This window comes from Aquarana catesbeiana, linkage group LG01, assembly GCF_042186555.1.
Source record: "Aquarana catesbeiana isolate 2022-GZ linkage group LG01, ASM4218655v1, whole genome shotgun sequence".
NCBI lineage: Eukaryota > Metazoa > Chordata > Amphibia > Anura > Ranidae > Aquarana > Aquarana catesbeiana.
Window position 1 is genome coordinate 323,551,083 of NC_133324.1, and position 560,938 is coordinate 324,112,020.

General features: G+C 43.2%; 5 protein-coding genes across 11 annotated transcripts; 3 read left to right on the plus strand and 2 right to left on the minus strand.

The window, feature by feature from the left end:
- The first annotated feature begins 13,929 nt into the window (after positions 1-13,929).
- Positions 13,930-200,453, plus strand: EMID1 (EMI domain containing 1). 4 transcript variants are annotated; one of them, XM_073630563.1, is made up of 17 exons: positions 13,932-14,794; positions 60,009-60,122; positions 60,274-60,377; positions 84,919-85,008; positions 134,930-134,991; positions 135,077-135,191; positions 147,363-147,407; positions 148,142-148,228; positions 166,904-167,014; positions 172,741-172,818; positions 173,083-173,135; positions 174,886-174,939; positions 175,014-175,058; positions 180,561-180,605; positions 189,306-189,390; positions 194,077-194,167; positions 198,729-198,859. In XM_073630563.1, exons 1-16 carry the CDS (start codon positions 14,634-14,636, stop codon positions 194,130-194,132), a joined length of 1,305 nt encoding a protein of 434 aa, XP_073486664.1. In that variant the 5' UTR covers positions 13,932-14,633; the 3' UTR covers positions 194,133-194,167; positions 198,729-198,859. The 4 variants fall into 4 exon arrangements, with proteins under 4 accessions (XP_073486642.1, XP_073486650.1, XP_073486664.1 ...); XM_073630541.1 differs by lacking the exon at positions 189,306-189,390 and having other exon boundaries at positions 13,930-14,794; positions 198,729-200,453; XM_073630558.1 differs by lacking the exon at positions 194,077-194,167 and having other exon boundaries at positions 198,729-200,453.
- RHBDD3 (rhomboid domain containing 3) lies at positions 199,607-261,824 on the minus strand. Its single transcript, XM_073630575.1, has 6 exons — positions 261,108-261,824; positions 214,778-214,963; positions 208,749-209,132; positions 202,900-203,059; positions 202,534-202,779; positions 199,607-200,791 (listed from the first exon to the last, which is right to left on the minus strand). Exons 2-6 carry the CDS (start codon positions 214,911-214,913, stop codon positions 200,605-200,607), a joined length of 1,113 nt encoding a protein of 370 aa, XP_073486676.1. The 5' UTR covers positions 214,914-214,963; positions 261,108-261,824; the 3' UTR covers positions 199,607-200,604.
- On the plus strand, positions 261,240-287,350 carry EWSR1 (EWS RNA binding protein 1). 4 transcript variants are annotated; one of them, XM_073630510.1, is made up of 17 exons: positions 261,240-261,345; positions 270,549-270,585; positions 270,706-270,757; positions 271,682-271,808; positions 273,586-273,769; positions 273,865-274,032; positions 274,512-274,804; positions 275,710-275,884; positions 278,573-278,607; positions 279,281-279,313; positions 280,756-280,874; positions 282,006-282,135; positions 283,311-283,433; positions 283,544-283,682; positions 283,790-283,887; positions 286,437-286,680; positions 286,761-287,350. In XM_073630510.1, the coding sequence occupies exons 1-17, from the start codon at positions 261,333-261,335 to the stop codon at positions 286,798-286,800; spliced, it is 2,010 nt and encodes a 669-aa protein (XP_073486611.1). In that variant the 5' UTR covers positions 261,240-261,332; the 3' UTR covers positions 286,801-287,350. The 4 variants fall into 4 exon arrangements, with proteins under 4 accessions (XP_073486611.1, XP_073486629.1, XP_073486601.1 ...); XM_073630500.1 differs by having other exon boundaries at positions 261,245-261,345; positions 278,570-278,607; XM_073630528.1 differs by lacking the exon at positions 273,865-274,032.
- Positions 287,351-434,304: 146,954 nt separating this feature from the next.
- GAS2L1 (growth arrest specific 2 like 1) lies at positions 434,305-512,205 on the plus strand. Its single transcript, XM_073630590.1, has 6 exons — positions 434,305-434,906; positions 441,768-442,417; positions 457,775-457,882; positions 475,942-476,038; positions 486,215-486,461; positions 505,631-512,205. Exons 2-6 carry the CDS (start codon positions 441,794-441,796, stop codon positions 506,682-506,684), a joined length of 2,130 nt encoding a protein of 709 aa, XP_073486691.1. The 5' UTR covers positions 434,305-434,906; positions 441,768-441,793; the 3' UTR covers positions 506,685-512,205.
- A 10,918-nt stretch (positions 512,206-523,123) lies between these two features.
- On the minus strand, positions 523,124-541,247 carry RASL10A (RAS like family 10 member A). Its single transcript, XM_073630602.1, has 4 exons — positions 541,069-541,247; positions 540,018-540,337; positions 530,595-530,716; positions 523,124-524,315 (listed from the first exon to the last, which is right to left on the minus strand). The coding sequence occupies exons 2-4, from the start codon at positions 540,282-540,284 to the stop codon at positions 524,054-524,056; spliced, it is 651 nt and encodes a 216-aa protein (XP_073486703.1). The 5' UTR covers positions 540,285-540,337; positions 541,069-541,247; the 3' UTR covers positions 523,124-524,053.
- Between the last annotated feature and the right edge of the window lie 19,691 nt (positions 541,248-560,938).

Below are 560,938 nucleotides of genomic sequence, written 5' to 3' on the forward strand. Positions count from 1 at the left end.
GATCATTCCACCATAGATCATTCCACCATAGATCATTCCACCACAGATCATGCCACCAAAGATCATTCCACCACAGATCATTCTACCTCAGATCATTCCACCATAGATCATTCCACTACAGATCATTCCACCATAGATCATTCCACTACAGATCATTCCACTACAGATCATTCCACCATAGATCATTCTACCACAGATCATTCCACCATAGATCATTCCACTACAGATCATTCCACCACAGATCATTCCACCATAGATCATTCCACCACAGATCATTCCACCACAGATCATTCCACCACAGATCATTCCACCATAGATCATTCCACCACAGATCATTCCTCCATGGATCATTCCACCACGGATCATTCCACCACGGATCATTCCACCACAGATCATTCCACCACAGATCATTCCACTACAGATCATTCCACCACAGATCATTCCACCACAGATCATTCCACCACAGATCATTCCACCATAGATCATTCCACCATAGATCATTCCACCACAGATCATTCCACCATAGATCATTCCGCCAAAGATCATTCCACCACAGATCATTCCACCAGAGATCATTCCACCATCTTTCAGTGTCAGAAAAATAGGGAGCGTTCTAGTACCGGACACGCTACTGCAACTCTGCATGTCGCCATTGGCCAAACCATGGCCCTCTCCAAGTGGCAGCACCCAGGGTGGACTACCCTTAGAAATGCCACTGGTTTCTAGGTAGTATTACCCTATGGGTGGTTTTTAGGTTTCAGAACATGCCATCTTTCAAGTATAAGCTGCTAGAAAATGACAGATGAGCAAAGCGGCATGGCATGTGAAGTTGCAGTAATTTTATTTTAGAGGGTATTCCAGAAAATGTGGTTGAAATTGAATATGTGAGAATTATTTATAATTAATAGTGGCGTTTATCCTTGTATTCTTCACTTTCTTGGAGAATGGGGTTAGTAGGTGTACTGATTTGTCTGTGCAGGAAGACTATGGCTTTTTATAGCCAAAATTTTTTGTTGTATTGTTTAGCTGGTGGATATGACAGGTGCATTGAACAGCCAGTGGGTGGCAGCACATACACATATATTGGTACTGACCTATGCTGCTAGCTGCATATTGTAATACAAATATTAGTTTTATTGTAGTTTTACCTTCAAGGTTTCTGCTTGTGTTAGGCCTTACTAGGCCTGGATGCAGAAGTGTATCTAGTAACTAAATTATTTGGTTGAAGTTGTATTTTGATGTCCTGTAGTATATAGTAAACACTTTGCTTAGCTGTTTGTATATCTATTTACAGCCAGGCTCTAGGGGACTCATTATTAGAAAGCGGCATGCTTCAGATGCCAGCTGTGGAAGGCTGTATGCATTAGATTAACCATACTGAGTCTATGCAATCCCTTTTTAGATCTACCATCAACTAAATAGTACAACTACCTGATGATTTGATACAAATCAAAGGGATTGCTTAGTTTGACCTCATATTACATAGTTTTTGTAAAGCTAAAAGAGATTGTACAAAGATTTTACGAATTAGATTTTATAGTTTATAGCCAGCGTAAAGCCAGCCATAGATGGATCATATCTCAGCAGGAACCGGACAAGATTCGATCTATTTATGGGCAGGCTGGTTGCACCCAATCGATCCATCGAATTATTAACCACTTGCCGACCAGCCACCGTCATTATACTGCGGCAGGTCAGCACGATCCCGCGGGCCGTCGTAGCTATACGTCGGCTCCTTTAAGCGGGATAGCAGGCACGCGCGCGTCGCTGGAGGCACGCGCCCGCTGCACCGCGGGGGTGTCAATGCTTGTGACTGGTGGTCATGATGATCGCGGGCACAAGAGGCAGAACAGGGACGCGTGTGTGTGTACACACACAAATCCCTGTTCTGTTCTGAGAGGAGATGCAGATCGTGACTTCCTAATAGCTAGGAATCACGATCTGTCATCTCCTATAGTCAGTCTCTTCCTCCTACAGTTAGAACACACAGTCAGGGAACACAGTTAACCCTTTGATCGCACCCTAGTGTTAACCCCTTCCCTGCCAGTGACATTTATACAGTAATCAGTGTATTTTTATAGCACTGATCGCTATATAATTGTCAATCGTCCTAAAAATGTGTCAAAAGTGTCCGATGTGTCATAATGTCGCAGTCACAATAAAAATCGCAGATCACCGCCATTACTAGTAGAAAAAAATAATAATAAAAATGCCATAAATCTATCCCCTATTTTGTAGACGCGATAACTTTTGCGCAAACCAATCAATATATGCTTATTGATTTTTATTACCAAAAATATGTAGAATACATATCAGCCTAAACTGAGAAGAAAATTGGATTTAAAAAAAAAAATGGAGATATTTATTATAGCAAAAAGTACAAATATTTGTGTTTTTTTTTTTCAAAATTGGCGCTTTTTTAAATAAAATAAAAACCGCAGAGATGATCAAATACTCCCAAAAGAAAGCTCTATTTGTGGGGAAAAAGGTACGTCAATTTTGTTTGGGTATTGCATCGCACGACCGCACAATTCCCAGTTAAAGCGACGCAGTGCCATATCGCAAAAAGTGGTCTGGTCATTGAGCAGCCAAATCTTCTGGGGCTGAAGTGGCTGGGGTACAACCAACCTGTTTTGTGATTTATTATGTGCAATTACTGCCAGCGTCTATAGCTGCTAGCAGTGATCATTGTGTTCTGCCGGACAGGAAGACTCCCCACTGGCAGAAAACTATAGCACTGCGGGTGGGATTCCCCCATCAATTCTGACTGTGTGAAAGAAAAGAAAATCGAATTGTCTGTGGCTTGCCTTAGGCCTTAGCATTTTATGACAACCCCAAGAAAAAAAAGAAGAAAGGCTCATGAAAATATGGTTGGCACAATCACCATGGAAAGAGTCTGCCTAAAGACAGGTAAGTTTGTTGATTGAAATAAAGGCATTTCAGGATGTATGATTTTTTTTTTTCAAACATTGGGTCTATTTGCTTTTAATCATTTGCACAAACTCCTTAACTCCTCACCGTAATTTTCCAAATCGTTTTTTTTTACCCCAGGATCGTCACTGCTATCTGTACTTTTCCTTACTGAAGTATTTCAGGCATAAATACTGCATTACTGCCACTAGATGGCTCTGATGATCCTAGGAAATAAATCCATTAGGAAAATTACAGTGGAAATTCTTGGAACCTGTGAGAATGATTGACCTATTCAAACGTCACATTTTTGTTATACATAGACCTATAGGCTCTCTTACTTTTAATAGAACATGTGTGCACAATGAATTGACATTTTCACTACCTGCCTTTAAGTCCTACAGTGCCTTGAAAAAGTATTCATACCCCTTGAAATTTCCCACATTTTGTCATGTTACAACCAAAAACTTAAATATATTTTATTGGGATTTTATGTGATAGACCAACACAAAGTGGCACATAATTGTGAAGTGGAAGGAAAATGATAGATGTTTTGCAAAATTGTTTACAAATAAATATGTGAAAAGTGTGGCATGCATTTGTATTCAGCCCCCCTGAGTCAATACTTTGTAGAACCACCTTTCACTGCAATTACAGCTGCAAGTCTTTTGGGGGATGTCTCTACCAGCTTTGCACATCTAGAGAGAGATATTTTTGCCTATTTTTTGCAAAATAGCTCAAGCTCTGTCAGATTGGATGGAGAGCATCTGTGAACAGCAATTTTCAAGTCTTGCCATTCCATTGTAGCTCTGACTGTATGTTTAGAGTCGTTGTCCTGCTGGAAGGTGAACCTCCGCCCTAGTCTCAAGTCTTTTGCAGACTCTAACAGGTTTTCTTCTAATATTGCCCTGTATGTGGCTCCATCCATCTTCCCATCAACTCTGACCAGCTTCCCTGTGCTTGCTGAAGAAAAGCATCCCCACAACATGGTGCTGCCACCACCATGTTTCACAGTGGGGGTGGTGTGTTCAGGGTGATGTGCAGTGTTAGTTTTCCGCCACACATAGCGTCTTGCTTTTAGGCCAAAAAGTTCAATTTTGGTTTCATCTGACCAGAGCACCTTCTTCCACATGTTTGCTGTGTCCTTCACATGGCTTCTCGCAAACGGGACTTCTTATGGCTTTCTTTCAACAATGGCTTTCTTCTTGCCACTCTTCAACAAAGGCCAGATTTGTGGAGTGCACAACTAATAGTTGTCCTGTGGACAGATTCTCCCACCTGAGCTGTGGATCTCTGCAGCTCCTCCAGAGTTATCATGGATCTCTTGGCTGCTTCTCTGATTAATGCTCTCCTTGCCCGGCCTGTCAGTTTAGGTGGACGGCCATGTCTGGGTAGGTTTGCAGTTGTGCCATACTCTTTCTATTTTTGGATGATGGATTGAACAGTGCTCCGTGAGATGTTCAAAGCTTGGGATACTTTTTTATGATCTAACCCTGCTTTAAACTTCTCCAGAATTTTATCCCTGACCTGTCTGGTGTGTTCCTTGGCCTCCATGATGCTGTTTGTTCACTAAGGTTCTCTAGCAAACCTCTGGGGGTTTCACAGAACAGCTGTATTTATACTGAGATGAAATTACACACAGGTGGACTCTATTTACTAATTAGGTGACTTCTGAAGTCAAGTGGTTCCACTAGATTTTATTTAGGGGTATCAGAGTAAAGGGGGCTGAATACACATGCACGCCACACTTTTCACATATTTATTTGTAAAAAAATGTGAAAACCATTTATTATTTTCCTTCCACTTCACAATTATGTGCCACTTTGACTTTGTGTTGGTCCAGCACATAAAATCCCAATAAAATACATTTACGTTTTTGGTTGTAACATGACAAAATGTGGAAATTTTCAAGGGGTATGAATACTTTTTCAAGGCACTGTATAAGACAGAGTGAAGGCTCACTATAATCAGCTCAATACCTCCCCAATTCAATAGTTTGATGCAATCAGTGGCCATTTAGGGATAACCTAGCACTAACAAGAAGTTCTTCCCAGTCCGAAATGCTCATTAGGACTCTTCATTTAGGTTGTTTCTTTTTCTAGGGAAAGTTGTATGGTTAATCCTGGTGGGTCCCTTACAACTCACAAGCAGATGTCTCCAGAATCATTGTTTTTATGTCTATTGTAAGCCTTGGTAAAACATTAAACTTCACCGACTGCTACAATACCTAAACCTGTACAGCTAAAGAAAGAGGCGAATGATGATTGCCTTTCATGCCCGGGCAACTTGTTTTATAACTGAACACATTTTGTGAAACAGAATAGACAAGTGGATGCAGCATATGATCAAAAGAGAGTGTAAAGAACAATTAGACCATTGCATTTTCTTGGAGCTCCAGAGTCCTGGAAGCCCCCATTATTCCCACATAAAAGGAAATTACACTCACAGGTCACTTTATTAGGTTCACCTGTTCAATTGCTTGGTAACACAAACTGCTAATCAGCCAATCACATGGCAGCAACTCAATGCATTTAGGCATTTAGATGTGGTAAAGACACAAGCTGAAGTTCAAACCGAGCATTAGAATGGGGGGAAAAAAGGGGGATTTAATTAACTTTGAATGTGGCATGGTTGTTGGTGCCAGACAGGCTGGTCTGAGTATTTCAAAAACTGCTGACCTACTGGGATTTTCACACACAACCATCTCTAGGGTTTACAGAGAATGGTGGGAAAAAGAGAAAATATCCAGTGAGCGGCAGTTGTGTGGACGAAAATGCATTATTGATGTCAGAGATCAGAGGAGAATGGGCAGACTGGTTTGAGATGATAGAAAGGCAACAGTAACTCAAATAACCACTCGTAGCAACCAAGGTAGGAAGAATACCATTCCTGAATGCACAACACATCGAACCTTGAAGCACATGGGCTACAGCAGCAATAGACCGCACTGGGTGCCACTCCTGTCAGCTATGAACACAAAACTGAGGCTACAGTTCGCACAGGCTCATCAAAATTGGACAATAGAAGATTGGAAAAACGTTGCCTGGTCTGATGAGTCTTGATTTCAGCTGAGACATTCAGATGGTAAGGTCAGAATTTGGCATAAAAAACATGAAAGCATGGATCCATCCTGCCTTGTATCAACGGTTCAGAGTGGTGGTGGTGGTGTAATGTTGTGAGGGTTTGTGAGGTGATTTTCTTGGCACACTTTGGGCCCCTTAGTACACAATTTAAACGCCGTGGCCTACCTAAGTATTGTTGCTGACCATGTCCATCCCTTTATGACTACAATGTACCCATCTTCTGATGGCTCCTTCCAGCAGGATAATGCACCATGTCACAAAGCTCAAATCATCTTAAACTGGTTTATTGAACATGACAAAGAGTTCACTGTATTCCAATTGCCCCTAAAGTCATCAGATCTCAGACCAATCCTTTGGGATGTGGTGGAACAGGAGATTTACATCATGGATATGCAGCCGACAAGTCTGCAGCAACTGAGTGATGTTATCATGTCAATATGGACCGAAATCTCTGAAGAATGTTTCCAACACCTTGCTGAATCTATGCCATGAAAAATTAAAGTGATTGTAAATGATCACCCTGTAAAACAACTCATTAAGTTTAAAGTAGAAATGAAAGGCAAAACATTTTTCGTATAGATAGAAAAATAAATGATAAATACTTTTTTCCCTTTTTTATAAGTGAGTACCTTTCCTCAGTACTCAGCTGCATAAGAAATGGTAGGAGGAGAAGCAGCAGCACACTGAGCTTTCCAGTGAAGGGTTTTCCAGCAGGGGCATGTCAGGACAAGTCTGATCATTGGAGGAGAGCACAGTGAATTTCCAGCATAGCTAGAGAACTGACCACGGTGTGTCAACCTGCTTAGTGTGGTCAGTTTTTATTAGGAAAGCAGAGGAATTAACGGGAATGCCAGGAATTTTACATAAAGGAAGCAATACAAAGAACAGGATACTTTCTCATACAAGCACATGGTACAGCAGGCAGATATCAGGAATATGAAATGTTGGGGTAACAAACGATTTAGGGCAGTTCTGAAGGCAAAAGGTGGTCACAACCTGAGACTAGCAAGGTGTACCTAATTAAATGGCCGGTGAGTGTATATTGGTTTTTGATCATTTGCCATGACAAGGCAATTAATTAGGTATGTTGTCATTCTTGGTGAGAGGTCTTCCCTTGAAAGTTGACCTTAAATTAGACCTGTGGCCAGACTATGGACATTCAAGTAAATAGGTATTAAAAATAGGTCTTTTTTTTTTGTTTGTTTGTTTTGAAAGCCCTCACTAACCTCTGTAGCTGCGGAAACTGTGGAGCATTTCATTTTTTTTTAAGTTCACAGCAGAAGCACTGAAGTTATCCACTATTCTCTCAGCAGCTCAGCTCACCATGCTTCCCCTTACAGGGGTAAGGATGAGCTTCAGGTTTGGATCGATGAAAGAACAACCGTTGAACTGGTCATATTTGACTTTTTCGCATACAAATTCCCTACTAGAGTGAAAACAAAGCAGCCGATGATCACAAGTGACATAGCTGATTGAATGTGGTCATGACCATATTTAGTCAGTGATGTCACTCAGGATTCCTGCTATTGTTTACATTATAGCAGTGCCAGGGATTCTGGTGGTGTTGTGGTGGGGCAACATTGTTGGGTGGCGGGGAAATGGGTAGCTGGTTGTCAAGTTTGATAATGGATTTACATCACTGGACGTTGTGATTTACAGTGGCTTTACATTGGGGGACATTGTTTACATTTTTTATCTATAATACAGGACTTTGTCATGGTGTGGATGTCTTTATTTCCTTTTTACATTTTGTTGGGAAACAGTAACAAGGGGTATTAATGTATCCTGCATTTATTCCCAGAGGAGGAGATATCTGGGAGCCCCTTTTTGTATAAAGGTGCTTCCAGAATTAAAAAAAAAAACCCTCCAAACACCCTAATCCCCTTTAAGGGACAGGATGTGGATAAGAGGCCCTTGTCGCAGGAGGAGGAGGCTTTGTAGCCCTCCTTTGCTAAGGAATGCTCCCAATGTTGACAGCCATATGGCCTGGTATGGTACAGGAAGGTACACACTCACTGTTCTCATTGTAGGTCAGCCAGGATGAATGTCTGGATTAGTGTCTGGTATGCATTATAAGGGGACCCCCACAACCGTTTATTTCCTGATTTCTTTTGGGGGACAATACACAATTAAGGAAAAAAAATCCAAGCAGATTCTTATCCAGGCAGCCTGGGTAGGCAGGAAGGAGAGCGGTGAGTGTGTGTGTGCTTCCAACCCCTTTATGGTAATCTTGAAGCCCCTTTTATTACGAGGGAATCCCAGACATCCAGCCCACCCCAAAGGAAATAAGTATGGGGTACATTAACCCTTTTTATTAATTCCCACATAAAATGTAAAAAATAAATACATTTACATTTTTGGGGGATCATTATTAAAGGACTTTTGCAGAAAGTGGGTGTTTTCTTTTACTTTTTTGGGGGGGGGAATGAATGACAAGGGGTACTAAAGTACCCCATACTCATTCTCCTGGAGGGGGGTTGGTTATCAGACATTTTTTGTATTGGTATATGTCACTCATAGCAGTGCCCAGCTACCCATGCCCTTTTTTAACATTAGCTTGCAAATTAGCCTTGAAAAATAGTAATAATTTTTATTTATTTTTTATTTTTTAGATTTACCCATAGACTTAAGTAGGTTTCAGTGCTATGTTCAGTATTTCTAGAACTTCCCTCTCCGTTAATCGAACCTCAAGTGACCTAAACTTTGCCCCGTTTGCTTATCCCTATTCCAGAGCACTTGCTCTATGTTTACATTAAAGATCAGAAAAGTTGAAAGATGCAGAGTCTATCCTTGGAGGTGGAGCAGGGTGAGCTTAGCTGCTGTAAGAAGACAATGAACACCTTCAGTGCTTATGCTGTAAACTTTAATTCTTTTGCTAAAAGGCCCATTTTTGCACACATGTAAAATGCATATTATAGGCCTGGAGATTTCTGAAAACTCCAAAGCATTATGTATTTTCTAAAAGCAGAGATTCTGTAGAACAAAATGGTGGTTGTTGAAATGTTTTATATCACACAATATTAGAGCAACTGTATATCAAACCCATATTTTCAGTAAAAAATACACTCAAATTAACTTGTAGGCAGGTAGAGTTTAATGCTGCCCCAGCCAGGGGGCTAGTGTTAATTATGTTCCCAGGTTTTTCTTGGCAGGAGTTCTTGGGTCCGACCCTCCGGTCCTGGGTGCTATAAAAAGGGTCAAGGACCTGGACCCAAGGGGGAGAAGAGTGAAGAGAGAAATGTGTGAGAAGTGCTCATTGCCGTTGCCACAGCCTGGATCGCCAGTGCCAGTCCCCCATGAAGATACTAACCATAGACTTTGCCAGGAATGGACTCTTTCCTATGCAGGTATGCTGGGGCAGCCACAAGCCTGAAGTTAGAGAAGGGGTGTTAGGAAAACACTGCACTTTATGTTGAACTTTTGTGTTAACTTAAACCTTCAGTAAAGCTTTTGAAACTTTGCCTTTGCCTAGTCTTAAGTTACTCAAGGGGTGTTATGCAAGTAACCTGCACACATAGTCTACAGCTCAGGTCAGTTACAGCACATTGGGGTATGAAGACATCAGTGGAAGTGTTAATACAGTGTGAAGACAAGTGGTTACCAAGGGTAACAAAGGTTTCTCTAGCAGACTGTCGAAAGCATGTAAATGTGGCAGGTGGGATGGCTTCTAGCAGGAGGAGTTGTTGTCAGCACTACCTTCGTGAGCAGGTCTGTCTCTCATAGCAAGGGGAGCAGATCAGCACCACACACGTACCCAACCTGTACAGAAGAAGAAGAGTTCAAGTGTTACTAAACCCAGGACCCTGTATTCACTAAATCTGCTTTTGTTCACTGTGGCTATTCAATAAAATGAAGAAATTTTAAGAGCAACAACCGGAGTGCAGATCATTTTTTCTACAGTATAACAAGCATGCTTTACTGCATATACAGACTGAGTTTACTGTTGTGGGTTTAGTAACATTAAGTGAAGTGCATGCATGGAGTCAGTGCTAGGTGCACAGCAGGACCCCATACCATTACTGGGAGTAAGGTAGCGGGGATATGCTGGACAGGTGGAGAGGGCTCTGTGTGTCCCTCCTTAATGCATCGGTGACTGTGGTGATGTACAGTACGTCAAGAGAGTTTATTAGAAACCAGTCGTCTGTTCTAGTAAAGGTACTCCATGTGTAATGCAGTGATCCTAACCAAAGTGACTAGCATAGCCTAGAAGAACCCACCTCTGGGTAGGACCTTGCTTGGTGCCCAACGAGGAGGGGAACATGGAGGAGGTACCACCCACGTACCCCTTACAAATGTTAGTGCACACAAACAGAATGTGCACACTATTTTTTTCTAAAATATAAAAGATGAAGTTGCATTGTGTACATTGATAACAAATATGTCAAGCCTCATAATTGCTTGCAACCGTGAAATGGCAAAAAACTACAGTACTCACATTACTGCACGAGTAATGCACAAGGGGCATTTCCTAACCCCACTGGCCACAGTCTGGCCCCGGCTAAAGTCTGAAGGAGAGTAAACTGGCCCTTTGTTTAGAAAGTTTGGAGATCCCTGGTCTAGATTATGCTGGATGTACTACAGCCAATACATGAGGCAGGCTCTGTCTGATTTGCTACAGCTTCTAATTGACACTGTGAGAAGCTATACAAAAATAATCAGCAAAGGCATACCTGTAAAATTAAATCTTACCCGTAAAGTTCACTGGGAATGGGGCACTTCCAAGAGTGTCAATTTCTGTATTACCCTGCACACCTGTAATTGCACCAACAAACTCCTCTCTAAAAGTACACAGAATGAGATTATTGGATGATTGATCCTCCCTTTTTTTTGCATGCTAGTCTCCATATCCAAAACCAATAGGTTACTAAAGTACGAACATTCTCGTATGACAATAAAAATTCGGAAGTGATGTCATGTATTTGTATTGTATTCTTGGACGAAAACTTTATTGATTAAATGAAAATCATAGGATTTGGTATCGTACAAGAAAAATTTTGTGTTTGTCCCTTCGGAAAAATTTGGACGAAAGCTGTGTACTAACAATTAGATTATCGTACTATCACTTCGAAAGCTGAATTTTTTTGTATGATTTTCTGATCGTGTGTACAGGCCTTTATGCTGTGAAATCACCCCCTCTGACCCAATGTCCTCAGGTTCTTCTGCTGTACGTGGGGTCAGAGGGAGGAGCAGTGAGAGCCAGGGGACAATTTCACAAGATCGGACATTAAGTTTATGTAAAGAGTCAATATTTGCAGTGTTGATCCTTCTTTTTTGAGACCTCTGCATTTTGCCCTGGCAGGCTGTCAATCAACTTCTGGGCCACATCCTGACTGATGGCAGCCCATTCTCGCATAATCAATGCTTGGAATTTGGCAGAATTTGTGAGGTTTTTTTTGTTCACCTGCCTCTTGAGGATTGACCACAAGTTCTCAATGAGATTAGGGTCTGGGGAGTTTCCTGGCCATGGACTCAATGTTTTGTTCCCCAAGCCACTTAGTTATCACTTTTGCCTTATGGCAAGGTGCTCCATCATGCTGGAAAAGGCATTGTTCATCAACAAACTGTTCTTGGATGGTTGGGAGAAGTTGATCTCGGAGGATGTTTTTGGACCATTCTTTATTCATCGCTGTGTTCTTAGGCAAAATTGTGAGTGAGCCCAATCCCTTGGCTGAGAAGCAACCTCACACATGAATGGTCTCAGGATGCTTTACTGTTAGCATGACACAGGACTGATGGTAGCACTCACCTTTTCTTTTCCAGACAAGGTTTTTTCTGGATGCCCCAAACAATTGGAAAAGGGATTCATCCGAGAAAACTACTTTACTCAAGTCCTCAGCAGTCCAATCCCTGTACCTTTTGCAGAATATCAGTCTGTCCCTGATGTTTTTCCTGGAGAGAAGTGGCTTCTTTGCTGCCCTTCTTGACACCAGACCATCCTCCGAAAGTCTTCGCCTCACTGGGCGTGCAGATGCACTCATACCTGCCTGCTGCGTTTCCTGAGCACGCTCTGCACTGGTGGTGCCCCGATCCCGCAGTTGAATCAACTGTAGGAGATTGTCCTGGCACTTGCTGGACTTTCTTGGGCGCCCTGAAGCCTTCTTTACAAATGCAGTGTAAATGTTTTTTATGGGATTAAGTTCATTTTCATAGTAAGGAGGGCCTTTGCACTTAATTGTAAATCATCTGATCACTCTTCATAGCATTCTGGAGTATATGCAAACTGACATCAAAAAAAAAAACTGAGGCAGCAGACTTTGAAAATTAATATTTGTGTCAATCTCAAAACTTTGGCCACGGCCATACTGTGGCATGGCTGCTTTAAAGCTATGGTACCAGATCCTTACCAACTCTAATCCTTCTGTTTATCACCTTCAGAACTACATACACAGTTCATAGTCTATATTTGCAAAGAAACATATTACGTTGAACTGAAGGCAAAACTTTTTTCTTTCATTTTAGATTGTAATTGTGGCCACACATGCTTCAAACTGTTTAAACCAAGTGATGTGAGGTTCATTCGGATAAAAAATATTAATAAAACAATCAAGTCTGAAAACAACCTTATAGACATAATTCCTCTACTGATTGATCTAGACTCAATCAGATTTGATCAAACTGGGTTGATTAGCCAGGGCGGAACATTATTGATTAGCATCAATCTGCAGAACTTTCAGTACTCATCAAATCATTCACAAAACGCAGTGTAGCTCACGCATACGCACTGGGCAGCCAACATCAAAAAATCTTTAAAAAATTACCCACTGCCACTACACAAGCTGCACTGCACTTTGTAAATGGTCCCGCAGCCTTTTGGGACCTGTTAAGTGTCACAAAAAAAATACAATCCAAATGTAGCAGAGGGGGAGGAGCAGAACTTCCCCTTTTGGGTGAAGTTTGGCTTTAGTCTCTGGTGTCCCCATTAAAAGACTTCCCCTCTATTCCTGTTCTGGTGATCACTCAAAATTTGGGACTTCCTTTCTTTCAGTGATAATGATAAACAGGACAAATAGAGAGGGTAAACCTCACTAATGGGGGCACAGACTGCGGTAAAAGACCTGACAGATATCCTATTCCCTCTTAACTCAATCCAAAACTTAAAAAGTTTTGCCTTCAGTTATACCTTAAAATAAAGTCTAAAATAAAAAAAAAAAGCATAAAAAAAGTTTTGCTTCAGTTATACTTTAAAAAAAAAGTATAAAGTAAAAAGAAAGTAAAAAAGCATAGTTTTGCCTTCAGTTATACTTTATTTTTACTTTTTACTTTATTTTAAAGTATAACTGAAGGCAAAATTATGCTTTTTTACTTTCTTTTTACTTTATACTTTTTTTTTTAAAGTATAACTGAAGCAAAACTTTTTTTATGCTTTTTTTATTTTAGACTTTATTTTAAGGTATAACTGAAGGCAAAACTTTTTTTTATGCTTTTTTACTTTACTTTATTTTTACTTTATTTTAAAGTATAAAAGCATAAAAAAAGTTTTGCCTTCAGTCATACTTAATGCTTTATTTTAAAGTATGACTGAAGGCAAAACTGTTTTTATGCTTGTTTTACTTTATTTTTACTTAATGCTTTTATTTTAAAGTAAAAATAAAGTAAAAAAGCATAAAAACAGCCTTTAGTTATACTTTAAAATAATAATAAAGTAAAAAAAGCATAACATTTTACATTCCACAAATCTTCACAGTGTGTTATTAGATGCTATTTAGAAACCAAAATAAACTTTTTCCGACAACTGACGCGTTCTTTTGAGAGACAAATCCCTGAAGACCCATAATATATGCATAAAAAAAGAACCAAATAGAGTATGTAATAAACTGCAATTGTCCCATTGTGTGTTCTTTTTTTGGCATTTTAAGGTTTTTTTTTTAGGACCCAATTGTTGATTAAAACCAGTTAGCTTCGCAGCAGACTTTACAGTTTGCGAAACAAGTTAATTACAGGGATTGGATTTAACTATACTTAGAGTGAAGCCAAGAAAAAATGGAGAGCTGGAGGGGGGAGTTAGGGAACAGCGGAGAGGGGGAATAGAGAGGGACAATAGGACGGAGACACAGGATCATCTGAAAGCATACATATAGGGTATCGTTCGTTGTAAAGCAGCTGGGAGAGGAAATTGGATTTTGGGAGACAGAAAGAATAAAAAAGGAAGACGGCAGCTAGGAAGTGAGTGAAGAGAGGAGGAGAAAAGAAGAGAGAGGGTAGGTAAGAGAAGGAGGAGAGAGCATAGAGGAGAGGGGAGAGGGGGGGGGGGGGATGCTATCCTAGTGATTTAAAAACCCAATTGTTTGGGATTTCTAAACCGATTGAAGACAAGTAGGCAGAGTCTGAGTAGACTTCTTTTCTCTCTTCTCCCTGCTGCGTGGGGGGCACATTCTGAGAAAGGCAGGAGGTAAGGGGGAGTGAGACTTCTCACTTAGGGGCTGTCTGGAGGCTGGATTTGTCCTTAGTGACTTTGAGGTGGGTTTTATCGAGGATCACCAGACACTTTTCCCACTAAGCAATTGGACGCATGCTGTCTGCTACCTGCGATTATGTAGAGGTCACCCAGCAGTTAACTTCTAAATATTCCAGACACATCCGCGCCCCTGACATTTCAGGACCTGAAGCTGGTGGATCCTCAGAGTGTGCACTTCCCTCATCATGCCCGTATCGGTGCCCTGCTGGTCCTGTTGGCACGTTCTCCTGTGCCTGCTGTGTGCCCTGCTGGACGAAGGTTGCTGCACGTGGACCCCCGGCACCCAGTACAGATACTCACCGGTGCTGCAAGTCAAAACTAGAGAGTCACTCACTTCATCTAGAAGGTAACCCAGCAAATCTGCTGTGCTTGCACTTTTCATGCATACATTGCTGTTTGACTTTGAATCAGTGTTCATGCAGACTGCAGCTTTCTGAGCCGATGGCTGCCCAGGAATACAGGCGCAAGGGGTCACAAATATGCTGTAAAACTATCGCATAGACTTTGTTAAGTAGGAGGCAGCCTGCTTTGCGTCTGTGTTGCTAATTTGCTTGATAAATCTCCCCCACAGTTTTATTTATTTATATATATATATATATATATATATATATATATATATATATATATATATATATATAGAGGAAAGGGAAAAATGTTTTTGAGCGCAGCCAATCAGGATTCAGCTGTCACTTTTCTACAAAAGGATTAAAGTGCAAGCAAAACTCTGATTTGTTGGGTTGGTCTCGGTTTTCCTTTTCTTCAACTTTCATAGAATACAACAATTAAAACTGCCTTCACACTGCTCCGTTGAAAAAAAAACACAGTAAAAACGCATATGCGTTTTTGCTGCATGTTTTATATGTTTTCAGTGTATTTTCTAGGTGCCTATTACCCAGCATGTACCTGTGACACTTGGACATGTGACTAAAAAAAAACAACGCACCACACATGCCAAGCAGGTGCGCTTTTTTTATGCGTTTTTTCCACGTTTTCTGTTCGCTTCAATGGAGAGCTGCGTTTTTTTAAGCGGTTTTGAAAACGACAACAAAGATGCAGCATGCAGGACTTTTCAAATATGCATTGCACCTACAGCACAGTGGTGTGAAGAGTCCCATATGATTTAAAGGGATTGTGTTTCTGCTGCATTTTTGGCACAGTAAAAATGCAGGAAAAATGCATCAGTGAGAAAGTAGAGTTAAGAATAGAAATATAGACTTGTACTGCAGAGACACAGCTGTTCCTGATTTATTATACATTCTGATGGCGTGATCTTGTGAAGGATGTCAGAAGTGTGATAGGAACTTTGCATAGGTGTAAATGTCTGGAGCATTTCTTTTCCTTATCCCTGTGATTTGTGGTTGGGAAAGTGCATTAGGGGGGATTTACTGAAACTGGTGCACAGAGAATCTGGTGCAGCTCTGCATAGGAACCAATCGGCTTCCAGGTTTTATTGTCAGAGTTTAATTGTACAAGCTGAAGTTAGCAGCTGATTGGTTTCTATGCACAGCTACACCAGATTCTTAATGCACCAGTTTTATTAAATCCCCCTCAGCCCAGGTTCACACCAGTGCGATCACAGACATCGCATGTGATTCGCACCCGCACCTGCGTTGCTGATCACATGCGATGTCTGTGAGATGCAAATTCAGCCATACAGTTGTATGGCTGAACTCGCATTAGATTTGCAGGAAAATAAAATGCAGGGACTTTTTTTTCCCGCACTGTAATCGGATTGCAAGGGTGTTCTCACCTATGCAATCTGATTCCTGTGCAAGTTCACAGTTCGCATTGCGATCTGTGAACTGATCAGGGGGTGTCATTAACATTGTAATGATACCCACAGCGGTTCACGGAAGGCAGTGTGAACTGCCAGCAGGAGAGATGTGATGCAGGAACTAGCGCTGTAATTGCACTGATTCCCACATTGTATCAGTGTGAACCTAGGCTCAATGTGCCATTTAGGCCACTTTCACCCTGCTGCAACTTGAAAGTCATGCGATTTTTGCAGCTGCAATTTTGACTTGATTTTTGCCGCGATATAAGGGAATGCCTATGTAAACTTGAGGTCTATGGACATCAACTCGCATCAAAGTCGGACCAAAGTAGTACAGGGACTACTTTAAAGTCAGTGCAACTTGAAGTCGCACAGATATGAATAGTTATCATTGGAAATCATGGGGTACAACTTGTCATGCGACTTTGCAGTCCCAAGTCACAGGACAAGTCGCACAAATGTGAAAGGGGCCTTAAAGAGAACTTGTCAGTGCAGAAAGATGGGATCTGCTATTGCAGGCTCGGCTGCTATTGTCACCATCTTTGCTTGACTTTACCACGATTTCAGGGATGCCTGTGTAACTTGCATCAAGGTCAGACCAAAGTAGTACAGGGACTACTTTGAAGTCGGTGCGACTTGAAGTTGCACAGATATGAATGGTACTCATTGGAAATCATGGGGTATGGCTTGTCATGCGACTTTGCAGTCCCAAGTCGCAGGACAAGTTGCACAAGTGTGAAAGGGGCCCACACTTGTCGCGCAAATTTGAAGTCATGGTAGTGTGAAAGGGGCCTAAAGGCCCTTTCATACTGATCAGTTTTTTATGCGCTTTTGGTGTTTAAAAAGCAGAACAAAAAAGCATCCCTCTAAATCCCATGGAACTCTTCACACCAATGCGCTGTGGGTGTGGTGCATTTTTAAAAGTCGTACAAGCTGCATTTTTAGTGAATGTGTAAAAAAAAACGCACCAAAAACTCACCTCCCTATTGAAATGAAGAGGAAACGCATCATAAACGCACCCACAGTGCTTTTTGCTTTTTTCAAGTTTCAAGTCCAAGTTTTACACGTGCATGCTGAGAGTCAGAAATCCAGAAGATGCATGAAAACTGCATTGAAAAGGCGTCAAAAACGCATATAAAAAAAATGTGTTTTTGCTGCATTTTTTCAGAGGAACAGTGTGAAGGAGCTCTTACAGACTATTATAACTTTTTCCTTATATTGGTTCTGTTTTCTGTCCACCTCTGGAGATCTGTGGCTTCATTTACCATGAGAACTGTAGGGGGAAGAGGTTGCAGGGGATTGAGAGGAGTCAGAAGGCTCTTTATATCTCAGGTTAATAGCTGACAGTTACATGTATGATTCCCACAAGCAGAGGCATGATGGGCCTTGTAGTTTTGCAACAGCTGGAGCGCCGCCAGTTTGGGACCCCTGGTATAGATGTTAAGTAGACCCCATGCTGTGTTCAATAGAACCTTTAAGCAGTACTTTAAAATAATCAGATACCAGATTTTACAGCCCTGTCTAGAACTGATCAGGAACAAGTGTGCAGGATGAGTTTGACTGTTAATCTGTATGTAAACTCTGACTATACATTTCTCTTATTTGCTCCCGTTTGGTAATTTTATTATATCTTTTTTGCAAAAGTCAAAAAAAAAAAAAAAAGTTCCAGACAGAAATCTTGTAAGCTAATATCTTCTTGTCCTCTCTGCCTCTGTACTGTTATCAGTTAGCATTGTTCCCTGCTATTTATGTGGACTACAAAACACTTCTCACTGTTATGGATAAAAGAGTATTATGTAATTCTAACACACATTGGGGATTATTTACGAAAGGAAAATCCACTTTGCACTACAAGTGCACTTGGAAGTGCAGTTGCTGTAAATCTGAGAGGCAGATCTGAAATTAGGGGATTTTATCATCCAATCATGTGCAAGCTAAAATGCTGTTTTTTATTTTCCTTGCATGTCCCCCTCGGATTTACAGCGACTGAACTTCCAAGTGCATTTGTAGTGCAAAGTGGAGTTGCCTTTCGTAAATAACCCCCATTGTCTTAGGGTGACAATGCTGTTCTGTACGATTGTCACCCTAGGATAAGAGATGAATAAATGGCAAGATTACCAGGTTAAAATAAAGGGTGAAAAAAGAAAACTAATGCAGCCATCATAAGACTGCTATAAAACTATGGATTTTGTTCTTGGGTTTAGATACACTTTTAGGCTTGAAGTACAACTAAAGGCTCCTTCATGACACTCTAAACAATTCCTAAATCCAGTTGCTGCAGCTGCAGATGATATGATTTAGAAATGTAATACAGTAAATTAAAGCCTTGCTTTACCTCCCCTGACTGAGCCAAATCCTCCTTTCCTTTGTGTCTCACATACTCCCCCTCCCAGACACTGCAGCACGCAGTGGGAGGGATTCAGTAACAGTGGCAGTGTCTATTTATTTTCTCCATTTATTATTCTCTATTATTTCCCTGTGCATTCTGGGATGCAGGAACCTCCACTGCCTCTCCCCCTGCGCCCAGCTAACACTTTATACATGCCTCACTAACACGCCGTAAATGCTATAGGTTACAGGACCTTAAGCATTGATGAGCAGCAATGCCTCATGAAAACGACATACTGATTCATTTTTAACACAACACAGTGCTATCACTCCTGTGTGTACGGCACTGTGTGGTGCCCATTGTAATATTCCTGGCAGCCATTGAAGGGCAGCTATGAGGTTTTAAAAAATGCTGCTTAAATGCCGCATGCAGTTGTGGTCTGGCCCCATTCACTTACAGAAGTCACATTCAGCAGAAGTACTGCCTGCCAAGTATGACGAGGGCAATCCATTTTTGCTGTGTTACAAAACATTGCAACCGTGGCATGTGTATAACCTGGCTTAAGAAGGGGGGGTGCAGTTGGTGGGCTGTAAAAACATGGCTCAACCACTTATTTATACTAGCCCCCAACCACAAGCATAATCTAGGCCATAAAGAGAATCTGTCACTTTGCCCATTAAGGGAAGAAGGTCATTAACACTGTGTAAGCTCTGACACCGACCAGCATAGAGCTTACATAGGGTTTTGACTCCTAGCGACAACAGAAAAAGCAATTTTGAGAGCGTGAGGAAGATGAGTATTCGGTTCTAGCAAGAAAAAAAAAACTGTCACTTTGTCCTAAGTAGGCAAGGTGACAGATTTTCTCTTAAAGCAAATCAATAATGACAGCTCCAATATTCCAGTCCCTATCTAGTTTTAAAAAAATCAAAAACACGCCTTTAAAAAAAAAATTGAATTAAAAACACAACACATGAAATAGAAGACGTTCTATACACGTGTCCTGTTGATTGTTCCCCATGGGACCAAGCATTGAGAGAGTGTCGGAGATACAGGCAGTGGGACTGAGGGCCGATTCACACCACAATTCCTGCGTTCCAAATGCGTTTCTGCATGCACGTTTTTGATGCGTTCCAGTTCCCCCCCCCCCTTTTTTTTTCATCTCAATTGAGGACATGTGCAATCTGGTGCATTTTGCCTTGTTCCATACAGAAAAATGCAACATGTTCTACTTTAGTTGACTTCATTGGTTTGATTGAGGGCCATTGGAGTCCGTGTTAAACAGGGTCCATGCTTACTGGCTTACAAAACACTGCTTCTAGACAGTGGTGGCCGCTCCATATGGGGCGCAGGGGCGCCGCCCCCCTAATCCATGCACCCGGCCCCTAATCTACATGCAGAGTGCCCGATGCATGGATTCCAATGGGGTTGTTTTTTTTTAAGCACATGATTAGATCCCAAGGTTCTAATTGGCTTAAAAAAGGGTGGGCTCAGGGTGCAGAGCACTGTGTCCTGAGCTCACCCACTTGTGTGATAATAGCGAATTAATATTTGCTATTGTCTTCCTGCTTCTCCTCCCAGCCAATCAGGAAGCGGTTCTTAAGACCTGATAGGCCAAGAGGAGAAGCAATCGTATTGGCCGACCAGGAGCAGCAGCAGAAGCTGCCGAGGAGGAGACACAGGGGGGAGTCGCCGAAGTTTCCCGCGACCTGGATGGGGTAAGTGCGGGGCTGGTGGGCGGACAGGCGAGCAACAGGGGGTGGGGGGGTTTGATAGTTTGACCGACCGAACGGGGAGGGTGGGGTGCTTTGTTTGCCGCACCCCACTGCTTCTAGAGAAGTTTAGCATTTTGCCTGTAGAAGCAGCTCAATGTTATCCTATGTGTCCATGCACATTAGGACCATTAGAGGCATATTTTAAGCTCTGCTTCTAGAGGAAGAAAAAAACCCTTCTGGTTTGAGTTTTTGAGAGCAGTTTTCTGGCAGAGAAAAAACATTACACGCTCCTAAGCGTTACACGCGCCTGTACAAAAGCATTTTTTTTTTCTGCCAAAGGAACTGGCGCTTTTTTTATGCCCAGTGTGCACGGACCCTAAAAATGCACTGGACTGCATCTGATATGAACCAGTCCTTACTTTTGCACTTTTTGGTGTGTTTTTATCATTTTTTTTCAAGAAGCAACCCAATTCCTGTTGGATTTTAATGCATAAAGGCAAAACATTTTTTTGGTGTTGTAGCCTCCCTGACGGTATTCCTGAGTGTGGCTCGGGGTTAAATTTCAGCACCATTAGTGGTAATCCCGAGCCACACTCGGGATTGCATCTCAGGATCCTGGTGCAGGTTACTTACCTTGTCCCCAGGATCCTGCGATGTCCCCCCGCGCTGTCTGCGGGCTCCGTCCTCTGCCCAAAGCCTCTCTGTGCCAGGCTCCGTTCCCTGCGAGCGTCGCAACGCACGGGGACGCAGCCTGGCGGCAAATTCAAACAAAAATGTAAAAATCATAACACATAAAGTACTGTAATCTTACAAATTACAGTACTTTATGAAATCATTTCACATCCCTTTTGTCCCCAGTGCTTTGTCCAATGCCCTGCATGCAGTTTTATGTTATATATACTGTTCTTTCTGCCTGGAAACTTGAGATTGTGCATAGCAACCAAAAAGTGTCCCTTTATGTCAAAAGTGGCTTTAGACAACAGCGATAGTAAATTAGAACACTTGCAGAATTGAGCAATAGTGAATCGTGGGGAAATTTATTTTATTATTATTATATTATTATTTTTTTTAATTATTTATATTTATTGTATTATAATTTATGATTTTGTGTTTCAAACTTCATCATACCCGGGATATCTACTAGACTCTTGGTGGACAGATCTAAGTGTATTATTGCTAAGAATTACAGGCCTACAATATAAAACGCCAAATCTCTATGCAAAATAATTGTACCGCTTTGAGACGCAAAAATGTGAAATAATCATACCGCCAGGGAGGTTAATATAGTGGAAAAGGATTAGAACACTTGTGAGGTTTTTTTTGTTCTCGGTGCCCCCATTAGGGAGAATTCACCCTCTCTATTTGACCTGTTTATCATTATCACGGAGAGTGAAATAAAATCCCAAATTTTAGGTTGTCACCAAAACAGGAGTGGTGATTTCCCTCATTTTGGGGGGACTTCCTCTCACTTCCTGGTGGGGGGAGGCATGGGACAGGAAGTGAAGCGAAATGTCCCAATGGGACACAGTTGGCAAAAAACTTGTAGGGGTTATAACTTTACCTTACTCTATCAAAACTGAAAATAAAATAAAAAAGTTTTTCCTTTTAGTTCTACTATACGTTCAGGTTGAGACTACAACGTACAGACTGGAATGGGAATCGTTGTCATTGATGAATTTACTCTTCAGATTGTATTTAATTGTTTTGCCATGAAAAAATGTGTTTCTGCTTGCCCACCCCTCTGGCTGCATTAGAGTTTAACAGATGTAGTTATATTTAAAGGTTATTTTAGGATTAAGGAATGGTAATACGTTCAGGCAAGATAGGGCCCCTAGTAGCTGATGCTTTAATATGTTGTAACCCTTGCATTACCAGAGACCATCTGTATTGTGGCACAGACAGATCTTGGCTGCTGACATGGGAAGAAGCCCCTCTGCTTGTAGAGCTAGATTTTAGGGGGTCATCCAGGGTTGACATTCTAATAAGCTTATAGAAGCGGCCATTATGCCATCTACAATTCGCATTGTGAAATGAGCCGCTACTTTTTATTCCAGAAATCCCCCCCCCCTCCCATTTAACAGCGAAGTGTGAATTTAACTGCCTTTGGGAATGCAATGCATTGTCCATTGTGGAGTGAATCAGAATTGCCGGCTGGATATTTGTGACTCGAGGATGTTGAAGCAGGAACACTAACAATTTATATGAGAAAAATCAACAGAGGAAAAGCACAGATAAACAAAATGTCAACAGAGCAGGCCTTTCAGAACGCAGCGTAGGGCGCCTCCCAGCTTTTTCCCTTATACATCACTTTTTTATTGCATTTGCTGAACTTCTCTTTTTTTTAGATGTCGTACTGAACAAATTTACCTCCTGGTACTTTGCACCACAAAGCATATAATGAAAGGAAATCTGTGACAAAGTGTGAGAAGCACTGGATGGAAGCTCCTGTTCAGTAACTCCCGCTCAGCAATGCACGGCAGTGAAGTTGAATCTATACAGATTTATGGCAAGTGCCATCATATACTGGTATGGCGCCCATATACTGGAACTGCATTGTAGTGTATGAGTGCTACACACCAGTATATACCTTTTTTGCATTTTTTTATGTCCCACAGGATATAAAATGGTGTGATAGCAGCCACAATAGTGTGATTCCCAATTGTGTGGGAGTGTTACTAAACCCAGGAGCCTGCATTAACTATATCTGGTCTCCCACAGTACACAGAACATGGAAATGCAATTATTTTAGTAAATATAAACTGCTAAATACCTTTTCTCATCAGCAGTATATAGAAGCCTTGTGACTGCTATCAGTGCATGGTTAAAGCTTGTAGGAGGAGTTTTCATACTGCACTGAGCTGTCCTATCAGGATGCAGGACCCCTGATCCTCTGTCTGGACAGTGCTAATTGGCCCTGTGCTGATCACATGCACTCTCCCAAGAAAAAAAAAACCTCTCTAGCAATACACACCAAACTGAGCATGTGCAACCTGACTCAAAAGGCTCTGTCTTATTTGGACATGTTCTGGAGTCAGTGTAAGAAGAGAAGGATCAGTGCATACAGGATCAAGCAGTCTTTTTCCACAATGCGGAGGATTAACCCCTTAGGTTCCACAGTGAGTATAACAAGCATGCTTTACTGTTTATACAGACTGATTTTACTATTGTGGGTTTTAGTGCCATCAGTGTCACAGAACTAGTTTTTAGCCCAGTATCTTATAAGAGCCCTCTAGCTGACGGTCGTAGCCATGCAATGCAGACGGGACCTTGCAAAAAAACAAGACATCCATTCCAATGTTTGCTGCAGCCTACATATGCTGCTGTTTCTTTATACAATGGTGGGCTCTAGACCAGTGTTTCTCAACCTTTCTTTCAGCCAAGGCACCCTTTAAAATTATGCCTAATCTCAAGGCACCTCACTCTAAAATGTAAAAAAAACCTGACCTAATAGTTTTACATATCGCTGCAACATCCACACACATAGGACACCCAACATTAGAGGTGATTTATTCTTTCAAAGCAAATACACTGTTGCACGCTGGTACTGACTAATATTCCAATGTTTCTCTTCTCCTTCAGCTAGCCAGTGCGGCTCTTCTACTTGATTCCGAGCATGCGTGGAATTTTGTGAGTCGGAATTGTGTACACACGATCGGAATTTATGACAACGAATTTTGTTGTCGGAAAATTGGAGATCCAGATCGCAGACTTTGTGTGTCGGAAATTTCGACAGAAAATGTCCAATGGAGCCTACACACGGTCGGAATTTCCGACAACAAGCTCCCATCGAACATTTTCCGTCGGAAAATCTGACCATGTGTATGGGGCATTACTCTGTCCTCACAGACAATGCAAATGTTGCTACAGCAGCAACAAGAGGACTTGGGAAAGCTAGAAAAGCTATGCTAGGCAGGAGGCTGAATATGCTCATTGACTGGGCTATCCTACATTTCTCCTTTAAACATGGATCCAGGTTAGGGCTCATGACCAAACTGAACACCTGAAGTCCATGGTACATAGGGGCCCAGGCCACCTGGTGTGTGACATATTGAGGGGGAGCTATACTCGCAACACCAAGAGGGCAACCACTTCCCCCAACTACCACCAAATCAGGCTTCCACTTCAGCAATAAAGTACTTCTCTTACTGTCCACGCTCTTACCCTTACCATAGAGGAGCTGGGTTTCATTTACTCTGCACGTCTTGTACTCACACTTCTTATATATTCTATATTCGAGGAAGAGGCATTGTAGGTTTTTTTTTTTGTTTTTTTTAAGTGGTACTACACTGCATCTGAACACCACAAACCAACAATGCTATTTAAATCATTTTTAATATTAAAAGCAAACTCGCCCATTTGCCGATGTCTCCATGCTTTATTTTTGCTAAGAAATCACTTTGAAATCCCCCCAGCATTTCTAGTCATGGCCATCTTGAGTAAGGACAGATGACTCATGTAACCTTTACCTCCTGGAATCCACCTGCCTTTAGCTCAGACATGCAAACAGGAGGGTGTGCTTAGCTGAGGAAGCCTCTCCTCCCCTCCTGAAGGCTCCTGGGATGTATGACATCATTTGCCTTTTTTTGGAGAGTAGACACCCCAAAGTGACTGCATTTATTTGCCATAGTTTTTTGGAAAGGAAGAAACATGCCAGTACTGAGGGGGTTAAATACAGGGCCCCGCCCCCCCCTTCTGATGCACCCTTAGTCTCTGCCCCCTACCCACCTCTGAGCACCATCCCTTGGTTCAACCCACCTCCCAGTACCGCCCCTTTTAGAGAATACGGAACCAAATATCATTTTGTGCTACTATGTAATTTGTATTAAATTTGATAGACCCCCACCCCAGCAACAATAGATCCCCCACACAACAAAAGCCCTCCCCCGGCAACAAAATACCATCCCAGCAACAATAGACCCCCAGCAGCAACAACAGATCTCCCAGAAGCCAGCATCAATAGACCCTCCAGCAGCCAGCAACAATAAACCTCTCCCTCAACAGTAGATCCCTCCAAGCAAAAATTAACCCCCCAACAAGAGACCCCCCCAACCGACAACAATAGACCTACCAGCAACAATAGACCCCCCCACACAAAAATAGATCCTCACCAGCGGCATTAGATCCCCCAGCAGCCAGCATCAATAGACCCTCCAGCACTCCTTACCATACTTTCAGTGCTGGAGGTGCCGGAACTGCGTTCCCCCACGTTCCCGCTGATAAAAAGCCCTGATTGTAAAAGACCTGGGACACCTTTGGGAATTCCAAAGAGAATAGTAACGCGGCGCACATAGTGGCCCCTCAACCTTCTGTCAAGTTCTGTCCTGAGCCACATTCCTTTTTGAATATTGTGGTGGGCTGAAACCCGGAACACATGATTCAAAACCCGGACTGTCTGGCTGAATCCTGGACAGGTGGCAACCCTAGTACAGAGCGATTGCCTGGCAGATCAGTAGCGCGATGGCTATTTATCCAGTGCCGTTCATAAACAAAACTGGTAAATAAAGGGCCAGTGCTCCGCCTATGAAAATCGTTCCGTGGTACATATGTGGTTAATGACAACCCTCTGTTATTATTTGGATTCAGCAAACTGTATTAAAGAGAAAGTATATTGTATTGGTACAGTGTGTATTATATATTCAGTTATTGCAGCTGTTTACTTTAAGACCCCTTTCACAGCGAGGGCGTTTTGCAGGCGCTATAGCGTTAAAAATAGCGCCTGCAATCCGCCCTCAAACAGCTGCTCCATTGTTTCCAGTGTGAAAGCCTGAGGGCTTTCACACCGGAGCAGTGTGCTGGCAGGACGTCAGGAAAAGTCCTGCCAGCAGCTTCTTTGGAGCGGTGTAGGAGCGGTGTGTTTACCGCTCCTCCACCGCTGCTCCCCATTGAAATCAATGGGGCAGCGCTGGGATACCGCCGGCAAAACGTCGCTATTGCGGCGCATTGCGGGCGGTTTTAACCCTTTCTCGGCTGCTAGCGGGGGGTAAAAGCGCCCCGCTAGCGGCCGAAATGCGCCGCAAATCCGACGGTAAAACGTCACTAAAAATAGCGGCATTTTACTGCTGATGCTATAGGCGGCTCGGTGTGAAAGGGGTCTAAGGGCCCATTTGCCTTTTTGTGTTGAAGGAAAACTACACTTTACCACAACGCACAATCTGTGTTGTGGTGCAATTCATTTTGAATGGCACCTCAATGCATTCCCACCTTGTGTGTTGCACAGCTCTGTTTTATGGTGGTGAATAAGACCTCTTTCACACGGAGGCAGTTTTCGCGCTAGAAATAAAGCCTGTGAAGTGGCTGAAAACTGCCTCCCATTCTCTGCAATGATTGCTTTCACACTGGTGCGGTGCGCTTGCGGGACATTCGGAAAAGTCCTGCAAGCAGCCTCTTTGGCTTGCCTCTGCCTATTTCAATGAATGGGCAGCGCTTCGGAAGTGATCGAAAAGCGATTTCGGAAGCGCCTGAAAAGCAATTCGGAAGCTCCACAACACAGGCATTTTTAACTCCTTCTTTGGGGTTAAAAGCGCCGCCTAAACGGCGGTAAAGCGCACTAAAACGACCAGCGCTATACTGCGAACGTGGCCACGGCCCCAGTGTGAAAGGGATCTAAATGATTTGCTCATAACTCCTGTACCGGTGACATCTTTGCATATGGAAGTTATAATATGACAATCTTATTTGTCATTTTACTGCAGCACCCAGGAGCTCATGGCCTTTGGCTGTCAGAAATGCCCTGGACTATAGAAGTATTCACACTACTCTAAAACACATACATATGACTTGTCTGTGTATTGTGCTGCAAAAAAAGGTGCTGGTCCATTTTATCTTATGTCAGGTTGTGCTGCCAGCCCATTCAAATGAAAGGGCTGCCTTAAAGCGGAGTTCCACCCAAAAGTGGAACTTTCGCTTATCTGTCTCCTCCTTCCCCGCCAGTAAGAGAGCGCAGCGCGCTTTGTGCATGCTCACTAGGGACCTGGTTGTGAAGTCACAAGGCTTCATGGCCGGGTTCCCTTACCGGCAATGGAGGGAGCAGCACCCGACGGAAGCATCGGCTGGATTCCAGGACAGGTAATTGTCCTAATATTAAAAGTCAGCAGCTACAGTATGTGTAGCTGCTGACTTTTAATTTTTGGAGGGGGAGGCCAGAACACCGCTTTAAAGCAGTATTAAACCCAGAAGCAAATATGTATTATATTGCAGCCTACCAATTCTTAGATGTGTTGCCTATATTCATTTTCTTTTTTAAGCTTTCTTTATTTTATTTTTCACCAGGTTTTTCCCTAAACTTAAAGTGTTACTAAACCCACAACAGTAAAATCAGTCTGTATATGCAGTAAAGCATGCTTGTTATACTCACTATGGAACCTAAGGGGTTAATCCTCTGCATTGTATAAAAAGGCTGTTTGATCCTGTCTTCTCTGATCCTCCCCTTCTTTTACTGTCCCCAATCCATCTGCTGATAGTACAGAGCCTTGGGGGCGCTCTGCACATGCTCAGTTTGGTGTATATTGCTAAAGAGTGTTTTTGAGTTTTTGGGGGGGAGGGTGCATGTGATCAGCACAGGGCCAATCAGCACTGTCCAGACAGAGGGTCGGGGGTCATGCAGCCTCATAGGACAGTCAAAGGAGAATGAAAACTCCCCCTACAAGCTTTAACCAGTGCTCCGCCAGACACTGATAGAAGTCACAAGCTATATACTGCTGATGAGAAAAGGTATTTAGCAGTTTATATTTACTATAATAATTGTATTTCCATGTTCTGTGTACTGTGGGAGACCAGATATAGTGAGTGCAGGGTCCTGGGTTTAGTAACACTTTGGGGTTGATTTACTAAAGTCAATTCCACTTTGCACTACAAGTGCACTTGGAAGTACAGTCGTTTTAGATCTAAGGGGAAGATCTGAAATGAGGGGAAGCTCTGCTGATTTTATCATCCAATCGTGTACAAGCAAAAATGATGTATTTTATTTTCCTTGCATGTCCCCCTCAGATCTACAGCGACTGCACTTCCAAGTGCACTTGCAGTGCAAAGTGGATTTGCCTTTAGTAAATGAACCCCTTTAAGATACCTTATGATTTCGCACTGTCGCCAGTAGATGTCACTGGTATATCACTAGTCATAGTATGAGATTTCACAAACAAAACGAACTATGAATATTTATATTTTCTTTAGCCAACCCAGTAGGAGGTTTATGCCACATGTGCATGCTGGGGGAGGATATAAATATTTGGGACAGGCCATTTGCTCACTCTCTTCCCCTGGGCTGAGACCTGAGGAGGTACTGCTGGAGAGAGCTCTAATGTTAGGTTCAATAGCCTGTTTTTGGGCCTAATGTGTGCTGAAGTGGTCCTGAAACTGCCTGGTCTGGAGGAAGCTGTGCCAAAGAGGAGGCCCCTTGCTGGAGAGAGCCAGGAAGAAGTCTGGTCTCTCTTTGGAAACGTGTTGCCGGGTCAGCCTAAAAAGATTCTGATACTGTGAAGCAGGACATTGATCTAGATCTGGAGAGTGTTACGTGATTTGCTACAGTATCTGGGACTCCTAACCCTCACCTCCTTAACCATTCTGCAATACAATTTTAAAAAGACAAAAGTGACTGGCACCCAATATCCTTTCTCTGCCCCCCCCCCATTTTAGCCATAGACTCAGCCTTGGAGCAAAAGGCTAGCCTGCCCCTGCTTCTGGAGGTGAATTCCTGCCTTTGAGGTGCCAGAGGGGTGCTACATATTCATGTAAAACCTTTATCCTAAAAGGAAAAAAAGCTGTTTGCTGTAACTGCTATTAAAGTGTGAGCTGGAGTTTGGGTTCAATTTGTTAGTGTATTTAAATCTGATAGTACATATAACACTCCCCTCACCTCACATGCTGCTGTCCAAAGGTGCTTGTGTGCTCCTTCATCCAAACTGGAGGTGCTCTAATACAGGAGGTATGTTACCGGCCTGATCACCAGGTGAAAACAGAGGGGAATAAATCCTAAAGAGAAAATGAATGCAGCCGCCACATCTACTGATTAGTGAGCTGCAATATAAAACATTTTTGGCGTTGGGTTGAATACCGCTTTAATGCATGAAAACATACTGTGAATCTGGCACAACATAGGCATTGAGGTAAGATATCGGGCACATAAGGAATACATTACTTTTGTATAAAAATATTTATAGATTTTATTGTGAGAATGTAATTTGTCTTTTTCTTACTTCAAAGCAGGAAACGGAATCAAATCTGCATGTGTAATGAGCAATTATGGCTGCCCCATATACACATGTAATTACGATTTCAGAAACAGAAACTTTTTAAAAATATTGGCACATGTTGATATTATTTACAGTATATCAAGCTGATGCGACTTAAATGCTTATCTAAGAAAAAATGATAAAACAATGTACATTCCCTTTAAATAGAAACTTCCTCTCTAGTACACATTGTTGTAGGTGACTATACAGTGCCTGTGTGCTTATTGTTTTATTGTTGCACTTTGACTATAGTGTTTTAGTGTTATTACATGTGTATTCACCCTTCGCTGCTCCTTTAGCTAGAACGCACTTGGAATTGTGACCACACAACTAAACCTACCGGAAATCAGCTAGACCTGATAAAAGGCCTCATTGTCCCCTGTGATGATTGTGGAGGTCCTTCAGATGGCCAAGTGTAGAATAAACTGAATGGAGAGGTACTGCCCAACTATAAACTGACCTATGCTAATCGTAGTTGCTCTGCATTCAAAAAACATTTAGGAAACTTGGTAATCCTCTGTTTTTTTCAATATGACACTCTAACCTTAGGATATATTTGTCTTTTTGCCCTACAGCCGTTTTGAGGTTGGAGGTGGCCCATTATTGTTTGTCTACTTGTACGTTGGGGTAGTCTGACTTTTTTTGCTCTGTATATGCCTTTATTTTTAGTGTTCTCTTTTTCCAGTATAATCCTGCATAGCATAGCAGAAACAGAGCTTGCAGTACTTTTATGCATCACGCTCTTTGCTTTTATTCAAAAGGCAGCATGTGCAGTCATTATAGAGGTCAATGATCACTTTCAGGTTCATCTACTCTGAGTTCTCTTAGATAGCCAGAGAATGTAGAGCAGCTTAGCTGGAAGTGCGGTGCAGAGCACAACCCCATATACATAAGTCAGTGCTACTCAGCTGTGTGTCCATCAGGACTATGTTGGCAATGAGCGTCTTTAAAAATCTTTTTCATGTTGTTTTTTTTTACACAGTCTTCAAGGAGGGTGGAGAGGAGAACGAAATTAGAACCTGCCGCTGTACTATATCGCACACATTTGTGCTTTCTTTTTTTTTTTTTTGATTGGCACATTTGCAAGGACTGGTGACATCTTCATGTGTACAGGCATGTAGTGCTAGTTAAGATCCCCAATATTGTATGCAGTATACTGTATTCTGCAACCCTTTAGAGAAGTCACTTGGGCCCCTTTCTCAGCAGGGGATTCTGGACTGATCCCCTGCTGCGTTTGATCAGAATGAAAACAGATGTCACTCATGTGACCTCCATGTACATTACGATTTTTCCTCCCTCTTGTGATAGAGGAAAAAGAGACGCATGTATACCTATAGGTGGATGGATGTCTGCAGACATTTGTCTGCCTATGTCCACCACATCCGTCTGACTATGTCCACCACATCCGTCTGCCTATGTCCACCACATCCGTCTGCCTATGTCCACCACATCCGTCTGACTATGTCCACCACATCCGTCTGCCTATATCCACCACATCCGTCTGACTATGTCCACCACATCCGTCTGACTATGTCCACCACATCCGTATGCCTATGTCCACCACATCCGTCTGCCTATGTCCAACACATCCGTCTGCCTATGTCCACCACATCAGTCTGCCTATGTCCACCACATCCGTCTGACTATGTCCACCACATCCGTCTGACTATGTCCAACACATCCGTCTGCCTATGTCCACCACATCCGTCTGACTATGTCCACCACATCCGTCTGACTATGTCCAACACATCCGTCTGCCTATGTCCACCACATCCGTCTGACTATGTCCACCACATCCATCTGACCATGTCCACCACATCCGTCTGCCTATATCCACCACATCCGTCTGCCTATGTCCACCACATCCGTCTGCCTATGTCCACCACATCCGTCTGCCTATATCCACTACATCAGTCTGCCTATATCCACCACATCAGTCTGCATATGTCCATCACATCAGTCTGCCTATATCCACCACATCCATCTGCCTATGTCCACCACATCAGTCTGCCTATATCCACCACATCAGTCTGCCTATATCCACCACATCAGTCTGCCTATATCCACCACATCAGTCTGCCTATATCCACCACATCAGTCTGCCTTTGTCCACCACATCAGTCTGCCTATGTCCACCACATCCGTCTGCCTATGTCCACCACATCCGTCTGACTATGTCCAACACATCCGTCTGCCTATGTCCACCACATCCGTCTGCCTATGTCCACCACATCCATCTGACTATGTCCAACACATCCGTCTGCCTATGTCCACCACATCCGTCTGACTATGTCCACCACATCCGTCTGACTATGTCCACCACATCCGTCTGCCTATGTCCACCACATCCGTCTGACTATGTCTACCACATCCGTGTGCCTATATCCACCACATCCGTCTGACTATGTCCACCACATCCGTCTGACTATGTCCACCACATCCGTCTGCCTATATCCACCACATCCGTCTGACTATGTCCACCACATCCGTCTGCCTATATCCACTACATCAGTCTGCCTATATCCACCACATCAGTCTGCATATGTCCATCACGTCAGTCTGCCTATATCCACTACATCAGTCTGCCTATATCCACCACATCAGTCTGCATATGTCCATCACATCAGTCTGCCTATGTCCACCACATCCGTCTGCCTATATCCACTACATCAGTCTGCATATGTCCATCACATCTGTCTGCCTATATCCACCACATCCATCTGCCTATGTCCACCACATCCGTCTGCCTATATCCACCACATCAGTCTGCCTATATCCACCACATCAGTATGCCTATGTCCACCACATCCGTCTACCTATGTCCACCACATCCGTCTGACTATGTCCAACACATCTGTCTGCCTATGTCCACCACATCCGTCTGCCTATGTCCACCACATCCGTCTGACTATGTCCAACACATCCGTCTGCCTATGTCCACCACATCCGTCTGACTATGTCCACCACATCCGTCTGACCATGTCCACCACATCCGTCTGCCTATATCCACCACATCCGTCTGCCTATGTCCACCACATCCGTCTGCCTATGTCCACCACATCCGTCTGCCTATATCCACTACATCAGTCTGCCTATATCCACCACATCAGTCTGCATATGTCCATCACATCAGTCTGCCTATATCCACCACATCCATCTGCCTATGTCCACCACATCCGTCTGCCTATGTCCACCACATCAGTCTGCCTATATCCACCACATCAGTCTGCCTATATCCACCACATCAGTCTGCCTATATCCACCACATCAGTCTGCATATGTCCATCACATCAGTCTGCCTATATCCACACATCCATCTGCCTATGTCCACCACATCCGTCTGCCTATGTCCACCACATCAGTCTGCCTATATCCACCACATCAGTCTGCCTATATCCACCACATCAGTCTGCCCTTGTCCACCACATCAGTCTGCCTATGTCCACCACATCCGTCTGTCTATGTCCACCACATCCGTCTGACTATGTCCAACACATCCGTCTGCCTATGTCCACCACATCCGTCTGCCTATGTCCACCACATCCATCTGACTATGTCCAACACATCCGTCTGCCTATGTCCACCACATCCGTCTGACTATGTCCACCACATCCGTCTGACTATGTCCACCACATCCGTCTGCCTATGTCCACCACATCCGTCTGACTATGTCCACCACATCCGTCTGCCTATATCCACCACATCCGTCTGACTATGTCCACCACATCCGTCTGACTATGTCCACCACATCCGTCTGCCTATATCCACCACATCCGTCTGACTATGTCCACCACATCCGTCTGCCTATATCCACTACATCAGTCTGCCTATATCCACCACATCAGTCTGCATATGTCCATCACATCAGCCTGCCTATGTCCACCACATCCGTCTGCCTATGTCCACCACATCCATCTGCCTATATCCACTACATCAGTCTGCCTATATCCACCACATCAGTCTGCATATGTCCATCACATCAGTCTGCATATGTCCATCACATCAGTCTGCATATGTCCATCACATCAGTCTGCCTATGTCCACCACATCCGTCTGCCTATATCCACTACATCAGTCTGCATATGTCCATCACATCTGTCTGCCTATATCCACCACATCCATCTGCCTATGTCCACCACATCCGTCTGCCTATATCCACCACATCAGTCTGCCTATATCCACCACATCAGTATGCCTATGTCCACCACATCCGTCTACCTATGTCCACCACATCCGTCTGCCTATGTCCACCACATCAGTCTGCCTATGTCCACCACATCAGTCTGCCTATATCCACCACATCAGTCTGCCTATATCCACCACATCAGTATGCCTATGTCCACCACATCCGTCTACCCATGTCCACCACATCCGTCTACCTATGTCCACCACATCCCTCTGCCTATATCCACCACATCAGTCTGTCTATGTCCACCACATCCGTCTACCTATGTCCACCACATCCGTCTGCCTATGTCCACCACATCAGTCTGCCTATGTCCACCACATCCGTCTGACTATGTCCACCACATCAGTCTGCCTATGTCCACCACATCCGTCTACCTATGTCCACCACATCAGTCTGCCTATGTCCACCACATCCGTCTGCCTATGTCCACCACATCCGTCTACCTATGTCCACCACATCCGTCTGCCTATGTCCACCACATCCGTCTGCCTATGTCCACCACATCAGTCTGCCTATGTCCACCACATCCGTCTGACTATGTCCACCACATCAGTCTGCCTATGTCCACCACATCCGTCTACCTATGTCCACCACATCAGTCTGCCTATGTCCACCACATCCGTCTGCCTATATCCACCACATTCGGATCAAAATAGACAACACATGTCCGCTTACATCTAGCCATCCTTAGGGTTCATGCACACAGGACTCTCCCTAAACGCCTTTCTCCTGGCAGAAGAAAAACGATGGACGCTGGCAAATGCCTCTACCGCATTTAGCTGCGTTTACACGCGTTTAGCAGCATCAATCGCTTGTGTGTTAAATTACTATTCTGCCCAGTGAAATGAATTATTTTGGCCATTGAAATTAATTAACCCCTTAAGCGCTAAATGCGCCTAGCGTTAATGTACATTTAGACACATTTACACGTGTTTACACATGTTTTTTGCAGCATCAATTTTTTTCTGACAAAACTCTCCTCTCCTGAACGCAACTCTTCTGCGTTCAGGGGAGGAGCATTTACTTCCTCCAAATGCTGCTGCTGTACACTGGTAAAAGCTTATGTGTGCATGGATGCAAGGGGGTTTATTTACTAAAGGCAAATCCACTGTCACTACAAGTGCACTTGGAAGTGCAGTCGCTGTAGATCTGAGGGGAAGATCTGAGATGAGGGGAGGCTCTGCTGATTTCTATCATCCAATCATGTACAAAAATGCTGTTTTTTCTTTTCCTTGCATGTCCTCCTGGGGTCTACAGTGCACTTGTAGAGCAAAGTGGATCTGCCTTTAGTAAATAAACCCCATAGAGGTTGATTTTTCTAAAGGAAAATTGACTGTGCACTCTACAAGAGCAGTTGCTCCAGAGCTTAGTAAATGAACAGAAGCTCTGCTGACTTCCATCATCCAATCATATGCAAACAAAAATGCTGTTTTTTTAAGATTTTCCTTGCACGTGATTGGGTATTCGTTGCAAAGTAAAGCTTTACTACATTTACTAAGCTCTGGAGCAACTGTATTTTGCAAAGTGCACAGTTTAGTTTCCTTTAGTAAATAAACCCCATAAGCTTTTATTGAGTTGTGTTCATGGGTATTGGCAAACATGCCAAAAGTTCCAAACACGTGAGTTTAGGAGCACCAGTGTGCATGAGGCCTAAAGGATACTTTAGGCCTCATAGTGCACAATGGATTTGCTTTTTAAAAATCAACCCCAAAGAGTGCAGAGGTTAGGAATAAGTAACACACAGAGCGCAGAGGTCAGGAATAAGTAACGCACAGAGTGCAGAGGTCAGGAATAAGAAACACACAGAGTGCAGAGGTCAGGAATAAGTAACGCGCAGAGGTCAGGAATAAGAAACACACAGAGCGCAGAGGTCAGGAATAAGTAACGCACAGAGTGCAGAGGTCAGGAATAAGAAACACACAGAGTGCAGAGGTCAGGCATAAGTAACGCACAGAGTGCAGAGGTCAGGAATAAGAAACACACAGAGTGCAGAGGTCAGGAATAAGTAACGCGCAGAGGTCAGGAATAAGAAACACACAGAGCGCAGAGGTCAGGAATAAGTAACGCACAGAGTGCAGAGGTCAGGAATAAGAAACACACAGAGCGCAGAGGTCAGGAATAAGTAACGCACAGAGTGCAGAGGTCAGGAATAAGAAACACACAGAGCGCAGAGGTCAGGAATAAGTAACGCGCAGAGGTCAGGAATAAGAAACGCACAGAGTGCTAAGGTCAGGAATAAGTAACGCGCAGAGTGCAGAGGTCAGGAATAAGAAACACACAGAGTGCAAAGGTCAGGGATAAGTAACGCACAGAGCGCAGAGGTCAGGAATAAGAAACACACAGAGTGCAAAGGTCAGGGATAAGTAACGCACAGAGCGCAGAGGTCAGGAATAAGAAACACAGAGAGCGCAGAGGTCAGGAATAAGAAACACACAGAGTGCAAAGGTCAGGGATAAGTAACGCACAGAGCGCAGAGGTCAGGAATAAGAAACACACAGAGTGCAAAGGTCAGGGATAAGTAACACACAGAGCGCAGAGGTCAGGAATAAGAAACACACAGAGTGCAAAGGTCAGGGATAAGTAACACACAGAGCGCAGAGGTCAGGAATAAGAAACACACAGAGTGCAAAGGTCAGGGATAAGTAACGCACAGAGCGCAGAGGTCAAGATTAAGAAACACACAGAGCGCAGAGGTCAGGAATAAGTAACACACAGAGCGCAGAGGTCAGGAATAAGAACCACACAGAGTGCAAAGGTCAGGGATAAGTAACACACAGAGCACAGAGTCAGGAATAAGAAACACACAGAGCGCAGAGGTCAGGAATAAGAAACACACAGGCGCAGAGGTCAGGAATAAGAAACACACAGAGCGCAGAGGTCAGGAATAAGAAACACACAGGCGCAGAGGTCAGGAATAAGAAACACACAGAGTGCAGAGGCCAGGGATAAGTAATGCACAGAGCGCAGAGGTCAGAAATAAGAAACACACAGAGCGCAGAGGTCAGGAGTAAGAAACACACAGAGCGCAGAGCAGAGGTCAGAAATAAGAAACACACAGAGCGCAGAGGTCAGGAATAAGTAACGCACAGAGTGCAGAGGTCAGGAATAAGAAACACACAGAGCGCAGAGGTCAGGAATAAGTAAAGCGCAGAGGTCAGGAATAAGAAACGCACAGAGTGCTAAGGTCAGAAATAAGTAACGCGCAGAGTGCAGAGGTCAGGAATAAGAAACACACAGAGTGCAAAGGTCAGGGATAAGTAACGCACAGAGCGCAGAGGTCAGGAATAAGTAACACACAGAGCGCAGAGGTCAGGAATAAGAAACGCACAGAGTGCAAAGGTCAGGGATAAGTAACACACAGAGCGCAGAGTCAGGAATAAGAAACACACAGAGCGCAGAGGTCAGGAATAAGAAACACACAGGCGCAGAGGTCAGGAATAACAAACACACAGAGCGCAGAGGTCAGGGATAAGTAATGCACAGAGCGCAGAGGTCAGGAATAAGAAACACACAGAGCGCAGAGGTCAGGAATAAGAAATGCACAGAGCGCAGAGGTCAGGAATAAGAAACACACAGGCGCAGAGGTCAGGAATAACAAACACACAGAGCGCAGAGGTCAGGGATAAGTAATGCACAGAGCGCAGAGGTCAGGAATAAGAAACACACAGAGCGCAGAGGTCAGGAATAAGAAATGCACAGAGCGCAGAGGTCAGGAATAAGAAACGCACAGAGCGCAGAGGTCAGGAATAAGAAACGCACAGAGCGCAGAGGTCAGGAATAAGAAACACACAGAGCGCAGAGGTCAGGAATAAGAAACACACAGAGCGCAGAGGTCAGGAATAAGAAACGTACAGAGCACAGAGGTCAGGAATAAGAAACGCACAGAGCGCAGAGGTCAGGAATAAGAAACGCACAGAGCGCAGAGGTCAGGAATAAGAAACACACCGAGCGCAGAGGTCAGGAATAAGAAACACGCAGAGGTCAGGAATAAGAAACATACAGAGCGCAGAGGTCAGGAAAAAGAAACACACAGAGCGCAGAGGTCAGGAATAAGAAACACAGAGAGCGCAGAGGTCAGGAATAAGAAACACACAAAGCGCAGAGGTCAGGAATAAGAAACGCACAGAGTGCAGAGGTCAGGAATAAGTAACACACAGAACGTAGAGGTCAGGAATAAGTAACACACAGAGCGCAGAGGTCAGGAATAAGTAACACACAGAACGCAGAGGTCAGGAATAAGAAACACACAGAGCGCAGAGGTCAGGAAAAAGAAACACACAGAGCGCAGACATCAGGAATAAGAAACAGACAGAGCGCAGAGGTCAGGAATAAGAAACACACAAAGCGCAGAGGTCAGGAATAAGAAACGCACAGAGCGCAGAGGTCAGGAATAAGTAACACACAGAACGCAGAGGTCAGGGATAAGAAACACACAGAGCGCAGAGGTCAGGAGTATATAATGCAAAGTTCAAGAGTAAGTAATGCAGAGTGCATATTTGGGGGGTAAGTAGGTGGGTGCATTAATTAAATAAACTCCAGTATTAGTAGTGATAAGAATAAAGTGTAGGTATTGGGATCTTTGTGCACATAAGGGGAAAGCATTCAGCCCACATTTAAAACTCTGAGGAAACAGCACTGATGTTTTAAAAGCTGCCCTTTTAAAAAAAGCTCCTCTATCTCTCTTCTTCCCCAAGTTGACATGTTGCCTCCCTTGCTGTCAGGGAATCCAGGCAGGACAGGACTTAAGTCATGTGACACCCCTACGTCACTGTTTCCTGTATTGAGTCAATATGAAGTGTAGCATTTAAAGTGTTACTAAACCCACAACAGTAAAATCAGTAAGTATATGCAGTAAAGCATGCTTGTTATACTCACTGTGGAACCTAAGGGGTTAATCCTCCACATTGTGTAAAACGATTGATATATTCCATCTTCTCTGATCCTCTTCTTCTTCCACAGTCTCCAATCCATCTTCTGATAGAAGAGAGCCTTGGGGACATTCTCCACATGTTCAGTTTGGTGTGTATTGCTAGAGAGTTTTTTTTTTGGGGGGGGGGGGAGAGTGCATGTGACCAGCACAGGACCAATCAGCACTCCCCAGACAAAGGGTCAGGAGTCCTGCAGCCTCATAGGACTGTCAGAGGAGAATGAAAACTCCTCCTACAAGCTTTAACCAGTGCTCGGCCAGACACTGATAGAAGCCACAAGACTGCCCTAAATGCTGATTAGAAAAGGTATTTAGCAGTTTATATTTACTATAATAACTGCATTTCCATGTTCTGTGTACTGTGGGAGACAAGATATAGTGAATGCAGGGTCCTGGGTTTAGTAACACTTTAACTTCAGACCTGGGATGATCCCATATTATATGGGTTGGCAAAACATCTGTCTCTACTCTATCCAAAACTAAAAACAAAATGGTTGTACATAGACTTTAAATACAGGGCTATTTGCACTATTTCAACTATTCACTATTCACTACTTCACTATTGCAAATATATTAAGTTCACTTATACTGCAATATGAATGTGCAGACAAACTCTAGCTTGAATATAAACCGACAATGTCCCTAATAGTATGCCATTTGACTCTCAGACAGGAAATTATTCTGGCATTTTTAGAGATTACAATAATTTGAAAGTTAGCAAGTTATATTTGGAGATCTAAATTTCTCTGCTATTAGAAACAATTATTATTTTTGTATTCTGCGAGCAAATTAGTAGCATAAATGGAATGCATCCCCAGTGCACCTTGATCATGGATGTGTGTTACATGCAGGGCTTTTTTTCAGCAGGAACTAGGGGGAACTCAGTTCCACCACCTCTGGCTCAGGTCTTCTGCTCCCTGCTCACCACTATCACTTAGTAACACTGAAGTCCAGCTTCTGCGTTTACAAGTGATAGCTTATCTGTCAGTAGCTCCCACAGGTCAGATCCCCTGCGCAGATTCCACTGAGTGCCGGACAGGGACAAGGGAGATACAGAACAGGTGCCCAGGGTTCAGTGCAGTCATGGGCAGGAGAGGGTGTGTGGTAGGCTGCACCCTCTGTGGTCTCCATTTTTTCCCTGGTGACCAGTAGTTGATGCTCCTACTGCATGATCTCCCTTGCAAGTGACTGTAGTATAGTATAGTATGCTGGGAGGTACTACAGCCGGGTAGGTGCTTCAGCCTAATATTGCAACACAGGTAAGATATATGACAGATGGTGGAGCTTTTAAGGAGGGGGGAGAAGATGAGGGCAGTGGAGGGAGGGGGTTGTATGCAGAGGGAAGAGCTACTATTTGATGCCATTGGGCAGGTATGTGTGTGTGGCGGGCATGGTTGAGTTCCTGCACCTATTCTCTGAGAAAAAAAGCCCTGGTTACATGCCACCACAACCCATCGTACCTTTATATTGTGCATTGTACTACGCTACAAAAAATGCCTCATGCACCTTTTTTTGATGCGTTTCGGTGTGTAAGGCAGTCCATTAAAGTGAACGGCTGCCTTAAGATAAGACACGTTAACGCACAGCATAATATGCTCTAACAACAGTGGTATCAGGCTAAATTTCATTGTGGGCCACATCAGCATTATGATTGCTCTCAAAGGGCCGGTTGTATCTGTAAGACTATATAAATGTATCTACTCTTTATTATATTAAATAATTGCCTTTGCATTTGATTATTACTGGTTTTGGTAATAACTTAAGGCTTAATGAGGAGCTTCAGCCTCTTAAGTGAACATTAAAAGTCACCTGTCCCATGATCCAGCGGTGTGCTCACTCCAATCGTAATCTCCCTGTGTCCTCCCTCGCCGGCATCTTCACTATGGGCACCCGGCTGTGACAGCTTTTGGCTTCACAGCCGGGTACCCACTGCGAAAGAGCGAGCGGCACTGCGCACTGTGAATTGTCCCACAGTCTTCTGGGACCTGTCATGTGTCCCAGAAAACTTCAGGAGGGAGGGCGGAAGGAGAACTTCTGCTTTCGATTGCCTAGGCGGTCAGAGCGGAAGTGGGAGCGGGTACCTGTCAAAATCAGGTACCCGCTCACCCCCCCTTCTCCCCAAAAGCTCCATTTCACAAACAGGAACAGGAGAGGAGGCCTTAAAGCTGAACTTCCCCTTTTGGGTGGAGCTCTGTTTTAAGCTGTGAAGCACAGAGCCCACTTACACTCCTTTTAGTGATCATACAAGTCTGAAAAGGAGGGTCGGGATCATCCACAAGAAATTTTATCGGAGACTGCTCAGATAGAATATGGTTCTACCATGGTGTTCTGTCTTAGCAGTCTCCAATAAAGTTTCTTGTAAATGATACCAGTCATGTACGACCCTCCTTTTCAACTGGCATAGAATTGTATTACTGTCATATTAATTATAAGTAGATGTCCAGAGCACCCCAACCTCCCTTACATCAGATGTCAAGAGCCCCCCACCATCAGAAGCCAAGAGTCCGCCACCATCCCTTACATCACAGTGCCCCCCCTTACCTTGTGCTGCTACTGGGAAGGAGCTGGGGGTGGAGCTGGGAAGCAGAAAGTATAGGGCAGGGGTAGGCAACCTCGGCCCTCCAGCTGTTTTGAAACTACGAGTCCCATAAGACACTGCAAGACCCTGGCAATCACAGGCATGACTTCTAGAGGCAGAGGCTTGATGGGATTTGTAGTTTCACCACAGCCTACCCCTGGTGTAGGGTCTGGAGGAGGATCAGAGGAGGGCTGGAGTCAGCTGCCGGAGTCTGCTGCATACTAAGACCAGGGGATGCTGAGAAACAAGGGGGTGTTGCGGTTGAACAGAGAGGAGCAGGATCTGTAGGAGGAGTTCTATCCTCTCTGCTGACACCTGCTGAAAAGGGGGTATCGGCAGAGACAAGCCTCAGTGGTTGTGCAGAGAAGCACCGGATGTGGAGGAGGAGTTCTGTCCTCTTCTCTGCTGCAGATTGCTGAGACAATATGGGGACGGAGACAAGGGGGGTGCAGCAGCTGCAGTCGAGGTGCGAGGGCCACATGAAATGGCCTGGAGGGCTGGATTCAGCCCACGGGCCTTGTGTTTAAGACATGTGCTTTAACACGTGTGCTAACACAATGCAATGGTGTGAACCGGGCTTAAAAGTTATTGATTACATGGCACCGTTCAGAAATATAGGAGCTGGTAAATATTTATGTGTAGTCAAAACTTTTTTTTTTAGTTTTGGATAAAGTATGGAAGGTTTAAAAACTCTGCCATTTCCATTGAGGAAATTCTCCTAATTTCCGGTCCCAAAGATGCAGAAATATCCCAAAGTGAGGGGAATTTCCTTCTTAGACAGTTGTCCTCTGAACAAGTGTCTTTTTTGTTGGAAGAGTGTTACAAGGTTACAGGTATGAAAAGACCATCAGTGTGTCATTTTATTATATCTTTTTTTGTATAAACAGATAATAGTGCATTTGATTATTTCCCCTAAACCTGCCAAGCATTTTCGATCACATTCAAATATCATTTTTACTATGATTAAGTCTTCCAGCAATGAAAGCGATTTAACACGCACAGATCTGCTTTTTCTGGTATTTATTTGAAGATTCTTGGGAAAACAGCTTCAATGGAATCAAAAATTCAAGTAGCAATGTGCAGAATTAGAACATGCTGTACTGAGGCCAGAACAATGCTAAATTAATTTTGATTGGCTGCATTAAAATATGGGATGAGCCATTTCCAATTTGATTTTAAAAGTGCAGGCTCCAGACCCATTTACTGTGTTACAGACCAAAAGCAAGCTTGTACCTGTTGCTATGATCTGATAACTGATATGCACATGCTTGTCAGGATAGGAAGGAAGGATAAGGATGACATGCATGATCATGCACCTTCAAAGAAGTCAGCAGTGTTAGCTCCCATATTTCTATCCTGAGAAGTTTCTTGAAGGTTTGCCATAAACTTTAGAGTGCAAGCTTAAGTTGGCCTCCCTTAGGCTAAAGACTCTAAAGAGCATGCTTGGCTTGACCTTGCCAAGTTTTTTTGTGGCTAGAGATGGGTAGGAGGAATAAGGACACTTGGAAGAAAAAAGTGGATGGCCGCACACTCCAGTGGGAAGCTTCCAAAATCTTTATTGTAATGAAAAGCCAATAAAAGACATGACAGCATGAGGATACACAGGAGATCTATTGACATGTTTCATGCTACAGAGCAATTACTCATAACCATGAGAAGCGTGAAATGCGTCAACAGATGTCCTGTGTAATCCTCATGCTGTTGTGTCTTTTTTTGGCTTTCCGTTACAATAAAGATTTTGGAAGCGTCCCACTGGAGAGTGCAGGCATCCACTTTTTCCTTCCAAGTTTCTGTAGTTGCGAGCCAGGTGGTCACCTTTATATGAGATCCTGTGAAGGGGTCAGCAGCCATCTTGTATGTGGGAACTGTGATATCGTTGCGATATAGATTTTATTGAAGTCTGGATTTCTCTGGCCTTTGGAGTGCAGTCAATTTCTGTTCTCTGGATGTTTGAACTAAGATGATCACAGATGGGACTGGCACCTAACTATACAGTGGAGGGGCTGATATATGGTGAGTCCACACTGAGCAGTGCTTGTTTCTCTGTTGACCTGTGAAGGGGCATCATGGACCTACCTGGCTTGGAGTGGTGCCTTACCTGTGTTGGACATTTAGGAATAAGGACACTATTGGCATTGGCTTGTCTAAAGGGAACAATAACAATCAAAACACTATGCTATATACACAGCATACAGGTTCCACAGACCTTCTACTGTAAAATGTGCCTTATTTACTGTGCCACAAGCTAGCTGCTAGAGTCTCACAGACACACATAAACCTCAAGACAAAGTATCATTTTAGAAAAATAAATGTTTTCATTACATAAACTTTTCTGCACACAAACAATAAACATAGTACTACCGTTTGTCTAATGCCCCATACACACGGTCGGACATTGATCGGACATTCCGACAACAAAATCCTAGGATTTTTTCCGACGGATGTTGGCTCAAACTTGTCTTGCATACACACGGTCACACAAAGTTGTCGGAAAATCCAATCGTTCTGAACGCGGTGACGTAAAACACGTACGTCGGGACTATAAACGGGGCAGTAGCCAATAGCTTTCATCTCTTTATTTATTCTGAGCATGCGTGGCACTTTGTCCGTCGGATTTGTGTACACACGATCGGAATTTCCGACAACGGATTTTGTTGTCGGAAAATTTTATATCCTGCTCTCAAACTTTGTGTGTCGGAAAATCCGATGGAAAATGTGTGATGGAGCCTACACACGGTCGGAATTTCCGACAACAAGGTCCTATCACACATTTTCCGTTGGAAAATCCGACCGTGTGTACGGGGCATTAGGCTACCTTAAAGGACAACTTTTTAAAAATATTTAGTGACTATTTAGCAACTGGCAAAGGTTGAGACAATGAAAACTTGGTCAGGAGTATGTAACATACAGCTCAGGTTACAGAGTATGGCAGTCAAGAGTATGACTGGTTATGTATGAACTGTGCAAAGTGGTAAATATAGTACCCCCTTACATTGATGGTAATTGTAAGGCCCCCTTACATTGGGGGTGAGCATAGCGTCCTCTTACGTTGGTGGTTAGTGGTGAAGTTCCCCCTCATATTGGTGGTCACTGGTGAAGTGGCCCTATATGCTGGTGTTCAGTAGTGAAGGAAACTAAATATATCTTTGGCATCAGTGGTTACCGACCTGACAGGGAAGATGTTCCCACAATGGCAGCTCTGGCTCTGCTAAGTTATGTTGGCAATAGAACTATAGAGACGCTGTCAGGTGGGAAGTCACTCTACCCAATAGTACCTGAATGTAGACAGGGTGTCACAAGACAGCAGCAGACCCAAGGCACATGCCAAAAGTGCCAGAGTCTAGTGGTAAGCATGTTCAGAAACACTTCTAGTGCTCCTGTGTGAATGAAGCCTGCAGTCAATGTTTGAAGGTTTTATTCAGAAATATATTGCAACAATATTGTTCCATTGTATTTTAGTACTTATTTGCCGACCAAAGTCCTTTGATCTTTACATACCGGTAAAAACATAATTGTGGAGTTGCTGTACGATGGATACGTCTCAGAATAACATTTGCACTTTTGTAAGAGGAGTTTCAGTAGGTATAAGTTACCTTTCCAACCTAAGTATGATTTTATCTCTTCCTATTCATTGCAATTACTTCCTCTTTTAGGATTACTTTGATTAGCAGTTAATCTTAAATATCACTATGTAACTTCGCCTCCTCCTGCACACACGCTCACATTGTTTCTTCAGGGGTCTCTGGCATACAGTTCGAATTTTTAGGAGAATCTTTGTTTACCCCTGGAGCAGTTTTGTCTGTGACACTCCCTCTCCCCTTCAACAAAAATATGCTTGAGCAATTTCAGTGATATTTTAAAGTGTATCAAAAGGTGTGTATTCAGATGTGTTTGAATTTAATCTTACAGTGATACTAGTAGTACAGTCAGTAGCATTAAAAACAAATTTCATATCTTTCATTTCATAAAAAACACAAGGAGAAGTAGATAGAAGAGGTTAAAGAGAAGCGGGCATCGTGGAAATATGGGATCTGCCACTACAGACCAAAGTATAGGATTATCAGGGCTTCACCTTGCTTCATTACTATGTCAATCCCTGACCAAAAACAAGTCTCCCAGGTCTCCCATCATTACTGTAGCCATCAGTGTTGGCTGGTGCTTAAAATTTTTTTTTTGGGGGGGGGGGCTCAAACAAAAAAATACTAAAAAGACCCATCAAATGCAGCCACTGTGCCCTCAATTGCAGCTACTGTGCCCATCAAATCCTGCCACTGTGCCCATCAATTGCAGCCAATGTGCCCATCAAATGCTGCCACTGTGTCAATCAAATGCAGCCACTGTGCCCCATCAAATACAGCCACTGTGACCCCCCCCCAACCCTCCATTTGCTGACTGCCCGGTACTTACCCCATCTTGGTGGGGGATCAGGCAGCAGGTGACGGTGGCGAGCTGTGGGATAGTGGAATGAGCAGTGGGTCAGGCGGCAGCTCCTTTGTCCCCCATTTGTCTCTTCCTTCCTGCTAGGCATTCAATTGGAGCGCCTGTGCCTTCAGCCAATCAGGTGGCGGGTATTAGACCTGTGCCACCTGATTGGCTGAGAGGAAGTTCAGTGTTAAAAAAGCGAATGAATATTTGCTTTTCTAACACACCTGGGTGGACTCCGAGCACAATGCTCTACGCTCCGAGTCCACCTTTTTTTAAGGCTATTGGAGCCTATGGCTCTAATTGGATGCTTCAAAAAAACACCCTGCCGCTGGAATTCAGGCGCCTGGCATCCGAAAAGGGCCAGGATGCCTGAATAGGGGGTGGCTACAGTGGCCATGGATAGATTCGTGAAAGACGGGGCAGCGCCCGGGCGCCCCTAATGGACAGGCCGCCACTGGTAGCCATATATTTTTTCAAATTCCATGACTTACATAGAATGTTTTGTACATATTATTTTCTTTATTTATTATGCTCGGGACTAATATATATATATATATATATATATATATATATATATATACACACACTATATTGCCAAAAGTATTGGGACCCCTGCCTTTACACGCACATGAACTTTAACCTCCATGACGGTATTCTCGAGTGTGGCTCAGGGTGGATTTTCACCCCGAGCCAGACTCGGAATCACATCGCAGGATCCAGGAAGAAGTTACTTACCTTGTCCCCAGGATCCTGTGATGTCTCCCAGCTCTGTGTGCAAGCCGTGTCCTCCTCCAGATCTATCACAGTGCTGAGCTCCATTCCCTGCGAGCACTGTGATGCACGGGGACAGAAAACGGCGCAAAATTCAAAAAGTAAAAGACACAATGCATATACAGTACACTGTAATCTTACAGATTACAGTACTGTATCAATTTATTTCACATCCCTTTTGTCCCTAGTGCTTTGTCCTATGCCCTGCATGCAGTTTTATATTATAAATACTGTTCTTTCTGCCTGGAAACTGGAGATTGTCCATAGCAACCAAAAAGTGTCCCTTACGTCAAAAGTGGTTTTACACCAGCTAGAAAACAGCGATAATAAATTAGAATCACTTGCAGAATTGAGCGATAGTGATTTGTGGGGAAATTCGTCATCAAACACTGAAAGTAATGACAGCGACAATTCTGCAACTGAGCAAATTTCTGTGTTTTTGATTTGATTACATTATTGAAGAATTTGTATTATTATTATAATTATTATAATTTTATTAAATTATTTTATAGATTATTATTTGTTATAATTATTTACAGTTATTTAGTATATTAAAATTATATTATATTTTATATTAAAATGTATGATTTTGTGTTTCAAACTTTATCATACCTGGGATGTCTACTAGACTCTTGGTGGACAGATTTAAGTGTGTTATTCCTAAGAATTACAGACCTACAATATAAAACGCCAAATTTCCATGCAAAATAATTGTACCGCTTTCAGCATCAAAAATCTGAAATAATCATACCGCCAGGGAGGTTAATGGCATCCCAGTCTAAAGCTGGATACACACTATACAATTATCTGTAGATTTTTTCCTTCAGATTTACCAAAACCATATAATATGTGATCAAACCTTAAGAGTTTCAATTTGTATGCAATCAGGCAGGCCCTTGCAATACATGCTTTTGGTAAATCTAAAGGAAATCAGACAACAAAAGTTGTACAGTGTGTATGGGGTCTTAGTCCATAGGGTTCAATATTGAGTTGGCCCACTATAACAGTTTCAACTCTTCTAGGACGGCTGTCCACATGGTTTAGGAGTGTGTCTATGGGAATGTTGGACCATTCTCTTAGAAGTGCATTTGTAAGGTCAGGCACTGATGTGGACGAAAAGGTCTGGCTGGCAGTCTCCACTCTAATTCATCCCAAAGGTGTTTTATCGGGTTGAGGTCAGGACTCTGTGCAGGCCAGTCAAGTTCCTCCCCCCCCAAACTCGCTCATCCATGTCTTTATGAACCCTGCTTTGTGCACTGGTGCGCAGTCATGTTGGAACAGGAAGGGGCCATCCCCAAACTGTTCCCACAAAGTTGGGAACATGCAATTGTCTAAAATGTCTTGGTATGCTGATGTCTTAAGAGTTTCCTTCACTGGAACTAAGGGGCCAAGCCCAACCCCTGAAAAACAACCCCACACCATAACCCCTCCTGACCTCAACGCAATAGAACACCTTTGGGGTGAATTTGAGTGGAGACTGCGAGCCAGGCCTTCTCGTCCAACATCAGTGCCTAACCTCACAAATATGCTTCAGGAAGAATGATCAAACATTCCCATAGACACACTCCTAAACCTTGTGGACAGCCTTCCAAGAAGAGTTGATGCTGTTATAGCTGCAAAGGGTGGGCCAACTCAATATTGAACCCTACGGACTAAGACTGGAATGCCATTAAAGTTCATGTGCGTGTAAAGGCAGGTGTCCCAATACTTTTGGTAACAAGGTATATGTATACCGTGTATGTGTATATATACACATATATATAATTTTTTTGTGTGAGTGTGCATGCCTACATGTTTCAGTAACCATGCACAGCCTCTGAATGTATTGTTTTTTTCTTTTTCTTTTTTAGATACTCATGTAAAAGATATTAGCGAGAGCCACTCCAGGATCTGGAAGGATCCTGACATTATTGTTAGGATTCACCCAGATGTCTGAGTGACAGCTGGTTCTACCTGTTAGCTACGGGCTGAGAGCTGGAACCAGCCAATCCCACCCCCTCGCCTGCCCGGAGATACAGTGAGCAATAGAGGGACAGAGTGGAGAGCAGTGACTGACAGTCACTGCTCTCCACTCTGAGCAAACCAAGAGCTGAGCAATCAGTGGACAGATGATCTTTCGGTTGTTCGTCTTAGAGCCGACGAGAGACAGCTGCAGCATCACACCGATGCTGCAGCATGGAGGTGAGTATAAGGTTTGTTTTTTGAAAACCCCAAACTTCTCTGTGTTTGCTATTGTTTTAAGAACTTTTTTCTATGTATAGTTGGCAATTATACAGTATACTGTACATACATCAGGTAACCTATATTTGCTTGTTACATACTCAGATCTTATTTCCTGCTTTCTTTCAGTACACAATAGTTCTGCTTTACTACTCCCTCTCACAATAGAAGTCTATGGGAGAAGTGCAGTCCTAGCTGGCTCATTTCTTTTTTTTTTTTAAATTCTTTGTATTAAGTTTGCATAAAAAATAAAACAAAAAAAAGTTACATAATACAGCCTCTGGGCATACCCCGGCTGAGGTAACAACCATTAAAACAATCCTATACATTTATACTTATCTATAGAACTTCTATAACTTAAACTACTTGAGTCATTAAGATTGAGAAGACAGGAGGAGGATAGTGTATCCTGTATTTCAGGTGACCACATTGGGAAAAGCTGCTGAGGTTGAGGATAACGCCTTTAGGAGAACCTTCAGATAATGGCAAAATCAGGTCTTCACTGCTACAAGACTTTTAGCTGAAGTAGACAATCAACAATGCCTATTGTGTTGCGTTCATGATGTCTGATTCTAACCATACACTCCATATTTTGTCAAACTTGGCTGGGCAGCATTTGGCGAGATAGGCCTCTTTGTATAGTGGCACCGCAAAGTTGATCAGCGATTTCCATGTATTCAAAGTAGGTACCTCCGTTTGTTTCCGTTTAATGAGTAGAGCCTTCCTAGCGTAAAATAATAGAAGTCCTATTAGTGTTCTGGTTGCCCGGCGGTGGGCCAAGGAGCCCACCAGACCAACCAGACCAAGCGAACAGATCGATACAATCAGGGGAACATAAATCATGGTCAAGGTTTCAATGAAGGTCGTGATCTCCGCCCAACAGGGCTGTATTCTGGGACAGGACCACAACATATGGTTGAAGTCGGCATTTGCCATATCACGCTTCCAACAGTTGGATGAGCAATTCGGGTCTAGCTGGCTCATTTCAACATTTCAACAGTAACTCCAGTTTTTTGCTATGGAAAAAAAAAAAACAAAAAAACATTCTCCTCTGAGTGATCTATGTACAATGCAAAGATTTTGAAAAACTTTCTAGCAGATTCTTACCTTGTGTTGTTCCGAAGAAATAGCTATCGTTTTCACCCTGCCCTTTGCATGATTCTGAATGGGAAGGAATGGTTCATGTGTTCTAATGAGAAAAGCTGCAGGGTCTACATCCCCCTGGAAGTATTTAACCCTTGTGGAATATTGTATAGTATACAGAACACCTCAAGGTTGCCATACTGAATTAAGTTTTACAGAAAATCACAGCAGCTGCAGATTAAAAAGGTCATTTTTAATAACAAAACAATTCCAATATGACAATTTTATATGCTATATTTTTTGCAGTGACGTCACACTCTCCACCTCCTCCAGTCAAAGAATGCTTTGCATTCATTCTTAATATGCAAAGCATTCTCTGAATAGAACTTTTGCCAAGCAGCTGACTTCCTGTGTTCAGAATGCATCAGGCGAGCTGCTCAGCATGGGACCCAGAAGCAAATGGAGATCACTGTAATAGCGGTGTCTACTTCAGTGATTTCCAGCTTCCAGGGGCATCAGCCAACTATGAGATATGCAAAGTTTCATTGGTCCAAGCCTGACCAATGTAACTATGTATAAAATATCCATTCCTGGAATTTCTATTTTTTGTGTTTGCCGCAGCCATAGCGCCAGAATGTAAAAGTCTCACACTTTATAGGAACTACCTGAATTTGTCATGCCTGTTGGAAATAGCAAGAAAAATGTCTCGTGGCTTTATGAATTTATCTCAGGATTTTCTAATATGGCAATAATGGTAGAAAAGTGTTGCAAATGCTTTATTGTATTGCCCCCGGTATCTGTCTTCTTCATTAAAAAAAGATATCGCTCACAAATTTGATCTTTTTTTAACTCATGCACAGTACCTAACTCCTGCACGATTTTTATTTATTTTTGGATAGAATCGTTTTTTACCAGCTCTCATCACTTTCTGTCTTGACAGTCATGGCAACTATATGTTGTGTTGCTATGGCCATTTTAGTTATCTTTCTAAGAGAATATGGAATACAATTTTTAGCTACTTTTTGGAAATTAAAGGGTCAATTGTGCCTCAGTCAGTACCTGGTAGAGTGCCCAGTGTTGCCATGTAATTATCTCATGCAAAGGCATTCCAGACAGATATCCAAAGGACAGAATAAACCTACAACTCTTGCCATGCTGACCTGAAAATAATGGCCTGCTGCTGGTCAGTCTTCACAGCATGGCACTCTCTAGCAAGGTGCCTCAGTTTATGGCAACATCTGATGTGATTGAACTTACCATTCCTAGCCATGTGCTTCCACCTTTTAAGCAAAGCTGTCATTGTATACCAACTATTTCCTCTCTAGGTATCCCTACATAACCTCTTCGCTTCAGCGGTACGCATATATGCGTCCTCTCTGAGGTATTGTATTCTGACAGTGGGAGGTTTCCCCATTGTCAGAATACAATGATTACTGCTGCTGGTAATCATCCAAAAAAAAAACGACAGTCTGAATCAATAGATCGGCTTCAGTACAGCCAGCCTTCCCACAGATGGATCGAAGTTCAGTCCGTCTATTGCCAGGTTAATGTGGTTGTAAACCCACTTTAAAAAAATTAAAAAAACCTGCAAGACAAAGGCATAGCATACTAGCACATTATGAAATATTCACTTTAGATCGAAGCCCCCGCAGAGGTCCCAGTACACAGCTCCGGCCGGCGACATCGCTCCCGGAGCTACTTCCGGGTATCACGGGCTTTGACGCTGTGATTGGCCGGAGCTGCGATGACCTCACTCCCACACATTTGCACGGGAGCCACCGGTAACGGCACACTAACTGAAGCAACGGCACGAACGGTACATGCTGATACAGGGGATATCTCCTAAACTGTGCAGGTTTAGGAGATATCCGGGATAGCTACAGGTAAGCCTTATTATAGGCTTACCTGTAGTAAAAAGTGGATTGTAAGGGTTTACAACCACTTTAAGAAAAACAATGTATGACTTAAATCCAATCAGAATATATTACAAGGACCCAAGATCAACCTCTTACAGATCACAAACTCACTTTTGTGCCCATTCACTAAAGCAATTGCTTAATTTTCACCTCTTGTATGAAATTATTCTAGAGGGAGGATGAATGATTTGAGAAATGCTCCTAATACATGTGCTATTAGGCTTTATTAATAAGGATTTTTTTAGCTGTTGAGTGTGTGTATCTAGAAATGTGTACTTTTGTAAAGATAAATCTGAATGCAAGTGTCCCTATATGAGTAGGTAATATTTGCATCATTTGTGAAGACCAGGAAAAAGTGCTGTGCTGTTAATCATCTTGATGCTTGCACCTTCACTCCCTTCATCACACAAATTGAAGCAAAAGGTTTACCTTGGCTGAAGAAATTTCTGATCTGGAAACTCTCACTGGGTAGTTAGGTGACCAAGTGCTAAAAACTTTATTACTGTAAATAGAATCTCTTCTACATAAATAACATGTATCTGTGTAGTCTTCCCCTTTGGCACACTGCCAAATGCTTATACATGGGTTCCCAGAGCAACTGTTTCACCACTCAAGCTGTAGGTATTAATAAGTTTACAAGTGCAGATGCTAAAATATATCTAAATACAAAACTTTTTTGCTTTGGATAAAGTAGGTAAAGGTTAGAACCTCTGTGAGGATTGTTTTTTCTATTGGGGCAATTCCCCTTTACTTCTTGTCTCATGGACACATCCAAAGTAAGGGAAATACTCTCAATTTTCACAGCAACAGATATCCTCTTTGGAAAAATATCCCTTATTTTCCTGTTCTAGCAATAATTCAAAATTTTGAATTTTTTATTATTTTAGTCCCAGTAAAAAAGGGGGAAAAAAAGCAAAAAAAAAAAGCTTTATCTACATTTTAAGTTATACAACCAGCTATTTTTGTTTGTTGGAGTCGTGGTGTCTCAAACCTAGGTGTCACACACCTTGCAGCTGAGCCTGATGTGTAGAGGGAGGCCTCTTGTACGGCCCAGGCTTGGAGACCACTGATGTTGCGACAATGGACGTGGGAGCGTGGTGAGGTATGAGTGCCTGTGTGGTCTTCCGGTGGAAGTAGTGAAGAGTAGCAGGTGCATCACCAGAGCTGGCCAGATAGCTGGAACAGCAGATGACAGCAGGAACAGCAGACCCTGGACTAATAGACAGCAGGCAGCAGTAGGCAGTGGCTGATAGCAGGTACAGGAAGACAGGTGGTCCACTGTAGAGGAAGTTCCAGTGGGTGCTTTGCAGATTCAAGCAGGGCAGGAGAACAACTGGATGCGAGGTCAGATAAGCCAGGTCAGTAGCAGATGGCCAGATACAGGCATAGGTGGCAGCAAGGAGTAGTCAGGATACAGGCAGAGGTTGGCAATGCAAGATCAGGCAGATGGGCAAAAGACCAAGCAAAGTCCAGAGACAAGCCAAGGTCAAGGCAGGTAGCGTTCAAGCGAAGTCCGGAGCAAGCTGGGTCAAACACAGAAGTCAGCAGAATCAGATACAGGAACACGGGTACAGCTAGAGATCAGATAGCAATGGACTAGTGCAGCTAGGCCATTTGGCGCCAGTGTCACTGGCTAATGCACGTGCGCATGCGCATAGCTGTGCGCATGCGCATCTGCATGCGCCTGTGCCCAGCAAGACAAGCACCTGTACCTGAGTCTTAGCATTCACCTTCAAACTCTAGTTGTGCTATGGCCAGCACATCCCTGACACCAGGTAAGTATTTCAGGGAAAATTAAAAATGCACACTTCAGTTCAATCCTGTATTTAAAATGTCATCAAGCTAAGAGTGCACACTCATCCTGTCTGGGCTCCTTTTACTCATTCAGAGCTCTATGATTAGGCTTTAAATAGTACATCTCTGAAGGAGTGAAATGCGTTAATCAAATTTTATTACAGAAGCACCAGAGTACAGTCTACGTTTTTCAATTGCATGATCTAATGTTTGGAACAAGGTGAGGAGAGAGCACCTAGGCCTGGAGAACCTAAGTCTACTGTTGGTGTGGAGCAGTCTTTTATATAAGTATTTCAGGGGTTCTGCCTTAATTTAAATATTAAACGTAGTGAGCAGAGGAGTAGGGGATCCTAGTTTTGGCAATAGATCTATTTTGACTACCTGGAACTCTTTTAAATGGTTTCACCATCCAAAAAAACAAGAATTTCTGTACCTGGTCCCGTATTGAAACATGCCTGAGTGGTGGAATGCATAGCTTTTTAGCTATTTTGCTATTTTATTTTTCCTGTTATTTTATTTTTTTTAATAATTCCCACTGTACATGGTCTCAATTATCTGAATAACTGTGTTGCCCACCCAATAAAGGTTCTTGTTATGGTAGTTTTAGACTGAAGATCTTCTCTGTATGCAGATGTTCTGATACACAGGAACAAAACAATGTGCTAAACATTCTCCTTTAGAACTGATTGTTATTGTATGTAAAAGCAAAAAATATATATATCATGTCTTTTTCCTTGTTGTATAAGCTTGTTTTCTGTTTAAATTATGATACATTTCAGTTTATATAATTATTTTCAGTAAGTAAACATAATTTATGTCTCATAGGCTTTTAGAAGTAGAAGAAAAATGACATCAAGATACCTATAACAACTATTTAGATGTAATCTTTCAGCTCTTTACCATAGTGCGATTAATGCCAGATGGTTTGTGATTGGTTAATAGAAGTTACTATGCTTTCTCTATCGCATTTGTAAGTGTAACCACCAGCCAATTTTATTTTAGTTTTGGATAGAGTGGTGAAAAGAGTTTGAAGAGTGGGGAAAAGTTAGAACCTGTATTTCTAGGTAGAAAGAGGATGTGGGTCATATGTTATAAAGGTCCCCAGTCAATGATCTCACAACATAAAGGGAATTATTACCCTTAAATAGATCTCCCAGGAATAGTAGCGGAGGGTCAGGTAAAGACTAGCTATGCATGGAAAGTACCAGAAGCAGATCGTGTAAATTCCTGATTTTATTTAATGTGATTGCAAAGTTGTTGTTTTTTATTAAAATTACAATAAAAAATGTCATACTTTTCATACAAAGGTCATACTTAACTGCTCTCTGCAATGGTTTTGCACAGAGCATCCCTCCTCTTCTCGGGTCCCCCGTCGGCACTCTCGGCTCCTCCTCTTCTCTGTGTGCCCCCATAGGAAGCTGCTTCCTATGGTAGCACACGTGTGGGCTTAATCGTGAGCCAGGCTGTGTGGTATACTAACACACACAGAGCAGCTCTGTCTCGTCTTCTGCTTCCTCCTCACTGGATTTGATTGAGAGCAGCAGGAATCAAAGGCTTCCGCTGATGCCTCCATGTCCATTGAGGAAAGTGGGAGAGAGCAGCACCGCGCTGGATCAAGATCAGGCTCAGATAAGCATTTAGGGGTGCGGGGCAGAGGGGGGAGCTGAAAGCAGAGAATGCTCTGCTGGGAGAAGAGAATGCATTAAGATTAAAAAAAACTTTAGCTTTTACAACCACTTTATAGTCACATACCATTAAAAAAAATACAGTATGTTTCCTGGGGCCCTCCTTCTTCAGGGCTAGAAATAATAATACTGTATTTATTGGTGTATAACACTCACTTTTTCACCATGAAAATCGGGTGCAAATAGCATGTGCGTGTTATACGCCAATACTTCAATTTTAGCTGCCTCTGAAGGGACAGGGAGGGGGGCGGGATGAGCGCCGTCAGATTAAATACAGTGAGAATCTCCTGTTTACTTGGCAGCCTCTGTAATAGAAAGTCCCGTCTCCTGGGCCGCCATTGGACCACTGTTCTGTCTATCATAGGAGATTCTCACTGTATGTAATCTGTTGGCGCTTGTCCCGCCACCCTCCCTGTCCCTTCAGAGGCAGCTAAAATTGAAGTATTGGCGTATAACACGCACACGCTATTTGCACCCGATTTTCATGGTGAAAAAGTGAGTGTTATACGCCAATAAATACAGTATTATTATTTCTAGCCCTGAAGAAGGAGGGCCCCAGAAAACATACGCCCCCTCCCTGTTCCCTCTAGGCTGCAGATGGGCATCGATCAGACTGCAGTGATGGCAGTGGTGAGGCTGCTGCATTGATGGCAGTGGTGAGGCTGCTGCAATGATGGGAATGGCAAGGCTGCTACATTGATGGCAATGGTGAGGCTGCATTGATGTAGACTAATGAGGCTGCATTGATGGCACTTGTGAGGCTGCAGATGGGCATTGATCAGGCTGCATTGATGGCAATGGTGAGGCTGCAGATGGGCACTGACCCTTATTTTGCTTCAAAGTTCCTTATTAAAAATGTTAGTTTTTTTCCTGAAACTTCCCTCTTAAAATGAATGTGCGTGTTATACGCCTGTGCGTGTTATACGCCGATAAATACGGTAATTAAAAAATGCTATCAGTATTCAATAATAAAGGTAAAGACATAAAAGTCACCAAATACAAAAACATAGCCAGTACAACATAAAAATGCTACTAATACATACAGATGTGTGTAGCGCCGGTAGATTTTTCAATCTACTGCTTATAGGTAAATTTAGTGGGTCATCTGTTCTGTACGTAGTTCAGATTTCGTTTATTGTCAGATTTAGCCTCTTTTCCAGTTTGGCTGTGCTGCGTGTAGTTTCACATTGTGCCTGTGGGTGTCGTTGTCACCATGGGTCGGTGTTGGAAAGGCAACAAGCTGAAGTGTATGAGTGCTCTTCTGTCCCGGAGATAACTCGGCGGAGGTGGTCCTCCGAGTTCCATCTGGGAGAAGGTATTTATGGGACAGACGCCATGTTTTGGGGAGTCTTTGCCTCATGGCCCTCCTGGCCTAGAGGTATGTGTCAGTGAGTTCTACCTCGTAGCCCTCCGGCTTGGAGGGTTGCGTTGTTGCAGCCAGGTGGGTAGACCCAGAAGCCTGTCTGGGGCCTGCTATCGCTGGGATGGTCCTGTGCTGTCTGTCTTGCGGAAAGAAGCCGGACAATCAGGAAGATCCAGGGGAGGACCCATCTTGGAAGGGACCATGCAAGGCTGGTCTTAAGAAGGGCCTGTTGACTCGATTGGAGGACGTATCCTAAACTACTCTACCGCACAAATACTGCCGGGTCGGCTTAAAGGTTCTGGTACTGTGTTTGCTGTTCATCAAAAACTACTACATCCTGTGGCAGAGGATCGTACAGTTTTGTTTCACTCAAGTCTGTGGCAGAGACCGGCTGCTAGGTTAGTGAGAGAGACCTATCCGGGCGGGCAAAGATTTAATCCTAAAAGGAAAATATAATCATCCCTGAGATTGCAATTCCTTAGTGCTACACCAAGAAAAGGTATTTGAACTTCCCTGCAACTCTTCTTCTACCTCTTTCCTGCTACTTCTTCCAGTTATCTCCCATTAAAGCATTAGAAAAGTACTCAAGTGACTGTTGCCTACATTGTCTGATAGTAAGCTCAACGGGGACCCTAGACCCGGTATTGGTGAAATTACAGGTAAAAAGGTGAAGGTAACAGCCCGCTTTAAATCAGCAGCTCCACCGTGAGTTAGTGCTACATGTGTATTATGTGTAGCACTCTTCTATGTAGGCTGCTAATAGTTAGAGGCAAATGTAGTTTTTGGCTCTCCTGTAGCCAGTGGAATGAAGTTTGATTGCTTTTGGCTGTTCTGGGTTCTGCTGGTTGAAGGCTCTGTTACATTTCTCCTGAATTCTGGTAGGTTCCAGAGTTTAATGGGTGGAGGAGGCAGAACCTCACTTGCATATTCATACAGCCTCAGCCAATCCCTGGCAGGAATAATGGCCAGTAGGGGGTGAGATGTGTATAAATAGGCTGGGGCCTGGAATAGCAGGGTCTTTGTCCTGTGGGAAGAGACCCAGCCTGAGGCCTGCGGTCCTCTGGGCAAATAGCTGAAGTTTAGAGGAGGTCATCTGGGTCCCAGCTCCTGCTAGAGCTAGGAGACCCATGCCCAGAGTTCCTGAATGCAGCTGAATGAAGTCCACAGAAGATCTAACCTGAAGGCACTCAGTACAGGAGCTGACTGGTACTGCAGTTAAGCATTCAAGTGCTCAGGCCACAGTGAGTACAAGCCTGAAAAGATCGTACAGACTGTCCTTGCCAACCTATGGGAAAGTTCCTTCAAGTTGCCGGCTCAGGCCTTACTTTCGCAATCGAGTCACCTGAGCTGTTGTTCACTAGTCACTAACTTCAAGAGGGCAAGAGGGTGGCTGCAACCTGAAAAGATAGTGAAGTTAGAGAGTGTCCTCCATTACATTTTGTACTAGTTCCGGAGTATTCCAGGGCTCACCCTACACCCTACACAAGTTTAATATGCAATAAATCTGAAAAATACATTTTCTGCCTGGTTCATGAGACTGGGAAGCTACCATGTGCCTGTTACTATAAAGTTACTATAAATATACTAAAAAAAAAACACTATAAGCACAGAGTGCCTAGATACATGTTGCACTCAAGGTAACTCGGTTGACAGGTTTGGTTGTACATGTTTTGTTTTCTTCTCTGTATGTCCTTGTTAGACTCCTTCTGAGACTCACAGATTTCATGTAGAAACTATCCTATCTACAGTGATATATATATATATATATATATATATATATATATATATATATATATATATATATATATATATACACATATATACACACACATACACACACACACACACACAGTATCTCCATCTCACAAAAGTGAGTACACCCCTCACATTTTTGTAAATATTTTATTAAATCTTTTCATGTGACAACACTGAAGTAATTACACTTTGCTACAATGTAAAGTAGTGAGTGTACAGCTTGTATAACAGTGTAAATTTGCTGTTCCCTCAAAATAACTCAACACACAGCCATTAATGTCTAAACTGCTGGCAACAAAAGTGAGTACACCTCTATGTGAAAATGTCCAAATTGGGCCCAATTAGCCATTTTCACTCCCAGGTGTCACGTGACTCGTTAGTGTTACAAGGTCTCAGGTGCGAATGGGGAGCAGGTGTGCTAAATTTGGTGTTATCGCTCTCAATCTCTCATACCGGTCACTGGAAGTTCAACATGGCACCTCATGGCAAAGAACTCTGAGGATCTGAAAAAAAGAATTGTTGCTCTACGTAGAGATGGCGTAGGCTATAAGAAGATTAAGACCCTGAAACTGAGCTGCAGTATGGTGGCCAAGACCATAAATCGGTTTAACTTGACAGGTTCCACTCAGAACAGGCCTCGCGATGGTCGACCAAACAAGTTGATTGCACGTGCTCAGCGTCATATACAGAGGTTGTCTTTGGGAAATAGACGAATGAGTGCTGCCAGTATTGCTGCAGAGGTTGAAGGGGTGGGGGTCAGCCTGTCAGTGCTCAGACCATACACTGCACACTGCATCAAATTGATTTAGACATTAATGGCTGTGTGTTGAGTTATTTTGAGGGGACAGCAAATTGACACTAACTTATACAAGCTGTACACTCACACTCACTACTACATTGTAGCAAAATGTAATTTCTTTAGTGTTGTCACATGAAAAGATATAATAAAATATTTACAAAAATGTGAGGGGTGTATTCACTTTTGTGAAATACTGTATATAAAAGTGTACTCACTTTTTTGGGATACTGTATATAGCCTGGGAGCCAGGGTCCTAAATAGATTCTGCCTGACCAAGATGGCCACCAGAGTCACATGGGGCAGCAGTATCCAACCGGATAGCTTCCCCAGTGACCCAGGAAACCATAGAGGAACCATGTTCCTCTTGACTCCCCCCCCCCCCCCTCTGCAATGCTGCTGCAGTTCAGCACTATTTGCAGTGGAGAAAGTAGACTGCACCTGCCTACACACTCATAGCATTTTTTAAATATATTATTTGGAACCCTGTTAAAGGGAATAAGCCCCTGAAACATGTTGGCATTTCATGATACAAGAATTTCAATGAAATTACATCTGGACTGTACACAATCTACTTCTCGCATTTTCCTTTTTGGATATTTAGTGTTTTGAGGGGTTTTTTTTGCCTCTTACCCATTTGTAATTGACCTAACTTCATGTACTGTCAACAATGTTGTCACCAGGATAGAAAGTCAAGGAAAATCTAAAAAAAAAAAAGCAGTAAGAAGTTGAATTAAATTTTTATCACGCTACTAAAAAAGTGCTTTATTGCTAATGTGCCCTTGTTGGGGTTCCTCTTACTTCCTGTTCCACAGATAGAGTTGTCACAAGGATAGAAAGTGAGGTTAAGTATCCCCAGTAGAGATCATGGGCAAAAGCTCAAAAATGTCCAAATTGTGCCCAAAACTAAAAATGCAAATAATGCTTTAGAAAAATGTCTGTTGATTGATTATTGTAACTTATTTCCTTTCTTTGGACCTGTTTGTACATAATAAAATAACATCTGTGTATTTTAGGAACTGGTGCTCTGTCCCTATCAGTCGAACAGTGTCTTGCCAAGTCCAGAACGGCACCTTTTTGCAGAGAGTGTACCAGAACTGTCACTGGGCAGCAGGCTGCTCAGGGGGAAGGTGAGAATGGGTGACCTATTTTTCTCTGTTTCTTGCTGCCTCTGTTTTATTTTTTATTGCATTGCTTTAATGTCATTTATATTACCACAGCTCTGACTTTCTTTGTACGCAGTATTCAGCAGTGCGTGTTATAGTTCTGTTTCATTTTTAGTTATAGGACTGTTGTCAGGCCAACCTATAGATTCACCTACAAGACAGTGACCGTACTAGAGTGGAGATGCTGCCCAGGATACAGAGGGGCTAACTGTGATGATGGTGAGTATTAAGAATACACGGGGGTGAGGGAGACAAAGGATAAAAACAGGAATAATAAAGGAAAGTAGAGGTTTTCACTAGATAGTAATGCAGGAATATGTTCTCCTATCCATGTAAGGGAAAACACACATTACATTACAATTTATGAGCTTGTGAGAGACCTGCACCAAGTCAGTATCACAGTGAGCAATGTGTATTTTTATTATATGGTGTTATTTAGGGAGCATTCTAAAGACAGTCTAAGCATATGACTTTTTTTTTTTTAATTTAGTTTTATAAAAGGTTGATACAAACTCCAAGTGTCTCAGCCCAATAGGGAAGTCTCAAATCTCCTTTCAGCCATGTCCTCTACTGGACCCAATAGGCAGGTTTTTAGTGTAAAGTTCAAGGGTGCCATGTAACTGATTTTATACAGTCCATCGCATCTTGCCAGAATAAGGATATTTTAGGATGGGTCCAAAATATATGGAAAACATTTCCTGTAAGCTGTGTCCATATTATCAACAAGCCAAAGAAAGAGGAGGGTTCAATCTCTGGAGTCTATAGGGTGTGTAGTATGCTCTGTGAAGAATTTTGAATTGTACCAGCCTGTCTCTGACAGATACCAGCTTTTTAAAATGTACTGTATATTCCATACCTTGCCCCCAAACACCATTATCTGTATCTGGGACTGAAATTTTTGTTTGATATTATCAAGATCCAAGACAGTGGTGAGTTGCCATGCTGATCAGTGGCGGCTGGTGCTCAAAATTTTTTTTGGGGGGGGGCGCAAACAAACTGAAAAAAAAAAACATAAATTGCAGCCACTGTGCCATCAAGCGCAGCTACTGTGCCCATCAATTGCCGCCACTGTGCCATCAAATGCAGCCACTGTGCCCATCAAACGCAGCCATTGTGCCATCAAACGCAGCCACTGTGCCCATCAAACGCAGCCACTGTGCCCATCAAACGCAGCCACTGTGCCATCAAAGGCAGCCACTGTGCCCATCAAACGCAGCCACTGTGCCCATCAAACGCAGCCACTGTGCCCATCAAACACAGCCATTGTGCCATCAAACGCAGCCACTGTGGCCATCAAACGCAGCCACTGTGCCCATCAAACGCAACCACTGTGCCCATCAAACGCAGCCACTGTGCCATCAAACGCAGCCACTGTGCCATCAAACACAGCCACTGTGCCCATCAAATGCTGCCACTGTGCCCATCAAGTGCAGCCACTGTGCCATCAAACGCAGCTACTGTACCCATCAATTGCTGCCAGTGTGGCCATCAATTGCTGCCTGTATGCCCATCAATTGCCGCTACTGTGCCCCATCAAATGCTGCCAGTGTGCCCATCAATTGCCACTACTGGGCCACATCAAATGCTGCCAGTGTGCCCATCAATTGCTGCTACTGTGCCCCATCAAATGCTGCCAGTGTGCATCGCCCGGCACTTACCTGTCTCACAGCAGGTTCGTGGCGGTGTCCTGCACGCTCCTCGGCTCTAATCAGGTGCTTCCAAAAAACACCCCCGCTGCTGTAATTCAGGTGCTCGTTGCCCGAAAAGGGGCAGACACCTGAATAGGGGGTGTCAGCGGCGACCATAGATAGATTTATACAATGCCTGAATCTATCTATGGTGATAGAGAGGTATCAGGAGAGAGGGGGTGGCGCTCCTGTGCCCTTTATGGATGCACCGCCACTGATGCTGATAAATTATAGACGAGGCTGGTTTTGGGGGAGAGTCAGTATGCAGCAGACACTTCAGAGAAGAACAATTTGTACTTGCTGTTGAGAGAATTGACAACGGATGGCCTGGGAAAGCCGCCTATACAGTATCCATACTGGTAATTAGAAGGGAACAGTCTGTCTAAGGCAGAGAGTTTCAAATTTTAGTAATTTCTGATCCTCCGCAAGATCAGTTATAGTTTATATTTTGTATTTTATCAAGCATCGGGGGTCTGGGATTGTAAAACAAATATTGTAGAGATGGATTTCTCCACAGTGGGGCATTTGGATTGGGGGCTTGCGATTTCCAGTCAAGTCCCACTTTCCAGCCCTAATTGTGGTCCTAATGAAGGGAGTGGGGCAATACAGTGTTTTGGATTCATTAAACAGAAGAGACTGGCGTGCCTCTAGGAAGTTAAGAATGGCAGCCTCCAACATAGAAGGGGGTTGCTACCATGCGGATCAAGCATGCGAGTGACCAGGAAACACTAATAGAAGTCTGGCATGACCTGAATGCCCTGTAAGGTTGGTCTGGTAACCGTGTTGAATTTTTATCATGCCTGAGTACCCCACAAAAAAGAGGCTAGCAATTTTGATAAGTTGTTTAAAGAAGTATTTTGGGATCCAAACTAGAGAATTGTGGAAGAAGTAGGTGAACTTGGGTAGGAGTTTCATTTTAATTCAATTCAACCAAGAAAATTAACAGGTGGGTTTCTCTGTGCCTTTAGCTTTGTCTTAACCTCCTGCAGAACAGGTAATAAATTCAATGCCAAGTAGTCTTTAGTATTATCTGTTACTATAACACCAAGGTACGTGAAGGTGTCATCCCACTGTAACTGCATGCCATCTGTCACGAGGTCTTTGGTGGTTCAGTCTTCTGGAAATAACAGTGATTTTATGCCAGTTCAAATGCAGTTCATAGATCTGCCCGAATTCAGTTAGGACTTGAAGTGCCCCTTGTAGGGAAGGCCCTAAAGCATTTGACATTTTGATCTACTAACCGTGATGTAAACTCTGGGTCCTGATGCATACTGGAGCCCTACAACACTTCTTTGTTAGCAAACCATAATCACAATTTTCTCATACAATATAGGCATAGGCTTGTGAGAATGAAAACCTGTTCTAGACAAAACAGCACTTTTCCATTGGTTTAGTAAGAAAATTATATGCAACCATTTTTTTTAGCTCAGGGCAGGGCACCCAGGGTCTAGGGGCCCGCTAGCAGCTTCTACTGCTTCTCCCTGTGTGCATATACCACTGACACTTGCTCTTTACAGGCAGCTTCAATCAAAGAGGTTGATTTACTAAGGACAAATATACTGTGCAATTTACAGGTGCAGTTGTAGTCTGCAAGTGCAGTTGCGCCGGAGCTTAGTAAATAAGGTAAAGCTTCATGTTACAATAAATACCCAATCACATGCAAGGAAAAAGAAAACAGCATTTTTGCTTGCACACGATTGGATGATGGAAGTCAGCAGAGCTTCCCTTCATTTACTAAGCTCTGGAGCAAATTCCCTTGCAGAGTGCAACTGCACTTGCAAAGTGAACTGTATATTTGCCTTTAGCAAATCAACCCCATATTTTAGCTTTGCAAATGTGTTTATTTTAGCAATGCTTTGAACTACAGCTAGAGCTTCCACACAAAATGCAAGGGTCCCTTTCTGCTGTGTGTACTTTGATGCTGACATTTCTACTGGTGCTGGAGATTACCTAATAAAACCAATAAAGTGGTTGTAAACTCTTACATTTATCCAGTGAAGTGACTATGCTCAGGTGATACACAGAGATGAAGCAAATCCTCCTACATAAGTAGTACCGGCTGATCTGCAGTCTTCTATAGTTGTCAAAGTGCAGAGATGATAAGCTTGTCTGAGCTTTCAGAAAGCAGGGGGCGGGAGCTTAAGTTACACTCTGCAGATGTCAGTGAAAGCTGATTGGAGGGAAGGGGCACACCCGCATTACACAGCATACAGGAACAGAGCTGAGGCTGTCAATCACAGGCTGTGTGCCAGAGCTCCCTCCCTTGTCACTTCTTTACCTCTTGGTGTCAGGAAAATTTGTCAGAAGTGACTCATGCCGATAGCAGAGGAATGAGGTAGCAGACAGAAATGGGAATAAGACCCCTTTTACACGGTGCAGTTCAGCTGCAGTGCATTCCTCCCAGGGCAGAAGACCTGCGTTTTAGAACTGTGTTTTTGAACAGACAGGGCCCTTAAAGCCAGTACTATCCCTGCCATAGCTGAACACCCCTGTGTGTAAGGGGCCTTATGTTTGAGATATCAATAGAGTTTTAGGAGATACAGTAGAAGAAGCCAGCATACGATTCAGTTTGTCTGTTGTCAGTATGCAGAACTGAGATATTAACCACTTGACCTCCAGAACATTTACCCCCCTTCATGACAAGGCCATTTTTTGCGATACAGCACTGCGTTATTTTATCTGCCAATTGCGCAGTCATGCAATGCTGTACCCAAATCAAATGTCCTTTTTTTTCCCCACAAATAGAGCTTTCTTTTGGTGCTATTTGATCACGTCTTAATTTTTTGCTCTATAAACAAAAAAAGACCCACAATTTTGAAAAAAAAAAACAATATTTTTTTACTTTCTGCTATAAAACATATCCAAGAAAAAAAAAATTGAAAAAAATCACATTTCTTCAAAAATTTAGGCCAGCAACTTATAGTAAGACTGCGATATTATGGCGGACATTCTGACACTAACTGACACTTTTGACACTTTTTGGGGACCAGCAGTGACAGTAATAGTGATCAGTACTAAAAATATGCACTGTCACTGTACTAATGACACTGGCTAGGAAGGGGTTAACATCAGTGGCAATCAAAGTGTTAACAGTGTGCATAGAATAGGCGTGCACACAGGGTGTGCTAGATGTGCCTGGGCACACCGTAATCACCCTGTGTGGCGCAGATTGCCTCTGTTTAAACTCCAGATATTTCACCAAAGCACCCTAACGGGGCTCCTAAAAATTAAAAAAAAAAAAATTGTAAAAAGCAATATCCACGGCCCTACTGACACCATCCACTGATCTGCTGACACTGTAAACACACATGTGTTTGAGATTTGAGGTGCACACCCTAATGCAATAGGCTGTGCACACCTATGGTGCCTAGCCAGTGTTTTAGTACAAGGTGTGTACTGCTTTTACTAGGGGAAGACATATAATTTATTCTCTGCTTCGCAGGGACACAAATTTCATCCCTTCCCTCCTGCCAGAACGGCGATCATTCTTGTTTACATAGGCAGATCGCAGTTCTGACTCTCTGCCTAATGATCAGTGGGTGCTGGAGGACATTGGGTACTGTAAACCCGCCAATCAGCCTCCACTGTGTGTAATCACAGCGGAAGCAAGCCGCCAGCGGTGCGCATGCCTGCGCCTACCCACAAGTGTCTGATCTCATATATATATATATATATATATATATATATATATATATATATACACATTATCCTGCGAACTGCCGCCGCCCTGTTGCAGTAAAACTGCTGAAGTGGTTAAAGCAGAATTCAGAGAAGGATCCAGTTTGGACTTGGATGTAAGCAGTGGCGACCGGTGGATTTTTCTTTGGGGGGGGGGGGGGGGGGGGCGGCAAACAGTATGCCACAACTCCAAGTCGGTAGCACTTACTCCATCACCGGCGGCTTCCTTTGCTCGGTGGCAGCTTCCTATTCTCCTGCTCTCTGGGGGTCATCACGGCAGCGGCTTCCGTTTCCTCCCTTCACCTCGGCAGCCAATCAGGAGTCTTCTCTTTTTGGGCAATCGGAAAATGGGTCTCACGCCCGCTTCTGATAGGCTGGATTGAGGATCAGTGTTATTATGTTCATTCACTGCCGTAATACACCTGGGTGGGCTCCGTTCACACTCACAGCGACCCGAGCCCATCCTATTTTGAAGCCTATTAGAGCTTCTGGCTCTAATCGGGTGCTTAAAAAAAACCCTAGCTGCTGTAATTCATGCGCCTGGTGCCCTGAAAGGGGCCGGACACATTAATAGCAGGTGGCCGTGTCGGCCATGGATAGATTCATGTGTAGCAGGTATTTGTAACTTGGGGCATCACGTATCAGATTATTACTTTAATCTCTTCACCCCAAAGCAACTGCTAATTATTTTCTTTTGGGCTTACAGTTACCTTCTTTCCAGTGTCCATCCTAGGGGTGCTCATCACTCGTTCAATTGAAACACTGGCTCCAAAACGTAGTCCTTTTTGTTCTTCTATCCAAGTTTTATTCGGTAACATCATACGCAATAGAAAGACAGAGGGTGAAAAGGGATTCAGGTACCTTAGACGTTGCAGTTGGAGATAATTTCTACATCCAGCGAAATAACACTTCCACAGCTGGACTCAACCGGATAGGTCCCTCTCACTGACCTAGCAGTCGATGCAATGCTCGAACACGGCCTCTGCCACAGACCTTACGACTCTGGGTGAACAAATTGTGAATAATCTAAACAGTCTCTGCCATAGACCGTACAGTCTTGAAAGAACTGACTGTGGTACTAATCCAAGATGCATCTCCGACTGAGTTCCCAGGCTCTTCTTAAGATACCAGCCTTATGCTCGGTCCTCTCCCGAAGAGTCCTCCCCTGGTCACTGCAGTCCCTTGCTTCTACCAGCAGGCCTGACAGCAAAGAGACCATCATTCTGACCCATAGGCCACCAAGACTCCGATCCTTCCTTAGTAGCTTGGCCTTAGGTCTGCCAAGCTTAAGGCAGACCTTTAAGGATTCGTAGTCTCCCAGGCCAGGAGAGCCACGAGGTGGGGACCGCCAACCCACCCCCCGAGCCCGGGTGGTCAGGAAGCGCGGACCTTCCGATAGCCACCCGAAAAACCACCAAAGATGGAGTCTGTGCCTTAAATACCCCTACCCAGAAATATCCGGTGTGTGAACCACTCCCAACGAAAAGCCTCTGAGCAGCGAGTAGTCAATGTGCTTGACCAGACTGTATTTTCCAATCCACCAATGATGACAGCACCACCCATGGTTAGATGGAAATCTGCACAGTCCAACCAATCTGACACAGAAACCATTAAATTTAGGCAATAATAAGTTGAGCCTAAGCTGTAGCTTCAACTGATTTAAATTTCAAACAAAAGAAAATAGGATCTGCTCATTAGGAGCAGGGTGCTACTCATGCTATGCATGAATCTATTCATTGCATATAGGGGGTGGCCTGGAGAGAAGGGGTGGCACCTGGGTGCCTCTAATGGACGGGCTGCCACTGGATGTAGGTACAGGTAGTCCCCGGGTTACAAACAAGGTTCTGTAGGTTTGTTCTTGAGTTGAATTTGTTGGAACAGGTACATTTTTTAAGTGTAACTCCAGCCCAAAAAAATAATTTTTACATTTTTTGGATAGCACAGGGAAGAGTTATCACCCCTGTAATGCTTGTTTTGCTGTCTGTGCCCCTGTTCAGAAGATTTCACCTCACTTTCTGTCCCTGTGACAATTGGATTTTGAAAATTTTGGGTTGTTGTGGAAACAAGGATTGGTGATAAAGCTTCAATGGAGACACTTTGTCCCATGATAACTAATGGGAGTGAATTTCCCTTCCCGGGGTAGATTTCCTCTCACTTCCTGTTGTTTCCTTCCATTTGTAAGTAGGAGTCATATGTAAAGTTGGATTATCATGTTTGTAACTCAGCGACTGCCTGTGTGTAAATCTCATACCTGACAAGCTGACAATCGCTGCGTTAGTCGCAGCAAGATCAGCTTTCATTTTTGTGTGGAGTCAGCCTAAAAAAAAAAAAAATGCTGTAGTGTTTTATTAAAAGAGGATAACAGTGCTTCCAATGTATTTTGCTTTTGTGGGTGTAGTCCGGTTGTGAGCTGCATCTGTGTCTTTTCCTGTCTGTGACAGAAGGAAGATGTAAATCTACAGCACTTCTAAGATTATTTCGGTCTTTGTGACCTGTGCCTCTCAAGCTGGATCCCACACAGGGCTTCATAACAAACACAGTGAGCAGCTCTAGCATCTTGTGGAGGGGAGTAGTCAGTAAAAGGTGCAGGAAGGATAATAAGAAAAATGACAAACAGGAACTTCCAATATAAATGTGTTTAAACAAACAGTTGTGGAAGTGAGTTATAAATAAACTGTGAGAAGAGCCAAGGCAAGCTGGAGAGTGGACACAAAGTCGCAGTGAGCACACGTTGTGGAATATAAATCTTACTAGATTTCCTGCTTTTGTCACTGAATGAGAACTCAACTTTGGGTGGGCTACGTTCTGTCATCCACCCCCTTTAATTACTTACTGTATTTATAGAGTGCCAACATATTGCACAGCCAGGGGCGTAACTAGAAATCACAGGGCCCCATATCAAAATGTTGTATGGGGCCCCCCTGCAAACAGCCCCCCCCCCCACAGCCCCCCTAGTATCCATACAGCGTGACCTGTGCCCCACACAGCGTGACCTGTGCCCAATGCAGCGTAACCTGTGACCAATGCAGCGTGACCTGTGCCCCATACAGCATGACCTGTGCACAATGCAGCGTGACCTGTGTCCCATACAGCGTGACCTGTGCCCAATGCAGCGTAACCTGTGACCAATGCAGCGTGACCTGTGCCCCATACAGCATGACCTGTGCACAATGCAGCGTGACCTGTGTCCCATACAGCGTGACCTGTGACCAATGCAGCGTGACCTGTGACCCATACAGCATGACCTGTGCACAATGCAGCGTGACCTGTGTCCCATACAGCGTGACCTGTGACCAATGCAGCGTGACCTGTGCCCCATACAGCATGACCTGTGCACAATGCAGCGTGACCTGTGCCCCATACAGCATGACCTGTGCACAATGCAGCGTGACCTGTGTCCCATACAGCATGACCTGTGCCCAATGCAGCGTGACCTGTGTCCCATACAGCGTGACCTGTGACCAATGCAGCATGGCCTGTGCCCCATACAGCGTGACCTGTGCCCAATGCAGCGTGGCCTGTGCCCCATACAGCGTGACCTGTGCCCAATGCAGCGTGACCTGTGCCCCATACAGCATGACCTGTGCACAATGCAGCGTGACCTGTGCCCCATACAGCATGACCTGTGCACAATGCAGCGTGACCTGTGTCCCATACAGCGTGACCTGTGCCCAATGCATCGTGACCTGTGTCCCATACAGCGTGACCTGTGACCAATGCAGCATGGCCTGTGCCCCATACAGCGTGACCTGTGCCCAATGCAGCGTGGCCTGTGCCCCATACAGCGTGACCTGTGCCCCATACAGCGTGACCTGTGCCCAATGCAGCGTGGCCTGTGCCCCATACAGCGTGACCTGTGCCCAATGCAGCGTGGCCTGTGCCCCATACAGCGTGACCTGTGCCCAATGCAGCGTGACCTGTGCCCAATGCAGCGTGACCTGTGCCCAATGCAGCCTCACCTGTGCCCAATGCAGCCTCACCTGTGCCCCATGCAGCCTCACCTGTGCAGAGGAAGAGGCAAGCCGCCCGGATCAGCAGAGAGCAGGATTGCGCGCTGAAATAGCCTTCATTTGAATTTCCCATCTTCTCGGGGCTCATCGTCACATAGCCCCACCTCTTGGCCTGACGCCTTAGATGACGTCACATATCCTGCATTGGACCGGCGTTCTGTCTATCAAAGGCGTCAGGTCAAGAGGTGGAGCTATGTGACATGACCCCCGGGAACACTGGAAATTCTAATGAAAGCTATTACAGCGAGCAATCACGCTCTCTGCTGATACGGACAGCTCGCCTCTTCCTCTCCTTTCTCTTCCCCTGGCTGCGGCGTGCACAGGTCACGCTTTATGGGGCACAGCGGTGCTGTCATCCTCACAGGGCCCTATAGCGGCTGCGGGCCCCATAGCGTTTGCATGGGTTGCTATGGTGGTAGTTACGCCACTGTGCACAGCAGTTCGCATAGAACCATTCGTAACAGTCCACTTCCCTCGAAGGAGCTCACACTTTATCATCTCTATTTTAATCAGTGGCGGTGCGTCCATAAGGGTGCACGGGCGCCGCCCCCTCTCTCCAGCCACCCCTCTAGCACCAATAGATTAATTGCATGAATCTATCTATGGCCGCCGCTGCCACCCACTATTCAGGCACCCGGCCCCTTTTCAGGCGTCGGGCACCTGAATTACAGCGGCAGGGTTTTTTTTAATTGAAGCACCTGATTAGAGCCATAGGCTCTAATAGGCGTCAAAAAAGGTGACCTGCAAGCGCCATGCTGGGCGCTCGCAGGTCACTCAGCTGTGTTAGAAAAGTGAATGAATATTCGCTTTCCTAACACTAAACCGCCTCTCCGCCAATCTGTTACCCGTCACCTGCTTGGCTGAAACGACAGGCGCTGTGATTGGATGTGATTGGCGTCCAGTCATAGCAGAGGATGGGAAGAGAGGATGGGAGACGACATCGAGGAGCTGTCCCATCACCACCGAGACAGAGTAAGTACAGACTGTGGGCGGGGGGAACACTGGCAGCATTTGATATGGCACATGGGCTGCGTTTGATGGGGCACAGTGGGAGCATTTGATGGGGCACAGTGAGGCTGCATTTGATGGGCACAGTGAGGCTGCATTTGATGGGGCACAGTGGCTGCATAAGATGGGTACAGTGGCTGCATAAGACTGGCACAGTAGCTGCATTTGATGACACAGTGGCAGCATTTGATGGCACAGTGGGAGCATTTGATATTGCACAGTGGCTGCGTTTGATGGGCACAGTGGCTGCGTTTGATGGGCACAGTGGCTGCGTTTGATGGGCACAGTGGCTGCGTTTGATGGACACAGTGGCTGCGTTTGATGGCACAGTGGCAGCAATTGATGGGCACAGTGGCTGCGTTTGATGGTACAGCGGTGGCAGTTGATGGCACAGTGGCTGCGATTGATGGTACAGTGAGGCTGCAATTGATGTTTTTTTTTTCCGAATTTCTCAGTTTGTTTGCGCCCCCCAAAAATTTTGAGCACCAGCCGCTACTGATCTCTAATAATAACACAAGTGGACATTTTGGGAGAAAGTTACTGATACGTCTGACGTAGAAGGAAACCTGTGCAGACTGTTTTCTGACTGGACTTTTTCTAAACCCAAGTCCTAGCGCTGCAACTCAAGAGTGCCAACTTGTTAGCTTCTGTCATGAATTTCAAGGACCTGAAGAAAAGATCTGTGCCAAGGTCATAGGTTGAGGAGAGTTAGACCCCCATAATGCCATGGCTGGTAGGCAGACATGACATCTCAGGTACAGAATTCTTGCTACCGGAGACCCTGATAGGTTCATGGAGCTGGTGGCTTTTGTAATTTTAAGGGCTCACGCACACAAGACGTTTTTACAGCTGCTGTTAGGGTGCTTCCAGGAGCAGTAAAAACGAGCTGTAAAAACAAAAAATGCCCCTAAACGTTGTAACAAGCTGATAGCCATGTTTGGCGTTTTTAGGCGTTTTTACATTATAGGGAGTGTTTCGAATGAAAAAACATGCCCAAAAACGCTAACGCCAAGAAACACAGGAAAACGCGAAGTAACGCTAATGTAAAAACACGGCTAAACGCTGTAGCGCTGGCGTTTTTTAGAACGTCCTGTGTGCATGAGTCCAAAGGGTCAGTCTAAGCAATATTTAAATTTTGGATAGGTCAGCCTTTTAGTGTGAGAATTACCACTTGAATACTAACTTGTATATAGCCCTTCATTACAAGGCATTTTTTTCAGTTTTTAGTGCTATGATAGTTTCGCTGACTATTACTCGAACATGCAACACTGTACCCAAATACATTTTAAATCATTTTTTGAGACAGATAAAGATCTCTTTTGGTGGTATTTAATCACCTGTGGGTTTTCTTCACTATATAAAGGGGAAAAAAAGACCAGATTTGGGATTGCTTACATTTACCTTTCATTTGTTTACCTTTTCACCCCTTTAAAAAAAAACTCAATCATTGGTGGTCAGTGTTATTCCCCCCAAAATAGGAAAAACAAATAATCAATGTTAAGCTGGCCATACACCTATAGATTATCTGCAGATTTTCTATGGTTAGATAGAAAATGTGCAACAGATCTCTCCATGTTCGCTAAACTGTGTGGATGGAGGAATCTCCCACTTTTTCCATCTAACCATAGAAAATCTGCAGATAATCTATAGGTGTATGGCCAGCCTTAGTCAGGGGCACTTTATCAGCCACACCCATCCCTTTAAAAAAAATATCCCACAATTAATGGTAGTCAGTGTCAATTTAAACCTCCCCCTTCCCCTGATGGATATCAATCAAAAGTATAATTGTCTGGTTTACTATTTTACATTTTTGGTTTGTTTCGTATGATCTTGAGATTGTCTGTTCAGACTGGTGATTCCAGCCTGATGGACCAACAGTATACAGTAATGGCATGTTTCTGAAGGAACATTTGGGACATTTTTAATATTATAAGCCTCATATATAGCCTTATATAGCCTCGTAGTTGTTGTATTCATTCACAAAGCTTTAAAGTGATTGTAAAGGATCGTTTTTTTTTTTTTTTTTTAAATAACAAACATGTCATACTTACCTCCACTGTGCAGCTGGTTTTGCACAGAGTGGCCCCGAACCTCCTCTTCTGGGGTCCCTCCAGCAGCTCTCGCGGCTCCTCCCCACATCAGATAACTCCCTAGGACAAGTGCTGTCCAGAGGGGGTTACCTTGCAGGCGTGCTCCCGAGTCCAGCATTTGCATCCACAGACACGAATGCCGGACTCACCCCCCCGGCGCCCGCATCATTGGATTTGATTGACAGCAGTGGATGCCAATGGCTGCGCTGCTATCAATCTATCCAATCAAGAGCCGGGACCCCGTGGAGAGAGGGACAGCGTGTGCCCGCCGAAGAGATAAAGGGGCTCAGGTAAGTAAAACGGGAGGCTGGGGGGCCGGTGACTGCCAGAAGTTATTTCACCTTACTGCATAAGATGAAAAAACAGGAGGGTTTACAACCCCTTTAAAGGCTATATTCCCCTTTTCCAGAAAATAGCCCATGCAGTCAAGGGGCCCCAGTGGATGCTTATTCCCAGCATTGCATGAGTGAAAACCAGTGGTTTTCACATTCTAGCAACAAGCCAGAATGTGGGGTTATTAATTAGGAGCTTTCAGGCCAGGCCTCTGAGGGGACCCAAATGGCCTATGGGAATGACAATAATATTACTGAACATTTTACAAAGCTACACAGTTTTTCAAACTCTAATGTTCTGGAAAAGGTGAGCTTTTAACACCAGCCTTATGCCTCGTACACATAATGAAATGAGATTATCGGACAAATGATTGTCTTTTTTTTTTGCATGCTAATCTCATATCGAAAATGAAGAGGTTACTAAAGTTAGGAAAATTTTCATACGACAGAATAAAAAATCGGAAGTGATGTAATGTATTTGTATCTTTGGATGACAACTCTACTGATTAAACAAAAAATCGTACAATCTGGCATCGTACAAGGGGAAATTTTTCATGCGTGCACCATCAGATAATATCAGATGAACTGTCATGATCGGCTATCGAAAGCTGTGTACTAATGATCAGATTATCATATGATCGCTTCAAAAGCGGTATTTTTCTTATGATTTTCAGGTTGTGTGTACGGGCCATAAGGCATTCTATTTGCAGCCAATTTGCAGTAATTTTCATATTTCATATTTCATTGAACTCACTGAAAATAAGGATACTTACACCTGTGTCAACTTTTTTTTTTTTTTTTTGCTTTCAACTGGCTTTGCATTTTTATACTAGTCTATGGGAATGCAAAACCTGCTTGACAGTCAAACAAAGGAGGTCAACTGCAAGTCAAATGAACCTGTCAATACATTTTGAATGGTCTCACAGATAACTCAAACTGATGTCAGACTGGCACAAGCCCAAATTCGACACAGACCTTTATTCTGGTGTGTTAACTTTGTAAATTGAGCCTATTGAGTGTTATGTTTGCAGCTGCGGAAATTGTCATCTAAAAGAGTGGTTAGTGAGCACTCATCCAGGTACAACTCATTTCTCTTTAACCACTGAAGGACCGGGCCTATTTTTTACACTTAGTGTTTACAAGTTAAAATCATTTTTTTTTTTTTGCTAGAAAATTACTTAAAACCCCCAAACATTATATTTTTTTTTCAGACACACTAGAGAATAAATGTGAATAAATGATTTCGCGCAAACTGCTATGTGCAGATAGGGTACACAGATAATATATATACTGCAGTGAATAAATGTGTCTAAAGTATCCACATAAAATAACTGTTTTCAATATGTAATAAAGCATATATTCAAAAATTAATAATAATATATCGTACAAAAATATTTTCGTGCAAAAATATTAAGAAGGTGTCCTAATATGAAGGAAATGTGGAAAAATGCCACTAAAAAATATATCGTGTAGCACCTTTCATTGAACAATAGGATAAAACTATGAATAAAGGTGTATGGGAAATCAAAAACTCAAAATTACACAATAAGTGTTCATGTATTGGTAAAGGTTCAAGTCCTCTTTAAACGGACAAATAGGTGTATAAAGTTCTGTGATGGTTAAATTTGGTGAAATAAAGTGTCCATAGATGGTCTTGCTGTGATTTCTCCAGTGCTATAGTCTCCCAAAACTCTCACCTCAGTGTTATGAAAACAAGCAGTCACCATCCGAGACCTCCACCGCCCTCCACAGGCAGGCAGACCCCTCTGCGCTCCTCCCACGGGTGCAAACACTTCACTCCAAAATCGCTATGGTGAAGAGGTGCCTCAGTACAAGACGGGGGACAAAAATAGAGAAACCTCCAATAGTGCAGTATGTCGGGGATAAAATGTGTTTATTAAAATAGGGCAAAATAGACTCTTACATAGAAGTATTAAAAATAATACAGGGAACAAATTTGGCATTGGTAATCGCCTTCTCACGTCACTTCCGGTCACGGCTATCCCGGCCAATCCAGCGGTCGTTGCAATACTTTATATCGCACCGTGTTTGCGCAGCGGTCTTACAAACCCATTTTTTTTTTTTTTATATTGTGAAAGATAATGTTATGCCAAAATTAATACCCAACATGTCATGCTTCAAAATTGCGCCCGCTCGTGGAATGGTGACTTTGACGCTTAAAAATCTCCATAGGCAAAGTTTAAAAATGTCTACAGGTTACAAGTTTTGAGTTACAGGGGAGGTCTTTTGCTAGAATTATTGCTCTCGCTCTAATGATCGTGGAGATACCTCACATGTGTGGTTTGACCACCGTTTACTTACTTACGCGACTTACGGATGCGTTCGCTTCTGCGTGTAAACGCGGCAGAACGGAGCGCTTAAACATTTTTTTTCTTATTTATTTTACTTTTTTATTTTTTTATTTTTACACTATCCCTTTAAAAAAAAAAAATTGGATCACTTTTATTTCTATTACAAGGAATGTAAACATCCCTTGTAATAGAAAAAAAAGCATGACAGGACCTCTTTAATGAAAGATCTGGGGTCAAAAAGACATTTACACTTAAATGCAATAAAAGAAAAAAAAAAATCTCTTTTTTTTTCAATACATTTTTTTTCCCCTTTAAGACCATTGGGCAGAAGTGACGTTGCTTCCGTCATCCAATGGTCCAATGGTATGGAGTATAGTGTTGGCCATCATTCCCTCACTCAACTTCCAGCCTCATCTCCGCCGCTACTGATGGATCCGGTAAGTGGTGGAGATGACCGGGTAGCCGCCAATAAAAGTGATCTTGCGCTAAATCTGCCGCAGAGACTACCTTTATCTGAAAGTGGACCATCTGCAGTTTTTAAAAATGTTATGGCAGCTATCTACTGTCATAACAATGATATTCAACATCAAAGTACCGACGTATAAAGACGGCGGGAGGTCCGGAAGTAGTTAAAGGATAAATTCAGCTATGTAACATGTTCCACTCATATTTAGGGTGGAACATGGAACTTGTTCTAGCCCCTGCCCCCTCTCTGCCTGATGCCCTTCTGCCTGTGACAGCGGAAGGGGGTTCTTCTCCCCGCACCCGCTGTCACTTTTTAAATACAGCATATTTCTGTGAATGAATTTCATCTACATGAGTCCTGACCTCACAAATGCACTTCTGGAAGAATGGTCAAACTTACCCATAGACTGGGATGTCATTAAAGTTCATGTGTGTGTAAGGCCCCATTCACACTAGCGCGTTTTTTGATGCATTTTGCATTTTGCAGAAATGCACGGGAATTTTTTAACATGGGTTCCTATGGAACATGTTCACATCAATGCTTTTTTGTATCTCCGCGTTTTTGGAAAGGGTCGGGGACTTTTTCTCATGCAAAATGCAGCGTTTTGCATGTAATGGTTTTCAATGGACAAGCATCAAAAACGCAAGTGCACCTTTTTTGCACCTTTTTTGCAGCGTTTTTGATGCGTTTTTGGTGCGTTTTTGGTGCGTTTTTGCCGTTTTTTTTTTTTTTTTTTATTTATTTTTTTTTTTGTAATTTTTTTGTAAGACTGTAAAAAAAAATGAAAAAAAAAAAAAAAAAAAAAAAACGCAAAACGCAAATCGCGGCAAAAACGCCGCTAAAACGCGGCAAAAACGCGGCAAGCATGAAAAAAAAACCTCCAAAAACGCTCAAAAGCAACATGCATAGGTGTGAATCGAGCCTTAAGGCAGGTGTCCCAATACTTTTGGTAATATGATGTATATTAAAGAACAAATGCATTGTCATGCAGTGGGCTGGAAACAACTGAGGCAGGTACATTTGTTGACCTGTTGATGTGTGCATGAGAACGCATGCATAAGTGTGAATGGGCCCTTAAATAAAGCAGTGCTGCGATTTACAATGTCTTAGGCCCCTTTCACACTGAGGCGCTTCTAAACTGCCAGTAAAACACTGAGCGCTTTTGAAGAGCTTTTCAGGCGCTTTCAAAGAGCTTTCCATTAATTTCAATGGAGAGGGGCGTTTTTTCACCACCCTGCCAGCACACTGCCCCAGTGTGAAAGCATTCATTGATTTTAATGGAAATAGGTTTTCGTGAGCTTTTCAGGCACTTTTTTTTTGTGTGAATGCTCCTCAGTGTGAAAGGGGCCTGAGGTAAAGACTTATTTTCTTTATTTGATTTGCCTTTTGTAAGACTCTCCTTAACATTATCTCTCTACTCACTGTCACTGGGCGGGCGTCGGCTGTAAAGCGGCGCTATTTTTAGCGCCGTTTTACCGTCATTTTAGCGGTGCTTTTCTACCGTGCTTTTAACCCCCGCTAGCCGCCGAAAAAGGGTTAAAGCCCCCGCAAAGCACCACTGCAGTCTGCCCAATTGTTTTCAATACACCGTTCCTACAGTGCTGCAAAGATGCGGCTTGCAGGACTTTTTTTACTGTCCTGCAAGTGCACCGCTCCAGGGTGAAAGCCCTCGGGCTTTAAAACTGGAGAGACAGGAGAGGCTCTTTACAGGCAATATGCAGGCACTATTTTTAGCGCTGTAGCGCCTATAAAGTGCCTCAATGTGAAAGTAGCCTAAGACTCCTTTCAACACTGGGGCGCTTTTCAGGGATTTTAACGCTAAAAATAGCAACTGTAGAACGCCTGAAAAGCGCCTCTCATGCCTCCTCAGTGTGAAAGTCTGAGTGCTTTCCCACTGGAGCGGTGCGCTTGCAGGATGTGTAAAAAAGTCCTGCAAGCAGCATCTTTGAGGCAGTGTGGGAGCGCTGTATATACTGCTCCTCCATGGCTCCAACCATTGGAATGAATAGGCAGTGCTGCCGAAGCGCCTGCAAAGCGCTTTGGCAACACCGCAACATGGGTGCTTTTAACCCTTTCTTCAGCCACTAGCGGGGGTTAAAAGCTCCTTGCTAGAGGCCGAATAGCGCCGCTATAACAGCGGTAAAGCGCCGCTAAAATTAGCAACACTTTACCACTAACACCGACACCGCCGCAGTGTGAAAGTACCCTAACTGCACAAAACATTTTTCATTTTAGCACAAGCATTTAGCTGTTAGTTAAAGCTTTGTTATTTTTATGTACTGGTGAAAAATGTGATACAATGTATTCTGCTCTATGTACAGGTGTAAAATGTGATACAATGTATTTAGTTTAGGTACCTCTTCTAGTGAATCATGATTATTAGCATGCTTTATTCTTTCTATCGTGAATTAAAGTAAACCCCTCACACAAAACATGTGACTAACATGCACAGAGGGCTGTCTTTTCATATGGGTGATTAAAGAAGAGGAGTGGGGCCCATATGTGCATATAAATCTCTGTGGAGGATTATGCCATATAGTACAAGATTATAGAGGATTTTGTGTGTTTCTGTTGGATTAGGTAAAGATTTGTACCTGTCTCCCAGTAACACAAGGGCAGCTTACAACACAGGCAGGATTGGAATTGGTATGCACTAAGAAGGATGCTTCCCATTCTCAGAGTTGATTTCTTAGTACACGTCACTTGTCTTTGGGGTTTGATCTATTTATGATCTATTATTTCTAGGAATACCCAGACCTGAACAAATTGAGCCAGATGACCTATATTATCAAAAATATTATTCAAATAATAACTGGTATCTTATAAGCAAGGTGTAGTATGTTTTCATTAAAGTGGTATTATAGGTTTGGCTCTTTTTTTTAAATAGCAAACATGTCACACTTATCTCCTTTGTGCAGTGGTTTTGCACAGAGCAGCCTCAATCCTCCTCTCCCCCGCCAGCGCTCCTGGCTCCTTCCTTTTGACCAGTGCCCCCAATAGCAAGCTGCTTGCTATGGGGTACTAGTGCATGCTCACTCCAGAGCGCCCTGCTCTATAGGTCCATAAGACACATAGAGCTGCCGCTCAGCCCCGCCTCATCCTGTCCCCACCCTGTCCCGCCCCCATTCTCTCCTCATTGGCTACCTGGCTGTGATTGACAGCAGTGAGAGCCAATGGCTCCCGCTGCTTTCTTAGCCAATGAGGAGAGAGAGTCCTAGGACAACCATGGCTCTCGTGCACATCGATGGATCGAGATGGGGCTCAGGTGAGTTGGGGGGGCTGTTGGGGGAGCTGCACCCATAGGATGCATAAAGGTAAAAACCCTTCAGCCTGCACTGTAAGCACCAAATTTGGGTCGTTATTGAAGGGTTTAATGACTTTCAAATTTTTTATAAGCTTACATTACCGTATTTTTGCTATTGTACTAAATATAGAGATTTATAGATTATCCAGTAGAAAGAGCTGTCAGTGGTTTCGCGCCATAAAGCTGGCCATATGTGGGTTCAATTTTTCCTTCAACCAGCAGGTTTAATGAAAGAAACTGACCAGATTTGGCAGATTGACTTCTGTTCAGCCACAGTGGCCATATATAGATCGAAATTCGACCGATCCCTGCTGAACTGCCCAAATTTCAATCCATGGCCAGCTTTACTCTTAGCAGCTGTTGAGGTACAACACATAGGTAGATCGTTGTTTAAAGAGTCAGTTGGTTCACAGAATACATACAGTATACATACTGTATATAATTACATATCTTACACAGAAACAAGTTTTTTTTAAAGCAATAATACATATTGCTAGGATGATTTACAAAATGATTTAAAAAAAAATAATGAAGCACAAACACGTCATTGGATACCTATAGTTCTTTGTTAAATACACAGGCAATTTTAAGTGTACCTGTATCCGGGAAAAAAAAAACATCATGTGTCCTTGTAACCTCTGTGGACTCAACTAAAACCCTAAACAATTTTGTCAGCTTTCTTGTTTTTCATGTTTTGTGAACTACAGAACACCAGCCCTCATGTACTGAAATCAGGAGAGGGAGAGGTGTTTGCAGTCCAAATCAGGTGAGCAAATATAAAGGAGAAAAACTGTGAACAAGGACACCGCCATCTACATATTTCCAAAAATAATTTTTAGATAAACTTCAGCTTTAATTCTATATCAATATGTTCTGTAAACCTATAATATATTCTATTCTGTATACCTTCCTAATATATATATATATATATATATATATAACAGTTGCGTGCAATTTCAAAGTAGTCCAATTTTTTTTTATTTCATTTTTTTCATTGCATTCTTTATTCATGATTTTCATCGTAATGCAAAACTGGGGATTCAGGGTTTAAAAAACAACATAAAGTATATTTTTCATTTTAGTCTTTATTAATGGCATTAAATATTCCATTTATGTGGAGACCAATCATTATACGGTGAAAGTTGTAGAAGCAAGAGAACCTGGGTACAGGGTAAAAGTCCAATAATCAAGGAGGGGTGGGTCCCAAGGACTTCTTATAGAAAGGTTCCAAATGGGTCAATACACTTCATTTTAGGTGGCCCAAGGTGTGAGGGTTGGTATGTCTAAATCTGGTACCCGATGACAACTTGAGTGGGTAGATGGAAGAAACAGGAGAGATAGGGTCTTGTGGGGTCAGGGAGCAGTGAGGACTTTCCTGCAGTCTACTGGGCATATGATGGAAAATTCCATTATCACATAAAACCTTATGTCAGAATGATTCAAAGGTTTAGAAATGTAGGCTGCTGCATATCATAAGCATTAGGATCCTTTTCCAGTTTCTCCTAAGCAGTAATAAAAACAGAGCTCAGTGGCTAAAGCTGAAATTTTTGTACACAAGTTGAAGAGTGAGATCAGTGAGTCATTTGCCTAACCCCTTTCCCTCCCACAATTGTTCTGTACTGTCTCTTTAGCTAACCCTTAGTGCTGTGGGAACCCTTTGTCCTGTATCAATCCGTATGCCAGGGAAAATAAAATAAACATGTGCAGTACATCTCTGTAATACGTGCACATTTCCCCATATTTTATCCCTTTAAAGCCCCTGCAAGTACAGAGAAAGAAATGCCAGAAATGAATTCAGTTTCAAAGTCCTGTTGTAGGCTGACAACACACAGCATTTTTCTGGACAGAGTGGTGTCAGCCCTGTCCAGTTGTCTTTTGCTAAACTGTGCCACTCCCACTATCTCCACAACATAGAGACTAGTCATGTTGTAGTCCCAAGATAATAACTAGGAGGGCTAATTAGATTTTTGAGAAAACACAGGAAGTGTAAACAAGAAATAGGGCAGCCAGCCCTGAATTTTGAACAGATATAACATCAAACATACAATGAACCACAATGAACCAATTTCAAATCGCACATAAAACAGAGCAAATAAGAGGAGTTTGTTGTAGGCGTTTACACACATTTTAAATATTTATTTGTAAAACAAGGATTGTATATGTACTGCACATTAAAAAAGCTAAAAAGCATTGTTTAAAAACTTATAAACTTAAAATTGACACAGATCTATTATAGAGTCCCTTTAAAGACCCAGAAAGAACCAGAAGCATTTAAAACCTAATTGCTAAAGTTTCACCCCATGTAACCTACTTGTGCCAAAAGACTGCAAACAATAGCTTGTATGTTTGCCCAAAGAGTATAAATTACCAAGCCACATGTGACATCCGGAGCTCCATTCTTCTGCCTATGAGAAGTGTATGGGCAATGATGTACCCATTATATCACAGGAAACTCTGGGTACCACCTCAAAGCTTCAGAGACCTGAATAGCAACCCAGAAACACAGTACGTTCTCTGAGCAAGTTAAAAGTATTTTTTATAGTAAATGTGATATTCATAGCTACCAACTGCCTCTCTTTTGGAGGGACTGTCCCTCTTTTGAGACCAAATCCTGCTGTCTCTCATGCTGCCTTAGTTGTCCCTCTTTTTGGTCTGATGTGTACATCTCTATACAAAATTTACTGTTTTACTACCAAAAATGTTTTGCTGGACTAATATTTTTATCTTTTTATTTATATCACTGCATTTTCTATTTTGAAAAGCAATAATAAAGCTCAAAAAGCACATGTGGTTTAGTCAATCATTTTCTGCATATTAGGTCTATGCGGTCCATGTAAGTGGGGCCATAGCAAGGACGTGCCCTTTGCCTACATACAGTACCTTGAAAAAGTATTCACACCCCTTGAAATTTTTTCACATTTTGTCATGTTACTCCTGCAGTCACAAAAAAAAAAGCTGGAGGAGCTGCAGAGATCCACAGCTCAGGTGGGAGAATCTATTAGTCGTGCATTCCACAAATCTGGCCTTTATGGAATAATGAAAGAAAGCCATAAGAAGTCCCATTTGCAGTTTGTGAGAAGCCATGTGGGGGACACAGCAAATATGTGGAAGAAGGTGCTTTGGTCAGATGAGACCAAAATTGAACAGTTTAACCTAAAAGCAAAATGCTTTGTGTGGCAGAAAACTAACACTACACATCACCCTGAACACACCATCCCCACCTGAAAACATGGTGGAGACAGCATCATGTTGTGGGGATCCTCTTCTTCAGCAGGGACAGGGAAGCTGGTCAGAGTTGATGGGAAGATGGATGGAGACAAATACAGGGCAATCTTAGAAGAAAACCTGTTAGAGTCTGCAAAAGACTTTAGACTGGGGCGGAGGTTCACCTTCCAGCAGGACAACGACCCTAAACATACAGCCATAGCTACAATGGAATGGTTTAGATCAAAGTATATTCATGTGTTAGAATGGCCCAATCAAAGTCCAGACCTAAATCCAATTGAAAATCTGCAGCAAGACTTGAAAAATTGCTGTTCACAGATGCTCTCCATCCAATCTGACAGAGCTTGAGCTATTTTGCAAAGAAGAATGGGCAAAAATGTCACTCTCTAGATGTGCAAAGCTGGTAGAGACATCCCCAAAAAGACTTGCAGCTGTAATCGCAGTGAAAGGGGGTTCTACAAAGTATTGACTCAGGGGGGCTGAATACAAATGCACGCCACACTTTTCACATATTTATTTGTAAAGAATTTTGAAAAACATTTATCATTTTCTTTCCACTTCACAATTTTGTGCCACTTTGTGTTGGTCTATCACATAAAATCCCAATAAAAAAAAAATTACGTTTTTGTTTGTAACATGTAAATGTGGAAAATGTCAAGGGGTGTGAATACTTTTCCAAGGCACTGTACTGTGTGCTACAAGGTGTCCCTCCTTTATCATTTTAGAAAGGTGGGAGGTATGGATATTCACCTGCTATTAAATATCTGTCATGGCTGCCAGCTACGTATTCACTCCATTAGAAATAGACCAAATTTAACTGTGGGGCATTTGACGTGTATTTTAAATCATTCCTTGGCATGCAAATACACATCTAGGTGCTGGAGTATTCTATGGGTAAATTGTTGCAGACAGTAATACGGTTTTCATGTTTAACATTTAGATACAATTTATTTATAGTCAGTGATTTGTATAACAACCAGATGATGTAGCTTGTGAAAAAAGCTCGTACAGAAGGAGACCGTGTGAAAAACTGATGGGCTATATATAGTATGGTGGGACAAATTAGCATTTTAAGTCTGCCTTTATCCTCCAGATTCTCGTCTTTTTATTTAAAGTAATGCTGGTCATACATGGCAACTATCTTTTGTTGACAATGCTAAAAGTGCGAATAGACCCTAAGAAGAATGTCAGACAGGTGCTCAAATGTGGAGCATTTATCTGGTAGAGAGTTGCTTTGTGTCTCCCCCGCCAGAGCCGCATCAGCTTAGCACAGATCTGAATGGGATCGGTCTTCCCCTTGTCATGCAAGCTTGGCAGAGAGCAATCCCCATTCATTTCTACTGCTGAGCTGTTGTAGCTCAGTAGGGGGGTGACACACAGCCTTTTTCTGACAGAAATGATCAGATCACCCATCTAAAACTACGCCAGCACTTGCTAGTGCTTATTCATTACTTTCCTTTCTGTGTGCAAAGTGCATATTCCCAGCTTAAAATGTCTACATTTGTAGAAGTATATGTATCCGCAGTCAGATTTTTTTTTTTCTTGTGTGTCATGAATGTGAGATCATATTCCTTCACTAGCTGTAGTGTAATAATAGAACGCTTTTTGCGTCACCAAACTTTGAGGTGTTCAACCATCTTCAAAGTGTCATATATAGTAACACAAGCTTGGATACCTTCTGGTGGTATGAAAGCTGACCAACCATATTAAACTGGCATGTTTGAATGAGCAGCATTAAGGATGAACTCCAGACACACTAAAACTTTCATTAAAATATATTCCTCAATAGCCCAACATCCTTAGCAAACCTAGATATTACCATGTAAATGTAGTAGTGACACCATCACTGTGCCGTACATAGCACAAAGCTATGGGAGGAACCATAAAGACCCACCCACTACAAACTGCCTGCAGAAAATGACAGAAGGGAGCGGAGACAAGACCAGTCACCGGAGAAATAGCAGCAGTGACCGGTCTTTTTTACAGGAAATTCCTGCACAGAGGTAAAGATTTACACCAGATAACTGTGCAGATCTGGAAGAAATACACAAAGCACACCAATGTAATGCCCCGTACACACGGTCGGACATTGATTGGACATTCCGACAACAAAATCCATGGATTTTTTTCTGACGGATGTTGGCTCAAACTTGTCTTGCATACACACGGTCACACAAAGTTGTCAGAAAATCTGATCGTTCTGAACACGGTGACGTAAAACACGTACGTCGGGACTATAAACAGGGCAGTACCCAATAGCTTTCATCTCTTTATTTATTCTGAGTATGCGTGGCACTTTGTGCGTCGGATTTGTGTACACACGATCGGAAATTCCGACAACGGATTTTGTTGTCGGAAAATTTTATAGCAAGCTCTCAAACTTTGTGTGTCAGAAAATCCGATGGAAAATGTGTGATGGAGCCTACACACGGTCGGAATTTCCGACAACAAGGTCCTATCGCACATTTTCCGTTGGAAAATCCGACCGTGTGTCCGGGGCATTAGAATACACATGCCTTTTGCATTTAGACATTTTTTTATTATCCTGGAGCTCAGCTTAAATAACTTTTTAAAATACATTTATACAAATACAAGTTTAATCATAAAATGGTGGTTGGCCTGTCTTGAAAAAATGTATGTGTTACAGGCCCTGGATCCCTATCAGAGGTGCAAGACAGTCCACGGATCACTACCACAGTTCGTAAAATGCCCCCTAGGGATGGAGCCACCTTCTCAGGTAACTGGCGACTTACTGATTTCTGGTACGGAAATCCATTTTTGTGATGTAGTAATTTGTAATTTTACCTGATATAATATAACTTTTGCAAACAATTACTTGCCTCTGTGGGCCTGATTTGTGAAAGATGGAGCCAATGAAACTGGATCTGCTGCTCATTGTAACCTATTAGATGCCTTGTTTAATTGTTTTACCAGGAAAGCCTTTTAATATGGAAACCGAGGCCCAATGGTTTGGCATTCCAGCATTGGTTTTGCTTAAGTTTTATAAGTTATACGTTTTGTAAACTATAGTTTGCTATATGTATAGTTATGTCAGCATTGCTAAGGCTTGCACCAAATTGTTTTATAACCTTTCTACAATTAGTTTATATCCATTACCAGGCAGAGTACAGTATATAGACTTTTCCTATCTAAAGGCCTATGTCGATGGGCTTTTGTTCGCTTCAAATGGGTTTGGATTACATAGCTACATAGTTAGTCAGGTTGGACTATATAAGACTATGGAAATACAAAACTCAGAAATACAGGCCAGCTGTCAAATGCACTTGCCAATGAATTCTAAATGAACCCAGAAGCGTCTCAAACTGATGTCATATTGTTGCAATCTACACAAGCCAAAAGCCCCTTGATTGTAATATTCACTATACACTATATAAGTATTGTAATTCTTCCATATTGAGAGCAGCAGTGGAACCAGATAGCACAATGCAGCCTATGCCATCTGAGAAGTAGCCTACATATGTGATGGCATCATTCTTTACAGGGCCTCTTGGTCTTTGCAGGCTTTTACCATGGGAGTTGTGCATGTCAGCTTTCTGGTTCAATAATTGTTATTCATTTAAAAACCGAGTAACAGGAAAAAGCACCCAATCCGCCCATGCAGGGGCTAGAACTGGCAACATGAATATAGGCAGGCTTACACAGTGCTAACAAAAAGGAGGCACAACCATCACAATCAATTGTAATAGACATGAATACAAAACAGGAAAAGTCCATGGAAAATACCCTTAGCTGGCGGAGCAAACCTGGCCATAAGAAATTGCAGACAACGTTGCAGTATGTTCTGGACACATATACTCGGAATGGTCCGGGGTGGAAAGTGGGGTTCTGTCCTGAGACCAATCCTATTTAATGTATTCATAAACAACCTGGAGGATGGGATAAACAGCTCAATCTCTGTATTTACGGATGATACTAAGCTAAGCAGGGTGATAACTTCTCCGCAGGATGTGGAAACTTTGCATGAAGATCTGAACAAATTAATGGGGTGGGCAACTACATGGCAAATGAGGTTTAATGTAGAAAAATGTAAAATAATGCATTTGGGTGGCAAAAATATAAATGCAATCCACTCACTAGGGGGAGATCCTCTGGGGAAATCTAGGATGGAAAAGGACCTGGGGGTCCTAGTAGATGACAGGCTCAGCAATGGCATGCAATGCCAAGCTGCTGCAAGCAAAGCAAACAGAATATTGGCATGCATTAAAAAGGGGATTAACTCCAGAGATAAAACAATAATTCTCCCACTCTACAAGACTCTGGTCCAGCTGTACCTGCAGTATGCGGTCCAGTTCTGGGCACCAGTCCTCAGGAAGGATGTGCTGGAACTGGAGAGAGTCCAGAGAAGGGCAACAAAACTAATAAAGGGACTGGAGGACCTTAGTTATGAGGAAGGGTTATGAGCACTGAACTGGAGAAGAGACGCTTGAGAGGGGATATGATTTCAATGTACAAATACCATACTGGTGACCCCACAATCGGGATAAAGCTTTTCCGCGAAGGGGGATTTAATAAGACACGCGGCCATTCACTAAAATTAGAAGAAAAACGGTTTAACCTTAAACTGCGTAGAGGGTTCTTTACTGTAAGAGTGGTGGTTTCAGTGAGGGGCATTGATAATTTCAAAAAACTATTAGATAAGCACCTGAACAACCACAACATCCAGGGATATACAATGTAATACTGACATAAAATCACACACATAGTTTGGACTTGATGGATTCGTGTCTTTTTTCAACCTCACCTACTATGTAATTATATAACTATAAAAACCACACTGAAAGAGGGCACAAAGTCCCGTCAAGAAAGGAAGATTAAAGGAAAGGGAGACAGGAACGAGAAGAGAAGGCAAGGCCAAGAAGAGGACAGGGGCTCAAGATCATCGACCCTCGACCCAGTCAACACAGGCCCACACTAGTCAGGGGGAGAGTAGGGAAGGCATACGCCAACCATGGTTCTCAAATCTTTAGGAACTTGGCATAGGAATCTTTAGGGATACCAGTGAATGTGGGTTTCTTCCAGGTCTGGGCAATTATCCTCTTAGCTGATATTAACAGCTAGGATATCAATTTTTATTGGCGGGCAAACAAGCCTGGGATGGAGCAATGTAATAAAGCAAATTTGGCATCCTTTCAGATGTTCAGGTGGAACAGGGTATGCAGTAGGCCAAACACTCAAGATCAAAAGCCTGCCAGTCATGGACATGTCCACCAGGTGTGCTTAACATCTCCATGAAGACCACAACCCCAAAAACAGTGGTCACTGGAAGTTGGATTGGCATGGGCAATTTTGTCAGGAACCAAATACCACCATAAGAGCACTTTATAAGCTGCCTCTAAGGTGACAGTTTTAAACGAGTATTTAGTGACAGAAGACCTGGTTTTGCTCCAGTCTGACAAGTCTATCTCAGATGCCAAGTCTCGTTCCCACTGGATCACATAAGAAAGAGAAGTGGAAGATGATCGACTATTTAGGGAAGCAAAGAGAGTGAAAATGAGGCCCGGAGATCCCAGAGAGTGCTGGCAGAAGTGTTCAAACGTCGTTTTCTGAAATGCTGATATTCAATGCTGAAGCTAGAGATAGCGAAAAAACGTAGATTGCGGAGCAACATGGGCCTTTTGAGGGTGGCCCACTTCGGGAAAGACCAAGTGGTCAGAAAGTGTTGCCCATGTGTAAGGCCATGAGAGGTTTACCAAGAGAATGCCTGATGCTGATCTAGGCCAGGAGTAATCAAGGAGTTATTAATGATAGGTAACAGAGGTAGGAAGGGAGATATAAGAGAGCTCAAGTATCATATCGAATCCCATAATTTCTTACTATGTTGCATAAGTGGGCTCAAAGTCACAGATCATAGTTTATGTGGAAGCCATAGAAGCATGTGCATGGAAAGAGGGGCACAATTGAGAAACTCCAGAAGCACCCACAGAGGAACGTCTGAGGAGACATGAAGCAGAAATAACTGGGAAATCTGGGGGGCTAGGTAATATTTGGAGATGTTGGAGACCCGCAACCCCCCTTGCAATCCATGCTCTAAGAATTCTGGGGCACTTGTTGGCCCAGATAAAGTGCAAAATCCTACTCTGGATTAAACAGAGATAGTGTGGAGGGACCTGGACGGGTAGAGTGCGGCAATAATACAAAAGTTTGGGCAAGACTGTAATTTTCACTGATGATACGACATATGCAAGACAGATTGCATGAGGGCAGAACAAAACAGTGGAAAATCATTGGTAGCAAACAAGGAAGAGTAAGTAGGGGTCAATCAGATACCAAGATATTCAATGGAAGAGGATGCCCAGCAGAAGGGAAAGTGGGACTGCAATCGAGCAACCAGCCCAGGGATCAGAGGGACATTTAAAGTTTTATCCACGTTGATACAGAGGCCCGATATAGATGAAAAGCATGTCAAGGCATGTTGCAGGTCAGGGAGAATGGTGAGGGGATTAGTCAAAGTCAGTAGGACATCGTCTGCAAAGAGATTTAGCTTGAAGTCAAGGCCCCCATAAGAGACTCCAGTCACGTTCTGGTCAGCACAAAACGCAATTGCTAGGGATTCTAGGGCTAAGATAAATAGGGCAGGGAGCAACCCTGTCTCTTGCCCCTGTATATTAGGAAAGGCGCTGAAAAACCCCCAGCATATTTGAGCGAGGCTGTCGGTGTTGAATATAGAACCTTAATCTGGGCCAAGAGGGCTTCTCCAAAACCCCAGGGAGAGAGCACAAATTGCAGGTACTCCCAAGAAAGGGAGTCGAGCGATGCACACGTGAGCTGTGACATGTTGGGGTTTTGTCACTAAGCAGTAGTGCCAAATAGTGAGTTCACTCCACGCCAGTAATAGTTTTCAGGGCTTTCCTGACCAATTTTATTTAAAAGAACGTCAAAAGTTCATACCGGTATGTCTGCTCACGCAGGGGGTTCTCGCCATCAATACGAACCAAACATAACATTCAGCCTCCTGGCTCTCTCGGCAGTTTTACTGCTCTGAGTAGTACCCTTGGGTCCTCCTGACCATCAAACCCATCCCATTGTTCGTGCACAGATGCTGTACCTTAGCTCTGCATCTTTCCTTGCAGCTTCCCAGCTGCCCTTTCCCTCATTGACTCTCTCTCTGGCTCGGACCTTGATCTGTCCTGACCTGGACACCACGTTGCAGGGGTCCCCCCCAAAATCCATACCAGACCCTTATCCGAGCGTGCAGCCTGGCAGGAAAAGGGGGGGGGGCGAGCGCCACTCCCTCCTGATGTCATCGACCCAGCAAGCATGCACCTGTCGATGACCTCACAAGGGAGCCTGCCCCTTAGCTATTTAAGAACTGTCAGATGGTGGAGTGGGCAGATGGCGGGAGCCAGTGACGGGTGCGGAGCCTTTGTTTTTTCCACGTCGGCGGCGGTGGTGGCATTCATCGTGATTGACGCTGGATATACACCAGGGGACATTGTTTTTGTTTTTTTCACTTTAAAAAAATACCCAATCACATGCAAGGAAAATAACAACAGCAGCATTCTTGCTTGCACATGATTGGATGATGGAACTCAGTGAGGCTTTCCCTCATTTACTAAGTTGTGGGGCAAATTACCTTGCAGAGTGCATCTGCACTTACAAAGTGCACAGTCTATTTGCCTTCAGTAAATCAGCCTCATTACATTTCATTCTAATCCGCATGCTTGTTCTTGGTCAGTGGCTAGGAAAGGTATAGGCATTTAATTTAGAAGGGGGTCAGCAATGACAATCCCCAGAGCCAGTTTTCTAAAAACCCATACACCCCATGGGTTGGTTTTGACAGTCTATGGACTGAACAAGTGTTTTATATAGTGGACAACAAAAAAACAGAGCCCAGGTTAATTTGCCGCTACCATATGGGTTGTGACCAAAGCTTCCTGCGGAGAATGGAGGGGTTGGGTTTATAAATCTGCTTGCAATAATCATTCAAGGCAGATGACAAGAACCTCCAGCATAAATATTGTGCAACTTGGAAGCATGAACTAGGCAGAAAGCAAAGTGTTACACAGACAAGCAATTTATTTACCCCCAACCCATTGAACAGTTCTATAATTGTGCTACTGTTCTTGGTGATACAAGAGAAAGTCACAGCTTCATAGAGAGGACATTGAGTTAGAGAAAAAAAACAGTACAGCACGGAGAAGATTAAATTTCCCTTAGACAGAAAGAAGCTGTGGAAAGAAAAGACGTTCAGTGGAATAATTACCTGCTAGCTACAGTTTCTAGTTCATTCAGTGGTCTTATGTCTTCTCTTTTTTTTAACAGAAGAGGGTCTTATGTCTTCTTAGAGAAAAAGCATTTGTATAGACTGAACTTTTACCAAAGAAAAGTTCTGCAACTGTAAAATTGTATATTGGCCATACATAGGCAGGTGTTCCAATGAAAATGATAGTGATGATGAACCAGCTAAGGTCGTCTTAAAGAATAGTCTACTCAAAATGTGAAATTTCAGTTGTAGTCCTAATGGACCTACCCATTAAATTCCCCTGCATGTAATTGGCGCAGCTTTATTGTTCAAGGTGAACATTTTCTACACCTGAAGAATTCTAGGTATGGATATTTTATACATAGTTACATTGGTCCAGCTTGGACCAACATAATTATGTTTATATACCAAAGCTGGCTGAAGCCCCGGGAAGCTGGAAATCTCTGAAGTAGACTCTGTTACCCCTGTGATCCCCACCTGATTCCAAGTCCCCTGTCAAGTAGTTGCCCTGCTGAACTCTAAACACTGGAGGTTGGCTGCTCACCACAGGCGCCATTCAGAGAATGGTGGAGAATGTGACGTCGCCAGCCAGCCTGTCCACCTCGCCCAGTCAGAGAATGCTTTGCATTCATTCAGAAAATGAGTTATGTATAAAATATCTAAGGCTGAAAAAGCTAAACAAAATAATCAATTAAAAAAAATAGTTGATCAGCTGATTAGTTGGCCTGCATACAGATTGCAATATTTGTTTACATATTAGAAAATACAGTGCAGCACTCAAACAGTTCAGATCACCATCCATACATGTCAGTAAGTGCCTAAGAGCTTGTGAATGTGTGAGGAGCAAAGCCTCATGGGACATGTAGTCCTGGGCAGGAGAAGGAAGCGAGTGATTTTAAGACCCCTTAACGCAACGCAAGAGTTTATAACCCCTTTTTGGGGTTAAAAACGCCCCGCTAGCATCCAAAAAGCGCCGCTTAACCACTTGCCGACCAGCTCACGCTGATATACGTGGGTGGAATGGCTCTCCTACACAAACTGACGTACCTGTACGTCAGTCCGCAAAAGCAGGATATCGGGCGCGCGTGCGCCCTCCGCGGGAGCGTGCTCACAGGGCCTGCAGACTCGATCTTCACCGGCGGCCCGCGATCGTGGGCGAAGATAGGCAGAAGGGGAACTGCCTATTTAAACAAGGCATTTTCCTGTTCTGCCTAGTGACATGATAGATCTTCTGCTCCCTGTCATCGGGAACAGTGATCTCTGTCATGTTTCAGTAAGCCCATCCCCCCTTTTTTCAAAATTGATGGTCTTTATTTGTTTATAGCGCAAAAATGTGGAATGGCAGAGGTGATCAAATACCACCAAAAGAAAGCTCTATTTGTGGGAAAAAAGGACATCAAATTTGTTTGGGTACAGTGTCGCACAACAGCGCGACACTGTAGGAAGTTAGCACAGAACAAGGATGGTGGGAGCCCCTCATAATGAGCACAGCAGGGGTACAACCCCAGGAAGTCAGCACAGGGATGGTGGGAGCCCCTCATAATGAGCACAGCAGGGGTACAGCTCCAGGAAGTCAGCACCGCACAGGGATGTTGGGAGCCCCTCATAATGAGCACAGCAGGGGTACAAACCCAGGAAGTCAGCACAGCACAGGGATGGTGGGAGCCCCTCATAATGAGCACAGCAGGGGTACAGCCCCAGGAAGTCAACACAGCACAGGGATGGTGGGAGCCCCTCATAATGAGCACAGCAGGGGTACAGCCCCAGGAAGTCAGCACAGCACAGGGATGGTGGGAGCCCCTCATAATGAGCACAGCAGGGGTACAGCCCCAGGAAGTCAGCACAGCACAGGGATGGTGGGACCCCCTCATAATGAGCACAGCAGGGGTATAAACCCAGGAAGTCAGCACAGGGATGGCGAGAGCCCCTCATAATGAGCACAGCAGGGGTACAGCCCCAGGAGGAAGTTCCTCCTGGGGCTGTACCCCTGCTGTGCTCATTATGAGGGGCTCCCACCATCCCTGTGCTGTGCCCATTATGAGGGGCCACCATCCCTGTGCTGTGCTGACTTCCTCCTGGGGCTGTACCCCTGCTGTGCTCATTGTGAGGGGCTCCCACCATCCCTGTGCTGTGCTGACTTCCTGGGTTTTTAACTTCATCATAACGAATAATCGTAATTATTATGACAATAATAAAACAATATTAACGAACATTCTTATTTTGTCTGTTTTTGTACTATAAAGGGATAATTCGTTTTTTTAACACCATCATGACAGGTGATAAAAAAGCTTGCTGCCGCTACTAAATGTCTTATGCTGGCCATATACGTATCAATCTTTGGACGAGAATATTCGTATGATGAATGGAAAATTTCACTTGCTTTTCATGCAATTTTAAAAAAGAATGTCATTACTGAATGAAAACCACATACCGTACACTGTCAGAAAATTTGTTCGTGTATGGCCAGCATAAGTGACAGAAGGCACAGGTTTTATCAGTCTACCTGCCTTATGACAAGGGAGTCTGTCATGCATAATATTATATTACAGTCCTGTCTGAAAATCTGCAAAACAGTGTTTGCCGGTCTTTTAAAAAAAAAAAATTCTAAAATTTGAATGAGTCTGATGATATGTACCAGATTCATCCTCTAATAGTATATATACTGCATATATCTCTTCTCTAATAGTATATATACTGTTTATATCTCTTCTTTTATTCCCAGAGTGGATTGCATATTTTGTTCCCTAATTATATAGATGGTTATTCATATTTACCCCTACATATAGATCTTCAAGAATAGATTGTGTTTTTTAAACTTTTTTTTTGCGTTTTTTTATCCGATTAATCAAAACAATAATTGGAAAACGAATCAATTATGAAAATAATCGTTAGTTGGTTGCAGCCCTAAAAATATCCATACCTGGAATTCTTCTTTAAACGCTTGCTGTCCGCCCTATAGTAGTTTTACTGCTACAGGGCAGCAACTGTGCGGGCGGATCACAAATATAGTATCTCCATGAGCATGCCTACCCCTACCCAGAACTGCAGAATCACACACACACATATATATTATATATATATATATATATATATATATATATATATATATATATATATTGGATATATATATCCAAATGCAGCACTGAAGGTAGGAGATAAATGAGTAGATGGTGGGTACAGATGGACGTAGGGATGAAAACACCTCACACCAACTTCAAAGCATAATGAAACAGACACCACCGTGCTGACAAATATATCTTCTTACCAAAAGTCAGGTAAAATCAAGCATTGGGGTATTTGCCACATCGAATAACTCCTGCCGACAGCATCACCATCAGCTTTCACATAGGGAGCAGAGTGGAAACTCTGGGAGATATAAAGATCATCTGCAGATGCCCAATAGCCAGCAGTGAGACAGCATCAGACTCCAGTACCAGTCAATGGAAAAAATATGTGCCATATAAGAAAACAAGGAGGCACATCCACAGTCTTTTTTTTATTTATATGCCTGTATTCATTTTTCATTTGTGAGTACCCCCTTATTTTGTAATATATCCATTAAACTATATATATATATATATAAAATGAGTATCAGAAGTACTAAGTAATCAGGAACCCAGCGCTCAATCTAAATGTGTAACCTGCATTTTCAGCCGCTATTATAAAATTCAAAAACCAATGTAAAAATATATATGCCTAGTTATACGCCTATGTTTTTATAAAACAAAGCATTAACAGTGCTTCATATAAATAACAGAACCGCGGTGGGCGGTTTGTTTGGAACTTCGATCGGCAGTGAGCTTGATGCTAATACTGTGATATGCTGGATTACTTATACCTTTCTAGTAAGCATAATTTGTGTTAGGGGGGATTGGCTATTTCAATAAACAGTTTGACACTATGGGAAGCATCCCCTTGTATTCTTACATGACACATCCACCTCATTGAACCGTTCCTAGCAAGGAGAGCTGAGTTTCCAGTATGAGCGCTGCAGACTTACGTTAGGAAGGAATCTACAGGCCCTGTTAATACTTACCTCTGGTAAGCAGATATACAAAGGGGTGTGCACGAGGTGGAATGGTGAAGGTGCAGTAGCTAATGATTCACGTAATAAGATCTTCCTTGGATCAGAAGCACACTACAACGCCTTGATTGTATGAATTTCACTTCACTGAACTGTCAATAGGAGCAGCGGGTTCTTTGGACTACTCTTTATATGCTAATTCTTAGTGGATTAATGGACATTTAAGTGAATGTTTCCTCTCATTAGGGATGAGCCGAACACCCCCGGGTTTGGGTCGCACCAGAACCTGCGAACGGACCGAAAATTTGCATGAACGTTAGAAGCCCATTGACGTCTATGGGACTTGAACGTTCAAAATCAAAAGTGCTCATTTTAAAGGCTAATTTGCATGGTATTCTCCTAAAAAGGGTTTGGGGACCCGGGTCCTACCCCAGGGGACATGTATCAATGCAAAAAAAACTTTTAAAAACGGACGTTTGTTCGGGAGCAGTGATTTTAATGATGCTTAAAGTAAAAAAAAAAAAAGTGAAATATTCCTTTAAATATCGTACCTGGGGGGTGTCTATAGTATGCCTGTAAAGTGGCGCGTGTTTCCCACGCTTAGAACAGTCCCTGCACAAAATGTCATTTTTAAAGGAAAAAAAGTCATTTAAAACTGCTTGCGGCTTTAATGTAATGTCTGGTCCTGGCAATATGAATGAAAATCAGTGAGACAAATGGCATGGCTACCCCCCAGTCCATTACCAGGCCCTTTGGGTCTTGTATGGATATTAAGGGGAACCCCGCACCCAAATTAAAAAAGGAAATAGCAGTATACAGGCTCTGTACTCTGAACAGCAGTATACAGGCGGTGCAAACAAGACAGGGACTGTAGGTTTGTTGTTAAGTAGAATCTGTTTGTAATTTTGAACTGGTACATTTTTAACGTGTTTAGCTCCAGCCAAAAAATCTATTTTAAGCTTTTTGGAAAACATAGGGAAGGGTTATCACCCCTGTGACATTTGTTTTGCTGTCTGTGCTCCTCTTCAGAAGATTTCACCTCACTTTTTGTCCCAATGACAAATGTTTTTTGAAAATTTGGGGGTTTTTTTGTGAAACAAGGATTGGTGATAAAGCATCAGTGGAAAGGAGAAATGTTTTTCCCATATTAACGCTTACAGGAGAGAATTTCCCTTCCTAGGGGTAGATTTCATCTCACTTCCTGTTGTCTCCTTCCGTTTGCAAGTAGGAGTCGCTTGTAAGTTGGTTGTTTGAAAGTAGGGGCCTGCCCTATATACTCAGCAGAAATTTGGGCCTTAGGTGTTGTTGTGGCCACAACACTGTAAGCCCTCACAGGGCCCTGCTGTGAAATATTAGATCAAGAATTGTAATTACATGCCCTTGTTGAACAGGGGCAGAAAAATTGGGCCTTTGGTGGTGCTGGTGCCACAACACTGTAAGTCCTTACTCGCTCTGGTGGGCGCAGAAACGGGCCCTGCTGTGAAATATTAGATCAAGAATTGTAATTACATGCCCCTGTTGAACAGGGGCTGAAAAATTGGGCCTTAGGCACTGGTGCTGGTGCCACAACACTGCAACCCTTCACAGATACTCTAGTTGGGACGCAGGAACGAGCCCTGCCGCAAAGTATTGCATCAAAAATTGTAATTCCACACCCCTGTTAAACAAGGGCTGAAAAATTGGGCCTTAGGCACTGGTGCTGGTGCCACAACACTGCAACCCCTCACAGATACTCTAGTTGGAACGCAGGAACGAGCACTGCTGCAAAGTATTGCATCAAAAATTGTAATTACACGCCCCTGTTAGACAGGGGCTGAAAAATTGGGCCTTAGGCACTGGTGCTGGTGCCACAACACTGCAACTCCTCACAGATACTCTAGTTGGGATGCAGGAACGAGCCCTGCTGCAAAGCATTGCATCAAAAATTGTAATTACACGCCCCTGTTAAACACGGGCTGAAAAATTGGGCCTTAGGCACTGGTGGCGGCGCCCAGAACCAAAAATGTTCTTACAAGCTATCAGCGTGATCATTAAGGAGGAAGACGATAATTACTCAGGATAGTCACTCAGCATTAGCATAGGCAGTCTTTGAAGAGATCTGAGATTTCAAAAAAAATTATTCGGTTACATCAGCATCAGGTGCTTGGTAGCTGGTGGTGATCCAAGACTGATTCATTTTTATGAAGGTCAGTCGATAGACCGAGTCGGTGGACAGACGCACCCTGTGATTGGTTACAAAGCCTCCAGCAGCACTGAATGTGCGTTCCAAAAGAACGCTGGATGCAGGACAGGCCAGTAGCTCAATTGCATACTGTGCAAGCTCTGGCCAGTGATCCATCCTCAAGACCCAGTAACCCAGAGGATTTTCGGTGGGAAAGGTGTCCAAGTCAGATCTTGCCCCTAGGTATTCCTGCATCATGTAAAACAGACGCTGGCGATGGTTGCTGGAACCGATCATACCTTGGGGCTGCAGACTAAAAAATTGTCTGAACACATCGGTCAGACGGCCACCTTCTCCACCGCTCCTTCTTTGGCTGACCGAAGGCTCAGCAACACGTTGTCCAGAAACAGGAGTTTGTAACCTCCCAGTCTCTGGGAACGCGTTGCACAGACCTTTCTGCAAGGCCTCCCGAAGATGTTTCATCCTCTGCTCCCTCTGCGACGGCAAGATAAGGTCCGCAACCTTACCCTTGTAACGTGGAACAAGGAGGGTTGCCAGCCAGTATTGGTCCTTCTCCTTGATACCATGAATACGAGGATCCTTACGCAGGCTTTGCAGGATCAGGGAGGCCATGCAGCGTAGGTTTGCTGAGGCATTCGTTCCCGGAGTCCTCTGGGTCACTAAGGACGACATGGTCCACAGCCACCTCCTCCCAGCCACGTACAAGTCCATGTGTTTCTTGGGACTGATCCCTTAAAGACTGCTGCTGATCCTGAGTGCCAGGCTCCACCTCCATACTGACACAATCCTCCTCCTCCTCGTCCTCTTCCTGTGTGATCGGCGGGCATGCAGGAACACTGTCTGGATAAAGGGGGCCTTGAGAGCTAAGGAAGTCCTCCTCTTCCTGCCTCTGTTCTGCCTCAAGTGCCCTGTCCATTATTCCACGCAGCGTGTGCTCCAGCAGGTGGACAAGGGGGACAGTGTCACTGATACATGCACTGTCACTGCTCACCATCCTCATGGCCTCCTCAAATGGTGACAGGACAGTGCATGCATCCCTGATCATGGCCCACTGGCGTGGGGAAAAAAAAACAAGCTCCCCTGACCCTGTCCTGGTGCCATAGTCGCACAGGTACTCACTGATGGCCCTCTGCTGCGTGTGCAGCCGCTGCAGCATGGCCAACGTTGAGTTCTACCTGGTGGGCATGTCACAGATTAGGCAGTTCTTGGGCAGGTTAAACTCCTTTTGGAGGTCTGCCAGCCGAGCACTGGCATTATATGACCGGCGGAAATGCACACAGACTTTCCTGGCCTGCCTCAGGACATCCTGTAAGCCCGGGTACCTGCCCAAGAACCGCTGCACCACCAAGTTAAGGACATGAGCCAAACAGGGCACATGGGTCATTTGTCCCTGTCGGAGGGCAGAGAGGAGGTTGGTGCCATTGCCGCAAACCACCATTCCTGCCTTAAGTTGGCATGGCATCAACCACCTCTGAACCTGCCCCTGCAGAGCTGACAGAACCTCTGCCCCAGTGTGGCTCCTGCCCCCCAAGCACACCAGCTCAAGCACCGCATGGCATCTTTTGGCCTGAATACTTGCGTAGCCCCTTGAACGGCTACGGAGCACCGCTGGTTCCAAGGACAAAGCACAGGAAGAGGCCATGGAGGAAGAAAAAGAGGAGGGGGTGGAGGAGAGAGGTGTGTCACAATCATTAGTAGTGGCATTTTGGAGGCGTGGTGGCGGAACAACCTCCAACACTACTGCACCTTGTCCTGCATCCTTCCCAGCTGCCAGCAGAGTCACCCAATGTGTGGTGAAACTTAGGTAACGTCCCTGTCCATGCCTGCTGGACCATGAGTCAGCGGTAAATTTGCACCTTACCGCTGACCGCCCTGTCCAGCGAGGCATGGACATTGCCTTCCACATGCCGGTAGAGAGTCGGAATTGCCTTCCGTGAGAAAAAGTGGCATTTGGGTACCTGCCACTGAGGAACCGCACATTCCACTACCAACTGAAAAGGCAGCAGTTGAAGTGCTAGCAATTTTGCCAAGCTAGCATTCAACCGCTGGGCATGTGGATGGCTGGGAGCGAACTTCTTTTGGCGGTGCAGCAGCTGGGGCAGGGAAATTTGCCTGGTACAATCTGGTGTACCGAAAGCAGATTGCCCACAAGTACTTGGCTGTGACACACCTAATTCTACACCTTCATTTCTCTCAGTGCAGGTCTCAGAGAGGACTGAAGGTATAGTGGGGTTGAAGATCTCAGCTGATGAGGAGCAAGGAGAGGTCCTCTTTGTTCTTTGGTGTGGGTCTTTTAGATACGCTTGCCAACGAACTGCATGGCAGGTCAACATATGTATGGTCAAGCATGTGGTGCCCAAGCAGGAGATGTTTTGGCCACGCGAGATACGCTTGAGACATATGTTGCAAATAGCAGCGGTGCGATCTGATGCACTCGTCTCAAAAAAGGCCCACACCAAAGAACTTTTGGAATAACGCGCAGAGACAGCAGCGCCCTGCACATGCGGAGCTTTGGGGTGTGATGCAGTCAGTGTGCTGCCCTTAGGCTGGCTCCTGGAGGGCATCCTGCCTCGTTGGTGATGTGTCTCCTCCTCCTCCTCCTCCTCTCTCCTATCAGGCACCCACGTTGAGTCAGTGACCTCATCATCCCCTCCCTGCTCATCACTGGAGCAAACCTGGCAGTATGCTGCAGCAGGGGGAGCATGACTGCCAGATTGCTGTCCTTCTTGGGCACCCCCTCTGTCCCTGCTCAAGTTACTGCCTTCATCTAGCTCAGTATCATCATCAGATCCTTCTAAACGCTGGGCATCCTCCTGGAGCATGTACCCAACACTGTTGTCAAACAGTTCGAGGGACTCCTCAGGCGGACATGGTGGGGCTAGGGAAGGAGTCACTGATGCCATTGAGCCGAGAGAAGAGGCCGCGTTGGCAGCTGCTTTGCCAAAGTACCCTGAGCATGGGTGAGAGAGGATGAGGAGGATGAGGACGGCTTGGTCATCCACTCGACCAAGTCTTCTGCATGTTGCGGCTCAACATGGCCAGCTGCCGAAAAAAAGGCCAAGCATGTCCCACGGCCACGTGCTGATGAGGATGCACCGTCTCCACGACCAGCACTGTTGCCTCTTGACACAGAGCCTGCTTGCCCTCTTTTATTGGCTTGTGACTGTCTGCTTCTCCTTGTTGGCCTTCCAGACATACTAATGGCCTGTAGCTGCACTAAGCTGGGATATATATATATATATATATATATATATATATATATATACTGATACTGCAGCTAGCAACATCAACTGCCTGCCTGTAGTATGAGAACACCACCAACCTTCTACAGGTAGCTTTAGCTGAACACTGTGCAGAGCTCGCAAAAAACTAACTTGTAGCTTATTTAGCTGCCTGCGGTAGTGATAGGATCAGGAAAACACCACCAACCTTCTACAGGTAGCTTTAGGTGAACACTGTGCAGAGCTCGCAAAAAAATAACTTGTAGCTTATTTAGCTGCCTGCGGTAGTGATAGGATCAGGAAAACACCACCAACCTTCTACAGGTAGCTTTAGGTGAACACTGTGCAGAGCTCGCAAAAAAATAACTTGTAGCTTATTTAGCTGCCTGCGGTGGTGGTAGGATCAGGAAAACACCACCAACCTTCTACAGGTAGCTTTAGCTAAACACTGTGCAGAGCTCGCAAAAAACTAACTTGTAGTTTTAGCTGAACACTGTGAGGAGGACGCACTATACTAACTTGTAGCTTTAGCTGAACACTGTTCAGAGGACGCACTACACCAACTTGTAGTTTTAGCTGAACACTGTGAGGAGGATGCACTACACTAACTTTTAGCTTTAGCTGAACACTGTGCAGAGGTCGCACTACACTAACTTGTAGTTTTAGCTGAACACTGTGAGGAGAACGCACTACACTAACTTGTAGCTTTAGCTGAACACTGTGAGGAGGTTGCACTACCCTAACTTGTAGTTTTAGCTGAACATTGTGCAGAAGTCACACTAAACTAACTTGTAGCTTTAGCTGAACGCTGTGAGGAGGACGCACTACACTAACTTGTAGGTTTAGCTGAACACTGTGCAGAGGTCGCACTACACTAACTTGTAGTTTTAGCTGAACACTGTTCAGAGGACGCACTATACTAACTTGTAGCTTTAGCTGAACACTGTGCAGAGGTCGCACTACACTAACTTGTAGTTTTAGCTGAACACTGTTCAGAGGATGCACTACACTAACTTGTAGCTTTAGCTGAACACTGTGCAGAGGTCGCACTACATTAACTTGTAGTTTTAGCTGAACACTGTTCAGAGGACGCACTACACTAACTTGTAGCTTTAACTGAACACTGTGCAGAGGTTGCACTACACTAACTTGTAGTTTTAGCTGTACAGGATGCACTACACCAACTTGTAGCTTTAGCTGAACACTGTGCAGAGGTCACACTACACTAACTTGTAGCTTTAGCTGAACACTGTGAGGAGGACGCACTACCCTAACTTGTAGCTTTAGCTGAACACTGTGCAGAGGTCACACTAAACTAACTTGTAGCTTTAGCTGAACACTGTGCAGAGGTCACACTAAACTAACTTGTAGCTTTAACTGAACACTGTGAGGAGGACACACTACACTAACTGTAAATAGTCTAGCTGCCTGACTGTGGTACTAATAGGATCAAAAGAACACCAGCAATTTTCTTCAGGTAGCTTTAAATACTGTAACAAGACATGCCTGCCTGTCAGTAGGAAGATAACAGGAATGGATCTAGCTAAACTGAATACAGTGTGTGTGTATATATATATATATATATATATATGCATATATATATACACAATACACTGTAAGTGCAGCTAACTCACTGACTGTCCTGCCTAATCTAGCTAACCCAAATGAAATGACACTGTCTCTCTCTAAGCACGCCGGAACACACTACACAGGGCCGCCATACAGGCGGCCCTATATAGTGTGGGGCGTGTTCTAAACCCCCTGAGCCATAATTGGCCAAAGCCACCCTGGCTTTTGGCCAATTACAGCTCTCTCTACTGACGGCGCTGTGATTGGCCAAGCATGCGGGTCATAGTGCATGCTTGGCCAATCATCAGCCAGCAATGCACTGCGATGCCGCAGTGAATTATGGGCCGTGACGCGCCACACGAAGTGAGTACATCCCTCACATTTTTAAATATTGTATTATATCTTTTCATGTGACAACACTAAAGAAATGACACTTTGATACAATGTAAAGTAATGAGTGTACAGCTTGTATAACAGTGTAAATTTGTTGACCCCTCAAAATAACTCAACACACAGCCATTAAAGGGGTTGTAAAGGTAAAAGTTTTTTCACCTTAATGCATTCTATGCATTAAGGTGAAAAAACATCTGACAATACCACCCCCCATTTTACTTACCTGACCCCTCGAAAGTCCCACGCTCGTCCCCGACATCCTCTTCCCCACTCAGCCTGGCCGTTGATTGGCTAGAGTGGATGGATTGAAAGCAGCGCAGCCACTGGCTCGCGCTGCTGTCAATCACATCCAATGATGCGGCGCGCCGGGGGGCGGGGCCGAGTGATACAGTGAGCGGCTATGGCCGACATCTATATCACGGGAGCACGCCCGCAAGCACTCAACACCATGCGAGGGAGCTTAAAGGTGTTGAGTCCTTGCGGAGGGGAGCCGAGACAGCTGCCGAGGGACCCCAGAAGACCAGGTTCGTGGCCACTTTGAGCAAAACGAGCTGCACAGTGGAGGTAAGTATAACATGTTTGTTATTTTAAAAACAATATACAAAAACAAACAACATATATATATATATATATATATATATATATATCTTTAGTGATCCTTTAATGTCCTTTAATTAATCCTTTAAACCGCTGGCAACAAAAGTGAGTACAGACCTAAGTGAAAATGTCCAAATTGGGCCCAAAGTGTCAATATTTTGTGTGGCCACCATTATTTTCCAGCACTGCCTTAACCCTGTTGGACATGGAGTTCACCAAAGCTTCACAGGTTGCCACTGGAGTACTATTCCACTTCTCCATGACGACATCACGGAGCTGGTGGATGTTCGAGACCTTGAGCTCCTCCACCTTCCGTTTTGAGGATACCCCACAGATGCTTAATAGGGTTTAGGTCTGGAGACATGCTTGGCCAGTCCATCGCCTTTACCCTCAGCTGCTTTAGCAAGGCAGTGGTCGTTTTGCAGGTGTGTTTGGGATCGTTATCATGTTGGAACACTGCCCTGCTGCCCAGTCTCCGAAGGGAGGGGATCATGCTCTGCTTCAGTATGTCACAGTACATGTTGGCATTCATGGTTCCCTCAATGAACTATAGCTCCCCAGTGCTGGCAGCACTGATGCAGCCCCAGACCATGACACTCCCATCACCATGCTTGACTGTAGGCAAGACACACTTGTCTTTGTACTCCTCACCTGGATTCCGCCACACACGCTTGACACCATCTGAACCAAAAGTTTATTTTGGTCTCATCAGACCACAGGACATGGTTCCAGTAATTAATGCCCTAATGCAGTGTACACACGACCGGACTTTTCGGCATCAAAGGTCCGACGGAAGGAATCCGTTGGACAATTCGATCGTGTGTGGGCTTCATCGGACCTTTTCTGTCGAAAAATCTGACAGACTTTAGAAATAAAACATGTTTCAAATCTTTCCGATGGTCTGAGCACTGACAGGCTGACCCCCCCACCTCTTCTTCCTCTGCAGCAATTCTGGCAGCACTCATATGTCTATTTCCCAAAGACAACCTCTGGATCTGAGCATGTGCACTCAACTTCTTTGGTCGACCATGGAGAGGCCTGTTCTGAGTGGAACCTGTCCGTTAAACCTCTGGATGGTCTTGGCCACCGTGCTCCAGCTCAGTTTCAGGGTCTTGGCAATCTTCCTATAGCCTAGGCTTTATGTAGAGTAACAATTCTTTTTTTTAGATCCTCAGAGAGTTCTTTGCCATAGGGTGCCATGTTGAACTTACAGTGACCAGTATGAGAGAGTGAGAGTGATAACACCAAATTTAACACACCTGATCCCCATTCACACCTGAGACCTTGTAACACTAACGAGTCGCATGACACCGGGGAGGGAAAATGGCTTATTGGGCCCAATTTGGACATTTTCAATTAGAGGTGTACTCACTTTTTTTGCCAGCAGTTTAGACATTAATGGCTGTGTGTTGAGTTATTTTGAGTGGACAGCAAACTTACACTGTTGTACAAGCTGTACAGTCACTACTTTACATTGTAGCAAAGTATCATTTCTTCAGTGTTGTCACATGAAAAGATATAATAAAATATTTACAAAAATGTAGGGGGTGTACTCACTTTTGTGAGATGCTGTATATTGCATTTGAAGCAAAAAGCATTACATAGTTACATAGTTACATAGTAGGCAAGGTTGAAAAAAGATACAAGTCCATCAAGTCCAACCTATGTGTTATTATGTGTCAGTATTACATTGTATATTCCTGTATGTTGCGTTCATTTAGGTGCTTATCTAATAGTTTCTTGAAACTATCGATGCTCCCCGCTGAGACCATCGCCTGTGGAAGAGAATTCCACATCCTTGCCGCTCTTACAGTAAAGAACCCTCTACGTAGTTTAAGGTTAAACCTCTTTTCTTCTAATTTTAATGAGCGGCCACGAGTCTTGTTAAACTCTCTTCTGCGAAAAAGTTTTATTTCTATTGTAGGGTCACCAGTATGGTATTTGTATATTGAAATCATATCCCCTCTCAAGCGTCTCTTCTCCAGAGAGAACAAGTTCAGTGCTCGCAACCTTTCCTCATAACTAAGATCCTCCAGACCCTTTATTAGCTTAGTTGCCCTTCTTTGTACTCGCTCCATTTCCAGTACATCCTTCCTGAGGACTGGTGCCCAGAACTGGACAGCATACTCTAGGTGCGGCCGGACCAGAGTCTTGTAGAGTGGGAGAATTATCGTTTTATCTCTGGAGTTGATCCCCTTTTTAATGCATGCCAATATTCTGTTTGCTTTGTTAGCAGCAGATTGGCATTGCATGCCATTGCTGAGCCTATCATCTACTAGGACCCCCAGGTCCCTTTCCATCCTAGATTCCCCCAGAGGTTCTCCCCCCAGTGTATAGATTGCATTCATATTTTTGCCACCCAAATGCATTATTTTACATTTTTCTACATTGAACCTCTTCTGCCATGTAGTTGCCCACTCCATTAATTTGTTCTGATCTTTTTGCAAGGTGTCCATTACAATGGGGAAAATAATTATTTGATCCCCTGCAGATTTTGTAAGTTTGCCCTCTTACAAAGGAATTAAGGGGCAATCATTTTTATCATAAGTGTATTTTAAATTATAGTGACAGAACATCAACCAAAAAGCCACAAAAAAAAACACATGATACAAATGTTATAAGTTAAGTTACAGTTCAGTGAGTAAAATAAGTATTTGATCCCCAAGCAAAACATGACTTAGTACTTGGTGGATAAACCCTTGTTGGCAAACACAGAGGTAAGATGTTTCTTGTAGTTGGTTACCAGGTTTGCACACATCTCGGGAGGGATTTTGGTCCACTCTTCTTTACAGATCTTCTCTAAAGCCTTAAGGTTACTTGGCAACGCGAAGTTTCAGCTCCCTCCATAAATATTCTATAGGATTAAGGTCTGGAGACTGGCTAGGCCACTCCATGACCCTAATGTGATTCTTCATAAACAACTCCTTTGTTGCCTTGGTGGTATGTTTTGGGTCATTGTCATGCTGGAAGACCCATCCACGACCCATCTTCAGTGTTCTGGCTGAGGGAAGAATGTTCTCATCTAAAATTTTACAATACATGGCCCCATCCATTGGCCCCTCAATACGGCAAAGTCGACATGTACCTTTAGCTGAGAAACAACCCTGAATCATAATGTTTCCACCTCCATGCTTGACGGTAGCAATGGTGTTCTTAGGGTCATAGTCAGCTTTTGTCTTCCTCCAAACACGGTGAGTCGAGTTAATGCCAAAAATCTAAATTTTAGTCTCATCTGACCACAGCACTTTCGCCCAATCCTTCTCTGAATCATTTAGATATTAATTGGCAAACTTCAGACGGGCCTGTACTTGGGCCTTCTTGAGGAGGGGGACCTTGCAGGCGCTGCAGAAATTTCAATCCATGGTGGCGTATTGTGTTACCAATGGTTTGTTGGTGACTGTGGTCCCAACTGCCTTGAGATCATTCACAAGCTCCTCCCGTGTAGTTCTGGGATTTTCCCTCACTTTTCTCATGATCATCCTTATCCCATGAGGCAAAATCTTGCAAGGAGCTCCAAACCGAAGATTGAAGCTTATTTTGTATTTCTTCCATTTGCGAATAATCACTCCAACAGTTGTCTCCTTCTCACCAAGCTTTTTGCTGATGGTCTTGTAGCCCATTCCAGCCTTGTGCTGGTCTACAATCTTGTCCCTGACATCCTTTGACAGCTCTTTGGTCTTGCCCATGATTGTGAGGTTTGAATGGAAGAAAGATTATGTGGATAGGGATTCTTTTATACACATAATGAGTTGTTGTTAGGAGCACCCTCTTAAATTGACAGGACTAATCTGTGTGCTACATGAGCACATACTGTAGCCAGTCCGTGGGAGCCAGAATTATTGTTGGTTGGTAGGGGATCAAATACTTATTTTACTCACTGAACTGCAACTCAATTTATAACATTTGTATCATGTGTTTTTTTTCTGGATTTTTGGTTGATATTCTGTCTCTGTCATTTAAAATACACCTATGATAAAAATTATACACTTCATTTCTTTGTAAGTGGACAAATTTACAAAATCTGCAGGGGATTCAATAATTATTTTCCCCACTGTATATGGCTTTCTCTCTGAATTTAACCTTGACAGGCACACTATTCATCTAGTGTAGATGTTACTTGATTTGTATTTATAAAAGAAAAAAAAATGTACAGTGTAAAATGATCAAGAAAAAGAAATTGAACGCATACACATCAAAATATTTCAAGGGGGCTGCTGTGTTGGTGGGTGGCTGCCCTGATGACCAATGTATGTTAGTGACGTTGCCTACCAGCATGCCTGCCACCTAATCTTTCATATGGTTTTGTTGCAGGGCACAAAAGGGCTGTGCTGTCTTTACCCTTCCTGTTTTCCAGACTTTTCCTGAGGTCAGATGGGGTTAAATGCAGAGTTCATAAACTCTGCCAAGCCAGCTGGGACAGAGTGGGCAGCTGTGTGGGAATCAGCTGCTTCAGACAAACTAATTTAACCCATTCGCAGCTATAAACAAGATGGCAATCTTTAGGTTACAAAGACCCTTTCTTTTTCCAGCTGCCTGTATGCTGCCTGTTACTGCTTGCTGCTGGCTAATATGAAAAGGACAATCCTTCGTGAGAGGTAGAAGGTTTATGTTATTCTTTTAGCCCCTCATTTACATAGTCTCAGATACCTGACCAATAGGGCCCAAGATTAGGAGGGGGCTTGGTGACATCAGAGTGTAAAATAGGTCTCCAGTCTTGGCTGTTACCCATAACCCTCTAGGGGTTGGCGTGAGGAGACAACCTCCCCAGTGCTGCACAATGTAAGCCACTTGTTACCAAGGAAACCACTGTAATGTAGCCAGGAAAAGAGATAATTACAAAAAAAAGCCAAAGAGAGAATGAAAAATATGGAACAGGAGAAAATTGGTACATTATGAATGGGGTGAAGGTGACAGAACACGGAATGATTTAGTGAGCATGTTAAAAAAAAGGTTTTCTGTGTGGAATCTGAAGGCTATGCAAAATGCTAGAGAAGAAAGACAAGAATGGTGGTGAAAGAGAGATAAATGGACTGAGGAAAACAAGATTAGTGAAAATGAACAGACTAGAAACGAGTCAACGAAGAGAAGGGGGTCAGGAATAGAAAAACAACATGTCGGAGACAGAGAGCAAAGAAAGTCAGTTTGGGAAGAATGATTTCATGGGAGAGTAGGGAGGGGAATGAGAGAAGCCGAGTGTGCAAGGGCTAGCGATGTGGAATTAAAACCATCTGTTAGAATATGATGGAGCGACTGACATACACACCGCTCTGTAATTATGTGTACATTGAACAGAAAGGAGATTTCTATTTAAGTATGTATGCCTACACTGCCAGGAGCTATGGCTTGTAATTTTCATAACCAACTGTACATAGTGTGCTGACTAATGTCTGCATAGACAGTTATTGATGGAACTATGCTTAAAGGGGAAGTACCAGCTGTATGTGATTTGTCTAACAGCTTGAACAGTTCATAATAAAAGTAAAAATGGGTTCATTCAATAAAACAAGAGCAATGGTGATGTGTAATGTTCAGTAAGCAATATCAACCATTAGTTACTGAGAATTACTGTACTTTGCCTTGCCTAACAACCTATTTCACAAAGGGCTTCATGTCAGCCATACACAGACATATCTTTGAAGCCTTTATAGCTTTGGGGTGTCCCCCTAAAAAGCTCCTGCACCCAGCATATATACTTTTTTCCCCATCTGTCTATTGGCATTCACCTGATGTCCCAAAGTCCTTCCTCTCCAGTGGCATTGGGTGATTCTCAGTGCTGCAGAGAACGGCACTGATGATTTTACTGTATATTTCTAAGCAGGTGCAATCTGCATTCTCCAGGTGGTGCTCGCAATGCCAATGGTTACTGGGGAGCAGCTATTCTATTAGATGCCGGCACCCCATGTGGCTTTGGCAGCCATCTCGAGTCTGTTTAGATCAGAGCATCACCTAAAGGGGAAGCTTTGCCTTTTTTGCACCCTCCACTTCCACATTTGGCACATTTTGGGGGCGGGGGGAGCTGGTACCTGGTTTTGACAGGTACCTGCTCCCACTTCCGGGTACGATCGCTGCAGCTATCTCAATTTCTGGGCCCTCCTCCATCCCCATCCTCCTCCATCCCCCAGCTGCTTTCTGGGACACACACAGCGTGACTCAATGTTTATAAGAGTCTAGGCTCAAAGAAGTTGATTGAATGATGATGGGTTTATTTTGTATTGAAAAAGGACCGGCACTGAAGATTAAGCATTGCTTTAGCCTGAAGAGAGTTAGGTAGTGCTTTTATTATAACAGGATGGTGCAGGAACAGGATTAAAACATGGAGATGGACTTTAAATAATAAAAAAATATTGTATAATTGCCCTCCCTTTAAAAGGCTGTTGAGCATTGGTATCAACCACTTTTTAAATGTTACATGCAAACTAAATATCTGTCTTTTCTATTAGTAGGGGTCTATAGGTCCATAAATGGTAGACATTTTCAAAATCCTGGGCAAACTCTGAAACCAGTACAAATCTTTTTCGACAAAAATTTGAGTCAGGCAGAGTTTAAGTCATGGATCAACAGCCAGCAGAACCAACATGTCCCAAATGGAGAAATAAGCTTCATTACAGCTATCATAGATTGGATATTACATGTCACCTAAAAATAACAGCCTATCATCAGCGTAAAGTGGTAACTTTTCTTTGCCATTAGCCCTATGAAACCCCACTATAATAACTCTAATGGTCTCCATTAATGGCTGTAATGCCAGAACCCACAGCAAAGGCGACAGGGCATACCCTGACTTGTGAAGAGTGAAAGACTCTGACAGCATGTTATTAACCTGAATAAAGGCAGTGGGTGCTGAACTTAGATCCATTCGAATAAACTGCTTGCCAAATAGCATGTTTATTTACTACCTGTCTTGAGCAATTTCACTCTATGCTGGTAAATATCATGGTGGCTTGCAACAATAAAATTGCTGACTGATCTGCGTGTATGGGTTTTTGAATAATTTTGGACAGGCAATTGACTAAAACTCTGGCAATAGCTTTTATTGTAAATGAAGTCATTGATGAAGCCACATGACAGTAACGTGACATGTAGGGCGGGAAAGGAGGCAGACGCAGATCGGAAGTGATGCACGAGGCAGCGAGTCCCCGGTACTTGGTGTTGTTTTACAAAGTTGTGTCGTAAGTGAAATTTTACATGCATAAAAATTATTGCGGCGCTGAAAAGTTCAAAATGAAATTGAAGAGTGGGAGGAATCCAATCACCAAATAAATTGTGCAGATGTAAAAAGAGTCACTTGTCACCACGTGGTAATATAGTCTGCTTACCAGAAGGTGTTAAGGGTTAGGCATAGATGATAAATTCTCAATAGCATCCAGCAAATCCAGCCCACTGGAACCCCTCATCAGACCACAACATCCGTGGGATTTCCTTCACATATAAACATCTCCTAATGGTCACTTCAGAATTAGGCATTCAGGCATGTAGTCATCATATATCTGAGAAAAGAAAATGAAGGACCCATAGTGAAGCCCGTAATGATAGATTAAAAAACTTTTATTGTAGTAACTTACAGTTGAAGCTTAAAACAGCATGCATCAATGATAGGAACAAACGGCTGCAGCAATCAGCATACGGATGACAGCCTGCCTGACATATTTCATCATAACAGATGTCTTCAGAAGCATGGCTACAGCTACAACTGCACGCTATATATATGGTATGGTTAGTGGATAGATCAGAGGGGATATAATCAAACTCATCACTAACAGCTGGGTAAGATGTGTGTCTTGTGCAGCGCGCCCTGGTGCTGACAGGATAAACCTGGTTAGCAACTGATGACGCGACAGCGCACGGCCAATCAGAAAAAAAAGAGAGGATAGGAACAAAAAGAGGGTGGCAACAGATGACTCAGTGTCACCTCATTGGTTAACCTATCTCTCAGTGAAGAGAAAAATTGAAAAATGCCAGATAAGCATGAACAGGCGATGAGGAAGAACGCCGGCTGTGCGGTCCGGCTCAAGGACATGAAAAAGGCTAAAAATGTATTTTTAATTGATCAGACAAAAACCTGATATCATATAACTCAATATACAAAATAAAAAATGGAAAAGAATTAACACCCGCACAGATAAGCTATGAAATTAACGCCTGTCATGCAGTATAGATCAAAGGCATAGAAAAAAAAACGCTAGACTTTGTATAACAAATCAGTGCCTGCATGGGAAAAAACACTAACCTATGTATAACAAACCAGCGCCTCACATGCAACTAAACAATAGACATTGTGAATGCGATTAATCGCACACAATTAAATAAAAATACATGCATGCAATATACATCAATACATATGTTAAATTCAATACAGATGATTGTAAACATCATTTAAAAGATATTGTTTTTAAAAAAACTGACCTAGACCCAAGATTTGCAAATAAATAAAGGAGAAAAAACAAAAAATAAATAAAACGAATAAAGGAGTGTATCGATGCTAACTGTTATTAATGAAGCTATTAACATCCCACTCTACGTTTAACCCATATGGCGTATAGCATTTGAAGGTGTGTATCCATCGCGTTTCCAACCTCGAGATTTCTCTGTTGGTGTAACTACCTCTCCAATGGGGTGTGAAACGATCGATGGCGGTAATCAGAGTCCCTACTGGATTTCTGTTATGACATTCTAAATAGTGACGTGAGACCATGTGCTTAGGAAAACCTTTCTTTATGTTTTTTATATGTTCTTTTATTCGCACATTCATGGCTCTCATAGTGTGGCCTACATACTGTAGACCGCATGGACAAGTCAATAAGTACACAACATTTTTTGAGGTGCAGGTGATGAAAGTATCTATATCATAGACCTTTGTGGTGGAGTTAGATTTAAATTTTTCTATTTGTATCGCCATTTATGCAGCACACTTTACATTTGCGACATGGGAAAAAACCTTTTGAGTTCTGAAAAAAGGGGACCCTATTGGGGGCATCAAGAATATTAGGGGCAACCGGCAGCCTTAGGGGGGGTACTCCCCTATAGATAACTTGTGGGCGTTCAGGTAAGGATGGGCCCAACACTTTATCGTTTTTTAACACGGCCCAATGTTTTCTAAGAATTTTCTTTATATCGTAATGTTGTCGAGAGTAGGTGGTCACTAAAGAAAACTCATGAATGTTATTATTTTTAGTGATTCTATCTGTGCCCTTTATCATATTGGCCCTATCCAAGCAGGCAACCTCATTTATGGTTTTGTCCAAATCTGCACCAGAGTACCCCTTCTCCACAAATTTGGTTTTTAAGTCAGAGGCCTGCATCAAAAAGTCGAGTTTAAATGTACAATTACGCCTTAGGTGAATAAACTGGCTTTTAGGAACCGCTTTTAACCAGGAGGGATGGTGACAACTCCCCTGACTAATATAGCCATTACGATCTGTCTCCTTGAAAAAAGTGGTGGTTGTAAATTTATTTACTAAGTATTTAATCGGAGATGTCTGTAAACTACCCAAATCCTCCCACAGACATCTAGGAAAAAATAAGAGGCACTTTCAAACAAAAAATCAAGTGTATTAAACACAGTGATGGTGTGACCCTCTACACATGTGTATGTGAACACTAATGCAAAGGTGAAATATATAAACAAATCTACACAAAATGTATATAGGTGTAAATGTACCAGCCAGATCAGTGGTCAAATAAAAAATAAAAGGCGCTTTCAAACAGAAATCAAGTGTATTAAACACAGTGATGGTGTGACCCTCTACACATGTGTATGTGAACACTAATGCAAAGGTGAAATCTATAAACAAATCTACACAAAATGTATATAGGTGTAAATGTACCAGCCAGATCAGTGGTCAAATAAAAAATAAAAAATAAGAGGCGCTTTCAAACAAAAATCAAGTGTGTTAATCACAGTGATGGTGTGACCCTCTGCACATGTGTATGTGAACACTAATGCAAAGGTGAAATCTATAAACAAATCTACACAAAATGTATATAGGTGTAAATGTACCAGCCAGATCAGTGGTCAAATAAAAAATAAGAGGCGCTTTCAAACAAAAATCAAGTGTGTTAATCACAGTGATGGTGTGACCCTCTGCACATGTGTATGTGAACACTAATGCAAAGGTGAAATCTATAAACAAATCTACACAAAATGTATATAGGTGTAAATGTACCAGCCAGATCAGTGGTCAAATATAGAGCAACACAGTGATGGTGTGACCCTCTTAATGTGTATAAACCTTACATGCAGTGTAATCTTAGGAAATACATATCTCAATACATTTCCAGTGATAAAACCTATCCTGCCACTTCATATCATGCTGTACATGCAAAAAATATATCCAAAAATAAAAAATACAAAATACAAATTAACTTCAAAAATATAAATCAGTCCACAATAAAACGTGACCACACACGTGAGAAAAATGTGTCCGAATAAAGTGGTAATAAATCTTGATAAAGCACAGGTGATGTTGTGTCTCCTCCACCTCTCCTCTTGTGTGCAGTGATTCCACTCCCTCAAGACCTACACTCACCGACTTAATTTGCCAGCACTCTCATGCAAGGCAATAATCGCTTATCTACCATACACCAAGGTAGTAGGATCAATCGTTGTTCCACAGTGAATGTTTCCAACCCGGTCCACATGAAAAAAATAATATGTGCTCCAATAGTGTAAACCAGTATCACACATTTATTAAAATCACTGCAATCTTCAATCAGTACACTCACATGTAAAATGATAAAATACAGCTCAAATAAAGTGCAAATCACATCAAACGTAATTCCAGTGGATCCAAATAAAACAAGTGGTCACGGCGGACCCGAGGTGTACTGGTGCAGGGTTATCAATCTCACCCCTCCCTTGGATGTCCTCTGTCCCTCCATGTAAACAATGCTCCTCTCCTTCAGTGTGGCTCACAGTGCTGCACGTCACGTCTCACAGCCACGCCCCCAACGTTTCGTCATAGGTTGACTTATTCATGGGATAGTAAATTTATTGTCACAGATCCGTATATTCAAATCCAAAAAATGGATAGCAACCTTGCTCATTTCGAATTGCAGAGAGATACCAAGGGTGTTCTGATTCAGCTCCTGCATGTAATTAGTCAATGATGTTTCATCTCCATCCCATAGGAGGAGGATGTCGTCTATATACCTGCCCCAGTACACCAATTCTGGCCGTCTGTCAGCATAGACGACATCCTCATCCCACTTGGCCATGAACAAATTAGCCATACTGGGCGCGAATTTTGCGCCCATGGCTACACCTCTGGTTTGGAGGTAGCAGGAACCCCCAAACCAGAAGTAGTTATGCATCATGGCAAACCTTAGCAGGAGTAAGATGAACTCCCTCTGTGGGGGACCAGTTGGTCATCTCTACCAAGGAAGGTCTCAACTGCGTGCATACCATCTGAGTGGGATATGATGGTATACAAAGAGGACACATCGGCGGCAGCCATGATGTAACCCTCCTTCCACACCAAGGTATCCAGTATCTGTAAGACCTGGGAAGAGTCCCTCAAAAAAGAAGGGGTCTGGGATACCAGGGGTTGTAAAAATCCATCTATATATTTCCCAATACGGGAAGTGACAGAATCTAGCCCGCTGATAATGGGCCTCCAAGGTGGGTTAACTAAACTTTTGTGAATTTTTGGTAAAAAGTAAATTACCAGAATCCTGGGAGCCATAGGGACCAAAAAGGCTTTTTCTTTTTTGTTAATCAGTTGTTCGTTAAACCCTTTTCAATAAGTTTCTGCAATTCCCTTTTATATCTGACAGTAGGATCATGAGGAAGGGGAAGGTATGTGTCAGTATCCGAAAGAATTCTCCTCATCTCTGAGATGTAGGCAACCTTGTCCAAGACAACAATCCCTCCCCCCTTATCAGCAGGGTGAACGATTATGTCGTCCCTATCTTTAAAGGTTTTCATCCCGTCCTGAAATTTCTGATTGTTTGGATCCCTCCGAATTTTCAATCTATCCAGATCATTCAAGACTAGATCTTTAAAAACTGAAATAGATGGTGGCACAAAACCCGGCGGGTTGAATAACGAGGCATTCGCAAGGGCAGAATATCTAGTATGTTCGGATCTAGCAATGGATTGAGACAGGAAGTGTCTTTTTATGCTCATCTTCCTGATATATTTCTGTACATCAATAAAAGCATTGAATTTACTCAATGGTTTATCAGGTGCATATTTAAGTCCATGATTTAGTACAAATTTTTCATTTTCACTTAAAGTGGCCTTGCTGAGATTAAAAATCCCGATATCGTTTACAGTCTTCTTTTTCGTTCTGTGCCTCCTCCCCCCTCTGGACCCTCTTTTGGTTCGCCGTCCCTCTTGTTCTTTTGGGAACCCTTCAGAAAAAAAGGGGTGGAAGGTGGACCCAGGGGGGGGTGGAGGACCTCTAGGTGGATATTGAGAATTTCTAGGCGGATAATAACCAGGAGAATCCCAATTAGAGCGTTCCCTGGTGTAATAACCAGTCCTGGGAGTGTGCTGTGACGGATGATCCACAATAATTCGATTGTCATATCCATCATAGTGGTCAGTGTATTCCCTATTAAGGGGTTCATAATATTTATTAGTAGGAAAATGAGCAGAATTATTCCTAGGTGGATGGTTATACTGAACGTGACCCTCCCTTCCATCGTGGGTCCTAGTCCGCGGCTGCCTTGGTTTAGGTCCTTTTCTAGGACCCACCTTTTTTTTCTGATTGGCTGTGCGCTGTCGCGTCATCAGTTGCTAACCAGGTTTATCCTGTCAGCACCAGGGCGCGCTGCACAAGACACACATCTTACCCAGCTGTTAGTGATGAGTTTGATTATATCTCCTCTGATCTATCCACTAACCATACCATATATATTGCGTGCGGTTGTAGCTGTAGCCATGCCTCTGAAGACATCTGTTATGATGAAACATGTCAGGCAGGCTGACATCCGTACACTGATTGCTGCTGCCGTTTGTTCCTATCATTGATGCATGCTGTTTTAAGCTTCAAATGTAAGTTACTACAATAAAAGTTTTTTTTATCTATCATTACGGGCTTCACTATGGGTCCTTCATTTTCTTTTCTCGGATATATGATGACTACATGCCTGAATGCCTAATTCTGAAGTGACCATTAGGAGATGTTTATATGTGAAGGAAATCCCACGGATGTTGTGGTCTGATGAGGGGTTCCAGTGGGCTGGATTTGCTGGATGCTATTGAGAATTTATCATCTATGCCTAATCCTTAACACCTTCTGGTAAGCAGACTATATTACCACGTGGTGACGAGTGACTCTTTCCACATCTGCACAATTTATTTGGTGATTGGATTCCTCCCACTCTTCAATCTCATTCTGAACTTTTCAGCGCTTCAATAATTTTTATGCATGTGACTTTTTGTTTGTTATCTATGAACTTTGCTGGCCGCTTGCTTTTTACAGTTCAGCGCAAATTTTTACTTGTTTTTTTTCCGTAAGTGCAATTTTAACCTTAATAAATTGGCATACATTAATGTACTATACTATGGAAAGCCTGTATATATTTTTTTCCAACATGAGTATGGTCACATGAGTGGTCCAGAGTCTTAAAGGGACCATACTTTGAATATTACTGGAGGCACTGGGAAATACAGCAGGAAGGCTTTGAAGTGTCCAGGAATTGGAGATATCTTGGTGGATGATCACATACAAGTGAGATTTTAATTGTTTGGAAGTGAGAATTCTGTGAGCACTGAGGTGGTAAGCATGTTTTAACCATAGGAGCACGTTATATCTATATTGGTGTGGGACATTTAAGAGCACAGAAGAAGCAATGTATTCACAATATTGGATGTTCAAGAAGAGACTGATCAATATACAGTATATTGTCTAACACTCAACATTTTGTGTTTTGAATTGTATGACACTGATTAACGCTATTTATTTTCCTGTGGGGGATATGTTGTCTGGATGATTAACACACAAGTAGTTTGTTGTTAATATGGACATATTGGGATAACTTAAGTCAATTTAATAATTGGTTTAGCAGCGCAGAATCCTTTTCTTCACTGATCACTTTAAGTCGTGGGAAACATTCAAGTGCTAGCAGCAGCTTATTTTAATTTGTCCCAGAATTACAGTTAGTTTACTGGTGGTGCAGGAGTCGCATCACTTTAAAATGACAGTGTGCTCATAGGCCACTTTACTACTATAAAGTATATCTCCCAACTGTCCCTGATTTCGAGGGACTGTCCCCGATTTGGAGCAATGTCCCTCTGTCCCTATTTCCTCCTCATTTGTCCCTCATTTTGGTCTGATCTATATAGATGTATATAAAATGCATTTTGTATCTATCAAAAAGTGTTTTCCAGCGCTAAACCTTTCATCTGATTTCTAAATTGCTGCATTTGTAAATTCCAAAAACTAATATAAAGGAATAGTAGTGGCAAAAAAGCACTTGTGGGTTTAACCAATCTTGTTTTTTTGTACAATTCTCCTTTAAGGGGGAGAGGCAAGGGGTGTGTCCTATGCCTGCATACTTTTGGTGATAGGTGTCCCCCATTCCCATCTCAAAAAGTTGGGAGGTAAGTATAAAAGTCAGCATAGAAGTCTTGATAGGATACTAAAATATCAGCATAAGTGGTTGCTGCTGTCTCCACAAGCAGATATGACACTGACATGAGTAACAGGTCGCTGAGATTTGGTTTTGGTGGCTAATAAATGACCTGCTCTTCAAAATGTGTTTCTTGAGTCATGAAATTACTTTTCTTCGCTTGAAATTTAGAAAGATTTATGTAAATGTTGACATTCTATCCATGTGAATTGCATGTCAGGCTTTGGGTTAGTAAAAAAAGCTATCTCAGCGTGTTAAATGTCTTTTATCTTTTTAGCTTCCCAGGCCCCTGACTTCCTTTTAATCCCAGCTATTTAGCCAATTAACACGCCTGTTAGGAAAGCCTTGAGAGCATCCCATACCACAAAAGAGTGCACTGTGGGCTTGTTAAGGTCAAGGAATTCTTGCATCTGAGCCATTACCCTCTTCTGGTCAGGGATAAGTTCCAGCCAGTATGAATTCATCTTCTGTAAATTGCTAGTACAGGGGTTTTGATTTAGTTGAACTATCAGGAAGTGATCCAATAGCACGCATATGGCAGCTAAATCTTAGTGTCCAGAGCAAGACCAATACTGAACAATGCCAGGTATGTAGGTGAGAAGAAGTAATGCTGCTCTGTTAGGTGACACAGCCTCCACACATCAGACAGACCAATCTCACCTGTATAGCGAGCAGATGAGATCTCTGTTTATGGCCCCTTGTGGTTGCCATATTTATCAATTGAAGGATTAAGGTATGAATTAAAACCCCCCACAACTATAATGCCCCGTACACACGGTCGGACTTTGTTCAGACATTCCGACAACAAAATCCTAGGATTTTTTCCGACGGATGTTGGCTCAAACTTGTCTTGCTTACACACGGTCACACAAAGTTGTCGGAAAATCCGATCATTCTGAACGCGGTGACGTAAAACACGTACGTCGGGACTATAAACGGGGCAGTGGCCAATAGCTTTCATCTCTTTATTTATTCTGAGCATGCGTGGCACTTTGTCCGTCGAATTTGTGTACACACGATCGGAATTTCCGACAACGGATTTTGTTGTCGGAAAATTTTATATCCTGCTCTCAAACTTTGTGTGTCGGAAAATCCGATGGAAAATGTGTGATGGAGCCCACACACGGTCGGAATTTCCGACAACAAGGTTCTATCACACATTTTCCACAGAAAATCCGACCATGTGTGTGGGGCATTAGTGCTACATCTGTCAGTCTGCTAAAAACTGTATCAACTCTTCAAAGAAAGTTGGGGAAGGGAGGAAATATTTTTCAAGATACATGGCATATCCTCCAAAATCTACCCACCAAAGGAGTCCATCTGAGCCTGCCTGCTGAAAATCCCAGGTTGCTAAAGATTAGTACACTAACCCTGCAGGAGTAGGAAGTATTTGTTAAAAGGTTTTTTTATGCCATATTGACATCTTTTAAGATAAAAGATGGTATCTGTATTGTCATGTGTTTTCCTGCATGCAGACTGTTGAGAATTGGTAAGCATGGCCGGACATTGCTTCAGGTCTCCCAGACCAGCAATGTTTCATGAAGTTAGGGTTCTGCAGTCATGGTTGATTTCCAAAAAGGGACTGTACAATGTGATCCTACAATACAAAGCTATAAATATTAATGAAAGCAGTGAGGGGTGGAGAGAATATCAGTGATGGTGACAAAAGGTCATTTGGAGGTAAACCTGCAAACCATATTGGTTGGTCCTTCAGGCACCCCATCCCTTATGTTATACAAGTCAAAGTATTTGCATACCTGGGGATTTTTAGAAGCTAAAAAGACATTTAACAAATTAAAATCATGCTTTTTATTTAATAAAAATTAATAAAAATGTATTTTGTATACATATACAGTGCCTTGAAAAAGTATTCATACCCCTTGAAATTTTCTGCTTTTTGTCATGTAAACCAAAAACTTAAATGTATTTTATTGGGATTTTATGTGATTGACCAACACAAAGTGGCACATAATTGTGAAGTGGAAGGAAGATGATAAATGGTTTACAAAATATTTTACAAATAAATATCTAAAAAGTGTGGGGTGCATTTGTATTCAGCCCCCTTTACTCTGATACCCCTAACTAAAATCTAGTGGAACCAATTGCCTTCAGAAGTCCTAATTAGTAAATAGTGTCCACCTGTGTGTAATTTTATCTCAGTATAAATATAGCTGTTCTGTGAAGCCCTCAGAGGTTTCTTAGAGAACCTTAGTGAACAAACAGCATCATAAAGGCCAATGAACACACCTGACAGGTCAGGGATAAAGTTGTGGAGAAGTTTAAAGCAGGGTTAGGTTATAAAAAAATATCCCAAGCTTTGAACATCTCACAGAGCACTGTTCAATCCATCAGCCAAAAATGTAAAGCATATGGCACAACTGCAAACCTACCAAGACATGGCTGTCCACCTAAACTGACAGAACGGGCAAGGAGAGCATTAATCAGAGAAGCAGCCAAGAAGCCCATGGTAACTCTGGAGGAACTGCAGAGATTCACAGCTCAGGTGGAAGAATTAGTCCACAGGAAGAGTGGCAAGAAGAAAGCCATTGTTGAAAGAAAGCCATAAGAATTCCCATTTGCAGTTTGCGAGAAGCCATGTGGAGGACACAGCAAACATGTGGAAGAAGGTGCCCTGGTCAGATAAGATCAAAATTGAACTTTTTGGCCTAAAAGCAAAATGCTATATGCAGGGCTTTTTTTCAGGGGGAACTTGGTGGAACTCAGTTCCACCACCTCTGGCTCAGACCCTTTGGTGCCTGCTCACCACAATCACTTGTAAACACAGAAGCCTGGTTTCTGTGTTTAAAAATGACAGCTCTGCACTCTGTGTGTACCCCCCATGAACTCTGCACTCTGTATGTAATGCAATCCTGATATTTAATGCCCCTTTAAGACCCTTCTACTGTTTGTGAAATATGACCACACCCACTATTTGATGTGATTTGGAGGGTGTGTGTGGGGGGAGGGGTTTTGGGAGGTCGTGGTTGAGTTCCAGCACCTATTGTTTGAGAAAAAAAGCCCTGGCTATATGTGACAGAAAATGAACATTGCACATCACCCTGAACACACCATCCCCACCGTGAAACATGGTGGTGCAAGCATCATGTTGTTGTGGGGATCCTTTTCTTCAGCAGGGACAGGGAAGCTGGTCAGAGTTGATGGGAAGATGGATGGAGCCAAATACAGGGCAATCTTAGAAGAAAACCTGTTAGTCCGCAAAAGACTTGAGAGCAGGGCGGAGGTTCACCTTCCAGCAGGACGACCCTAAATATACAGCCAGAGCTACAATGGAATAGTTTAGATCAAAGCATAATCATGTGTTAGAATGGCCCAGTCAAAGTCCAGACCTAAATCCAATTGAGAATCTGTGGCAAGAGTTGAAAATTGTTTTTCACAGACGCTCTCCATCCAATCTGACAGAGCTTGAGCTATTTTGCAAAGAAGAACTGGCAAAAATGTCACTCTCTAGATGTGCAAAGCTGGTAGAGACATACCCAAAAAGACTTGCAGCTGTAATTTCAGCGAAAGATGGTTCTACAAAGTGTTGACTCAGGGGGGTGAATACAAATGCACGCCACACCTTTCACATATTTATTTGTGAAAAATTTTGAAAACCATTTATCGTTTTCCTTCCACTTCACAATTACAGTCAGGTCCATAAATATTGGGACAGCAACACAATTCTAATCTTTTTGGCTCTATACACCACCACAATGGATTTGAAATGCTGGGTTTCATCCCTGGTGATGCTCTGCCAGGCCTCTACTGCAACTGTCTTCAGTTTCTGCTTGTTCTTGGGGCATTTTCCCTTCAGTTTTGTCTTCAGCAAGTGAAATGCATGCTCAATCAGATTCAGGTCAGGTGATTAACTTGGCCATTGCATAACATTCCACTTCTTTCCCTTAAAAAACTCTTTGGTTGCTTTCGCAGTATGCTTCGGGTCATTGTCCATCTGCACTGTGAAGCGCTGTCCAATGAGTTCTGAAGCATTTTGCTGAATATGAGCAGATAATATTGCCGGAAACACTTCAGAATTCATCCTGCTGCTTTTGTCAGCAGTCACATCATCAATAAATACAGAGGACCAGTTCCATTGGCAGTCATACATGCCCACGCCATGACACTACCACCATCATACTTCACTGATGAGGTGGTATGCTTTGGATCATGAGCAGTTCCTTATATTCTCCATACTCTTCTCTTCCCATCACTCTGGTACAAGTTGATCTTGGTCTCATCTGTCCATAGGATGTTCCAGAACTGTGAAGGCTTTTTTAGATGTTGTTTGGCAAACTGTCCTTCCTGTTTTTGAGGCTCACCAATGGTTTACATCTTGTGGTGAACCCTCTGTATTCACTCTGGTGAAGTCTTCTCTTGATTGTTGACTTTGACACACATACACCTACCTCCTGGAAAGTGTTCTTGATTTGGCCAACTGTTGTGAAGGGTGTTTTCTTCACAAGGGAAAGAATTCTTCGGTCATCCACCACAGTTGTTTTCCGTGGTCTTCCGGGTCTTTTGGTGTTGCTGAGCTCACCTGTGCATTCTTTCTTTTTAAGGATGTTCCAAGCAGTTGATTTGGCCACACGTAATGTTTTTGCTATCTCTCTGATGGGTTTGTTTTGTTTTTTCAGCCTAATGATGGCTTGCTTCACTGATAGTGACAGCTCTTTGGATCTCATATTGAGAGTTGACAGCAACGGATTCCAAATGCAAATAGCACACTTGAAATGATCTCTGGACCTTTTATCTGCTCCTAGTAAATGGGATAATGAGGGAATAACACACACCTCGTCATGGAACAGCTGAGCAGCCAATTGTCCCATTACTTTTGGTCCCTTAAAAAGTGGGAGGCACATATACAAACCATTGTAATTCCTACACCGTTCACCTGATTTGGATGTGAATACCCTCAAATTAAAGCTGAAAGTCTGCAGTTAAAGCACATCTTGTTCGTTTCATTTTAAATCCATTGTGGTGGTGTATAGAGCCTAAAAGATTAGAATTGTGTCCTGACTGACTGTATGTGCCACTTTATGTTGGTCTATTACATAAAATCCCAATAAGATACATTTATGTTTTTGGTTGTAACATGACAAAATGTGGAAAATTTCAAGGGGTGTGAATACTTTTTCAAGGCACTGTATTAACTAGTGACAAATATACTATGTTGTACAGGCTGTGATATTGGGGTTATTTAGCTCAGTATTAGATCTGTTTTTAGGGTAAGTTTACAAAAGAACGCGGTGTGGGAAACCTGCGTTCTGTACACTTTTCCCACATTGTTAAAAACACACTGCAGTGGGTGTCAGGTTGCAAACATTTCTGCATTTCTCTACAGTTGTACCATGCAATCCGGTTGCTGCGTGGTTTTTAAAGTAGTGCATGCAGTACTTTTGGTGCCGTACGGTGCCATTTCAGCCTATTCAAATGGATAGGCTGAAATTTCTGTGCACCCGGATTGCATGTGAATCCCACAGGAATGCATAGTTCATGGTGTGAACCAGCCCTCTCCAGTCCGAGCTGTGGTTTCAAGACTTGCCAGCCCACTTTTATTAAAACAGAAGTCAAGGCAAGCCCTTTACATCAGGTTTTTCCATACAGGGGTTTCAGTTTCACACAGCAAAATGGATAACAAAAAATGCCAAGCCACCTGGCCCCCTCTTTAGCAGCACCACTGCTCTTGCACTGGTCTCTCAGACCACCCCAAAGCTCTCCTGGCTCTCTGAACTCTCTCTTGGCTCACTCAGCTTTTTGTCACAGCTACCTGCTGTATGCGTCCACTCCTGGACTCTCAATAGGGGTTCTCCTGACTAGGGATGGGCCGAACAGACCCCTGTTCAGTTTGCACCAGAAAGTTCGAACACTGCGAAAGTTCGGACCCGAATAACGAACCCCATTAAGGTCAATGGGACCCGATTGTCAAAAATCAAAAGTGCCCATTTTGAAGGCTTATATGCAGGTAATTGGGCATACAATGGTTATAGGGGTCTGGGTCTTGCCCTGGGGGACATGTATCAATAAAAAAAAAGTTTGTGAAAAACCTCCTTTTTAAATGAGCAGTGATTTTTTTGATTTTTAAAGTGAAAGCATAAAAATGAAAAATTCCTTCCAACATGGGGGGTCCCCTTAGTCTACCTGTAAAGTGGCAGATCTGTACCATGTCTAGAACCTGCTGCAGCAATAATTGCATTTATAAAGCCAAAAAAAAATACATTTTCCCTGCAGGCTGCCTTTATTTTGTTCAGCAACAGCTGGGGAGCTAGTGTGTATGATGAGGCCACAAAATAATGCACTAGGAACAAGATTAGAGAATTTTTGGATACTTTCTGGTGTCACTTTGACTTTGGATAGAAGTAACGGGTGCGTAAAAATTGGCCTTCCCACCGTAACCCTATAGAGGTAATCTTGATGAAAGCAAGAATTGGCCTTGCTGTAAAAATTGCAATGATATGCACCTGTCAAACAGGTGCTGAAAAGTTGGTCTTTGATTGTTAATTGTGCCCATGAAACCTATAACAAAAAAAACATTCTTCCAGATGAAATGATTGAACACTCTCAAAGATAGGCAGCCTTGAAGTCCTGCAGAGATTCCACATCCCAAAAAGACTTAATCAGTGACATCGGCATCAGGGTCTTCATAGCTTGTAATCCAGGACTGATTCATTTTTATAAAAGTCAAACGGTCCACGGAATCTGTGGACAGACACATTCTCTGATCAGTAACGAAACCTCCTGCAGCACTGAATGCCCGTTCTGAAAGCACACTGGATGCAGGGCAGCCCAACAACTCAATAGCATACTGGGCAAATTCTGGCCAGTGGTCTATTCTCATGACCCAGTAAGTCAGTGGGTCATCAGCTGGAAAGCTCTCTATCTCTGTTTTGGCCCTGAGGTAATTGTCCACCATGTGATGCAGACGCTGCCGATGGGATGTGGAAACTGACAGCCCTGGGCAGCGAGGACTAAAAAAAATCCGGAATGCCTCACTTAGGCGGACGCCTTCTCCAACGCTCCTCTCTTGACCAACATAATACTGAAAACTATGTTTTCCACGAAATCTACTGGAGTCAGGAAAAAGGTTCAATAAAATCCTCTTTAACGTGTCCTCAGGAGATTTTATCTTCTGCACTCTCTGTGGGGACGGGATGAGTTCTGAGACCTTCCCCTTATAACGGTGGTCAAGGAGGATTGCTAACCAGTAATCATCCTTCTCCTTTATGCCATGTATTCTTGGGTCCTTTTGCAGGCTTTGAAGCATGAGGTTGCAAACTCCTCGGGGTCACTCAGGATGACAGCATCTGAAACTTCCTCCTCCCAGCCACGTACAACTCCCAAGGGTCCTGGGGTTGGAAAGCCATTGTTTACAGATTGAAGCATGAAAGCCTATGAAAGTGCCAGAATCCTCCTCATCCTCCTCCCCTCTCTCCTCCTGTGTGTTCTGTGACATAGGAATGATGGTGTCTGGATAAAGTGGAACTTGAGAGGAAAGGATGTCCTCCTCTTCCTCCTGCTGCTCTGCCTCCAGTGCCCTGTCCATAATGCCATGCAGAGTCTGCCCCAGCAGGAACACAACAGGGATTGTGTCACTGATGCACTGTCACTGCTCACCATCCTTGTGGCCTCCTCAAATGGTGACAACACAGTGCATGCATCCTTAATGATCAGCCATTGGCGTGGGGAAAATAAGCCGAGGCGACCTAAACCTGTCATCATGCCGTACTAGCACAGGTACTCGTTGACGGCCCTCTGCTGCATGTATAGCCGCTGCAGCATTCCCAATGTTGAGTTCCACATGGTGGGCATGTCACAAATCAGGCGGTTTACAGGGCAGGTGGAATTCCCACTGAATTTCAGCCAACTGAGCACTGGCAGTGTATGACCACCTGAAATCGCTACAGACTCTTCTGGCCTGCTGTAGTACATCTTGCAACTCTGGGTACATACTTGGGAAATGCTGCACCACCAAATTGAGGACATGTGCCAGGCATGGCACATGTGTCAACTTTCCCTATCTAAGGGCAGACAGAAGGTTTGAGCCATTATCGGACACCACCATTCCTGGCTCCAGCTGGCGTGGTGTGAACCACCTCTGGGCCTGTCCCTGCAGAGCTGCAAGAATCTCTGCTCTGGTGTGGTTCCTGTCCCCTAAACACACCAGCTGAAGCACTGCATGGCACCTTTTAGCCTGACTCTGGGAATAGCCCTTTGAACTCTTAGGGGGTACCTGATGTTCATAGGACAATTCTGCAGAGGAGGGCATGGAGGTGGCGGAGGAGGGGGTAGAGCTCACAGGTCTGGCATCACCACCACCAGCTGTATGGAGACGTGGGTGCACAACAAGCTGCAGCACCGAGCCCTGTCCTGCATCCTTTCGAGTTGCAAGCAGCCTTACCCAGTGTGCTGTGAGCGAAATATATCGTCCCTGCCCATGCTTGCTAGACCACGTGTCAGCAGTAAGGTGGATTTTACGGATGACTGCCTTGCCCAACGATGCCAGAACATTCCCTTCCATGTGATGGTAGAGAGATGGAACGGCCTTGCGTGAAAAGTAGTAGCGACTGGGAACCTGTCATTGTGGTACAGCACATTGTGCAAATTCACAGAAGGGGGCAGAATCCACCAGGCTGAAAGGCAGAAGTTGGACAGCCAACAGTTTTGACAAGCTTGCATTCAGACGCTGTGGGTGGCAGGGACTGTATTTTTTTTTTTGCTGCAGCAGATGGGGCAGAGAAATTTGCTGGCTACAGTCTACAGCTGGTGGTGTGCTGCTGGCAGATGTGCTGCTAGGACCTGGGACACCCTGTGCTATACCATCATCCCTGTCAGTGGAGGCTGCTGAAAGGTAATGACTCTGTATCACAGGGGCAGACCGAAGTGGGTAAGGAGGAGGGACAGTTTTGTGCCCCTTTTGTGTGGCTTTTAGGTGCTCTTGCCAACGGGCTGAGTGGTTGGACGTCAAATGCCTTGTTAAGCACATGGTACCCAAATAGTTGGTGTTTCTGCCACGTTTGATGTGCCTGAGACACAGTTTGCAGATAGCAACAGTGCGATCTGCTGCAGATGTGCTGAAAAAGGCCCAGACAGCTGAGCTTTGGGGAGTGGGCCAGGAGATAGCTGTGATGGAATAGGGTGGCTGCTCTCTACTCTTTCTTGATGTCGGCCTCCTTGGTGTTGTGCCGCCTCACCTTCAGTTTCCTCCTCTGCTCTATCTGGCACCCAAGTCGCATCAGTGACCTCATCATCATCATCATCATCATCATCTCCATCTCCTCCATCTTTATCATTACCACTGGAGACAACTTGGCAATACGCTGCGGCTTGGGGAACATGAATGCCAGTTTGTCTACCAGTGTTCCTCCCTCTCTCTAGGCTTATGTTCCTGTCATCCTCAACCTCAGAACCAACATCTGAATCCAGTAATGACAGGGCATCATCAAGGAGCAAGTGGATGACTCTGTGGTCAAATAACTCAGCTGACTGCTCAATGGCTGATGTTGGGGCTATGGCAGGAATAGATGTGGAAAAGGAGGCAGGTTTATCCACTCTGGCAACTGCAGGGGACTGCACACTTGTCTCTGCTTGTGTGAGAGAGGATGAAGAGGATGAGGAAGGTTTAGTAAGCCAGTCCACTACCTCCTCTGCGTGCTGTTGCTGGATAGCACGGGCAAACCCACTAAACTGACCACCACATCCACCTTTGCCTGTGTACACATTTGTTGTTGGCCCCCTTACAGTGCTAAGGGAACGTCTGTCTCTCCTTGTTGTCCTCCCAGACGTTATTGGGAGGGAGAGGGCGGTGCTTTTAAGCAAATGTAAAGAAGAAGTTGAAATCTGTACGTAGATGCACTTTAATCAATGAAAAGAGGTGTTTGGTGCACTTTAATTTGAGTACTCACACTACACAGACACACTCCACGGATACACTATAATTTACTGCGATATAATGCGCCAAACGTACAGTGACACACTGAACTATATGGCATTAAACTGGCAGTAACGCACGCAAAGCTATATGGAGTTAAACTGGCAGTAACACACACAAAACGATATGGCATTAAACTGGCAGTAACGCACGCAAAACGATATGGCGTTAAACTGGCAGTAATGCACGCAAATCTATATGGCGTTAAACTGGCAGTAACGCACACAGAACTATATGGCGTTAAACTGGCAGTAACGCACACAGAACTATATGGCGTTAAACTGGCAGTAATGCGGCTGCCCAATACTTGGATGTAAGTTGGAAATAGGATAGAATGGGTTATATGTAAAATGCGCAATATTGTTGTTCCATTCTCTCTATATGTTACAAGATGTACAGGAAGCTAGTAAATATGCATTTGTGAGATCCTGCACTGTTTCCTTAAAGGGATGCTTTACCATAATGATGTAATGACTGAATACTAATTGTCGTACACTGATGATTTTGTAATGCTGATTTGTTAAATAAAAACCTTTACTGTTAAAAAAAAAACTGGCAGTAACGCACACAGAACTATATGGCGTTAAACTGGCAGTAACACACACAGAACTATATGGCGTTAAACTGGCAGGAATGCACAAAACTATATTGCGTTAAACTGGCAGTAACGCACACAGAACTATATGGCGTTAAACTGGCCGTAACGCACACAAAAAGATATGGCATTAAACTGGCAGTAACGCACACAAAACTATATGGCCTTAAACTGGCAGTAATGCACACAAATGATATGGCCTTAAACTGGCAGTAATGCACACAAAACAATATGGCGTTAAACTGGCAGTAACGCACGCAAAACTATATGGCGTTAAACTGCCAGTAACACACACAGAACTATATGGCGTTAAACTGGCAGTAACGCATGCAAAACTATATGATGTTAAACTGGCAGTAACGCACACAGAAGTAAATGGCTTTAAACTGGCAGTAACGCACAAAAACGATATGGCGTTAAACTGGCATTAACGCACACAGAACTATATGGCGTTAAACTGGCAGTAACACACACAGAACTATATGGCGTTAAACTGGCAGGAATGCACAAAACTATATTGCGTTAAACTGGCAGTAATGCACACAGAACTATATGGCATTAAACTGTCAGTAACGCACACAAAAGTAAATGCCGTTAATCTGGCAGTAACAAATCAAATAGACGCTGTTCAATCGTCACTACACTGATGCTATCTGAACTGTCCCTACTCTAGCTATACACTGTTAAGATTACTGACACGGTCTCACTACACTACACTGAAACTATATGAGCTGTCCCTACTCTACACTAATGTATGTATGAATAACTAATGTATGTATGAATAACTAACTAACGAATAGCACTGAACAGAGCCCTGTTCTATCTCTCTACACGCAATCACACTGAAAATGACTGTCATTGAAAGAATACTTTTATACTGTGGGGCGGGAATGAGCCATGATTGGATTAAGTCATGATGACAGTGTCCAACCATGACTCTGACAGTGCTCTGTGCTCTGACTGGCTGAAGCTTTCACTGCTTCAGCCAATCAGGGCTTGCAATGCACTGTTCAGCGCCGCAATGCATTGTGGTAGGTTCGGGGGGCCAAACAAATGGTCAAACGACTCGTTTGTTCAGCTGTTCTCCGAACGCCCGAACAACAAAAAGTTTGGCCCAAACTTATGCTCGGGACGAACTGTTCGCCCATTCATACTCCTGACATCCCAAGCTCTCTCATTCCTCTGAGACTTATGCCCCGTACACACGGTCGGATTTTCCGACGGAAAATGTGTGATAGGACCTTGTTGTCGGAAATTCCGACCATGTATAGGCTCCTTCACACATTTTCCATCGGATTTTCCGACACACAAAGTATGAGAGCAGGATATAAAATTTTCTGACAACGGATTGTTGTCGGAAATTCCGATCGTGTGTACACAAATCCGACGGACAAAGTGCCACGCATGCTCAGAATAAATAAAGAGATGAAAGCTATTGGCCACTGCCCCGTTTATAGTCCCGACGTACATGTTTTACATCACCGCGTTTAGGATGATCGGATTTTCCGACAACTTTGTGTGACCGTGTGAATGCAAGACAAGTTTGAGCCAACATCCGTCGGAAAAAATCCTAGGATTTTGTTGTCGGAATGTCCGAACAAAGTCCGACCGTATGTACGGGGCATTACAGATTCCTTTGGTCCCCTGGACTCTTTCCTAGTTGTTGCAGCCTTCCCAGTCTACCAGACTCTTTTAGCAGTCCCAGCTGTCTCAGTCCAATGGATATTGAATCTGTCCAACATGTGAGAAAGAAAGTGGGGATAGGGGGCGCTAGAATGGTTGGCTAGTAGGTGACAAGACCAATCAGTGTAGTGAATAAGTTTTAAACTAAAATACAATCGTAAAAAACACAGATAGGTGCAAATATCAAAATAGTCCAGCTGGACATAAATATCCAAAATGATAAAGTCCATCCATATGAGAAATTAGGTGAATCAGTGAAAAAACATTATGAGAAATCCACAGAACAGCAGAAAAAACTAATCTTCCAAATATAGTGATGTCTTCCGACAGATAGTCCTCCGTCATATATCTAGCAATTCCCTGACTGAGACTGAGGCTGCGCAATACTTCTCCATAGCAACCATTTATACTATTTAAACCGTGGCCTTTAGTGACCAGGTACACTTCCTGAGGACGTAAATCACGAAACGTACGTCGAGGCGGTACCTGGTCAAGTATCCTCACTTTCTTTCACACAATTGTAAGTATATCACTTCTTTTAGGGGTGCAGCAGTTTTTTATTTTTATTTTTTGTATAGTTTGGCGCAGAGTTTCATTTATATTCACAATCTGTCCAACATGGCATGCTTCTCCTCCTCGGCATCACTGCGTCTCCTCCCTCCTCCTCCTAGGCCAATTGTTCATTCGCTATTGTCACATAACTGGGTGGGCTCAGGGCACAGTGCTCTGCACCTCGAGCCGACCCTTTTTTTAAGCCTATTAGAGCCTCTGGCTCTAATCATGTGCTGCAAAAAAAAAACCCTAATTGGAACCCATGCGTCAGGTGCCCCGCATGTAGATTAGGGGGCCGGACACATGGATAGGGGAGTCGGCACCTGTGCGCCCCGTATAGGTGGGCCGCCACTGCTTGACACACACCCATGTAAGCAGATGCTTACAGGACACCCTTGAATGTATTGCTGCCACTGTATAAATTGCACTATGCAGATTGTTCGGCTGCCTGGGTTGTGAAAGGGTTCATGTGTTTTTTTCCTTTCCTGGGTCTTTCTTGAGTCCAGCCCCCTGGTGTGATTCTTTTAATACTGGGGAAGGGCCCAGGACAGGAGTCCTGCACTTGGGCATACTGAAGGAGGACTGCTAGACAATGTAGTTCTACCAGGAGCATGCGGTTCCCCTACTGGGTCACCCACATGGGATCTCACCTGGAGACAGGAAACCACCAGCAATAGACTTGCTTTGAAGGACTTGTTAGTTTGGAGAAGGTATGAACTTGGGAACTTGGGCAGCCTGCATTGGGTAGTTAGGGTTGGACTGTGTTCATGTAAACTATACTTTTGGAATGTTCAGTAAATTTTATTAACTGCTCAGTGCCTGGTCTGAAGGGGTGCATTAAGGTACATGGCATATCAAAAGAACAGGACCGATAACATTGATGGAGATGAAGAGGAGAAGCTAGAGAGCAACCAAGGAAGAGCTAAGCATACAGAGGAGTTGGCAGGAAGTCATGTCTAACATGTGGTTGCTATGGGTAACCAGGACCGATGGGATTGCTATAGCAGCCAGCCAGCGGGAGAGTGGTACCGGGCATGGGTGGTGGGTCCTCTGGGTAGCGAGGGGATTGGTGATCTGACTCCCACGCTAGAGGTCGGTTCCCTACAGCATTCGGTACTGAACACACAGAACAGAGACCCCATGGACCTAGCTGCAGGCACGGGAGAGTTAACTTGTGCACGGTAGAGAGCACTGCTCAGTGCAAGGCAAGACCTCTTTTCTGCCACTGACAGGTTAGCTGAGCTGGTTGATCGAGACACGGGCTCCATGGTGTCCCCCTCAAAATGCTGTATTTGGGAAGATAAGGTGTACAGTGCCATTTGAGAAGAGGGTCTCACAGTGAAGAGCCTCAAGCTTTATGTGAATCTGTGCACGGATTGAGCGCTGCTTTATCCTGATTCTCGCATTAACGTGGCCCTGTTTGGTCCTGGGTATTAGTTAGCGCTTATACAGGTAAGTCCACATCCACAGGGTTAGTAGCCCCTGCCCCACACCCTGCTGGATTTCAGCAAAGCCCGGACACTGGGTTGAGGATTTCTTCACTTCCAAACCATAATCGATACTCCCAAGTCCCGCACTCTGCATATCCTGTGTCCTTTTTACAACCATTTACACAGTGCCAGGGCCTTGCACTGTCACAAGGCTTAGAATTACCTCTAGGATAGGTCCCTTACCAAGAAGGTTTTGGCAAAGAAAAAAATCCAACATAGGTCCTAACCCTTTCTCACTGTAACAAAAGAAAAATATTTGTCTGGAATTACACTTTAAAGTGCTGCAATCACTTCAAAACAAATGCTAACCTATGTATGGTATTGTCTCCTTGCGATCCACTGTTTGGGTGTAGGCATGTGCCTACTAAGAGGTTGTTATGTTATGTTTTCTTATTGTTATGCCTTGACTGTACTAAATGTTACTCTATTTAGTTATGTTACACTTTCAGCTGGTGCTTCCACGAAGTAAGGGGTTAACAATGCTGGGCAGGTTTCCCGGTGTTTTTGGCTGTTGCCACCCTCTGCTGGGGGCAAATCGGTAAAAGGAGGGAGCCACCTCTAGATCACATTGCTCCACGTGTAAGAAGTGGAACAGGAGGTTGCTTTAACATGTAACTGATGCTGTTAGTTCACCCCTTGGCGGGAACACAATCAGGGTGCCAGGACATGGCCTTGTACAAGGATCTTAAGGACTCTTTCCACAGTTGCAAGGTATGACTACCTCAATGGGCAGGGGGCAGAGGAACTGAGTTAGCACTTTCTGAGAGAAATGGGGTGTCTGGGAAGAAACTATCTGTAAAGCTTGGTTTTATTTAAACAACTTTTTAGTAAAGATAACTTTGTTGTTAACTTTTCCTGGCCTGGTCTGAAGTTATTTGGGGACATACTCAAAGGCGTGCATGCAAGGTGTAACACACCTATGGCTACACCAGGGGACAAAACAATACAAGAAGAAGGTGCAGTACCAGTGTCTGAATCAAGCTAACCAGCGAAGGCTATGTTGCCATTGCTAGAAACTTCATTACTAGTGTCTGTGCATATAGCAGCCAGCTGGTCAGGACGCTGAGGTGACTTGGTGTAAGTGGAGTAAAGAGTTAAACCTATGGATCGGTGTCACTGAGATGAGGTGACAGGTAACGTGGCACCGGCTCAGAACTGCTGCATGGAGGGAAGCATAATGAGGAACTGTTATCAATGGTGTACAGTGCATAAAGTCGAAAGAACTGTGCCACGGAATTCCAGAATTGCACTACTGTGTTGCTCATTAGGTAGCATGCGACCTTACACCATACCTGTGTTTTGGCATATGCCTGTGCCAAAAAAACACAAGTGACCAGGCACACAGATTAACTTCCAGATGGATGCTGAGTGAAATATCACCACAATAGAAGCGCTATTAAGCCACCCAGCCTTGATATGCCTCTAGCAGCCCACTCCTCCTCATCCCCATCCCTACCTGGGCAGCGTCCACACGGGTGATATACACATGGTCCGACTCCACCATCTTGGTCCTCTTCAGCTGGCTGCCTCTTCTGGGTGCAGGCAGCCAACTACTGATGATGCACCAGACCCACCCTCCGGCCCTCTCCCGGGCCACTCTTTGTTCCCCATCATGCAACCTCCTGGGAGATGTGATGTAAGCATCCCAGAATGACTGCTAGGGTGGTGTCAATTTAAAAGATTAATAAACACAGAGAAATAAAAATGCAATTTGCTGGGGGGGTGGGAGAATATTTAAACAAAACTAACTTAAGTTTTGAGAGTTAGGTTCAGCTTTAAGGTCTAGTATATGCAGGATATTGCATGTGCAGAGGTGAGCAATAACTTATAAAGATAGGCAATGTTGATGGAATCTATACTTTATATTGCTTAGTTAACAAGACTAAATATCCCTACTACATTATAGACATGTGCATTCGTTATCTTCCGAATGCATTTTCATCCGAATGTCAGGAAATTTTTGCTCGTTTTAACAAAATGATAACAAACGCATCCGAAATCTGAAAGATCCCAATTAAAAAAAATGCTTTATTTTCGTATCCATTATATTTTCATATCGTTGCGACAACAGTTCGATATAGAAGATTCGACATGACGGTGACAATAGCGATCTGTGTCTATCCAACCTGCGGTCAAATGTACCTAACCTAATTCTATTAGTCTAAGATTATTTGACATGGAGAGAAAAGATTCGACATTATAGAGACAATAGTAAAAGAGCTGTTAGTGGTCACTGCTTCGACATGAAGATTCTACCACGAGTGGACATTTACAGTCAAATGCTCCGCCCATAGGCTATAGAAGAATTCTAATGTTGTTTGACTAGTAATAATAATTAATAATTATAATTATTACTAGTTAGCATTCGACCGGAAAAAAACCTTAATGAATTCGGATTTTTATACAAATGCATTTTTTAATGAAACAAATTAAAACCGAATTTCGGGAGTAACTAAATAAATGTATTTTTTGGACGAAACCGAAATTCCGAAACGAAATATTTCAGTGTGCACATGTCTACTGCATTATTCTGCCCTTATCCAGCATTGTTATGTGTTATTGTCAGTACATGTGTGATGTTACATACTGTTATCAAAGTCGATTTAAACCCAATCACCAAAATCTCACACAAGCTGTGACATGTTTAATGTTTTTGTCATTCCTGAAGTTAATTGAAATAATTTTAAATCTGCAGCTTTCATTAAAATAATACCTGGTCACCAAGTCAAGTGGGACCTTGTTCAGGAACTTCTGTTATAGTGTGATCATTTTCACCCTGTTTTCCTGTGTTGTCACCCTGTCACATGTGCCCCTGTTGGAGACTACAAGTGGCCATTACAACATAATTTGCGCAGACATGGTGCACTGTTGTCACTATAAGAAAGCCCATCTAGAATAATGCTGTGCAGCTGACACTGGAGCAAGTAAAATTAGAAAGGGAGAGACTGGGACTGTATTCCAGAGTTTACCTTTATAAGAAATACAACTCTAAATGTGTTGCTACTTGGTACATCCATTGATTTCCCACAGACAGAGAAAATTGGCTGATCATTCATAAACATTCTGATAGCTGCAAGCAGGCAACAATGCTATATAAGTTTTTCTGAAATTGTAAAACCTCTTCATGACCAAAGAGAAATGGGGGGAACCTCTCAACTCAAAATGCTTAGCATCATTTTATTGTCCAAAGATGAGTGTTAGGCTGGCCATACGCAAATTTCTTTCCTGCAAAAAATTTGCACGATTCCCCCATCAACACAGACAGTGCTGACAGGGGAATCCCTCCTGCCCAGCAATTGTCTGCTCTGGGCAGGGGAAGCAGTCCCTCCAGGAGAAGACAGTGATTATTACTAACGGCTATAGCAGCCGCTAGGGATAATCGAAAGAGAATCCAGCATCCTGGTTGTACCCAAGTTGATTGTTCAATCAACTTGGTACATTCACCCTGCCCATTAATGGTTCGAATCTCGGCCGGTTCCTGCTGAATCGGCAGAGCTTTGAACCATGTATGGCCGGCCTTATGGTGCTGGGGATCATTCAGAAAAAACAGACAAATTGATGGGGACTGCATTTTATTGTTTAACTACTAAAATATATTTTGAATCCATCTTTTTTATTGCACATAGGATGTCTCAACTGCAGTCAGATTCCAGAGCTAAGTGAACGCCTGAGCACTTTGGAAGCCAAGGTATTCTGAGTAATTATGGTATAATGTATATGTTTGTTGTCCACGCTGTGTATCTGTGAAGTTAACCATCTACTTCTGTCATTAGGTTGCCATGATAGCAGCATCCGATGTTGCACAAGGGACTCGATCTCTACCTCAGTCAGCGGGGCTTTGGGGAAGCCCACAAGCACGTGGTGGTCCTGGGGAGGTGGGCATAAAGGGTAGGATTTATGTAGTGTTTACAGCACATTGATTTTACTTTAAATCATTTCATTGTTTTTTCCTAATGTTTTTAGTATAAAGAAGAACCGCAGATCTGTATTTACCTGATTTAGATAAGCTAAATTCATGACATAAGTTATTATGAAAACCTAAAAATATCTATATATAATATAATATAATATAATATAATGTAATATAATATAATACAATTCCCTGTCAGCAGTTTTTGAAGATTTGTGGACACATTTAGCATGACACTTTCAGGCTGCATCACCTTCATCTTCCATCTTCATGTTCGGCATTCCCCAAGATGACATTTTGATGCATTCTCTGCCACCTTGCTCTATTAACTGCTCTTGTAACCTTCTACTATCAGAATCCATTAGCACCCTTTAACACACTCCCCCCTACCATCACCACTATTAACTTCCTACCCATTATCAGCTACCCTCTTCCCCCATACACACACACACAACTCCTATAGCTTCTTCCTCCAAAATGTATTCTATTTATCCTTTTAGCATAAACTTACATATGCAGCGCTACCCCCGAAGGATAAGCTGAGTGTAACAAGTTCTTCCCCAAAGGGTTCATAGGCAGTCAGGCACCCAGCAACAATAGTTCAATCACTCTGGCTCATTAATCAGTCTAGAGGTTGTCTTTTTGGAAGTTCATTTACTGTCAGAAATTTGGGAGGGGATTTGGGGTGATGAAGAACACTTCAAAACAGAATGTACTTCTGTCACGGAACGCCCCACACTCCGCTTGAGTGCTTCCGTCATATACCACTTCCTAAGTTCTGGAACACGAGTCCAATGGATCTGGCTATAGGAACCCCAAGAACTAGACAACACCAGTCTTGGAGTACATCAGAACTGCCTTTATTTTGAGATCTCACAGACCTTTTTATATCAGGGATGACTCAAAGCTAACCTAATTAACATGACCTAATTTACTACAAAATGTACCCAGACCAGATGACAGTCTTGTGGGCACCGGGCTTCACACATTTATACAATTAACAATACAAACAACAATCTCCCCCCTCCTCAGCCTAGACCATTCGTCTATTAGCCAGGGCTGGTGGCTAATGTGATCAGCTCTCTCAATTAACATAAACACATGTTGATAACACCAGCATCTCCTCACAGGATGTGTCCCAGCAGAATGAATCAGTCTTATCAGCAGGGGGCTGCTGGAGGAATCCCCCCTCCCTCTTCAGGGACACAAATATACAGTAAGGAGTCCCCATACAATATATACATGACTGAGTCCGATTAATACAGTTCAGACTGGATTTCTCATTCACCTCAAATGCTAGGGCCCATAATCGGTGGGCAACAGGCTTGCACACAGTCCTCTCCAACAGCCTCCGCTCTGGCCATGCCCGTGACATTTCTCCCCTTTCGGCAGGAGACTAACACAGGAGGAGACCCCAGACGGGTTGACTCCGAAGTTAGTAAACAGCTCCAGTCCTCTACTGCCTGTACCCACACAGTACCCCAAACAAATTATCCCAAACAGTGCATTACTCACCCAGCCATCCTCTGCCTCTCTCAGAGAACATATCTGCCGCTGGAGAGAAGACAGGGTGTCTGGGCTCACTCTGTCATGCTGTTGGGGATTGGGGCCCACTGCCCAGCATCCCTGGGGTATACAGGTGGAGACTGAAGTTCCATCCACCTTCACAGGAAATCCATCCTCTGTTAGTTGAGGGCAGAGTCCAGCAGTCCTCGGCCCTGTTGCCAGCCCTTCTGCTGGAAACCCCACACCATCTGTTCCGGCTAACTGTTGGAGAGGGAGGCCGACTGCCCCGCCTCCCTGGAACTCTGTAGTTGTTGCCGGTGCTGGGCAGAGGTTGGTAGCACTCTGCCCTGTTGCCAGCACTTCTGCTGGGGACTCCGCATCCTCTGCTCCGGCTAACTGTTGGGGCAGGCAGCTGGCTTCCTCCACTCCCAAACTGTGTAGCTGCCATTGGGGAGGTGAGCCGGCTGCTTCCTTTTCCATTCCCTCATCTGGCTGCTGGGACGACATGTCGATGGTACTGTCTCCCAGGTACACGGATCTTTGCTGGGGAGGAAAGCCCACTTCCTCCACCCTGGCCAACTGTTGGGGAGGGACAACACACACCTCCTCTCCCTTCTCCCCCTGTATCTGCTGCTGGGAAGTGATTGCCATCTTCTCACCCTGAGCCTCCACAATTGCTGCAGGTGTGGGGCAGAGGTCTTGGACCTTCTGTCCGGTTGCCAGCACTTCTGCTGGGGGTTTGCTAGGTGGTTCCTCCTCTACAGAAACGTCTATTAAATCCCCAGTCTCTGGAATTGGTAAAAGTGTGGGACAGAGGTCTTGGACCCTCTGTTCAGTTACCAGATCTTCAGCTGGAGAAGTTTGTTTTAACTCCATAGATGCTGCTGGCAGAAAATCACATGTCCCTGTCAGTGTTGTGGGAGAAAGGCCGACTACCTCTTCTCTCAGGAAGGCCGAAGCCACTGTTGGTGCTGGGCAGAACACAGTGAACTTTGGCCCTGATAGCAGCTCTTCTGCTGGAGGCTCATCAGGTTGTTCTTCCTCAGCAGAAAAGTCTATCAAATCCCATGTCTCTGCAACTGATGTCGGGGAATAGGGGTTCACCATCTCCTGTCCATGGAACCCAGAAGATGTTATCATTTCTGGACAGAGGTTAGCAGAGCTCTGCCCTGTTGTCAGCACTTCAGGTTTGGGGACGGCAATCTCCGGATTTTCCACTGCCGATTCTCTGGCATGCTGCTGAACTTGTTCTAGCAGTTTCCTGTATGCCCTTTCCAGATGCTGCTCCTTCCTTAGCAAATGGTCCAGATCAGGTTTGAGCTCTGAGACCCCTGCAAGACCGAGCATAGACTCTCTATAGTCTCTCATGTCCTCAAGGTCAGGTTCCCCTTCATCGCCAAACATAAAAAGATCTGTAAGGTTCTCCCACAGCAATCCAGGGCCGCCAAAGTCATATCCCTCCGGAGAGCATTCTGTTGTCTCCCCTAAATATCCCTCCTCTGCGTGCCATTGCAGAGCCCGATATCGATTGTCCAGCTCTATCTCCTGCTGGACCAACCTGTCCAACTCAGTCACCCATTGCTCCTGGGGCTGCTCTCCCAGGAATGCCATCCGCAATGCCCGTTGGTCACTGGCCCGTTGCTCTTGGGTTGGAAAGCACTTGCCCTGTTTTATACCAGCGAGACGGAGGGCTGCAATCCAGAGCTCCACCCGAATCAGCTGCCTGAGCTCCAGGTATTCATCCTCAGACACAGTCCTGGTGTACGTTGAAAGGATGATCCGCAGCAGCCCCGGGAATTCTGATGCCAGGTCCATATCTCCGCTGGGGTGACTGAAGTCTGCTATGCTGATCTTGGATCCAGTTGGAGGTTTGGATGTCCCAGACTTCAGACTTCAGGAAGCTTTCCCGCTGCTTGCCACCAATGTCACGGAACGCCCCACACTCCGCTTGAGTGCTTCCGTCATATACCACTTCCTAAGTTCTGGAACACGAGTCCAATGGATCTGGCTATAGGAACCCCAAGAACTAGACAACACCAGTCTTGGAGTACATCAGAACTGCCTTTATTTTGAGATCTCACAGACCTTTTTATATCAGGGATGACTCAAAGCTAACCTAATTAACATGACCTAATTTACTACAAAATGTACCCAGACCAGATGACAGTCTTGTGGGCACCGGGCTTCACACATTTATACAATTAACAATACAAACAACAATCTCCCCCCTCCTCAGCCTAGACCATTCGTCTATTAGCCAGGGCTGGTGGCTAATGTGATCAGCTCTCTCAATTAACATAAACACATGTTGATAACACCAGCATCTCCTCACAGGATGTGTCCCAGCAGAATGAATCAGTCTTATCAGCAGGGGGCTGCTGGAGGAATCCCCCCTCCCTCTTCAGGGACACAAATATACAGTAAGGAGTCCCCATACAATATATACATGACTGAGTCCGATTAATACAGTTCAGACTGGATTTCTCATTCACCTCAAATGCTAGGGCCCATAATCGGTGGGCAACAGGCTTGCACACAGTCCTCTCCAACAGCCTCCGCTCTGACCATGCCCGTGACAATTTCTAGCAGAGGACTCTTCTTGCTTAGCAGCTGTTGCACTAATATAGGTAAACTGGAATGCCCTGTACACACGGTCGGATTTTCCGACGGAAAATGTTCGATGGGAGTTTGTTGTCGGAAATTCCGACAATGTGTAGGCTCCATTGGACATTTTCCATCGGAATTTCCGTCACACAAAATTTGAGATCTGGAACTAAAATTTTCAGACAACAAAATCTGTTGTCGTAAATTCTGATCGTGTGTACACAATTCCGACGCACAAAGCACCACGCATGCATCAAGCAGAAGAGCCGCACTGGCTATTGAACTTCATTTTTCTCGGCTCATCGTACATGTTGTACGTCACCGCGTTCTTGATGTTCGGAAATTCTGACAAGATTTGTGTGACCGCGTGTATGCAAGACAAGTTTGAGCCAACATCGGTCGGAAAAAAATCCATGGATTTTGTTATCGGAATGTCCAATCGTGTGTACGCTGCAGAACAGTTCAGAAACCATGAATCAGACTGAGACAGAAGTACAGTTAAATTACACTTGTTTAATAATAATAATAAAAAGGTAAACTAAATAACTAAATGTATTCAAAACATAGCCAGAGTTCAGGAACCGGAACGGATAGTAAGACAAGCCAAAACGTCAGGGAGAGTGTCTCTAGAGATGTGACCAAGGCGAAGGCAGAGATCATCTGGGCTGGACGGCTTAAGTAGGCAGGACTGACGAGCAGGATATCATCAACAGGTGAGTCACTGTGGAGAGAAATGAGCTGGCAATTAGTCAATAGCTGAGTGGCCAGCCTTGAGAAGGAAGGGCTGAGCCCAGCCCTGACAAACAGTCCATGGCTCATGGCTGGGGACCATGAAGTTGTATGAGCACAGGTAAAGTTAGACTGGAACAGTCCACGGTTCATGGGTGGGGACCATGAAATAGTATGAGCACAGGTAGGGGCTTTACTTACTGGATCATGGTACACAGACAGTCCATAGGTACAGCCTCTTATAAAGTAGTCCAGCTTCCATTTGAAAGGGCTCCAGGGGCATGAAGCCCCTTTCCTCCCAGCTCACTGACACATCTCCACGGGGGGGGGGGGGGAACTTCTCAGGGCTCCTGACTATTTAACAGCAACCCATCTCCATCTGGGTACACCTCCTAAGGGATGGGCAAGGCCCTGCTTAATATTCAGACTGATTATTTGAATTCTCCCTACAGAAAAAATAAAGGAAAAGCTGCTCTAATAAAAGTAAAGTGACCAAATAATACATCAATTATCCAACCAGCGATTCGCCTGTGAGATATAAACACAGTCCCATAATAATCAAAAACATTTACAGAGTCGCACTGAATGAATGATTATCCATAAAAAATTTAAAAAGTCCAAGGTAGTGAAATAACTTTCAAAGTGAGAGTATTCTTGTTAGTGTATCAGCGTCGCCACCATCCGCCACCAGGAATCTGTAATTGTCTGAAGCACCACCACCAAAACAGACAAAATGCCCACTTACCATCTCACATAGACCTCCTATTACGGAAGGTCAGTGACACTTGTGGCTACACACCCAGCCAGGGCCTTTTGGTGCTGTCTGAGGATCCTCTCAAAACATGGAGGTAAACCGTCCATATGGTGTTTTCATAAGTCATCCCCAAAATATAAAAAAACTCCACATAGTGCAAAAACTTTAAAACTTTATTTGGAAAGCTCAAAATTGCACTTACTTCAAGAATGATTAAAATTTGCCTTAATATCAATCTCGCAGGCCGGGGATACAGCAGTAACCTGTCCTTTTGGGACTCGTGGAACGTGATGATGTCAGCACATCGCTCTACCCTACGTGTTTCATCATATGGTGATGTCATTCGGGGCACGGGCAGCGTGCTGCGTCATCACTTAAATACACTAAAAACTAAACAAGCCTCAATCTGAGTTTCAGGCAGCCAATCAAATCACCAAATCGTGACCGGACCTTAAACAATGTTTGAAATCCAATCCTACACAGAAGATGGAGCCAAACAGCAAAAACTACCAAAAATAAACCTAAACCACTCCTTTCCCAAAGGTGCCCTGAGGACAGCACAACCACAGCACTCACGCACCACCCAAGTATACATCAAAGCTTAACTCGGCAACAGGAAGTGTCAAAAATAATCAGATGGAGTCACACCACCATATTAGATTAGAGTGACATCTATTTCTCTTTGAACCCTAGATGTTCTATCAATTTTTTTGCAGCTGGTTCATGGCTTATATGTCAAATTTTCTTCTTCTCCTGTTTTGTTTCCCCCCCGGTCCCAGTCTTGGAAAGAGTGGTTCAGGCAACTGCTACTAAAGGCCTAATATCCGCTATGTATAAGTCTCTATTACAATGTACTTCTAAGAAGTTTCACTGTCCATCTAGAGAGATATGGGAGCGTGATATCTGTCCTATCTCCAAGCAGGTCTGGGATAGGATCCTTCGGGCTCTTCCCCTTGTACATCTTTCACCCTCATTTAGATGAACACAGTTTTATATATTGCATAGGGTGTATAGGACCCCAAAATTTAATTTAATATTGGCTTAACAACTGACTCAGCTTGTATGAGATGTGGCAATTTGGGGTCATTGATACATTTACTATGGCGATGCACGAAACTCCAGAGGTGGGCGGCACAGTGGTGTAGTGGGTAGCACTCTCGCCTAGCAGTAAGAAGGATCACTGGTTCGAATCCCAACCACGACACTACCTGCCTGGAGTTTGCATGTTCTCCCTGTGCCTGCGTGGTAGGTTAATTGGATCCTGTCTAAATTGTCCCTAGTATGTATGAATGTGAGTTAGGGACCTTAGATTGTAAGCTCCTTGAGGGTAGGGACTGATGTGAATGTACAATGTACATGTAAAGCGCTGCGTAAATTGACGGCGCTATATAAGTACCTGAAATAAATAAATAATAAATAAATAAATATTAGGCGGAGGTTGTGAGTACACCTAATGAAATCATAGATTTGAATATATCAGTGGATTCTTTAATATGTCTGCTGGGCTATCTTGATAGCTCAGTACTTAAACCACCAAGGTGGTTTACTGTTGCATAGGCGCTCTTTGTGGCTCGGAGACAAATTGTCATTAGGTGGACCTCCCCTCACCCTCCGACTATATCTTATAGGAAATACATCTATTCAGATCGAATATACAATGAGAGGCATATTTTCTTTATGAGGAACTCATTTAATGCCCTGTACACGCGGACGTTTTTTCCGTCGGAATAAACTCTGAAGGTTTTTCCGACGGAGTTCGGACAGAATTCCGCTCAAGCTGTCTTGCATACACACCGTCACACCAAATTCCGACCGTCCAGAACGCTGTGACGTACAACACGTACGATGGGACTAGAAAACGGAAGTTCAATAGCCAGTAGCAAATAGCTTCCGTCTCGTACTTGCTTCAGAGCATGCATCGTTTTTGGTGCGTCGGAACAGCATACAGACGAGCGTTGGAAAAATATAGAACATGTTCTCTATCTAAGCCCGTCTGAATTTTCGACAGAAAAAGTCAGATGGGGCATAGACATGGTCGGAATATATGATGAAAAGCTCCCATTGGACTCTATCTGTCGGAAATTCCGCTCGTGTGTACATGGCATAAGAGGTTTGATATTATTTGGAAGCCGTGGCTTGACTATATAGATACGGGATTGAGGAGGTACGTTTGTCGGATATAAATATAGACGTATGGGAAAAAATAGTTCTTACCTATAGGATAAAAGGATTGTGTATTGACTTGACAATGGAAGGAGTGGAGAAAAGGGTGGATAAAAATCCACACCCCCTTTTTTTGGGGCTTTGTGTATGTTTCTGTGATGTTATGAATATTTGTGTTTTGATTTCAATGTTTTTTTGTTTTTTTTGTTTACATGTTGTGGTATAAAAACAATGGAAAATAAAATCTGATTTAGTATACAAACTTCATTATAATTACTATCTACAAAAGTTGTTTAAATAGTCCTTATTAGCGGTCACTGACATTTCCACAATGCTTGTAAAGCCGCCCCAAATTTTTTTAAGCTATATTCAGCGGGAGGAAGTGTCACAATTACTTCAATGGAGTCATGTCACTACAGTCAATTGGAGTGACATCTAGTGGACAAAAATTATATAACATCATTGACACAACTAAAAAGTAAAAATATAAATATAAACTGAATGACCTGGGTTGCTATATGATTCACTGTTTATTGACAAACAAAACAATGAATAGTAATGAGGCCAAAAACTTTGTTCCATGTAATTTATTGTACCGATCCTTAAACTGATATATCAACTTGCCAGCAAATCCAAATAAACTAGTGGTCTGCTTCAAAAATAAATATACACACATTTTAAACGTTACTATATCAATTAAGCATTGAAAATCTAATATTATAGACATAATATAAATATTATAATGATGGAAAATGGGGCTCCCTCACTCAAGTTATGTTGTATTCAAAAAGTTCCCCCTTTAGCCCTAAATCGTATGACTGAGATTTGGGTCAGTGAATACAAAATATCTAAAATGTAGGAAAAACAGTACACCATATCAGTGAGCTCAATAAAGACATTGGAAATAAGGACTGTCTCAAAAAAGCATTAACGTCAACATCTACATTTAAACCATAAGGGACAAATAATTTCAGTTAATGTATTCAATGCATTTCAAGTTTAGAGACCTCTAGAAAGCTAACTCTCCAATGAGGGCTGTACCTGTAAATGCCCAAAAAAATAGTATTTGAAGGGTCTTTATTGTGTGCCACTGCATATGTACTGCACAAGTACTGCAAGTACTTGTAGAAATAAAGCCATTCATTCTCCTATTCTTAAATAGGAGAACGAATGGCTTTATTTCTACAAGTACTTCTCGTGCTTTTAGAATAGAGCTATTCATCACATGCTCCACCACTGGGGTAGTGTACCTGTTACAATGCCCTTGTGGGCTCCAATATGTGGGCAGGACTAAGCCCGCCCTGCAGGTTAGACTAAATGAGCATATTAGTAATATCAGAAAGGGTTTCAAGAATCATTCCACATTTTAGATATTTTGTGTTCTCTGACCTAAGTCTCAGTCAGCCGATTTAGGGGAAAAGGGGGAAATTTTTGAAACAACAAGTGAGGGAGCCCCATTTTCCATCATCATATTATTTATATTATCTCTATAATATTAGATTTTCAATGCTTAAAGCGGGAGTCCGGTGACCAATCTTTTTTTTTTTTTCGGTCATTGAGACACTTTGCTAATCCCAAAATAATACTCACAGTTTGGGTGTAATATTTCCGCCTCTGTCTGTTTTCGTACTAAAGAATAACTTAAAAAATGTGATGCTGGCTGTTTCCATCTTGCTTGTGGGCATGTGAAGCCCACAAGCACTGATTTCCTGGATGCGGTGAATGCTGTTCATTCACAGCTTGTGGAAGCCTGACACTAAGCTCCCAGGAGACAGTGCGGCGCCGGGGAAAGGCAATAAACACGCCTACTCCCATGGGAGGAGAGACAGGAAGTGCCACAATAAAGTACAATATAAAGGTAATTACAGCGATAAAAAAAATTTCGTGTGGCATTTGAACATCTATGCAATTAACTGAAGGGGGTAAAATTAAGTTAAAAATTTGAGTGGAACCCCGCTTTAATTGATATAGTAATGTTTGAAAATTATATATACTTATTTTTAAAGCAGGCCACTAGTTTATTTGGGGTTGCTAGCAAGTTCATAGGTCACTTTGGGGATTGGGACACTAAATGACATGGAACGATGTTTTGGGCCTCATTGCTATCCATTGTTTTGTTTATCAATAAACACTGAATAGTATAGTGACCCAGTAATTGTGACACTTCCTGCCGCTGCTCATAGAATATTTTAGGCAGATTTGCAAGCATTGTAGAAATGTCAGTGCCTGCTAATAACGTTTATTTAAACAACTTTTGTAGATAGTAATTATAACGATCTTTGTCCATGACATTAGACCATGTGGCTATCCAACAGTCCACTAGATGCCACTCTAACCTAATATGTGACTCCATCTGATTATATTTTACACTTCCTGTTGCCGAGTTCAGCTTTGGAGTATATGTCCTTGGGGCACATTTGGAAAAGGAGTGGTTTAGGTTTATTTTTGGTAGTTTTTGCTGTCTGGCTCCATCTGCTGTGTGGGATTGGATTTCAAACATTGTTTAAGGTCCGGTCCTACTTTTATGATTTGATGATTTGATTGGCTGAGACTCAGATTGAGGCATGTTTAGTTTTTAGTGTATTTAAGCAATGACACAGCATGCCGCCCGGGCCACTGGACGACGTCCCCATATGATGAAACGTGGGGCGGAGTGACATGCTGACATCATTGCGTTCCACGAGTCCCGAAAGGATGGGTTGCTTCTGTATTGCTAGCCGGTGAGATTGAGATTAAGGCGTTTTTTAACTATTCTGGATGTAAGTGCAATTTTGAGCTTTCCAAATAAAGTTTTAATGTTTTTACACCATGTGGAGCTTATTATATTTTGGGGATGACTTATGAAAACAACATCTTTACCTCCATGTTTTGAGAGGATCCTCAGACAGCACCAAAAGGCCCTGGCTGGGTGTGTAGCCACAAGTGTCACTGACCTTCCGTAGTAGGAGGTCTGTGTGAGCTGGTAAGCGAGCATTTTGTCTGTATTGGTGGTGGTGCTTCAAACGATTTCACATTCCTGGTGGCGGATGGTGAGGATGCTGATACACTGACAAGAATAACCTCACCTTGAAAATTATTTCACTACCTTGGACTTTTTAATTTTATATAATTTATGGAGTGTTATATATCGAAAATCATTCATTCACAGCGACTCTGTAAATGTTTTTGAATTCTCCTCACCCTAAACTCTAGAAACTACTACTGTAAAGGCAGGGTAAAATAAATAAACTCTTATGCCGCGTACACACGAGCGAAATTCTCGTTGGACTGAACTCCGAAGGACTTTTCAACGGCGTTCCGACGAAACGGGCTTGCCTACACACGATCCCACCAAAGTCTGATCATTTCGAACGTGATGACGTATGACCGGACTAGAAAAGGAAGTTCAATAGCTAGTAGCCAATAGCTGCCCTTGCGTCGTTTTTGGTCCGTTGGACTAGCATACAGACGAACGTTTTTTTCGATAGGTATCGAGTCCGTCGGAAAGATTTGAAACATGTTCTATTTCTAAGGTCCGTCAGATTTTTCGACAGAAAAGGTCTGATGAAGCCCACACACGAGACCACACGAATGTCCGATGGATTCATTCCGTCGGACCTTTTCTGTCAGAAAGTCCGCTCGTGTGTACGCGGTATAAGGTTGCTCTGGGCAGACCAAACAATCATTGCTCCTGTAATTATTGCAGAAGCCAAAAACAAAAATTTACATAGCAGCCCAACTAGGAGGGCGCAACACATACAGTATCTGTGAAAAAAGGCATCATTTGATCGCTTTCATTCAATGGACAGGTTGGAATGTTTTTGATCAGTCCACAGGTTTTAGCACATGTTGTATATCAGATGATATATATATATATATATATATATATATATATATATATATATATATTATAGCCTTTCACAGCATGCAAAAAAATTATCAAATGAAAAACTTTGTGATTGTTATTTAAATATAAAAACAGCAAACGTGTAACAAAAAAAGAAAGAGATTCTAAAAAGTCAAAACTGATGTGTGCAAATCTAAAGCTGCTCAAAAGTAGAATAATGGATAGGCACATATGTGTTGGTCTTATGTTTCTGTATGCAGTTGTTTTTTTATTTATGCTATTTATGTGACATTTGCCTGTCTGCAGTGATGTATAAAATTTGGAGAAAAGATGTGTCACAGGACACTAAACACATGTGAGAAAGGAAGGATTTTGTCACAGGAAAGGTGGATCTCCGTCCTGTGTGGTCAGTGCAGTGCCAGTAAATCTCATATGTTAACCTCTTACACATGTCCGTGTGACCCACACTGTAGTGGTATGATTTGTTAGCTCTTCTTGATGACAATTTGAGTTGACACTATCTTCCTCTCCACTGCATTTATCTTAACCAATATTCTTATGTTGCAGGATCTATGACACCAGCATCAAGAGACTCCTTAATAGCCCAGGAAGGTGAGAAACAGGGTAACTGGTATTGTCATATTTAGAGTTCATACTGCCCTGGGCAAACATGAATGAAAACACCATTTTATGCATGCTTTACCACTTTGTCATCAGTTTTTACATAATTATTTTTTGTGGAAGTGAAAACCCTTACACATATTTAGAGGCAGCAAGATGCCTGCTTTATATACAGAGTTACCATTGAACAGTACAGATTACTAATTAAAAGCATGCAAAGAAAAATAGATGATTGTGTGTTTCTTGATTTGCAGAAGGGCTTGTGACTACCCCCAGCTTATTTTTTCTGCTGGGTTTATCGATAAAATAAAATAATCACAGACTACAAATATGCTTTTCTCTTAGTGCTTTTGTGCACTTACAAGATTGTTTATTGAAAACAAAATGGACATACTGTATTTGTCAAAGTCCATTGTTTAAAAATGATCATAATTACCAGTGTTGGAAACAAAGGTCCTGCATGCTACGTTTTGTTTACTAGCCTTTGTTTTCCCATTCAAAGCAACAAATGAGATTTTTCACAGTATTTTGTAAAATGCATGTATACACGTTTAATAAGTTATTTTATTAGTAAAATTGGGTTATTTTTTAATGTAAACCTAATTTGGTGAATCATACTAATTTAACACAGGCACTGGAGAGAAACATTCGTTTAAAAGTAGAGGAAAACAAGTTCTATAGAAGATCTATTTAGTGTGTTAGGTACTCACTGTTCTTTCTTCCAGGCATGAGCACAAGAAAAGGCCCAATAGGGCCAATAGGTACTCCAGGAGGCCAAGGATCTCCAATGAAAGGCCCAGCAGGACCACCAGGTAGGGCAACAGGGTTACTGATAAACACCTTCACGCCACCTTCCGGCAGCCCTTTAAGTGGGCTTTAATGCAGAAAGGTGGACTGGCTTCCCGATCACACAACTGCTATAATCTGCTATCACAGTGGTCACATGATTGGGAAGAAAACACCAAAATTCCCCCTCTGTGCACACAGGTGTATCCTGCCAAAATGAACCTTTATCGCCAGTGATATTGAACAAATGCAGCCAGGATATGTGCAGCTGCTCCTTTAACTTTTCTGACCAAGGTCTTGGACACAATCTGTACAACAAAGGAAACAAAAAGGGAAGCTCAACCTAGCATAATACATTTTAATAAAATAGAGTAAAAACAATAAAATACCACTTATATGATTCCAACTTGTATGCAGCCATATCATTATGAATGATGAACTTCAGTTGTGACAGCCCTTCTCTAACACAACCAGATCACCTGGTTCATATGCTGGATGTCTTGTGTGCAGCCCAAGCAGCTTCTTTCGACTATCTCAGTGCGTGAACAGAAAGGCAAAGTGTGTGTGTGTGTGTGTGGGGGGGGCACACCCACCAGCTGCTATGTCAGTTATACACTGACAGGCGCTGGGACCAGAGCAGGAGACCAGCAGACTCACTAACAAGAGAGGCATGCTGGTAATCTAGTCACATGACGTCTTTCAGAGGATTGACCTCCCCAGATTTGACAGCGGGTCTGTCTCCCTCCATATTATAGCAGCTGAGCTCTGACCTTAACTTAGTTAGGGGAGGGACACAGACCTAAGCGTGACCGATCAGAGGTAATCTGATGCAGGTCTGTTTTCATCTGGCCCCTGTAGATCCAACATGACTGCAAAAATGGTATGTTAGTGCAGAAAAAAAACTGAATTAGCAAGGATGTCACAAAAGTGAAATCTGTCCCATTCTGCTCTGATTCACCAGGGTATCTGTTCACAGATTTCCTGTTTGGACAAATCTATGGGCCTTGAAGAAATCCCTCACTGACCTCTCTAGCTGCTTCTACAGTGAAGTAAAGTAATTCATCCTCTAAGATCCCAACAGAGCTTCTGAAGTTTGTATACGGTCAGCAACTTCCACTAAACATTCGCTGTAAATATCCGCTATGTGCATACACACAGGCTGTCAAGATTCTGCTCTTTAAAAAAATAAAAATAATGACATGGTGATTGAACATGAATTTGTTCCCAGATCATACACACTAAAGTATTTTTATATCATGAACAAGCAGTATAAAAACCCTTATTAAACTCTGTATCTATAGGCATTGTGGATAAAATACATTTCAACGTTCACAACACAGGCAAACAATTTAGCTTTGGCAGCCTGACAACCTTCTAAAGTAAACTACCTGCAGATGTTTCTGAGCTGTTAAGGAACTGATGGAAACCAGACTTTAAAATGTTTGTTTCTTTTAGGATCTTTGAGAATTAATTACTTTCACAATAAAAGCAGCTGGTGAGCTGAGTGAGGGCTTCTTTACAGCTATTTTACAGCTTATTAAAGCCAAAGTTTAGTAAAAACAAAAACAAAAAAAGACAAGGGGCATTACTTATCATTAACCTGATGTGTCTCTTGTGCTACCGGTTCCTGTTTATTCCTTGAAATCTTCATCCTCCGACCCCCCCCCCCCAATTCACCTGTCACTGTAATCTTCTGGTGGGGCGGGGGTTAAAAGAACTGAGGCAGCAGTAACAGGCATTCATCAAGAGTGCCAGACTATGCCCACCATTTCTGCCAGGCTCTGCTACTCATAGAAGCTATACTGAAGCTTCTACGAACGAAACATCTCTGAAAAAAGGCGGACCTTTCAATTATCCGACCATCTCCTATTCATCGATTGCATTTAATTAATTGAAGCTGTAGTGGGGCTTTGTGGGTGGGCTTAGTCGGGCACTCTTGAAAAGAACCTGTAACAGCGCCCTCAGTTCTATTAAACCCCACCACTCCAGAAGATTAAAGTGGCAAGAGTGGGGGAGGGGTGGGTGTATAAGAGGAGGAAGAATTCAATAAATGCAGGAGCTAGCATTATAGGGTTCACATCAGATTAATAGTAAGTAATATCCCTTGTGCTGATTTTTTTTTTTTTAAATTTTTGACTAAATACTTAAATTCTGTATAGCCTAGGTTCACACTAGTGCTGCTGTATGATGCATTTTTCAGTGCATTTATGTGGCATATTTTTGTACACTTTGTATGCATTTTCAGGCTTTATGAGTGTATTGTAGAAGGAGGCTGGTTGTTAAACCAGCATACAGAGTATAGCAGTTCTGAGTATGTAATGTACAAGGTACAGTGGGGCAAAAAAGTATTTAGTCAGCCACCAATTGTGCAAGTTCTCCCACTTAAAAAGATGAGAGAGGCCTGTAATTGTCATCATAGGTATACCTCAACTATGAGAGACAAAATGTGGAAACAAATCCAGACAATCACATTGTCTGATTTTTGAAAGAATTTATTTGAAAATTATGGTGGAAAATAAGTATTTGGTCACCTACAAACAAGCAAGATTTCTGCCTCTCACAGACCTGTATCTTCTTCTTTAAGAGGCTCCTCTGTCCTCCACTCATTACCTGTAATAATGACACCTGTTTGAACTTGTTATCAGTATAAAAGACACCTGTCCACACCTCAAACAGTCACACTCCAAACTCCACTATGGTGAAGAACAAAGAGCTGTCGAAGGACACCAGAAACAAAATTGTAGACCTGCACCAGGCTGGGAAGACTGAATCTCCAATAGGCAAGCAGCTTGGTGTGAAGAAATCAACTGTGGGAGAAATAATTAGAAAATGGAAGACATACAAGACCACTGATAATCTCCCTCGATCTGGGGCTCCACGCAAGATCTCAACCTGTGGGGTCAAAATGATCACAATAACGGTAAGCAAAAATCCCAGAACCACACGGGGTGACTCAGGCCCCTTTCACACTGGGGCGGTAGGGGGCGTCGGCGGTAAAACAGCGATATTTTTAGCGCTGTTTTACCGCGGTTTTCGGCCACTAGCAGTGCGGTTTTAACCCCCCCTCTGGCCGCCGAAAAAGGGTTAAAACCCCTCTTATAGCGCGGCTATAGCCGCGGTGTTACCGCGGTATAGCCGCCCTGTCCTATTGATTTCAATGGGCAGGAGCGGTTTAGGAGCGGTGAATACACCGCTCCTTCACCGCTCCAAAGATGCGGCTGACAGGAGATTTTTTCTTCTCCTGCCAGCGCACTGCTTCAGTGTGAAAGCCCTCAGGCTTTCACACTGAACAAACAGCGGAGGCTGTTTAGGGGCGGTTTGCAGGCGCTATTTTTAGCGCAATAACGCCTGCAAACCGCCCCAGTGTGAAAGGGGCCTCAGTGAATGACCTGCAGAGAGCTGGGACCAACGTAACAACGGCTACCATCAGTAACACACTACGCCGCCAGGGACTCAGATCCTGCAGTGCCAGACGTGTCCCATTGCTTAAGCCAGTACATGTCCGGGCCCATCTGAGGTTTGCTAGATAGCATTTGGATGATCCAGAAGAGGATTGGAAGAATGTCATATAGTCAGATGAAACCAAAGTAGAACTGTTTGGTAGAAACACAACTCGTCGTGTTTGGGGGAGAGAGAATGCTGAGTTGCAACCAAAGAACACCATACCTACTGTGAAGCATGGGGGTGGCAACATCATGCTTTGGCGCTGTTTCTCTGCAAAGGGAACAGGATGACTGATCCGTGTACATGAAAGCATGAATGGGGCCATGTATCATGAGATTTTGAGTGCAAACCTCCTCCCATCAGCAAGGGCATTGAAGATGAAACGTGGCTGGGTCTTTCAGCTTGACAATGATCCCAAACACACTGCCCGGGCAACGAAGGAGTGGCTTCGTAAGAAGCATTTCAAGGTCCTGGAGTGGCCTAGCCAGTCTCCAGATCTCAACCCCATAGAAAACCTTTGGAGGGAGTTGAAAGTCTGTGTTGCCCAGCGACAGCCCCAACACATCACTGCTCTAGAAGAGATCTGAATGGAGGAACGGGCCAACATACCAGCAACACTGTGTGACAACCTTGTGAAGACTTACAGAAAACTTTTGACCTCTGTCATTGCCAACAAAGGATATAGAACAAAGTATTGAGATGAACTTTTGATATTGACCAAATACTTTAATTTTTTTTTAATAATTTTCCACCATAATTTGCAAATAAATTCTTTAAAAAATCAGACAATGTGATTGTCTGGATTTGTTTCCACATTTTGTCTCTCATAGTTGAGGTATACCTATGATGACAATTACAGGCCTCTCTCATCTTTTTAAGTGGCAAAACTTGCACAATTGGTGGCTGACTAAATACTTTTTTGCCCCACTATATATTACAAAAACATTACCACTGCACCCTGTATGATATTCCATACAATATATACTGTTGGTCATAGAATGCTGTGCTGTCCCCCAGAAAATGTCCATGTTTTTAATGCCATGTTAAGGTGCATACCTAGGATATTCACTAATATTTTGGTGTCCAAGTTTAAGAGTGAAATAGGACGGTAATTGGACCATGGGGTACTATTTCTACTGGGCTTAGGCAACATGCAGATGGAAGCCAACAAAGTATCTCCCCTCATAGAATGCCAGGATATTATTGTAGAAAAAAACTAGCTGCAGAGCAAGTATTTTCATATTTTGTTTTACTGCAGTGCCATAAAGCCACCTGTGTCCAGTTGCTTCAGAGACATTAAATGGGGATTAGATGGGGGTCTCGAGGAGTTGGAGAAGATCATCAGGAATGCGTGGAAGTGTAAGGTCAGATTAAAGTCTTTTAGCCGCATAGGCATAGGCTTTTGGGGCATGGTACAACTTGGCAAAATGGTTATGAAACTCCAGAAGTATTTTGGGTAGGTTACTCGTTTAGTCAGTTTTGTTGATTTTTAGGTGTATAGGTCTGATTAGGGGTCTTGCCTGTGCAACCTAATAACCAAAAGCATGAATGATTTACTCATGGGTTTGGAATTTTCACTTAGGGGTGTACTCACTTTTGTTGCCAGCAGTTTAGACATTAATGGCTGTATGTTATTTTGAGGGGACAGCAAATTTACACTGTTATACAAGCTGTACACTCACTACTTTACATTGTAGCAAAGTGTCATTTCTTCAGTGTTGTCACATGAAAAGATTTTTAAAAAAAATATTTTAAAAAATGTAAGGGGTGTACTCACTTTTGTGAGATACTGTAGGTCCAGTTGGGTTTAGGTCTCAGCCAATTCCTTGTAGAGGAATAGGGAAGGAAAAGACTTACGCCGAGCACTCAAAGCTGCATATTATGCTTCTACAGTAGTTGTGTGGTTTCTAAGTGTATTTTTTTTTAAATTTGGGAGGCAAGTTAGAATAATCTCCCTCTAACAACTGGTTTATGTGTACACCAGAGCGTTTCAGATGTTGTACCCGAGGAAGTGTTTAGAGTAAAGAACTATTATACCAGTGATTTTTTTGAGGTATGTCTGGGTTGCTCAGAATAGAGTCATTTAAAGCCTAAATTTAATGAAATAGATTTTTTTTAATCAGCGCAAGGGGCAGTACTTACATTTAATGAGACCCTATGTGTTGGTGGCTGCCGTGTTTTTCCACATTTTGTCATGTTACAACCAAAAACATAAATGTATTTTATTTGGATTTTTATGTGATAGACCAACACAAAGTTTTATAATTGTGAAGTGGAAGGAAAATTATAAATGGTTTTCAACATTTTTTACAAATAAATATGTGAAAAGTGTGGTGTGCATTTGTATTCAGCCCCCTTTACTCTGATGCCCCTAACTAAAATCTAGTGGAACCAATTGCCTTTATAAGTCACCTAATTTGTAAAGAGAGTGTGTAATTTAATCTCAGTATAAATACAGCTGTTCTGTAAAGCCCTCAGAGGTTTCTTAGAGAACCTTAGTGAACAAACAGCATCATGAAGGCCAAGGAACACACCAGACAGGTTAGAGATAAAGTTGTGGAGAAGTTTAAAGCAGGGTTAGGTTTTAAAAAAAATATCCCATGCTTTGAACATCTCACAGAGCACTGTTCAATCCATCATCGGAAAATGGAAAGAGTATGGCACAACTGCAAACCTACCAAGACATGGCCGTCCACCTAAACTGACAGGCCGGGCAAGGAGAACATTAATCAGAGAAGCAGCCAAGAGGCCAATTCTAACTCTGGAGGAGCTGCAGAGATCCACAGCTCAGGTGGGAGAATCTGTCCACAGGACAACTATTAGTCGTGCACTCCACAAATCTAGCCTTTATGGAAGAGTGATAAGAAGAAAGCCATTGTTGAAAGAAAGCCATAAGAAGTCCTATTTGCAGTTTGTGAGAAGCCATGTAGGGGACACAGCAAACATGTGGAAGAAGGTGCTCTGGTCAGATGAGACCAAAATTGAACTTTTTGGCCTAAAAGCAGAACACTATTTGTGGCGGAAAATGAACACTGCACATCACCCTGAACGCACCATCCCCACTGTGAAACATGGTGGTGGCAGCATGCCACCATGTTGCATCCCCACCATGTTGTGGGGATGCTTTTCTTCAGCAGGGACAGGGAAACTGTTCAGAGTTGATGGGAAGATGGATGAGCCAAATACAGGGCAATCTTAGAAGAAAACCTGTTAGAGTCTGCAAAAGACTTGAGACGGGGGCTGAGGTTTACCTTCCAGCAGGACAATGATCCTAAACATACAGCCAGATCTACAATGGAGTGGTTTAGATCAAAGTATATTCATGTGTTAGATTGGTCTAGTCGAAGTCCAGACCTAAATCCAATTGAGAATCTGTGGCAAGACTTGAAAATTGCTGTTCACAGACGCTCTCCATCCAATCTGACAGAGCTTGAATTATTTTGCAAAGAAGAATGGGCAAAAATGTCACTCTCTAGATGTGCAAAGCTGGTAGAGACATCCCCAAAAAGACTTGCAGCTGTAATTGCAGAGAAAGGTGGTTCTACAAAGTGTTGACTCAGGGGGGCTAAATACAAATGCACTCCACACTTTTCACATTGTTATTTGTAAAAAAAAATTGAAAACCATTTATCATTTTCTTTCCACTTCACAATTATGTGCCACTTTGTGTTGGTTTATCACATAAAATCCCAATAAAGTACATTTATGTTTTTGGTTGTAACATGACAAAATGTGGAAAATTTCAAGGGGTATGAATACTTTTTCAAGGCACTGTAGCCTACATCAATGAAAAGGGCCCTATGAATGACAGATGGGCAGATGAATAAAAGGTCTGCCTACTCTGTTTATAGAGAGCTTTTCACTGACGAAAGCTATAGTACAGCTTCTATGGATGGAGGAGGGGGGGTGAATGGAAGGGCATATTCAGCACTTTTAATGAGTGCCTATGACAGGTGAGGTATTGGCCCCTGCACCAGCAGATTACCCCAGGGGTATGGGGGGGAAGCAGAGGATAAAAAACGTATCGTTGTAAGTACTGTCCCCTGTGCTGATTTAAAATAAAAAAACTAAAATTAGGCTTTAAGGTCCAAATGCCATCTTGTGGTCTATCAGGATGGACTGTGTAAATCTCAGAACTAGGTAGACAGATATACAAATCTTCTTGCAGGTAAAACAGCTTCCATATATTTATTACAGTGGTAAGCTTTTATAGCTTAACTTGAGTCAAAGCTATTATTTTAGTTTTGGATAAAGTGAAGAGGGGTTAGATTCTCCATCTCATTTCTGTATTCTGATCTGATAGGGAATATTTCCACCCACATTTCTACTTTTTATTTTTAATTTTTTTGTGGTCCCTGAAGATTTACCCTCACTACTTGCCTGCTTGTCCTGTTATCAGGGTGTCAAAGAGACCAGAAAGCATGGTTAATCTCTTCAATGGCAACATAGAACGCAGCATAAATATATTTTTAGCTGAGTGGGAAAGGGTTAGAACCTCTGAACGCTTTTATTGCTGTTTCTTCCTGTTCTTGTGATACTCCCTTCATTCCTTGTTCTAGTGTCACCAGATAAAAAAAAAAAAAAAAAAAGCATTTTAAAAATATCCCAGTTTTACCACAACAAAAAAGTACGAAACCTGTCCACACTCTGTCCAAAACCCAAATATGTGTATTTGCAGGAGTTACGCTTTATATATTGGGCCTATAATATTAAAAATTGGAAATATGCAACTATTTGTACCTTTACCCAGAGCTGTAACTAGAATTTTATTTTTGGATCACTAGTTCTTTTTATTTTGCAACAAGACTGCCCCCTTCTGTGTTTTACTTGAAACTTCACTTATAAAGGCTTAGCCATTTTGTTTGTAATAGAAACGATAACTGTTACTGATGAAGACTGATAGAGTAATTATAGTATAATTAAATTATATGTTTTAAACTTCAACTGTAGAAACTTTCAAAAATATTGTTATTCTGTAAAGTACAATAGATTTGTGTGCACGATTGCCTTATTTCTTAATATTATACCTTCAAGATGCATGGTAGCAGAAGCAGTTTCTGTTATTGAATTCCTCTTTGAGACAGGTGACATAAGAAGGAATACAAGGAAAAAGTTTTCTTATTCAGTACCATGGACAGTACTACCTACTTTAGCACCTAATGCCAAGGCGTATTAAACTTTTTGATCATAAAGTCTAACTGGCATTTTGTGAGGCTGCCCAATGACCTCTTACTCCTTCCTTGTGATTGAAATGCCTACTTATCATATAATGTAATGACACGTATAAATTACACAGATACTGTGGCCGCTTTATTCAGATAAAGAACTAATACTAATAAGGCACAGAACCTGTAATTTAGAGATTATTGGAAGGAAAAGTTGGCTCCCAGCTATGCAATCCTTCAAAAGTTTAAGATGTGGATAATAATGAACTAACAACCTTATTTATAATTTATTTAAAGTACACCTCAATTATTTATATATATATATATATATATATATATATATATATATATATATATATATATATATACACAGGGCGTTTTTTCAGAGGAAACGCGGGGGAACGCAGTTCCGGCACCTCCAGCACTGAATGTATGTAATGGTAAGGGGTGCTGGGGTGGGCTGGAGGGTCTATTGTAGCTAGAGTGGATCTATTTTTGAGTGGCAGTCTATTGTTGCTGGTGGGTCAATTATTGCTGGAAGAGATCTACTATTGATGGAGGGGGTCTATTGTTGCTGGCTGCTGGGAGATCTGTTGTTGCTGCTGGGTGGTATTTTGTTGTGGGGGTCCATTGTTTCTACGGGGGTCTACTGTTTCTGAGTGGATCTATTGTTGCTGGTGGCGTCTATTGTTGCTGGCTGTGGGGAATCTATTTTACTACATTTCTTGCTATCATTAACAAATTCCTAGATTGTAAGCTCTAATTAGCAGGGCCCTCTGATTCCTTCTGTATTGAATTGTATTGTACTTGTATTGTCCTCCCTAATGTTGTAAAGCGCTGCGTAAACTGTTGGCGCTATACAAATCCTGTATAATAATAATAATAATTTCATACAAATTACTTAGCACCACAAAGTTATACTTGGCTCTGTACTCTATAAAAGGGGCAGTACTGAGAGGTGGGTAGGGGATGAAACCAAGCAACGGTGCTCAGAGTTGGGTAGGGGGCGGAGATAAGAAGTGACTCAGAAGGGTGCAGTTTCTGCACCTATTCTCTGAGAGAAAAAGCCCTTTATATATATATAGCTGACCCCCGCATCATAACAGTTTACCGCATGTAGCTACCTCAAGTGTTTTGCTGAGTGTTCCTCGTTTTGTTCTTCTTAAAGCCCTAAGATGCTGCCAAAACGCCCCCCTCCCGAAGTGCCTGAAGAAGAAGTGCCACCTGAGGCATTTAATAGGCACTTATAGGCGTTTTTTTTTTTTTTACCACATCCAAAACTTTGCGGATTTTCACAATTCGCAGGTGCTCAAAGAATGTAACACCCGTGAATTTCGGGGGTGGACTGTATATAATAAAATAACGAAAGGTGAACAGCGTTTCCTGTGATATTGTAAATCAATAAATAACAATCATATATTGTAAATAAAGCCCCAATATATGAATCCGTGACTTGACTTCACCAAATCTTCAGTGTAACCCAAAATAATTCCAATAATGTGCTTGAAGTCTAAACACTCACCAGAAAGTGGAAAAAATCCAGCCTATCGAATCCCTTAAGAATGTGCACTAGCACGAAATGCGCCGGGAGAGACCTACGTGCTGACGCTATTACCACTGCGTCCTCGTGGCAGGAGCAGTGGCTTATCATGTAAGTTTTTGGCCCATTTATTTCAATTAAATTTTCTGTTTCATAAATGTTGCGCTAATTTTATTTTTACGTAGTTAATCTGGTTGAAAAAAGATAAAAGGTCATCTAACTCAATTGATAAAAGTATGTGACATAAAACATCATAACTACCACCATTTTATTCTCTTGGGTGTCTGCTTTCAGCAAATATACAGTATAATGTTTTGGAGTTTTTACATACTCCCCAGACCTAAACATTTTTAACCACTTACCTCCAGAAGATTTATCCCCCTTCATAACAAGGCCATTTTTTGCTAAACGGCGCTGCATTACTTTAACTGACAATTGCGCAGTCGTGCCACACTGTAATAAAAAAAAAAGATGTCCTTTTTTTTCTCACAAGTAGAGCTTTCTTTCGGTAGTATTTGATCACCACTGCGTTTTTTATTTTTTATTTTTTTAAACAAAAAAGACTGACAATTTTGAAAAAAAAAACTATATTTTTTGCTTTCTCCTATGAAGCAAATACAAAAAATGTAAAAAATTTAACTTCTTGACAAATTTAAGCCAAAATTTATTCTGCTACATATTTTTGGTAAAAAATCCCAATAAGCATATATTAATTGGTTTGCGCAAAAGTTATAGTGCCTACAAACTATGGGATATATAATGGCATTCTTATTAAAAATGTTTTTACTAGTAATGGCAGCGATGAGTGACTTCTAGCGGGACTGCAATATTGCGGCGGACATTCGGACACTAACTGACACTTTTGACACTTTTTGGGAACTAGTGACATTAATACAGTGATCAGTGCTAAAATATGCATGGTCACTGTACTTGTCGGGTACCTTTTCCGAGGCCAAGATGCTGAGAGAGGCTCCCCTTGCGGCTAAGCTGTGGTGAGGTCAGCTGAGGGTCAATCACTGGGGGTCAAATACTGGTAATCAGGCAGGTGCAACTATAGCAAAGTCTGTGAGCCAAGCCAGGGGTCAAACACTGGTAATCAGGCAGGCGTAAGTATAGCAAAGTCTGTGAGCTAAGCCGGGGGTCAGACACTGGAAATCAGGCAGGTGCAACTATAGCAAAGTCTGTGAGCCAAGCTGGGGGTCAAACACTGGTAATCAGTTGGGTGCAAGTATAGCAAAGTCCATGAGCCAACCCGGGGATCAAGCACTGGAGAGGAGATCGGAGCAGAGGTCATAACAGGAATCACTTGGAAGTATAACACAGGTTCAGGAACAGCGAAGAGCTGAAGACAATCCATCCAGCAACTTGGGTCAGACAAAGGCAGCCTTATATAGGCCAGTAGGGGGAACCATCTGTCACATGATGCGCCTATGGCGCCCATTTCTTCTACTGGCATAATTGCCAGTACTTCCACGGCCTATTCCCTAACACTATTTCTCTGACAGTACTAATGACACAGGCTGGTAAGTTGTTAAACATCTAGGGCAATCAAAGGGTTAAATGTGTGCCTAGAAAGTGTTTATGTGTGCTTTGTGTGGTGCTTTCACTAGGGCAAGTAATAGATTTTATTTCCTGCTTGCAGGGAAAGAAAATCTATTACTTCCCTGATGACGGGACAGGGTTCTGTCTTGTTTACATAGGCAGAGCCCTGTCCTGTGTACATGCATGACGATTGCTGGGTGCCAGCAGTAATCCATTGGCTGGCACCCACTGATCAACATCTGCTGTGTTTAATTACAGCATGGCTGGGCTTCCGGCGGTTCATGCGCTCACCCCCTACCCAGAAGTGTCAGATCACATACTAGGTATGTTATCTGGCGCAGCCAAGCCACCTTGCTGCAGTATTTCTAGGTTATACGGTCGGCAAGCAGTTAAACATGTTAAAAAAATGCAAAACGTCTTTGGCAGCGAATGGACATATTAGAGGTACTGTAAAGCTTACGGAGTAACTGTTAGGCCTTAAAGTGGAACTTTAGTCAGAAAATTAAGTCCTTTTGAAGGTATAGCTATGTAAAACATTAAAAATAAGTGCCTATACTGTTTAAATTCCAATAATACACTGATTTACCCTGCTCTTCACATGCTCAGTTGCTCTCTATTTTTAGGCACTGCCGAGTTTGTAGAGGCTCTGGGCTTCAGCAAAATGGCAGCATCCAGCAAGAAGAAACAGAAGCAATGCTGGAGGCAATTTACAGCACACACTCATTTTGGTAACATAATTACTTATTTGGAATGTACTGTATGTACAGTATGTTCCTTGCCAAGAATATTATTTTTTATCAAGTTGTTATGGGTAAAGTTCCGCTTTAAGCCTCGCACACACGGGCAGAATGTCGATAGAATGTCAGTAGAAACCGGCCAACATTCGGCCTGTGTATACTGCAGCTGGTCCGACAGAAGCCAGCTGTTCGGGGAATGAATGAAAAAGGTCTGCCAGCCGGCTCCCGGTCAGCGCTCTCATCCAGTGGCCAAGAGTAGTGACTGGAGTGTTTTTGCGGGGCGATCGTCCCCCTGTATGAAGACAATAGAACAGCTGTCAGAACACAATGCCTGTCAGAACACAAAAGAACAGCAGGGGAAATCAGTGTACTAACATTGGATAGTTAGTACAGCAGCTCTGACTGGAGCTGTCATTTTTTTTTTTTCGTTCAGTCCACTGGGTTAAAAAAAAAAAAAAATAGTAGTGTTTACAAGGCTTTAAAGTCAGCTGCAGCATTCTCAGGGGGGATGAGCTCAGGTGTGTTTGGATCCTAGTCTGAACATGCCTGTGCTATCCTGCCCACTTATGATTGGCAGGGCACTGTGAAGGGTTGGGGAGGGGCCTGTCAGGTTGGCTGTATAGGGCCCCATGATTTCTAACAGCAGTTCTGCTAAAGGCTATCTTGAGATTGGCAATGGTTTAGAGATAAAATCATCAATGTGAATTCTAGCCACCAGATCCATATAAAGCAATCTTATCCACTGTTTAAAGTTTGGCCCAAACCCAAATTTACATGAGAATTGTTTATCAAGTGCCATAAGCAAATTTCACAATAGAAGAAATTAGGTTATTCAGATGCAAAGATAAGAATTTGGCAAGTATTTTGGTGTCTACATTTATAGATGAACTTGGCCTATAGAATTCCTAAAAGTGAGGGTCTTTCATACCAGTTGGCCTGGGAACGGGACCTAGGAATGGACATAGAAGTAGAAGAGTGGTCTAAATGGTCCTCCATGGTGCACAAAGGGATCCTCAATACCACTTTGGTTGAGGCAAACTATAAGGTCCTATTTCGCTGGTACATGGTGCCTGCAAGACTTGCTAAAATTTACCCTGACTCTTCTCCTTTGTGTTTCAGAGGATGCAGGATGGTAGGGATCTATGTACCAAATTTGGTGGACCTGCTCGAAATTAACCGCTTTTGGACCAGAGTGTTTACTCTGATGTATTCCGTGACCTTTGTCAACCTTACCAAGAATGCCAAAACGGCGCTCTGTAATGATTTGGCGGATGACATTCCTAGACTTACCCGATCCCTCATCTTCATCATTCTACTTGCCACAAAGATGTCCATTGCCAAAGCATGGAAATCTCCTGTAGTGGATATAGCAATAACTAAACACAAGTTATCCTGGATAATGCTGCATAAAAAATTAGCTAGTATTCTCCGTGATAGACAAGCTAGATTTGATAAAATCTTGTATCCCTTGATCACATATTTATAGTCATCCATCTGACAGGGTGGCCTATCAGAGGACCCAGGATTTGAGCTGGACGGAGTGACATACCTGATCCCTCATCTTTTTCATTCTACTTGCCACAAAGATGTCCCTTGCCAACGTTTGGAAAGCTCCTGTAGTGGATATAGCAATATAAACACAAGTTATCCTGGATAACTGTGCGATTCTTTCTTCTCAGGTCCGCTCTTATCTTTTCTTACATACCCCCCTCCATCCATTTTTTTCACCCACTTTCTTTTTGAACCCCCCCCCCCCCCCCCCCCAATTTTTTCCCCCTTGTATTTCTTTTTTTCTTTATAGTATTGAGCCTTATATGTTTAGACAATGGGGAATGGTGACCCTTTATGCCTTACCTTTAATGTAAACCTAATATGGAACTGTCTCTAATGTCAACTTGCTGACAGTGCTTTATTATTCTGCTATGTTGGACACATCTTTATTACTTTGGTGGTCTGAATAATTGTTTGTACTTTTAAATGGTCCCTCACATTATTATTTTCACATAAAAATATTGAAACAGAAAAGTGAGGGTCTTTATTTGGCTTTGGTAATAAAATAATCAGCGCCTCTCTCATTTGGCATGATTCCTTCTTTCCATATATAATTATACAAATCTAAAAGGCAAGCGGTTAACAGGTATGTAAAGGCAACCTACCATTCAGCAGGTGACCCATGGAGCCCCGGTGTATTATTTTGTGGGAATGGTGCTATAGCTCCATTTATCTCTTTGCACATAATAGAGGAGTCCAGAAGGAAGAATGTTTTGTGATATGTGGTAGGGGGTGGCAGGAATATCCTGCTAAGATAATTTAGCAGATCATCCTTGGAGTATTGTGCCCATGTCTGATATACTTTGTTGTATAAAGTTAGAAAGGATTGGGAGATCACTTCAGTATTCTTAACTGAACTTCCTGTTTGTTGTATACGTGATTAGTGTATACATTGAGACCTAGCTAGGTATTTGATTATACAATTAACCAAGGGTGCAGAAAAATTATGGGTGAACCCAAGCCTATTCAGGTTCACCTCCAATACCATATTATGTCTCCTGTAATACTAATAGGGCCAATAGCTATTGCAACATTTTTCCCATAATGTCCACCAATTTGGCAATGGCAAAAGGAGGGGGTAAATATCTATTAATAATCGTAAGTTATAATTATGTACTTTAAGTACCAATACTACATAACTTCCCAGAAGATACAGTTTCATTTGTTCCATTATTGCTGCTAGGGATTTTAAGATTAGTGTAGTCAGACCTCTTGAATTACAGGAGTATGTAGAGTGGTATGCTTGCTCTATATACAGTGGGTATAGAAAAGAATTACCCCCTTTAAAATAATCATATTTTGTTGCTTTGCAGTCTGAAATGAAGAGACACAGATTTTGTTTTATCCAGCTGCATTTACTAGTGCAGCTTATAACATCCAAGTGAAAGATATAACACCAACATGTCAGAAAAACATAAAAAAAATCCAAAATAGAATCGCTGAGTTGGAAAAAGGATCACCCCCCCCCCCCTTTATGTCAGTATTTTGTTAAACCACCTTTTTGCTTTAATTACAGTCTTCAGACTGTTGGGATATGTCTTTACCAACTTTGCACACCTAGACCTTGCAATATTTGCCCACTCTTCTTTGTAGAACTGCTCAAGTTCGGTTAAATTTGATGGTGACCATTTTGTGGACTGCAGTCTTCAAGTCATTACACATATTTTCAATGGGGTTTAAGTCTGGGCTCTGGCTAAGCATTTCAAGGACATTCACGTTTTTCTTCTTCAACTCCTGTGTGGTCATTTTTGCTGTGTGCTTTGGATCATTGTCATGTTGGAAGCAGGTGGGTTTTTTTTGGGGGGGGGGGCGGCAAACAACCACCCATGCCCCCCCAGCCTCACCTCCCCCCGCTGTTTGCCAGTTGGTCCGGCACTTACCCCATCGTGGCGGGTGGCAGGCAGTGGCTCCGTGTCCTCTTCTCCATGGCGGCTTCCAGCTCCTAACCTCCTCCTCCTAGGCGTCCAATGGGATCGCCTGTCCTTTCAGCCAATCGGATGACCAGTGTCAAAACATACTTCCTGATTGGCCAGGAGGAGGATCAGTGTTACATCAGTGTAACACGCCTGGGTGGGATCGGAGCGCACTCTCTGTGACCCGAGCCCACCCTATATTGAAGCCTATTAGAGCCTCTGGCTCTAATTTGTGCTTCACAAAAACAACCCCCCCACATTGGTATCTATGCGCCGGTGTCTTGAAAGGGGCCGGGCGCATGGATAGGGGGGTGGCGATGGACGGGGGGTGGCACCCGTGCGCCCCTTAATGGATGGGCCGCCCATGGTTGGAAGGTAAACCTTCTTTTCATTGACAACTTTCTGGCAGAGGGCAGCAGTTTTTCCTCAAGAATTTAATGGTATTTTGCCCCATCCATTTTTTTCTTCTATCCTGACAAATGCTCCAGTCCCTGCTGCAGAAAAACACCCCCATATTACAGGATATTACCACCTCCATCCTTTACTGTAGGAATGGTGTTATTTGGATGGTAAGCTGTATTGGATTTCTGTCAGGCATATTGTTTGGTGTTGAGGGCCAAATAATTCAATGTTAGTCTCATCTGACCATAACATCCTTTTTCCATGTGGCCTCAGAATCTTTAAGGTGTGTTTGGCTTCAACACCAAACAATATGACATTAGGTGCGTAATTAGGAGTTGGTAACTTAAGTTCTTGAGAATGATCTTTAGTATCAAGCTACTGGGAAAGTAAAGAATAGTGCCTTCCCTCTATCCACCATCTACAGTTTGGCTGGATAAAGCATTTTAACATTTGTAAAACTCTAAACTGTGCTTGTCTAGTGGCAGAGAAATCTAGATTTTTGGAAACTACAATTTCATTATATAGTTGTTTTTTTAGATGTTCTAGCTAGTCTCAGTATTGTTTCAAGTAAAGGAGGTGGGCAATAAGAGGCTGGAGGGGAGCACCTGGCGAAGGAGTTCTCATATGAATTCTATACGCATGTTTAATGGCAAACAGACTGTAGATTTCTCACTCTTTCAGAAAGATTGTAAGCCATATTTCTAAACATTCTTATGGTTTGTGGCCCTCTGAGTCTTCAGGGAAGCCCAGAAGGTGAACATTATTCCTCCTCAGCCTGTCTTCTAAATCACCGCATTTGGATACATGATCAGTTATACCCTTCATTACCTCTCTCACTTGATTATGCATAGGGGTAATAGTTTCCTCATAATCACTGATTCTCTGTTCTGTGTTAGTGATTCTGTAGTCTAGTACACATTCTGCGATTGTTGGCCAACCGAGCGTCAGATCTTTGTCAAAAGGGTGTGTGCCAGGATCTTGTCTGGCATACTAACATTACACAATTGTCGTGCCACAAACACGAACATAGTGACGTACTACAAGGAATTTCAGCTCTTGAGCGCCAACCTTCAGGCCCCTTCTGCTAATTTTGTGTTTGGTGAGCATTGATTCTGAGCATGCGTGTTTGTACTTTCGACTTTTGTGTGACAGATTTGTGTATTGACCATATGAAAATCAGACATGGAGCCGTTGTCCGCCAAAAAATTACTAGCCTGCCATCCAACATTTGTTGGCCGAAATTGGAAAACAATTGTCTAAAGGAGCGTACTAACGGTAAGAATTTAGGACAAAAGCCTGTCAACAGACAATCCCCTGCCAACAATCGAACTGTGTGTATGAGGCTTTACGCTGGTATGGCATCCATTTGTGATAAACAGTATTTGCTAGCACATGATTGGGTGATAAAATGAACACAACCTAACCTTATTTACTAACAATCACTCTGCAAAGTGAGCTTACACAGCCTCCACTGTTTAGTAAATCGACCCCAGTTCTTTTTTTATCAAGGACAGCAATATTTTTAATCATGCATCATCCAGAGTTAGTGTCTATTTTCTGGACAGAAATGCTGGCTCAGGGATGACACAGTATGTAAATCCAGGCATCTGTGCAGTTCTAGTTCTTGGCTGTGTTCACAAATATCTGGCACAGAACAGCCCCTGCTGCAGCCCCTCACCTTGTGACAGAGTGAGCAGACTGATTACATCTTCTTAGCCTATGCAAAGTCACATGACTGGAAGGACCTAAAGGACTGCTTGTTTATGATAAAAGGAGTAGCTCTTTTGAAAAATTATACCGTTGTGTATTATGACAAGTCAGGAGTTTATGCATTTTTGCAAAGTAATTGAAAGGTCCACTTTAAGTCTTATTGGTTAACCCAAAGTTAGTATAGCACCATAGTGTGTGTTAATACATTTCGAGAACACCCAAATACCTTTGCAGGTGGGAGAAAAGGTGCAGTTGCCCACAGCATGCTATTTTTTATTTTTTTTTAACAATAGATTTTTATTGAAGGGATTTTCTTAACAATACAGATTGACATTGTCATGATAATTATTGTGACTAAAATCTTTGCAATAGTTCTTAAGAATATTCTTATACAAATACAGTAATTGATAATCTGTACCAGCCTACCCCTATTGGGTTCAAACTGTAGGCATGGATAGGCCACCAATTGCATTAATTAGTTGAATACAGAAAATTGTAACGGAAACATAAAATAATAAAAAAAATATATATATATATATATATATATATATATATATATATATATATATATATATATATATATATATATATATATATATATATATTTAAATTAAACAGCATGCTATTTATGTTCCGCCACTGATACATGTTCCTCTAAACCAGTTTACAGTTTTTTTTATATCTATCATATACTTAGGTCCTCCTGGTCCTCCTGGAAGGGATGGTGCAGCAGGTGCCCCTGGAGAGAGAGGTCTTCCTGGGCCATCAGGTCCCCCTGCTCCAGCTTACCAGAGACTTGTAGATCAAGGTAAGTATAATCCATGAACAGTTATTTTTTGTATTTACTTCCGCTTGTTGCATCTGTCAAATTATGCTAATCCAAACTTTTGTCATGCAGAACCATTATTTCACATGGTTTTAAAGTAGATGTAAAACCTGATGGAATGTCATTTATTTGATAACAAACAATTACCTTTATTTTACATTTTATTCTTCTTTTGTTGCGTTCCAGTGCATGTCGTCTCTTGAAAACCCTTTTGCAGCCACTTCCATGTCTTCATGCATGCACTCCAGCATCAGCTGCATGGCATTTTTCTAGGCAACATATTTCCTGATGGCGACAACATTGTGCCATGTGTGTTGAAATTGCCACCTATAGTCTCCAGTGGTAGCTCATGTGTCAGCGTAAAAGAGCACAGTAAGCAGACAGAAAGGGTGTTGTCACCCTATATGAGCAAATGCCCAAAGAAGAACCTTCATGGCAGGATCACCAGATAATATTTAAACAAAAGCCTTCAATTTAGGACGAATGAAAATCGTTTTTCAAATTACGTTAACAAAAGGTTTCCCAAAGTTGGTAAATAGTCAATAGTCAATGGTACTATCCAAAACATTGAAAAATGTCTGGAGGTCAAAAGAGGGTCAGGAGATGTGTGGGGTTCAGTAGGTGGATGATAATTGATGGAAGTTTTATTGCTGTCATATATTCCTTTAGAGGTCTCCGTAGAACTCCACACCAGTTCCTTGACCTTAAGGTACGGTGGCTAGTGATGTGGCAACGTTACCCAGGATTGGATGTTCCGCCCCAAGTCTGTCTGACCACAGAGGATGTAAGCCCTTTAAAGACACAGCTCAGTGACATGGGTGCGCTTGCAAACAAAGTGCTGGGCAAAGATATTAGAGGGTAGAACCCAAGGGCCAGAGCCCTTCCAGTTGCCTCAATAATACAAATTTGTAATCCTTGATGGTTTAGACTTCTAATTCTTCTGAGGATTTGGCAGAGGAAGAAGATGGCCGAATAGGTCTGGATAGGTTATAAAAGGAGAAGTTTAGGCGGCTCTAAGCCTGAGTACTGAGCGATCACATGACCACTGATCATTCTAGGTCTTCCCAGAGCAGAGAGCAGCGACTGTCGGTCACCGCTCTCTACTTTGCCCCTTCAGGGCTCACTGGAGTACCATATTGGAGTGGGCGGGCACATAAAAGCTGTAGCCAGACGTAGCCAGCTGTCAATCAAGCAGCTGGATGGATCCCGACAAATGGTCAGGATCCTTCCAGACCCTGAAGTGGCTCTGTGATGTCAGATAACCGTGAACTGATTTTGGCTCACAGAAGAGCACAAGTAACTGCACTCCTGTAACCCACAAGAGAAGTATGGCCAAAAAAGCTTTGGTCATACTTCTCTTTAAGCACTAGGGGTTTCAATAAGGAAATATGAAATTAACTGAGAATTGGGAGGTGAGAAGGAAATCACAGGCTATAGGTAACCAGACTGATGATTAGGATGATATGAAGACAAGGAAAATATGAAGTTGAGAAGTTCAAAGTGATGCTAAATGCCCTGCACAAGGCCTTCCAAAACCTGGAGGTAAATTGGACTCCCCTTTCTGAACCGATATGGGTGGGTTGCAGTTTTGCCAACCTACCAGATTGAAGTTTACTGAAACGACACCCAAAATTTACTGGCACAGCCAAGCTTTTACTGGCATTTCCAAAAGTTCCAAAATTAAAGTTTTAAGTGCAAATTTCAGTATTTAGGCTACAAACAAATACAATATGCAATTAGCAATGTTATTTACGATAGATACTAAGGCAAAATATATATATCTTATTTTATTTTCAAAATAGTAAGTAAGTAGCTCAGGGACAGGACTCAGGAGGGCAAAAAAATAGAATGGGCTAGCACATGATTGGGTGATAAGAGTGTGCAGTAGCACAGATGATGTTGACACTTCACCGACACGTCCCCTCCTGAGTCACAGTTACAGTCTCTCCAGGTCAGGTGGTCCCCTCAGTCCACTCCAGTCCAAACAGCACTGACAGTCCTGCTCCCGGTTTGCCTTGCTCACATCCTGCAGACCCGCACACAAGGCTCCGCTCGGTTCCCTTGCACCATGACATCACACGACACGATCAGGCACCACCTCTGCCAGATCCAGCCCTTGCCAGCGCAGCCCCAACACACTGTAGCAGGCACTCGGATGATCTTGGCCGGCTCCGGACCAGAACTGCCATATTTTTTACTGGCAACCTTTTCCTATCACTGGCATTTACTGGCAGGAGAAAAGTACCCATTTTTACTGGCTGCCTGTAAAAATACTGACGGTTGGCAACACTGGTGGGTTGTCCATGAAGACAGAAAAAATCTACTTAATAAAGACAGGAACAAGTGCATGTGCAGAAGGCAGAGATACTAGGGGAACTAAGTGTGCATTTTGAAAAAAATCTGTATACTGCTACCCAGTTGATGGTGCAATCTTCGATGGGTGGGAGATCAATAGTGAAATACATAGAAGCTTGTGTCAGGGGTTTGGCTGGAATTGGTAGGTGCTGGATTAAACCAGAGGGAGCCTAGAGGGTGAGAATTTTTTTGAGAAAAAGGTATGCAGTGTTTTTTCCAGCCTCAGCCTGAAGCTTCAAAAGAAGATGCATCCACTTCAGGAAAGAATGTTTTTTGGGGGCCTGCTCTGGATAAAATGTGACCTGAAAGGAAGGCTTCCTTGAGCTGGTGATGTTAATAGCATTTTCAGGCCTAGCATTAGCACTCTTCCAGGCAAGAGCCATAATGGGGGCCATCAGGGTGGAATACTTGTTAATGAATTGATGATAGTAATAGGAGAAACCCAAGAATCTTTGGGTGGCTTGAGGCTAGTGGGTACGGGTCAATGCGATATTTTGAACACTTTGGTAGGGTCAATGCGCAAACTGTGTTCCAAGATGATGTATTCCTAGGAATAGCACTTCAGGGACTTCAAAGATGCAGTTTTCCAGTTTCACATAAAGGTTGTTTGTATGAAGCCACTAGAGAATGCAATGGATGTGACAACAATAGGATGTAAGGTAAGAAGAGAACACCAGAATATCTTTCAGGTATATTACCATGGATCTGTAGAATAGGTCACTAAAGAAGTCATTAACAAAATGCTAAAAAAACGCTGGGGCTATACACAACCCAAGGACATGTTTTTTTTCTCTCAATATCCCAGCTCCAGCATACGGAAAGTAGAAGAGGCAGGTGTAGATGGCAGTCCAGGTGCAGAAGACAATGGAGGGAGGCACAGGAATGCCACCTATAGGTTCTGCTGTAACTGATCAAGGTGATTGGATAGAATCTGCAGGGAGGTCATTATCTGAACTTAGTGTGACTTTGGGTCACCACCTGAAGTAGGTCCTCCTCAGTTAGTGGTGCATCAGTAGGATTCATAGGTTATGGCTGTGCAAACTGTTACAAAGCTGTATGGGATCCCCCAATGTTGCTTCCCTAGATACAGATGCAGTGAGAATATCTGATAGGATCACTGATGGGATCAGCCAGTTGACCACTGAGAAATGGAAGAAGATGCCAAGAGCACAGAAGGGTGATGATAGTATGTGTCCACCTGCGAGAGGTCGGAAAAGCAGAGTAGGCAGATGGAGTATACCAGGATTAGCGATGCAGTGCCTGGAGAAGCATAAGATGTGGCTGTGGTGAAGATGGCAGAGGGAATGTTCCAGGAGCTGTGGTTCCAGGAGCAGATGGGTGGAGAGTCCAATGAATTGTGGCAGAGGATAGCATGTTTGGCAGAGATACTGTAGAGACCGAGACTGAAGAGGCTCAAGGGGAGGCAGGTAGGTAACATGGGTGTTTGGTGACTATGTGGACAAACATTGCACAGATGTCTGTTCTTGGAGTAATGCGGTCCTTGAAGGATACAGCCGAGTGCTGTGGATGTGCCTAAATGGCCCGGGTGCAATACCTGGGATAAAACATAGAAGTGTACATGGCTGCATGCCATAGGGTATATAGATCAGGGAAGTTAAGTACAGGCCTTAAAGCTATTAAAGATATTTCTACAATAACAAACATGTTATACTTACCTGCTCTGTGCAGTGGTTTTAGATCCACCTCTTCTTGGGTCCCACACTGGCGCTCCCGGCCCCACCCTCCTGCCAAGTATGCTCTGAAGGCACCCAAGCAGGCTCCCTGTAACTCAGCCTGCCCCCTCCATCTCCTGATTGGCTCACTAGCCAATGGCTCCCGCTGTTGCCAAAAGCCAATCAGGCGTGTGAGTCCCCTGAAAGCCAAGGCTCTCATGGACATTGATGGATCAAGAGGGGGCACAGGTAAGTATTGGGGGCGGGGGGGGGGGGGGCTGCTGCACACAAAAGGTTTTTTAACTTCGTGCATAGAATGCCTTTACAACCACTTTAAAGCATTTTTTCACTCTAGAAAAATATTAAAAGTCAGCAGCAACAAATACTGTAGCTGCTAACTTTTAATAAAAGGATACTTACCTGTCCAGGGATCCAGCACCATCCTCACCTGGGCTAGTTTTTCACTAGCCTTCAGGTTCCCGGGGCCAGTGTCTTTAATGGAAATGGAAAATATGGAAGTAGCCTACTTGAATTCTGAACAACATTACTTTACCGTCTGTCTGTCCTTCAGCCATACTTTTGGACTTTCGCTACTATGGAATGACGCTCACATCTTCCAAGTCTCCCTGTAATTGTACAAATTGGTCCCGTACAGCAGCGGTTTTACTGAGTATATGTGTATACAGACCTATTGTGGTTTTTTATGAAATTGTATATTTTTTTATATGTCTTTTCAATAAATATTTTTGTATTAATCTTGTGTTACTGTGCCTAAAAAGTCCAAAGTCCCTTCCCTTTTTTTACCAGCTGTGTGTTGTTACTGGCTTTGTTTTCCAAAGCGATGTGCGCTGCGTGTCTGTGACATTCCACCCTCACCCTTTTGGAAAAGATATACATACATGTAGTAGTCATGTAATATTCCTGTTCCTTGATGTATTGAGCATACTCCCCTCACCTCAAACTGTGTTGGAGATACAGTGAGTACACCCACCACAAACTGTTTGAAAGACATTGACTACACCCAAAAAGTCATTTGCTGTGCAGTTGCTAAAAATTCATTATTATAACAACCAGCTGCTGATACCAAGAGGAAGTGTCAACGGTATACAAATTATCTATTATTATTATTATTTTTAATATTATTTGCTGCACTCTAATTTAAAGCTGTATTTATGAAATTAGTCATATAATAAATGTTTAAAGGTTTATTTATGAACAATCTGAAACCTAGTGAAGAAGTCAATGAGCGAAAGAGTTAGGGGATTCCTGCATTACCATATCCATTTTTATATCAAATTTTGGTTGTTGGGGTTACATGAACTTTAAGGCAATTATATTTGGTACAAAGATCAATGTAAAACTTTTTCATGTTATGTGTAGCATGTGGTCTGTTCCCTTCGTTTTTTTTTTTTATATTAGAGATTTACTAGGCTCAAGGTAACAATCAAAAAGATCGATGAGAGGGGAGAACGTGGTTTATTCCTACATTATTTACATTATTATTGGAGCTCAAACAATATTGAACAACCAAAAAAAAATGAATGAATAGATAGGCACAATTGCTGTTATCACAATATGCTACTTTGTTTTATTTTACCTGAAATAATTGAATTACTTTCTCTAAAATGTGTCCTAAACTAAACATATTCTAAAAATAAGTAATTTTTCTTATGTTTGCAGATCTTTTTAATTCAAATCGATTTTCTGAAAGTGGAGGATACAATGCCCAGGGACCCAGAGGTCCCCCAGGTCCAGCAGGTAACTAATGGATGCACTGGGGTTGATTTACTAAAACTGGAGCATGCAAAATCTGGTAAAGCTCTGCATAGAAACCAATCCGCTTCCAGGTTGTGTTTGTAAAAGCTTAATTGAACAAGCTGAAGTTAAAAGCCGATTGGCTATCGTACATAGCTGCATCAAATTTTGCACTCCCCAGTTTTATTAATTCAACTCCACTCTGTATTATTTTATTACTTTCAAAGTTTTTGGCAGGATGGCTAATTATTATGCATTTTTTATTAGGGCCACCAGGACCACAGGGAAAAACTGGGCCACCTGGAATGATGGGTCAAAATGTATGTTCAGAGTACACTGAGATTCCTGTGTAACAATATCTTGTTTATAGTTCTGTTTTCTAAAATGAAATCTAAATCTAAATCCAGTTTGAATTCATATGAGTAAGCTGTTTTACCTGCAAAAGGATTTGTATTTATGTCCAGTTACTTTGCATAGCCTGATCAAAAATAACCAGGCTAGTAACATTAATTTTCTCTCCTGCAGTTATGCAGTTATGCAGTAATTCCTCCACACTCCACTTTCACCCAAAGGCTAGGATCGGACAGTGAAGGAGAAGCAACGCACTTATGAGGTCATCCCTCTGCTCCAGTAGTGGCTGGTGCTCAATATTTTGGGGGGGGGGGGGCAGCAAACCAGCGCCCCCCCCCCCCCCCACCCCCGTGCGTGGGAGAAGGACGGGAAGGAGGCGATACCCCCCGCGGGAGATGGATGGAAAGGCGAGTCTGGCAATCTGACATAACCCCGCCCTGCGGGAGACAGACGGGAAGGCAGTGATCAGAGGCCTCCTCACCTTAGGAGGGAGATGACAAGGATCCGGGGTAGGGCTTCTGCTCCTCGCTCCAGCTACTCCTCGTTCCGGGGCCATTGCTTCTCCTCCTGGCTGAACAGGAAGTGCATCTGAGACCCGATTGGCCGGACCCCGATTCTCAATTGGCCAGGAGGAGAGTCAGAAAGCCAATAGCGAATATTAATTCGCTATTGTCACACACCTGGGTGGGCTCAGGGCGCAGTGCTCTGCATCCTGAGCTCACCCTTTTTGAAGCCAATTAGAGCCTCAGGCACTAATCATGTGCTTCAAAAAAAAAAAAAAAAAAACCCCATTGAAATCCATGCATCTGGCACCCTGCATATAGATTAGGGGCCGGGAGCATGGATTTGGGGGGGCGCGCCCCTGTGTCCCTTAGGAACGGGCCGCCACTGCTCTACTCTCTCCTTCTGTCAGTGTGTTCCTTCTCAGCACACATGCTCTGCAGCAAAATCTGATTGGCTCCTAGTGCTGCACTTCTAGTCTCTTTGCAGGTGATTACAAGAGGCTATGTCAAATTCAGGTGTATACTGTATACTAGTCGCATTTAAAAGTACAGTACATTTAATGATTTTAAATACTGTCTGGACTTCAGCTTTAAGGTACATATTTTTGAAGCACCTTAATAAACTATAATACTCAACATACTATGTGCATTGTTCAAAGTACCAGTACTAAGAAACATTAAGCAGCAAAACTTTGCTGACTATTTATGTTACATATTGCTATATTTGCAATAAGTGATTTATAGCATTACCGATCCGCTGTGGATTGCTTTTCAGAGCGCAGCTAAATGGCCACTCTCAAGCATTCAGGAGGCCATCCTAATAGCCTTTATTTTGTTTGTTTTTATCATTACTTCTGCCAAACAGCATATTACAATTGGGGTAATGACAAGTGTTTGGCTCGGGGTAGAGGCTCGACCCCACTGACTTGCAAACAGCTTCCTTCAGTTGTTGTTTTGCTCATAGGTGTGGGCGACCAGTCACCTACTTTTTAAAATACTGTAGATTGCAAATGAATAGCAAAACCTTTTCTTTGCACACCTAAGTACAATTTAAAACAGAGGTATTTACCACACCGCCTAACATTTACAGTACATCCCAATAGAAACAATAGCTGAATTATAAAATACGAATGCTTTGTGTTGTTGTTTGCATCATATGACATTAGACTTTACTGGATACTTTATTTGATTTATGGGCTATTTTGTTACTCTGTAGGGGTTACCTGGCCCTCCAGGAAGGGACGGCCCCAGGGGAGAGAGAGGAGATACTGTAAGTAGAGAAATAAAACAGTTTAAACAGTTTGGTGGGTATATGTAAAATTTACAGTTCTCTTTTGCCTGCAGGGTTTAGTTGGTCAGCCAGGAGAACCTGGAACTAAAGGGGAAATGGTAAATATTGAAGACTGGTCTCTTACCATGTTTTTCTCTACTCATATTACCTCGACTGAATATTCACATGGGAAGTTGGACTGAAGATTCATGTCTGACAAATCTCAAACTATATAGGAGAAATAGATGAGCAAATGTATGTTTGCAGTTGTTTAACCCCTAATTTAAATGTTTTCCACATGTGCTTTAATTTATAAAAACATGTGCAGAATTATTAGTTCTGTGAAACTGCATGTATGCTTGCTCTATGCGAATGCCGACAACACTAAATGTTATAAGGCTATTTTCTCTCCAGGATAGATGTTCTTCATTCAAAGGATTAGCGTGAATAAGGAAAATACTGTAATATGGCCAGTAGATGGTAGATGGCCATAGAAGATAAAAACATTTTTACTATGATAGTAAATAGCAGTGGCGTTGCTAAGTCTACAAAAGACCTGGGGCTAGATCCCATAGCAGCGAAGTAAAGAAAGTCATACGCTTGGGTGGGTATATAATATATATAGTTACATATCTGAGTGCGGATCCCCCCCTTACATCAGACTCCTCAGAGAGCCTCCCCTTACATCAGTGTCCCCAGAGAGCCTCCCCATACATCAGGGTCTCCAGAGAGCCCCTTCTTTACATCAGGGTTCCCAGAGAGCCCCCTTTACACCAGGGTCCCCAGAGAGCCTCCCCCATACATCAGGGTCCCCAAAGAGCCTCCCCTTACATCAGGGTCCCCAGAGAGCTCCTTTCTTACATCAGGGTTCCCAGAGAGCCCCTTCCTTACATCAGGGTCTCCAGAGAGCCCCTTCCTTACATTAGGGTCCCTAGGGAGCCCCCCTTACATCAGGGTCCCCCGAGAGCCCCCCTTACTTTAGGGTCCCCAGAGAGCCTCCCCATACATCAGAGTGAGAGAGAGGGGGGATGAGGGTGGCTGAGAGAGAGGGGGTTGGATGAAAAGGGGTGAAAGAGAGAGAGAGGGTGGTTGAGAGGGGGGTGAGAGAGAGGGGGGGGGCTGAGAGGGGGTGAGGGAAGGTGAGAGAGAGGGGGTGGATGAGAGGGGGTGAAAGAGAGAGAGAGAGGGGTGGCTGAGAGACCCTCTAGCCCTCCCTGCAGTCCATACTGTCCCAGCCCCTGTCTGTGTTGGTGGGCATGTGCGATCCACCTACCTTCCGCCCATCCTCGGTCAGCCTGTCTTCTTCCTGTTCTATGCCAGTCATAGAGAGCTGGAAGAGGAGGTTGGAGGAGTGCAGGCTCTGGGAGGTGCCGGGATGCTGCTCAGGGTGGTACTGAGGTCTCGTCTTCTCTCTCTCCCTCCTGGGCTCTTCCCGGCTGCCCATGTCTCCCACTACCTGTTTGAAGATGCAGCTGCCCTGCATCCCACCGCCACTGGACCAGTGACGGGATGATCCGATCCAGTCGAGGACCATGACAAGGGGGCTGGACTCAACTTCCTAGGCCCCAGGAGCACTAGCACAGAGGAGGAGGAAGTGGAATTCTCCTTCACTTTGAATTCTGGGCAGGGAGAGAGTTGCAGCCATGATATCACTGGTTGCTAGATGCTAGGTGACTCTAGCAACCAGAGGCCAAGAGTCAGGTGGAGGCAGGTGTGGAGACAGGGGCGGAGCCGGAGCCAGCGCTACCATGGCTCAGTCCGCCCCTGTCCCCTGCATTCCGGACCGAGACATACCTGCTAATTGCAGGGAATGCACCCACCCGGTAAGAGACTCGGGGCTATGGGCCCCAGACTCAGGGCTATAGCCACCCCCTAGCGACGCCACTGGTAAATAGCCTACTAACATTTGATTTTGCAAGCATTCACACCGAAAAAAACGTACAAGCGGTTTCGCAAGGTGAAAATTCTGTGAATATCTTTATAAATACACCCCCCCAATGCCTACATGTGAAAAGATCTACATGATTACATACTGTATAATTACAGAATTACTAGTGAGTAGCTGTAGGACACTCCTGACTTGACACTTGCTACAAAATGCTGTGGCCCATATTTATTTAAAAATGCCAGCCCTGTCAGTTGAACGCATATACAGTAACTCACAAAAGTGAGTACACCCCTCACATTTTTGTAAATATTTTATTATATCTTTTCATGTGACAACACTGAAGAAATTACACTTTGCTACAATGTAAAGTAGTGAGTGTACAGCTTGTATAACTGTGTAAATTTGCTGTCCCCTGAAAATAACGCAACACACAGCCATTAATGTCTAAACGGCTGGCAACAAAAGTGAGTACACCCCTATGTGAAAATGTCCAAATTGGCCCCATTTAGCCATTTTCACTCCCCGGTGTCATGTAACTTGTTAATGTTACAAGGTCTCAGGTGTGTTAAATTTGGTGTTTTTGCTCTCATACTGGTCACTGGAAGTTCAACATGGCATCTCATGGCAAAGAACTGTCTGAGGATCTGAAAAAAAGAATTGTTGCTCTACATAAAGATGGCCTAGGCTATAAGAAAAGTGCCAAGACCCTGAAACTGAGCTGCAGCATGGTGGCCAAGACCATACAGTGGTTTAACAGGACAGGTTCCACCCAGAACAAGCCTCTCCATGGTCGACCAAAGAAGTTAAGTGCACATGCTCAGCGTCATATCCAGAGGTTGTCTTTGGGAAATAGACTATTGAGTGCTGCCAGGATTGCTGCAAAGGTTAAAGGGGTGGGGGGTCAACCTGTCAGTGCTCAGACCATACGCCACACACTGCATCAAATAGGTCTGCATGGCTGTCATCCCAGAAGGAAGCCTCTTCTAAAGATGATGCACAAGAAAGCCTGCAAACAGTTTGCTGAAAACAAGCAGACTAAGGACATGGATTACTGGAACCATGTCCTGTCCTACAGTCAAGCATGGTGGTGGGAGTGTCATGGTCAGGGGCTGCATGAGTGCTGCCGGCACTGGGGAGCTACAGCTCAATGAGGGAACCATAAATGCCAACATGTACTGTGACATACTGAAGCAGAGCACGATCCCTCCCTTCAGAGACTGGGCCACAGGGCAGTATTCCAACATGATAACGACCCCAAACACACCTCCAAGATGACTACTGCCTTGCTAAAGAAGCTGAGGGTAAAGGTGATGCACTGGCCAAGCATGTCTCCAGACCTAAACCCTATTGAGCATCTGTGGGGCATCCTCAAATGGGAGGTGGAGGCGCGCAAGGTCTCTAACATCCACCAACTCCGTAAAGTCGTTATGGAGGAGTGGAAGAGGACTCCAGTGGCAACCTATAAAGCACTGGTGAACTCCATGCTGCCCAAGAGGGTTAAGGCAGTGCTGGAAAATAATAGTGGCCACACAAAATATTGACACTTTGGGCCCAATTTGGACATTTTCACTTAGGGGTGTACTCACTTTTGTTGCCAGCGGTTTAGACATTGATGGCTGTGTGTTGAGTTATTTTGAGCGGACAGCAAATTTACACACTCACTACTTTACATTGTAGCAAAGTGTCATTTCTTCAGTGTTGTCACATGAAAAGATATAATAAAATATTTACAAAAATGTGAGGGGTGTACTCACTTTTGTGAGATACTGTAACAGCAACAAAGGTTTGAAAGCAAAAAAACTGAATAAAACTGCTGTTCCTGAAGAAATCAGGAGCTTCAGCTAAAATCCGACAGTAGCTGCCTGTCAACTGCCTCCAGTGTGAGTATGCAGTATGTGAGCTGTCCCATCTGTCTAGGTGCCCTAAATCACTAGCTGCGATTTTTAACTTGGCACCCTTCCTTGGAGCACAGTTGCCCGACACCTGGCTAGCAAGGAGACCACTGCTTTGATAGTAAGCTCCTGTCTCTGGCTCCTGGCACTTGCCTGAGGCCCAAGGCATGCACCAACATGAGGGAGATTTGATAATTCTTCTTTAAGCCAATGTTCACATTGGGCCCATTTGACATGCGATTTGACACGTCAAATCGCATGCCAAATGGGCAGCTATTGCCAGCAATGGCACCGTCTGAATCGGTGCGACTCCATCTTTGCATCACCGCACCGATTCCCATAAGTAGTTCCTATACTACTTTTGGCAACTTCTGGGACGATTTGAATAGACATCTGTGCATGAACCCACACAGATGTCTGTCAAATTGCCCCCGAAAGGCCGGACTGCATTGCCGGTTTAAAATTGTGCGAGTTCAGCTGAATGTGCACGATTTCAAACCCGCCCTCAGTGTGAACCTGGGCTAAGGTTTTTTTTTTATAAACTATTTTGCTGTTTGAATTTTTGATCTCCTAATTATTCTTTGTTTATTTTACCGGTGAGAATTATTCTGTTTTTATTTTGCCTTCCCTGTACTATTGCCTACTCACCATACTAATGATATTTTTAAATAAAAGCCTTCTGTTTTTAATACATGCATTATTTTAGATATTATTACTGAATCCTTATGTTTTTCTATTTATTGCAAGCAGATTGTGGCTGGTGGGAGGGTCAAGCAGGATGCTGTACATAGCTTCCTAAAAACATCCCAACACCCTATTTCAGTACTCCTTTTAAGAGCCCTCTGTCTTGATGCAAGCAGGGGGCTGGCTCTTGGGAGGAGTTATGCAAATATCATATGCCTTGATGTGTTGATGTCAGTCTGGAGGAGTGGGCATTGCCCATGCATGATGCTGAGCCTTCAGAATTGAGGAATCAAAATCCAACCAATCAAAGGGTGGACCAGGGACAGAGGCAGGGGTGGAAAGAGCTAATGGACACTGGGTGTCCTCCAGCCAGGAAATGAGGCAGGCTTTGTGTGATTTGCTGCAGCTTCTAATGTACACTGTGAGATGCTTACAAAAGTAGGCAAATCCAGACAGAAGAGGAGCCTGTACAACTGTTCCGGCCCGCATTTAAAGTGTTACTAAACCCACAACAGTAAAATCAATATATCAATATCAATATATATATATGTATATGCAGTAAAGCATGCTCGTTATACTCGCTGTGGAACCTAGGCGGTTAATTCTCTGCATTGTGTAAAAAGAGCATTTGATCCTATCTTCTCTGATCCTCCCCTTCTCCCACAGTCCCCAATCCATCTTCTGATAGAACAGAGCCTTGGGGACACTTTGCATATGCTCAGTTTGGTGTGTATTGCTAGAGAGTTTTTTTTCTTGGGAGGGTGCATGTGATCAGCACAAGGCCAATCAGCACTGTCCAGACAGAGGGTCAGGGGTCCTGCAGCCTCATAGAACAATTAGGAGAACTCCTCCTACAAGCTTAAGCCAGTGCTCAGCCGGACACTGATAGAAGTCACAAGACTGCTATATGCTGCTGATGAGAAAAGGTATTTAGCAGTTTATATTTACTAAAATAGTTGCATTTCTGTACTGTGGGAGACTAGATATAGTGAATGCAGAGTCCTGGGTTTAGTAACACTTTAAGGCTGAAGCTCAGCTTTAACATGGTTGGGAAAACACATATCTGCATGTTTGCATGGTTTTCATAAAATTCATAACAGTCCCTTTCATGTATCTTAATATATCTAAACTTGTCATCATTTTCACATTTTCCATAGGGCCCTCCTGGACAGAAAGGGGAACCAGGAGAGAGAGGGGAGCCGGTAAGAATCTCTGTAACCCATGTTCTATTATCACATTGCACCAGGAAACTCAGGAATCCAAATATCAGAGCACAGAAGAAGAGAAGCATGTGACAGCTAAATACTGTAGCTGTTATTAAAGCCAACCTGTCAGCCATTTAAATGACTTAATAGTAAAGTTTTGCCCTAGAGGAGACCCCTTAATATGCCTAGAACATTTTTTAAGCCAGAAAACCTTCTTCTGTGGCTCCACTTTGTTTTTTATGTATAACTTTTTTTTTAACATTATCAGAGGTTTGCACAAATTTAAGAGGAACTGCAGTCCTCTCACATAATTTGTAATAAAAACACCTTTGCCATTCTGAAGCTTCCCTCCATCCACTTTGGATATAATTTTAACTGAGGGCAGCTGAAGCTGCTGCCTGTTCACTTCCTGGATTTACACACACACAGAGGCACACCTCCAGCTCTGCAGACCTGCAGCTCTCCTTGGCCCTCTTATGACTCATCCCCCCTCCCTTCCTGGCAAACTCTCACAAGAGTTAGAGAGAGCTGTGCATGATGTCATAAGCCTAAGCTTTTTACCAGACAAGAAACAGGAAGTGGGCTGTATAAGGTATTTACTGGCAGATCCACTATCCAAAGGTAAAACAACAAGGGCAGAAGATTTAATAGATGGAAAGTTGAAAAAATTACTGAAGGTCAACTTTAAGTATAAGCATACCAAAAAAAACATTCACTGACAAATAAAGAAAGCCCATTAATGAGGGTATTTTTTGCTTCACGTGAACTATATCATAGCCACCAATAAGGAACAAGCAATAAAAGCTCAGGTCTTTGACTTAAATAGGAGGTCCACCCCCACAGTAAAAAATTCAGCAGCTACACATACTATAGCTGCAGACTTTTAATATTAGGACAATTACCTGTCCTAGAATCCAGCGATGTCAGCACCCCGGCTGGGGATTCTAGGACAGGTAATTCTCTTGGGTGCTGCTGCCATTCGTACTAAGGGAACCCAGCAGTGAAGAATTGCAGCTTCACAGCCGGTTCCTTACTGCGCATGCGCAAAGTGCACTACGCTTTCTGAATGGCCGGGTGGTGGGGGAAGAAGAAGGGGGGCAGAACTTCCGAGTTCCAGGTACCTGTCCCCACTTCTGGGGACCTGTCCCCAGAAGTGGGGACAGGTACCTGTCAAAAACAGGCACCCGCTCCCCCCCCCCAAAGGTGCCAAATGTGGCACCGGAGGGGGGAGGAGTCAGATAAGCAGAGCTTCCACTTTTGGATGGAACTCCGCTTTAAGGCTGGTACATATGGGCCGAATATCCGTTCAGCAGAAACATTCAGCCAGTGTGTACAGCAGCCTGCTCGATAGGTCTAACAACCGGCTTCTGTTGAACGAGTGCTGATCAGTGTGTTCTGGCTGGGGGCATTCAATAGTATAGCAGGGGAAATCACAATACTAACATCGCTTAAGCCTAGTACACATCATCAGCTCTGGTCAGAGACACTGTACTAACATTGGATTGTTAGTACAGCGGCTCTGACCAGAGCTGACAGTAATGGCCCCCCTGCCAGAACACTCCAGTCAGCTCTCTCAGCCATTGGTTGAGAGCGCTGATCGGGAGTCGGTCAGCTGCTGGGTTTTCCAGACGGATTTTTTTTTATGTTGCCCGACATTTAGCCCGTGAGTACTAGGCATTAGTTATTACGGCGACCTCTCCATTTTTTTAATTCAGCCCACTAGGTTGAACGAAAAAAAACTTCTTGTGTGTACCTAGCATTACAATGGTCAGGTGCAAATCAATGTCAACTGGAACATGAAACAACTCAGGGAAAGCAGCGAAACAAAAGAGGCAATAAAATGAGGCAAAAAGAGGGGGGAGAGAAAGGGGAGAGGAGGAGGAGGAAGGGGAAGTCCTGATCCGGCTGCTGGCTTCTTCGCTGTCCATCTAGGTGTTCCCGTTAAGAATTTGAATATCACATAAAAGAACTGAAGTTTGTCGGAACAAGAGAACTCGATCCAGGCATATCAATGAGTTCCAGTGAGTTCCTCCATTCTCATATATGGTTAAGTTCAGCCATTCATTCCCCAACACTTGGAACAATAGGTGAGTTCCAGTGTCTGGGAATTAGTGTTTGCACTGTAGGAAAAAAATTTAACGGAGTAGACCCTTTTTTGCAGAAACTGCAGAGCCAGAGAGAACAGAAAGCAGTGGCACTTCTGGTAGTTCCGGATAGGTCATACCCCATGATCTGTGAAAAAACAGTTATAAAATAGCATCCCAGTATGGTGGGCAGGACCACCAGATGTGAAGCATAGTTCCTGTGTCACCTCCACAATGGCATTAGCGAACAGGAAGCAATGGCAGCATCCTATGTAGCCCAGCAGACTTCATTTAAACATTTGAGAACATGTTTTAAAATGACTTCAGGACAAAGGGCAGTTGCCATTCTTCTCTCCAACAAGATTGTGCTTATTAGAAGGCAGTTGGCGGAGAAGTATGGAACATAGTACCAAAGTAAAACTAGTTTCAGAAATAAGCACAGAGGAGAGTTTTCTGGCTAACAATGGTAATAGCAGGTAGCTTGTGGTGCCTGCTATTTGGCAGAGTTTTTAAAATGGCAGACAGGTTCCCTATACTTTTACAAAATGCCAGTGTTTGCTTTCCAAGCATACGTATTGTCATTTATCATTCTTATACCTATCCCTTTTCTGTAACCATCATTTTCACATTGTGACTGTTTGTCTTGCACCTTCAGAGACGTCAGCCTGACTCATCTCATCAATTAGATGTTCTTGTGATCCCCTATACAGTGTTCTTTGTGGAATTCTAGGTCAACATGTGAACTGCTATGAAGCATTAATTTTTTTTTTAATTAATTAAAGCCCAGTCTCATTCAGGAAAAGGAGTCTCCTAAACTGAAGATTAGACAAATTTCTCTTAGACATTTTGAGGTCAGATTGACGTCTGTGGTTCCTTTTTCATTTTTTTTTTTCTATATATCTCTTCTCTCATCTATTTATGTCTTCTGTTCACAGTCTATAGGGTTATATGTTAATAACTCACACTTAAATTGGACATACTTAAATCCTTAACGGGTTCCTCTCCTAACATTTTATTTTACACTTAAACTACCTTTATGGGTGAAAGCAATATTGGGTCGATCCAGCCAAAGACGGTATTTCAATTATTGGGTTGTGTACTACAATAGATTGTTTTCTTATTTTTATATTGGTAGTTTAGAAATCGGATATCCCTGCTAGGCCAAACCAACCAAGGAATTATAATTGTTTTACTGAATTTATTATAATATAAAAAAAATACAAAGTCAAAGCAGTAGACTGAGAACCTCTTGTAATGGCCACGGCATGTAATCTGACCTAGAGATGCAGGTACAGAGATCTCACTGCCTCTGTCCCTGAAAGAATCCATAGAGTCTGTTGGGTGAATCAACTTACCAGCATCTTTGCAAAATGGAAATATCAGCTTTGGTTGAAATGATGTAATACAGCGTGCAGATTCAAAAGTTCTTTGCAATGCTAGCTGAAGTAGATAATATCCAGGCTGCTATCTTAAATTACCAAGGAGCGTGCTGCTCTAAAGATTGGTCATTAACCTCTGAAACTACATGGCTTGTAAAACAAATATTGGATTTGCAAAACAAGTGCAATTGGATATTTCGGGGTCCCATCATAAAATGTATTATGGGAACGCCCTAGTGATTATCAAGATCAAAGCCTTGTTATCCTTGTTATTTGTTCAGTCAAAAGGCTGGAAGGCAGATGTCTTCTGTCAGTCTGTCTACAGTCCAGACAGTTCTGGCAACTGTCTGGACTGTATTCACAGCTTACAGAGAAGTCTTAAATCTGTGTACACGTATTCTTTATTAGCCACTCTTGTTGGTTTGTGTTGTGTCAAATAAAATGCTGGAAGAGAAGCCCCTAACTTTAAGAAACCATTCAGGCTTGTAAACAGACTATTCTAGTTCAAGGCTTACAACCCTAGGTTTTCACCATTTTAATACAGTGTTCCTTAACAATAACTATGATCAACCTTCACCTTTCCTAAAACTACATATTCAGATTTTTCTGTGTGGTCTGATTCCATACTTGTATGATGGGTCCATTGCATAAAGACTGATACAGCTGTGGGGATTTTCCTTGTCTCACCTTTTCTTCCTGCCCCACAGCCTGCAACCTAACTACCCCTCTACTTGTAACAACTTCCCTACTGGAGACTTTTGTGCTCTTATCACCAAACGCTTGGATGATAGATCCATTTAGAAAAGCTAAATTATTTTAGGTATATGCTATTTATTAAAAAGTAGTAGTTATTCTTATTAGGTGAAAGTAGTGGTGTTTACCTTGAAAAATTCAAGATGAATATCTTACATGATTGGCTTATATTATCAAACTCATATTGGGGCCTATGTCAACGGGCTTGTGTCAGTGGCATCAGTTTGAGATTCTTATAAGATCTTTCAGAATTTAATGACAGGTGCATATGACCTGCAGTTGACTTCCGTTTGAACTGTATGTGACTTGCTTCAAAAGGTTTTGCGTTTCCATAAAGTCCAAAAACACGTTTGAATTGAACAAAAGTTTGTCAACACAGGCCCTTAGATATGGGATAGGAACATTTCATATTGTTACTTTGAAGATGCTACCTTTTCATCGTACTAATGTTTAATCTGAACCCTGGTGAAAAAAAAGATCCCCTCCCCATGCAAGTGTTAATTGCTCATGAATAAGGTAATATACTTACCTTTTTTCCGTGTTCCTGAAGGCTTCCTCTTCTTTATGCACTCAGTCCCCCAAAGCTCTGTGACGTCATCCTGTAAAATGCAAGAACTTTTAGTCCTGCATTGTACAGGAAGAACGCTGAGAATTGGGACAAATTCCAGAGCATGGGGCAGTGGAAGAGTGGCTGCTGAGGGAGGAGTAAGAAAAGTTTATCACCTTATTCATTATCTCTAGGCAAACAAGATGTTAACCCTTGCAGTGGGGACAGGGACCCACTGCACAGGTCATTTTTTTCCTTCCCCAGAGGTCAGTTTTAAACAAAATAACAGTGCACACAGCTATACAGTACACAGTATATTGTGTACTTTATTTTGATCTCCAGCAGCGAAGGAGTTAATGACATTGCAGCTTAATAACATTTATTATGCTTGTTGCAACAGTATGATATTAACTAACTTGTGGCTTTCTGAAATTACATTGGGGCTAGTAACATCGTACTGTGACGTGTAGTGGAAAGAACCAGCATGAATTTGGCAATTATAAATAAAATGTATACTGTATGTAATAAAAAATATAGTACAAATAAATGCAAGAAAAAATGTTGCTGGGTAATTGTACTAAAATCCTAGGCATGGAAGCCTATTAAGACATCGGTAAAACATTAAGTATATCAGCAGTAACCAGATTTCAAGAAGACCAATGTAAGACCAGGAGAAAAGACAAAGGTTAAGTAAATAGGGTAATACAACACCTGCCGTGAGTATGCTTGTAACTAAATATATGGCTTTGTAGCTCATTACTTTGCTATATAACCTCTGATCATACCTTGTTCCATTGTGATACCAAGGTGTCAATCACAGTACATTCTGGGTGACATGGAAATTAAATCATGTAATTTTAAAAGACAAGGCAAGTCACCCAAACTTCAGAAGCATACACCTGTTCAAATGTCAGAGGATGCCATGTGTAGATGATGCTGTATATGTATTATTGCTCTGACTATTCATGCAATCATACCTGTGGGTTATGAACCATCTGCATTTTTTACCTTATTGCAAAAACCTTACACTAACTACATATTGTAGCTCTCATTCCACTATACAGGACAAACTTTATAACTACATTATGCAAACCCCTAAAAAATAACTATGTAATTTCATCCACACAATTTATATTTTCTTTACTTTATATAATTGCTACATCCTAATTTTCTTATATTTATTCTTCTAGGTAACAATAGAAATGTTGATTCAAACAGTTTTTTCTTTTGCATAAGCGAACTTTACTGTTTTTGGCACAACTGCAGTTTTGCTAGATAGGTGTAGCAGTTCACTGATTGATTTAATTTGTTGCCTAGAATTACACTTACAGAAAGTGAGTCTTTCGTTAAAATAAAACGTCTCTATTGACTCTATTCTCTGTGTTTATGCAAATGAAAAAATGAATCCTGCTTATAGTTATTTATGAACCAAAAAAATATAAATGCGCACTTATTTTTGTACCATCAACTCTATTGGTGGTTTTGCATTTAAAGTGTAACTAAAGGCAAAACTTTTTTTTTTTTGTTTCGTTTTGGATAGAATGGAGAGTAATTAGAACACCTGTCAATTTTCATCGCTGTCTGTGCCCCCGTTAGGGAGATTCACTCCCTCTATTTGCTCTGTTTACCCTTTTCATCGAACGTGAAAGTAAAAGAAAATCTGAAATTTTGAGTTGACATCAGAACACTAATGCCCCGTACACACGGTCGGACTTTGTTCGGACATTCCGACAACAAAATCCTAGGATTTTTTCCGACTGATATTGGCTCAAACTTGTCTTGCATACACACGGTCACACAAAGTTGTCGGAAAATCCGATCGTTCTAAACGCGGTGACGTAAAACACGTACGTTGGGACTATAAACGGGGCAGTAGCCAATAGCTTTCATCTCTTTTTTTATTCTGAGCATGCGTGGCACTTTGTCCGTCGGATTTGTGTACACACGATCGGAATTTCCGACAACGGATTTTGTTGTCGGAAAATTTTATATCCTGCTCTCAAACTTTGTGTGTCTGAAAATCCAATGGAAAATGTCCGATGGAGCCCACACACGGTCGGAATTTCCGACAACACGCTCCAATCGGACATTTTCCATCGGAAAATCCGACCGCGTGTACGGGGCATAAGGCTACTTTCACACTGAGGCGCTTTACAGGTGCTACAGCACTAAAAATAGCGCCTGCATAGCACCTGTAAAGCGCCTCTCCTTTCTCTCCAGTGTGAAAGCCAGAGTGCTTTCACACTGGAGCGGTGCGCTTGCAGGACGGTAAAAAATGTCATGCAAGCAGCATCTTTGCAGCGATGTATGAGCGGTGTATACACCTAAAGCACCCCTGCCCATTGAAAACAATTGAGCAGCGCCGCCAAACCGCCGGCAAAGCGCCTAAAGCGCCCCTGCCCATTGAGAACAATTGAGCAGCGCCGCCAAACCGCCGGCAAAGCGGGCGGTTTTAATCCTTTTTTGGCTGCTAGCGATGGTTAAATTCCCCCCCGCTAGTGGCCGAACAGCATCGTTAAAACGACGGTAAAGCGCCGCTAAAAATACGCTGCCGACGCCTCAGTGTGAAAGTAGCTTAATAGAGAGGAAATCTTCCAATGGGGACACTAGTTCTGGTGACCCTGGTGACACAATGGGATTCCTCACTATGAAGGAATTTTCTCTCACTTCCTGTTTTGGCTATGGGAAATGAAGGGAAATCTCCCCAATGGGACACAAATGGCAGAAAAAACACCTTAGGGGGTTATAACTGTCCCTCAGCCCCGATTTCTGCGGCAATTTCAGAGACATCTGTGCAGGTTTCTGCACAGATGTCAATGGAAATCGCACCCCGAAATCACAAAATGTTGTACAGAAACTACATTTTGAAATCGGTAGGGCGCCACAAACGCAGCATTGCACCGATTAGGACAGTACCATTGCTGGCAATTGCCGCCGATTTGACAAATCGCATGTCAAAATGCACCAATGTGAACCAGGGCTTACTCTATCCAAATTTTAAAAGTTTTGCTTTTTTTAACAAAACAAAGGTGCTCTATTGGTTTCTCACAGGTCAATATTCAGTATACAAATTCATTTTTGCCTTTAGTTACACACACACACACACACACACACACACCTCTTGCCAATTATTATTAAAAAGTACAAAGGCCTGCTGGATTTAGGATTTCATACTATTACTTATTCTAACTGAGCATTTTTGCAGTTTTCCTGTATGTTAATGGAATTCAAGAAGAGTGTATGCCTTTAACAGGTAATCATTCAAGGGCCCATACACACTAGTCTTTGCTCATTGTTGAGGCCTACCAGTTTAGCAGCAAAACACTTCACCCACTCTTATTTCTCATGCTATCAAGCAATCACCTTATTAAATTATTTTCAAACCTGGGCTTTAAATGACATTTGAAAGCTGGCTGTTTGTTTTTGATGGTGGGAAGCTAATGTATCAAGCTGTACGTGTAAAAGGAAAAATGTTCACAATGATGCAACAGCTGTACAAAAACATCATGAGAGTGAACCTATAGTGATGGGCTTAAAATGACAGTTCCCATTTTCTGTTTTTCTACCTGTCAAAGCACAGTAGGCATTGGCTTTGGCAGGTGGTGTTTGAAAAAAAAAAAAATAGATATTGCCTTTACCTGGTTATGTGTGTGTCGGATAATTACAGTAAGGTGCTGAATAAAAGCAGTGCGCCCGCATATTTTTGGTGGTTTGTAAATGACCCTTGCTGTTAATATGTTGCTATTAATTCTAAGCACTCTTTTCTTTTCCAGACTTCTAGAGATCCTGCATGATTAATTTTCTCCTGCCCGATTTAACTCTTTGTTTGTAAAAACTGTATTTAAACCTGCCAAATGTATTAACCAATAAAGGGCCAAATGTGGGTGGGAGGGGGTTAATCCCTTACAGCTGTGTCTGTCTCTTGCCTGCACAGGGGGAGAGAATGCTGCAAATCAGAGAAGCTCTGAAGATTTTAGCAGAGAGAGTTTTAATATTGGAGACAATGATTGGAATTCACGGTGAGTATCTAAAGCCGAGGAAGGAAATGAGTATGTAAAAGGTACAGCATGGAGGGGAATATAGGTAAAAGTTAAAGCTGAGGGGAAGCAATAATTTGGGGAAAGACATCAATAGCATTGAGATTATCAGGATATATAAGAAAGAGGTGTAATACTGATTAATATGAAGTGCTTTTCAATCTGCAGATTCTGAATATACTTAATTATATGGATAAATGTACCGCACACATGTAACTCCTATACCGGTGCCATTATTTTATAAATTTATTTTATAAATTTACAAATCATACATAGAACAAAGATTTTAAAACATGTGCATGCAAGTGTATTCAGCCTTCCTAAAGTGTTCCCTGGCAGCCTTGCCCTGCCCTCTCCAGCCAATAAAGTAGCACAATAATCCACCAATGGTAAAGTGCAGGGGTCAGGGCCAGGTATCTGACAATGAAATTTGATAGTCTTTCGCATGTTAAGTGTTACCCAATTTTTTAAGGTACCTGGGTAGCTCAGTAGGAAAGCTAAATGCAGGCTATGAAGCACATGTTTTGTGTTTCATCCAGCCACAAAAAGCTTCTGGGCTTGTATTTGAAGCCATAGGGCCTATCTCACAAGCCAGAATCATAAACTTGGTTTCTCCGTTGCACCCATTGAGGTTGATTTACTAAATGCAAATAGGCTGTCCACGTTGCAAGGGAAGTTAGACTTTGCAAGGGAATTTTCCCCAGAGCTAAGTGAATCATCCAATCATGTGCAAGAAAAAAATGCAATATTTTCTTTTCTTTTCACATAGGGTTGCAACCTCATCCCTTTAAAACCAAACACATATTAATTACACAGGTTATGTGGCTGATTAAGATGGTAATTAAACTCACTTAGTCCCTTATATGCATTAAATTGGCCTCAGAATCTGTATAATTCATTTGTGTTTGGGATTAAAGAGATGAGGTGGCAACCCTACTTTCACACGATTAGGTATTTTTTGCAAAGTGAAACTCCACCGCATTCACTAAGCTCTGGGGAAAATTCCTTTTTTGCCTTTAGTAAATGAACCCCATTGCATAGCTTTCCTTTATCCTTTTGAAGAAGATCTTCTATACAAGTCTCACTGTGCTTTGTGAATGGACCTGCAGCCCCCTGGGACCTGTAATGTGTTCCAGGAGGTTGGGGATGGTGAACTTCACCTTGGACCACTTAAGCACAGTGGGAGCAGGTACCTGTCAAAACTAGGTACACGCTCCCTAAAGAAAGAGAAAAAAAACTCAAGTACAAATGGCAAGAAAAGGCCAGAAGAGAGTCTGCCACTACAGAAAAACTGTTTTTTTTTATTTTATAAAATGTCATATCTTCTAAATACATATATACTATACCAATGATACAGATTGCTTGTCTTGCCTAGCGTTCTGCTTTACACACCTTGAATATTTCTTACAATAAGTTGATCACATTAACGTGTGTACATAAAATTAAAAGAATTATAGATTCCCTAAAGTATCTAAAGAAAGTATAATAGGGAAATCTCAGGCAGACCACTAAATATATTTTTGAAATGCATACATTTTAACTGTTGCACCTAAAGAAAAGGATTTGAAATTAGCAGCAGCTTCAACACAGTGATGCTGATATAGGTTTTCCACCTTGTGGTCAATGAAAAATGTTATAAAAAAATCTTTGTTTTGCATATCAGAACTAAAAATACAGTAACAATGTATTTACAGGCTTCAAACTATGTTTGCAGTCTTCATTCATAAAGAAGGTTTGGGTCATTTGGAAGTCGTGGATGGCACTGCCAGAAGAATTATTTTATGATCCAAGTACAATCTGGCACCTTTATGGTGCCTACTATGAAGCAGTTACCATAATCATTTTTTCCCCAGGAGAGGTATACTTTAAAGAGAAACAGCAGGGCTGAATCAGGAGTAAGCAGCCCTAGCACATTAATCTAAATCTATAGTATGTGTCAGACCAAACTTTGCTAAACCTGATGGATCAAAGTATTTTGTAAGATCCAAGCTCAGAATGTATAGACTATGTTTTGTTAAAATAAATATAGACACAGACATTGGAAGACAGTCCAGGGGTTCAGACAAATGGTACGAATGCCAGTGAAGCTTACACAGAGATATTTTTAATAGGCTTACAAAATACAAGATTGTGATTACCCAACTAAAAGGCACATAAATTACATGATCTACTGGTCTACTCTTAAGGCGCCCTTCCTGGCACTTTTTACTGTAACCAAGCATGCCATCTAAAAAGTAGCGTTTTAAGTTTAGAATAACAAAACACCTAACAACTTTACATACAAAATCCCCTAGTCACACAGGAGCTTTCGGAGATCCAGAGACTGAATTGGGTTGTGTATTCAAGCCATTCTGTCAAGATGCAGCTTCTTTCCTGCTTAGATAGAATACCAAGTAGAGATGATCAAAGAGGGTTGTGACCCAGATTGTGCATACTGTATTAACTCAATGCAGATCCCCCCCCCCCCAAATTTTATATAGTTTGTGCCATTGTAAACCTCTTGTTTACCTTTGGCATGCTGCCGGACAAGACCCAAAGCCAATAAGGAGGAGTTGCATCACCAGATACAACCCTCATATAGGACAATACAGAAGCAGATTGGTCTGCATTTTCTGAGTGGGCACTTGGTCTCAGTGCTGCTTAGTGCAGTGGCATCATGTGTCAGAAACAAAGTCACCGCATAGTCAAGCAGGCAATCACCATGTGCATTGGAGATTGCTCCAAAACATGGTCTTCATTTCACCATAGACATTGCATTTGCTAATTGCAAGCATTCAAGCTTTCAGTTGCCAGAATAGTTTAGAATGCGAGAGATCCAAAATATCATTGTTACTGTTCTATCTACTCTGCTTCATTTATCTGAAGGGGTAGGATTAGGGATAGGCTTCGATCTGCATATGATGTCAGTTAAAGCAACCTGACGACAAGTTTTTCTTTTTTTTAATAAAAGTTTCTATTTAGCCCCTTAGTAAATCTTAGTTTACCCTACTCAGTGATAATTAATTCCTTTTACCCCTTATCCTCTTGACTACTTTCCTGATGATTTTTTTTTTTTTTATTTCTATTCTTGTAAACTTTGATTTTTAACCTTTTTAATTTTTTTGTTTAGTTCATTAATTTATTTTCTGTTATTTAAAAAAATGCAGGTAACTTTGCGATGCTTTTCACCTGAATCATAAAATTTGTGTCATTCTTTTGAGTCAAATTATAGAATAAAATGTACACTATATATTTTTCTACTGTAACAATTTTTTTTTAACTATATACTGATCAAAGTTAAAAAAGGACTTTTTTTTAGTTTTGTTTTGATTTTGTCCATGAATTGTAGAAAAAAATAAAATAATTTTTTCAAGACAATAATGCCAAAAGAAAGCCTTGTTTATCCTTAAAAAACACAATACATGTATTACCTTGTTATCTTAAGTAATGACAGCTATTGAGAAATAAACAGAGAGGTAACTGACATTAAAACATGTGCTCTGGTCTATAGGGGATGTACAGGTATGAGAGCTTGGTATTCTTTGCAAAGTGAATTTGTTTAACTTAATTGTACCTCATTCATTTAGTTAAGTGAAAATTCACTTTGCAAGATGAAAAATCACTTATCACAGTAAACACGCTCTTCTCCTTTAAGCTCCGTACACATGGGCCGAATACCGTGCGGTATCGACCAGTTCAAATTAAACCAGGCCAAACATTCGGCCATTATGTACAGCAGCTGGTCTGACAGAAGCCGGCTGAACATCCGGCTTCTGTCAAAGGGGCATGACCGAAAAAGGTCTGCTGTTTGGCATCCGATCAACGCTCTCAGCCATTGGCAGGAGGGCCACCCCCCTGTCACAACACAACAGCTCAGCAGGGGAGATTGCTGTACTAACATCAGATAGTTAGTAAAGTGGCTTCTCTTGAGCTCTTCAGTTTTTTTTTTCGTTCAGCCCGCTGGGTTGAACAAAAAAAAAAACTGCTAGCGTGTACCAGACTTTAGTAAATGAATTCCAATGTGTTTGACTTTCTTCTCTAATCAGACAATACACGCTTGTAAATGAAGGTAAAACCTGAAAGGCTTCCCATGTAGATCAATATGACACTTTTTAAAGTTACCCTTTTGTTTGATGTCTTTATTGCCTGTCATTGTGGTACCATTGTTAAATGCATCACGCTCCAGCTTAGTTATAAGCTGAACCTATTCACTAAGAAAAGTCCCCATGTACTAAATAAGGCAATGTAATGCTTTCTTTGTGCTGCCCTCTTGTGGGATGTTTGTATACATCGCTTCATATATTAACAGTGCTTAGCTTTCATTATAATATACAATGATCCTAGTAATTTGTGGAAGTTTACATGACAAGGCCACATATCTTTGACACCTATAAAACATTGTTTGTGTTTTACATTCTGTGCCATCATATTATATTGCTTTTTTTGTTATCTTGCTTTATCTTGATTTGTCATATTGCAACTTAAGTTAACATTTCAGGAGTGCCCCTGCTTTTTTGTGTGTGTGGGTTCTACAAGTTTCTTTTGAAAACCTTTTTCCCATGCCTGTCCTATTCCTTTTGTATTTTCTCTTATCCTTAGCTACAGCATTCTGTCCTTTATTGCCACTCTCATATGCCAATCTCCATCACCTTTCTCTGTTGTCCCATTGTGCTGTTTTCGGTCTGGCAGGTGGTCAGCTTAGCCTCCTTCCTCCAGCTTCAAGAGCAGCTGGAGCTGCTGGTTAAAAGGGTCACTCTGCTTGAGTACATTATGTGGCCAGGTAACAAAAGCCATGCCCTGCTCCTGCCTGTCAGTATGCCTGCAACAACCCCCTTACCCACCTTTGTAATCCATGGGCTGTAAATGTTGCTTGTTCCAACTGTGAAAGCAAATCATATTCTGAGCAGAACATGCAAAGTGCTGCCAGCTATTCACATTTATTTTTCAGTATTCTTTATTTTTGTACAGTTAGAATGAAGGGCTTTGGTAAACTAGAAAGGAAAACAATTCCAAATTTCCAACACATATATAAAAAATAACAGGTCTTGAACAAAGTTTTCATGAATGCTATGTTAACTAGCCTGATACAATTGTATAGGATACATAGTCCTTATTGACAATAAGCTTATCATCTTATAATGCAGCAGATTTTTATACAAGAAGGGTATTTCAAGTTTAAGATCCCGCGGAAAGTCTTTCAAAAGCAATGTTAAAGGAGATGAGAGAACCACATGTGAGTCCTAAGCCTATGGTTGGGGCCAATTCTTCAAACCATAATTTGGACAGTTTTTTAATCAACTTAAAAGCAGAAATATGTTTCTTGGAAGCACTGATTATATGTTACTTTTTGGCAACTGGGAATTTTATGATTAAGTAGGTCGTTTTGACATGGTTGGAATACCACTTACTGGCATTGCAATAACATTAAGTTGTAGTGTGTTTAATTATTTGACCATGTAGCTAACATTACAGCCCTTGTGATGTGATGGAATAGATCGAGTGTGCATGCTGCATGTTTATTCGTGGTGCATGTGTTGCAAGTGTGCACGAGGTCTGTGTGAAGACAAGCGCACGCTATAAGTATCCACAGTCTGGGCAATTAAAACCTTACAGACAAACCTATAGCTTCAGTAGTAAAAGCAGTAGGGCAATACTCTCATAAGTGGAGAAAGAGAATGGAGGAAAATCAAGGACAGATTACTAATAATAGCTTGGAAGAAAATACAGATAATTTGTTTTGATTCTAAACAAGTGTGATCTGTTCCTGCTGTTCTGTTTACTAGTTTTATTCTTTGTTATGGTAGTTTGTCTTTTGCAATCTATGCATTTCTAAATCTGTCCAAGCATCTTTATCAGCATCTCAATACCATAATAATACTTGTATATGGTTTCTCTATGTTTGTATTATTACCTACATTTTTGTCACATCCACTTATGAAAATATGGCCCTTTGTGTTGTTTTTCCTATTGCTGGCGCTATTTTTGTTTGCTCTTGATTTGTTATGATTGTTTATATGAAAAGATTCATAGACAGTTCATGTTATTCATATAATTTATACAAATGGTCCAGGGATTTGCTCTAAAAACTGTAAAGACACAAGGGGGGTTATTTACTAAAGGCAAGTGCAAACTACAAGTGCAAAGTGCACTTGGAAGTGCAGTCGCTGTAGATCCGAGGGGGACATGCAAGTAAAATAAAGAACAGCATTTTAGCTTGCACATGATTGGATGATAAAATCAGCAGAGCTTCCCCTCATTTCAGATCTATCCCTCAGATTTACAGCAACTGCACTTCCAAGTGCAATTTCAGTGCAATTTCAATTGCACTTTGCACTTGTAGTGCAAAGTGGAGTTGCCTTTCGTAAATAACCCCCAATGTATTTTTAAATGGAAAAAAAAAAAATATATATTATATATATATTTTTAATTGTTGATTTTTATTAATTTACCAAATGCAAAGCCAGAGAACTGAAGAAAAGTCTAAATCAAATCAATATTTGGTGTAGCTACCCTTTGGCTTCAAACCAGCATCAATTCTGTTTCAATAGTTTTTATTAATTTTCAAAAGGAAGTACAGTGTGGTTACAAAATACAGGGCCAAGTAGACAATGGCAATACAGTTCCAACAAAATACAAAGAGGTAGCCAAAATAACCTGGCACGATATATAAAACAGCTACATAACTGCCCAGAGTAAGGTAAGTTGAAATGTGCGGCCATTGGAAGAACCAGCTTATGCATATCATAGGAACCAAAAAACAAACGGTAACAGAATGCTGGCAGCTGAAACAATATGGTGATTCACTAAAAAGACCCAAAGTACAGCAGCCACTCTTTGTGAGTATCACCCATAAGTACTTCAAAACTGGAGTACTTTTTAGTTTAAACTGGTTAGCCATAGTGCAATGTCAAAACTGAAATAAATTAAAGGGATATACAGGGAAATCAAGGACGGGGAAAAAAGGGGGGGGGGGGGGGAATAGAGCGTATAAGAGAAAAGGTAAGAGCTCAATCAAGCATCTGCTTTCAGGCGTCTGGGAAGCATCAATTCCTACACTTGCACGCTTGTACAAAGTCAGGAATTTAACCAATTTTATCTAGCATGTTCCAATAATCATCAATTTCATACGTAGGTTGAAACAGTCATTCACGGAGAAGCAAGGGCAAAGCTTTCTTGGTCCTACTTCTCCTGTAGATCACAGGAGTGTAGTTTGTACTCCTGTGATGTTTTCAGCTAAAGCCCTCTGTCGGCTGAAGTTACTCAGCCGGTTCAGGCTAGGGGTGGATCCAGATTCCTGGACCGGTAGCTGACTCAGCCTCTTAGCGAGCTGCTCAGAGCCTAAGGCAGCCATAGAAGGTTCAAATCTCAGCCGGTTCAGCAGGAAGCCTGGCACTTCAGTGACCAGCTCTCTGCTCAGTGGTAACTGAGAACCGAGCAATCAGCGGTGTTTGATCGCTCAGTCTTAGCAGCAGTATTTTTTATTTTTTAAGAAGCCCAAACTTTTCTTTTAACTGAAACAGAAACAATTGTGTAGGAGTCTTAAAACTGGTGAGGTACAGCCAAGCTCTGCTACTAAGGTGAGCTTATGGAAGACAGTTTCATGTCACAGGTCATACACCATGGCAAGACTGAGCAAAGTAACAAGACACAAGGTAGTTTTACTGCATCAGCAAGGTCTCTCCTAGACAAAGATTTCAAAGCAGAATGGGGTTTCAAGATGTGCTGTTCAAGCTCTTTTGAAGAAGCACAAAGAAATGGGCAATGCTTAGACCCGTAGATGTAGTGGTTGGCCAAGGAAACTTAATGCAGCAGATGAAAGACACATCATGCTTACTTCCCTTTGACATCAGAAGATGTCCAGCAGTACCATCAGCACAGAACTGATGGAAACTAGTGGGACTCAGGTACATCCATCTACTGTCCAGAGAAGCCTGGCCAGAAGTGGTCTTCATGGAAGAACTGCGGCCAAAAAGCCATACCATTGACGTGGAAACAAGGCTAAGCGACTCAACTATGCAAGAAAACATAGAAACTAGGGTGCATAAAAATAGCAGCAGGTGCTCTGCACGAATGGGTCAAAATTTGAAATATTTGTCTGTAGCCGGAGGCAGTTTGTCCACTGACTGGCTGGAGAGCGGTACAATGAGTGTCTGCAGGCAACAGTGAAGCATGGTAGAGGTTCCTTGCAAGTTTTGGGCTGCATTGGAGTGCAAATGGAGTTGGAGATTTGGGCAGGATTAATGGTGTCCTCAATGCTGAGAAATACAGGTAGACACTTATCCATCATGCCATACCATCAGGGAGGTGTGTGATTGGCCCCCAATTTATTCTGCAGCAGGACGACGACCACAAACATACAGGCAATGTCATTAAGAACTATCTTCAGCATAAAGAACAGTGAGTCCCGAAAGTGATGGTTTGGCCCCCACAGAGCCCTGATCTCAACATTATCGAGTCTGACTGGGAAGAACAGAAAGATAAGAGGCAACCTACAGCCACAGACGATCTGTGGTTAGTGTTTAGATGTTTGGAACAACCTACCTGCCGAGTTCCTTCACAAACTGTGTGCAAATGTACCTAGAAAAATAGATGCTGGTGGTGGTCACGCCAAATATTGATTTGATTTCGATTTCTTTTCTGTTCATTTACTTTCCTTTTTGTTAATTTTTAAAAATAAACCATTAACACTTCTATTTCTGAAAGCATGTTTTAATTACAGCATTTTTTCACACCTGCCTAAAACTTTTGTACAGTAGTAATATATATATATATATATATATATATATATATATATATATATATATATACATATATATATATATGAACATGGACTCAACAGACTAAGGCTGTTCTTTTCACTTCCGTAAGCCACTGATTTCTGGATATGTAGAAAGAGAGAAACAATTACAGCTTTGTGATGAATTGTCTAAATTCATTTTCATCACTGATGCCACACTAGACTGCTAATGTTGCCGGATGGTTCACTGAAACCAACGGTACCAGAACCCCAGCATTGGTGGTTTATATCTTCAGTATACATTCTTGTTCGATTTCTGTGAAAGAGTCCAGATAATAAGCAGTAAATAAGGCTGTAGTATGTGGCTCCTCAGAGGAGCCCATTGCTGGATTAGATAGTGAACTGGAAGCTGGGAGTATCACAAAAGAAAGGGGAAGTAATCTGCAGAGAAAATAATAGTTTTTGGAAAGAATTAACAGGAAACATGCAAAAGGAAAGAATGAAGTATAGGAAAATTGTATGAAAAGAACAGGAGAATTTTATATAACTAACTTAATTGTCAAATGCCTTTGTTTATTTTTGCTTGTGCTTGCTTTCAATATAGAGACAGATGGAGGCTCTGGAACAGAACCATCGCCAACAAGTTCCAGTGGATTTTATCGGGGACGGCGCAATGGACCATCAGCTTACAGAATTTTGCAATCTCAAAATGATGAGGAGGAAGATGACAGCTTTTGATGGTTATTTTTCTGCTGCTACTGCTACCCTCACAAGGCTTACCCACCATGGACCTTATTTGTGCCTTATAACCATACTTTACTTAGCGTAAAGGACAGGCACACAGAATTTTGGCTTCTTGCAAGCAGTCTTCCTAAAAAGCTCATCTCAGGCCTGAACCTTAGGATCTTACTGCATGAATATAAAACAAACCACATAGGTGGTTGTTGTACATTATTCTGTGCACAGCAAGACATGTATATAAAGTATATTCATTCATTCATTCCTTCAACGTATAGTACATTCCTTATAGTATTTATGGTGTCTGGAAATTCAGCAACATATCATCAGCACATCAAGTTGCTGGCACAGCTGTGTAAAAAGAAGGCTTGATTTTTAGGCCCCTTTCACACCGGGGCGGTGGGTGCGTCGGCAGTAAAGCGCCGCTATTTTTAGAGGCGCTTTACCTTCAATTTTGCGGTGCTATTCGGCCGATAGCGGGGCGCTTTTACCCCCGCTACCAACCGAGATAGGGTTAAAATCACCGCAAAGCGCTGCTGCAGCAGCGCTATGCCGGCGGTATAGCCGCACTGCCCATTCATTTCAATGGGCAGGAGTGGTGAACTCCAAAGATGCTGCTTGCAGGAGTTCCTTTAACGTCCTGCAAGCGCACCGCTCCAGTGTGAAAGCCCTCGGGCTTTCACACTGGAGAGACAGGAGCGACGCTTTACAGACGCTATTTTTAGCGCTGTAGCGCCTTTAAAGCGCCTCAGTGTGAAAGGGGTCTTAAACATGTTGCATTTGTATTTACTAAAGATGATAATGCTGGACCTAGAACCTGCAATGGTGCAACTGCAGCGTTTGTTGTAAATAGAAAGGAAAGATTGTATTATTGTTCACATCCAAACAATGTTATCTTTTCTATGTATTGTTTAATATCTATTTCAGCGACATTATTAATACCTGATGAAAAAAATCAAAGTAAGGCATTTGCATATTGAACAAAAAGTGAAGAGCCCATTTACTGCAGATCATGATCTCTAGTGTTCACTGGATTGGATCAGTTGTGCCATGCTCTGGTTACTAAATCAGTCACTGGAAGTGGCCTTCAAAGTAGTTAATGGTGTATAAACATTCTTGTTGCAGCACATTGATCAGCTTTGAACTGCACATGGTTCTTCTCCATGGTGACTGCCTCCTTACTGTGCATGAGTGTAGTCGCAAGGCATGATAGAGCCTCTCTGATGTACCTGGGGCATTTGCACTAATTATTTTTTGCATAGTAGGAGGCAGTCACCATAGATATTATAGTTAATCATGATGTTATGAACACAAATCTAGTCTGTGCTGTTGTATGTGTGTATACATAAACCAAGGTACTACGATGTTATAATTAATACATGAGAAAAAAATGGTTTGTTATTGTTTATAATATAGGTGCTTCTTTTCATTATTTGTTTTGTACACATATTGTATCATTATTTTGATATCCATGATGGGTAAAAACACTTTGTACAAATAAAACATTTTTATTGAGCTCCAATGAGGAAACAAACTCACATAACAAGATAACTGTGATTCTATGCAATAAATAAGTATTATTGTCTTTGTATGTCCTTTAAATGCTATGTTGCATTTTTTTTTAAATGACCGATGACTATAATGAAGATGATTATATAGGTCTTCTGGCTGCTTTGTATAGACCAGTCACAGCATTTTAAAAATGTCTTTTAGAGACTTGTCAAAAATACCAAGTTCATATATCATAGATTTAATTGGCGTGATGAGTTTTGCAGGCCACTGCCTGTCTGCCTTTCAGTGGTCACTGCAATGTCTTCACCAACTTGTCCTTCTACAAGAAGGGATACTGCACCCTCTACCTTCCCTGTTGCTGCTAATGCAACAACTGCAGGTCCTGTGGGAAATCCCATACGTTCTAGTTGCTGAAGCCTAGGAAAATCAGCACAAAACAGTAAGGTGTTATAACAAAAGTATTGAAAACAGCTGCTGCTAAACATATACTCTGTGAAAACACCTTGTTGCCTTCCTTTTTATCCATTTTTAACCTCATGCATAAAGAGAGCTTGCAAGCAATTTTAAGATCACAATAAGTACAAGACAATAGTCTTGGTATGTCCAAAAATGGCAAGACTAGGAGAAAATTCAATAGTCTGCTCACTTTGCAAATACATTTTTACTTTGCAAGGGAATTATTTTTTTTTTTAGCTTTGTGAATGTGGTGAAAATTCACGTTGCAAAGAATATACAATCACTTGCAAGAAAAAAAAAAAAAAGAAATATTGTATTTTTGCTTGCACAAGATTGGATGATGGAAGTCAGAAAAGCTTCACCTTATTCACTAAGCTCTAGGGAATTTCCCTTGCAAAGTAAAGTCTATTTGCCTTCAGCAAATCAACCACAATGTCTATGGAGTGCTCTAAAGACAGTCTGACACAGGAAACAAAGGTTCAGCTGAGGAAATCATTCATGAACATCTTAGCCCAGCCCGAGACCAAGTATGATTCAACTGTTTTCAGACATCTCCATCTTCCATCAGGTCCCTAAACATGTGACTGCTTATATTTAGCCTATGGAGCAGAGCAGGTGAGGCTTGCTGCAGCCACCATTGGCACCATGTGAACAGAAAGGAAAAAAAAAAGTCATTGAGTCATTGGACAAGGATCTAGTTCAGGCCAGATTAGAGGACTGTCATCTATTGTCTATAGGCACTTTTCGAAAACCAAAACCAATCTTTGTTTTCTCTTGATAGGTCAGTGGTGGAGATGTCAGCAGTGCGCTTCCACTGCCCTGTTCCACAGGCTACACATAAACTGAGAGGCTCGAGGAGAGTTGGGTTGTGCCCTATGTCTGACTTGTGTTTATTTACTAAAACTTGATAGTGCAAAATCTGGTGCAGCTGGGCATGGTAGCCAATCAGCTTCTAACTTAAGCTTGTTCAATTAAGCTTTGGCAAAAAAAAACCTAAAAAAACAGGAAGCTGATTTCTATGCAGAGCTGCACCAGATTTTGCGCTCTCCAGATTTAGTAAATAAACCCAACTGACTATTTTTGTGCCCACTGAGTGCTCCCCAAACTTGTTCAGTAAAAAAAGAGGTATTGAGCCTACAGCTATGAAAAGCAACTCCTGGGACTCAACGAATATTTGTGCAAACCTTTGTACAAACATTCCAATGAGTACCCTCAATGACATTACAAATGTCAATTGAAAGTAAAAGAAGAAAATTTTTCTCATTACTCTGGTTCAAATCGAATGTTAATTTCACCCCACTAAACAATTGTTGAGAATCGAAAGAACATACTTTAAATGAAAAATTTCAAATAAAATTCTACTAGTGTATGGGCACCTATAGCCTTTTATTCACATACTATGGTGCAAACAGCTACAACACACAGTCCTAGAAGTTGTTTTCATTGCTGAATGATATAGTCTGATTGCAGATCCTGAGATAACTGCTAAGCTCTTTCTCAGTAAGCATGCTAATGAAATACATGCATCGACTGTTAAAAGAGAATATTTGTATTGAGTTATATGACAAGTCTATATAATAAATAATTCAGTAAACACAAGTTTGCAATAAAAAAAGGGGAGACTGGTATGAGATAGCTCCATATGGGACCATATAAAAGCATGTTATATATATTTTAAAAAAATTATAATACAAGCAACTTACCTAAGTGCTGACACACTGGATTTGTTTAAAGTTAGTTCGTGTCTCCGTGTTTCCTGTTGCTCATATTCCCTTAAAGATGCCAGAATGCCAGCTTTCAACATTGCCTCTTCCAATGTCTCCTCACGTCCAAACCAAACAGGAGTATCTTGGAAATGGCCAGGGGATGTAGTCTGTGCAGCCTCCCCATCCAATGACATATCAGCAAACATGTTGGGCTCCTGTACATCTGTATAGGTGAATGGAAGTCTAATAAAGAAAAAAATATATATTTCTTGAAAGTGATATCATTTTTTTAACATACAGGCCTTAACGTGAAACTCAGTAAAATCATTAAAAAGATTTACTGTATATGTTGCTTTCACATACCTATCTTGTGCTCCAAAATTTGTAATGTGCAGCCCAGATCCTTCTGGCCGAGAGGGTATAAACCGAGCTACAGGAATAGATTTCAAGCAACTGAATATTCTATCTAGTGCCCGTATTCTGGTTTCTGATGGCTCCAGGTAGCGGAGTAATCCCTTGCGGACTGTGGTTTTACTGTAAGGATCTAACTTTTCAGGCATGTTTAAACATAATTTTTTTTTTATATATGTGTTTTAGCAGGAAGGAACAAAACATAGATGCACATAATGTGTGTAGTGGTAATCCATGTGCTATATCAATGAACCTCAACAGTAAAGTGTTAATGGGTTGTCACTTGTCACATCAACTTGCAAAGTAATCTGACCTAGCAGACATATAAAGAAAATATAAATTTTAGGACCGATTCGCACCTTTCCAGTGCGAAGCATTGCTGAAATGCAGGTACTAACGCAAGCGTTGCTGAAACACAGGTTAATGTATGATAAGTATGTTGCAGTGCTTTTTCTTATTTACAATAACTAGCACCCCAACACACGTGCATTGTGGTGTGATGCAACACTTAGTAACCCACTACCATGTGTTGTGGTGCACTGCAATGGAAGAAATGGTGCATGTCTGATTTTTTTTGGCCATTTTCGTGCATTGCCAGCACATTTAAATGAATGGGCTGCTTTACCACAACACACTTTAAAGTGTGGCAAAACACGTGTTAATGCAATGCATCAACATGTGATGGACCCACTATGTTTTTGGAGTAGGAAAGGATTAGAACCAGATGTCAGGCGTTACTGAAATTTGGAGCACAGTTACAATTACTGTCCGTGATACTTTTTTATTTGCACTAACATACAATTTTTCAGGACAAGCTTTCAGGGTATGTACCCTCCTTCATGATCCCAGCAGTACTTGAAGAAGGGGACATACCCAGAAAGCTTGTCCTGAAAAATTGTATGTTAGTGTAAATAAAAAAAAAAAAAGTATCACGGACAGTACTCAATTGTTTCTGTCACAAGTGCACTAATACGACTACAATCACCCGGAGCACAGTTAGAGAGATTTTTCCTGACTTTCTGCTATGGTGACACTGGACAGATAGTAAGGGAAAAATCTGCAGTAGGAAGACAGTAAGCAATAAAAACAGGACAGGGGTTCTTTCTATCATTCCACTTCTCTGACTGAGTCTGTTGCAATCTTCGCACACTAAAAAGTTGTATGAATGTCATTGGGTGTCACAACTCAACTTGGAAGAGGACCAGTGCTGGCACGTAGCGTGCTGAATCTTCGGGGGGCAGAGTTGGAGAATAAGTAAGTATTGCAGAGGGAGCCTTTTTTTTATGCCTGCTGGTCCACTGTTTTTTCTTACATTGTGGGATCATCAATAATGTTTCCAGTTCAAATTTTGCCCTATACATCCATCTGTGACTCTTTACATATGGGGTTATATCAAAGATAGCACCCTTAGCAACTTTTTACATGAACATGTTTCCTGGCTCAAAAATGGCATGAAGATGGATGAAAAAGCAGCACATCTAAAAAATACTGTAAATGCATCAGTCCTTATAAAATGGAGTACCGTTTATTTCCTGCAATTCCCTCTCTTTAACAATAAAAACGTACTGCAAGTCTATTGATTCATGTTTAATTCTTATCTTTGTAAAAGGAGACGCAAAATGATTCCCCAGTAATTTATATCTTTCTGGCTGCTATTATTAACTGACAGCTCCTCCCCTGTATGAAGCCTAAATTGTGATTGTGCCCTCTGTGGCACTCAAGCAGAGCTCTGTTGTTACCACCCCCTCTGCTGTGAGCAGGACTGTCAGAAAGTACAGTGACTCTAGAACAGTGTACAACAAAAAATAACTTAGCAAATATTATTCATGCTGTCTGCTCTATCTCCCCCACTCAGTCAACTTCATCTTGTCAATTCATAGTTATAGTCTGGTTGAAAAAAAGACACAAGTCCATTAGTTCAACCAATAAAAGAGACAAATAAAATGTACAATCCTTTATACGCAATCCCATACCCACAGTTAATCCAGAGGAAGGCAAAAAATACCAGCAAAGCATGATCCAATTTGCTCCAGCAAGGGAAAAAAATCCTTACCTCCATTTAGGAAAGAATTCAGGCCTTTTTTAAAAGCAATCTATTGAGCTGGACAGAACCTGCTCTTGAGGAAGTCTATTGCACAGTTTCACAGCTCTTACTGTGAAGAAATCTTTTCTTATTTGGAGATTAAGGCTGGGTTCACACTGGAACACGCAGCGGCTCACAGGAGTCCAGTGCGTCTCCATTTACTGTTTCAGGTCTGATTTCAGCCCGAATTTTGGGCTGAATTCGGACCTGAAACGGGCCAAAAGATGCACTGTGCAGTTCGCACCAGAGCTGCTGCGGAGATGTGTGAACTGGCTCCATAGAGAGCCGGTCACAATCTCCTGCTATGCGAATTGGATGCGGGGAAACGCCTACCCAATTTGCATAAGTGTGAACCCAGCCTAAGGCCCCATACACACTATTAGATTTTCTGCAAATTTTTGTCTTCAGTTTTACCAAAACCATGTAGTGCAAGGGCCTGCCTGATTGCATACAAGATTAAGGCCCGTACACACGATCAGAAAATCTGAAGTTAAATTTCATCCGATGAACAATCTGCCGATTTTCTGATTGTTAGTATGCTGCTTTTGACAGCCGATTGCAAATTTTCGTCAGACAAAAACTGGATGTGCAGGCTCCAAAATTTTTGTCTGATGTGACCACAACGTCTGATTTTCTTTTCATTAGTATCTGAAGAGCAAGACTAGGCATGCTCAGAAATGAAAGAACACATACAAAACAATTCAACATATTACGTCACTTCTGATGTTGAATTCTGTCGTACGAAAATTTTCTGATGATGAGTATCCTCTTTACTTTCGATTTGAGACTAGCATGCAACAAAAAACTGACGAAAATTCGTCCAATAATCTGATCGTGTGTACAAGTCGATTGTTGTATGACCAAGCGTCTGATTTTTGTCAAAAGCGTGTGTGCAGGATTTTGTCTAGGACACTAACTATCTGTCATTTGACAAACATGAACAGAGTGACGTACTATGAGAGTATAAAGAGGAAGTTCATTTCTCAAGCGCCACCCTTTGGGCCCCTTCTGCTAATTTTGTGTTAGTAGAAGTTTGGTGAGCGTTGATTCGCGATTTTCAGATCGTACAAAACAAATGCCTTTTAAAATACATTTGGCATAACTTCATGCAAAGAAGATGGGAATGTGCGCTGCATTTTGACATTTCATCAATTGCCGCGTCACAAATGGTAATTCTAGATTACAAAGAGTAGTTTACAAGACCGAAGTCTTCCCAGTCTTTCCTTGATTCCGAGCATGCGTGTTTGTACTTTCGACTTTTGTGTGACGATTTCTGTACTGACCATCCAAAAATCAGACGTTGAGTTCGCACCCGCCAAAAATTTTATAGCCTGCACATCCAGCTTTTGTCTGATGAAAAAGTCAAATCGGCTGTTGAAAACACCGCACTAACGATCCAAAAATCCAGACAGCTCGACTTACAAATTTACCATTCTGATTTTCATATTGTGTGTACAAGGCCTTAAGGTTTGACCTTATATTATATGGTTTTGGTAAATCTGAAGACAAAAATCTGCAGAAAATCGAATAGTGTGTATGGGGCCTAAATCTCTTTTCTTCCAGACGTAAAGAGTGCCCTCTTGTTCTCTGTGATGACCTTAAAGTGAATAACTCAACACCAAGTTCACTATATGGACCACTTATGTATTTATACATGTTGATCATATCCCCCTTAGTCTCCTCTTCTCAAGAGACAATAAATTCCGTTCAGCTAGTCTTTTCTCATAGCTTGCCCTGATATCCTTCTAGTGCCCAAAACCGAACTGCTTTTTCCAGATGAGGTCTTACTAATGATTTGTACAGGGGCAAAATGATATCTCTCGCTGGAGTCTATACCTCTCTTAATACAAGAAAATTCCATCTGCTCTATCTGCCTTATTCTGCCCATTCCAACTTCCATTCACTGTCTGCTCCATCAATTTGTCTCCTCCAGCTTCCAACCATTTTGTGTGCTCCATTTCACTCACTCTTATCTTCAGCTTCCATCCACTCTGTCTGTTCCATCTCCCTCACTTTATTATCTTCAGCTTCTATCCACTCTGTTCCATCTCCCCTAGTCTGTCTGCTCAAGCTTCCATCCATTCTGTCTGCTCAAGCTTCCATCCACTCTTTCTGCTCCATCTTCCACCCACTCTGTGCACTCAAGCAACAATAAACGTAGCAAATTTCTTTCCTTGTAATCACAGTGTTGACAGGGGAATTCCTCATCCTTCATTGTGTTCTCCCGGCGAGGGGGTGTGGGAACCGTCCCCACCAAAAAACACAGTGAATATTGCTAGCAGCTACAATAGCCACTAGCAATAATCACATGTACAATCCGGCAGGCTATTGATCAACTTGGGTACATTCAGCCTGCCCATACATGGTTAGAATCCTGGCCTGATGAACCAGACGAGATTTGAATCGTCTATGGCTGGCTTAAGCAGCAAATGGCTGTGGGTGTTCTGGCTTCTTTCCCGTAAAGCAGGCATAAACTTGTCCCTCCCTCTGCTTGCATTGAGACTGCCTGTGCCTGGTGTCTGAGACCAGCGGTGTCAACCACTGCTCATTACACATACGTCTCCTACAGAGTTGAGAGGTTAGATGGTGATGGGTGAGGGATGGGTGACCTGCTGTCAGCTCTGGATCCACTGCACCAGTTCCATCAACTTCAGACATTTTTTTTTTTCATTTTTTTTTGTTTTAGGTAGGGCAAACAAGATTTAGTCAGTTTTTTTAATTGCTGTCTGTATACCAATTTGGGAGATTTCCTCTCCAGGTGACAGGTGTCAGAAAAATCAGGAAGTGAGAGGAAAATCTCAACAGGAACACAGACAGCATTTGAAACCTGACAGAGATTACAAACTTTCTTAAAAGGGTTACTAAACCCTCGTGTTTTTTTTTTGTAAATAACAAACATGTCATACTTACCTCCACTGTGCAGTTCATTTTTAACAGAGTAGCCCCAATCCTCCTTCTGGGGTCCCTCAGCGGCACTAGTAGCTCCTCCCCACATCGAGTGACCCGCCGGAGAAGCGCTCTCCTATGGGACACCCGTGTGGGCGCGATCACGAGTCCTGCTTCTGGAGCCCGCATCATTGGATTCGATTGACAGCAGTGGGAGCCAATGGCTGCACTGCTATCAATCTATCCAATCAGGACTCAGGACACCAGCTAGAGCTGGTGTGCTCGCCCCTGGGGAGAAGAAAACCGGGTTCAGGTAAGTAAAACGGGGGCACTGGGGGTGGGGGGGGTGCAGCAGTACAGAAGATTTTTCACCTCAGTGCATAAAATGCATTAAGGCGAAAAAACACCAGGGTTTACAACCCCTTTAACTCTATCCATCACAAGAAAAAAAAAAATGGTTTCTGCTGTAGTCAAGCTTCAACCACATATTTGTACTTGCTTTCAGACACTTCAGTAAAGTCATGGGCTTAAGGGCCTATTCACACTTGTTTGTTTTGATGCAGCAAAACTTTTGCACTTTGCTGCATGAAAAAATACATGTCAAGGAAAACCCACATTCTTTCCTATATGGCTGGTTTACATCTATACATTGCAGTTTATTGTGTAGACAAAGGGAAATGCTATGGGTCCATTCACACCTACACATGTGCATTACTATGCATTACTAAGACAGAAGTGGAAATCCAGCCTAATGATATGTTATTAGTGGTGCTGATCGTGCAATAGAGGATTATCATCACAACGGCCTACATAGTAACTGGTAAAAGGATACTGGCCAGTCCACTAATCACTCCACAGATGTGGTATAAAAACGAAGACTGCGGCCACAAGTATTGTAAAGCTATTGTTATCCCGCAACACAATAAAGGTAGCATCTTCTTGCCCCGTCGCCATGGAACAGCTGGGCTATGAGCTATCAGCAGGGACAAGTTGGTAGCAAGGTATCCAGAGGCTGGGGCAGCAGGAAGAGGCAGAAGCAAGGAAATCAAAATGTAAATTGTGGCACTGCACAAAGTGCACATACAAGAGAGATATAGAAAATACAGGGTGCCAATGCGATTTTCTAATTGCAAGTGCAGGAGCGGGAACAGGAGGAGAGATATTATCAGAAGCTGAGTGTTAATGGAACACAGCCCATGTGTTAGCAAACGATGGCCTGAAACAAAATACAAATCAGATGTCAGTAATCTAAAAAAAAAAAAAACACTACAGAAGACTATATGAAAAACATAGTAAAGTAGTAAAACTATTCATAGAACACAAAGCAAAACATCCCAAATGATTTCTCATTGTTATGGCTGCTGTAAAAGGTAAAATCTTGAAGGTTTATAGCAGTTACTGTATTTCATTTCATATTGTTTTATTACCTAAAAGCTTTCCATGAATGTCGTTATATGATGCACACAGGGCAAAACTGACCCCAAAGCTTTGAATGTATTTCTCCGTAAATATGCCTCTGTGTTACTAGAATAGCTTTTAAGACTAGCAGGATAACAGCTCTAAAGCATAGCAAAATGACAGTAACCTGAATATGGCTGAACAAACTGTGACCCTTTTGTTATATTTACATGGATGCTGTCTATGGCTTTGCAACCCTTTGTATTTTGTTTCAAAAGGGGGTTGTCAGATACTGAATGTAAAAAAGTGTTTTAGTCATCATACCCATTCTAGTTCGCAATTTGTTAGGTCAACATGTTTAACCTAGTTTTGTGTCCAAACACAGAGTTCTTTCTTTTACTTTTCTGTTATGCAGAGATATTCAAAAAATGTTCTGAATTCTGTTAAGTAATCAAATGAGTTGCATTTATCCTGCACGCAGAGAAAAACAAACATAATAAATATTCAGTACAAAATTACATAAAGTAACTTGATTGATCTTTCCTAGATATCTGTCGAGAGCTAGAATAGGCAACCTAGGCCTGAGCTTATGGTCTGGCAGATAAATGGGACCCATCCAAGGGCCTGTGCAGGCATCTCTGTGGCCCACAAACTACTACTAAACAGGAGGCATTTACACTGACCATAAACGTTATTGGGTGAGCTGAATGTGCTAAATTAATTTGATTGCAGAAGGTCACATTAGGGACTATTGATGGTGGTTAGTGGAGTTTAAACATGAGAGAGTTTTAGATCAAGGGGTGGACTTATGGTAGCTGAATATGAGGAGCAAGGAGTAGAGACCACCAGAAGCATCTTGTCACTGGGATGTGGCTTCCCCATATATTCACCTTTATGAAAATGGAGAGCTTCATCTGCTGACATCTTCGGGCGGCCAGCTTCAGGGTCTTGATGATGTCACTCCCGCGCATGCAGGGGAGTTCAGTCAGATTCGGCATTGCTAAATTTGTACAGTGAGCTGCCCCTTCTGCATTAAAAGTCCTGCTTGTACGCTCTTTTTTATTTTAGGCCTAAAGTTCCACTTTAAAATAGGTTTCTTTGGCTAGCTAGCAGGATAAGTGCTGAGGATTATTTGTATTTAATGTTTGACTGTTAAAATAATTGGTTCAAAATGAGTGAACAGTAGTGAAAGCAGCAGATTTGTATGCATCACATGCTGCCTTTAAAATAGGAGTTTGGACCTAGGAACAGACTGAACATGACCAGTTGACAGAGTTGCTGCCTAAAGGTACATTCCATAGACATTTCAACAAAAAAGAAACATAATATATATGTACATTCCCTGGAATTAATAAAGGCTGGTGCAGACATAGCTTGCAAAAGTGTCTCTCGTGCATAAAAGTGGTGCAGTATGTGCCAAATTCATGTACAGTGCCTTGAAAAAGTATTCATACCCCTTGAAATTTTCATTTTTGTCATGTTACAGCCAAAAATGTAAATGTATTTTATTGGGATTTTATGTGATAGACCAACACTAAGTTGCACATAATTGTGAAATGGAAGGAGAATTATAAATGGTTTTCAATTTTTTTTACAAATAAATATCTAAAAAGTGTGGCGTGCATTTGTATTCAGCCCCCCTATACTCTGATACCCCTAACTAAAATCTAGTGGAACCAATTGCTGTCAGAAGTCACTTAATTAGTAAATGGAGTCCACCTGTGTGTAATTTAATCTCAGTATATATACAGCTGTTCTGTGAAGCCCTCAGAGGTTTGTTAGAGAACCTTAGTGAACAAACAGCGTCATGAAGCCCAAGGAACACACATCAGATTGTAGAGAAGTTTAAAGCAGGGTTAGGTTATAAAATAATATCCCAAGCTCTGAACATCTCATAGAGCACTGTTCAATCCATCATCTGAAAATGGAAAGAGTATGGCACAACCATAAACAGGGCTGGTCCTACCATGGGTCCCAGAGGGTTCAATGGACCCAAGGCAGCACTTTGAGGGGGGCAGCAAATTGAACCACAGCTGCCTCTCCTTCTCTTCTATTTACCCAGCAAATTGACTGCCCCTATACTACCCTAGCCTGTCCCTATACTACCCCAGTCTGTCCCTATACTGCCCTAGTCTGTCTATATACCACCCTAGCCTGCCCCTATACTACCCTAGCCTGTCCCTATACTACCCCAGTCTGTCCCTATACTGCCCTAGTCTGTCTATATACCACCCTAGCCTGCCCCTATACCACCCTAGCCTGCCCCTATACTACCCTAGCCTGTCTATATACCACCCTAGCTTGCCCCTATACTGCCTTAGCCTGTCCATATACTACCCTAGACTGTCCTTATACTACTCTAGCCTGCCCCTATACTACCCTAACCTGTCTGTATACTACCCTAGCCTGTCTGTATACTACCCTAGCCTGCCCCTTGGGATTGAACATAATGGTATGCCATATAATTTTGCATATAAATCCTGTATTATAATAATAATAATAATAATAATAATAATAATAATAATGTAGACAAGGTGCTGCTGCATGTAAATCTGACTTCCTGGTAAATTTAATTTTAGTTTTAATTATCATGATATAAAATAATGGATGTGGGGGCCTTTTGGTGGGCATTGTTTTTTTTGTAGTGGGGGGGGGCAGCATTCCATTCTTGGACCCATGCGGCACAATGTCTTGGGCCAGCCCTGGCTGCAAACCTACCAAGACATGGCCATTCACCTAAACTGACAGGCCGGGCAAGGAGAGCATTCATCAGAGAAGCAGCCAAGAGGCCCATGGTAACTCTGGAGGAGCTGCAGAGATCCACAGCTCAGGTGGGAGAATCTGTCCACAGGACAACTATTAGTCGTGCACTCCACAAATCTGGCCTTTATGGAAGAGTAGCAAGAAGAAAGTCATTGTTGAAAGAAAGCCTTAAAGGGGTTATAAACCCTTTTTTTTTAAAATAACAAACATGTCATACTTACCTCCACTGTGCAGTTCATTTTGCACAGAGTGGCCCCGATTTACCTCTTCTGGGGCCCCTCAGCGGCGCAGGTGGCTCCTCCCCGCATAGCGTGTCCACGTTGGAGAAGCGCTCCCGAGTCAAGCATCTGTGTCCATTCACACAGAATGCAGGACTCGGCCCCGCCACCCGCGTCATTGGATTTGATTGACAGCAGCGGGAGCCAATGACTGCGCTGCTATCAATCTATCAAATCGAGACACGAGACACAAGCTACAGAAGGTGTGCTCGTTCCCAGACAGAGGATGACAGCGTCCAGGTAAGTAAAATGGGTGGGCTGGGGGGGCTGCAGCACTAACAAAGGTTTTTCACCTTGATGCATAGAATGCATTAAGGTGAAAAACCATGAGGGTTTACAACCCCTTTAAGAAGTCCCGTTTGCAGTTTGCGAGAAGACATGTCAGGGACACAGCAAATATGTGGAAGAAGGTGCTCTGGTCAGATGAAACCAAAATTGAACTTTTTGGCCTAAAAGCAAAATGCTATGTGTGGCGGAGAACTAGCACTGCACATCACCCTGAACACACCATCCCCACCATGAAACATGCTGATGGCAGCATGATGTGGGGATGCTTTTCTTCAGGAGGGACAGGGAAGCTGGTCAGAGTTGATGGGAATATGGATGGAGCCCAATAAAGGGCAATCTTAGATGGAAACCTTTTAGAGTCTGCAAAAGACTTGAAACTGGGGTGGAGGTTCACCTTCCAGCACAACAACCCTAAACATACAGCCAGAGCTGCAATGGAATGATTTAGATCAAAGCATATTAATGTGTTAGAATGGCCCAGTCAAAGTCCAGACCTAAATCCAATTGAGAATCTGTGGCAAGACTTGAAAATTGCTGTTTACTGACGCTCTCCATCCAATCTGACAGAGCTTGATAATAAAAATGTATTTTATTAGGATTTTATGTGATAGACCAACACAAAGTGGCACATAATTGTGAAGTGGAAGGGAAATGATAAATGGTTTTCAAAATTTTCGACAAATAAAAATTTGAAAAGTGTGGCGTGCATTTGTATTCAGCCCCCCTGAGTCAATACTTTGTAGATCCACCTTTAGCAGCAATTACAGCTGCAAGTCTTTTTGGATATGTCTCTACCAGCTTTGCACATCTAGAGAGTGACATTTTTTGCCCATTCTGCTTTGCAAAATAGCTCAAGCTCTGTCAGATTGGACGGAGATCATCTGTGAACAGCAATTTTCCATTCTTGCCACAGATTCTCAATTGGATTTAGGTCTGGACTTTGATTGGGCCATTCTAACACATGAATATGATTTGATCTAAACCATTCCATTGTAGCTCTGGCTGTATGTTTAGGGTCATTATCCTGCTGGAAGGTGAACCTCCACCCCAGTCAAGTCTTTTGCAGACTCTAACAGGTTTTCTTCTAAGATTGCCCTGTATTTGGCTTCATCCATCCTCCCACCAACTCTGACCAGCTGCCCTGTCCTTGCTGTAGAAAAGCAACCTCACAACACGATGCTACCACCACCATGTTTGACAGTGGGGATGGTGTATTCAGGGTGATGTGCAGTGTTTGTTTTCCGCCACACACAAAAGTTAAATTTTGGTCCCATTTCACCGGAGCACCTTCTTCCACATGTTTGCTGTGTCCCCCACATGGCTTCTCGCAAACTGCAAACGGGACTTCTTATGGCTTTCTTTCAACAATGGCTTTCTTCTTGCCACTCTTCCATAAAGTCCAGATTTGTGGAGTGCACGACTAATAGTTGTCCTGTGGACAGATTCTCCCACCTGAGCTGTGGATCTCTGCAGCTCCTCCAGAGTTACCATGGGCCTCTTTGCTGCTTCTCTAAATAATGTTCTCCTTGCCCAGCCTGTCAGTTTAGGTGGACGGCCATGTCTTGGTAAGTTTGCAGTTGTGCCATACTCTCCATTTTCGGATGATGGATTGAACAGTGCTCCATAAGATGTTCAAAGCTTGGGATATTTTGTTATAACCTAACCCTGCTTTAAACTTCTCCACAATCTCTGACCTGTCTGGTGTGTTCATTGGCCTTCATGATGCTGTTTGTTAACTAAGGTTCTCTAACAAACCTCTGAGGGCTTCACAGAACAGCCATATTTATACTGAGATTAAATTACACACAAGTCGACTCTATTTACTAATTAGGTGACCTCTAAAGCCAGTTGGTTTCACTAGATTTTAGTTAGGGGTAACAAAGTAAAGAGGATGAATACAAATGCACGCCACACTATTTAGGGACATATTTGTAAAAAAAAATTGAAAACCATTTAGCATTTTCCTCCCACTTCACAATTATGTGCCATTTTGTGTTGGTATATCACAAAAAATCCCAACAAAATATATTTATGTTTTTGGCTGTAACATTACAAAATGTGGAAAATGTCAAGGGGTATGAATACTTTTTCAAGGCAATGTAGGTCTGTTTAATACACTATAAAAAAAACTCACCGTCCCAAATTTCCTGTAGGGTTTCAAGGTGCAGTTCAAGATCTGTGCATGACACCATTAAATTCCCAAACACTATCAGAAGCATCAATAAACAGCATCCTAGTGCTGGGAATGTCCCCAGCACCAGTCTTAGCATTTCAAATAAAGTCTATGTCCTCTCCAGTGTTTGGTAATCCTCTGTGTAACCTGCAAGACAGAAATTGTAAAAATTAACAACATAGGCAATCAAAATGATAAAACCACAAATTATCCACGCTACCTATAGTAGAATTCATAAAACAGCAGCCAGTATCAAATTTGTTGATTGCAAATACAAGGATTAAAATATCAATATGCAGCGCTAATCTGACATAATATATGACATATAAAGTCCATATAGTGGATGATGAAGAGAACAGATGAAAGCTCCGCACTAGCTTCAGTGTGACGAATGATACACACAACACCACAGTTTTCAGCAAGTTTCCTTACCAGAGGGGTTGGACCCTCAAGTTATAGAGTGGTTATGTACCCATGTTGACACAGGTCTACCCCAATCTTCAGCAGTGGACATCAGGTGAAACGGGAAGACCAACAAGAAAAACAGAAATGGAAGGCACGCACACCTAGTCCAAAGATAATTTAATAATAAAAATGTTTTATACAAAAGTGGGTACTCACAAAATGCAACTGAAAAAAGGCCATAAAAACAATGCATTGACATGCACAGAACACAGGGTATAGCTAACGCGTTTCAGGGGCGCACCCCCTTCCTCATAGCTAGGCTCAGGTGAAACGGCTCACATCAAGATCTCTTTTGGCTGTATATGTCAACTTCAAATCCATGCAACCGGCATCACGATCATATACGCACTCCGCAGCCAGATCACACGATGTTCAGCAGGGTAATAAACATGAAAAGTCCCATAGCGAAGCATGTTTAAAAAGATTACATTCTTTATTAAAAATCTTACTTACAAACATCCTATAAAATCAGGCATCAAGTCGGAGCCACAGCTCGTAGCATGCTTGCGTCACACGTCAGGTCCTGTCTAACACGTTTTGTCCCCAAGTAGACATCGTCAGAGGCGGGACATCGTAACGCCTCTGACAATGTCTACTTGATGACGAAACGGTCTGACGTATGATGCAAGTACGCTATGAGTCGTGGCCATTTTGACTGTTCCGATTTGATTTCCAAGCTTCGACGAACCAACCAGCCAGCGACCAAACTAATTGACCTGTCCAACAATATGCTTTAAGGACAGGTGTTCAGTCTGCACAGATTTGCAAATACATGCGTATGCTACAGGCCTTGTCAAGGCACCCTGTTTTCTGTAGTACCTAACTCTAATTTCTGAGAGTCTCCACAATAGAAGCACATGCATTTTAATGGATAGGGCAGGTGAGCCTGGAAGGTGCCCACCCCTCCTGTTCTTAATGCATATTGTTGGACAGATCAATTCAGTTGGTCGCTGGCTGGTTGGTAAGTTTGAGCTTGGAAATCTCTTTGTATTTGTTTGACAAACATCGCCCCTCCAGTGCTCCTTGCTGCAAAGACCAGTTGAAGGTGGGGGCAGTGGCCACTTGTTTGTGTTGCGATTTAATGCCTGATTTTATAGGATGTTTGTAAGTGCAATTTTTAATAGAGGAATTGAATCTTTTTAAACATGCTTTACTATGGGACGTTTTATGTTTATTACCCTGCTGAACGTCATGTGATCTAGAAGCAGAGTGCTTATATGATTGTGATGCCAGTTGCATGAATTCGGAGGTTACATATACAGCCCAGCCCATAGAGATCTTGATGTGAGCCGTTTCACCTGATGTCCAGTGCTGAGGATTGGGGTAGATCTGTGCCACATGCGTACATGACCACTCTATAACTTGAGGGTCCAACCCCTCTGGTAAGGAAACTTGCTGAAAACTGTGTGTATCATTCGTCACACTGAAGCTAGTGCGGAGCTTTCATCTGTTCTCTTCATCATCCACTATATGGACTTTATATGTCATATATTATATCAGATTAGCACTGCATATTGATATTTTAATCAAAATCATGTGTTTGTCTTGATGTTAGCTTAAAAACTGTTTTGCGCAGGGTGGATAAAAAATTCAATGATTTTTATTAAATGTATTTTAATAAAATATTTTTGGAGTAAAAGATAGTTTTCTATTTAAAGATACATTGATAATTTAGTTTATTCAGCATGAAATGGAGCTTAGTTATGTAGCATGAGGCTGTATATTCTGCAACATATACATTTTTAGTAAACTCATTCAATGAATCCAAGTTCTGCAAGCTGAGATAACATGCACTGCATTGATGCATTCACACAATTTCACAGTAACCATGTGATAAAACAAAGTTCAGGAATATTCCTTTATCCCACTGTTTTGCAAATCTATGTAAATTACAAACTTTAGGTGAACAAGTATAACCCGCCCAGACCCGTCCTACCACCACTGCGCTCTAAATAATGAGAGATAAAATGAAATAAAATAAAATAAAATAAAAAGCTGCCACTTTAAAAACTGTGAATAAAAGATCTGAATCTACCCCTGGAATAGAGATGAAATAGTGGCGCTAACCCCACTAATTATGGGAATGAGACAAACGATGACACACACATTGGTGACGTGGAGTGTACTCCAAGTGCACTCAAAATAAAATAATAATGAATGCAATAGAATGGAAAAAAATACATTTCAAGTGACCAAACAAGTCTACATCCACTACTGATGTAGTGTAAAGTTGCACACGCAAAAAAAAAAAAAAAACTATATATGAAGTAGTATATATAAAATTCCTGGTAAAGTACATCACCAAAACCGAGTAAAGGAATAAAACAGTGATAATATAGCATAAAAGTAACTAAAAATGCAAAATGAGTGAAAAGTCAATAATATTAACACCTCGTGATGAGTGTGTAAACTGGTATCGTGATACCAGCTCTAAAAGCCTCCAAAAAAAACAGGCTCCAAGGATGATGAAAAAAGCTGGAACAAAATAACATATAGGGGGTCATTTACAATAGCGCTATGGCGCTAATTCGCGCAAATTGCCACGAATTAGCGCTAATTCGCGGCAATTTAGCGCGAATTAGCGCTAATTCGCGGTAAACGGTATTCACTATAGCGCTGGTGAGAAAATACTCCCAAAATCGAATTTACTATAGCTCCCTGAAACTAAATAGAGCCCAAACCCTTACTCTGCTAAAACCTAGAGAATTGCACATGGAAATAATGTTTAGAGCATGATATAATTGCCTAAATAGTACTGAAATATGCAGTATATTATTTAAAGATTATCTGCTTTTAAACTGTGTGAAAAAGTGATTTCTACACTGAAATATCTTTAAAAGTCTGAAAAGTGAAAAATTCCCCGTTTTGGACAACTAGGTGCCAACACAACTGAGCATGCTCAGACCTGAAAATAACTCTCATTTTAACTCGTGTCTTTTTTACCTGGAGGTATAGTAAATACCAAAATGAGAGCTAATTAGAGAGCATTTTTTGGGAGTTAAAATCTGCTCTAATTTAGTCCAAATGAAGTTTCAGTCATTGATTCTAATGGAACAATTCTAACTTTCACAAAAAAACCTTTTAACCACTTGACCACTGGGCACTTAAACCCCCTTAATAACCAGACCAATTTTCAGCTTTTGGTGCTCTCACATTTTGAATGACAATTACTCAGTCATGCAACACTGTATCTATATGAATTTTTTGTCCTTTTTTTCACACAAATAGAGCTTTCTTTTGGTGGTATTTAATCACCGCTGGGTTCTTTATTTTTTGCGCTATAAAAGAAAAAAGACCGAAAAATCTGTAAAAAAATAAATTTTTCTTCGTTTCTGTTATAAAATTTTGAAAATTAGTAATTTTTCTTCATATATTTTAGCCAAAATTTATACCGCTACATATCTTTGGTAAAAATAACCCAAATTAGTGTATATTATTTGGTCTTTGTGAAAGTTATAGCGTCCACAAGCTATGGTACCAATATCTGAAAATTGATCACACCTGAAGTACTGACGGCCTATCTCATTTCTTGAGACCCTAACATGCCAGAAAAGTACAAATACCCCCCAAATGACCCCTTTTTGGAAAGAAGACATTTCAAGGTATTTAGAAAGATGCATGGTGAGTTTTTTGAAGTTGTCATTTTTTCCCACAATTCTTTGCAAAATCAAGTTTTTTTTTTTTCTTTTTTTTTTTTTCACAAAATTGTCATATTAGCAGGTTATTTCTCACACACAGCATATGCATACCACAAATTACACCCCAAAACACATTCTGCTATTACTCCCGAGTATGGCGATACCACATGTGTGAGACTTTTACACAGCGTGGCCACATACAGAGGCCCAACATGCAGGGGAGCACCTTCAGGCGTTCTGGAGCACCCAGGCCAATTCTGACATTTCTCTCCTACATGTAAAAATCATCATTTATTTGCTAGAAAATTACATAGAACCCCAAAACATTATATATGTTTTTTTAGCAAAGACCCTAGAGAATACAATAGCGGTCATTGCAACTTTTTATCTCGCACGATATTTGCGCAGCAATTTTTGGAACGCGTTTTTTTTGGAAAAAAAACTGTTTTTTGCTTTAAAAAAAAACAAAACAGTAAGGTTAGCCCAATGTTTTTGCATAATATGAAAGATGAAGTTACGCCGAGTTAATAGATACCTAACATGTCACCTTTCAAAATTGCACACGCTTGTGGAATGGCGCCAAACTTCACCACTTAAAAATCCCCATAGGCGACGCTTTAAAATTTTTTACTGGTTACAAATTTTGAGTTACAGAGGAGGTCTAGGGCCAAAATTATTGCTCTCGCTCTACCGATCGCAGCGATACCTCACATGTGTGGTTTGAACACCGTTTTCATATGTGGGCGGGACTTACGTATGCGTTCGCTTCTGCATGCGAGCACACGGACAGGGGCGCTTTAAAAAATTTTTATTTTTTTTTATTGTTCATTTTACTTTATTTATTTTAGTTTGACACTTTTTTCCAAAAAAAAAAAATTTTTTGATCACTTTTATTCCTATTACAAGGAATGTAAACATCCCTTGTAATAGGAATATGGCATGACAGGTCCTCTTTACAGTGAGATATGGGGTCAATAAGACCCCACATCTCACCTCTAGGCTGTTCCTGAAATAAAAAAAAAAAAAAAAAAAAAAAAGATCCTGGGTTCGATCATAGCGGTGAGTCGGTAGAAGCACCGGAGGGCGGCGGGAGGGGGGGGCGTACCCTCTCGCCTCCCGTAAGAACGATCAAGCAGTGTAACAGCCGCTACGATCATTCTTATGGTGTAGGGAATCGCCGGCTAAAAAAGATGATATCTGAATGATGCCTGTAGCTGCACCCATCATTCAGATATCCCCGCACAAAGTCAAGGACGTCGTATGACGGAAGGCGGGAAGTGGATAAAACGCTTTTTTTTTTTTTAACACAAAGTTGTCCATTTATACAATATTTCTAACACATAGCATGTATATACCAAAAATGACACCCCAAAATAGATTCTCCTACTATTCCTGGGTACGGCGATACCACATGTGTGAGACTTCCACAGCCTGGCCACATACAGAGGCTGGGTACGGCTGAGCATGGCTGGGTATTGCAGAGTATCGCCGAGTATGACTGGGTATGGCAGAGTATGGCTGGGTATCACCGAGTATTGCAGAGTATGGCTGGGTATTGCAGAGTATGGCTGGGTATCACCGAGTATTGCAGAGTATGGCTGGGTATGGCAGAGTATGGCTGGGTATGGCAGAGTATGGCTGGGTATGGCAGAGTATTGCAGATTTTTGTGTGGTATTGCAGAGCATGGCTGGGTATGGCAGAGTATGGCTGGGTATCACTGAGTATTGCAGAGTATGGCTGGGTATTGCGGGATATTTCAGGGTATTTCAGGGTATTGCAGGGTATGGCAGAGTATTGCGGGGTATTGCAGAGTATTGCGGGGCATTGCAGGGTATGGCAGAGTATTGCGGGGTATTCCAGGGTATGGCAGAGTATTGCGGGGTATTCCAGGGTATGGCAGAGTATTGCGGGGTATTGCAGGGTATGGCAGAGTATTGCGGGGTATGGCAGAGTATCGCAGGGTATGGCAGAGTATTGCGGGGTATGGCAGAGTATTGCGGGGTATGGCAGAGTATTGCGGGGTATGGCAGAGTATTGCGGGGTATTTCAGGGTATTGCAGGGTATGGCAGAGTATTGCGGGGTATGGCAGAGTATTGCGGGGTATTGCAGGGTATGGCAGAGTATTGCAGGGTATGGCAGAGTATTGCGGGGTATGGCAGAGTATTGCGGGGTATGGCAGAGTATTGCGGGGTATTGCAGAGTATGGCACAGTATTGCGGGGTATGGCAGAGTATTGCGGGGTATGGCAGAGTATTGCGGGGTATGGCAGAGTATTGCAGAGTATTGCAGGGTATGGCAGAGTATTGCGGGGTATGGCAGAGTATTGCGGGGTATGGCAGAGTATTGCGGGGTATTGCAGGGTATTGCAGAGTATTGCAGGGTATGGCAGAGTATTGCGGGGTATGGCAGAGTATTGCGGGGTACTGCAGGGTATGGCAGAGTATTGCTGGGTATTGCAGGGTATGGCAGAGTATTTTGGGGTATTGCAGGGTATGGCAGAGTATTGCAGAGGGAATTGCAGAGTATTGCACAGCATTGCAGGGCATGCAGAGTAGTAGGGATGGCTGAGCATGGATGGATGGATGGCTGGATGTCTCTGTGCAGCGCTGTGGGCACTACAGATGCAGCCCACAACGCTGCAGCCATCCATCCATCCGCCTCTTCGGTCACTGTGTACCGATCGGTACACAGGAGGGGAGGAGAGGGGGAGGAGAGGAACCGGCGTCATCAGATGACGCCGGTTTGTTTACTTGTGATCGCTCCGTAATTTGACGGAGCGATCACATGGTAAACGGCCGCGATCAGCGGCCATTTACCGGGATCTGTGATGCGCCGGGTCCTGAGGACCCGGCGATCACGGATGCTCTCGAGTGCGCGCCCTAGGGGGCGCGCGAGAGCAGAATTCTGGGAGGACGTCCCTGGACGTCCTCCCAGAGTTAAACAACCGCCCTGTAGCCGTCATTTGGCTATGGGCCGGTTGTTAAGTGGTTAATGTTGAGATGAAATGTATCTTTCTGTGAAATAAATTTTCCTTTGCAACATTGTTGCTTCTACTTAAAATATTTTGATTTTATTAATGCTACAATGTGGAATGTGTTGATGTTTTGGTAAAATATATTTTTCTCTGTCACTTTCACTTGTTACTCTCCATCTCACAACAATCTTTACCCCAAACTCACACAGGAGTCTTTACAATCCACAAACAATACCATTGCTGATACAAATTTAAAATTAATCACAATTTTTTGTGCTTTGTATTATTTCCAAATATTCATAATTTGAGCCCCAAAAATGTGATATGTACCAACATCAGAAATCAAAATGTAATTCCCAAAAATTTAAGGGTAATATTCTACTCTCACCCACAAAAACACCAAATATCACAGAATAAATCAAGAAGAATAACTCTTGAGTAATGTAATTCCATCACCTGTATGTCCATAGAAATGTAGTATTTATGTGTTTTTATGTGTATTTAGTTGTAGTTATGTGTAGGTGGGTCTCACACGTGGCAGCTCCGTGGCTTAGAGGTTGGAACTTCTGCTTAGTATCTCTGAGGGTCTGGGTTCAAATACCAACCATGTTACTTCATGTAGAGAAGTTGTCTCATCTCCCAGGTCCTATAACTATGTCTAATTGTAGTAGTTATGTGTAGGAGGGTTCCACCACCATTGTAAGTCTTTTTCAGATACACTATATAGCCAAAAGTATTGGGACACCTGCCTTTACACACACATGAACTTTAATGGCAGCCCAGTCTTAGTCCGTAGGGTTAAAATTTGATTTGGCCCACCCTTTGCAGCTAGAACAGCTTCTGGGAAGGCTGTCCACAAGGTTTAGTCTGCCTATGGGAATGTTTGATCATTCTTCCAGAAGTGCATTTGTGAAGCCAGGCACTGATGTTGGATGAGAAGGCCTGGCTTGCAGTCTCTACTCTAATTCAGCCAAAGGGTGTTCTATCGGGATGAGGCCAGGACTTTGTGCAGGCCAGTCAAGTTTCTCCACCCCAAACTTGCTCATCCATGTCTTTATGGACCTTGCTTTGTGTACTGGTGTGCAGTCATGTTGGAACAGGAAGGGGCTTTCCCAAAACTGTCCCCACAAAGTTGGGAGCATGAAATTGTCCAAAATGTCTTGGTATGCTGACGCCTTAAGAGTTCCCTTATCTGAAACTAAGAGGCCAAGCCCAACCCCTGAAAAACAACCCCGCACCATAATCCCCCTCCACCAAATCATTTGGACCAGTGCACAAAGCAAGGTCCATAAAGACATGGATGAGTGATTTTGGGGTGGAGGAACTTGACTGGCCTGCACAGAGTCCTGACCTCAACACAACAGAACACCTTGGGGATAAATTAGAGAGGAGACTGTAGGTCAGGCCTTCTTGTCCAACATCAGTGCCTGACCTCACAAATGCACTTGGAAGAATGGTCAAACATTCCCATAGACACACTCCTAAACCTTGTGGACAAGAAGAGTTGAAGCTGATATAGCTGCAAAGGGTGGGCCAAATGAGTTTTGAACCCAATACTAATACTGGGATGCCATTACAGTTCATGTGTGTTTAAAGGCAGGCATCCCAATACTTACGCCAATATACTGTATATTGCTTGTGACACTGAGCATGGCTATGGACTTAGGGCTGGTTCACACCACAGAGATGCAGAGAACATGTGTGGGTCTGCCCTGGTGGCTAAGTGGGTAGTAGTTCTGTCTAGCAGCACCTGGGATGTTGGTTCAATTCCCCAACATGCTAATACTTGTGTTGAAGTTTATATGTTCTCCCTATGTGGGTTTCTCACCACAATCTAAAGACATGCTGGCACCTTATTTGTCTCCTGTTGAAATAGGTTCTAATGTAAGAACGTTAATTTTGGACTTTATATTGGAAGCTCATTGCAGCCAGGGACTGATGTTAATGTTTATTAGCACTAATCATGCCCAGGGACTTGGACATTTCCAATTTTAGGGTTTACACTGCACAGGTACATATGCTTAGAAAAATGTTGCTTTGTTTATGTGGATGCAAATGGACTTTGATCTTTGTCCTGTAGTTGGAGATTTGATGCACATAGCCAAGGCTAACACAGTTGTGAATACTATTATGTGTTCCTGCTCATCAGGTGCAATCACTTTAGACATACATGAAGAGACAGATTGAAAGATACTGGTGGGCGTGTACTTCTATTGGGTGTGTCAGTGTGCTAACAATACAACCTCTCTTATATAAAGGCCTGCAGTAGGGGGGGTTCGTTTGGCCTGAGAAGGTCAGGTTTTTTGTTGTGATGGAGAAGGAATGATATTGGGAGATTTGATGAAATTCTTGTGCATTTTTTCAATCAAAAGTGTGGCCATGCTGTCAATGTTGTGTGTGTATTGTTCCTGTCTGATCATGCAAACATCGTTTGGAAGCATCTGCTGACCTACTATTTTTGATCTCGTTTAATCGTGTACACCGAAATGCAGCTTCCAGCAAAACATGGTCACCTATGTATGTGTGGATTGTGGGCTGGTGGTGGGTGTTTTGAATAAGTCTTTTGCAATATTATGTTGGAATGCTTTGTAAGAATGACTGTTAAGTATGTTTCTATAATCTTTCAGATAATAATGTGATGTGTTGCCCGTTATACACTGAAATTAAAGCTGTGTCCACTCTAAGGTTTTGTCTAATTTTAGATTGTAAGCTCCTATGAGCAGGGCCCTTAAAATTCCGTTGCTAAATGTAGTACCATATATCCTGTCCAAATTTTTTTTGAAGCTAGTAAATGTAAATTTATTTTTTTTCTGCTGGTAAAATAAAAGTACATTGAGCTTTTGGTGTGTGTGTGTGAAGTAGCACGATTTCAAAGTAGCAAAGTCAGCGTGATTTCAGGTGGCTTCATACACAAATGTCTATTGAAGTCGCACCTGAAATCGGCAAAAGTAATGCAGGAACTACTTTAGCAAAGTGATGCGGTGCCACAAAAAAATGTTGCATCAATTGGAACAGTGCCATTGCCAATAGTCATGCGATTTGATCTCTCAAATCGCATGACCAATCGCTCCAATGTAAACCTAGGCTTCTGCACAACTGCAAGTTATATATAAAGATGCCACCTTTATCATTAACAGCTGTGGAGAATTGCAGGTAATGAATTCAGCTGGTGGATAGGCAGTGTTTGAATGTGTCAGCTCTGATTCACATTGGTGTGATTTGACATGTCAAATCTGTGGCAATTGCACTGTTCTAATTGGTGCGATTTGTATTGATATTGGTGCAGAAATCTGCACCGATGTCTCTGATGTTGCCCCCACAGTCGGGACTGACATGCAGGAATGAAATTGTGGGAGTTCAGCTGAACGCTTTCCTCCCTCTGTCAGTGTGAACCAGGGCTCAAACTGGGCTTTTTGCCTTTGTAATTCACCTGCTGCTAACCCAGGGACACCATTTCTTAGCAAACTCCCTTAAGTTTACCTTCAAATATGTGTAGAAATACAGATTTGCATATCTGAAAATAAAAAATACTAATCATGGTTGAGATCAACTATTCGCAGCTGCAATCAAAAGTGTGGTTTCACCTTCTGACCTGGGAATTATTCATTGCATGCACCCAGAAGTTCCTGTGCTGGTCAGGATCTCCATCTAGGTGGACATGGCGAGGTCTCTTTAGCAGAGAGGAGGCGCTGCTTATTGGCCGGGTAAGTGTAGGATTTGTACTTAATCAATGCGGGGGTGGATGTCATAGCTGGATTTGGTGTGGGTGGGGTTCATTGATTTGTTTGCCATCACCACACATTTGCTTCCGTCCCATGTGCACACATCACTTCCTGCATTTGTTCTGCTGAAGTAAATCAGTAAGGACTATGCAAGTATAAATGAGAGCTCCTTTTATTAAAATATATATGACTTGTTTCACAGCTGGGCGAATTTTCCAGCAAATTTGGACCTCTGAGTTGCATAAGTTGTACCCCATGATTCTCAATGATAACCATTCATATCTGTGCTACTTTAAGTCGCACCAACTTCTAAGAAGTCCCTGTACTACTTTGGTGTGACTTGAGGTATATCGGGTACAATATTACACAGGCATTCCCAGAAGTTGGGGCCAAGTTGCAGCGGCAAAGTGGCAGCAAAATAGTGTGACTTTCAGGTCGCAGCAGTGTGAATGAGATTCAAGGATAACACCTTTGAATTTGGCCCTATTGTCACTTGTGCATCCTGAAGGTGTAGCAAATTCGTCCCTGCACTACCTTGGTTTGACTTTGATGCAATTTGAGGTCCATACACCACAAGATTACACAGACATTGCTTCAAGTCATGACAAAGCTGTGCAATTTTAAGGTCGCACAAGTGCAAATGGGGCCTTATTCAAAGGTGTTATCAATTAATCGCATTAGGTTACTTTCACACTTGGGTGACTTTTCATGGAGCTTTGGACCTCAGAGTCACATGAAAAGTTGTCCCCCTTGATTTCCATGCATATTTATTAAAGCTGCACGATTAATCGTCATCGTGATTTTTTTCCCCTTTACGATCTTGAAAAAAGAGTTTCACGATTCTTGCTATGCAAAGAACTCTCTCTGCTCTTCTGAAGCCACAGTCGAAAAACCAGGAAGTCTGCCAAGAATTAGAACATTCTTTATCAGTGAACTTAACTAGAAACCTTGTAACAATTTGTCAATTAAATAGAATTCTGTGTAAGTGAGGAAAGTTTAACTACTTAAACACTAAACATTTTTCTGACATTTGTTGGTTTCAGGTTAAAATATTTTTTTTTTTGCTAGAAAATTACTTAAAACCCCCCAACATTATATATATTTTTTTTGTAGAGACCCTAGAGAATAAAATGGTGGTTGTTACAATATTTTATGTCACACTGTATTTGCGCCTTTCAAATGCAATTTTTTTTGGAAAAAAGTACTTTAATGAATTAAAAAAAAAAAAAAGAAAAGTTAGCCCAATTTTTTGTGGGATAATGTGAAAGATTTTACGTCGCGAGAATCGTGATCTTTTTATTCTAAGCAAAAAAATTGTGATTCTCATTTTGGCCAGAACCGTGCAGCTCTAATATCTATGCAACTTCACCCATGTTCACATAGGTCTGAATTGACATGTCAAATTGTAGGCCAAATCGGCGCCTATTGATGGCAATGGAACTGTCCGAATTGGTGCGACGCCACAATGATTCCCAAAAGTAGTTCCTGCACTACTTTGGGCGACTTCAAGGGGCGATTTCTTACCTCCCAACTTTTTGAGATGGGTATAAGGGACACCTATTAGCAAAAGTAGGTAGGCATAGGACACCTTCTTAAAGGAGAACAGTTGGGACCTATGTGATTTCACTAGACATCTGTGCAGGAAAGTGCACTGATGTCTCTGAAATCGCTGACAAAGTCGGGCTGAGTCACACTTGTGCGACTTTGGACATCAGAGTCATATGACAAGTCATACCCCATGATTTTTAATGTGTACCATTCATATCTGTGCGACTTCAAGTAACACTGACTTCAACGTAGTCCCTGTACTACTTTGGTCTGACTTTGATGCGAGTTGAGGTCCATAGACCTCAAGTTTACACAGGCATTCCCTGGAATTGCGGCAAAATTGCTGATGCAAAATCACGGGAAAGTTGCGTGTCTTTCCCTGCGACTCCTGTGTCCATAGACCTCAAGATTACACAGGCATTGCTTAAAGTCGCATTAAAATCTTGCAACTTTCAGGTCGCACAAGTGTGAAAGGTGCCTAAGTCAGTGTGCTGAGTACTATTTTATACCTAGAATATAAAGTAGTCCCACCATCAAACACTAGTAAACATATGTTCTCAATATAATTGTGCTCAAATGGCTGAAAATCACACAGATGGTATCACCTACTGAAAGCTTGCATTGTACTCAGCAGCATATGCTGAAAAGAGGCAAATGCCTATTAGCCAATGCCACATTGGCACGAGCATGGTTGTTACTATAATATTAATGCCTGAAATGCAAAACATTATTGTATTGAATCAAACATTAGTAAATGTATTTTCTCTGTAGGTAAGTGCTCAGCTCTGTAGCATAGCGGTATACCCTGCTGCCCCCAAAAGTTCAAGCCATGAATTCAAATCCCACTGACAGCATCACCTCCCAGAAGTGTGCATTGTACTCAGAAGCATAATTAGGCAAAGTACATCAGCTTGCTTTATTCCATATTTTAACTCTTCAAATGCATGCAATGGTATGTACTTATTCAATAATATGGTATGGAATTCCAAAATTCAAGGAAAAAAATGTCGTAGGGTCCCCCCCAGTACATACCAGGCCCTTCGGTATGGACTTTAAGGGGAACCCCACACCAAAATGTAAAATAAATTTGATGTGGGGCCCCAAAAATCCATACCAGACCCTTACCTGAGCATGCAGCCTGGAGGTCAGGATAGGGGGGGACGAGTGAGCACCCACCCCTTCTGAACCTTACCAGGCCACATGCCCCAAAGCACCTTTTCCCCATGTTGATGGGGACAAGGGCCTCTTCCCGACAACACTGGTCGGTGGTTGTCGGTCTGCAGGCAGGGGGTTTATCAGAATCTGGAAGCCCCCTTTAACAAGGGGGCTCCCAGATCCTGTCCCCTATGTGAATAGGTATGGGGTACATTTTACCCCTACCCATTCACCAAAAAAAGCAGTGAAATGTAAAAAAATTAATAGCCGGTTTTTGACAAGTCCTTTATTGTAGAATAGCTCCGAGCTGTCTTCTTCCCTGAGCCATCTTCTCCAGACGCTGTCTCTCCCTCCTCCATCTTCTCCCCGAGCTGTATTCTCCCAGAGCCGTCTCTCCTGCCGCCGCCATCTGCTGTGTTCTTCCGCACCGCTGGTTACCCGCTAATAAAAAAAAGCTGCTCTTCTTCCATGGTGGTCTTCCTCCGCTGTGTTGTCACCCGCTGTGTAGTGTCTCTTACATAGCCATGGAGCGGACTCTCCGGGTGACATTATCGGATGGCCACAGAAGACCGCCACAAGAAGAGCGGCTTTTTTTTTATTAGTGGGTAACTGGCTGCGCTGAAGAACACATCAGCGGGAGAAGATGGTGGCAGCAGGAGAGACAGCTCGGGGAGAAGAAACATCAAACACTAGTGAATGTATTTTCTATGTATGACTGTGCTACACCCAATAGGCTAGCGGTCAACACTTCTACCTTGAAGAACTCATGGGTTCAAATCCCACAGAGAAATACTAAAAGATTGAATTGGTGAAAAAAAAGCAAATGACTATTAGCCAGTTAGCCAAAGCAGCATATGCTGAAAATAGGTGAATGCCAATTAGCCAATGCACTTTAAATTTGGCTGATTCTATTATATTAACTCTTCAAATGCATGCAATGATATGTAAGTATTCAATACTATTATGGTGTGAAATTCCAAACACCACACACTAACTAATGGGCAGATTACATTTTTTTGTTTGTTCATTTTAATTCGCTTGTGCACTGAAAAAATAAACACAGCTGGGGGATGGTAGGTTGGCTGGTATTTGAACTTGTACCATGAGTGCTGTGGAGACATCTGAGCAGACTACTAAGCTATTGTGCTAAGTATGAGACCTGCATAATAGTGTAGTATGATTAAAGAATGAATATAAATAATTACCGCTTTATAGTCACTTAAATTAAAAAATAAAAAACAACATACAACAAATAGATAACCTAAATGTTTAATACATGTAACTTTACAGAATAGCAGACATTACTATGTAATAATCATTCATAACTGCATTAGTTAGCAAAAGAAGGCAAAAACTAGGAATACTAATTGCAACATACATCAATAGATGCACACGAGGTAGAGCACATCTCACATAAAAATGTTTCTTTCACATACATGGATCATGATTACAGTGCAGTACTATATAACAACTTGGTAGGAATTGGCATTTGCATATACGCGGAAGCGCTAATTAGCGCCAGCTTAGAATTTACTAACATGTGTTTCTCACTAATAGCGCTAGTTTTTCATTCGCACATTCGCCTGTTGAAATTTTATTTGGCTAAAATGGGAGCTATTATTTGCCATAGTGCTCAGTACTTCCTGGCGCTATAGTAAATGACCCCCATAGACTTTAACGGTGTTCGCATGCTCGAACAAACTTTTTTCCTGTTCACATGTTCTGGTGCGAACCGAACGGGGGGGTCTGCTCATCCCTACCTAGCAGTAAAAAGGGTCGCTGGTTCGTATTCCCAACCACACCACAAGACTACCTGCCTGGAGTTTGCATGTTCTCCCTGTGCCTGCGTGGGTTTCCTCCGGGTACTCCGGTTTCCTCCCACACTCCAAAGACATGCTGGTAGGTTAATTGGCTTCTGTCTAAATTGGCCCTAGTATATGAATGTCAGTTAGGGACCTTAGATTGTAAGCTCCTTGAGGGTAGGGGCCCATATTAGTGTATAATGTATATGTAAAGCACTGCGTAAATTGACGGCACTATAGAAGTACCTTAAATAAAAATAAATAAGTCTTCACTAATATTATGGTGTGAATCTCCAAAACACCATACACTAGCTAACAAGCAGTTTACATTTGATAAACTTTATTGTATGGTATATAAACCATCAAACACTAGTAAAAGTATTTTGTATATATAATTGTGCTCAGCCCAATAGGCTAGCAGTTAGCACCTCTACCTTCAAACATTCAGGTATTGAAAGACTCATGGGTTCAAATCCCACAGAAGAATCCTAAAAGATTGCTATTGGTGGAGAAAAGGAGAATTACTGTTAGCCAATTAGCCAAAGCAGCATACAGTGAACGCCAAGTAGCCAATACACTTTAATGTGGTTGATATTATTGTATTAACTCTTCAAATGCTTGCAATGGTATGTAAGTATTCACTAATATTATGGTGTGAATCTCCAAACACCACACACTAGCTAACAAGCAGTTTACATTTGATAAACTTTATTGTATAGTATATAACACATCAAACACTAGTAAAAGTATTTTGTATGTATAATTGTGCTCAGCCCAATAGGCTAGCAGTTAGCACCTCTACCTTCAAACATTCAGGTATTGAAAGACTCATGGGTTCAAATCCCACAGAAAAATCCTAAAAGATTGCATTGGTGGGAAAAGGAGAATGCCAGTTAGCCAATTAGCCAAAGCAACACAAATATACGTGTATATATATTTACTGAAAATAGGTGATTGCCAAGTAGCCAATGCAGTTTAATGTGAAAGTTTTTATTGTATTAACTCTTTAAATGCGGGGGCGTGGCCTGACTCTGCATGGCGTAGGACGTTTCTTCCCTAAACTCCGGCGAATACTCCTGAACACTCGTCTATCCTGAGACTCCAAACCTAACAATTTCTCCCAGACTTGTGTGGAAAGGTGCCCTGAGTCCCTGACAGCATGTCTCCGCCGAAATCTAACAAAGCAGCGGCGTCTAAACTGGCACAATACCGCCGCCAAGAAGGAGAAGAGGGGGAAGAAGATGGCGGCGCCGAGCGGGAGGCAGGAGAACGAGGTATGAAAGACACAGACAGACTGCTCGAGGCCATAACGCTGTGCCGCACCTCTTTGACAGCCCAAATTGAGGAGGTTAAAACAGACATCTCCCTAATAAGGCAGGACTTCCAAAAATTAAGGGAAAGAGTCACAGATGCAGAAACACGCATAAGCACTGCTGAGGATGCTATCCCGCCATTACAATCCAAAACAGACCGCATGCAAAGACAGATCACACAACTGATTGCAAAACAGGATGAAATGGAAAATCCAATGAGGAGATGCAATATCCGTTTAATCGGTCTCCCGGAGGGAGCAGAGGGTAAGGATCCCTCTACTTACCTGGAACAGCTACTTATTACCACATATGGCCGCGAGGCATTTTCTCCCATGCTAACAGTGGAGAGAGCACACCGCATGCCGGCCCGACCTCCGCCTATAGGAGCCCCCCCTCGTACCTTTATCGCTAAGCTGTTGAACTACAAAGACCGGGATGCCGCGCTTCGGATGGCCAGGGTGAAGGGTAATATTCCTGTGGGAAACAATAAAGTGGCAATCTTTCCGGATTTTTCCGCAGACATCCAGAAACGGCGACAGGGCTTCATGGAAGCAAAGCGGATGCTTCGCACACACAACCTAAAGTACTCCATGCTATACCCTGCTCGTTTGCGAGTAGAAAGTGGGGATCGTGTGCTATTCTTTGACGACCCGATGGAAGTGACATCCTGGCTGGAAAGAAGAATGGAACCTAACAGAGAAGATTGATCTGAAAACCTCAGAGTGATGTGGCGAGACATAACCCTACTATATATCTTTGCCACAATATGATGGGAAAGCTGTGAGATCCTGGTCTTGTACAGCATTGTTAAGGCAAATCTGCCTTGGTTTTTGAGTTAACTGCTGGGGGGTCACTCGCAGTTCATTTAAGCTGACTATGTCTCAAACAACTGGGCAGAGAACCTCTGAACTTTTCCATCGGGGTTCATTTCCAGGTGCCATATGAACTGAATTTATGGAACCCTGCTTAGCATATACCACTGCTGACATTTAGGAGTCGACTAGATAAGTCTCAATATTTTAACCCTTGCTGATGGGGATTTGATGTATTCTACACTCCTGCACTATAACTTTATTCTATGCAAAAAACCCTCCTTTTTCTTATTATGTTTTTTGATGTTTAGTTTTTCATTTTATGTAAGCCGAGACAGGGAAACGAGTGTGTCCTGCACACTGCCAGCATAGCGCAGCAAATTTTGCTCCAATTACCACTGGATTTACAAACCTCCAGTTCTGTTGACAGGAGGGAAACGGAATATGCGAACATGTTATTTTTGTATAGACGATTAAATCCAATATGTCTACTCATGTCCCTATTGCTAATACATTGTTTAATGGTATTATCACCAGTCGGTAATTTACAAAAGTTCAGGTAGGATGCCCGCACAAGTTGGGGTGGGTGCAGGGCGGGGAGGGGGGAGGGGATGTTTTTACAGTTAAGCAAGATAATCCATGGTGCATTCGGGAAAGTATGGAAAGAGAAAATGTATACACATAAATATATTGTATGGGAATTGCCTATATATCTATGTTTATTGCGAGTACTGGTGTTGCGCGGGTGCTGGGTCTTGAATACTCATTCACGGAACCACACAACACCAAACAGAACCGAGATAATTTACTTAACATTTATGCTAAAATGACGTCTATCAAGTTCCTAACGTGGAACGTAAGGGGCCATCGTGACAGGATTAAGCGATCGGCTGCCCTAGCCTTCTTACAGAAACAAAGAGCAGATATAATTGTGCTGGTAGAAACACATATAGAGGGTAGACTCCAGATGGCCTTACGTAGACCATGGGTGGGGTGGGCCTACCACTCTACTCACACAACCCATGCTAGAGGAGTCTCAATTTTAATAGCAAAGTCAGTCCACTTTGAAATGTGTGAGGTGCGTACAGATCCACAGGGCCAATATGTATTTTTACATGCTAAATTGTATGGAGAACCGTTTCTTGTTATGGCTTTTTATATCCCACCCCCATTCTGTACAACTGTTATAACAGAAGGTTTCTCCTTTATGTCACGATTCCCCAATATACAAGCAGTGTGGTTGGGGGATTTCAATACCACTTTGTGCCCAGCTCTAGACAGACTTCAGGTGGAGCAATCTTTGGGGCTGGAGACGGACAGGACAAGATTTGCTAAGATGATTTCCACCTTCCACCTAGTGGACACCTGGCGTCTTAAGAATCCTAAAACTAAGGCATACTCCTGTTTCTCCAGCACCCACAACTCCATGTCACGTATTGATTTTGTACTGGTGTCGAGTTCCTTGTCGCCCCGCATCATTGAAGCTGCTTTTTGCCCTAGGTTACTATCTGACCATAGTCCATACTGGACTACCCTGAGTGTCCCTATAGATAAACCTACAAAACCTTGGCGTCTTAATCCGTTCTGGTTGTCTCTATTGCCGGAAGATAATGAACTCCAAAACCTTTGGGGACGTTATTTTGCGGACAATAATCAAACAGCTTCTTTTTCAGCAATCTGGGACTCCTTTAAGATATACGTACGTACGACTTTGTCTACTTTGATAAAGAAAATAAAGGAAGACTCTGCTGACACATTTAATAAGGCAATAGAGGAATTAAATGCCACTGAACAAGAATATATCTCCAACCCCACCCCGGACATAGCCGCTAGACTTAAACTGCAATCTAGGATAGTAAACCAAATCCAATTTTCTAAAGCCAGACAAAAGCTATTCTTCACCAAACAAAAATTATTTGAACATGGGGAAAAAGCGGGTAAATTACTAGCGTACTTAGTGCACAGCGAAGATAGACCCCCCAATAGTCATTACTCTACGAGGTCCAGATGGTAATCCCATTACGGACCCCTGTACAGTAACAAATAGATTCAGGGATTTTTTTAGAGACCTGTACATGACAAAAACAACAGGATCCGTAGATTTGAGAGAAAATTTCTTCCACAAAATTACTCTTCCTCAATTAACAAATGAACAAGTAGAAATACTAGAGGCACCCTTAGATATAGATGAAATAATTGCTGCAGTGGCGAGTTTTGCCAGATCTAAATCCCCAGGCTCAGATGGGCTTCCCATCGAGTTTTACTCTCAGTTCAGTGAAGTAATTACACCCAAGTTACTTAAGTTATATAATCACCTATTTGAAACATTTACACTAGCCCCATCCATGAGAGAGGCCACAATAATTCTCCTCCCTAAACCAGGAAAGGATCTGGGTTATCCAGAATCCTACAGACCCATATCTCTACTCCAAGTGGATATAAAAATCCTAGCTAAGGTTCTGGCATTACGACTTAACCAAGTAATATTGTCCCTAATTCATGCCGATCAGGCGGGCTTTATGCCAGGCCGCAATACATCCTTTAATCTCCGTAAATTATATATAAATTTACAAGCCGAACATGCGGAAGTTGGTTCAAGAGTAATAGTGACCTTAGACACGGCTAAGGCATTTGACTCGGTAGAGTGGGAGTATTTGTGGAGATGCCTTGAGGGATATGGCTTTGGCCCAAAATTTATCACATGGGTACAACTACTGTACCAATCACCCACGGCCAAGGTTGTGGCTAACGGTTGGACCTCCGAACAGTTCACTCTCAGCAGAGGAACGAGACAGGGTTGTCCCCTGTCCCCACTTCTATATGCCTTGGCCGCGGAACCACTGGCTATGTCCATTCGGGCAGATCCGGAAATACGAGGATTAGAATCAGGCACCCTTACAGAGAAAATAAGTATGTACGCAGATGATACATTGTTATACCTGGCAGATTCAGGCCCTTCATTAAAAAAAGCACTGCAAACCATTGAGCAGTTTGGTACATTCTCTGGTTTGAAAATTAATTGGGAAAAATCCCAAATTTTGTCTATAGTTTCCCTCCATCTGAGATACAGGCCAAATTACCACTGCAGCGGGTTAGTGTCATAAAATACTTAGGAATCTATGTATCTAGAATACCAGCTGACTACATCCTATTAAATGTAGAACCGTTAATCACTTATATAAAATCCAAAATTAAGGTATGGGCTTGTCTCCCGCTAGGGGTTTGGGGCCGTATAAATTTAATCAAGATGATTCTCCTACCCAAAATTCTATATGTAATGTGGCATACCCCAATCTATATACCCCTAAAATACTTCAAAATAATTGAAGCTCTTCTTAAACCATTTGTGTGGGGAACTAATAGGCATAAATTGGCCTGGCAGATACTCAAGAACCCTACAGATCTTGGAGGCACTGCATTGCCAGATTTTAACCTATATTATATAGCATCACAGATAATCCCAGTTATATCACATTGACAAGACAGATAAAGATAGGTTTCTCCAATTACTTTGCCCCAAACGAATTAAGAGAACTAGGGACTCCATATATGCGATAGTGGTGGAATTCAGCAGTACAGAACCACACAGCCACAACAAGTCCATGCTATACCACTATAGTAAAATATGGGCCATAGCTTTAAGAAAATTGCGAATTCCTCAGTACGATGATTATACCCCGTTATGGTTTAACAAGAACCTACCGGAACTTATGCAACTACCTGATGTAGAATTATGGATTAATTATGGGATCCTATACCTACATCAATTCATCTCAAATGGTACTCTCAAATCCTTTAGTGAACTTACAGAGGAATTTTCCCTCCTTCCTTATATGCTATATAGATATCTACAAGTCAAACATGCACTGCAGAGACAGTTCCGGATCTTTTTTCCTCAGCCCACTCCTAATGCCCTTATGGCAATAGTAAAGGATAACGACCCCCGAAAATTAATTTCGGCGTTCTATAATATTCTCCTTACCCCCACAGCCTCTAAACTAGCATACGGGCTCAAGCCTCGTTGGGAAAGAGCAATAGGACCTTTAGAGGATGAGGAATGGGAAGAGGGCATGGAATCTGCTAGAGCTGTTTCGCCAAAACTATCGGATAGACTAATACAGATTTTTATACTTCACCACGCATATTTAACCCCGCTTAGAGTCGCTAGATACAAGGAGACTCAATCTAGCCTTTGTACAATGTGTGGGAAAGAGTCGGGTACATTTATTCATCTATTGTGGACATGCCCTCAAATACAGGGTCTTTGGACTCAGGTAGTAAAGTTCTTACATGATAATATGGGATCACCAATTACACTAGATCCTAAGTTGTGCCTACTTGGGATACTGCCTGAGTCCACTGACAAATACACTAGAATCTTTTTACAAGAAACCCTATTCTCAGTGAGAAAAGTAATAGCTAGGAAGTGGATGAGGAGATCGCCCCCGGGATTTGCTGAATGGAGAGCAGAAATAAATAACACTTTACCGTACAAAAAATTTATATACACTAACAGAGGATGCCCCATGAAATATGAAAAAATTTGGGACAGATGGCTACAAGACTCAGACACCTGCTCGTGATTGAGTCTATAAATCGCATGCTCAATAACATTAAGATATGGATAGCTGATGATATAGGACATAAACACAAAACATGAGGCCGCATAATTGTATAAGTCTTTATTGCGTATTGTCAAATATATGTTACAGCAAATATCTGTTAGAAATTCGACTGTAAACGGAATTTATTCAATGTTGTATACTACACTCGGAACAATGTGATATAATGCGTATGTACCATGGATATATTAAAATTAATAAACTTTTCTTTGATAAAAAAAAAAAACTCTTTAAATGCATGCAATGGTATGTAAGTATTCAATTATATTATGATGTGACATTCCAAACACCACACACTAGCTAAAGGGCAGTTTACATTTCTTTGTTTGTTTATTTTAATTCACTTGTGCACTGAAAAAATAAACACAGCTGGTGGATGGTAGGTTGGCTGTTGTTTGAACTCATACCATGAGTGGTGTGGAGATATCCAAGCAGACCACTAAACCATTGTGCTAAGTACAAGACCTGCATAATAGTGTAGTATTATTAAAGAATGAACATAAATAATTACTGCTTTATAGTCAACTAAATTAATAAATAATAAATCAAAAACATGAAAAAACAACATACAACAAATAGGTAACCTAAATGATTAATACATGTAACTTTACAGAATAGCAGACATTACTATGTAATAATCATTCAGAACTGCATTTCTTAGCAAAAGAAGGAAAAAAAAACTAGGAATACTAATTGCAATATAAATCAATAGATGCACGGGAACTAGAGCACATCTCTGATAAAAAATGTTTCTTTCACATACATGGATCATGGCTACAGTACAGTGCTATATAACAACTTGATAAGAATTGGCATTTGTATATACACGGAAGCGCTAATTAGCGGCAATTTAGAATTTACAAACGTTTGTTCTCCACTTATATCGCTGATTTTCATGCGCAAATTCGCCGTTTTGTTTCCATTTGGCTAAAATGGGCTCTATTATTTGCCATAGTGCCCAGTACTTCCTGGAGTTATAGTAAATGACCTCCATAGTGTAAAATAATAAAAGTGCAAAATGAAAGTCCACATATGATGTGAAAAATGGGAGGGAAATTCCAAAAGTGAGGGTGTCTTCACTCCACAGTGCTGCAATCCAAATGTCCACCACACCTCAGTGATGTGATTCCACTCCCTTGTAGATTTCAAACTCACCAGCTGTTAAGGCCTCCCACTCTCGTGTTTGGCCGGCAAAAGCCTCAACCCACTCTTATAGGTGTTAATAAGCGAACAATGTTATCCACCGCTATGTCATCCGGACACTCTCCTTGGGATGGTATTTCACATAAGAGATGAAAAGAAATGCACCAATAGTGTAATACCGTTTAAAAGGATTTATTCAAAACTAAAACAAACGCTAGTACACTCACATTGTAGATAAAATCAATGGGCAAATCAATGGTAGCCAGATAACATCACAGCAAAACATGCAGCAAACAGACTCAGCAACACACGGCCACGGCGGACCCAGGGAGCATGAACGCCGAAGATTTTCTCACCAGCCCGCAGCAGACGGTCCTCCACACTCCCCCACTGACTCTCGCTCCGTGCCCATCACTCCTTCCTTTACCAAACGTGTAAGATTGCCGTGTAGCCACGCCCCGACATGTTTCGTCACTGGGACTTAGTCATGGGGTTGGCTATCCGGCAAGGCAATCATGGATTTATGCAAATTGGCAGTTCCGTGGGCGGGCGCCAATCGCTCTGCGTGTACACACTTCCTGTGTACCCGTGTCCGTGATAACACAGGCTAGCTCATCATGAATCTCAAATAGATGGGTATAAGTGTATTCATTATGATACTTAAAAAGACCAAAACCTACATGGCTCTCAGTACTGATTCATGTGATACAATTGATAATCATAATTGGGAAAACATACAAAATGAACATAAAAAGTAAAAAATAAGTGTTACAGTATGGAATCAATTCATAATAAATCCATAATAAATCCAGATGCACCTGAGACACTGGATCTAAAATGATCGAAATAAATGAACAGTGATCTAATGAATAGTGGATCTAATATATTACATTTCAATTTCAACCCAAACTTAAATCATTACAGATCTACAAGTGGACTATCCACCCGGTTACAATGTAACTGAGGTTATGAGTCTAGTCCTCATACCTATATAACGTACCCAAAAGAAAAAATTGAAATTAAAAATTAAATGAGTAACTAAAAATTGCTAATGAAACAGTTCAAATCCAGCTCGATGTTCATTCCTCTAGGGAATAAACTCCTGAGGAGGAAGATCCATCGGGTTTCTCTCTGAGAGGGATTCCTAACCCGATTGGAGCCTCTCCAGGATTGATGAACCACATCAAGGCCACAAAATTATAAAAGACTTGGGTCCTGGTTGTGCTTCTCCTTGAAGAGACACACTGTGATATTGGAAACCTTTTTTGATATTTGCTAAATGCTCAGCAATCCGCACCTTCAGTAATCTCTTGGTGCGCCTCCATCTTATGTTAGCTTCTACGACCACGGGGCCACTTCCCTTATCCTTTCCTTACATTAGGTATTCTACTTCTTCTAACCAAGGACTCCAAAGCCTTTTAAATTCCCTCAGGTTCCTTCTTCTTGTATATACTACTTTTTCCTTCCACATTGTTTCCGATACATTTCTAATCCACTCATTCTTCGTGTGGGGGTCCTTGCCTGCCATCTCTGCGCTATTAACTTCCTTGCTTGGAAGAGACATCTCCGTACTATTTTAATTTTGAAGTTGCCTCTGTCTATATTTCCCCCTACTCCCAGAATACATAATTTTGGATCCATTTTAAGTTCTAAGGAAAGGATTTTATTTAGCGTTTTCATCTCAGACCAGTAGCGAAATAATTTTGGGCATTTCCATATCATGTGCATCAAATCCTCAGTATCCTGACATCTAGGGCATTTAGCATCCAACCTCCATCCAAATTCAGATAACCTTTTGGGGGTATAGTATGTCCTGTGCAATAGCATTAAATGCGACACCTTCTGAGCACGTGAAACTGAGACCTGGTGACCTCCCACCAGTATCTCTCTCCACCGCTCATCCGATATTGTACCCAGATCCCCTTCCCATTTGTTTCTACATTTAAGTTTTTCTGGGGTTTCTATATTACTTTTACAGATGTGTGGATATGTTTCAGCTATGGACCCACTATAGCCACCCAGATCACCTAATCTTTGAAAAATGGGGGAATTATTCCAGGTCGGTCCTTGACCCCCAAACTGTGTGTTCAGAGCATGCTTAATTTGTAAAAAATTATAAAATGAATGGTCCGGAATATCAAATTCCTCCTTCAATGAGCAAAATGTTTTTAAGGTGTTCTGATTATATAACTGAGCTAGGTTATCTATCCCTTTTTTTTCCCACGCTTTTATTTTCCCTATTGACTTCAGTTCCGGTAGATTCTTATTATTCCACAGAGGGGTGCATTTAATCAAACCTCCCATTCCCTTCATGGCCTTAATAGAGTTCCAGACTTTTATCATCAATTTAACCGTAGGTGTTCTTTGAATAAAGGAATTTGCTTCCAACGTCTTTACCACTGTCTTATCAGTTCCCCCTTGTTGTATCCCTTAAGGCCAGAATCCTCCCTAGGTGTTGTAATTGGGCTGCTAAAAAATAACTCCGTGGGTGAAGTACTGCTAAGCCCCCTTCTCGCGATGAAAGTTGTAAAGTTTGTAAACTTATCCTGGGGGTCTCCCTTTCCATATGAGATCTCTTAATAATATGTCAATTTTTTTAAACCATTTCCGACTTATCCATATTGGCGAATTATGCATCACATACAGTAATTGAGGGAGCCAGAGCATTTTAATCAAATTACCCCTCCCCGCCACTGATAGAGGTAAGCCCCTCCATATTTCAACCTTACTTTTAAATTTCATCAGCAAGGGGGTTAAGTTATTGTTTAAATATTCATCTGGGTCTCTCGTTATTTTTATACCTAAGTATTTTGTCATTTCTACTATTTTCATCTGAGTACTACTTAACGACGCACTCTCTCTAATGGGATCTACTGGTAGTAGGATTGATTTCTCCCAATTTATGGATAAACCCGACAATCTTCCAAAACTCGAGAAAATATCCATCACTTGACTGAGGGATCCCACCGTATCTCCCAGAAATATGAGGACATCGTCCGCATGTAATGCATTCTGCACTTCTCCATCTTTCATCCGGAACCCTTCCATTATCCTATTTTGCCTTATTGTTATAGCTAATGGCTCCATTGCTAGAGCAAATATCAGGGGAGATAAGGGGCACCCTTGCCTTGAACCTCTTTCTAAATGGAACCCGGTCGAATAGTTGTTATTGATTCTTACCTTTGCACTTGGATCATTATACAGTATTTTAACCCAGTTAATAAAGGAGGGGCCAAAACCAAACTCCTTTAGTACCCGCCAGATGTACTCCCATTCTACGCTATCAAATGCTTTTACCACATCTAACAGCATAATTGCCCTAGAGCCCATATTCTCTGTAGGGATCTGTAAATTCAAAAAGACTCTCCTAGTGTTCATACTGGTTGCTCTATGGGGGATAAATCCTGTCTGATCCGGATGAACTACTTTATGAATTATTTTCCCTAATCTAGCAGCTAGGACCTTTGCTAGAATCTTTACATTTGAGCAGAGTAAAGATATAGGCCTTTAGGACCCGGGTTCCAAAGGGTCTTTCCCCTCTTTATGCAAAATAATGATTGTGGCTTCAGTCATTGATGTGGGCAATTTCCCCTTTTCCTTAGCCCAATTAAATACTTTAAGAAGTTCCGGGAGTAGCGTTTCCCCTTAGTTTTTTAGATCTCAACTGGTAAACCATCTGGACCAGGGGATTTATGGTTGGCCATCTCTGTTACTGCCATTTTAATTTCTTCCAGAGTAATCGGGCTCTCTAGTTGCTCTCTATCTGTCCCCTTGATTGACGGTATGTCCATGTTACTAAAAAAGGAATCCATTTCCTCTCCTCCCATGATCCCTCGAGATTTATATAAATCCTTATAATATTCTTTAAATGTATCAGTAATTTCCTCTATCTAGGATGATATCTCACCTCTTGGGGTCCTAATTGCTGGAATGACATGGAGGGAGGGGAACTGTTTTTGACAATGTACGCCAGCATCTTCCCTACTTTTTCCCCTTCCCCATATATAATTTGTTTCTGGAACAGCCTTTTGTTTTCTACCTTCCTAATTATTATATCATTATATCTTTGTTGTTTATTCTCCCACACTCTTTGTTTATCAACGGAAGGTTCTTTCACATACTCCTTCTCTGCCGCAATTAACTTTTTCCTGATCTTATCCTCCCAGTCCCGTGATGTTTTTTTAACTTTGGACACTTTCTGAATGAGTAGTCCCCTCAAATATGCCTTCAATGCATCCCACATCACCCCTATTGTTGTAGTATCTGAGTTAAACCCTATAAATTCATTCAGCTCAGATACCACCTCTTTCTGGTCCTCCATTATGTCCAACCAAGCTGGGTTCATCTTCCATACTTTACATGATTTCTTATTTCCTGGGTTTACTGAGACTGAGAAAGAGTGGTCCGACACCCCTCTGCTTTGATAAACAATGTCTTTTATTACCTGTGAGGCTGACTCATTCCCCAATGCTAAATCTATCCTTTATAAGGTAGAGTAGGAGCTCGAATAGCATGAATACTGTAATGCCCTCGGGTTCAGTTTTCTCCAAATGTCGGACAACCCAGCTTCTTGGAGGAATTGACTCATCCGCTTTTCCTGTAGACCTTGACTTTGTTTTCCTGGGGGGGGGAACCTATCCACTTTTTTATCCATGACTATATTGAAATCCCCAACTACTATGACTGGTATCTCAGGTTTATCTATTATAAATTCCAATAGACTGTACATTACATCCAGTTTAAAGGGAGGGGGGGATATATATATATATATATATTAGCTAACACACATTCCTGATTCTCTATTGTACAATACATGAAAATATATTGACCTTCTTCATCCAGAATACACTGTCTGCAGGAGAATATCACTCCCCTACCAATTAACACCGATACCCCCTAGAATAAGAGGCATGCACAGAATGAAACTGGTGCTGATATCTCCAATTCCTCACATGAGTTTAGATTCTTTTGTTAGGTGTGTTTCCTGCAGACAGGCCACTCCAATTTTAAATGTATCCAAAACGTCAAATACTGCTGCTCTCTTAGCAGGGGAACCCAACCCCCGGACATTCCATGACCCAAACCATCTCTTAATCTAATTTTTATAGTCAATGGACCATACAAAAAGGGGGATATTAAGATCTACTAATATCAAAAAGAGGGATACAAAAAATAACAGATATATTTTTAACCCCATTAATCTATAAAACACCATTGCCCCTTGTGCTTTAGTGCCCCAAGTTACTAAAATACTTATCCCTATTAATAAAAGAGGGTAACCTGGTTTAACAAAGTATTTTAAATTAGTGTCTTCAATGTCTCACACCACTAACATAATTATTATAACTATATTTTAATTTTCTTGTGTACTGAGAGTTGCCCTACAGAGTAATATATAAAATAGTGTACAAAACATTTCCTTACGGCCTTGTGAATCATATATACCCTTATTCTGTGTCTTCTTACTCCTATAACCTCTACCCACCCCCTCCCAACTCAACCCCCCCCCACACCATTCTAGGTTACCCCTGAAGGCTTTTTTAATGACTGTCTCATACCCTCCCACCATTCCTAGTTCAATCTCTCCATTGTGTGTTCTCCACCCCACTCCACTCAAAATATATCAGTTTTAATTTTATATTTATTCCCCTCTGACTAAACCCCTATTTATTTCGGTGACAGCTGGTCCTTCTTATCCTCGAACCATGCCAGCGCCCTCTCTGGAGAATCAAAAATTTGACTTCCTCCTAGCGCATTTACCCGCAGCCTGGCAGGATAAAGGAGAGCATATGTGACATCAAACCTTTGGAGGCTACGTTTTATTCCTAAAAATTCAGCTCTACGCTTTTGCAATTCGGGTGAGAAATCAGGATACATTGATATCCTAGCTCCATTGAAGGATATGTTCCCTCTTTCTCTGGCCCTACGAAGAAGAATTACTTTGTCTTTATAATTTAAAAATTTCAACAGCAAGACTCTTGGAGGGTTTCCTTGGGAAGGGGGCCTAAACGTAACTCTATGTGCTCTTTCAATAGAGAACTGCTGTGAGAATGTCCTTCTTCCGAAGATTTCAATCAGCCATTTGTCCAAAAATCCTATTGGATCTGCACCCTCACTCTTCTCGGGCAGCCCCACTACCCTCACATTGTCTCTGCGAAGCCTGTTTTCCATCTCGTCAAACTTTTCCGTGAGTCTATTTATCTGTTCTTTCCGAGTCTTAGCCTCTTGTTTCATAGGGTATAGCTCATCTTCTATCGAACTTATTCTCCCTTCTATTTCTGTCACTCTCTCCGCTGTTTTCTTAAGATCATGGCGCACAAGGGATAATTCTTCTTTAATGTCTTTCATTTGATCTGACATTTCACCCAAAGATTGTTTACAAGCATTAATTGCTAAAAGAATGTCTTTAAGGGATGGCTCCCCTTCTATTACTTGAATCTGGGTAACAGCTGTTTCCGTTACTTTCCCCGCCGTTCCTGCTCCTTTAACTGGAATATTCTTTATTGTGGTACCGGTTACAAGTGTACTTAAGTGCTACTGGCTCTTTCTGTCTGTCGCTGTCTTATTTTGTGCCTGCTGCCCCCCTTTCGTTGGAGTATGGTCAGTTGCATTAACCATCCTCTCCAATTTAGTGGTTGCTGCGACTGCTGCTGCTGTTACCCCTGCCACTGCAGACGGCATCCCCTTATCTTTATCTTTATCCTTAGCTGAGCGCAGCGATTGAGTCCCCATACTCTCCTGGTTGGCATGCTCATCTCCTTTCCTCCTTGCAGACATGGTTTCCTCCCTGCACACCACTTCAAACTTTATCTATCGTATCAAAGCGATATATAAGCAAAATAATTTTTAGCTAAACAGTTTTTCAGCAGATACCACCGGCTAAAGATGTTTACTATACAGCCCACACAGGGTAGCATAGTTCCGTATTAAGGCTCCAGGAGATCTAAGCCACTACTATAACTCCTCTTCCAGTATGGGGTATGCAAACTTAGGGAACAGATATTACCTCTGTTCGGCCGTTACCTCCAATCCAGTTATTCAGTGGTTCTCTTCCCCCTTTGTTTAACTCACCCACCCAGAGTATGTTTGAACGCCCCTTCAGGAGGTCCTCGGTTACTCGGAAGTCTCCGCTCGGCTTTCTTGCGTCGCGGAGGATGCGAAGGCTGCGCTCAGGGAACCTCCACAGCTGACACCCTGATGTCAGATCCCGCGGTAGCTGTCCTCCCTCTTGCTCCCGCAAGAGCGTCTCTCGGCGTGCTCTCCGAGCTCTGTGTCAAGTCTAGACACCTCCGGAAGCTCCCGCAGGTTTTGAGAGGTAAGGGAAAGCACACCGTTTCGGCTCCGAGGGGTATTCACTGCAGGGGGGCAACCAGGCACACAAAATCGAAAAAGAACGCCAGATACAAACGGTACACGGCGCTGAAGGTAACGCCGGCTGGCTCTAAACTTTTACTGCACAAGGGGAATCATGCCCATAAGGTGGGAGTGGGGCGCACACACACGCTCGCTCCTCACTAACTCATTCCACCATCCGCTTCCGGTCACGCCTCCCCGGTCCTTTGCCCCTGTAGATCAATTCTAATGGTTTGATGGTCTGGTTGATTTAAAATTTTCTTAACAACCCTATGGCCAAAGTTCGGTGCCCGTCTATAGATGAATTTAGGGTGGTTGGGCAGGACCTCCCCCAAATGTCTATCTATACACAAAATGTGCCAGTGTTTTTTAAAAATCATTTCAACATCTTTATACTGATGATGGAAGTTCGAAATGACCCCAACTGATGTTGACTCGTTGATGGTTCTGCAAGCTGAGATAACATGCACTGCATTGATGCATTCACACAATTTCACAGTAACCATGAGATAAAATAAAGTTCAGTAATATTCCTTTATCCCACTGTTTTGCAAATCTATGTAAATTACAAACTGTATGATTGTTGGAGGAGAAATGCATCTGTATCAGGCTCTAATGCCGCATACACACGGTCGGACTTTTCAGCTACAAAAGTCCGACAGCCTGTCCGACAGACTTTCGACGGACTTTCGACGGACTTGCGGCGGACTTGCGGCGGACTTTCTAACGAACAGACTTGCCTACACACGATCACACAAAAGTCCGTCGAATTCTTACGTGATGACGTACACCGGACTAAAATAAGGAAGTTGATAGCCAGTAGCCAATAGCTGCCCTAGCGTGGGTTTTTGTCCGTCAGACTAGCATACAGACGAGCGGATTTTTCGACCAGACTCGAGTCCGTCGGAAAGATTTGAAGCATGTTTCAAATCTAAAGTCCGTCGGATTTGAGGCTGAAAAAGTCAGTTGAAAGTCCGGAGAAGCCCACACACGATCGGATTACCAGCCAGCTTTAGTCCGTCAGCGTCCGTTGGACTTTTGTAGACGAAAAGTCCGACTGTGTGTACGCGGCATTAGTGTGAGGAGGAAGGGCAAGAAGTAAAAATGAAAGTGAAACCTTCCAAGCAGCTTATAAACCTTGTGATCTTTCTGCACATAGTTTGAAGTTCTTTATTCCTCCCTTGAGGAGCAAAATGGCAGCAGGCCATAAAAGAGACCCAGTTTGGGAATATTTACTAACCTGACAGATTATTAATTTAAATAGGAAACCTTCATTTTGTTTGCAAATATTAAAGATTCTAACTACCAGCAAACCTGAGTCCCTACATTTAAAGAGCACCTGTCATTTCAGATCCATCATGGCAGAGCCTGTTAGCGGGCATCCACTCACCTGCTGCTGCCACAACCTTCACCTTGTTGTATCACTGCCACATCACCAGCCGTCCCATTAAAGTGAATCAGCGGTCAGAGGAGGAGCGGCTGCGGGACAGAGATGACAGTTGCTCTTTAAAAATTATTATTTAAACCAAGGCGATTTAAATTAAGCCTTTTTACCAGTGATTTAAATCATAATTTGTGCCACAAAAATTAATGTTTCTGCCATTCGGTTTTGATGTTATTGCATATTAAATTTTAGATTATGTGACCTCAAACCCCACCCAATTTGCACCCCATGTTATTAACCACTTAAGCTCCAGACCATTTTCCTGCCCAAAGACCAGAGCACTTTTTGCGATTCGGCAATGCGTCACTTTAAAATTGGCGTCATTTTTTTCCCACAAATAGAGCTTTCTTTTGGTGGTATTTGATCACCTCTGCGGTTTTTATTTTTTGCGCTATAAACAAAAAAAAAAAAATTTGAAAAAAAAGGTATTATTTTTTACCCGTTTACGTAAATGGGTGACCCCGCCCCCCTCTGACACCACAGGGAAAGCCATAGGGAAGTCCCCGTGTGTCAGAGGGCGGCAGGGTCACCGGGTGGCCCCTCCCTCCATTATATAAGAGCTGTCACCTGAACAGAAGCGTCACACAGCATGATACTCCCATTGAGGCAGATCGTCCGGAGAAGAAGAAGACCGAAGGAAGATGCCGGACAAGAAGACCGGAGGAAGAAGCGGAGGAAGATATGGGAAGAAGCGGGGAAAGAACAAGATGGAGAAAGAAAAAGAACACCGAAGGAATACCAGAAGAAGATGGAAGAAGAAGCAGGGAAAGAACAAGACATTAATAAAGGAATTGTCAAAAACCGTCTATTGTCTTTTTTAACATTTCTGACACTTTTTTTGTGAAATGGTAGGGGTACATCTGTACCCCATTACCAATTTACACGGGGGGCAGGATCTGGGGGTCCCCTTGTTAAAGGGGGCTTCCAGATTCCGATAATCCCCCCACCAGCAGACCCCCACAACCACCGGGCAAGGGTTGTGGGAATGAGGCCCTTCTCCCCATCAACATGGTTACAAGGTGCTTTGGGGGGCTACCCCAAAGCACCATCCCAATCTTGAGGGCATGTGGCCTGGTACAGTTCAGGAGGGGGGGCGCACTCTCGTCCCCCCTCTTTTTCTGTGGCCTGCCAGGTTGCGTGCTTGGATAAGGGTCTGGTATGGATTTTGAGGGGGACCCCCACGCCATTTTTTTTGTTTAATTTTGGCGCAGGGTTCCCCTTAATATCCATACCAGACCTGAAGGGCCGGGTATGGAATTTGGGGGGACCCCCACGCATTTTTTTTAAATTTTGGTTCTGGGTTCCCCTGTGGGGGAATCCCATGCCGTTTTTATCAAGGAACTTTTATGTGTATTGCCGTACCAACAATTCATTATAGCCGCGAGTAGTTTTAAATGACTTTTTTTCCTTTAGAAATGTCATTTTGCTGTCAGACTGTTCTAAACACGGGAAACATGCGCCACTTTACAGGCATACTATAGACACCCCCCCCCCCCCAGGTATGAAATTTAAAGGAATATTACACTTTTATTGTTTCACTTTAAGCATTATTAAAATCACTGCTCCCGAAAAAACTGCCATTTTTAAAACTTTTTTTTGCATTGTCCCCTGGGGCAGGACCCAGGTCCCCAAACACTTTTTAAGACAATACCATGCATATAAGCCTTTAAAATTAGCACTTTTGATTTTTCATTTTCGTGTCCCATAGACTTTAACGGTGTTCAAACTAATTTTTTGCCTGTTCGCATGTTCTGGTGCGAACCGAATGGGGGGGTGTTCGGCCCATCCCTAATCAGGGGCTCTAAACTAAACACCAGGGTGACCTGCCTCTGTTCCTATCCTGCTGGTTCAGCTTCCACTGCTATAGCAACTGGTCGTCAACCCTGACCCCTTGATCGTGACAATACCATTTGTTTGTGCTGCGTTTGTGCTGATTTGTACCACAAAAACAAACTTTGTTTGTTCGGTTTTTGAGATATTGGACATTCAACGTTCACACTTTAAAGTGCAAATTACTTTCCTAAAAGCTTAAAAAAGTTAATACATTCTGTGTTCTATGTTCTTTACAGATATACTGTATGTTACATGTGTGTGTGTTTCAGTTTGATTTGCTAGCTGAGAAAGAGGCATTTTTTTTTTTTTTTTTCCTTTTCTTTAAAAAAAAAAAAAAAGATGTTTACATTTACATTTGATGTTGCTTTAATAATATTACATTTGTAACACTTTATAAATAATAAATGTTAATTTGTTTTGAAAGCCCGTTTCATGAGACTATTCCTTTTTTAAAAAAAAAAAAAAAAATTATTGTATTATATATATTATTCTATAAAACCTTCAAACATATATCAAATACATTTGGGAAAAAAGTTTTACAAACTTAAAAAAAATGAGTAAGTTACAATAAAAAATAAGTTAATATCACTTAAAACGATGGTTCCAGGCAAGTTATTGCACTGTAAAAAATATTGTGCTGGGTCTACTCAAAAAAAATGTAAGCAACTATTTGCATTAGCTTTTTAAGTACTGTCAACTAAACTTATTTTTGTCAGACTCATTAGACTTTTCATGTTTTAAACTTTGTTGTTTTAAGTAAAGCCAACTCAATTTTTCCAGTTTCTAAACTATACACTATACATGTATGTATTACTAACTTAAACTTATGGTCTATAAGCTGAAAATATTGAGTAGGCTTTACTTAAACCTATGGTCTAGAAACTGGAAAACTTGAATTGGCTTTACTTGAACCTATGGCCTATAAACTGGAAGAATTGAGTTGGCTTTAAAACAACAAAGTTGAAAACATGAAAAATCTAGAGTAAAAAAAAATAAGTTTACTCTTATGCCCCGTACACACGGTCGGACTTTGTTCGGACATTCCGACAACAAAAATCTGATCGTTTTAAACGCGGTGACGTAAAACATGTACGTCGGGACTATAAACGGGGCAGTGGCCAATAGCTTTCATCTCTTTATTTATTCTGAGCATGCGTGGCACTTTGTCCGTCGGATTTGTGTACACACGATCGGAATTTCCGACAACGGATTTTGTTGTCGGAAAATTTTATCATCTCCTGCTCTCCAACTTTGTGTGTCGGAAAATCCGATGGAAAATGTCCGATGGAGCCCACACACGGTCGGAATTTCCGACAACGCGCTCCGATCGGACATTTTCCATCGGAAAATCCGACCGTGTGTACGGGGCATTAGACCTTTGTGCTGCTTTTGATACAGTTGACTACCCACTCATCCTCCAAAAAAACTCCAGTCTCTTGGTCTCCAAGACTCTGCTCTCTATTGGTTTTCCTCCTACCTATCAGTGCAATTTCATTGTAGGCTACAACTTTATCTCTTCCTCTCTCTGTATGCCTTCTCCATGGCTCAGATCTTTGGACCTCTTCAATTCTTTGTGTCTTTTTCCTCCCAGGGTATTTGATAACCTCCCACAGCTTCCAATACTACTTCTTTGCCGACAACACCCATGTCTATCTCTCTACTCCTCGGCTCACCCCTTCCTTTTCCTTATGCATCAATAATTTGCTAACTGCCTTAGAAGTATGAATGTCACACTACTTCTTTCAAAAACTGAGTTTAATGTATATTTACCTTTTGGAACTTAGTGAAAATAATAGCTGTCCAAGTTGCTGTTTTACAAACCAGAGAAATAAACAGACACCTGATGACTAAAGGCCCACTAGTAAAGTGACCTTAAAGTGGTAGTAAATATAAGATATTCTTACGAGCAGCAGCCAGTGACATCACCAGCGTATGCATGGGAGTAACGTCATCACAGCTCGGCCAATCAGATGCCCGTAAAGGAACCAAACCCAGAAGGAAAACCAGTTGAAGATGGAAGCATCTGCAGTGGTGACAGCATGCAACTGAGGGCTTTGATTTAAGGTAAGTCTTCGATTTAAGGTAAGTCTATGCCAGTGATGGCGAACCTTGGCACCCCAGATGTTTTGGAACTACATTTCCCATGATGCTCCACTACACTGCAGAGTGCATGAGCATCATGGGAAATGTAGTTTTGAAAACATCTGGAGTGCCAAGATTCACCATCACTGGTCTATGCAGTGCATTCTAGCACGTCATGATATTTATTGCCTTGCAGGTGGAAACTTTTTTTTTTTTTTTAGAGTTTACTACCGTTTTAGCAGGAAAAAAAAGGTGACCTTAAAGTGTTACTTTACCCACAACAGTAAAATCAGTCTGTATATGCAGTAAAACATGGTTGTTATACTCACTGGGGAACCTAAGGGGTTAATCCTATGCATTGTGTAAAAAGGCTGCTTGATCCAATCTTCTCTGATCTTCCCCTTCTTTTACTGTCCCCAATCCATCTGCTGTTAGTACAGAGCCTTGGAGGCACTCTGCATACTTGGTGTGTATTGCTAGAGAGTTTTTTTTTTTTGTGGGAGGGTGCATGTGATCAGCACAGGGCCAATCAGTACTGTCCAGATAGAGGGTCAGGGGTCATGCAGCTCCATAGGACAATCAGAGGAGAATGAAAACTCCTTCTACAAGCTTGAACCAGTGCTCTACCAGACACTGATAGAAGTCATAGGACTGCTAAATACTGATGATGAGAAAGGGTATTTAGCAGTTAATATTTACTAAACTAATTGCATTTACATGTTCTGTGTACTGTGAGAGACCAGATATAGTGAATGCAGGGTCCTGGATTTAGTAACACTTTAAGCTTCAACTCACACACAAGAACAAAACCTAGCAAATCTACTTCAAAATGGTGGGACTGAAAGCTGAATGACCTATCCAGTGAGCCTCTTGAACAAATAATCAGACCTCCAAAAGGAAGTTACAGCCTTCAGTAAATCCCAGTTGCTCTCACTGCATCCAGAGGGAAACATTCTTAGGGTGAGCTGCTGCAGGGAAAAATTAGGTTAGGACATAATTCTTATTCAGAAGAAAGGCAAAGCTCACCATGGGTAAAAAAAAGAAGGTCTTGGGTGAGGACAATCCTATACCCGTGGAGCACCAAAAACGGGTCTCACAGGACAGCGCCTTCAGCTCTGAATAACTCCTTGCCAATGTGATCACCATAAGCAAATCATCTTGTGGAAATGAAAAACCTAATTCTGCTCAAAAAGAGAACTTCTAGACAGGCAAAACAAGATACAGATCCCACAGGTGAAGTAGTAGTCTTACAGGGGAACTAAAAAAGTGACCCTTTGAAAAAAGCTGGAATTACTGGAGGGAGGAAAAAAAAAAAAAAACAACGCTGACACCTAACCTACTGAGGTGCTGGGAACCAATCTCCAATCTACTCTCGACTGGAGAAAAGGGGGGATTCTTCCTACAGAGAATGGGTGAGGGTGAAGATCTTTGAATTAACACCAATTGATGTAACCCTTCCAGGAGCAATAGTAAATCTGACAAGATATTTATGAGCCTTAGGATAGTAGGGTACAAAGAATCCAAGATCTATATGTCTTTCAGCACCTTGGCTTCAACAGCCATGCAGTTAAAGTGTTTGTTAATGCACACTTTGTTGTCACTGGCAGCCCCTCCAATATTTTTAAGGCAGAGCACACTGTATATATCTTTTCCAAAAAACGAGCGTTCTAAATAGCTATATAGAGCTGTCTTCAGGCCAGTCACATGACCGTCGGCCGCTTTTCAGCTCCGATGGATGGCTTCTGCAGAAGGGGCTGTGATCTCCCTCTGACGTCAGCCGGGGAGATCACGTGGCCGCTCAGCCTCTTCTGCAGGTGCCTTGTTTCAGAGTGGCCGCGAGTCACATGACCAGCCTGAAGACAGCTCTAAATAGCTATTTAGAGGTGTGCTCTGCCTTAATATATTGGAGGGGCTGCCAGTGACCATTCAATATTTATTGGATATGTATTAACCACTTCAAGACCGCCGCACGACGATGTACGTCCAAACTTTGAACGGGGATATCGTTGTTATGGCAGCAGCTAGCTGCCATAACCCCGGTATCCCCGTTTGCGTGCGGCGGCCGGCCTTCAGATAAAAGTGGTCCCTGCGGCGGATTCGCCGCGAGATCACTTTTATCGGTGGTGGGAGAGGGCCCCCCCCCTCCCGCCGCGATCCGGTGCCCACCGACGCTTACCGGAGCTGTCGGTAGCAGCGGAGGCAATTGTGTCCTTCTGTGTGGTGTGTCTGGAGACGAGTGAGGCTAAGATGGCGCTCACTCGTCTCCAATACACTGCTGGGCGGAAGCGACGTCAATACGTCACTTCCGTCCACGCCTCTTAAAGGCACATTTTTTTCAAATGTCATTTTTCTAAAATGACTTTTTTTTTTTTTTTAATTGCATTTTAGTGTAAATATGAGATCTGAGGTCTTTTTGACCCCAGATCTCATATTTAAAGAGGTCCTGCCATGCTTTTTTCTATTACAAGGGATGTTTACATTCCTTGTAATAGGAATAAAAGTGACACCATTTTTTTTTTAAACAGTGTAAAAATAAATAAAATATTGTAAAATAAATAATACAAATAAAAAAAAAAAATTTTAAAACCCCCCCTGTCCCGACGAGCTTGCGCGCATAAGCGAACGCATACGCAAGTAAGAAAACGCTGGTCAAACCACACATGTGAGGTATCGCCGCGACCGGTAGAGCGAGAGCAATAATTCTAGCCCTAGACCTCCTCTGTACCGCAAAATATGCAACCTGTAGAATTTTTTAAACGTCGCCTATGGAGATTTTTGAGGGTAAAAGTTTGACACCATTCCACGAGCGGGCGCAATTTTCAAGCATGACATGTTGGGTATCAATTTACTTGGCATAACATTATATTTCACAATATAAAAAAAATTGGGCTAACTTTACTGTTGTCTTATTTTTTTATTCAAAAAAGTGAATCTTTTCCAAAAAACGTGCGCTTTTAAGACCACTGCGCAAATACGGTGCAAAAAAAAGTATTGCAATGACCGCCATTTTATTCTCTAGGGTGTTAGAAGAAAAACCATATATAATGTTTGGGGGTTCTAAGTAATTTTCTAGCAGAAAGACCTGTTTTAAACATGTAAACACCTAAAATCCAAAACGAGGCTGGTCCTTAAGTGGTTAATAGCTTCATGGGGGGGTGGGGGGGGGGGCAGGGCGGAGATGGAGACACACAGCAAGGAGCTGACAGGGAGGGAGGAGAGATGAGAGCAGAGCAGACTGTGTATGACGGAGGCATGCACTTTGACCACGGTGATCAGGGCTCAGGAGCCCTGATTTTCGTGGTCAGTATAGAGAGGGGGATACAGGAAGTGGCAGGCTCAGGGAGGTTTTTTTTTACAGTTTAGCGAGGGGCAGATTACACAGCACAAGCACTGTGCTGTGTAATCTGCTTTAAGGGAACAGGATATCTATTTTTTTTTTGGGGTCAACAAACACTTTAAAGTCTACAATCAAAAAGTAGGTTGGGAGAGCAGACCATGAGACAAGGGATTTGGCCAAACTAATAGATGTCCAAAACAGCGTGAAAAAGAAATCAGGTTGGTATACCAAGTCCTTTTTGGCCAATCCAGGGACTAGGAGAATCATGCCCCCTCAAGTGACCAAGGTAACAGAATCAGAGAAGGGAATAATTAGACCAGAGATTTCCTATCCAACATAACCAACAGTGCATCCACTGCTTCCACTGAAGTACCCCAGAGCTGGGGTACAAACCTGTCCAGTTTCCTTTGTAACAGGACACCATAAGGCTACATTTGGCATTCCCCAAAGGAATAGAGCAGGCATGTCCAAAGTCAGGCCCGCGTTCCGGTTTCAAGCGGCACCACTGGTAATTTGGCTCCATATATGTCTTTTGTGGCCCCCAACTAATCCCTGAGTGCCGCGGGGGGCCACAAAAGATATATACATGTATTTATTGGCGTATAACACACACTTTTCCCCCCTGAAAATCAGGGGGAAATCGCGTGTACGTGTTATATGCCGATTCCTGCCATCTCTGAGTGGAAAGAGGGGGCAGGTGCCGCTGGATTACACAGAGCGGCGATTTCCTGTGTACCCAGTGATCATTCACACAAAGTCCCGCCTCCTGGCCCAGGATTGGATCACTGTTCTGTCTATCACAGGCGGGACTGTGTGTGACTGATCGCCGGGTACACAGGAGATTGCGGCGCACTGACGAGGCTGCAGATGAGCAAGGATGTGCAGGCTGCATCAATTCACAATGGTGAGGCTGCATTAATAGGCAATGGAGAGGCTGTTGATGGGCACTGTGCAGGCTGCATTAATTGGCAATGGTGAGGCTGCTGATGGGTAATGTGCAGGCTGCATTAATTGGCAATGGTGAGGCTGCTGATGGGCAATGTGCAGGCTGCATTATTTGGCAATGGTGAGGCTGCTGATGGGCAATGTGCAGGCTGCATTAATTTCCATCGGTAAGGCTGCTGATGGGCAATGTGCAAGCTGCATTAATTGGCAATAGTGAGGCTGCAGATGGGCAATGGAGAGGCTGCTGATAGGCAATGTGCAGGCTGCATTAATGGGCAATGGAGAGGCTGCTGATGGGCACTGTGCAGGCTGCATTAATTGGCAATGGTGAGGCTGCTATTGGGCACTGTGCAGGCTGCATTAATTGGCAATGGTGAGGCTGCTGATGGGTAATGTGCAGGCTGCATTAATTGGCAATGGTGAGGCTGCTGATGGGCAATGTGCAGGCTGCATTAATTGGCAATGGTGAGGCTGCTGATGGCCACTGTGCAAGCTGCATTAATTGGCAATAGTGAGGCTGCTGATGGGCAATGTGCAAGCTGTATTAATTGGCAATAGTGAGGGTGTAGATGGGCAATGGAGAGGCTGCTGAGGGGCAATGTGCAGGCTGCATTAATGGGCAATGGAGAGGCTGCTGATGGGCACTGTGCAGGCTGCATTGATGGGCACGTGTGAGACTGCAGATGGGCACTGATCAGGCTGCATTGATGGACTGTGACCCTTATTTTGTTTCAAAGTTCTTTATTAAAAATTTAAGTTTTTTTCCTGAAACTTCCCTCTTAAAATGAAGGTGCGTGTTATACGCCGATAAATACAGTATATCCGAATTACACGTCCGAGCTCATCCTTAGCCCTGAGCGGCGCTCAGGGATTCGTCTGGGGCCACAAAAGATATATATATACATATATATCGAAATAACACACCCGAGCTCATCTCTTCACCACACGCAACCACAAAGGCAAAAGAATTCTTGTTGTGCAGTGTATTAGTGCTCGGACAAACACACTTAGACAGAATTTTATTGGTTCAAAGAATGTCAGGCAAAATGGTCAGCCCTCACGCATGTTCACTTCATCAAATCTGGCCCTCTTTGAAAAAGGTTTGGACACCCCTGGAATAGAGGTTCTCAAAACATCTCCTGATGAAAAGACTATTCTACAGGGTCCAGGCCTTTTCCACTCAGAAAATCCGCTTGTCAATTGTTTACAATAGAGATTTACATCATAGGCACAGCGGAAGCAAGTCAGTCTGCCTGGCTCAAGATAAAATCCACTCTCCTGGCCACTGCTTTGCTTTTTGCTACTCCGTGGGGGTGTATGTGGGCTACTGCTGTGGCGTGATCCAAAAAAATCTGGACTTCCTGAGGAAGCCACGTGGGTTAGTGGCGTTACGCGTGGATGCGGAGCCAGGTAACGTCAGTCCTGGACCCAGTGTGATTAAAACCTTACTTGTGAGCGCCGTTTTTAAATGCTTTTTTTACATGAATAAAATGTGAGTATTTTACCTCAGGAGTGGCTGAGTAATATGTAACTGTTAGAACATACTACACTATATGCAGACATTTTCTTTATATATGTACGGCGGAGTGTATGGAGATACAGCCAGCTGAGGTCAGAACATACATCTAGGAGCCATACTTTGTGGATGAGACCAGATGATCGTCATACCTATAGAAGGATTGTTGTCATAAAAGCCTGTTTGATCTGCATTAATTTGCAGATCCACTTGCAAGGTGAGCAAGCATTTTAGCTGGTGGTGGAGCACCTGTGTGGCGGTGGAGTACAACATTTATAAGGGTGAAGAGCCCTCAACACTTGCACCTTTTTTTATGCTTTTGGATATAAACTGTGGACTATTTGGAAGCTTTCTTCAGTGAAGCACATAGTTTTTAAGGGTGAAGGGCCCTGAACACTGAAACTTGTTTGAACTGTAGCATGAATATGATTTTGATATGAGAGATTTTTTATAATTTGTTTAAGCACATATGAATATGTTCACTTAATTCCAAAGGATGGTCATATAATTAGGCAATCTGTTTTAAGCAGCACAAATACACACTTTTTTTCAATCAGGACTTACATGGGTGCCTAAATTGCAAGCTGCTTGCTCTGGGGGGCCCTCGGCAGGAGGGATGGTCCAGAAGCACAGAGAAGAGGAGGATCAGTGCTGTTCTGTGCAAAACAACTGCACAGAGCAGGTAAGTATGACATAATTGTTATTAAAAAAAAGCCTTTAATATTACTTTAAATAGATGGGTTCAGTTCCGCTTCATGATTTACTGCTGCTCAGGGGCTCTGGGCTTCAGCAAAATGGAAGCCTCCAGCAAAAAGAAACAGGAGCAATGCTGGAGGCAATTTACAGCACACACTCATTTTGGTATAATAATTAAAGGGGTTGTAGAGGTAATTAAAAAAAATAAAAATAAAAATAAATAACAAACATGTCTCTACTTACCTACTCTGTGCAAAGGAATCACACAGAGCAGCCGGGAACCTCCTCTTTGTCCCCCACCGGTGCTCCTGGCTTCTTCTCTTTGTCCAGTGCCTCCAAGGAAAGCAGCTTCCCATGGGGGCACTTGTGCATGCTCATACCTGAGTCCCTCTGCTGCGTCTATTAACACAGACAGAGGGACTCAGCCCCACTTCCTTGTCACTGGCTTTGATTGACAGCACTGGGAGCCAATGGCTCCCGTGCCCCAGCAAAGCCAGTGAGACCTGGAAGTGAGTGGAGAAACAATCTATGAACGTGCATGGTGCTGGATCGAAAGGGGTCTCAGGTAAGTAAAGGGGGACTGAGGGGGCGATGCTGACACCTAAACATTTTTTACCTTAATCACTTCCCGACGTCGCTATACGGTGGCAGGTCGGCGCGTTCCCGCAAATCGCCGTAGGTGTTTGTCGGCTCCTTCAATGGCGGGGGACCCAATGCGTGTGGCCGGCGGCCGCGATGTCCCGGCCACCCGCGATCGTGGGAACAAGAGCCAGAACGGGGATCTGTCAATGTAAACAGACAAATCCCCATTCTGACAGGGGAGTTAGAGATCTGCTGTTCCTAGTGATTAGGAACAGCGATCTTTCTCCTCCTACAGTCAGCCCAGCCCAGCCTCATACAGTTAGAAACACTCCCAGGGAACACACTTAACCCCTTGATCGCCCCACCCCCCCCTAGTGTTAACCCCTTCCCTGCCAGTGACATTTATACAGTAATCAGTGGCTATTTTTAGCTCTGTATAAATGTCAATGATCCCAAAAAAGTGTCAAATCTGTCCGCCGCAATGTCGCAATCCCACTAAAAATCGCAGATCACCGCCATTGTAAAAAGTAAAAAAAAAAAAAAAAAAATAATAATAAAAATGCCATAAATATATTCCCTGTTTTGTAGACGTTATAACTTTTGAGCAAACCAATCAATATACACTTATTGCGATTTTTTTACCAACAATATGAAGAAGAATACATATTGGCCTAAACTGATGAAGAAATCCGTTTTCTTTTTTTCTTTTATTTGGGATATTTATTATAGCAAAAAGTAAAAAATATTTTTTTTTTTTCAAACTTGTCGCTCTTTTTTTGTTTATAATGCAAAATATAAAAAACGCAGAGGTGATCGAATACCACCAAAAGAAAGCTCCATGTGTGGGGAAAAAGGGACATCAATTTTGTTTGGGTACAGCGTGCAATTGTCAGTTAAAGTGACGCAGTGCCGTATTGCAAAAAATAGCCTGGTTATTAAGGGGGAAAATCTTCCAGTCTGTAAGTAGTTAATGCAAGGAATGCATGAAGGTAAAAAATGTTTAGACTTTACAACCCCTTTAATAATGTGGAATGTATGTTCCTTGTTAAAGAACATTATTTTTTATCAAGTTGTTATGGATAAAGTTCTGTTTTAAGCCTGAAGGAGAATGTAGCACCCTCTAGTGTGCTAGATGTAGATAGGTTTGTTGTTAGTGTAGGTAAACATTAGTGTTACCTCAGGGCTAAGCCTGAGCTATGAATCTTGGTCAGGGCTTAGTGACTCAGGGCTGGGTGACTCATCCTAGCAGCTTCTCTGGTGCCTCCCCCTGTTTTCTGGGACATTGGAGAAAGTTCCAGACATAGTGGGTGGAGGTTAGGAGGAGCTGCTTGGAATATTTATGTTGGCCTCAGCCGATCCCCAGTAAAAGGCTGGCAGGGGGCAGGCCACATCATAAATAGGCATGAGTCATGCCAGGAGGGGCAATCGGGTGAAAGATGGAGATGGAGTGCTGGGAAGGCTGTTGGTGGCCCTTGAGGGTAACCTAGCCTGGGGTGGGGGGGGGGGCGACCTCGGGTGCTGGAAGGATCCTGCCAAAATACACAGAGGAGACCCTTCCAGAAGGCATGGGAGCAAGGAGAGAAGCCAGCAGGAGTAGGTCAGCACGTCTGGGAGATCTCCTGCAAGTCAGCCGGGTCAGCTGGTAAATGTGTCAGTCTGGAGGACTGTGGGGAGAAGTTAGCCTGTAGGGCTAGTGAAAGGGGCAGCTGCAGCCAGGTGGGTTGGCAGTGCCTGAAGAGGTGGTGCTGAGATCAGTAGCTACAGGAGTGACTCAAGCTGGACACTAAATTCTACTACATGCCTAAGGAGCCTTGGGCCATTGCTTTCATCTGACTGAGTGACTGTCAGGTATTCACAGTGTTCCAGCAGGGTTTTGCAAGCGAGTGCTGGAGGAAGAAGTGGAGCTGTACATAGAGCTGTATATAGAGACTGTATACAGGAAGAGTTGTCTCTGAAGTTGTTGGAAGTCAACTAGGCATCCCATAACCTCCTATCCCTATCCAAGTTATTACCCTCAATAAAAAACAAAAAAAACAAAGCCACGGACTGTTGTCTGACTCACGAGCGCCTCTGAAAATTTGGCGTGCCTGGCTGTGCAAGGTGGGGGATCCCAGTTTACTTGTGTCTCCTTAGGGGGTGCGCTGTAAGAATAATCAGGCCAAGAACTCTTATAAAGTTCCTCAGAGTTGACCAACACTGAGATTAAAGTCTCAACAACTTTTTCTGAGCAAGAAAAAAACTCAGGGTGGTGTCCGGAATGAGACCCAGGTAAACAAGGTGATGCATTGGAGTGAGAAATGACTTGAAAGATTAATAACTAACCAAACACCTTCAGGGTCTATAAAGTTTCTACTGAAGTAAACCTTCTATATGGCCGAAAATCAGAATGGCCGGAGTTGGAGGATGGCTATGACTAAAGCAAGCATTTTTGTAAGATCCCTTTCACACTGAGGCACTTTTCAGGCGTTTTAGCGCAAAAATAAGCGCCTGTAAAACTGCCTCTCATGCCTCCCCAGTGTGAAAGCCCGAGTGCTTTCACACTGGGGCAGTGCGCTTGTCCTGCAAGCAGCTTCTTTGGGGCAGTGCGGTGTATACGGCGCTCCTACACTGCCCCTGCCCATTGAAATGAATAGGCAGCGCTTCTGAAGTACACAATACAGGTGCTTTTAACCCCTTTTTCAGCCACTAAAACTACGGTAAAGTGCCCCCAAAACTAGCGATGCTTTACCGCTAACGCCCCAGTGTGAAAGGGGTCTAAATATCTTTTGCGCCAAGTCAGGCCAAACAGAAAGTAAGAAAGCACTGTGGTCATGTCTACCGTGGTCAGAAAGTATCTCGGGTGAATGGAGGATACCACAGAACGAATATTTGGGAAGGCACTAGGCCTTTGTGCCCTTTTTGTTTCTGATTATGCCCACGGTTCAAGATTCCCTGGTCTGAGGAGGGCGGTATCGGCGCAGCGTACCCTGTCTTTGATGAGAGTCGACCTCAGATTGGCCATGTAATGTAATACAGCAACTTGTGTTGTCACTAACTCCTTGGTGCTCTGGTTGTCACATGTGTATATAGTGTGGTGTGTACAGGCACATGACTGACAAAGAAAGGACATAAGAGGCCACCATACAAAGCACAACAAAGGTCTTCTATGTACACAGGTTACACAATACCCGCCCAGGACAATAGCATTTCCCTCCCCAGCCATCTTTCCTTGCCCCTCACTGTGTCTCCCTGTAACTGTACCCTCCAACGGATCACACCACTACCGCCCATACAGGGGGGCGAAATATTATACACCCGTGTCAAATACCTTCTCGTAGCTTCTCTCGTCTCTTGCAAAAGCCCGTTCACCATCCACGCAGAATTGGACGCAAATATACCCTGCCTGGTATTTCTTTTGAATGTGACGCAAAGGCAGGTCCCCGGATCCTCCCCCCCGTGCCCAAACTGAAAGTGGTACAGTCCTGCCGATGAGTACCGCGCTTGCGCGGAATACTTCCCTTACACGGACGTTGAAACGGCGAGGGCACACAAAATGGCTTCCACCGGTGAGTAGTAGCGGGTTTTGCTCGCGTGATGGAATATTGCTGACTGGGCGAGCTGCGCGTCCGACGTTCTATTTCAAGCGGCCTTTGGTCTGTTGGCGGGGCCGTTGTCTCGTAGTCGGTAGAGCACGGCCTGGGCGGGTTCGGTTTGTACGTTGTAGGCCTCAACCAGGCACGTCCCGCCTGGGTACACGAGGCGCCAAGCCGTATTGGCAATGGAGAACCAGGCCAGCGACCCCCCGCCAGCGTTTATATCGGTGCCGGCAGTTCCTGGCTTTCTGGGTGGGTGTGTTCTTTTCACTGCCAAGTCTCCCGCTCCTCAGTGTGGCGGGTCTGTATTTATGTGTATGTATGGGGTGGGCAGCGGCCTAGTGACCAGCTCCTCGGTGTGGCGGCCTGTATCTGTGGTCCCTAGTGACCAGCTCCGCTTCTCCCGCTCAGTGTGGCGGCCTGTATCTATGTGTATGTATGGGGTGGGCAGCGGCCTAGTGATCAGCTCAGCTTCCGGCCGCCCTTTAGCTCTGTGCGGCCTGTATGGCGGCAGAAGCCTCATCGCTGGGGAGGATTAGAAGGGCCCATGGACCTCGTATACACCATGGTGTACTCTGATTAGATGCGCATCGTTTTATGACTAGGGATATTGTGCAGCACATATAATCTCTGCATGCTATGTAATACACATTGCAGGCGAGAGATGCACCTTACTAAAGTCCGTTGTATGTGGTGCATGTGGCATTATTATTAATAATCAGGATTTATATAGTGCCATCAGTTTGCGCAGCGCTTTACAACATGGGGGCAGACCGTACAATTCAATACAGGAGGGATCTTAGAGCTTACAATCTAGAAGGCATGATCTAGGGCAGTGTTTCTCAACTCCAGTCCTCAAGGCGCCCCAACAGGTCATGTTTTCATGTTTTCCATTATTTGCACAGGTGATTTTATCAGTTTTACTGCCTTAGTGATTACAGCCGTTTCATCTGAGGGAAATCCTGAAAACATGACCTGTTGGGGCGCCTTGAGGACTGGTGTTGAGAAACACTGATCTAGGGAAAGGGATGGTGATAATTCTGTATGAACGCACAAGCAATCAGTTACATTGTAGCATGCCAATCTTTAGATATGATGGGTGCATTTCCTTCTTATGCTCCTCCCTTTTTTTTTTTTTTTCCTGGTGACCCAGCAGCCATGAAGTCGTTTTCAAAAGAACAGGCACATTTGCGGTTACTGAATTGAGACAAACCCTTTACCACTGACCTGGGGTGCTTACAATGATCAGCTTTTTTTTTTTTTTTTTCTATATAAAGCCCTTATCTTAAAGCGGAGTTCCACCCTAAAGTGGAACTCCCGCTCATCAGATTCCTCCTCCCCCCCCCCCCCCGATGCCTCAATTGGCACCTTTCAGGGGGGAGGTGGGTGCAGATACCTGTATAATACGGGTATCTGCACCCACTTCCGGGAATAGCTAGCCGCATATGCCCACAACACAACGGGGACCAGTGTAGACGCGCAGCGCAACTCGTACATGCGCGGTAGGGACCCGGGAAGTGAAGCTGCAACGCTTCACTTCCTGATTCCCTGACTGAGGATGGCGGTGGGGGCAGCCGAGAGACGATTGATCGGCTTTGGCTGCCGACATCGCTGGACCCTGGGACAGGTAAGTGTCCCTTTATTAAAAGTCAGCAGCTGCAGTATTTGTAGCTGCTGGCATTTAATATTTTTTGTTTAAGATGGAGCTCCGCTTTAAAGAAGTAAACCCTGATGTGTTTTACTTCCTCGTTTGCTCCCTGCAAATTAAAAGCATAATGGGCTAGTATGCATTGCATACTAGCCCTTTATGTGCCACTTACCTGCTAAAGAATCCAGCGATGTCCCCTGTGTAGGCAGCGTCTGTCTTCTGACCCCTCTTCCTTCCGGGCCGTGGACTACGGCTCTGTGATTCGCGGGGAGCCGCGTGACATCACTCCCGTGCATGCGCACGGGAGCAGTGATTAGCAGCACAGGCCAGGGAAGAAACTGCACTTAGTTTTGTTTCTTTCCCGCTCATGCGCTGTTGGAATTTTCAGTAGACTACAAGTGAAATATCTCCTAAACGGTGCAAGTTTAAGAGATATTTCCACTACCTATAGGTACGCCTTATTCTAGTCCAAAAAGTGGGTTTACAACCACTTTAGAGCGAGGAGGACTCTTTGCTGTAACTGGTTATAAAGTATTAGCTGAAGTTTGGATTCAATTTATTAGCACATCTAAAGCCTTGTTACATAGTTCCCACCTCATCCCCTTTAAACCAGAACACATATGAATCACACAGGTTCTGAGGCTAGTTTACTACAGATAAGGCACCAAGTGAGTTTACTACATTAATCAGCCACAGAACCTGTAATTCATGTGTTTGGTTTTAAAGGGATGAGGTGGTAACCCTACTTGTACACACAATGAGAATATTGGGCAAACTCTCATCTGTGTGTGTGTGGGGGGGGGGGATCCCATACTAGTTTCAAAGCAAAAATGAAGGTTATAAAAATTCTCTTATAGCAGAATACAACTTTGGAAGTGTTTTTATTGGAATGTATTCTGTTTCCGAGCATGCGTGGTCTTGGCAGACTGCTGTAGCGATTAAATGAAAATCGTACAATCTTATTGTACAAGAAGTTTGTCCCCTCAGATAATTTCAGAGGAACTGTAGCTCATGAAAGCATGTAACAATCAGTTTTTCTGACTATAGCTTTGAAAGTGGTATTTTTCATTAGATTTTCTGATCATGTTTACTAGGCATTACTCTGCTAGTTGATGTAACACTCCCCCAAAGCTAAGGTGCCTCCTGTGCTCATTCATTCAGAGTAGGGGCATTCTAATACAAGAGGTGGCTAGATCACCAGGTGAGAGGTGGGAGCCACCCAAAAAATGCAGCCACCACATCTAATTGGTAAGTTGCAATATAATAACTTTTTAGCTGGATGTACTCCATACCAGCATTTTCCAGGTTGTTTTTTTTTTTTTTTTTTTGTGAAGGAACTCATGAAATAACTTCCCAGGTGTAGGGGGTACCTCTGCTTAATCATCGTATCTACAACTCACTGCTCATTAGTGTTATGGTTGGTCAGAAGAATGTTCCTTACATTTGTGGTCATTGATAACACCACCCATACTGCCTCCCCACCTTTACCATTAAAAAATATTTGTGAAAGTGGTTGCTTCTGAGACAGAAATTTAGTATTTATGGTACCCTTAGCAACCACTGGAGGAACCCTAGGTTTCCACAGAACCCTGGTTTATTAAAGGCTTCTTGCTACAATCTGAATGTACAATCTCATTTGGATTTGCCAAAATTGTAAAACGGGTCATGCCTAAAGAGTGGGATTGGCTTTGTCACTTTTAGCTTGGTAAAAAGCAACTTGCATGCAAGGCAGTGCTTCATCTCATTCACTTGGTTTTGGAGAAAGTTCCCTTTTCAAAAGTTTAACAGATTTGCTTTTAGTAAATAAACCCAATGTGTTCAGTTTGTATCAAATCAAACAGGTCCTTGAGCTATGTAGTTCATGGTAAAACTAAGAGCCGGTTTACACAGGGGCAACACAACTTGCAAGCAGACTGAGGCAACTTTCAAAACGACTTCTGTATAGAAGTCAAAGCAAGTCGCCCCAAAAGTAGTACAGGAACCTTTTTCTAAGTCGGAGCGGCTTGAGTCGCTCCTATTAGACCAGTTCCGTAGTACACAACGGGAAGCGACTTGTCAAGCAGCTAAGTCGCCCCTGTGTGAACCGGGGCTAAAGGTGCTCATACTATGAGATCCTGTAGTGTCAAAGAAGTGTGTGTGTGTGTGTGTGTGGTTTTTTTTTTTTTTTTTTTTAAGAATCATATTTGCCTAGCTCAGTGGTTCTCAACTCCTGTCCTCAGGACCCACTAACAGACCAGGTTTGCAAGATAAGAGAGATAGATACATCCCAGGTGATATTTGCTGCTCTGTGATTGCAGTATTCTAGTCTGCATCTCCCCAAGGTAATGCTTAAAGTATGGCCTGTTAGTGGGTGCTGAGGACCGGAGTTGTGAACCACTGGCCTAGCTGGATGCAGCACAGTGTTAATTTTAGTCTTAGGACTAAAATGGCATTTTAGTTTTAGTCCCATTTTAGTATTCTGCAATTGTTAGTTGTATTTAGTCGACTAAATCTCCAGTACATTTTTAGTCGACTAAAGCGTAGGACATTTCAGTATTTGCAATTTAGTTGTAGTCCTAGTCTTTTCACTAAAATGGCTTTTAGTTTTAGTCGTATTTTAGTCATCTCAATTGTGTTAGTCGTATTTTAGTTGACTAAAATAGTATTCATTTAGTCAACTAAAATGTTTTATTCATTTTAGTCGACTAAAATGTGTTAGTCGACTAAGGTAACACTGCAGCATCTATCTAATGCTGTAGCTATCCCCCGGCACCTTTAACACTGAGAACCAAGACACTGCCGATTGCTCGATTCTCACAGCTCCCTGACCAAAGAGCTGGTGATGTTGGCTCACTGGAGCGCTGGGCTGTGGAAGGGGCGGGGGTGGCCTGCTCAGGCTCTGTGTGGTGAATCCTGACTCCATTGTTTTGATCTTGCCAGAGGCTGAACTGGCTCTGTGAAGTCAGCCAGCTTCAGCCCGCTGTCTGCTGAAAATGGGTCACAGGAGTGAAAAATCAACTGCGCTTCTGAGATCCACCAGAGAAGTACAGCCAAACAAGCTCTGGCTGTACTTCTCATTTTAGGGCTCTTGTATACAGCTTTATCAGTACAGCACTTTTTTTTATTTTTTTTTCTGAGCACAGAAGTGGGCCACACACTGAACATTCTGTAAAGATGAGTAACTTGTGCCATATTCAAATCTCTAAAATCAAAGAATCTTTGGGGGAATTCATGAGCTACATGGTGATTACAATGTTGAGGCACATCACCTAAAGTGTTGTGTTTGCACCAATGTATGTGCTGGTCCGACAGCTTTATGAATGTGTCTACCCTGAAGCAGGAGTGTCTACCCTAGACACTTCTTCCTCAGGTCACTCTCACCCTCTGGCCATTCATTCTTTAAATGGTTGGTTCACCTTTTCAGAAAAAGCTGCTCCCAATCTGAATGATCTTGAATTTGTCTTGTTTATGAAGATCCCCACTCATTTACTTCCTTTGAATTCTGCGGCATGTGTTCACTATACCCTGAGTTGGTACTGCTGTGTTGCACATTTCAGAGCTTGCCTTATGAACTACAGAGGTGCCGAGAAGTGTAGCCAGCACATGGCTTGCTGTGCAGGCAGCAAGAGACCATGGGATATGTAGTCCTTAGAAATTGAAACAGCAAAGCATGTTGGGAACCTAGGAAGTTGAAGGATGATTTCCGATGTTATCTTCCATGACGACAACTTGTAGGAGAGGGAACACACGATCTGCTTAGAAGAAAAAACCCTTCAAGCCCCCAGGTCCTGAGTTCTGTTTCCTCCAGGCAGATAAGACCCATCCCCTGTTTTTCTATCAGGCCTTCACACTATGTGCAGGGGCTTTGAGTGTGGTCATTCCTTTAGAAAGATGGGGTTCTTATGGTATGACCTCCACTCGGGCATTCTGTTTTTAAAAAAAAAAAAAAAAAAACTTTATGGTGTCTGCTGTAAACGGCATCGCCCGGCCTGGGGAGTTATTGCCTGGAGCAAGTAAACATGCCTGTGGAACTGGAAGTTTGGGCAAGCTTATATTGGTTTGTTAAATATACTTTTTTTTGTATTACAATGCTGATGTTACGATTTGAAACTGCATGCTGTTACTAGAGAACTCCTTAAAGTGATATTAAACCCCAAACCAAAAATGTAACTTATTGCAGCTTAACAATCAGATGTAGTGTTTTTTTTTTTTTTTTTTCCCCTGGTGATCTGGCCATGAACACCTCCTGTCTTGGGCCATATGCACACTGGGCATGTGCCTGGCTCTCCCAAATGCTTTTCTATTGGCAGGATAGAAGCATCAAGAGCGCTTAGACGCGTGAAGTGCTTGATTTTTCATTGGACAGAATTCTGGCCATTGAAGTGAGTTGGTGCTAAACATGCCTAGAGTAAAGCCTTTTTCTGCCAAATGCTGCTTTTCCTAAAGTGCTGGCAGTGGGAGCCACAATGGATGTCGGGGATTGTAGTTCATTCAGACACACACAGCTGTCTGAATTACACGACTTTTTAAACAGTGACAGCTAGTACAGGGAACTTCTCCACGTACTGCTGCCACAGGGAGGGGGGCAGCAGATGGTGGCTGCAGCACTAGGAACATGTACTATGTTACCAAAGGTGCACTTCTCCTTTAAGGAGCGCAGATGCCTTTGGACAGCAGCATTGTCAAACTGGTGGGAGGGTTAGTTGTTAGCAGATTTAGATACACTAACAAATTGAAGCCAAACTCCAGCAACCATTTTGTTTTTGGGATATAAATTTTAAGGGAATAACATCTGATAATTGTAATCTCCCTATCAATGTTAAATCGTTTGTCTCAACCCTCAACTGCTACATCTACAGGACAGCTTGTTCAGGTGAAACACTTATTGGCCTGATCACCAGAACATTATATATTTTCTGAAAGCACAGGCCCTGTAGAATAAAAAGATGAGTTGCAAATTTTTGTTTCACGTAATATTTGTGCAACTGTTTTTCAAATGCTAATTTTCTGTGAAAAATTCAATATGAATTTTAGTGCAAAATCACACAATATAATATCCTTGAGGTTGCATAGAGTAAATGGATACCTAACATTCCATGTTTTAGATTTGTGTGTGCCCGTGATATCGCCAAAAATGACGGTGCCCGAAAATCGCAATAGGTGACGCTTTAAAAGCCAATTTAGCTAATTAAATTAGAGTTAACTAGGAGCTCTTGTGCTTCAATTATTAGTCTCACTCTGACGTTCGCAGCGATATGTCACATGAGTGGTGCGACTGCAGTTTACATGTACGCACCCTGGGCTTGCGTTTCCGCAGGTGTGTGGGGCAACGGGTTTTCTTTTTTTTTTTTTTTTTTTAATTTACTTTTTATTTTGTGTGATTGCTATCACAAGGGGTTAATAAACCCCTATGGAAGGGGTAGGCAACCTCAGCCCTCCAGCTGTGGTGAAACTAAATGTCCCATGAGACACTGCAAGACCCTGACAATCACAGGTATGACTCCTAGAGGCAGAGGCATGATGGGGATTTGTGGTTTCAAAACAGCTGGCGTGCCGTGGTTGCCTACCCCTGCCCTATGTGATGGCTTTGGGCAGGCGACCCCAATGTCTCCCCTGCCCTTCACACCATCTAACCAAGCACAGATCAACTTGGTTGGATGTGCCCTGGCTGTACTGGCCAGGAAAGTGTGCATATGAAACCGGAAGTGACATAACTTTGTTTGCAGGTGAGATTGAGGCATGGATTTGCCTCGGTCTCAGTGACCTCTCCCCCAGCCAGCAGCTGTGTTCCTGGGTGTCGGCAAGCATGAGACAGCCTGGGAACCATGGGAGGAAGGCAGGCTGCCAGGGCGGGGGTCTGACTCTAACGTAAATGGCTTTTCACAGGGGATAGAAGACTTTAGTGACTATTCTGGCTTTCGCTTTCAACTGGGAGAAGTCCAGTTTTTTCCCTCTTGATCAGGCAGCCATTCAGGCAATCATCAGTTTAAAGCTCCAAGCAGTAATACAGCTGCCTTTACACTTGTATAACTTGTGTCCCCCGACTTCCCAGCTGGAACAGTATTTAACAATGAATGGATTTCATGGGAAGAGTTAACGTAATCAAATATGAGCGATTTTACCAAAACTACTTTGTAGTAACTAATGTCCCCTTTTAACAGATTGTTATCTGTTGGCAACTTCTCTGTCAGTAATGGGCTACATCCCTCCCCTTCTAATGCATATACTACCAAAGCTGCTATATTATCCTTGGAAACATTACTTAATATTTATAGGCATCTGCCCCCTACAAAGGCACTACTGTGCTAAACACTACCCTTGGTTTCTTAAAATATTGACATGCTTCATGGTCCACCTCGCCGAATAATCCTTTGGTTTAATCAACCTCTTCCTGAATTGCTTGCCATTCCTGTTTCAGAGATGGTCATCCCAAAGTGTTGCGTACCTGTCATTCATTCACTACTCAAGCCTTTTCAGAAATTGTGGGAAGAATTTGGCCACCCTATCTTCATATTTATGATCAACTTCAGCATGCTATCCCGCTTTACATTAGCCCTCTTGAAAAATTGGGGAGACTTGATGCAACTAAATTGCTTTCTGCATATTCTACAACTATGGTCTAACCCCAGATTCCCCCTATTGCTCAAAATATATGGTGTCCCCCTCCCCAGGCCTACACCTTGCCAACTGGTGTAAAGACCTATAAGAGCTCAGTGATTGCTTCTAAAGACGGAAAAATTCAATTGAAGATATTTCACCAAAGCCATCTTGTGTCTGCCCGGCTACATCAAATGGGCTTGTGCTTAACTTCAGGACTGCTTTCGAGGCTGTGGTGCTATTGCTGACATCATACACCACTTTTGGTCTTGCCATTCAAACAAACATTCTAGTTGGATGTCAATAGCTTTTTTTTTTTTTTCTTTGTTTGTGTTGGGTCTTCCCCATATCACACTATAAGAATTGCTTGTTTGGTGATCTTTCCATGTCTAAATATGCTAAGTGTTTGTTTTCACGTGAAAAAAAAATTGTTTTGGAAAGGGCTGTCTATCCTTTTACTAAACTGGCTACAATTGAATGAGTTTTTTGTATAAGCTTACCTTTGAACATGGGAATAAACTGCTACTGTTTGACAAAATATGGTATAAATGGATTTCCAGTCGCACTGACCTCTGGATCCAGGATATTAGCATTGCTTTATTTCTGATTATATACTGTAGACTTTCTACCTTTGCTCTGTTGTACACACTGTACTTGTGATAAATATCTTTAAAAAAAGTGATTCACTTCAAAAATGTTGGGTCTAATCACTTGTCTTAAATGGTTCACATGTTACCAATTCTGCCAGGTGTATGTAAACTAATGAGCACACCTGCAGTTTAAAAATGCTGCAAATTTTTTCAATCCTCAGCTGGCTGTTTACTGGAGATGTCTGTAGGTACCAAGCCATGCTTCTTAATCCTCATCAGCTTAACTTATTTATTATTATTATTATTTATTTTTCCCCTGGGTTGGCAATTCACATTTTAACATGTTTCTATTTCTCTTGTAGATTATAGCACCTATAGCCAGGCTGGTGCCCAGCAGAGGTAGGTGTTTGCTTTTATGATGGTCATTATTTTTGTTAAAGCATATTGGGGCAGGGGGGATATCTATTGTGTGCTTTTTATATCTTTCTATACATTTAATGCTTTTTACTTGTTCTTCAGCTACAGTGCTTATTCTGCCCAGCCAGCTCAAGGATACACACAGCCTGCTCAGGTATTGATTCTCTAAAAAGTGAGGCATTTATGCATGTAGTAAAATGGTGGGCCTTATCAGGACAAGTATAGTGTATTTTCAGCAAGCATGTGTGGAGGAGGGGTGGGGGATTTAGGCTTCATGTACACTAGCAGCTCTTAAAGATGAGTTTTAGGAGCTTTTGTCGTTTTGATAAAGGGGACGAGGGGAAACAAAAAACCTTAAAGTGATTTTCAAAGGTTCGTGTGGTGTTTGTTACAAAAAATGGAGGGTTTTGCACAGTGGCCCTGATCCTCCTTTTTTCTGGGGTCCCTTGGCTTCACTCCTGGCTCCTCTTCTCAAGTGCCCCCACGAAGAGCTGCTTTCCATGGGGGCAAACATGTGTGCGTGCTCCCCGAGTCCTGCTGCTGCGTCCATTGACAGCAGGACTCAGCCCCGCCCCCTGACTCCTGCATCTTTGGATTTGATAGCAGCGAAAGCCAATGGCTCCTGCTGCTATCTATACAATGAGAACCCGAGACTGCGGCTGGAGCTGCTGTGCTCGTCGCTGAAACGCTCGGGTAAGAAAAAGGGGGGCAGCTGCAGCCCAGGTTTCTTATGGTAGCTTTTTTTGTTTATGAAATTGTTTTTTAAATGTAACAGTTGCCCTTGGTGATCAAACAGACTGCATCTCCCACATAGAGAAATTACTGGCTTGTAGCATTGATCCAAAACTAGTCCTGGAAGACCTCCTGAGACTTGCAAGTTAAGTTTCTCTACCTCATAAGTTTATATATCTAATTGAGAATCTTTGACACAGGTGGGGCAATTAATCTTGCATTCCCATTTCATTCTCCAATCTTTCACAAAGCTTTTATAGACAAAGTCCATACAGTTTGAGCTTTAAATATTTTTAACATGGTTAACAGATGTCTTCAATATCACTCTTCTGCTCCTTTTTTTCAGGCAACCTATGGACAACAGAGTTATGGCACTTATGGGCAACCTACTGATGCCAGTTACACACAGGCACAAACCACTGCCACTTATGGTCAGTCAGCCTATGCTACTGCTTATGCACAGCCTCCTGCTGGTAAGATTGACTGATTTATTATAATATGCTAATTGTTTGTGAAACCTGACTGCATTAAAAGGGTAATTTTATCTGGTGGCTCTAGATCAGCGGTTCAACTCATGTCCTCTGGGCCCACTAACAGGCCAGGCTTTAAGTATTACCTTGGAGATGCAGACTAGAATACTGCTATCACTGAGCAGCAAATATCACCTGTGATGTATTATCTTGCAAACCTGGCCTGTTGGTGGGTACTGAGGACTGGAATTGAGAACCACTGCTCTAGATCGTGTGTGTGCATTGTAACCCATTAAATGGTTGGACTGCTTTGTTCACGATTGGGGAATGTGATTAGAAGGCTTGGGTAGCAGCAAACCTTGCAGTGTAACAATCTGGCCCCGTGAAAGCACAAACACTCCCTGCTGCTGCAGCCTTGGCATTGTCTATAAGCATTACAAGCTGATGGCTTTTAGTTGGGAGTGATCAAGCAGCTATTCCATAGCTAAAGAAAAAAATCCCAAATGGTTTGTTGCATTACTAGTTTGCATATCTGTGCTCCGTTTATCTTCAGTGGAGGAGACACGTGACCATAAATGCATGCATTTGGCACCAGCTTATGAAAACCGTGATTACATTGCACGTTGCATATCACCACACGCCAGAGCAGTAATTCTAGAGTGCTTTCACACTGGTGCAGTGTACTTGCAGGTTACCTGTGCTTTGCTATGGACTTCTATTACATTGGGCGGCTTTGGTGTATTTCCTAAAAGCACAGGAAAAGTCCTGCGTGCAGTCTGTGACAAGCCCAGATAATTTGCACAACCTGCAGGTACACTACGCTGAGCATGTGGTCTTGGAAAATCGTTCTGAAGCAGTGTGAAAGCACCCCTATGGTTAGCATTAAATGACCTGTAAAGGCTTTTAAAGCTTCAACATTGAATGTGTACTGTCAGTTTGTCACGTTTCACAGGTTGGTGCAAGTTTAAGGTTTGATGTGCTGGGTATCCATCTACTCGGCATATCTTTTATCTTCTAAAAAAAAATAGTTAATGGTTGAGACTTTGTGGCATAAATGAAACTACCACAGTTTTCTCCAGGGTCTGATTTTAGAAAATGAGGGTGTGACCTAATCTTTAGACCTAAAATATGCAATTTAACACGTGTGTAAAATTACTCTGGCAGCTAAAACTCCAAAACAAGCTGCAGATAAACCCTAAACATCTTGCTACTCATTTGGCATCATTCCTCACTGTATACAGTGCAAGTAAATCATTATTGTGCGAATCTGCTACCAAGATTCTTACCTGAAGGGATCCTGCCAGTAACTGCACTCCTGTTGCAGGCTGAAACTAAGCCACTGGTTTGCGATTAGCTGCAGTGATTTTTCTCTTCTGATCTCTCAAATACACTGACTTGGTGGGTTTTATTTCAAGCTCCTCTTACAGGTATCCCTCCATTCAGGCTAAATCTTTATTGCTCCTTATCAGTCCTTGGATATGGTGGCTACCCTAGTTTTTCTTTAAGCTACTTGCACTTGGTGATTCTAGCAGGAACAGACTTCTATCCTAGGGTTACTATGCTCACTCACCATTTGTATATCTATATACATACCTACCCCTTTCCTCTAAAAGATCAGGGGGAGATGTGTTGTAGTGCACAGAGCTGTAAACTATGTTAACTGCAACAATGTGTGTACAGGAAGGTATAACCACTTACGCCATAGTCCTTTTAAAAAAAGCACATGACTGTACAATGACAACTTCTATTTATTTTCTTTCCTTTTCCTGGAATTTTTCAGGCTATACTGCTCCAGCAGCACCCCAGGCCTATAGCCAGCCTATACAAGGATACGGAACAGGTTATGACAGCAGTACTGCAACTACCGCCACTACCCAGGCTTCATATGCTGCTCCCACTGCTTATGGTGCCCAGCCAGCATACCCTTCCTATGGACAGCAACCTGCAACCACTGCTCCAGCAAGGTAATGAATGATGTCTACAGTCATTTATTGCAGAAAAGCTTTAAGTCATATTGCTTTCGGTCTTTGCGTTACATATATGGGTTTTTTCTATTAAGACCTCAAGATGGAAGCAAGCCAGCAGATACAAGCCAACCTCCACCAAGTACAGCCACGTATGCACAGCCCAGCGTGGGCTACAGTCAAAGCAGCTACAGCTATCCCCAGGTCCCAGCCAGCTACCCTATGCAACAAGTGACTGCGCCACCATCTTACCCACCAACTAGGTACAAAGAATATGTATATATTTTTGGCAGTTACCAGCCTTTGCTCTCATTATTTTTTTTTTTTTTTTCCTGCTGACCTATGGGGCTTTTGGAGCATGGAAAGAACGACCTGTTGGCTCCAGGCTTCCTGTCCCCAAGGACAGCATTAGGCCGAGCCCCAGCAGTCACATGCTTCTACCTAATAGCAACTGGTATTTCCATTGCTTCCAGCAGCTGATCAAAGCGGTGGGGGAGTATAGGCTTCTGGGGGACAAGGGCTTGGAGCATACCTATTTTGCTCTTTACCAGGGATGTTGAAATCACATAGCTGCACTTCCATATTTTTATAGTTGTATGACATAAGTTGGTGGCCGTGAAAAGGTTAGACAGCCTGCAGGGGAAGTTACGGGGTTGCTTTACGGGCAAAAAGTCTTTGAATATTGCTGGTGTATTTTGAGATTTGGTTCTTGTACTAATCTAATTTTATTTTTTTCCCCAAGTTATTCCACATCTCAGCCTTCCAGTTATGAGCAGAGTTCCTATTCCCAGCCAAGCTCTTACACACAACAGAGCAGCTATGGGCAGCAGAGTTCCTACTCGCAGCCGAGTAGCTATGGCCAACCAAGCAGTTACGGGCAACAAGGTGGTTATGGCCAACAGAGCAGTTACCAGCAGCAACAGCAGCAGCCACCTCAACAACCACCTCCTACAAGCTATCCACCACCTTCGTCCTCTTATGGCAGCCAACCACCCAGCCAGTATGGGCAGCAGAGCAGTGGCTATAGCCAGCAAAGTGAGTAAATGGTGCAAAAGTAGTAATATTTCCATTTTGAAGTCTCCCATTACACTGAGTGCTGTTATAGTTTTGGCATTTTATGGTGTGCATTTATCTAGATGACAAACTAGATTATGCCAAAACCACTGACTTTCACTGCTGAGTGATTACTTGCCAGGTTTTCTTTTTACAACAAAAAGTGATGCCATGTCCAATCAAAGTAAGCCCTTTTGACCACTGAATTGATCAGGTGTTTTAGGATGACCAATGATTGAAGTAGTTTTTCCCAGCTCTTATGAGCCAATTTACTAAAAATGTATTCTATTTGGAAACTCTAGAGGCTGATTTATGGATAATGAAGTCGAGCTCCTTTACCAAATTAAATACATAGCAGTTGATTGACAATTCAGTTTTAGGCCTCATGCACACTGGAAGTTATAATAACATTATAAAAACGCCAGTAGTTTTTAAATGTTTGAGGGTTTTTTTTTTAAGTTGGTGGGTTTTTTATTGTTTTTTTTTTTTAAAATGGATTTAAAGCATTAAATGCTGGTAAGCGTTTATCAGCGCTAGTGTTTTTACAGCTGAAAAACGTCTCTCTGAACCCACTAGTTTTGGGTTTAGTTACTGCTCAAAAACGCCACTGCCCAAAACTGCTAACGGCCTATGTGTGCATGGACACATAGGATAACATGATGGAGAATTTAATGACTGTAGAAAATGTCTACAGCCAAAAACAGCTGCTGTAAAAATAAACGTCCAGTGTGCATGAGGCCTTAACTGTAAAATTCTGCACATGGAACTCCTGCACTGCGATATGACAAGCTTTATATTAACCAATTTGTACCAGTCTCTATCCTTCATACATTTGTTCCATATAAACACTAAATTGTATTTTTTTTTCTTTTTTGTTGGCTGTTTAGGTAGTTATCGTCAAGACCACCCAAATAAAGGCTCTTATGGGCAGGAACCCCACCAAGGTTATTCTGGTCCTGAAGGCCGCAACTCTGGAGGCTCGGATTCCCGCGGTAGGGGCCGGGGCATGTATGACCGAGGTGGCATGAACCGTGGCGGTAGGGGAGGCCGTGGAGGCATGGGGTAAGAACAAAGCTACTATTTAAGGATTAACCTTTACATCCCTCTAGATGGAGTCATCCTAATGATTTGAAAACAAGCATCTGAGTGTAGCAGACAAGATTTTTATTTTTTAATGGGCTTGCAAAGCCTGAAAGTCTTTAGTGGTAGAGTGAACCTTTTTTTTTTTTTTTTTTTTTTTTTATCTTTGGTATTGAAGTTGCTTCCTTTTTTGATAGAAGGCAACTGCCCAAACAAAACTGTTCTGTTTTGTCTATCCAATAGCAAATTGGTCACTGGTAACTTGTCTGGCGTTGCAGGTTACTCACATTGCTGGACATCCAGCAGGTTATGACACAGGACTGCTTTTATAAAATAGTTTGTCTTAGTCCACTGCGAAGCTTTGGTTTCTATTCTAACTGCCAAGCATTAAGACGTCCGTAACATTGGCCTTTTTTCTTTGCAAGCTCTACTCTAATTTTATTCAATCCTTGCCTCCTGTTCAATCTTTCGGATCCTTAAATTGCATTTTGGAACAGTGTGTGTACTTGGGCCCCAGTGTGCTGTTCTGAACAGTCACATAAGGAAGGGTCGATAATAAAATCGTAGTGGTTATTGCTTATTAATGGCTTTGTTTTTTTACCTTTCAGAGCAGCACTATTAGGGGTATCTGGGTTTACAGGTCATTTGTTTGGGAGGCTTTGACATGAGTGTCTCTCATCCCTTACACTTCAGTAATTGTAGAAAGTGGGTTTCTGTAAGTATACATGTTTTCATGTAAAGCTGCACAGAGCTCTGCAGCCCTATTGGCCTTTTTGATCCATTCATTGTCTGTTTTTTTTTTTTTTTTTTTTACTGTTCTAAACTAAGGCCATATTGTACTACATTGTCTGTGCAGCTTGTGTTAATGAATTCACTTGTGGAGCCAGTTAAGAGGTCATTCAGTGCCTCCACTTTTTATTTTTTTCTTAAAACACTTATGCGTTAATGGTTTATATTAAACTGCCTGTAGCTAAAACCTCTGAAAAGCCTTCCTGCATAGACTTTGTCGTGGGTTTTTTTTTGTTTTCTTTAGAAAACCTATTTTCTTAACAGATTTTCGTGCAAATTTTTTAAACCGGTTTATTAGTCTTGTTGTAGTTTGACATCACAAATCCTTAGTGGGCTTAACTTTAGAATGTAAATATATGCATGGATTTATAATTTGGCCTGTTAGGTGCAAGCAGAAAGTATGTAGTCTGTATAACTTATCCAGTGTGGGCAGGTTTTTCAGAGATGCCACAAGGTAGGTAATGTTTGGCTCAAGTGAATACTACATGAATGCTTTTCCTTAATTTTTTTTTTGGATGTTTTATTATTGGTTGTACATGAAAATCCCTTATTTTAACATGCTTTGTCAAATTTATATGCCACAGGTTACAAAGTGAGAGCGTTGTATACACTTCAGTTCTATAAATTACTCTCAGCCGGCAGCATAATGAAAAGTGGGACTCGGTGTCTAAATGGAGAGGAGAATTTGCTAATTTTTCAGGCCTAAATATAAAAGTGTTCTGTAATTTGTAACTTTTAGACTAAAATGTAACCAAAATGGTTCGCTGTAATTTGTCTAGTTTACAATTTTTGTAACTTTGTATGGTGTTTTTAAGAGCTGAAAGCTACAGTGATAATTGTAATTTAAAGATGCAGATATGAGTATTAAAGGTGCAATGCTTCTACAGTGATATTTTTGCCCCAATTTTTACTTGTTGCCCAAAAACTACTTGACATTAAATGGAACCTGACAGGATAGAAGTATGGAATCGGTGACCTTATGAATGGCATTATCCAGAGTTGATCTTGTCCTAAACTACATGGGTTGACCTGGAACAGGAATGTGCCTATTAGGTGTTGGAATATTTCAAATGCACTTGCTTTTTGTGGGTTAGTTGCAAGCCAGGTAATGATGCAAGCTGGAGAATTCTGGGTGATGCGCCTTCAGAAATTCTGCAGCTCATGTATTTCTATTCTGGCAGATTTCTTTAGTAACCTTAAGCCCCTTTTAATCAGGTTTTTTTGCATAGTCATGACGTTCTATACCCTAGTTTGTATAAAAGCTTAGATGGACACAAGCATCTCAAAACCCCAACTTATTGCCAAACAATGTTGCATGCATTACATGTTTGACGACCTCCTTCATATTTTAAGAATATTGTCTTACACCTTGTGCAAGTTGAAGAAAACAATTAGGGTGGGTAATAAAATGCACTACTGCATTGTGGTTCTTTAGATTTACATTATGGCTCTGCTGGTTTATGAAGGAGGATGTTGTACATGCTTTAATGCTGCTGAGTGTAATTTAAACAATGTGTCCTTCTGAATTAGTAGTTTTGGTTCTCAACACATGCTGTGTGTTTAATTTGCAGGGTTCACATTTTACAGCAGTAGAATCTGTAAATTGTGAGATGAGCATTGCACGCTTAATACAGACACTTGAGTTTTTTTTGAGCCCACTTAGCAGAAAGGTCTGTTTTTAGATACTGAAATGTTTAGGCTGAATCTTGAATCAAATACAAACATACTTGAAGATTAGTGCCGCGCTGAGACAGATGCTTTGTATGGACATGTTAAGCCACTGCCGGCTCTGTACCCTTGAACCCCCTTCGAGGCCCAGAATGCTTTATGGCTCTTTAAAGGGAAAAGGCCTTCATTTCTTCACCTTTATTCTCCCAGCAGCGGTGGAGATCGAGCTGGCTTCAGTAAGCCTGGTGGTAAGTTTTTGAGTATTACAAATGGGTAGTGTAACACTGAACAGTTTTTTTCCCCCTTTCCCTTTTTTTGATTTTTTTTTTTTTTGTATTTTTTGCATTTTATTTTTACTTTGGTCACACCTAAACATGGTGTAAAAGTTACTGTGTGTGCGAAAGTTTAAGGGTCTGGCCGGCATTAAGGGTATACATGGTTATTTGGTTACACAAAATGAAGACAAAATCCCAAGCAAATCCAGACATGTGTAATTTGGGGAAGTGTTGTATTCACTGATTTTTATTTTTTTATTGCACAAACTTATGTGCAAAAGCTTATGTGCACTTGGGTACACAAAGGTTTACATTTGGTTGGTCATAAGTGTCCCTGCCCCCTCAAAAGCCTGGCCTTTTACTGCTACAATACATCTATATTGTAGCAGTAAATGCTTTATACAAAGTTTTTTTTTTTTTTTTTTTTTGTTTTTTTTTTTGTTTTTTGCCACCCAACCCCCCCATATGACTTAAAGAATTTTATGAAGCACACATCTATCAAAACTGGTTCTCATGCCCCTGTTCTGTGTGCCTTTTGAACCCCCATTTTTTTATGGTGTTATTTTGTAGATTTTGGATGTTAATGATTGTTGCACAGGTGATCTATTTTAGTTAATAACTTCTTTTTGTACTTTTTGATTCTCAGGACTCCTGGATGATGGTCCTGAACCTGACTTCGGTATGTATTGCTAAGATATTGGTTGTATGTCATGACAAACTGTGATGCTTGCTGTAGTGGTACGATCTTCATATTCCTGAAAGGACAGTCCTTTAATCTGTAAGTTGTCAAAGATTCTGCAGCAGGATTTTCCAGCCTTAGACCCCTTTCACACTGGGGCATTTTTAGCGCTGAAAAGCACCTCTCAAGCCATGCCCAAGTGCTTTCAAACAGGCGGTGCGCTTGCAGGACAGGAAAGTCCTGCAAGCAGCATCTTTGGAGTGGTGTGGGAGCAGTGTATACACCGCCCCTGCATATTGAATTGAATGGGCCGAAGCACCACAAAACGGGCGCTATTAACCCTTGGCTGCTAGCAGGGGTTAAAAGCACCCCGCTAGTGGCCGAAAAGTACCGCTATACTTTAGAACAGTGGTAAAGATCTGCTAAAACTAGTAGTGCTTTACTGCTAACGGACCTGCCATCCCAGTGTAAAAAGTCTTAAAGTGACAGGTTTATTTTTTAAAAAAGGCTATACTTGCCTGCTCTGTGCAGTGGTTTTGTACAAAACAGCCTTTTTTTTCCCCCCAGCCAGCATTCCTGGCTCCTCTTCAGCCATGCCCCCAGTAGCAAGCCACTTGCAGTGGTGCGTGTTCGCTCCTGATCCCCCGCTCTGTGTCCATAAGACGCCTAACCGCAGCCCTGCTCACTTGCTATGATTGAGTGGCAGGAGCCAATGACTCCTGCCGCTGTCTTATCAAATGAATGGGAGAAGCTCAGCTCTTAAGCACATCGCTGGATCGAGAGGGAGCTAAAGTTAGTTTTGGGGGAGGGGGACTGCACTTTTTTGTTTAAAAAAAAAAAAATGGCATACTTCCACTGTGCAGTTCGTTTTGCAGAGTGGCCCCGATCCTCTACTTCTGGGGTCCCCTGGTGGCGCTGGTAGCTCCTCCCCCGCATCACATAAACCCACCCTCCCAGGAGAAGCGCTCTCCCAGGGGTGGTTACCTTGCAGGCGCGCTCCCGAGTCCAGCATTTGCGTCCATAGATGCAGAATGCTGGACTCGGCCCCGCCCCCACGTTATTGGATTTGATTGACAGCAGTGGGAGTCAATGGCTGCACTGCTATCAATCTAATCAAAGGCCGAGACAACGGGTGGAGGGGAAGAGTGTCTCTGGCGTGGGAATTACGACACTGAGTAAAACTGGATGCATTAATGTGGAAAAACACAAGGGTTTACAACCCCTATAAGGTCTTGTGTAAATGGGGGAAAATGCTGGTTTTAGCTTTCCTTTTGAGCTCTTCAGAGGTACTTTGACCAACTAGGCTTTGTTTTTCTTTCCTGATTTGAGGATAAAAGCAGTTTAGATGTGAATAAATGTCCTTACTGTCTTGGGGGTTTCTTTTCTTTAATGCAAATTACTGATGCGTTTTTTTTTTTTTTTTTTTTTTTTTGTCATTTTAGCACCCCCTATGGAACCAGAAGAGGAACCGGAGAACACTACTATTTACGTGCAGGGTCTAAATGAAAATGTGACTGTTGAAGAGTTGGTGGAGTTCTTTAAAAACTGTGGGGAGGCCAAGGTGGGTGATGCCCAAGTATACTGAATGTTTACTGTATACTGGTTTCCTGTTTGGGCAGTTCTTACTCTTGATTACCTTTTTATAAGCCACAACGCTTTCTATACCTCTCTAAATTAGTTTGCCTTTGTTACTGAGCCTTTATAGCGAAGACCTGCAACCAAGAGTTTCTTTATGATCCAAGTTTCACTGGCTGTACAGGGACAATTGTCAGGGATTCGTGATAAAACGCATAGCAAGGTCTTGGTAACAAAGTGATGGCTAAGGTAATGGCTGTCATGGAATGTTTGGCTTTTTTTTTTTTTTTTTCCCCCCTAGTACTGGTATTGAGTGTCCAAAGACTATTATATTTACGTAAACTGAAACTTTACTCCCATTTTGTTGGTATACTGTCCTATTTAAGGGTGAACTAACCTTATTGTCCATTGAGAAATGCAGCTTGATAAGCACCCCCTAGTGGTCTGCTGTCTGTAGGAGGAATGGACATGAAGCGCACAAAGTTGAAGGCCAGCCCCTTTGAGGCTATAACTCTTCCCATCTACCCAATTTTGCTTAGTGTCAATAGAAAGTTTGTTTTCTACTACATTTTAACAGCATTGCAAATTTTTAACACCTACTTGTAGATTCAGGATGGATAGTTGAAATCCTGAAAATCTCCCCAGCTAGCCAGTGAGCGCAGTGGTGTGTGTTTAAAGTTTTAACTTAACAATGTTAAGATGGAAGCTGGTTGCTATGCACAGTTGCTCCAGATTCTTTCCAATATGCTTTCATTAAGTGTTGTACAGGACATGAGCAACACATTCATAAATCATGCGTTATAGGCTTATACCTTCAGGTAATTACACTGGAAATCTTTTGTGAGCACCCCCTTCAACTCACATCCCAAGTATTTGCTGTTATACAACACCCCATTTATTTTTTTTTCCCCACCTTTTTCTATAATTTTGTTGTAGTTGTAACTCATGGATCTAAATTTTGCAGTTTTCCTTTTGAAATCTGCTTGCCTTTATTGCAAGTGGTATGTAGGAGGCTTTTGTTATAGAGAATTGTGATCATACCCAATTTATAGCAAAGCATAAAATTTTTGTGGTGTTTTAGCATGAGATTAACTCATAAATGTCTTATCTTTCATAGATCAACAAAAGAACTGGGCAGCCCCTAGTGAACATTTTTACGGACAAGGAAACTGGAAAACCAAAGGGTGATGGAACGTTTTCATTTGAAGACATGCCTTCAGCTAAAAGTGCTGTGGAACTATTTGACGGTAAATGTTTATTTGTAAAACCTTAAGTTATGGAAAACTGCGAAGGTAGGTTTATTTTATTGCAGAAGAGACATTGCATGTCTCTTCTGCAATAAACGGCCTGCTTAGTTCTGTTTTTAGATGTTTATGCTTTAGTTCAAGTTGGAAGCTTAAACTTTGTTGGAAACGGCTTATCTATGCTTTTTTTTTTTTTTTTTTTTTTTTTTCCCCTCCTCTCTAACTTAATGAGGCATGAAAACTGTTTAACCACTTGCCGACCAGCCGCCATCAATCTACTGGGGCAGGTCGGCTCATTCTCGCAAATCGCCGAAGGTGTACATTGGCTCCTCCTTTTTTTTTTTTTTTTTTTTAGAGCTATAGCAGGCGCCCGCTGTGTGGTGGGGGACCCGATGTGCACCATCGCAGGAGAGCCAGAACAGGGAGAGATCTGCTGTTCCTAGTGATTAGGAACAGCGATCTCTCCAGTCGGTCCCATCCCCCCCAGTTAGAAACTCCCCAGGGAACACATTTAACCCCTTCCCTGCCAGTGACCTTTACACTGTAAAAAAAAAAACAGGTGATCAAATACTACAAACTCTATTTGTGGGGAAAAACTGGATGTCAATTTTGTTTAGGTACAGCGTTGCACAACCATGCAATTGTCAAAGCAACACGGTGCCATATTGCAAAAAATGGCCTGGTCATTAAGGGGGAAAATCTTCCAGTCTGTGTGGTCAACCACTTGCTTACAGGGCCAAAACAATTGCTCTAGTGCTTTAAAAAAAGTCCTTGTTTACATTGGGCCAGGAGTGATGACCTGCTATGATCCTCCTAGGCAATAGAGATGAGCGGAGACTATCTTTCCTCTGCTCACATCTGACAAGCAAACTCCGGATAGGTTTTCGGGCTTCCCAATCCACCAGGTAAGGCCGAAAACCACCGGGAAGCAGTGGATTCCACTCCTGGGACTAATTTTTATTTTTTTTAATCCGAGAATCGCCGGCTGGAAAAACAATACCGGGGTTATGTCATATTGCTGCAGTCATACACTCGTACACACCACACATTTTTTGATTGCTTTAGCCCCTTTGCATAAAATGGATTTCACTTCAAAATTCCATTACAAGAGACCATTTTTTTTTTCAAAGTATCGCATAAACAAAATCTGATTTATGTTCTGTTTTTGATTGGTACAGGAAAAGAATTTCAAGGAAATAAATTGAAAGTCTCTTTGGCTCGTAAGAAGGCTCCAACTAGCATGAGAGGTGGATTATTGCCGCGTGATGGTCGTGGGGGTCAACCCCCACTCCTTAGGGGAGGTAGGTGTTTTTGTGTAATCAAAGATTTTACGTGTATTTCCCTGTATGGTAACTTTGTCTTGCAAGTATTCAGCAGTGACTGACCAGTTTAATACATTTTCAAATTTCAGGTCCCATGCCAAGAATGATGGGCAGAGGAGGGGACCGTGGTGGATTTATGCGAGGAGGGCCTCGTGGTGGTCCGCGTGGCAGCCCTGTCAGTGGGCCCAATGTGCAGCACAGAGCTGGAGACTGGCAGTGTCCAAACCCGTATGTATCGTAGGCCAACTCTAATAATGCTTGAATGGTTATAAGTTGGGAATGTAAGGATTTTTCTTCTTCTGGAGTTGTTAATGGGCTTTTATTTTTGTTTTCAGCGGTTGTGGTAATCAGAACTTTGCCTGGCGAACAGAGTGTAATCAGTGTAAGGCTCCAAAACCTGAAGGCTTCATTCCTCCTCCATTCCCACCCCAAGGTAACTTCCTTTACTGTACTGAATAGCTTTGAATCTGTTCCTAACAGCGTGACTTGAAATAATTTTGAACCCTTGCTCATGTCTGAAATATGGAATCATGCTAAAGTGTATGGGGGGGGTTTATTACGCTTGATCAATTCTAAATGCCTTGCCAGCCATGTGATCACATGCCAGAGCATTAGTCACAGGGTCTCTGACATCACTTTTCAGACACAGCTGCATGACTGCTTTGCCTGATAATTGGTTCTGAAAGTTTTTGACAGATGTCACCAGCACTGACATCAGAAGGGGTATTGATTTAGTTTTGCCCAGTTTAGGTTTTCTAGTGTTCAGTAGCGCTTACATATAACACAGAGCTGAAATTCTGAAGTGTTTTAGACTCAGCACTAACAGCCATTATGTTACAATTAGTGTTTTCCTGTTTCCTCCTGTGAAAACCTGGCTTTAGCTGATAAGATCCCTGAATCATGTCATGGGCTCTCTGCCAGTGCATGTGTGTTTTGTAACTTAGCATTGGTAAATCTGGGTATTGAACACTTTTTCTAGGCAAACGGTTTTGATTCAAATCGTGATTGTATTATATTTCTTTTGATGGTATGTTTGGAAAGCTGTGTAAAAAAGCAGTACAGCGCATAATAAAAAAATAGAAACTACATAAAACTAGCCTAAACGAAAAGAGTCCATAATCTCCTCCTTTTTTAAGACAGTGAGATGAGAAAAATTTCAGCAGATACTCCAGTGATAAAAGTGACATCCATAAAAGGTGAGTGACTGTAGTGAGAGACCTCCACCATCGGTAACACAAGCCGCTCACCTCAGCAGATGGGCCCCTGAGTAAATCAGTCAGGTCTAAAACAGCGGTTCCCACAACGGATAATAACAGCAGGATCAAATGCAATGTCAGATCGAATGCCTGTATCTTGTTAGCTTGCAGTAGTCACAATGGATACATATGAGAGTAAAAGAGATCTGGCCTTGACGCCAAGACAAAGCTATTTATCTTCAGACAAAGCTATTTATCTTCATACTTTACAGGTAATGGAGGTTTCTCTGTACCAGCAGGGTCCTGTGTTATGTGAGTGACAGAAATGTCATCATAGTCCTCCTCCCAGCAGTCCTTTCAGAAAGTTAGTCTTCTGGACTTTGCAAGCTGCAGCTGGGGAATCAAAGCGACCTTCGTCTCCCACACTGGGAGGACTATGATGACATTTGTCACTCACACAAGATACCGGCATTCGATCTGACATCATTGCATTTGATCCTGCTGTTATTATCCGGACCCTGCTGAGGTGAGCGGCTTGTGTTACCGATGGTGGAGGTCTCTCACTACAGTCACTCACCTTTTATGGATGTCACTTTTATCACTGGAGTATCTGCTGAAATTTTACTCATCTCACTGTCTTAAAAAGGAGATTATGGACTCTTTTTGTTTATGCTAGTTTTATGTAGATTTTGTTATGCGCTGTACTGCTTTTTACACAGAATTTTTGGGGATTTGATCATTTGACCCTCAGTATTCTAGCTGCTGTATTAGGTTTTCTCTTTTTTGCGCTGGTTTTATTTTACTATGTTTAGAAAGCTGGTTTAACTCTCATGCAGTCTTGAGGCTGGGTTCACATTGATGCGGCCACAGTTCCCAACAGGGGGTCCAGTGCATCCCTGTACGCCAATTCAGGTGCGAATCGGGTCTGAATTTTTACCTGAATTCACACCTGAAACAGTTAGACTCACCGAACCCTTTTCCCATGTGGACCACGGCCACCCCAGAGGTGTAAACCGGCTCCATTGAGAGCTGGTCATGTGATTGGGTGCGGGTTTCCCTGAATCCAATTTGTATCAGTGTAAACCCAGCCTAAAGCTGAATAAAGCCTTATAGGGAAAAGCTACATGGGCAATTTCAAATTGCTTGCTGCTGAAAAGTTAATCTATTTACTGGCCATTACATTGTTAAAACAAGACTATAGTTGCTCAGTCATGCTTGTAAATATAGTGAGTGAAATAAATGCTAAAATTTTGCGATTGACTGGTGAAAAATGGCTCCCTGAGGAGTATGGTACACACATGGCATGGCGGTGATCAATCTGAAATAACTGTACTGTTGTGAGATCATGAAAGATTGCTTGCTACTATGTTCTATTTGTGTAGGTAACTCCTTAAAGCTCCAAGCAGGAAAATAAATACCCTTGCTTACCCCCATACTTTATAAGACAAATGTTTAAGTCTGGGGATGAGGAATACAGTTGTAATATTTGCTTTCTAGAATCGGCTTGCGCGCTTCATCTGTGAACCCTTCTCGTGACCAGTTTGTAAAGAGATCTGTTGCCACTCCTGAAAACTTTAGTTGCACAAATGGGAACTGCTCCTTACCTCCTGTGTTGCTCTAACCTACAGTTGTGCTTGCTAGCAAGATTGACTATGTATCACTACATAACTGTCTGTCTTAATAGTGCTGCTAAAAACTCAGTGAATGCATATGGCTTATATTTAACTCAGTTTAGCTTGTTCTACCTTCCAACCATATTTTTAATTTTCCCCCTTCCCTCCATCAGGTAATGAAAGAGGTAGAGGCGGTCCTGGCATGAGGGGAGGCAGAGGTTTGATGGATCGTGGTGGCCCTGGTATGTTTAGAGGTGGACGAGGAGGAGACAGGGGAGGCTTTAGAGGTCGGGGAATGGATCGAGGATTTGGTGGAGGAAGGAGAGGTGGACCACCTGGTCCCCCAGGACCTCTCTTGGAGCCAATGGGAGGAAGAGGTGGTGGTGGAAGACGTGGTGGCCCTGGCAAGATGGACAAGTAAGCAATTTTTTAGAATACTTTTACAAACTCCCACTCTTCCCCGGATCATCTAATAATACTGGTTTTCTTTTATCCAGGGGTGACCATCGCCAGGAGCGCAGGGAGAGACCCTACTAAAAGTTGAAAGCCTCCTTTACTCAAGATTTATTTTTTAAGCCAGAAATGTTTTAAATTTATAATTCCATATTTATAATGCTAGCATGGAGTTCCTCCATTGTTACATTATGACTATTCTTTGTCTGTACCTTTAGTATTCACAACTTGTGGAGATATTAAAATGAAAATTTAACGGTAGTACCAATGTTTGTTTTGTTTGTTTTTTTTTTTTTTTTTTTTTTTTATTAAGAATCCAACATTTTTTTGCAGGCTCTTCAGTGTGTAAGTTGTAAACAAGGTTTTGCTGAAGTGGTTTTGTCAGCACTTAGCATTGTGGTAAAATATGGCTGGAGGGAGTGTGCCCATGAAGATCTATTGTACTTTCTAAGCTTGTTCTAATGTGTTGGGCCTTTTTTGCGGGTCTCTTCATTTGCAGTTTGAGTCTAACAAGGTCAGTGATCTTGTTTTAATATTTCCTGCAAGGTGACTGAAGAGAAGTCATGAATGTTTTATATTCTAACCTGTACAAGTTTTGTTGACATCCACATTACAATAAAAACCTGCAAACCAATCCCTAGATTTATAGCTTCTGATTTTAGTGCGGTTTGGTACATGTGTGTTTTTAGCAATTTACTAATGAGTATGCAGATTAGGTTTGACGCTTTCTTTTCTGATCTACGTACTTGTTTAAAATTCTACTTCAAATATGGAGGCTACCACTTTTGAAAATTCTATTTGCTTGGCTGTTTAAGTAGCCTGAGACACGGACATGAGACCGATCCATAGGTGTTCTGACTTTTCTAAATGCCTACTTCTTTCCAAGGCCAAGAGGTAGCTTTAGCCTGAGTTCACACTTGTACGACAAACACTTCGACATTGGGAGCTCATGTCGCATGATGTGTGAAAATCAATATTTCCTATGAGAACCGTCTTAACTGGTCTGTCTTTGAAAATGCTCCCTGCACTTCTTTGGTCCGACTTTGATCCTACTTCAGCCCATTTAAATATCATTGAAGTCGGATCAAAGTAGAATCCTTATTCTTACCATCAGACTTGTGACATCCAACATGGTGATTACAGCAGTAAAAGAAATTTGTCAAACTGGGATTATTTTGATTGGTCAAAGGTCAGACTATCACAAAGTTGGATCAAGGTAGTATCCTGTTCATTCAAGTCAGTTGAATGTAGGATTGATGTCGCAGAGCAAAGTTGGATGACTGTTGTGTAGTATCAGTTTGAACCCAGCCTTAATCCAGACACAACCAAGCAATTGGTATACTTGGACAATAGCTGCCACTGTATTTTCTGAGCACCGGTTCCTTTTTAAAGTGGGTCTCTAACTGATAGCCAACTAATGTTTTTGGAAGGTTAGCAATAGTAGCCCCTTATATTGTGCCATTACATGTTCACTCTGAGGACTTTTCTTCTCCCTCCAACATGAGTCAAATAGTTTTGGGTTGACAGGAGCTGCTCTGAGAATGTGAACACGTGGGTATTTCAGTCTGTGCCCAAGGATGTTTACTCATGACAGCCCAAAGGTATACTTGGGTTAATTTACTGAAGGAATAGACTTGTCTTGGGGAAGAAAGTATGAATCCATGTTCATGTCGGTCAACAGTCAGGTTTTTATGTCCAACAACTATATAATTGGCAAGTTATGTTAGCTGATCTATTCTCTGCAGAAATTCATTATGCTTGTGCTCACCTGGCTGGATGACTTCACTGCTCCACATGACAATCAGACCTGTGGATTAGACATTCGGACCGGAGCACCGCAGTAATCACATGTGGACTTGGAGCACTGCTCAAAACTCAAGGATAACTGGTTCGCAGAAAGTGAGAGCAGGTGTCGGGCACTAATTCAGAAGCATAAACGTGGAGTAAGACTCCGTTTTTAAAACCGACCCAGTGCTTCAGATGTGGATATGGCTCTGTATGGCCTCAGCCAGTGCTACTCTGACCATGATGCCCCCTGACCTGTTTTGCCCTGCCTACGGGGGTGTGGCTTGGTCAGAGCACTGACCACAGCTCTATCTACACCTAAAGCGCTGGGTTGGTTTAGAGCAGTGTCCTACCACATATACAGAATTGCATGCTTCTCCATACCCAGGAACCCTGCTCTTAGATCAACAGAGAAAGGGTGGTTAGTGATAACGGGCAAGTGCAAACAAAACCTGAAGGGGTAGACTGCACCACCTAATTTTTGCTAAAAAGGCAACAGAAGTGTTAAGGATATGTAAGTGTTTACAAATCTTTTTGGTCACTTTAAGTAGTTTAGGCCAAGCTAGTGCAAACTTTTTCAGTTGTTAAACTGTGGCTGCTGTGTGCTAATATCTACTGAAGAGGCATTGGCTACATATGGTGTGCAGTGCTGTTAAGCAGTATGCACAGGTAACTTCCAGTCTGCTACCAGAATAAAATGGTTGGCCTTAAAGGTGGATGTAAACTTAAAGACGAGTTCCACCCAGGGGCTCCATTAAAAAAAAAAGTCAGCAGCTACAAATACTGCAGCTGCTGACTTTTAATTGGACACTTACCTGTCCCTGGGTCCAGCGATGCGGGGGATCGAAGCCCCGCTCGTCTCATGGCCCCCCCCCCCCCGCGCTCGTCGGCACCGGCATTTCAACTGTGGGTGCCGGGCTGTGGCTTCACAGCCTGGCACCCACTGCGCATGCGTGAGCGGTGCCGCGATTGGCCGTTCAATCACCTGGGACCTGTAATGGGTCCCAGATGATTGACAGGAGGGAGCAGAGCCCTTCCTGTGCCGAGGGGGAAGTGATGTCACCAGCCCAGGCAAAGGAAGAGGCAGACTACGAGGCACCACCTAGCAACAGGCATTTAGAGGTAAGTAAAAAAAAATATCCAAATTTTTTTGTTTTAGAATTTTTCAGGTATTTTTGGTTTTTTTGGGTGGAACCCAACTTTAATTCAAGAAATTTGACCTGGGAACATCTATCTGTAGTGTCTTCTTATCTCTCTCCAAATCCCTGAGTCCTGTCTTTCTGCTGCTCCATTCTGTTATCAGTATAAGTCTGACAAGTTCAACAATTGAGATAAAACCAGCCTGAAATTTTTGCTGGGGTGGGTGCTATAAATTAGCAGACAGCTGGTCTATTCACAGTAAATCTCTGCACATTCCTTCCTTTGCCTAATGTGGGGTATGTGCCTTTCCTCCAATCAGCTGTCACACAGTGAATGTCAAGAATCCGCACCCAGTGCCGAACAGAAAGAAAGTCACACTATGGGGGTGATTTACGAAGACTAATGCGCTGCGCCGGAAAAATAATTGATTGAACATGCGAACCTGCGCACGCGCAAAACTAATAGATATGTGAACTGCAATTGGTGCTAGGGTAACTGCAGTTTTCTCATTGATAATAGTGCATGCCCAGTACATTTGGTTAATTTCATATCATTGAATGTCTCGTTGGGTAATTAGTAGGTGTTCTCAGTGAATTAACCCTTTTGATGCTAATCTCATTCCTATTCTAATATATCTTTGAAATGTGTTTTTTCTATTTTTTTTTTTTTTTTTTACCCAACTCTTACATTCCAAAGAACAGACGTGTTTCTAAACTTAATAATTTCCAATCTTCATCTTTAAAGGTGACCATACACTGCAATCTGTAAAGTTTGATCTCCTATAATTTGAATTAATTGTTCAAGTGCGTCTTCCTATTGTCGAATTATCAAGTTCAGAGATTGGCCAGTCAGATTGCATAGTGCATGAGCCATGACCATCTTAAGTGCCAAATTTGGAATGTAGATGTGCCATGACCCACTTGTATTTTCCTATTGATATTGGGCATTATACAAGGCACATGAGAAACCTTTTTTTTTTTTTTTCCCAAGACATGCTAGAGTGATCAGGAACTACACCTCCCATGAGGCATTGTAAAACTGACATTCAGACATGACTAGGCATGATGGAAATTGTAGTTCCTGAACTGGAGGGACATAGTTTGAAGACCCCTGTGCTAGACCATTATGCCTCCAGAATTGGAAGTGTGGAATCTACCCAACTTCTCTCTGCTGGTGGACACAAGAACCTATATCAATAAATATATATTTGGGTAGCACAGTGGTGAAGTAATTACAACTTTCACCTAGCAGCAAAAGGTCATTTGTCCGAATCCCACCCACGACACCATCTGCCTGGTTTTAGCATGTTCTACCTGTGCCTGTGTGGGTTTCCTCCGACACTTTAAAAACAGGATCCGATTTACCTACCAGCATGTCTAAATTGGCCCTAATATGTCTAAATGTGTGTTGGGGACCCACATAAACACCACCCCATGTTAAAAAAAATATATATGTTTTCTTAATTTGCAAATAAGGATCATCTTTCTCCAGAACAGTGAGCAGGGCATGGTGGTGGGAAGAAATTGGCAGTAGTACAAGCAACTTCTTGTAGGGGCGTGATGTCATTCCTGTGTTCTGTCCGCTGCTTCCGGGAACCAGATATGCGCCGCAGGAACCTACCTATGCGCACACAGCACTCGCGCATCTCGCATAGACATCAGTCGCGCATCTAGATGCATTTGGTGCATTTAGCTGCAGAAATCCATATTTTGATGTAAATTAATAGTAAAGCAGATGCAGACTTCCAGGATTGGACTAACAAATGTTTCTAGTGAAAGGCAACTGGTGTTTATTAAACAAGGTCTAAATGGGCCATTGACATGCATCACAGTTGAACTTGGAAATGTCTTTTCAAAGTTAAACTAAATGAAATCCTTATTTTTGCTTGGGGATAGAGTGCATAGGGGTTAGAAGTCTTGTCAGTTTTTGGGGATGTCTGCACCCCTGATAGGGTGAAGACACCTCCCAAATTTTGCCACTTTCTCCAAATTTATTCACTTCCTGTCACATAGCCAAACAGTGAGGGTAAAACCCTACCAATGTCTTTCCTTGGACACAGGTCAATCTAAGTATTTTCCCCCTTAGGTAAATTGCACTCTAGCACTTTGCTCTGTACACCCCAAATTATTAGGCATCTTGGACTTTGGCGTTTATTTACTAAAGGCAAATCCACTTTGCACTACAAGTGCAGTTGCTGGAGATCTGACGGGAACATGCAAGGAAAATAAACAGCTTTGCTTCAACATTGGATGATAAAATCACCAGTGCTTCCCCTCAGATTTACAGCGAGTACACCTGTATTGCAGAGTGTATTTGCCTTTAATAAACCCCAAAATACCTAATTTGGGGTGTACACAAAGTGCTAGAGTGCAATGTGCCTAACGAGGATACTAGGTAGATTGACCTGTGTCCCCAAGGAAAGAAATTGGTAGGGTTTTACCCTCACTTCCTGTTTGGCTATGTGACAGGAGTGAAGCCAATTTTCCCAAGGCGTCTTTCAGAACAGCACCTGAGAGATAGTGATTCTTCCCACTGGAACACAGGAAACACCTTCCTCCAGACTTTAAAGGGAGGCACCTCCCTACCATATCTCAGTTTTTGTGTTTCCTCCAGCCCAGAGGGAACATCTTGGGGAGTCAATGTGTCTCAGGTGCTCCTGGGAGGCAGGGTTTCCTTTTTCCTCCAAGAGACCCGCTGTCCTGCCAGCCTACCCAAGCATCTGCAGCGGTAGTAATCGGCTCCTCTTCCCCTCCTAGTGCTGTGTGAGAGCCGAAGATCCGGTGGCCCATGCGTTTCTAGGAAGCAGCCATGTGCCGCTGACATTTTGCCAGCGGTTGTGCTGGAAATGACAAGGCGGATCACTGGGTCAGCGAAAACGTAATTTCCGGCGTGGACGCAAGGAGGGAGGACAGAAGCTGGCGCCTATTTCCGGTCCGGTGCAGATGCACTATGGGAGTCCGGAAGCAGCATATGAAGCCACTAGTGGAAAGCTGCACACCAAAGATGGAGGACTCAGCGTCTGCAGCGGTGGGGACAGGCGCCAGCAAAGCTCAGGTAGGAGCAGCGGTTAAAGTCTGCTTTCTCTAGTCATCTTCCAGGATGGCATAACCTGAGAGATGACTGGTCCACCTGACAGGAAACACAATCAACATACAAGGTTAAAAGGCCCCTCCCTTCCCCCTGCACCTCAGTTCTTGGTTGTGTTTCCCGGCAGCGAAACGTTTGTTTTTTTTTTTTTCCTCAGACATGAAGCTGGTAGCGGATGGTCCCCCCCTGAGGGCTGGACGCCAAAGCCGGGGAGGGTGGCTGGTCCAGCCATGGCCCTGTCCTTCTCAGGGGGTCCCCCCAATGGCCGGGGGAGAGAGGGTCTTCCCCGGCAAGGAGCCTCCCGGGTATAGAGGGGTAGCCCGGAACTCCTGTGAGCACATACCTCATGCTTTTTCCTTCCACCCAGTCAGGTACGGAGATGATGCAGGAACTGGAGCTCAGGCTGGTGTCTAGGCCGCAGAGGGGGTAGAGGACGCCAGGCAGGTGGGTACCTTGGTGCCTTTGTAGGGCTGGTGGAGGTCCTGGACTTCATAGGGAATGCTGAAGCTCCTGTGTATGGAGCAGGCATCCCAGGGTGGAGTAAGATGGCGGCATTTCCGGTTCCGGGCGCTGTAACTTCCAACTTCCGGTCTATGCCAAAATGGCGTATTCGGATACTAGAGGCCAAAATCCTCCCTCAGACAGCGGCTCTCCAACAAAATGGCGCCGATCATCGGTGTATAGGAGATAGACATTCAGCGCTCCAGGGAAAAGTAGGAGGCCTCACGATACTCCTCTCTTGGGGTTGGAAAACCTCGCAAAGCAGCAGATATGGATGGAGAGGAGGTAACAGCTGCAACCTTAGCCCAGGAAGAGGCCAGTGGTGGTGAGTCCTCTTCCGTTTTGAATGTGGTGAAGTAAGAGGGGTCTTGCCTACACCATGGGGGGGAGAGAGAGAGAGACACTCAAAGTCTTAGGAAACTGGTTAAAGTTTGGACTTTGTCTTTTTGTCTCCCTAGATCCTGGCGGCTCTGCTCAGGGGGCTCACAAGATGAAGGGCAAAAATCCCCCTCCTCCTAGGTCAAAAAGATGTGGGAACTGTAATGATAAGCTCCCACAGGACCATGTGAAACCTTTTTGCTATAGGTGCATACAGAAACTGTCTAGTAAGGAAACCTCACAGGTTATGAGGGACTTCCTTGCGGTACAGTCGGAGATTCTTTCTACCCTCCAGTCTATTAAGACTGCTATAGCACCTAAAGTGGAGGATAGAGAAATCCTGTCCTCTAGAGAAGGTACTTCCTCTCAGGAAGGTTTTTCAGACATGGGTCAGAAAACCTCGCAAGGACCTCCTTCATCTGTCACTTCAGGAGTTGAGGAGTTTGAGGACCCAGAGGACGACTCATTAGAGGAAGGTGTAGACAGACGCTGACAGCCAGGATAGTGACAGTCCTAGAGCTAGTAGCCACCTCTTTCCCGTGGAAGACATGGGGCAGTTAGGGCGATCTATGCCTCCTGAGGATATCCCAGAACCGTTCAGGCGTCGGCCCGGGACAAGATGTACAGGGGTTTGGGAAAGCCTCAGTTCAAGGGTGTTCCCAGTTCATCAGGCTCTAAAGGAGGTGATTTTAAGAGAGTGGAAAGACCCGGAAAGAAAGGTTCTAAGGCCCCTTTCACACGAGGCGGACTCCGTTTCTACGGAGTCCGCCGACTCAGCGGGAGATCTGTCCGTTGATCTCCGCTGAGCCGGCGGATGACAGGTCCCTCTCTGCTCACTGAGCGGGAGGGGCTTGTCAGGCGCCGCTGCCACCTATGGAGGGATCGGACGAAAAATGACAGCGTGCCCGTTTTCGTCAGATCTCATCCGATCCGATAGCGACGGACCTGGACGTAGAGCCATCCGTCTGCTTTTAGCGGATCGGACGGGGTCGGATGTCAGCGGACATGTCTCCGCTGACATCCGACGCTCCATAGGCTAACATGGATCACCCGTTCAGGTCCGCCGTCAAAACTGACAGGCGGACCTGAACGGTCCGATCGTGTGAAAGGGGCCTTAGACTCGAAACTTGGAAGAGGTTTCCTTTTGGGGAGGAAGAAGAGCAGACATTCTTTAAAACCCCTAAGTTAGACGCAGCTCTGTTGCAGGTTTCTAAGAAATCTGACTTGTCTTTTGAGGATTCAGGGAACCTAAATGACCAAATGGACAGAAGGGCGGAGGCGCTTTTGCGCAGAGCATGGGATTCCAATGCGGCTGCCATGGCTCCTGCTTTGGCGTCAGCATGCGTGGCAAGAAACGTGGACGCATGGTTAGGCAGACTTTCCAACCATGTTTCTAAAGGCAGTGATTCCAAAGAAATCAGACTCGTTAGAAATAATAGGTAAGGCTGTGGCATATTTGGCAGATGCGGCTGTGGAGTCTGTCAGGAATACAGCCAAATCTGCGGCCCTCCTTATCTCCGCAAGAAGGGCAGTCTGGGTCAAATCATGGGAAGGGGACCATATGTCTAGATCAAGGCTATGTGGTTTGCCCCTTTTTGAAGGTTCACAACTCTTTGGACCTGGCCTGGATCAGGTGCTGTCAAGGTCAGCAGAAAAGGGAAAAAAGTTCCCGGTTAAAGCTAAAGGAGAAAGGGGCAGGAAGTTTTTTCGTCCCTCTAACCAGGGTCAATTCAAAGGAAAAAAAGGATGCGAATAGAAGGTGGGGAAAGGGAAAGAGCGCACAAAAAGGTAGTCTGCTCTTTTCTGGACCTAAAGATCCCACCAAGCAGTCTAAGTGACGCCAGCATCAGGGTAGGGGGGAGATTATCCCACTTTGTCCCTCAGTGGAAGAGGATCTCCGAAAGCCCCTATATCTTGCAGATTGTAACAGAGGGATATTGTCTGGAACTTCTCTCCTCCCCCTCAACTTTTTTCTGACCCGTCTCCCCAAGGAAACTTCAAAAGCTGCAGGGCTGTTGGACAGCTTGCAGGGATTGGCATTTCAGGAGGTGATCATCCCCGTTCCACCGGAAGAGCTTTACCAAGGGTTTTACTCCCATGTATTTGTCGTTCAAAAACCGTCAGGGAAATTTCGCCTGATATTAAATCTCAGGAAGTTGAACAGGTTTTTGCGACAAAAGAGCTTCCGGATGGAGAGTATATACATGGTGCGCAGGCATCTATTAAGGGGTGCGTTCTTAGCCACGATGGATCTAAGGGATGCTTACCTTCATATCCCGATCACCAGGGAACACCAGTCCCTGCTGAGATTTGCAGTCCTTACGAGCGAAGGGATTCAACATTGGCAATTCCGAGCTCTTCCCTTTTGGATTAGCTGCAAGCCCAAGGATCTTCACAAAGGTCCTGGCGGAGGTTGTAGCTTACCTACACCTACAGGGGGTGTCCCTTATACCCTACCTAGACGACCTTTTGGTATACGGGCAATCCCTAGAGCAGGTGGAAGTAGACGTAGGCAGAGTGATTTTCACTCTGGAGTCCTTGGGCTGGATAGTAAGCAGAGCGAAATCTTCTCTGGCGCCGTCCCAAATAAAAGTGTTCCTGGGATATCTGGTGGATACAGAGGCTCAGAAACTGTTTCTTTCCGAGGAAAAACGGTTAAAGGTGGTTACAGCAGTATCCTCTTTAAAAGAAGCCAGGGAGTGCTCTCGCAGGCATATCATGAGGGTTCTAGGTCTAATGACCTCGTGTATTCCAGCGGTTCCTTGGGCTCAGCTCCACTCCAGGGAGCTACAGTTCTTCCTTTTGTCCTCCTGGGACAATAGGAGAGTCATTGGATGCAAGGGTGTCTATTCCAACAAGAGTAAGGACCTCCCTAGATTGGTGGCTGGATCAGGACAAGCTCAGGGTGGGTCTACCCTGGGACCAGTGGAATCCCACAAGAATCACTACCGATGCAAGCGGTTGGGGCGCTCACCTGGGGGACATCCAGGCACAGGGGGCCTGGACGCCTTCTCAGGCAGGGGCATCCTCCAACCACAGGGAACTCCTGGCGGTCGGCCAGGCGTTAGTATCCTTTGGAGACAGGATTCAGGGCTTAGAGATCCAAGTTCTGTCAGACAATGTGACAACGGTCTCTTACCTGAATCGTCAGGGGGGCACCAGATCCAGGAAACTACTGAGTCTAGTCCTGAACATCTTAAACTGGGCCGAAGAGAATCTTCAGTCCATATCAGCGGTTCACATAAGAGGAACCGCCAATGTGGTGGCAGACTTCTTAAGCCGGCAACCCATCCTCCAAGGGGAATGGGAGTTAAATCAGGAGGTCTTTCTCCAGATAAATCAGAAGTTCGGGATTCCAGATATAGATCTTTTTGCCCACAGAGAGAACAAAAAAGTGGATCGTTTTTTTCTCTCTCAACAGAGAAGGGGGATCCCAGGGAGTGGACGCTCTGTCTCAGGACTGGGACTTCCGTCTAGCATATGCCTTTCCCCCACTAGTCTTAATACCACGGGTCTTACAAAAATTGGCCCGCTCAGATTGCGGACTGATCCTTATAGCCCCATGGTGGCCAAAAAGGACCTGGTTTGCCACTCTGAAAAAGTGGTCAATTTCTCCTCCGCTCCATCTTCCAATCAGACGAGATCTTCTCCTACAGGGGCCATTCCTCCACCCCGACCCGGGATTCCTCAAACTGACGGCATGGTTCTTGAGGAGGAGATCCTTAGGGGCAAGGGGTGCTCTGATGGGGTAATTGAGACCCTCTTGGGCAGCAGGAAGCTGGTCACCAGGAGGATCTACTCCAAGGTGTGGAATTGCTTCTCACAGTGGCTCCGTGATAAGGAGGTGTCTTACCCTTCAGTACCAGTGGTACTGGAATTTTTGCAAGCAGGGGTGGATCAGGGGATTTCCCCGAACACCTTGAGAGTACACGGTAGCAGCGTTATCTGTATTTTTGGATCAGAGGCTCGCACTAGAACCTCTGATTAAGAGATTTCTTCTGGCAAGGGAGAGTCAGGGTGAATGTATTTCCTCCATGGAATTTATCTCTGGTTTTGGAGGCGCTGACGAAAGTGCCCTTCGAACCAGTGCAAGAGATTTCAGTTTTTTTGACTCTTAAGTTAGCGTTTCTGTTGGCCATAACCACGGCCAGAAGAGTGAGCGACCTACAGGCCCTGTCAGTTAAGGAGCCTTTTCTGTTGATTCTGGAGGATAGAGTGGTTCTTAGACAGGACCCACTATATCTTCCCAAGGTCTCATCTAAGTTTAATAGATCTCAGGAGATCACTTTACCCTCCTTCTGTGATAATCCAAAAAATGAGAAGGAAAGGAAGTTTAATTTATTAGATGTCAGGAAATGTTTATTGACATATCTAGATAGAGTAAAGGACTACAGAAAGTCGAATCATCTTTTAGTTTTGTTTAGCGGTCCTAGAAAGGGAGAGCAGGCGTTTAAATCGACCGTGGCTAGGTGGATTAGGCAGACAATAACATTGGCCTATCAGCAGACCGGTTCCCCAGTATCAGGGAACCTTAAGGCCCACTCAACAAGATCCTTGGCCTCTTGGGCAGAGAGAGCTGGGGCCTCGATAGAACAGGTCTGTCGTAAAGCCACTTGGGCGAAGCAGGATACCTTTTTGAAACACTATAGAGTGGAACTGCTGTCGCCCCAGGATCTGACATTTGGAAGAAAGGTGCTACAAGCGGTGGTCCCTACCTGAGGTAGGCCTTGAACTCCTTGTCCATCCTCTCAGGTTATGCCGTCCTGGAAGATGACTAGAGAAAATTGACAGTTACTTACCGATAACTGTTTTTTCTAGGATATCTTCCAGGACGGCAGGCCTACTTCCCACCCATGTTTTAATATAAGTACTACGGGAAGAGTTTCTCTCTGTCACCCGGATAACCTATTACTTTGGGAGAACTGAGGTGGAGGGGCCTTTTAACCTTGTATGTTGATTGTGTTTCCTGTCAGGTGGACCAGTCATCTCTCAGGTTATGCTGTCCTGGAAGATATCCTAGAAAAACAGTTATCGGTAAGTAACTGTCAATTTTTTCTTCCTTTACCTGGGTTTGGTCTATTCCTTTTTTTTCTCTACCCCCTAGTGGCAAGGGGCCTGTCTGGGCACTAGAGGCTGACTGGTTTCTTCATGCACCTGTGGGTGATTCTTGTGAAGCTGAGACTGGGTCTCACTAAAAGGTCCCCTGTTTTTTTTTCCCTTACAGGCTAAAAGCTCTCACCCAAAAAAGAGATGTCCTTCTTGCAGGGCCAAAATGGGAGAAAATTGGAAAAAAGCCCTGTGCAGTACATCACTTCTTTAGTCAGGGAGGATCAGCTTCGGTTTGTGATGACCTGGTTGCCTCTGTAAAGAAGGAACTATATGCCACGATTCAAACTTTTTGTGACTCTAGTTAATCTAGCTGCTAGTCAGCCATCCTCTCCTGAGGGTTCCCTTTCTATCCCGGTGGTGGAAGCTTTACCTGAAAGGAAGAGCAGTCCCCTGCTCCTTCCGTTAAAGATTCGGAAGAGGAGGGTGAGGAGGCGGAGGTGGTCCCTTCCAAATTTAAGCTATCCCTAGAGGAGGTAGACAGGCTCCTTAAAGCTATTCATGTTACGCTTGGCTTAAGTGAGGAAAAGAAGGAATTATCTCTTCATGACCGCATGTATGCAGGATTAAATTAACCTAAGGGCCAAACATTTCCAGGGGCGGAGCCAGCGCGCGGCATGTGAGGAGGGAAAGCTCTGAGCTCCGTTCACAGATATCTGATCCTGAGCTGATCCTGGAGCAGAGGCACCCCAATTCTTAGCAGACTCTAAGGGGATGTGTGCAGGGACCCCCCGGGAACCTTCGGGGATGGTTAAATACGGCCCCCCCTGGCCCAAAACGGCAGGAGAAAGACTGGCGCGATATGCCTGGGGATCCCAAAATGGCGCCGGCTCACAGGAGGAGGAAGAATGGCCGCCGCTACAGAGGACTGAGGAGAGCCCACAACAGCAGCCTTCCACACCGATTAGGGTGAGTCCTAAACCCCACAGAGGTGGATCACTGAGAAGGGGGAGATCCTTAGACAGGCTGCAGGATGTCAGGGGCAGACCAGCAGTGGAAGTGGAGAGGGAGGAGGAACCGTCCCTGGCTCAGATTATGGATGCAATACAGGGCTGCCAAACTAAACTGATTGATCATTTTGAAGGCCTCAAGATGGAGTTTTCTTTTCTAAAACATGACATGCAGAAACTAAGGGAAAAAGCGCAAGTTTCAGATCGTCGCATTGCCTCTCTAGAAGATGTTGTCAGGCCGTTGGATACGGCTGCACAGGTGACAAAAAAGACCCTGTCTGAGCACACTTTAAAGATGGCCGACATGGAAGACCGCATGAGAAGGAACAACATAAGATTAGTGGGGTTCCCTGAAGGGGTGGAAGGAAGGCGAGTTGAAGAATTTCTAGAACACTGGCTGGCTGATCACATGGAACCTAGCACTTTTACGAAGCTATTCGCCATTGAAAGGGCGCACCGTGTTCCAGGCCGAGCCCCACCGAAAGGAGCCCCTCCCAGGTCTATGATAGCGAAGGTACTCCACTTTCGAGACCGTGAGAATATATTACGTGCGGCCAGGACTGGCCCTGAACTATCGTTTGATGGCTATCGAATATCAGTCTATCCTGACTTCTCTGCGGCTACACAGAAGCAAAGGGCCTCTTTTCAACCTGTAAAGAAAAGATTGAGAGACCTCAACTTGATCTACAGTATGCTGTATCCTGCTAAATTGCGCGTAGTAGAAAATGGAAAAACATATTTTTTTACAAACCCCGTTGAAGCTTCGGAATGGCTAGATACACGTGGAAATCGCAGGGGTAAATCGGCCTCTCGTTCACCATGATCCCCACCCCACCGGAAAGAACAGGGAGTGACAGGCAAGATGGGCTAGGGATGATATCTCTCACTATCTTTCTGGATTACCCTACCACTGATGTGATGAATACTGTTTTTTTTCTCGGTCTTCTTATTTTTATTCTCCATACGATGCGTTTGAGCCTTCTAGGAAAGCCTTGTAGTTGATTAAAGTTCATCTGTCTGGAAAACTATTCTACCAGTTCTCCCTTCAGGCAGCCCTTGATATGCAGATACTACCATGGAGAACTTTTGCTATTGAACCACTTGATGCTGCTTTGTGCCTCTGGTTTGATGATGAGTCTGTGAACTGCTCTAAAGGAAGATATATTGGACACGAACAGAGTTGATTTTCCTATCCGGATAGCAGGAAAGTGTGTTTTTTTTTATTATTTTTTTTTTTTCTTCTCTTTTTTCCAAAGGGAACTGTTTTTTTGCTCAAGAGCTCCGGTGAAGGAACTGGTTTTATGCGACAGTTTTAAGTCGCATCTCTGCTGCCTATTTTTTTGACTCAGGTTATGGGAAAAAAGTACCTAGCAAGTTGGGGCTGGGTGCAGGGAGGGGGGAGGGGAGGTTTTTTTCTGTTTACTGGGGAAGTGATGTTTACATTTGTCTGGGATGGTCTGCACTCGGGGCATTTAGTCATGCATACTGTGATTTCTATCTGTGGGAGGAGAGGTTTGGAGCCCTGCTGTCTTCGCTGTGTCCTCTATTTCAGATGGAGAATGACCCCCAAATTTCTTTATTTATTTTTTCTAGCTCACTTACACTATGGAGGTAAAGCTTAACATCTTGGCCTGGAATGTCAGAGGCCTGAATGCAAAATTCAAACGATCGCTAGTATTTGACTACATTAAAAAGTACAAACCCCATATAATATTATTCCAGGAAACACATCTTCAGGGCTCCAGGCTTCTTTCTCTTAAGAGGGCTCATATAGCTGGAGCTTATCATGCCAGCTACTCCTCATATGCAAGGGGGGTGTCCACGTTGGTAACTAAAGCTCTCCCCATAACTATACAAGCTGTTCGCACTGACACTAAGGGGCGATATGTTATCCTGGTGCTAAAGGTGATGAATACATTGCTAACAATTGTAAATGTTTATGTTCCTCCTCCTTTCTCAGTAATCCATCTAGATGACATGATGCAAGCTACTTATGAGGTGGCAGAAGGGAGAATATTTCTTTTGGGGGATTTTAATTCTGTGGCTGTACCAACTTTGGATAGATTGGGGGGTAAAGCTGATACACCAAACCCCCTTGCAGGGTGGATGTCTACTCATGGGTTGAAAGATGTCTGGCGGTTCCATCATCCTGAGGTGCGGGAGTACTCCTGCTATTCGGAAACGCACAAAACTCTTTCCAGAATAGACACTATCCTGTCGGAGGGGGAGGGAATCAGTATGGTCAATAAGGTCTCCTACCTACCCAGAGCAATATCTGACCACTCTCCGATGTTATTGGAACTTAATTTAGGACTGAAACCGGGTATGCGCCTCTGGAAGATGGAGGCGAGTTGGCTTCAGGAGGAGTATATAATAATTAAGTGCTCCGAGGCCATTAAACAGTTCTGGGTAGAAAATGGTAGTTTTGGAACTCCTCCTCTTCAGTGGGAGGCTTTTAAGGCCACATTAAGGGGAGTGTTTATAGCGGAGGTTCATGGGTTTAAGAAGCAATTAGCTTCCACTATACAGAGTAAGGAAACAGAGGTGATTTCTGCAGAGGCAGAATATATTAGGGACCCCACTAGTGAGAGGTTGCTGATTTCACGCATGCGAACCAGGGAGTACAAGACGCTCCTTACGGAACGCACCACAAAACTTGGCCTAGCCCAACGCAGGCGTCTATTTGAATTTGGCGACAAGAATGGCAGGCTTCTGGCATACTTGGCGCGTCCGGATTATGTGCCGGTACATATTCAGTCAATATATGATAATTGTAGGCTGGACATAGTGGATTCGGCTGAAATTTTAAAAATCTTTGTCCAATTCTATACTGAATTATACAAATCTTGTACTCCTCGGGGGACAGCGGAGTTACTGACTTATATAAATGACATTGATCTCCCTACGCTAACCTTGGAAGACAGAAACACACTGGAAACTGACATTACGGTGGAGGAGGTGGAGAAGGCAATTGCCTCCTTCCCGCCAAGGAAATCCCCGGGGTTGGACGGTCTCCCATCCGAGTGGTATTATACCTTTCGATATGGATTAGCCCCTCGGTTACTAAAGGTGTTTGATGCGGCGAAGTCGGACGGTAGACTACCTCCGTCAATGCGAGAGGCCTTGGTGGTCCTGATCCCCAAAGGGGGGAAGGATCCCCGAGAATGTGACTCCTACCGGCCGATTTCGTTGATGAACGTTGACACAAAAATTCTGGCCAAAGTTCTTGCAAGTAGATTACAAACGGTCATCACGAAGCTAGTCAACGCAGATCAAACAGGATTTATACAGGGCCGCTGTGCACATATGAATATTAGAAGACTCTTCTTAAACCTCCAGACAACTCACGACAACTCTGGGACCAGAATGGTGGCTTCTTTAGACACTAAGAAGGCCTTTGACTCTGTGGAGTGGCCTTATCTATTTCACCTCCTGGAGTCATTTGGCTTTGGCCCCATTTTTGTTTCATGGGTACGGCTCTTATATACGGATCCCTTGATTAGACTAAGGATCAATGGCATTATCTCGGACCCTTTCCCAATATTCCGGGGCACTAGGCAGGGGTGTCCCCTTTCGCCCCTCCTATTTGCCCTGGCAATTGAGCCTCTGGCAGTCAAATTAAGATCCACCACAGCTTTAACTGGACTGAGGATTGGGGAATTTGAGGAAAGAGTGTCTCTGTATGCAGATGACATGCTGCTATACCTGCAGGACCCGGGACCTTCACTCTCGACAGCCTTTCAATTGATACAGGATTTCGGGGATTACTCTGGTTTCCGTATAAATTGGAAGAAATCCTCTCTATTCCCTATTGATAAAGAAGTGGTGGTTCCTTCGGATTGTCCTATCCCACTATCCACCTCTTTCAGGTACTTGGGGGTGGAGGTCCAGCTTCCCATTTCTAGGTATCTGGAAAATAACCTGTCACCCATTGTGGGAAATTTTCGAGAGAGGGTACAGAGATGGAGGAACCTGCCGCTTAGTTTGTTGGGCAGGATAAATCTATTTAAAATGATTTTCCTGCCCAAGTTTCTTTACATTCTCTCGAACTCCCCTGTTTTTGTGCCGTTACGGATATTTAAACATATTGACACAATTGTTGTGGGGTTACTCTGGGGGGCCAAAGCGCCTAGAGTGTCCCTGGCAATACTAAAACTTCCGGTCACAATGGGAGGGTTGGCACTTCCAGATTTGCGCTCATATTTTATGGCTTCCCAATTAGTTTTCTTGCACTGGAGAATGTTCCCACAGGAACCCAATGCCACTACCTTGCTTGAGGCGGCATTGGCTACCTCTCAGGAAACACTCCTGAATATACTCTATAGAAAGGGCATTCCGGGAAGGAAGATAGGATCAGTCCTGGCACTTCCTGGGAAAGTATTTCACATATGTTCCCAATGGCGAAAAGATACGCCATTGGCAATGTCCCCGAATAGTCCGCTATGGTACAACGAGTCCCTGGGGGAATTTTTGAAACTACCAGATGGGCAAAAAACCTGGGCGAAATTTGGTATTAAATACCTACATCAGATTTGTCAGAACGATCGGCTGGCCACCTTTGATCAATTGAGAGTCCAGTTTAATGTACCCAAAACATGGGCGTATCGATATATGCAGTTGACACATGCAGCGAGAGTGCAGTTTGGGGGGGATACAATTTTGGTCCAGAATACGGATTTGGAGAAGGCTGTGATGGACCCCGAACCATCGGGGCGAATCTCTAGATATTATGGGGGGGTGGGACCAGGAATAAAGACAATGACAGCTAGAGCCAAGCAGCGATGGGTAGTGGTTGTCCCGGAGTTGTCGGAAGAGCAGTGGCAGGAGGTACTAGATACGTATGTGATGACTGTTATCTCCTCCACAGACAAAATGATTCAGTTTAGGTACCTCCATCAACAATATTATACTCCTGTTAGACTATACCACATGCAAAGAAAAGAAACAGCCCTCTGTCATAAATGCAGGGAGACAGAGGGAACTTTCATACATATGGTTTGGGAGTGTAGGAAGGTAAGGCCACTGTGGTCGCAAGTAACTGAATTTATTTGCGATAAATTCGCCTTACCCAACATTTGCTCACCTTTACGTTGTCTCCTGGGGGTCTTTGACCAGGAAGAGATGAATACATATACTAAGTTATTCCTTAGGATCCTATATTTCGGGGTGCGGAAACTTATTGCTAGACGCTGGATTTATGAAGAACAGCTGACATTGGGAATGTGGATAAAAATAGTTAATGCGGATATCCTGATGTACAAAATGACATATGAAGCTAGGGGAGCTCCCAAAAAATTTAGGAAGGTTTGGTTTAGATGGGTGGATTCGAAAAACACATTGGATGAAGGAGAGACATTGAATGGGAGACAGTAAGGGCTGCTGTTTTTATATTCTCAATTCCCTAATGGTGAGGGGAGGGGGGAGTGGGTTCCCTTTTTCTCTTGCGGAGTTTGGAACATGTGTTTTTTTTTCTTGACTAGTTTGGGAAGCACCGAGTGCGGACATCTCAGGGGGGAAATGAGTTTGGTTTCACTGTTACGGGAGGTTCTCCTCTCCTTTTTCTTATTTTTTTCTTTCTCTATTAGAGCGGGGGGGGGGGGGGGGTTCTCCCCTCTCTTTGCTGGTTCTTTGTTGTTATAAAGAAAATGCACAATTATATTGGAAAAAAAAGAGAAAGAGACGGATTTATTCATTTGTGATAAAAACTGTGATGAACATATAATTTTTTACTTATGTCTGGTTGGAAATTGTAATCCTAAACCATTGTACTGTCTCTTTATTATTTTATTATGATATGTGCGCAATAAAAATTCTTTCCAAAAAAAAAAAAGGGCCAAACATTTCCGGTCCATTCGGTCATTTCTGACGCCATTGCTAAAGAATGGCAGGATCCAGAGAGAAAACCCTTTTTTTTCCAGAGCCCACAAAAGGCGCTTCCCTTTTGAGGAGGATCCTTCTGCAGTGTGGAATAAGGTGCCCAGGTTGGATGCTGCATTTTCCTAAGTCTCAAGATCTACAGACCTGTCTTTTGAAGACATAGGGGTTCTGAAAGATCCGATGGACAAACGCATGGATCTTTTGCTCAAGAGATCATGGCAACCAATCGTGAGCAATTTGAAGCCAGCAATGGCCACGACATGTGTGGCCAGGAATCTGGAATACTGGGTGAACCAGCTTAGATCACATATAGTGGCAGATTCCCCCAAACGGGAGATCTTAGATTCCTTTCCTAGCCTGATCTTTGCAGTGGCTTATATTGCGGATGCTTCAGCTGAAGCAATCAAAATGTCAGCTAGGTCTACAGCTTTGACAAATGCTGCAAGAAGAGCTTTATGGCTAAAAACCTGGCCAGGGGATAGTGTCAAAGAGCAAACTTTGTGGTTTTCCTTTTTCAGATGACCTTCTTTTTGGCCCTGATCTAGATAATATCCTAAACAGAACTGCCGATTTAAAAAGAAGTCCTTCCAGGTCAAAAAGAAAAAGCAGGCCCCAAAATGTCTTTTTCGACCTTAAAAGCTCAAGACCAGGACAGTAAGTTTCAGGGGAGGAGTAAAAATTGGTCCGCACAAAAGCGAAAGGGTAAAGGCGGAATTCTCTTCCGTTCTTCACAGGCCGAGAAATCGCAATGACTCGTCCCTGCGGGTTGGCGGAAGATTAGGAGAGTTTCTTCCGCAGTGGTCAGGGATAACTTCAAATCAGTTTATTCTGACCACTCTCTCGCAGGGCTATAATCTCGAGTTTTCCAGAAGCCCCCCAAGAAGGTTTCTGTTAACAAATACCCCTCGAGATCCCATAAGGGCCCTGGCCATGAAGTCCTCTCTCGAGGAACTGATGCAGCAGGGTGTAGTAATCCCAGGGCCACCAAAAGAACCAGCGGGAGGGATTCTATTTGCATGGCTTCCTGGTAAAAAAAAACCAACAGGAAGATTTCGATTAGTTCTCAATCTAAAGCCGCTAATTGTAGCCATCAAATGCAGAAAGTTCAAGATGCACTCAATTTTCACTGTCAGAAATCTGACTCCAGGTTGCTTCAGGTTGGTGGTAAGGATGGAGGGCAGAATTCAGCATCTATAATTCAGAGCCTTACCCTTCAGGCTATCTTCTGCACCCCGAATTTTCACCAAGGTGATGGCAGAGGCCCTAGCTCCGCTTCGTCTTCAAGGAATCGTAGTAATTCCTTATTTAGACAATCTGCTATTTTTTGCCCCCTCGAGAGGAATTGCAGAGAAATTTAAGCAGAGCATGCAGCCATCTGGAGTCTCTCGGATGGATTCTAAATCTCCAAAAATCTTCCCTGAACCCATCTCAGGAGATTTGGTTTCTAGGGTATATAATAAATTCTGTAGATCAAAGGATCTTTCTTCCTTCAGAGAAGAAGGAAAAGATCCAGGATACAGTGTCTTTACTGCAGACCAACCAGCAGCTGACGGTAAGGCGGGTCATGTCAGCTCTGGGTGTTCTGACTTCGTCAATGCCGGCTGTTCAGTGGGCAAGGTTACACTTCAGACATCTGCAGGCCTTTCTGCTGAGATCCTGGGATCACAATTTGGAATCTCTAGAAACAGAAGTAAAAATTCCAACCCAGGTGAAGAGGTCACTATGGTGGTGGAAGAGGCAGGATATCCTATCGGAGGGGTTAGTCTGGGCCTTTCCGATTGGAAAAAGGCTGAAAACCGATGCCAGTTCCTGGGGGTGGGGGGCCCACCTAGAAAAGGGTTTCATTCAGGGAAACTGGTCTAGGAAAGAGGTGACAAAGTCCTCAAACCGGAGAGAGCTCAAGGTGATCGACTTGGCTCTGAAGTCATTCGCTCAGGGTCTTCAGGCTCAGCATGTTCAAATACTAACCGACAATGCCACGGCCGTGGCTTATATAAACAGGCAGGGAGGTACAAGGAGCAAATCGCTGCAAGTACTAGCCATGGACATTCTTCGGTGGGCAGAAGGACACTTGCTGTCTCTATCAGCAGTCCACCTAAAGGGGTCCCTGAACAGGGTGGCGGATTTCCTGAGCAGAAACCCCATTCAGGAAGCAGAATGGTCTCTGAACCCAGAGGTTTTCGCTATGATTGCTGAAAAATGGGGGCTGCCAGAGGTGGACCTGTTCGCCTCAAAGGAGAATGCCCTGGTTCCGCAATTTTTTTCCCTAAACAGTCACAACGGGTCACTAGGGACAGATGCTTTGGCGTATCCATGGAAATTCCATCTTTGCTACGCTTTCCCCCCGTTCCAGTTAATTCCCTTAATGTTAAAGGAAAATTCTGAAGGAAATGGTACCAGTCATCCTAATCATGCCCTTTTGGCCAAGAAGGGCCTGGTTTTCAACCGTTCTGAGAATGGCGGTCAAGCCTTATTGGCATCTGCCCCTCAGGCAGGATTTACTATTACAAGGTCCTGTAAATCATCCAGAGGTAGCCACTTTGATGCTCACAGCCTGGTATCTGAAGAGCAGCTCCTAAAAAGCAAGGGCTTTTCCAACCAGTTGATTTCAACACTTGATTTGCAAGTAGGAAAAAGGTGACTAGGGACACTTATTCCAAGGTCTGGGAGGTTTATAATACATGATATAATTCATCTGCCCAGGAAGTCTTGTTACTATTCCGGAGTCTTTACAGGTTTGAGCTGACAAGGGGCTAGCAGTTAGTACCTTGAAGGTGCAGGTTGCTGCGCTAGCAGTGTTCTTAGAAAAATCTGTGGCCTCAAATCCGTTGGTAACCAGATTCTTTAGATCTCTTACAAGATCCAGACCAGCACCACATAAGTTTTTTCCTAAATGGGATCTGTCGATAGTCCTTCAGTCTCTAACAAAGAGTCCCTTTGGAAGAAGCGCCACTCAGATATCTCACTTTTAAGTCTGTGTTTCTGATTGCCATGGTCTCTGCACGCAGGATCAGTGAGCTTAACGCTTTATCAATTTAGGAACCCTATTTGTCTATCTTTCCAGATAGGGTGATACTTGGGACAGATCAGAAATTCTTACCAAAGGTAGCTTCAGTACAGAATCGTGTTCAGGACATTGTACTTCCAACCTTCTGCCCTAACCCAGCAGGGGAGAAGGAGACTGATTTCCACATGTTGGATGTCAGAAGGACTTTGTTATGCTATTTGGAAAGAACAAAGTTCTTTAGACATTCAGATTCGCTGTTTGTGCTATTCTCGGGCAACAGGAAGGGTTGCCAGGCTTCTAAAGGTTTCTTTAGTACGGTGGCTGAAATTATCCATTTCAGAGGCTTATTCGCATGCAGTTGTGTCTCCACCAGCAGGAATTTGTGCACACTCAACAAGAGCACTAGCAGCCACTTGGGCAGAGAGAGCTGGTGCCACCCCTGAACAAATTTGCAAGGCGGCAACATGGTCAAGTTTTCACACATTCGTGAAACATTACAGGCTGGACCTCGCATCTGCTAATGATCAGGAGTTTGGCAGAAAGGTCCTGCAAGCTGCTGTCCCGCCCTAAGGGAGTAAGTCTCTGTTATCCTCTCAGGTGCTGTCCTGAAAGACGCCTTGGGAAAAACCAAGTTAGACTTACCGGTAACTTGTTTTCCAGAAGTCTTTCAGGACAGCAACATCCCGCCCTATTTGTATTTAATATACTATGCTGTGACTAACGTATGTGTTTGTGTTCCAGCCGGGCCGGAGGTTTCTCTACTACAACTGAGGTATGGTAGGGAGGTGCCTCCCTTTAAAGTCTGGAGGAAGAAGGTGTTTCCTGTGTTCCGGTGGGAGGAGTCACTATCTCTCAGGTTCTGTCCTGAAAGACTTATGGAAAACAAGTTACCGGTAAGTCTAACTTGGTTTTTCAGACAGGAGACAAAGCCCAACCTAAAAAAGTCAAGCAAGGGTTCTAACACTCACTTGGTTTCCCTCAAATGTCCACAATTAGAGAATTGTCTGGAGCTTGATTTTTAGCTCAGGGCTCTAAATCAGTGGTTCTCAACCCTGTCCTCAAGTACCCCAACAGGCCATGTTTGCAGGTTTTCCTTCATCTTGCCCAGGTTCTTTAACCGGTTCAATACCGGGCAATTTCACCCCCTTCCTTCCCAGGCCAATTTTTAGTTTTCAGCGCTGTCGCACTTTAAACGTCAATTGCGCGGTCGTGCGACGTTGTACCCAAAAGAAATTGACGTCCTTTTTTCACCACAAATAGAGCTTTTTTTTTGGTGGTATTTGATCGCCTCTGCGGTTTTTATTTTTTGCGCTATAAACAAAAGAAGAGCGACAATTTTGAAAAAAACACAATATTTTTTACTTTTTGCTATAATAAATATCCCAATTTTTTTTTTAAAAACACATTTTTTCCTCAGTTTTGGCCGATACGTATACGGGCGGGGGAGACGAGCATTAGAGAATGAAGTTCCCTTTTAAAAGCAAAAGCTAGCCCAAGGAAATCGTATGCATTAGAGGGGAAGGTTAAATGCCCTTTTAGGAGGAGCAAGAGTCCTCTTTTTTTTTTTTTTTTTTTTTTTTTTTACATAATTTGAACAAGGTGCAAGTCACATGTTGGCAACGTAACATGCTAACATGACCTGTTTGCAAATAACTTTAATTTAAAAAAAAAAAAAAAAAAAAAACATAAAAGGCGAACCAGCGTTAAAAAAAAAAAAAAAAAAGTCAAGTTTAGAGGTGTGCTCATTCAACCCACGCAATTGCATTTGCGTTGCTTTAACATTTACGATTTTGGCTGTGCAGTGAACAAATGCATGTGAAAGAGCGCAACAGCCGCTTGCGCATACACACTGTTTACATTGATCTCACGCAGTTCTAAACGTACTTGCAGACTTGCTTAGAAAAAGTTACTTTCTCATTCTATTTTGGGCATATTTGTTACTTGGGCAGTTGTTACTATACTTCCTCACATCATCCCATAATATTGGCACCTCCATCTTTTGTCAATATGGATTTGAAGTGTGGAGATTTGCACACAGGTCATGTTAGCATGTTACGTTGCCAACATGTGACATGCACCTTGTTGAAATTATGTAAAAAGACTCTCGCTCCTCCTAAAAGGACATTTAACCTTCCACCTCTAATGCATATGATTTCCTTGGGCTAGCTTTTGCTTTTAAAGGGGAACTCCACACTCCATTCTCCAATGCTCTTTTCTCCCCACTCTAACCCTTTGCATTTCCATGGGCTTACTTTTGGAACAGATCCATTGCCGTCAATAGGCGCCAATTTGGCCTGCAATTATATATGTCAATTCAGAGCTATGTGAACATGGGTGCAGTTGCATAGGATATGACTGGAAATCATGGGGGGCAACTTTTTCATGCGACTCTGAGGTAAAAAGCTGCATGAAAAATCACCCAAGTGTGAAAGTAACATAATGAGATGAATTGATAACACCTTTGAATTAGGCCCTATTGTGCGACCTTAAAATTGCACAGATTTGTTGTGACTTGAAGCAATGCCTGTGTAATCTTGTGGTGTATGGACCTCAAATCGCATCAAAGTCAAACCAAGGTAGTGCAGGAACGAGTTTGCCCCACTTTCAGGATGCTCAAGTGACACTAGGGCCAAATTCAAAGGTGTTATCCATGAATCTCATTCACACTGCTGTGACCTGAAAGTGACACTATTTTGCTGCCACTTTGCCGCTGCACCTTTGCCCCAACTTCTTTGAATGCCTGTGTAATATAGCGACCTATGTACCTCAAGTTGCAGGAAAGTCACACCAAAGTAGTACAGAGACTACTTTGAAGTTGGTGCGACTTGAAGTAGCACAAATCTGAATGGATATCATTGTGAATCATGGGATACAACTTGTCATACAACTCGGAGGTCCAAATTTGCTGGAAAAGTCACCCAAGTGTGAAACAAGCCATATATATTTTAATAAAAGGAGCTCCCATTTATATTTGCATAGTCCTTTACTGATTCAGCAGAACAAATGCAGGAAGTGATGTGTGGTGATGCCAAATAAATGAACCTCACCCACACCAAATCTAACTACCACATCCACTCCCACATTGAGTAAGCACAAGTACATATCCTACACTTACCCAGCAAATGAGCAGCACCTCCTATTTGCTAATAAGGGACCTCACCACGTCAACTTAGATGGAGATTCTGACCAGCACAGGCACTTCCGGGTGATTACAATGACTAATTTCTGGGTCAGAAGGTGAAACCACACTCTTTTGATTGCAACCACACTTAGTATTTTTTATTTGTTTATTTGCAGATATGCAAATCTGTATTTCCACATATAACGATATTTGAAGGCAAACTTAAGAGAGTTTGATAAGAAATGGTGTCCCTGGGATTGCAGCAGGTGAATTACAAAGGCCCAGTTTGAGCCCTGGTTCACACTGACAGCGGGAGGAAATTGTGCGAGTTTAGCTGAACTCACACAATTTAATTCCCACGTGTCAGTCCCGACTGCTAGGAGAAATTGAGACATCTGTGCACAGATGTCAATGGAAATCACACCCCGAAGTCGCCAAAACTACAGAAACTACTTTTGGAAATTGCAGTGTCGCACCGAAAAAGGATCGTGCAATTGCCGTCGATTTAGCATGCAATTTGACATGTCAAATCACACAAATCTGAACCAGGGCTGACACATACAACACTGCCTATCCACCAGCTCAATTCATTACCTGCAACAGCTGTTATATACAAAGACTCCACCTAAACACCTTTATTATCCACTTAAAGACCAGCCTCGTTTTGGATTTTAGGTGTTTACATGTTTAACCCTTTCATGACTAAGCCTATTTTTGAAATTTGGTGTTTACAAGTTAAAATCCATATTTTTTTGCTAGAAAATTACTTAGAACCCCCAAACATTATATATATTTTTTTAGCAGAGAATCTAGAGAATAAAATGGCGATTGTTGCAATATTTTTTATCACACGGTATTTGTGCAGCGGTGTTTTAAACGCAAATTTTTGGAAAAGTGACACTTTCATGAATTTTAAAAAATCCAAACAGTAAAGTTACCCCAATTTTTTTGTATAATGTGAAAGATGATGTTACGCCGAGTAAATAGATACCAAACATGTCACCCTTTATAATTGCATGCACTCGTGGAATGGCGACGAACTACGGTACCTTTGAATTTCCATAGGCGACGCTTTAAAATTTTTTTACGGTTACCAGGTTTGAGCTACAGAGGAGGTCTAGGGCTAGAATTATTGCTCTCGCTCTGACGATCGCGGCGATACCTCACATGTGTGGTTTGAACACCGTTAACATATGCGGGCGCGACTTCCGTATGCGTTTTCTTCGCTGCGAGAGCTCGCGGGGACAGGGGCACTTTAAAAAATTTTTTTTTTTTTTTTTTATTTTATTTATTATTGTACTTTATAAATTGTGTTTTAAATTTTTTTTTTTTTTTTTTTTTTTTACTTTTATTGCTGTCACAAGCAATGTAAACATCCCTTGTGACAGTAATATGTGGTGACAGGTACTCTTTATGGAGGGATGGGGGGTCTAAAAGACCCCCCATCCCTCCTTTACACTTCAAAGTATTCAGATCGCCGCAAACGGCAATTCTGAATACTTTTTTAAATTCGGCGCCATTGGCAGCCGAGTAAACGGGAAGTGACGTCATGACGTCGCTTCCGCGTTTACAACAAGAAGGCTGGAACGAAGCCGCTCACAGCTTCGTTCCAGTCCGCCCCCAGCCGCCGAAGGCAGCCGAACGGACACCGGGCCTCCCGATCGCACGGGAGGCCCGGTAACAGCGGGGGGAGGCGGCGGGAGGGGGGGGGGATGTCCCCTCCCGCTCCTCCGGTAGAACAGCCGAGCGGCTTTTAGCCGCATCGGTTGTTATACACGGGTAGCCGATCGCCCGCTGTAAACAACGGTACTGGGATGATGCCTGCAGCTGCGGGCATCATCCCGGTATAACCCCGGAAACCCGAGTACGCATATATGCGTACGGTCGGCGGGAAGGGGTTAAAACAGTTTTTTTTGCTAGAAAATTACTTAGAACCCCCAAACATTATATATTTTTTTTTTTCTAACACCCTAGAGAATAAAATGGCGGTCATTGCAATACTTTTTTTTGCACCGTATTTGCGCAGCGGTCTTAGCGCACTTTTTTTGGAAAAAATTCACTTTTTTGAATAAAAAAATATGACAACAGTAAAGTTAGCCCAATTTTTTTTTTATAATGTGAAATATAATGTTACGCCAAGTAAATTGATACCCAACATGTCACGCTTCAAAATTGCGCCCGCTCGTGGAATAGCGTCAAACTTTTACCCTTAAAAATCACCATAGGCGATGTGTAAAAAAATTTTACAGGTTGCATGTTTTGCGTTACAGAGGAGGTCTAGGGCTAGAATTATTGCTCTTGCTCTACCGGTCGCAGCGACACCTCACATGTGTGGTTTGACCACCGTTTTCATATGCGGGCGCTACTAACGTATGCGTTCGCTTCTGCGCGCGAGCTCGTTGGGACAGGGCGCTTTAAAAAAATTTTTTATTATTATTTATTTTACTTTATTTTATTTATTTTTTCACTGTTTAAAAAAAAAAAAAAATTGGATCACTTTTATTCCTATTACAAGGAATGTAAACATCCCTTGTAATAGAAAAAAGCATGACAGGTCCTCTTAAATATGAGATCTGGGGTCAAAAAGACCTCAGATCTCATATTTAGACTTTAATGCAAAAAAAAAAAAAAAAAAAAAAGTCGTCCAAAAAAAATGACACAAAAAAAAAAGTGCCTTTAAGAGAAGAGGGCGGAGCTGACGTCGATCCGGCTGTCCTATGGTATGGAGACGAGTGGGAGCCATCTTAGCCTCACTCGTCTCCATACTGAGGAAGGGAAAGGACCCGATCGCCTCTGCCGCTACCGTCGGCTCCGGTAAGCGGCGGAGGGCGCGGGAGAGCGGTGGGAGGGGGGGTGGCACCTCTCCCGCCGCTGATAACGGTGATCTCGCGGTGCACCCGCCGCAGAGACCACCGTTCTCGTGTACAGAACCGCCAGCCCTAAAGATGGATACCTCGGTTGTGGCAGCAGCTGCTGCCGTTACCGAGATATCCATCTTTAAAGTAATGATGTATATATACAGTGGCCGGTCGGTAAGTGGTTATTTACTTGCAGGTGTGCTGAAGAGAATAGTTTTTTTTTTGGTGCACAATTATGGTGCACAATTATATCATTTCTATGGTTATAAGATATTGCACTTCCCCAAAACCAATGAAAAAAGACAGAAAAGAGAAAAAACAAACAAGCTCGATGTACTTTTATTTTGCCGGCAGAAACAAAATTATGTACATTTACTAGCATAGAAAAAAAAATATTCTACAGGATATGGTGCTATATTTAGCAAAACAGTTAACATTTGGGTTTTAAGGGCCCTGCACACAGGAGCTTATAGTCTAAAATTTGTCTAAACCTTAGAGTGGACACAGCTTTACTTTCAGTGTATAATGGGCAACACATCACATTTTTATCTGCACAATTATAGAAACATACTTAACAGTCATTCTTACAAAGCATTCCAACATTATATTAAAAAAAGGCACATAGTCAAACTATAACACCCACCACCACCCCACAATCCACACACATACATTGGGGAGTATGTTCTGCTGGAAGATGCATTTCTGAAGAAGAAGAAGGTCAGCACATGCTCCCAAACCATGTTTGCATGGTCAGACAGGAACAATACACAAACAGCATTGACAGCATGGCCACATAAACCCACTTTTGATGGAAAAAATGCAAAGAAATTCATCAAACAGCCCTAGTTGGGCGTTTGTCAAAATCATTTCTTCTCCCCCCACAAATCACAGTAAAAAACCTGGCCACTTCTCAGGCCAAATGAACACCCCCCCCCCCCCCCCCCCCCCCACTGCAGTCCTTTATATAAGGATGTATTGTTAGAACATTGACACACGCCCACCTGTATCTTTCAATCTGTCTCGTCATGTATGCCTAAAGTGATTGCACCTGATGGGCAGGAACACATAATACTATTTGCAACTGTGTTAGCCCTTGGCTATGTGCATCAAATCTCCAACTAAAGGCCAAAGATCAGAGTCCATTTGCATGCACATAAACATAGCAACAGTTTTCTAAGCATATGTACCTGTGCAGTGTAAACCCTACAATTTTAAATGTCCAAGTCCCTGGGCATGATTAGTGCTAACAAACATTAACATCAGTCCCTGGCTGCAATGAGCTTCCAATCTAAAGTCCAAAACTAACTTTCTTACATTAGAGACTATTTCGACAGGAGACAAATTAGATGCCAGCATGTCTTTGGATTGTGGTGAGAAACCCACACAGGGAGAACATATAAACTTCAACACAAGCATTAGGATGTTGGGGAATTGAACCAGCAACCCCAGTGCTGCTAGACAGAATTGCTACCCACTTAGCCAGTGTGCAGCCTCACACATGTAATCTGCATCTCTGTGGTGTGAACCAGCCCTAAGTCCATAGCCATGCTCAGTGTCACAAGCAATATACAATATATTGGCCTACGTATTGGGACACCTGCCTTTATACGCACATGAACTGTAATGGCATCCCAGTCTTAGTCTGTAGGGTTCAAAATTGATTTTGCCTACCCTTTGCAGCTATACCAGCTTCAACTCTTCTGGGAAGGCTGTCCACAAGGTTTAGGAGTGTGTCTATGGGAGTGTTTGACCATTCTTCCAGAATTGCATTTGTGAGGTCAGGCACTGATGTTGGACAAGAAGGCCTGGCTTACAGTCTCTGCTCTAATTTACCCCCCAAGGTGTTCTGTAGTGTTGAGGTCAGGACTCTGTGCAGGCCAGTCAAGTTCCTCCACCCCAAACTCACTCATCCATATCTTTATGGACCTTGCTTTGTGCACTGGTCCAAATGATTTGGTGGAGGGGGATTATGATGTGGGGTTGTTTTTCAGGGGTTGGGCTTGGCCTTGGCCTCTTAGTTCCAGTGAAGGGAACTCTTAAGGTGTCAGCATACCAAGACATTTTGGACAATTTCATGCTCCCAACATTGTGGGAACAGTTTGGGGATGGCCCCTTCCTGTTCCAACATGACTGCACACCAGTACACAAAGCAAGGTCCATAAAGACATGGATGAGGGAGTTTGGGGTGGAGGAACTTGACTGGCCTGCACAGAGTCCTGACCTCAACCCGATAGAACATCGGGAGATGAGACAACTTCTCTACATGAAGCAGCATGCTTGGGATTTGAACCCAGACCCTCAGAGATGCTAAGCAAAAGTTATAACCTCTAAGCCACAGAACCACCACATGTGGAGACCTCCTACACATATACTGTACTGCAGTTCTTTGGACGTATAGGTGGTGGAATTACTTTACTCAAGAGTTATTCTTCTTGATTTATTCTGTGATATTTGGTGGGTGAGTGTAGAATAGTGATGTTACCCTCCAATTTTTGGGAATTACATTTTGATTTCTGATGTTGGTACACATATCACATTTTTTGGGCTCGAATTATGATTATTTGGAAATAATAAAAAACACACAAAATTGTGACCCATTTTAAATTTGCATCAGCAATGGTATTGTTATTGGTTTGTAAAGACACCTGTGTGAGTTTGGGTAAAGATTGTTGTGAGATGGAGAGTAACAAGTGAAAGTGAAAAATGTATTTTACCAAAACATTCCACATTCTAGCATTCTTAAAAATAGATGAGATAAGACAAAATAGAAGCAGCAACATTGTTGCAAGGAACATTTATTTCAGAGAAAGATACATTTCATCTCAACATTAACTGCCGGTTCACAGGGGCAACACGACTTGCAGGTCCGAGGCGACCTGCACACGACTTCAGTGGTGACTTGCAAAACGACTTCTGTATAGAAGTCAATGCAAGTCGCCTGAAGTCGCCCCAAAAATACTACAGGAACCTTTTTCTAAGTCGGAGCGACTTGCGTCGCTCCTATTAGAACGGTTCCGTAGTACAGAACAGGACGCGACTTGTCAGGCGGCTGACAAGTCGCCCCTGTGTGAACCGGGGCTTAAAGTATTGCTTTGGGGAAGTTACAATTGTAGCTTTAGAATCAATGGCTGAAACTTGCATTGGACTATAATAGCGCTGATTTTCATTCTCAAAAACGCATTTTAGCCCAGCGCTAATTTTGGTATTTACTATAGCGCCTTGTGAAAAAGCCATAGAAGATAAAATGAGAGCTGTTTGCAGGTCTGAGCATGCTCAGTTGTGTTGGCACCTAGTTGTACAGAGACGGGGAATTTATCTCTTTTCAGACTTTTGAAGATATTTCAGTGTAGAAATCATTTTACCTGGTGCCTCCATGGCAGCATACCTGTGATAAGCTCTGCCCCGGAGTCCTCCCCTCAGGATAGTTAATATGTTATAAAAGTGACAACCATACCCCCAACAGCATTCTCCTTTTTTTCCTCATACCTGATGGATAGTGTCAGTGCGTGTCTTTCCTCTGCCATGTGCAGCTTTTGTCTGGGTTCAGGCCTCTCCCAGATGCAGTCCCCTATCTTGGGCTGCTAACAGCACTGATAAGAGGGGAGCTCCTTCTGAGGGTCTTTTGGGGCAGCAGCGGTTTCCAAACTTGAAACAAACAGCCCGGCATATTAGGCTAAGCTGGCTTTCTGTGGTGGTGACAGGTAGGGGTTTACCTTTTTCTGTGTCTGTTACACTTTCGTCCTGATTTGCCTTTTTTCTCATGCTATTCCTGTGTCTCTGCAGCCTGTGTGTGACAAGCGCCGCTGGATGGGCGGTATTGTTTTCTCGGTCCAGCTTCTGATTGGCTGAGCGGTATTCCTGGCTGGCCGGAGCATGCGCTGTGTCGGAGGCTCGTGGCACCATCTTTCTTGTGGGAAAGCCCTGTAGGCTTGCCCTCACTTAAGGTTGAAACAGCAAGGGGGCGGAGCGGGATAGAGGGAGGACGGACGGTTCGGCCTCCCCTTTCCCTATTTAGACGGTCAGAGCATTAGTTAGCCCTAGGCTCTGTCAGATCAAGTCCTGCCTTGGTATGCTCCTATAGCAGCAGTTCTTGGTCGCATAGGGTGAGTTACTTTATATATAATACAATAGATGTTCGTAGTTCGGGGGTTGAGGAGGCTTAAATATTTAATATTTATTACTTTGGCTATGGTTTCTTTTTTGGGGGGGGCAATATAAAAAAAAAAATATATATATATATATATATATATATATATATATTAATATATGTAATTTATTGTTAGCGGAGCATGCTTAGTGCTGGGGGAAAGGGTTCCTTTTTTTACGACTGACCTTCTCTTCTGCTCTAGTTTTCTATTTTTGCTGCCTGCCGGCCCCTGCCTGCCCCCACAGTTATGAGACAGCCGCCGTCAGATCAAGACCCTCATTTTTTTAGGTAAGGACACGCACCTATTACAAAAAAAAATAGAATTTTTTTTTTTTTTGAACAAAAGAGTGCCTTTACGCTGTTACTCTTGTTTCAGCCCTATACGCCAAGATATGTCTAACAAGACTTCTGGCCACCACAGCGGTCACTCCCGGCTCGGATCACAGTCGATCGACTAGTGCTCGACACCATTCCGATGGGAGGTCAGCTTCCAAAAGACATTGCTCACCCAGCCCTCCCAGGCGGGAAAGTTCCAAAAAATGCCGGGCATGTGGAGCAACCTTTATGACAGATAAGCTAATCTGCAAATTCTGTTTTTGGGGTTATGCGGAACAAGAACAAGCTGAAGTACAGCAAGTGACTGACTTAATAAAAAAAGTGGTCAAAGACTCTTTAGCCGAGCTAATGCACTCATCTCCATCGCAGGGCATAGCTGGTGGGCAGGTTCAGCCTTTTTGAGCAAACCCTTCCAGGGCCATCAACCGCAGGTCCTGCAGTAGCCACATCGGGGCCACTTCCCCCGTCCACAGGAGACAAAGAGGAATCGGGATTCTGTGAAGGAATCGGAACCCTCAGGCTTTAACTTTTCTTTGGTACAGCCATTTGTGGCTGCAGTCAAGCAGGCCATCACCTGGGAGGAAGCGGAGGAGCCGCCTAAGAAAGCTAAGTCCTTTTTCCCGTTTTTAAAGAAGAAACTTGCCTTATTTCCATTTATGGAAGAATTAAAGTATCTTATAGAGGGGGAATGAAAAAAGACGGACAAGCGCTTTTGCTTGAACCGACTTCAAAAATTATACCCTTTAGCAGAGTATGATGCCGTTTTCCTGGACACTCCCCTGGTGGTCGATGCTGCAATGGTGCGCCTAGCAAAAAACATCACCCTGCCAATGGAGGACTCGGCCTCCTTTAAATATCCATTGGATAGGCACATCACCTCGGACCTAAGGAAGGCGTACCAGCTGGCTGGAGGAGCTTGCAGGCCAGCTGTGGCATTTGCTTCAGTGTCTAATGCCATCAGGGTCTAGACTGAGAATATCGAGGTAGCCATTCGTCAAGATGTGCCTAAAGACGACATGATTAAAGCTCTGGAGGAGCTCAAATTATCCGCAGACTTCGTAGGGGTAGCAGCAATTGATGCGGTACGGTACTCGGCTAGAGCGATGTTGCACGATTATGGCCAAACGGGCTCTGTGGCTGAAAGCTTGGGCAGCCGACGCAGCATCGAAACAAAACTGGTGCAAAATCCCCTTTGACGGGAAAGCTCTGTTTGGGGATAGGCTGGAGAAGGCAATCTCTCGATTGACTGGGGGAAAATCACAGGAGGCTTAGGCGTTCTCGAGTTGTTTCTTCTAAATTTCAGCCCTCCAGGAACAGGAACTTCTCTCAGTTCCGTCAAAGTAGAGAACCCAAGAAAAATTGGGGAAATACTCAGGCCACTTTTCTAAAGTCAAACAGAGGTGTCTCTCCAACCCCCAAGCAAGAAGAGTGGAGAATGGAAACCGGTAGTGGATTTGAAGAGTAATCTCTAAATCTTTTGATACTCTAAAGGGACTTGTGGCTTGTAGGTAGCATCTTAGCACCTTGGAAATGTCCAGTTCTTGTAGTGAACCTGAAAGTGGATCCGTAAAGGTGGGCAGTTTCATTCATTTGGACTCTTTCAAAATGGAATCCTTACAAACTATCATCCAGATGGTACAACCAGGAGACTGGATGATCTTGGTGGACTTGCAAGACGCATATTTCTATGTCCCCATTCTCCCTGCCTTTCAGAAATTTCTAAGGGTTGCAGTAGGTTCCATACACCTCCAGTTCCAGTGCCTTCCTTTTGGGCTGTGCACATCCCCAAGAATTTTTTCGAAGGTGTTAATCGCAGTCTTGGCTCCCTTCAGGGAAAGAGGAGTGCTGGTCTTTCACTTTTTAGACGACATCCTACACCATAGCCCCCAGTCCAACGCAGCTTCTGAAACACATGGAGATTGTCCTGTCCACCCTGAAGGAGTTTGGGTGATTGATAAATACAGAAAAGAGTCTCCTGACTCTGACCCAGGTAATGATTTACCTCCGCGCTCTTTTCAACACCTCAGCCGGAACAGTGTGTCTTCCCCCCCAGAAAGTGACGGTGATTGTCCAGAAGATGTGCCATGTAAGAACACTCTCTCACCTGTCAGCTTCAAATTGTTTAAGTCTAATCAGGACCATGTCATCCTGTATCCCGATGCTACCCTGGGCTCATTAGCATCTGAGGACTTTTCAAGTGGGCTTCTTGGCTCAGTGGAAGAGGAAGTCACTGTGTCAACTAATTGTGATCTCAGTGTCCATGAGGAGGAGTCTCCTCTGGTGGTCCTCCTGGACCATCCTTACCACCGCTGCGAGATCGAGAGGTTGGGGAGCACATTGCAATCACCTTGCAATACAAGGAAGGTGGGACTTTCCCGCGAAGGGGGTAGTTTCCAATATCTTGTAATTACAGGCAGTCTATCTAGCCCTAGTGAATCTGGGAGAACATCGACACCATTAGCAAGTCCTAGTACGCATGGACAACAGAGCAGCAGTGTCGTATATTCAAAGACAAGGGGGGAAAAAAACACAGCATCTCTTTGCTAAGAGAAGTGGAGCCTATTATGTTGTGGGCAGAGAGAAATCTGCTGGATCTGAAGGCGGTCTACCTTCCGGGCCATCTGAACAAAGAGGCAGACCATCTGTCTCGTTTTCAGGACAACAACGAATGGTCTCTACACCCCTCAGTGTTCAATTGGATCATGAGTCTTCAGAAACCGCCGGAAATCAACCTGTTTGCCTCACCAATGAATGCCAAACTGCCGAGATTTCTGTCCCGCCTGCCTCACCCTCGAGCAGAAGCAGTAGATGCCCTCTCGAGCCCGTGGCATTGCAAAACAGCCTTTGCATTTCCTCCCAAGCCTTTGATCGCGAAGTTTCTGCTCAGGTTGATGAGGGAACCAGTCAGTGTGGTGACAATTCTCCCTTACTGGCCAAGGAGGCCATGGTTCTCCTGGGCAATGGGCCTCAGTATGTGTCATCCGGTGTTGCCTCAACTCCTCTCCCAAGGGAGATTTGTACATCCAGCTCCTCACAAACTGAATCTGCATGTTTGGATGTTGAAAGGGAGAAATTCCAGTCCTTAGGTTGCTCTGCTAATGTTATCTCGACTCTTTTAAAGGCCAGAAAACCATACACGAATTACATTTATTCAAAAATCTGGAGTAAGTTCAAATAGTTTGTAGCAGACAAGTGTTTGGATCCTACAATGCCTTCCACTGCACTTCTCTTGGAATTTCTACAAGCCAGCCTGGACCTTGGTCTCAGTCTCAGTTCACTTAAGGTTCAGGTGGCAGCGATATCAGCAGCCACCCAGAAAAGAATACTCGCTCATCATTCAATTCTTCAGGGCAGTCAAAAAAATCCGGCCTCCAATAAAACGTTCTATTCCTGCCTGGGACTTGCCCTTTGCCCTGGACTGTCTGATGTTGCAGCCTTTCGCCCCAATAAAATCCGCTTCCCTATGGAACCTGACTCTCAATATGGCCTTTCTGATTGCAGTGACTTCAGGGAAAAGGGCCTCGGAATTACAAGCCTTGGGGGATAGGGTGGAACTGCAGACAGTTCAGGGGTTTGTCCCAAAAGTCTCTTGCCGGGCTACTCTCAGAAGCTTGGGCACTGCCCACCTTTACGGATCCACTTTCAGGTTCACTACAAAAACTGGACATTTCCAAGGTGCTAAGATGCTACCTACAAGCCACAAGTCCCTTTAGAGTATCAAACAAATTGTTCATACTTCCTTGGGGAAGGAATAGACGGAAAGACGTCACTTCAAGGACTATCGCTTCCTGGAATTGCAAACTGATCCAAAAGGCGTATAGGGCTAGAGGGATGGATCCTCCGGCGGTGAAAGCCCACTCAATGAGGGCAGTCTCTTCATCGTGGGCGGCGAGGGCTAATATCTCTCTAGAAACCATTTGCAAAGCGGCAAAACATCCCCAAACACGTTCATGCGGCACTACAGCATTGATCCAGGGGTGCTTACTTCAGTGGAGTTTGGGAGAATTCAGTCAGCTCTTGCGGCTCCTCAATAAAATTTTTTCTTTATGAGCATTACCCACCCTGTTGTTAGCTATTTATTTTATCACAGGTATGCTGCCATGGAGGCACCAGGAAAACGGAAAATTGTATCATACTTACCGTAATTTTCCTTTCCTGGTGCCTATCCATGGCAGCATACATGCCCTCCCATGGTATTAGATATAATAGAAGAATGCTGTTGGGGGCTATGGTTGTCACTTTTATAACATATTAACTATCCTGAGGGCAGGACTCCGGGGCGGAGCTTATCACAGGTAGGCACCCATGGATAGGCACCAGGAAAGGAAAATTACGGTAAGTATGATACAATTTTAAGAAATTCCCATGTATAATTGAGGAGGTTTGCACGGACCCCCAGGGCAAATTTGCTATAGTGGTGTTTACACACTGGTCTCAGAGATACATTATTATCAATGTTTATGTGCCCCCACCTTTTGCATCAGACCTACTGTATAAGATTCTGGAAAAAGCTGCTCCCTTCTGTCCAGGGAAACTATTAATAATTGGTGATTTTAATGCTATTATCTCCCCAGATCTGGATAGACCCGCCCCCCCTAAGAACCACAGTACTGACTTATTTACCTGGGCTCAGGCTATGGGGCTAGAGCAGATATGGAGATGGAGACACCCTGCTGTTAGGGCATATTCATGCTTCTCAGCCTCCCATAAGACAGCCTCAAGAATTGATCTAGCTTTCTCCAACCCTGCGTTACTGGCAGACGTGGTGGAGGCTACATACACGTAAAAGCCAGTAAATTAGAATATTTTGAAAAACTTGATTTATTTCAGTAATTGCATTCAAAAGGTGTAACTTGTACATTATATTTATTCATTGCACACAGACTGATGCATTCAAATGTTTATTTCATTTAATTTTGATGATTTGAAGTGGCAACAAATGAAAATCCAAAATTCCGTGTGTCACAAAATTAGAATATTGTGTAAGGGTTAAATTTTGAAGACACCTGGTGCCACAAACTAATCAGCTGATTAACTCAAAACACCTGCAAAGGGCTTTAAATGGTCTCTCAGTCCAGTTCTGAAGCCTACACAAACATGGGGAAGACTTCAGATTTGACAGCTGTCCAAAAGGCGACCATCGACACATTGCACAAGGAGGGAAAGACACAAAAGGTTATTGCTGAAGAGGCTGGCTGTTCTCAGAGCTCTGTGTCCAAACACATTAATAGAGAGGCAAAGGGAAGGAAAAACTGTGGTCAGAAAAAGTGTACAAGCGATAGGGATCACCGCGCCCTAGTCAAGATTGTGAAAAAAAACCCATTCAAAAATGTGGGGGAGATTCACAAGGAGTGGACAGCTGCTGGAGTCAGTGCTTCAAGATCCACCACCAAGAGACGCTTGAAAGACATGGGTTTCAACTGCCGCATACCTCGTGTCAAGCCACTGTTGACCAAGAAACAGCGCGAAAACCGTCTCACCTGGGCTAAGGAAAAAAAGAGCTGGACTGCTGCTGAGTGGTCCAAAGTCATGTTTTCTGACGAAAGCAAATTTTGCATTTCCTTTGGAAATCGAGGTCCCAGAGTCTGGAGGAAGACAGGAGAGGCACAGGATCCACGTTGCCTGAAGTCTAGTGTAAAGTTTCCACCATCAGTGATGGTTTGGGGTGCCATGTCATCTGCTGGTGTCGGTCCACTCTGTTTCCTGAGATCCAGGGTCAACGCAGCCGTCTACCAGCAAGTTTTAGAGCACTTCATGCTTCCTGCTGCTGACCTGCTCTATGGAGATGGAGATTTCAGGTTCCAACAGGACTTGGCGCCTGCACACAGCGCAAAATCTACCCGTGCCTGGTTTACGGACCATCGTATTTCTGTTCTAAATTGGCCAGCCAACTCCCCTGACCTTAGCCCCATAGAAAATCTGTGGGGTATTGTGAAAAGGAAGATGCAGAATGCCAGAACCAACAACGCAGAAGAGTTGAAGGCCACTATCAGAGCAACCTGGGCTCTCATAACACCTGAGCAGTGCCAGAAACTCATCGACTCCATGCCACGCCGCATTAATGCAGTAATTGAGGCAAAAGGAGCTCCAACCAAGTATTGAGTATTGTACATGCTCATATTTTTCATTTTCATACTTTTCAGTTGGCCAACATTTCTAAAAAATCCCTTTTTTGTATTAGCCTTAAGTAATATTCTAATTTTGTGACACACGGAATTTTGGATTTTCATTTGTTGCCACTTCAAATCATCAAAATTAAATGAAATAAACATTTGAATGCATCAGTCTGTGTGCAATGAATAAATATAATGTACAAGTTACACCTTTTGAATGCAATTACTGAAATAAATCAAGTTTTTCAAAATATTCTAATTTACTGGCTTTTACCTGTACTTACCTAGTGGGTTGTCCGATCATAGCCCGCTGGTTATAGAGTTCCGCTCTCCTGCATACCGGGATGTGGCTTTGTGGAGGCTGGGAGCACAGTGGATTTCCCACCCTGAGGTAGCAGACATCATTCCACCCAGACTGACAGAATTTTGGGACCATAATAAGGGCTCTTCATCCCCACAAGTGGTGTGGGACGCCTTTAAGGCCTATACAAGAGGGCAATACATTTCCACCATAGCGAGTATCAAGAAGCAGCAGGGCCAACAAACTCAGGTACTACAGCAGTCAGTGGTTGACCATGCTGCGACATATAGTGCAGACCCCACACCGACTCAATTTGACTTGCTAAAGGCAGCCCAGCACACTTTAAATCTACATCTATCAGAGGTCACAAGGCTAGACATACATAAAGGAAGACAACAATTTTTTGAGCAGGGGGACAAAAACGGTCGCTTCTTGGCCATGCTGGCACAACATGAACACCCACTCACAGTAGTCTCTAGTCTGCGCTCTACAGATGGAGATACAGTGACATCCCAGTCTGAAATACTAGAAATGTTCAACGCCTTCTATGTCAAGCTCTATACCTCCACTCTCCCTTCCGATTTTCAGCCTGAGTCATTACAAGATCTTTTGGATCCTCTGGCACTTGGTTGGCTCTCGGACAAGGAGAGGGAATCACTGGTCCAACCGTTCACGGCATTGGAGGTTTTAAGTGTTATCCGGTCCTTTCCCACCGGTAAGGCCCCAGGTCCGGATGGACTACCAATAGATTTTTACCGCACTCACAGTGAATTTTTAGCACCCATATTGGCCCAACTATACACTGTTTGTTTGTCCAAAGGTGATTTGCCCTCATCAATGCACCAGGCTTACCTGACCCTAATACATAAAGCCCCCAAGGACCCAGAGCTGTGTGCATCCTATAGACCAATTGCCCTATTAAATAATGATCTTAAAATTTTAACTAAACTGTTAGCTTCCCGCCTATACCCACTACTGCCCTCGGTGATCGATCCCGACCAGACAGGATTCATTCCCAAGAGGTCCACTGATGTAAATCTTAGAAGACTCTTCACTAACATTCATGCTCAGCATCTTAATTCTGGGACAAGGGCCATAGCCTTGCTAGACATAGAAAAGGCTTTCGATACAGTTGAATGGCCCTTCTTGTGGGAGACACTGCGTAGGATGGGCTTCCCACTGCAATTCATCTCATGGTTGCAAATTATATATAAGTGTCCCACCTCATTGATACGCCTGGGCTCTAGGTTGTCATCTCCCTTCCGACTATTCAGGGGAACTAGGCAGGGCTGCCCTCTCTCCCCGGCCTTATTTGCTATCGCTATTGAGCCAGTTGCCGAGGCCTTACGAACATCGCCCCATATTAAGGGGCTCCGTATTGGCTTGCTGGAGGAGAGGGTAGCCCTGTACGCTGATGATATGGTCCTCTTTCTGGGTGATGCCGGCCCATCATTACAGGGTGCTTTGTCAGTCCTAAACACGTTCTCTGAGGTAATGGGCCTTCGGGTCAACTGGTCCAAATCTACATTATTCCCAATAGATCAGGCGGCAAAAACCACTTCTCCCCCTGATAGTCCGCTACAATGGGTCGACACATTCAAATACCTGGAGGTTCAGGTCTCTGCTCAGGCCCAGGATTTCCTCAAACAAAATCTTGAGCCGGTGGTAGTAGACATGAAAACTAAACTTAAAGCATGGAGTAATCTGCCCCTATCTGTTTGGGGTAGAGTCAATCTCAAAATGAAAATTATTCCCAAATTTACTTACCTTTTCCGTCACTCTCCGCAGTGGATTCCCAAATCATTTTTCACCAAACTTAACCAAAAATTCTCAGATTTCTTATGGGGCCCCGCCCCGCCTAGATATAAACTGTCCACCCTGATGAGGCCAACGTCTCAAGGTGGCATGGCATTCCCAGACTGCTACAAATATTTCCTGGCCACTCAGTTGGTAACGGTGGTTTGGTGGTTAAATCCCGACAAAACCAATGCGGCTTCAGCATTGGAGGCTACGGTGGTGGGTTCCTGGGAGACCCTTCAATTTTTAATATATAGGGGCCCACGCGCCACACACCCACTAACCCCCTCCATGCTTACTACCTTGCGAGCTTGGCGCATGGGTCTAAATATCGGTAAACATAAGCAATCAGAAATTTCTCCTAACGCCCCTTTATGGCTAAACCCATATCTATCACATATTAACAAACTCACAGACCCCCGGGCATGGACCAAGTATGGAATTAAATTGGTCTCACAAGTTGTATCACAGTCTTCCCTGCTCTCATTCTCCCAGCTCTCCTCTCTATACAATCTACCGAAACATTATCAGTTCCGTTATTTCCAACTAGCGCATGCATTCACGGCCCAATTTCCTCACTCTTCCTGTATCCTGACTCAATCCGAGCTGGAGAAGATGCTTAGATCTGGCTGCGCTGAGAAACCTACATCACGCCTTTACGCGCATCTGGTCTTTGTGTCTTTGCCACCTCTGGATGGGCTCTGGTCCCGTTGGCAGCGCGATATCCCAGTGTTGGATAACGACGACTGGGATGATGTCTGGGACTTTCCTTTCAGATCACTGGTTTCCATACGAGACAAATTAGTACAATTCAAAATTGTGCATAGGGCGTATTTTACCCCGCACAGGCTACATTTGATGAACCCTGATCATACCTCAGATTGTTGGAGATGTGGTGTCTCTCCAGGAGACTTCTCACACATTTTCTGGCACTGCCCGGGGGTTCAACAGTACTGGAGGGAGGTGCTTAACCTAACGAACAAAGTTGCATCTACCAATTTACCACTGTCAATGGAAATATGCATACTAGGACTAATAGAAAATGTTGTTCCATCAATAGCCAAACGCACTATGATTGGGCTGTTATTATTTTATGCTAGGAAAAACATTGCAATGCAGTGGAAAAAACCCAACCCTCCTTCCGGTACACAATGGAAAAACCTGGTCAACAGCAGCCTTCCGTTATATAAGGATACATACGCAAATAGAGGTTGCCCCTTGAAATTTGATAAAGTCTGGCGCAAGTGGTTAAAAATAATGAACATGGCACAGTGATATTTAGCTCTAATAGGAATCAGGTTTTGATGGTTGATTAATAATATACCCGCCACAGCACACCAATTTGTTATCTTAAGCCTCTAATTGTCGCTTGATTTATTTGCATAATACATCTAGAGGAGGACAGACTCAACAATTTTAACCTGTTTTATGGATGGGTAATCTCACAGACCGTTACATTTATGATACTGTCGTGGTATAGAAGACCTGTATGCAACCAAGTGTTAATGTACTGTTTGTTAAAAACCTGAAATAAAAATAAATTAAAAAAAAAAAAAAGTATGATACAATTTTCTGTTTTTCACACAGTTTAAAAGCAGATTATTATTAAATATTATACCTCATATTTCAGTACCATTTCGGCAATTATATCATGCTCTAAACATTATTTCCATGTGCACTACTCCAGGTTTTAGCAGAGTAAGGGTTTGGGCGCTATTTTTTTCCAGGGAACTATAGTAAATTTGATTTTGGGAGTATTATTTTTACCAGCGGTATAGTGAATACCGAATTAGCGCAATTAGCACTGCAGCGCTATAAAAAATGACCCCCCCCCTGTGTTTCTGCTAAGCAGCAACTCAGATCTCTGTCTTCCCACAGTTAAAGCACCCCCCACACAGTTACAAAGCACTCCCTAGGAACACATTTAACCCTTTGAGCGCCGTGATGTTAACCTCTTCCTTGCCAGTGTCATTAGTACAGCGACAGTGCATATTTTTTGGCACTGATCCCTGTATTGGTGTCACTGGTCCCCAAAAAAGTATCAGAAGTGTTACTTAGACCCCTTTCACACTAGAGGCATTTTTCAGGCGCTTTAGTGCTAAAAATAGCACCTGAAAAAAAGCCTCAGCTGCAATCCCAGTGTGAAAGCCCGAGTGCTTTCACATTGGGGCGCTGCACTGGCAGGGCATCACAAAAAGTCCTGCAAGCAGCTTCTTTGCAGCGGTGTAGGTGCAGTGAATGCACCACTCCTCCACCTCTCCTGCCCATTGAATACAATGGGGCAGCGCGGCCATGCCCCCGGCAAAGCGCCGCTGCAGCTGCTTTTTGCGGGCGGATTTAACCCTTTTTTCGGCCACTAGCGGGGGTTAAAAGCTCCGCTTTACCGCCGATGCCCAGGCACTTTCAGTGTGAAAGCACTCTTAGTGTCTGATTTGTCCGCCACAATGTCGCAGTCCCACTATAAGTCGGTAATTGCCGCTATTACTAGTAAAAAATAAATAAATATTCTTAGATTGTAAGCTCGTAGGAGCAGGGCTTCTTTAACCCTCTTGTTTTGAATTGTACTGTTGATTGTAGTGTCTCCCTACATTGTAAAGTGCTGCTCAAACTGTTGGCGCTATAAAAAACCTGTATAATAAATAAAAATTCCATAAAAATATCCCATAGTTTGTAGACACTATAACTTTTGCGCAAACCAATCAATATACGCTTATTGTGATTTTTTTACCAAAAATATGTAGCAGAATACATATCGGTCTAAATTGATGAAGAAATTCAATTTTTTAGTTGGATATGTTTTATAGCAAAAAGTAAAAAATATTGTTTTTGTTTTTTTCAAAATTGTTGCTCTTTTTCTGTTTATAGCACATAAAATAAAAACGCAGAGTTGATCAAATACCACCAAAAAAAAGCTCTATTTGTGGGGGAAAAAAAAGGCATCAATTTTATTTGTGTACAGCGTTGCACAACCGCACAATTGTCGGTTAAAGTAATGCAGTGCCATATCGCAAAAAATGGCCTGGTCATGATGGGGGGGTAAACCTTCAAGCGGTTAAGTTAAAAAGTTCTGCCTGTACAACCACATTAATGGATGTTTTTACCCACTTCAGCTCTGGAAGGTTTACCCTCCTTCATGACCAGGCCATTTTTTGCGATTTGGCACAAATTTCGAATTTCCAAATTTTTAAATTTCCGAATATACGAAAATTCGGAATTTCGGAAATTCAAAATTTCAGAAATTGGAAAATGTCAGAAATTCGAAATTTCGGAAATTCAGGAATTCTAAATTTCGGAAATTGGAAAATTCGGAAATTCGAAAAATCGAAATTAGGAAATTCTGAATTTCGGAAATTTGGAAATTTGAAAATCCAAAATAAGAATGAAAATCTGAAAATTCAAAAGAATGAAAATTCAAAAAATGGCCTGGTCATGATGGGGGGGTTAAGTTAAAACATTCTGCGTGTACAACCACTTATGGATGTGTTACCCACTTCAGCTCCGGAAGGTTTACCCCGCTTCATAACCAGGCCATTTTTTGCGATACGCGCAAATTTCGAATTTCCGAATTTTTTAATTTCCCGAATTTCCGAAAATTTGAAATTTCGGAAATTGGAAAATTTTGGAAATTCAAAATTTTGGAATTTCGGAAGTTCGAAATTTTGGAAATTCAGAAATTTGAAAATTCTAAAATTTGGAAATTAGAAAATCCGAAAATAAGAATGAAAATCTAAAAAATCAAAAGAATGAAAAACCCGAAAATCCTGAATAATAACTAACTAATAACTATTAAATTATAGGTATTGGAATTTCCTTTCAAATTTGGCTGTTAGTCAACGTAACGAGTACGAATTTATCCGAAGTTACGAATTATCTGAAATAACGAATGCCGCATCTAAAAGAATGGAACGTAACAATCTAATAATAATAAATAATAATAATAAAAAAAACTTTTTTATTATTATTATTTATTATTAATTTGTTCCATTCCATTTGTTTAGATGCGGCATTCATTATTTTGGATAATTCCTAACTTCAGTTAAATTTGTATTTGTTACATTCACAAACACAAATCACAAATTTGAAAGGAAATTCCAATACCGACTGCTACAACCCTGGCAAACAGATGACACCAGAAGTTTCAGAAAACGTAGCCGCACTCTTGAGCACCTGTGGCAAAAGACTAAGACCCAGGAAGACTTCACACAATATAAATCTGCCCTCCTAAAATACTACTCCTGCCTTCACACTGCCAAACAGACCTACTTTATCACACTCATTAACACCTTCTCATCCAGTCCACGTCAACTCTTCTCTACCTTCAACACTCTACTCTGTCCTCCACTGCCTCCACCCACCAACTCACTCACTGCCCAGGAGATTGCCAATCACTTCAAAACTAAGATTGATACAATTCATGAGGAGATCACCAATGCGCAAAAACCTCCCCCATGCAACACCTCATGTCCACAGATACAATCATTACTTCCCTCATTCAACCCTGCTACTATTACTGAGGTTGCTAAACTTTTATCTAGCACTCATCTAACCACCTGCCCCCTGGATCCTGTTCCCTCGCAAATGCTACGCTCATCCTCTGACTCAATTCTACACTCTCTAACTCACATTTTCAACCTTTCCCTCTCTTGTGGCATCTTCCCAAACTCTCTAAAACATGCGCTAGTCACCCCCCAATCTTAAAAAGCCCTCACTGGACCCCACCAATCTCAACAACTTACCTCCCATCTCCTTACTCTCCTTCTCCTCCAAACTTCTTGAAAGACTGGTCTACAACCAACTAAGCGACCATCTGACCATGAATAAACTTCTTGATCCCCTTCAGTCCGGTTTACGCCCTCAACACTCCACGGAAACTGCTCTCCTTAAACTGTCAAATGACCTACTAATGGCTAAAGTCAATGGACACTATTCTGTACTACTTCTCCTGGATCTCTCTGCTGCCTTTGACACAGTGGACCACCCCCTCCTCCTCAAAAAACTCCACTCCTTTGGTCTCCGTGAAGGTACTCTTGTACTGTTCTCATCCTACCTATCCCACCGCTCCTTCAGTGTCACTTACAACTCTACTTCCTCCTCTCCTCTTCCTTTCTCCGTTGGGGTCCCCCAAGGTTCTGTTCTTGGACCTCTCCTTTTCTCAATCTACACCACCTCCTTGGGTCAGTTGATTGCCTCCCACGGCTTCAAATATCATCTCTACGCTGATGACACCCAAATCTATCTCTCCACCCCCCAGCTCTCTCCATCTGTCTCCTCACGCATTACCAACTTACTAGCAGACATATCAACCTGGATGTCACATCACTTCCTCAAACTCAACCTATCCAAAACCGAGCTCATGATATTTCCTCCCTCAGGTGCCACTTCCCCTGATTTCCCTGTCAATATCAACGGCTCAACTATCAACCCATCTCCCCACGCCAAGGTCCTAGGTGTAATCCTGGACTCTGAACTAACCTTTCAACCCCACATTCTATCACTATCCAAAGCTTGCCGCCTCAATCTCCGCAACATCTCCAAGATACGCCCCTTCCTAACCAATGTCACCACAAAGCTTCTAATCCACTCCCTGGTCATCTCCTGCCTCGACTACTGCAACTTCCTCCTCATTGGTTTACCTCTAAATAGGCTATCCCCACTTCAGTCCGTCATGAACGCTGCTGCCAGGCTCATCCACCTCAAAAACCGCTCAGCGTCTGCTACACCCCTCTGCCAATCCCTCCATTGGCTGCCACTCAGTCACCAAATTAAATTCAAGATACTAACTATAACTTACAAAGCCATCCACAACCTGGCCCCCAGCTACATCTCTAACCTAGTCACAAAATACCAACCTAATCGTTCTCTTCGCTCCTCCCAAGACCTCCTGCTCTCAAACTCCCTTGTCCCCTCATCCCATGCTTGCCTTCAGGACTTCTCTAGAGCCTCCCCCATCCTCTGGAATGCTCTACCCCAATCCATCCGATTTTCTCCTACTTTATACACTTTCAGACGATCCCTGAAAACTCATCTCTTCAGAGAAGCCTATCTGGCCCCCACCTAACAACTGTACATTTATCTTCTCAATCAGCACATCACCCACAGTTATTACCTCTTGTATCTCTTGACCTTCCCTCTTAGATTGTAAGCTCTAAGGAGCAGGGCCCTCTGATTCCTACTGTATCAAAGTGTATTGTATTTGTACTGTCTACCCTCTAGTTGTAAAGCGCTACGTAAACTGTTGGCGCTATATAAATCCTGTATAATAATAATACCTATAATTTAACAGTTAGTTATTATTAGTCAGTTATTTCGAATTTAACTGATTTTCTTTCTTTTTTCAGATTTTAGAATTTTTTAATTTACGAATTCCGAAAATTCCGTAAATTTGGAATTCGGAAATTCGGAATTTGAAAATTCGGAAATTTGAAAATTCTGAATTTCCGCTTTCGAATTTTCGAATTTTCAAATGTCCGAAATTTGAAAATTCGGAAATTTGAAAATTCCAAATTTTAAAATTTCCGAAATTTGAACATTGGGAAATTTGAAAATTCGGAAATTTGAAAATCCATATTTTCGGATTTTCGAATTTCCGAAAAAAACGAATGAAACGAAAACAAACACATTTTTTGTCAGTGCACATGTCTAGTTCCTGTAGTAGGAGCAGGAGAATTGCACATGGAAATAATGTTTAGAGCATGGTCTCATAGATTAAATGGTTCCTAAAAATGTGGTATATTGTTTGGAGATGATCTGCTTTTAAATTTCTTGAAATGTTGATGAACAGAAATATGCTTGAAAGTCTAATGCCGCGTACACACGGTCGGACTTTTCGTCTACAAAAGTCCGACAGCCTGTCCGACAGACTTCCTGCGGACTTTCGGCGGACTTGCAGCAGACTTTCTAACGAACGGACTTGCCTACACACGACCACACAAAAGTCCGACGGATTCGTACGTGATGACGTACACCGGACTAAAATAAGGAAGTTCATAGCCAGTAGCCAATAGCTGCCCTAGCATGGGTTTTTGTCCGTCGGACTAGCACACAGACGAGCGGATTTCGGGGTCCGTCGTAGTTACGACGTAAAGATTTGAAGCATGTTTCAAATCTAAAGTCCGTCGGATTTGAGGCTGAAAAAGTCTGCTGAAAGTCCGGAGAAGCCCACACACGATCGGATTACCAGCCAGCTTTAGTCCGTCGGCGTCCGTTGGACTTTTGTAGACGAAAAGTCCGACCGTGTGTACGCGGCATAAGGAGAGATAAATTCTCCCTGTTTCTACAACTGTGCACTGATACAAGTGCGCATGCCCAGACTAGAAAACTAGTCACAATCCTTCCCTTCATTCAGTTTTAACCACGCGCTATAGTAAATTCCGAAATGCGTGATTGCCAAAAATGCGTTTGTGACCGTAGTCTAAGTTTGTGACGTAAAATTAGAAAAATATATACATAAAACTATTTTTCAGAAATAAAAAACTGATAATTGGCATGTGCATATGTATTCACCCCCTTTGTTATGAAGCTCATAAAAAGCTCTGGTGCAGCCAATTACCTTCAGAAGTCCCATAATTAGTGAAATGATGTCCACCTGTGTGCAATCTAAGTGTCACATGATCTGTCATTACATATACACACCTTTTTGAAAGGCCCCAGAGGCTGCAACACCTAAGCAAGAGGCACCACTAACCAAACACTGCCGTGAAGACCAAGGAACTCTCCAAACAAGCAAGGGACAATGTTGTTGAGAAGTACAAGTCAGGGTTAGGCTATAAAAAAAATATCCAAATCTTTGGTGATTCCTAGGAGCACCATCAAATCTATCATAACCAAATGGAAAGAACATGACACAACAGCAAACCTGCCAAGAGACAGCCGCACACCAAAACTCAGGGACTGGGCAAGGAGGGCATTAATCAGAGAGGCAGCACAGAGACCTAAGGTAACCCTAGAGGAGCTGTAGAGTTCCACAGCAAAGACTGCAGTATCTGTACATAGGACGACAATAAGAACGTACACTCCATAGAGTTGGGCTTTATGGCAGAGTGGCCAGAAAAAGGCCATTACTTTCAGCAAAAAACAAAATGGCATGTTTTGAGTTTACGAAAAGGCACGTGAGAGACTCCCAAAATGTATGGAGGAAGGTGCTCTAGTCTGAGACTAAAATTGAATTTTTTGGGCATCAAAGAAAACGCTATGTCTGGTGCAAACCCAACACATCACGTCACCCAAAGAACACCATCCCCACAGTGAAACATGGTGGTGGCAGCATCATGCTGTGGGGATGTTTTTCAGCGGCCGGGACTGGAAAACTGGTCAGAGTTGAGGGAAAGATGGATGGTGCTAAATACAGGGATATTCTTGAGAAAAACCTGTACCATTCTGTGTGTGATTTGAGGCTAGGACGGAGGTTCACCTTCCAGCAGGACAATGACCCCAAACACACTGCTAAAGCAACACTTGAGTGGTTTAAGGAGAAACATGTAAATGTGTTGGAATGGCCTAGTCAAAGCCCAGAGCTCAATCCAATAGAAAATCTGTGGTCAGACTTAAAGAGGAAGTAAACCCTCCTGCAAAAAAAAAAAAATTAAAAACACACCCTGCAAGATAAAGGCATAATGAGCAAGTATGCATAGCATAGCATACTTGCTCATTATGAATTACTTACCCAAGAACGAAGCCCCTGCAGCCGTCATCGTCTCCCCCTCAGGCCGCTGACATGTCGCCCAGGGCTTGCTTCCGGGTATCACGGCTCTGTGATTGGCCGGAGCCGCTAAGACATCACTCCCTCGCATGTGTGCGGAAGCCCCCGCGAACGGCACAGTATAACTGAAGCAACGGCACGTACCTGCCATTGCTTCAGTTGGCTTAAGTGCACATGTGCTGCATGACCTTGGCACATGCAAATACAGCGAATCTCCTAAACCGTGCAGGTTTAGGAGATATCCAGTGCAGCTACAGGCAAGCCTAATTATAGACTTGCCTGTATTTTAAAGTGGTTGTAAAGGGTTTTGCTGTTGACAAGCGCAAACCATCCAACTTAAAGGAGCTGGAGCAGTTTTGCAAGGAGGAATGGGCAAAAATCCCAGTGGTAAGATGTGGCAAGCTCATAGAGACTTATCCAAAGCAACTTGGAGCTGTGATAGCCGCAAAAGGTGGCTCTACAAAGTATTGACTTTAGTGGGTGAAAAGTTATGCACATTAATTTTTTCTGTTATTTTGTTCTATTTGTTGTTTGCTTCACAAAAAAAAATCTTCAAAGTTGTGGGCATGTTCTGTAAATTAAATGATGCAAATCCTCAAACAATCCATGTTAATTCCAGGTTGTGAGGCAACAAAACACAAAAAATGCCAAGGGTGGTGAATAATTTTGCATGGCATTGTATATTATTCTCTCTCTATATATATCAATTCTTTGTTACATATTTAACTCCTTCACGCCCGCATTATAGCCAAAAGACGACTGCAGCGCGAGCCTAAATTGCCAGGAGGGCGTCCATGTACGTCCTCCTGTGCATGAGCTGCCTGCGTGCCCCCTGTGGGGCACCCTCTGTGATCAGCGAGTCTACGAGATCCCGACCCCTTACCACGTGATCAGCTGTCAGTGAATGACAACTGATCACATGATGTAAACAAAGCTGGTAATCTGCTATTTTTTTTTTCTCACAGTGACAGTGTGAGGAAAAAAAAAAAAAACGATCAGCTTCTGTCAGAGGTAAATCGGTCCTGAACATGAAGAGCCACCGCCACCAGTGCAAATCAGTGCTGCCTATCCGTGCCACCTATCAATGCCCACCAGTGCCACCCATCAATGTCTCCTATTAGTGCCCATCAGTGCAGCCTCATGAGCGCACATCAATGAAGGAGAAAAAGTACTTGTTTGCAAAATGTTATAACAAACTTTAAAAACTGGAGTTTTTTTTTCAAAATTTCTGGTCTTTTTTTGTTTGTTTAGCAAAAAATAAAAACTCCTGTAGTGATTAAATACCACCAAAAGAAAGCTCCATTTGTGTGGAAAATGTGGATACAGTGCAGCATGACCATGCAATTGTCATTCAAAGTGCGACAGCGCTGAAAATTGGCCTGGGCAGGAAGGGGGTTTAAGTACTCAGTAGACAAGTGGTTAATAAAGATAGATAGATATAGAGACATTCTATATGTATTCTCTGCAGTATACATATTTGTGTATATACAGCCATGTGCATTGTGTTTGCCCAGGGACTTAGCCATTTGGGATATACAGTGAGGGGGAAAAGTATTTGATTCCCTGCTGATTTTGTATGTTTACCCACTGACAAAGAAATGATCATCTATAATTTTAATGTTAGGTTTATTTTTACCGTGAAAGACAGAATAACAACAACAAAAAAATCCAGAAAAACTGGATTCAAAAAAGTTATGAATTGATTTGGATTTTAATGAGTGAAATAAGTATTTGACCCCTTTGCAAAACATGACTTAGTACTTGGTGGCAAAACCCTTGTTGGCAATCACAGAGGTCAGACGTTTCTTGTAGTTGGTCACCAGGTTTGCACGCATCTTAGGAGGGATTTTGTCCCACTCCTCTTTGCAGATCCTCTCTAAGTCCTTAAGGTTTCGAGGCTGACGTTTGGTAACTCGACCCTTTAGCTCCCTCCACATATTTTCTATGGGATTAAGGTCTGGAGATTGGCTAGGCCACTCCAGGACCATAGAAATATCTAACATGTAATGATAAACATGTATATATAAAATAAACGCACATTCAAATGCGAAAAGTATGAACAACAAATTGTAATCAAATGTCCTTATGTGAAATATGGAACAGCAAGATATAAGAAGAAATAGTGAAGGGATATCTCCTCAAATTGGAAGGCAACAGAAGATGTGTGGATATTCAATGGAAATAGATGGGTACCCTTACCGGATCCGTAGGACGCACATACCATATAGCAGTTCGTCAGAAAGCCATAGGGAGGATCTCCCATGATGTCCAACCAGACGGTATTTTGTGGGCCGCGAGCACCGATGGATGGTGGTGGTCACAGGCGGGAGTTGAACGGCTGCCACTCAAATTCCCCGTTTCCAGGGGGGGATGATCCGGAGATGATGATTCAGCATAGAGATGTGGAAAAAGAAAAACTCCACATGGCGTAGGTCAAACAAATGGGATTTATTGTAGTAAAACACCATACACGAACAAAAAGTGATCACATTAAGGTTAAAAATGGCAATGTGGGAAGCTGAAGATTTGCTGTTCCATATTTCACATAAGGACATTTCATTACAATTTGTTGTTCATACTTTTCGCATTTGAATGTGCGTTTATTTTATATTTACATGTTTATCATTACATGTTAGATATTTCTAGCGCTGCACTTTTTATTTTTATTTCTTAGTGGACTTGGTGTTTGTGTGTCAGCTGCTTTTGTTTTTCACATTTTGGGTTTAGCGCAGCATTTTCACTTCTCACACTGCAGGACCTTAATGTGCTTCTTCTTGAGCCACTCCTTTGCTGCCTTGGCCGTGTGTTTTGGGTCATTGTCATGCTGGAATACCCATCCATGACCCATTTTCAATGGCCGGGCTGTTGGAAGGAGGTTTTCACCCAAGATTTGACAGCATATGGCCCCGTCCATCGTCCCTTTGATGCGGTCAATTTGTCCTGTCCCCTTAGCAGAAAAACACCCCCAAAGCATAATGTTTCTGCCTCCATGTTTGATGGTGGCAATGGTGTTCTTGGGGTCATAGGCAGCATTCCTCCTCCTCCTCCAAACATGGCGTGTTGAGTTGATGCCAAAGGGCATGGATTTTGATCTCATCTGGCCACAACACTTTCACCCAGTTCTCCTCTGAACCATTCAGATGTTCATTAGCAAAATTCAGATGGGCCTGTGCATGTGCTTTCTTGAGCAGGGGGACCTTGTGGGCGCTGCAGGAATTCAGTCCTTCATGGCGTAGCGTGTTACCAGTTGTTTTCTTGGTGACTATGGTCCCAGCTGCCTTGAGATCATTGACAAGATTTTCCTGTGTAGTTGTGGGCCGATTCCGATGCCTCTGTGCAAGATCAAAAGTGGGCCCCCCAGGCATGGAGAACAAAAAATGCAGTGCGCTTTGCGTGCCGCTGTGAAAATTGGGTGTGGTTTTTATATATATATATATATATATATATATATAGTGCAGGCCTCTGTTCGGTTGGCCCTAGACAGTTTTCAGTGGGCTGAATAAGGAAAAAAAAAAAGATTCTTCCATCCTCAATTCCCCCCAGGTTAGTCTGCCTCTCAGTGCGTATCACACAGGGCACAGCAGTGCGTATCGCAGAGAGCCCAGGAGTGCGTATCGCACAGAGAGCCCAGGAGTGCGTATCGCACAGAGAGCCCAGGAGTGTGTATCGCACCGAAGTTGCGTATCGCACAGAGAGCACAGAAGTTGCGTATCGCACAGAGAGCACAGAAGTTGCGTATCGCACAGAGAGCACAGAAGTTGCGTATCGCACATAGAGCACAGAAGTTGCGTATCGCACAGAGAGCACAGAAGTTGCGTATCGCACAGAGAGCACAGAAGTTGCGTATCACACAGAAAACAGGAGTGCGTATTGCACAGAGAACACAGGAATATGTTTCACAGAAAGCCCAGGAGTGCGTATCGCACAGAGAGCCCAGGAGTGTGTATCGCATAGAGCACAGTAGTGCGTATCACAGAGAGCATAGAAGTGTGTATCGCACCGAAGTTGCGTATCGCACAGAGAACAGGATTGCGTATCGCACAGAGAACAGGAGTGCATATCGCACAGAGAACACAGGAATATGTTTCACAGAGAGCCCAGGAGTGCGTATCACACAGAGAGCCCAGGAGTGCGTATCGCACAGAGAGCCCAGGAGTGCGTATCGCACAGAGAGCCCAGGAGTGCGTATCGCACAGAGAGCCCAGGAGTGTGTATCGCACCGAAGTTGCGTATCGCACAGAGAGCACAGAAGTTGCGTATCGCTCAGAGAGCACAGAAGTTGCGTATCGCACATAGAGCACAGAAGTTGCGTATCGCACAGAGAGCACAGAAGTTGCGTATCGCACAGAGAGCACAGAAGTTGCGTATCACACAGAAAACAGGAGTGCGTATTGCACAGAGAACACAGGAATATGTTTCACAGAAAGCCCAGGAGTGCGTATCGCACAGAGAGCCCAGGAGTGTGTATCGCATAGAGCACAGTAGTGCGTATCACAGAGAGCATAGAAGTGTGTATCGCACCGAAGTTGCGTATCGCACACAGAACAGGATTGCGTATCGCACAGAGAACAGGAGTGCATATCGCACAGAGAACACAGGAATATGTTTCACAGAGAGCCCAGGAGTGCGTATCGCACAGAGAGCCCAGGAGTGCGTATCGCACAGAGAGCCCAGGAGTGCGTATCGCACAGAGAGCCCAGGAGTGCGTATCTCACAGAGAGCCCAGGAGTGCGTATCTCACAGAGAGCCCAGGAGTGCGTATTGCACAGAGAGTCAGGAGTGTGTATCGCATAGAGCACAGTAGTGTGTATCACAGAGAGCACAGAAGTGTGTATTGCACCGAAGTTGCGTATCGCACAGAGAACAGGAGTGCGTATCGCACAGAGAGTACAGAAGTTGCGTATTGCACAGAGAACAGGAGTGCGTATCGCACAGAGAACACAGGAATATGTTTCACAGAGAGCCCAGGAGTGCGTATCGCACAGAGAGCCCAGGAGTGCGTATCGCACAGAGAGCCCAGGAGTGCGTATCGCACAGAGAGCCCAGGAGTGCGTATCGCACAGAGAGCCCAGGAGTGCGAATCGCACAGAGAGCTCAGGAGTGCGTATTGCACAGAGAGCCCAGGAGTGTGTATCGCACAGAGAGCCCAGGAGTGCGTATCGCACAGAGAGCCCAGGAGTGTGTATCGCACAGAGAGCCCAGGAGTGTATATCTCACAGAGCGCCCAGGAGTGCGTATTGCGCAGAGAGCCAGGAGTGTGTATCGCATAAAACACAGTAGTGCGTTTCACAGAGAGCACAGAAGTGTGCATTGCACCGAAGTTGCGTATCGCACAGAGAACAGGAGTGCGTATCCCACCGAGAGCACAGAAGTTGCGTATCGCACAGAGAACAGGAGTGCGTATCGCACAGAGAACACAGGAGTATGTTTCACAGAGAGCACAGAAGTGCGTATCGCACAGAGAGCACAGGATTGCCGATCGCAGAGAGCACAGGAGTGCGAATCGCACAGAGAGCACAGAATTGCGTATCGCACAGGAGTGAGTATTGTACGGGTGTTGGGCTTAGGATTGTTTGTTTTGTTGGGCAGAGGAGTGCATGAGTTCAAGAGTGTGTTTCAGAAAGTGTTCAGGAGTGCAATGCACAGGGCACAGAGGTAGGTAACACACTAGTCAGTGTATAACAAATATTGCCCCCCTCCCCAGTACAGTAGGGTGACCAGACATCCCTAGTTGCTGGGGACAGTCCCCGTTTTGAGGACACTGTCCCCAGAGCCTGTGTGTCCCCGGATTCAGGGGTGGTGCCCATACCCATTGCTGACAGCCTAACAGGACATGCAGCAGTGTGATGGATCCAGCGCAGACAGTGATTGGGGGCTGCAGGGAGAGTGAGTGGAGCTGTCAAATATGAAGCTCTGATGTCAGAGATGGGTGGGACCAATATGCAGAGCTCCGCCCCCTTTGTCAGATAACCCAGTGCATAGACAAACCGCCGAGTTTTCGTCAGAATAGCGGCATTTAGTGGGCGGGAAGAACATCAAGGAGCCCAGCAGCTGACAAGTGTCTCTCTTCCTTTCTGCTACCTTAGCAGACGATCCCCAGCCTCCTGGAATTCTCTCTGCATGGCTCAGTGCTCTGATATCAGCTCTCCTTCCCTGCATTATCTTCTATCAATCTCCTTAAGTTTTGTTACCTCTCCCCTCTTCTAGATACTTGTCCTGCTCACATTCTCCCTTCTTATGCTGGCCATACACTGTATGAAAAATCGTCCGAAATTCGGTCATTTAGACAGTTCGTTCGTTTTTCGGCCAGTTAATGGGCACAAAATCGATAATCGGGACGTTTTTGACCCGAAAAAACGAAGGACAAGTTTGGAAATTTTCTGCCGAATGAAGGATAAATTGAAAGGTTAATGTGTTTCCCGTCCGAACTGTCTGCACTAGGTATACGTAAAAAAACGAACAAAAAATGCATTCATTTATGTCCACTGAATGATTTATGGGTCATTACTTGATGGCATTATCATTTGCGCTCACGGCCGAATGTTCGTTTTTTTCGAAAATGGGTTCGGCCAATTTTTCGTATAGTGTATGGCCAGCATTAGTCCCACTGATTGTGCCCAGGTCAGTCTCCATTCACTCCTATACTCTCCTTCTCTGTGGATCTGGTTCCTCCAAGTCACTACCCCCAGCCTGTGTATTCTTTTCTGCTCTCCCCCCTGAACCAGTCACAGCAATCACCTACATTCAGGTCTTCTATCTTACCTTATCTTATCCAGTGCGGCTACTCACTCCTCTATCCTAGTCTCATTCCCCCTCAATTCTGTTATAAATCTCCCATCCCCCTATCTAATGTAACTTCTACCCCCCCTCTACACTATCATCACCCCTTACACACTCTATTCCCCGCTACAAATCTCTGGATCACTGCTCAGCTACCACTAAATAACCCTTTACTAACTGATCTGGTTAATGTGTCACATTTTCTATCACCTATAGCTTAGATCTGTCAATATAGGATTCTTAATTGAGTCTGAGCGCTAGTCCAATTGCATCCATAACTTCAGGTCAGTCCTATTCCCTCACCTATAATAACATTAACACTGGGTTCACACTTGTGCAATCACAGACATTGCATGTGATCCACACCGCATTGCTGTGCACATCACATGCAATGTCTGTGCAACTGTATGGCTGAAATCCCATGACATTTACACCAGAATGGTGCAGGACTCTTTTTTTGGTCGACACTGGAATCGGATTGCATGGCTGTTAACACTCAAGCGATCCGATTCCTGTACCATTTCACAGTTCGCACTTTCTATTGACACCCGCAGCGGTTCGCAGATGTCAGTGTGAACCGTCTGTGATTCAGGTGTTCAGGTGTAATGCGGGAACCCACACAGGATTCGCAGGGTTTCCCACATCACACCAGTGTGAACCCAGCCTTAATCATTTCACTATATTTCTATTTTTTTCATAATTTTTAAAACATTTTTTCAATGGATATTTAATAATCATTAATCTGGGGGGGGAGGTGATCTCCAAAACCAATCTCTCTATGGGATCATTCGGGATCTAACCCCCCCAGCAGACCTAATCCCCCTGTGCCCTCAGCAGCAGCTTCTTCTCTCTCAGCACACAGGGGGATAGTTTCAGGATAGGGGTGAGGGTGCATTCCTGAACCTTTTACTCTGTACACAGCATCCCCTCTGAGCCCTACACTCTATACGTAGCTTCCTCCTGAGCCCTGCACTCTGTAGGTAACATCCTTCTGAGCCCTGCACTCTGTACGTAGCATGCTCCTGAGCCCTGCAATCTGTACGTAGCATCCTCCTGAGCCCTGCACTCTGTATGTAGCATCCTCCTGAGCCCTGCACTCTGTATGTAGCATCCTCCTGAGCCCTGCACTCTGTACATAGCATCCTCCTGAGCCCTGCTCTCTGTACTACATAACATCCTCCTGAGCCCTGCTCTCTGTACTACATAACATCCTCCTGAGCCCTGCTCTCTGTACTACATAACATCCTCCTGAGCCCTGCACTCCGTACGTAGTATCCTCATGAGCCCTGCACTCTGTACGTAGCATCCTCCTGAGCCCTGCACTCTGTACATAGCATCCTCCTGAGCCCTGTACTTTGTACGTAGCATCCTCTTGAGCCCTGCACTTTGTACATAGCATCCTCCTGAGCCCTGCACTCTGTACATAGCATCCTCCTGAGCTCTGCACTCTGTACATAGCATCCTCCTGAGCCCTACACTCTGTATGTAGCATCCTCCTTAACCCTGCACTCTGTACATAGCATCCTCCTGAGCCCTGCATTCTGTACGTAGCATCTTCCTGAACCCTGCATTCTGTGCGTAGCATCCTCCTGAGCCCTGCACTCTGTACATAGTATCCTCCTGAACCCTGCACGTAGCACCAGCATACAGGGGGCACACTGACCACCAGCATACAGGGGGCACACTGACCACCAGCATACAGGGGGCACACTGACCACCAGCATACAGGGGGAACACTGACCACCAGCATACAGGGGGCACACTGACCACCAGCATACAGGGGGCACACTGACCACCAGCATACAGGGGGCACACTGACCACCAGCATACAGGGGGCACACTGACCACCAGCATACAGGGGCACACTGACCACCAAAATGCAGGGCCAGTGGTTACCAGTACACTGTGGATATAACAAATCAAGTTAAACATCAACCATACAACTAAAAAAAATCTCAAAAGCAATAAGAGAATCGTGTTAGCTGGTTCCCTCGTTTAACACAAATCAATAAAAAGCAAAAAAATGCAGCACTACCCTATACTTCATCTATAAAATTGTACAAATGGACTTATAAGTGCAATGGTAAAACCTATAAATGAATATCTAGTGCAAATCAACCAATGTATAAGTCAATTTGTAGAATTGTATAAAGGAAGTGTAGGGTTGTATATTGGTATACCGAGGCCAGGACATACTGATCACCATTGTACACCATTAGGAAGAAACCTCCACTTGCTGACCACGCCCACTTGCTAGGCACACCCACTTTTTGGCCACACCCACAGGTGTGCGGTAGCGCGCAGCATTAGCACCCTCACTTTTGCCTCAAGCATCACCATAGCACCCCCCCCCAAAAAACTGTCTGGAGCTGCCCCTGGCCGGATTAGATTTGAATTTTGCCGCCCCATCCCCCCCTCCAAGTTTTTTTTCTCTAGCTTATCTTCTTAACATTTAGTAGTCCTATCTCAAAAAATTCTGAGAAGCATCTTTTATTTGTCTCATGGACGAAATGTGAGAAATAACATATATATCATACAATCATTCCATAAACACATACCACATACACTGCATATATCATTTGAGGAAAATAGGAAAATATGCCTATAAGCCTATAAAATAGTTTACCGTTTGCCAATCAAAAAAAAAAAAAAAGATGTCCCCGGATTTCATGTTTAAAATCTGGTCACCTTACAGTACAGACTCTCACCTTAAATGACCCCAATACAGACTTTTCTCCGCTCCTGGGTCTCCCTCAGGTCTGCAGAGATGGTATAGCATGCCGGATGTGACTTGCTTCCTACACCCCACTGTCTGTAAGGGGGGCTGAGTGACTTCCTTATGTCAGCCTACCACTCGCTCCTTACAGGAGCTATGGATCCCCTACATTTACTCTCCCCCTCAATTCCCAGGCTGCTGTCTGTGCAAAGTTCTGGCCAGCCTGCAGTGTACACACACATTCTCTCCTGCTGTTTACTGCTGCTGATAAAGTAACAGGCTCATCCCCCCTGCACATACCTGTGATTGCTGGGCATAGCAGAGGAAGCCTTCCTTTACAGACTTTGCACATGACAGATGCAGATCACACAGAATCCAACCTCCACTGAAACCTGTGTGAAGGAAGCCTTCCTCTTATGTGTCCAGTCATCACACACAGTGCAGGGGGCACTCGCAGCATGGGGCAGTTACACTACAGACTAGCTGTGAGTATACAGAATGGCTCCAGCAGCCAAGCTCTGCCCTCTGGAGTCTCAGAGCTGCCAGAACTATAATCTTAGTATCGGAACATGCGGCTCTGGCTGCCTCCGCCTGTCAGACAGAAATAAAAAATTCCATCAATTCTGCCATCTCTCGGGCCCCTCTGATCAAAATCATGGGGCCCAAAGAAATGTTATGGACTGACTTTTACATACTCCATGTGTACAGTGTGTATCAGTGCACTGTGGGCCCCCCTGGCCTTGGGGGCCGTGTTCACTGCACACCCTGCACACATGGATGATAGGCCACTGTGCTCAGGCGAAAGCATAGGTGCCATACATTTAAATTCCGCAGTGTAAATATTGTACAATGCACAGTGTATATATATCTCTCTCGCTGATGGCACTTATGCGTTCGCCAAAGCACATATACATTTACCATTGAAATTCTTGGGAGGTGGTAGTATGGGTGGGATTTGAACCCATGAGCTGACTGTTGCTATATATAAATACAAATTAAACATCCATCAATGAACATAAGAGAAAACTGGATTTTTGTTACCGTAAAATCTCTTTCTTTGAGTTCACAGCACCCACCCCTATTTTTTGGAGTTGATAACTATAATGCCCTGTACACATGATAGGATTTTCCGCCAGCAAAATCCATGTTTTTTTCCCGATGGATGTTGGCTCAAACTTGTCTTGCATACACACGGTCACACAAAGTTGAAGTTGGTTGGAAATTCCGAACGTCAAGAACAACACGTACGACGAGCCGAGAAAAATGAAGTTCAGTAGCCAGTGCGGCTCTTCTGCTTGATTCCGAGCATGTGTGGAACTTTGTGCGTCGGAATTGTGTACACACGATCAGAATTTCCAACAACGGATTTTGTTGCCAAAAAATTTGAGATCCAGATCTCAAATTTTGTGTAAAGAAAATTCATATGGAAAATGTGTGATGGAGCCTACACACGGTCGGAATTTCCGACAACAAGGTCCCATCGAACATTTTCCATAGGAAAATCCGACCGTGTGTACAGGGCATAACTACTTTTGTGACTAACTGGCTTGCCTATAGCAGAGAGGGGGTTTATGCCAGCTAGGACTGCCCATAGGCAGTGCTATGTTCTGTTTCTGCCTAGTGTCCTATTCCTGTAGGTGGTGCGATAAACCCAATGGTCAAGAATCAGAAAAGCTGTGTCTGTCAATGAACTCAGAGAAAGGGATTTTACGGTGAGTAACACAAATCCAGTTTATATTGCAGGTAAAAAATGTGCATTTATTTATTTTTTACATTGCACCGCGATCAGCTGGTGCAATGCCAGGCTCCTGCAGACTGTCAGTACAACTGTCCATACCTCCGAAACGGGCAGGCAGTTACTCAATTGCAGGAAGATAAATGAACTAGAGTGCTCACCAGTGCCCTCGCAGTTCATTGAAAACTATAAGCTGTCAGATGCAATGGGGTAGATTTACTAAAACTGGTGCACTCAGAATCTGGTGCAGCTGTGCATGGTAGCCAATCAACTTCTAACCTAAGCTTCTTCTATTAAACTATGGCAATGGCAGTGGAACCCGGAAGCTGATTTCTATGCAAAAGTGAGCCTGATTTGGCACAGCTTTAGTAAATAAACCCCAATGGCTGATGGGTTAACCCCGTGAATAAATGACGTGGGTGGTGCCGAGCTGTTTTTAAGTTGTGACAGTGGGTGCAGAGAGAGGACCCCCCCCCGTCATAATGGGGGATTGAGTTGGGGTGGAAGCAGGTGATTTAGTATCATGTTACATGTTACAACCTAAATATGGGTGTAACATTTTACTAATGGTGAACTTATCCTCTTATCCTTTAAGCATATTGGGTTGATTTGCAAAAGACTATGTACTCCACAACTGCAGTTGCTCCAGAGCATAGTAAATGAAGGGAAGCTTCACTGACTTCCATCATCCAATCATGCATGTGATTGGGTATTCTTTGTAAATAGAAGCTTCATCTCATTTACTAAGCTCTGGAGCAAGTAGACTTTCACAGTGCACAGTCTATTTACCTTTAGTAAATGAGCCCCACTGTGTTTGTCTATTGTGACTTAGATGAGGATCAGATTACATTTTAGTTAATTCCAAGGTGTTCACATATCTTTTTTGTCATTGTATGCCTTTTTTTTAAAGGAAAATGTCTATTTAGAGAGGCACTTGACCAATTCATCAAATATTTCACAATAATGCTACATATGCATTTGTGTATTTGTTTGTTTGTTTGTATGTAAACAATAAAAATGATACGTTTAAAAAAAAAAAAAAAAAAACTTTATTAACCACTTCAGCCCTGGAAGATTTGGCTGCTGAATGACCGGGCCATTGTTAGCGATTCGGCACTGCGTCACTTTAACTGACAATTGCGCGGTCGTGCGACGCTGCATCCAAACGAAATTGACGTCCTTTTTTTCCCACAGATAGAGCTTTCTTTTGGTGGTATTTGATCATCTCTGCGTTTTTTTTTTTTCACTATAAACAAAAAAAGAGCAACAATTTTGAAAAAAACACAATATTTTGTACTTTTTGCTATAAAAAACATCTCCATTTTTTTTTTTAAAAAAGCTAACTTTTTCTCAGTTTAGGCCGATATGTATTCTTCTACATGTTTTTGGTAAAAAAATTGCAGTAAGCGTATATTGATTGGTTTGCGCAACAGTTATAGCGTCTACAAAATAGGGGATAGACTTATAGCATTTTTATTATTATTATTTTTTTTTTACTAGTAATGGCGGCGATCTGCAATTTTTATCGGGACTGAGACATTATAGCGAACACATCGGACACTTTTGACACATTTTTGGGACCGTTGGCATTTATACAGCGATCAGTGCTATAAAAATGCACTGATTACTGTAAAAATGTCACTGGCAGGGAAGGGGTTAACACTTGGGGGCAATCAAGGGGTTAATTGTGTTCCCTGTGTGTGTTTCTAACTGTAGGGGGTGGGGACTGACCTAGAGGAAATAACAGATCGTGCTTCCTAGCTATTAGGAACTCACGATCTGTCACTCCTCACAGAACAGAACAGGGATTTATGTGTTTACACACACACATCCCTGTTCTGCCTCTCGTGCCTGCGATCGCTCGTGGCCGATGGTCATCGCGACCGTCGGCCACGAGCATCGGCACCCCCGCAGAGCAGCGTGCACGCGCCTGCTATCCCAATCCCGCGAGGTAACGTATAGCTATGGCGGCTCGCGGGATCGTGCCGACCCGCCGCAGTATAATAATGACGGCTGGCCGGCAAGCGGTTAATCTGTACTTACTAACTGGATACCATGTAACTGTATTTCATTGATGATTGAGCACTGTTTGCTCCAATAATGCTACATGTGCATTTGTGTATTTGTTTGTATGTAAACAATAAAATTATACCTTTTAAAAAAATATTTCACAATAGGGAAGGTCTTAGGGTGGCCATGCATGGACTAAATTTTGATGCATATATGGGCAGGCTGGTTATACACAAGTCGATATATCAATCAACCTGTGCACTACCAGTCATGTCTGGGTTTTTCCTGAACAATGGTCAGTGCCGCCAGTTATAGCTGCCACTGATCACTGCTGTCAAAACACAAATGCTCAGCGGAAGTGATTTCCTCATCCACATTGAAAGTGTGGATGAGAAAATCTGATCATTTTTTTTTTTTTGTTCTACCCGCTGGCTGAAGGCAAAAACAAATCATTGAAGGGTAAAGATGACGTGAAGCCTCCACCAAACTTCAGTGTGCAAAAAGAAAGCACACCACACCCACGTGCTGCCAATCTGCTTACCAGAAAAATATGAAAAACAGGCAATGTAATCATATGATGCAAAGGCTCAACAGTAACTCCGAATAGCACACTCCATCACAGAAAGCCAGAAAATGGGAAAAGCCAGGTAGTCACATATCATCAGGACATAGGTATAAAATGTACATCATCACAGAAAGGAAATAATCTGCGGCTCACAGCGTGCTTGCGTCGGCCAGCCTGACATGTTTAATCCTACGTGGATATCATCAGAGGCGTGGCCAATGATGCAAGCACGCCCACATAAATAGTAAACATCTCAGGTCACACTGCCCTCTGATAGGACAGTGTGACACATATAACATATAACATTTTGTTATATGTTGTTATACTTTAGCGCTGCATTTTGAGATTTTACATGTGTGTTTGATGAATCAACAAACTATGCTGGCTGTTAATCCTTTTTTCTAGTTAGCACAAATATTTGTTCACTTTTTTAAAAACAAATCATTAATGTATGGCCAGCCTTAATTCCCACAGTGAAGGATCCCAACCCCCACGCCCGATCAGGAGCCTCTTTCTTCTCAAAAGGCAGAGCACCTAACTGCTCTACCCAGGTTTCAGCCCTTCCTTTCCGTGCAAGACTTGGGCAACAAAGCCTTCTTCCAAGTGAAGGTTTGCCCTCACTTCCAAAAGTATTAGGATGTCTATTATAGGTAGTCTTTTTCTGGGTCACAGGCATCCCAAACCTGTGGGTTCAATTGGTTTCAAAGGGGAACAAAATAGAGTTCAAAATTTTATCGCCTCACACTTTCTTCTCTCAAGTAAACCTTAAAACTGCCCAAGAACAGTTGATTTGCAGAATGCCCTGGACCATCTCTTGTCCCAGGAAGTAATTATGCCAGTACCTCCACAAGATGAATCCAAAGCATTCTATTCAAACACGTTTACAGTAGGGATGGGCCGAACGACCCCCTGTTCAGTTCTCACCAGAACTTTCGAACATCGGGAAAGTTCGGAACTGAATAACGAACCCCATTGAAGTCTGCGGGACCTGAACTGGAAAAATCAAAAGTGCCCAATTTGAAGGCTTATATGCAAGTAATTGGGCATGCAATAGTTATTGGGGTCTGGGTACTGCCCTGGGGGACATGTATCAATGAAAAAAAAGTTTGTAAAAAACGTCATTTTTAAATGAGCAGTGATTTATTGATGTATAAAGTGAAAGCATAAAAATGAAAAATACCTTTTAATATAGTGCCTGGGGGGTCCCCTTAGTCTACCTGTAACGTGGCACATCTGTACTGTGTATAGAAGTTTAATTGCATTTATAAAGGCAAAAAAAAATGACTTTTCCCCTGCAAGCTTTATTTATTTTGTAAGCAATGGCTTGGAGAGCCAGTCTGTATGATGAGGCCACAATGCAGTGCACTGGGAACAAGAGATTTTTTTGATTTTTTTTATACATTCTGGTGTTTCTTCCACAGATATTGGATAGAAGTAACAGGTGCGGAAAAATTGTTCACACCGTGCCCCTATAGAGGTACTCTTGATGAAAGCAAGAATTGGCCTTGCTGTCAAAAATTGCAATGACATGCACCTGTTAAACAGGTGCGGAAAAATTGGTCTTTGGGTGTCGGTGGCGCCTTCATACCATAACCCTATAGAGGTACTCTTGATGAAAGCAAGAATTGGCATTGCTGTCAAAAATTGCAATGATATACACCTGTCAAACAGGTGTGGAAAAATTGGTCTTTGCATGTCCGTGGCGCCTTCACACTGTAACCCTATAGAGGTACTTTTGATGAAAGCAAGAATTGGCCTTGCTGTCAAAAATTGCAATGATGTGCAACTGTCAAACAGGTGTGAAAAAAATGGTCTTTGGGTGTCTGTGGTGCCTCCCCACTGTAACCCTATAGAGGTACTCTTGATGTAAGCAAGAATTGGCCTTGCTGTCAAAAATTGCAATGATATGCACATGTCAAACAGGTGTGGAAAAATTGGTCTTTGGGTGTTAATTGTGCCCATGAAACCTACACCAAAAAAAATCTTCCAGATGAAATCAACACCCACAAGGCTAGGCAGCCTAGAAGTCCTGCAGAGATTCCACATCCCAAAAACACTTAATCAGCAACATCGGCATCAGGAGCTTCATAGCTGCTGGTAATCCAGGACTGATTAATTTTGATAAATGTCAGATGGTCCACAGAGTCTGTGGACAGACACGTTCTATTATCAGTAGGGATGGGCAAACGGTTCGGCCCGAGCATAAGTTCGGGCTGAACGTTAGCTGTTCGGACGGTCCACGAACAGCCGAACAAACGGGTAGTTCGACCTTTTGTTCGGCCCCCCGAACCGACCACAATGCATTGCGGTGCTGAACAGTGCATTGCAAGCCCTGATTGGCTGAAGCAGTGAAAGCTTCAGACAATCAGGGCACAGAGCACTGTCAGAGTCATGATTGGACACTGTCTTCGTGACTTAATCCAATCATGGCTCATTCCCGCCCCACATTCTTTCAATGGCCGCCATTTTCAGTGTGATTTCGGCATGGAGAGAGATAGAATAGGGCTCTGTTCAGTACTATCAGTTAGTTAGTGTGCTATACTGTTTTGCTTCAATTGTCAGTGTAGAATATTAGAAAGATAAAGGGTTGCCAGGTCAGAGAGGACACCACATCCCATTTTTTATGAAGAATACATGAAAAAACAGCCAACTGTGGGACTTTAACCACTTCAGCCCCAGAACGTTTGGCTGCCCAAAGACCAGAGCGTTTTTTGCAATTCGGCACTGCTTCGCTTTAACTGACAATTGCGCGGTCGTGCGACGTGGCTCTCAAACAAAATTGACGTCCTTTTTTCCCCACAAATAGAGCTTTCTTTTGGTGGTATTTGGTCACCTCTACAGTTTTTATTTTTTGCACTATAAACAAAATTAGAGCGACAGTTTTGAAAAAAACGCAATATTTTTTACTTTTTTCTATAATAAATATCCCCCAAAAGATATAAAAAAAACATTTTTTTTCCTCAGTTTAGGCCGATACGTATTCTTCTACATATTTTTGGTAACAAAAAAAAAAAAAATCGCAATAAGCATGTATTGATTGGTTTGCGCAAAAGTTATAGCATCTACAAAATCGGGGATAGTTTTATGGCATTTTTATTATGAATTTTATTTTTCTAGTAATGGCATCGATCTGCAGTTTTTATCGTGACTGGGACATTATGGCAGACAGATCGGACAATTTTGGCGCTATTTTGGGACCATTCACATTTATACAGTGATCAGTGCGATTAAAAATGCACGGATTACTGTGTAAATGTGACTGGCGGTGAAGGGGTTAATCACTAGGGGGCACTGCAGAGGTTAAGTGTGTCCTATGGAGTGATTTTAACTGCGGGGGGGCTGGGCTACATGTGACACGACACTGATCACCGGTCCCGATCACAGGGGGCGGTGATCAGTGTCAGTGTCATTAGGCAGAATGGGGAAATGCTTGTTTACATCAGAATTTCCCCATTCTTCCTCTCCGTGAGCCGATCGCGAGTATCCCCACGCGCGCGCCCACAATGCTGCATCTTAAAGGGCAACGTACAGGTACGTTAATATGCCTGTATGTGCCCCTCTGCCAACGTATATCGATGTGAGCCGGTCGGCAAGGGGTTAAAGGTGTCAGTAAATAAATAATATAGTATTTTTAAATATAAAAATATTTTATTAATGTCATTAAAAACAATTCATTAAAAAATCCCTCATTTGCTTGTCAAATTCAAATCATATATTTGTACAGACACTACCACTCTACATGTTTCGCTTTGAGTGAGCTTCTTCAGGTGATTCTAGAGTGCTGTATGAAGTGATTACTAAAAAAGTAAAGCAACAAACAAAATGTAATTAAAAATTCATGATTTGATAATTATTCAATAGAGGTGCACAAAAGATACACACTTAATTACAATTAAATAATTCATAAACAAAAACGTTTTTTAACAGTCAATCATTATTTATTGAAGCATTAGAGGACCTACCGAGTATGCAAACTTTACTTTGTATAACGCCTAGACGGTTTAATTGATTCCAGCAGGGGACTCCATGTCATGAGCATGATAACCACAGGGAGGCAATACACTAATAATTAATGAGTCCTAAGGAAAGGAAACAACATATATCTCTGAATAAAATGTGTATATGGCAAACAATAGGGGACTTGGCCCCCCTTATTACCATATAAACATACCATCTTCAAACTCTAAGCTAGGTGCCATTAGGCCCAACATAGAAAAAAAAAGTATAATTAGAAATCTTTAAATGACAATTACCTGAATCGGTGTTGATAGGATCAATGAGACTGAACAGTTAGCATTCGAGCTTATACATGGGGCCTAAATCAGAGATGAGTTTGCTGGGTATAAGTACAGAGGAGCAGGATCCAGATCTATTTGGAAATCACACCACCAGAGAATCCCCAGAGGTTGGATTGTCCCAAAATGGAGAAGGTATAGGGCTAGCTTGCCTAAAAAGACAAGCCAAAAGGAAAGTAGTGATTTTAAAAGAATATTTGTAATTTGTCCAAAATTAATAATATACTACATAAGGGAAAGTGGGCTAAATGTTTAGCTTAGCTGCCGGCAATATTGTATTGAAAATGCAGAGGGAGAGGAGGGATTATACCCTCTCTCTCATGCTGGATCCTCAGACAGAGCATGGCGGCCTATGGCCGCATGTTATAGACCCCCCATTCCGGAAGCGTCTGACATCACCTCCGGAACATGGACATCATTTCCAGGGTGCTAGTGCGCATGTGCGATCCAAAACGTGGGAGACACACATCGCGCACGTGCGATCCTCGGTCCCCCATCTTGGATATGGGCTGCCATTACATCGCAAGTGCTGCTGAGTGTAGACACTCAAAGCAGCGCTGCAATTGTGGCAGTTGACGCAGAAGGGAGACAAATGGCCAATAGGCCTGGCTGGAAGAATAGCTCACCTAGCAAAGGCAACACTGCACTAAATCTAAGCGGGCTCCAGTTCTAATCCAAACTTGATCAAATAAAGAAGAATAGGCGTTCGTGTGGTAAACAAATCCAATAAAATAAGGTTGTTCTGCTGGGTTGCCTTCAACAAAAGGAATTTTTGAAAGAAGACAAATATTTATAGTTAAACAATTATGTTAAAACTGAAATCCATTGTAATGCCTCAGTACAAAACCAAATACAGTTGGCTGTTTTTTCATGTATTCAGTGTAGAATATTAGTTTAGTGTCAGTCTAGGGATAGTGTGAGTGTAGTGAGGAGGACCATCATTCAGCTTTGAATAGTGTGCAGCTAGAGTAGGGACAGCTCAGATAGTTTCACTGTAGTGTAGTGAGACTGTGTCATTCATACATACATTAGTGTGGAGTAGGGACAGCTCATATAGTTTCAGTGTAGTGTAGTGAGACCGTGTCAGTAATCTTGACATTAGTGTATAGCTAGAGTAGGGACAGTTCAGATAGCTTTATTGTAGTTGAACGCTTCTTTTTGATTACGTTACTGCCAGTTTAACGCCATTTACTTCTGTGTGCGTTAAAGCCAGTTTAACGCCATTTACATCTGTGTGCGTTAAAGCCAGTTTAACGCCATATAGTTTTGTGTGTGTTACTGCCAGTTTAACGCCATATCGTTTTGCATGCGTTACTGCCAGTTTAACGCCATATAGTTTTGAGCGTTACTGCCAGTTTAACGCTATATAGTTTTGTGCGTTACTGCCAGTTTAACGCCATTTACTTCTGTGTGCATTACTGCCAGTTTAACGCCATATAGTTTTGTGCGTTACTGCCAGTTTAACTCCATATTGTTCTGTGTGCGTTACTGCCAGTTTAACGCCATATCGTTTTGCATGCGTTACTGCCAGTTTAAAGCCCTATAGTTCTGTGCGTCACTGTACATTTGGTGCATTATATTGCAGTATATTATAGTGTATCCATGGAGTGTGTCTGTGTAGCTTGAGTACTCAAATTAAAGTGCACCAAACACCTCTTTACATTGATTAAAGTGCATCTATGTACAGATTTCAACTTCTTCTTTACATTTACTTATAAGCACCGCCCCCTCCATCTCAATAATGTCTGGGAGGACAACAAGGAGAGGCAGATGTTCCCTTGGCACTGTAAGGGGGCCAGCAACAAATGTGTCCACAGGCAAAGGTGGACGTGGTGGTCACTTCTCAGGCAGGGCATCATTTCCTCTGTTTAGTGAGTTTGCCCCTGCTATCCAGCCACAGCATGCAGAGAAGGTGGTGGACTGGCTTATTAAGCCTTCCTCATCCTCCTCATTCTCTGTCATGCAAGCAGAGACAAGTGTGCAGTCCCATGCAGTTGCCAGAGTGGATAAACCTGCCTCCTTGTCCACAGCTATTCCTGCCATAGCCCCAACATCAGCCATTGAGGAGTCAGCTGAGTTATTTGACCACAGCATCAGCCACTTGCTCCTTGATGATGCCCAGCCATTACTGGATTCAGATGTTGGTTCTGAGGTTGAGGTTGACAGGAACATGAGCCTAGAGAGAGGGAGGAACACTGGTAGACCAATTGGCATTCATGTTCCCCAAGCCGCAGCGTATTGCCAAGTTGTCTCCAGTGGTAATGATGAAGATGGAGGTGATGATGATGATGAGGTCACTGCTGCGACTTGGGTGCCAGATAGAGTAGAGGAGGAAACTGAAGGTGAGGCGGCACAACCCCAAGGAGGCCGACATCAAGAAAGAGTAGAGAGCAGCCACCCAATTCCATCTGTCAGGGAAATGGCCGTAGGAGAACTGGCAATAGTGCCAGTTGTCAAGGAACCAACAGCAGGAGAATGGCTCTAGGACCCAGCATCTCTACCAGCACTTATGGCAGGAGAAGGACTTTAGGACCCAGCATCTCTGGCAGGAGGAGGACTTTAGGACCCAGTATCTAGTGCCTGCAGTTGCTGGTTTGTCAGTCTTCCTGTGTTCCTGAGTGTCAGGGACATGGCGGTGGTCATCGGGCAAACATGCGTGCACGCAGGTGCACGAGAGGTTTTTCCAGGGCAGTTCAGCTGAATTCCCCACTGGGGGGCGCCGGCGCGCTCCCACACGCTCCCGCGTGCCCGTTCGCGCTAGCGCTGTTTGGCGCCAAAGACCCTTTAAAAGGGTGTCAGATGCTTCCATCAGGTGCTGTTCGTCTGCAGCTCTGCACCTCAGTTCCTGTATCCTGCCTGTTGTTACTATTTTCTATTGACCCGGCTACGTCTGACCATTCTACTGCCTCCTATCCTAACCGGCCTGCCTGACCTTGCTGATATCTTGTGACCTGTTGCCAAACACCTGCCTGCCTGACTATTCTGTGATCATCCCTTCTGCCATATACCTGCCTGATCTCCTGCCAATACGGACTGTTTGACTCTGCTTTGCTTGTGTCCTGTGACGCTGCTTACAACCTGCTCTTCCAGCTCCAGGTTCTGCTGCTGCAATACCTTCCACCTGCCTGCTTACGGATCCGCTTCAGCTTACCTGCACCCGCAGTCCAGCTACTCCGGAAGAAGTCTCCTCAGCTCCTGTGTTGGCCACCGCAAGGACCTGCATCAGGCACTCCTACCCACTGTGCTCAGGAGACCACTGTTCCCACTCCAGTGGCTCCTGAACCAATGCTTAAGAGAGGTCTCCTTCTACCAGTCGGGCTCAACTACCAGGTACCTAACAGTACGAACAGCCCATGACTGAGCCCGCAGGAGAGACCTCTCCCATCAAGGAGATCTGTACGCACTTAGCGGCACTCACACAAGCCGTAAAGACTTTGCAAGACAGTTACACCAGACTGGAGGGTCAAGTCCTGAACCTCAGTGGCCCAGGAGGTGCGTCTCCTGCCTCAGCAGCGGCTGAGGGTCCCCATTCCTGAGAGGTTTTCTGGGGACCGAACCAAGTTCCTGGCCTTCCGCAGCACCTGTCAGTTATACTTCGCCCTACAGCCACAAACTTTTTCTTTAGAGGCTACTAAAGTGGGATTTGTTATATCCCTCCTACAAAGGGAACCTCAACCCTGGGCCCACAGCTTGCTTGAAACTAACTCTGTGCAGATCCAGTCCTTGCCCTCCTTCTTCGAAGCCATGGCTCAGTTGTACGAGGATCCCCAGCGGACTGCCACCGCTGAGTCAGCTTTGTTCGCGCTCCAGCAAGGCCGCAGGCCGGCCGAGGACTATGTCACGGACTTTCGACGCTGGAGCGCGGACACACAATCGAACAATGCAGCTTTACGCCATCAATTCCGCATGGGGTTATCGGAGAGTCTCAAGGATGAGCTCGCCCGGGTAGGAATGCCTGATACCCTTGAAGAACTTATTGCTTTGACAATCCAGATTGACCGACGCCTTCGTGAATGCCGGTCTGAACGTTCCTCCCAGCAAACGCGCCCTATGTGGATGACTGCAAGAGTTCCGGCTCCTACCTCCCAATACCTGCCTTCTACCTGCCCCAACCCGGCCACTCCAACACCCGACGTTCCTGAACCAATGCAGCTGGGTCTAATGCGTTCTACTCTACCCCCTGAAGAGCGGGCACGCAGACGCCAACTAAACCTCTGCCTCTACTGTGGTGGGGCAGGCCACTATGTGAACAACTGTCCGGCCAAGACCCGTAAGTGTGTTTCTTTTCCCCCGGCCAGTCTTTCCGCATTAACCACCAATGCAACTCAATTTGCTCTCCCTCTCTCGTTACAGCTCCAGGGAAGAACAATCCAGGTCAACGCCATTATTGATTCTGGGGCTTGCAGCTGCTTTATTGACTCTGCCTTTGCTGCTCAGCAAGATCTTCCCCTGAAAGACAAGACACACAAACTCTCAGTTTTCCTGGCCGATGGGTCCCACATAAAATCAGGACAAGTCTCCCAAGAAACCCTTCCTCTGTTTGCCACCTGTTTATCTCAGCATAAAAAGATCCTAACTCTGGACGTCATCTCCTCTCCACTGTTCCCGATCATCTTGGGCATACCCTGGCTTCAGGCCCATAACCCCCACGTTAATTGGACCACTGGTGAAGTCAAGTTTCTATCACCCTACTGTCAGAGACATTGTTTACCTGAACCCTCCAAATCGGCTGCCACCTTACTTTGCATGGATGTGGATCAAGATCTGCTTCAAACCATACCAGAGGCTTATCGGGAATTTGCAGATGTATTTAGCAAGAAGGGAGCGGACTCCCTGCCACCCCATCGCCCCTATGACTGTCCAATGGAGCTGCTCCCTGGGGCTGAGATTCCCTTCGGGCGCATCTTTCCGCTATCTGAGAAGGAACAAGAGGCACTTAAACTATACGTTAATGAAAACCTCGAAAAGGGCTTTATTCGACCTTCTACCTCCCCAGCTGGGGCCGGAATATTTTTCGTTTCCAAAAAAGATCAGACTCTTCGCCCATATGTGGACTATCGGGAGTTAAACAAGGTCACGGTTAAAAACCGCTATCCGTGGGGCGTGGCCTAGCGCGGCATGTGAACAGACCTGTTCACCGGAGCTCCCGCTGTTGATCCTGAGACCGATCCTTTCCTCGCTTGTCCAGACGCCCAAAAGTCACGGTACCGGTACCTACAGCCTCCCTGACATCCCAGATCACAGTAACAGCACCAGACTGGGGCATGATGACCCGAGGGAACCGCGGAGAACAAGCGGCCTCGGCCGCGGCTGACTTCCAAGATGGCGCCTGGTCATCTCAGCCTCAGAGAACACCACGAGGCCAGGAGAAGAAAACGGAGCAGGGGGGTAAGTCACAGAAACCCCCTAAGACTAAAGATCAGCCCAGGGACATGCTCTACTATGCCCAGAAGTTAGCGGGCTCAGCAGAATCCACACAGAGCAGCACACAGCCTCCTGCAGCTTCTATGGGACAGGCAGGCAGGGGGGACACAGACAGGCCAGAAGACACTGACACCATGGAGTCTGTACCTGATCCTATGCCAGGCCTGTATGATATGCAGGTGGAGGACACCCCCCAGCCCACGCTGAGTGAAATACTCCATGCAGTCCACAGATGTACTGCTTCCGTGGATGACCTTAAGGAGAAGTTTGGAGGGCTGAAGGAGACTGTCTCCCTCCTCCGTCAGGACATTCAGAAAATCAGAGAGAGAACCACGGCAGTGGAGGGGAGGGTCAGTGATATAGAAGACCAGATGCCCCACTTGAACAGGGATGTGAGGGGAGCAGCACAGCATGCACGCCAGGCCTTTGAAAAGACCGACGACATCGAGAACCGTCTACGACGCAACAACGTTCGTATAGTTGGGCTGCCAGAGAAAGTTGAGGGCAGAGACCCCACGGTGTTCGTTGAGGAATGGCTGCAGAATATATTTGGCAAAGAGGCATTTTCGCCACTGTATGCGGTAGAACGGGCACATCGAGTACCACCAAGATCTCTCCCGCCTGGCAACCCCCCCAGAGCGATGCTGGCCAGGCTCCTCAACTATAGGGACTGTGAAGAGGTTCTAAGGTTAGCCAGAGAAAAGGGGACTGTGCAGTTTAACGGTACCAAAATATCCTTTTATCCTGACTTCTCAGCCGAAGTGCAGCGCAGAAGATCTAAGTTTGCTGACGTTAAAAAAAGGCTACAACGACTGCAACTCAAATATGCAATGCTGTTCCCCGCTAAGCTGAGAGTCACGGCCGGAGATCAGAATCACTTTTTTGAAACCGCACAGGATGCAGCAGAATGGCTGGACCAGAACGAACAAGATCTACAACGCCGCAGACGTGAAAATGAGGAAGGCTAATTTCAACTAACCAACTTACTCCACGCATAAAAGGGCGCATACATTCCACTTCCTATATTGCTCCTTACACAGAGGACGTTTCCTTATCATCCAGTGACAGCGATTGAACACCAAATCTTACAGAGCTCGGCACATTTCTTGTCTAACCAACCGGGTGGGCTGTGAATGTGCCTCACCTCCGCACAATACAAGTTGCCATTGTTGATATGGCTTGAGTTTGTGTGCCCTGTTGGCACGGTTTGGGCCCACGGAGCCCCACAATTTTTGATGCCTTTCCGCTGGGCACTGCCAGCGGGGCTGGTTCTACAAGTTCTACTTCATTTATGGATCCACCACGTGATCTGTGTCACCATACAACTGAGCTGGTTTATCTTCTGCAAGGATTTGTTGCTTCTCCACTGCGTACTATGCCTCGTCGACCTGCCCCATGCCCCACACATTAGTATGGTCACTTTGCCTGCACATGGACTGCGTCTTGGAAGACACCGGGTGCAAAGCCAAATGACACAGGACAGGGACATGCCTTTTAGAAATGGTCCAAACCCTCGCTATGTCTGATACACCTATAGTGTCCTGGAACGTGCGAGGCGTAAATGACCCATTAAAAAGATCCATGGTTTCTGCTGGGTTGCGGAAGTTTCACCCGGCCATAATAGGTTTGCAGGAAACCCACTTGAAGAGCGACACAGTCAATCTTTTGCAATATGCCTGGGTAGGTAAAGCCTATCACTCCACTTACTCTGATTTTTCGCGTGGAGTAAGTGTTTTGATACACAAAGCCTTAGTGTACCAGGAACTGGACTCATTGATAGATATATCTGGAAGGTTTGTGTTTTTGCACTGTAAATTGTACACATTCACATTGATATTAGCCTTTGTATATGTGCCCCCTCCGTTCTCCAGAGAGGTTCTGCCGCTATTAATACTTAGTCAACAAACCGGATATTCCGGTACTGATCATGGGAGACTTTAATTGTTACCTGGATCCAAAATTAGACAGACACCCTCCTGTACAGCCTCCTGGGGGCGGACGAGGCACAGCCCTGAGCCGCTTACTTAAAGAGATAGGATGGATGGAAATGTGGCGTAACAGAAATCCAAATAACAAGCAGTTTTCTTGTTTCTCTAAGACCCATGGGTCACTATCTCGCATTGATTTATGCATAGGCACCCCAAACCTGGTTGGTAGTATATCTAAAATAGAATATTTCCCGCGAGGTGTCTCGGACCACTCCCCATTAGCTGTATGGCTAACTACTAGGCCCCCTAGTAACCTACCTAGAGCCCCTTGGAAGTTAAATGCTTTCTGGTTGAAACTTTTCACTTCACAAGATAGAATAGCCGCCCAGATCCAGGCTTTCTTTAAAATGCATCGACATCTAACTAATGCTCATTTGAAATGGGAAACCTTTAAAGCACACTTAAGAGGGAGATTTATCCAGGAAATACAGAAGGTCAAACACAATTCCTCGGTCTTGTTAGAACAGGCTGGGGACTTGGTGCGACAACTGGAATTAACTTATGTTACCAGCCCCACCGACTCCGCCAGGGAGGCATGGATGTCGGCCCAGGACTCCCTGGACCGGCTGAGATCCTCCACAGCGGAGAGAAAGAGATTTTTCTCGAAACTGGCGTTCTATGAAGAGGGGGAAAAGACAGGCCGTTTACTTGCAAAAATCGCACGATCCCAACAACAGTCACCGGCCATTGGGGCTATTAGAGCAGCCAATGGGAAAATAGTTAATTCTCCGGAGGTTGTTATCTCCGAGCTGGCATCTTTCTATGGCGACTTGTATAAATCGAGGGATGCCTACTCGGATGCAGACCTAACCGTGTATATGACAAAAATAGACTTACCCTCGCTGTCGGTGGCAGCTCGAAATCAGTTAGATGCTCCTATAACCTTGGAGGAGCTACAGACCGCGGCCTGCTCTTTTCCCACATGTAAGGCGCCGGGAGAGGATGGCCTCCCCATGGAGGTGTTTAATGAATATGGTGAACAGATACTCCCTGAACTGTTAAAGGTTTTTGATGCTTGCCTAGATGCGGGTAGACTTCCTGAATCCATGACGAGAGCCAACGTAATCCTACTACTCAAACAGGGGAAGGACCCGGTTGACCCCGGCTCCTACAGACCTATATCGTTACTTCAGAGTGACGTGAAGATCCTAGCAAAGGTCCTGGCGCTCCGGGTCAATGGGGTCATCTCCTCCATTATACATCAGGATCAGGCAGGTTTTATGCCGCAAAAGTCAACGGCTACAAATCTTAGGAGACTGTTCCTGAATATGCAGATGCAAGCGGATAACGGGGGTCAAAGGGCGCTGTTGTCCCTAGACGCCAACAAGGCCTTTGACAGCGTTAGCTGGAGATATTTATGGGCAGTGTTGGAAAAGTTTGGTTTTGGTGCACGGTTTATAGCTTGGGTTAAGTTGCTGTATGCGTCCCCTCAGGCCAATATTAGAGTGACAGACAGGGTTTCGCACGCCTTCGCTCTGGGCAGGGGGACAGGGCAGGGTTGCCCTCTGTCCCCTCTGCTCTTTGCGATCGCGATAGAGCCCCTAGCAGCCCTGATATGAGATAATGCCCAGATACAGGGATTCCAATACGGAAATCTACATGAAAAAATAATGTTGTATGCTGACGACATGTTACTCTTCTTAGGGGGCACTAGTCACTCGTTAGTGGAGGTGATGTCCATAATAAAAACGTTCGGTCACTATTCCGGGCTAACCATCAACTGGTCCAAGTCGGCTCTGATGTTGTTGGAAGGAGATCACGGGGTTGTACTCCCTGATAGCTGCCCCATTCCCCTGGTCACTGGTTTCAAATACCTGGGCATACAAGTGGCGCCCAGGATTGGAGACTACTGTGCCCTAAACATCTACCCCTTGCTTTCTCGTTTTCGAGACAAAATAAATACCTGGAACAACCTGAAGATGTCCTTGGCGGGCAAAGCCAACTTAATTAAAATGATCCTAATGCCACAGTTGCTATACTTCCTACATAATACTCCTGTAGTGGTCCCACTAAAAATTTTCAGAATAGTGAATACACTCTTTCGTAGGTTACTATGGAACAACAAAAACCCCAGAATTAAGCTGGAGCAGCTGCAGCAATCAAAGGACAGTAGGGGGTTGGCAGTTCCCAACCCCTGGTTGTACTATATAGCGTCCCAATTACAGCAGCTGGTCGGCTCTATGACACCAGAACCAAAAGGCTCGTCGGCACGGCTGATGTTAATGGCGACGGGGGCAGAGACCATTCCCATGGGCCTTGAGGCACAATTATTTGCAAAGCCCAACAAAAAGACCCCAACATTATCACTAGTACAAAAAATTTGGAATAAGGTTAGACAGCTTCAGGGGGTGCAGGGCTTCACTGATTTCAGCCCAATATGGGGCAATCGCTCTTATACGGAGCTGGATAAATTATTACAAGGACCAAGATGGCGCAAACATGGGGTTAAACTGCTACCACAAATATTCGCAAACGGTAAACTACTCTCCTTTACAGAACTGCAGGATAAATTTAACCTTCCAGATAACATGTTTTATTCTTACCTTCAGCTGCGACATGCAATTCTTACACAGGGGGACGCGGGGAGTTGGACACTGTCACCCACGCCGGTGTTTCACGTGTTGCAATCCAGTAGTGAGACCAAGGGAATTATATCTCAATGCTACCAGATGTTATTAGTGAGGCACCTGCGAGCATACCCGTGCAATGCAATGCTGGCTTGGGAAAGGGACCTTGGTCAGATTACAGAGGAGCAATGGGAGGAGGCCTTGCAGTCAATATCCACGTGCTCCCTTAACGTTGCACAAAAGGTTTCCCAATTGTTTATAGCGTTAAGAGTGCACTATACCCCAAAAAAGCTATTTAAAATGGACAGGACGATAGACCCTCTATGTTCCCGCTGTCGTCAGCATGATGGGGACCTTATCCACCTCCTGTGGAGATGCCCGAAGCTCCACCGATATTGGAGGGAGGTGATGGGTACGCTCAATGAGGTATTTCAAACGAAAGTCCCCATGGACCCCATGTGCTGTATACTGGGGGTCCTGGAGGATGAGATCCCTGAAGAATTGGTCAGGGTCGCGTTCTCCAGAGCTTTATTTCAGGCCAGAAAACTTATACTTATGGGTTGGAAGTCTGTGGAGCCACCTACTAGTCGCACGTGGGTGGAACACATGGGACAAACCCTCATAAGGGAGAAGTATATATATCAACACAGAGGGTGCCCTACCAGGTTTGAACGAATTTGGTCCAAATGGCTGGACACACCGGGGCTAAGCCCGAGAGAGCTAGTGATGTCCAGACTCTTACAATCTCTGTAAATAAAACGAGGAGATGCAGGATAGTTTATAAATTATAAGATGTGCGGGTGGGGGGGGTTGTGATGAGGAAAAGGTGAACTTTGGTTTGCAGGAGTGACACAGTGAGATGGAGAACAAAGTTGAAATAAACACTGTATGTATGTACATGAAAGATATCTGCTATAACAAATCCTATGTAATTGCAAATCTGGTGACGTTGGTCGATGGATAATATGTGAATGTTCAATAAAACCTTTTTTGATTTAAAAAAAAAAAAAACGCTATCCGTTGCCCCTGATACCTGAATTATTTCAGAAGTTGAGGTCTGCCATCATCTTCACTAAGTTGGATCTAAGAGGGGCCTACAACCTGGTTCGCATTCGGGCCGGGAATGAATGGAAGACGGCTTTCCGGACCCGTTTCGGACACTATGAGTACTTAGTTATGCCCTTCGGCCTATGCAATGCCCCTGCCACATTCCAGCATCTGGTCAACGATGTATTCAGAGATTTCCTGGACATCTTTGTGATTGTTTACTTGGATGATATTTTAATTTTCCCTAGTTCACTTGACCAACATCGGGAACATGTTCGCAAAGTCTTGGGCCGTCTTCGTTTGCACGGACTGTATGCTAAAGCGGAGAAGTGCGAATTCGAACAAAAAGAAATTCAGTTTTTGGGGATAGTGATCTCCCCCACTGGCATTAAAATGGATCCTCAGAAGGTGTCCGCTGTGCTAGATTGGCCAGCTCCTCTGGACAAGAAGGGCGTGCAGCGCTTCATCGGATTCGCGAATTTCTATAGGAAATTTATTAAGGGATTTTCTGCCATCATTTCACCCATCACGCAGCTAACCAAGCAGAACTGTCATTTTCACTGGAGCCCGGAGGCTCAGGAGGCCTTTGAAGAATTGAAAAGGCGTTTCACTTCAGCTCCGATCCTCAGCCATCCTGACCCATCCCTACCCTTTATTCTGGAGGTTGATGCTTCCGAAGTGGCTGTGGGTGCAGTCATCTCTCAACGGCAGGGTAACAAAGATCTGATGCATCCCGTGGGATTTTTCTCCAGGAAACTCTTGCCAGCTGAGCGAAATTACAATGTGGGTGATCGGGAATTACTGGCCATCAAGGCAGCACTAGAAGAGTGGAGGTATCTGTTAGAGGGCGCAGTTCATCCGGTTCTAATATATACTGATCACAAAAACCTCGAATATTTAAGATCTGCTAAGAGACTGAAACCCTGACAAGCCCGATGGGCCCTATTCTTTACACGTTTCTGTTTCCATATCACTTACCGGCCAGGAACTAAAAACGTAAGACCAGACGCGCTATCGCGCATGTTTGATCATCCTAAAGAACCTTCTGTACCCGACACCATTCTGCCAGCAAATAGTTTCTTACTCCTTCAGACGGACCTCCTGTCCTTGATCAGAGAAGCATCGCCAGAACCTTCAAGTCTTCAGGGACTCCCCTTAACATCTTGAGATGGGTTATTGTGGAGAGGAAGTCAAATATTTGTACCGGAAAACTTCCGAGTCAAGGTGCTGACCTTATTGCATGATCATCCACTGGCAGGACATTTTGGGGTTCGTAAGACCCTTGAACTCGTGCAACGCATGTTCTGGTGGCCTAACCTGAAAGAATTTTGCAGGAAGTACGTCAGCTTGTTCTGTTTGCATTCAAAATAAAACTTCCAAGAACCGAGCTTGGGGACTGTTGAGGCCGTTGCCCATACCAGATAGACCCTGGAGGATGATAGCAATGGACTTTATAGTTGAACTACCATGCTCGGAAGGATGTTCGGCGATCTTTGTGGTCGTCGATCGTCTGTCTAAAATTGCCCACTTCCTGCCCTTAAAGGGGACGCCTTCTGCTGTGTAGACGGCCCGTGTGTTCATCAAAGAGATTGTCAGGCTGCACGGAGTTCCCGCAAATATAGTGTCCGATAGGGGGGTGCAGTTTACTTCACGCTTCTGGAAAGCCCTGTGTGAGATCTTGAAAATTGAACTAGCCCTGTCCTCAGCATACCATCCCCAAACTAATGGGCAAACCGAAAGGACAAATCAGACGCTAGAGCAATACATTAGGTGTTTTACCTCATTTGTACAAGACGATTGGGTGTCCCTACTGCCTCTAGCGGAATTCGCTTATAATAATGCTAGCCACTCTGCCACTGGTCAGTCCCCGTTCTTTGCCAATTATGGTTTTCATGTATCTTTCTTACCAGATTTTCTTCCAGAATCCTCAGTTCCAGCGGTCCAGGACACAGTACAGTTCCTCAGTCACAACAACCAGATGTTACAGGAAGCGGTATCCAAGGCACAAGCAGACAGTAAGAAGATCTTCGACCAAAAGAGAAGAGGAGATCTAAACCTGCAGATTGGTGATAAGGTATGGCTGTCTACCAATAATATTAAACTAGCTTGTCCTTCCAAAAAGCTTGCTCCTAAGTTTATTGGGCCCTTCCCGGTGAAAAAGAAGATTAACTAAGTATCTTATGAACTGTGTTTACCTGACTCACTTAAAATCCATCCTGTATTCCATGTGTCGCTGTTGAAGCCTGCTGTAGCCGATCCCTTCCCTAATAGGGGCACCAGGGTCCCTGAACCTGTCTTGGTGGACGGAAACGAGGAATATGAGGTGGAGGCCATCCTCGATTGTAGGAAGAGATTGGGGCAGGTACAGTTTTTGATCAAATGGAAAGGGTATGGTCCGGAGAATAATTCATGGGAACCTAATAGCAATATTCACGCTAAACGTTTGATCCATGCCTATTTCTCTGCTCATCCCGAAAAGAGGAGTTATCTGGGCATCCGGAGGCTGCCCGTTTGGGAGGGGGCAATGTCAGGGACATAGCGGTGGTCGTCGGGCAAACATGCGTGCACGCAGGTGCAGGAGAGGCTTTTCCAGGGCAGTTCAGCTGAATTCCCCACTGGGGGGCGCCGGCGCGCTCCCGCGCACACCCGTGCACTCGCGCGCGTCCGTGCGCGCGCCTGTTCGCACTAGCACTGTTTGGTGCCAAAGACCCTTTAAAAGGGTGTCAGATGCTTCCATCAGGTGCTGTTCGTCTGCAGCTCTGCACCTGAGTTCCTGTATCCTGCCTGTTGTTACTATTTGCTATTGACCCGGCTACGTCTGACCATTCTACTGTCTCCTATCCTACCCGGCCTGCCTGACCTTGCTGATATCTTGTGACCTGTTGCCGAACACCTGCCTGCCTGACTATTCTGTGATCATCCCTTCTGCCATATACCTGCCTGATCTCCTGCCAATACGGACTGTTTGACTCTGCTTTGCTTGTGTCCTGTGAAGCTGCTTACAACCTGCTCTTCCAGCTCCAGGTTCTGCTGCTGCAATACCTTCCACCTGCCTGCTTACGGATCCGCTTCAGCTTACCTGCACCCGCAGTCCAGCTACTCTGGAAGAAGTCTCCTCAGCTCCTGTGTTGGCCACCGCAAGGACCTGCATCAGGCACTCCTACCCACTGTGCTCAGGAGACCACTGTTCCCACTCCAGTGGCTCCTGAACCAGCGCTTAAGAGAGGTCTACCAGTCGGGCTCAACTACCAGGTACCTAACACTGAGCCTCTGTGCAATTACTATTTGGATTCCTGTTGTGACCCGACTTGTTCCTGACCTGTCTGATCTGCTCTCCTGGCCCCCTGGCTTGATTTACCGACTTGTTGTCCTCTCCAGTACCTGATCCCGGCTTGTATTACGGACTTCAGTACCTGTTCCCGCCTGCTTCCTGATACCAGACCTTTGGCTTGTCCCTGTTTCTGCAACCTGCCTCTTCCTCTTGCCGGATCTACTGTGTTTGACCCCTGGCCTGGCTTCCACTACTGTTCCTGGTGCACACCTTGCCAAGTATTACCGAGGATTCTTATAGACTTTAGCCCAGCTTTGTTTCCTGTATTACCCGTGTCCTTTTGGTGCCCACCAGCTCTTCTCTCTGGAATCCATCTGGCAACCTGTGCTTCTCTGGGCACTACATCCTCTGTACCCAACTTCAGGGGTGTACTGCACTCAGCTGCAAGGGGAGCCCTCTCGGCATTTCGGCCTCCAACCAGGTACATGACACCATCATATTCTGCAGCTGTTATCTCCCGGCCCACTCCCCAAAGCTCAGCTGTCTGGGCCTTTTTCAGCACATCTTTGCATCTATCTGCAAACTGTGTCTCAGGCACATCAAACGTGGCAAAAACACCAACCATTTGGGTACCACTTGCCTATCAAGGCATTTAACGTCCATCCACTTAGCCCGTTGGCAAGAGCACCTAAAAGCCACACAAAAGGGGCACAAATCTGTCCCTCGTCCTCCTCCTTACCCACTTCAGTCTGCCCCTGCTATACCGAGTCATTACCTCTCAGCAGCCTCCACTGACAGGAATGATGGTATAGCACAGGGTGTCCCTGGTCCTAGCAGCACATCTGCCAGCAGCACACCACCAGCTGTAGACTGTAGCCGGCAAATTTCTCTGCCCCATCTGCTGCAGTGGAAAAAAAATACAGTCCCTGCCACCCACGTGCCCAGCGTCTAAATGCAAGCTTGTCAAAGCTGTTGGCTCTCCAACTTCTGCCTTTCAGCCTAGTGGATTCTACCCCCTTCCGTAAATTCGCACAATGTGCTGTACCACAATGGCAGGTTCCTAGTCGCTACTACTTTTCACTAGGGCCTTTCCATCACGTGTAAGGGAATGTTCTGGAATCATTGGGCAAGGCAGTCAGCTGTAAAATCCATCTTACTGCTGACATGCGGTCCAGCAAGCATGGGCAGGGATGATATATTTTGTTCACAGTACACTGGGTAACGCTGCTTGCAACTCAAAAGGATGCAGGACAGGGCTTGGTGCTGCAGCTTATTGTGCCCCCACGTCTCCATACAGCTGGTGTTAATGATGCCAGACCTGTAAGCTCTACCCCCTCCTCTGCCACCTCCATGCCCTCCTATGCAGAATTGTCCTATGAACTATGAGGTACCCCCTAAGCGTTCAAAGTGCTATTCCATGAGTCAGGCTTAAAAGTGCCATGCAGTACTTCAGCTGATGTGTTTAGGGGACAGGAACCACACCGGAGCAGAGATTCCTGCAGCTCTGCAGGGACAGGCCCAGAGGTGGTTCACACCATGCCAGCTGGAGCCAGGAATGGTGATGTCCGATAATGACTCAAACCTCCTGTCAGCCCTTAGGCAGGGAAAGTTGCCTGGCACATGTCCTCAATTTGATGGTGCAGCGTTTCTTAAGTACATACCCAGGGTTGCAAGATGTACTAAAACAGGCCAGAAGAGTCTGTAGACATTTCAGGCGGTCATACACAGCTAGTGCTCGGTTGGCTGAAATTTAGCGGGAATTCCACCTGCCCGTAAACCGCCTGATTTGTGACATGCCCACCAGGTGGAACTTGACTTTAGCAATGCTGCAGCGGCTATACATGCAGCAGAGGGCCATCAACGAGTACCTGTGCCAGTACGGCACGACGACGGGCTCAGGCCGCCTCGGCTTTTTTTCCCCCATGCCAGTGGCTGATCATTAAGGATGCATGCACTGTTTTTTCACCATTTGAGGAGGCCACAAGGATGGTGAGCAGTGACAGTGCATGCATCAGTGACACAATCCCTGTTGTGTTCCTGCTGGAGCAGACTCTGGGTGGCATTATGGACAGGTGACTCGAGGCAGAGCAGAGGGAGGAAGAGGAGGACTTCCTTTACTCTCAAGGCCCACTTTATACAGACACCATCATTACTATGTCACAGAACACACAGGAGGAGAGAGGGGAGGAGAATGAGGAGGAGGATGAGGAGGAGGATTCTGGCAGTTTCATAGGCTTCGAAGAAGAAGAAGACATGCGTCAATCTATAAGTGATGGCTTTCCAACCCCAGGACCCTTGGGTGTAGTACGTGGCTGGAAGGAGGAAGTTCCAGATGCTGTCACCCTGAGTGACCCCGAGGAGTCTGCTTCTCAAGCCTCTGCAAATTTGAGGCGCCAGGGCAATCTCATGCTTCAAAGCCTGCGAAAGGACCCAAGAATACGTGGAATAAAGGAGAAGGATGATTACTGGTTGGCGATACTCCTTGACCACCGTTATAAGGGGAAGGTCTCAGAACTCATTCCATCCCCACAGAGAGGGCAGAAGATAAAATATCTTGAGGACAGGTTAAAGAGGATTTTATTGAACGTTTTTCCCTCCAGTAGGTTACAGTGTGGTGGAAAACTTGTTTTGAGTCTTCTGTTGGTCAAGAGAGGAGCGTTGGAGAAGGCGTCCATCTTAGTGAGGCATTTCAGAATTTTTTTAGTCCTCGCCGCCCAGGGCAGTCAGCTTCCACATCCCATAGGCAGCATCTGCATCACATGGTGGACGATTACCTTGGGGCCAAAACAGAGATGGAGAGCTTTCCAGCTGACGATCCACTGACTTACTGGGTCATGAGAATAGACCACTGGCCAGAACTTGTCCAGTATGCTAGTGAGTTGTTGGCCTGCCCTGCATAAAGTGTGCTTTCAGAACGGGCATTCAGTGCTTCAGGAGGTTTTGTTACTGATCATAGAACGCGTCTGTCCACAAACTCTGTGTACCGTTTGACTTTTATAAAAATGAATCAGTCCTGGACTACCAGCTATGAAGCCCCTGATGCCGATGTCACTGATTAAGTCTTTTTGGGATGTGCAATCTCTGCAGGACTTCGAGGCTCCCCAGCTTTTTTTTTTTTTAATTCTTTTTATTGAAATTTGTGACATAACACATAACACACATACAACCGATGGGCAACATACATCATCAGTAATGGCCTCGCAGGGCCACAGATAAGACTAACATAATACTACTAACTTCCCTCTTCCCCGCTCCCCACCCCCCCACCCGACCGGTACCATAGACAACCCATGTGATGGTGCACACCTTATGACAGGTTTAACTTTATACCCTGCTTAATGAACATCAGACATATAAACAACCGTTGGGGGTAGACACCCTGTAGTATTTTTGTAAATAGGGACTTCCTCTCTGCATGGTGTGTTAAAACTCATGAGCTCTAAGCCTTAGCTGGCCACCATTATACATTTATTTTAACCTTTCTAGCCCACAGTAGCTGAGGAGTCTAGTCAGGCCTGCCAAACCTTTTTGAATTTCTTATCACAGCCTCTGGATCTATAGGTTGCTTTGTATAAGTGTATGACCAAGTTGACCAGTCCTTTCCAATATGATAGCGTGGGTGCAGCAGGCTTCTTCCAATTTAATAGTATAGCCTTTCTACCATAAAACAGGCCAATATTCAGCGAAGTGCCCTAGAGGGGACCACCTCTTCTACCAAACCAATCAAGCAAACCCTAGGAGTCAGAGGGACCGGGACACCGAGTACCTCTGTAAGACATTTTGTAATGTCCGACCAGAAAATCTGGATTTGCGGACAGCTCCAGAAAACATGCTCCGCATCAGCGGGGGAATGGGGGCATCGCCAGCATTGACTGCTCACTGTGGGATAAATGCGGGATAACCTGGCTGGTGTAAAATATACTCGATGAAGGAACTGAGGCTCCCCAGCTTTGAGGGTGTTCAATCATTTCATCTGGAAGAATGTTTTTGGTATAGGTTTCATGGGCACAATTAACACCCAAACACCAATTTTTCTGCACCTGTTCGACAGGTGCATATCATTGCAATTATTTTACATCAAGGCCAATTCTTGCTTTCATCAAGAGTACCTCTATAGGGTTATGATGGGAAGGCACCATTGACACCCAAAGACCAATTTTTCTGCACCTGTTTGACAGGTGCATATCATTGCAATTTTTTACAGCAAGGCCAATTCTTGCTTTCATCAAGATTACCTCTATAGGGTTATGGTGGGAAGGCGCCATCGACACCCAGAGACCACGCACCCGTTACTTCTATCCAAAGTCAAAGTGACACCAGAATTTAGCCAACAAATCTCTAATCTTGTTCCCAGTGCACCTCATCATTCACGCTGGCTCCCCAGCTGTTGCTGACCAAAATAAAGGCAGCTTGCAGGGAAAATGTCATTTTTTTTGGCTTTATAAATGCAATTATTGCTGCAGCGGATTCTAGACATGGTACAGATCTGCCACTTTACAGGTAAACTAAGGGGACCCCTAGGCACTATATTGGAAGGAATTTTTTTTTATGCTTTCACTTTAAAAGTAAAAAAATCACTGCTGATTTAAAAATGACATTTTTTACAAACTTTTTTTTTATTGATAAATGTCCCCCAGGGCAGGACCCGGACCCCTATAACCATTGTATGCCCAATTACTTGCATATAAGCCTTCAAAATTAGCACTTTTGATTTTTGACGTTAGGGTCCCATTGACTTTAATAGGGTTCGTTATTGGGGTCCGAACTTTAGCAGCACTGAATGCCCGTTCGAGAAAACACGCTGGATGCAGGGCAGCCCAGCAGCTCAATTGTATACTGGGCAAGTTCTGGCCAGTGGTATATTCTTACGACCCAGTAAGCCAGTGGATTGTCGATTTTAGGAGCTCTCCATCTCTGTTTTTGCCCCTAGATAATCGTCCACCATGTGATGCAGACACTGCCGATGGGATGTGGAAGCTGACAGCCCTGGGCGGTGAGGACTAAAAAAAATGGTGAAATGCATCACTTAGGCGGCCGTCTTCTCCAACGCTCCTCTCTTGACCAACAGAAGCCTCAAAAGTATGTTTTCCATGACACTGCAACCTACCGGAGTCGGGAGAAGCGTTAGATAAACTCCTCTTTAAGGTGTCCTCAATAGATTTCCTCTTCTGCACTGGGAACGGGATGAGTTCTGAGACCTTCCCCTTGTAACAGTGGTCAAGCAGGGGTGCCAACCAATAGTGATCCTTCTCCTTTATGCCACTTATTCTTGGGTCCTTTCGCAGGCTTTGAAGCATGAGGGAGCCCATGCAATGCAAATTTGCGGAGGCATGAGAAGCAGACTCCTCTGGATCACTGAGGATTACAGTATCTGGAACTGCCTCCTCCCAGCCACGTACTACCCCCAAGGGTTCAAGGGTTCTGGGGATGGAAAACCATATCTTGTTGTTTGACGTATGTCTTCCACTGCTTCAATGTCTCCAAAACTGCCAGAATCCTCCTCCTCCTCCTCCTTCTCCTCTTGTGTGTTCTGTGGCATAGGAACAATGGTGTCTGTATAAAGTGGGCCTTGAGAGTAAAGGAAGTCCTCCTCTTCCTCCTGCTGTGGCTCGAGTCACCTGTCCATAATGCCACGCAGAGTCTGCTCCAGCAGGAACACAACATGGATTGTGTCACTGATGCATGCATTGTCACGGCTCACCATCCTTGTGGCCTCCTCAAATGGTGACAGGACAGTGCATGCATCCTTTATGAGCAGCAATTGGCGTGGGGAAAAAAGCAGAGCCGGCCAGAGCCTGTCGTTGTGCCATACTCACACAGGTACTCGTTGACGGCCCTCTGCTGCATGTGCAGCTGCTGCAGCATTGCCAAAGTTGAGTTACACCTGGTGGGAATGTCACAAATCAAGCGGTTTACAGGCAGTTGGAATTACCACTGAATTTCAGCCAACCAAGTACTGGCTGTGTATGACCGCCTGAAATGGCTACAGACTCTTCTGGCCTGCTTTAGCAGATCTTCCAACCCTAGGTACCTATTTAAGAAACGCTGCACCACCAAACTGAGGACATGTGCCAGGAATGACACATGTGTCAACTTTCCCTGTCTAAGGGCAGACAGGAGGTTTGTGCCATTATCACACACCACTATTCCTGGCTCCAGCTGACGTGGCGTGAAGCCGTGAACCACCTATGGGCCTACCCCTGCAGAGCTGCAAGAATCTCTCCTCCGGGGTGGTTCCTGTCCTGTAGACACATCAGCTGAAGCAATTAATGGCACCTTTTAGCCTGACTCATTGAATAGACCCTTGAATGCTTAGGGGGTACTTGTGGATCATAGGACAATTCAGCAGAGGAGGGCATGGAGGAGGAGAAGGAGGAAGAGGGGGGGGGGTAGAGCTGAAAATCTTGCATCATCACCACTAGCTTTATGGAGACGTGACGGCACAACAAGCTGCAGCACTGAGCCCTGCCCTGCATCCTTCCGAGTTGCAAGCAGAGTTACCCAGTGTGCTGTGAACAAAATATATCATCCCTGCCCATGCTTGCTGGACCGCATTTCAGCAGTTCTTGACCATGCTTGCTGGACCACGTGTCAGCAGTAACGTGGACTTTGTGGCTGACTGCCCTGGCCAACGATGCCACAACATTGCCTTCCATGTGACGGTGCAGAACTGGAATGGCCTTACGTGAAAAGAAATAGCAACTGGGAACCTGCCATTGTGGTACAGCACATTCTGCAAATTCATAGAAGGGGCTGAATCCACCAGATGGAAAGGCAGAAGTTGTAGTGCCAGCAGCTTTGACAAGCTTGCATCTATTCTCCAGCCTTCTTTTTGCCTGGAAAACCTGGGTCTGGTTCTGGACATATTCTCAAGGAAAGGCTTTCTTTCCAGAAAATTAATTTTATTCTCTTAGGGCCTACACTTGAAAATTTAGGTCAAAGATCCCTTAATGACATTCTCTATGAGTGGTAGGCCTCGTGGTAATCTCCTTGGAGGCTGTACCTTGACTGGAAGAGCTCTCAAACAACATCCTATCAGCTTGGAGAAGGCATGCTCCTTCCCTTGGCCTACCCATGCTCCTGTCCAGTCAAGTAAGGAACTTCCTATCTTGGGACCAGCCCTAACAATAGGGAGGTCTTTCTTTCCCTATAACTGATAAGATCAAGGGGATAGGGCCCTTTACCCAGACATATTCAATTTGGTATAGAATGTAAACATCTCAGCCTCCAGATTCGACAACTTCCTCTGTAAGTACAATGAAATCTAAATTTCAAAATGTGCTATTGCGCTACTCTGGCCTGCTTTAGCAGATCTTCCAACCCTAGGTACCTATTTAAGAAACGCTGCACCACCAAACTGAGGACATGTGCCAGGAATGACACATGTGTCAACTTTCCCTGTCTAAGGGCAGACAGGAGGTTTGTGCCATTATCACACACCACTATTCCTGGCTCCAGCTGACGTGGCGTAAAGCCGTGAACCACCTATGGGCCTACCCCTGCAGAGCTGCAAGAATCTCTCCTCCGGGGTGGTTCCTGTCCTGTAGACACATCAGCTGAAGCAATGCATGGCACCTTTTAGCCTGACTCATTGAATAGACCCTTGAATGCTTAGCGGGTACTTGTGGATCATAGGACAATTCAGCAGAGGAGGGCATGGAGGAGGAGAAGGAGGAAGAGGGGGGGTAGAGCTGAAAATCTTGCATCATCACCACTAGCTTTATGGAGACGTGACGGCACAACAAGCTGCAGCACTGAGCCCTGCCCTGCATCCTTCCGAGTTGCAAGCAGAGTTACCCAGTGTGCTGTGAACAAAATATATCATCCCTGCCCATGCTTGCTGGGCCGCATGTCAGCAGTTCTTGACCATGCTTGCTGGACCACGTGTCAGCAGTAACGTGGACTTTGTGGCTGACTGCCCTGGCCAATGATGCCACAACATTGCCTTCCATGTGACGGTGCAGAACTGGAATGGCCTTACGTGAAAAGAAATAGCAACTGGGAACCTGCCATTGTGGTACAGCACATTCTGCAAATTCATAGAAGGGGGCTGAATCCACCAGATGGAAAGGCAGAAGTTGTAGTGCCAGCAGCTTTGACAAGCTTGCATCTATTTTCCAGCCTTCTTTTTGCCTGGAAAACCTGGGTCTGGTTCTGGACATATTCTCAAGGAAAGGCTTTCTTTCCAGAAAATTAATTTTATTCTCTTAGGGCCTACACTTGAAAATTTAGGTCAAAGATCCCTTAATGACATTCTCTATGAGTGTTAGGCCTCGTGGTAATCTCCTTGGAGGCTGTACCTTGACTGGAAGAGCTCTCAAACAACATCCTATCAGCTTGGAGAAGGCATGCTCCTTCCCTTGGCCTACCCATGCTCCTGTCCAGTCAAGTAAGGAACTTCCTATCTTGGGACCAGCCCTAACAATAGGGAGGTCTTTCTTTCCCTATCACTGATAAGATCAAGGGGATAGGGCCCTTTACCCAGACATATTCAATTTGGTATAGAATGTAAACATCTCAGCCTCCAGATTCGACAACTTCCTCTGTAAGTACAATGAAATCTAAATTTCAAAATGTGCACTGCGCTACTCAACAGATTAGGAAAAGCTGCAAACAGTAAAATCAAACAAATAGAGTGGATAATGCGAATATTAAGTGCATATGTGAAATGGCATTGTGAATAAATAACCCATGAGGGAAAAAACAAAAAACAGCCCAAACAGGTGAAATGAAATCACAAGTGTTTAGGTAGAAATCAATGTTGAAATTGAAGATATATTCGACCTCTGAAGGATAGGCCACCATCCAGTAAGAAATCACCATAGATTGTGAATCCACCACCAATTAAACAAATTGGATACTCTTACCGGACTCAGTGGACCCAATGCCAGCTGTACAGAGTCAAACATGCATGGAACTGGTAACGTGGTCACTCTCAGGAAACAACATGTGAGGTCAGCTTCCGTTCAACCTTGTAACCGGAACCAATCATGGACTCCACCGTTCATAAAAGAAAAAATACTACCTACTGTGAAACATGGAGGATGCTCTGTTATGTTTTGGGGCTGCTTTGCTATGTTTGGCATGGATTGCCTTGAATGTGTGCATGGCACAATGAAATTATAAGTCACAGGTCACGCATAGGTCTTCAAATAGGTTACCAACCCAAAACATGCAGCTAAAAGCACCCAAGAATAGCTAAGAACAAAACTTTGGAATATTCTGAAGTGGCCTTCTAAAAACTCTGATCCTAATCCTATAGAACATCTAGAGCAGGGGTCTTCAAACTATGGCCCTCCAGTTGTTCAGGAACTACAATTCCCATCATGCCTAGTCATGTCTGTGAATGTCAGAGTTTTACAATGCCTCATGGGACATGTAGTTCTGAAACAGCCGGAGGGCCGTAGTTTTAGGATCCCTGATCTAGAGAAAGAGCTGAAACATGCAACCTAGAGAAGGCATCCTTCAAACCTGAGACAGCTTGAGCTGGTTTCTCAAGAGTGGTTCAAATTACCTGTTGGCAGGTGAGGACATCTCACTGAGAGCTACAGAAATCACCTGTTTGCAGCAAATGCATCTAAGGCTGTGCAACAAAATACTTTAGGGGCCCATCATTTTTGTCCATACCCCTTTTTGTTTGTTTTATTTAACATATTTTGTGGAATCGGAAAGTAAAATCAGAATTTTTATTAAATATGGAATAAACAATGATGCAAATACTTTCGTTGTTTCAAAGAAAATCATGGGTAGCAAAAATATGTCCACAACTGTAAAATGGCTTGGGATTTGGCTTGTAGCAGCAGGGACAGCAGACTACTGCAGGTATGTACTCTTGTGCGCGGTGCTAGAAAGCTGAATCTTGGTAGTTTCCATCAAACTGCACTTTCCATAGGGATGAATGGTATGCCCTGCACTTCAGGCAGAGTTCTGAATGTAGCCTTTTAACAGTACTTGCAAAGCAGTCTAGGCCTAAGGCTCGATTCACATCTATGCTTGTTGCTTTTAAGCATTTCTGCAGTGCTTTTTGCGGTGCTTTTTACCGCGATTTTGCCACGATTTGCGTTTTTTTTTTTTTCTTTTACACTGTATATAGCTGGTTGCTAAGTAGGGGGCCGGGAAGCCGGTCGCACGCGCTCTTAACAACCGATCAGTCATCCGTTTTCAGTGGGCTTCCCGCTGAATGTAAAAAAAAAAGATATGCGGCCTAAAAAAATTGTGAAAAAAAACGGCGTGGGGTCCCCCCCCAAGGTCCATACCAGGCCCTTGGGTCTAGTATGGAATGGGAGGGGACCCCCATGCGTGGCGCTCAGATTACGTCATCCAGGGGCCACGCCCCCTTGTGACATCACGGACCCATCACGCCCCGGGCGATGACATCACAAAGGGGTGTGGCCACTGGATGACGTAAGACGATTGCCACCCCATCGTTATTTAAGAAAAGCAGGACATCGGCACTGACAGATCAGCGGGACGCAGCATCAGAGGAGGGTCATCGGCAGGAGAGGCGGCAGAGGAAGAAGAACACCAGACAAAGAAGACAGAAGAAAGAGCGGAAGAAGAAGCAGGGGGAGAAGGAGAAGATCGGAGGATGAAGATGGGGAAGAAGATGGAGGAAGACCGGAGGAAGAAGCGGAGAAGAAGAAGATTTTTTAATAAAGGACTTGTCAAAAACTGTCTACTGTATTTTTTAACACTACACTACTTTTTTTTTTTAGTGAATGGGTAGGGGTACCCCCTACTCATTCACATAGGGCGGGGTGGGATCTGGGGGCCCCCTTGTTAAGACCCCAACAACCACCTGGCAAGGGTTATCAGGAAGAGGCCCTTGTCCCCATCAACATGGGTGCAAGGTGCTTTGGGGTGGGGGGGCGCAGAGCCCCCCCTGCCCCAAGGCACCCATCCCCCCATGTTGAGGGCATGCGGCCTGGTATGGTTCAGGAGGGAGGGTACGCTCGCTCGTCCCCTCCCTTTCCTGACCTGCCGGGCTGCATGCTTGGATAAGGATCTGTATTGATTTTGGGAGGACCCCCACGCCATTTTTTGTTTTTAATTTTGCCATGGTGGTCCCCTCCGAATCTATACTAGACCCAAGGGCCTGGGAGGGACCCCACACTGTTTTTTTTCCACAATTTTTTTTTAGCTGACATTTTTTTTTTTTACATTCAGCGGGAAGCCAGCTGACAGCTGGTGACTCATCGGTTGTTAAGGACGCGGCGGCCGGCTTCCTGGCCCCCTCCTTAGCAATCAGCTATATACAGTGTAAAAAAAAGTAATAAAAAAAACCACAATACGCAAATTGCGGCAAAATCGCGGTAAAAATGCGGTATTTGCGTTTTGGATGCGGGTCCATTGAATTCTATTACATGCAAAACGCTGCACTTTGCGGGGAAAAACGTCCCCGACCCTTTTCCAAAATGCAGAGGCACAAAAATGCAGTGATGTGAACATGTTCCATAGGAACCAATGTTAAAAAATTTCCCTGCATTTCTGCAAAATGCATCAGAAAACGCATTAGTGTGAATCGAGCCTAACATTAAAGCGGAACGCCACCCAAAAAGAGAAGTTCCACTTTATGTCCAACAACACCCCTCCCCCCCCCCCCCCCCCCCACCGTGCTGCCATATTTTGCATAGCATTTGGGGGGGCAGGTTACCTAGTTTCAACAGGTACCCGCTCTCACTTTCGCTTAGATCGCATAGGTGCTCCGAACGGAAGTTCTCCCCACAGTGCAGCGTTGCTTGCAAATGTGCAGTGGGCAGCCGGCTGTGAATCCAAAAGCAGCATAGCCAACTGCCCACAGTTAGGATGCTGGCTCCTGGACCCCAAGCCGACTGAAGAATACGCTCGGATGAGGACGGCGCTGGAACCCACGGACAAGTAAGTGTCCTTTTATTAAAAGTCAGCAGCTACAGGATTTGTAGCTGCTGACTTTTATTTATTTTTTTATTATCCTGAGTGAACAACTGCTTTAATGTGATATATTTCAAGAGCACTAGATGGAGATGGTAAATAAAAAGGGAAATATGTAGTTACATTGTAAAAATGGAATCCTTATGGATCCTGGATACCTTCTCAATTGTCACCGGCCTTAAGGTTAACTTAGTCGGTATTATTTCCTATCTTGGGGTAATTGTTTCTCGTAAAGTGTTTCTCGTTTCTCGTAAAGTGTCTGATTATATTTCACTTAATTTATCGCCTGTAATGAGGAAGTTAAGGCAAAGCTGAGGACATGGGGCAAGCTGCCGTTGTCATTAATGGGACGTGTCAACTTGCTTAAAATGAAATTGCTTCCCAAATTACTTACCTATTTTGCCACTCTCCACAATGGATTCCCAAATCTTTCTTTATGCAACTAAATAGAATATTCTCCTCCTTTCTATGGGGCCCCCAGACACCACATTATAAACTCAACACATTAATGAGACTAACTTTACACAGGAGGCTGGCACTTCCAGATAGCCATAAGTATTTTTTAGCAATGCAATTGGTAACGGCCCACTGGTGGCTTCAGCCTAGAGTAACCAACTAGTGTACAGTGCTAAAAGCAGCTATTCTGGGCTTGTTAGAGGCCTTGCAACTGTTACTACTACTACTACAGTTGGCCTTCACTCAGTCCTATCATACCACCCTCTGGAACAACCCCCTTTTATAAAATTTTTATGCCATGCCAGACCCGCAAATTTGGACTAAATGCAATATCAGCACTATTTCACATATAGTGGATAATGGAGTGTTAATGTCTTTCACTAATATAAGATCCAACTATAATGTTCCATCCCACTATTTATTCAGACATCTGCAGCTTGCCCATGCCTTCGGCAGTCTATTTTCTCATCAGTCAATACAGTTGAAGAGCTCTGATCTAGAGGCTCTTCTTCGTTCAGACTCACTCGACAAACCAGTTTCAGCACTGTACTCTCTTCAATCTTCAAATGGTGGCACTACCAGACTTGACTACCCTCAAAAATAAATGGCTACTTGACATGCCAGACTTGGATAATGAGGACTGGATGGACATTTGGGATGCCCCATGTAAACAGCTAGTTTGACTCAGAGATCGACTAATACAATTCAAGATCCTCCATAGAGCTTATTTCACACCTCTTAGGATGCATTGGTTGAACCCCACCATTCCTTCCATGTGCTGGCATTGTGACAGAGCTGAAGCCGGTTATTCAGCCTTTTTGGGACACTATTGGTAACATCATAAGTGAGGTAGCTCAGACCCCCTTTACCCCTTTCCCAAAGGTCTGTTTGCTGGAATTAACACACTAACGCTGGTAGGACGCTGGTTAGACTCCTGCTCTTCTATGCTAGGAAGCATTAACATTGCACTGGAAAAAACCCACAGCCCCTACCATTGATTATTGGAAACAACTAGTGAACTCTCAACTTCCACTCCATAAAACTGCTTATGCAAACAGGGGCTGTTACCGAAGTTTGACAAAATCTGGAACAAGTGGCTGGAAGGTGACACTACTGCATAGTCTTTACATATTCATGGAGCTGGGCTGGGGGATGAGGTAGAGCATGTGCATTTTACTCCTTGATCTCATCCTGATTTTTAAGAGACTCGGGATGACTGCTTTGTTTGTTGTAATCCTTGTAATGTAATATATATATTATATATATATAATTTTTTTGTTTTGTTTTCTCCCCATATTGGTTGGGGATATTGTTCTTGGAGAACATGGTTTGGCCAGTACGGCCTGCACCTGTGTGTGCTTGGTCACCTGGCATTTCTATGTTGAAAAATAAATAAGAGATTATTTTAAAAAAAAATGAATCCTTCACAATAAGAATTACAGCCTGTTTTTTGGGATTCTCTAACTCAGTGTAACAAACACACATTTTCTCCATATTCTTCTTTCCATCAAATTCCTTGATTGAGTTGTGATGTTTTGATAACCTTTGTTGTGTGTAGCTGATTCTGGAGCTGATAGGCTATCTCCAAACTCTTCTTTAATGAATAATCATGTATACCATAGCGGATGCCTGCACTTAGCATACTTCCTTTCAGTAACCGGCCAGTTAAGACCTGCCTTCTGAGCACTCAGGTTACACCCTCACTCATCTTACATCCTTGCCAACTCGAAGCAACTTTGGAAGCATTTGTAACAGTACAACGCCAGGAAAACCTTCTTAGTTTAGAACAGTGGTGAAAGGTTAGAACCTCTGTCAAGTTTTCTCCTGTCTCTCTGCTGACTAGAATTCCACTTTAAAGTTGTAAAGTTTAAGGGATAATGTACACAGGAATTTAAGATCAATTTGTCTTGAATTTGAAATGTATTCACATGTATCTGGAAGAATAAAAGAAAAAAATCTTAAACTGACCTTAAGGCCAGATTCGCACCTTTTTGATTTCCAAGGGAACAAATGCAAACCGACACAACTACGTTGATGTGCAATGTAACATGTGTAGCGATACCCCCAAAAGAGCTGCTTTGTTTGTTCAGTCCGTAACTCTGCCTCTCAACCCTAAAAACAGCTTCAACCCCCTCTGGCACACCTGGCAATAGTGTAAGTGCAGTGACCAATGAGAAACACACGCTATTATAAAACACAGAAATGGTCTTTACTGCAATATTTCTGTGAAAGAATAACAGACAGTAATAATATATATTGAAGTCTCTATATTGCTGACCGACAATAGGAGCCACGTCTGGCCATTCCAGAAGTAAGATCATTACAGATCCCAGTTGAGGTTATACCGTTTCCTCCACGGCGCCCTGTCCAAACTATGAGACAAAATTAGAACACGGACAACAGATCATGCCAAAATCTGGCTGACCTTTTATGGATCTACCTTATATATTATTATCAATTTCCTGAGAATATTAATTTTTTAACACTTCTGGCGGTCAGGATTCCCCACTGCTCAACACAGCATTTTCCTGGGGACAAAAAAAAATTTTGGGTGTATGGCATTTTTGATGTACACATACATATGGTGGATGAACATTCCTCTTTCATACTTTAATTCTTAACTGAATTATCGTATCTGGGTTGGTGAAATGCTCCTAATGGCAATCCAACTCTCAGCTTTGAAAACAATAAGCCCGGTTCAGACACTGAAGAAGATTAAAAACTATGTGTGTTTTTCGAAACGCGTTGGATGGTCTGTCGTTTTGACAGCTTCTGGGCTTTGGTTCCTAGTTGGTCTTTCAATTTTAGGTTCTCATTCATATGTTCTGGTTTTATTCAATGTTTTGTATTATGTGTTTCACCATGAGTTGTCTATTCATGTAATAAAACGTAATATTTTTTCTACATACTTCCTGTCTGTGATCCATTTATAGTCCCACTTTTCTGCGGAACTTGCCTTTACTATAGGTATATGGGGATGGGATCACCAGACAGTTCAGTCAGACAACAAAGGCGAATTCTCCTCTTTCACTATATTCAAGTAATCAACTAGAGAGCAATAACTGAGATTTAAGAGCAATATAGCTCTCAATCCTATATTCAAGCTGCTTTCAGGGGATTCCAAACCTGAGAATGTCCCCAAGAGCAGAGGCACACTTAAATGATAAATAAAGCACAATATAACAGTTTAAATTGGATTGGTTACCTTTTACTCAGGCTGGCTCTATGAGTCCAGGTAGGAGGAGAACAGAGGAATGACCCCCTTTGTGTCAGGCCTCTCTCTTCTGTCCCCTGACACCACAGGCCCAATTTTAAACACTCTATACAAGTCTACAGGTAATGGCTTAACTTTTTAGATAAACTGTCCCACACACCCACTGCAAACACAGAGCCCTGTATATGTGTGTGCGGATCCGTATGGCACTAGTAGCTTCAGTCCTTTTGAAGAAAAGATAATATTTGGTGTCTTCAGCTAGCCACTCTCGTTGGTGCACTTAAACTCCTGTATAGCAGGGCCAAACAACACAACTGGCCCAGCTTATCAAGTCAAACAGGCAGGATCCTCCTCAGCAAGGTGAGAGGACAATGATCAAAGGAAAAAAGATAAAACTGCGAATAGGTAAATATAGACATATTAGAAAGCTGCAGTCCCTATGTAACACAAACATAAATAAAACCAAGTGAGAAAATGTGAAACTGCGCTAATAGACTAATATAAATGACAATTGACCATCATAAGGTACAAGAAAAAAGCCATGTAAATATATGGAGCATATAAATAATTGCTCATAAAAAATATGCAATCAATACATGTGCAAAAGTGCATAATCATGTGCATCAGTGCAAATCTTGAGACATATTGAAAGTCCATATAATAAATGCGATGACCACCCAAGTGCTGATGAATATTGAAAGTTTGTTGATGAAAATATGAAGTGTCAGATCCACCGTCACCAAATATAAAAGCTGTCCGCTTACCAGAGACCCATGACCCCCCACTACAAAGGGTCTGGGTAAGCTGTAAAGGAATAATCACTCCGGACCTCCATCAAAAACCAGACGGCTCCGCTATGTTGAAAAGTTGGGGGCCTTGATATCAGATGGATCAGTAGCGGGACAGCAAACCATTTAATAGTTAAAAACCACGCTTTAGAATCAACCAAAATTGAAACTGAAACTCCCAAACTTCCTACCATGTCACTTCTGGTTTGCGTTAGCCTCTCCTCTCACCCTACGTGATATGTCACGCACATGTTACTTCTTCACAGAGAGGACAATGATGTCTATATACAGTGTCCCAGAAATGGATAGCCTTGTCCCTGTGACACTACAAGTGTCACAAGATGACTATCAACAACAATGTCTGTATACAGTGTTCATACTCCTCCTATGGTGCAGTGTCTCTGTTCCCTGCAGATGGGCAAAATGCCCTCTCACCAAATCTTGTGGTCAAGGCCCAAACGAACATCCTAAAACAGCTGGCTTCCTGGTGACCCAACTAATCACCTCACACTAGAACGGTTCACCGTTGGTGCAAGCTCCCCTCTATATGCACCTGGAATCCCCCTCTCTCAGGCTCGATGTCCCGACTGGCAGCGAAGGCTGGAATTGCGCGGGCAAATCATCTGAGAGACAGCATCTCTCCTTCAGGTCTGATCTCTTTCACTGCCTCATGGTCACTGAGAATCTCCTCAGATAAGCAAGATGGAGTCTTTTGTTTCCTCCCTCCTAGAGCATGCTGGCTCTTGTATTTCTGTTCCCATAAAAACCTATGGGGCCATTTTAGATAGGGACTACACATTCCAGAATCCTTTGCATCAGCTGCTTGTTAAAGCCCCATCGATTGGTTCCTGTAACTGCTCCTTTAATTGGCTTTCTTCATCCTGCCAATAGGAACACAGGGAGGAACAGAATAGCCTGTGTGAGTCAGCTCACATTACATTAAACTCAATCAGTCAGTCAGTCAGTGAAACAGGGAGAAGGAGGGAGGTGAAAAAGACCATGCAGACATGACAGGCAGCTCTTTCCCTCTCTCAGGCTGGAAAGCCTGTGTATATCCAGTCACTGAAGAGAAAAAGGGAGGAGGGGGATGAAACTCCTCATAGCTGCAGACACTCTGAACTTTTCTCTGTTAGCTTATCTGTGGTAATGTAAGTCTCAGACTGCAGAAATTGCGGGGCACCCACTACACACTCCCCCACCAAAGAACCTTTGGTCCTCCAAAGGCAGTAAAGTGTCTGCGACCTATTACATGCTTTGTATATACACAGCGGAGAAAAAAACAGGTTAGTGTACACAGAAAACCAAACAGTTAGCATTTGCATAAGAACCTGGCAGAGGAACCTCTCACCAATGAGCATAGGAAGGAAGGTTGTTCTGCCTACAGGCCACCCTTTATAGGGATGACCCTACCAGTTGTGTCAAGGGGTGAGTCAGAGTTGCCCTTCACCAAAGCAGCGGTGAACAGGTCAGGCATGTCAAGAGTCCCTTGAGGGGAGAGGACAATTTCTTTGGAGCTCTCACTCAACACGTCACAGGTCAGTCTCTTGAAATGGGAAATGACTCTTCATTTCCTCTGCTTCACTGGCTCTGGCACAGTAGGCTGACTGGCCTCTTCTTCCTGTTTAACTGCTTCTGCCTCCTGCGGATCAGTTTCTATTGCTTCTGCTGTGCATCCTTCTCTATCCACTATGGAAGAGGGAGACACCTCTGGCCCTCCTGCTGGCAGGGAAGGTAAGGGATCACATTTGGGAACAACAGGGGCTAACAGTTCACCATATCTGTGATTGTCCCAACGATCAACGAACTTCCTGTGGACCCTGGTAGCCAAGTGCACACAATGGTCAGTGTCTCAAAGTTCTGAGGCTTCCCAGCCCTCAATGGATCACACGACAACTTGATTTGCAGATATCCATCACAAGGGTAATCCTCCGCTTGAATACCCTGGATCTCTATATCGTCCAACTTTTGCAGGGGCATGTATGACAAATACCTCTTGTAAAAGTCTCTGGTCAGCAAGGTAACCGGAGCAACCAAATCAAGAATGGCTCAGGTATAAATTCCTTTCACTAGAACAGGCACTACAAGCAAAGTGCCTACCAACTGGGCAGGAGGCCTGTTGGAAGCTTCTGGAAGAGTAGGTTGGCGTGACTGGACTCATGCTTCCTTTAGCTTCTGGCATTGGGAATGCTGTTTCTGGCGTCGTTTGGAGGCTGATAGGCATTCCTCACTGAAACGGCATAAACTGTAGGTGTCCTCCATTGTTCTCTTGCAGAATCAGTGAAGGTTTTTCTTGTCCAGACCTTCTCTCCATCCTTGGGTCACTTCTCTGCGGTCCACGCCAATCTTCTGTGAGATTCTCGCTGGTAGTGACCTACACTTCCACAATTTAGACACACATCTGGATTCCTTGGCCTCTTGCCAGGCGCTGTGGACTAAGCCGGATGCACATTAGGCCTTTCAACCCCCTCTGCGGGCAGCTCTGTAAATTTTGTGGCCAACATTTTCATCATTTCCGTCATCTGGGATATCTGCATCTTCAGTGCGACTACCTCAGACTTAACGTCCAATGATCCGCTTATCATATCCATTAGCTGTAACTTCTGAGTTTTCAGAACCCTGATCTCTGGATCGCTGTCAGCTATGCTGGCCACTCTGACTCCAACAGCAGATTCCAACTTCTGGCTCTTGTGTTTGTTCTCCAGCATGGCTTCTTCCTCTCTCATTCATTTAATGAGCTTAGGATACTTCATAGACATCGACTGAAGTCTGCAGCCGAATCCAAACTGGATCAGAGCGTGAAGCACCCCTCAGGATCTGCTGCATTCTAGCTTAATCTATGGCAGAAAGTTGTATCCCCTTCTTTAATATGATCTGATGCAACATCCTATTCAAGCGTCTGATATATTCAGACAGGCATTCACCTTGGTGTTGCAGGGCATGTTCAAGTCAATAAATTAAGTCTGTCCCTGTCTCCATCGGCCCAAACTCCTCCTTCAGAATATTCAGGTAATCTTGAGTGACGCAATCTTTCTTGCTAAACTTCAGATTGCAGATAGCTTCTGAGGCAGGGCCCCTTAGATTTTCTGTAATTCTTTGCTTCTTGAGAGTCTCAGGAATGTCCCATTCACCCAAGGCTTGTGTGGGCTGGTCCAGCCACTCTTCAAAGTTGTCCTCCCCTGTAGGCACTGGATGTCTTCTGGAAAAGGGCCTGAGTTTCTGGTACTCGCTTTCAGAATTCATCAGAGTGTCCCTTGGCAATTTTGACACAAAGTCTCCCATAGCAGTGAAGAACTCCAGCCCAATCATGGCCGAAGATGGCATTGAAGGAACCTCTTCCCTCATGGCCTTAACTCAACTTGCCATACACCTGTCTGATGTGTGTGACTGGATTAGCCGAAATTCAGCCTGGTCTGCCAACTGCACATTGGATCCTTGGAAACGGTCAGGAATATCTTCCTTCCATTTCAGTAGCACATGTGTGCAGGAGGCCTCACAATCAGGTCTAACATCGATCACCCATGTTTTCTTGTCTAAGGACAATGTCTACACTACCTGACCGATCTGCTCATCAGTCCAGGCCTCCCCAGGGAGTTCAATCACTACGCTTGATTCTGGGTTGGCGCCTTCTTTACGACACCACTGTGTCGCAGCAAGGGGGTCCATCTTGGCACTTTTAGGGGTGTTGTCTTGAGGAGTTGATTGCAGAGAAGCGGTATTATCTGGGACAAGCCCCCACATGTAGCGATACCCCCATAGGAGCTGCTTTAATTGTTCAGTCCGTTACTCTGCCTCTTAACCCTAATAACAGCCTCAGCCCCCTCTGGCACACCTGGCAATAGTGTAAGTGCAATGATCAATGAGAAACATACACGTTATGATAAAACACAGAAATTGTCTTACTACAATATTTCTGTGAAAGAATAACATGCAGTAACAATATATATTCAAGTAATCAACTAGAGAGCAATAACTGAGATTTAAGAGCAATATATCTCTTAATCCGATATTCAAGCCGTTTTTAGGGGATCCCAAACCTGAGAATGTCCCCAAGAGCAGAGGCACACTTAAATGGTAAATAAAGTACAATATAACAGTTTAAATTGGATTGGTTACCTTTACTCAGGTTGGCTCTATGAGTCCAGGTAGGAGGAGAGCAGAGGAATGACCCCCTTTGTGTCAGGCCTCTCTCTTCTGTTCCCTGACACCACAGGCCCAACTTTAAACACTCTATATAAGTCAACAGGTAATGGCTTAACTTCTTAGATAAACTGTCCCACACATCCACTGCATACACAGAGCCCTGAATATGTGTGTGCAGATCCGTATGGCACTAGTAGCTTCAATCCTTTTGAAGAAAAGTTAAAATTTGGTGTCTTCAGCTAGCCACTCTCGTTGGTGCACTTAAACTCCTGTATAGCAGGGCCAAACAATACAACTGGCCCAGCTTATCAAGTGAAACAGGCAGGATGCTCCTCAGCAAGGTGAGAGGACAATGATGTTTGTATACAGTGTCCCAGAAATAGATAGCCTTATCCCTTATCCCTGTGGCACTACAAGTGTCAGCAAGATGACTACCAGCAATGATGTCTGTATACAGTGTTCATACTCCTCCTATGGTGCAGTGTCTCTGTTCCCTGCAGATGGGCAAAATGCCCTCTCACCAAATCCTGTGGTCAAGGCCAAAATGAATGTTCTGGTGACCAACTAATCACCTCACACTGGAACGCTTCACCGTCGGTGCAAATGCCCCTTGATATGCACCTGGAATCCCCCTCTCTCAGGCTGGACTGGTGGCAGAGGTCTGATTTGCGTGGGCAGATCATTTGAGAGACAGCATCTCTCCTTCAGGTCTGATCTCTTTCACTGCCTCATGGTCACTGAGAATCTCCTCAGATAAGCAAGATGGAGTCTTTTGTTTCCTGCCTCCTAGAGCAGGCTGGCTCTTGTATTTCTGTCCCCATAGAAAGCTTTGGTGCCGTTTTAGATAGGGACTACACATTCCAGAATCCTTTGCATCAGCTGCTTGTTAAAGCCCCATCGATGATTCTTGCAACTGCTCCTTTAACTACTTCATGCAAATCGACGTACCCGTACGTCGGTACTTTGACGGTAAATACCAGGGTTATGGCAGCAGCTAGTTACCATAACCCCAGTATTTTCGGGAACGGTGTGCGTTTCTCTTTATGATAAAAGTGGTCTCCGCGGCAGATTCACCACGAGATCACTTTTATCGACGGCGGTAGGTGCCCCTCCTACCGCGCTCCGGACTCGGAGCCGCTTGTGGCAGCGGAGACGATAGCATTCTCTCCCGTGGATACCTGGCTGCCAACTGAGGGGAAGATGGCCCCTGCTCGGCTCCATGGTATGGGAGGGCAGAAGTGACATCAAATGTCACTTCCGCCCATAGCTCTTAAAGGAGAAATTTTTTTTTTTTTTTTTTCAATTATTTATTTATTTATTTTTTTTATTGCATTTTGAGATAAATAGGAGATCTGAGGTCTTTTTGCCCCCAAATCTCATATTTAAGTCCTGTCATGCTTTTTTGTCATGCTTTTTTCTATTACAAGGGATGTTTACAAATTTATTATTTTTTAAATTGTGTCAAAATAAAAAAGTAAAATAAATAAGAAAAATATTTTTTTTATTCTCTAGGGTGTTAGAAAAAAAAACACAGGGAACACAGGGAGGAACAGAATAGCCTGTGTGAATCAGCTTACATTGCATTAAACTCAGTAAGTCAGTGAAACAGGGAGAAGGAGGGGGTTGAAAAAGCCCATGCAGACATGACAGGCAGCTCTCTCCCTCTTTCAGGCTGGAAAGCCTGTATACAGTGAAGAGAAAAAGGGAGAAGGGGGAAGAAACTCCTCATAGCTGCAGACACTCTGAACCTTTTTCTGTCAGCTTATCTGTGTTAATGTAAGTCTCAGACTGCAGAAATTGCCCCGCTACACATGAATTAAAACAAGCATTGAACCTTTGAATATATTTCAGTTGGTTTCACTACAAGAATGCATTGGGAAAAATAACTAATAATCAAAATGCAAAGGTGTGACTGGGACCCATATGGATTTCAAAATCCTATGTATGCAATCCCTAATTATGGAGCTTTATATTCTGCTTTGTTCCTCTGGCCCAGCAATGTAAAATATGAAGGAAAGTTGATTTTTTAAGTTTTTTTTAAAAAGATCCCTTTCACACTGAGGCAGTTTTCAGGTGTTTTAGCGCTAGAAATAGCCTCTAAAAAGCACCTAAAAACTGCTTCCCATTCTTTGCCGTGTGTGCTTTTACACTGGGGTGGTGCGCTTGCGGGACGTTATAAAAAGTCCTGCAGGCAGCATATTTGGGGCGGGTTGGGAGCGCTGTAAATAGTGCTCCCAAAACACCCCTACCCATTGCAATGAATGGGCAGCGCTTCCAAAGCGCCTTGAAAGCACCGAAAAACTGGACTTTTTACATTTTTTATAAGGTAAAATCCGCCCCGCTAGCGGCCGAAAAGCGCAGCTAAAACGCTGCTAAAGCATGGCAAAAATGACCGGTGGTTTACGGCTGTTTTAGTGGCGCTTCAGTGTGAAAGTAGCCTAATTCTATAATCCAAATTGACACAGATAATCAACTGATAAAATTTCGCAAGAACTGATAAAATGTCTCAAGCAGGATTCTACCATTATGCAGAGCAATAACCATTATTCAGCAAGCTATTAAATGTTGTTGAAGTCAGATAAATAAATTCTGTATTGGTTTCTACAACTTGCATGCTGCTTTTTGCATTGTCAAATGAGCAAGACAGTGAACTGAATAATAAAGCAACATTTGTAAAGTGCCTTTCTTATGGTTTTATAGTTGGTGAGAGTCGGCCTAAATGCTGTTGTGATGTTAATTTGTGTCTATGGTAAGGATAGATTTTTCTCTTATTCACTAGTGAAAAGGAAGCTAATGTGATTTTTAACACTGTTTTAGAAGGTAGGTTGGACATAGTCTGTTGTGTGGCTATACTGTGCATGCAATTGCCATTTTAATTCTTCTTGGCATGCTCTCTCTATCAGCACTAGGGATGAGCTTTCTGTTCGGGTCGAACATGAGTTCGACTCAAACATTGGCTGTTCGCCGTTCGTCGAAAACCGAACATTGTGAGTCATTCGCGCCAAATTTGAGTGGCGCGTAACGGCCCATAATGCACTGCAGGAGCGCAGTGCATTGCTGTATGATGATTGGCCAGAGCATGCACCATGACTTGCATGCTTTGGCCAATCACAGCGCCCTCAGCTAAGAGAGCCATAATTGGCCAAAGGCAGGGAGCCTTTGGCCAATCATGGCTCAGGGGGACTAAGTCCACGCCCACACTATATAAGGCTGACTGCACGTCAGCCTCGTGTAGTGTGTCCTTCCCGGCATGGACGGAGAGAGAGTGTCATTTAGATTGAGCAGGCAGGCAGATTATTCAGTTAGCTGCAGTGTATTTCATATATATATATATATATATATATATATATATATATATATATATATATATATATATATATATATATATAGTCAGTCTAATATATATATATATATATATATATATATATCCACTGCATACAGTTTAGCTAGAACTGCGGTCCGTTCCTGGTGTACTGTTTCTAATATACTTCAGGCAGGCAGGCAGGTGATTCAATGATCTGCAGTGCATAAAATATATATACAGTCTCCTACATATATTTATCTACTGCATTCTAGTCTAGCCAAGCCTATATCTGACTGCAGGCCATTCCTGGTGTACGTTTTCAAATACACTTTCAGGCAGGCAGGTGATTCAGTGATCTGCAGTGCATAAAATATATATACAGTCTCCTACATATATATATATATATATATCCACTGCATTCTAGTCTAGCCAAGCCTATATCTGACTGCAGGTAGTTCCTGGTGTACGTTTTCAAATACACTTTCAGGCAGGCAGGCAAGTGATTCAGTCATCCGTAGTGCATAAAATATATATACTGTCTCCTACATATATATATCCACTGCATTCTAGTTTAGCCAAGCCTATATCTGACTGCAGGCCATTCCTGGTGTACATTTCAAATACACTTTCAGGCAGGCAGGTGATTCAGTGATCTGCAGTGCATAAAATATATATACAGTCTCCTACATATATATATCCACTGCATTCTAGTCTAGCCAAGCCTATATCTGACTACAGGTAGTTCCTGGTGTACGTTTTCAAATACACTTTCAGGCAGACAGGCAGGTGATTCAGTGATCTGCAGTGCATAAAATATATATACAGTCTCCTACATATATATATATATCCACTGCATTCTAGTCTAGCCAAGCCTATATCTGACTGCAGGCCGTTCCTGGTGTACGTTTTCAAATATACTTTCAGGCAGGCAGGCAGGCAGGTGATTCAGTGATCTGCAGTGCATAAAATATAGATACAGTCTCCTACATATATATATATCCACTGCATTCTAGTCTAGCCAAGCCTATATCTGACTGCAAGTAGTTCCTGGTGTACGTTTTCAAATACACTCTCATTCAGGCAGGCAGGTGATTCAGTGATCTGCAGTGCATAAAATATATATACAGTCTCCTAAATATATATATATATATATATATATATCCACTGCATTCTAGTCTAGCCAAGCCTATATCTGACTGCAGGCCGTTCCTAGTGTACGTTTTCAAATATACTTTCAGGCAGGCAGGCAGGCAGGTGATTCAGTGAACTGCAGTGCATAAAATATAGATACAGTCTCCTACATATATATATCCACTGCATTCTAGTCTAGCCAAGCCTATATCTGACTGCAGGTAGTTCCTGGTGTACGTTTTCAAATACACTTTCAGGTAGGTAAGCAGATGATTCAGTGATCTGTAGTGCATAAAATATATATACTGTCTCCTACATATATATATTCACTGCATTCTAGTCTAGCCAAGCCTATATCTGACTGCAGGCCATTCCTGGTGTACGTTTTCAAATACACTTTCAGGCAGGCAGGCAGGCAGGCAAGTGATTCAGTGATCTGTAATGCATAAAATATACAGTCAGGTTCATAAATATTGGGACATCTACACAATTCTAATCTTTTTGGCTCTATACACCACCACAATTGATTTGAAATGAAACAAACAAGATGTGCTTTAACTGCAGACCTTCAGCTTTAATTTGAGGGTATTTATATCCAAATCAGGTGAACGGTGTAGGAATTACAACAGTTTGTATATGTGCCTCCCACTTTGTAAGGGACCAAAAGTAATGGGACAGATTAACAATTATCCATCAAACTTTTGCTTTTTAATACTTGGTTGCAAATCCTTTGCCGTCAATTACAGCCTGAAGATGATGACCCTGGTGATGCTCTGCAAGGCCTCTACTGCAACTGTCTTCAGTTCCTGCATGTTCTTGGGGTATTTTCCCTTCAGTTTTGTCTTCAGCAAGTGAAATGCATGCTCAATCGGATTCAGGTCAGGTGATTGACTTGGCCATTGCATAACATTCCACTTATTTCCCTTAAAAAGCAGTATGCTTTGGGTCATTGTCCATCTGCACTGTGAAGCGCCGCCCAATATGTTCTGAAGCATTTTGCTGAATATGAGCAGACAATATTGCCCGAAACACTTCAGAATTCATCCTGTTGCTTTTGTCAGCAGTCACATCATCAATAAATACAAGAGAACCAGTTCCATTGGCAGCCATACATGCCCATGCCATGACACTACCACCACCATGCTTCACTGATGAGGTGGTATGCTTTGGATCATGAGCAGTTCCTTTCCTTCTCCATACTCTTCTCTTCCCATCACTCTGCTACAAGTTGATCTTGGTCTCATCTGTCCATAGGATGTTGTTCCAGAACTGTGAAGGCTTTTTTAGATGTTGTTTGGCAAACTCTAATCTGGCCTTCCTGTTTTTGAGGCTCACCAATGGTTTACATCTTGTGGTGAACCCTCTGTATTCACTCTGGTGAAGTCTTCTCTTGATTGTTGACCAAACAGTTGATTTGGCCACACCTAATGTTTTTGCTATCTCTCTGATGGGTTTGTTTTGTTTTTTCAGCCTAATGATGGCTTGCTTCACTGATAGTGACAGCTCTTTGAATCTCATATTGAGAGTTGACAGCAACAGATTCCGAATGCAAATAGCACACTTGAAATTAACTCTGGACCTTTTATTAGCTCCTTGTAAATGGGATAATGAGGGAATAACACACACTTGGCCATGGAACAGCTGAGCAGCCAATTGTCCCATTACTTTTGGTCCCTTAAAAAGTGGGAGGCACATATACAAACTGTTGTAATTCCTACACCGTTCATCTGATTTGGATGTAAATACCCTCAAATTAAAGCTGAAAGTCTGAAGTTAAAGCACATCTTGTTAATTTCAATTAAAATCCATTGTGGTGGTGTATAGAGTCAAAAAGATTAGAATTGTGTCGATGTCCCAATATTTATGGACATGACTGTATATACAGTCTCCTACATATATATATATATCCAATGCATTTTAGTCTAGCCAAGCCTATATCTGACTGCAGGCTGTTCCTAGTGTACTTTTTCTAGTAAACTTCAGGCGGTGTTTTGCTAATAAAATTTTACAGCATGTCTGGAAGGCTACCAAGGAGAGGCAGACGCTCACAGGCCACTAAAAGAGGGCAAGCAGGCTCTGTGTCTGCAGCCAACAGTGCTGGTTGTGGACACGGTGCATCCTAAGCACGTGGCTGTGGGGCACGCTTGTCCTTTTTTTCGGCAGCTGGCCATGTTGATCCACAACATGTGGAAGAGTTGGTAGAGTGGATAACTAAGCCATCCTCATCCTCCTCATCCTCTGTCACCCAGGCTCAGAGCAGTTTGCCTGCCAATGCAGCTGACAAAGTGGCCTTTTCCATCGGCTCAATGTCATCAGTCACTCCTTCCCTAGCCCCACCATCATGCACGAAGGAGTCCCCCGAACTGTTCGACCACAGTGTCGGGTACATGCTGCAAGAGGATGCGCAGCGTTTTGAAGGCTCCGATGATGGTACCCAGGTTGAGGAAGGCAGTAACGTGAGCCCAGAGAGGGGGTGCCCAAGAAGGACAAGAAACTGGCAGTCATGTTCCCCCAGCTGCAGCATACTGACAGGTTTGCTCCAGTGAGGAGGAGGGAGGGGATGATGAGGTCACTGACTCTACGTGGGTGCCTGATAGAAGAGAGGATGAGGAGGCACATTTCCAAGGAGTCAGGATGTCCTCCAGGGGCCAGCTTAAGGGCAGCCACCCGACTGCATCACACCGCAGAGCTCCGCATGTGCAGGGCGTTGCTGACTCCCCACGTATTTTGAAAAGTTCTTTGGTGTGGGCCTTTTTTGATACGTGTGCAGCAGATCGCACCATTGCTGTTTGCAACATACGTCTGAAGCGTATCAAGCGTGGCCAAAACAACAGCCGCTTCGGCACCACATGCTTCACAAGACATATGACAACCTCCCATGCAGTCCGTTGGCAACAGTACTTAAAAGACCCACACCAAAGAACAAGGCGGACCTCTCCTTGCTCCTCATCAGCTGGGATCTCCAACCCCACTATACCTTCAGTCGCCTCAGAAACCTGCACTGAGAGGAATGAAGGTGTATAATTAGGTGTGCCAAGTACTTGCGGGCAATCTGCTATTGCTACACCAACATCCGATTGTAGCAGGCAAATTTCCCTACCTCAGTTGCTAAACCGTCAAAAGAAATTCGGTCCCAGCCATCCACATGCTCAGCAGCTGAATGCTAGCTTGGCTAAATTGCTAGCACTCCAACTGCTGCCTTTTCAGCTGGTAGACTCTGCCCCCTTTTGTGAATTTGTGGAATGTGCAGTACCTCAGTGGCAGGTTCCCAAACGCCATTTCTTTTCAGGGAAGGCCATTCCGGCTCTCTACCGGCATGTGAAAGGCAATGTCTTGGCCTCGTTGGACAGGGCGGTCAGTGGTAAGATGCATATTACCGCTGGCTCATGGTCCAGCAGGCAGGGACGTTACCTTTCTTTCACAGGCCACTGGGTAAGTCTGCTGGCAGCTGGGAAGGATGCAGGACAGGGTGCAGTATTGTTGGAGCTTGTTCCGCCACCACACCTCCAAAATGCTAGTAGTGGTGATTCTGCCACACCTCTCTCCTCCACCCCCCTCCTCTTCTTCCTCTATGGCCTCTTCCTCTGCAGATTTCTCCTCTAAACCAGCGGTGCTCCATAGGCGTTCAAGGGGCTACGCAAGCACTCAGGCAAAAAAGATGCCATGCGGTGCTTGAGTTGGTCTGCTTAGGGGACAGGAGCCGCACTAGGGCAGAGATTCTGTCAGCTCTGCAGGGGCACACTCAGAGGTGGTTGACGCCACGCCAGCTTCAGGCAGGAATGGTGGTTTGCGACAATGGCACCAACCTCCTCTCCGCCCTCCGACAGGGACACTTGACCCATGTTCCCTGTTTGGCTCACGTCCTTAATTTGGTGGTGCAGTGGTTCTTGTGCAGGTATCCGAGCTTACAGGATCTCCTGTGGCAGGCCAAGAAACTTTGTGGGCATTTTGGTCGGTCATATAATGCTAGTGCTCAGCTGGCTGACCTTCAAAAGGAATGCAACCTGCCCAAGAACCGCCTCATTTTTGACATGCCCACCAGGTGGAATTCAACGTTGGCAATGCTGCAGCGGCTGCACAGGCAGCAGAGGGTCATCAATGAGTACCTGTGTGAGTATGGCATCAGGACAGGGTCAGGGGAGCTTGGCTTTTTTTCGCCACGCCAGTGGCTACTGATCAAGGATGCATGCACTGTCCTGTCACCATTTGAGAAGGGCAGAAGGATGGTGAGCAGTGACAGTGCATGCATCAGTGGTACTGTCCCTCTTGTCTTCCTGTTGGAGTACACACTTCATGGAATAATGGACAGGGCACTTGAGGCAGAAAAGAAGGGAGGAAGAGGAGGACTTCCTTACCTCTCAAAGCCACCTTTATCCTGACAGTATTCCTGCGGGACCGCCAATCACACAGGAAGAGGAGGAGGAGGATGAGGATTGTGTCAGCATGGAGGTGGAGCCTAGCACTCAGCATCAGCAGCAGTCTTCAAGGGATCGTTTTCAGTCCACAGAAACCCATGGACTTGTACGTGGCTGGGGGGGAGGTGGCTGTGCATCATGTCATCCTTAGTGACCCTGAGGACTCCGGAACGAATGCCTCAGCAAACCTTCACTGCATGGCCTCCCTGATCCTGCAAAGCCTGCGAAAGGACCCTCGGATTCGTGGTATCAAGGAGTGGGATCATTAATGGCTGGCAACCCTTCTTGATTCACGTTACAAGGGTAAGGTTGCAGAACTTATCCAGCCTTCGCAGAGGGAGCAGAGGATGAAACATCTTCGGGAGGCCTTGCAGAAAGGTTTGTGCAATGCGTTTCCAGAGCCTGGGAGGTTACAATTTCCTGGTCCTCCTGGACAATGTGTTGCTGAGGCTTCGGTCAGTCACAGAAGGAGAGGTGGAGAGGGTGGCCGTCTGACCGATGCGTTCAGACAATTTTTTAGTCCACAGCCCCAAGGTCTGATCGGTTCCAGCAACCATCGCCAGCGTCTGATTTACATGGTGCAGAAATACCCAGGGACAAGATCAGACTTGGAGACCTTTCCAACCGAAAATTCACTGGGTTACTGGCTCTTGAGGATGGATCACTGGCCAGAGCTTGCACAATATGCAACTTTTTTTTAATCAATTACTTTTTATTAAGAAAATACACTTGTTTTCAATTCTTAAACAACAATACTTAAATAATATACAAAATGACAAAAAGCAAAAAGAAACGAAAACAACACATTTTCTCGTTATCCCTCCACCCTCCCCCTTCCCTCCCCTTTCCCCATCCTCTCTACTCATTCTCTCTTCTCATTCACCTTTCCTACTCCAACCTTTCTTCCTTCCCTCCCTCCCCTCTTCATATCCATCATTCGTTAACTAGGGTTGTTACAATTCCAACCATTGCTTCCATATTCTCTCAAATTTCTTATCATTACCCCTCTTCCTATATATTTATTTCTCCTTCCCAATCATATCTTTTTTCTCTTTCATCCATTCTACTACCATCGGGGGATCTTTTGCTTGCCATTTCTGTGCGATTAGTTTCCTCCCTTGAAACAAACATCTAATTATTGCAGTCTGTATATCTCCTGACATGCCATTCTCCTCCATCAGGCCCAGGAGACGTCCTGGCCTCCATATCTAATGATGTCCCAAATACAGAATTTATTTTATCCATTATTCCCTTCCAATACCTGTACAACCTGGGGCATCGCCAGATCATATGTACCAAGTCACCCCTCCTGTTCCCACACCTTTGACATTCTGCATCAAGCCTCCTTCCAAACATAAACAACTTCAAAGGCGTGTAGTATGACCTATGTATCAAGTACAAATGAGATACATTCTGTGAAGGGGAGAGCGAAACCCTAGGCCCCAATGCCAAAACGTAATTCCATTGTTCTTCCATTATTGGCCCAACGTCCCTCTCCCATTTAATCCTGTTTTTGGGTTCTACCTCTCCTTCCTGTTCCTCCTTATTTATACACCCGTACATGTCAGAGATTAACCCTTTAGATGTTCTAGCATTAACCAGTTTTCTGAGAGAAGGCATCCACTCTGGCTCTTTCCCCGTAAATTGTGCATCTAGGGCATGCCTAACTTGACTGGTTTGGGACTGCGTATTCTTCCCTTATCTCCTGAAATTATTTCAGTCTGCCTGCCCTATACAATTGTGCAAGGCAGTGGATACCCTTCCGGTCCCATTCCTCTATTTTCCCCATCACTTTAAGCTCTTTTAAGTTTTTATTGTCCCATAAAGGGGAAAACTCAGAGAATCTGCCATAACCTAACATGGTCCTAACGGATTCCCAGCATTTTACCATTAACTGAACTGTAGGACATCTGGAACCGAAGGAGTGTGCCTCAATCGCCTCCACAACCGTATCGTGACTAGTGTCATTCAAAAGTAGCTTACTTCCTGCCCCCCTTTCTGCTGGCAAGTTACTCCCTCTCATATACTGTATTTGTGCTATCAAGAAATAATACCTTGGATTTGGCAATGCTAGGCCCCCACCTCTTTCGGCTGCTGCAAAGCCTGCAAACAAATGCTTGCCACTCCATTTTCCAAATTAACTCTCTAAACAGACTGTCCAGTTTTTTAAACCAATGTTTTGGGATCCACACTGGAGAGTTATGTATTACATATAATATTTGTGGCATCCATACCATCTTGATTAAGTTAAACCGTCCAGCAACCGGAGATGGCTCCACACCCGGCTTTTCTGTTTTAATGTTATTATAAGTGGAACTACGTTTCCTATTATATACCGCCCCGGGTCTCTTGTTAGAAAGAGTTAGAAAGAAATGTCCAAAATCTTTAACTATTCCTATAGCTGCCCTCAAAGAGGACTCTGTATCCCCTAAGAACAGCAGGACATCCTCTGCATACATAGCAACCTTCTCCTCCCCCATCTTTCTTTTAAATCCCTGTACCTTTTGAGAGATTCTTAATGCAATAGCCAGTGGCTCTATTGCGAGGGCAAAGAGCAGGGGCAACAACGGGCACCCCTGTCTCGTCCCCCTCTCCAACTGGATCCATTCAGAGCACTCGCCATTTATTCTCACCTTGGCCCTGGGTCTCTCAAATAATATTCTTATCCCTTGTACAAAGTTAGGGCCAAATTGAAATTCTGCCAATACCTTACACAAATAGTGCCATTCAAGACTATCGAAGGCTTTAGCCACGTCTAATGATAAGACAGCTCTATTCCCTCCATTTTCTGTTGGCAGCTGCATGTTTAAGTATACTCGCCTTATATTCACACTTGTAGATCTATCCGGTATAAAACCGGTTTGGTCTGGATGTACCACCTTAGGAATTATTCTATTCAGCCTTGCTGCTAACGCTTTTGCCAAGATTTTTACGTCTGAACACAGAAGTGATATAGGCCTATACGAAGCCACCTCAAGTGTATTTTTCCCCTCTTTTGGTAGTACAATTATTGTAGCTTCTGTCATGGATGTGGGCAATTTTCCTTCCTCTGTGGCTCTATTAAACACCTCCAAGAGTTTAGGGAGTTCTTAAGTTGAATCTGTTTGTAATTTGGAACAAGTACATTTTCTAAGTGTAGCTCCAGCCAAAAAATCTATTTAAAAGCTTTCTGGATTATATAGGGAAGGGTTATCATCACCCCTGTAGCATTTGTTTTGTTGTCTGTGCCCCTATTCAGAAGATTTCACCTCACTTTCTGTCCCAATGAGAATTGGATTTTGAAAATATTGGGTTGTTGTAGAAACAAGGATTGGTGATAAAGCATCAGTGGAGACACCTTTTTTTCATATTAACTCTTACAGGAGAGAATTTTCCTTCCTAGCGGTAGATTTCCTCTCACTTCCTGTTGTCTCCCTCCGTTTGTAATTAGGAGTCGTTTGTAATTTCGATCTTTGAAAATAGAGGACCGCCTGTATATACTATACAGCCTGCCCTATACACTCTGCGGAAAATTGGGCCTTGGGTGTTGGTGGTACCAGAACACTGTAAGCCCTCACAGTTACTCTTGGTGGGTGCTGTAACAGACCCTGCTGAGAAATATTATATCAAGAATTGTAATTACATGCCCCTGTTAAACAGGGGCAGAAATATTGGGCCTTAGGCGGCGGTGGTGGTGGTGGTTCCAGTCCTGGGCAGAGCCTCAAATTGCCACCTTATCTGCTGTGTACATTTTAGGTATAGACAATTGACAGGCAGACTAACTTGGCCGAAAGTGCCTGGACCCAGGGAATTTGCCCCTATACCCAGACGTGTTCAAGGACTTTCGCTGAGAGTAGATGGTGGCTGTGGACCTCCTTTACCAGATTTGACTTTCTCCTCGACATTTTGACGCCTGACTCGATGAGACAGGATACCAATTGCAGGATTGCAGTATCACCATGTGAACGTTTACTCATAACGCTAAGGTAAGTGTATATGATGAATTGATCTGACCACATGTAAACACGCAATACAAACGCAAAACAACATATTTTTCAATGCAAAAAATGTATTAATGCATATAATCTAATTACAAAACTGCACATGTGCAAAATGCAAACATCATAAATGCAATATGTGGATTACATAGAAACGTTTATATTTAACAACTGCTATACATTCAAAACGCAAAAAAAAATTGAACTTTGAATTTTAGAGACTATGAGAAGAGGGAGACAGATGGTGTCCTCTAGAGGGGGAGCAGGGGGAGGTTGGTTATGTGGACGATATGCCCCTCACTGGAAACGTGGAGTATAGAAAGGCATTCCATAAGATAAACCAGCAGCAGGTGGGTATGGGTTTGGTCGATTCTCATAGGAGGTTCCAGGGAAATTATTGGTGTTATAGCTTCCTTGGAATTGAGCAGGACCAGGGACCATGGTGGTCTATTTTGGGCAGGACGTTCTTGATAAGACTTTATTACACACATAAGTTCAATACGCATATCGCACTGGTACTCTTCTGGAACCTTCTCCCAACCTGCATGCGAAAGAAGCGATCTCGCTCTGATCTCTTTGTTTTTCATTAAATATTTTTTTCACCACGCCCAAAAATTCCTCGGACTGCCTCTGCTTGTTGGTTTTTCTCCTCTTGTCCTGGTCTCTGGGCAAGGTTGGTTGTGATGTTTCCAGTTCAGTATCATTTTGTTGAAGATCATCACCAGGATCTTCCTCCTCCAGCCTGTCAGTCTCCTTTGGGTCATCCTCTGTTCCAGATTCCATGTTGCTCTCAGTCCTAAAAGAAGTTAAATAATTTGACAATTTTAAAACATTATCTAAACAAGTTGTTATATCTTGCAGTTCAAAAAAAATAAAAATACAAAATTAGACAATTCAATATAAAAATACATAATTAGACAATTCAATATAAAAATAAAAATACATAATTAGACAATTTGGTATAATAATATTTATAGACTTGTTGTTATACTTACAGTCTCATCTCCATGACAGGCTTTAGGAACTGTAAGTCCATAATGGCAGTATACACTGCCAGTCCTCCTTGCAGAACCATTTCTAATTTTTACTTGTTTCTTGTGTTACCGTCTAAAAATTTTTCACATTGTCTTCCATCATATCTTCATTAGTCTTACTGCAAGAAATTGTAATAATTGTTCCTTTTTAATTATAGATATCTTGCCACAGGAAATACCTACACATCACTACAATATGAGTTTTGAACCGGAATATCAACAATTAATGTAATTGTGAAGCAAACTTGTGATGTTATCTTATATAAAAAAAAATACATTCAAAATTCCAAATAAAGAGAAATGAAATGATATTGCCCAGCAGTTCTGGACCAATACCAACTTTCCAAACTGCCTGGGAGCAATTGATGGCAAACATATTAGGCTAATAAAACCCTGTCACAGTGGTACACAATATTATAACTACAAGAAGTATTTTTCTGTGGTGCTAATGGCTGTGGTTGATGCAGACTATAAATTCCTATTTATTGATGTAGGAGCATTTGGGAGTTCTGCAGACTCTACTGTTCTCAGTAATTCAGACAGCATTTTGCAGCTAAATGACTAGACTTGCCGGAAAACCGACCATTACCCGGGACAGAAGGTACAGACATGCCCCTTGTGTTTGTGGCTGATGAGGCATTCGCTATCAATGAGCATTTAATGAAGCCCTACTCACAGAGAAATCTTGACACCCGGAAAAGAATCTTCACAACAAATGGCAACTATTGCATAAACCTATCATCCTAAAGGTCAACAATGCATGCAAATTAATTAAGGCAGCATGTGTTTTGCATAATGTGGTACGGATAGAGATGGTGTCAATTTTGAGGACACATTGGCACACAATTTGGAAGTTGTTGATTTTCCTCATGTCCGTAGTCCAACAGTGGGTTTCAGAATTTGGGATGAGTTGGCAGACTATTTTTTGAGCCCTGCTGATGCAGTAAGTTGGCAAGAAGATATGATCTGACACTTGCACATATCAAATAAAAAGATTCATTGCTATGTTCCTTTGACCATTTTCCTTTTATTTGTTGTTTTCACGCATAGTTGCATAGTGTTTTAATTGTGTAATTAGTTTAATCTGCGCAAGCCCAACCACCCATGTGTATAATACCTAATGAAATAGGTGAAAAAGTGATAAATTAAGTGAATGCTGCTATCTTCTGACAAAATGAAATACTTAATAGTGTTTTCATTGCAATAATGCGATAAGTGCATAGTGTTACCAATTCTGGATATTTTTTCTTGATGTTTGGATTAAAGACATGTAGTTAAAGATACCTTTGAGGTTTTTTTTGTCTTTATTTGAGGTTACAATAATAATAATACAAATATAAATAATACTGTGTAGGGTTAGGTGATTCGGACTGTTGGGACAGGGGGTATTGGTGCTTTGGGACTAGTGGGACTGGGATTAGGGTTGGGGGATTGGGACTAGTTGGATTGGGATTAGGGTTGGGGGAATGGGACTAGTGGGACTGGGATTATGGTTAGGGTTAAGGGATTGGGACTAGTTTGACTGGGATTAGAGTTATGGTTAGGGGATTGGGACTAGTTTGACTGGGATTAGGGTTAGGCGATTGGGACTAGTTTGACTGCAATTAGGGTTAGGATTGGGCGATTGGGAGTGGTAAAACTAGGATTAGGGTTAGGCGATTGGGACTAGTGGGACTGGGATTAGGGTTGGGGGATTGGGACTAGTGGGACTGGGATTAGGGTTAGGGTTAGGTGATTGGGACTAGTGGGACTGGGATTAGAGTTAGGATTGGGGGATTGGGACTAGTGGGACTGGGATTAGGGTTAGGGTTGCGGGATTGAGACTAGTTTGACTGGGATTAGGAATAGGGTTGGGGAATTGGGAGTAGTAAGACTGGGATTGGGGTTAGGGTTGGACTAGTGGGACTGGGATTAGAGTTAGGATTGGGGGATTGGGACTAGTGGGACTGAGATTAGAGTTAGGATTGGGGGATTGGGACTAGTGGGACTGGGATTAGGGTTGGGAGGTTGGGACTAGTGGGACTGGGATTAGGGTTAGGTGATTGGGACTAGTTTGACCATGATTAGGGTTAGGGGATTGGGACTAGTTTGACTGGGATTAGGGTTAGGATTGGACTAGTGGGACTGGGATTAGAGTTAGGATTGGGGGATTTGGACTAGTGGGACTGGGATTAGGGTTGGGGGATTGGGACTACTGGGACTGGGATTAGGGTTAGCCGATTGGGACTAGTGGGACTGTAATTAGGGTTAGGATTGGGGGATTGGGACTAGTGGGACTGGGATTAGGGTTAGGGTTGGGTGATTGGGACTAGTTTGACTGGGATTAAGTTAGGATTGGGTGATTGGGAGTAGTAGGACTGGGATTAGGGTTATGGTTAGGCGATTGGGACTAGGATTAGAATTAGGATTGGGGGATTAGAATTAGGATTGGGGGATTGGGACTAGTGGGACTGGGGTTAGGATTGGGTCATTGGGACTAGTGGGACTAGGGTTAGGGTTGGGAGATTGGGACTAGTTTGACTGGGATTAGAGTTAGGGTTGGAGGATAGGGACTAGTTTGACTGGGATTAGGGTTAGGTAATTGGGACTAGTGGGACTGGGATTAGGGTTAGGATTGGGAGATTGGGACTAGTGGGACTGGGATTAGGGTTGGGGGATTGGGACTAGTGGGAGTGGGATTAGGGTTAGGATTGGGAGATTGGGACTAGTGGGACTGGGATTAGAGTTGGGATAGGGACTAGTTTGACTGGGATTAGGGTTATGGTTGGGGGATTGGGACTAGTGTGACTGGGATTCGGGGATTTGTACTCACAATTGGCAGATTTTTGTTTTCTTGTGAGTTCACTCCACTCTGGAATATGCTGTTCAGCAATAGCAAACCATGTTTGGTTCTTCCTGTTGCGGTTTGCATAAAAGGCATTCCCGAGATCCCAAAGTTCTGGGTGTCCCCTCATGAAATGTATGAACTCCTCTGGTTCTATTGTGGCTCCTCTGGCTCTTGATGGTCTGGCCACATTTTCGGCTATGGCCTGAATGTCCTGGTTTTCTGCAACAGTATCCATCCCAGCATCCTACACTGCACTGCGGTCATGTGACCTTTCCACAGCTTCAGGGCGGTTTTCAGGCACTTTTAAAGCACTTTCTATTCATTTCAATGGAGATGGGTGTTTCTGAAGCACTTTTTATAGCACCCCAAACATGCTCCAAAAATGCTGTTTGCAGGACTTTTCTCAACGCCCTGCCAGCGCACTGCCCCAGTGTGAAAGCATCCATTGTAATGCATGGGCAGCGCTTTTCAAGTGCTATTTTTAATGCTAAAACGCCCGTGAAATGCTTCAGTGTGAAAGTAGCCTAAGGCTGTCAGCAGATCGGCCTCTACAATCTCGGCAGTGACTATAAATACAATTCAGCATGTGCAAAGCAGGGTGAGACTGTGAATTACTGTATTTTAAACATTATAGGGCGCTTATTTTTTAAGTTTTACATAGCTATGCTATACCTGCAAAAGGGGGCAGCCTGAAGTGATCTAGCAGGACTTATTTTCTCACTAAAGTTCCACTTTAAAAGGGATTAAATATTTGAACAGCAGAAAAGAAAGACAAAAGAGATGGGGTACCAGTACCAGACCCCAAAAAGAGAGGGAAAGGAAGCCACTCAGTGTCTGGTAGCCCAAGATGATTAAGGCGCATTAGGGCTAAGTAATCATCTCAAGCATCCCATATAGCAGTAAACTTAGCTAGATTATTGTGCAGCCTAGCAGTAAGGTATTCCATGGATCTTACTCTTCTAACCTGCTGTAGAAAGGCAGAAAACTTAGGGGGTGGGTGGGGGGGTGGCGTGTTATGTCTGTTTCCACCAGGTAGTAATTACACATTTAAGTGCTGTGAGAATGTGTCACCAATTTTTTAAGGTTTTTCCTTAGCTCCGCATGGAAAGGCCCAAAAGATATGTCAGTGGGTTTAGTTGGACAGGTCTGTTAACGACCTTGGAAAGGAGTGAGTAAGCCACCTCCTCTTAGAAAGGTATAATTTTTGGACACATCCATAAAATGTGAAACAGATCCCACCGCCAAGTCACATTTCCAACACCTAAAAACTCTTATAGTGTATGGGCGCTAGCAGGCTTGGACTGGCCATAGGGCACACCGGGCTCTTGCCTGGTGGGCTGGGGCTGCCAGGCCGCTTGTCCTTGCGGGGCCCAAAGCAGCTGAGCCGCTCTTTGAGCCCGCACCACTCACCTAGCCTCTCCGCAGTTGTCTGGCTGCCAGTTCAGTTCAGTTGTTGGTGCTGGGGGGATGGAAACATGAAGGGGAGGAGCTAGAGGAGACAGCTTTGGCCTCTTCGCAGCTGCACAGCCGCCAGTATGGTATAGCCGTCGGTGCTGGGGGTATTACCATGAAGGGGGGAGGAGCTAGAGGAGACACCTGCCTCAGACACTATAAAAGCCGGTTTAGAGAGAACGTGAGTGTGCCCCCCTGTAACTTCGATAGGAGAAGCGGTGGGGGTGGCTGCATATAGAAGAATCATTCTCTTCATTTCCTCCTGCAGCCTCTGAAAGCCTGCAAAAAAGAGGAGAAGCGGACCGCCCCCTGTACTCTCGCCTCCCCCAGTCCTCTCTGCCTCCAACCTGTGCTCTCACCCTCCTAAACCCTCTGGCCTACCCCTGTGCTCTCCATCACCCCCAGTGCTCTCCAGACCCCCGTGCTCTCTGGCCCCCTTGTGCTCTCCAGCCCCCCCATGTCTCAGGCCCTCCTGTGTTCTCCTCTTCCCTCCTGTGCTCTTTGCCCTCCATGCTCTGTGCATCCCCCCAGTGCTATCCAGCCCCTCTGTGCTCTCCACCCCACCCAGTGTTCTCCAGCCCCCCCCTGCTCTCTGCCTCCCCCCTAGTTCTCTCCCCCCACCTCTGCCGAGTTCCTCTTTCCCCTCTCCTGGGGGATCTGTCAGGCTAGAGAGTTGGGAAGGGGCCAGTTAACATATCATGGGCTCAGCCCAAAATGCCCAGGCCTATTTTTTGTCCCAGTCTGGGCCTGGGCGCTAGGTATCTCCTTACTGAGAAAACTTTCATAAATTAAACACAAACGAAACAAATAGCATGCTAAATTGATATATAAGAAAAAATTCCATATTTTAGTCCATTGCAAAGACATCCACAATGTGACCACTGGTAAATTGCCACCTCCAAATGGTGCTCTAATTCATGCAGACAATCGTGCCGTTGGCATGTGTTTTCTGTGATCCACACCACCTTATACACACACACTGCCACTCACCAGATTCTAGGACTCAGTTTGTTGTGGGTCAGCTTGTGCTTACTCAGTAGCTCTCTCCAGACCTCCATTTCTCACTGGATAAATAGCTCAGAAACAAAAGGCAGACATGCTCCTCATAGCGCAACCAGGCTTACATTTATTAAAATATTTAAAAGATATAGTCAAACCAAAATTCACATGTTGCCAGCAACTAGCGATATCAGCAGTGTATGGAATGTCTCCAGCCGTCTTCTCCCAAAATGGAGATTCAACGTGCATTCTAGCAACTGGAAACTCCGTCACCTGGATGTGACGTCACTAACCACGTAACCTCGCCTCAGTCAAGTTCCTCCACTCCAAACTCGCTCATCCTTGTCTTTATGGACTTTGCTTTGTGCACTGGTCCAAACAATTTGTTGGAGAGGGGATTATGGTGTGTGGTTGTTTTTCAGGGGTTGGGCTTGGCCCCTTAGTTCCAGTGAAGGGAATTTTAAAGCGTCAGCATACCTAGACATTTTGGACAATTTCATGCTCCCAACTTTGTGGAAACAGTTTGGGGATGGCCCCTTCCTGTTCCAACATGACTGCACCCCAGTACACAAAGCAAGGTCCATAAAGACATGGATGAGCGAGTTTGGGGTGGAACTTGACTGCACAGAGTTCTGACTTCAACCCGATAGAACACCTTCAGGATGAATGGGAGCGAAACTGCCAGCCAGGCCTTCTCGTCCACATCAGTGCCTGACCTCACAAATGCGCTTCTGGAAGAATGGTCAAACATTTCCATAGACACACTCCTAAACCTTGTGGACAGCCTTCCCAGAGTTGAAGCTGTTATAGCTGCAAAGGGTGGGCCAACTCAATATTGAACCCTACAGACTAATGCCCTGTCCACACGATCGGACATTGATCGGACATTCCGACAACAAAATCCATCGGATTTTTTCTGACTGATGTTTTCTCAAATTTGTCTTGCATACACATGGTCACACAAAGTTGTCGGAATTTCCTAACGCCAAGAACGCGGTGACGTACAACGCGTACGACGGGCCTATAAAAGGGCAGTTCAATACCAAGCGCGCCACCCTTTGGGCTCCTTTTGCTAATCTCGCGTTAGTAAAAGTTTGGTGAGAGATTCGCGCTTTTCAGACTCGTAGTTTTCAGAGCGTTTTTCTGCTGTTCAGTTTGTGCTTGTGGGTTTGTATCTGGTCTTCAGTGCGTGTAGTGAGTTTGCATTGATTTATCATTGTATTCTTGTCCGCTCGTTGCTGATTTTCAGGTCGCTCTTCACAGGCCTTGCTGTTCTTCAGTGCGTTCTGTTACTTCGTTCTGACCAGCCGACATGTTGCGTGTACGTACTCATCCTAGAGTTCGTGCTGTGCGGGAGCTTGGTGTTGGGGTTCTTACTTTGACAATGCCCAGTCCATGAACATGGTGGGGAGGAGTTCATGGACCAAGAATTGGTTACTCCAGCGTGACCAATTCTGTCACATGCCTTTGCTCCGTGAGCTCCGTGAGAATAATCCTGATGATTTCAGGAACTTTCTCAGAATGACGGACCCCGTTTTTCACCGTTTTTCACCGTATTTGGCTTTGATGACCCCTTATATCAGCAGGCAGGATACCTGCTGCAGCAAACCAGCACTTCGGAGCAGAGGCTAGTCACCACGTTGCAGTACTTGGCGACGGGGAGAAGCCTGCAGGACCTCAAGTTCTCGACAGGCATCTCCCCCCAGGCTCTGGGGATCATTATCCGGAGACCTGTTCTGCCATCATCCAGGTCCTGCAGAAGGACTATATTAAGGTAAGATTTTTATCCTTTAACATCACATTTTATTGTATTTAATGTTTGATAATATATTGTATTTCTTTTATCATTCCCTAATTACCATGATTGTAATATGCTGTGAATGTCCCCTTTGTCCTCATGCATGCTGGAATTTTTTAACGTTTTTTTTGTCCTTCATACATATTTGCCTTCACTTACCTCCCCAGCATGCTTTCCTGGGCCTATATCCACCTCGCCTAATCACTTAACAATGTATTTTGTCAGCTCCATAGTAGTGCTTTCCCCTAAACACCCCCTAAAATGTGTACAAATGTTATTTGTGTGTTAAATTCTGGCAGAGTGCCAGAGGCTTTTTCTTTGGGTCCAAAACTCATTTGGAACCCTCCCTCCCCCCAACCGCTAAATCAACCCATAACAATCCTCTGTCTGCTGACTTTGCCAAACCCATACACACTATACCTACCTACCTCTTTTGTGGTCAGATTTCTGTATGAATTCCCCAAAGCATGTAGTGCAAGGGCCTGCCTGAATACTTTCAAATGGTAGTGTTTAAAGTTTTTGTATCCTATTATTATCTTGATAGGCAATTGCAGAATGTTAAAATTGTGCTCCAATTTGGACAGTGTGTATTTATATTTTTGTATTATGACACTTCTTACCTGTCCAGTGGGCTGCCAATAGTGTAAGTAAGGAGGGGGTGGCCAAAGTAATACACATTATTTAGGCATTCATCTCTCAATGAAGTGGAGAGGGTTACCTGTCCAAAACATCTCCCCCCCTAAAATTTTAACAATGGGCCATCAGAAGGGGTGAGGAATCTGATAGGTGGACCTTATACTTTTGTCTTTAAATACTCCCTAAAATAAATGTTATACTGATGTTGGCCAAGAATGTTTGTGTCCAATCTGCTTTCAATGTTTATGTGCAAAATGACTAATTTTTATTTTCTGGTTTGACTCCACAGTTTCCTTCCAACCCACAGGAATGGCAGACTGTGGCCTCCCACTTTTCCCAAGCGGTGGGACTTTCCCAACTGCGTAGGGGCAATTGATGGGAAACACGTCCACATAGTCCCACCCCCCATCTCGGGGTCATACTATTATAATTACAATGGGTTCAATAGTATTGTGATGTTGACGGTGGTGTCAGCTACTTACGAGTTCCTGTATGTGGATGTGGGGAAGAATGGCCAGATTTCGGATGGTGGAGTCATCGCCCAGACCGAGTTCTACAGGCGTCTCCAGAATGGCAGCTTGGGCTTGCCACCTCCAGAAGACAATGTGAAGGACTCCCATTCGCCTTTGTTGTGGATGAAGCGCTTGCGCTGGGGGACCATCTTATGCGGCCATTCCCTATGGGGACCCTCACCCCCTGGACCAGGAGCCAGAAGAGTGGTGGAGAATACGTTTGGAATAATGGCCAGCCTATTTCTTACAACGATACACATGGCGGAATATAAACTCAATCACATCATCCTGTGTTGCTGTGTTCTCCACAACTTTTTAAGGAGAAATTCTTTAAACTATGCTGCCTCAGTTGGGCATGAGGCCGGAATTCATATTAATGAACCAACCCTGACAGCGCTTGAAATTGGCCTTCCTGGCTTGCCCCCCCCAGAGTGCCCACGAGGTCCGTATAGGATACATGGAATACTTTGCGAGTAGGGGGGCCATCGATATGCCAGACAATGTCTAAGACATTTTTAAAATGAAAATATATTTGAAACTGAACAAATATTTGCTTTGATTTACTGCTTGGCTTTCTTTTAGCTGTCTCCTCGGTTATCTTTTATTTATGTTCTAATTTTTTGGCCTTTTTCTTCAACAGTGCAAACAAAATTTCGTTGACACATGAGGTGACAATCTCTTCTTCGGCTAACTATTTTTATTATGTTGTGGGTCTGCTATACACACACCTTGTTTTTTTTGTTAATGTATGTAATGCATTACTGACAAAAATATTAATAATTTTCAACACCATGACCGAAATTTGGGGAGTCATGAAAATGGCGTGATTGTGTAAAATTAGAAAGCACTGTTGGGTGTTATTTACTAAAAGAAAATACACTTTGCACTACAAGTGCACTTGAGACTGCACTGAAACTGCACTTGTAGTGCAATGTGGATTTGCCTTTAGTAAATAACCCACAATGTCACTGAAAACAACAATTTTACTACAAAAAATGCTTTTGAGCATTGAAAGAAGAAGCCACACATTGTTGATTATCAAATTTTTTAATCAAAGCACAATCACATGTGCGTTTCTAAAAGGGTTTTTGAACAAACCAACATGTTTGTTGCATAACATTTTTTTAGGTCACATTAAGTAGAAATTGCCTTTTAAGGTAAAACAGGCATGTTTAAAACCATAAAACAATACACAACTCTGGAACTTACAAAGTTCAACTTTTATAAAGTGAAGACAATATCAGACATGAGTATGTACAAACTGTGTTTGATATTGCGTTCAGCAGATGGGGTGATGTCAGCCCTGTAAAAGCCAAATTTAGAAGATGCACACAAATTGCCTAATGTCAACATGTGCTAGCTGCCATCATGGGGGATCAATGGATGTGTTTTGTGGGTGCAACCCCTTCCTCTCAGCTACTTTATTATTGAGGAAGGGGTTGCACCCACAAAACGCATACATTGATCTCCCGTGATAGCTAATAGCACATGTTGATACACTGTGTGCATCTTCTAAATTTGGCTTTTAACATACGTAAAAAAAATGTTGTCACAAAAAAGAGAAGACATTTAGGGATTTCTGGCTGTTTTAGATTTTCCCTAAAACATCAATGATGTTCTTCATTTTGATGTTTTGCTTTAGGTTTTCTAAATCTCTATTACACCCCATTATCTCCCTGATGAGGATCTGGGCACTTTCACTGGTGAAATGACATTCCTCTTCCACAACATCCCGATCACCTACAAAAAAAACAGAAAAACACACCATGTATTATAAATATGCAGGCATCCATCTCTTACCTGAGGCTGTGGTCGCAGACACTCACCTATTGTGTTGACAATTTCTACGTCTCCCTCCTCCTCCTCTGGTTGGGTTTGGGGGATTTCCCCTTCTTTCTGAGGTGGGGGGTCCCTGGTCACCGCTGATGAGTGGTGTCCTCCGAGTCTTTTCTCCCCTATGTAAACAAAAATAGGTATACTTAGCACACAGATATTTCATGGCAGAAATAGGAATATGAAACATTGCTTGGAAGTGGGGTACAATTGTCTGTTTTGGCAGAGTTCCAAGCTGAAGAATTTTTTGTCCTTTGTAAAGCTTGAATACTTACCTGTTTTGTGCAAGCTTCACAGATGGAGACACCCCTATAGTATTCACTGGAGCACCTGTGTGGGCCCCCTAATAAAAAGGGTGTTCTTTTATCCCACACTAGTGCTCCAGCGTCCAGATGTGTAAACAGCTGCTGAGTGTCCCCTCCTTACACAGAATCTAGTTAGTATTTCATTCTAGTTACAAACCCATCTAGAAAACAAACTTTTATTAATAGAAGTAGGCCCGAAAAACCGTATTGAACTGCATCTTGCCAAAACATCATATTTTAGTGGCCGAAAGAACAATGTTTCCTACGAACAATTAATGTGCCCATGAACATGAAAGTTGCCATTTTAAAATATACAACAGTAAAGAAAAGCACATGGAGCAGCACGAACGTCATAAAAAGAAAGAATAGGAACACAGCACAACTACTTACTTTTTTGCAGCACTTTCCTGATCCTTCTATACTGATCGTGCTCCCTTAATTTGAGGTCCAACCACCGTTTCCTCAGTTGATCCTTGGATCGCCGTACCCCAAAATTCTTCTGCAGACTCTTCACAAGTTTAGCCATGATCTTGGCCTTTCTCACATTTGGGTTTGGGTAAGGTCCTTACTTCCCGTCATAGTCGGCCCTCTTCAATATGTCCACCATCTCCACCATCTCTACAAAGGCCATATTTGAGGTCTTAAATCTCCTCCGAGATCGTGACGTTTCTGGCTCCAGGCTTTCCTCCTCCTCCTCGTTGCTGCTATTATCATGCACCTGTTGTCTCTCCGCCATGTGCTCTCCCCCACTGCGCCGAAAGAGAAGGAGCGGTCAATAGACTAGAAAGAATGTCAGGGGCGGGCGGAGTTTCACGCATGCGCAGTGTATATAAAGCGTAAAACGCGTGCGTCGTACATACGATCTGTGAGAGGAGGAAGGAGTATCGGAAGCACCGATCGTGATAACAAAGGTACAAGTTTAACTTGGGCCTATACTGCTTATAGATTGAGGCCTATGTTGGGACAAGATTAGGAGAGTTTAGCCTGACATTAGGGTTTGTCTTGTGTTGTGTCTTGCAGAGAAAATGGATGGCTTCAATGATCACAACTTCCTCCCCATGTTCATAGACAAATACAGGGAGCTGCCCTGTCTGTGGCAGGTCAAACACCCGCATTATAATCATAAACAAAAGAGGCAGGCAGCGCTGGAGAAAGTGCTGGAGTTGGTGAAGCCGGTGGTCCCCACGGCAACCATCCCCTATTTAAAAGCCAAAATTGGTGGCCTGAGGAGCACTTTCTTAGGGAGCGCAAGAAGGTCCAGGATTCCCAGAGATCAGGAGCTGCAGCAGATGACGTTTATGTCCCCAGGCTGTGGTACTATGAGAGACTGCGATTTCTGTCAGACCAGACTGAAGTGAGGGAATCCCTCTCCACTCTTCCTTCCACTCTTCCTTCCACCCTATCTTCCACCCCAGCCGAGGCTTCTGATGTCCAACCTGGGAAGAAGTGGAGGAGCCCAGCTTGAGCCAGGTATAGCATTGTTCTACAGATTACTTGGCAAAACATAAATGATGTTTACTAGATGTTATTATTGATCACTAATTGCTGATTTAATAAAGGCGTTTACATATCAATAGGCAGTAGTGGGAAAAAATAATTGGGACAAGAATGAAAAATGCTGGGCTCAGAATGATAGTCTTTTCTATTTATTAACATTCAATTTGCAACAGTCATGAGATGAAAATTGTGTGTGAAAATTGTGTGAAAATTGTGTGTGATTGTGTGAGGCTCCCAGTAGGAGCCTCACACAATCACTGGTTCCTTCCCTCTGCCTTCCAAACAAAAGACCCAGGAAGGGGAGTAATGTGGAGGAGTCAGCGCTCAGGCTGATTCAGGAGGCTTCTGCGTCCCTCAGAGCCACCCCCACTTATGAAGAGGCCTTTGTCTCCATGGCTGCCACAAAACTGCAGGACATGCAGAAGGGGCAACGCCTTATGTGTGAGAAAATCATTTATAAAACATTAAATAAGGGGTTGAGGGGCGAAACCACACCCAATACCCACCTGTGTGAGTTGCATCATCCTCCTCCTCCTGCCACACCTCCAACACCACAGCCACAGCCTGGAAGGAAGAGTGGAAGGAAGACAAGAAAGTGATGACCTGCGTTCAGTCTGGTCTGACAAAAGATGCAGGCTCTTGTATGACCACAGCCTGGGGACATACAGTGGGGACGGAAAGTATTCAGACCCCGTTAAATTTTTCACTCTTTATTATATTGCAGCCATTTTCTAAAATCAATTAAGTTCATTTTTTTTCCTCATTAATGTACACACAGCACCCCATATTGACAGAAAAACACAGAATTGTTGACATTTTTGCAGATTTATTAAAAAAGAAAAACTGAAATATCACATGGTCCTAAGTATTCAGACCCTTTGCTGTGACACTCATATATTTAACTCAGGTGCTGTCCATTTCTTCTGATCACCATTGAGATGGTTCTACACCTTCATTTGAGTCCAGCTGTGTTTGATTATACTGATTGGACTTGATTAGGAAAGCCACACTCCTGTCTATATAAGACCATACAGCTCACAGTGCATGTCAGAGCAAATGAGAATCATGAGATCAAAGGAACTGCCTGAAGAGCTCAGAGACAGAATTGTGGCAAGGTACACATCTGGCTAAGGTTACAAAAAAAATTCTGCTGCACTTAACCTCCCTGGCGGTTTTCCCGAGTGTGGCTCGGGGTTAAAATTCAGGACCATTAGCGATAACCCCGAGCCACACTCGGGATTACATCGCAGGATCCTGGTGTGGCTTTACTTACCTTGTCCCCGGGATCCTGCGATGTCCCCTGCAGTGTCCGTGGGCTCTGTCCTCCCCCCGAAGCCTCTCCGTGCCAGGCTCCGTTCCCTGCGAGCGTCGCGACGCACGGGGGCGGAGCCTGGCGGCAAATTAAAAAAATTGTAAAAATCATAACACATACAGTACTGTAATCTTACAGATTACAGTACTGTATGAAATGATTTCACATCCCTTTTGTCCCCAGTGCTTTGGCCCATGCCCTGCATGCAGTTTTATATTATATATACTGTTCTTTCTGCCTGGAAACTGGAGATTGTCCATAGCAACCAAAAAGTGTCCCTTTACGTCAAAAGTGGCTTTGGACCAGCTATAAAACAGCGATAGTAAATTAGAACACTTGCAGAATTGAGCGATAGTGAATCGTGGGGAAATTTATTTTATTATTATTATTATTATTTTTTAATTATTTATTTTTATTTATTATATTATAATTTATGTTTTTGTGTTTCAAACTTTATCATACCCGGGATATCTACTAGACTCTTGTTTGGACAGATTTAAGTGTGTTATTGTTAAGAATTACAGACCTACAATATAAAACGCCAAATTTCCATGCAAAATAATTGTACCGCTTCCAGCACCTAAAATCAGAAAGAATCATACCGCCAGGGAGGTTAAGGTTTCTAAGAGCACAGTGGCCTCCATAATCCTCAAATGGAAGACGTTTGGGGGGACCAGAACCCTTCCTAGAGCTGGCCGTCCGGCCAAACTGAGCTATCGGGGGAGAAGAGCCTTGGTGAGAGAAGTAAAGAAGAACCCAAAGATCACTGTGGCTGAGCTCCAGAGATTATTAAATAAGTAGGAATACCGCGCTCAGACTATAACTCCTAAAAACCAAAGCCGCAGCAATAAACCATCTAATATCTAATGGTAGTAATCAAAAATAAAATAAAAAAGTTGCGCTAAATTAATACCATGCAAAAATGACTGGCATATAAAATCTTAAATTGATACACGTGGACACCTATAAGTGAACTAGGAATTAATAAAAAGTGAATACAGGTGATAAGGAAAATCAAAACCTCAATAAATCATTCAAAGTGTCCATAAAGTAATGCAATAAAAGCGTGTCTTCCCTTAGATGAGAAGGGCTAGTGTATAAACATATATGTGTCCACAATAGCAAAATCTTGATGATGAACTCTGTACTTCAGTGTAAACAAACGAAAGGCAACTCAGGTGTGTGACTCTGTATATGATGACTCTTACCAGAGATGATGGGCCCCCTAAAGAGCAGGGTCAGATGAGCAGGCAGAAATAGCCCTCTGCAGGGACATAGGATCCTCCAGTATCTCCGGTCTTAGGTTGTCTCAGGTGTTCAGTGAGGGGAGTCACCGTATAGCAATGAATGCTTGTCAGCTGAAATCCTCAGTGGATGATGTTGCCGACACACTCGGGCTCAAAGCCACGAGTGAGCAGACAGAGAGGGACTCCAATCGTGTAGTAGGTTCAAACAATAGGTCTTTAATACTAATAAAAATGAGCATATGCTCATGGGGTAACAGGTACAAACATAAACCTAAAATTACATAGATGAATAAAAGCCGGCTAGCTAAACAAACAGATAAAGATCACCCATGTGCCGGATAACATGTGGCGTGATTGCGTCGGGTGGTGCGTTGTGCAACCATCACTGCAGCCCTCCACCAGTCGGGGCTTTATGGCAGAGTGACCCGACGGAAGCCTCTCCTCAGTGCAAGACACATGAAAGCCCGCATGGAGTTTGCTAAAAAACACCTGAAGGACTCCAAGATGGTGTGAAATAAGATGCTTTGGTCTGATGAGACCAAGATAGAACTTTTTGGCCTTAATTCTAAGCGGTATGTGTGGAGAAAACCAGGCACTGCTCATCACCTGTGCAATACAGTCCCAACAGTGAAGCATGGTGGTGGCAGCATCATGCTGTGGGGGTGTTTTTCAGCTGCAGGGACAGGACGGTTGCAATCAAGGAAAAGATGAATGCGGCCAAGTATCGGGATATCCTGGACGAAAACCTTCTCCAGAGTGCTCAGGACCTCAGACTGGGCCGAAGGTTTACCTTCCAACAAGACAATGACCCTAAGCACACAGCTAAAATAACGAAGGAGTGGCTTCACAACAACTCCATGACTGTTCTTGAATGGCCCAGCCAGAGCCCTGACTTAAACCCAATTGAGCATCTCTGGAGAGACCTAAAATGGCTGTCCACCAACATTTACCATCCAACCTGACAGAACTGGAGAGGATCTGCAAGGAGGAATGGCAGAGGATCCCCAAATCCAGGTGTGAAAAACTTGTTGCATCTTTCCCAAAAAGACTCATGGCTGTATTAGATCCAAAAGGGTGCTTCTACCAAATACTAAGCAAAGGGTCTGAATACTTAGGACCATGTGATATTTAAGTTTTTCTTTTTTTTAATAAATCTGCAAAAATGTCAACAATTCCGTGTTTTTCTGTCAATATGGGGTGCTGTGTGTACATTAATGAGGAAAAAAATGAACTTAAATGATTTTAGCAAATGGCTGCAATATAACAAAGAGTGAAAAATTTAAGGGGGTCTGAATACTTTCCGTCCCCACTGTACATGTCATCTGCTGCTGTTCATGATCTCTTGGACTTCTGGACCAGATTGTACTCCCTTAGATAAGGACTCCTCAGGCCACCAATTTTGCCTGAAAATAGTTGATGTGTGCCCTGGAGGCCAAAGGCTTCGCCAATTTCTGCTGTTTCTCAAGCGTTGCCTTCCCTCTTTATTTGGTTAGGACCCCTTAATAAAGTTTTTTTTTAAGTAATACTTGCCTATGTGTGTTTTCCTTCAAAAAGGACAGTTTGTTTGTGAGGAGGCAGGTACATTTCCAAAATACAATGTGAAATTAACAAGGGACACCAACACCAACCAACCTCCTTGAGATTAAAAAAGACAAGATAATAATGGTGTTGTGGTAACTTGACACACAAAACACACCCAAAACTATTCTGGAGATCACCAAAAAAAACAAAAAAAAAAAAACAGGAGATCTGTATTTTAAAAAAATACAACAAATAATACCAAAAAAAAAAAAATTTTTGGTAGATATGACAAATAAAAATATTATATTCATGAAATCACGAGAAATAATAAAGAAATCAGTTTGTGAGAACTCTGTGTGAATATGAGCAGCAAAACAACTTTTTTTTTTTCACCAGACCGAGCAGTTCCATCTCGGAAATTATTCTGAGCATGCGTGGCACTTTGTGCGTCGGAATTGTCCACACACGGTCAGAATTTACACGAACAGAATTTGTTGTCGGAAAATTTTATAGCCTGCTCTTAAACTTTGTGTGTCGGAAATTCCGATGGAAAAAGTCAGATGGAGCCCACACACGGTCGGAATTTCCGACAACAAGCTCCGATCGCACATATTCCGTTGGAAAGTCCGACCGTGTGTACAGGGCATTAGACTGGGATGCCATTAAAATTCATGTGTGTGTAAAGGCAGGCGTCCCAATACTTTTAGTAATATAGTGCATATCAGAAATCATGGCCTTTCTAGAGGGACCTTCTGCACAGGTTCTATCGAATGGAGTTGGGAGGACAAAAACAAGGTCTCTTGTTAGAGACTGCGCATAATGTAGAATCTGCAAATAACTATAAAAAGATGAATTGGGAAGGCCACGTTTATTCTGAAGGTTGGAAAACGGTAACAGCTAAAATGAGCAACGATCAAAAATAGGATTTTTAACTTACTGTTAAAATCTTTTTCTTGGAGTACAATACAGGACACAGCCCCCCCCCTCCATCATTGTCAGCGATGTGAAATAAACCCAGCAAGAGCTTCACCAAAAATACCACTCAAAATGAATAGAAACTATGGATAGTGTTTGACAGGAACCTTGCAAAGAGTTCAGCATCCAAGGCATTGGTTACAGCTTCTTCCAGTTCTGGGTCCAAAGTGATATTTTCTAAAATTGGGTCAACTGGCTTGTTTTTTTTTTTTCTTGAGTCTGCTTCTCTAGGTATTCTAGAAGGGCATCTTTCTGGAAAGGTCCTGTTGGAATTTTGTTAGTCTGATTCTTTTGTCTTAAAGCAGCAGGTAATAACTGATTATTCCAATTTCCAGCTCTACTGAGCTCACTCCCAAAACCTAATTCACATTGTTTATACCTCATTGGTTATATGATTATGAATTGATGTTGTGCAGCATTTTTAAAGTTATTTATTCCTGGTTTAATGTGGGAGATGATTTGCAGCAACATTTAGTACATTTGGAGGATTATTTCACAGATTTTTGGTTTATACACATTTGGTATTGCACAGAGATCTTTATCCACTTATAAAAAAATATATAATAGTATAATGGCTAAAGTGACTTTTGCTAAAAAAAAAAAAAAAAAAATGCGTCTGCTGCAAATAAAAGAAAGTAAATAAATGCTATTTAACAGTTCTATTCTAACAACAGAGTTGCATAAATACCAAGTTGCATAAAAGGTTTATTGCCAAGATAATAATCTCCTTGTATTCAAATTGTTATTAATAACAAACTATATAAACTGCTTACGTTCATTCTTTTGGTTTTTGAAATGAGACTCTCAGAACAGAACTTGTTCGATGAATGTAGCATAGATAAAAGTACATGCGTGAAAGAAAATAATCGGTACATTGCATTTCCATACACCATTTCTGCTCTCCATCTGCATCTTTACCATTCAACACGACACCATTCCTGTACTCTCATGGCTGGCTCAGCAGCATGCTGTACTTAAAAACTTTCTATGCCCCCCCAAACACAAATTAGTTGTGCCCCTTCTAAAGAACTGCTCCCTGTCTCCATTTCAGCACTGCAGCATCCCTAGCTCAGCCCCCCTTCCCCATCCACAAATCAATAGTGCCCCTATTAATTAACTGCTCCCTATCTCCAGATTAGCACCACCGCATCCCAGGAAATCTTCCTGCACTTTCACCCTGACCCAGCAGCATACTGGACCTAGAACACCTCTATGCTACCCCCATCCAGAAATTGGCAAAGCCCCTGCAGAAGAACTACTTACTATCTCCCTCTCAGTGCCAAAGCATCCCTGGAAATGTTCCTTATCCCTCAGTCAGGTGTCTGTCAGCAGTACATGGTAGCTGGGAAAACTCCTTATTCACGATATAGCAGTACCAGTGCAAAAGAACTGCTCCCCATCTATAGTAAAGCACCACACTGTCCTGAGAAATGGTCCTGTGCATTCATTTCTAGTATTAATTAATTTCTGGCTCAGCAGCACAATGTACAGTACAAGGAAGTCTTTCTGTCCTCCATTCATAGCTCAACAGTACTACTGCAAAACCTATGGATGCTAGTCCCAGCATAACTACACAAGGTACCTGGAAATGTCCTTGTGCATTCACTCATAGTGCAACAGCATATTTTAACTTTAAAGCAGCATATTTTAACCCTGTCAGGGGTTAAAAAAATATTTGCAGCTTCCTCCTATAGTATTTCACTTGGATATTTTTACTTCTGAAAGGTTTGATTTATTTAAAGCTGAAGTTTAAATATGCATATTTTTGCATGGTTACTTTGGACCAGCATGGACCAAAGTAAGTATGCATGTTTCATACCTGGCAGATCCCCGTGGAAGCTGGAAATCACTGTAGTAGATACCCCTATTACAATGATCGCTGCCAGCTTCTGGGGTCAATGCCAAGTGCCTGCCCTGCTGCTTAGTAAACACAGAAGGTTACCCACTCAGCAAAGCGTACTCTGAATGGATGAGATGGAAATTGTGATGTCACCTCCCCACCTCATCAAATAAGAGAACACTTTGCAGTTCCCACTACAGTGATTTCCAGCTTTCATGGGAATCAGCCAGGTACGGAATATGCATACTTACATTTGTAAGTAAATGCCTGCAAATATATTATGTATCCACTTTCTGCCCCTGGTTGTTGGCTTTGAAACCCCAGAAGAAGGAAGTGGAGAGAGAGAACGTCTCAGCGGCATGCCCTGTTCATATTGCTGGGGAGGGAATAAAACGCAGGGTAAATAAGCTGTCTCTGAGTTTCAGTGCCACACCACAGTTTCTGCAGGTGAGAAGTTCCATTCCAGGCTGGTTGGCAACAGTCTGAGGATACCCCCATGACCACTGACCTTGTCTTAAAGTGGTTCTAAAGGCTCAAGGTTTTTTTACCTTCATGCATTTTATGCATGAAGGTAAAAACCTTCTGTGTGCAACAGCCCCCTAATACTTATCTGAGCCCCTCTCGATCCAGCGATGTCCACCAGAGCATTGCCTCTCTGGGGACTCTCATTCCTCAATCACAACCAGTGAGCCAATCAAGAGAGGGAGGGGTGGGGCCCTGCTGCGTCTCTGTGTGTGAATGGACACACAGAGCCGCAGCTTTGGAGCGCACCTGCTTGGGAGCATTTTGTTCTGGGGGCACTCAGCAGGAGGGAGGGACCAGGAGCGCCGGCAGTGGACCCGAAAAGAGGAGGATCAGGGCTGCTCTGTGCAAAACCACTGCACAGAGCAGGTAAATATAACATCATTTTTTTTTAAAAGAAGACTTAATATCACTTTAAGGTCTCCAACACAAGAATAGACAACGCATCATCCTCAGGGGCCCCTGCTACTGGACTTTGCTGCAACATTCATCTGGAGTTATTTCTATTAATAACTATATATACCCAGGTATATGTGTACTATTCTATCAGGACTGCTATCAGGATCCTTGCTGATAATTTCTGTTTGTACATTGAATGTATGTACTGTTATTAGTCTCTTCCTACATAAAGCTTGTATTATTTATATACTGTTGTGCATCTATATGCTTATATAGAATAAAATACACAATATTGTCAAAATTATTGGGATGTCTGCCTTTACACGCACATGGACTTTAATGGCACCCCAGTCTTCGTCTCTAGGGTTCAATATTGAGTTGGCCCACCCTTTGCAGCTGTAACAGCTTCAATTCTTCTAGGAATGCTGTCCACACGGTTTAGGAGTGTGTCTATGGGAATGTTTGACCAATCTTCCACAAGCGCATTTGTGAGGTCAGACACTGATGGTGGACGAGAAGGCCTGGCTCGCAGTCTCTGCTCTAATTCATCCCAAAAGTGTTCTATCAGGTTGAGGTCAGGACTCTGTGCAGGCCAGTCAAGTTCCTCCACCCAAAACTTCCTCATCTATGTCTTTATGGACCTTGCTTTGTGCACTGGTGCACAGTCATGTTGGAACAGGAAGGGGCAATCCCCAAACTGTTCTCACAAAGTTGGGATCATGAAATTGTCCAAAATGTTGTGGTATGCTGACACCTTAAGAGTCCCCTTCAATGAAACGGGGTCAAGCCCAATTCCTGAAAAACAACCCCACACCATAATCCCCCTTCCGCCAAATGATTTGGACCAGTGCACCAAGCAAGGTCCATAAAGACATGGATGAGCGAGATTAGGGTGGAGGAACTTCATTGGCCTGCACCTCAACCCAATAGAACACCTTTGGGATGAATTAGAGTGAAGACTGCGAGCCAGGCCTTCTCGTCCAACATCAGTACCTGATCTCACAAATGCGCTTGTGGAAGAATGGTCAAACATTCACATAGACACTTCTAAACCTTGTGGACAACCTTCCCAGAAGAGTTGAAGCTGTTATAGCTGCAAAGGGTGGGCCAACTCAATATTGAACCCTACGGACTAAGACTGGGATGCCATTAAAGTTCATGTGCGTGTAAAGGCAGGCATCTGGATACTTTTGACAATATATTGTATATTTCATTTTCCGATTGTTCAATTTTTTAATGGTTAGTGGAGTTTATGTTCATTTTAATTGGATTTTCTACTGGTTAGTGGGGTGATGGGGTGGTGAACGTGGTTTTAGTTTAGTAGAAAAATTGTATATATTGTTAAACCTGTTTAATACATTTATATAGCAGATCTGGATGAAATTTTAGGGGCTCCAGAACAAAATTAGTCGACATATCCAAGAAAGAACGTTCTAAGAATGTTTTGATGAGAATTTTTGTATGAATGTCCATAAAAAATTCTACTAGTGTATGGTCAGCTTAAGCCCCCATTCACAATGGTCCTAATCTTTGAACTCGTGCTACTTCAGCACGGTTTCAAAGCCGCACATCAGTGCGATTTACACTGCCGATTTCATTGCGGCTTGCAACTTCATTTAACAGAAGTCTATGCAAGTCGCAATGAAATTGGTAAAGAGTAGTGCAGAAACCTTTTTCATAATCGCTGCGACATGAGTCGCAGTGATATGAACAGTTCCATTGCCGGCAATAGGGTGCGACTTGTCATATGATTTGGAACTGTCAAATCACATGACAAGTCGTATCAGTGTGAACAGGGACCAAGGCTACTCATTCACTGAGGTTGAAAGAAAAAAAAATAACATATTCCTCCATCCATGCTATGCAGCACAGAAGGACGAATCTCCGGCTGTAAAAATACTTGAATGGCTGTTGCATTTGATTAAATTTTGATTAAAAATTTCCAGCAGGGACCTTCAATAAAAATCTATTAAATGAAAGAGAGGGGCTATCCCTGCAAGTCAAATCATATTTCATGATATGGTACATGTCCCAACATAGAGTATACTGAACAACATGGTTGCATGCTAAGACTATATAGTTTTTACAAGGCTGCCCAACTATAGAGGTCTGGGACCAGGAGATTTAGACTTGATCGCCAGTGGCAGCTGGTGCTCCAGCCGGGGGGGAGTACCCCCCAACCTGGCCAATACGATCTCTTCTCCTCTCGGCCAATCGTGATCCTCCCACTTCTTGATTGGCCGGGAGGAGAATCAGGAAGACAACAGCCAATATTAAGTTGCTAATGTCACACAACTGGGTGGGCTCGGGGGGCGGTGCTCTGCCCCCCAAGCCCACCCTATTTTAAAGCCAATTAAAGCCTCAGGCTCTAATCATATGCTTCAAATAAAAAAACAAAAAACCCCATTGGAATCCATGCATCTGGAACCCTACAGGTGCATGGATTAGGGGGGTAGCGCCCCTGTGCCCCATATGGAGCCGCCAATGCTGATTGGCCAGACACAAAACATATATAGATAAAAATAATACATTTTCCTTCTAATTATGAACTAAGGGCCAGTTCACGCCATAGAAATGCAGACTGGATGAGCTCCAGATGCTTTTTTGCATGCGTGTTTTTGATGCGTTCCAGTGCGTTTTTGATGCATTTTTGATGCAGTCTAGTGCATTTCCCTCCCTCTTTTTTCCTTAACCTTAAATAAGAACATGGGTTTTCCAGTGCATTTTTGGTGCGTTTAGGTGCGTTCCCATGAGCTTTTGATACTTTTTATAGTGTTCCAGTGCAGGAAAAATGCAGCATGTTCTACTTTTTTTTTTTCTGGAACTGCAAGCACTGGTGTGAACTATGCCATTGAAAACCATATAACCTACTTTCTATGCGTTTTTGATGCAGAAAAAAAAAACGCACTGGACTGCATGTGGTGTGAACTGGCCCTAAATGCATACATATAGATCTGTAAACTGTGCATTTATCATGTAAAATATCTAAACAATATTTGCTATGACTGGACTTAGGGCTAGCCATCACAGCCTTTTTTTTTATTTTCATTTGTGGCCTCTGCATACCACTATCTCATATTCAAGCCAATAAAATTATTTGATGCAAGTATTCGGATGAAAATCAAACAGGATTTATTTCAAAGGATGAATCTGCAGAATGCTTCCAATAAAATAGCGAGAACCCAGATCTATATTAGGGTAGTATTGACTAAAAAAAATATATCAAACAGCTCACTGAACAGATTACGTTCGAAGAGATTAGATTCCACAGCAAAGGGTTAAGAACCCAGCCATTATTTCTTTTTTCCGCATTGGCCAAGACGTTAAAATATTTAAACTTGGGATTGAGGCCAAACAGTCTGGAGTCGTGAAACAAGGCAGCCTCACCCTCCTCTGCCTGGCGTGAGATCATCCTTAAAGCCACAGGGTGATGTACAGTGCAAGGGAGTGCTACACAGCTGGAGGCTAGACCTTTTATAAAGCCCCCTTTCTTTTCTTCTTACAAGCTTGGCTTTCAGGATCTACAAAGCTAAATTCACAAGATGCAAGCTTGATTTTAGCCATGTGACTTGCATTTTCAAATCTCATTGGACACAGCTGAAGATAACTGTCACTTTTATGTACGTAAATATCTTTATTCTTGATGAGCTGAGGCTTGCAGTACATTTCATACTGTCCTGGTTTCTGCAGTAAAAAAAAAAAAGGAGCTCATTTATCAACTAAGCAGCAGAAGAATTAGATTCAGGCTGTGACGTTACTGGCTAGAAATCTGAAAGATAATTGGATGCTTTGGGAATCGCTATTGTGTTTTCTTTGTCCCTTTAAAGTGTAGTTCAACTTTTGCAGCCATATTGGGATAACACCTTCTTGATATTTGTTAAATGTTCCCATTCACATAGCATACGTTTATAAAACATTAAAATCCTGTATAATAATAATAATAATAATAATAATAATAATTAAAAAATTGCTGTTTACCTTTTCACTAGCTGAAAACTCCTATTTCCATATCTAGAGTACTGTTTTACTTATTCGATCCTATGCTCTGCTTCAGTGCCAGGGCAAGGTCATCTAGAGCCCAGGGCTAACATGCCAAACTGCCCCCCCCCCCCCCACCCCCAAAATATATGAGCATCGTGTGTCAGCAAAGTTTCTCCTCCCCCAAAAATTGAACACAAATCTGCATGCTTACTACCACCTAAGCAGAAATTCCCCTTCCTCCCATGACAAATCCGCCCCCCCTGCTGAAAGCCCCTACCTCAGCTCCAATTTTGCCCCACATCCCTCAACTCCCCCCCCCAAAAAAATGAAAGCTCATACCTCCTAGCACAAATCTTCCACCCCTCAAATTTCCCCTTCAAATACATATACTCTCCCCTCCCACTCCAAATCCCCTCCCCATTCCCCCTCCTAGCACAAATACTCCCCCCTCCAAAAAATTTCCCTTTCTAGCACTAGCAAACTTGATTTGATTGTAGCCGTATTAGTGCAATTGTGACAGAGTATGTATGTTAGTGCAAATAAAAAAAGTATCACGGACAGTACTCAATTTTCTCTAGCACTAGCAAAAAATCTCCCTACCTTAAATAAAATCACCCCCCACCATATCACCTCTTCTAGAACAGACCCCCCCCAAATCCCCCTCCTAGCACAAATCCTCTTTTCCCATTCCCCATCCCAAAGCAAATCCCCCTAAATCACCACTCCCAGCATTTCCACCCAAATTTCCCCTCCTAGAACAATTCTTACCCCCTGCCGCCCCCATATTCCCCCTGTCAACACAAACCCCCATCCCCCATCTCATTTACAGGCCCCCCCCCCACCTCACATGATGCCACACTGCCCAGGGCAGCCACCCCTCCTGCCCACTCCTTGTCCCGGCCCTGCTCTCCTTATTGGATGGTCGTGGATTTCCCTTAGTGTCCTTGTGTCCAGTGCAAGGCACTGGGCTCTACATTGTACTTGATGACGTCAGAGGACCTGCGACCACTGGAATGTAGGGCAAACAAGGATGGGGGGACCAGACTAGCAGTGCAGAGAGAGCCTGCAGAAGCAGTGGATCAGGTAAGTGAAAGTGCTTTTTCTGGTAGCATAGACCTAAGCGAGCATTCAACCCTTGCAGTTTGGGGGCAACCCAAGGGAGGATTTTTGCTTTCCTTGGAGTACAGCTTTAAGGAAAGGGTCTGGGAAGTTATGTTTACCATAATCAACCCTGTCCATGCTGTGCTGGCAGATCCCATTATTAGTTGTAATCTAGATGTGCACTCTGTCTGTCCTAACAAAGGGTTGAAGCTAAACTCCAGGGAAAGGAAAAATACTCTAGTGCAGAGGTGCACTGCAAGAGTTAAACGCTTGTTTAGGTCTAGAGTACTGGAAAAAAAAGTTTTTCTTATTCGATCCTCAGCTTCAGCAGGCTCCCTCCATGCTGTTAGACTGCTTCCTGCAGGCTCCTTTCGGTGGGATGCACGTCTCAATGCTTCAAAAAAATTCCCTTTTTTTCTCAACTTTATTTGAAGTGTACAAAGTGACACTACATTCATGTCACTCTACAGCAGCACTCTGGGCTATGTTTCAGTGTGAATATGCCACATAGAAACCATTGTTTTCTGTGTGTGCTAGCAGTGACTGGTGTTCCTGGTAGGCTTCCAGTGCAAAAAAAACCTTTGGTTACTGTAGTATGTGTGAAATGATTTAAGAAAGAGTGAATATAATCTACAAACATAATAAATATGTTAAAAATAGCATGCAACACTAATCATTACATCAAAATAACAAATCTAGCAGTGAAACCCTAATAAAGTCCATAGAAACAATCCTTAGGGAGTATCCAGTGAGTGACCCATCAAGACCACCTGAAACTGTGCTTAAAGATGTAATAGTGCCTACAAAAGAAGATATCCTCCACCTTCAAATCCACACGCACACAGCCTCTTACCGCATAACACTGACTACCAGAATCAAGCGGTCAGGAAGAAAGCACACGTATGTCATAGCGATGGCCGGACTTTCGACATCCCACTCCACTGGTACTCATATGCTGTAACACACGCCCAGGAAAAAGGACAACACTGCCTCAGTGAAGGTTTAATTATCCATAATGCATAAATCAGAAAGAAAACAAAACTGCCTCATAGTGTAGCAAAATCAAGTGCACACATTTAATAAAAATTTAATGTACTCACATATGTCAAAGCGAATTCAGCATATCATGTAGCAGTAAAAGTGTCAAACCAACAAGATGGCCGTGGTCCGTTACGCGATGACGTCACACACCGTAGCTCCACCCTATGCGTTTTGTCATTAAAAGACATTGTCAATGGTGTATGTGTGAAATGGCCCTAAGCTTTGAAAATGAAAGCTAGAAGCTGATTGGTTGATATGCACTGCTGCTCCAGATTGTTTGCTCCAGTCTTAGGTCTCATTCACAGGGGTGGCCAGGGGAGGCAGAAAAACAGGAGGCTGAGCTGCGGTTTCATTGCCCCATGGCTGCCCACCTAAATGCTAACATTACAGCCTGAAAGAGCTGTACAAATGTAATTTTAACTTGGGCATTTTGGGGGGGCTCTGTTTGGGGTGTGATTTTTTTTTTTTAATACAATATCGCCCCTGGGATGGAAAAAAACAAAAAGAAGCCAAACACTGCTATACCACCCTCTGATAAGTGATCCACAATGGATGGCTTTTCAGAGAGAGACTGACTGAAAGAAGCCTTATAAATTTCCCTCATCGTACGTTAATGCAATTTTAAACAAATCTATCCTCTGATTTCACATACTGTAGCAAGCTATCCTGAACAATAGAAGCAACTGATAAAGTCCTAGGTATAATGAAAGAAATCTATATGTTAGATTGATTTGTAGGTATGCTGTGTGAATGGGAACACATACTGTATAGTGGGGGTCTCTGAAAGCTGGCAATCCACTGTTCCCCATATTTTTTATTTATTTTTTTTTAATTTGAAAATTAAAAAAAAATACAAGACATGTCACAAAATAATACATGCAACATCAATAGGATACACACAAATACATATTGTCCAAAATAACATAAATACAGTATACAATGACTAAGAAAGGAAAAGAAAAGAACAATTTCATAGTCACACATAAGACACATTTATCTCCATATTATAAAGAGTGTGCCATGGCAGATTATCTTCTGGCTGGGCCCCAGTGACCCGAAAAGTGTCAGGCTGTGTCATGCACACAGGATGTTTGCCTATCATTCCAATTTGCCTTTCCTCCTGGCACCTGCATTTTGGAAGAAAAAACGCTTGATGCGTGTAATCATCTGTACGTGTTTAGGCTGCTCAAGCGCTCAAGCATTAATTCATTTTTTTGCCAGAATAATAATTTATTCTACCCATTGAAATGAATTAATGCTCAAGGGCTTGACGTGCCTAGCATCAAATACTGCTGCTCCTGGATGCTCTGGCAGTTTTTTAATTTGATTTTTTTCTGCCTTTAAACGCCTGTAAATGCCTAATGTGGACACATAAGCTAACATGCAGGGGCGTTTAGTGGCAGAACAAGAAAAACACCAGACACCCTTTAGGGCCTATTCACACTAGATGCAGTTGGATGCATTTTTACTGCATTCCACCTGCATAGACAGACAGTGCAAAATCCAGGTTATTCTATGGACATAGTTAAGTGATATTAAAGTGTATATTAAAGGTATTTTTTTTTAAATAACAAACATGTTATACTTACCTGCTCTGTGTAATGGTTTTGCACAGAGCAGCCCGGATCCTCCTCTTCTTGGGTCGCCCGCCGGAGCTCCTGGCTCCCCTATTCTCCAAATGCCCCCATAGCAAGCTGCTTGCTATGGGGGCACTCATGTGTGCTTGCTCCTGAGCCCCTCTCTGTGTGTGTCCATAAAACAAACAGAAGGGGGCTCGGCCCCGTCCCCTGCTCCCTCCTCACTGGCTGTGAGCTGTGATTGACATTCAGGGTGGTATGGGGTTTATGAATGACTTTATATTTGTCTATATGCAGGGCTTTTTTTCAGCGTGAACGTGGGGGAACGCAGTTCCGGAACCTCCTGCACTGAATGTATGTAATGGCAAAGGGTGCTGGGGGCTGGGAGATCTATTGTTGATGGGAGGAATCTACTGTTGAGGGAAGGGTCTATTGTTGTTGGCTGCTGGAGGGTCTATTGATGCTTGCTGCTGGGGGATCTATTGTTGCTGGGGGCCAGTTGTTGCTGGGAGGGACTTACTGATAAGAGAGAGGTTTGTTGTTGCTGGCTGCTGGAGGGTCTATTGATGCTGGCTGCTGGAGGGTCTATTGATGCTGGCTGCTGGAGGGTCTATTGATGCTGGCTGCTGGAGGGTCTATTGATGCTGGCTGCTGGAGGGTCTATTGATGCTGGCTGCTGGAGGGTCTATTGATGCTGGCTGCTGGAGGTTCTATTGATGCTGGCTGCTGGAGGGTCTATTGATGCTGGTTGCTGGAGGGTCTATTGATGCTGGCTGCTGGAGGGTCTATTGATGCTGGCTGCTGGAGGGTCTATTGATGTTTGCTGCTGGGGGATCTATTGTTGCTGGGGGCCAGTTGTTGCTGGGAGGGATTTACTGATGAGAGAGGGGTTTGTTGTTGCTGGCTGCTGGAGGGTCTATTGATGCTGGCTGCTGGAGGGTCTATTGATGCTGGCTGCTGGAGGGTCTATTGATGCTGGCTGCTGGAGGGTCTATTGATGCTGGCTGCTGGAGGTTCTATTGATGCTGGCTGCTGGAGGGTCTATTGATGCTGGCTGCTGGAGGGTCTATTGATGCTGGCTGCTGGAGGGTCTATTGATGCTGGCTGCTGGAGGGTCTATTGATGTTTGCTGCTGGGGGATCTATTGTTGCTGGGGGCCAGTTGTTGCTGGGAGGGATTTACTGATGAGAGAGGGGTTTGTTGTTGCTGGCTGCTGGAGGGTCTATTGATGCTGGCTGCTGGAGGGTCTATTGATGCTGGCTGCTGGAGGGTCTATTGATGCTGGCTGCTGGGAGATCCGTTGTTGCTGACAGGGGTCTATTGTTGCTGGGGTGGATCTGTTGTTACTGGAGGGTCATTGTGTTGCAAGAGGGTCTATTGTTGAAAGGGAGGATCTATTGTTGAAAGAAAGGTGTATATCTTAATGCTTATTAATAAAATCTATACAAATTACTTAGCACCACAAAATGAAACTTGGTTCTGTATTCTCTAAAAAGGGCTGTACTGGAAGATGGGTAGAGGATAGAACCAAGGGATGGTGCTCAGAGGTGGATAGGGGGCGGAGAAAATGGGTGACTTGAAAAGGGGAGTTCCTGAACCTATTCTCTGAGAACAAAAGTCCCGTCTATATGAATAGTGAAGTTGTCTTTTATGATGCATTGGTTTAGATTTTTAGGATAATTTACAGAGACCCAGTTCTGTGATGATTTGTTCTTGAACCCAAAACTAGTTACTTTATTTTTTGATTTTTCACGATTATTTGCTAGGGGCTCCCAAGGGGCTGACTACATTTATATGATGGCACGTTTTGGAGCTGAGTGATTTTGGGACCTGGAGGGAGTCTTGTAAGTTTTGATTGACATTCAATCAATCAGGAGGCAGAGACCCTGGAGAGCAGCTGCTCTCATACACATTGCTGGATTGGGATTGGGCTGGGGAAAGTATAAGGGGGGCTGTGGGGGAGTTGCATGCTGAAGGTTTTTTACCTTACTACATAGAATGCATGAAGGTAAAACACCTTCAGCCTTTGGAACCACTTTACGCTATGATGCCCCGTACACACGAGCGGAATTGCCGTCGGAAAAATCTTGGATGGTTTTTCCGATGGAATTCCGCTCAAGCTTGCCTTGCATACACACGGTCACACAAAAGTTCTCTGAACTTTCGACCTTCAAGAACGCGGTGACGTACAACACTACGACAAGCTGAGAAAATGAAGTTCAGTGCTTCCGAGCATGCGTCGAATTGTTTCCGAGCATGCGTGATTTTTTTGCACGGCGGAATTGCATACAGACGAACGCATTTTCGGATAGGAACTTTTTCCGGCCGAAAAATAGAGAACCTGCTCTCAATCTTTTGCTGGCTGGAATTCGGCCAGCAACAGTCCTATGGAGCATACACACGGTCGCAATTTCCGACCAAAAGCTCTCATCGGAGTTTTGCTGGTGGCATTTCCGATCGTATGTACGGGGCATTACAGTGCAGTGAAAAAAAACACGCTACATCTTTTTGCACTGCAAATGCATGTAAGCCCCGGTTCACACTGATGCGAAGTGGGTGTAAATTTAAAGAGGTACACGGTGCAAATTCACAATGCGATTTTTTTGCATTGCAATGTGACTTCTGCTTAGCATTTGTGGATTCAATGCGAATTTAGTGCGATTTTGTGAGGGGAGTGGTCACATCTGCGATTTTATTTTCTATATAAAAAAAATTTACAGTGATATGAGCACTGGACTGCGAATTCAATCCGGTCTCATAGAAGTATTTGGAGCTGAAATTTGCTCCACACCACACTAAACTCACACAGGACCCTTTTTTGAACCACATCAAATTCGCACCGCATATACGCTATATTACCAAAAGTATTGGGACTCCTGCCTTTACACACACATGAACTTTAATGGCATCCCAGTCTTAGTCTGTAGGGTTTAATATTGATTTGCCCCACCCTTTGCAGCTATACCAGCTTCAACTCTTCTGGGAAGGCTGTCCACAAGGTTTAGGAGTGTGTCTATGGGAATGTTTGACCATTCTTCCAGAAGTGCATTTGTGAGGTCAGGCACTGATGTTTGTCGAGAAGGCCTGGCTCGCAGTCTCAGCTCTAATTCATCCCAAAGATGTTCTATCGGGTTGAGGTCAGGACTCTGTGCAGGCCAGTCAAGTTCCTCCACCCCAAACTTGCTCATCCTTGTCATTACGGACTTAGTTTGTGCACTGGTGCACAGTCATGTTGGAACAGGAAGGGGCCATCCCCAGACTATTCCCACAAAGTTTGGAGCATGAAATTGTCCAAAATGTCTTGGTATGCTGACACCTCAAGAGTTCCCTTCACTGGAACTAAGGGGCCAAGCCCAACACCTCACCATAATCCCCCCTCCACCAAATGATTTGGATCAGTGCACAAAGCAAGGTCCATAAGACATGGATGAGTGAGTTTGGAGTGGAGAAACTTGACTGGCCTGCACAGAGTCCTGACCTCAAACCGACAGAACACCTTTGGGATGAATTATAGCAGACACTGCGAGCCAGGCCTTCTCGTCCAACATCAGTGCCTGACCTCACAAATGCGCTTCTGGAAGAATGGTCAAACATTTCCATAGACACACTCCTAAACCTTGTGGACAGCCTACCCAGAAGAGTTGAAGATGTTATAGCTGCAAAGGGTGGGCCAACTCAATATTGAACCCTACGGACTAAGACTGGGATGCCATTAAAGTTCATGTGTGTGTAAAGGCATGTGTCCCAATACTTTTGGTAATAGTGTATGTGAACAGCCTTTATTGGAAATAATGACATGCAAATCTATGTTTTTTGTATCGCATCTGATCCGCATAGAATTCGCACAAGTGTGAACTGCGGCTCAAGGCACGCACGCGCACCGCACTCATTCACACTAAGGCACTGCATGAGAACGCTGTGCGGTTCCTGTGCGCTTCACATGCAGTTCTGTGCGGCGCAATTTCAGCCCCATTCTTTTTTTAATGGGCTAAAAATCGCACCACGCGTGCTGCACTACTTTTTAAAGGTGCGGCAACCGCAGAACGCGAACCGGTGAGGTGCGACCTACGTTTGGGGTTGTCCTTAAACTTGAACTGACCCCCCCCCCAGCAGACCACAAGGGCATTGCGATCAGAATGCGGTGTGGGAACGTGGCTCTGCACTATAGTGTGGTCCTTGAAGCCCACAGAAAGTAAAGAAGGGAAGTGACCATACAGGACAAACACGGATGGAAAAACGCGCGTCATGTGTGCGTAAAAGACGTGCAGCTAGTGATGGGAATGGGCTCTATAGGCTGCATTGAGTCAGGATGGAGTGCTGAGGAGAGGAGCTGCCTGTACTATGATGTCACCAGTAATGAATGGACACCCGGGCCGGGCTGGCAGGAAGTTGTAATGAAGCTGAGTCTCCTCTCCCTCTCTCCTTTCCCTCCCAGAGGAGGGGACGGCCCGGCAGCTTAGTCATTGATGGGCTCCTCCGTCCTCGGCCAGGACAGGAAGACACAAGTAAGGCGCTGTGACAAGGATGGTGACTCAGGTGACTGGCAGAGGATTACATTGATTAACCTTGTACAGAGGGCGAGGCTCTCCTCTTCTCCTCCTTCATCCTCCTCCTCCTCCTCCTCCTCGTAGAAGAAGCTCGGCAGCCTGTAGGCACCTAGTATTATCAGGGGGACATGCTGTGACCAGGGGGGAGGGGAGGGGACAATTGAAGTGACAGCAGAGGATTTGGTAGTCCGATGACGTCGTGGTATTAGAGCTCCGGAGACAGGATGACATGTGCACTGTGTATGGACATTCATGGAGCCAACTGACCCAGGGAGGACAAGGAGAACTTTCTACTCCAGGTAAGGAGCACCTATGGCTTCCTTATTTCTATATGTCACCCCCCCCTCTAATTCCTATGTATGTCTATGAGAGCTCTTCCCATAGAGGGGCAGCTCAATGTCTCAACACTTCTCATGCATACAATAAATGAACACAACCTATATATAAGAGTAATAGAAAGGAAGAGAATATCCTAATGACTCTATAATACACATACATGAAAAGCAATGGACTAGCACACCATACATTCAAAAAAACTTTCCCTTAAACATATTCCTCAATAGCCCCAAAGGAGATAAATCGTACACCAAATGCCTTTGCCAAATTTAGATGTTACCTTCTTGGCTGGCAATACCACTGGGGCGCACTACCATTTAGGGGGCAGCCACGGCCTCTGTCCTGGTGAAGCCCCAGGCATGTACTTACCTCTCTCTGGCTCTCCTCTCCTAGTCGCCGTGAGTCCCGTTCAGTGCTGGCTGTCCCGGGAACACATCCGCTGCAGGTGCCGCCAATCCCCTGATGTGTCCCTCTGAGCTCCCCACTGTCACAGTTTGGTTTAGCCTAGGGCAGGGGTCTTCAGTTGTTGCGAAACTACAAGTCCCATCATTCCTCTGCCTATGAGAGTCATGCCTGTAACTGTCAGCCTTGCAATGCCTGATGGGAATTGTAGTTCTGCAACAGCTGGAGGGCTGCCAGTTTTAGACCCCTGTAATAGGGTGTCAAAAATCCTTGCACCAGCCTTGGTTACCTTGTAAAAGTAAGTTATCATCTTTGTGCTAGATATACACCACATGCGTCACACCTTGTGTGAGCAGCAGAGAGGAGGACAGAACTCCTCCACCAGATCCTGTGCTTCTCCGCACAGCTGCAGCACCTCTCTTGTCTTCACCTCCACCTTGTCTGAGCAGCAGAGAGGAGGACAGAACTCCACCAGATCCTGTGCTTCTCACAGCTGCAGCACCTCCCTCGTCTTCACCTTCACCTTGTCTCAGCAGTAGAGAGGAGGACAGAACTCCTCCATCTGATAGTGTGTGTCTCTGCACAGCTGCGGTTCTCCCCTCATCTCCACCCCCACCTTCTCTCAGCAGCAGAAAAGAGGACAGTGTTCCTCCACCAGATCCTGTGCATCTCTACACAGCCAAAGCACCTCCCTCATCTTTGCCCCCCACCTTGTCTCAGCAGCAGAGAGGAGGACAGAACTCCTCCACCTGATCCTGTGCGCCTCTACACAGCCACAGCACCTCCCTTCACCTTTGCCTCCACCTTGTCTCAGCAGTCAACAGCAGAAAGGAGGACAGAACTTCTCCACCAGGTCCTGCGCTTCTCTGTGCAGCTGCAGAACCTCCCTCGTCTCTGCCCCTGCCTTGTCTCAGCAGCAAGAAGGAGGACAGAACTCCTCCACCTGCTCCTGTGTTTCTCCGCCCAGCTGCAGCACCTCCTTTGTCTCCTCCCCAACCTTGTGTCAGCAGCAGAGTGGAGGACAGAACTCCTCCACCAGATCCTGCGCTTCTTTGTGCAGCTACAGCACCTCCTTGTCTCCACTTCCCCTGGTCTCAGCAGACTTTGGCATCTGACTCCAGCCCTTCTCTGGTCCTCTTCCAGACCCTGCACTTTCTGCTTTCCAGCTCTGCCCCCAGCAGCAGCACAAGGTAAGGGGGGGTGCACTGTGATGGTTTGACACCCCTGAAATAGACTGTGCAGAGAGCAGAGCTGAATGTCAACTGTCACAACTGCCTGTGCTTTCAACCAAACTGTCAAGGCATCAATGGCTGGTGTCATAACTGATCAGTGTGCAGCACCATGAAAACTGCATATCAAGCAGAGGCTAATGCTACACTCACACCAGCGATTTAGGCTGGGGCAAATTGCAGCGGCAAGGATCTGCGGCTGTGAGTGACAAGTCGCATACCGCCGCAGCTATTTGCAGCTTCCCACAGCCAGCGTTTACCTGCAGTGATTGCTGCTTGATGCACTTTGTGACTTTGCAACCTGTCATTATAGTAAATGGGGCCAGCGGCCGCACCTAGCCGCTCACAGCTGCATCAGGGATCAGAAGATTCCTGCCGCTGCAATTCACAACAACCTAAATTACCGGTGTGAATGTAGCCTAAGATGGCAGATTCCTTGGTTGTAAAGTATGGGAGGGGTTTTTTTTGTTTAAAGATATGTTTATTGAGTTTCATAGAAAAAAAAACCACAGTAATACAAAAAATTTAAATAACAAGAACACTCTGAGCTGTTTACCAATGATTCACAAAACATATCAGAATAGTAACTTAGATGATACACCAAATATCGTGAGTCAGATCAAACAGTAGGTCATAATACAAAGCATGGCATTACATTCAGTGACTGTCTGGAGCAGCCTTTCTCAACCTTTTCAACACAGAAGAACCCTTGAAATTACTTTCTGCCCTCAGGGAACCCCTGCTAAAAATTACTTTATCTACAACTCATGATAAATGAATGTGATGGTCATAGGGAAGAATGCTCCTTATAACTATGGTCATTGAGAAGAATTACCTCCTTGTAGATAGCTAAAAAGATCATTGGTGTTAGTGGGAACTTATCTGAGAGGCAAAAACTGCTCATTGCTCAAGGAACCCCTAGCAACCTCTGGAGGAACCCTATAGTTCCATGGAACCCTGGTTGAGAAACCCTGGTCTGGTGTAACAGAGGCAAGAGTAAGTGGGTTAGAAAGCCAGCGGTCCCAAACAGCATCAAACAAATGGGGCTTCTTCCGAAGATCATTGGCGAGTTTATAAAGTGGGAGGCTATTGTTATGTAACTGTAGCCACATAGATATAATAGGGACAGTGACACCCTTCCATGTGAATAGGATGGTCTTTTTAGCATAGAAGTATATAATGCGCAATAAGCGCTTCTCATATTTGGAGACAGACAGGTCTCTAAAAATACAGAGGAGACAGTTTTTAGGATGGAAAATATTGGGCAAACCCACGGTCGAGGAGATGAAAATGTTGACCAAAAGGCCTGAACAAATGGGCAGATCCAAGGGCAATGGAAGAAGTCAGCCACTTCTCCACAACCTCTAAAGCAAAAAGCATCTGGGCGCACGCCCATTTTATGTAGACGCACGGGGGTAAAGTGACTGTAATGGAACAGTTTAAGTTGGATAACCCTATCCGTAGAATAGATGACAGAGGATTTATATGTCCCTTCAAACTCTGACCATTCCTGGTCTGTAGTGTGGAGGTCGAGTGATAACCATTTCTGTTGAGCCACCAAATATTTATCATTTGTGTCACTATTAAGAGCAGAATACTATGAGATTAATCCGGTGGTGTCAGATCTACGTAGTAGTTTTTCAAAGGGAGTGACTTCTACAGTATAGGGCTGGAAAAGAAGCCAAATTGGGCTCTGATAGCATGGTGGAGTTGGTAATAAAAAAATAAAAATTAGCTGGAAGTTCAAATTATTCGCACAACTGATCGTAGGATTTGAGACCCAGTGGGGTATATATCTCACATATATATAATACCTTTGGAGGAGCATCGCAGTACATCGGGGATAGTATTGAGTTCCGGTAGGGAAGGATTCAACCACAGGGGAGAGTTAGGTGAGGTAGACCATTGTGCAGGCATAAATGCTTCTGAATACGGAGAAATAAGGAGAGAGTAGTATTTAACAAAGCTGTACCACGAAGGGGAGGAACCCGACGCCTGTAAATATTATATTATAATATATATATATATATATATATATATATATATACATATATATATATATGTTATGTAATGTCTCCAAAGAGGAAGCTATGGCAGCCTCAGTGGTTGTACAGGCATTGATAGTGGTAGGGTTAAGCCAATCGTGCACAATCACGAGTTGGGAGGCCAGATAATAAGCATAGAAATTTGGAAAGGCCAAGTACGGGAGGGTTTAGTTCAGATTTGAAAGGGAATGCCTGCATAAAATGTTCACACATTTTTTTCAGGTTTTGTTTTTTTTCTGTAAGAACTAATTCCCCTCTCCCCCTCCCTAGAGCTTTCAATTGGCTAAAACAAAAATGCCTGAAGTTTGAATGCACAATGTAGAGCTCTTGAAATGCACTTCTAAAAGGCTTGTATACTCATGCAAAGCTCAAATGTACCTGTAAATTGTTCTGCTCTGGTAAAGGTTATGTACTTAGGGCATTGCTCAGGTTGAGGCTTCTTTCACATCTGTGTGATCTGTTACACTTCTACAATGCGCTTCCGTGCGACTTGGAAAAATGTGCAGGTGCTTCTTCTGGTGCCACATTGGTCCCATACACTTCAGTAGGAGTGCTTTAATATTGCATCAAAACATTGTGCTCACTGCTAAAACCCATTTCTCTTATTTCTCTTATATATATATTTTTCTTAGCCCCCCCCCACCTTCCTTTTTTTTAACCCATCTGTATGACACTTTATTACTGTGTGTGCTCTGATTGCCTTCTTTTCTTTGCTGTCCTTTACGTAACGTTCTTATTATAAAATAAACAATAACATTTATGTGGAAGAAAAACATACCACAATACACCAAAACACATACAAAAAAGCAAGAAAATGCAGGCTCACTAGTATGAACCTAGCCTTGGCACATGTAATCTCTCCCTTCTCTCTGTTTAAACTCTATGATCTTTATAACCAAACATTTTACAGTGCCTAGAATAAATAAATAAATATGGAACAACCGATTTCAAACACTGCCATGTATTTTATGTATATATTTGGCATGCAACAATGCTTGTAGTGAAACTGACTATATTTACCAATAAACACATGAAAATACAGAGGGCAATATGCAGAGCGCAGCAGTCCATAGTAGCCAATCAGAACACAAGGATTTTTTGGCAGCTATTGGAAATTTAGGCTGGTTTGGGTCACTGCATTCTGTATATCATTACTACTTGTACTGCCTAATTAAATAAACTGCTAGTGTCTAGGGTTGTATCATCCCATGACACCAGCCAGTATGTGCTGTATGCAACCTGCTGAAGATTGTTTACAATACGATAAGACCGTTTACAACTTGATAAGACTTTTTCTGTCTCAGCTATTTAATATGCTTCCAAGATACTCTATTGAGCATATGTTGTACTGTTATTGAGTTTATTACCCTACCTGATTGAAAACTCAAGTTCAATATTAGAAATACAAATGAATGCAGCTATGTATTCATTAAAACTCAGTACATTGTATTTTTTCTTGTTTATTTTATTTTTTTTTTATGCACAAAAGCGTAATTGAATTTCAAGCATATAGGAATACATATCATGACATGGGGTATAGAATTGAAATGCAGGTGCTAGTGCATCTATTCATTACTTGTAATATGAATGTGCATGTACCCTATAACAACATAAATGGTAAATGTAGCTATTGGGAGGGGGCACAATGTATCCCAATCTGAACTGTGGGTTAGGTGACAGTTAAGTTGGAACACCACTTTAGAAGCTTTAGAGCCATAGTGGGGGGAAGCTCCTGTTAGGGGATTGCCCCATGGTCCCATTTCAAGGCAAATAAATAGAGTTTTCTGGCATTTTTTTCGTGCATTTGTTATGCACGATTTTGGTGCGTTTTTATGCGCAACTTGTGCATTTGTATGCAGCGTTTTTGGGCTTTGGTGTTTTTCTATTAGCCAGTAGAGAAAACTATTATCTGTTGCATCATTCGTTGCTAGGTATTTCAGCGTTTTTAGCTTTTCTTTTAGCTTTTATTTCTTCTTTTATTATTATTATTTATTATAATGTTTTTTCATTAGGGTAAGGGGTTCAAGTTCAGTTTAGGTTAGGATTAGGAGTAGGAGTTGGGGTTAGGGTTATTTATTATTATTTTTTTATTTACTTTTATTTATTATTATACAAATAATAATAAATGAATAATTAAATGTAAAATAAATACACAAATAAATAAAAATCATAAATAAATTCAATAAATGAATACTAAGTAACAATAAATAGATAATTAACCCTTAACTTTAACCCCTACCCCTTAAAAAAATAATAATAATAAATAACTAAACACCCTAACCCTAACACAAAATACATTATTATTATGATTATGATTATTATTAATAATGTATTGTTTTGTTTGAGTTTGGGTGTTTATTGTTATTTTATTATTATAAAGTATTTCATATTTTTAAGGTTAGAGGTTAATTATTATTTATTAATGTGTTATATATTATTCATTTATTGTACTTATTTATGATGATTTTTAGTTATTTGTGTATTCATTTTACATTTATTTATTTATATATTATTACTATTCTATTTTTTCACATTTTTTAATTTGAGCAGATTTGAGCTACAAAAAAAGCTCAATAACCTTTTTGAGCTTCAGGCGTTTGCTTTCAGGCAGCATGGAGTGGAGATGTGAACCATCTCCATAGAGAATACTTGATTTTTCCACTTCCAGCGGAGCTTCAGGCTTCAAGCTTCAAACCGTTCAGGTGTGAATGCAGCCTTAGAGCAGTCTTGTGACTTCTATCAGTGTCTGGTTAAAGCTTGTAGAAGGAGTTTTCATTTTACTTTATGAGGCTGCGGGACCCCTGACACTCTGTCTGGACAGTGTTGATTGGTCTGTGCTGATCACATGCACCCTCCCAAGGAAAAAAAGCAGCTTGCCCCCAAGGCTCTGTTCTATCAGCAGATATATTGGGGGCAGATTGGGGGCATTGGAAGAAGGGGAGGTTAAGAGAAGACAGGATCAAACCGCCTTTTTACACAATGCTGAGGATTCACCCCCTATGTTCCATAGAGTATAACAAGCATGCTTTACTGCATATGCAGACTGATGTTGTGGGTTTAGTAACACTTTAATGTTTGAATGTGAAAATATATGTTGTAATAAACAATATATCTACGGTGCTAATAAATGTTTGCAAATCCTCTGCAGGTGACAGAAGAGAATAATGAGAAGAGATGGCAGACCAAAGCCAAATTCAGTCATCTGCTTCAAAAAGCATACGACCTTTTCGCTCCAGCGAGGAGTACCTTGAAGCCATGAAAGAAGATCTCACTGATTGGCTCAATATGTTGTATGACCTGGACATGGATGCTGGCACTTTCATGGAGGCACTAGAGACCGGGTACACACTTTGTCAGCATGCTAATAATCTCAATCGGCTGGCACAAGATTTTAAAAAACAGTATCCAGAAGCTGCTGCTGGCATGAGATTGCCACAGAAGGATGTAACATTCCAGGTTAAAGGAGCCATCCCAAGTTCATTTATGGCCAGGGATAACGTATCTAACTTCATTAGCTGGTGCCGCAAGGAGCTTGGCATACCAGAGGTGCTAATGTTTGAAACCAATGATCTGGTACTGAGGAAAGGGGAGAAGAGTTTTGTGTTATGCTTGCTGGAGGTGGCCCGACGTGGGGCACGATTTGGTATGCCGGCACCAATGCTTATTCAGATGGAAGAAGAGATTGATGAAGAGATTAGTCGGGGCAAACCGAATCTAGAACAGCGCAAGTATCCACGGGCACCGATTCCCGTTCAACCACCCCGTACCATATATGATCTCAAGAATCTGGATGAGTTGGTATGCATCTTATGTAGTCCATATCAGCCTTTCTCAACCAGGGTTCCTCCAGAGGGTGTTAGAGATTCCATGAGCTGTGGCTGATTGACCTCTCACCTGATGGTGTCCAGGTCCATCACCACTTGGCAGAGCCACCAGCATGACATCAATGATCTTTTTAGGTTTCTATAAGTATGCCATACAGATGATCACTGTAAGCGAAGCATTCTTCTCACTGACCACCAATGTAATGAACATTCCTCCCACCAACCACCAATATAAAAGATATGTGTCCCACTGACCACCATTGTAAGGAACATTTTTCCCATCGACCACCAATGTAATGGACATTCTTCCCACTGACCCCGATTAATTAATTTTAGCTGGGGTTCTCCAAGATCTGAAAATTATTACTCCTAGGGTTTCTCTGGGGTAAAATGGTTGAGAAAGGCATGTCTATACTGTCCTGCCAGCTTTTTAAGAGTATTTAAAAAATGCATGTTATCATTATGTTCCATTTTAAGACTAAAACAATATATTATACTGAACTAATTCAGTTCTGTTTTGTACTAATAGCTGTTCATAATACATTCATGTGCAAACATACACACACATCATGGAGCTCAATAAACACAAATGCAAAGAAAAAGTAGAGTAGTTGACTATAACAACCACATGTTATGGGTTCTTTTCTTACTAGCCCTAGAAAATAAAATGTCAACAGTGGTCGGATTCACCTTCTGTGAGTAGTTTAAATGGGCTCTGTATAGTTGAGGTTTAAATTTGGAGTTGGTGTTGGAAAAGTGCAGACACCAGAACATGAATCCTGATGTACTAGTTATTCTGGTAAAAGTACATTGTTGTGCTTTTTCTTCTTGGTGGATATCTGATACCTGTCCAAAAAGATATTAGTTCACTTTCACAGATTATGATACAAGCAAGTTTAAAGATGTTTTCTTTAGGCCACGTCTCTGGCTGTCATTTGTCACATTTCTTTGGCTAAAGAAGAGCTACTATTGCACCTCCAGCATAAAGCCATGGTTTTATATTGCAGGCTCTATAATGGCCCAAAACCAAATTGGGCATTTGAGTAGCAGTGGATTCTAGAAGGGAACAAAAGCTATTGAAACAGACCTTCACGTAAAAATTACATTTGTCATCACTCAATTCTTCCCCTTAGCTTCTTACACAGTTTTTTCTTTAGGGAAACGAGTACCTGTTTTTGGTGGTACTTGCTCCCAATTCCTCAGTTTAAGAGCTGGGGGGTGGAAAAGCAGCAGCACACTGTGCTTCCCAGTGAATGGCTGTGCAGTGGGGGTGTTTCAGGACAAGTCTAATCATTGGAAGAAAGCAGCCTGAGTTCCCAGCATAGCTAGAGAACTGACCAAGGTGTGCTCTGCTGCTTAGTGTGGTCAGTTTTTAATAGGAAAGCAAGGGGACTAGCAGGAACACCAGGGATTTCATACAAAGGAAGCAATACAAAGAGGACAGGAAACTTGGTACAACAGGCACATATCAGGAATTTGAAGGGGTAACAAATGCTTTAAATAAATATCAGGACTCAATCAGTATGCACCTTTCTACATGAACTAACATTTAGGCATCTGTTACTTACAGTTTTCATGTTCCTGATCTTAAAATGTTAGCTCTCTTTATGGTAAAACAACATAAAGCCATCAAAGGTCTTTTATACATCCCATACTTGTAGTCTTCCTTGGATACCCTTGATAAAAAGCAATATGGCCAATTGGATGTACATATCTCAATTCTAGCTCAGACGTCATGTTTTATTGCCAAAGCTTAAAGTGGATGTGAACCTGATTCATGAAATTTGACCTAGACAGATCTATCTGTAGTGTTTACTTATCTCTCTCCAAAGGCCTGAGTCGGTGTCTTTCTGCTGTTTCATTCCTCTGTTATCAGCATGATAACTTCTGACAAGTCCTCTGAGATGGGAGATAAAACCAGCCTGAAATTTGTGTAGGGGTGGGTGCTATAAATAGATTAGCAGAGAGCTTGTCTTGTCACAGCACAGCTTTGAAAGTATCTTCGTTCTTATGCCTATGTGGTGGGGGATGTGTGCCTTTCCTCCAGTCAACTGTCACACAGTGTAAGCCAAGAATCCACTCCTACTGCAAAATGAGGAAGTAAAAATTCTAACACAATGTTAGAATTCTAAAGAATATAGAAAGCTGAAGACAGCAGATATGCATGTAAAACGTATGTAGGGAGATTTGTTTCATCTCTGTGTATCATCTGAGGCTGTTCACTTCACTGGGCATAGGAGAGGGTTTACATCCACTTTAATTGAATGAGCTGAAGTTAGAAGCTAATTGGCTACCATACACAGCTGCACCAGATTATGAGTGCACCAGTTTTAGTAAATCAACCCCTGTGAATGTTGTGTGTGATGCAATTTCATTCATATGCAATGGCATATAAATTATTAAGAAGTTTACCTAGGTTTTATCTTGGCTTCATTGTTTTTGTGGAGGAACAATGCTTTCTTTATTTATTACAGTATGATAGGGATTAAAAAATATATAAACATGCATATTATTGTTAGTCCATTATCCAGCCAACAGATGGCACCCTAGACTATATTTTGAAATGTAAGGCATTGTATCCCTTTCACCACTGCTACAACCCCAATTCCAAAAAAGTTGGGACAGAATGCAATGATTTGCAAAACTCATAAACCCATATTTTATTCACAACAGAAAATAGAAAACATCAAATGTTTAAACTGAGAAAATGTACCATTTTAGGAAAAAAAGGTGAGGTTGAAATTGTTGGCAGCAACACAAGTTGGGACGGGGCAACAAAAAGCTTGCAAAGTAAATAGTACTAACAAGGAAGAGAGGGAAGAACATTTTGTAATTATTAAGGTTAATTGGCAACAGGTTAGTAACATGATTGGGTATAAAAAGAGCATCTTAGAGAGTCAGAGACTCAGAAGTAAAGCTGGATAATTTCAAAATAATGTTCCTCAATGTAAAATTGCAAAGACTTCAAATATATTATCATCCACAGTACATAATATTATTAAAAAACTCAGAGAATCTGGAGAAATCTCTGTGCACAAGGGACAAGGCTGAAATGCGATATTCGGTGCCCGTGATCTTCAGGCCTTTACACAGGTATGACTCGCTGATGGACATCACTGCATGGGCTCAGGAATATGTACAAAAAAATCACCATCTGTGAACACAGTTTGCTGTGCCATCTAAAAATGTAAGGTAAAGGTCTATCATGAAAAGAGGACCTATATCTGAACGTGATCCAGAAACGCTGCATCTTCTCTGGCCCAATCTCATTTAAATGGTCTGGTGCAAAGTGGAAAACTGTTCTGTGGTCAGACGAATCAAAATTTGACATTCTTTCTGGCAACCTTGGGTGCCGCGTCCTCCGGACTTAAGAGGAAAGGGACCTTCCAGCTTGTTATCAGTGTTCAGTTCAAAAGCCTGCATCTCTGGTGGCATGGGGGTGCATTAGTATGTATGGAATAGGCAGTTTGCACATATGGAAAGGCGTCTAAAAAGTTAGATGCGCAACCAAAAATATATATATACAACCATATATGTGAAAGCATGCACAAAACAGATGCCAATATAAAATTAAAAGTCTATAGTGAGTGTCATTCCATATACATCTGTAGAACTGAACCCTTCAACCCTACCACAGCACTTGGAACTGTCAGAGGAGAGGATCCAGAGATTGGATGTGTGTGTGAACATGCTGTCCCTGCTGGAGTCATCCCCTCCTGTGTGTGCCTATACGATCTCCATAGTTAGAGATCCAACAGATCCGGTAAGTGGCCCCCTGGCCTCCCCTACCTTATTCCTCGGCTGTTTCTGTGGAAATATATGGTGATCGGAGCAATCGCTTTCCTTTGAAGGGTTCAGTTCTACAGATGTATATGGAATGACACTCACTATGGACTTTTAATTTTATATTGGCATCTGTTTTGTGCATGCTTTCACATATATGGTTGTATATATATATATATTTTTGGTTGCACATCTAACTTTTTTATGAGCTGAATATTCAGGTTTTTTTAGTTGCAGCACCTTACATTTACTTTTTTAATATATATTTATATTTTTACATTGGGTGAGGGGATAGCGCGGATTTTCCACTTTATACCCATCTGGAAAGGCACCAATAATGCTGAAAGATATATCCAGGTTATAGAGCAGCATATGCTTCTATCCAGACAACGTCCTTTTCAGAGAAGGCCTTGCATATTAAAACAATCATTTTATGGGTGTCTCATTCACACTGCAATGCAGCCCATGGCTGTGCTGCTATATAATGCAGACATGCTACATTTTATCATGGTGTGCAGTACAGAATCACATGGAACATGCAGTGTATTTTTGTACAATTCAAAAAAAGTTTGTACAAAAAAAAAAGAAATAAAAAAAAGTAGCTGTGTGTGTTGCAATGAATCGCACACCACACTGCCCCTTACTGCAGCCAGGAATGGACAGCTGATGGAGAAGTAAAGCACTCCGGCAGCTGCCCATTCTTGTGTGGATTTGGCCTTAGAATTCTATATCAGGCAAAAATGGGACAATATTCCTCTCCCAAACCTCCAGGAACGAGTCTCCTCAGTTCCCAGATGTTTACATAAAATGGTACATTTTCTCAGTTTAAACATTTTATATGTTTTCTATTTTCTATTGTGAATAACATATAGGTTTATGAGGTTTGCAAATCACTGCATTCTGTTTTTATGTAAATTTAAAACAGCGTCCCAACTTTTTTGGAATTGGGGTAAAACAAAGATTGTTCATATATAATAAAGCAGATAGAAAAACTGTTTTACCACTTCAATACCAGGCACTTTTTCTCCTTCCTGCCCAGGCCAATTTTTAGCTTTTAGCGCAGTTTGAATGACAATTGCGCGGTCATGCTACACTGTACCCAAACACATTTTTTATCATTTTGTTCCCACAAATAGAGCTATCTTTTGGTGGTATTTGATCACTGCTGGGGTTTTTATTTTTTGCGCAACAAATAAAAAAAGACCATAAATTCTGAAAAAAAAAAACGTTTTTCTTTGTTTCTGTTATAAAATTTTGTAAATAAGTACGTTTTTTCCTCCACTGATGGGCACTGATGAGGCTGCACTGACAGGCACTGATAAGGCAGCACTGATGGGCACTGATGAGGTGGCGCTGATAGGCGGCACTGATGGGCACTGATAGGTGGCACTGGTATGCAGCACTGATGGGCATTGATAGGCGGAACTGATGGGCATTCATAGGCGGCACTGATAGGCGGCACTAATAGGTACTTATGGGTGGCACAGATAGGTGGGTACTGCTGGGCATTGATGGGCACTGGTAGGTGGCACTGATGGACACTAATGGGTAGCACTGCTGGGCATTACTGATGAGGAGACATCTGGCAGGCATTCATAGTGGGCACTTACTGGCACCATTTGTGGGCACTGATTGGCATCCTTTAGGGCGATGTGGGGCATCCCCAGTGGCCATGGGGGGCATACCTGCTCATCAATGTGTTGTGGGCGGCATCCCTGGTGGTCCAGTGTGCCGGGGGGGTCTATGCTGATAAACAATCACGTCTGTCAGACGCAAGTGAGGAAAAGCCATTAAACAGTTCTTCCTTTTTACACTGTGATCAGCCGTGATTGGACTCAGCTAATCACGTGGTAAAGAGCCTCCGTCAGATCGGTGTAGCGGTGTGTCAGACTGACACGCTGAAACCACCGATCGCCGCGCTGCGCACCCCTGCGGTCATATGACGTCCAGTCAGGATAAATGAAACACCTACTTATTAACCACTTCCCGTCCGGCCTATAGCAAAATGACAGCCAGGCGGGAAGTAGTTAATAAGTAAAAAAAAAACACTAAATAAATTTGCCCAAGACGATTATAGTGTTGCTTTAAAGAAGTTGTAAAGGCAGGTTTTTTATCTTAAAGCATTCTATGCATTAAGTTAAAAAGCCGTCTGTGCGTAGCAGCCTCTCCAGCACCCCCCCTAATACTTACCTGAGCCCCCTCTGTCCAGCGATGTCCACGAGTCCCTCGGCCGTCCCTGACTCTCCCTCTTCATTGGCTAAAACACAGCAACGGTGCTATGGGCTCCCGTGGCTGTCAATCAAAGTCAGTTAGCCAATCGGGAGAGAGAGGGGGCGGGGGGCCGAATGGCAGCTCCGTGTCTAAATGAACACACTGAGCTGCAGCTCAGCTCGGGTACCCCCATATCCAGCTGCTTACTGTGGGAGCACTCGACAGGAGAGAAGGGCCAGGAGCAGCAAAAAGGGACCAGAGAAGAGGAGGATACAGGCTGTTCTGTGCAAAACCACTGCACAGAGGAGGTAAGCATGACATGTTTGTTATTTTTATTTTTTTTAAAATCACTTTAAGTAAAAGGTCCTCTACTCCAACATCCTCAACTTTTATATATGCAGCCAGTGACATTACTGGTGCCATTTATTCCGAGCCCTGTGCCGTAAACAGTGGCTCCTGAGTGCATGTCATTGCACGGGAGTGATGTCATTGTGGCTCCGGCCAGTCACAGAGCCAGGACCTGCGAACCCAGAAGCAAGATGGGTGAAGATGGAAGTGGCTGCAGCGCTGACATTGCGGCACTGGAACAGATTTGTTTTAAGGTAAGTTTCACATAATGTGCTAGTATGCGATGCATACTAGCTCATTTTGACTTCTTTGCAGGGAAAAAAAACTCCAGCGGGATACAAAAGCTTTAAGTGATCTTTGTAAGTCACCGACTTTTCCTTAATCCTAACTTTTGGTCTATACCTTACTTTAATTATAGCCTGTTAAGTTGATTCGATATTTAGATAGATTAACATATTTTGATACAAACTGGCCATTTAAAAAATCTTGATATTTGCCACCAGGTCCAACATTTGCATAGAAAATATTTTTATTGCAAATATTTAAAATAATATTAAAACCTCCTGGGAACAACTCTCTTTAAAGGAGTACAGCCCATATACATTATTAATTCATGGTTGACTTTGCTGGATAACCAAGAAGTTGACGCATTTCACATCAATAGCTTTTTTAGGACCTTTAATTTCTTGGCAGCAAAGAAAATTGGCCTAACTGAAAAAACATACCCAATAAGAGCATACTGTATAACAGAATCATAATATATTTCTCATTATTCATTATCATCTGTGCCACTTACACAATGTTTAGGGAGTCTGGCAGAGAGACGGTGATCAAATGGCGGGTGTCAATATGTAGCTGGCATGGTCAGCTGACTATGTTATGGGGATACATACTAAATAGAAGTATACCCGAACCTATATATGAAAAAACAATGGTTTTAATATATTATTTTAATATTTTATTTTAAATATTTGCAATAAGAATTCATATTTTTCTTTTAACTCTATGGGGGTTATTTATGAAAGGAAAATCCACTTTGCACTACAAGTGCACTGCAAGTGCAGTTGCTGTAAATCCGAGGGGGACATGCAAGGAAGATAAAAAAACAGCATTTTAGCTTGCACATGATTGGATGATACAATCAGCAGAGCTTCCCTTCATTTCAGATCTACCCCTCAGATTTACAGCAACTGCTCTTCCAAGTGCACTTGTAATGCAAAGTGGATTTGCCTTTCGTAAATAACCCCCTATGTGCTTGTCCCTTCCAACGCCATTAAAGTCCGACATATATGATTCTTTGAAATTCTAAATACAATGGATGTGGTACATTTACAATAGCCAATTATTCTTTCTAATTGTCCAACATTTGGTAATGTTCCTAGAAAAAAGCAGGAGATTGCCTTCTACTGTTCACTGCCTCTCCCACCAACATTAAAATAAACTTGAAATCTTAGCTGAGATTACAATTTTATGGAGCACTCTGCAAACCCTACCGCCCTCTAAATTCCATGAGCAGATTTAATCTTTCAGATAATAATAGAAAGGTGACACTAGGGGGGTTATTTACTAAAGGAAAATCCATTCTGCACTACAAGTGCAAAGTGCACTTGAAATTGCACTGAAAGTGCACTTGGAAGTGCAGTCGCTGTAGATCCGAGGGGGACATGCAAGGAAAATAAAAAACAGCATTTTTGCTCGCACGTGATTGGATGGTAAAATCAGCAGAGCTTCCCCTCATTTCAGATCTATCCCTCAGATTTACAGTGACTGCACTTTCAGTGCAATTTCAAGTGCCCTTTGCACTTGTAGTTTGCACTTGTAGTGCAAAGTGGATTTGCCTTTCGTAAATAACCCCCTAGGTTTTCATACGACGGAGCCTTATGAAGGTCACCTAAGGCTTTGCTGAAAGGCTGCTAATAAGGCGTGGGTTGTATTGTTGGTTAGTTTTGGCATTGAAGTAGAATTGTGTCAGGCTTTATGAACAATAGAAGTTCTGTATTTAATTTCAGATCATAACGGTCCCAGCATTAAACTACATTCATGCCAGTGTTTTGGAAACAGTTATTGTTGGTGGGGTGGAATAACACACACTTCACAGTGTCCTGTCCCTTCATTTGGGAATATTTCGGTGTTTAGTATGACCTATTGCCACTTTGCAGGTTCATGGAACAGATTTTTTTTAAGAGGTGATCTCTTTAAATGTTGTAATTACATTTTATAAATTTTAATCAACTATGGGTTACATGGTTGAAAAAAGAATAGAATTTTACTCCTCACACTAAATTATTATTATTTTTTTTGTCACACGAAAATGTCTTTTTGCTGTTGAGTCATTTTGCGTGATTTAAGTCTGCATTGTGCAGAACACGAGTGTAGAGCGTTCTGCACAATGACCCATCACTACCTAGTAAAAGGAAGTGATATCATGACATGTTTTTCCTGCCCGCAGTTCTTGTATGTCAACCCAGTCTGTAGACTTTCCCTAAATGTTTGTGTTTCCAAGGTAACGAGACTAAGACTTCCTGCGGAAAATTTAATAAACTCCGGTGCGCTGATTCTCAGAACAATCATACATTGAAAGCCACATCTCAGAGAACAGAAAGACCCGTGAGTTAATACTCTTAAAGTGGTACTAAACCCAAAAGCAAACATTTCTTATATTGCAGCTTATTATTTCTTAGATGTGATGGCTGCACTAGTTTCCTTTTTTTGCCTTTCTTTCTTCTGTTGTCATCTGGTGATCCAGCCAGCAAGTCTGTTGATTTTTCAAAAGAACAAGCTCTTCAGCAGAATGTATCAGTTTACATGGGTGAGATAGACCATTTAACACCAAGGTGATTAAAATGATCCGCTTTTATTCATGCAAAACCTTTATATCAAAAGGAAAAAAAAACTTTGGTTACTAATTATAAAGTGTGAGCTGGAGTTTGGCTTCAATGTGTTAGTGTATTTAAATCTGCTAATACATTTAACACTACCCTCCTCCCAGACTGACAAGTTTGCTGCCTGCTGTGCCTCCTGTGCTCATTCATACAGATTTGTGTCTCACCAATACAGGAAGTGTGTTACCGGCCAGATCACCAGGTAAAAAAAGCAGAGGGAAAAAGCCAAAGAAAAGAAAGCTGATGCAGCCACCACATCTAATGATTGATAAGCTGCAATATATTACATTTTTGATTTTGGGTTTATAGTGGAGGTCCACCCTAAAAAAAAAAATTGCATAAAAAAATTCCTAAAAAATTAGAGGAAAAAGAAAAAAAAAATTTAACTCACCTGAAATGGCTGTTGCTAGGCAGTCTTCCTAATCTGCCTCTTCCTACGCCGCGGTGATGTTCAGTCTTCTCCTCCCCGCGTTGTCTTCTGGGGAATGGGGCACGGTGTGTTATGGGAACTGTGTGTGTCCCAGAACACATCGCGTCCCATTCACAAAGCGCTGCACGACTCGCGCGTGCGCAGTAGGAAACGAGCAGTGAAGCCGCAAGGCTCCACTGCCTGTTTCCCTTAGTTGGAATGGTGGTGCCAGGACCTGAGAGCCGAGGGACAGGTCGGCCTCAGGCGGCCAACATCGCGGGCACCCAGGACAGGTAAGTGTGCTTATTAAAAGTCATCAGCTACAGTGTTTGTAGCTGCTGACTTTTACATTTTTTTTTCCCAGGCGGAACCCCCCTTTAATGACGCTTTAATCACTTACCGACTGCCCTATAGCCAAATGACGGCTACAGCGCAGTCGTCAACTTTTGGAACGCCGTCATACGGCAGTGTCCCGTGATTAGGCCCTCTGCGGGGTGCGGGCAGCGCACTCTCTGATCGTAGTGTCTGGAGGACACTGCTGAACGCATATTGAGGTAAAGAGACAATCAGCGGTTCTTTACCACGTGATCAGCTGTGTCCAATCACAGCTGATCACGGATGTCAACAGAAGCTGGCTATCGGCACTCTTTTCCTCATGCTGACAGCATGAGAAGAGAGTCGATAACCAGCTTCTCTAAGGGCCCTTTCACACTGGGGCGGTTTGCAGGCGCTATTGCGCTAATAATAGCGCCTGCAAACCGACCCGAAAGTGCCGCTGCTTTGTCTCTGGAGCGGTGCGCTGGCAGGACGGGAAAAAAAGTCCTGCCAGCAGCATCTTTGGAGCGGGGAAGGAGCGGTGTATTCGACACTCCTTCCCTGCTCCTGCCCATTGAAATCAATGAAACAGCGTGGCTATACCGCCGGCAAAGCGCCTCTGCAGAGGCGCTTTGCGGTGGTTTTTAACCCTTTCTCGGTAAAACCGCCCCGCTAGCGGCCGAATACCGACGGTAAAGCGCCGCTGACAATGGCGGCGCTTTACCGCTGACGCCGCCCCCGCCCCAGTGTGAAAGGGGCCTAAAAGGGACATCTACACTAATAATTAGAGCACTGATTACCAGTGTCCTGATTATCAGTGCTGTCCCAACAGTGCCCACCAGTGCTGCCAATCAGTACCCATCAGTGACACTTATCAGTGCCACATACCAGTGCACATCAGTGCCGCCTACTAGTGCCCATCAGTGACGCCTATCAGTGCTGCCTATTATCCTGCCAGCGCACCGCTCCGCACGGGCTTTGACACTGGAGTGACAGGAGAGGCGCTTTACAGGTGCTATTTTTAGTGCTATAGCCTGTAAAGCGCCTCAGTGTGAAGTGGCCTAAGTGAGAATTTCTTATTAGAAAGGGGGCTTTTTTTTTTCATCCAGCACTTTACTAAGAGCCTGTCTATCATTGGAAAAACAAAGACTGTTTTGTTAAAGCGGAAATAAAACCCATCAATGTTTCAAACAGTTACATTTAAGGCATTCCATGAATGATAACTGTCACAGTTGCTTGTGCTCCCAGCCAAACTATCAAGCCATGAAATGACTGGTGTCATAACTGATTAAATGTGCAGCACCATGGCAACCGCAGCTCAAACAGAGGCTAAAATGGCAGGTTTTTTTTTAGCTGTAAAGGATGGGAGGGTTTAGACCCACTTTAATGCTAGTGACAAGACTGCTTAACCACTTAAGGACAGAGCCTCTTTCTGAGATTTGGTGTTTACAAGTTAAAAACAGTTGTTTTTGCTAGAAAATTACTTAGAACCCCCAAACATTATATATATTTTTTTCTAACACCCTAGAGAATAAAATGGCGGTCGTTACAGTACTTTCTGTCACACCGTATTTGCGCAGCGGTCTTACAAGCGCACTTTTTTTGGAAAAAATACACTTTTTTGAATTAAAAAATAAGACATCAGTAAAGTTAGCCCAATTTTTTTTTATTATTGTAAGATAATGTTATGCCGAGTAAATTGATACCCAACATGTCACGCTTCAAAATTGCGCCCGCTCATGGAATGGCGACAAACTTTTACCCTTAAAAATCTCCATAGGCGACGTTTAAAAAATTCTACAGGTTGCATGTTTGCAGTTACAGAGGAGGTCTAGGGCTAGAATTATTGCACTCGCTCTACCGATCGCTGCGATACCTCACATGTGTTTGAACACTGTTTTCATATGCGGGTGCTGCTCACGTATGCGTTCGCTTCTGCACGCGAGCTCGGCGGGATGGTGCGTTTTAAAATTTTGTTTTTTCTTATTTATTTTACCTTTTATTTTTACACTGTTCTTGTAAAAAAAAAAATTGTGTCACTTTTATTCCTATTACAAGGAATATAAACAATGTAATGGAAAAAAAGCATGACAGGACCTTTTAAATTAAAAAATTAAATGTAATTAAAAAAAAAAAGTCTCTTTAAGAGCTATGGGCGGAAGTGACGTTTTGACGTCGCTTCCACCCTGCAATAGTATGGAGACAGGTGGGGACATCTTCCCCTCACTCGTCTCCATACCAAGCCAGGGACAAGACCCGATCGCCTCCTTCGCTACCGACGGCTCCGGTAAGCGGTGGAGGGCACCGGAGAGCAGTGGGAGGGCCCTCTCCCGCCGCCGATAGAAGTGATCTTGCGGCGAATCCACCGCAGAGACCACTTTTTTGTGAAACCAGACTGCTCACTGAAGAAGAGGACACCGGGGTTATGGTAGCTAGCTGCCGCCATAACAACGATATCCCTCTTCAAAGTGCCGACCTATATGGGCGTGAGCCGGTCCGGAAGTGGATAATATATGTCATTTTTGATTTTTGCCTTTAGTGCCACTTTAAGTTATAGTATAAACAAGAAGGGATGGAGAGTTTTTGTTCCACTAGTCAGGTTGTTGTCATCCCTCATTTTTTTGCGTATATAAGAACATAGATGCAAATATCTGTTTGATTACTGTGAAAAATATGCAAAATAAATTTTCCTATCCTAGAGGATGTATGCATATAGATCAATAAAATAATCCCTTTGTCTTTGGAGGAAGATTTACTATTGGGTGGATTCACGCTTTATGATATTTTAAGAAAGGGTGTGTGATAGGTGGTAAAGTATATTCTCCCCAGCTATTATTTATTCTAAGTCTGTGTACTGTGCCAGTTTGCTCACATGGTTTCCACCGAAACTCGTGTGCTGTAAAATGAGTGATAGATCAATAGAGTAGAGTCCATATAATATAAAGTTTGCACCTGTTACATTGTTTACCAATTTGACACGAAGTATCAGGTTCATAAAGTTTAAAATCAGATATATGCATTTAACAGAAAATATGGAGGTACACTATGTCCACATCAATGTCCATTATTTGCAATGACAATATCTTGTTTAAAGTTGAACTCTAGGCAGATAAAAAAAAACACACATGATGCAGCTCTGTATTTATTAATACATAATTAAATGTATTTTAATGCATGCAGTGTAAGTACATGAATTTGACCTGGCATCAGCTTTGTAATTCATGTACAGCAGTACTCAGACTGGGAGAAAGCAGTACAAGGGGCCAGTCAGCCTTGCTGCATTGCTTATGTGCTATCAAAGGACATGCTAATAGAAGGAAGGAGCAGAGTAACATAGATCTGAGCTCAGTCTGCTGCTTCTCCTTTCACTGTCCAGTCACGGGGTTGGGGAGGGGACAAGACCTATAAATCAGGGCTTGACAAATTTGCTTTGAATATAGGAGCCAGCTAAAAAAGTTAGGAGCTAGTTTTTTGCATTTTTGCACACGCTTAAAAAATCATTTTAGGCCTGAAGATTACATAAAAACCCCAAACATTTTATATGTTCTGAAAGCAGACACCCTAGAGAATAAAATAGTGGTAGTTCCAATTTATGTCACACGATATTACGGCAGAGGTCTAGGAAACACAACATTTCAGTATAAAAACATGTTAAAAGTTAATTTTAGGGGGCACAAAAATGCAATAAATTACCCATTTTTTTGGTAAAGTATAAAAGCTGAGGTTGCACCAAGTAAATACATACCCAACATGTCAAACCTTGAACATTTCAGTACCTTATATTTTCCACAAACAACGCTCTAAAAGCCCACCTTAGGTCATCAGTTCAGCATTACGAAGGAGGTCTGGGGATATATAGCGGGGTGTGGGGAGAATTCGGACCGCACCCTAGGAGTCAGCACAAAACTTCTGGTTGCCTGGGGTTTGTTAAGACCTGCTGCAAATGTTACTTAAAGTGGATGTAAACCCAATTCATGAAATTTGAGCTGGACACATATCTGCAGTGTTTTCTTATCTCTCTTCATTTTGAGTAAGGGCAGATGAATCATGTAGCATTTACTTCCTGGAATCAATCTGCCCTTAGCTCAGGTATGCAAGCAGGAGAGTATGCTTAGCTGACAAAACCCCTCCTCCTCTCCTTTCCTCCTAAAGACTTCTGGGATTTATGACAAAATTTGCCTAGGCAAGAAACCAGAAAGTAAATAAAGAAATGTAAAAAAAAAAAGTTTAAAACAAATAAATATGATATACTTTCCTATATTAATGCTAGCAGCATGAGGATTAAAAATAGTCAATGTAGATGTGGGAGAGTGAAGTTGCATTTTAACTACAGTAAACAACAACCAGGTATTCCCACCTACCAGACAGGACTGTGTGTTGTGATTTTCTAAGAAAAATCTTAGAATTGGATATACAGGAAAAGCATCCTTTGCCAGCTAAAGCAGGTATCATATATGCATTTCATTGGTGTATTTAGCTGTTTGCTTAGAGTTCAGCTTTAAACCTGATTTATTATGTTATGGTGTTCTAGACAGAATACATATTACATGCAGTGTGTATTAGGGCTTGTGTTGATGGCACCAGTTTCAGAGATTCAGACATCATTGACAGGTGCTACTGACCTGCAGCTAACCTCCTTCTGACCTACATGTCAGGAACCATGAATCAGACTGAGACAGAAGTGCAGTAAAAATCACACTTTTTAATGGTAAAATGGTACAAATAGAGCAAATGTAGTTAAAACATAGCCAGGGTTCAGTAAGCAGAGCGGGTAATCAGAACAAGCCAGTGAAGCAGGAATCCAGAGATCAGCGTAGTAGAGGCAGTAAACAGGATCAGGAACCAGAAGGGAAGTCAGCCAGGCAAAAGTCTTTAACAGGAAAACACAGCAGAGAGTATCTGGATATGTTGACCAGGCGAAGGCACAGGAGATCTGATCCAGGCAGTTTAAATAGTCAGCAGGGCTAGCCGAAGAGCATCAAATGAAGACCAGGTGAGTCACTGTGGAATGAAGAGTACTGACAATTGACAGCTAAACACAGAGCTCTGAGAAGGAAGGGCTGAGCGCTGTCACTGAATTTACCTTGCTTCAATCAGATTTTGTATTCCCAAAGACTTGCCTTGAAATGTAAAACCTGTTTGAAGCAAACAAAAGCCTGTCGACACAGACCCTTACGGCCCTTTATTTAAAACATATACAGTATGTGTCCTAATTGCCACATTTTGTATACCATAGCTACATGACCTGATTTTATTAGGTCTGAGACACTGGTATGTGACACTAATAAAGAAAGAAAATATGGAAGTCTTTTTGGGGCACTCATTTTAGTTGGTTCACACTGTCAGCTTGTTGCCTCCTAACGCTGTTGTTTTTTGTCTGCAGGTTCGTGAGATATTAGGTTGCTGCCGTTGTCCATCTCAGTTTCCAATGATTAAAGTATCAGAGGGAAAATATCAAGTTGGGGACAGTAATACACTCATCTTTGTGCGGGTAAGAATGAATTGTAGCTTTACTCAAAATTGACGTTTGGCTAATTGAATTTTACACCAAATTTTTTTTTATATTTTGTCACTGCCATTACACAGCCAAGTTATGGTATGCTACAGGAAAATCTCCCTAATGCTTCAACTCAAAACTAAAAATGTAAGTTTTAGATGAAATTGACCTTTAAGACTATACATTTAGCTGGACTGAAAACTAAACAGAGGCATACGTTTGAAAAAATAGTCATAATTATATTATATATACAACCTTGATTCAAATTTTGTCTGACTCAGTACAGATTGGCCAAAATTTGAGTCGTATATGGCTAGCATAAGGGTGGTCATGGATGTGCAGACATGCCTTAGGACAACAGATGGCTATTTCCAACACTGGGCCCTAGTTCTGGGTGACCGTGCAAACTGGGGGAGACGAAGTGGCTAAGGAAGCAGGACTTCAGAGAGGAAGGGTGTTGTACTGTGAATGTGGATGGTACTGCTATAAGTGTAAAATAGAACATATAGATAGGATATATAATTAGGATTCTAAGATGCTTGAAAATGGCAGTGTTGCTTGTTTTTATCTGGCTGGTTGTGAGAAAATGAAACAGAGATTCCATAGTTTTCAGTGTGGTCTTGATCTGACCCGTGGTCTTGATCTGACCCATAGACTTGCAATGAGATAGAAGTGAAGTATAGTTATTGTGCAGTACTAAAAACACAGTCACTTCCAGCGCTAATAGGTCTTCCAAGGTCTGGAGTATCAGATGTCAGATAAAATGGTGATGTGGAAGGTATATATGGTATCCAAAACTAGGTGGATGCTGCCTTCCTGAGATGGGGTAATCCGAAAGGAACTAGGCCTAGCTCTGAGGAAGGGGGTGCGCCCCCGAAACGCGTTAGCTGTACCCCTGTGTTCTGTGCATGTCCATGCACTGTGTTTATGGCCTTTTGTCAGTTACATTTTGTGAGTACCCACTTTTATATAAAAATTTCTTATTATTAAATTATCTTTGGCAATGCACTAGTTGTGTTGCGCCTTCTATTTCTGTTTTTCTTATTGTGCAGTACTACTAAGCAGGAAGGTAGAAAGCAGAGCCTGGGTTTTTAATGGGCAAATATGTCTGCTTCTTTGTACGCAATCATAAACTATACACAGGAGCTACGTTTTTCAAATAAAATATTAATATTCCTTGATAAGATTATTTACTGTACACTGATCATATTCACTAATATATCTAATATACTGTAGTTTCCATTTAAAGTGACTCTCATGAGAAAAGTATGTGGGCTGTCATTGCTACCTCTCATTTGAGAATAATAGTTCACTGGCTGCCTTTCTTTGGCTTTAAAGCTGAATTCCTGAACTCAGCTCCTTTGTAAAAAGTGAAGGCACACTTTGAGTTATGTCCAAGGAGCTGCATGACATCTCCTGGACTTATCTCTACTATTTACATCTGATAGATTTATTGCACTCCTGGAAGACAGCTATCGGCTATATTTCTGGGAGTCCAAAGCTGATGCTTCATGTCTAAGCATCTTCATCATTAGTCTGTGCAGCTGCTATGCCTGCCCCTCCCTTCCTCCTGCCCAATCACAGAAGGCTTTGTATTATGTGAACTCATTCACAAAATGCAAAGGCTTCTCTGAATGGGCAGCAGAGGGGAGGAGCAGGCATAGCTGCTCTGTGTGCCTCTCTCTCCTCTCTCACAGCCCGGCTTCGGCAGAGCCATAAACCCACCAGATATAAATAATAGAGATAAGTTCATGTCATGCACCTCCTTGGACTTAACTCATAGTGTTCTCTACTCTTTTTTACAAATAGGCTGAATTCTTGTAATTCAGCTTTTATGTGTTCTGATTCTCTAACCCAGAACCAGCATGGAGTTAAGTATTTCAGACACTTTTGTGGCACTCATTTAATAGCATGCTTGTCTCACATCTGTGAAGCCCCATACTTTTCTAATGACAGAGTCACTCATGTAGGATTTTAAGGAAAAAAACTTCTACCCTGAAGGAGCCATTTCCTAAATACAGGGAATGCTTAGCTAGCATAACATTAGTGCAGATGGGTTCCATTTCAAGAAATTAAAAGGTCAGACTAGAGTATGAATGCCTTTTTTTAAAGGCAGTTTTTGGGATCTTCTTTCTGATGTTATACTACTACTAACTTTTGCTAATGACACACATTTATGTTTATTTAGAGGTGTAAATTCACAGAAGGATTGTTCCATCATAAAGAACAATATCAACAAAATGGCAACATGAGCAGGTAAATAGCAGATGCCATGTTGGAAAATTTTAAAGCACACACTTAGGCCATCATAACAGCATTGCTTCTCATACATTAAATGTAAAATTAGTAGTTGCGTAAAACAGAGTTTGGAAAAAGACTTGAGATTACTGGTGTAATCACTCAGGCCATGTAGCAGCTGCAAAAGCAAACACAATCTTTGGATGTATAAAAAGAAAGATAAAAGCACTTGATGCTAGTGTAGTATTACTGTATACAGTACATTCATTTATAGCCACATTTAGAATATGGGGTACAGTTTTGGGCATCATATTGTAAGAAGGATATGGGGGTTTTAAAAAGGGTTTGGATAAAGACAACTTGATTATTAAAGGGATGGGAACTCCTACATACAGCGAATAAGGTTAAAGTAAGACTATAGGCAAAACTTTTTTTTTTTTTTTTTTTTCATATTGGATAGAGTAAAGGAGGTTTTTTTGTATGTAAGTTTTTTATATGTATTTATATGTAAGGTTTATTTTTGCCATTGTTGTCCCATTGGGGAAATTGAAACTTCTCTTCCTGTCCCATACTCAAAACAGAAAGTGAGAGGAAACCCCTGGAAATTAGGTCATCTCTTGGGGACCCCCAGGTCACCAGAACTAGTTGTCCCCATTGGAATATTTTCTCTCTACAACCCAAAATTGTATAACCTTCTAACCTCTCCTAACCCTCTTGTATTGAATTGTATTGTGGCCGTATTGTCTCCCTTTATATTGTAAAGGGCTGCGTAAACTGTTGATGCTTTCTAAATCATGTATAATAATAATTTGGGATTTCCTTTTACTTTCCCTTTCAATGACAATGTTAAACAGGACAAATAGAGAGGATGAATCTCCGAATTGGGTACACAGGTAGCAATAAAAACTGACAGGTGTTCTAATCCACCTTTCCTCTATCCAAAACTAAAAAGTTTTGCCTTTAGTTATACTTTAATGTATAAATGACACAAATGACCTGTTAATCTCAATGGCTGTGTAAATCATAAGGGGACTTCAGATGCATATAGAATAAAGAACATGTTACCATCAGTTTAGGAAGGGGTTCTTTATAATAAGAGTAATTAAAGGTAGTCCCCAGTCAAAACTGAAAATGAAACCATAATAAGAATACAAGGACTATGACCTACATTCTTAGCACGTCCATGTTTCATGCAGACATTGATGTAATGTACCAGAGTAGCTCCATCTCCTTTATAATTCATTTGGTGAACTGAGAACTAGAGCTATTCTTAGCTATACCCACTACTGGCTTCTTGCTGCTTGTCACATACAGGAAGGCTGAAATGAAAAAAAATAATAATACCAGTACAAAGTCATGTTTACAAAGAACAATCAAAGTCAAATATTCCTTGGATGTTTTAATTTGATTGGAAACACAGAATTTAGAAAGATTGAACAATAGAAGCTTCAGGAAATACACTCCCAGTGACCCTCTGTGGAGGAGTTCAGATTGCAATGTATGTAAACCCCAACAATAAACTGCTTTTGTTTGCTCCATTTTGGTTTGTTAAATATACCATTTTATTGTAATCTGTGTAATAAGTGAAAAAAACACCTTGTGATCTTCCCAGCTGGTAAGCTGATAACTCTCTGCACTTTTTTTTTACTGGGAGAGGGGGGGGGTGTTCTGTAGTTCTGTCCTATAGTGACAAGGCTGCTCGTCCATAGATACAGTACAGTGAGTGAGTGTTGTCACTCTAGGGCTGGAAGTGTGTTGCTGTCAGGTTCACTAGGTGATAATAAATAAAAAAAAAGCCTAAAAAAAGAAAGTTAATAGGGCACTATTTTTAAAGATTGGTAAGTAGCCATATAGTTAAGAAAAATAGAATTAAAGCTGAAGTATAGTTAACAACTTGCCAACAATTTAGATTTACTGCTACAGGGTAGCCGCGCTGCACAGGTTCACGTGTGTGTGTATATATATATATATATATATATATATATATATATATATATATATATATATATATATATATATATATATATATATATATAAATAATCAGAAGGGTGAGGTGCACTACAGTCTCAGATGGCCGTGCTTAGCAATCAAGCCCTCCCACAGGCTTCGACCTAGAAAAAATCCAAAAACAAGGGATTGCTGCACAAACCGTATTTATTTTGAAATCTTCAAAAGGACATCACCACGACATCCATAAAATCAGGCATACATAATGTATGCCTGATTTTATGGATGTCGTGGTGATGTCCTTTTGAAGATTTCAAAATAAATACGGTTTGTGCAGCAATCCCTTGTTTTTGGATTTTTATATATATATATATATATATATATATATATATATATATATATATATATGATCCTGCACTTCCGGGTATTGGGCTCGCCAGCGGTGGCTCGCTCCTGCTGTGATTTTACGCAACGGGAGCTGATCAGTGGACCCAATGTCTGCTGGCACCCACTGATTGTTCGGTACACTGACAGAACAGCGGTCTGCCTGTGTAAACAAGGCAGATTGCTGTTCTGTCAGTACAGAAGACATGGATCCTGTGTTTCTGTAAAGCAGGAACACCGATTCATGTCTTTCACTAGTAAAAGCACTTCCCCCACTACACTGAATCAGCTAGATTTAACCCTGTGATCGCCCCTGATGTTAACCCCTTCCCTGCCAGTGTCATTAGCACAGTGACAGTGCATATTTTTAGCACTGATTTTGACAAAAAAGTGTCAAAATGTCAGTTAGTAGACGCTATAACTTTTGCACAAATCAATCAATATACACTTATTAGGATTTTTTTTACCAAAAATATGTAGCAGAATAGATATTGGCCTAAATTGATGAAGAAATTAGATTTTTTAAAATTTTTTATTGGATATGTTTTATAGCAGAAAGTACTTTTTTTTTTTTCAAAATTGTTGGTCATGTAGCGCAAAAAATAAAAACCACAGAGGTGATTGAATAACACCAAAAGAAAGCTCTATTTTTGTGAATAAAGGGACATCAATTTTATTTGGGTACAGTGTCGCACAACTACGCAATTGTCAGTTAAAATAACGCAGTGCGGTATCGCAAAAAATGGCTTGGTCAGGAAGGGGGTAAATCTTCCAGAGATGAAGTGATTAAAAAATCTCTACAGCTTTATACTTACTATAATTAAATATGTCCCACATTATGGAGGCAGCTGGATCCTGGAAAAATCTTCACTGCAGGGATACCTGTCCTTTTCTGTTGCAGAATTTTTAGCGCTGCAGAGGTTACCAGCTTCAGTCTGTGAATGGGGGAGAGAATCCTGCGCCCGATTCCCCTAATCACAGATCAAGTTACAAGCAGTGTAATCAGGGAAAGAACTTTTAACAATTGAACAGGAAGGAGGTGGGTATCCCCATCAGACCACCTGTACTGTTGTTCTGTCTGAAGGCCCGAAGCTGTTAACCACTGCAGTGCTGGAAGTGCAGAGACAGAAAGAGGTCAGGCATCCCTGCAGTGAAGATTTCTCGGCAATCCAGCTGCTTGTACAATTTTTCAAATACTGTACTTCATTACAGCTGCCGTGAGGGAAAAAAGTATTTGATCCCCTGCTGATTTTGTATGTTTGCCCACTGACAAATAAATGATCAGTCTATAATTTTAATAGTACGTTTCAAAAATATTTCTATTTCTATATTGATTTGCATTTTTATGAGTGAAATAAGTATTTGATCCCCTATCAATCAGCAAGATTCTATACAGGTAACAAGCTGAGATTAGGAGCACTCTTTTTAAGGGAGTGCTCCTAATCTTAGCTTGTTACCTGTATAAAAGACACCTGTCCACAGAAGCAATCAATCAATCGGATTCCAATCTCTCCACCATGGCCAAGACCAGAGTTGTCCAAGGATGTCAGGGTCAAGATTGTAGGCTTACACTAGGCTGGAATGGGCTACGAGAACATTGCCAAGCAGCTTGATGAGAGGATGACAACAGTTGGTGCGATTATTCGTAAATGGAAGAAACACAAAATAACTGACTGTCAGTCTCCCTCGGTCTGGGGCTCCATGCACGATCTCAACTCATGGAGTTTCACAGGAGAATATTGTTAATGATCTCAAGGCAGCTGGGACCATAGTCACCAAGAAAACAACCAAGTTAACACATTACGCCATGAAGGACTGAAATCCTGCAGCACCCGCAAGGTCCCCATGCTAAAGAAAGCACATGTACATGCCCGTCTGAAGTTTGCTAATGAACATCGAATGATTCAGAGGAGAACTGGGTGAAAGTGTTGTGGTCAGATGAGGCCAAAATCGAGCTCTTTGGCATCAAATCAACTCACCATGTTTGAAAGAAGAGGAATGCTGCCTATGACCCCAAGAACACCATCCCCACCGTCAAACATGGAGGTGAAAACATTATGTTTTGGGAGTGTTTTCCTGCTAAGGGGGCAGGACAACTTCACCGCATCAAAGGGACAATGGACGGGGCCATGTATTGTCAAATCTTGGGTGAGAACCTCCTTCCCTCAGCCAGGGCATTGAAAATGGGTTATGGATGGGTATTCCAGCATGACAATGACCCAAAACACATAGCCAAGGCAACAACATAGTGGCTCAAGAAGAAGCACATTAAGGTCCTGGAGTGGCTTAGCCAGTCTCCAGACCTTAATCCCATAGAAAATATATGGAGGTAGCTGAAGGGTTGAGTTACCAAACATCAGCCTTGAAACCCTAATGACTTGGAGAGGATCTACAAAGAAGGGTGGGACAAAACCCCTCCTGAAATGTGTGCAAACCTGGTGGCCAACTACAAGAAACGTCTGACCCCTGTAATTGCCAACAAGGGTTTTGCCACCAAGTATTAAGTTGTGTTTTGCGAAGGGTTTAAATACTTATTTCACTCATTAAAATGCAAATCAATTTATAACTTTTTTGAAATGTGTTTTCCTGGATTTTTTTGTTGTTATTCTGTCTCTCACTATTAAAATAAACCTACAATTAAAATTATAGACTGATCATTTCTTTGTCAGTGGGCAAACATACAAAATCAGCAGGGGATCAAATACTTTTTTCCCTCACTGTAAATGACGTGACTAAAGCTGTAGGGTTTTGTGGGGGATTTATGTAGCTAAATTCCACCTTTAACGTTCTGACTTTAGCACAGCTTCATTTGTTGTACTTTGTTGAACTTCTCTTTAACGTGCAAAATGCACCTGCAGAGGGGTATTATTTTCAAAATCAATAATGGAATTTAAAAAGAGACTGGATGATTTTCTTAAAATTATTGATATACACCCCTGGCACCCAACCTGTGGCCAAAAGCCAAATACTGCCCTTTGGCACCTTTGCATTTGTTTTGAGTGCTGGTGACTTTATACTTTTGCATCTGGTTCTGGCACAGCACCATCCATGACATTCACCTTGAGCACCCATCATGACGAGGTTGAATACTGTAAGAAATGCAATTTTTATTTGGACTTTATAGGTCTGCTACGCCTTTATCTTTTATCAAACTAGTTTACAATATAGCTGTGTTTTGTAATGTGTATTGTCCTTGCTAAGACTTTCCCAGGGGAAAATTTGTTCACACTGATGCGGTACAATTTGAATGAGTTTTGTAGTGCGATTTGAAGGATAAAAGCCAGTGCGACTTCACCCGTGTCCATCTGTGATTCCACTGTGTTTGCTGTGGTCTGCTGGTTTTCTCTCTCCTGAGAAACACAGCACAGAGTCCTACAAAACACACTGAAATTGCAAAGTATTTGAACACCTATGCACTCTCCAATCACTTTCCATACAACTATATGGGGCTTAAAATTGCACCGCATCGCACCAAACAGACACGGGACCATTGTTAAAGTCACGTGTTCTGACTGCATATATTTTAATGGCCTCCATAAAATCACGTTATTTCACTTGTCATACAAATAAATGCATCATGGAATGCATCCAAAATCGCATAAGTGTGAACCAGGGGTTAGTGTTTTTCTTTTTAAACTTTATGTGAATCCAGAAATAGAGAAAGACTAAAACCCCCAACAGCTTTTAATCCCTGTTTCTGTGTTCCCTCACTTTCTTTCTGGTGACAGTAATAGGGCAATATCTCTCTAGCCTTGGATAGCAGTAAAATGAATTTTGCTCCTTAAAGTGTTACTAAACCCTGGACCCTGCATTCACTAAATCTGGTCTCCCACAGTACACCGAACATGGAAATACAATTGTTTTAGTAAATATAAACTGCTCAATACCTTTTCTCATCAGCAGTATATAGCAGTCTTGTGACTTCTAATCAGTGTCTGGCTAAAACTTCAATATTCCCTGATTGTCCTATGAGGCTGCAGTATGTAGATATTCGCCAGCACACCAAGGATCATCAATTTAGTTTTGGACGAAATTGATGATCCTTAGTGTACTGGTGAAAATTTACATATCGCATAGGATCCAGTATCCAGCTGGCGGTCACTACAGCACCCAGTAGCCTAAAGCGCTTATTCCAGGAACACGTGCAATGGGAATATGGACTGTGGACTATGAGGCTGCAGGACCCCTGACCCTCTGTCTGGACAGTGCTGATTGGCCCTGTGCTGATCACATGCACCCTCCCAAGAAAAAAAACCCTCTAGCAATACACACCAAACTAAGCATATGCAGAGTGTCCCCAAGGCTCTGTAATATCAGGAGATTGGGGACTGTGGAAGAAGGGGAGGATCAAAGAAGATAATATCAAACAGCCTTTTTTACATAATACAGTGGACTAACCCCTTATGCCTCGTTTCCACTGAGCGGATCGGTTCAGGTCGGTACAGTTTGGAAGGCCTAGAATGGTCTGGCCTATTCAGGCGAGCGTTTCCACTGCAAGTTGGACCGCCAGGGGCCATACGTGGGTTTAGAAAAAATGGCTAGCATGGCGTCACACGTCCACCAATCAGTGGAATGTATCGTAGCTCCGCCCTAACCGAACCGTACCATTTTCTATGGCCCCACATCTGAAGCAGGATCCAGAATGGTGCGGTTCGGGTTCGGTTGTATGGGCCGCTTTCATACTAGAAACACTCAAAATAGCGTACCGAACCGAACCGATCCGCTCAGTGGAAACAACGCATTAGATTCCACAGTGAGTATAACAAGCATGCTTTAGAGCCCATTCACACCTGAGCGTTTTGTAGCTTGAAGCCTGAAGCTACAAAACGCTTGAGGGGAAAAAATCCATTATTCTCTATGGAGATGGTTCACATCTCCACTCCAAGTCGCCTGAAGCCCTGTGCGAATCGGGCAGATTTGGGCGTTTTTGGAGCAGGAAGCAGATGACAAAATCTAACAACATAGCAACAAATGATGAAACAGATGATAATTTTTCTTATTGGCTAATAAAAAAAAAGCCAAAGCTCAAAAACGCCGGACAACGCTGCATAGAAACGCGCAAATATGCCTGAAAAAACGCGTGACAAAACACCGGAAGAAACGCTCAAAAACACTACGCTCAGGTGTGAATGCAGCCTTACTGCATATACACACTGATTTTACTGTTGTGGGTTTAGTAACACTTTAACTATATAACCATGGATTTTTCAGGCTTTCAAATGTATTTACATTTAACAAACAAATCCATTTGAAACTAGTAATTAAGCATGAAATCCTTTCTTTACATGACCAGGAATGTAAATAGACATTGATAGTGCGAATGTTTATGGTTTGAGCTGGATTGCAGGAAAATCCAATGTTTGTCGCACAATGGCAAATGTAAAGTGGAAACATTATTTTCAGTTTCCATTGTCCTTTAGAAAGGCTAGTTAGGTACAAGGGATCTGGTGTGCTGAGATATGAAAGATCTTCTTTCCAGACATGTGCAGTAAAAAGGTTAATAACCTCAGTTACTCTCCATTGGATTCTGACAATGGGACTGGTGAGTAAGTAAACGTGGAACATGAGCTGTAGCTTGAATTATTTAGGACTGAGGTTAAGTCACCTTGTTCTTTCTACTCTGCTGTGCTCTCCTCTCATATTTCATTCATTATGGATCCCCAAATTATAGACTGTGTTTCATTGCTTCCCTCGGTATGGCAGAGGAGCCAGGCTGCTTTTCACTTATGTGCATGCTGTGTACTGACAGGCGTACATCATGTTATATTGTACTGCCTCAACATGGTGTCCATGCTATGTTCTCGCTGACACTCATATTTTTCTGAATCTCATATTACTAGAAATGAATAACATACGTATGTCTGTAAAATGCAGCATTTCAGGTCACAATAAGGTCTTAGTTCCTAATGAAGTGATAAATGGAACACTGATAGCTGTAAGCATGACACGTCATGAAATGGAGAACATTTCCTTCCTGCTCTCACTTTATTATTGTTTTATATACTGATTACCTGATTTATGGAAATAGGAGGAAGAAGCACTAGAGCAGCCTTTCTCAATCTTTTCAACACAGAGGAACCCTTGAAATAACTTTCCAGGCTTGGGGAAGCCCTGCTAAAAATGACTATATCCACAAATTATGATACATTAGTGTGATGGTCAATGGGAAGAATACTCCTCACACTTGTGGTCATTGGGAAGAATGACCCCCTTACAGATAGCTAGAAAGATCAATGGTGTCAGTGGGAACTCATCGGAGAAGCAGAAATTGCTCAAGGAACCCCTAGCAACCTCTGGAGGAACCTTGGTTGAGGGTTCCACCCTCAACCAGGGTTCCTCAAACCCTGCACTAGAGCATTAAAGCAAATGGTAGTGGAGTTATTCTTATCAGCACTTGATACTAAAGGTTTCTTTTAATAACTTTTCCCTTATTCAGGCAATTTCTTGCATTCTTTTAAAATGTTACTCTGTTGATGTTGCTTGTTATTTATTGTGGATAAACTGTGGTCACTTCCACTGTGCTATACATATACATATACTCCACACTGCTCCACTGTATAAATTGTGTTTTACTTTATATTCTAAGTGCTTAGCTGTAAAGAGCTACAGTATGTATAATCTCGTTTACACTTCTTAATAATAAACAAAAAGAGTGTGCAAAACCTCTGATAATAAAAATCACAATGAAAGCAAACAATAAAGTGATACAAATAATATCAGAATTAATAAATAAAATCACCAATAAAGTGGAAAAATAAAGGCATATTCAGTAATAATCAAAACAATGATAAACAGTGATTAAAGGATAACTAAACCTTTGTTTTAAAAAAATAATAAACATGTCATACTTACCTCCTCTGTGCGGTTGGTTTTGCACAGAGTGGCCCCGATCCTCCTCTCCTGGGGTCCCTCAGTGGCGCTCCTGGCTCCTCCTCTTCTTGAGTGCCCCATTGGAGAAGCGCTCTCCCTCGGGGCACTCGTGCGGGTGCAATCCAGCGTCCTGCTGCTGCGTCTATTAACACAGACAGCATGATTCCGCCCTGCCCCCTGCCTCCTGCGTCATTTGATCTGATTGACAGCAATGGCTGCACTGCTATCAATCTATCCAATCAGGTCCCGAGACACCGGCTGGAGCTGGTGTGCTCATTCTCGGTGCTGGAAAGACCGGGCTCAGGTGAGTAAAAGGGGGGGGGGGGGGTGCTGCACTATAGAAGGTTTTTTACCTTAATGCATAAAAAGGCTTTACAACCCCTTTAAAATAACTATTTGATCCCCTGCAGATTTTGTAAGTTTACTCACTTACAAGGAAATGAAGAGTCTATAATTTATATCATATGTGTATTTAAAATGATAGAGACAGAATATCAACCAAAAATCCAGGGAAAAACATGATACAAATGTTATTAATTGAGCTGCAGTTCAGTGAGTAAAATAAGTATTTGATCCCCTACCAACCAACAATAATTCTGTCTTCCACTGACTGGCTACAAAGGACATCAGGGACAAGATTGTGGACCTGCACAAGGCTGCAATGGGCTACAATACCATCAACAAGAAGCTTGGTGAGAAGGAGACAACTGTTGGAGCAATTATTCGCAAATGGAAGAAATACTAAATAACCATCAAAGATTTTGCCTCATGGGGTAAGGATGATCATGAGAAAAGTGAAGGATCAGCCCAGCGCTACATGGGAGGAGCTTGTGAATGATCTCAAGGCAGTTGGGGTCACAGTCACCAAACAAACCATTGGTAACACAATGCGCCGCCATTGACTGAAATCCTGCAGCACCTGCAAGGTCCCCCTCCTCAAGAAGGCACATGTACAGGCCCGTCTGAAGTTTGCCCATGAACATCTAAATGATTCAGAGAAGGAATGGGAGAAGGTGCTGTGGTCAGATGAGACAAAAATTGAGCTCTTGGCAGTAACTCGACTCACCGTGTTTGGAGGAAGAAAAATGCTGACTATGACCCTAAGAACACCATCCCTACAGTCAAGCACGTAGGTGGAAGCTATTGTAAAATCTTGGATGAGAACATTCTTCCCTCAGCCAGAACACTGAAGATGGGTCTTCCAGCATGACAATGATTTAAAACATACCACCAAGGCAACAAAGAAGTGGCTGAAGAAGAAGCACATTAAGATCATTGAGTGGCCTAGCCAGTCTCCAGACCTTAATCCTATAGAAAATTTATGGAGGGAACTGAAACTTCGAGTTGCCAAGCGACAGCCAAGAAACCTTAAGGATTTTGAGAAGCTCTATAAAGAAGAGTGGACTAAAATCTCTCCTGAGATGTGTGCAAACCTGGTCACTAACTACAAGAAACATCTTAACTCTGTGCTTGCCAACATGGGTTTCTCCACCAAGTACTAAGTCATGTTTTGCTTGGGGCAGAGGAGTAACAAGAACCTTCAGGGCCCCGGTGCAAGAAACCATGAAGGGCCCCCCTGACCCCCCCTTCCATTCCCTGAGCTTCCAGTTCTGGGAGGGCATCCATGGACATCCTCCCAGAACCCTGCCTCCCATGTGCTGCCTGGGGTGTGCATCCAGCACACTCTGTGACACAGCTGATCACATATCACGGTAAAGGGCAAACCACAGCAGCCCTTTACCATGTGATCAGCCAATCACATGTAAACAGACTTGCCGGTTATCGGCAGTCCTTTCTTCCCACGCTGTGTATGTGTGAGGAAAGAAGAGCCGTTAACCAGCAAGACTGTTAGTACATTTGTTACACTGGTAATCAGGGCTCTAATCATCAGTGCCCTGATTCAGTGCAGCCCCATCAGTGCTGCCTATCAGTGCTTATCAGTGCCCACATATCAGTGCTCATCAATGCCCCCTATCAGTGCCCACCGGTGCCACTTATCAGTGCTCATCAATGCCCCCTATCAGTGCCACATATCAGTGATCATCAATACCCCCTATCAGTGCCACTTATCAGTGCTCATCAATGCCACCTATCAGTGCTCATTAATGCGCCTACGTATAAGTGCTCATCAATGCTACCAATCATTGTCCATCAGTGCTGCCTATCAGTGCCACGTATCAGTGCTCATCAATGCGCCTATCAGTGCCCATCAGTTCTGCCTATCAATGCCCATCAGTGCTGCCTATCAGTGCTCATTAATGCCCCCTATCAGTGCTGCCAATCACTGCCCTCTATCAGTGCCCATCAATACCCCCTTATTAGTGCCATTTATGAGTGCTCATCAAAGGCGCCTATCAGTGACCATCAAGGCCGCCTATCATTGCCCATCTGTGCTGCTTATCAGTACCCATCAATGCCGCCTATCAGTGCCCATCAGTGCTCAACAATGCCTCCTATCAGTGCCCATTGGTGCTGCCTATCAGTGCCCATCAATGCCCATCAGTGCTGCCTATCACTCCCCATCAGTGCTGCCTATCAGTGCTCATCAATGTCGCCTATCAGTGCCCATCAGCAGGACTCTGAGCTGAGAGTGTCTCTCATATGGCTCATAGCCAGCACTGACACAGACAGACTGCCGATCTGCTCCTTCTCTTCCTGTGTGTGTACTGCAGGAACTGTGAAGCTAAACAGCTGAGTTTGATCATTCACAGTTCCCGCGGTACAAACACACAGGAGGAGAAGGAGCAGATCAGCAGCTCTCTCCTCTCCCATCTGTGCGGGGGAACGACTGTCAGTGCAGGCTATGAGCTGCATGAGAGACACTCTCAGCTCAGAGCCCTCCAGCAAGCAACCCCGCTGGGGCCCTCCCACAGTGGCGGAACGCTGGTGCCTCATCCCCCCTTCACAGCTCTTACCCACTCAGTGAACCGTCCCAGCTCCTGGGAACAGGGATGTCTTACTCCGAACTGGGAAGCTCAGGCAGAGCAGAGCGTTGCTTGGCATGACGTCAAGGTTAGCAGAAGCTTGCTCAGTGTGGAGCTGGAAGAGAGTGGCCTGAGGGCAGCAGAGGGAAGCGGGATAGGAGGGGTGACGGGGCGGTAACATATAAAGGAATCGATCCCCTACTTCTGCAGCCACTGAATGCCTGCCAGAGGGAAGGGAGAAATGGGCATTCAGCGGCTGGAGGAGGCGATCGGTTCCGCTATATGCTGCCTCTCCTATCCAGCTGTACAGGAGGGCCTCATGGGCCCCCTGGAGCATGGGGCCGGGTCGCACGTGCGACCCCTGTAGCTACGCCCCTGGCTTGGGGATCAAACACTTATTTTACTCACTGAACTGTAACTCAATTTATAACATTTGTTTTTTTCTGGATTTTCGGTTGATATTCTGTCTCTATCATTTAAAATACACCTATGATGAAAATTATAGACCCTTCATTTCTTTGTAAGTGGGCAAACTTACAAAATTTGAAGTGAAACAAATAATTATTTTTTCCACTGTAATAGAAATAAAAGTCCGCTCCCAAACAGATACTTCTTCGTTGTACACATTGTGCAGTGTATTTTCAAATTTCACACTGCTTTACTATATAAATTGTGCTTTACATGATATAATGAACACTGTGCTCTTCTTTATAAAGTCTACACTGCTAGACAAATTTTTATTGTTATTATTATACAGGACTTATATAGCACCAACAGTTTGCGCAGCACTCTTCAACATTAAAGGCAGACAGTACAGTTACAATACAATTCAATACAGGAGGAATCAGAGGGCTATAATGCTGTACATCTTATATTCTGTACTACTGTCAGCTGTATACACTGTACTTTGCGTTATACACTCCACAGTTCTTAACTACATAAACTATGCTATACTATGTTATAAACTCTGAAGTACTTTGCTGTATATATTTTACTGTGTATTATATACTACACATCTGATGTACACTATTCACTCTAGATTCAACATATTTACACTGTATATATGCACTGTACATTATGGTCATATTATTGAGCTGAGCCTGTGTATTATACTGTGCCTGAAAAGGACACACTTTGGCTACTTTTCTGAACCCTGTTTATTCTACCAATTCCAAGCCACCAGATATAAGGTTTCTTTGATCATCGTGATCCCATAGCCCCACCCCGTGCACAGAATTATCACAATTTTGCTTGTTATTATTCCCAAATGTTGATTTTACTTTTGTGTAGTAATTTATCAGTACAATATTCACTATTTGCATCAATTTTTTTATGACCCTGTACCTCTTTTGCTGTATTGCTAGGTTCACACATGTCTGGCTGCAGTTTGCAGTCCAGCGGGCTGAACGAAAAAAAAACAGACGAGCTCGGGAGGAGCCGCTGTCTGTACTAACTATCCAATGTTAGTACAGCGATCTCCCCCGCTGAGCTATTGTGTTCTGACAGAGGGACGCAGGCAAAATGTCAGATGATTTCTATTGAACTGGCTGATGCTGCCCGACATTCGGCCCGTGTGTACTGTATGACCCAATAGTATCATCAAACAAACAAAACAACAACCTACTCTTCAGCAAAATGTAGTCCATATGTTTTTATTACTGTCTGTGTCCCCATTGGGGAACTTCTCCCCTCTATTTGTGCTAAGAAAATGTCACTGAGAAATAAAGAGAAGGTAAATCCAAGATTTGGAGTTGCTCACAGAACACATGTACCAGGGACAACTGTCTAAGAGGGGAATTCCCGTTGTGTCTCTGTGGCAGGGATTGAAGGGAAATTTTCCCAATGGTGCACAGACAGCAAAAAATAATCTGACATATTTTAACACTTCCTAGTCTATCCAAAGCTAAAAAAAACAAAAAAAAAAACGTTTTGACTGTACATGCATGCACTTTAATCTGAAATCTGACTGGTAGTTATATTGCAGAACATTAGATGTAACTGCACCATTATTATTATTAGGGTTGTCCCGATACCGATACTAGTATCGGTATCGGCACCGATACCGAGCATTTGCCCAAGTACTTGTACTCGGGCAAATGCTCCCGATGCTTCCACCGATACCTTGACTGTCAGCGGTGATCGGCGCGTGGGGGAGTTACAAGCTTCCCCCCCGCGGCTTTCAGCTGCTTTAGTGACATACAGCGGTGATCGGTGCTTGTAACTCCCCCACACGCGATCACCGCTGACTGTCACCTCATCCCCCTTAGTCCCCCTCCGTTCCTCTGTCCCCCTCCGCTGTCCTTCTCCGTTCCTCTGACCCCCTCCGCTGTCCTCCTTCTTTGCTCTGTCCTCCTCCGTTCCTCTGTCCCCCTCCGCTGTCCTTCTCCGTTCCTCTGACCCCCTCCGCTGTCCTCCTTCTTTGCTCTGTCCTCCTCCGTTCCTCTGTCCCCCTCCGCTGTCCTTCTCCGTTGCTCTGTCCCCCTCCGTTCCTCTGACCCCCTCCGCTGTCCTCCTTCTTTGCTCTGTCCCCCTCCGTTGCTCTGTCCCCCTCTGCTGTCCCCATCCGTTACGCCTTTCCGCTGTCCCCCTCTCTCTTCCTCTGTCCCCTCCGTTCTGCTGTCTCTCCGCTGTGTGAATGGACAGAGTCAGCTGACTCTGTCTATTCACATAACTGAAACATTGTAATCACCTGTGATTACGATGTGTCAGTTTATGAATGGAGAGGAGCCGCTGTCTTCTCTCCATTCATTGTCAGTGCAGCTGAGGCTGCAGAGAAAGGGACTGGGGAATCTCTATCCTCTGTCTCTTTCTCTGTCTCAAGGGGGAGATATCAGAGGTCTGTTAAGACCCCTGATATCTCACCAAAGCCCCCCAACAGGGCTGATTAAAAAAAAAAAAAACACACACATAGTGCAATAAAGAATAAAAAAAAATTAAATTGTAAAAAATAATAAATGTAAATGAAATAAAAAAAAAAAAAACACACACACACCGTTCACTCCCCCCCCCTAAAAAAAAAAAACAAAACAAAAAAAAAAACACTGTCACGTGACATTAAAAAAAAGTATCGGTAATCGGTATCGGCGAGTACTTGAAAAAAAGTATCGGTACTTGTACTCGGTCCTAAAAAAGTGGTATCGGGACAACCCTAATTATTATTATAATACAGGATTTATATAGCGCCAACAGTTTGCGCAGCACTTTACAACATGGGGGCAGACAGTACACTTACAATACAAATCAATACAGGAGGAATCAGAGGGCTCTCCATGTCATTGAATAAAAGCTATTATGCTTAGCTTTTAAAATAGCACAAAGTATATTAACTGTGCAGAGCAGTTGAAAGATAATTAATTCGGTTTCATCCTATTTCTCACTAAACTATCTCGCTAAACTAAAATTGGATTAGTTGCTATAGGTTATGCACGTCGTTATGAAATAAGCCCCTTTGTATAAGCTTTAAAAAAAGAAAAAAAAAATGAGAGAGAGATAGACTATATATATATATATATATATATATATATATAGATATATATATATATATCTATATCTATATCTATATCTATATCTATATATCTATCTATATATCTATCTCTCTCTCTATCTCTCTCTCTCTCTCTCTCTCTCCTGGTATATATATATGATGGAATGACCAGCAAACCTTATCATAAACCTTCTATTCTTTGTAGGTTCTACGGAGTCATGTCATGGTGCGTGTTGGGGGAGGATGGGACACTCTAGAACATTATCTGGATAAGCATGATCCCTGCAGGTGTCAGTTTGCTTGTAAGTATTATGCCAATAAACGATTACATAAGCCTTTCTTAGGAGCCTAATGTACTAGGTTACAAAACGTTTTTTCCCATGATTAATGATTTTTTGAAAAGTACAACAACATTTCAAAAGAGATCTTATACATAACAGTAGATGGATCAGTGTACAGGTTGGTAAGAACCAGGTTAAAGTGACAACACATATAAACAGGCTTGAGAAAGAGTTAGGGGTCCCCCTAGGAAGGTAGAAGGTACAATGGATATGGTCCTATGCTGTACATATATTGGCTATATCTGCTTTCAGTTTGTTGGGGGGGGGGGGGTAATAAATTGGAGGCTTAAACTGTTTATGAATGACAAGGGTGAGTTTGGCTGAAGTTTTTAGTACCTGCCATTTAGTACCCTGGGTTGTGAGAAGAACAGTTGATATGAGGAGGGGAAATGGTAAAGTGAGATGTGGATGAAAGGGTGTGGGTGGGTGTGGAACCCACTGCATAATAAGAATACACAGTTGTTTTTTTTTTTTTTAACCAGAGAATTTTATTTATAGAAAAAAATCTTTTAAATACAATCAGCATGAATACACAGTTTAAATGGAATAAAAGCTAGCAGTTTCACCATAATGCATATCTAGTGGCCAACCAAACCACTCTTATGGGAGCACAAAAATCACAGTATGTTAAGACATGTAGACAGTCAACCTATAATCTGGGGACATAAAGGCAGTTCAGTCAATTGAGGGAAGGAAGGGGATGAAAGAAGTTATGATGGGATATTAAAAGGAAAGTGAAAAGAAGAAGAAGAAGAAAAAAAAAAGAAAATCAGAAGGAAGGATACTTGCATTCGGAAAGGGTAGCCAAAGTCCAGTTCAAGCAAAGTTAAGCTGGGTACACATGAGTGACAAACGGAAAATGATTGTCAGAGCATTTCTTTCATCAATGAGTCAAGGCATTTTGAGTCAATGAATCTGTAATCTGCCCCCTGCACACAAATCACTCCCCAATGCACAGAGCTCTCTAGCCTGTTTTACATCAGAGGAAGATGTGTATTAACAATGACCAGACCACAGTATATGTGTATTAACAAATCTGAAGTGTATGTGCAATAACCCCTCACTGATCAGTCAGCCCAGTGACCGGTCACCGCTTGTTCCCCTGCAGTGGCGGCTGGTTCTCCATCAGTCGGGGGGGGGGATGCGGGGGTCTCCCCACGTTCGAGCCCACCGACACAATATCCACACCCCCCAGCGCTCACTCGCCCTCTGTCAGCCCTGCACTTACCCCATGCAGGTCACGGCTGCGGCGGCTTCCCCCCTCCATATCCTCTGTGTCCCGGCCGTTGCTTCTCCTCCCAGCCAATAGGGTCTTCGGACTCTCAGCCATTGGGGTCTTAGACTCCTGCCCAATGGGGTCTCAGGACCTGCTTCCTGATTGGCCGGGAGGAGAAACAGGAAGACATTAGCGAATATTAGTTCGCTAATGTAATACAACAGAGTGGGCTCGTGGCGCAGTGCTCTGCACCCCAAGCCCACACTTTTTTGAAGCCAATTAAAGCCACCGGCTTTAACCACTTGCCGACCAGCCGCCATCGTTATACGACAGCAGGTCAGCTCTCCGGACTCGATGTCTGCCGGCAACCCGCAATTGCATAGTACAGAGGCAGAATGGGGATCTGCCTTTGTAAATAAGGCAGATCCCCATTCTGACAGGAGACATGACAGAGATCTATTGTTCCCAGTCATCGGGAACAGTGATCTCTGTCATGTCCCAGCCAGCCCATCCCCCCTACAGTTAGAACACACCTAGGGAACACAGTTAACTCATTGATCGCCCCCTAGTGTTAACCCCTTCCCTGCCATGGTCATTTTTACATTGATCAGTGCATTTTTATAGCACTGATCGATGTAATAATGTCACTGGTCCTCAAAAAGTGTCATTTGGCATCAAATTTGTCTGCTGCAATGTTGCAGTCTGCTAAAAATCACAGATTGCCGCCATTACTAATAAAATAAATAAATAAATAAATAAACGTCCCTAAATCTATCCCATAGTTTGTAGACGCGATACGTTTTGCGCAAACAAATCAATATATGCCTATTGCAATTTTTTATACCAAAAATATGTAGAAGAATATATATCGGCCTAAACTGATGAATAAATGTGTTTTCTTATATTTTTTTTGGTTATGTATTATAGCAAAAAGTTAAAAAAAAATAGTTCTTTTTTCAAAATTGTTGCTCTTTGCATGTTCATAGCACAAAAAATAAAAACCACAGAGGTGATCAAATACCACCAAAAGAAAGCTCTATTTGTGGGGAAAAAAGGATGTCAATTTTGTTTGGGTACAGCGTCGCATGACCGCGCAATTGTCAGTTAAAGCGACGCAGTGCCGTATCGTAAAAAACGGCCTGGTCATTAAGGGGGCAAATCCTTCCTCAGTGACCTATCTACAGTGCATGTAATATGCTTCAAGAGCATATACATTAACCTCTCTTGCTAAATATACAGTGTGTGTATTTGCCTTAACGCCTTAGTAACCTGTCCCTGATCAGTCATAACATTATGACCACCCTCCATACCCATCAAGGCATGGACACCACTAGACCTCTGAAGGTATGCTGTGGTATCTGGCACCAAGCTGTCAGTACAAGATCCTTTAAGTCCTATAAGTTGCAAGGTGGGTCCTCCATGGATTGGACTTGTTTCTCCTGTACACCTCACAGATGCTTGATTGGATTGAGATCTGGAGAATTTGGAGGCCAAGCCAAAACCTCAGACTCGTTGTTGTGTTCCTCAAACCATTCTTGAGTTCATAAGACCAGGCCACCTTCTTCCATTGCTCTGTGGTCCAGCTCTGTTGCTCATGTGCCCATTGTAGGCTTTAGGCTGTGGACACAGGTCAGCATGGGCACCTTGACTGGTCTGCAGCTAGGAAGCCACAATACACAACTGTGATTCACTGTGTGTTTCTGACACCTTTCTGTCAGAACCAGCATGAACTTATTTATCAATTTGATGAAGCTTGGACTAGACTACACAGGCCAGCCTTTGCTCCCCACGTGCATTATTGAACCTTGGCTGCCCATGACTCTGTTGCCAGCTTGTCTGTGTTCCTTCCTTGGACCACTTTTGGTAGGTCCTGACCACTGCAGACAGGGAACATTCCACAAGATCTGCAGTTGTGGAATTGCTCTGACCCAGTCGTCTAGCCATTACAATTGAGTCCTTGTCAAAGTCACAGAAATCCTTATGGTTGCCCGTTTCTTCTTTTAACACATCAACTTCAGGGACAACATGTTCACTTGCTGAATAATAATAAGATAATCAATGTTATTCACTTTACCTGTCAGTGGTCATAAAGTTATGGCTGATCGGTGTATAAGAAATAATCACCTAGGCCCAGGTCAGGTGCGTTAACCGCTCAGCTCCTGTTACTCTTGGCTTATGTGATAACTCATTATCCTTCAGTCCTTAGCACATGTGCATCATCTCTTCAATAGCCCCCTTTGCATGTATGTTAACTACTCAGAGCCCAGTAACCAGCCCACGTAGGTTAACCCCTCAGTACCCAGTGGATGTGCTTTAACCTCTCAGCACCTATTCTGCTTATATGCATTTACCCCTTAGCTGCCAATACCCAGTGCATGTGCATTTACTCCTCAGCAGCCAGTACCCTGCACATGGGTAATAACCCCTCTATTCCCAAGTCATGTGTGTTATCCCCTTAGCACTCAGTCTCCAGCACATGGGCAATGAAACATTTTTCAGTGCACCACACCAAATATCTTGCTTGTACTTATTTTGGCCCAGTGGTAATCTCAGCTCCTCTGCCCCGTTTCCTCTTTAAACAATCGCCAGTAACAAAGCCCTGCCTCATTTCCCACATCCTTATCACCACTTCTGCTGTTCCTGGACTCTATAAAACAGTCCCTGCTAAAGACCTGATTGAATTCTTGTGTCTGCCTTTTTCAGACTCTTTTTTTTCCCTATTTCAACTGGCACTATTGTCTTGTTTCGGTTTTAGTATCCAACCCACCACCTACACTGTCCTAGAATAGCCTGCTTCGATTTGATCCAGACCATTTCCTGGACGCTGATTTTATCCTCTATTTCTGCTCTGTAAAGTCCTCTGTGTGAAGAGCTTGGCTGCCGTGCTACTGCTCTGTTATTACTCAGTTTTGTGAATAGGTGCCAAATGCATTATTAGTCACATTTCTTCACCCCTGTCATTCCATTGTATGGCAATGACTATTCTTCCTGCTGTCATACCTCCAAAGTTTTCTCCTGCACAAATTGCCTGTTGCTATACTTTCCACAATTTTCTCCTGCCCATACTGCCCCGGTCTTATGTCTGGACTCTTCTACTGCTCACTGTCATACCCCTCATGCTCCACTCTTGCACATACTGCCCACTGTCATACCCCTCATGCTCCACTCTTGCACATACTGCCCACTGTCATACCCCTCATGCTCCACTCTTGCACATACTGCCCACTGTCATACCCCTCATGCTCCACTCTTGCACATACTGCCCACTGTCATACCCCTCATGCTCCACTCTTGCACATACTGCCCACTGTCATACCCCTCATGCTCCACTCTTGCACATACTGCCCACTGTCATACCCCTCATGCTCCACTCTTGCACATACTGCCCACTGTCATACCTTCTATTTATCTCTCATGCTATAACAGCTTCAACTCTTCAGGGAAGGCTGTCTACAAGGTTTAGGAGTGTGTCTATGGGAATGTTTGACCATTCTTCCAGAAGCTCATTTGTGAGGTCAGTCACTGATGTTGGATGAGAAGACCTGGCTCGCAGTCTCCGCTCGAATTCATCCCAAAGGTGTTCTATCAGGTTGAGGTCAGGAGTCTGTGCAGGCCAGTCAAGTTCCTCCACCCCAAAGTGTTCATCCATGTCTTTATGGACTTTGCTTTGAGCACTGGTGCACAGTCATGTGGGAACAGGGAGGGGCCATCCCCAAACTGTTTTCACAAAGTTGGGAGCATGAAATTGTCCAAAATGTCTTGGTATGCTGACAACTTAAGATTTCCCTTCACTGAAACTAAGGGGCCAAGCCCAATCCCTAAAAAGACAACCCCACACCATAATCCCCCCTCCTCCAAATGATTTGGACCAGTGCACAAAGCAAGGTCCATAAAGACATGGATGAGTGAGTTTGGCATGGAGGAACTTAACTGTCCTGCACCCGATAGAACACCTTTGGGATGAATTAGCCAGGCCTTCTCATCCACATCAGTGCCTAACCTCACAAATGTACTTCTGGAAGAATAGTCAAACATTCCCATAGACACACTCCTAAACCTTGTGGACTTCTGCACTTCTCTCCTGCGCATACTGCCTACTTTCATACCCAAAACACTTCTCTCCTGGCAAATACTACCTGCTGTTATACCCTCCACACTCCTCTCCTGCACATCATACCCCCTGATATACCCAATGTTCTCCTCTCCTGCACATCCTGCCCTTTGCCATACCCTCTGAACTCCTCTCCTGCACATCCTGCCCTCTGTCATACCCAATGTTCTCTCCTGCACATACTGCCCTCTCATGCTCAATGCTTTCCTCTCCTGCACTTACTGCCCTCTGTCATACCCAGTGTTCTCCTTTCCCTCACATCCTGCCCTCTGTCATACCCAGTACTGTTATCGCCTGCACATCCTGCCCTCTGTCATGCTCAATGCTTTCCTCTCCTGCACATTCTGCCCTCTGTCATACTCAGTGCTGTTCCCTACTGCACATCCTACCCTCTGTCTTCATACTCAATGCTCTCCTTTCCTGCACATCCTGCCCTCTGTCACACCCAATGTTCTGTCCTGCACATTCTGCCCTCTGTCACACCCAATGTTCTCTCCTGCACATTGTGCCCTCTGTCATACTCAATGCTCCCCTCTCCTGCACGTCCTGCCCTCTGTCATACCCAGAAGAAAAAAGAAAATGGGTTTTGGGACTTTAAATGAGGCATGGATATGTGTATAAATGTATCTAGTATACCTTAAATAGGTTAGCTGTCACAGTCCCTGAAGGGGAGATCTAAATAACCAAAAGGAAATTGCTGAATAATAAATCCAATAAATTGAATTTGATTATGAAACAAATTATCTAATGTATCATAAAATATAATACATAAATCATGCAGAAAAAAGCATAATAATGGGTAGTGTTGATCATATTAACATATTTAATATTGATATTGACATTAAATATGTAATATGATCAACACTACCCATTATTATGCTTTTTTCTGCATGATTTATGTATTATATTTTATGATACATTAGATAATTTGTTTCATAATCAAATTAAATTTATTGGATTTATCATTCAGCAATCTCCTTTTGGTTATTTAGACCTCACCTTCAGGGACTGTGACAGCTAACCTATTTTAAGTATCCTAGATACATTTATACACATATCCATGCCTCATTTAAAGTCCCAAAACCCATTCTCTTTTTTCTTCTATATTTACAGGGATGGAGGCATGTTTTATGTTGCATTTGGGTCAAAACAGGTCACTTCTTTTATTACTCTGTCATACCCAGTTTTCTCCTCTCCTGCACATCCTGTCCTCTGTCATACCCAGTGCTGTTCTCTCCTGCACATCCTGCCCTCTGCCATAATCAATGCTCCCCTCTCCTGCACATCTTGCCCTCTATCATACCCAGTGCTGTTCACTCCTGCACATCCAGCCCTCAGTCATATTTAATACTCTCCTCTCCTGCACATCCTGCCCTCTGTCACACCCAGTTCTGTTCGCTCCTGCACCTCCTGCCCTCTGTCATACTCAGTGGTCTCCTCTCCTGCACATCTTGCCCTCTGTCATACTTAATGCTCTCCTCTTCTGCACATCCTGCCCCCTGTCATACCCAGTGCTGTTCGCTCCTGCACATCCTGCCCTCTATCATACTGTTCTCCTCTCCGGCACATCCTGCCCTCTGTCATACCCAGTGCTGTTCGCTCCTGCACATCCTGACCCCTGTTATACTCAATGCTCCCCTCTCCTGCACATCCTGACCCCTGTCATACTCAATGCTCTCCTCTCCTGCACATCCTGCCCTCTGTCATACCCAGTGCTGTTCGCTCTTGCACATCCTGCCCTCTGTCATACTCAATGCGTTCCTCTCCTGCACATTCTGCCCTCTATTATATCCTCTGCACACCTCTCCTGCACATCCTGCCCTCTGTCATACCCAGTGCTGTTCTCTCCTGCACATCTTGCCCTCTGCCATACTCAATGCTCCCCTCTCCTGCACATCCTGCCCTCTATCATACCCAGTGCTGTTCGCTCTTGCACATCCTGCCCTCTGTCATACTCAATGCTCCCCTCTCCTGCACATCCTGCCCTCTATCATACCCAGTGCTGTTCGCTCCTGCCCTCTCACATACTCAATGCTCCCCTCTCCTGCATATCCTGCCCTCTGTCATACCCAGTGCTGTTAGCTTCTGCACATCCTGCCCTCTGTCATACTCAATGCTCCTCTCTCCTGCACGTCCTGCCCTCTGTCATACTCAATGCGTTCCTCTCCTGCACATCCTGCCTTCTGTCATACCCAGTGTTCTCCTCTCCTGCACATCTTGCCCTCTGTCATACCCAGTGCTGTCCTCTTTTGCACATGCTGCCCTCTGTCATACCCTCTGCACTCCTCTTCTGCGCATTCTGCCCTCAATTATACCCTCTGCACACCTCTCCTGCACATCCTGTCCTCTGTCATACCCAGTGCTGTTCTCTCCTGCACATCCTGCCCTCTGCCATACTCAATGCTCCCCTCTCCTGCACATCCTGCCCTCTATCATACCCAGTGCTGTTCGCTCCTACACATCCAGCCCTCTGTCATATTTAATGCTCTCCTCTTCTGCACATCCTGCTCTCTGTCATACCCAGTGCTGTTCGCTCCTGCACATCCTGCCCTCTATCATACTGTTCTCCTCTCCAGCATGTCCTGCCCTCTGTCATACCCAGTGCTGTTCGCTCCTGCACATCCTGACCTCTGGCATACTCAATGTTCTCCTCTCCTGCACGTCCTGCCCTCTGTCATACCTAGTGCTGTTCGCTCCTGCACATCCTGCCCCCTGTCATACTCAATGCTCTCCTCTCCTGCACGTCCTGCCCTCTGTCATACCCAGTGCTGTTCCCTCTTGCACATCCTGCCCTCTGTCATACTCAATGCTCTCCTCTCCTGCACGTCCTGCCCTCTGTCATACCCAGTGCTGTTCGCTCCTGCACATCCTGCCCTCTGTCATACTCAGTGCTCCCCTCTCCTGAACATCTTGCCCTCTGTCATACCCAGTGCTGTTCACTCTTGCACATCCTGCCCTCTGTCATACTCAATGCGTTCCTCTCCTGAACATCCTGCCCTCTGTCATACTCAATGCGTTCCTCTCCTGAACATCCTGCCCTCTGTCATACTCAATGTGTTCCTCTCCTGCACATCCTGCCTTCTGTCATACCCAGTGTTCTCCTCTCCTGCACATCCTGCCCTCTGTCATACCCAGTGCTGTCCTATTCTGCACATGCTGCCCTCTGTCACACCCTCTGCACTCCTCTTCTGCGCATTCTGCCCTCTATTATACCCTCTGCACACCTCTCCTGCACATCCTGTCCTCTGTCATACACAATGCTTTCTTCTCCTGCGAATACTACACCCTGCCACACCCCCCCTGCCCTCCTTTACTGCACATACTGTCTGCTATCACACTCCCTGCAGTCCTCTACAGTGCATATTGCCATCTATCATACCGTTGTTATATCCCAAACTTTTCCCATTCTTGAAGGGGCACACTTTTGCTAGTATATATAGAAATCATGTAGCAGCTTTCCAGATATTATAGATCATTAAAAAAAAAAAAACTATAAGAAGTAAGTTATGCTTGTAAGCTCAGACATATAGAAACTGAATGGCAACCAAGAAACTGGGTCACTTACAGTCTGTACAATGTATATAACCAAGTTTCATGGTTGCAGAATGATCCCTATTTAATTTTCATTTATGCTGCTTTTGTAGTATTTTACCGTAGTATAAATGATGGATATGTTATTATTATACCTAAGTAGCATAGGCCGTGTGTATTTAGCTACCCACTTGAACTCCAAGCTAGCAGCTAAAAACACAGGTGAAATACATAAATAGGAAGTGTGTAACCTGCCAAAAGACTGGTAATTTTGTGCAGCCAGTGATCCAGGAACCTCTACTTGACAGTACAACCGGGTTCCGGACTTCCACTGCTACAGTGCAGTGTGGTTAGGAACACACCCCAGCTTACAGACTGCAAAGGCACAGCAGCACTCTTTTCACTTTGTTCGGTCCTTCTAGTAACATGTTCCTTGTCAGATTATGTGCCTGCAGCAGAGTATGTAGCAAAGTGTTAACCCTCCCTCTTTCAGTCTAAGTGCTGCTACAAGAGTTTTCAGGAGTAATTCAAGTACTTACAGTAGCTGTTCTAAAGTCAAAAGTTTCTGTACCTGAATACATTACCTGCATTAAGGTAAAAAACCTTCACCTTGATGTTTGTCCCCCTCTCTAAATACTTACCTGGGTCCTCTCTCGATCCAGCGCTGTGTCCATCTGCAGCAGCGCTGGTCTTTCTAGTTGCTATCAGAGGACAGACCAATACCAGTGGGAGGCATTGGCTCCTGCTGCTCTCAGTCAGATCCAGTAAGGAGGCACCAGGGCCAAGCCGTGCTGTGTGTCTATAGACACACACAACCCGACTTGGGAGCGCACTCGCATGTGTGCCACCATAGCACACAGTTTGCTATGAGGGCATACTCAGGAGATGAGTGGCCAACACCAGTGGGGGGACCCCAGAAGAGGAGGTAAGTGGCCGGTCTGTGCAATATTCTTGCACAGAGCAGGTAAGTATAAACCTCTTTTTTTAATTTTAGGTTAAAAAAAAGAGGCTTTAGTATTACTTTAAAAATACAATAATGATCTATTAATGAATATGTAATTGTATTAAAATATCTGCCTGGAGTATAGCTTTAAAATGTTATTATGTTCCATATGTCTGTTAACATGTGCACATTGTTTAATAGCCTATTGCCTGGATGGTTAAATCACTGTGTAGTGTGTTTATAGACCAGATGTGGTATGTATGCTGCATTATATGTTTCTTGAGGGTCATCGATTCATTAGTTACATGTCTTCATCAGTTCTCATTTACTTCATAGCCCATCGTGTGCAGACATCACGTCCCACAACATTTTCCCCCCAACGAATGTCCAATGTTGCTCCTCCCCGCACCTCCAGCCCATCCCGTGGACGCAATTCTGAGGGCCTGCCCAGGAACACTCAGAAGCCAGAGCCAAGCACTCCACGACGATCCACTCCAGCCCCCTCTTCTTCATTGAACTCCTCCTCCAAGACGCCATCATCTCAAAAGGAGCGTCCAGGACTACATGGCATTAACTCATTCAGGTATGTCTTCCAACTGAACGCACTCACTAATTGCAAATTACATTGGCATTGTGCAAGAGCTAGTTTCACCATGGCTTCTACAAATGAACCTTAAGGACCAATTATGAAAGGGACTTGTCAAATTTCTATTAATGATCTGATAACTGGGAAAGGTGGCCTATTCCTGATCATATAATGGCTCTCCTCTCGTATATTTATGTTATTTCTCTGAAAAGTGATTCAACATAGGGTTGAAGTGAAAGAAATTCACTCTAGCAGTGGATTTTTTGCTGCTAAATTATACGGTTGCCCAGATAGCTGACCAAGCCCTATCACAGTGCAGAGAGCTTTCTTTCAGGATCTAAGCTACCTGATAATAGAGTTGCCACCTCATCCCTTTAAATTACACAGGTTCTGACGCTAATTAAATGCAGATAAGGCACCAAGTTAGTATAATTACCACCTTAATCAGCCACAGAACCTGTGTAATTAATATGTGTTCGGGTTTAAAGGGATGAGGTGGCAACCATACCTGACAAGCATCAAACTTTAGACTGAGCTGTTTTTTAAAAAATAAGTGCACCGTTATTTAAAAATAGTAACTGGTATGTTGCTTCTCATATCTGGTCTATGTATGCTCTAAAATGGGCAATTGCTTGCAGCTGAACAGTTAAAACTCAAAAGTGTGGTAAAGCTAATAAGTTAAATTGCGGCATACCTGTCACACATCCATGTCTCTTTTCATGTTTGGTGACCCTGTGCTCTCTAACATTCATGAAAAGGTGGCCTTTCTGCACACCAGTGTTTACTGTGATAGGGACTGGTCACTGCTGCCTGCTTTCTGTAAGCAAGGTGTCAAGTCATCTCTGTGCCTTCCCAGATTTCTGTTGAGGCAGCACTGACATCAGGGGCGTCGCTAGGGGGTGGCTATTGGGGCTATAGCCCCGAATCTGGGTTCCATAGCCCCGAGTCTCTTGCCACAGGGTCCCTGCCTAACCAGCGGGTTGTGGCCTCTGCTGCTGCAGCGGGCGGGCTGGCCTCATGAGACAGGCAAGGAGAGGAGAGAAGTGAGCGGACGGACGAGCAGAGATGACATCTCTCTCCGCCTGCTCCACATCAACGCTCTTCACAGCCGGGCCTTTTCTATGCGGGAGCAAGGTGCGGTGGGGAGCAGAGAGATGACATCATCTCTCACTGCCCATCACACATCAGCAATCTTCCGCCCTCACAGCACGGTGGAGTGGAGGTCACGTGCTTCCTGTCATCGGTGGAGCTCCACTTTGCAGCCATTCCTTCTTGCTTCAATGTCGGAGGTGCGGTGGGGAGCAGCAAGATGACATCATCTCTCAATGCCCGCCCCGCATCACCGATCTCCTGCCCTCACTAAATAGACCAGTGCTGCCAGCCTGCTACCAATTCAGCGTCAATGCACATTTGGTGGCACTGGCTGGCATGGTAAGTGACAATCCACATCAGTTGGCAAGTGACAACCCACATCTGGTGGCCGGTGACGTGGCAAGTGACAATCTGCAAATAGTGGCAGGAGACGTGGTAACTGACAATCTGCAAATGGTGGCAGGAGTTGTGGCAAGTGACAATCTGCAAATGGTGGCAGGTGACATGGCAATCTGCAAATGGTGGCAGGTGAGGTGGCAAGTGACAATCCACATCTGCAGCCAGGTGAATGTGGCAAGCGACAATCCACATCTAGGGGCAGGTGACGGTGGCAAATAACATGCTGCATCTGGTGACAGGCGACGGTGGCAAGTGACATGCTGCATCTGGTGGCATGAGATAGGGCAAGTGGGACACGCTCACAGCTCCCACTGATTCTGCATTATGGTGAGTTGAACCACTTCATTATATATTAGAATGTAACAATAGAAACAATGCGCTTCAATCACCCTGACACCATATCAACCATAGTGCCATGATGATTGAAGCACCAACACCAGCCATTGCCCGCAAAATATGGCTTACCACCAGCGTGACTCCCGCCCGCGGGCCTGCAAAAAGGTTGGTGACCGCTGCTATGGGCTCTAGCCCCAGGTCTTTTGCAGACCTAGCAACGCCCCTGACTGACTTCACATCAAGGCTGCCTGCAGTGAGTAGAGGCCAGCAGTATGGGCTGGTGCAATAATAAGATTAACTTCTGTCTTGTGCAGTTGTACAGGCACTTTACACTGTGAGCTTCTCACTGTGTGCATTAGAAGCTGCAGCAAGTCAGATAGAGCCTGCCTAATTTCCTGGCTTAAGCCATTGGATTTTGGTTCTTTCAATCATATAGGCTCAGCATCACATACTGGGGTTACCACAGCTTTCTGTTTTTTTTGGAAGCTATGGGCAGCTCCCTGCTGACCCCACCCACCAGCCATAATGTGCCTGCATTACATAGAGAAGCAGAAATACCTAATCGAGATGTATTTGGGTCTTAAAAATGGTTCAAAATGAAAACAAAAGGGTCTTATGTAATAATTTTATTAGCATGAGGGGGAAAAGGAGTAGCCAGTGAAGACATAATATAGTGTAGTTTAAAGCCTAAAAAACAAAAGGCATGATCTATAGCACAGTGCTTGTGTTGTGTAATTTGTCCCTTCCTATGTTGTAATATACCTGGTTGTTCCTGCCTGTTACTGTGTCCCCCTGTCTTTGCTGAACATGGTAATCATGTCTTTTGAGCCATGATACCGTGGTCAGTTTATGTGCCTCTGTAATCCCGCTCTCTGCTGTGAGTCTCTCCCCCTCCCTCCCTGCCTGTCAGCGTGAGAGCAGCTCTCCCTCCCGCCCCTCCTGCCGCTATTTAGCTGCAATATGCAGCAAAAATACATGTATCCCCTAATGCTGGCATTAACTATAGTGTGTGTGTTCTTTTAATATGAAAAGGCCAAATACCTTTTCTTACACTGCTGCTGTGCGGTCACGTGACTTTCCTCTACTGGCCGGTTGACGTTACAGTGGAATCTCAGCCCCTCCCGCTGCTCTCTCATAGATCGGATAGGAGAGCGCAGATGGGATTATGTGACCGCACAGCTGCGGTGTGAGAAAAGTTATTTAGCCGTTTCATTTAAAAAAAAAACACACAAACTATAGTTAATGCCTGCATAATCCAGAAGGGATACCTGTAAAGTCACAGTGTGACTTTACAAACATCTTAAGGGTGTATTTGATCAATTCTAGCCTGCAGGCTGGTGTCCAATGTGTACAGACAGTACTTACTCAAATCAGATTTCCTTCTAAGCATGGTGCCCACTGGGAATGAAGGCAGCTCCCTGTTCTTCCCATCTCTGGTCATGTAATATGTCACATGACAGGGAGGGACAGGAAGATAGACAAGCTGCCCTGACTCTCCAGTGGTGCCACGCTAAGATGGAGGTATGTAAACATGCTCTACATTCAGATCCATATCGCAAAATCCAAAAATCTGCATCTGAGGACATATTACAGTGTCTTGAAAAAGTATTTATACCCCTTGACATTTTCCACATTTTGTCATGTTAAAACCAAAAACGTAAATGTATTTTATTGTTTTTTTTATGTGATAGACCAACACAAAGTCAAAGTAGCACATAATTGTGAAGTGGAAGGAAAATGATAAATGATTTTCAAAATTTTTTACAAATAAATATGTGAAAAGTGTGGCGTGTATTTGTATTCAGCCCCCTTTACTCTGATACCCCTCACTAAAATCTAGTGGAACCAATTGCCTTCAGAAGTCACCTAATTTGTAAATAGAGTCCACCTGTGTGTAATTAAGGTTCGGTTTCCACTATTGCAACCCCAAAGTCATGCGATTTACAGTGCGACTTTGCAATGCAATTTTTGATACGACCGGTGAAAAACATGTCAGAAAAAGTTGCACCGAAGTCGGTACAAAGTAGTGCAAAAAACTTTTTTGGAGTTGCTGCGACTTGAGCCGCACTAATTAGAACAAGGACCATTGAAATACATTGGTTTTGACTTGTCATGCGACTTCACATGTGTCAAGTCACACAACATGACAAGTCACACAACAACTCGCAGTAGTGGAAACAGAGCCTTAATCTCAGTATAAATGCAGCTGTTCTGTGAAGCCCTCAGAGGTTTGTTAGAGAACCTCAGTGAACAAACAGCATCATGAAGGCCAAGGAACACACCAGACAGGTCAGGGATAAAGTTGTGGAAACTTTTAAAGCAGGGTAGGTTATAAAAAAATATCCCAAGCTCTAAACATCTCACGGAGCACTGTTCAATCCATCATCCGCAAACGGAAAGAGTATGGCACAACTTCAAACCAACAAGACATGGCTGTCCACCTAAACTGACAGGCCGGGCACGGAGAGCATAATTCTGAGAAGCAGCCAAGAGGCCCATGATAACTCTGGAGGAGCTGCAGAGATCCACAGCTCAGGTGGGAGAATCTGTCCACAGGACAACTATTAGTTGTACACTCCACAAATCTGGCCTTTATGGAAGAGTGGCAAGAAGAAAGCCATTGTTGAAAGAAAGCCATAAGATGTCTGGTTTGCAGTTTGCGAGAAGCCATGTGGGGGACACAGAAAACATGTGGAAGAAGGTGCTCTGGTCAGATGAGACCAAAATCTAACTCTTGGACCTAAAAGCAAAATGCTATGTGTGGTGGAAAATTAACACTGCACATCCCCCCTGAACACACCATCCCCACCGTGAAACATGGTGGTGGCAGCATTATGTTGTGGGAATGCTTTTATTCAGCAGAGACAGGGAAGCTGGTCAGAGTTGATGGGAAGATGGATCGAGCCAAATACAGGGCAATCTTAGAAGAAAACCTGTTAGTCTGCAAAAGACTTGAGACTGGGGCGGAGGTTCGCCTTCCAGCAAAACAACGACCCTAAACATACAGCCAGAGCTACAATAGAATGGTTTAGATCAATTCATATCCATCTGTTAGAATGGCCCAGTCAAAGTCCAGACCTAAATCCTATTGAGAATCTGTGGCAAGACTTGAAAATTGCTGTTCACAGACGCTCTCCATCCAATCTGACAGAGCTTAAGCTACTTTGCAAAGAAGAATGGGCAAAAATGTCACTCTCTAGATGTGCAAAGCTATTAGAGACCTACCCAAAAAGACTTGAAGCTGTAATTACAGCAAAAGGTGGATCTACAAAGTATTGACTCGGGGGCTGAATACAAATGCACACCACACTTTTCACATATTTATTTGTAAAAAAATTTGAAAACCATTTATCATTTTTCTTCTACTTCACATTTATGTGCCACTTTGTGTTGGTCTATCACGAAAAATCCCAATAAAATACATTTATGTTTTTGGTTGTAACATGAAAAAATGTGGAAACTTTCAAGGGGTGTGAATACTTTTTCAAGACACTGTATTATTTTCATACAGGACTTATATAGCGCCAACAGTTTACGCAGCGCTTTACAGCATAAGTGCAGACAGTAAAATTACAATATAATTTAATACAGCAGGAATCAGAGAGCCCTGCTCGTTAGAGTTTATAATCTAAGAGGGAGGTTCAAGAGAAACAAAAGGTAATAACTGTGGGGGGTGGGCTGATGGAGAAAATAACTATACAGTTGTTAGGTGGGGGCCGGATAGGCTTCTGTGAAGAGATGAGTTTTCAGGGATTGTCTGAAAGTGGACAGACTAGGAGATAGTAGTACAGATTGGGGTAGGGAATTCCAAAGAATAGGAGAAGCTCTGGAAAAGTCCTGGAGGTGAGCATGGGAGGTGACAAGGGAGCTAGAAAGTGGGAGGTCTTGAGAGGAACAAAGAGAACGATTTGGTTGGTATTTTGAGTCTAGGTTAGTGATGTAGCTGGAGGCCGCATTGTGGATGGCTTTGTAAACTTGTTAGTGTTTTGAATTTAATACATTGGGTGAGGGGAAGCCAGTGGAGGGATTGGCAGAGAGGAGCAGCAGACACTGAGCGGTTGGTAAGGTGGATGAGCCTGGCAGCCGCATTCATGACAGACTGAAAGGATTTGTAAAGGCAGAAGTTTTTTTCATCCTAATGCAGTCTATGCATTAAGATAATAAGCCTTCTGTGTGCAGCAGCCCCCCCTAATACTCATCTGAGCCCCCTCTCTGTCCAGCGATGTCCACGAGTGTCTCGGCCGTCCAGAACTCTCCCTCCTGATTGGCTAATCAAAGTCAGTCAGCCAATCAGGAGAGAGAGGGGCTGGGCCACAGCTCCATGTCTGAATGGACTTAGGGAGCTGTGACTTGGCTTGGGTGCCTCCATAGCAAGCTGCTTGCTGTGGGGGCACTCGACAGAAGGGACGGGCCAGGAGCACTGAAGAGGGGCTGCTCTGTGCAAATCCAGGGCAGGTAAGTATAACAGGTTTGTTAATTTTATTGCAAAAAAAAACAAGACTTTACAATCACCTGAAGGGAGGATAGCCTATGTATGGGATAAGCCAATGAGAAGAGAGTTTTTGTAGTCGAGGCAAGAGATGACCAGGGAGTGTATACATTTATACCAGATGCAGTAATTTGGAAAAAAAGCAGGATAATTTTACGCAAATATTTACTGATCATTATGCAGGAACTTTTGTGCTAGAACAAAAAACGTAAAATAAGATCAGTAAAATTGTGAATGTACTGTAGCCTAAATCACACGGCCGTAAAAAAAACACATTTACAAGAGGTTTTTATTTAAGGATCTGAACGCAGCTCCATTGTTTTCAATTGAGACATTCACACAAGTGCGTAAACATGCATTGCGTTCAGATCAGTAACACGAAATCCAAAAATCTGCATCTGAGGACATACAAATACACGTATGCCCGATTGCAGGTATTGGTAAAAAAAAAAAAAAGGACAATTTTACCAAAGTATTTACTGATCATTATGCAGGAACTTTTGTGCTAGAACAAAAAACGTAAAATAAGATCAGTAAAATTGTGAATGTACTGTAGCCTAAATCACACGGCCGTAAAAAAAACACATTTACAAGAGGTTTTTAATTAAGGATCTGAACGCAGCTCCATTGTTTTCAATTGAGACATTCACACAAGTGCGTAAACATGCACTGCGTTCAGATCAGTAACACGAAATCCAAAAATCTGCATCTGAGGACATACAAATACACGTATGCCCGATTGCAGGTATTGGTAAAAAAAAAAAAAAAGGACAATTTTACCAAAGTATTTACTGATCATTACACAGAAACTCTTGTGCTAGAAAAAAGCATCCGTAATTAGATCGGTAAAATTTTAGCGCTCATGTGAATGTAGCCTAAATCTGTCCATAGAGTCCTTTGTCTGGTGATGACTTTAATAATCATTAGCTAGGTAATTTAAACTGGCAGAACATTGATGATCCTGGAAGAATTCCCTGGGGGACAAGAAAAAAAGTAAACAGTTGTAACACAATTTGAAAAACGATAAAAGTAGGGTCCTCAGAACTACTGGTCCTCCCTTTACCAGTATAAAGCATGACAGAAGGACTATAGATAGAATAGGACTTTCAGCTGTGAGTGCTGTGCTCTCATTCTACTGTCTGTCTCCAGTACCTGGCCAGATGTTAGCTTCTGTACTCGCCACATGTGAGCGTTTCGTGCATTACTGTACATTATAGGTAGGCGAAAGGCTATATTTCAACACTTGATTTGCTTGAACATTTTAAGGAAGATGAAGTACAGTATGTCAAAATGCACTTATTCTTTAAATGAAGCACTCATAACAACCACAGTTAAAGCCACACTCCTTACCAGGAGTAAATGTAATGATAATAGTCATAATGTGTTTCTGTAGTTTTAAAAGGATGTCTTTTTAATTATGATTCCAGAAAGTCAAAAAGCATCCACAATAACAGAAAAGGATCACGAGGAAACGCTGGTTTCAGCAGATAGATAATGCAAGCCTTATGGATAGTCAGCTGCTCAAGACGACTGGCATAAATAAACATTTATTAGTAGAAAGGAGACCGTTGACCTCTTTACCACTCTATGCTTTTACTTTTTTATAATATTTTATTTTGGGTATGTCATTTTAACTTGCTTTTAATAATTAGCTTACTGTTTTTACAAAGATTATGAGTTTTTTTATTAACAAGGGCATTTTGTGTATGTGCAAAGTTCATTCTCATTATTAATCATTTATTCATTCTTGACTTGGCTGCATTTACAAACAAATGAGAATCTGGTAAAAGGTAACACGTAGTTCAATTTATTAGTTATCTTAACAGATTGCCAGCCATTTTTACCATCCTTACGGTGCTAGCTGCACCAGCAGGAATTTGTTTATTTCCTGAATGATAACAAAAAAAAGGTTAATGAAAACCTGCTTGTATGCATCATGTATACACTGACTTTTTAAAAGCTTTGTCTCTATACATTTCTTTAAAAACCTCCTTGTGCCCTCATCCCTAACTCAGAAGCACATTACCTACCAAATTCTATGTTCCTCATCACTTTTATCAGTAGGGTCCCGGCACAGACCAATGCTCCTACCCAAGTTCACGTTAGTAACACAGAAAAGAGCTAAATCTTTCTTGTACAGCCATAACATTTCATCTACTCCTTCCCCCCTTACTCCTATACTGGGGTCCTAGTTGTCCTAAATAGACTTTCAAGACTCCCAATTCCAATGTCTTCATGAAAGGGGAACCTTCATTTCTCTTCTGATACATTTCTAAACTATGAAGGACTTTGTGACTATTTCCACCAAGCTGAGAAAGTCTAAAAACTCCAGCGCTCAGACGAAGGTACTTCTTATAAAATTCTGGCTCGTAATGTTTTACTCAATGCAGCCCCCTTAGATTGGGTCATCTTCAAACTGCAAAAACACACACAGAAGGGCACAAATGCCTAGCACATTACCACCATTAACATTTATGAAATCCAAAAACAATTGCATACTCACAAACATATATAAAAACAGGTGTGTCAAACAACAACTCAAGCTGTAGGTGGTGTCATCTATTCATTTATCTCACGGGTTGGAAGGCTAACCTGTTTCGGGGGTTAAGCCTAATACACACGGGCCAAATGTCGGGCGACATCGGCCGATTCAATAAAAATCGTCTGACATTTGGTCTGTGCATGGCAGCTGGTCCGACAGAAGCCAGCTGGCTTCTGTCGGACGTGCATGCTGGAAAACCAGTGACTGACCGGCTCCCGATCAGCGCTCTCATTCAATGGCTGAGAACGCTGACCGGAATGTTCTTGCGGGGGGTCGTCCTCCTGTCAGAACACAACAGCTCAACGGGGGGGAGATCGCTGTACTAATGTCAGATGTTTAGTACAATTGAAGCTGTCAAAAAAAAGCTGATAGTGTGCTAGGCTTAAAACCCCCTTTCTTAGACACATTTCATCCTTCCTCCAGTCTGGTCTGGACCAACATCTGGCTGTAAATATCAGCAAGGGAATGGCCTTGGCCATTCTTTTTTAAGATACCTTTGGCCTCTCATGCTCTATTTAAGACCTTTATCCAGGGCATAGCTCACATCTCTTCTGTCCAATATCCCCCCTTAATACGTTGTAGAATATTCTTCTTCTTTCCTTGTGTTCTGCTCCAAAGCATCCCAATGAAATTTCTCTGCACTGTCTGAACATTGTGTGTGCTGTGAGAGTTTACCTCTCTGCTACTGATTCTTATTTGAAAATTTAGGTTCCCTCTTTGTGCTTCCTGAGGGCTCACACAAGGGTCTTACTGCATCTCATAACATCATCACTATGTGGTTCAGACAGATTATTGTGACGTCTATAGCCTGGAGGATAGGGTTCCTCTCTTTCCTGTTAGAACACACTTTACTAGATATGTTAGTGCCTCCTGGACTTTTCAGTATCAAGCACAGATCAGCAAGGCTTCTGTTCACACGTTTGTTAAAGATGTACTCCAGGTTCAACATGACTTTAAATAGTTTGTTCAGATGCTTCTTCTGATTGACTGAGGTGAAGAGGTGGGCAGATGACCCTATAATCTCCACCAGTTTTATATATAAGGCTTCCTATGAATGGCTGAGCAATGCTGTCTGACTCAATTTTGCTCTGGGAAAGGGATGGAAGTCCTTGTCCCACTGCCAGAACAGAGCGCTGTATACTGTATGTACAGTGCCTTGAAAAAGTATTCATACCCCTTGACATTTTCCACATTTTGTCATGTTACAACCAAAAATGTAAATGTATTTTATTGGGATTTTATGTGATAGACCAACACAAAGCGGGACATAATTGTTAAGTGGAAGAAAAATAATAATTTTTTTTTTTAAATGTTTTACAAATAAATATTTGAAAAGTGTGGCATGCATTTGTATTCAGCCCCTTTTACTCTGATACCGCTAACTAAAATCTAGTGGAACCAATTGCCTTCAGAAGTCACCTAATTAGTAAATAGTCCTCCTGTGTGTAATTTTTCAGTATAAATACAGCTATTCTGTGAAGCCCTCAAAGGTTTGTTAGAGAACTTTGGTGAACAAACAACATCATGAAGGCCAAGGAACACACCAGACAGGTCAGGGATAAAGTTGTGGAGAAGTTTAAAGCAGGGTTAGATCATAAAAAAATATCCCAAGCTTTAAACATCTCAGGGAGCACTGTTTAATCCTTCATCTGAAAATGGAAAGAGCAAACCTACAAAGAGATGGCCGTCCACCTAAACTGACAGGCCAGGAGCAAAGATCCACAGCTCAGGTGGGAGAATCTGTCCACAGGACAACTAATAATTGTGCACCCCACAAATCTGGCCTTTATTGAAGAGTGGCAAGAAGAAAGCCATTGTTAAAAGAAAGCCATAAGAAGTCCTTTTTACAGTTTGCGAGAAGCCATGTGGGGGACACAGCAAACATGTGGAAGAAGGTGCCCCTGTCAGATGAGACCAAAACTGAACTTTTTGGCCGAAAAGTAAAATGATATGTGTGGTAGAAAACTAACACTGCACATCACCCTGAACACACCATTTCCACCGTGAAACATGGTGGTGGCAGCATCATGTTGTGGGGATGTTTTTCTTCAGCAAGCACAGGGAGGCTGGTCAGAGTTGATGGGAAGATGGATGGAGCCAAATACAGGAAAACCTATTAGAGTCTGCAAAAGACTTGAGACTGGGCGGAGGTTCACCTTCCAGACCCTAAACATACAGCCAGAGCTACAATGGAATGGTTTAAATGAAAGCATATTCATGTGTTAGAATGGCCCAGTCAAAGTCCAGACCTAAATCCAATTGAGAATCAGTGGCAAGACTTGAAAATTGCTGTTCACATCTGCTCTCCATCCAATCTGACAGAGCTTGAGGTATTTTGCAAAGAAGAATGGGCAAAAATGTCACTCTCTAGATGTGCAAAGCTGGTCGACTTGCAGCTGTAATTGCAGCGAAAGGTGGTTCTACAAAGTATTGACTTGGGGCTGAATACAAATGCACGCCACACTTTTCACATATTTATTTGTAAAAAGATTTTGAAAACCATTTATCGTTTTTCTTCCACTTCACAATTATGTGCCACTTTGTGTTGTTTATCACATAAAATCCCCGCAAAAAACACATTTTTGGTTGTAACATGACAAAATGTGGAAAATTTCAAGGGGTGTGAATACTTTTTCAAGGCACTGTAGCTGATGCTCTCAGCGGCCACACCTCTTAGTCAAGGAAATAATTTGTTTGGGCCAGCTTGACCCAAACAAACTATTTAAAGTCATAGTAAACCTGGAGCTTAGATTTAAGGTTTACAATGTGTTTTTGGCGTAAGGTGCTGCAGGCTGCTCCCTAAGTTTTTGAGCCTTCTTGAATCATTTGGTTGTTATGTGGGCCTGTTGGCATTGCTTATTCTATTGTCCACCCCTCAGTTGGATTACTTTTTGATGTCACAGAACACTCCCTTCTGTTTATATGATTTCCCTATCTATGGGTTATATAGGGCAACTCCAGTCCTCAAGGCGCACCAACAGGTCATGTTTTCAGGATTTCCACTATTTTGCACATGTGATTTGATCAGTTTCACTGCCTTAGTAATTACCACAGCTGTTTCACCTGAGGGAAATCCTGAAAACATGACCTGTTGGTGCGCCTTGAGGACTGGAGTTGAGAAACACTGATATAGGGTATGTCTCAGCAGGTTTCTTCAAGTCTCATATCACCTGAAGGTAGCTGCATATAGCTCAGCTGTCTTACTGATAAGTCAAAAATCCTATTTTTTCCCAGCACATATACAAAAACATTTTTTTAAATAAATATACAGTATCTTACAAAAGTGAGTTCAACCCTCACATTTTTGTAAATATTTTATTATATCTTTTCATGTGACAACACTGAAGAAATGACACTTTGCTACAATGTGAAGTAGTGAGTGTACAGCTTGTATAACAGTGAACATTTGCTGTCCCCTCAAAATAACTTAACACACAGCCATTAATGTCTGAACCGCTGGCAACAAAAGTTAGTACACCCCTAAGTGAAAATGTCCAAATGGGGCACAATTAGCCATTTTCCCTCCCCGGTGTCATGTGACTCATTTGTGTTACAAGGTCTCAGGTGTGAATGGGGAGCAGGTGTGTTAAATTTGGTGTAATTGCTCTCACTCTCTCATACTGGTCAGTGGAAGTTCAACATAGCACCTTGTGGCAAAGAACTCTCTGAGGATCTGAAAAAAATAATTTTTGCTCTACATAAAGATGGCCTAAGCTATAAGAAGATTGCCAAGACCCTGAAACTGAGCTGCAGCACGGTGGCCAAGACCATACAGTGGTTTAACAGGACAGGTCCCACTCAGAACAGGCCTCGCCATGGTCGACCAAAGAAGTTGAGTGCACATGCTCAGTGTCATATCCAGAGGCTGTCTTTGGGAAATAGACATATGAGTGCTGCAAGCATTGCTGTAGAGGTTGAAGGGGTGGGTCATCCTGTCAGTGCTCAGACCATACGCTGCACACTGCATCAAATTGGTCTGCATGGCTGTCGTCCCAGAAGGAAGCCTCTTCTAAAGATGATGCACAAGAAAGCCTGCAATTAGTTTGCTGAAGACAAGCAGACTAAGGACATGGATTACTGGAACCAAGTCCTGTGGACTGACGAGACCAAAATGAACTTATTTGGTTCAGATGGTGTCAATCGTGTGTGGCCGCAACCAGGTGAGGACTACAAACACAAGTGTGTCGTGCCTACAGTCAAGCATGGTGGTGGGAGTGTCATGGTCTGGGACTGCGTGAGTGCTGCCGGCAATGGGGAGCTACAGTTCATTGAGGGAACCATTAATGCCAACAAGTACTGTGACATACTGAAGCAGAGCATGATGCCATCCCTTCAGAGACTGGGCCGCAGGGCAGTATTCCAACATAACAACCCCAAACACACCTCCAAGACGACCACTGCCTTGCTACAGAAGCTGAGGATAAAGGGGATGGACTGGCCAAACATGTCTCCAGACCTAAACCATATTGAGCATCTGTGGGGCATCCTCAAATGGAAGGTGAAGGAGCGCAAGGTCTCTAACATCCACCAGCTCCATGATGCCGTCATGGAGGAGTGGAAGAGGACTCCAGTGGCAACCTGTGAAGCTCTGGTGAACTCCATCCCCAAGAGAGTTAAGGCAGTGCTGGAAAATAATGGTGGCCACACAAAATATTGATACTTTGAGCCCAGTTTGGACATTTTCACTTAGGGGGTACTAACTTTTGTTGCCAGTGGTTTAGACATTATTGGCTGTGTGTTGAGTTATTTTGAGGGGGCAGCAAATTTACACGGTTATACAAGCTGTACACTCACTACTTTACATTGTAGCAAAGTGTCATTTCTTCAGTGTTGTCACATGAAAAGATAGAATAAAATATTTACAAAAATGTGAGGGTGTGCTCACTTTTGTGAGATAATGTGTATATATACTTTTTTTTTAACAATACTTTGAAGCTAAATGGTACCAAAGCTACAAATGTTATCCTTTTTTTAGATGCTCAAATATGCTATAAATTATGTGCCTTATTATTAACTCATATCTAGTTTCACACTATTTCAGCTTACCAGATGTGGTGGCTACATTCATTTTCTTTTTTCAAGCTGTTTTTTCCTTTTTTTTCGCCTGGGGATTTGCCAGTAAGGCACATCCATCCATAAAATAACAATATTCACTCACCCTTCTGAATTAGGACAATAGAAACCAGACAGGACTCCCGAACCCTGCCCTTCTATTGTCCATAACATAGAGAGACGTAGTTCAGCAGCAATCGGAGGTAACCAAAAGCATTGTAACTGATAATAGTCAGTTCATGCAAAGAGCCCAGGAAGTTATCAGCTCACAAGATTTTGAGTATATATAACAGAACAAAAGGTATCAAACAAAAAAAGTTCATTTTTAGGGTTTAGATACCGTATATACTCGAGTATAAGCCCAGTTTTTCAGCACATTTTTTTGTGCTGAAAGTGCCCCCCTCGGCTTATATTCAAGTCAAGCACTTTTCTGGTGCAAAGAATGACATTTTCCGAACCAAATTTGGGGTCCCGTATCTCAGGGGTCACTTGGTGCTAGGAACCCCACAATTGGTGTGCAAACCCAGTGGAACTAGCACTATAACATATCCAAAGCTGGGGTTCCTAGTCCCAAGTGGCCCCGAGATATGGGGCCCCAAAGTCGGTTTGGAAAATGTCATTCTCTGCTGCAGAAAAGTGCTTGACATTTTCTGAACCGACTTTGGAGCCCTGTATCTCGGGGCCACTTGGTGCTAGGAACCCCAGCTTTGGATATGTTGTAGTGCAAATTTGGGGTTCCTAGCACCGAGTGGCCCCGAGATACAGGGCCCCAAAGTCGGTCAACTGTGTCCATCTGCAGCAATGTCATTTCGGTACCCTTTGGGTCCAGAGACCCCAAATTTTGGCTGCAGCTAGGGGGCAGCTAGGAACCCTTAACTACCGAATTTGAAGTTCGGGGAACCTGTGGCTGCAAATGGGCACAGTGAGGCATGCAAATGGGCATTGTTGATCCTCTTTTCCACTTACAGTAGCTGTGCATTTCTCACCCTAGGCTTATCCTCGAGTCAATACGTTTTCCCAGTTTTTTGTGGTAAAATTAGGTACCTCAGCTTATATTCGGGTCGACTTATACTCAAGTATATACGGTACACTTTAATTTGGAAGGTTTTTGCAAGGTATTTTGCAACAGCTCTTGTCCCCCATTCCCATGCCTTGCATATTACTTTAGTATGGGTCTCTGTTTGTAGCAGCTCAGGTGACTATATTTACAGTGCATCCGGAAAGTATTCACAGCGCTTCACTTTTTCCACATTTGTTATGTTACAGCCTTATTCCAAAATTGATTAAATGCATTATTTTCCTCAATATTCTACAAACAATACCTCATAATGACAATGTGAAAGATGTTTATTTGAAATCTTTGCAAATTTATTAAAAAAAAAGGAAAAAAATCACATGCACTGTACATAAGTATTCACAGCCATTGCTCAATACTTTGTTGAAGCACCTTTGGCACCAATTACAGCCTCAAGTCTTTTTGAGTATCATGCTGCAAGCTTGGCACACCTATTTTTGGGCAGTTTCTCCCATTCTTCTTTGCAGGACCAGTCAAGCTCCATCAGGTTGGATGGCGAGCATCGGTGCACAGCCATTTTCAGATCTCTTCAGAAATGTTCAAGTCTGGGCTCTGGCTGGGCCACTCAAGGACATTCACAGAGTTGTCCCGTAGCCACTCCTTTTTTATCTTGGCTGTGTGCTTAGGGTCGTTGTCCTGTTGGACGACGAACCTTCGCCCCAGTCTGAGGTCCAGAGCGCTCTGGAGCAGGTTTTCATCAAGGATGTCGCTGTAGATTGCTGCATTCCTCTTTCCCTCGATCCTGACTAGTCTCCCAATTCCTGCCGCTGAAAAACATCCCCGCAGCATGATGCTGCCACCACAATGCTTCACTGTAGAAAGGGTATTGGCCAGATGATGAGCAGTGGCTGGTTTCCTCCAGACATGACGCTTGCCATTCAGGCCAAAGAGTTCTATTTTTGTTCATCAGACCAGAGAATTTTGTTTCTCAAGATCTCAGAGTACTTCAGGTGCCTTTTGGCAAACTCCAGGTGGGCTGTCATGTGCCTTTTACTGAGGAGTGGCTTCTGACTGGCAGGAGGGGCACTGCCAGAAAATAAGCTTTTCACTGGCAATTTGTCGGGGGGAATGGCTGGTGTTGGCGCTTCAATCATCATGGCACCATGGTTGATATGGTGTCAGGATGATTGAAGCACATTATTTCTATTATTACATTGTAATATAAAATGAAATAGTTAAACTCACCATAATGCCAAATCGGTGGGAGCCCTGAGTGTGTCACATGCCACAGTCACCTGCCACCAAATGCAGTGTGTCACTTGCCGCCGTCACCTGCCACTAGATGCAGCTTGTCACCGTCACCTGCCACCAGATGCAGCTTTTCACTTGCCACATCACCTGCCACCAGATGCAGCGTGTCACTTGCCACCGTCACCTGCCACCAGATGCAGCTTGTCACTGTCACTTGCCACCAGATGCAGCTTGTCACTTGCCACATCACCTGCCTTCAGATGCAGCTTGTCACTTGCCATGTCACCTGCCTTCAGATGCGGATTTTCACTTGCTAGGTCACCTGCCTTTAGATGCGGATTGTCACATGCCACGTCACCTGCCACCAGATGTGGATTGTCACTTGCCACGTCACCTGCCACCAGATGAGGATTGTCACTGGTCATGTCACCTGCCACAAGATGCAGCTTGTCACTTGCCACATCACCTGCCACCAGATGCAGCTTGTCACTTGCCACCTCACCTGCCACCAGATGCGGATTGTCACTGGTCATGTCACCTGCCACAAGATGCAGCTTGTCACTTGCCACATCACCTGCCACCAGATGCAGCTTGTCACTTGCCACCTCACCTGCCACCAGATGCAGCTTGTCACTGTCACTTGCCACCAGATGCAGCTTGTCACTTGCCACATCACCTGCCTTCAGATGCAGCTTGTCACTTGCCATGTCACCTGCCTTCAGATGCGGATTTTCACTTGCTAGGTCACCTGCCTTTAGATGCGGATTGTCACATGCCACGTCACCTGCCACCAGATGTGGATTGTCACTTGCCACGTCACCTGCCACCAGATGCGGATTGTCACTGGTCATGTCACCTGCCACAAGATGCAGCTTGTCACTTGCCACATCACCTGCCACCAGATGCAGCTTGTCACTTGCCACCTCACCTGCCACCAGATGCGGATTGTCACTGGTCATGTCACCTGCCACAAGATGCAGCTTGTCACTTGCCACATCACCTGCCACCAGATGCAGCTTGTCACTTGCCACCTCACCTGCCACCAGATGCAGCTTGTCACTTGCCACCTCACCTGCCTTCAGATGTGGATTCTCACAAGCCACCTCACCTGCCACCAGATGCAGATTCTCACAAGCCACCTCACCTGCCACCAGATGCAGATTGTCACTTGTCATGTCGCCTGCCACCAGATGCGGATTGCAACTTGCCAGGTCGCCTGCCACCAGATACGGATTGTTACTTGTCATGTCACCTGCTACCAGATGCGGATTGTCACTTGCCACGCCACCTGCCACAAGATCTGGATTGTCACTTGCCAGTGGCTGTGTTGCTTGCCACCAGATGCAGATTGTCACTTGCCAGTGGCCCAGAGTGATGTAATCTCTCTGCTGCCCGTGGCTGCACAGTGAGGGCGTAACTGCAGTGATGCAGGGTGGGCGTTGAGAGATGATGCCACTGTCCTGCCTTCCCGCTCACCCACCAGCCTGCTTACTGGCATGACTACCTGCCCGCTCACCTGCCGGCCTGCTCACTGGCCTGCTCACCCCCAGACCCGCTCACGATTTTCTCGGGAAGAGCAATTGCCCCAATGCCCCTCCCCCCTGGATCCAACCTTGGATAGAGTGCTGTAGAGATCGTGGTTCTTCTGGAATGTTTTCCTCTCCACTGAGAAACACTGGAGCTCTGTCAGAGTGACCATTGAGTTCTTGGTCACCTCCCTGACTAAGGCCCTTCTCCCCCAATCACTCAGTTTGGCCAGGGCGGCCTTCTCTAGGAAGAGTCCTGTTGGTTCCAAACTTCTTTCAGTTACGAATGATGGAGGCCACTGTGCTCATTGGGACCTTTAGCCCGGGTTCACACCTATGCGAATTAGATGCGGCTTACACCGCATCTAATTCGCAGGACATTTTAAAATACATTCATATGAATGCATCTGGTTCACATATGTGCGTTGCATTCGCACTGCGCATTGCACAAAAAACGTGTGCGTTTTTTGGGCATTGCGGTGCGAATTACGAGCCTATTATCTCCTATGGGAACGCATCTGATTCGCAGATGCATTGCGTTCTGAACAAGGATTTTCTCTTTCTCCTCACTACACCTCCCCCTCCCTCCCCCTCTCCCTGCTCTCTAATCCTGAGCAAAAACGCAATGAATCCGTTGAACAGGAGATTGTTATCTCCCCAGTGAAACCTGAGCTTCAATTCGCACCGCACAAGTGTGAAACCAGGCTTAAGGCTGAAGAAATTTTTCTGTACCCTTCCCCAGATCTGTGCCTCCATACAATCCTGTCTCAGAGGTCTACAGACAATTCCTTGGACTTTATGGCTTGGTTTTTGCTCTGACATGCACTGTTAACTGTGGAACCTTATATAAACAGGTGTGTGCCTTTCCAAATCATGTCCAATCAATTGAATTTACCACAGGTGCACTCCAATTAAGTTGTAAAAACATCTCAAGGTAAATCAGTGGAAACAGGATGCACCTGAGCACAATTTTGAGGGTCATGGAAAAGGCTGTGAATACATGAGATTTTTTCCTTTTTTATTTTTACTACATTTGCAAAGATTTCAAACAAACTTCTTTCACGTTGTCATTATGGGGTATTGTTTGTAGAATTTTGAGGAAAATAATGAATTTATTCCATTCTGGAATAAGTCTGTAACATAACAAAATGTGGAACAAGTGAAGCGCTGTGAATACTTTCCGGATGCACTGTACCGTGGTCACTTGCATCCAATAAAATGTTTAAACAGTATTGTCTTACAATATAAAAAATTCTGAAACTAGTCTTGTCATTTTGGTATGTGAGATTGAGATTATCTGAGATTGAATGTGTACGGTATATACTGCTACATGTTGGAGTTGCATCATGTAATACAAACTCTTCTTTGGTAACTTTAACTTTCTGCCATATTTTGCTTTTCTTGAAAATTTCTGTTAATTTACTTACTGTCTTTGCTACATCTCACTCCTTCCTTCTGTCTCAGGCCTCCTCGTTCCCGACGCTATTCTGGTGACAGTGACTCTTCTGCCTCCTCTGTCCAGAGTGCCCCTGCTGGCAGAAAATCATCCGAAGTGTTAAGACCAGGATTCCGTGCTTCAGTAATACGCAGCCAATCCCAGGACCGCGGACCACTTTCCCGGCGATCCCAGGTATCCCAGCCTGCAGTGTCTGATAGAGGCAGAACCCAAGGTATTTCAAGTACTGGCCCTTCAACAAGGCGTGCCCGAAGTCAAGGGCCCTCAAGTAACAAGAAGACAGTTTTGATGATTACACGGGATAAGGAAGGACAACATTCATTGACAACTCCTAATGCTTCCAAGCCCCCTATTACTTGTCCTCAAACAGAGCCTCCCAAAACACATGCAAGAAGACAGCTGGGATACACCTCACAGCCTTTGGATGCTTGCCAGGAACAACAAATGTATCGTAGCTTTGAGAAAGAATTCCTTGAAAATTCACGACTCCTTGGGACCTCAGAGAATGCTGGAGGAGCACAGGGAACCATCTTGCTAAGTCCACCATCTTGTGAGCCAGCTGTTATAGACTCTGCATACTGTTCTTCTAGCTCATCATCTTCCTCACTGAACTTCTATATCAGTGGAGGTGGAAGAGAGCAGAATGCAGAGGGGAACACTGTAGTACTTCCTCCATTTACTTGGAGAAGACTTCCTGCTCTGTCCAGCTCTTCAGATGATAGTTCCTGCCCACCTGCTTCTGAGGATCTTCAGGAGGAAGTGGAGCCAGAAGACCCATCTGAGGCAGCTGAAGCTGATTCTAGTGCGGTGGTCTTACGACCAAAAAAATCCCAGAAACGCCCAGATAGAGTACCTTCCATCTATAAACTCAAACTGCGCCCAAAGATCAGACCACGTGTAGACACTCAACCAGACAAGTCACCATCTCGAATTCCCACCCCATTTAGTTATAGAACTGCAAGCTCTCCACCTAAACCTGCAACCACTCGACGTTCATGGAGAGCCCTTCAGTCTGTTTTCTTTTCTGATTCAGGAGTACAAGCAGATCATCCTGGCGGCTGAGTCGTCTTTGGTATAGTTATCCTCACTCTATTCTGATACATGCAATTTGCTAGAAATTGATATACTGCAAATTATGCTTTAGTCCTAATGATTTTAGGATGGGGAAAATAATCAGAGCTATTCATGAATCCTCACCAATTGTAGACTACACTTTGCACATGAATGCTCAACAGTGCTAGCATGACTACACATCCATACGCTATAGAATATTACAGCATGTGCATGCATGCACTTGTTGAAAATGTAAGGAACAAAAATCATTTTATCTTCATTCCTGCTGTTGGATAAAGCCATTTATTCTGTTACATGCTAGCAGAGAAGCGCGACATCCCAGGTTGTTACCATTACTCAGGATAGAATGCTCTTTATTTTGCTATACCTATCTAGGCAATCAAGGGTTCTGCTCTTTTATACAGTGGGGGCAGTTATTTAGTGAATAGTGTTCAACCCTATAAAATAGCCATGCCCTCTACATGGGTTTGGTATATATCTTCATCTATGCTGCTGATGGCCCTCCAAAAGATAATAAATTCTTACTTCATGGCTCTCTGTAATTTATATTCCAAGCCTGCTGTATATACTGTCTAAGAACACTGTCACTGCTGTATGTACTGTAAGTAATTTCTCAGGAAACAAACTAGCAGTCACACTATCAGCATGGTTATATGGTCAAAGGATAATGATAATATCTAATTTTGCCATGTAACTTTTCTATATGATTTAGCTAGGTTATAAGATGACGATCACTAAATGGATTTTTGGGAAAGGTAGCACCAGGAGCTAATCAGATGTGCTGCAGTGCATATTTGTTGACAATTGACATTCTGGCAGGAGGACAGAACAGTAATCAGAGGGTTAAGCTGTTGATCTTCCTGTAATGTACAATCACAGGCTGGAAACAGGGAGGCGATCTTCTTGTATTGCTTAGGTGTAGTATTAAAAAAGCAAGTCACCAATGCGGTTGTCTGATAGGGCTGTGAAAATCTCAGGACCAAATAGTAGAAAACAGATCCTTTGGAAGGTTAAAAAAACAGCACTTGTGTACTGTATGTATTTCAGCTGTATAGCTGTTTACCTGGAGTTCAGCTTTTAAAAATGACATTGTAAGTAGGGGTGAAAATTAAAGAATGAGTTGATATAAAAGGGAGACAGAGAAGGTGTTATATAGATAAATGGAAAGTATGAATGTGTATATAGCAATAAGAGGAAGTGTAGAAGGTTACAGACATTTGGTTTCCTAACTGATAGTGATCATCCTAGCTATAGTTATTTAACATTTTGAAAGGTAATAGTTGCCTACTGGAGATGACTGAATGTTTAAAAAGAATGACCCACAAGTTAAATGGGACTAATATAGTTTCCTGCATGATTCATTTCTGATTGGTTTATTTTTTTTCAGCCCGTCAAAGATATGGTTATGTATCATTAAAAATCAAAATTCTATGGCTAACCATATATAGGCAGATCTCCCACAGAGATGATAGTGGTTATACATCTGCCAGTGCTGTATAAGAATAAATCAGTATTGCAATTTTTCTCAAACGCAAAGATGTTAAGTCAAGACGTGGCGATAGGGCAGTTTCTTTCTCAATGGCTAAAAAAATTATGCCTGTCCCATCTCTTGCAACTATCAGATTTTGTATGGCCTCCACGTTCTTAAAGAAGCCCTGTTGACAGACCATTTATTTAAAAAAATATATCTCTTTAAGATTATTGTGTGCATTTAATGTATCTTTTGCATTTTCTATACCTGTAAAAGCCTCCCATGTGTAGATATCAAAAACCCTGGGCACTGCAATTTCGATGATGTCAGTAGCTCCAGAAGACTTTTTTTTTATGTGGGTGGCAGGGTCTCTTCAGGAAATGTCATTCGGATAATCAAATCTAAATTTAGTTTTTTGCATATTTGTATAGTCATCACTTTAAAGTTTGAGAAGTGTCAGACAGGCAAGTTAGTTTGAAACACTTGTTATAGTAGAATGTATACAAAACAACTGCTACAGGGAAATGTATGCAAAGCAATAGGGGTAGTTAATAGGTTGTAAAAAATAGAATGTTAAAGAAAGGGATTCTGTGTCATAATAAAAGGTTTATTAAATGTGAAGTATAGTATAAAACTTTATTTTTTCCTAATACAAGCAGTTTCTGTTAATATAGATAGCCATCAAGGAGTTTATTCTCTCGCGTAATACTTGACCACTCTTTATCTAACTGATAAAGACAAACCTAAATTATTTTTTATTTTCTTGAATATCACAGAAAATATGGCTGTTATGTATAAATCCACTCAATGTGCACATGATTTGTTTTAACTGCTTTTCAATGTGCAGTATTTAAAAATATGTCAGTGTTGTTTTTTTGTTTTTTTTTAGCAGAATCAATTAATGTCATTAGGTAGGTACAGCAAAATGTGTTATCCACTTAACTGCATGTAGAAACTCTTGTCTTAATGTCTTGTAAGATCACCTTGCTAAGAAATCTTTATAATTGGGCCTTGTATAAAAGCATCAAAGGAAGAGTCTGTATAGCCTGTGGTGGCCTTTCTCAACCTGGGTTCCATGAAACTTTAGGATTCCCCCAGAACTTGCTTGAGCTATAACTAATTGACATTCTGTTTGATGGTGCCTACAGAGTTCCAGGATCAACGCCACTTAGCAACGCAAGCAGCAAGACACAAATATTTTTTTTAGCTGTCTTTAAAGGTGCCATTAGTACCACCACTGTAAGGGGGACATTCTTCCACCTGGCCTCCAATGCAAGGGAATTTTTTTCTAGGGACCCCCTATGTATTGGTTTTAATTCGGGTTCCTAAGGGGTGAAAATTATTTTAAGGGTGCCTCTGGGGTAAAAAGGTTGGGAAAGGCTGGACTATTATCAATCAGTCAGTCACTTCTTGCTATTGAAGTTTACAAAATGAAAGGCAGAAGCTTTTTAATATAAATTGGTCTTTAGATACTTTTATAAAGAAGGCCCATTGCTCTGTGTAGAGTATATGAACTATGTTTAACTTTTCCATTGAAAACTGTTGTTTTGTCACCATAATCAAGAGTTGTTCATCCAGGTTAGTGTTTGTTGACTGTTTAGGAACTGACAGCGATTGTATTAATTCTTTAAATTTATTTTAAATATGGGTGTTTTACAGCTACTGGGTTCTGGTGCTAGCTTTTTTTTTTAATTTCTAATTTAATGTAGTGTTCACTGTTTGGCCAAGCAGGAAAGAGCTTGAGTATTAATGTCAGATGCTGTAATCCTAAAGCAAGCTCCCTAATTTATACAGGTAGAGAGTACCCAATGGTATTCTGTCTGCCTTGACCCCTGCCTAAAACCCTTTCTGCTGTAATGCTATTCCGAGGTGGAATTTAATGTTGTTATAATAATATTGTATGGGGAGAGAACGATGTGTGCGAGTAGAGGAATGGGAGTGAATGTTGACACTGTGGAGTGCAAAAATTAACAGTGATGTTATTGAAGTAATGGGATGATTTTCAAAAGGTCATTTACAAAAAAAGCAAAAAAATTGCGTTTCATGCATCACACTAATTTTCTGTTTTGATAACCTGGTACATGCCCATTTGTCTTTGTTAAGCTCTATTATAAAAATAAAAAAAACACACACACACACACATATATATATATATATATATATATATATATATATATATATATATATATATATATATGCCATAATACAGTTTGTAAAGTCTAGCTTCATATCACCTCTGCCTTCATTAAAGTCTGCATTCACTAAAAACAGGATGGTAGAGGTCTTTTCTTTTTTATTTGGGACTTCAGCATTGAAATTTCCCCACTAGAGTTCTTAGCTCACTGACCCTCCCGTGTCTATGATTATCTATGTAGGGTTCTCCTATCATGTCCAGTGGAGACCCATCCTGTACTGGACCCAACAAAACACCAGGGCTGGAAAAAAACCTGTAAATAAAACACTGATAAAACATTGCACTGTAGCAGGGTTTACAGGATATCAAAAATGTAAATATTCAAAGGCACAGTGAAACAAAAAAAGGTTTGACCCCTTTAATTGCTTGTGAAGGGCACTGCCAGAAGATGATCTGCAAATGAGAGAGAAATTACCAACAAAAGTAACAGCAGTCACAAAGGTGAATGTCACAGAATTATGAGAGAATGCAAGTAACCATGTGGACTAATGCTTTAGTAAGGACTAAAACACTGGCCACTGGCCAGTAGAATTATAAAATGTAAAGTCTGTTGGTGGTGGGGCCCTTTAACTTGGCATGGGAGTGCTCAACCTTCAAATGAAGGTATTTGTACGCTGAAAGAGGAATAACACTCTCAAAGTATCCTAGGGTAACAAGATATAATTCCACTGGCAGCAGCACAATCCTGCAGTAATGAACAGGTTCAGTACCCACAAAAGTGGACAAAGGCCTTCTCAGAGGCCACTCAGAAACCTGTCAGATGCTCTCTTGACAGCAGTATGCAGTCTAATAACTGCTCCAGATGGAAATTATTGCAACACAGTCCGCAAGATCTCAGCTCGGTAATGAGGATTAGAACACATGTTCCAAAGGCCAGGTGAAAGAGAGCACAGTACTCTGGTGCACTCCCCCCAAGCCTGCACCTCTCTCCAGGTCTCCCCATGTATCTGTCTCTCCACTGCAGCCTTGGTCCCTCCTCAGCTCACTTTGCTTCCCTTTTCTGTGTTCGTGGGTGAGACAAAGTCTGGATGCTAAGATTAACTCCAACATGGCTGTTGTACCTGGGCTGCACAGCTTTAAGGGGTCACCAGACAGTCATACACTTAACTTATGGCCATGTACAAGGAAGTGCAAAATCTCTTCTAAATGTTCCAAAGGAGTGAATGAAAAGTGTAGTGTTTGGGCCCCTGAATTAGTCAATAAGCCCAAAGGCAGACGGCATAGTAATGGCCCTTAAGTGCAGGGACATCTACTGTGATCTGAGAAAACATTATTCGGAATGAGAGAACATCAGATTTGTCTTTATTGTTCTGAAGGTTCCAGTAGAGCACATTTGAATTTTGTATGGAAAAGAAATTGAAAAGGACCCACAAGAGCGATCACAATGCAATTGGTTTATCTCTGCTTTCTCTGAGAACATAAAAAATATTAACTATTTTGCACAGGCTAAAAAGTTGTGTTATGTTTTACTGTAATGATTAACCTAATGTGCCCTGCCCAATATCATTTACATAAGCCTTTGGCTGAAAACAAAACTTGCCCAATCAAGTCGGCACAGGATAAGGTATTTATATGCTACAACATGCTTATAATTAATCTGGGATGTAGCTATAAAATGTGGACATTAGGCAGAAACTGATTGTGATGCATAATGCATTTTGTATTACTTGAACTGCACTTTTTTGCTTTTGTATTTGATCCTAAAGTTTGTGGGGGTGCACTCAGATCTCACATTGTATGCAAATCAATGGATGATCATGGACATCGATGCTAAGGAAAATGTATGTGACCCAATGTATGCTGGCAATTCTGATCTGTTGCTGCTGATTAAATCTTTTGATAAACTCCGGTGTTGTTTTTTCTGTGACAATGACAATCCAGAAATCACTGTACAACATTTCTTCATTGCCTTTTGGTGACACAGGTGTTCTTAGAACAAATTATATGGGTTTCACATTACTACATGTGCCACTCAACATTATGGATGACTGATATATACATTATTCATTTTCCATAATTATTATTATTATTTACATGTTGAACATATAAATAATAATAGTAATAATATTTTCTTTGAAAAAAATTAATTTACCACACTGTTTTAAATACAATTTGCAGTAATGTGTATGCATATTTGTATCTGTTGTGAATATTGTAAAGGCTTGGGTGTCCGTTTATGAAGCAGTGAAATCTATTCACCGCTTCATTCTCCGGCATTCACAGTGAAGATCTTTCTCCTCTGTGTGCCTGTTTATGAAGCTTTGTAGATCGCTTCACCTTCTGAGGAGTGAAGCGATCTACAAACTCTTCCAACGGTGGAGAACGGCCCCTGATACTGGAATCTCGTGAGACTTTACAAGATTACAGTACCAGAAATACAGAGATGTCAGTTTATTAAGCAGTGATAAATTATCACCGCTCAATACACAGACAGACGGCGTGGATTAATGTTAATAAAATAACCAGTCCCCCTATATTATATACATATGTATACACACACACACATTATATATACATGTATATACACACACATTATATATATATACATATACACATTATATGTATATATATGTATACACATAAATATGACAGGGGGACATGGTTACAGTGTTGGGGGTCTGAACGAGGCATAAGGAAGTTAAAAATCTTCCTCCTTCCCCCTCAGATCCCCCGGGATTCTCTCTTCACTCCCCGATTCACCATCTCTGAGCTGGTGAACCTGGGAGTGTGAATTCTGACACAGATCGCCAGTGAAGCGGTGAGATCACCACTTCATAAACTGGCCGTTACTGTGTAATTCATGAGGATTCTCCGTGTGTAGAGATAATCGGCGGGAGAACAAGTTCAAACATGTTCTCCCCCCATTATCACTGTTTCATAAACTGTTTATGGACTGTGATCAGCGGCGATCCTCAGGATCACCGCTGATCACTGCTTCATAAACGGACACCTTAATGAGTTAATCAAACAGAGAGATCTACCTCAATATCTGGCATGGCCATCCGAGGTCACACTTGGTTTAGCAGCTGATTTCTAATTGTCAATAGATCAAGTTAGTTCTCTATACATTACCATGGGCAATCTGTTAGAGGTCATACTATATATTCATATTTTTCCCTCTCTGAATTTATGTAACAACTTCAGCTTGCCAAGGTCATATTATGGGGAGGGCAATTCCTTTTCTTGGCTAGGTGTCAAGGCCTGGACCTGAACCTGGGGCTTCTGCTGTGTCTGGCAGTAACTCTTCACGCTGAGACACCTGAGATACGGGACAGCTTCCAGCCTGATTGCTTAGGCAATCTTGCCTTATATCTTTCTTCTCGTGAACCTTGAACTCTTTGCTCCTCCCATGAACCTGCTGATTTAAGCCATGTGTCTGCACTTCCTGTTTGCCGGACTATTGTGCTCTCTCCAGCCAATATCTTGCTCTTGTCACTCTTGCTGCTCTCTGTATCTTCGCTGCCAATCGTTACCGACCTTTGGCTTGTTCCTTGACTGTGCTTTTGCTTGACCCCAACCTGCAACCACTTGTTACCAACTTTTGGCTCGTTTACTGACTGCACTTCTGCTTGATCCCTATCTGCTACTGGACCCTGGCTTGCTGCCCTGCTGGTGGGTGGATCCTGAGGACCGTGTCCTGGTACTAACACACAGCAAAACTCATCTCCACCATCAGGAGCTCTGGTGAACACTAGTTAGTACTTGGACACCGCACCTCGGGTGAACTTGGGTCATCTGCCACTGTGACATGCTTGTTCACCTATCCAGCTGGTTGGTGGGAGCCTCTCTGCTGCTATAGCTACTGGCCTGACCCCTGACCGTGACACTAGGGGTCCTAAAAATTACTTCTAACAATCAGAAATTGAAAGAACTGTTTGAAGATCAGATCATGTCACCAGTTTCCTTACTGCCAGCCAGCCTGGCCAGACATTAAAGGAGAGGGGAAATATTGTTAGAAAATAGAAAGCAGATGTTTAATTTGGGCTTCTAAGGGTTTACATACATATAACAATTAAAGCTAATATGACCAAACGTTTGCATTGCCTGTGGCTGTGATGAACTGTAGCGATAAAGGGCACTGGAATGCTCACTATCACAAATTTACATCTTCCAAAATGTTTGAAAATATCTAAGTAGTTTGCCAGTCATTCTATAGAGAAAAGGAACACACCTTTAGCCATGCTGGATTAGTTGGTTAGACAATTTCTGTGGGTTTGGTGATGCAAGCAGGCTCTCATTATTCTCTGCAACAGACCATATGGATCCTATTGATAACACCTCTGCTTTTTCCTTTTTTTAAATATTTTTTTCACACTGTGATATGTGTGTGGTCTCCAAAACAGTTGTTAAGAACAACAAAAATCTGGTTGTTGAGAAAATTTAGCCACTAATAAGTGATACCAAATCTTGTATTTTGAAGTATGTTGGAGCAGCAAAAATAAATATCTAGCAATTTTTTTTAACTCCATTCAGAACAAAAAAAATGGAATTTAAACATTTAAAAATTGAACCTGCTTTACCAAATTGCAAGTCTCTGCTTTATCAGATTGCAAGTCTGTGTGATCATACATGTCTTGTGTTTACTGACATACCAGCTTATTTTATGAAGTAATGCCGTTTGTGGTTACACTTTACTCACTTTTGTCCAAATGTGTCTCGATAATATATCTAATACACAGGAATAAGGTCATCCTGAAACTGATTAAGATGAGCCAAGAAAAGGAAAACCATAGAATCTCCACGTTCATGCCGAGGAAGTGGTATTCACAAATGCTTCTAGATCCCCATGGCAATAGACCACATAACCATTAAATCCCACTTTGAGCAGAGGAAACCTCAAATACTTGCACAGCATATTAACGTAACTTGTTTGAGTTCCCGTTAAATGGGTACATAGTGATTTACATAAAATTTACTTGGATCGTTTTATAGACCAAATAAATATCTCTCAGTTTCAAGCTACTGCTTTATATTTTGTATAAAAATAGGCCATATATGTGACTAGGGTTACTGAGCCCTGTTATATATGTCAGTGCAATCACATTTGGCTCTTTTTAACTGCCTGAAGCAACCAGCCAGTTTTTAAGCTGCCATTTTGCAGTGTTTTTAGTCTCATTGGAGTTGCTATTGAGTGCCTCAGTCAGTTATTCCCTCAGATCATCTTTTAACCTCTTCAATATGTAATTTTCACCCCCTTCCTGCCCAGGCCAATTTTCAGCTTTCAGCGCTGTCACGCTTTGAATGACAATTGCACGGTCATAAAACACTGTACCCACATTTTGATCATTTTTTCCCACAAATAGAGCTTTATTTTGTTGGTATTTGATCACCTATGTGGTTTTTATTTTTTGTGCTATAAACAAAAAAAGACTGACAGTTTTGAAAAAAACACAATATTTTTTACTTTTTGCTATAATAAATATCCCAATTTTCATTTTAGGCCGATATGTATTTTTCTACATATTTTTGGTAAAAAAAAATTCGCAATAAGCGTATATTGATTGGTTTGCGCAAAAGTTATAGCACCTACAAAATAGGGGATAGATTTATGGCATTTTTTTTTTTTCACTACTAATGGCGGTGATCTGCGATTTTTGTTAGGACTGCGATATTGCGGCAGACAGATTGGACAGTTTTGACACTATTTTGGGACTATTCACATTTATACAGCGAACAGTGCTATAAAAATGCACTGATTACTGTATAAATGTCACTGGCAGGGAAGGGGATAACACTAGGGGGCGATCAAGGGGTTAAATGTGTTACCTAGGGAGTGATTCTAACTGTGGGGGGAGAGGACTGACTGGGGGAGGCGACCGATCGGTGTTCCTCTGTACTGGGAACACACGATCGGTCTCTTCCCTGACAGGACGTGTCTACAGACACAGATCCACGTTCCTGTTCTGTGACCGGCAATCGCAGGTGCTCGGCGGACATTGCACCAGCCAGGCATGCACATCGGCTTCCAAGTGATGCGGCGGTGCGCGCGTGCCCCCTACCTGCTGGGAAGACGAGGACGTCATATGATGGCTGCCCAGGATAAGAGAGACACATTGCGGCCGTCATTTGACTATAGGCGGGATGGGAAGAGGTTATATAAAGTTCTTTCTTCAGCTACTTATAGGGAATCTGTGGGACAGAAGTATGGTAGCTGCAGTTACTGTCTTGTTTTTGAAGATGTAAGCTCTATGGCTGTAATTCTTATCCTTATTTCACTACTAAGTGAGTAACAGTGCATTCTTGTTCCAAGTCAGTGATTTATTAAGTGGTGCAGAAAGGATTGGGATCAGCCATGGAGCTGGCTCCTGACAGGCCCCCTTTTATGGGAATATGGGAATGTAGAGACAATGGGGGTTATTTACGAAAGGCAAATACACTTTGCACTACAAGTGCAAACTACAAGTGCAAAGTGCACTTGAAATTGCACTGAAAGTGATTTTATTATCCAATCGTGTGCAAGCTAAAATGCTGTTTTTTATTTTCCTTGCATGTCCCCCTCGGATCTACAGCGACTGCACTTCTATACTGACCAATGAATAAATTAATGCTGACATTTAGCACCTAGTGATTGGACTCCTAATGTAATGGTTGTTAACTATGACTGCATTTCATTACTTTAAAAGAGGAAGTAAACCCTGCTGGTTTTACTTCTTCTTTATTGCCCTGCAAAGGTAAAGCATAATGGGCTACTATGCATCGCATAGTAGCCCATTATGTGTCACTTACCTGAAACCGAAGTCCACGATGTCACCATTGTCCCCACGAGCTTCCGGGGCCGCGAACTCCGGCTCTGTGACTGGCCGGACTCGCGTGACGTCACTCCCGCGCATGCAAAAGTCGCGTAGGAGGAGCCAGTAACCCCAGTGCTGTGTGAGCAGGAAAAAGCTAAGAGAGGAGACTGAATATATCCCTCAAAAAACCTTCCTAAATGTGATCTTATTGCAGGGCATGTGTGAGTGCAATTGTGTTTTATTACCCACATGTCGTTTTTAGTTTATTTATTTGCGCAATGAGGTATGTCCTTTCTTCTATTTGAGTGAAATCGATCTATGAAGGATTGAAAGCAATGAAGGTATGAAAGCAATCCACAACAATGAACAACATCAGGGACTACACACCTGATCATTTGGGTATCGTTGTCCTTTTGTGTTTTATCTTACAAATGAGTGGTATTTGACTTTTTTCCCAGTATCTCCAGAAATCTACAACCTTTTGGAAGAACAGTAATTAATTTATATCTAGTGTGGTTTAGAGGACACTTATATATGTTTAGTTTATTTATTTTTTATAGGATCACATCCTTTATTGGATCACATTATTTATTGGATCACTGTGCTATATTAAGGTTGATGGTAGCGCTTTATTAACTTTTTATATAACCAGTCACGGCATGACCCCTATTAGAAACAGCACAATGTGCCCTTTCTAAAGGGCGCATGTGCCGATGACAACAGCGCTCGGCTTTTTCGTAAATATCTCATAAACCATGGAGGTTTAGGAGATATTTGCAGCACCTACAGGTAAGCCTTAATATAGGCTTACCAGTAGGTAAAAGTTATTGTATGACCACTTTAAAGGACACCTAAATGGGGGCTGTCATTATGGACCTCCACCTGGCTTTTTGAGTCACTGGCCTAGACAAAATACACAGTAAATAAAGTCAAAGTAAAATTAGGGCTTCTAATCTGCACACTTGTTCTAGGTAAGGGACTCAAAATTTACTAAAGCCAGCGGATCAGCATGATAGCTAGGCAACTAGCATTGCAGATGCAAAGTCTTAAAAATTAGAGCAATGGAAAGAAGAGGATATATCTATAATATACAAAATTTGTAATAGTATACAGTTTTGTTTGGATCAAAATTGTGGAAGTTCTAATAATAATCTGGGATACCCAAAACAACCCACATTCCTGTATTCAGTGTTGTTATAATTAGCAATATCTGGTGTCTTTTCATTTAAGCTCTCTTTTTAAAAAAAAAGTAGAAGTCTAGTCAAATACTGACAATGCTTAAACCTGCTCCCATCCCCATTCTAAGCCCTATAGTAACTATCCTGTAAGGAAAGATGTCTATACCTACCTATTCTGAGGGTGCTCCGGTCCGGTCACATGATCGGCTCCCAGTGGCGGCTTCAGTGTAGAGGAGGGACAGCTGACAACAGAAGCCCCATAGTAAGCCTATGAATGACATCATCACCCAGGCTCTCACCTCTTCACTGAAGCTGCCGCTGGGGTGATCATGTGACTGGACCGGAGCTCCCTCAAAATAGGTAATAGTAGACATCTTTCCTTTACAGGGTAGTTAGATTAGGCGTATGCCCTGTACACACGGTCGGATTTTCCAACGGAAAAAGTGCGATCGGATTGTGTTGTCGGAAATTCCGATCGTGTGTGGGCTCCATCGGACTTTTTCCGTCTGAATTTCTGATACACAAAGTTTGAGAGCAGGATCTAAAATTTTCCGACAACAAAATCCGATCGGTTAAATTCCGATTGTGTGTACACAAATTCGACGCACAAAGTGCCACGCATGCTCAGAATAAATTAAGAGACGAAAGCTATTGGCTACTGCCCTCTTTATAGTCCTGACGTACGTGTTTTACGTAACCGCGTTCAGAACGATCGGATTTTCCGACAACTTTGTGCGACCGTATGTATGCAAGACAAGTTTGGCCCAAAATCCGTTGGAAAACATCCGACAGATTTTGTGGTCCGAATGTCCGATCAATGTCCGATCGCGTGTACAGGGCAGTAGAACTGAGTTTGCCCCAGTAGAAGGACTTCTAGTCCGAAACATGTCGAGATAGGATTAACTATTTGTTTCTGGTACCACGCTATTTTCATTGTGATCACTTTTAACTTCCGTTGGTGTCATTTGGACTTTTTATTCTGTCTGGTTTGAAATAAACCTATTTTTGTGGATTCAAGCACCATGTGGGGTCTTTTCATCCTTTTGCATGTCCCCACACTGGCTGAGTGAAAGGTACATTTTTCCATCTTACATCTGCCGGGGAGGTCCCCATACCTGGACTCGGAACATGCGATTTCCCCAGATCGTCTACGATTGCCATAAGGGATCCAGTGGAACCTGTCGCACACGCTTTTCCATCAAGCATCCATTTGGATCGGCTGATCCACAAGCCCGTATGACACCTAGCCGTATGGCAAACGTGTCCAACAGTTCCGGTAAGCATATTTGCTCCTTCTATCTCCATCTGTGGATATTGAGTACCGGAACATCACCCTTATGATCTGCATGGCACCTATGATCATTTCCTCATTTATTTGCAACACACATTGTTCACATTGTCAGGACACTCGTGTGACCATAGTGTTCACTTAGTTGGATATTCATATGGTCTTGGACTGAAATATTAGTCTGTTATTTATGAGAATCACTTTCTCTCCACTTATGGTTATCACGCCATCACGTTGCACGTCTTATTGTCACATATTTAGGAATCACCTAATATGAATATTTGTGTTTAGCGCTGCATTTTTTATTCTAATATTTTCCACATTGTCACGACATTGTTGATGCTGGCTGCTATATGTGTCATCTTATTTCCTTTTTATAGTAGCGCAACAATATCGTAATTTTATTTGTTCATAGTTAGTAATTGACTGGACTTCTACTTTTGAAAGATTCTCATAAATCATTTATTGGATGTGGGTAATGATGATATTATGAGACATTTGCTCTACAGCTAAGCCCAATCAGGGTGAAAAGTGTCAGAGGGACTTGGCCAAGATTTGAGAACTGTAGCTGGAGCCTCCATTGTTTACCAGCACATGTGGCTGATTATGGTGGAGTGCCCCTAAGCTTGCTGTTATGGTTGTCTCATGGAGTGAAACGTGCTCCTGGAGGGACTGGCACCCACTGTAGAAGAAGAAATGATGAAATGGCTAGCAGGAGGCTTTTGAGCAGCGCTGTCTTTTATATGTGGTCACAAACAGATATTTGCTGTCATAAAGATCTTGTATTTTACAATATACAAATTGTGGTCCAAATAAAACTGGATGTAGCTAAGATTTTGTGTGTGTTTTTCAGCTGCAAGAGATGTGCATTGTTAATGTAGTTTCATGGTGTCATCTGTTGTCCTGTACACACAGCCTATAGTAGAGTAAATCTTCACTTTCTGGTGTACGTTTCTGTTTGTGTTCAAACATGAGGCACGCAGCATGGCACTGCACAGGGTAATGCATGACCTCTGTCAACAGTCTAAGAACTGACACTTCCTGTGAAGAAACTATGTACCCCACAATTCGTGGGTCTCTCAGTCTAGTACTGTGCAGGTGAGAATCAAACAGTAATTAGATCTGACACAGACGCAAACAGGCAGAACAATTAACAGAGAGACCACCATATAGTTTTTCATCACATTAGCACCCCCACATTTGTGATGCAAATGTGGCAAGGCATGGATTTGATGTTGTGTGAGCCAAAACAAGAAGTTTCCTGTTCCTTTAGCTAATAGGGACAAGCTAAGGGAAAGAATACATGGGCATAGGGGAATCGATCGGGTGTGACACTACAAACTGCAGCCACAGCATGTGAGCCCATCATTACAAGTTAGGGCAAGCAAACGGCAGAGTAAATATAACTACACTATTACAAGTTAAAACAACAAAAACAATTGAAAGTGTACAATTCCTTTAAATAAGACCATCTGAACCAGAAATGATAACTGAACCACTTAGGGGACACACCTGTGAAACCCTTGAGCTGCATTACTGATAATATAATTTTGGTCCACAAAGATGCTTCCTCACTATTTTACATCAAACTAAACCTACATTGATGCATGCTTCACATAAGAAGGTGTTACTCAACTAATAATATAACCTAATTACAAATACTTGGTGTTGATCCACTTTTTCATTTCAACACAGGAAATATTAGCTGTCCGTAAGTAACAACTGAAACGTAATAACCCAGTAATAACCCAGTAATAACACTTTTTCTGGCTTTTTGATGATTATTTATTTTTTCAAATATTGCTAACAAGTCTTGTGGAAATGATTCAAATGCACATATCAAATAATATCCTACAAATTTTCTATGCATATATTTTGGTATTCAAAAACCAGGATGACATATAATATCTATGCTTAGCTTAAATGGATATTAAAGCTAAAAACAAAAATACATTATACCAGTCCATAGATGTGGTGTCTGCATTGTTTTTTGTTTTTTAGGCTTTTTTTCCCTTTATGTTCACCTGTCAGTCTGGCCAGTAATTCTGTTATCTTTAGCTTCCTTTAACCCTTTCCCGCCTCCCAGCTGTCTCACAGCTGGGAGGCAGAGGCGGGTATTCGGGTCATGTGAACACTGTGACAGCAGTCACATGATCAGAAAGCTACCGATCACAAGTATGCATCGGGAGCTTACCAATCCCCGTCGGCTATTGTGCTGGGAGCGCTCTCTCAGCATGGTACAGTCAGGTCCATAAATATTGGGACATCAACACAATTCTAATCTTTTTGGCTCTATAAACCACCATAATGGATTTGAAATAAAACAAACAAGATGTGCTTTAACTGCAGACTTTCAGCTTTAATTTGAGGGTGTTTACATCCAAATCAGGTGAACGGTGTAGGAATTACAACAGTTTGTATATGTGCCTCCCACTTTTTAAGGGACCAAAAGTAATGGGACAATTGGCTGCTCAGCTGTTCCATGGCCAGGTGTGTGTTATTCCCTCATTATCCCATTTACAAGGAGCAGATGCTTTTGCAAATGCTTTTGCAAATGCTGGAATCTGTTGCTGTCAACTCTCAATATGAGATCCAAAGAGCTGTCACTATCAGTGAAGAAAGCTGAAAAAACAAAACAAACCCATCAGAGAGATAGCAAAAAACATTAGGTGTGGCCAAATCAACTGTTTAGAACATCCTTAAAAAGAAAGAACGCACCGGGGAGCTCAGAAACACCAAAAGACCCGGAAGACCATGGAAAAGAACTATGGTGGATGAGCAAAGAATTCTTTCCCCGGTGAAGAAAACACAGATGCGACCAAGATCTACTTGTACCAGAGGGAAGAGAAGAGTATGGAGAAGGAAAGGAACTGCTCATGATCCAAAGCATACCAGCTCATCAGTGAAGCATGGTGGTGGTAGTGTCATGGCGTGGGCATTTATGGCTGCCAATGGAACTGGTTCTCTTGTATTTATTGATGATGTGACTGCTGACAAAAGCAGCAGGATGAATTCTGAAGTGTTTCGGGCAATATTATCTGCTCATATTCAGCAAAATGCTTCAGAACTCATTGGATGGCTCTTCACAGTGCAGATGGACAATGACCCGAAGTATACTGCGAAAGCAACCAAAGAGTTTTTTAAGGGAAAGAAGTGGAATGTTATGCAATGGCCAAGTCAATCACGTGACCTGAATCCGATTGAGCATGCATTCCATTGAATGTTATGCAATGGCTAAGTCAATCACGTGACCTGAATCCGATTGAGCATGCATTCCACTTGCTGAAGACAAAACTGAAGGGAAAATGCCCCAAGAACAAGCAGGAATTGAAGACAGTTGCAGTAGAGGCCTGGCAGAGCATCACCAGGGATGAAACCCAGCGTCTGCAAAGGATTTGCAACCAAGTATTAAAAAGTGAAAGTTTGATGGATGATTGTTAATCTGTCCCATTACTTTTGGTCCCTTAAAAAGTGGGAGGCACATATACAAAGTGTTGTAATTCCTACATCGTTCATCTGATTTGGATGTAAATACCCTCAAATTAAAGCTGAACGTCTGCAGTTAAAGCAGATCTTGTTCGTTTCATTCCAAATCCATTGTGGTGGTGTATAGAGCCAAAAAGATTAGAATTGTGTCGATGTCCCTATATTTATGGACCTGACTGTAAGTTGTAAACACAGGGCCATGTTAAGGCCCACCCGCCAAGAGGCCGCATATATGCATACGGCTGGCGCCAAGGGGTTAACAGACCAAGCTGTCCAGCTAAAGTGTGATTAGGAAGGTTGAGACAAACCATTTACAAAGGACAGGGGTACTTACAATGATCAGCTTTTATTTATTTATGTAAAACTTTATCCCAAAAGGTAAAGAACTGTTTACTGTAACTGCCTAAAGTTGTTAGCATGAGTTTGGCTTTAATTTAGTGAAGTCCATCTAAATCTGCTAGAGCATCTAACACTACCTTCCCCCATGGATTGACTATGATGCTGTCTAAAGATGTCTCCATTGCTTCTTCATAGAATGGAGACAACCTAATGCAGGAAGTGTGTTACTGGCCAAATCATCAGAGGAAAATAAAGGGAAGGGAACTTTAATAAGAAAAAAAAATGCAGTACCACATTTAAAGATTGGTAAGCTACAAAATATTAATATTTTGGTTTTAAAATTGCTTTAACATTATTTGTAAATGAACATAAACCCCTAAATCTTGCTGGTATATAATGAACGGTCACTGGTATGGCAGTGCTTTACTCAGTGTTAATGAGGGAGCCCTTTTCTTTTTGTGTGACATGACAGAAGATTACTTGCTTCTATGCATGTTCAGAGGTCTGCGATTTGGCTGTGGAGCCCTTGTCTCACAGACATACAGACTGCGGCTTCCTCACTCCAGCACATGACTGAGAAGACCTCAAATATAACATAGAAGCTTGAACCCCCTTAGTGATGGCAGTGTCTTTGTAACTTTGAGGCAATTCTGCTTCTAAACTAGTTAGCTCACATAAGGCTGCAGCGCTCTCTGTGCAGTGCCCCCTGCAGGCAGATGCTGGGAGTTTTGATTCTGCTTCTTGCAGTGGTGCTGATGAGAAGTTCCTTGAAGAGTAAGAGGATGTGCCAGTTATTGCGAGCCGAACACTCCAGGTATCCACATTTCCAGTTCTTCTTCACCAGTACAGAGAGAACATGCCGTGGGGCGAATCGAAGCTTCTGCTTGTCTCTCTTGTTTCCAACCACAACGATCACTGGGGGCTTACTTGTGCTACAGAAAATGACATGCAGAAAACAGTGTGAAATATTTGCTCTGACAGATACACCAACTGAGAGGCAGAGGGCACTATGCATTATAGATGTGTTGTCATTAGTACTGTTTAAGGTGATTGTAACTAGTCCTAAAAATGCAACTGTTGGTGCAAATAAAAAATAAAAAAGTATCAGGAGATATTGTTAATAAACATAAGCCAAAGGATCAGAACAAATAAATGCACTTATTATATGCCACATCACTTGTCTTCAGTAGGTACCTCTGCCAATGCTTTTTTTTGCTTACTGCAGGAGGAAATGACAACACATCTGTTCTTGTCTTCTGTTCTAGTTATGTACACAAAGAAACACACAATAACAGTATTATTTTAACACCTAGTGGTGTATTTAACAAATGTTTGCATAGCAATTCACCCACTGAATGCGCATGTACATTTGTTTTGTGCAAATGGGGCAAAAAAATGAATGGTATTAGGCCATTTCATCTGCTGGTCAAATGTTCTTTGTTGATTTAAGAACTGAAAATACTGCACATGGCCCCAAGATGGCGCTAAGTGTCATAGAAATGTAGTATGATATTTCATGCCAACTAGTGGCCAGTGTAGTATTTTACGTTTTAAATCAATGAAAACCCTGAGCAGCACAGGAAATTGCCAATAACATTTATTTTCTGCTCCATTTGCACATAACAGATGTACAAGCACTTTCACTGAGTGAATTGCTATGCAATTTTTTTAGAAATACATCCCCTTGTGTATGATATAATGATAATAATGGTCACACCTGGACTCTAATTCATAAAACTCGTGAATGTATAAACATGAGGCTTCCCATTTAGGTCATAAGAAATACAAATTTCTTTAACATTAGATGAGCACATTATGTATAATATACAATATGTAATGTTCAATAAGAAAGTAGTTTTGTATGAGCCAATCCCTTTTTTCTGTTAACAGCTATGTATTCCATTACTAATCACTCTAAATATAACTCATGAGCCAGCATGTGATAACATTGTAGTTGATATTTTAAAGGGGTGACATCACCACTCTTCAGATAAAATCTACATATGTAATTAATAATGTACAAAATGACAGTCATCATATACACAACTGAGAATCAGATCGCTGTTTTTCAAATGTTTCTTAGTCAAACCCATCCTAGGTCTGTTAGATCTATACACTAACTTTTATGTGGATATTCAGATTGTAGGCTCAGTTCACTAGGCTATGATGAACATACTTTGGCATGATGGATTATAGTTTTTAAAAATATCACATCTTAGTAAAACAACATTGTTATGGTGTAGAATACATGCACTATAGCATTGAGGATTTATAATCACTGATTTATTTTCACCGATGGAGCATCACAGCTATCCCGCTGATATTACATATTGTATATTGTGACAATGCTGTGCCTTGTTAGTATCAGAAGGGTTAGATCTCACCCAGATGTTACTTATGCAGGTTGAGGGGCTCCGACATAGCTCTTCTGAGTGGATTAAACTGTTTTTCAGTTTTCTCCAGGATTGGTAACTACTGGATTGGATTCAGGAGCCCAGAGACTTTGTAGAGACTTGGGAAAGATGAAGCCTCCAACCCTGTGTCCAAATTTTACTGGAAACTAGCATCCTAATTGTGCAGGTATGCACAGTTTTTTTAGTATAGTGGTTGTCTATGGTTCAGGACTCCTTCCCTGGAGACAAGCTGCTGCACGAGCAGTATGTCTGAACATACCCTATGTAAGTGTCTCTTCTGTTCAGGCAATCTGACCAGGCCGTCGCCTGTGGGAGGTATTAAGAGTGTAATTAAGCAGAAGCTTGTGCAGCTCCAAGTTGGGCAGTTTGTCACAAGGCTAAATGAGATGATGTGGTGGGTATGTGCTGAGACAGGTTCAGGAACTACGCAGTCTGGTTAACCAGGAGGCTGGAAAATGTATTTGTCATTGTGCTGCTGAGAACCCTGTGAGGGTAACCTTTTGTGATTTATTAAACTTTACTTTTGAATAAAAGTGCTGAAAAAGCCCTGAAAAGTACTTTATTGGCTGCACTGAAGTTAATCAAAGGCATCACAATTGAGCTGAGTAATATATATATATATATATATATATATATATATATATATATATATATATATATATATACTGTATATACAGTGGGGACGGAAAGTATTCAGACCCCCTTACATTTTTCACTCTTTGTTATATTGCAGCCATTTGCTAAAATCATTTAAGTTAATTTTTTTCCTCATTAATGTACACACAGCACCCCATATTGACAGAAAAACACAGAATTGTTGACATTTTTGCAGATTTATTAAAAAAGAAAAACTGAAATATCACATGGTCCTAAGTATTCAGACCCTTTGCTCAGTAGAAGCACCCTTTTGATTTAATACAGCCATGAGTCTTTTTGGGAAAGATGCAACAAGTTTTTCACACATGAATTTGGGGGTCCTTTGCCATTCCTCCTTGCAGATCCTCTCCAGTTCTGTCAGGTTGGATGGTAAACGTTGGTGGACAGCCATTTTTAGGTCTCTCCAGAGATGTTCAATTGGGTTTAAGTCAGGGCTCTGGCTGGGCCATTCAAGAACAGTCACGGAGTTGTTGTGAAGCCACTCCTTCGTTATTTTAGCTGTGTGCTTAGGGTCATTGTCATGTTGGAAGGTAAACCTTCGGCCCAGTCTGAAGTCCTGAGCACTCTGGAGAAGGTTTTCGTCCAGGATATCCCTGTACTTGGCCGCATTCATCTTTCCCTCAATTGCAACCAGTCGTCCTGTCCCTGCAGCTGAAAAACACCCCCACAGCATTATGCTGCCACCACCATGCTTCACTGTTGGGACTGTATTGGACAGGTGATGAGCAGTGCCTGGTTTTCTCCACACATACCGCTTAGAATTAAGGCTAAAAAGTTCTATCTTGGTCTCATCAGACCAGAGAATCTTATTTCTCACTATCTTGGAGTCCTTCAGGTGTTTTTTAGCAAACTAAATGCTGGCTTTCATGTGTCTTGCACTGAGGAGAGGCTTCCGTCGGGCCACTCTGCCATAAAGCCCCGACTGGTGGAGGGCTGCAGTGATGGTTGACTTTCTACAACTTTCTCCTATCTCCTGACTGCATCTCTGGAGCTCAGCCACAGTGATCTTTGGGTTCTTCTTTACTTCTCTCACCAAGGCTCTTCTCCCCCGATAGCTCCGTTTGGCCGGACGGCCAGCTCTAGGAAGGGTTCTGGTCGTCCCAAACGTCTTCCATTTAAGAATTATGGAGGCCACTGTGCTCTTAGGAACCTTAAGTGTAGCAGAAATTTTTTCGTAACCTTGGCCAGATCTGTGCCTTGCCACAATTCTGTCTCTGAGCTCTTCAGGCAGTTCCTTTGACCTCATGATTCTCATTTGCTCTGACATGCACTGTGAGCTGTAATGTCTTATATAGACAGGTGCGTGGCTTTCCTAATCAAGTCCAATCAGTATAATCAAACACAGCTGGACTCAAATGAAGGTGTAGTACCATCTCAAGGATGATCAGAAGAAATGGACAGTACCTGAGTTAAATATATGTCACAGCAAAGGGTCTGAATACTTAGGACCAAGTGATATTTCAGTTTTTCTTTTTTAATAAATCTGCAAAAATGTCAACAATTCTGTGTTTTTCTGTCAATATGGGGTGCTGTGTGTACATTAATGAGGAAAAAAATGAACTTAAATGATTTTAGCAAATATAACAAAGAGTGAAAAATAAGGGGGTCTGAATACTTTCCGTCCCCATTGTATGTATATATATATATATATATATATATATATATATATATATATATATATATATATATATATATATATATATATATATATATATATATATATATATATATATTTATTAGTTCAAGCTAAGTATATCTCATATAGGGTTTAACAGTTATACAGTTATGAGATCCGACCTGCCCCCTCCCCTGCTGCTGCGATCGATCTGACAAACGCTACTGTATGAAGGAGACAGCTGACTAATAAAGGCAGCTTGTCTCAGCTGTAACACTTTCCACAGACAAGCATCAGCAAGAAGAATGCAGAGGGAGGGGGATGCATCAGGCTCTGCATTCCTCTTGCCATTGCTTGTCTTGGGAATGTGTAAGGAGAGGGTGTTATACCTGGGTAGGAGGTGAGCAGATAAGTGGGAAACAGGGAATGGGACAAGGAGGGGGCCTCCATGTCCTGTGGGCAGGTCAGGGGAGAAGAAGTGATGGGGTAGAGGTTCAATGGTTGGTAGATTTGAGGGGCGCAGCAGAATAAAAAAGCTCAGTTAGAAAGAAGCTGTTAGAGCACATCCATAAGCATTAAAGGTTAAGTTCACCTTTCAAAAAAGAATAAGAACGCATATTTTTGCAGGTAAAATAAAATGTGCATTTATTTATTTATTTTTTATTACTTGAGCCTGTATAGCATTGAATCCCAGATCCCTACTTGTCTGGGATTATATAGGTGGTTTTAACTTGGGGCTCAACTAGAGCCTTAGGTTAGATTACCACTTCTGCTAGTTACAGGTCCAGTTGCATATCAGATTAGAAACCGCTAGGGAGGGACTAAAGCACAAAGTAAAAAGGCTGATTCTGAGTTCCCAGTGCCACACCACAGTTCCTGGGTGTGAGAAACTGCATTCCTGACTGGTTGGACAACAGTTGGAGGATCGCTCCATCACCGCTGATCTTTTCTTAAGGTCTCCAACACAAAGACAGGTGCCGCATCGTTATCATCCTCAGGGTCCCCTGCAACTGAACTTTGCTGCAACATTCATCTGGAGGTATACTTATTAATAACTATATATATCCGGGTATATGTGCACAATTCCACCAGGGCTCCTATCGGGCTCTTTGCTGTGAATACTGGTTTGTACATTGGATGTATGTACTATTATTATTCTTTCCTTGTATAAAACTTGTATTATTTCTATAATGGTATGCATCTATAGGCTTATGGTTAATGTTAAATGCTGGTTGCAGTAGTTCTTCTGCTCCCAATTACTTTGATTAGATTATTGGTTAATTTCCCAGGAAGGGAATCCCCTTTGTTCACAGAGGCCCTGTCCTGGGTGAAGACACTGACAACTTTTTTTTTATAAAATTGACTCTTCCACTTAATGAAGGTTCTGGTTCTCTGATGCCGTGTACACACGACTGGACTTTACGGCATACTTGGTTCGGCGGACCGTAGACCATTGGACAATTCGATCGTGTGTGGGCTCCAGCTGACTTTTTTCCCCAAAAGTTCGACGGACCTAGAAATGAAACATGTTTCAAATCTTTTCGACGGACTCGAGTCCGGACGAAAAGCCCGCTCGTCTGTATGCTAGTCCGACGGACAAAAACCGATGCTAGGGCAGCTATTGGCTACTGGCTATGAACTTCCTTGTTTTAGTCCGGTCATACGTCATCACGTACAAATCCGTCGGACTTTGGTTGATCGTGTGTAGGCAAGTCCGTTCATTCGGAAAGTCCGTCGTAAAGTCTGTCGAAAAGTCTGCAGGACAAAGTCTGCTGTAAAGTCCGCTCGTGTGTACGCGGCATTAGTTACCTATAGGTTTAGTGCACATTCCTGTTTGGGGAGGACCATTTCTCATAACTCCTCCTAAAAGAGGGCAACATATGTAACAATTTTCTAGCCCGATTACTTTTATTTTACTTATGGAAGATTTGTAAGTCAAAATTTGGATTAGAGGACCAGACAAAATTGTTCAAAAAAGATTGGATAGGTTTGAAATAAGATACAGGGATGTGATTCAGAGTTGTCCGAAGGAGGTAGAGTATGCAGGGTAGGATATTTTGTTGCATCTCCCCTTCTAGTCATCTGCCCAGTGTATATGCTTTTACTGTATCTGAAGGGTGGTAGTATTGCATTGATCTTAAAGCTTTAACATGGTTATGAATATCCTTTATGATCTCTAAGAACTTTATGTTTTTCCAAAAAGTGGTATAAGGAAAATATACGACCCAAAACAATGATGGCACTGTCCATTTGGAAGGTAGCCATACTGCGGGACTCTGTGGAATGTATAACTACCAGTAAATGGAACCCAATTGATTATCTCATAAAAGCAATTTACTTTTTTTTTTTTTTATAAATAAAATTGCACAATAAGACTTTTGACTTTTTATGTCTGCATACATTTTCTTTAAAAAGTCCACTATGCTTGTATTGATTTTTTACTATACACTTTATATTAATGAAATGGAGATGACACTTTCACCGAGAATCCCTTAATAACTTTGGTCTATTAGTGAGATCCTGACCTGTCCAAGATTTGCTGCCTCAGCTGCTTCACATGGTGGAAACTCTCAGGGCTGCAGATGTCAAACACCAAAATGAAGACTCTGCTGTTACGGAGCCCCCGAAAACGTGGATCCATCCACTCCTGTAGGACATAAAAAAAAAAAAAAAGGATAAGTGATGTCAACCTTCCCACGTTTGTCACATCAAAATCAATGAGAACCTAATGCGCATAATGGAAAATGACTGCCATTGTTGGACATTGCAAGTAATCATCACCCATACACAGTATATGGGCCATGTACATGAAAATTTCTTATCAAATCAATGGGAGGTAAGAAATCTCTCTACTGATTCAGATCACTGAACTGCTAGTGCCAAATCTGATTCCTCTCCCTGTCCTGATTGACATTTAGCAGCAGTGCCCCTGTACCAAAGAGACAATTCTCTTTTCTGTGGCTGAAAGGGAATTATCACGGAAAAAAAAAATCACAGAAATCTTGAAAATCAATGTATGATAACATGTTGTGATTGTATAAGTCATGTGTTATTGTTTGCAACCTTCCCTTACCTCAAACATGCAGTGTTTAATGCCTCATGCACACTGGTCATTTTTGGATGTTTTTACAGCTGCTGTTTTTGGCTTCAGACGTTTTTTTTCTGCAGCCAGTAAACTCCCCAGCATGTTATTCACAGTGTCCTTGCACACATAGGCTGTTATGAGCAGTTTTTGGCAGGGGCGTTTTCTAGCTGGAAAAAAACTCCAGAACTAGTCAATTTTGAGAGGAGTTTTTAAGCTGTAAAAACCCTATAACTCCGAAAATAGCTTAAAAACGCTGAATAACATGGCTATTCTGCTTTTTTCAGCGTTTGAGCGTAAGCTTTTATGGGAGTATAGTTTTGCTAAAAAAAAAAAAAAAACACTACAGCTAAAAAACACAAAAAAACGCTACTACAAAAATGCTGAAAAACTCACTACAGCTACAGCTTTCCACAGCTAACGTTACTGTCTTTTTTATAATGTCCAGAGTGCATGAGGCTAAGGTTAAGTTCACCTTTTCCTGAAAAATTAAAGGGCAAACTAATTCCAAATATCCTGGCCACCCCTCCGAATCACATTGCACATAGCGGCCCTGTGCTGCTGGTGGTGCTGGTAAAGTGGTCTGTACACCACAATACCCTGCCCTTCAGTGAGTATCCATTAAACTGCTCACAATGGCAAGCGTTTATTGGTCAATGCAGCCATCTGACACTGCTGACCAATGAGGCTTCTTCTAACGGTAAGGTGTCCCTGAAGAGGGAAGCACTTCTCAATGGTCAGCATGGTCATGTGGTCGCAAAATGGTCAATTCTTTTCTGAAAATACATACTGTAACACTTATGCAGCATACACACGGTCGGACTTTTAGAGCGGACTTGTCTGACGGACGCCGACAGACCAAATCTGGCGGACAATCCGATCGTGTGTGGGCTTCACCGGACCTTCAGCGGACTTTTCCAGTCGCAAATCTGACAGACTTTAGATTTGGAACATGCTTCCAATCTTTACGTCGTAACTCCGCTGGACCCAGAAATCCGCTCGTCTGTATGCTAGTCCGACGGACAAAAACCAACGCTAGGACAGCTATTGGATACTGGCTATCAACTTGCTTATTTTAGTCCCGTGTACGTCATCACATACGAATCCGTCGGACTTTGGTATGATCGTGTGTAGGCAAGTCAGCTCGTTAAAAAGTCCGCCCGTGTGTACACGGCCTTACAGGTCTTGTTCCTCTCCCAGCCTGTGACTACACAGTGAAAGGAGAAGCAGAAAACTGGTAGGTTTAACTTTTTATCACTCTGCTCTCTCTCCTCCTATTAGAATGTACCTTGTTAGCACATGGGCACTACATCAATGATATTTCCACCTTCCCCAGTCTAAGCTCTGGTGTACAGGAATTGTAGTGAGGAATCCAGCTGCATTTCAGGTAAATCTCTAAATGATAAATAATTTCCCTCCAAAAAGACAATTAACTGCCCCTAAATTGGAAGTGTAAATGAGCTCTATAAGACTATTCATGTAACAGCTGGCCAATACTCCAACTACTGGGTAGAACACACTACATCAATCAGATTATCAAGAACCCCAGGCTCTTCAGGACATAGCTGTGAGGACTTCGAATCAGAGATGGTAATTGGCATCTCAGGCACATTTAGAGATGGTGGTATATGGCACAGTAGAGGCAAAATATGATTCTGTCTTGGATGGTGCCAAAGTGTGCTTAGCACCTCTGTGACTGTCCACACTCAGGCTGGGGGGGAGAACATTTTGCAATTTCCTTCTATTATTATTTATGCTTTAATCCCTTCTAAATGCTGGGAGGCGGAGGCGGGCTTTGAGGTCATGTGACCGCTGTGCTTGGCTGTCACAGTGTGGTCACATGATCGGACATCTCCTTAACACAAGTATGAATGAATCTGGAAGGAAGACTTGTAGAAGATGGAAGTGCTTGAATTTATGCCTAACCTTATCTGATGGCACTATTGCTTTATTATAAATTGAGTGTTTGGTATCAGGACACAGTGCACAGCAGCTATATTTTGATCATTTATTCATTTATGCTAGCGTAGGTCTCTTGCACCATTTTAACGACTGGTGACCTTAACAGACAATAGGAAAGTGTGGGGGCTGCAAGCTGGGACATTTCAAAAATAGTGTTCCCTTACTGCTAGGTCAACCCACCCCATACCTCCCCTAACCCTAAATTAACCCTTCAATAGCTTCCCCTAACGGCTAAAGAGAACCGGTCATGCTTGTGCAGGAATCTAAGCATTTAGTCTAAAAATTATAATTTTCTGAGTATGAATCTTGAAACTAAAAGTCAGAGTCCCCCTGAGGTCGGAATGCATGAACAGTTTCAGCAGTTGGCTTCACACCCAATGTGTTATAGGAACAATAGGCAAAATGTGTGGTTTACCATTTGTTCATTTAGAATTGCACCCCCATTGCTCAAATACTACCAAGACACCAGGGCCGTAGATCATTTTTTGCTCTGAGGGGGTTCAGCAGCAGGTACTAAGTAAAAGTGTTTTTAAACAAAACAAATTGCGCCAAATTCATAAAGACTGGAAAAAGGAAAAGCTATGTGTTGCTGATAGTAAGCAATCACATCCTTAATTCTATTTTCTCAGATCCTCTTGAAAATCGAACCTGATTTGAGTTTTGTCTTCTTCCAGTTTTTATGAACATTGCCCAGTGAGGTTGGCTATTGTCCAGTCTAAAACCTGGTACTGGCTCAATGAAAAATGAAAAAAATACCTGACGGATCAGTGCCCTCTGCCATTGGACTGCCTATCACAGGATGGTGCACTGTAATAGCCAATCTTACTGGGAAGGTGCAAAGGCAGCACACTCACTGATTTTTTGTTACCCCAGGATACTAGACAAGAGAAGTGGTACTGTGCAGAGTCCATTCATACAGAACGTACCTATAAACTTTTTAGCTTGAGAATGAGGAGCATGACAGGGAAGCAGTATCCTGCGACGTGTGCAGCGCGCCGCTGCAAAAAAGTGGGTATGGCCAAACATGATAGTGGGCGGGTCTTAAGGGACACGGTTAAACATAACCTGGGCCTTCTTGTACCTATAAAATATGCTGAGGCCGAGTCTTCTATAATTGCTGTTGTGTTAGCCTGTTAGGCCCTGACTGTTCACATGTAGTGATTTGGGATTATGGGCAGAATCGCTGTGAATCTGTCCACAATTCCAAATCACACTGCAATGCAGGCAAAACACAGCACATGTGTTTGTGTTCCATTCATTTTTAGTGGTACCAAAACACGGTGTGGTTTTGAATGCTTTTTTTTTGTTTGTTTCAATGGTTTTTATTTCAAGTTTTCACAATTTCCATAGTAAATAAAAATACAATGTAAGTAAACAGTTTCATGGTGATATTTGCAGCATCACACATTATAATATACATAAACTTTTCTATAAGATGGTGCTAACATTTGCCACCTGATATACAACTTGTTCTATTATTTCTAGGTTAGTTCTTTTCGTGTGGGGCCTATGCCGAGACAAGTTTAACGTTTTTATATCTCTGCAATATGACCCTCATTAATGTGTCAAGGTTTAGTTAGATTTGAAGAGAAGAGATGGTTAAACATAAAGAATGATAGGTTGAGAGAGAAGTAAAGGAGTAAAGAGTTAGAAATTTAGAAAGTGACCTCGCATCCCGATCCCCGCCCCCCACCGGACCTTCTACACCGATATGGCTCTGGGGTCCCCTGTTAAGTACTGGACCCAAGGGCTCCAAATCTTTTCGAACTGTTGCATTTTATCGGCCAAGATTGCAGTCAATCGTTCATCAAGCATAATCCAGGAGAGTTTATATTTGAGCTGGTCGAACTGCACAACCGCCGATTTCCATGATTTCACTAATAAAATATTTGCTGCTGTAAATACATATGCTATGAGATGTCTCCGGGATATCGAGGCTGGTTCTATCTCGGCACCCAACAGTGCTTTGAGTGCTTTTTGTGCGATAAATCGCTCAACAATCACAGCAAAAAGACACCACGTTGTGGTGCCAGTAAAAATGAATGGACCACAAACACATGGGCTGCATTTTGCCATGCATTACAGTGTGATTTGGAATCAGGGCACGGTGGCGGGCAGAATCATAGCAATATTTTGCCCACAATCCCAAATCGCTACATGTCCCTAACAGGCTAACAGAACAGCAATTATGGAAGACTCAGTCCAGGGCCTCAATCACCAATTTTGCCAGCATTTTCCACAATCTCAGATACCAGTAGAATGACAGGAAGAAATTCTGCAGCACTGCAGTTCTAAGCTAGCCTGACTGAGGAAGACACAAGGGAAAGAGGGACACACCTAGTGACCTGGGGTGGACTGGGTGGGTCAATGGACAGCAGCCAGCAGCACTTCAGAACATCATCTACGTCCACATGGCAGGCTGGTGGCTAACAGCACCCTTGAGGGTCCAGCTCCTCACCCAAGCAGCAGTCAAAAGGTGGGCACTGCAAGGAGGTGGAGCCAATGGAAATAGAGAGGACCGGTGGGTGGGTAGGTGCCGGTCACTCCCACTCTGCTCAGTGCTTCCTCCTGTCCTGGTGGCTGTGGCTGGACGAGTCAAGAAGACATGATCTCATGTAAAGAAGCCTGGAGGCACCGAGGTGGGGAGGCGGAGCAGCAAGAGCCAGGAATCTCTTTAAAATTAAATGGACCCTGGGCAAACATTTTCAAAATCAGTTTACTGTGGCAGATCAGGCAGCGATTGTGATTGGTTGCCAGAGGTTACAGTGTATCATTACTGCTCACTGACTGGCTGCTAGAGGTTACAGCACAGGTTATGGCTCACTGATTAGTTGCTAGAGGTTACTGCACATAATTTCTGCTTGCTGATTGGTTGCTAGAGGTTACTGCACATTACTGCTCACTGATTGGTAGTGATAGATTACTGCTTATCATTACCACTCACTTGATTGGTTGCTAGAGAATTCAGCAGTGTGACAAAATACCAGCCCTCCTGGGATACAGTTGAAAAACAAATTCTGTTGAGCATGCTGCAGAGAGTAGTGAGCATGACCAGATTGGGTATAAGAATGGCCTAAGCCCCCGTTCACATTGGAGCAACTTGTGCGATTTGACCTGTCACACCCTATTGCTGGCAATGGCAATGTTCAAATGCTGCACTGATTTGAAAAAGTAGTTCCTGCACTACTTATGGTGATTTCAGGTGCAAGTTGCATAGACATCTGTGCATGAAGCCGCACAGATGTCTTCCAAGTCACACCTGAAGGCGCACTCACATGCGGCTTTGAAATCATGCAATTTCAGATGAAGTTCCACGATTTCAAAGCCGCAATCAACGTGAACGAGGACTCAAAGGGGATGATTAAACAGAACCACCCCTTGACCACCTACCTCTAAATGAACAGCTGCATTGTTGACTACACATTGCCGTGACATCAATGCTTAGCTTCACGGTGCCGCTATTCAACTTGCCCATTGATGTCACAGTAGCCGCAGCCACAAGCCAAATGCAAAGACTGCGGCTGTGACTACAGGGAATGACTAGAGACTGTGGATGTGACTACAGGGAATGACCAGAGACTGCGGATGTGACTACAGGGAATGACCAGAGACTGCGGATGTGACTACAGGAAATGACCAGAGACTGCGGATGTGACTACAGGAAATGACCAGAGAATGCGGATGTGACTACAGGGAATGACCAGAGACTGTGGATGTGACTACAGGGAATGACCAGAGACTGCGGCTGCGACTACAGGAAATGGCCAGAGACTGCGGATGTGACTACAGGGAATGACCAGAGACTGCAGATATGACTACAGGGAATGACCAGAGACTGCGGATGTGACTACAGGGAATAACCAGAGACTGCATCTGCGACTACAGGAAATGGCCAGAGACTGCGGATATGACTACAGGGAATGACCAGAGACTGCAGATGTGACTACAGGGAATGACCAGAGACTGCGGTTGTGACTACAGGAAATGACCAGAGACTGCGGCTGTGTCTACAGGAAATGACCAGACTGCGGATGTGACTAAAGGAAATGACCAGACTTTGAATGTGACTACAGGAAATGATCAGAGACTGCGGCTGCAATTACAGGGAAAGACCAGAGACTGTGGATGCAACTACAAGAAATGATCAGAGACTGCGGATGCAACTACAGGAAATGACCAGAGACTGTGGATGCGACTACAGGAAATGACCAGAGACTGCGGATGCAACTACAGGAAATGACCAGAGACTGTGGATGCAACTACACGAAATGACCAGAGACGGTGGATGCGACTACAGGAAATGACCAGAGACGGTGGATGCGACTACAGGAAATGACCAGAGACTGTGGCTGCGACTACAGGAAATGACCAGAGACTGCAGCTGGGACTACAGCAAATGATATAGAATAACAGTGAGTCTACTGTCTACAGGCAGTGTGTAACTATTTGCAGAAAGACCTACCTGGCCAGCGGGCTCACCTCCCACTCTCAGAGGTCTGGGGTGGGATTTCCGCGATAGGGGCGGGGCTTTAAGTGGTCCATGGCGGGGCTCTCAGATGTACAGGGGAGGCACTCTCAGCGCTCCCTCTCTGCTCCGAGCCTCCGAGCACATACAGGCTACATGGGGCGGGGCAGGGCAGGGTTAGAGCATCGATGGAGCTCACGGCCTCGCCACTCCCTGCTGACAGAGCCTCCCTCAGCCCAAGCCCAGCCCAACAGCGCACCCCAGTGGTCGGACGGTGTAACAGCAGGCTCAGGCAGCACACAACAACACCGTGTGTGAGTCAGTGCCTGCCGAGTGCGGCGATGTAGTTGAAACACACATAACATTACTACTTCTGTCTGCAAGGATGCTCTGGTGGGGTTTCAACCCCCCCCCTTAGCTACATCCCTGCAAGGCACCCATGTGGTAGTGCACCAAAACACACATGTTGCATTACAAAACTTTTGCAGGGATGTTTTTCACCTGTAGTGCTGCATTAGCAAAATTAAAAGGCTGCTTTAATGCACAATTATTAGGCTGCCTTTATTTGTACCGCATGGTAACGCAACATAGTGTAATCTAAAGCATGTTCTTTAACATGCCTTAATGAAATGTAAGAGTTTGAAGGGACCCTAAAGCTTGGCCTGTTTGCAAATGTGGAGAAAAACAAAAATGAAGGCATGTGAAAAAATAATTAATTTACTCAATTCTCTCACTATATGTCTTTACAACAGTAGAGTTATGAAAATACAATGTTTTCTACAACGGTGGTCATTTTCTTGTCTGTCACATATGCTTTAACCTACTTTTGACTTCCTTGAAAGCACAGCTCCAGGCAAATTTAAAGCTATATTGTTTTATACAGTTTTGAATAGTGTTAAAACCTCTATCAGGTTTTCTGTTTCAATTGTTTTTATTAATGTTTTAAAAAAATAAAAATAACAAAAGGACTGTGCAGAGCAGCAAACAATCCTTGCTAGCTCTGTATAGACAATGGTACATAAGTGGGGAAACATAACATCTGAAAATCTTGGCAAATAGGTGGGTATTCGCTGAGCTCATGAGTAAACATGTGACCACCATTAGAAGTGGACCGGAATAACATATTTTGTGTTGTAACATGGGTATAAAACCACATAAGAATTGTGGTTACTAGGAAGTGGTCTTCCATACAATCACCCCTTGGATCATAGTGTGGGACAATAAGACCCAAGATATCGCGGTCAAGACCGCCTTGAATCGTAATCCATGAAAGCTGGCCCATCATTAAATAAAGCCCACATGCAGAGACCACGGCTTGCATAGTATTACTCGTTGCCAAGCATTGTAATGGTTCCACAAAGGAGCTCCAGACCCCCAAATATGAACATCAAGAGCTTAAATAAGAAGGAAGAAGGAAAAGCTAAGAGGACGTGATGCCAAGGCTGGCCAAAGTAGAGGGAACAAGCAAAGAGAAAAGAAAGAAAAAAAAGGGGGGGGGGGGGAGAAAAGAGATGGGACCCTCCGGAGATCCAGCTTCAACTTATTCGGACTATATGATTCAGTCATTCGGAAACCTGTAAGTAAGCAAGCCAAGGAGACCATATTTTGTCAAAATTGGATTGTTTATCTCGTAAGACACTCACTATATTTTCATTCAACATGATCCATGTAAGTTTTTATTTTACTATTGCAATGTCTATGATGGGGCTTTTCCCTCTATCAGGTTTTTATTGCTATCCGTGTTTCCACTGGCTAGATTCTCACCTTCCTAAATTGTCCTGGTGATAATAAAAATGCAAATTTTTCACTAAAACAAGAATAAAGGATTAATCTTCCAATCGGGACACTAGTTCTGATGACAACTGTCTAAGAGGAATATGGCTTACTTTGGAGACATTTGCTTTCTCACATCCTGTGTTTGCCTATGAGACTCCAATGGGACAGATATACAAAAAAAAAAAAAACAGTAATAACCAGTCTCCATGCTATCCAAAACTAAAAAGAAATTTGGCTTTAGATGTATGGATGTGCGTTAACCTAACCATTTCAAACATAACCGTTGGCCTGAAACCTCTGTAGTTAACTAATGGGCACTGAAAGGTAATGATCTGATGCCAAAAAGTAACAGAACATAGTGCCACAGGTCACTGGTGTCCAAAATGTTGGAAAGCATTTGAATGTGAATAAGTGCAAATGTATATTTATATCATATTTCACTTTCCTTTACACACTTACATTTCCTGGATACACTGCATATTTAAACAAATAATATGTAAGCACCACCATGGTATGTTTCAGAAATGTTACAGTGTATTTATTTGGTCTGCAGACATTTTAGCAACAAAGAACCACAGGAGATATTCAAATGTCAGTCATTTGGCAGATTCGATGTACGAGTTTGGTAACTTGCGAATATAACCAACCTTATAGTGGTCTCACCTGTCCTGCAGATCCAGGATATCTAGGCAGGTTAGGTAAATCCAGGATGAGCAGCTCATACATCCTCTCGCTGAGCACTGCAGAGGCTCTGTGCAGCTGCCTACTCTCAGTTGGGGTGTATTCCTCCTGGAACTCTTGGGCTACAAATTGCTGGATGATAGAGGTCTTGCCAACCCCAGGTGCCCCTAGCACTGCCACCTGCACAGTCTGCACCATCTTCATACAAGCACACCTGCACCTATCACCTGTTCTTACATCTGCAGCCATCAGCGGCTATTGTCTCAGCATCATGAAATCATGGGGCACCCTTATTCTGACATCTGTAACAGCAAAACAAATGACATTTGGAGAAAAAACATCAGTAGTGCACAAGGATCATAGAAGCATATGTCTAAAAGCTCACTAAGGCAGTTGAAAAATAATGAACATTTCATATGGGTAGAACCATTCACATCCTAAGGATCTGAAAAGATGATGATCACAATATCAGTTATGAGCAAAACAACGTAACATCTAATTATACCTTCATTACAGAATTATAAAAAAAAAAAAAAAAACACTGTTTTCCCAAATAAAGGAAAATGGCAATTCTTTTAAATAGTAGACAAAAATAAATAAATAAATAAATAAATTACACTATCACTAAAAGCTGCTTGTGCATTGATTGAAAGGACATTGATGACAACATAGAAGTGGTAACACAATTACTGTAGTGGCATAAAGGACTATATTTTAAGTAATGATCAGTGGGATCAGCCTTGTAATTTATCAGAATGGAGGATGGATGGATGAGATACTAGCAGCTGCAGTTAGGTCATTAGATGTAGAAGTCATCAGTCAAGGTCATCGCTGCCCTGGTGACTAAAAGCTGTGCTGGGGGATGAGAAAGGGCACAAACATGATGAAAAATACAGAATAGAAAGTACCATTTTATCAGCCTTTCACCTCGATACACCAAGACAAAAAATAAATAATGACTCTTTGTATGGATGGGTCTATATTTTGTCTGCAGTATTAGCGATGGACACAATACATAGAGCCATGTTCTTACCCCCTGTGCCTTTCTGCGCCCAAACTTGACATGCAACCATTAACCTTTAGCACCAGGGACAGCGACAGCACATCCAAGCCAGCATCTTCTTATGACTGTATACCTTTCCCCTCCTCCCCCTGTTTTATTCTTGCTGAGCGCAGCAGGATTGTGGGGCACGTGCTGCAGAATACAAATAAGCCCCCTCCCCCCTTGTCTAAACTGCGGCATCCTATCATCAACACTTCATACTGGGAGACACTGATCGTTAGCATTCTACAGAACTGGTACTCTAACTACTTGACAGTTACCTATAGAGAGCCCACTGCCTGCAACTACATCATAAGAGACCAATGTCCTAAACACAATTCTTCACAATCCCTTCTGAATTATACTGAGATAGTAAAAGCTGTTATCTGACGATCCAGTATATAGTGTTCCAATTTTAATCTGCAATCTCATTTCCTCACAAAAAAAAAAAATAGAAAGCGTAAACGTGTTATTATAACTAATAATTTTCATTACGGTTATATTCTATGATATTTCTTCTGGAGTTCCATGGAGACACACGAGTTTCAATTATATTGATTTCAGTGATAAAGACTTTATTAGGTAATGTAAATAGCCCAAACCATTGATTATTTTGCTTCAACCCTATATGTAATGCACATACATATGCATTTAAACGCACGTGTCTGAGGGCCTATGTAAGAAAATCTTGCACTACACATGTTACGTACCACTGTACACGTCATAGTGAGAGCAATAATTGTGGGCCCACAGTTATCTCTAAACTGATGACCTGTTGGGGCTTTTAAAGCTTTGCTTATGGAAAATTTAGGGTACCAAAGTTTGTCTCCATATCACGGGCAATTTTAGGGCTTCACATATTAGATACAGTGCCTTTCAAAAGTATTCAACCCCCTTGGCATTTTTCGTGTTTTGCCTCACAACGTGGAATTATTTGAGGATTTGCATCATTTAACCACTTCAGCCCCGGAAGATTTGGCTGCTGAATGACGAGGCCATTTTTTGCGATTCGGCACTGTTTCCCTTTAACTGACAATTGCGCGGTCGTGCGGCGCTGCACCCAAACAAAATTGACGTCCATTTTTTCCCACAAACAGAGCTTTCTTTTGGTGGTATTTGATCATCTCTGCGTTTTTTATTTTTTGCGCTATAAAAAAAAAAAAGTGATAATTTTGAAAAAAACACAATAAATATCCCCATTTAAAAAAAAAAAAAAGCAAATTTTTTTCTCAGTTTAGGCCAATATGTATTCTTCTACATATTTTTGGTAATAAAAATCGCAATAAGCATATATTGATTGGTTTGCGCAAAAGTTATAGCGTCTACAAAATAGGGGATAGATTTATAGCATTTTTATTATTATTTTCTTTTTTACTGGTAATGGCAGCGATCTGCGATTTTTATTGGGACTGCGACATCATGGCGGACATATCGGACACTTTTGACACATTTTTGGGACCATTGGCATTTATACAGGGATCAGTGCTATAAAAATGCACTGATTACTGTAAAAATGTCACAGGAAGGGGTTACACTAGGGGGTGATCAAGGGGTTAATTGTGTTCCCTGTGTGTGTTTCTAACTGTAGGGGGAGGGGACTAACCTAGAGGAAATTACATATCGTGATTCCTAGCTATTAGGAACTCATGATCTGTCTCTCCTCATAGAACAAAACAGGGATTTGTGTGTTTACACACACGTCCCTGTTCTGCCTCTTGTGCCCATGATCACTCGCAGCCAGCGGTCATCGCAACCGCCGGTCACGAGCATTGGCACCCCCGCGATGCAGCACGTGCGCGCCTACTATCCCGCTTAAAGGGACCGACCTATAGCTATGACGGTTCGTGGGATCATGCCAACCTGTCGCAGTATATTGATGGCGGCTGGTCTGCAAGCGGTTAATTTACAGAATATGCCCACATCTTTGAAGATGCTTTTTTTTATTATTGTGGAGCAAACAACAATTAGGACAAAATAACAGAAAAAGTCAATGAGCATAACTATTCACCCCCCTAAAGTCAATACTTTGTAGAGCCACCTTTTCCGGCTATCACAGCTCCAAGTCACTTTGGATAAGTCTCTATGAGCTTGCCACATCTTACCGCTGGGATTTTTGCCCATTCCTCCTTGCAAAACTGCAACAGCCCCTTCAACTTGGATGGTTTGCGCTTGTGAACAGCAATCTTTAAGTCTGACCACAGATTTTCTATTGGATTGAGGTCTGGGCTTTGACTAGGCCATTCCAACACATTTACACGTTTCCCCTTAAACCACTCAAGTGTTGCTTTAGCTTTGAGTTTGGGGTCATTGTGCTGCTGGAAGGTGAACCTCCATCCTAGCCTCAAATCACACACAGAGTGGTACAGGTTTTGCTCAAGAATATCCCTGTATTTAGCACCATCCATCTTTCCCTCAGCTCTGACCAGTTTCCCAGTCCAGACTGCTGAAAAACATCCTCACAGCATGATGCTGCCACCACCATGTTTCACTGTGGGGATGGTGTTCTTTGGATGATGTGATGTGTTGGGTTTGTGCCAGACATAGCATTTTCTTTGATGGACAAAAAGTTAAATTTTAGTCTCATCAGACCAGAGCACCTTCCTCCATACATTTTGGGAGTCTCCCACGTGCCTTTTTGCAAACTCAAAACGTGCCATTTTGTTTTTTGCTGAAAGTAATGGTTTTCTTCTGGCCACTCTGCCATAAAGCCCGACTCTATGAAGTGTACAGCTTATTATCGTCCTATGTACAGATACTCCAGTCTCTGCTGTGGAACTCTGCAGCTCGTCCATGGTTACCTTAGGTCTCTGTGCTGCCTCTCTGATTAATGCCTTCTTTCCCCGGTCTGTGAGTTTTGGTGTGCGGCCGTCTCTTGGAAGGTTGCTGTTGTGCCATGTTCTTTCCATTTGGTTATGATAGATTTGATGGTGCTCCTAGGGATCATGAAAGATTTGGATATTTTTTTATAACCTAACCCTGACTTGTACTTCTCAACAACATTGTCCCTTACTTGTTTGGAGAGTTCCTTGGTCTTCATCGCAGTGTTTGGTTAGTGGTGCTTCTTGCTAAGGTGTTGCAGCCTCTGGGGCCTTTCAAAAAGATGTGTATATGTACTGACAGATCATGTGACACTTAGATTGCACACAGGTGGACACCATTTCACTAATTATGTAACTTCTGAAGATAATTGGTTGCACCAGAGCTTTTTATGGGCTTCATAACAAAGGGGGTGAATACATACGCACATGTCAATTATCATTTTTTTATTTCTGAAAAATAGTTTTATGTACATATTTTTCTAATTTTACTTCACCAACTTAGACTATTGTGTTTTGATCCATCACATATAATTCAGATTAAAAAAAACATTGAACTAAGGGCTGTAATGTAACAAAATAGGTAAAAAGCCAAGGGGGTGAATACTTTTGCAAGGCACTGTATCTTGTTTTTCAGTGCAACTTCACCTTTTTTTTGCCCTAAAATTATGCATGCCTGGATCAGGGTCTGGTACAGATTTTGAGGGGGATCCCACTCTTTTTCTGTTTTTATTGCCCACAGGATAAGAGTCTACTATGAATTTTCTTTTTCAATAGTTTTTATTATTCAAAAATATCCATAGGTTGTTGTAAGCATATCATGCTATAGGCTTCAGTGTTGCCCGAGTGTGGAGGAGCCTCAATGCCACCATTTGTTCTTCTACAGTATCCCCTCGACCAAAGAAATATACAGCAATGCCCAACACAGGGTTTTACCATTTAAAACAAAGATTACCAAGGGATCCACTTAGGATAGTACAGGGGCTTTACTTGCCTCTCTGTAGGCAATATTCCCCTCTAGAGTGAGAGTATCCAAAGGACAAGAAAGAATAGATAGAGTAAGGAGGTTTTTAAGAGAATAGTATGACCCATCCAATTCAGTTGTAGGCCTGAGATTTGGTATGGTTGACCTTAAAGCTCAAAATTAGCAAAAAAGGTTGCAAGATAGCATATAAATTGGGGATGGTCTGGAATGGATTTTGAGAACCCTATGCTTTTTTTCTTTTGGCATGTGGCCTGGTATGGTCAGGGGAAGGGGAAGTCGCAAAGCTTACTGCCCCTTCCTTTCCCGGTGACACAGGCTGTATGCCTTGATAAGAAGCTGGTATGAATATTGACTCCATGCTAAAAAAGAAAAAAGTGTGGGCCCTCCTCATAATCCATATCATGCTCTTAAGGGTCTTATATGGATTCTGAGTGGTACCTCAGGCAATAAAAAAGAAAAAGAAAAAAAGAATACACACACACACATAAATAAATACACTTGTCTCCCAATGCAAATCCAATATCAATCACATTGTCCAGTGAAGTAGATCCTCCATCAATCATGATGAGCAATGCCTTGCCCATGTCATGACGATTCTTTTCTACCACTACTCTTGTTGCAAATGACAGTTCCCTGGCTGGTTGCTGAATTTCAACAAACTGGATATGGATGCTGGTTCATGTCATTGACCAAATATGGCCAGGGCTATATGTGGTCTATAAAGTCACCCCGGGTGCCTTCCAACTTATTTTTAATTTCAAACAAGATACTAGGCGATGGGAATCTATCATTTAGTGGCAAAAGTGATTCAGCTACTAAATAAATTACTTCCAGCTGCAACAGCCAGAGGTTCAGACGGTGACCTAGTCAATCTGGCCAATTAGTTTTCCCATTTGGTAAACTGCAAACAGCCTGGGTTCAGGTCCAACTCATTGTTGACCCAAACTCAAAGCTCATCCCTTATGGGCTCCTTAGACACTAGCCTGGTCTCTGAGAGGAAAGCACAGGTGAAGTATAGGGGTTTCACGCATAGGTGTAAGACTCGTGAGCTGAGCTGAGTTAGAGAAATTGGTTTGAAAGATGTGATCCATTCAGACATGGTTTCACATATTAAAATTGCTGTCAAAAGAGAATGGAGAGTTGTATTAGTTAGCTCAAACTGGGACTTAAACAAGAATTCTGAGAATCAGTGAAATCCACAAATGTTAAGACGTTATTCACCATGGTGGGTAGATGTTTCTTAAGGTGAAGGACTAGACAGTCCACAGAAGGTAGGGGCCAAATGTCCAAGAATTCGCTATCCAGGGAAAATACTGCATTACATGATCAATAGGGAGCCATAATAGCACACTGGTGAAGCTTTCCAGAAGGTAAGGTACTAGGAAGGTCCTTGAGGTAGTATAAGCCATAGAAGAGTCTATATCTGGATCAGCAACCTATAGGTTTAACCAAGCATAGAGGGGAAATCAAATTAGACATAACACTGAGCATGTCATATTGACTAATGACCAGAATAAAAACAGATCCCACAGGAGAAGGCTGTAAAGGTTCATAATCTGACTCTGAAATAGGGTTGCCACCTTTTCTTCAAGTCAAACCCAAACACTTTAGCGGCGCACTGCAATTTTTTTTTCTATAGTATAAACGATACATATATTTTGCTATTAAATAACATTTCTAATCATATGAAGTTAATAACATGAGTCTCCCTTTACATCAGAGTCCACAGAGTTTCCCTTTTACATATGAATCCACAGAGTTCCCCTTTTACATCTGAACTCACAGAGTTCCCTTTTACTGTAAGGGGGGACTCTGCAGACTATGATGTAAGGGAGAGCTCTGGGGGCTCTAACCTAAGGGATGCTTTGAAGACCCTGATTTAAAGGGGAACACTGAGAACTCTGATTTACGGAGAAGACTCTGATGTAAGGGGAAACACTGTGGCCTCTGGTGTAAAGGGGAACTCTGATTTAAGGGGTGCTCTGAGAACCCTGATATACCTTAGTGTACTTATTCAGAAGCCAGAGAGAGAAGGGGGGAGACTTCAGTCACAGACAGGGATGGACAGTGAGCTCAGTCACCCCTTGGCAGTAAGTAACTCCCATACAGATGTATTTGAGGCTGCTAGACTTCCAATTTCCAACCCCAACTATCCTTTTCTGAGGCACAGCACCGGGGATTGGAGTGTGGGCAGATACAGAGGGGTAGGGGTGGGAGAAAGAGGTGCAGATTGAGCCCTCTCTCCTCTCCCGTCAGTGTGGGGGGCAGGGGGGTGGGGAAATTGTTAGAATTGTTAGTCCTGGCTTTGTGCAGTGTGAAAAAGAGTGTAACAGACACTCTCAGCTTAGCCTACTGCAGCCAGCAAACCTGCTGGGAAGCCATAGTCCAGTCTGAATAATGTGTCCGGGTTTCACGCAGTCTGAAACCTGGACGCATGATTCCAAACCCGAACTGTCCGAGTGAATCCTGGACAGGTGGCAACCCTAGTCAGAAATAAAGATAGGAGCCCCAGGTGTACTTAAAGGTGAAGTGCCAAAAGGTGCAGAAGAGGTAGAAGTGGAATGTTCTGAATGTCTGCAAGTGGACTGATTTAATAATTGCACACAAACTGACAGAAGTGACGATTAGAGGCCTGGAAGTTCTAGCTGAGGTAGCAGACTCAGGCAGTGAAAGCAGAGAAGCTGGTGATGAGGATGAATCTATATAATATGGGTCTAAGGATTTTGACTGCAGATGTCAGTTCCTATGGGGAATCATCCCCAGAAACAGTAGAAGAACATGGGACAAAGTCGTAAGATGTAATAGACTTAGGGTTGACATCTTATCTTCAAGCCTAACCCAAACACTTTAGCGGCGCAGGACAATTTTTTTTCTTGTAAAAGACCTGGGACACCTTTGGGTGGCCGAGGCATAGTAGTAATGCAGGGCACAAACAGGCGTGTGGCCAAATTGCTCCTGCTGACATTATTGCCCTGCCCCCCAGTGATGTCAAACCTGCCCCCCACAGGTCCCAGATGGAAAACAGATTTTTGTGTGACTATCTTGGTTACTTGGGGAGCCACAGCCCTGTCTGAAAAATGTGTCCGGGTTTTAGGCAAACTGAAACCCAGACACATGATTCAAAACCTGCACTGTCTGGATGAATCCTGGACAGAGGCAACCCTAGGTATTCTGTGGATGAGTAGTGAATGATGTAGTGTGTGATCAGAGGTTGTCCAGCTAGGTGGCACAGGTGGTCTATGAAGTCTGCAGAAGAGCAGAAGAAGAAGAAGAGAAAAGAGGAACATATAGAGCGGTCACCCTGGGCTCCTCCAATCTATGGAGTCCATTTACAGTATACAGGTCACACTCATCCCACCCCTATGTGTGATCACTGCTGGATCAGAGAAAATAATCTCTGCCAGGAAATCCATATCATCCTTCCTAGTGCTCCCCCAGACAAAGGAACTAAGGAGATTCCCAAAATGAAGCAGCTAATGGAGGAACAAGAAAACCGTCTGAACTATTTTTCCCCCTTCAGTCTGTATTCACCAGTACTGAGAGAGGGGGCCATAGAGGCTCTGGTGGGACATCCAGCCTCCACCATGGATTGTTCCACACAGGACCAGCTGTGACATTTCAGTTTCAGTTGGATGCACACATACACAGTCATGTGTTCTCACTGATGGGGAATGATCATTGCAAAGCAATTGAACATCGGACACACTGCCAGAGCCGAGGTCTCTCCCCATGTCATCCATCACAGACAGGAGCCCAGCATGTGCAGCCACCACTGACCATCCTACACTCACCACACTGCAACAAAAAGCCAGTCCTTCATCATCACTCTCTCCCTCTATCACTGCACCACTGTCATCACCATGATCCCCACTCTACTTCTCCCCCCTCTCAGTCTCTGCTCTGGGTGGAAGAGACCACTCTGATGAAGCAGGGGCAGGCAGTAACAGACCAGAGCTGGGCAGAGATGAGGAGTCATGGCTGACATCATCCACCAGGGATACATGAGGATGAGAAGCCAGAAGCTAGGGCGGGAGGGGGACAAGGAGAGTAGGGGAACCACGGTCCCATCACCCCCCGACTGGCACTGAGTGACCCAACACTGCTCATCCCCCAGCCACAGTCCAGACTGAATAATGTGTCCAGGTTTTAGGCAGACTGAAACCCAGACACATGATTCAAAATCCAGGCTGTCCAGGTGAATCCCGGACAGGTGGCAACCCTAAAAAGACTGTCTACTAAACATATTTTAAATTACAGAATGCACAAAGCAGAGCAGACTGAGGTGGAGTAAGGTATAGGCTGCGGGAAGTAAGTACCGTCACTGAAGGCAGACAGTGAATCAGGCCATAGAATTCACGTGTGACTTCTAAATAGGAGCAGTAGAAGCACAAGTGTTTTCCTCCAATAGGGTAGGAAAAAGGGTGATGTCAGGGCTGGGCTCAGCCCTTCCTTCTCAAAGCTGGCTGCTCAGCTGTCGGCTAATTGCCAGCTCCTATCTCTCCATAGTGACTCACCTGTTGATATCCCGCTCGTCAGTCCTGCCTACTTAAGCAGTGGCGTAGCGTGGGGGGTGCGGGGGGTGCCGTGGCCCCGGGCGTGACATTTAGGGGGGCGCAATTTTGTGCCAGTAGTCTTCTTCTGTTATCCTCCGGGGAATCGGGACCGATCCAGGCGCAGGCAGGACAAGGTGTGTGAGACTGAGACTCCCTCAATTCGTGTTACTGGCCCCAGGGGCGGGGGGGATGGGAGAGAAAGAGATAAATACTGTATGCAGCCGCAGGACAGTGTAGTATGTATGGTGGGGTCGTCAGCCAGTGCTCCAAGGAGTTTCTCTTCCCTTCTCATGGCTTTAAACGTTGTGAAAGACTTTCACTATACTGTCCTGCGGCTGCATACAGTATTTATCTCTTTCTCTCATTCACTGACAGTGTCCATAAATGCACATCATGACATAAAATAAAATAGTAAACACATTACTACAATATATCACCACTGCGTTGTTTATCATTTTCTTAGGCCCATTTCACACTGGGGTGGGGGTGGTGTCGGCGGTAAAGCGTCGCTATTGTAAGAGACAGCAGCAGTTGTTTCGGGTCGGTTTGTAGGCGCTATTATTAGCACAATAGCGCCTGCAAACCGCCCCAGTGTGAAAAGGCCCTTAGGTTTAGTGATGCGCCTGCTAGGGTGATTTTTGACATGTGCTCTATGTGTGGATTTTTTTTGCTTTAATTAACCACTTCAGCCCTGGAAGATTTTACCCCCTTCCTGACCAGAGCACTTTTTGCGATTCGGCACTGCGTCGCTTTAACTGACAATTGCGCGGTCGTGCGACGTGGCTCCCAAACAAAATTGACGTCCTTTTTTTCCCACAAATAGAGCTTTCTTTTGGTGATATTTGATCACCTCTGTGGTTTTTATTTTTTGTGCTATAAACAAAAAAATAGCAACAATTTAAAAAAAACGCATAATTTTTTACTTTTTGCTATAATAAAACATTTTTTTTCCTCAGGTTTAGGCTGATACGTATTCTTCTACATATTTTTGGTAAAAAAAAAAAAATCACAATAAGCGTTTATTGATTGGTTTGCGCAAAAGTTATAACGTTTACAAAATAGGGGATAGTTTTATTGCATTTTTATTAATCTTTTTTTTTTACTAGTAATGACAGTGATCAGCGATTTTTTTTATTGTGACTGCGACATTATGGCGGACACATCAGACATTTTTGACACATATTTGGGACCATTGTCATTTATACAGCGATCAGTGCTATAAAAATGCACTGATTACTGTGCAAATGACACTGGCAGTGAAGGGTTCACCCTGTTCACAAGGAGAGTACCAGAAGACACTGTCAGACACAGATGGATGGATGGATGGATGAAGCAAAAGGAGAGCCAGATAGCGAGCCGAGGTCAGGGCGGGCAGCAGACAACGTAATCAGGAGAACTAGCCGAGTTGGTACACAAGGGATCAGTTCACAAGAAGTCTATTTAAGCAGGCTACAGGAAGGGTGCTCAGGAATAAGTGTTGCTCAAGCAAGTGGCCAGCCGACCTACAGCAGTAAAGGTAAGACACAGATCAGCTCTGCAGCTGATCTGTGACATAGGGGGTAAGGGGTTTTATACTGTACTAGTCGAAGGGACTCATTGAGTGCTAAAAGTCCACGCGTTAGGGGGGCGCAAATTACTTGCCTTGCCCCGGGCGCTGACAACCCACGCTACGCCACTGTACTTAAGCCATCCAGTCCAGATGATCTCTGCCTTTGCCTTCGTCACATCTCTAGAGATGCTCTCCTGTGTTCCTGTTAAAGACTTTCTTGGCTGACATTGCTTCTGGCTCCAAATCCTGCTTGCTGTTCTACTACGCTCATTTCTGCCTCCCTAATGTTTTGGCTTGTCTGACGATCCATTCCAGTTCCTGAACTCTGGCTATGTTTTGACTACGTTTACTCTGTTTACCTTTTTTTATTATTAATTAACAAGTGTGATTAAGGCCCCTTTCACACTTATACAACTTCAAAGTCGCGCGATTTTACCGTGATTTCACGGCGGCTATTTTGCAGCGATTTTGGAGCAGTACTTCTTTGTACGACTTTGCCACAACTTTGGCATTAACAAATGAAAACATACAGTACTTGGTATGAATCATGAGGGGGAACTCTGCGCCAAATTTTTAATAAAAAACGGGCGTGGGTTCCCCCCCAGGGGCATACCAGGCCCTTAGGTCTGGTATGGATTGTAGGGGAACCCCCCTTCTCCGAAAAATCGGCGTGGGGGTCCCCCCAAAATCCATACCAGACCCTTATCCGAGCATGCAGCCCGGCCGGTCAGGAATGGGGGTGGGACGAGCGAGCGAGCGCCCCCCCCCCTGGACCGTACCAGGTCGCATGCCCTCAACATGGGGGGGTGGGTGCTCTGGGGCAGGGGGGCGCCCTGCGGCCCCCCCACCCCAAAGCACCTTGTCCCCATGTCGATGAGGACAAGGGCCTCTTCCCGACAACCCTGGCCGTTGGTTGTCGGGGTCTGCGGGCGGGGGGCTTATTGGAATCCGGGAGCCCCCTTTAATAAGGGGGCCCCCAGATCCCTGCCCCCCACCCTTTGTGAATGAGTATGGGGTACATCATACCCCTACACATTCACCTAGGGAAAAAAGTGTCAATGAAAAAACACAGTACACAGGTTTTTAAAGTAATTTATTAGGCAGCTCTGGGGTCGTCTTCTTCTGACTTTGGGGGTCTTCTCCCGACTTCGGGGGTCTCTCCGGCGTCTCCTCCCGGGGTCCTGATCTTCTGCCGGCTCCACCGCTATCTTCTGCAGCTCTTTTGCTAGCCGTGGCCCGGACTTCTGCCTTCCGCCGTCTGCCTTCTTGTCTTCTTCCCTCTTCTCTTCTTCCGATGTTGACACAACGCTCTCTCCGGCTGGAATGCTCTCTGAGCGCTCCGCAATGGACTTATATAGGCGGTGACCCCGCCCCCTTATGAGGTCACTGTCCCGGGGCATGCTGGGACTGTGCCATCATAAGGGGGCGTGGTCAACATTACCCGGTGACCACGCCCCCTAAAACGGCACAGTCCCAGCATGCCCAGGAACTGTGACGGCATAAGGGGGTGGGGTCACCGCCTATATAAGTCACATCGGAGCGCTCAGAGAGCATTCCAGCCCGAGAGAGCGTTGTGTCAACATAGGAAGTCCGGGCCACCATTAGCAAAAGAGCAGCAAAAGAGCAGAAGATAGTGGAGGAGCACGGCAGAAGACCCAGAGAGCGCAGAGAAGAACCGGAGAGACCCCCGAAGTTGGAAGAAGTTGGAAGAAGACCCCCAAAGTCAGAAGAAGCCCCCTGAAGCCAAGAGAAGACCCCCAGAGCTGTCTAATAAATTACTTAAAAACCTGTGTAGTGTTTTTTTTATTGACACTTTTTCCCTAGGTGAATGGGTAGGGGTACCATGTACCCCATACTCATTCACATAGGGTGGGGGGCTGGGATCTGGGGGCCCTCTTATTAAAGGGGGCTCTCGATTCCGATAAGCCCCCCGCCCACAGACTCCCATCTGCAAATCTGCAAGTCTCCTGCTGGTTTCTTCTTTGTGAAGAAGAGGAGTGGTTAACTGAGACCTTGTATTGATTATAGGGGTCTCAATCATTCACGATTAAGAATGCCTATCCGATTCCGTTGATTACGGAGTTATTTGACCTCCTGAAGCTTTACGAAGCTTGATTTGAGAGGGGCATACAATCTCGTGAGGATTAAAGAGGGCGACGAGTGGAAAACTGCGTTTAATACCAGAACAGGCCATTATGAGTACCTTGTAATGCCTTTTGGCCTTTGTAATGCCCCGGCAGTTTTTCAGGAATTTGTTAACGATGTCCTCCGAGATTTGTTGCAGTTATGTGTGGTGGTTTATCTCGACGATATCCTCATATTTTCCAAGTCCCTGGAGAGCCACCACACAGATGTCTGTTGTGTGCTTCAGAAACTAAGAGAGAACAATCTCTATTGTCAATTGGAGAAGTGCAAATTCCATCGTGAACAGGTTAAATTCCTGGGTTATGTAATTTCCACTGCTGGTTTTTCGATGGACCCAGAGAAACTTTCAGCAGTCCTACAGTGGCCCCGACCCGTAGGTTTATGTCCTCTGCAGCATTTTCTTGGCTTTGCCAACTATTATTGGAAGTTTATTCATAACTTCTCGTCTCTGGTCAAGCCCCTGAATGATATGACCAGAAAGGACGGTAACCCATAGAGTTGGTCTCCGGAGTCCATTAAGGCCTTTGAGAGTCTCAAGGCTGCCTTTGTTTCTGCTCCTGTGTTGGCACATCCTGATCCTACGTTACCTTTTATTCTCAAGGTTGATGCTTCTGAGACTGGAGTTGGCGCCCTTCTGTCTCAACATCCTACCTCTGAGAGCGCTATGCATCCTTGTGGCTACTTTTCCAAGAAATTGTCACCTGCGGAGTGCAATTACGAGATTGGTGACATTGAGCTGTTAGCAGTCATTTTAGCCCTGAAAGAATGGAGACATCTCCTTAAAAGGTACCACTGTGCCAGTTCTCGTTCTTACTGACCATAAGAATATCACATTCTTGTCTGAGGCTAAATGCCTCTCTCCCAGAAGGGCGCAATGGGCTCTTTTCTTGTCTAGTTTCAATTACATTGTTTCATTCTTACCCGGTACTAAGAATGTAAGGGCTGACGCTTTGTCACAACAATTTTCCTCCACTTTCAAGATGGAGTCGGTTCCGGTTCCTGTGATTCCTCCTAATCGTATTCTGGCTACGGTTTGCACCAGTCTCACTTCTCCTTTGGGTGACAAAATTCTTGCTGCTCAGGCCCATGCTCCTCCTGGGAAACCTTGTGACCGCTGCTTTGTCCTATAGAGTCTCCGTAATGCCGTTCTCCAGACTTACTATTCTCCCAAGGCTGATGGCCACCCTGGGAAGAATCAACTCTTTTGGACCATTTCCCAACAATTCTGGTGGCCTAGTATACGTGCTGATGTAACCGCCTTTGTAGCTGCCTGTTCCGTGTGTGCTCAGAGTAAGACTCCACAACACCTTCCAGTGGGCCTCCTATAACCCATGCCCAATGGAGAGAGGCCTCGGACCCACCTGTCTATGGATTTCATTGTGGAGTTACCAAAATCCCAGGGCAACACAGTTATCCTTATGGTGGTTGACCGGTTCTCAAAAATGTCCCGTTGTATTCCACTTAAGAAGTTGCCCACTTCTAAGGAACTGGCTTCCATTTTTGCTCGGGAGATCTTTCGCTTACATGGGCTGCCCAAGGTGATTGTCTCAGACAGGAGTAGTCAGTTTGTGTCCCGGTTCTGGCGAGCCTTTTGTGCACAGTTGGGAATTCAGGTTGCTTTCTCCTCTGCATATCACCTGCAGTCTAATGGGGCCGCAGAATAAGCCAATCACTCCTTGGAGCAATTCCTACGTTGCTATATTTCTGACCACCATAACAACTGATCAGACCTCTTACCATGGGCGGAGTTTGCTCACAATAGTGCCTTGAATTCTGCTTCCCGATTGTCCCCGTTTATGACGAACTATGGTTTCCAAACTTCCATGTTGCCTGACTTATTTGTTCTGCGGGGTATTCCTGCGTTAAAGGAGCATCTCCGTGGTCTTCGTTGGGCACAAGTCCAGGAGGCTTTGCGACATGCTAATGATAGGTACAGACTCCATGCTGACTGCAGGCGCCTGCCTGTGCCTTCTTACTAGGTTGGGGACAGGCCGGGCTGTCATCTCGCAAACCTCCGACTTCGCGTTCCCTCTCTGAAGTTTGCACCTCAGTTTATTGGGCCTTTCCGTATTCTTCTCAGGATTAACCCAGTGGCTTACGAATTAGACCTTCCTTTTAATATGCGTATTTCGAATGTATTTCATGTCTCCTTATTAAAACCTTAGGTCTGCAACTGCTTTACCACCTCAAAGCCTCGTCCTCACCGTGTACAGGTTGAGAATCATGAGGAGTATGAAGTACAGTCCATTGTTGACTCCTGTAGGTTCCGTGGGCACATACAGGAAAACCTGTAAAAATCACACTTTCTTGATTAAACATCCCAAGGCAAAGTATCTTAATTTTTTTTACGATAGGGATATAATATAACACTGAATATAAGAAGAGAGCCACATAGCAACAAGCCAACAGGCCCCAAACAACTAAACCAGAACAGGTTAGAAATCTCATGCAGCAGCCTGCAAAACCAACTAAAGTGGCATTCTCAGTGGCTCAAACATCCACCTGGTAAAACTTCGTAAAAGTATGCACTGAAGTTCAAGTAGCAGCCTTGCAAACTTGAGCTACCGAAGCCTGATGACAAATAGCCCAGGAGGCACTAATACTCCTGGAAAAATGAGCCATCACCAAAAACAGTGGACCTTTCCCCTTCAGACCATAAGCTTAAGACAAAAGCTGACAGATCCATCAAAAAATGGTAGACATGAAAGCTTTGGGCTTTCTGGAAGCACAAAAGGGTAAACAGACTAAACGTAGTAATAGACTTCAGGCAAGACTTGACAGCATGAACCACGTCCAAGGTGTGAAGGGCCTTGTCCCCTGGAATTTGAGGCTTAGTACAAAAAAAAAAAATACAATTTCCTGGTTGAGAGGGAACAAGAAACCACCTTAGATAAAAGGACGGTAGAAGCCGTAGAACCATTTCGTCATGTTGAAACACCAGGAACAGTTCCATACATGAAAGAGCAGCCAATTCTGAAACTCTGCAAGGTGAAATAATGGCACCCAGAAGAATAACCTGATGCAGAAGGACTGCAGGATGGTATCAAATGGAGACTTCTGCACTACAGAAAGTACCAAGTTGATGTCTCACAAAGTCCTAAACCATGAAAAAAATACATATGACATCTTAAACAAAAGCACGCAACCTAAGACACCACTCAAAAGTGAAGCCACTGTTCTAGGTCTGGGTAGGAAGCTGTATTGTACTATTCATTATATAGGCAGTATACAGTTAATAATGGTGACATATCAAAATGTGTTAACCATAGCAGACATCTAGTAATAGAGGTAATGGTCAGATTATACTGATTGAAGCACCACTAATTATAGGATGTTAGTGCCATAGAGCTGGCAGCATTTTAGATGCTGCTGAGATTCTAGCAATTTTGCAAACCAGAGTTTACAAAATAATGTGCTAAAGAAAAAGCATATCCAGGGAGTGGCACTTATATGGGAATAAACACCATGGTAATGAAAAAAGATCAGAGTGGAATGTGGCATGACGAATTAAATTATCACTTTTTACAGTAGTAATGTGCAGGAAATCTCTGAAAGTACAGCTTGACAAACGTTGAGGATAAGCTTCAGTGGCAGGTGATCACACAGGGTTCCACTCTTATCAAGTGAGAACAGGACAGTGAGGCTATAATGAGCATGGAAGAATAGACCTGGACTGAAGATTGGAAACATGTCTGTTCTGGTGAATGATGATTTCTATTGTGATATGTCAATAGTAGAGTCAGAATTCGATGTAGCCAGTATAATTCTATCCGGTTATGCATTAACATTTCAGGTTGCTGGTGGTGTCATCATGGTGTAGGGCAGTGGTCTCCAAACTAAGGCTTGCTCTTATCTGGCCCTTGGGGCACTATTTCATCCACTGACACCAATGAAGGAGCACAATTTCTACCAATGACATCAACGATGGGGCTCAATTCCTCCCACTGACACCAAAGATGGGGCATTTTCTACTTCCGAAAGTCCCAGTCCGGTCCCTCTAAAGTCTGAAGGACAGTAAACTGGCCCTTTGTGTAGAAAGTGTAGGGAATAATTTGTTTTGGTGCAAGAAATAATTTCTCAACATACAATATCTACGGTGCCACTACTAACCTCTGAAAATGCTAGCAGCCAAGCTATTATGCTGATCTGATATATGCAGATCAGGAGATGTGGCTTTCTAAAATTTTCCAATTTTTCAGTTAACCATAGTATTCTAAAGGAGGAAGTCAGCAATATTTTCCTCGGTACAGATTTGTGTTAGTGCTTTGTCGGTCCTGGAGAGTTAGACCTCCAGGTTATATACCATCATTTGTAAACGCTATAACTTTCACGCAAACCAATCAATATACACTTATTGGGATTTTTATTTATCAGAGACCTATAGCAGAATACATTTTTGCTTCAATTTATGAAGAAATTACTTTTTTTTAAATTGGATATGTTTTATAGTAGAACGTAAAAAAAAATATATTTTTTAAAATTTTTGTTTATACAATAAAAAAAAACTGGTGATCAAATACCACCAACTACTATAAAACAACGTACATTACTTTGTTTAAAGCTTATAGGAAGATTTTAGTGACTGGGTTTACATTGACTCTATGTGCACCCACTAGGGACATTTCTGTTAGGGCTCTTTCACACGAACGATCCGTTCAGGTCCGCCTGTCAGTTTTTTAGGCGGACCTGAACGGACCCTCCATAGACCTCTATGGAGCGTCGGATGTCAGCGGTGACATGTCCGCTGACATCCGACCCGCTCTGAAAAAGTTTAACGAAGGAAAAACCTACTTTTCCATCCGTTTGCAGATCAGATCGGGTGACAACGGACTCTACGGTCCGTCATCATCCGATCCCCCCATAGGGGAGAGCGGCGCTCTGACAGGTCCGTCGCTGCGCAGTGTGCAGCGATGGACCTGTCATCTGCCTGCTCAGCGGGGATCCACGGAGCGATCCCCTGCTGAGCAGAGCGGGCTCCGTACACGGACACGTCCATGTGAAAGAGCCCTTATAGGTAGAGTCTGGAATGATGAGTCCCTTTTGGCTGCTTACAAATCTTGGACACTACAACAAATCTACCTGCCATAACTAAGTTACCAGTCTCTTAGGTGTTCCACCAACCTTTCTATAGTCTAGCACCTCCTTATGCATAATATACTGTAAGAAAAAAAAAATCCAACAGGAATGGCAGACCCCTTATAATGACCACAGCAGGTGTACAAAAGATTGAAGTTATGTGCAGATATTTTATATCATATATCCTTAGGTGATATAAGAAACTGTTTGGAGGGTTTTTTTATACTAGCAATGGTGGTGATCAGCGAATTAGAGTGGAACTGTGATAGTGCAATGGGCAATCTGACACGGGGTGGGAACTGTCTGACACTGACATTACCAGTGACACTAATGTAGTGATCAGTTCTAATACTATACACTGTCACTGTACTAATGACACTGGCTGGGAAGGGGTTAACTGTGTGCCTAACAATGTGTGCTGCTTCTACTAAGCAAACAGGGAGAAAAAAAAAGCCCAACACAACAGCTGCATCGCTGCTTCATGTACAGATCCCTGTGTTGTTAGTAAACATAAATCATTGGCCTGGACCTGCTGACCGACTTGTATTGTACCGAATCACAGCACAGATGGGGCGGCAGGTACGTGCCCCCTACCCAGAAATGCCGAATCACGTACATGTACGTGATCCGGCGCTGAGCATCTGTCCCTTTGCCGTATAGGTCCGCAAGTGATTAAGAAGAAATTACTGAATGTATATACATACATACACACACCTGCTATTCCATTTATAGATGTTCTAGGTACCATTCTGTAGTCTGTAGTGTAGAAATAAACTGCACAGTTCAAGTAAATTGCTGCAGTGACTGAGGCAGGTTTTCCCCATAGCACAAAGCCCAACATTCTGAGTCTGCAAGAGGAATTGTTTCATTTTTTTTAACAGTGGCACTTAGGGTTCTATGTATACAACATTCAATGCACAAATGTCAGAAGCATTCGTGCACGTTGAACAAAATGTGACCGTAAGATTAATGCCTGCATCTTCAGCTTTATAGTATAGTTTTATCACTGAGGTGTTTCAGAAAACTATACCACATATTGGCTACTAGATGGAGCTGAATATACAGGCATTTATTGCTTTTCAAAAATTAACAGTCACATTTTGTCCAGGATGCACAATTGCTTCCGACATTCATTCAATATTTTATAAACAGACCCTTATGCCCCGTACACACGATTTGAAAATCGGACAGATCGTCTGACTTTTTTTGCTTACTAGTCACAAGTAGAAATTGAATAGGTTACTAAAGTCAGGAAAATTCTCGTACAACTGAAAAAAAAAAAAAATCGGAAGTGATGTAATGCGTTGTGGTGTATTTCTTTTGTATTTTCAGATGACAACTATACTGACTAAATGAAAATCGTACAATCTGGTATTGTACGAGGAAAAGTTTCGTACATGTCCAATCGAATAATATCTGAGGAACTGTGGTGATCGGCTCTCGAAAGCTCTGTACTAACGATCCGATTATCGTTTGATCACGTCGAATATGGTATTTTTCATATGATTTTCGGATCGTTTGTACGAGCCATTAGAGTGGGAGTTGCATGAATTTTACCTATAGTTAAGGCTAGACTAAGGCTTACCTATAAGTACTGTAAATATCTCCTAAATATGCACCGCTTAGGAGATATGTACTGTAGATGCAACCAAAGAAGTCACTAGCGCATGTGCTCTGAAGGAACGGCATACTATCGTTCCTTCAGAGTCCTGTGCCGTAAATAGCGGCTCCTGTGCACATGCGTGGGAGTGACGTTATTGCAGCTCTGGCCACTCACACAGCCGGAGCCCACGAACCGGAAGGGAGACCGGGTGAAGATGGAAGTTCCTTCAGCGGTGACAGCGCGGCGCCGGGGGGCTTTGCTCTAAGGCAGTGGTTCTCAACCTTCCTAGTGCCGTGACCCCTTGATAAAATTTCCCAAGTTGTGGGGACCCCTAACAGTAAAATTATTTTCGTAGCATGGGTTGTCAGCACCCAAGGCAAGACAAGTAATTTGTGCCCCAAACCCACGGACATTTAGCGCTCCCCAAGTCCCTTCTACTCGTACAGTATTAAAACTCCTTATGGTATATTTTAGGATTTAACACTCCTCTCTCTTGCCGTCTTTCTTGTTCTTTCACTTATTCTTTCTCTCCCTTTTTCTTTGTTCATCCCCCTCTTTTCCTCTCCCTTCCATGTATTCTCTATTTTTATTCCTTCTCTTACTCCTTAGTGGGGGGGATGAGTGGCAGTGCTGGTGGGGGGTGGAATGAGTGGCAGTGGCAGTGCTGGGGGAAGTTCTGATCAGGCAACTTGGGTCATCTGCTGATCTGAGAACTCTAGTGGGGACTTTTAATGACTACAATAAACAAAGGTAGTGTTACTCACTGTATCCCTGGCTTCACTGTGTCTCTGACTTTGTGGTGTCTCGTAGCAGTGACACCTATGCCGAAATCAGGAGATGGGGTCTCCTCCAGCCCCTCCCACTTCACATTCCTCACCAATCAGCTGACCTCTAGTCTCTGCCCCCCAGCCATGCCGTGAACTGAATGGGTGGCTGCGAAGAGGCTGAGTAGGTGGCTGCGGGCTCCATGGACAGCCCTGCTGGGCGGCCGCGAAATAGCTGGGAGAGCGGTGCAGGCTTCAGGAACATCCCAGGATTTGGTGACCCCTGGCAAATAATTATTCGACCTCCGAGGGGGTCCCAACCCCCAGGTTGAGAACCACTGCTCTAAGGTAAGTTTCACATAATGTGCTA

Bases quoted from the DNA above. Each gene is read 5' to 3' on its own strand.
- EMID1 (XM_073630541.1), top strand. From the start codon at position 14,634: ATGCCCGTATCGGTGCCCTGCTGGTCCTGTTGGCACGTTCTCCTGTGC. The intron at 148,229-166,903 runs GTAGGGCAACAG...TCATATACTTAG, and splicing joins AGGCCCAGCAGGACCACCAG to GTCCTCCTGGTCCTCCTGGA. The intron at 174,940-175,013 runs GTAAGTAGAGAA...TTTTGCCTGCAG, and splicing joins GGGGAGAGAGAGGAGATACT to GGTTTAGTTGGTCAGCCAGG.
- RHBDD3 (XM_073630575.1), bottom strand. From the start codon at position 214,913: ATGCTAAGACTGGTGCTGGGGACATTCCCAGCACTAGGATGCTGTTTA. The intron at 202,780-202,899 runs GTATGTGAAAGC...TTTCTTTATTAG, and splicing joins AATTTTGGAGCACAAGATAG to ACTTCCATTCACCTATACAG. The intron at 200,792-202,533 runs GTAAGTTGCTTG...TGATTTTCCTAG, and splicing joins TCCAGTGTGTCAGCACTTAG to GCTTCAGCAACTAGAACGTA.
- EWSR1 (XM_073630500.1), top strand. The intron at 270,758-271,681 runs GTATTGATTCTC...CCTTTTTTTCAG, and splicing joins GATACACACAGCCTGCTCAG to GCAACCTATGGACAACAGAG. The intron at 273,770-273,864 runs GTAATGAATGAT...TTTTCTATTAAG, and splicing joins GCAACCACTGCTCCAGCAAG to ACCTCAAGATGGAAGCAAGC.
- GAS2L1 (XM_073630590.1), top strand. From the start codon at position 441,794: ATGGCAGACCAAAGCCAAATTCAGTCATCTGCTTCAAAAAGCATACGA. The intron at 457,883-475,941 runs GTAAGAATGAAT...TATTCTTTGTAG, and splicing joins ATACACTCATCTTTGTGCGG to GTTCTACGGAGTCATGTCAT. The intron at 476,039-486,214 runs GTAAGTATTATG...TTTACTTCATAG, and splicing joins CTGCAGGTGTCAGTTTGCTT to CCCATCGTGTGCAGACATCA.
- RASL10A (XM_073630602.1), bottom strand. From the start codon at position 540,284: ATGGCTGCAGATGTAAGAACAGGTGATAGGTGCAGGTGTGCTTGTATG. The intron at 530,717-540,017 runs GTGAGACCACTA...TATGTCCTACAG, and splicing joins ATCCTGGATCTGCAGGACAG to GAGTGGATGGATCCACGTTT. The intron at 524,316-530,594 runs GTCAGGATCTCA...CATTTTCTGTAG, and splicing joins AGGCAGCAAATCTTGGACAG to CACAAGTAAGCCCCCAGTGA.